Genomic DNA, 576,716 nt, shown 5'->3' on the forward strand with positions numbered 1-576,716 from the left:
CACACACAGCTTTCCTTTCACTCTAGTATTATCGAAGTATTGCTGTTCCTCCCTGTACTAAGAGGTGCATGTAGTTTGTCATTTTGTGGTCCTCAGTGAGAACAATAGCACTCTCTAGTTTGATAACGGGATACTGAGTTTATATCTGCAGCTGCAGCCATTGACTTTTGTCTTTTGGCCAGGTGTTCCAAAGAAGATAAACTCACTCTTTGGACTACTTCAGATTTTTTTCGGAAACACAATCAGTTATGTGCTTGTGACCATTAAAATATGTTGAACCAGGACTGTCAGACTTTACAATCTAAGTGAAGCTTTTGCTGAACCTACTTAAACATTATTACAAATATTAAAAGACAATTCCTAGATTCCCCACAAGGAAATGAATTCATTTTATTCTATATTCTGCCTACAGAGATCTTTTGTCTCCTTTATCTCCCTCGTTGCCTTTTATTACCAAAGAAAATATCACTAAGAGACTTCCCCCACACATACATATAGATGAACACAGAATATACCTGACCTTACAGAAATAAATACCAATGATGCCAAGCTAATGAGAATAGTCTGTGGAATCTATCAGAAGGAGAGCATGGCAAAGGTGAGTTCCAGTTTATTTTTAAATGACATCTGTGTATCTTGGAAATGTAAAGAATTTAATTTATTACTTTTAATGTTGGTGCTTCGTATCCCTGAAAGTGTTAGCAATTCGCAGTAACTTTTTTTTTTTTATCATTATGGCTTATGATTTTCTCTGCATGCATTTACTAAAACACTGTAAAACGCTGATGAAAAGAAATGTACGTTCTGTGAAGGGATTATTAAACATCATCGATTTTTTTTTCTTTAAGATGGAGGCATAACTGCAGTGTCAAAAATAAGTATCATGAATGGCTAGTTCTGCAGTCTAGCAGGGAATTCAATCAGACGATTTGACTGTTGGAGCACTTTAAAAAGAACACCTAGTGTTAAAAGCAAGGATATCTAGCGACTCCTTCAGTTCACACTTAGAATATCTCCTAGGAAAAAAAAAAAAAAAAAAAAAACACAGATCGAGATGCTCTTTCTTGTATTTGCATTTTTTTTTTTCTGTTCTACTTGTTCATATTTTATCTTAGTCCAAGGAGAAATAAAACTGACATGCATGAACACTGTGAACGTTCTTTCCTTCCTCATCTTTCCCGTGGTGTTACTGAAATAAAGGACATTAGGCATCTTTTTAATTCTGACTGCACATATGTAGCTTCCTGTCAAAACTGTATTTTTAATTTAACTTAGCACTGGTAAGCATTTCTGAAAGCATATGATTCATCGAGAGCTTTAGCACAATTGACAAGACAAACTTTGGGCAAAGCGACCCCTTTAATCAGTCTGATTTTCTGAGGTATCTTTAAATAAATAAATAAATAAATGCAGCTACCTGTAATCAACCCCAGCAGAGCTCCTACGATTTCCTAACTCACCCAGGCATTGCTCCCACACCTTGAATGACAAACCAACGTATGATCAATCCCTTACACTGCTAACCGCTCAGCTGTCCCCCGGACCCTCCGGCCGCACGGGTAAGGCTGAGGCCGAGTTTTTCCTTTTTCTCCACCGACGACAGCTGAGCGGCACCACGGACAGAGCCCGGCCCGGCCCGGCTCGGCTCGGCGCAGCTCTGCACGGCTCTGCTCCTTCAGCACCACGGAGAGCTCTGCCGACCCCGCCGGCCAGCCCCCGCCTCGCCAGGTCGCACCAGGCGTCCCAACGCCCCCGCCAGTCATTTCGCGACACGGAAAGAAAATCGCGATATGCCATCGGCATCCCTACAGGCACGTCTGGTAGCCTGGGCGATGCCAGCTGGCCCGCTGCCTTGTGGCGGTTTGTGGGATCGGGAGGAGTACCACTCTCCTCCTCTGAGATCACCATCGCCTAATGCCCTGTGCCAACGCCACCTCTCCCTTCGTTCACATCCTAGTGATCTCGTAGTTAATCGAGATTTACTTCCCCAAGAATATCGGTTCCTTATCAAAAAGTAAAACTTGCAAGACATAGGAAGTATTGAATATGCGGTGACTGAAGACTATTTATACACTATACAATTAACTACAGCCTCCGACTTCACCACCCTAGATTCCTTTTCTCTTGATTGGACTTCAGCTTCTTTTATTCTTTGTGAGAGGGAAGGGTAATCTTTAAAAACATACTTTGGTCCACCCTCCAGAATAATTTTAGCATGAGATCAGGAAAATGTCCTTAACTCCTTTCATATTTCCTTCCCTGTGAGACATACAGTTCAAAGGTTGGAGATCCCTAATCAAATATTCTGCTGGAGAAGCTGGTTTTGTCTCTCGGGGGCTTGTCACCGCTGTTATGCAGGTCTTTTCAGATTAAAGTCTTTATGAAACAGCCCTCCTCACTTCAGTGATCAGCAACTGGAAAATCTACAATTCCTTGGCTATACGTTTTAATTTCTTTTACATTTTGTCCATCTATATTAGGCATAGTGATAATACATTTTTAATACACAAGGACGATGTTCAAGTGAAGCTGGTATGAAAAATAGCATTCCAGCTATAAGGGGAAAGGAGAATAGATTCTCTAAGGCCTTTAAACCTTTTCCGGCTAATAAAAGCCTACTAAATTCTTTGGGTATGTGTCAGGTATAAATGGTGATCTTATGTACCTAATGTTTCATTTGGAAAGGAGAGCTATGTGATTCTGATTACCTTATTACATCAGGCACTTTTTTTTTTCCTTCAGAACATATTTTCATGTGCTGTTATCATAATAAAAGTTAATCCAGTTCCAGCTAGCTGCCACCTACTGGGATGTATAGTTTTACCATATCACTTTAAAAAAGAAATGGCTTTCATTTTCAGGTCATAGCTATGTCTCTAAGAACAGACGATAGGGTTTTTTATATCACTTATTCTACAGTTTTGTCCTCTCCCAACATCAACTGATATAAATTCGCATGTATTTAACATGTGACCCCAAAGCTTTGTCTTTCGGGCATTTTTTGGCGAATTCTTGCAAAGACTTACATGCCACCACGGTCCTCTGAGTGTTGCAATCTGGTGTGAGGAGAGCCACAGCTTACCACAACACCTGACTAGCCTCTCCAGATCAGACAAGTATTGCAGCTTTGCTGACAAAGCAGTAACACAGTCCTCCCTTTTTAAAGGTTTCCCTAGGTATTCGGACAAATGTTGATATTATCATTGAAAAACACATTGTGGCCCACTTGCACTTCACTCCCATCAGCTCTAAAAATCATAGGTTCCCCTCTGTCTGTTATTAGCTCAGTCCAAATTTACAACCAAGTTTCTGCTACGCTGATGATTAATGACATTTTAAGATGGTAATTAATTTTTAGCTAGCGGAAAGACGTGCATTCTAATTAACGAACTGAGTATGCCATAGATTAACTTGTTCAGGCACTTTGGGGTATCACAGCAATGCACTTTCCTAGCAGGTTTTAAGCAACGAGAAGAAATATTTATGACATTATCTGCAGATCAGCCTTTCGTCCCTTCAGTTTTCTTTGGGCTGGGGAAGCTGTGAACGATTTCAGAGAGGGAGGAAGGATGTTTAACATTCTCCACGCTCTACTCCACCAAAAGTTTCTAAGGAAAACGTGAAGAGAGGTTTCATTATAATGTATTCTTTCCTTCTCAGTGCGCAAGGGCTCTTGCAGTCATGCCGCCACGCTGTAGGCAGGAATGTCTCTTGCTTCACACAGAGTGTCGGCTCCCTGGCTGGGTTAGCGACGGATGCTTTCCCAAGGAATGCCGAATTTGTTCAGAAATGAACCACCGGAGTGCCGAGCAGCCGAGAGGTGGGTGCCGGGGTAGGGCCAGGAGGAGACCCTACGGAAGTAGCGACTCCTGTCCACCCACAACTCTAGGGAAGTTGCAGCCCGTTTCTCACCTCGCCTCCCCCTAGCGAGGGGGGGCACCGCCTCCAGGCTCTCGTCTCGGCCACCCCGAGACCGCGGGGCACAGCCCGGGGCTTCCGCGGGAGCCGGGCGGGGGGCACCAGGGGGGCTACACTGCCCTAGCCCCTCGCCCCCACTTCCCACCCTTCCGCCCCCAGCCTGGGGCTGGTGCGAAGCAGCGCAGGGTGGGGGGAGTGAAAGGCGACAGAGCCCAGCGTCAGGATCCGGCCAGCCCAGGGTCCTCCAGCTCAGCGCCCCCCTTTGCCCGGAGACACCTGGCCGAGAGACAGCGCAGCGACGGTGCTTCCCCACCCACCGCCACCGCCCCCCCCCCGCAGCCCCTCACTCGCATGCAGCCCCTCCGGCCGTGGCGGCCAGCCGGAGACCGCGGGACATCATCCTACCTTGAGCTGAGAGAGGGGAAGCGGGGAGGGAGAGGAAGGCGGAGGCGGGGGGAAGAAGGGCGGTGGCAGGACGCCGGGGGATGCCCGGGCTGCGGTGCAGCCGGCGTCCGGGCACCACTGACGGCGGCTGCAAGCGGCGGCCAAGGGAGGGAGGGAGGGAGGGAGGGAAGGAGGGAGGGAGGGAAGGAGGGAGAGAGCGAGGGGAGGAAGGAGGGAGGAAGGAAAGGAGGGATGGAGGGAGGAGAGGAGGGAGGGAGACCCGCCTCCCGTCGGGAGCGCTGCACAGCGCCCTTTAAAGGAGCAGAAACCCGCTTTCTCCGCGGCCGCCGCTCCGCGCTCGCCGCAACGCCGAGCCCCGCGCCGGCGGCAGGGCTCCGCGGGCGGCCGGCGAAGCAGAAACGCTCCCGGCTCTCCCTCCCCCGCCACCGCCCGAGGGGCCGAGCTCGCCAGGAGGCGCCCTTCCAAGGCACGAAAAATCTGATCGGGGTCCCGCAGCCTGTTTTGCAAACACAGAGGTGTGTGTGTGTGTGTGGCGGGAGGGCTTTGGCCCTCCAGGACGGCGCCCAGCGACCCCCCCCCCCCAACCCCGCTCCATCTCGTGCCCACTGGGGTGCCAGAAAAAGTCCGGGTGCCTTTGGCTGCTTGCTCATGGTGAACCCCGACTGCCTCCCCTTCCCCCCCCCCTCCCCCAGGCCTCCTTTTTCCTTGGGCTAGCGGGGACGGAGCTCGGACACTTTGTCACCACCCTGTCCATTCGGACAGAGGGCCGGGGTGGAAGCTCGTAGGAGGGCGAGCAAAGCGGGGAGGAGAAGGACGCAGGGAGCCTGGGCCCGCGGCGAGGGGGGGGGCAGAACTAGAGCCCCCCATGGGAGCCGCCACCGCCTGCGCGCCCCTCCCGGCCCGACACCCTCCTCAGCGGGGGGATGAGCTTGGGTGAGAAATGTAGTCCCGTCTCCCCTCCTCGCCCTCTGGCAGGATTTCCAGTGCTCTCCTCTCTCCCCCTGCTCCGCTCGCCCCCGCAGCGCCACAGGCATCTGCCTAATTCCCCTCTCCTCCCCATTGCGTTCCCCGGCTCGGACGTGCCTTGAAGCGCTGCAGGGTTCCCCCACCCTCAGCCTTCCCGAGGTTCGGTCTCCCGGCAGACGTGCGGTGCAGTTTGACTGGAGAATTGCCGTCCCCTTGCCTTTCCTTCACGCCAAACGCCCGTCCCCGCATCCGCGGGGGAGCGCTGCCCGCACCCCCAAAAGGATGCTCAGGGTTTTCCCTGCTCCATCCGCCCAAGCGATCCACCAGGGAGCCGCGGTTATCGGGGCCGGGCGGGCTCGGAGAGCGTCAAAGAGATGGGGCTGGGGCGGGTGGGGGCTGGTGACTGAGAAGCTCCTATAATTAAGTAAACAGCAGAGTTGTTGTGCGGAGTAAATAAATAGTCAATGATCCCATTGTCGGGCCGGGCGCAGGCGGCACAGACCGCGACGGGCTCGCCGCGATTGGGCTCTGGCCGCTGTGACTTGCAGCCTAATCGCCCCGCAGCACAGCTCTTAATTACTTGCAGTGCGCTTCCATGGCCGACAGAAAATTCATTAGTCACTCCATCCGCCCCAAGCTGTAATGGAGATAACTCTTGTGAAAAACCAAAGGCAGCGGCAAAGCGAAGCGCTTGGTGCCACCCTGGGAGCGAAGGGCACCAGGCAGGAGGCTCCTCGCCGGGGGGAACCGTGTGGTTGCTTGTGGGGCCGCAGGAACCCAAAGGGGGCAACCCCGGCTAAAACTGAGCCTGGTGGGGTGCCGCCGGAGGGAGAGGCGTCGCGGGGATGGCCCAAGCGACCGAGGGATGTCCACGACCTCCGAAGGCGAGGCCGGTTAACACTGCGGGCAGGCGGAGGGTGGGAAACGTGCGAGGTCTGATGAGCGAGTAACACCTGTGCGAGCAGCGGCTCGGTGATTCCGGCCCTCTTTTCTCGCTGACTGCCTTTGTGCTGTTACTCTCCAGAGTTTCCAGATATAAACACAGAACGAGGCAGTCATATAAATATACGGGACTCAACGGTGTCTTTCTAAGATGAGAGAAAGGAAGGCAGGGGGAGAAAAGGGGTATGGCATTTTATGTCTATTATCACACATAGATTGTGTAATACCTTCATGAAATCGTTTCACCTAAGCTACATCCATGCACAGTCTTTTCCCTTGTTACTTGGATTACAGTTCTGTCCAGACATGGGATCCTCAGTTTTACTCAGCCTACAACATTTTACACATGAATCCTTGAAAGAATCCTTAGGCAGGCGATTCCCAATGTCACCAGAGCTGCCACCAACTTCTATCACTCCAGATATCTGAGGACTTCACATAAATACCATTATTATTCAAGTGAAGAAATTTGGAGCAGGAAAACATGAGTAAGCCAAAGATTGCTCTAAAAACCTGTGACATAATAGGAAGACAATATAGGATTCTCTTTTCTCATGCTTTGATTACTGTAAAAGCCCAAAATTTCAAAACTGACAAAGTTTCTAGTTATCTTTCCAGTTTCTTCCCAGTTACGCTGCAGGAGCTTTGAACTTTATCGGCATCGAACACCAAAAAAAAAAAAAAAAAAAGAGCATATAGGAAAGCACAGGCCCAGCTTGCCCCTATTCAAAATAAGATGTACTGGCGAATGTGTCATGCAAGATGCTGGGCTCTTACAAGGATAAACAAAAATAACAACAGAAAAACAATACAAAAACAAAACCTACAAGCTTACTCACTTGCTTTTTTTGATTGTTGATTATTTTAATGTTATATCTTCACCAGTAATTTAAAACATTTTTTCAAATGTGAATAAGAACTTCACCCCAATTAAAAAAAAAAGGTAATTGAATTTGTAAACATCGTCACAAGAATGGTTTCTAGGTTTGTTTGTTTTCCTCTTAATTATTTCTTAAGATATAGAATGGAATAATATGGGTTTATCACAGTCCCATCCCATTAGGTGCATTTGCACCTTGATGTTTGAAATGATGTAAACTTGTAGCGCAATTCCCTTAAGCATTTCAAAATAAAATATCCAAGGATGTCAGACTTTATTTATTATTATTATTATTATTATATTTTTCCTCCACATAAATTTATCACTAGTACTCAGCACATTCAATAATTTTTTTCTTTCCTTGCTTCAGTTTGGGTGAGCTATGCCAATGTAAACTCTGGCAAAATTTTAAGATCTTTCAAAAGAATTTCAGTGGAAATCTGTGACACTTCCAGATCTACAAAGACACAAAACTAACCAATATCTTCTCTGAGGTGTTCTCATATAAGCTTTTGCTCTTCAAATTAATGAGCTAAATATGAGTATTGACACTCATTCAAGATAAGAAGTTCACAACTTGTGTTCTGCCACAGTAAACACTGAAACAAACTTCCAGGGCTTCCGATCTTAGGCAACTGAATATTTTGTTCTTTCTGCCAGATATTCTTTTATTTTTGTTATCTTTTTGTGATTTCAAAAATGCCAGTTTTTCTTTCAGAAATTCTGTGTCCTACTGCTTTGTGATAGGGAATTCTGCTACAGTTCGTGGTAAAGAAAGAATTATCATCATACTAATTTGGCCAAGGAAAATCCTCCCAGATTTCATCTATTTTCACAGATTTTTGTGGCTTTTAATTATGATCTTTTTATAGTCATGCTAGTCAGGCCGGATGCATGTATCAAATCTTGTATCTTCAAACCTGAGACTGAGCCAAAACAGGATGTAACAAAAGAAAAAATCATCTATTTGTCTAAAAGCAATAAATCCCTGTTCTTGTATTAGCCACTTGAGGGAGACAACGAGCCACAGGTTACATTTGTCTGTCAGTTTGATGGATCACATACAAAACTGAATTTGTAATTGATGATGGGTTTGCATCCATTGTGTGTTAATTTTAAAAAATACTGATCTGGTGTAACACAGAAGGCATAATGTTGTTCATAGCAGTTCATAGATCTGTCTGATAGTTTTCTTCTCTCCCTTTACACTGTTGAACAAGACAGGGTCATCTCAAGACTTTCACTAACAGCTCTTAGACAAGAATATCTAGCCTTTTCAGATGGTATCTCAGGCTCTATAATTAATATCCCGAACGTGGTCAAGGTCTAACTAAGACTTACTTACAGGTTAACTCACCTTATTGTTTCAGTGAAGTGCATTACATTAAGAGGCCTAAGATACAACACTACAAAGAGCCACAAAAGAATAAAAACTTTCCCTGAGTCTGAATACCTTTCAACAGAGAAGCATTACTGGGACATTTTATTTTACTTTCTTTGGTGCCAGTCACAATGCATCGTATAATATCTTCTATAGACTGCAATATTATGTAGACTTTCCATGAAGTCTTTCATGGGTTAAAAACCTTTATATTTAAAAAGGGTTCTGTTGTTTAACATAGATAGCTTTATGTCAACTGTCACTCATCACTATGTCCTCTTACCTGAAGAGGACATAGAGATGACTTTATTTCTTCATTTATTCCTTCTTCTGAATATTCAAAGAAATAGTAAATGGCAATCCCATCTTCAGAAATGGTGAGAAGGAAGATGTGTTGCAGAAGGAAAGGATCTGGGGGTGTTGGTCTACGCTTGCCTGAACATGAGCCAGCAGTGTCCTCAGATGGCCAAGAAGGCCAATACCATCCTGGCTTGTATCAGGAATAGTGTAGCCAGCAGGACCAGGGCAGCAATATCTGTACTCTGCTCTGCTGATGCCGCACCTTGAGTACTGTGTTCAGTTTCGGTCCTCTCACTACAAGAAAGACATTGAGGTCCTGGTCCAGAGAAGGGCTACAAAGCTGGTGAAGGGCCTGGAACTTAAGTTCTGTGAGGAGCAGCTGAGGGAACTGGGGTTGTTTAGTCTGAAGAAGATGCTCAGGGGAGACGTTATTGCTCTCCACAACTACCTGAAAAGAAGTTGTGGGAAGCTGGGGGACAGCCTCTTCTCTCAGACGACTAGTGATAGGACTAGAGGGAATAGGTTCAATTTGTGCCAGTGGAGGTTCAGGTTGGAAATTAGGAGACATTCCTTTTCAGAAAGAGTAGTCATACATTGGAACAGGTTGCCCAAGGAGTCACCATCTCTGGGGGTGTTTAAGAAAAGGTTGGATATGGTACTTAGAGTCATGGTTTAGTGGGTAATACTGGTGGTTAGGGAATGATTGGACCAGATGATCCTGGAGGTCTTTTCCAACCTTAATTATTCTGTGATTCTAAGACCTACAGGCTTGTCAGGCTCAACTCTATCACTGGGGAAGTGATGGAGCAGCTAATCATGGATACCATTCCTAGGTACATGAAGGACAAGAAAATCATTGGGAGTAGTCAACATAGCGGAAGTCATTCTTGACCAAATTGGACATGGTTTAGTGGGTGACAGTGGTAGTAAGGTGATGGTTGGATCAGATGATCTCAAAGGTCTTTTAAAATCTTAAGGATACTATGATTCTATGAAATTGAAAAACTTCTTTAATGAAATGACTGGCCTGGTAGGTGAAGGGAGAGCAGTGGCTATTGCCTTACTAGGCTTTCAACAGTGGCTGTCCTGTAAGATTCTCACACAGACATTGATGAAATACGGGCTTGTAGAGCAGACAGTGAGGTGGGCTGAAAACTGGCTGCATGGTCAAATGCAGAGGGTGGTGATCAGTGGCACAAAGTCTAGTTGGAGGCCAATAATGAGCAGTATACCCTGGGGTTCAGTATTGAATCCAATCCTGTTCAACATTTTTATTGATGATGTGGATGATGGGGCAGAGTGTACCCTCTGCACGTTTACACATGACACAAAACAGGGATGAGAGGCTGATACACCAGAGGGTTGTGCAGTCATCCATAGGGAGCTGGACAGTCTGGAGAAATGACAAGGCAGGAATCTCATGAATTTTCACAAGGAGAAATACAAAGTCCTTCAAGGGGTAAGGAAGAACCCCAGACACCAGTATGCATTAGGCAGAACATCGCCAGCAAGTTGATCCTTCCAACCTCATCTAGTGAATCATCTAGATTCTCATGTGTTTCCCCGTCTTCTCGTCTCTAGACGATTTCTCAGCATCTCAGAATTATCAAGTATTGAGTGGAAGGAAAGTCTATTATTATTATGTTTCTAGGTTACAGCCTTATTCAGAAATCCAAATATGATGTTTGACTTCTTTGGAATCATGTGATATTGTAGATTCATATATGCCTTGTGACAGCAATGTCTAGATCCTTTCCTGCTTCACTACTCCCCTGGCTATCAGTTTCTTCACTTGCATTTGCTAAGCTACTCATTCTCTCCCAAGTGTAGAATCTCATGCTTGTCTCTGTAGAATATAGCTTGTATTTTTCCAGAACATTTCAATTTGCTGAGACAGATTTTAATTTCTGCATTTAATCACCACCATTTCTGCAGCTTCTGCTATGTTGTCTTCATCAAACATTTAAATGAAGCCGCCAAGTCACTAACAGAAACACAACAGAGGTACAAAATAGCAGGACGCAAAGAATCCTAAAGATTTTATTTTAGTGTAGTTTAGTTTGGTTTTGTTTTTTTTTGCGTTACAGTTCAACAATATAACAATAAAAACTGCTGTGCGCCAACATTCACATCCTGTTTTGCTTATGCAGATGTCATGTCTTGTTCAGGCTTATTCTTAGAAACTCTTGTTTATGAATACCAGTATTTTTGTTGTTGTTTATGAATACCAATAATGTCTTATGCTTGTGCTTTGTTCTTTAAGCCCAACATAATCTCCTCCTCTCCATCCATTCCATCATCCCCACCCGTTTTGAAGGAAAAAAAAATGTATGTGGGTGTAAGTACTGTATAGATGTAATGAATTTGTATGTCTAGCTTTTTTCAAACATAACATTAATTTAGATGCATGGAAGAAAAACGTCAATAGCTGAACCAAGAAACCCCTGCAACAATTAAAAAAAAAATGGCAAAAATGTGAAGGTGGAACTTCTGTGAAGCCAATTATATGTTTGGGAACTAATTTTGAAATCTAGACTCAAAGGTATGTCCCAATATGTTCCAAACAAGAACTGGATACCCCAGTACTGGATGCCTTGTAATATGGTCTTAACAAAACTCCAGTCAATAAAAATAAGGTTTTAGTTTAATTAGCGAGGAGTGGAAATATCTCTGGTATGAGGCAATGTTAAACAGACAGGTAACTTTGAATTGTGAATATAAAAAAAGGACATTCTAATAATGGGAAGAAACTTCAATTTTACTTTGCTACTGAGTTATTACTCCAATAAGACTTAAACTTCAGTAATGATGCAAGAATGAAATGTGTCTTTGATCATTGTGCTTTTTCATGTCCCTCTTAGAATATACCATACTAAAAGATTAATATGAATCCTACAACAGTGAGCTGAAACAGTTAGTGTTATCTTGTATAGTTAAGCTACTAGTATACTTGACCCAAACTCTCCAGGCACTGAGGACTTTGTGTTTGTTGTCACACTTACAATAATATAAGAGGTTTTTTTGTGTTTGTGTATGTGTTTGTTTTTTTTTTTTTTTTTTTCTTCAAATATTTGAATGATTTATGCATTGTAAACTTTTAGAAACAATTTTCAGGGGGAAGAGTATAGTAGGAGAATTTGTTATATATTGTTTTAAATGCCTAATCTTGAAGTAATAGCATAATTAGGACTGACATTTTATATATTTGTATTTTATATATATCTGAGAGTAGCCCTCCATCCTCAAATATGCATCCATTTAAATCAAGTCACCTATAATATAGGCTGATGACTTATAATTACTAATTACTTTTCCTGGGACTTAGAAATCAACAAGAATCTATTGTCAAGATGGATTCAGATATGTGACATCACTTATCACATGTTAGTTAAGACAACAGCGACAAAGTAGCTTAGCTTTTAGTACTAGTTGCTCACTAGAACAACTGTTGAAAGATGCTCCATTGACTTCCAATTCCCAGAATAAGGGAATTAAAATTTACTACTTTGTTGAGAATTACCAAAAGATCTGTGCAGTGTTTAAATCTCTTTGAGGTTTTGGAAACTGAATTTCACCTAAAGCAAGCATATGTTTTTAATCTACCTTGAAATTATTTTACATAGACTATATGAGGTGCATTTGGTTCATTTCAGTGGGGCAAGGAAATTGCTCCACTAATCAGACTTAAGCAGTTTATCAGATACGGAGAGTCAGTTCTAGTATGTGAAAATATTCCTTAGAGCATACTCCTCTACAGTATACATTTTATGTATATAGAAAGTTACATACCCTAGCATTATATTATAAAACAGAATAATGACCTACTTCAGCAATGATAACCACAAATGAAGTAATGGAGCCACAAATAGCATGTAAAAATCAACACCTTAATGAAGTAATTCAAACTCCTATTCATCCAATACTTTCCACATTTTAGTAAGCATTTATAAGAACCTTTACTTCCCTACTTTCTTTGATATCTCATTCATTTGCCGAGAAGAAGGAACTAAAGTTTCACTTCAGTCTGAGTTTTTAGTAGAACAAAATTCTTAGCTTCTGGGAGAACAACTTAAGGACTGCAGTCAGCAGGATTCAAATATTTATTTAAATGCCTTGTCAAATTAAGATCTGATTTAGAGGAACCATCTAAGGTGCTGCAAGGACCTTCTTTCTCTGGAGAATACATTAGTACTCATACACAGGCTACCCAAATGAGAGTCACATTTCAGTGATGAAAACTGTCTGCTTAACATCTCAGTTTCATATAGCCTTGACAATTAATTTGATAGCTTAATTTCAGTATGTTGTAAAAATTTGTTGTTGTGTTGAAAAGCAGAACTGTTGAAAACCTTCTAAAAGTGAAAAGGACAAAGACTGGGCTTATTTTTCATTGAGATTGCTGAACCTGGAATTTTTTGTTGCATGAAAGAAATGGCTCTTGGACATACTATTCTGCGAGAAAGATCAGGACAAGGAAGAGATGATGAATCCAGTGCTGTAAAGAGCACAACCTGAACCTAAAACTGAAACAGAAACTGAAAATCAGGAAGGATAAGAGAAATCAAAAACTGTTCCAAAGTTGACAGGCCCCTTGCTGGGAGGAAGGGAGAATGGAAGGTAAGTATCTGAAAGGAAATAAAATATTTTAAATGTACTGAAATTGCTTGAAAGCTGAGAGAAAATACTATGTTGAAACAACTGCCAGAAGGAGTGAAGTCTTGCTGAAGATGAAAAGAGCCACACAAGCTATTCTTGGATAGCTTAGGAGAGTTTGATTCTCTTTCTCACTATGTACCATGCAAAGCAACTTTATGGAAGAGTTTTAACCCAGTCTGCAATCATTATATCTAGTTAGCATCTTACTCCCAATTTGGCCTGGTTTTGTCTATAAATGGTGAACAAGAAGGCCGTGAGAGCACAGAGGGTCAGAGTCATGGTCATTTTTATGAAAACTAATGTCCAATCTAAAGAGAAACAGAAAAATTCTAATATTCTAGATTTACTTTAAACAAACAAGAGAAGTGTGATCCCTCTTATTTCAGCATGTATTTCCTTCTCCTAGCAGATAAGAGGAACAAATCTGCTGTCTTTTGATACAAAAGAAAAGAAATACATATCCATCTCCAAATGCGGCATTCACTTTTGGAAGTCCTTCAGGAAGAATATCTAAATGAAATGAAAATCCTCATCTCAACAGGACTAATTTAATAAGAAGAATGAGAAGGAGGAGACAAGCACATTGAATCAAGACTTAATTTGAAGTCAAGTGCTTTGCTGTTTTTGTTTCTTCTTTCAGTCTTGACACGTTTCCAAGAAGGGAGAACTAGAAGTAATGATACTCACATCTTTTATGTTTTATTAACAAGTCTCTTAAAACTGGAAAACAAGCAAACAAAAAAAGACAGAGACATTCTATTAATTACTGAAGATGGAATTGAGACAAAGCACAAACAAAATCAAGTGAAAACTACCTCTTACCAACAGTAATTTCTTATACATATGATTGTAACATAAATACCTGGAACACATATGAACAAATGTAGTAATTCCTACTCTTCCACTTACAAAGATAGGTGGGAACATTTACACAGTTGATAAGAACATTTTCATGTAACTCTCTGTATTCTACAGTAGATAGCACTGTGAGTCAGATGATTAAATAAAGTTCAGAACTTTGAGCAACAGGTTTTTTCCCAGGTCTCCCAGACAAAATAATGGAATTATTAATTTTGTTTAGATTTCTCTGTGGCAGGTAAAAATGTCTTGAAACACTCTAAACAGTTGGTTTATTACACACAGAGGAACAGATTAAAAGTGGATTAAATCATCTAGATGGTACTGAAATCTAAGGCATCCACAAGTCTGTAACTAATATGGGAACCTGCCCAGTCAATTAACTGTAGCATCAATTGATGGTGTTACACACTTTATCCTTTGCAGATAGGCAATATTATGTATTATTTGACGACAACTGCAAGTTTTGAAAAGGCATGTATTTTTTTTTCCTAAACAAAAGTTTAGGAAAACCATACATATAGGATATTCCTCTACAATGAAATAAGAATTTGAAGTACCTCCAGTTGTAGATATTCAGAATGCAAATATACTTTTAAGAAGATTTTTTTCACATTATAAATCATGTCTGTTGATATCATAGCATTGAAAATGTTTTACAACTACATTATGAAAAAGCACTACTGACTCCTATTTGCTAAAAATTAGTTTTACTAATACTGCAATCTGTACATTGGCAAGCTAGCTAAATCACTGCAGTAGGTTTTTCCAAAACTGAACATTTATAATCTGGCACTTTGAGCTACAGTTCTTCGGCTATAGGCCTTTAAGATGGAAATCTCTTGTTACAGTCTGCCTATAATTCATGTCAATATAATTCAAAACTAGAGATTTTGCCTTCCATCTCCCCTTTACTTTTCACCCAGTCCTTTTATGCTTATCATGAAATAAAGTAGCACCTGTTTGTAAACTACGTGTACAACCTGAGCTGGTCAACTAGTCTCTTTGTATAGTCAGTGGAATAAAAATAATACTTTTTAGTTATCCAGTAGAAACACATTTGGTGGGAACACAAAACTATAAACACAAATTTAAAGGTTTAAGTTTTAAGCATCCAAAGTGGGATAGGTCCAACACTAATAGCCTGATCTCCTCTCTTAAAAAGCCTTAAACCTTCTTAGCGCGCCAAGCTTCAGATATCTTAGCTGTCAGTGTCTCAATCTCTTATTAAAACACAAGAATATTTCAAAGATTTATAACTTGGTTATAGTTCAGTGATTTTCGCAAGGACAATAACAGAGGAAAAACAGTCTCATTCTTTCACAGTGGTTAGGTTTTTGTAAATCACTTTGAACTGAAGCTCTGAAATAGGATTTCTCTGTCCAAATTTAGACAACATCATCCAAAATATTTGTCTAGACTGCTGTACAGTCAGTCACAAAGAGCAGGCTTTCTTACAGTAAGATAGATCTGACCCATTTAATTAAATAGTGTAGGATGAGGTAATTCAAGTTACCAAAAATAGTCTTCAAGTAAAGACTGACTGCAATAAAATTTTCTGCTTTTATTGAATTATTAATTAACAGTATGTTTTTAATTTTAAATGGAAATTTAAATGGAGGAATGAGAGAGAGTTTGTTGTGGTTTCCTGACTCTACATTTTACATTCAAATCCACGTATATATATAACATATATATGTGTATATATATATATCACAGAATCACAAAATGTTTGAGGTTGGTAGAGACCTCTGGTCCAACCCTCCTGCTCAAGCAGGGACTCTCAGAAGAGATTGCCCAGGACCACATTCAGGTGGCTTTTGACGATCTCCAAGGAGCGAGACTCTTTGGGCAATCTGTGCGAGTGCTCCGCCACCTGCACAATGAGTGCTTCTAGACATTTAGATGGAAGCTCCTACGTTCCACTTTGTGCCCATTGCGTCTTGTCCTGACAGTGGACCACTGAAAAGAGCCTGGCTCCATCTTCTTTACAATTTCCCTTTAGGTATTTATATATCACACAGAATCACAGAATCACAGAATTTCTAGGTTGGAAGAGACCTCAAGATCATCGAGTCCAACCTCTGACCTAACACAAACAGTCCCCACTAAACCATATCCCTAAGCTCTACATCTAAACATCTTTTAAAGACTTCCAGGGATGGTGAAAGATCTCCCCTGAGCCTTCTCTTTTCTCAGTGAAACAGTCCTAGTTGTCTTAGTCCTTCCTCATTGGACAGATGCTTTAATACCTTCATCATCTTCATGGCTCTGTTTTTGACTCTCTCCAGTAGGTCCATGTCTTATACTGGGGAGCCTAGAACTGGGCACTCCAGGTTTGGCCTCACCAATGCTGAGTAGAAGGGAAAGGTTACCTCCCTCGACTTCCTGGCGATGTTCTGCCTAATGCAGCCAAAGATTTTTTTTTTCTAGAATTTTTAAGTTATACTCAGTGTAATGACATGAAACTTTTTTCCAGTATCTGTTATTTGAGAGAAGATCTGTAAAATATTTAAAATGATGCAATACATAAAAAAAACTGTTTAAAAAACAACTACAAAATTAAGTTAGCCATACATTTAAAATGTGCTTGTGGTTTTGCTTGTACTATCTCAGCACAGATATACCAAAGCAAGCTATAGTATTTTTAAAGAGTAATTTTTAATACGAACAATACAAAAAGTACTTTTTTTTTTTTTTTGTACAATGGTGTTATAGTAGAAAATTGTAGAAAATGTAATTTAGAAAAAAAATATTATTTCTGAAAGCTGAGAAAATGGAACATTGTACTAACATAAATGCCGTAGTTATTATGACCAATTATTAAAAAGGAAACATTGCGCTATTGGTAATGGACATTATTCCTAGATTATCACATCTAATAAAATCTGAGTGACTGAGTTATAAATGAAACAGATAAAGAAAAGTCTTTAACATCTTGCAATGCACAATGAGAACAAGATGAATATAATTTAGTCCGACTACGAAATAGTGTAGGACTTATACTGTTCAGCTGACTGTTACCAGCTGAGCTGTTTGCAGGCTCACAGATCTACATCTGCTCTTGTATCTTCATATGGAAGAAGTCTATGTCTTTGAAGAAAAGCATATTCACTGAATAAAAACATAATTATGTTAGTATTTTTGTTAATAACAAAGACAGCTGCAAGTTCTATGTATAGGTGTTTGCATTTAGTAGGTTTTACATCATCAGACCCTCAGTTATGTTTTTAGTTCATGGATTATTTAGTTTGAATGGCTGCTTCTAAAATCTTACATGTATTCCTGTGCTTTTTTCTTGAATATTACTGTGCTGTGAGGGGGTTGTGTGTAATAAGATAGTTAGCGTGTCCCTCTCTGTTTGGGGAGGCTTCATAAGCATTACTGTACAGAGTAAAAAAGTCACCAGAGAGAAGCAAGTTTCTCCCTGCCCCCTTCTCCTGTGCTGTCCTTCCAGGAAAGACCTAAAAGGACTGAGGAAATGGGTTAAGGAATTTTTCATTTCCTCTCATGAAGTATATTGCACTGGTGAGAAATGCACACTTTACTATCTCTGCTCTCTTTTTTATGTTAGCATAAATCAAGAGGTAATCAGTAAAGTTTTGCAGTTATGTAAGATTAGTATGACTGATTGAGGAGTCAGGCCTTACATCTCTATGAAGTACTTCAGATCCATTTTATAAACAGTTATTCCAAGTTATAAATGTTTATACAAAACAGTAAAATATACAACCTTAAAATTATTGATCCAGTTTATAAATTTACTTGATTATCCAAATTTATCCCAATCTCTATTTGATGACACATAGAGTGTAATTATGACAGAAGAATTTTCTAGAACTTAACATTGCATCCTGTCCCAAAATGTCTCAGGAAAACAAACAAACAAAAAAACACAAACAAACAAACATCCACACTCACTTCCACCCCCCTGCCATGGGTAGGAACACTGTCCAACAGACCAGGTTGCTCAAAGCCCCATCTAACCTGGCCTTCAACACTTCCAGGGATGGGACATCCACAACTTCTCTGGAAAGCCTGTTCCACTGCCCCACCACCCTCAGAGTAAAGAATTTAATCCTTATATCTAATCTAAATCTACACAGTTTTAGTTTAAAACCATTACTTGTCCTATCACTATATTCCCTGACAAAGAGACCCTTTCCTGCTTTCCTGTAGGCCCCCTTAAGGAACTGGCAGGCCACTATAAGGTCACCCCAGAGCCTTCTCTTCTCCAGGCTGAACAACCCCAACTCCTTCAGCCTGCTCTCATAGAAGAGGTGCTCCAGCCTTTTGATCATTCTTGTGGCTTTCTGCTGGACTCCCCCTAATAGGTCCATGTCCTTATATTGCTGTTCTCAGAGCTGAATGCAGTATTCCAGGTGGGGTCTCACAAGAACAGAGTAGGGGGCAATGAACATGGCAGACTGAATATTGTGTTTTCTTAAATTCATTATAAAAACTCCTCTTTGTTATTGACTTAGAATGTAGAATGCGAAAAAGGTGATAGTCTGGTGTACAGAGGATAAAGAAAACGGACTTCACATAATATATACCATATCCTGGTTTTGTACTGCAAATGTCACTGTCACTTAGGCTGAAATTTTGGAACATAACAAACTGAGAAATAAGAACACTACGAATAAAACAGCCTTACTGCCTGAAGTAAAATTTTGCAGAAATTAAAGTCATGGTCAAGAAGACCTAGAAAAAATCTTACCACAGAATCACAGTATGGTTGAGGTTGGAAGGATTCTCTGGAGCATATCTGCCCCAAAGCCCCTGCTCAAGCAGGGCAGCTCGCCAAGGACCATGTCAAGATGTTTTTTGAAGATCTCCAAGGAATGAGACTCCATCCCTCCGGGCAATCTGTGCCTGTGTTCTGTCACTCTCACACGAAAGTGTTTCCTATTGCACTGGGTTTACATGAAAAGGTTGTGGTAGCAAGGAGCTGCAGGGGTGGCTTGTGTGAGAAGAATTCAGAACCTGCTCCATGTTCAATAAGGACCTGTTTCAGCCAGCTCCAAAGGGACATGCTGCTGCCCAGAGCTGAGCTGATAAGCTGTATTGTTTACACCTCTGGAAGTGCAGATTTAAGAAACAGGAAAAAACTGCTGTGCCACAGCAGCTGGGAGAGCAAGGAGTGAGAACCAGCCCTGAGGATACCAAAGTCAGTGCAGCAGGAGGACAGGAGGTGCTCCAGGCAGGCAGCAGAAATTCCCCTGTAGCCTGTGGAGAGGCCCCTAGTGGAGCAGGCTGTCCCCCTGCAGGCCATGGGTCCCACACGGAGCAGATCTCCACGCTGTAGCCTGTAGAGGAGCCCCCGGTGGAGCAGGTGGCTGTGGCCTGGAGGAGGCTGCAGCCCATGGAGAACCCCCACAGGAGCAGGCCCCAGGCCAGAGTTGCAGCCCATGGAGAGGAGCCCACGCAGGAGCAGAGAATCTGGGGGGAGCTGGAGCAGTTTGCTCCTGATGGATGGACCCGGTGGTATGGACCCATATCTAGAGCAGTTCTTGAAGAGCTGCTGCCTGTGGGAAGCCCACACAGGATCAGTTTAGGAAGGACAGCATCCTGTGGGAGGGATGCCATGTTAGAGCAGGGGTAGAGAGTTACCATAAAGGATCAGCAGAGACAAAGCTTCATGGACTGACTGCAGGCCCCATTCCCTGTTCCTCTGTGCCAATTGGGGTGAGGAGGTAGATGAGGGTGTATGAGGGGGAAGATGGTTTTAGTTTGTTTTCTTTGCTTCTCACTTCTGTAGCTTGTTAGCAATAGGTAATAGATTTCTCTAATTTCCCTACGCTGAGTCTGTTTTGTCCATGATGCTAATTGTTGAGTGATCTCCCTGTCCTTATCTCAACTCTTGAGCCCTTTTCATCGTATTTTCTCCCCCTTTCCCTTTGAGGAGGGGGAGTGAGAGAGCGGTTGTGGTGGAGCTCAGCTGTCCAGGTAAGTAAAACCACTGCACCTATGTTCAATTGGAACATCTTACATTCCAGTTTGTGCCCATTGCCTCTTGTCCTGGCTCTGGGTACTACCAAGCACCTGGTTCCATTGTCCTTGCACCCTGCCTTCATGTATTTATATACATAAGAAGCTTGTAGTTTATACAAGTTTATGTCTGTTCTGAAATCAGAAAACTACTCCACACTCTTCCACAAACTTTGAAAAACAAAAAAATCCTGCTGAATTTAGAGAGACAACCTTAACTTTCTCTACGCTTTGAAATAGTTGACTTCCATTTTTCTTTGAGTTTTGAACCTATAGTTCTTCCCTTATTTAAAAGACCGAAAGATTCTCTTACTTGCAATGCAAATGCATTAATTTGTTCAGATAAGGGCATTTTGTTTAACTTTCATTTTATTTTATTAAAGTCCTGTGATTAAATATTTATCTTGTGTGGTTGCATAGATCTTGCTGACAGACCTAAGTGAACTAACATCTATTACAGAACTAACCTTGATCCTTTTAAGGGAACAATGGAATTACATTTTCTTGTACTCTCAACCTATTTTCAGATTGCTGCACTGTGTTTGTGAGAAACAAGAACTACCAAAACACAGATTGCAAACCAAATCCGTTCCTTTTTAAGTGTATGCTTTTATAAATGGTCCGTTAAATAAATACTCATAATAGAGTGAGCAAAATGGGTAACCTGCTCACAACCAAAATGTTAAAGGTATGGTTTAAACCAGAGTCATTCTGCTTTTGGATCTATTCCATTACTAAGCTTATCACACTGTGAAACATAGCTGTATAACATTTTATACTACATAAAAAGCATTAACCATTTTGAGGAATATCAGCAATGCAACTACTTTTTATTAGGACTACAGTCACAATTTTAGCCAAAAAGTATATTCACAAGTAACAGGAATGAAAGGAAATTATTGTCAACTCATCCAGTTTTCCACTAGTACAGGATTACTTCTTATTTCATGTTTGCTAACACTCTATTACATGAGAATAGCACCACATCATTCTGGCTTATTGACAAACTCTTTACTGATGTTTAATATTTGATTGATTACAGAGATTATAGCTACAATAGTTAATAATCTTTGTAGATAATAAAATTTGACTGGAATTTCACTTTTTATACTTTCCTTCACAAGATAAATAGTCTAAAAAAGTCTTAAAAATATTCATGTCTAAGGCCTATAGTACAAAGAACTGTGCTGAAACCAGTTATTTTATTTTATTTTTTATCATTTATGGTCACTTTTCCTTCCAACAAACAATAACACCTTGATGAACCTTACAGATTTATTTTCTTTCCCAGAAGAAAACAGTTTCAGGGAATCTAAGTTCCTGTTTCACTGCATTCACTGAACCTTGAAAAGAAATGATCACAGGTAACTCAGTCTGATTGTATCTACAGAAACTGTCTATATGTGACACAAAGGGAATCTGCTTGGCTGAAGTAATCATCCTGCTGATGCTCATTCTTTTTAAGTGTTTTAAAGCCATAACATTGAAGGGCCTCATCAGTTATTTTTGTTTTCATTACTTCTCAGGATTGCTTTAATGGTGCTATAGAGCTGAGAAGAGTTTTTGAAGATGGATTATCATGTTCAAAGGATAAGTGACAAGATCATGCTCAGGATAAGTGACAAGATCATGCTCAGGAAAAAACAACTGCTTTTCTATTTCAGTATACTTTTTATTATTATTTATTAATGAATCTTACAACTTTGGAGATAACAGGCTAACTGTTCTTCAGTAATGCTACTCATAATCCAAAATCACTATTGGTTTGAATTGCTACCATCTCCATCCTGCTATAATATCTGATGATTTTTTTTTTCCTGTAATTACCAAAAATCGATTGTTGTGAGGATTTCCCAAGCAACACAGAATCTGTACGGGATAATTGTGAGTGATCCATGAAACTGTAAGGACTTGGAGAAAATTAACTGATAACTGATGAGTTCTGCTCTAACAACATTTTAATGTACGGTAAACAGCTGAATCTCAGAACTTGTATACTTTGAGCTACTTTTCCTATTATTGTTTTTTTAAGCTAAAAACAAGTTCTTGAATAACATCTGCAAACGTGTGTCAGTCTTTACATGTGTTTAAAAATGTTTCATTTTTGTAGTGTATAGGGCTGGCTAAAGAACTGTTGCAATTCTATAAAATAGAAATAATAAATAAAAAAATGAAATAGTAAATAAGATTTGGAAAAACTGGGGAATCTCTAAGAAACATGTATATGAAAGACTTTCTCAGTGAGTTTCAGGTAGACTTCAAAACTGTATCTGGAAGCCAAATAATTAACAAACTAAAATCTCAGCTATTGAGAGATTAAATTATATTGTCAAACCACAGGAGACACCAGTATAAAAAGAGGCACTGATCTGCATCTATTTTCGACTCATTTTAGTGAACATTGTTGAAGTAAGAATATAGAAAAGATCAACAAAGTCTTCAATAATGCTAAGGGGGCATTAAAAAATCTAAATGTCATATGAATATGAGACAAGTAGACAACAAGGCAGGATTTAAAAAACAACAAGCAGAAAATATTGTTCAATAACAAGATGTGAAGCTAGTTTACCAAATTACAATTAAGCTAAAATAAAATTAAAAACAAAATTAAAAAAAAAAGAATGAACAAAATAGTATATGGCCCACATTCTTGACAAGTCTGAAAGCTCCTGAATTTATCCTTGAAATACTTATCAAAATTTGAACATTGTTCCATGTTAGAACTTCTGCAGGCACAGTCCACTATAGGTGAAAATCAGTTCATGAAAATAAAGATGCATAAAGTCTTCAGTATGGTTAGAGTAAAACAGCTGATTGAACATCTCAAGTAAATATATATATAAAAATATATTTGAAACAGAAGCAGTATGTACATTTGGTGCAATTATGAAGCATTCTCTTTTCAAAATGGGCTCCAGCTGTGATTCTATATAAGCCTGAAAGACAGGCAGCTGGTTTAAGAGCACAGTATACATAGGTCAGTATGGGGTTGTTATTCAGTGTTTGTTGCTAATAACTGTACAGAAGCCAAAGTGGAAAACCTGACTAACTGGATGTTATTCGAGATATTACATTATGAATAGATAAGCATATTAATTTTGTAAGTTCAATTGATAAAGAATTAAAATTAATACAAAAGAACAAGTAGTAGGTCCCTTTGGACTTCCTGTGTAAAAGAAAAGCTTTTGAGAAGTACACTGGGTTCATTAGACCAAAGAAAGCAACAGGGTGAGAGTCATATACACAGTGACAAGATATTAATTCTGAAATGATAATTACATTCAAAGTCAGTAGATCACAGAGGAACTGTGTAAACAAATCTGGTATGGTTCCCCTCTTTATAATAGCACTGTCGAGATTAGTTATTGGCAAAATTCAAAGGTTTAAAAGTTCAGCAGTGATTTGCATTCTAAATTTTAGAGGCTTACTTGAATATGTTTTAGCTTAAAGCTTTAGTGCAAAAATAAGGTGAATATTCTAGTAAGTGATTACCTTTCATTTCCTGGTCTCAGACATAATAGAAGAGCCAAAGTTACAATAATATTTAACATCCATCATATGCCAAGTGGTCACTTTTTAAAGAAGCCTGTTCTCATTCTCTTCAGCTAATCTTCATATGGCTCTCACCCAGCTTCCTCTGGCCATCAACAAAAAATATCCATTCTATTAATTTTCTCCATCTTCTTGTCTTTCAGAAGGTTAAGAAAAATATTTGATGTTCTTTATAGAATTCCACTGAATATAAGCTTAAGTCTCAGCTCTCTGATCCATAGAATACTTTGGTAGTCAAGGAAATTAGTTTTTACTTTGACAGAAGAGACTCCTTTGCAACTAGTCAGAAAAACAGTGAAATCATGTAATATTTTTTTCTTTCTACAAGACAAATCATATGCAGAGCAAGTCCCAAAATAAACTTTTATCAATCCATCAACATTAGTGAAACTGCAACTTAGTTCCACAGCTTAACACCAACTAGTGTGTCACTATGTGATTCATACCTAATTACTATTTTAAGTTATTATCATTATTGATGAGAAAAATATGGCCAGAAATTCTGGCTCACGTGGTAAATATCATTTATGACCAAGACATGCAGAATGCTTTCCAGAGTTATGAGGAGAGAAGGAACTCCATACTAGAGAATAATAAAGCAAGGCATCTGGATTACCTTGCAATGTCCTCAGTAGGACTTGGTCTTTTCAAAATGCTACACTAGGATTTTTACATAATATTACACTTCCTGACATTAGATCATTGCCACAGCAGGACAGACACTGTTGTGCACTGCCCTGCTACACTTGAGCAAGCGTGTCGTAGTAGCCACAAACTGACCATTCTTGGACCAACTGAGGTGAGGAAATATTGTGGAGACAATGATATGTACCAATTTCTAGCAAAACTTGAGGTTTTACTGGGAATTAAAGTAACAATATGATTCCAAAACTCTGACAATTTTACCATAGTCCAGAAAATATCCTTTTGTTTAAAACAGTAAAGGAGACTCAAGAAGAAAAAAAAATGACAGTGAATATTTTACGGTAGGGTTGATGTATATGAGCAGCAAAATGTTTGGTGCTTTGGGCCAATTAAAAATATTCAAGTTTGTTCAACTGGTAAAAAATAAACTGAAGTAGAAAACGAATGATAAGAATGGGATATTTCACTTCTAAAAATTAACACTCTTGCAGGCATAGACATATTTTACTTTCACACTGATGCACTGCACCAGTAGCTTCCAGCAGCAAATGACAGAGTATATCTCATACAAAAATAAAACCTCTACACTTCAACCATTTCTTTAAAAGAGCCTGTATAAATATTACACCATTGTAAATTCAACAGTTATCAAGACAGCACCAGATGTAGATTTATCCTAGAGGATTTTATGTGTTTTGCAGCAGTATGTCTCATAAAAACTGCAATAAATATGCTAATTTTTAATGTCTTCATACTTTAGTTTCATGTGTTATCAACTTATAAAACAAAGATTAAATGTATATGGATATTATACTCTTGGATATTGCTTTCAGAAGTGTTGTAATAAGATGAATATCAAGATTAATATTTCAGTAACAGGTGAACAATTATTTTTCATTTGATATTTGGAATGGTCAAGTCCTTGGTCACTAGATGCTATTACCAAAGGACATTACTGGAATTAGATTGATATCATGGTTTCACCTTCACTTTAATCTTTTGGCAATAGTTGTTCTGGTTCTTCTGTATTTTTTCAGTTTTCATTTTCAGTTTGCATGAAGGCATTTGACATTCATGCTTAATGCTAAGAAATCCTGATTCAGAGATGGAGGTCTAAAAAGTGACAGAATATTTAACAGAGGCGGCGGGGTGATGAGCAGAGGTATTCTATTTATCTCTGTAATTATCAGCTATGTGAAGAGATGAAGAGAACCTTGATCTTTCAGATGAACTGAAATACAACGTGTTAGAGGGATGTAATTAGTAGTCTCCAATTTCACAAACAGGTGGCACGGAAAATCTGGCATCTTTACAGACCTTACCTGTGAAGGCCAAATTTTGTTTTGGGGATGTCCACATTTTGCAAAAAAGAAACCAGACTAATTTTCATATCTACTATGTATCGCATTAAAAATAAGTCTGTGCAATGCTGTGTGCTTGTATTTCTTACACCTTGAGAAATTAATATAAATTGCTTGTTGAATGAGCTCACTAGCAATAAAATGAATGATCATGGCCTTCATATTTCTGTGAAGGAACACACATGGAACCAAATTCAGAAATCACAATTTATGGTAGTATAAATTATGGCTTCTGGGCTTGTTTCACTGGTATTGTAGAGTGACATGTATGTTGCTTCTGTGAAGACTCGTGCCAACTAATGTGCCCTCAGGTGAGTCATAGCCAGCCTCAGTGTATGTGCCTGCCTTGCTTTTCTCTCTGTTAGTTCAATCAGCAAAGAATAATTTTCAACTGCAATCATAACTTCTTTACTTAGGATAATAACCAACTGACAAGTAAAGGCCAAGCAAACAGCCTCCAGACACTACCCTCAAAGATGCATTTAATCATACATACCACAGTCATTGCTCAGCCATTCATAAAACTATTATAGACTTCGGGATGCTGCTGGACAGTATAGGCCAATATAGGTACTACATATTGTAGAAATTATTTAATATTAACTTTCTACTGTTTTCTCCTGGACCACTCTCATGCCTTAGGAGCACCCACTTTACCAACTGTTATTCAGAAGATATTGCCTTACAATGTAAGTCCACAAAGGTACAGATAATCTCATTGCAGAAAGGGAGAGAGACATGGTTATTGCATACCTTAGGTCTTCGCTAGCTAGGCCAGTGTATGAGATGTATTTTTAGTGTTAGCTTATGTACCAATGTGTTGCAATATCTGTAACCTCGCAAGAAAGAAAAAAACTACCAAAAAAAAAAAAAAAAGAAAGAAACTCCAATTTATACCTAATGCCAAAATTGGACTAGAGCTTTTACTTCAGAACAGGCAAGTGCCAATTTGTTGCACTGTCCTATCCCACACTCAACAAAAAAACTCCCTTACTTAAGGGTCTCTCTGTCCACCTTTCATAAGCACATTTAGGAAATTAAGGATGTGGAAACAAACTACCTCAGTTCCCCCTTCAATAAAACAAGTGCAGGGGATTCCTTAGTTTAGCAATTTCTACTTGACTAAAGCATGCTTGTGTTGTAGCTAGATCAATCTTTTCTAAAAAGCAGTCTTCAGCTGAATTCACCAAGACACAAAACACTTTGTAGTTCGTTCCAGTGATTATCACCTCTCTGTAAAAAGCAGTGTATAACTAGTTTTCTACTCTAATTGTTTTCCTTCACATTCCAGCTTTGATTCTTGTTTAGAGCTCACTAATTTATTTTTATTAGTCTATGTATATGTACAGTAATTACCTCATATGCTTATCATCTGTGATAAAGTTTGACTTCCCTTTTCTGAGGCTTTGTTTCCAGCCTTATCCTTGCTATTTACTTAAAATATACTCCTTCAGATGTAGCTATAATTAGATAAAATTTCAGTATCAATCTTGTATGCTTATTTTAAACTGTACCCTGATATCTTTGCAATTACAGAATCACAGAATCATAGAATTGTTGAATCTGGAAGAGACCTCTGGAGATCATCTAGTCCTCTGCTCAAGCAGGGTCACCTAGAGCATGTTACACAGAATCACATTCAGGTAGGTTTTGAGTATCTCCAAAGAAGGAGACTCCATAACCACTCTGGGCTGCCTGTTCCAGTGTTCTGTCACCCAAACCATAAAGAAGTTCTCCTTCATATGGCGATGAAACCTCCCCTGGTTCAATTTATTTTTTATTTTTTTATTTTTCATTTTTTATTCCTTAGTCTTCCTTTTGCTGCTGCTGTATTTGAAGAAGCCCTTCTTGTTATGCCTGATGTCTCTCACTAAATTTAATTCTAACCGGGCCTTGGCATTCCTCATTGCATCTCTGCATTCTCTGACAATGTTCCTATACTCCACCCTTCTTCTGGGAAGAAGGTCTGCCCCTTCTTCCACATCATGTACACTTTCTTCTTCTGTTCAAGTTTTCTCAAAAACTCCTTGCCCACCTCCTTGCTCAACTTCTTTCTCATCAGGATGCACCAATCCTGAGCTTGGAAGAAGTGGTGCTTGAATATTAGCCAACTCTCCTGGACCCTCCTTAACTCTAGGGCCCTGGCCCAGGGGATTCCTCTATTTAGGTCCCTGAAGAGGTCAAAGTTATCTCTCTTGAAACCCAGGGTTGCAGTCCTATTCTTGCCCTGCTTCCTCCTCTCAGGATCTTGAACTCCATCTCATGATCACTGCAGCGAAGGCTGCCCTAAACCTTAATGTTTCCAACTAGACCATCTCTGTTTGTTAGTACCAGGTCTAGCAGCGCCCCTCTCCTTGTTGGCTACCACCTGCATCAAGAAGTAATCCTCAGTGTTCTGCGGTAACCTCTTAGACTGTTTCTTCTGAGCTGTGTTGTCTTCCCAGCAAACACTGGGGTAGTTAAAGTTCCCCATAAGAATCAAGACCTGCAAACACGAGGCAACTTGCCTGTAGAAGGCCTAACCCACTTCCTCTTCCTGATCCAATGGCCTGTAGTAAACACCCACCACAATGGCACCCCTGCTGGACTGCCCCTTAATCCTCACCCATAGGCTCTCGACCCATACTTTGTCCTCCCCTAGGCAGCGCTCCATACATTCCAGTTGGTCACTCACATAAAGAGCAATTCCACAACCTCACCTTCCTGACTTGTTGAAGGGACAGAATTGTGAAGACACAGACTCCTGATGGGTCTTGAACAGGAGACATTTATTGCCCTTTTTCACTACTACATATACTTTCCCTTCAAGCCAGCCAGGAATTAGCCACTGCCCAAAGCTCATCTTTAACACTAGCCAATTTACTTTATCTCAACCTTGCTCAAGTTTTTGTTTCTACTGCTTGTTTCCTCGTTATCTCTAATTCAGGAACATGTGCAACAGCACAAAGCCACCTGTGAATTCCTTTCCCACAGCCTGTCCTTTCTAAAAAGCACAAAGCCATGGCCACATTCCAGTCATGAGAGCTATCCCACCATGTCTCAGTAACTGCAAGGAGATCATAGCCCTTCAACCTTCCACACACCTCCAGTTCCCCTTGTTTATTTCCTATGTTGCATGCATTTACATACAGGCATCTAAGTTGGGCTCCCAAGGTATCTGCCTTTCTAGATTGGGCAGCTGTAGCTCATCCATGTTACTGTAATATGAACAGCTCCACCTACAGTGCTTAAAAAAAAAAAAAAAAAGTGTCTTTCAAATCTGCAAAGCTAGCATGGCTTTTGAAAGGTTTATGTAGAAAAACTTTCTTATGTAATGACTAAATGCAGAAAATACATGAGTATAATTTAATAGCCATCTCTTTAGAACTCTTTCCACAAATACACAGAACTGAAGGAATAAATATTTCGGAAGATACGAATCATGGCTACAGTCAGAAAAAGCATACAATATAAGACAGAAGCAAGAGGTGACCAGCTCATACAATGAGTATTTTAGCAAACGTTTACCATGCATAGGACTGCACGTGCCTATATAGCCACTGAATTTGACTCACAACTAGATGGGCGGATGTTTAAGCAACTCACAGTGAGGATAGTCATCAAAAAAACTTCCAGTGATTGCACTAAATCTCCATGAATCACACTGGGGAAAATGTGTTGACATAATTATATGTATACATACAGTTCACTTGCCAGATAATGCAGACTTTCTGAGAGAGCCATATGAGGCATGTGTTAACATTTACTAGAGATGAGGCAATTTAAATTCCTGGTCCTTTACTAATCATTCAACTCCACTTGAAAAATAAAAAGTAACAGCTACACTTGAACAGTAATGTTACATGCTGGGAAGTGCTTTATTGCAGCTTGTAAAATTACCTTTGAGAGAGCAGAGTCTAAATGCAGACAATAACAGAGCCATGGATTTAAAGCTTACTTTTATTTTGGAAAGTAGCTCTAAAAATGGCATCTCACAGAGGTTCTATGTTCATTATGTCCCAACTACTCCAACTCAGTTTTGCTTAAGTGTCAAGCAAAAAGATGTTTTCTTTACAGTTCCAAGCTCTGTAAACTCACCCTTATAACTGCCTTGACAGCAAGACAACCTGTGCTGCTTGCTGTTAACATATCAGTGCCACTTCCACTGACCCAGTGGGAAAGCTGAATTATATGTAAGTGTAAATAGGCACAGAAATTTATGAAGCATCTTTTGTTTTTAACTCTGTCACTATCCTTTGTCCAAAATCAATCTGGAGCCTAGAGAAGAGAAGAAAGGAGGTGACAGAGAAGAGGCTGTCATCATCAGTCAGCACAAAGAAAAGTCATGAGAAGTGCTCAGTGAAAGATGACAAACTAGATGGGGGGGGATAGTTAGAGAAACCAGGGATGAGGCAGGCCCACATCTGAGTATATCAATGTCAGGCTGAAGCTGCAGACAAAAGATTGTTGCTGGATGGGGAAAGAAATGCTGAAGACGACACAGCAAAATCACACAGGAAACAACAGAAGATGAGAAGCAAGAGTATCTGGGCTACTGATAAACAACCACCCTCAATGGCTGAATTAAACAGGACGTTGCTTACCTCTGGAAGTCTGTTACATAAATAGGGAAGAGACGTCAGTATGTAGGGTAATAGACCTGGATGATAATCCACAGCGTAAGAGAGGTGTTTGTGTGATCCCAAATACCTAGAATACTGATAGATTATAACAAATCATTCAGGTACCTCCACAACATTTCATTTGTTCTCACTGTGATAGGACTACAGTGGATGTTTTAAAAAAAAAAAAAAAAAAGGAAAATCAAACACTCCCATGGCTAATTCCAGGAGCATCCCAGAGGTAGCCTGGGACTAACAACAGACTGATAGTTAATCATTTAAGTTATCTGAAACTGGATAGCTCATCTAAGCTATTTAAACACGCCTCCATTTGACTACAAGCAAATCTAGCATTATTACTCAAAATGTGTATACCTACACTGCATAAGCATGCATAATATCTCACAGTGTGTTATGCCAAAGTTGGAAATTCCAGTTCAAATCCCTGAATCAGCTTTTATTTAGATTCTTAGGCTGTTCCTACATGAATAATACACAAGGTGTCTGAACCTATTAGCTGACCTAAGGACAACTGGCATAGAACAGCCCATATCCATATAATTAAACTCTCAAATTCAAAACAGTTTGGTCCATCCAAGATAGATTTTGGCATATGCTATCTTCCAGATCAGGCCTAGGAATTGTTTGGAAGAACACTAATTAGCCCACTTCAAGTTCAAGTCAAGGACCATGCTAAAAATGCAACATTACAGACAATAGCATTCCAGCGTTCATTCCCATTCTCTGACACCATTAATTTTGTTAGCACAGATGTACTCTTAAAGTTTGAAAATCAGGCCATTGATGTTTCAAAACCCTGGCTTCTGAGACCCTGTGTCCTTTTCTCCTCTCACCTCCCTTCCATTTTCCCCTAGTCCTCTCCAGAGAAAAGCATGGCATTGCTCTTGGAGCAAGCTTGAACTTGGCTCCTCATATCAACAGAATAAGCCACCCTAAGGCTCATTTACTTTAAGTACAGCATGTCATGAGCAGCTGTTTTAGTTGCAAATTTGCTTGATTTCCCTGCCAATTGCATTCACCCTTGGACAACACCTAGTCTTCAGTATTGCCAGTATTCACCTGCCACTTCATGAGTTGTCAAATGACTACTCAAGCACGAAAAAAAAAAAAAAAAAAAAAGTCTCTGCAGAGTTTTAATTTAAGTGTTAGAAAGCAGCTTAAAATTACCAGTAAATAATCCCTACCTGTAGCTAGGCAAAAGACAGGAAAAAGTAACACTTTTCTGACTGGCAATAAAGGCTTACAAATGTTTCCTAGTTTCCCTTCACAGACTCTCTAAACTTACTGAGATGTCTGTTAGCATTCCTAACAGAATGAAATTAGAGATAACAGACCAAGGTTGGAAGGACACCAGAAGCATTTTGCAAGGTCTTTTGGACACTACTAAATATGAAGATGTGGTTTTCCTTGTTACAAGCTGTTTAAGAAGTCTTCCATATTAAGTTCCAACATTCATCCACTGTCAGCTGTAACAAATAAATAAATAAATAAAAGCCACAATAAAGCAACAACAAAAATGGCACTATTAAATAATCAGAAAAAAAAAGCAAAACAACAACATCAAAAATAAAAAATGATATCTACTTATTCTCAACTCTTCAGACAATGGATATGTATGAGATGCAGGACCCTATGTACAATTTTACAAGTCATGTTGTTTGAAAATGCATTGTTTATATTTTCATTTCTCTTTTTTTAAAACATAAAAAAGCACTACTAAAGTTATAAGAAAATATTTCTGTATTTCTGATTTTCATGGGGTTTACTTAATAATCAAATTAATAGTCAGAATAATTTTCAAGACAAGTGGCATAAAAAAGCAAGTGAAAATATGTTGTTCTGTTGTTTTCCCTTTTTTTCTATTTAAATCAAGTGAAAACTGAGTCCTGATAAACTGAACAACATCACTTAGCAGCATGCACAATGAGAAACTAAAAGCTTTTAATTATACTCTTACTCAGTAGGGGTGAAATTATAATTTAAAAGACTCAGGGCAGAAGCTGAATTGTTAGTTTTAACACAACAAAGCTACAATTAGACTAAATTAGTTAACAGCTTTTTCATTAGCCTTCAATAGAAATGTGCATGCAAACTGACTCCAGGTTATTCTTTGTAGCAAAGTATATATCTAGTTCAAAACTGTCATGTGTAATAATTTAAACAATAGAAGTATATAGAGCTGGCTGTATTCAGAAGTCAAGAATTTGTGTGTTCAAGCTATGACCCACTCATCAGGTCACAACAGAAATTAATTTCTGTATTCTTAAAAACATCACACTCACAATGCCACTTTTCTTAGATTAGTAATAGAGAACCACTCACTTCTCTCAAAGGTATACCATACATACTAAGCCAAAACATGTAATATTTCCATTTTTTTTAGTGTTCATTTCATTTTGTATTTACCACCCAAAATGGGACCTTCTTAAATAAGAAAAATATCATCAGGAACAAACAAAATGCCCATGGGAATGAACACCACGTGTGATCCCCCACTGTAGCAATACATAGCAAAATTCCCATTCTTGGCCAATGTAGATGTTCTTTCTAATCTAAAGATAGTACATCTGCCAGACAAAGGTAACACAATCTCATGACTACTCTAGCATTCTTGATACACCCTAGAGAAGAAAGACTTGGCCTCACTGAAGTCAGAAGCAAAGCTTTTATTTGACTGTGGTCAGGGCTATAACCTCAGTAAAAGAGGAATAAATGCTAGGTCCTGTGATATACCCCTCACATGTTCCACTTGCTTTACAGACTTCCCCAAGCATATTGGTATGTGTAAAGAATATAGCTTTGGACTACCAGTGTTTTCTGCAATGAAAAACAAATAATAGGGGACAAAATATAGTGCCAAGATATTTGGGGAAAATAAAGCCAAGATATTTGGGAAAAATAAAGAGATGCAAGACCCAAGAGATTATGCTCAGTTATTTATAGTGGTAATGGCTCAGAGCAAAGTTAAGAAGCTTTTTTCTTAAATCTTACTTGGAGAAAACAACCATGATGAGTATGGGAAGGATTGCAAGATATAGTCTTTTGATAGTGCTGTTTTAACCTTTCTTTTTATGTGGTCTCTCATTTTAATTTGAATTATATAAGCATCTTTTTTAAGCACAAAGCTAAAAAAGCTATAAGCATTTCAGAAATTACACTACATTATAAAAGTACACAAATGGATTTAAGTAATGAATCCTGAGGCTAGTGAGTCATGCCATCCTATCCTCTTATTTACACTGAAGTGCTAACTTGCAGAAAAGAACATATAATTTGGTTAAAAATATGACAAGTTGAATTCTCTTTCACTCATTCTAGAAGTGTCTCAAATTGCTGCAGAGGGGCAATCTTTATCAGAAAAGCACACAATGTAACATGGAATATATCAAATAAGGAATTAACAGCTCTTATTAGTTCCCTTGCCAGCAGAGCAAATTAAGATAATTGAGCTCAAAGTATCCATGCTGTCCAAAAGCTGTAGCTCTCCTGTGGCCAGGCAACAATCTCCAATGCAATTGCATGCCAGTGTAGATGTAAGTTTTGAGTCTGATCCAATAAGCACAATGAGATTCAATGGAGAAAGTGGACAATGCACTAGCCTTCAACACAATCAATAATACATAGCAAATGACATAGCAAATGACAATACCAAATGATAATGAATTTGAACAAATATTCAAGTGATGCTAGTAAACTAGATCCTAGTAAACTCAAAGGCTATCTTTTAAATTTTCTCCAAACAGATTTACACAGTAACCTCTACCTCCCGTATCTTCTCCAGGATGCAGCGAGTGTGGCATGTTTATTTCCACAAACATTGACTCAGATTAAAAAATGAACGCCTTTCTGCTACACTTGCATCATGTTTATGATCATTTTCTGCACACATTCAAGCAATTGAATTTCACTTGCATAAGTGCCAGCAGGAACTAATCAATTCCCATTAAAGTCAGTGATAGTCTTCCAGCTGCCAGTCCTGCATCAATATAAATTGAAATATACACACTCAAGTATTTGCACTAAAAGTGATGTAGTTATGTGGGAAAGGAGTACTGTTGAATTAACCAAGGAGACAAGATTCTTCTAAGACTTTTAAGAGCTATATTGAGGAAATTAAAATTCCACACAGGCATATCATTTTTATTTTTTTTTTTAGCTATATCTAAATTTGTGCCATTCGGAGTGTTGAAGACATAAAGTTACTCATATCAAAGATAACAGCAGTTTCTACATCAGATGTCTCAGACTGTTTATTGTGGTTCTGGGAAAATGTTTCCAGAAGCCATATGGGAGACAAGACTCAAGCTGGGCATTTCAAAACAAGGACAGAACAGCAGTTGATTTAAAATAAACAGAAGCTTTGTGAAACAACAACATTTCTGTACATAGCCTAACACTGTAGACACTGCCCAACAGAGTCAAGAGGCATATCTTAAAACATTTGCCAAAAGCCTAAGGGTGGTAAACTAGTACCTGGTATGGTACAATGAGGTATGACTGGTTGAGGATCTTAGTGAGAACATTTACACTGAGAGAGTATTTTCATAGTATTTTATTGGTCACTGTAATTTTCACTATAATTGAATCTGTTGTCGTGTTTCTACATTCAGAAAAGAAAATCTGAAATGTCTCAAATTGTATTATCTACATACAGACATCTGAGTGTTGTTGGCATGTGGCTCCATTTACCACTATATAGTGACATAAATAAAGTGCTGGAGGATCTTGCACTACAAAATAGAGAAAAATTTAAATACTAGTTTACCTAGTTTACACTGTTGTTGTTGTTGTTGTTTTATTTTTTTTTCCCATTGGGAGACTAATATTGTCTCCACTTTTTATCAGTCAACAGACATACAGGTTGAACTTTCCTTTTTTTTTTTTTTTTCCCTAAAATCAATCTCTTAATGGACAAAATCAAAGGAAAAGAAAGGAACCAGACATGCAAGGAGGCTGACAGGCAGAATGGAAAGACACGTAGAAGCCTATTGAAGGTAATCAGTGTTTTCAGGGGGAGGGAGGCAGTCCTCCCCATCACAGTCAGAATATTATTCACGTCTAAAATGATATACTTGAATTTAATACAATAAAAACCTGAATTGTGCCTGTGGCTAATTTCATCCTTATTTTATTTGGTAAGGTCCTAAACCTTTCCAGTTACCATTGTTCATGGTCTGGACTGTGTTCAGGTTTCTGTAAGACTCTCAAGATATGTATATATATATATATATATGTATATATATATATATATAAGTATATATAATATCTTTTTAAAAATAAGAATAAATAAAGAATAATAATTCTTTTTTTCCAAATAAATGTGACTGACATGCAATTTGATAGAATATGTTGTTCCTGTGTTCTGCAATTCTTAGCCAAAGAAAGTTCTGAAGAATGATGTGAACTAAACTTAAATTAAAAGGTATATAGACTTTATCCCTTGGCCTTCTTTGAAAGGATAGCTAAAATAATAACCCAACAGCTGTGTTCTTTTCTCACTTACACTGTTTTTATTGCACTATACATAAACTGACTTAAATGAGGTTATCCATTTTATGAAGTGAAAGAACAAGAATCAAATCAATATTCCAGGAATATTAGGAGGCTTTCTGAAAGACAAAGAATTGTATTAAATGCCAGCTTCTGCTTTGCACAAAGCAAACCACTTTGACTCAACATTGCCATTGCTACAGAACAGTAAGACACTAAATGAGGACTAGGGGACCTCATGAATGAAAGTCAATGTATGCTCACCTCAGCCATGAATATGAGGACACTCCAGGACCATGCGGGAGAAAGGAGAACTTAGGTCTAAATGGTGATCTTGAGATCTCAGATGTATCAAAATTGTATGTACGGACAATCCCAAAACACTGATGACATCAGCAAAATCCTGGTGTTCTCAGTTATATTTGATCCAAACAGTTCCAGTCAGAACTAAGAGATCACAAAGAAGGTATATGATGAGTGAAACGTGACAATGAGAGAAACCACAGGCTGAACTCAAAATAACTGTAAAATTTGTATAATTTGACAACTTTTTTTTATTATTTTTTTTTTATTAGCTATTTTGTCTCTGTAATGAAAAGATGGCCAGGTTGTAAGGACTGTCATAAGAAAACAGGTATGCAATTCAACTAACATAAATGATGAAATCTTGCAATATCATTGTTTCCACTGTCTTGTAAATAAATAAATTAATTAAAAAAAAAAAAAAGCACACTTACTACTGCTGAATTTTTGTCACTATTTTGTCTCCTTAAAGCATTATGAGATCAAAACTTCTCTGTTTATATGTGACATATTTATGTTATAAGGTTAAATGTAGTTTTGTTCTAGCCTGTGAAATTAAAATGTGTAATTATAACACTAATGCTAGTCCCCTAAAATGAATGCTAGTCCCCTAAAATGAAACACCATGCAGATGCAGAACAGTGATTGGTAGAATTATTAGAATAATTAGTGGTTAATATCTGGACATTAACTTCTTAAAGCCCAATTGTTTAGTGGCCCTCTTGCTGGGGGGAGGTGGGAAATACAGTCTGTAAAAAGATTGTTGTCCACAGAATTTATTTTCAGTAATGACAAAGAGATGAGAGAATAAAGAAGAGCAGTGAAAGATGGTAGCACACCTGTCTTTCCATAAATTTATTGTGTAATCATCCCACCATTTGATATAAAGTAGCATATGGCGTGAAAGTGTGTGCTACAGATGGAGTCCGCAGCTACACAAACATCTGGCACCCAGGTATTTGATTTTGTGTTTTCCAACACACAAGGATATTTTTGAGTTTATTCACCCACATTCTTCACAGCAATATCTGTATTTTGCTAACACTTTTTTTTCTGCATACTACTAGAACATTTTTGTCCATGAGTCTGATGGGTGTGTTTTATAATATGTTAATATATTCAAATATGGGATTTTGTGTTACCCCTTCACTGGTACTCTGTAACGCACACTCTCTGAAGATAAGTTAGGTGAGCTCAAACAACCAATCAAAAGTAGCCAGAGCGAGAGTTTCACAAGTTACCTGTGTATAAATAATGGTGATTCAAGTCAGAGGCGTGCTTGCTTTGCGAAAGATCACCAAGCACCATATTCTGCAGAATTATTGAATTATTTCATTAAAAGATCTTCATGTTGATGCCAACTATCTGTGCTTATTTGTGAAGCACGCCAGGCACAAACCTACAAATAACAAGTCTATGTTGACTTTTTCTGGTGGGTTGGTACAGGGTGTCAGCAAAACTTCTATCATGTCACTTGTTCCACCTTCTGCCTCACCAGGACAGGGGACAATATAGGAAGAAGAATGAGGAGGATCATGGGTTGAGACAGAGACAGGGAGATTGCTTACCAATTACCATCTTGGGCAAAACAAGACTGGATATGGGAAAAATAAAATTAATTTATTGTCATTTAATATAATTACTGAACTGGGTATAAGGAAACAAATAAAAAACAAAAAAAAAAAAAAAAAAAAAGAAGAAGAAACACTTACACATGCATGGAATACATGATTCCTCCCCTTTTCATAGACTCAACTTCACTCCAAATTCCCCTTTTTCATCTTGTTGTCACTGCAGGTAATGCTCAGTCCATTCAGAGAGGCCACAGGCAGCGCAGGACTTGTGGTCAGCTCTCAGTGGTTCCTCTCTGTGTTCCTTCCTTATTTCCTTTGCTCTAGCACTGGTCCTCTGTGGGCTGCAGGGAATATCTGTTTTTCCATGGAGCTTTTCCTCTTTCTCCTTCTTCTTCTCCTCTTCTGAAGTGGTCACAGCACTGATCCTGTTGGAGTTCAAGAAGCATTTGGACAATGCTCGGAGACAGAATCACAGAATCACAGAATTTCTAGGTTGGAAGAGACCTCAAGATCATCGAGTCCAACCTCTGACCTAACACTAACAGTCCCCACTAAACCATATCCCTAAGCTCTACATCTAAACGTCTTTTAAAGCCCTCCAGGGATGGTGACTCCACCACTTCCCTGGGCAGCCTGTTCCAGTGTCTAACAACCCTTTCAGTAAAGAAGTTCTTCCTAACATCTAACCTAAAACACCCCTGGCACAACTTAAGCCCATTCCCCCTCGTTCTGTCACCAGTCACGTGGGAGAACAGGCCAACCCCCACCTCACTACAGCCTCCTTTAAGGTATCTGTAGAGAGCAATAAGGTCACCCCTGAGCCTCCTCTTCTCCAGGCTGAACAAGCCCAGCTCCCTCAGCCGCTCCTCGTAGGACTTGTTCTCCAGGCCCCTCACCAGCTTAGTCGCCCTTCTCTGGACTCGCTCAAGCACCTCGATGTCCTTCTTGTAGCGAGAGGCCCAAAACTGAACACAGTACTCGAGGTGAGGCCTCACCAGAGCCGAGTACAGGGGGACGATCACCTCCCTAGCCCTGCTGGTCACACTGTTTCTGATACAAGCCAGGATGCCATTGGCCTTCTTGGCCACCTGAGCACACTGCTGGCTCATATTCAGCCGACTATCCACCATCACTCCCAGGTCCTTCTCTGCCTGGCAGCTCTCCAACCACTCATCTCCCAGCCTGTAGCTCTGCTTGGGGTTATTGCGCCCCAGGTGCAGGACCCGGCACTTGGCCTTGTTGAACTTCATACAGTTGACCTCAGCCCATCGGTGCAGCCTATCCAGATCCTCCTGCAGAGCTTTCCTACCCTCGAGCAGATCGACACATGCGCATAGCTTGGTGTCATCTGCAAACTTACTGAGGGTGCACTCAATGCCCTCGTCCAGATCATTGATGAAGATATTAAAGAGGACCAGCCCCAGCATCGAGCCTTGGGGGACGCCACTAGTGACTGGCCTCCAACTGGACTTGACTCCATTTACCATGACTCTTTGGGCCCGGCCATCCAGCCAGTTTCTAACCCAACGAAGCATGCGCCAGTCCAAGTCAAGAGCAGCCAGTTTCTTGAGGAGAATGCTGTGGGAGACGGTGTCAAATGCCTTGCTGAAATCAAGGTAGACCACATCCACAGCCTTTCCCTCATCCACCCAGCGCGTCACTTTGTCATAGAAGGAGATCAGGTTCGTCAAGCAGGATCTGCCTTCCATAAACCCATGCTGACTGGGCCTGATCACCTGGTTGCCCTGCAAGTGCCGCATGATGACTCTCAAGAGGATCTGCTTCATGAGCTTCCCTGGTACTGAGGTCAAACTGACAGGTCTGTAGTTTCCCGGGTTTGCCCTCCGGCCCTTCTTGTAGATGGGCATCACATTTGCTAGCCGCCAGTCGACTGGGACCTCCCCAGATAGGCAGGACTGCTGATAAATGATGGATAGGGGCTTGGCCAGCTCCTCTACCAGTTCTCTCAGTACCCTTGGGTGGATCCCATCCGGCGCCATCGATTTGTGCTCATCCAAGTGCCGTAGCAGGTCACCAACCAGTTCTTCATGGATGGTGAGGGCCACATCCTGCTCCCCATCCCCTTCCACCAGCATATTAATGGTGGAAGACACATAAATTGATTTTTAGGTGGTCTTGTCTGGAGCCTGGAGTTGTACATAATGATCCCTGTGGGTCTCTTCCAACTTATTCCAGACATTCTGTGATTCTTCCTCAAGCTGTTTTTCTGTGTATGCTGGGCCCAGCCATGCCCTGTGGTGGGGCTGTTGGAGTCAGTTGGAACTGGCTGTGTCTGGCATGGGGCAGCCCCGGACTCTCCTCACAGAGGAGCCCTGTTACTCCCTGCCAGCATCTTGGGTACCTGCACCCAATTCACTTCTATATTTTGCAAAACGGAATAAGTGCTGTGGAGCTTATTCCATCCGAATAGCTCATTGGTTGCTTCTCAAGGACAATTATGTTGAAGAATTAGGTCAGTAAGAACACATTTGCCTGTGGTTTATATTAAAGAAAAATCAAGTTTAAACATAGTTTTAATTGAAGGTTGAAATGCTTTTCAAGTCCAGATTTCACAGACTTTGATCATGCCATCAGGAAAATTCAACCCTGTCAACAATTATCTTTATAGTTGTTGTATTATACTGTATTATATTGCACCATTATACCCAAGGAGTAAAATTACCTTCCACGGTCTTCATTAAAAAAGCTCTCAAAAATAATCCTAAATTATTTTGAATGTTGTTGACATCTAAGGCATCATTTGCCATGTACCTATGGCACCTCATAGAGCTGTTATGAAAAACTAATCTGCACAAGTGTACAGAGCTATACAAAGCTGTATATATTCTGCCAGGTGGCCTAAGATGACAGAAAACACTATGTAGTGAAAAATTATGGAGAACTTCCAAAATTATGGACTAAACTGAAAAGCAGAAAATTTCTCTTTCAGTCAAATATCTACAGAGAAGCTATAATATCTGAAAATACATTTGCCTTTGCCTACAGCACACTCTCTGCCTTACCCAGGTTCTCCATTTGCTAGACAGTTCACCATCCGTGAACTTAATGCATTTTCCTATTGGCTTGGCTGTAAGACTGTGGCTTCTGAGGATGTCTTCTGATTTTAGTGACACTGGAGTCAGCAGTCTGATGCCCTCATGCAGACAGTGCATTGAAAAGACAGAGCAGAGTGGTCAGGCCAGCCCTAGGGTGTGAAGTTGGGACAGTCAGACATCTGTAAGGCAATGCCAAAGTAGGCAGGTGTCTGCCCTGTCTCCAGGACAGCAGTTTGCCTGTTGTCTCATATAGACAGAGTTGGGGCTCCTCCTCTGGAGTGCTGTCTGATTCAGTAACATTTCCACAGCATTTCTTTTTAAAACTGTCTTTGATGAGCCCAAAAAGGCACTCCTTTTTGTGGTTGACGTCCTTGATGTACAAGATATCAGCTCTAATGTGAAGACAGTTTTATCAGTAAGATCAAAGACAACCTGTCAGGCATGTGAAAAAATAGCTTACGACATATTTAGCTTTAGAAAATATATATTTTTTTTACTACTTCTTTAACTACAATCAATACTGTGTTAACATTTTCCAGGACAGTAAGCCAAAAATAGTTAAACTTTTATTTATTTATTTATTTATTTATTTATTTATTTTGTCTTTGGGGTTGTAAGTTATTGTCTACTCTGCTGAATATTCTCAAGTGAATTTATTTGAATTAATTTGTCTTATCTGATGCAGTTCCTTTGAATGTTATATTTTATAAGAAGAAAAATGTGAATTTTACCCCTGCTCGCAGGAAGAAAGTTCTATTTGTCACAGTAAGATGATTACTGTGAATTCAGATGTTAACCCTTACAATTTATGTAGCTCTTGCTCCCTAAGATATGCAGTACAAGCACGTACAAAGAAAAGAATAACTGAAGATTGCATAAGTTAAGTTCATTTTTGCCACAAATTTCTAAGTATTCAAAAGGCTGCCTAACCTTTATCTAATTCTAAAGGTTGCCCAGTGCTTTTTTTCACAAGATCTTGCATCCACTTGGTTACAGCTTTACTAGGTGTGAGGGTGACATTTTCCGTATCATTGTATTGGGGGTTATAAATGAAATTTCATGAAAAACAGCTCATCCATTTCAACTAGGATGAAGGCATTGTTGTTTTGACCATATACAAATGTTTATACTATGAACAGAATTAAGGTTTTTTGAAAGAAAACATAACATGGCAATGTAACTGAAGATAATATCTTAGGAATGTGACATTTCCTAAGTTTCGTGCATTTGACAGCACAACATTAAGATTCTTTTAATGTTTGCTTCTATACAAGCATTTAATTAAAATTACAGATTGTTTTTTATCTTAGACCTTGCACATTTAAAGGTTCTCTAGATTTGGGTATTTTTAATGCATACATGTCTTGTTACCATATTTAGTTTATCATTTGATTTTGCAGGTGCTAGTCTTTTGACTGCTCAAGTGGCAGCAAGTTAAGTGAGCAACACAATGTGCAGATAGGAATACAGGGAGTGTCTTCTGAAGTCAGACTGCCTTAAGCTGTTTAGAGAACTTCCCCTGTGGCTGGTTCAGATGAATGAGCATAATTAACGTGAATCTCCAGTGGCAATGCAGATGACAAATGGATGATTATGTAGTGAAAAACTCTGCCTTTATGTTACTAAGATCTGCTATTGTGATTGTTATTTTTTTTTCTCTCTCTTGCTTGCTTTGGGGTATTTTAAAAATAAAGATTCTCACTCACAAAATAATAACAAGCCAGTGAGTACTATATTAGGCTTATCATTACATTGAGAGCCTCTGTGAATAATGAGTTCTAGCTAATGAAATAGAAAGTGAAAGATCAATACCACTCAAGTAAATACAATATGGGATTCAATCTACCACTACTGAGGCTTTGATGGCAAAAATTCAATTCTTCATGATGCCTGCAGAATTGGGATGATAGCAAGCAATCTATATATACATTCTGTAAAATGAGGGCACAGTAACCTATTGTGAGTCCATAAGCAAAACTCAGATTTTTCTTGTCAAATATATAATTAAAGCTGTAACTAAGTCCAAGTCAACTAATCAAAATATGGGTAAGCTACACTTTTATCATGATAATTAAATTCTATAACAAGGACATGGCTCTGGATCATGTCATGTAAATTAACGCTTCCATGGAAGGCACTTTGAAGGCAGGAGAGTTACCTAATTAGCACTTACTATTGTGCTCAAGAAAGATAGAAAACAGAGCTCAAGAAAGGCACCTGATGCAACATATTTTCAGGAATCCAGGAAGAGCTGACAAAGACCCACCCCAGCAAAACAGTCCAGATTTGTCTTACAAAAAGTATAGTGCATTCTTCTGGGCATTGTCCTGATCAACATCAACTCTTGTGCCAAATTGAATATGTGAATAAAAAAAATGCCCATTAGAAAGAAAACAATTGAAAATACTGATCTCTCTTAAGAAGCTGTGCTTTGGAGCTATAAACAGAGAGATGAAAAATAGCACATAATAGCACAAAGTAGACCAGAATTTTGGCTCAGCTTCTTAAGAAGTATTTAAGACCTCACTTCTGCTGTCTAATCTGGGCTGGGCTCTTTTGAGGTTTTTAAAGAAAGTTTGTTTTTTCATGTGCTCACATCTATGAAGACCATCTTCCAAAACCCCACATAACATATGCATGCAGTATTAGGTTTTGTTTTGTTTTGCTTAGTTTTTCTAAGGCAACCCTGTAACTTTTCCATAGACAACTGTTTCTCTTTTGGAGACACGTAGATTTTGATTCACAGATGTCATGGTCTGTCCTTAAATAAATCTTTTTCCAGAGGTTAATTCTTCTCACCGTGCTTTGAATTTCATTTGTTTTCTGAATGAGCTAACTTTCTTTTGTAGTAACTGGATCTTATTTTTTCTGTCTTTGTTAGAATGATCACAGAATCCTAGAAGGGGCAGGGTTGGAAAGGACCTCTGAAGATCATCTAGTCAAATTCCCCCTTGCCGAGTAAGATCATCCAGCAAATTGTGCAGGATGGCATCCAGGCAGGTTTTGAATATCAACCCCTGCTTCCCACTGCTGAAAGCCTGGTTTAGGCTTTCCAGTTTCCTTTGCATGCCTTCTCTACTCAAAAACCTACTAATTAGACTACATTCATTGGAGAAGTGAGTTTGAATCTACTCCAGAAGAAAAGGAAGTCCAAACCTGGGCCTCCTATCTTCCTTTGAAAGTGTTCTGTCACAAGATATTTTAGAAAATACAACCACAGCCTCCTCTTCTCTCTGTGCTTTTACAGAAAGAAGCAACTCTAATTCCACTGGAGCTCCACTGCCTTAACATTTAGTTCTGTCAGTTTGTCTAATAATACCATCCATATACTGTCTATCAGTTTGTCTGAGAATATTCTCTCCTGAGGTTTCTCAGAAGACTGAACTGAAATACTGAAATTCAGCATCCTGACTGGACCTAGTTGGGGGTAGCAACCAAACTGCTTGAAATTTGGGAGATTCACAAAGTTGCAATTCTGGTCACGAGTAACATGGATACAATAAAAACATTTCTAAAAGATGGTCTGTCTTTATGCAGTAGCTGAGATTTTTCAGAATTACAGTTTTACCTTGGTGGATGTTATCACTTCAGAACATTTAATTCTTTTACATTTATCATTTACAATATAACAGAGAACATTATGGCTTTCTAAAGAGTAAATTAATAACAAAACATTCAAACATACAACATACAAACACAGTAAGATGCTGAAGAAACCATTTTGCCCACTAAATGAGCAATAATATCTGTATTTATCCAGAAAACCAAGACATTTTAAATATTGCAACTTCGCTACCATTGTCACAACAAATTAAAGCAAATAATGCCTCCTTTGAATGAGAAAGGCTGAGCCACATGGCTGCAGCCACATCACATAACACAGGAGAACACAGTGCAGCAGTCAGAGGTATTAGAGTGTGCTTCCTCTCTGTAGCTTTATGTTCCCCCAATCCTTCTTTAGTAAAGCCATACTCAAAAAAGTTGAGAGACATTGGCAAAAAGGAATCTGTGAGAAAACTTGTATCAAGTTAATTCCCTATGACCACTGCAGTTTCAATTAGGATGTTCCACTGTAAAATGTTGACGCTGCAAGTCCTAGTCACAGCCTAAGGCCTAACCATGTACAGATTTAACAAAGATTCTAATCTGTACACATGAATCCATTTATGCATTAAGGTAACCTAGAGCTAAGTCTTTACAGTCATAGCATTAACATAGACACAATCTTCTCTTGGCTACAGTTACACTGGCTGAAAAATTACTGGCTCCAGCCCCAGAAGCAACTGTTATGTCTTTGACCTGACATGTCGGAGGCCTTTTTAGTCACAACAAACCAGGATTGCTTAAAAAATAATTAAATAATATATCCATGCTAATCTGGTTTATATGGACCGCAAGCACCTGAACTAGGAAACCAAAGGAGCCAGTAGCCTTTGGCTCTGGAGATGTACAACTTCTCAGATATCAGGGTAGGAGAAGGAAGACAAAAGGTGATGACACTTTGTCCCTCTTTCTCTCTGTAGGTCTAAGGATGAGGTTGCTCAGCCTGAGATGCCCATTTAATTTTATTTACTGAGGGGTAAGTCCAGTAAGCCTTTAGATTTCATTTATCTGAAATTTCATTTTGCTTAGCTGAGATAAATGACCTGTGACACCCCCACAAATTAATAGAGATTAGTTTTGAGAGACAACAATCTGAATAATCTAATGTATAGAAATGTCACAAGGTGATTATAAAAACACAGATATTTCTGGTTGTTACAGCATTGAGAACTATTAATTATTTCTAAAATTATGTCCTTAACTCATCTACATGATACACTAAGGAGTCATTTAAGAAAGCCCAAAAATGTAGCCCCAAGTCATGCTAAACTATATGGTTAGTACAATTGTAGTAGATTTTAAGGCTCAATATACATTTCCATGTATACATGCAATACTCTATCCATTATCTCATCAAAGATTCAGGATAATTAAGAGGAAGACATTTTGGCAGCAAGCCCAAATACTTTTAGATCAAAAATAAAATGATAATATCTCTTCTCCAAGCAAAGAAATCCCCAGATAAAAGCATCTAAAGAAGTTATGTTGTACTACTTCCTTTAAATCAGAAAACAAGATATTAGGAAGAGAATAAGTTTGAATAGAAGATTAACAATTAGGTACCATTTTAAGCAAGAAGTAAAAATAGCCAGTTTTGTTTAGTTGGCATGTATATACACATAAACACAGAAGGAAGCTATTAGATCAGTTGACAGCAAAGAGCTATTGTTCAGCCAAGCAAAGAGTCAAGAATTTGAGGCAGGAAAGAAGAATATTAAGTACATAAAGGAATTAATGAAATAAAAGAATGAAGAAATCTCAGCTTTTAAAATCTTTCTTACATTTTTAAATATTGTTTTCTTAATTTGATTTAACCATTGGATCAGGATATAATCCTGAATATTCTGAATGTAAGTAATATTTTCTAAAGATATTAATAAAATAAATATTTTAAATGAAGCCATTTTCAAAATGGTTAATAAAAGAACTTTTTAATATAACTACACTACACTTATTCTGTTTTTTTCATCTTCAAAGTGCTCCATTAACACTAACTAATTGAAGAAGCTTCTGTTAAAGCCTTTTGATAAAGTTTAACACATTTAGCTAATACATAAAGCTATTAAGGAAGCTTTGTGAGTGTTTGATGAAAAGCAAAATATATTTCTGGCATATATACTTAATACAAGGCAGAATTATTATTTTTTTCATGACAATGAACTGTCAGTTTACATACTGTAAGCAGTTACAATAGCATGAAAGGAGAAGTAAATATACCATCCCTGTTTTAGGAAAGCTTAAGCATATCAATAATTTGATTGGAGGCAACCTCAATGTTGTCTCCTGCTTTGAAAAAAAAATCCAAGTAACCTAATACAGTATACATATATATTGAGAAATATCAATATTATTGGGATGCTGCAACAGATGACTATAAACTCTTCAGAAGGGATTGAATAGGAAAGAAAGGTGGTGGGGGTAGCCCTGTGTGTTGATTGTCTTGAGCTTAATGATGGCAATGATAAGGTTGAGTGTACATAGGTAAGAATCAGGGAGAAGGCCAACAAGGCAGATATCATGGTGGGAGTTTGTTATAGACTGCCCAAACAGGATGAAGAGGCATATTAAATACTCTATAAACAGCTGGGAGGGGTCTCAAAATTACTAGCTCTTGTTCTCATCAACGACTTCAACTCACCAGATATCTGCTCAATACAATACAGCAGAGAGGAAACAGTCTAAGAGGTTCCTGGAGTGTGTTGAAGGTGACACAGGTGGTGAGGAAACACAACAAGGGAAGGCACCCCTCTGGTGCTTGCAAACAGAGAAGGATTTGTACCCACAAAATAAAAGTGAAGTCTGGAGACTGTCTTGAGCATACCAATCACAAAATAGTACGGTTTGATTCTCGGAAAAGTAAGGTACACGGTAGCAGAACTGCAACTTTGGACTTCCAGAGGGCAGACTTTGGCCTTTTCAGGATGCTGGTTGACAGGGTGAAGGAGTCTAGGAAGTCTGAATGCTCTTCAAGAAGGAAATCTTAAAGGCGGGGCAGAAGACCATCCCCATGTGCTGAAAGATGAGACAAAAACAAATAAAACCAGCCTGGCTGAACAGAGATCTTCGGTTGGAACTTAGGAAAATAAGAGTTTATGAACTTTGGAAGAAGGAGCAAGCCACTCAGGAGGACTACAAAAATGTCATGAAGCTATGCAGGGAGAAAATTAGAAGGTGTAAAGACCAACTGGAACTGGAATTCAGTTTGGCTTGTGCAGTAAAAGACAATAAAAATGCTTTTAAAAGTGTAGTGAAACATTGGAACAAGTTGCCCAGGAAAGTACTACAGGTATTTAAAGGATGTATAGATGCAGTGCTTTGGAATGTTGTTTAGTGGTAGATTTAGCGGTTCTAGTTCTAGGTTAACAATTGGACTTGGTGATCTTAGAGGTCTTTTCCAACCTAAATGATCCTACGATTCTGTGGTCACCTGCAGGCTATCAAATAAATAAATCATAAAGAAGAAAGCCAATGAGCATGTTGTTTGGAGAGATCCATATGTCTTGGAGATCTCTTTGTATACAAACAATGGAAATTTGTGGTACAACTTCATGTGATTTACTTATTTGATATTCTGAAGTGAAGGGTCTTTATTTTGTTGGAGATGCGTTAATTTCCCTAATGTATTGCAGCAATGTACAACATTTTTATTCCAAAACTAATATATTTTTCTTTTTTGCTAAGTGTGCATCATCCATCACTCTATATGCAGGGGGTTGAACTGCATCCAGCATAACCTAAAAAAGGCCAGGTTAAGCATAGATAAATTCAGCCCCTACATTAGCCAGAATTTACATGCTCCAACACTGATTGCTCTAAGACATAGCACATCATATGTCAACCTGCATCTCAAGTATGTCTCCAAACCTTTTAGCCTCAAATCCCCCAAAAGAAAGAACCTCCATTCTCTTACTTAATCTTTGTTATCTGGTGCTCTTCTCTCTGGAAAATTATCCCCACTTTTCTGCTACTTGCTTTCAATTCTATGACCAAAACATCTGTAATAACTATTAAGTCTCTTGTTCATTCATCCTGAATTACATGGAGTGGGTACCATGAGTCTTTGGGAAGCTGGGAATAATTTAGCACCTACTTATCATGGAAATAAAAGTTCTTTATAATCAGACCTTCAAAGATTAGAAGGATAATGATCTCAAAATAGGGCTTCAAAACATATCATTACTGTGCATCTGGCTTTGGACATATCCATCATTAAAATATGTATTACACTATCTGTGCTAAAAATCTCTTAGCATCTATCGAAGAGACTTATTAATCATCTTGATCACAAAGGGCTACTCAAGGATAGCTGGAGAAGAGCTAGTATTGCCACCAAGGTGATGAATTCATCAGTGAATAAGAATTTGCAGTGATACAGTGAAGTTTCAGGTGTATCTGAATAGAAGCAGGCTTAGGGATAGAGAATTAAGTTACTTTTCTGAGACTGAAGAATAATACAGATACATTTGCCTGCTCTTGAACACTTGATTGATAATATGATAGTATGATAGTAGATTGAAAATATGCAGAAGTGACATGGCTTGCCTTACTTCAGACTTGTAATGGTTGTTATGTTAGCTGTTCTTAAACATAGATATCATAAATGGGCACTGGGTTTGGGGTAGGGTTTTTTGGCCAGTGAAGTTGCAAATAGTTTGCTATAGTTGTAAATAGTTTGCAAAACATCTGGGATGTATGATACAAGTCATTATTTATAAGGGTTTTCTTTTACTGATTTCAAGAGAGGCCAATGAAATTCAAACCAGTAGAAATCAGTGGAAATATACATGAAAATTGCAAGGTTGCACTGAGATAAATATTTCCATATTTGGAGGTCTGCAGAATAGCAAAGCATCAAGTAGGCCTGTACTAAAATTAAGTTTCAGTAGTAACAATACAATCAGGAAGTTGCCAATATCTTGTCAATTTTGTGCACATGGATTCATCTTTTTCTGTTTATTTGGAGAAAAATTAAGTTTATTTTTACACAATGACAACCGTAATGTCAGAGGTCTAGCCATAGTCTCCAGAATTCTCTCTCTACTGTTTTTTTCATCACATTGTGCCATAGACTGTGTGGACATACTATTTGATAGCATAAAGTCATATAATCATAGGAAATATAAAATTGGAAAATATTTCAGAAATTCATCCAATTATATTTATACATAAACGATCTTTAAGATCTTCAGTAATGTCCTTCCAGACAGCAAATTTCAGCATTCAGTTTCATTGGCAAACTGTTAGAAGCTTCTGCCAAATATTTTTTCTTGCTGCAGTTTGAGCCTATTATTTCTAGTTAAGGGCATAGCTGACAGATTATTACCTTCCTTTTTAAACCAGTCTTCAATTAATTTGCAAATTATTATTTCTTTTCTTAATATTCTCTTCTCTTACTTAAAATGAAACAAATATCTTTAATATCTTTCCCCATGGTCTATAAACATCTAATCATACAACTAGTTAAAAACAATGCTAGAACTGCAATAGAAATATACTAAATGAAAGGACAAGCAGAAATTTAATCTCTGCATAAAAATAATTTAAGACCATCTATGAGTCACAGATAAATGACTAAAACTGTATGTTCTCTAGAAATACTTTAAACTAGCTAGATTAAGGATACAAGTTGCCAGCTAAATTACCAACTGCCTATCTAGTGATAGCCTACTGAGAAAGCTCATCAAATCTTTTTCACTTTTAGAGATGCCTCTGTCCCTTGTGTTATAGCAACAGACAAGGACTGACAGGTAACAGGGTCATCCAGATCACCTTGAGTCTTGGAAAGGAGGGTCCTTATCAGCCAGCAACTACACTGGTTAGAAGTGCAGTGTCTGGAATCCCACAGTGCTGCACTTAGTTTGCAGTACTGGACCAAATAAAAAGTCAACAGGCCTTCTGAGAATCTGTAATCACAGTAGGTAAGTTAAAAATCATACTGTCTCAGGAAACCCTTGGATTAAGACACTACTTCTTTCACCTGTTGTGAAGAAAAAAGTTTCACACAGATATATATGAGGTGGTGAAGTCACTAATATCTTCCAAGACATTGGAAACAGATTATCAGTTGAGATAAACCAATTTCCAGTTCCTCTAGACCAATTCTTCCTCTTCTAGGTTGCAATTGGTTAGGTCACCGTTTGAAAATAAGTCACTGGGCTTTCTGCAGCTTTGCTATTGATTCTATTCTGGCCTGCTAAGCAGCAGCCTACAGGATGTTTACTGCGCCTGACTTCAGCCCTTGTTCGTTATGTTTAATGCATACCTACATTACTATACATTTATATAATAAATAAGGTATCAGAGGTAGCTGATTTTAAATGTGGGTTTATCTTTCTAGCCTCTTCTGTTTAAATTGACATTTCTGACATTAAGCAATAAGGAGTTTAAATTGACATTTCTGACATTTAAAAAATATTTAAGAAATAAGGAGGTTATTTTACTTTCTTCTGTAATATGCATACACTAGTGCAAATTTATCTCAACTGGCCACTATAGTCATCAGCTTCCAGCCAGTGTCACCTACGCTCCTGCAATACATGGCATTATTACAGTGTAGATGCTACACAGTCATTTAGAAAGTTTGCGTTCCTTATTGGTACTTTTGGCTTGAAAATGTTTTTTGTTGTTTGTGTTTTTTGTTTTGTTTTGTTTTCTGTTTGTTTCTTTTGTTTTGTCATGTACTCTCATGTTAAGGTTTTTATTGGGGTGAGGCTGCCCACTTATTTTTAAGGGAAGTCTACAGCAAAATCTTCTAAGAACATTTGCTATGATGGGGAGAGTTAAAAATCTACACCAGCTTTCAGCCAGGTTAAAAACACTGTAGAAACCAGTCTCCAGAGTTTTCTTTGGAGACTAAAGATACAAGCATGGAAGAGAAACAGGAATAACAGTTCAACAGAGAAGAAGAAATTGATAGTTGAGGAAGACCGAGGGCCCTTGAGAGCATTCAGGGAGGAAGTGGGGACAACCACTGAGTAGATCAAGAGTCTACACCAAAGTAGTACATAAACAGCATTGCTGCTTGCATGTCATAAAAAGATATTGACTATGTCCCACAATCCCCATGCAGATCTTTTCTTCTTCCCACAATAATATCATTATGGTATCCATCTGTTATATGGAAGTATGCAAATGTTTACAGATCTGTTGATGGTTTCATCAGCTTTGTCTAAATTCTTTGCACTCCTTGGAAATAAAGCAACTACAAACCTGAAGCTAACTGACAAAGAACAGATCCATATGTTCCCTTTCTATCACTAGAGAAGCATAATGCACTGAAGACAGCAGAGTGATCCTGTTCCTTTGGTTTTCAGCTGTTGTGCCATCTAGAACACTTCAGGCTTATCTTTTTGTTTCTTCAGCTGTTAGAAACTGAAGAACACTTGAAAGAAAAGAATCTTGGCTAATGTGAAAATACAGCAACTTACTCTCATACAATTAAAAGTGGCCATTGTCCCTTTGTTCTTGTCTTTATTGGACATTAGCTTAACAGGCAATGAGTTAATTAATCAAGGTTAGCATTTACAAAGCTGTTAAAACATTTTTTATAACAATTTATTAAGGTTGTTTGTTTGCTCATTTGGTAACCAAGAAACTCCCTCTTGCCCATTACTACTTTCTCAGTCTTGGTGAGAGAGGAACTGAATTTAGTTTTTGAGAGTATCTGACTAGATACTCTAACAACCATTCTAAACAGACCTAGCCATCATGGGTGTGTACTCATACTGTATGCATGTACATGGCATATAAACTACGTTCCCTTCCTTGGCAATGAGTATATGAAAAGTATGTTTTGACCAGCTGAGAAGGGAGTCTTACTTTTCATCAAGCAGATTCAGTATACAGATGCTCACTGTAGGGATCTAGTATGTGACACCACGGAAGATACAGTTAGCTGTCATTGGACTGTGGGGAACTAAATGGGTCATTTATCTGATTTTGGTAAGATACTCCAAAAATAGTTGTTCATTAAACACTCAGCTTGGGTTTAATGTAGAAGGTCAGGGGCACCACCCATACATAACCTTGCACAACAGGTTCTTAGCAGTCATTTTATCATGCATTTTCATAGCATAAGTCTTGCTGAAAAATATACATCATTTGATTTCTCTGCAAGATATTTGTGTAAAATATACAAATTTCTCACCAAGACTGAAATGGGTTCAGCTTAAAGGCCAATTTTGGACACCATGGAAACAGTAAGTTAAGTGAAATGTCAGTGATGTATACGCAAACTGGAGTAATTTCCAAGCTGAGGGAAAAGCATACTATGTCTTTAGCTAAAAAACAACAAACAAACAAGCAAACAAAAAAACTAGTGAAAGAGACACTTGGAGAAGTTAGAAGTTTAAGTATTATACTATACATGTATAAGTATGTCCTGTCCTTATTTTATCTTAGTCTTTCTTCACCTTTATTAGCAGCCACTTCCGAGATTGCTAGACCTTTCTACATTTAAGGAAGTTACATCATTCACAATTTCTTTTACTGGGGCCAAATTTTCTTATGTTGTACATTGGTGCAGAGGCTAAATAATTTCACTAAAAATTGCAAAAATACTGACCACTGTAAATGCTGTTGGAATAAACTACAAATAGCATCTAACATCGTTGCATTTCATTAACCATCAGCAAGGGCCAGGTTATTCACAGTATACACATGTGATAGAAAACCAGAGCAATATGAGGAAAGATGTGGAGGTAAATGTAGTATCTTTTACTGTTAGATTGTTACTTCTTCTAACAGTAAGAATGACTTGGAAATTTAAACATGTTAGCCTACTACTTGATCTAAAACATCCCACAAATGTAAAGGAGAGTAGAATGCCTACATTACACATGCAAGCTTAACTATAAAAATAAATTTATATAGATTAAATTCCCCTATATAAATCTATTCCCCAATAAATTGCCTCTATGTGCAATAGCAAAACTAATCTGGCACCAAGGGTGAAGACTATGAATTGAATGTAACATGAATTCTCCCCTAAAGGAAATGTATGGGGCTTTTACAGAACACAGCAGTCAAAATCCAGTTAGACATTCCTGAGAATCCTGCCTATAATATCATTATCTAAATCTTGCAATTATTGCCACTCAGATTATCATCAGGACTGTACTAGTGAACTGTCAGAGGCCTGTAATCAATGGGAGAACTCATATTTATTTTGTAAGTACAGGAGATGCTGTCAGAATCAGAAGTATATATAGAAAAGGTTCCTATGAAATGGTACTTCAAAGCAGAGTAGCAAGCAGAAATGAAATGTGCTCCATGTAAGAAGTGTCGCTAAATCAGAAGTGATATATCCATTAGCTGAAGTTTCTGGATATTCATAAATGAGAGACTCATATACTACATTTGCAGTAAACATCTGTCCAAACAGCTATCAGAGCAACTGAAAAATTTTAAAAGCTTCTTTATGTGACAGGGGAATGCAGTTGAACAGCCAGTGAACAGGTGTGGGGTAAGAATGCTGTCATCTTAAATTCCGTAAATAAAACCTACTTTCTTCTAAAAGTAGAAAAAGTGAGAACTCCTTTCTATTCCTCTGCAAAGACAGGACTTTTCCAGGAATCATAACCTCATGGGGAAGATGCCATCTCATGCAACTGATGAGCCTGAACACTATACACATATGCAGGCCTAGTCCTCAAATTGGGAGTGTCTGGTATTTGCTGAAAGAATTCAGAGATCGGAATTTAATACAAAGGTCCTGGTGACAAAGAATAAGTCACAGCACAGCGCTGAGGTCTGAGCCAGTTTATGTTTGGCTTTGGTTCATTACATGGGCAATAAGGACTCCTCCCACCCACAGTCAGATTCTGCCTCTTGGCTATTAAAGGGTTTGTAAAAAAGTATGGTAAATGCCACCTTTACACTAGCACCTAAAATAACTCTCTATAAACATTATAAACATTAGAATGATTCAAAAGCCATTTTAAAATGCTAGTACAACTGAATCAATTCAGTAGAGAAAAGCAAAGCCTTTAAGCACATGGATAACATTAAGCAAATACTTAAGCACTTTTATACATCAGGGCCCCTTAGAAGATTCGTGATGTTTCTATGAGATCTGATCACTAGATTTCTATTTTTATTATTTTAAATCATGTCCGCTTTATATTGTGTGAGAACATGTTACCAGTTATGGCACTTGTCCATTTAATGAAACAAATGATCATTATTATTGCCAAAACAAAGTCGTGGAAGATTTTCACTTTCAGTAGTATTTTTTATCATCAAAAGCTCACTTGACTGAAATTAGCCTTGTTTCTTACATTTACTGTGCTTTGCTGACTAGTTGTAGTTTTAGAAAGTAATTTATTTTACAATATAGTGTTGTTATGATACAGTGTAATAAAATACTAGTGTGATTAAACCGATAACTTCTTGGTAATTTTATACAGAATTGAATAATTGTCATTATTTTTCTTAGTAATTACAAATGATAATTATATTTGGAGTTACCATAAAAATGTATGTCTTGTAAATCAACAACAAACAATTTTGCATCTCTCCAGCTAGAGAATAATAGAACAATAAACTAGTTTCCTCATAGTACAACCAACTGCAAAACCTTTAAGAAGTTCAATACAGGCAATACAGTATATTTACAAATGGCACAAGTGAGATTACAGAGTGGTCTTTTTCAAATGCTCAGAACTTTTTTTTTTTTGGATGTGTCTTTTTTTGTTTGTTTTGTTTCCAAGTTTTCTATGCATTACATGAGCAAGAAAAGTAAACCTTATTAAATTAGTTCTAACACTGTTAAACACGGGAAAAGCTATTTATTAATCATGAAGAATTAATCTTAGGTAACAAAAGATAAAGGAGTTTATGTTTTGAATTATATAATGGCTAACATAATGTTCTGTTTTCTATCTCATATCTGATGGGACATTTGCCTGGGAATGATGTCTGATGTACTAAAAGGTATCCATCTGCAGTATGCATACTGCAAGAGTTTTCATGGTGAGAATAATGCACTTATATTTGTGGGTAAAATAATAGCTGAAACAAAAAACTTAAATATTCTTCAAAAAAAATATACACATGCACAGCACTAGAGAAGATTTAGGACTTAACAGATGGCTAGTTGTTCAGAGATGCTTTAGCAGATGGTTAGCATGAAGGACTGGAAAAAAAACAAAGTTTACCAGAACTGGGAAGCTATAATCTTACTGAGCAAGACCTTTCCTCTATTCCATTGAAGCTAATGTATTTGCGCTGTTGTAAGAAAATAATATGAGTTTTTTATTTATTATTGGTAACCAAAATAACTAGCACTTTCTAAAACCCATAGATAAAACTAAAAAATAAAAATCATAAAAATCATAGTTTACATACCACTGCCATTGTTAGTTGGTTGGTTTGCTTGTTTTCCCTCAGCAAAAGCAAGTGTCCCCATTCATAAGCTTGACAATACCCTTTTTCCTCTGAACATCTGAGTCCTCATGACTGTGAAGCATGTCTGGTACTCAGAATATTAGTATCAACTCAAAAGGAACATCACATCCTTCTGAGGTGCTTTCTTAGGTGAATCCATGTTCAAAGTTGTTCCAAAGTAGAAAAGCACAGAATAATCCTTGAGATCTCTTCAGATTTTACAGCTTTAAAGTTAGATATATTGTCATCATGTAAACAAAAATAATTTCAAAAAGAGGGAGAAAATACAAAATTTGAATGAAAAATTTAGAAAGAAACAAAATGAAATGCAACATTTATACAACAATTATGGGTGCAAATAATTTCCTATAATCCTTGAAGAAAGAAAAAAGTGGAAAAGATCCATCCTAAAGGCAAAATCCATTCTGAAGTTTGCCTTACATCTGCCTTACTGGCCTTCCCCTTGACACTCAACTTGATCAGAGATACTCATGATCATCGCCCAGCATCATGGAGTCAAAGCATTCCATAACATACAGAGCTATCCTTTGTCCTCTCCTTCTCTGCCTATCTCATCTGAAGAGCCCATAACCACCTATTACAACAGTTTTTAAACACTAACTCAAACACAGTTATTTGCTGATTATGTTTCCCAGTTTTGCATGAATGAAGCAATGCTACCTTTCACTACAAGTATACCATGTGGATTTTTTTTCCCCATCCATCAAACTTTGCATGTTCTAACGTTTTTCCTCCATTTGCATATGCCATAAACTCTAAGCAGTTTTCAGGCACTACTGGCAATGGAATCATTATGAGTGCAAGAGGTTTGAGAAATTTTAACTGACCAAGGTAAAGAGAGGTAAAGAAAAAATATGTGACAGAAGGGTGTACTGAGGAAAATGAATAGGTGAAATTCTTGCAGATTTAATGTAATGGGCAAGGCAAAAAGGACCAATTTCATCATATGATTGAAGTACAAAGATCTAGGTGAACCAAGAATTCTTTACATTCACGTGATAAAAGTTAATTATAATTATTAATTACAGTAAAATATATATTTGATACTTGATACAGCTATATTCTCACATTGCAATGTGAAATCAGTCATTCTGCAAAGTAACTGACGGTGTTAGTGTTTTCACAAAATAACAGAACATTGTATAATTGTTTTAAATGAGATACCCAAAACATGTTTATTTTGATGGAAATCTATTTTACTGTTACACATGAAATCATAAAGTGGCTGTTCATAATACTACATGGTAATAAATACCATTAAATTGTGAAAACATTTCACAAAGAGCTGGGATATATCCACCCTGATTTTGCGTGTCTAAACCGGTTGTTGGTACAGTCCCATTTTAAACTTAGTGTTTTATGCAGATAATATGAAATGAGCTCTGAGGGTGCTCATAATTTTCATTTCATTACAGAGGAATCCTAGATCTTAGTTTAGATTAAATATGAGGGGAGTGAAGCAGACAGGAGAGAAATAAAAAAATGTGATCAGGATGAAGACCAATGGTAGGAAATAGTTTTCATGGGAGTTTTCATGGGGAAGTTTGGAAGCACTTAAAATAGAAACCTGCCTGACCAAACTGTAATTTTTAAGTATCTCAGTGTCATTTACCACCAAATCCAAAAATGCAAGCATCTAGAGGAATATTAGATTTTTACATTACAGTTCCCAGGTCTAATGTTCTCTTCAGTAGCTTCATCTCAAATACAACAATAAATAAGATTTGGAAGGAAGTTTAAGATTGTACACAGAAGTAAGGTAAAGTGAAATATATCCAATGTCACTTACAAACAGGATGATTTAAGAGTTTAAATCAAATTGTGAACATCTCAAGACTGCAATAAACCAAATAAATTCAGAGGTACACTTTGCCATTATTTTCGGTAAGAGCTGCTCTATTCCACCATTAGTTCCAAAGAAATTTGCACATGATTATGCTTACATTTAAGAGTATCAAAGCTTCTACTGAGTTAATAACTAAGCTTATGCTAAAGTGTCTTAGTATAAGATTGTATATTCCAATGAAAAGATACATCCTTTGATCCTTTAACTTACCGAGTTGTAAAGTCAAAGGACTTTACAAAAGGACAATATAACTTAATATGCAAATATGCTTGAGACAATATATCAACATTTTTCTACTCTGTTGATCAGTCTTGTGTATTGAATGATAAGTGTTTCATTCAACTTTCATCCCATTCTCCTTCAGTGTAGGACTCTTACACTGGTATTTTATGATCTGTGGCAGTACAAATGGTAACTAATTATAAAGCAACTATTGCTAAGGTACTGAACATCCTAAATAATTATAATGAGTAATAATAATGTAACAAAAACAGTAAAAATTTACTGTTAATTCATTTCACAGAAAAAGATTGTATAGTAGTAAACCATAATGTATTTTTATGAGCAAAACCAACCACTAATGCTTCTCAAAGTTTTTTAAAATAATGATGTCAAAGCACTTCATGAACAATGAATTAAGTTTTGCAGCATGTCTCAAATGTGCATTAGGCTAGGCACTGTAAAAGAATCGGTTTTTTTGTTCTTTTTTGTCAAGTCTATCAGAACTTGATTTTTGGATTAATTGTTCCCGATATTGTCTGCTATTGTAAGCAAATGCATAGCTGTTCAGCTTTCCACCTGCCAGATCTGTGGAAGAGATTTTCCCTAATGAGCCATCCTATGTACTATATGTTGCCAGCTGTTCCCTAGAGAAACACTTACAAAGTAGACTTCAGTCTTCTGTTTCATAGTTTATTTAGTTTTTCTTATTTATTTCTTGACTGACTAGAATATATTGATGTAGTTGCAGAACACAATTATAGCAGCATTGATCAAATATACGGAAGCTAAGATTTTTTATTTTTTTCTGATTGAATTGACATATTTCAAATTGGAAACGTTATTCCCAAATTTCAGCAGTCCTCATTTTATTTTCCTTTCAGCATCCTAACTTTGAACACCTTACCTTGTTACGCATTAAGTTCTCTTCTACTAAGAGTACAGTACTAAGAGTATTAAAGGAGTCTAGGGCTGTGCAAATCACAGAAAATACAATTCCAGCTGCAACATACAAACCATTGTAGTAACTTCCACTACAAAGTGGAAAGATAATTTCTCCATCAAAAAATTGTGGCATTCTAACATTTGTTCCAAGGTAAAGAGACAAATTTCCTAAGAATTTCTACAAAATTAACAACTTTTACTGAAATTGCTAATCCATTAGTATTTTTGTTAAAAAATAAAAAACGGTTGAATAACATGTTCGATATATTTCTACCTAAAAGTGTACCAGATGTTATATATGCAGAAGTACGATAAAAGTTGTGCAGCACAGATGTTGGTGTTGTAGAACCATTTGCACATGTAGGCAACTACTGAAAATAGCTCTTTACAGTTCTGCGGCTCAGGTTTCTGGGTTGTTGGAAACACACAACTTGCAAATGGATGGGAAAAGAGGACTTGCTCCTGACACAATCCATTCTCCCTATTCCCCTGTGAGATGAAAGTGAAATCAAGAAAAGTAATGTGTCTTTTTTGATAATAACTTTTGCTTTTTTACTTCTTTCTACTGAGGTTGAAAGGACATTTGTCTAATATCCCACAACAAACAATTTTAATATTTTGAAATACCACTCTTCTACCAAATATCAATTTATAATTTATTAAAAGAAGGATACCAATTTATTAAAAGGTGGATACAAATGTAAAAATCTTATAAATGCTATCTGCACAAATTTATTAAAAGAAGGATACCAATGTAGAAATCATAAATGCTATCTTTGTGGCAGCTGTCATAGATCATAAGCATATCACAAAATAAATAAATAAATAAATAAATCACTATTCTGCAAGCTATACTTTGCATTTGAAAGGTAAATAAGGTAAATGGTGAATCATTTAAAATAGTATTTGATATCTGGCTTTCCTCATGTCTTTTCCTAACTACTTTGACTGTGATGTTTCTGAAGGTGAAAAAAGACAAAGCAGATTTTTTTTAAATATGTTTTTCTTTTTTTTTTTTTTTAATTTGATCTTTTTTTTTAATTAACACTAATGTTTTGTTAAAAGGTAGAAATTGAATTATTGTATTCATGATGCTCAGAGGACTCACAAACACTCTGAAAGAACATGCTTTCTCCCTTCAGTTAAAACAAGTGGTTGCCACCATTGACAGTACCTCAACAGCTTGCATCTTGGTCTTGTGTCAGGCTCAAGCATCATGTCATCCTTCAATTCTCTCCTGCCTGCCAAAGCAGTATTTCAGTTTTACAACCTCACCTTCCTGTCACTCGTACTCCCAGTATAAAATGCCAGTTCTGATCCCTTGCTACCTTAGCATGCGTCTTCTCTCATGCCAATCCTGGCAGTTACCACCAAACCACCTGCAACAAGGAGCCCATCCAGGCTGCATTCAGTTACTTGGATTGGCAACTGACTGTGTGAAGAACCTCACCCCACATTTCGTCAGAGTTCACATACTAGTAGTAGTACTACTTCACATAGTTAATGGCATTTACACAACAATCTGGGAACTTCTTTCCTAAGAATTTAAAAACATAAAACATTTTCTCTTTGTCTTAAACAGTCTTAATTAGTCACAGAATGGTCAAATACTAATGTTTATATAGTATTGCCACTCATTTAGCGGTCTTCTTATCCATCCATATTGGAAAGTGCCATGCCAGCAATATCCTCAAAAAAGTTGTACAAGTCAGGCCAACAGTGTTTGATGCAGGAAATACATGTTTTTCACAATCATATTGGTCAAATAGCCACTGAGAAAGTCATTAGTCTAAGCTAAAGTGTTAAAAAACAAACATAAAAGAGTGATAGAATCACTTGTTATTATCACCCGCACCAAGCAATGATAGAGATGATCAGCGCAGAAGGGTAAAAACAGTGGTGTTTTTTGTTTTGTTTTGTTTTGTTTTCACACTGTGAATTCCCCACTGGACACAAAGACTGTGACTATCCATTCAGACCTACTCTTGATTTATCACAATGCCAATATATTCCTGCTGGCTAGGAAATTTTTGGATGAAAAACCATTCAGTTTTTAAATACTCAAAACAAACCTTTGCTGGAAATTCCAGATTCAGCAAATTCCTCAAGACTAACTGTTCCAGTTAATACTTTCCAACAGAAGAAACTGAAAAAGCAGGTCGTGCCACCACTATCCATGCTATTCTATCATGAGGAGAAAGGTTCAATGTATCCCACATCTTTTTCAATTCACACAATCACAATCTCAGCTTTTTTAGCTATTTAGAGGGCTGAACCTATCCTACATCTATTGAAAAAACAGGATCATACAAATGTAAGCACCTTAACCAAATATGGGTAATTTCACTATTTTTTATTTGGGAATACAACTGTACCATTTAATTTATCTTGCTTGTAAATTTGGTTCATTTTCAGCTAGAGGTTTCTGGCTTCTCTTTTTCCAGTGCTTTCACACTAATTTTCATGCAATTTAAATGAGAGACTCAAGGACCGGTCTCTTGATTAGCTTATACAAAAGCTGTATTCATCTTTCTGCATTGCTCATCTCCAGTCTAGGGAGGGAACAAAACTAAATAAATATGTACCTCTCACTGAAAATAAGTTGTATCTATTTGCAGATGAGCTGAGTATTCTCATTTACACAGTGGTAGGAGTTCACTCCACCAGCCTGATGCTATTTGGATATTTGTTTGCCAGGAATTACCAGCCGTTTCCACACACTGGAATGATAAATTTCTACGGGTCAGTTTTATGCCACCTAACCAGAGAGCTTAGGTTAAAAAGCATTTAGAGAGGTTACACTCCTACAGTACCTTCAGACATGATAATTAGGACTGTGTGTGGACTTAAGCTCCCTCACTAAGGACTATTTATTGCCCAGTGATGTCTCAAGAATTAGTGGTAATTTCACTTCTAATTTAACTCCACTAGTCCTCAGTATGTCTTTACCACTATACTATTATGTCAAGACCACCACCACTACAAACTAACTAAACCAAATCAGTAAAAGTGGTGGGTTTTTTGTTTGTTTGTTTTGTTTTCAATGTAAATATGTTTCCATTTGCTGGCTTATGATAGCTCTTCTATATCAGTTCAGAAATGTACATTTTCACATCATTACTTGATCATAATTAAGATGACATGTAGTAAGCCTGCCCTGATTTGAAGGAAAAATACTTCACTAGACAGAAGTAGTTCTCTCTTATGATGAATGATGAAATTTTCTATCAGATTTCTAAATCTCTTTTCCCAATGCTACCTATAAATTTTTGTTATGAAGCATTTCCTTGCTTTGAAGGAAATAAGATAGAAATTCCTGTCCATTCTTGTTGTCTTTTGTATTTCTAGTGCAGACTTAAGCGAAAACACAGATATACTGCCTAAAGTAATCACTTTGAAACACATGCACTCATAAATCATACTAAGAATGATTTTTCTTTCACTAAAGGATTACACAAATATCAAACCTATACTTTTGTGACAGCAGCTCCTGAAAAATGCTAAGTCACGTCAAGCAAGTACAGTCCAAAATGCACAACACCTACTATCCTTTTATTTCAGAAGTGTCAATGGCTACAGAAATGGACAATAATTTATGCTATTTTAAAACAGAGTCCTTGTGTAGAACAGTCAGCCTAGAAATACATTTATTTGGCCAAAAGGAGTAACAAAACAAAGTAAATGAGTGATCTTCTTTTAAAAGCACCCTCTGGGAATTTGTAGATCTAGCAATCTGAAAAGCCCTGACTTCCAGATATTGCATGTATCTACCTTTAAACTTGGAGCTTATAGCACAATGAAAATTATTAGAAGAGACAAAGAGTGCAACAGCCCTGCACAGTGGTAGTTCCGAAGCAAGGAGCAAGCCATGAATATCATAAAAATGCCTCAACCAAGTTAGAGTTGTCTGTATTAGTAAGAAAGTATGCTATATGACAAGCTCTCCTTCTATCCTATTCTTCTTCCCCTTTCTTTCTCACCAAACCACTCCATCCTTACCACTCTTACCCCCAGTTACCTTCTGCTTCATGTTACTGTTGTGCTTTTGGCTGGGATGGAGTCAATTTTCTTTATAGAATCTTGCATGATGTTGTGCTTTGGATTTTTTTGTGAAAATAATGGTGATGACACACTGATGTTTTAATTGTTGCAGAGCAGTGCCCACACATAGCTAAGGCCTTTCCTGCTCCTGGTGCTTCCCTGCCAGTGAGGAGGCTGGGGGTGCCCTAGGAGTTGGGAGGGGGGGACACAGCCAGGACAGCTGTCCCAGCCTGACCAAAGGGATGTCTAAAACCATGTGGTGTCATTCTCAGCAATAAAACACGAGTAAAGAAAGAGGAGGGGGAAGTGTTGAGAGTGATGGTTTTTGTCTTCCCAACAAATTGTTACCCATGGTGAGCCCTGCTCTCCTGGAGGTGGCTGAACACCTGCCTGATCATGGGAAGTAGTGAATGAATACCTTGTTTTGCTTTGTGTGCACACAGATTTTCCTTTACCTAATCAAAACCCATGTGTTCACACAGTTTTACTTTTCCAGTTAGTACATGTAAGTGGCTGTGTGGTGCTGAGCTGCCAGACAGGGTTAATCCGCAACAGCCATTGACTGTCCAACTCTAAAATAACCACCACTGAGCTGTAGAATGTTTGGCTACAAGAAGAGATAGTAAATATAGATAGGCACAGCTAGAATTGTAGAGCAGCTGCAGCTGGTAAGCTTTTGCTGTAGAAAAAGCCTCTTCAAACATATTCTTGCCCTATACTCTTCCCTTGCAAAATAGGCCAACTTTAATTTCAAAATGGATCTTAAATAAACTTGAGAATCAAGATGTAATTGTCCAAAAGCCACTTGTGTTTTTGGAGGCAGAAAAATAAGACATCCTAAAGAAATCAATGTGATGATTTGTAGCTCTGAACGATTACCTTTTGTTTGATGACAAAGTGGACAAAGTGAGTTCATTTTCTGAGTCAGATTTCCTTAAACTCCACTGATCAAAACCTCACTTCCTGAAAACTGTGAATAAATAAATCTGTAAAAAAAAAAAAAAAAGGCTTAACAACAACAAACACTAGTGTATATCAGATAAGGGTCTGATCCCACATTCTCTTTGTCATTTGGCTAACCAAAAAATCTTGTTTCTACAGAAACCCTACAAATACTTAAGCTTGTAGAAACTTAAGATTTTTACACCTTAAGGCTAGTAGCAAACTTCAATGGAGAAATGGCTCTATTTACAATGTAACCCAAACCACATAAAGAAGTGATGTCAGTTTGCAAAGATAGGAGAGGAGAGGCAAGGAGAGGCAAGGCAAGGGGAGGTGAGGCGACGCAAGGAGAGAAGAGAAATTCCATGAGGTAACAAACGTTCTCTAAAAACAAACTTGGGGCATCCATCAAAGATCCAAACTGAAGTATCAGAAATGACTGAGATAAATGCTTATGCAAACTGAAAATCCTTAAAGTATATAATGAAGTTTAACACGTCATGTGATCGAAAGGGAAGTAAGTCCTTTAAGGCAAGTAAGAGTACTCTGTATTGTGTACTCATCTACAGAATTGGAACAGTGTTAGTTTTTATATGAGATCTGATCTCAAGCAAAGTTTGGAGTCAAATGGTGCAGATACTCCACACTGCTACAAAATTATCTAGCTCCATCACAATACTCATCTAGAAGAGTGAGTCTCTGCAAAGGTTGCTACAAATGCTGACATATGGGAGCCATAATGGACTCCCTGCAGTATCTGCTAGCACGTCTCATACCTGTCACACAAGAAAAACAGGAAAACACATGCTTATTTATCACTGCCAGAGCTTTAGTCCACATCAACAAAAGATTGTGGCATATCACTGCCATGAGCACTTGACAGAATTGAAAAATGGGACTGTAGAGAACCTGGGGACAAATTCAGCCTTTATCTACGTCCCTTTTATGAACTGAGCTCATCTTATAGGTGGAACTGTTTTGACTTTGTATTTCTTAGGTGAAGAAATCAATTCAGTTAAATCTGCCCTGTGCCTCTGTTCTATCTGCCTATCTTCTTACCCCTCAGCCCTAAATTGCCATCACTTTTACAGTGTGTAGACTTAAGATCAACTGAATGTTTTTGGTGGGGTTTCTGACTTTCATGGAAATACAGGCATATTATATCTTTGCATTTAAATACCTCCAAGAGAATTCTACACAAACACTTCACATAGAGATAACGGAAGATAAACTACTAAAACTGTGTTTGAGATGGGGCTCATATTGGGTCTAACTGGAAAGGGTTTGGTTGCAGGGGGGCAACAGGGGCGGCCTCTGTGAGCAGAGCCCAGAAACTGCCCATGGCAAATTAGAGTCAGCTCTAGCCGGCTACAAAAGAGATCTGCTGCTGGCCAGAGCTGAGCCAGTGATTGATGCTGGATGGGCCTCTGGGAGAGCAGATTTAAGGAAGGGGAAAAAAAATGCTGTGCAACAGCAGCTGAGAGAGAGGAGTGAGAAAATGTGAGAGAAACAACACTGCAGACCCCAAGGTTAGTGCAGCAGGAGAGCAGGAGGTGCTCCAGGTACACAGCAGCAGTTTCTCTTCAGCCTGTGGAGAGGTCCCTGGTGGAGCAGACTGTCCCCCTGCAGCCCATGGGTCCCACATGGAGCAGATCTCCACGCTGCAGCCCATGGAGGAGCCCCCTGTGGAGCAGGTGGATGTGGCCTGGAGGAGGCTGTGGCCCATGGAGAGCCCCTGCAGGAGCAGGCCCCGGGCCAGAGCTGCAGCCCGTGAAGAGGAGCCCATGCAGGAGCAGGGGGCCTGGGGGGAACTGCCACCCATGGGGGACCCGCGCTGGAGCAGTTTGCTCCTGACAGATGGACCCTGTGGTATGGACCCATGTTGGAGCAGTTCTTGAAGAGCTGCTGCCTGTGGGCAGCCCACATAGCACGGACACCATTTTGGAGCAGGGGCAGAGAGTGACCTTGAAAGAGCCAAAATGTTACGGACTGACTGCAGCTCCCAACACCCATTTCTCTGTGCCACTTGGGGAGAAGCTAGAAGAGGATGGATGAGAAGGAACGTGTTTTTAGTTGCTTTAAGTTTCTCACTGTTGTAGTCTACCAATGATAGACAATAAATTATATTAATCTCTCTTTTAGAAGTCTCTTTTGCCCGTGATGATAATTGTTTAGTGATCTCCCTGTCCTTAAATCAACCCTTGAGCCCTTTTCATCGTATTTTCTCCCCCTCTTCCTTTGAGGAATGGTAGTGAGAGAGTGGTTGTGGTAGAGTTCAGGTACCCAGCAGGGTAAAACCACCACAGAGCCATTCTTCTAGAATCACATCAATGCCAGTTCTCCCTAGCTCTTAATCCCCAGGATCAGATCTAGCACAAATAAGACTATTATAACACTAACACGTGAGATACTCATACAAGGCATATGCCACAGTGCTGGACTTTCTGATTTAAGACTTTGTCATATAGAATTTTGATGTTGTGGTACCTGACATGTACCAGCATCCAAATGATTAACACCAATTTACTGAATCGAGAGGAAAAGAGATGCAGAAGTGTGCATATTAATCTAAAAGAGTGAAGCATTCTAACATAATACTTTGGCGATTCATATGTAGCCTTGTATGAAAAGCACTACTAACAAGTGAGTGAGTACATCACACCCCCAGTATATTTAATTAATTCCCAAATCTCTTAAGTATTTCCTTTACCTTCTGGTCCAGCCTTGCTACTGAATCCCAGCAGTTACATTTCTATAGTTTCATAATTGTCTTTGGTGCTTTGGTAATCTTAGTGGTTCTGTTGTCACAGACAGGAATGTTCCTATCTACACTGGAAAATGGCAGTCAGCCTCAGTGGTGGCAGTTTAAACCAACATGTATTGTAACAAGGGCTCTAACCTGCTGCCTTTCACAGTCAGGTGTATTAAACTGACAAATTCAACGATGACTGACTGTAATACTCCAAGCTATGAATTCCTCCAGTTAAAGGGTTGACAACCTGATCCTTCACACTTTTACTATTACAGGGTAGTAACCTCAGGCAGAAGAGAAGGGATGAAAAGCTACAGATGATAACCTTTAACTATCAGATATAGCTATCAATCTACTCTGATGCAAGACCAGAGCTCATAAATCAAAGCCTACTTTCATGCCTAAAGTAGGAATGTTCTTGGGTTACGAGGGTACAAACTCTGTTTCTGTAATTAGGTACAGCATGTATTTCTCAAGTTTTCATTTCTAAGAGTCACATCTTATATGCTACATTGACTTGGGAAGATCCATATGAGAAATTATATTAAAATTAAAATTTTGAATTAAAAATATAATTGCAGATTTCCAATACAGGATGTGTGCTCTTAAACAGAAAGGATCACATTAAAGTTATTGGCATGTGAAAAACAAATAGAAATTCTGACTTGGCATATTTGTACATTCTTTGGAGAAAATAAATGGAAGGTTTGGGATTCTTTTCGCAGTAAATGAAATAAATGAAATAAATAGCTGATACCTGACACTACCGAGAAAAGGAAGTGTAATTTTTCCAGTCTTTTCTAGGTAAAACACATCAGTTTTCTTGACCTTTTAGAAGAAATAAAAACAAGTATGTCTCATACCTTTTTGTTGCTTTGTTTTAAACCAAAAAACCACTGGTAAAGTCCTACGTATGTCACATTGGCATGCTTACCCTATGTGCATCCTGGTCTCTCAGTGAGTTTTCATCTGACTAGTTGTCAGGGATGAAATGTGGATGTTGCTGAGTTAGCACAATTAAATCAATGCAGTTATAATAAAATAAGAAATAAACATGATATGACACAAGGATTTGCAGTATCATAAAATAGTAGTGGCTAAAGCCCTGAATTAGTCTTTGATTCACTTATTGTTAAGGTACTAATAACATAATAACCTTCAGAAAAATGCAACTAAAAATACACAGATGTTGACATGGAAGACTAACAGAAGCATTAAGTGTTAATCAACCTGTATTTTATCTAAGCACAGCATGCTTAAGATTTTAATGCAAATTATGTGTTAACAAGGCTTTAATAACCCAATTGTATGTGCCAATATAAAGCTTATGAATAGTTGTTCTAAGACACACTTGAACTATCAGTGATGGCTTTCTGTCACCAATGCTTTGTTGAAATATTGCCTGCCTATGTCAAGTGTTTTTGCAGGAGTCAGAGCTTAGTGTAGCTGAATGCAGTGGTCAATACGACACAAAAGTAAAGCCAATATCAAGTTGCAAGGTTAGAAGAGTTGTGGTATTAACAGGCAGGTGATTTTAGGTTTTTGGGCTTTAAGTTGGGTCATCTGGAGATAAGAGAGAGATGTATATGAGAAGGATTTGGCATTTATGGATACACGGCATGAGAAATTCAAGGAATGAGGATTCTAGAATGAACTGAGAGTTCATTCATGGAGGAGTAGGCATAAAAGTATGTAAAGGAAATGAGGAAAAATATTAGAGTCCAGTGACTAAAGCCTGGTTTGGAGGGAGAGGCACAACACTGTGCTCTGTCATATTCCAGTGCGAGTAGTATGACAGCTTTCATAAATGTTTGTTCTTCTGGTGATACAAGGCAATCATGGCACAGCTACAGGCTCACAGAAAAGGACAGGAAAAATTCATTCATGCTCCTCGAAGTACCTGAATATTGCCAATGTCTGTCACTATGGTAGTCATTAAAATGGGTTAAATTACCACCTAGCCCAAAATTCTGCATTAAACTGGAGTCAAATTATTTAGCAGAAGAGAACAGGATGTTTGTAACATTTTATATTCAGAGAGAAATATTAATAATTCTTATTGGTTAAAGAATTTCTATCAAATAAAAATGTGTCTTTCTGATTTCCTTTTTTTTTTTTTCCTTTTGTGCTCTAAAACTGAACACACTTCCATGCACACTAGTTTTTATATTTGAAGAAAATCAAACTGAAATTTCTGGATCAAATATTTATTTTAGCTTTATGACTAGAGAGTTTCAATCTCCTTTTTTTTTTTTTTTTCCAAAGTCCTGTATTTTAGATAAAGATTTATTAAAGACCTGTAAACTGTGGGAAGATTTTTCTATGGGAGAGAATTAGTATACATTAATTATATTAATTAGTATATACTATACATGTATACCATATATTTATACACATACTGAGGATTTAAAATCAGGCTTCTAATAATAAAACATTATTTTTGTCTAGTAGAGTCATATTAAGAAGTAATGTAGGACATTAAACCTGCTTAACAGATAAAAAACTGCAAGAGATATGAGTGATTCTGACTATCTGGTCAGGGGTCATGTAATTTAATGGTCAGGTAAGCATCTAACTCAATATCAGTTATGCAAGGTCAAGAACAATCCAATGGCATAATCAGAAACAGAACAGACAGCTGGTACATCTTAAACATTATTTTGGCAATTAACTGCATATTAGTTGTTAAACAAACCGCTTATTGCAGCCAATAAGCTAAATGATTTTAAGCAATACACAAAAGTGTAAAATACCCTTCAAGATATTTTTTCTCAATATTTTATTCTCCTTCTAGTATTACAGCTTTGAATAAATTTATATTTTCTTTTTTTCCTCTGATATATGGCCTATGTGGCCATTCAGTGGGACCTGGACAGGCTGGAGAGATGGCAGAGAGGAACCTCATGAGGTTCAATAGGGGCAAGTGCAGGGTCCTGCACCTGGAGAGGAACAACCCCTGACACCAGTACAGGCTGGGGGGGCTCACCTGCTAGAGAGGGACCTGGGGGTCCTGGTGGACAACAAGTTAACCATGAGCCAGCAGTGTGCCCTTGTGGCCAAGAAGGCCAATGGGATCCTAGCATGCATCAGGAGTGTGGACAGCAAGTAGTGAGAGATGATCCTCCCCCTCTACTCAGAGGCTTGGTGAGGCCACACCTGGAATATTGTGTGCAGTTCTGGGCTCCCCAGTACAAGAGGAATGTATAACTTCTAAAGAGGGTCCAGCACAGAGCCATGAAGATGAGTAAGGGATTGGAGTATCTGTCTTATGAGCAAAGACTAAGTGAGCTGGTCCTGTTTAGCTTAGAGAAGAGGAGATTGAGAGGGGATCTGATCAACCTCTAGAAATACCTGAGGGGACAATGTAAAGAGGATGGGGCCAGACTCTTCTCAATGGTGGCTAGCAATAGGACAAGGGGTAGTGGGTATAAATTGAACCATAGGAGGTTTCATCTCCATATGAAAGAATACAATACTTCATGAGAGAATACAAAACTTCAAGTATATACAAAAATTAATACAAAAATCAAATACAAATACATATAAAAAAATACAAAACTCTCAATATATATGAGAGAACACAAAACTTTGGGTGACAGAGCACTGGAACAAGCTGCCCAGAGAGGTTGTGGAGTCTCCTTCTCTGGAGACATTCAAAACCTGCCTGGATGTGATCCTGTGTAACATGCTCTAGGTGACCCTGCATTAATAGGGGGGTTGGACTAGTTGATCTCTCGAGGTCCCTTCCAGCTTCAACTATTCTGTGATTCTGTTATATAATTATATATCCTTCAAAATCACAGAATCACAGAATGCTTGAAGATGGAAGGAATGTCTGGAAGTTATCTCATACAACATCCTGCTCAAGAAGGGACACCTAGAGCCACGTGCCCAGGACCAAGCCCAGGTTTCTTTTGAATATCTCCAAGGAAGGAGACTGCAAAACCTCTCTGGGCAACACATGCCAGTGCTCAGTTACCCACACAGTGACGAAGTGCCTCCTGATACTCAGATGGAACCTCCTGTGTTACAGTTTGTGCCCATTGCCTCTTATCCTGGCACTGGACACTACTGAAAAGAGCCTGGCTCCATCTTCAGTGCACCCTCCCTTCAGATATTTCCTACACATTAATAAGATCTCCCTCTGAACCTTCTGTTTTCTAGGATGAGCAGACCCAGCTCTCTCAGCCTTTCCTCACAGGAGAGATGTTCCAGTCCCTTCATCATCTTTGTGGCCCTATATTGGACTCTTTCCAGTAGCCATAAATCTCCAGAACTGGACAAAGCACTCCAGGTGCAGCCTCACCAATGCTGAGTAGAGGGGAAGGATCACCTCCTTCAACCTGCTGGCAATACTTTGCCTAATGCAGCCAAGAACACTGTCAACCTTAGTGCAAGGGCACATTGCTGACTCATATACAACTTGGTGTCCACCAGGACCCCCAGACCTTCTTCTGCAAAGATGCTTTCCAGCTTTTGGCCTTCCTTGCATGTCTTAGTGGTTGTTCCTCCCAAGGTGCAGGGGATTGATTTCCTCATTAAATTAACAGAGAAGTACACACCCTTACTCTGTAATGAAATTAATGTTTTGCCAAATGTAACATTGGCTAACTCACATAGCTCTCATTTTTAGGATGTTAAAAAGCATGTCATGGTCACCAGCAACCCCTTGAAGGAACAAAAGAAAAAAAAAAGTATGATATTGTACTAAAGTTGTCTACAAACTACAGAAATTATTTCTTTTTTTGTCAGCATTATATATTGTATTGTATTCTACAGAAGATTGAGTTTTGGGCACAGATGCAGTTAGCTATTAACCACAACTGCAGAATAGGATAAAAATCAATGAGGGCTTCCTGAAAATAAAGAAATCACTGAACATGGTCCTTGTCCACAATTGCACTACAGTCATTGCTGCACCAGGTTGGCTGCAGCTGCTTTTAACAGCCACTGTCAGCAACAGATAATTTCATAGCATCAGACAAGATGTGAAAGGGCCACCATGGAAAGAGAAACTTAATAAAGGAGAAACTTAAAACATTAAAAGCAAAACAAAACAAAACCAAAACCAAAAAACTAGCACAATGATTTGTAATGAACATTGTTATTTTAAGAGAAGCAGAACTCTATTGTGTTGTAAATATAATAAAATGCTTCCAGCTCATGTGAATCACTTGTTAATGGGACTATTGTGCCATTGTAAATTACTGTAAAGTAACATTATCACATGCATCATCCAAGCCATTTTCTAACTATTCACCAGCATTAACTGTCATTGTGGAAAGAGAATTTCCTCTGTGGAGAAGCTGCAGTCATAGATATGTACAAAAAGCAGGAATTGCAGTCACTGATCAATTCAGTTCCGATGTTTATTGTGTACCCCCTTGTCTCTACACTATTGTTGGAATTGTAATTATGTCCTAAAAGATGAACCAGGAATAAAACAGTACAGCAGACTAAACCAGTGATATCTAATAGCTTGACCTATTTCACTCCCCTTACCATCGCCTCCCCCCTCAAAAAAATTATGATGTAGTTAGTTATCAAATTGAAATATTTCTGATATTTCAAAGCCACATTCAAATCAAATATTACAAAGGTGTAAGAGCTGTGAGTGAATGGAGGACAAGGGAAATAGCATAGAAGGCAATCTTGTGTTTGTTTTTATTCTGATTTATAAAAAAAAAAAAAAAAAGTGAACAAATATTCAATGACAGACATAAGAGCATTAGAAATGCCCTAACAGCATCACACAAGTGGTCTGGTCAATAGCTGCGTGACCATAGGAGATGCTGTTCATGAAAGGCAAATGAGCCTGACTACCCTCAGACCATGAGGTCAAAGTGGATATTCCCCTGGTAACCACTGCTGCTCAATTAAGGGTCTTGGGAGGTACATCACTTTCTAGCCCTTCTGTCTCTATTTATGGTGCCCAAATTGCAGTCTACAACTTCCTCGTAAGGGGGTGTCGAGAGGCAGGAGACCTTTTCTCCATTAACACCAGTGACAGGACCCGCGGGAACGGGGTTAAGCTGAGGCAGGGGAAATTTAGGCTGGACATCAGGAGGAAGTTCTTCACAGAGAGGGTGGTTGCACACTGGAACAGGCTCCCCAGGGAAGTGGTCACTGCACCGAGCCTGTCTGAATTTAAGAAGAGATTGGACTGTGCACTTAGTCACATGGTCTGAACTTTTGGGTAGACCTGTGCAGTGTCAAGAGTTGGACTTGATGATCCTTAAGGGTCCCTTCCAACTCAGGATATTCTATGATTCTATGAAATTTATTTAATCAATTGTTTTATCTGTTGGTATTGTCTACTTACAATGTTCTGGGGCAAAAAATTCCAGCATTTCACTGCTTGCTACTTAAAAAAACACATACTTTAAACAAATTTCTTTCAAACTGATCTACTAGTTTTGGCTTGTTCTTGTATAATAGTGTTTTGCTAGTAATGATTCTGCATTTACCACATCCAGCACCTTCATGATTTGGCAAAACCTCCTTTACAAACATCTTTCCAAAAGATATAAGCTCTTGCTTATGTTAAAATTAGGCATGTATAGGGAATATATTTAACCATTCTGGACAAAACCTGGTAGAAGTAAGTTTAAGTTTGTTTCAGAACAAGAATTCAAATTCTCAGGGTTCAAAAAATTTCTCTACTTCATGAGCCTCAATAAAATAGCATAACATATGATATGTGCTCATTCTTCTGGAAGCAGATTGCAGTTCCTTCTGGAAATAAACTGCAACTCCCTATCCAAATATTTTCCCATAGGAAGCACATACTTGTGATCATTACATTTCACAGAGCTGTGTTAAATGTTTAAGAGAAGACGTTAAGAGAGACAGATGTTTTTGATGTGTTTTCACAGAAATATCAGCAAGTTAGGAAAACTGGCATTTCAATGTCAGTTAAAAGATACACTTTTTTTTTTCTATATTTTTTTCCTACGTTTTATCCTATGGACGTGACATGAAGGAAAAGCTTTCTTATATCTGTCCCATGATTTGTCCACAGCACCTCCCATCACATATCCTTTTTCCTCAAGAGTAAGATGGGACAAAAGAAAATGATTAAAAAAAAAAAAAAAAAAAAAGAGGAGGAGGAGGCAGAAGAAGAAACTAAGCATTAAAGCATCTTATAAAATAAACTTTGTATTTTTAAATTCTTGACAGAATGTAATTTTTAAGTAAAGACCATCTTGTCTTTTACCTGTGAATCACTAAATAATTACATCGGTCTTCCTATTATCCCCCATTAAAATTCCGGTGTCATGCTTTTAAAACTAGCTCTGAGGGCATGTATTTTATGGCAAGATGTTCATCTTTCTTGAACTTAAAGAAAAAAAATCTACCAATCTATAAATACACGCTTTAAACATAAAATAGATTTTATTACCAGAGTAGCTATATTATTGTCATGGAAATTGAGTGTATTTTCAGCTGTGACCCACCTTAAGTTTTCAATTTGTTAACATTTTTGATTAGTGGAGTTAACATACTACTGAGAAGAAATTTCTGAGGCCCTTTATCAAATGAACGTCAAGAAAGTATGAGGTCAATGCTACATTATGTACCATATTTTTTTCAGCAAGATCAAATTCTACACTTGTACACTCAGTCTGGGCTATAAAATTATCATTGTAAGTTTTAGTTGTTAAAGAATCTTATATATATGCTATAAAAGAGAAGGATAAACAAACAGTGAAACTCGTATTTTTGATCAATTAATGTTGCTTGGTGACATTTCATTTAAAGGAAGTTACTTAGTAGGCAAACATCAAATAATTTTTCCAGAAAATTGGAATGACCAGGAAGACTCAGATGGAGTAGCAAGACAGCAAGTAAAATTTACGTTCGATAATGAATGGTCTTTAAATTAAGAAAAGAACACCATAATTTATTTATATGGCTAACACCAGAAAAGAGCAAGAAAAAGACCTGTGCTGTTGCAGAAAACTTGTGAAGTTTACTTGTATGTAATTTGAGTAGTTTAGTCAAAATTTTTTAGTATAAAGTTGAAGAGTGATTTCATCTAACCAGCTCTTGTCTCTTTAACTATGATTTTAGGCTTTTAAAACTTTGTCAGTATAGGTTGTTTTTTCATATTTAACAGAATGTAATACATTTCAGTCAGACTTTTCTTTGAAATTGCCAGGCAAATTGTAGGTACTTTTGAAAATGCCATCTCCTCAAAGATAGCTTTATGAAACCACTGTCTGTATTGGCTAGATTTGTAATCTAAAATAATTCAGGCTGTACTTAACACCAGTAAATTAAACAGTGCCATGGAAAATTCCCAGGCACTAGGATAAAATCATTTAATCCGTAAAACATTTAAAACGGTCCCCAACACCATTTTGGCCTGGACCAAGTATCAGTCTCTCAGACAATTTCTGGACATGTTTTTGGTTTTAGCAAAGAACAGGTAGTTACTAATAGGTACTTCAGACATGGCCACTGTGTTTAGAAAAGTAAATAAACATTTATCATGTATGCAAGTTATCTTGTGCCAGTTAGGCTCAATACCATTGAATGATCCCGTGTATTTGCCACTATAATTTTCCAGCATAAATACTGCATCATAGAACAGAATTTTAAATTATTTGACAATATTCATGAATTTCAATGAGAATTATGTATCCAAGCATTTTTTCTGAAAGCACAAGACCTTTCAGTCACTTCAGAAACATTTCACCAATTTTATTCATAACAGTCTGTGTGAATCACTTGATTTAAAACATCAATATATTGTACAAAAGCAAACAAACAAAAAAAATGTTTTTGTTGTAAACAAAGTGGCACATTGCCATGGATTGTTTTGCTCACTTACAGCCACCCTATCCTGCTGTATGAATTTGTCCACTGGAAGCTTTCCTACATCTGTCTTTGCAGCATCTTATATGGTACATTCAGGGAGGCAGACTGCTAGAAAATATGGATTGAAATTTCTAGCCCAATCAGTATTTATGTTCCCTCTGTACCATACGTTTAGTATAACATTCATATTAGTCCCAAACCTGTATCTCAGTCTTCTCTTCTTAATATTCATATTTCATTTGTTTATACTGCAGACTTTTGAAATCTGGAAATATATTATTATAAATAAACAAATAAAAAGTAAATCTACTATACCTCTTAAAGTTATATACTTAACAGATTTTAACAGCTCCATAAAAGTAGTACAGATCATCAAGGCAATTTATGAACTAGAAGTTTCTAAAAGCAACAAAGTAGGCTGTTATACAAGAAATTAAAAATAGCTGTCATGATTTATCAGGTCCTGATTGCTTTGAGGCTGTTAGAATTCAGAGCAGAAATCAGAACTCTCTTATAAAATTTCTCATTTTGTGTTTATCTGGTGAACATGACACAATCTTTATTATTTCCTCAATAACCTACGAAGATTGTTATATACTCATTTGATAATTTAGAGCATAAGTCTGTAAACCACACAGACTACTGAAGAGTTTTTTAACGAGAAGGAATATGTATTTTTTAATGTTATTTTAGGCAAAGAAACACATTTGTAATGAATACTGGTACAGAATAAACAATTTAGAGCTATGGCAGAATATCAAGAATGACACTCTCCTTAATGTGTATCATTACATCCAGATGCTGAAGAACACAATGCTTAATACCACGCACTCATCTCAGGCAAAGGAAGATTGAAAGCCTGTGCCCATAATTCCTGAGGCAAAATTTTTATTCTCTGCAAGATTACAGAGTCATGCCATATGTTTCACTGGTGGTTTTTTTTTTTCTTTTTTTTTCTTTTCCTTTGGTTCTATTGTATTTTGCTTTGTATATTATGTTAAATCAGATCTTTATGTTCTGGATATAGTTTTCCTGACTGCTATCCAGCTATAGTTGTCTTTCTATGCCTAGAAGGTACCACACACAGCTGGGATGAAAGAGGGGCATTCTTTCAGACAAATACTCTTAATGGTTGTTTTGTTCCTTAAAGCAAATGAAGAAAAAAATCTAACAGATTCATTCACTCCAATATGTTGGAGTGTATGACAGATAAAGCAAATCTTTTGGCTATCAAAAATAAAATAAAATAAAAAAATAAAAAAAAAAATAGAAAGGCCTGGTGCTTAAGAGAACTGAGTTGAAATTTGCTGCCTGCAGGGTGTAGGCAAATACCATGGTGTAGATGACAGCTTCCATTTTCACTTACAGCTTGCAGAAGACTGATGACAAGTGCTTTATGAAAGAAAAATTGCACTGATTCTAGATATGTGTACAGTATATCCACATATCCCCCCAAAATGTTTAACTGAGGCTGTGTGTCTACAGACATTTCTCTCTGCAGCAGTACAAGTTCAAGAACTTGTTCTCTCTCTGCATTATGCTTGTTTCCACATCTGTGCTGCTCTTTTGCTTTTCCAAATATAACTATCTGTTGGCCCACACAGTGAAAAGCAAATAAATCCAAGTTAAAATAACTGTACTGAAAATTAAATGCAGATGAGGGCTGGAGGAAGAATTTTTATCCCTGATCAGGTTCAAATACAGGGTGGAGAGCATAGGCCTAAAAGCAGGATAATAAGAAGGATAATATTGTAAAAAACATCTCAAAGTATACATGACTGATAAGAAGAAGCCAATATAATTATGTTCATATTGATCAAACTAGAAACTTAATTTTTTGAGACAATTCTTTTTATGCCATGTATGTATGTTAATTACATACATGTTTTGTTAATTTCATGGAATAAGCTTTCTTGGCATGACACAGAAATTGCCTCTAAGTGATTGAGCTTAAGAAAAGGAGACATTTTATTTATAAAAGTGAATGTACCAAAGAATCCTCCTCTTTGAAAGTCTTCCTATTCTCACCCTGCCTTTCAGAGAAAATGCTTTCAAAATGATGAATAAAATGTTTACCAGCTTAGGGTTCTTGAAGAAGGAGGAGTCTAATAGCATGTCCATGTGCTGTGAGGCATGTGAAGCCATGCCTTTAAGCAGAGATACTTCTCTGCTGTGGACTCCCGTTTTATCCATTCTAGTTAATGAAGGTTGACACTAAGGAGAGAATTCTTCCAAAATAACCCTCAACCTTGCAATATGATTTTCCTATAAGCACAACTTTACAGTATAAATAAAGACAAGTATCTTTATTTTCAGAAAATTATTTTCTGTTTGTCAAAACTTTTTAAATTGACTCAACTTTCACTTTCCAAGAATTAAAAATAACCATCAACTGGGTACTTATTATAAAGGATTTCTCTGTAGAAAATCTGAACAGATTTCAGATACAGCTACTCTTTAACAGAGGGTGTTTGACTCTGAATCCTGCCAGCCTACATTCAGAATGAAATGCTATATAGCACCTTTAACATCTGATTGTCCAGACGCTTTCCCTAAGGCTGCATTGCCACATTTCAGTTATAACCACCAAAGACTATGGCAGAGAATGCACTACACAACCTGGCAAGTATGTTTCCTGACTATGGAAATCACTCACACAGCACCAATACTGCACTGCAAGTTGATTCACTGAGTGCTCAGACCCATTTCTCAGCCACAACATGCATCTACAAAGTGCTAAAAAATGTATGAACTCCCATTGGTTGCATATTGAGAAACCTTGTGGGCTTACTATGGACAGCCCTAGTCAGCTGTGTCTTGCTGGTGCCCCAAGCCAGTCCAAACTTTTTAAGTCAAACACAACAAAGTACACAGCAGTAAAACAAGATACTAAGCTGATGCATCCAGCCTGAGGCATGAGAAGACCAAACAAATAACATGTCCAACCTCTGCTACAAAAAATGGACACTTTCCTCTCAATAAGAGTTACAGTCATAAACAGGAATTACAGATAAAATTTCAATAAAACTCAATAGGTAATTTTATAGGAGTATTCCTCAAACCCTCAATATTTTTTCCTAATTATTACATTTAAAATATTTTGTAGTAATTCAATTCAAATGAATGATAGCTGTACTCTTACAACCCCATCTAAATATGGAATGCATTTTTTTCCTTAGAAAGTTACCTACTGTAACTTTGTTGTAGGTAGTACAACTTCAATTATCAGGGCAATTTTCTATTAAATCATTTCAAACAGGTCCATCAAAGTGTTGCAAATATAAATCATTCCTTATAACCCGTTTCCAAAGTCAGAGCAATTATTATATGCCTGCAAATTTTTGAGCTAAAGTGTGGTGAGAGAGAATCATAAAAAAAATATATATATATATTCCCACTATCAAATCATCAGTTAAGCACTGCTGAAAGCAAATAGCAATTTAGACGTCACTGTTAAGCAAGAGAAATTGCACCCCACTTGTTGATTTTCAGGCTTCTTCTTATAGCAGTTACATAGTGTTATCTCAATCTAGAGCAACAATAAAGCATGTCAGATACAAAAAGAGACATTGAACAGCTGTAACAGGTTCAGTCTAAAATCACAGCAACTCAGAAGATGGAGGCAGCATGAGGGCAAGGATATCTTCCATTCTGAAGAGACAGTTTACGTGTCTCTTTTATGCACAGGGGAGTCACACCCTCTGGAGTGACTGAAAAATAAATTCTTCAGAGCTGTAGGCTTGATAAAAGTTATATTGGTTGTTTGAGAAACAAGCCCATAACACGCCTCCTTCAGCTGTAATGGCTAAGGTGATTAGTCTACTGAATTCTGTAACAGTATAAAACTTTAACAGAACAGTGTAGAACAAAGGAAGGATGGAAGAAGAGATGGGAGGATGGAAGGACAGAATGAAGGAGTATTTGCATTTCCATTGGCACTAAGCATTAAATAATGCCAATCTATTAAGTAATAAATTGTAACCAGCAACCCTGAGGCAAGTGTGTTATGAATAAAGAAGATCAATCTGACATGGTGTCATGGTCCTGTGAGAAAAAAAAATAAAACCCAGCAGTCAGCTGGTAATGACAACCTCACCCCAACACAGTCAGCAATGGAGTGCATCAACAGAGCAAGCAAATCATATTATGACACGCACACCCCCTCGTATCCCAGGCTGCTCTGGTGAGGTAGTGAATCTCCCAAGCCATTCATTTCTGGTATGTTGACAGGTACTACTGAAGAAGAGCCTGTAAGTTATTTCTGCTCTGTTACATAGAAACACAGGTTTGATACGTGGTTTACTGACTCCTCAAGAAGGTACAGAAATGTCAGACTAAATAAGGAAAACAGTCAGAGTCAAAATAAATGTTTACAGATTGATGCCATAGAATGACTCACGAGAATTCAAATGTAGGAGTAGCCTAACTCCTCTAAATCTGGGGAAAGGGAAAGGGAAGGGGAAGGGGAAAGAGAAAGGAAAGGGGAAGAGCAAGGGGAAGAACCTCCCCAAAAGTTATATGTATTGTTATATTTCTTGTCACATACGTATATGTCTACCAGTGGAGACATATACGAGTACATAAGAGACTTTATTTGAAAATAAGAAAACATATGGATGATTTTTGCACTTGATTGAGTTCTCAGGACAGCATTATGAAGGAATAAGAGGCAAAAGCTAGAGATTATGACAACTGGAGTCTTGATTTTGTATATAAACATATGAAGAAGAAGAAGAAGAAGAAGAAGAAGAAGAAGAAGAAGAAGAAGAAGAAGAAGAAGAAGAAGAAGAAGAAGAAGAAGAAGAAGAAGAAGAAGAAGAAGAAGAAGAAGAAAGAAAGGAGGAAGAAAGGAGGAAGAAAGGAGGAAGAAAGGAGAAAGAGAAAGAAAGAAGGAGAAGGAGGAGGAGGAGGAGGAGGAGAAGGAGGAGGAGGAGGAGGAGGAGGAGGAAAGGAAGGAGGAGGAGAAGGAGGAGGAGGAAGAGAAGGATCTGTCACCGAAAATATATATTTTTTTTCCAGAATTGAGCAATTAAGACTTCACTTGGTATGAATTTAGGAGTGGCCAAAAATTGAGGTCCAAAGCTGAGAAAAATGAATGTAAATTGTCAATAAAATTTCTAGGACAATATAATAAATTTACTTTGCAATTTGTTAACACAACAATTTGTCTGCTTAGTGGACAGCAGAAGTACTTTTCAATTTTGTCTTTAAGTTGCAATCACAGCTCACAGTAACAGATACAATTAGATTGAATATAAATCAGACAGTAGTCGTCTGTCCACAATAATGTTAAAGCATGAAGGAAAACAAACAAAAAAAAGGAATAGCCTATATGCCAGTAAAAAGAAAACAGCCGAGCAAAATTCCAAAACTGTAGACTTAAATTTGAAGTAATCAAAAATGGCTTATGAGCAAACTGTAGATAGCTCATGAAGAAAATTATTTAAACTATTCCACACAGGCCTTTGCAGTAGGTAGAACACCTGGAGAAGCATAGTTTGATTAAGGATAACTAGCAAGAATTCTGACAGGGAACTGTCAAGCTTATCTAGCCCGTTGGAGTTCTTTGAAGATACTGCAGCTGTAAGAGATAAGGGAAATTCAGTGCATGTAATATACACAGAATTTCAAAAGTATTTGTCAAGGTTCCAAACTAGAGATTAGTGGTTGAAGTAAAGAGTGAGGGTTAAAATAGGCTACTGGATAAAAATACTGGATGATGAGCAAAGCATAAAGTATTGATGTAGAAGAAAACCTTTTTCAGATTGAAAAAGGGGTTGAGGTTTGCCAGTTTAATAGGCATGTTCAGAAGTCTAGAAACACATTAATTTTGTGACAGTGCCTTGTGAAATGAATTGCCAAATACCCACATCATATATTGCATACAAAGTGAATAATGATATATATATACATAAAAGCATCAAAACAAGTGAATCAAAGTGAATTTGAAAAATTTCACAAGCAAGTGAAAAAAAAGTTAAATAATTTAAATGAGACTGTTGACAACTAGGCTGAATGCTAACCAGTAAAATGATACACAGGAAAAAATCATTGTCAAGAATATGCAGCAAATAAAGGACAAAGTCACTATTACAACAGCTTGTCATATGAGCAAATTACACAGCAAACAACTCTGTGGACTTTATTCCATTACTATATAATGTACTGTTCGTGGATCTTGCAGTTATTATACAGAATGCTATGCAGATCTATGTTCAGGAATGGATTGATTGCAAAGAGCTGCCTCTGAAGCAGGTTTAGATTTGTGGGTAAAAATTAAAGATCAGACCAATAAAGGTCGTCTTGTGGTTGGGGTCTACTACAGGCTGCCTGATCAAGGGGAGCCTGTTGATGAACCTCTTTGTTTCAACTACAAGAAGCATCACACTCACAGGCTCTCATCCTGATGGAGGTCTTCAGCCACCCACATGTCTGCTGGAAAAGCTACACAGCAGGCTGTAAGCAATCCAGGAGACTCCTGGAGTGCATTGAGGATAACTTCCTGGTCCAGGTATTAGACAAACCAACCAGAGAAGAAGCAATAAGTATTATTATTATTACCAATGCAGATGAAGTCATTAAAGAAGTTAAGATCAGAGGAAGTCTGGGCCGCAGTGACCACACCCTTGTTGAGTTTGTGATCTCAAGTAATACGGGCCTGGCAAAGAGAAAAGTTCAGGACCCTGAACTTTCAAAGAGTGATCTTCCAGCTGTTTGAAGACCTAGTGGACAAGATCCCCTGGAACACTGTCGTTAGAGACAAAGGAGCTTATCAGAACTGTCAACTCTTTAAGGACACTTTTCTTAGAGCACAAGAACTCTCCATCCCCCTGTGTAAGAAAGCAAGCAGGAAGGGCCGGAAACCCACGCAGATGAGCAAGGACTTGCTTGTCAAATGAGGTGCATGAAGAAACACACAGGCAGTGGAAGCAGGGACATGGGGCCTGGGAAGAGTACAGGGATGCTGTCTGGATGTGCAGGGATGGAATCAGGAAAATCAAGGCACAGATGGAACCGAGCTTGGCAAGGGATGCAAAGAATAACAGGAAGGGATTCAAATTCTGAGCAATTCATTGCTCAGAAAAGAAAGGCCAAGAAGAGTGTTCCCCCTCTGATGGATGAGAAAGGTAAACTAGTAACGACAGACATAGAGAAGGCTGAGGTACTCAGCAAATTCTGTGCCTCAGCCTTCACTGCCAGTCAGGCTTCCCATGTCTCTTGTTTCCCAGAAGCTGAAGATAAGGGATGGGGGAGCAAAGTCCACTGTAAGTGAAGAGCAGTTCAAGACCACCTGGTGAAACTGAACAGGTACAGATCTATGGGGCCTGATGACATGTATCCCAGGATCCTGAAGGACCTAGATTATGTAGTTGCCAGGTCTCTCTACATCATATTTGAAAAGTAGTCAGGCAAAGTCCCGGGTGACTAGAAAACGGGAAAAATCACTCTTATTTTTAAAAATAGTAGAAAAGAAGAACTCAGGAACTACAGACGGGTGAGCCTCACCTCTTTCCCTAAATGATCATGGAACAGATCCTCCTGGAAGCAATGTTAAGGCACATGCAAGACAAGGAGGTTATCTGAGACTGCCAGCACTGCTTCACCAAGGGCATATCATGCCTGACCAGTCTGGTGGCCTTTTGTGATTGACTGCATCAACTAACAAGGGAAGACTGACCAATGTCATCTGCCTGGACTTCTGCAAGGCCTTTGACATGACATCCTGATCTCCAAATTGGAGAAATATGGATTTGAAAGGCGGACCATTCAGTGGACAAGGAACTGGTTTGAAGGCTGCACCCAGAGAGTGGTGGTCAATGGTTCTATGTTCGAGTGGAGGCTGGTTATGAGTGGTGTCCGTCAGGGGTCTGTCCTTGGACTGGTACTATTTAATATTTCTATCAATGACATAGACAATGGGATCAAGTGCACCCTCAGCAAGTTTTGCAGATGACACCAAGCTGAGTGGTGCAGTTGATATGATAGAAGGAAGGGATGCCATTCAACGCGATGTGGATAAACTTCAGAAGTGGGCCCATGTGAACCCAATGAGGTTCAACAGGGCCAAGTGCAAGGTGCTGCACCTGGGTTGGAGCAATCCCAGATATTTACAGAATCCAGGATTCTGGGAAAAAAAAAATATATATATATATATATATATATATATAAAGTTTCTATGTAGTCAATTGAGTTATTTGGAAAATTTGCTGTAAATGTTTAAGGAACATTTAGTACTTGGTATTAACTGGAAGAGAGACAGAAGATGATACTATAAAATTATTTACAAATGTGGATTAGCAATTAGCATAGCTATATAAATGCAAACATATACTCAGGAGACATTGTACCCATGAAAATCATCAACCAGGTTCAATTGTCTTCAGATGACTGCAAAAGTCCATAGCAGAGCTGTTAGATTGCTAACAATCCTTCTCCCTTCCGCATCAGTATATAAAAAAGCAAGGTACTTCAGCTGATCTGAAACCATTCCCAAGAATATTTCTGTTCTCTAGATTGTTTACCCTCTAACTTTCTTCCAATGTTTGCCAGGAATTTACCTGCTAAACTTTTAAGTAAGCTTTGCCTGTCTGTCTACTTTTCCCTACAGCCTGCAGTCCTAGGTGTGATTTGTTTGCACAAATAAGTTTCCTTTCTCTAAATAGAATGTGTCTAACTCCAGAGCATTCAGTGTTACAGAGAAACTCAAAGGATTTGCATTATTAGATTTCAGGTGAGAGAAACACTACAAAAATTTTTCAGATCCTCCTTTGTAGCCTCATAGTTCATCGTGGAACTCTAAAATCGTAACTCATTTCAGGTGCCATCAGATGTATTCCACAAATATAATTTAATCCAATGGCCCAGGAAGATTGCATATATGATCTTATTAGTGCTCCATAAAGCAAGGGATTTTAAATATGTAAATATAGTAAAATAAAATAAACAGAACTTCACTAGCTATTTTTTCTTATTATCATCAGTAGATACATATTGCATCTGTTTGACTTAATGGGCTTTAAATTTATTCAGCTCAATCTTTGCTTCTGTAATGAATGTAGATGTTGTCTCACAAACCGAAATGCAGAAATACGTTTTGTAATATACTACCCAATGCACCCAGCTTTAGCTGTACAGAGGCTGTTTTATAACCCAATAAATACATTTTAAATAAAAACAGACCATTTTAAAAAGCACTCAGTAAAGCAGCAACATAAATAACATAGTAGGGGTCCTTGTTTCTTTCATATGAATAATTTCTCTATCCAGTTTATTCAGGTAATCAATGATTTATTTTTTTCATTTTTAAACTGACAGTAAAAAAGTTCATATTGGTTATGAGGGTAGAAAAAAAATCACAATCTTCCAGGCATTTATAATAAACTTACCATAATACAGGTGCTGAAATTAAAATTTAGTTCATCATATAACTGTGGGAAGCAGGCTAGAAAGCAAATCTACCACAGCTGACTAACACACACAGACATACTTTAAATTCATCAATGATATGTTGGGTAAAGAGTATTTTTCTGATCACAAGCATTTGTCACTTTTACTATATACCAGGTGTAATTGTAACATATCTATCATTTGTCCTGATGCACAGGAACATAGTTTGATGTGCTGGATTAGGTAATTGTCTCATCAGAACTCTGAAAAGTCAAAAAAAAAAACTTAAGCAATACATAGGATTTCAGAAAGTTACATATTTTTTAAATGTTCCCATATATTTGCTAATATTTGTTTTGTAGCTAAGGTGATACAGATTTTAGCTTTGGCTTTATGCACCAGTTCCTACTCCATTATGATTTTTTTTTACCATACTTCACCATGATTCAAGTACAAAAATAAAAATCCATTCCTGAATATTCAGAATGAAGGTTATCATCAGAGCTAAGGCTGAAGAAAACATTAGATTTCATTCAGAACAAAATGGTGACAAAAATCTACTGAGAGAAGGGCATTTTTGTTAAGTTTTTCATCTTTAACAGAAGCAAAAAAAAAAAAGTGATTAATTTTAGTGCTAGTATTTATTAAATAGCAAACACAATTTATTTAAGAAAAAAAAGATAAAAGATGAGGAAATGTTTTATAGTTTTTTCTGCTATTGAATTCACTTTGAAGAATTGTTTCTAACTAAATAAGAGAGGTATGTCAGAGGCAAGCATGGAGAGATATTTTAATCAGAAAATGGATTTAGAACATAAAAAAAAGAAAGATTATAATATTAAAATTATAGCAAAAATAGTAGATATAGTGTGGAAAATACTTCTATAGCTCTAATTTGTATTTTAGATAGCATCAAAATCCCCAGATGGACTATATGTCCGTCATTGATAACAAGCAAAATACAAAGTCAGGATAATGATGAAGGAAGAGAAGCTTTTGCAGTTCATGTACTGATAAAAGAAGACATTCAAGTCTTTACCTGACAGTAGGATCAGTGACTTGATCTTATAAACACAGACCATCTAGTCACAGGCATAAGATCATTTATGATGACAAGCCAAAGGTACAAAAAATGATGCCAGATATACTATACATATCTTCGAGTGTCTTATCCTTTAAATTGTCTTGTCCTTTTTATTCCTTTTTCTAAAATTCCAAATCAGAAAGCTATGTTCTTTTACTTAAAAATTTTATTACTTCCAATTCAACATTTTAAGCCAAAGCAAGACACTAATATATTGTTTATCTAATGTATAATTGCTAATTCCACTGAAGATTATACATTCTATTTACATTAAAATACATTTTTTTCCCACTTAAACAAAATGGGAACCTCAGCAGTTAGGACTCCATGAGCAGTTAATATGCACTCTAAAGTTCCCTTGTCCTCAAGATGTCAAAAGACTTGAAAGTGCTTTTTTTTTGCTAACAATTTCATTACTAAAATTATTAGTTGATACAGAATTGGTGGTCTCAAGCTAATAAGAAAACTTTTTTCATTTTCCCCTCAAGATATGTCAAGAGCATGTGAGAAAACAACTACATGTAGTCATTGCTTAAAAGTGTAATCTTAGGCAAATATTAAATATACATATATACATATACATATGCATACATGTAGCCATGAAGGTGTCCTCCTTTTCTCTAAATGAAGTGATTCGGATATCAGAGTAGCTCCCTCAGACTCCAGCAACAGTAAACGCCTCAGAGATATGAAAGAAATTAAGAAATGACCCTCTATACCTCTTTCCTTACCCCCATTTCCTAGCTTATTTTTTATTATTGCCAGTGCTACCTGATGTTGTGGTTGATGAGTGGCACCACAGAAGCAGCAGGTGTCAAGAGAGGCTGGAAGAGGTTTCCCAGATCTGAAACAACTCTGGACAACCCTTTTCAATGGTATATATGCCATAATAGTACCACATGAAACTAGAAGAAATGGCTGCAGTACTGTTCATTTGAGGTTTCATCATAGCTGCTATGACTAGGTATGACAGAATGATCAAGTTTTTAGATATACTGGAATAAGCAAGCTCAGTTCTGCCTCAAGTCAGTGCAGCCCTGAATGTCTCCACATGGGATAACTGCAGTTTCTCTCACTGTCTGTTTGAGTGCTTTTGCCATTTTGTTATATACTGCATTCAAGAAAAACCTGTAATATTGTCTGATAGCTTGCTGAACACCTGTTGGAGTTAGTTTTGCCATCAAGACTATCACATAAAACTTCAATATACTAATATTTCTCTTTTTATTGTATCAATAATTCTTTAATATATAATAAAAGTTGAGCAGAAATACAATTCAAGGATGATTCACATTATTTATAAACTTATTTATAACCTCTAACAAGTTTGTGGGCTTTTTTTTTTTTTAATAGCTACTATTTAGGAGCTAGTAATGTTCTAGTACAAGCACTACTGTGGTATGTTAAAAAAAAAAAAAAAAAAGTGATGTACAAATATTTCCCAGAATTCCCCAGATGCTTCCTTTGATGTATGGCTAAGAAACACCACTGTCCCCTACATCTCTGGTTCTATAGAAAATGGTAAGTACAATGCTTAGTAGCCACACTTCTTCTCAAATAAAGCGGGTCTAATTTCTGGTCTAGTGTCTAGGTAGAGTAGAGTAGAGTAGAGTAGAGTAGAGTAGAGTAGAGTAGAGTAGAGTAGAGTAGAGTAGAGTAGAGTAGAATAGAATAGAATAGAATAGAATAGAATAGAATAGAATAGAATAGAATAGAATAGAATAGAATAGAATAGAATAGAATAGAATAGAATAGAATAGAATAGAATAGTGCAGCTGGAAGGGACCTTCAAAGGTCATCTAGTCCAACTCTCTCCACAGCTAGTCCAACTCTGACCACTTCAGAGCTAAGCAAAAGTTAAAGCATGTTATTGAGGGCATTATCCAAATGTCTCTTGAATGCTGACAGGCATGGAGTATCAACCACTTCTCCAGGAAGCCTGTCGCAGTGTGTGACCATCCTCATTGCAAAAAAAAGTTTCCCTAATGTCCAGTCTGAATATCCTGTGGTGCAGCTTTGTGCCATTCCCATGCATCCTACCACTGGTTACCAGGGAGAAGCGACTGGCACCTCCCTCTCTACTTCTCCTCCTCAGGAAGCCGTAGAGAGCAATGAGTTTGCCTCTCAGCCTCCTTTTCTTCAGACTAGACAACCCAAATGTTCTTGGCCTTTCTTCGTAGGACATTACTTACAGCTCAGTCCAGGTGTTAAACTATTAACAAAGATAAAGACTGAAGGAAATGAGCACTTGCATAGAATTAAATCTGGTTATGTTTTAGAAAAAATATCCAAAACAAAAAGCCAATAAAAATATTGATTAAGGGGCATGGGTAACAAATGAGAAGAATCAGAATTGTTTGTTTACATACACAAATTCAATAGAATTGGTATTGCAGCATAATCATAAAAAGTTTTTTTTTTAACTTGAAGAATACAGTATTAGTTATTTAAAAAGGACAGAGAAAGCAAAATAGGAATTGAAGCTGCAATCCTTAACAAAACAGTGTTAGCTGCTTCTAAGCTACCCATAACTGACAAGCAAATGATCCTTAAAAAGACTGTGGATCAATATTCAAATGCATAATTAGACTTCAGAGAATATTGAAATCAACTCTTCCAGTCACCTCATAAGTAAAAGAAAAAAAAAAAAAGTGATATCACAGAAACCTTTAGTCTCAGTGAAACATGCTTTAAGTTTGGTCATCCTGATAAAAGTGATTCCATCAGAATTTATGACGCATGTCAATTTCCCATCTTAGGAACATTCTCACCCACTTAAGAGAAATTCAGAATTACTTTAGTTATAATCACAGAACTAAAATTACTCAGTTGTGAGTGTACTTGTCTTGAATATATTTGCCATGTGCAAAGAGAATAAGATAGAAAAAGGATTTATGTATGTTTGTTTAAAAAATAGTGTTTTCAAAAGTCTAAAAGTAAGTTATGAGTTGAACCATCAAATTATATGAATAGAAAAATGTGAATTCCAACTAAAATTATCACATTACATATTTCAAAAATCTATAATTAAGAAATATTAATGATTATACTGGCTTATAAAAGTTTCCAGAGGATTATAAAGAACAGAAATTAAAAATAATAAAAATTAGCATATAGCAAATGAAGGTCTGGAATTTTATATCAGTGAGAACAAATTAAAAACTAGGGAAACAGAAGGACAAAAGATAAAATATCTGACTGTTAATTTTGGAAGATGTAAGAAAATATATTCTAATAATGGCAAATGGTAAAACTGTCAACAGCAACATGAAATGCATAGAAGTATGTAATAAATATTGCTCGCTGGTATTTGGGAAATAATGTGGTGGCAAATGCATTACATAGAATAATAATTACTTTACACTTCATCAATAACTTCAGATGACACTGCACTTGCTTAATTCAATAGTTTAAAAAATTGTAGTTCAAATAATTTTAACATGAGAATTTTAAGAGTTTATCAAGTAGTTTTCTAGGCCATTAATACAGATTTTCAACAAGACTTAGACCTTTATAGGATGTTTATTTAGCATGAAACTAAGCATTTGAATTAAAAATAAATGTAAAATAATATATACCATGAACATTGGTTGAACCCAGCTATGTTCAGAGCATTATGAATTTTCAAGGCTTAGTGTCAGTCAGATTAAACTGACTCAAATTTGGCAAAAAGGCATTGGAAAATTTTAGAAGCAGTCTCTATCTCCAGTGCTCAGTGCTCCATCACCACAGGTCTTTGCCTTATGATAGATTTAAAGCACATAAATAGATTAAAATCTTATTTTACCATTCAAAGATCTGAAAGTATAAAATCCAAAGCCTTGCATTTAGAATAAAAATGAATATTCCAAAATTATATGCTTTGTTAAATTTCATGGCCCACTAGCAAAAGTTTTCCATGAAATGGAAACTCTAACTTGATGTGGTTTCTGTTTCCCTAAAAAGAATTTTCAATAGAAGAGAAAGTTTCTAAAATTAGCTATCAGTTGGCACATATCTAGTCTTCTTAAGAAACATCTGCCAATAATTAACACATACAAGCTTTAAATGAAACCTTAACTTTGGCTCTTAGTTACAGTAGAAGACTGGGTCAACCCCACAGCAGTATTTGTGATTCACAGCTGACTTTAATGGTGGCATGTTACAGTTATTGCTAGTGACTGAGGCAGCTATTTTGTCATCCTTGCCAGCAGCCTAAACTGCAAAAACTTGCCTTAACATGAAGCTGTCTTTTTGATACAAAGTTAGTTTCTCCCCACTTTTCTGTCAGACATTTTAAACTGATTGGTTTTTATTCCAGTGCACAGTTATCCTCCGTGCTTACTGTCGTTCTATGTCCATATCCATGGAGGATTTGCTTAAGCTCCAGTATCTTCTACTCACTGCTCAGTCTCCTAGCTTTGTTCAGGTAGCAGGAAGTACACATATGTTTGTGCATACGATCATGCTTATGCTACAAGCAATACGCTCCGCGAATGCAAGTTATTTACATCTTTTGTAACTACTTGCCGAGGCGATCGGCTCCGGGACAAACGCGTTCTGCAGAGGGGTGGGGGATCGGACAGCCAGGTCACCGAGCCCACTCGAGGGCGCCGCCAGGACCCGGCAGCCCTCGTGAGGGAGGTGAACGAGGCGAGAACGAGGCGTAGGCGGAGCCAGCAGCGCCCCCTCCCCGGCCATTCAAAAGCTGCCCCTAGGGAGCGCGGCGATCAGGACGGGCAAGCAGAGCGTGGCGCTGCAGAGGAGAGTGGCGCGGCAGTTAGTGCGGCAGGGCGAGCAGGCAGGGCGAGCAGGCAGGGCGAGCAGGCAGGGCGAGCAGGCAGGGCGAGCAGGCAGGGCAGAGCGCTCCCCCCCGCCCATAGGAACACCTCCTCTAACGGCGGGCTACCACTAGCTCCGCTGCAATAGCCTCCACCAGGCACAGCGCGCTCTCCAGGAAGTCTGTACGCACCCAGACCGACTGCCCGCTCAAAACTGCGGCAGTTCAGGTCTCCGGGTGCAGGGAGTGCCTGAGCCTGTTGCTGCCATCGGCGGGAGGCAGAGAGACTGAGTGTGTGAGGTGCGAGCAGGTGGATGACCTGGTCCGCCTCGTGGCAGAAGTCAAGGAGGAGGTCGAGAGGTTGGAGGATATCAGGGAGCGTGAGCAGGAGCAACTTGTTGTGGAGCAACTCCCTGCATGGCCTGATGGAGAGGTACTGGGGTGAGACGCCCCAAATGGGGGTGGATCCCCTGCCCTGTTGCTGTTGGGCAATGGCAGGGGACCTAGGAGTTGAGGAATGGAGACAGGTCCCTGCTCAACATCACAGGCGATGCCCCCCCCCCCCCCCCCCTACTGGCCCCACCTTCCCAGGTGCCCTCACACAACAGGTTTGAAGCCCTGGATCTTGAGAGACCGGTAGCTGAGGAAGAGGTAGAAAGTCTACCCAAGAGGATGCCTAGGGTGAGGAATTCAACTCCACACCTCAGGACTGCCTCCACCAGGACAGAAAGAAGGGTGATTGTTGTGGGCAACTCCCTTCTCAGGGGAGCAGAGGGACCTATTTGTCAGCCTGACCCTACCCGTAGGGAAGTCTGCTGCCTCCCTGGGGCCAGGGTCAGGGACATTGCCAGAAAGCTTCCCAGCCTGGTTCGCCCCCCTGACTATTATCCTCTTTTAATAGTCCAGGCTGGCAGTGATGACGTTGAAGAGAGAAGCCTGAAGACCATCAAACCAGACTTTAGGGGACTGGGACGGTTAGTGGATGGAGCAGGAGTACAGGTGGTGTTTTCGTCCATCCCTACGGTGGCAGGGAGGGGTACAGAGAGGACACGGAAAGCCCACCTGATAAACACGTGGCTCAGAGGCTGGTGCCAACACCAAAATTTTGTTTTTTTTTTGACCGTGGAGCACTTTACTTGGCACCCAGCCTGATGGTCATGGATGGCTCCCTATCTCTCAGGGGAAAACGGATCCTAGGCCAGGAGCTGGTGGGGCTCATTGAGAGGGCTTTAAACTAGGTGAGAAGGGGGCAGGGCTGAAACAAGGCTTGTTAGAGCTGTGCCAGGGGGAACAATGGCAAGGCTGGGTGAGAAGGCAATGGCCCAAATGAAGTGCATCTACACTAATGCATGCGGCATGGGTAACAAACAGGAGGAGCTGAAAGCCATCGTGTGGCAGGCAGGCTACAACTTGGTTGCCATCATGGAAATGTGTTGGGACCACTGTCATGACTGGAGTGCTGCAATGTCTGGCTATAGGCTCTTCAGAAGGGACAGGCAGCATGGAAGGGGTGGTGGTGTGGCTCTCTATATCAGAAAGGATTTTGATGTTGTAGAACTTGAGGCTGGGAATGATAAGGTTGAGTCCCTGTGGGTTAGGATAGGTGAGAAGGCCAATAAGGGAAGCATCCTCGTGGGGGTCTGTTATAGACAGCCGAACCAGGATGAGGAGACGGATGAGGAGTTCTACAGGCAGCTGACAAAAGTTGCAAAATTGTCAGTGCTTGTTCTTGTGGGGGACTTCAACTTCCCAGATATATCCTGGAAGCACAACACAGCCCAGAAAAAGCAGTCTAGGAGGTTTCTGGAGAGTGTGGAAGATAGCTTCCTGACGCAGCTGGTTAGTGAGCCTACCAGGGGAGGTGCCCCGCTAGACCTTCTCTTCACAAACAGGGAAGGACTGGTGGGAGATGTGGTGGTTGGAAGCTGTCTTGGGCAGAGTGACCATGAAATAGTAGAGTTCTCCATTCTTGGAGAAGCCAGGAAGGGGATCAGTAAAACCGCTGTATTGGACTTCTGGAGGGCTGACTTTGAACTGTTCAGGACACTGGCTGGTAGAGTCCTTTGGGAGGTGGTTCTGAAGAGCAGAGGAGTCCAGGAAGGCTGGGCACTCTTCAAGAAGGCTAGCAAACATGACGCCCATCTACAAGAAGGGCCGGAGGGCAGACCCGGGAAACTATAGGCCTGTCAGTTTGACCTCAGTACCAGGGAAACTCATGGAGCAGATTATCTTGAATGTCATCATGAGGCATTTACAGGGCAACCAGGTGATCAGGCCCAGTCAGCATGGGTTTATGAAAGGCAGATCCTGCTTGATGAACCTGATCTCCTTCTATGACAAAGTGACGCGCAGGGTGGATGAGGGAAAGGCTGTGGATGTGGTCTACCTTGATTTCAGCAAGGCATTTGACACCGTCTCCCACAGCATTCTCCTCAAGAAACTGGCTGCTCTTGACTTGGACTGGCGCACGCTTCGTTGGGTTAGAAACTGGCTGGATGGCCGGGCCCAAAGAGTCATGGTAAATGGAGTCAAGTCCAGTTGGAGGCCAGTCACTAGTGGCGTCCCCCAGGGCTCGGTGCTGGGGCCGGTCCTCTTTAATATCTTCATCAATGATCTGGACGAGGGCATTGAGTGCACCCTCAGTAAGTTTGCAGATGACACCAAGCTATGCGCATGTGTCGATCTGCTCGAGGGTAGGAAAGCTCTGCAGGAGGATCTGGATAGGCTGCACCGATGGGCTGAGGTCAACTGTATGAAGTTCAACAAAGCCAAGTGCCGGGTCCTGCACCTGGGGCACAATAACCCCAAGCAGAGCTACAGGCTGGGAGATGAGTGGTTGGAGAGCTACCAGGCAGAGAAGGACCTGGGAGTGATGGTGGATAGTCGGCTGAATATGAGCCAGCAGTGTGCTCAGGTGGCCAAGAAGGCCAATGGCATCCTGGCTTGTATCAGAAACAGTGTGACCAGCAGGGCTAGGGAGGTGATCGTCCCCCTGTACTTGGCTCTGGTGAGGCTGCACCTCGAGTACTGTGTTCAGTTTTGGGCCCCTCAATACTAGAAGTACATGGAGGTGCTTGAAAGAGTCCAGAGAAGGGCAATGAAGCTGGTGAGGATTCTGGAGAACAAGTATTAAGAGGAGCAGCTGAGGGAGCTGGGCTTGTTCAGCCTGGAGAAGAGGAGGCTCAGGGGCGACCTTATGACTCTTTATAAGTACATTAAAGGATGCTGTAGCGAGGTGGGGGTTGGTCTGTTCTCCCACATGCCTAGTGACAGGACGAGCGGGAATGGGCTAAAGTTGCACCAGGGATGTGTTAGGTTGGATATTAGGAAGAACTTCTTTCCTGAGTGGGTTGTGAGGCATTGGAATGGGCTGCCCAGGGAAGTGGTGGAGTCACCATCCCTGGAGGTCTTTAGAAGATGTTTAGATGTTGAACTTAGCAATATGGTTTAGTGGAGGACTTGTTAGTTTCAGGTCAGAGGTTGGACTTGATGATCTTGAGATCTCTTCCAACCTAGACAATTCTGTGATAAATCAAAATGACTATTGTATTCTGATCTTAAACATGCAGATGTACTGGTAGTTGGAGTAGAGAAGGAGCAGCTTCCCCATAGATTGTAAGATTGAAACTTATTGTTTTGTACAATATAAAAAGGCCTTTTGAAAATAGAACATCACTTATTCCAGAATCATTAATAACTAAATCATTAGAGTAGTTCTGAGGCATGTAAGAAATGATGCACTGTCCAGTTTTGTAAGATACAGGGAAAAAAATCAACCCTAGTCTAAAAAATTACCATATTAACTACAGAATCAGTGAGCGTTTCATGTCGGAGCTCTCAGTATTCCTGGACCTCCTCTAGCTTGTATTCATTGGTCTGAAGAAGCTTGATAAAAAGAATGAAATTGAAATATACCTAAACAGCAACAGATCATAGTTGGTTTGGGCAAAGATAGAAACAGGACTTTGAAAAGCAGAGATATGACATTGGTCTTCTTAATTTTAAGAGACTCCATGCCACATACATTTGTGGCCACTAGCTCTAGCAATATGCAAATCCCACTGTACTGGTATCATGGTATTTCTGAAAATACTCATTCAATAACTACACTACCATACTGAGCCATTTTTTCTTGCAAAATTATGTCCTATACTTAAACCTTATGGATAATAGCCATCTGAAACGTCAGAGATGCACATTGAAGTGCTGAAGTACTCCATCAGTGGTTTCTGTCAATTCTTTATTAGCATCTCCTATGATGCCTCAACTCATTCCCCTCCTTGACTTCCCTGAAGTAAAAATGCATGTGGCTGCAGCTGTAGAATTTCTCATGTTGACATTTTTGTTGTGGTTGTCCTTCTTTTTAAATTGGTTATGAGCCATTTCTGAGATGCCAATCAGAAAAGCAATATGCCAAGAAAATTAACATATATAAGAGAAGTGAAAACAAGAATGAATGTTTACCTTTTTTATTATATCATTAGTTGGCTCCCTAATCTTACATTACCTCTACATTAGCCTACTTCCTTACTGAGTGCTCATATCCTCAGTATTTAGATATGGTCTGTTATGATACTTGTGCACAATATTCCATCTGAATCCTTTCTTTTCTGTTCCACAAGACAGTCTACATGCACATTTTGAGATGGAGCAGGGTTTAAGTCCATTAACAAAAATGCATCATAAACCCATATAGTTAGCTACTGTGGTAGATGTAGCTACAAAAACTCAGAATTTCACCTTCTTTCTTTAATTTCAACTGATCTTAGGGTATTATATCTAACAGTTCAGTCTCTGTACTACTCTAACTATTGTACCTAGATACTACTGTAACTTTTTCATATAGAAATTTAAACAGCAGCAACTAATTTGCATTGTGCATTGCTGTCTTCCAAAATCATGTTCAGTATGAAATATGAAGAGGAAAGAGAATAGATAAACTAAACTGCAGAGAAGATCACCATTAAATATAATATGTATATTGTACTATGTTTGTAGGTATCACACTTCAAGAAAACCAGCATTATAAAGCAAACAAACAAAAAATAGAACAATAAGAAGCAGATAAACAATAGTAATGGCCCATGAGACACTGACACTGAAAGATCTTGGGCAAGGTGCTTCATATCTTCATCTCTACTTCCTTTCTACAGGATATCTATCTATCTCAATCATTTTTGATCTTCTTGACAGGAATAGCCAAATAACACAACTTATTCTAATAAACAGAGCAGTGATGCTGCAATTTAATCCCACTGCTCTCATTACTCCTTTTGCTAAGAAAAAAAAATATCACACACACACTTGATTTTTTTCCAAACTGTCTGCTACCATGGAAACAGAAAATCATATTGGTAAGAAAATGCTACAATGTTTCAGCCATTGTACAGTCTGTAGCAGTAGAGATTTTGGAAAAGCTTCATCCCATGACCTGAGAGCTATTCAGTACATCCTGTGAGATAATTAATGCTCTCAATTCCTGTTCACTGCAAATCCCAAAAACGTGAAGTTTGTAATTTTACAGGAAGTACTTGGTATCTTTGGGTTGTTAGGCCTTAAAACAATATTTAAGAAACAGCTCTTATTCACTGGTAACAGCACCTTGCATGTTAATGACATGCAGTTGGTAACACTGATGAGAACAAAACAAAAGTTCAGTCCAATTTAACAATAGCTTATTCTTGTTTGTGGTTGAGAATGTATTACCTTTGGAAAGTCTGGAACAAATTGTTAACGTGAGCTGTAAATTAGTGCAAGTTAAATATTTAAAGTATTTTTTAATTGTCTTTTCTGATCATTCAGGGGAAATGGGCTTGTGGTGTTGGTAGTTTTGTTTTGTTTCATTTGTATTTCAGACTACACAAACTCAGTTTGTCTACAGCATCAAGAATGACTTTTTTTCTCCTTTTAAGAAAATACATTGGTTTGTACAACAGCAAAAACAGAACAGACATCTGCTACATATTATTCAAACAATACAGGACACAGAATTATTATGTCTGCATACAAAACATAAGAATCAGATATAACTAATAAAGGCTCAGAATACTAGAAATTATGGAGTAATAGTAAAATATCAATTGTAAAATGATTGCAAAGTGGAAAATAAATTTTCACACATTTAAACTATTGTTTAAAAGAAAGAACACTTCTACCAAGCAACAAATAGATCATTTAATCTCTTTTTGCCCTTAGTTTCACTGTGTAAATAGAGATAAAATCTATACATTAAGCATTTTATAGGTTTTCTGAGGAGGTGTCTGTTCTGTCTTTTTGCACAGTTTTGGATCAAAAAGAAATTTCAATTCTGGCCTCCCCTTTACTATTCTTCCTATTTTAATGAGGCTAAACTGAAAACATTTGCAATTGCAACTTTTGAAAGCTGCAGGGTTTGTCAGGCTTCCAGTATTTTACAACATCTCTCTTGGCTGCCAAGACAGGCAGATGTAAAAATTTCCTCAAGTGTGCCTTGTGTCTTAGTTCATTTATACCTTGAAACAGGCAGCTGTCAGGGGAAAGCATGATGGTAGAACTCATAATATTGCTGACAGCAATGTTAACATTGTTCCAAAAATTCAATAGAAGCCTAATTCTGCTCCCAGTAAAGTCAGTCAGAATTTGGCTCTTGACTTGACCGGATGGAGAAATAGAACTCCTGGGAGGCCATACAAACAGCTCATGGAGAACAGTTACTTTTTAGATTTTCAATATTTGGATTACTAGTCATTGTAAAATTTAAAATTTCATTTTCTCTAGGTTCTACTAGATACGGATAGCAGTTTCTCACATACTGCCTTTCACAGATGAGTATGTCCGCTTTTTTGCTGAAACAAAGCTTCTCATTTCCTATTTAGTGTACATATCATATGCCAACATTTCACAGTAGAGCTGGAACCAGGTCTGCCTTCCTCCTAACCCTCTTTACCATGACAGCAATTCTCCATCTTCACACTACCCTCCTCCAGCCACCTTTGTACAATGCAAACAAGATTCCTCAATAGTGTCCGGTTATAATTACTTTCAAATTTTCTGATACTGTTTTAATCCAGGACATCTAACAAAGGTAAGCAAAACATTTCAGAGGTAACCATAAAGAAGCAGGCATTTGGAAGACAGATTGATCTTCATTACCACTTAAATGTATTATTTAGTTCCTCACAGCACATATTTGTAGATGGACAAATATTCTGACCTGGAAAAAAGCTTTAGGTTTTAGTGGGTAAAGCCATGTTACTCATGTTACTTACAAGGGATTCTCCCAGGAAGCTTCCTTCCCTAGGGTGAAGAAAGATCTATAAATAAGATCACGATACTTAATACTTACTCTGTTAACTGTTCCTAAACATGCCTGAAAGTCTCTTCAACAGAAGAAAGCACTGTCATGACACCTTCAGAAAAAAAAAAAAAAACAACTTTGTATTTAAACATCCTCCCACTGACTTTCTCCCTCTGTCTTCAGTCTCACACCAGTGACTAGTTTAAATCACAGTGGCCCTCAGCCTCCCACCAGATGAATTTTCTGTAAAGAATTTATAACCTCTCTGCTTAACAGCCAATTATATATACAGGGAGAAAAGACAGTTTTTGTTAGCAGATGTGTCCTCTTTTGCCTGTTTTTAGTGAGGGGATGTTGATTTGTTTTTAAGCTCATTGCCTGAAAGAGTTGCCTGAAATTGTTTTCAGACTTGTGTCTTTTCTATCTACATCCCACATTAGTATCTCCCCCAGACAAAGCAAATTTTTGCATGTGGTGCTTAAAATCTTCATGCCAGAAACTCAGCATGGTCTCTCCCAAACATTTCCAGTAAGTGCTCATGAGACTGAGACCAGATACATAATAGTTAAGCCAGAGGTCATTGGAAGAAATCATCTTTGACACAAAAACTAGGAGTCATCCCTAAACTTTTGAGTTTCCAGAAGAAGGAAACTCTAAGATTCCCATTTCATGGAAACTCTATTTCCACATTCTGTCACCAAAGATGAAGGAGCAGTACAAGTGTCATCTCTGTATTTTTTTTTTCTGTAACAGCTATCCTTTCATTCTGTTTCCTTTGATTATATTGTCACCCCCATCTACCCACACATTAGAAAAGACTACTCTCAGGCACTTGCAAGACAACTTCCTAAGTCATACTTTTTAAATGTATTTATCCACAAATATGTTGTGAGTTAGGAAAACATAGGTTAGCAATGTATTAAATAGCAAACTAAGCAACAAAGGATCTATGTGAATTACTCACCCTTGACATAAGATAGTTATTTAGCAAAGAAACAAATTCATTTAGCTTGGCGATTCAGCTACTTTATGTTTCCTGTTCGTATCCAAAGTTTTAGTGTTGATGTTCCAGTTTGAAAAAAATGTCCATTATTTGCACAGCACTTGCTTACATACTGGTTAATTATAGAATAGTAACAAGCAGAGGACATTAATTTTCTGAAAGTCAGACATGAAAACATATTGCAGAGACATAAATACATTATTTATTTTCTGACCTTGACAAATATTGTATGGTACATTTTCTTTTTTTAAAATATGTTTTTAACACTTACATTTTTGCCGTCTATATATTTACAGTCTTTCACAAATAAATAGTTCTGGAAGATTCTGGCTACAACTTAGCTTGCCTACAGAGAAACATTTGGAAGAAAAGTTTCAAAATGGTGGATAATACAGACTGGGGAACTCTCTAGTTGCTGCTTTGCAAAATTTGCTCTGTCAGCAACGTGTATTGGAATAATTAAGCCAAGGTGTCGCCCTGAAGCACGAAAAAATCATAATATGGAAATACACATCCATCACAGTTAGTTTGAGTCACTGATAAGGCTGAAACTGATAGCACTGACAAATTTGTTGCAATGAAACATAACATTAAATACTGATGTGACACTTGAGTTTTATTCTGCTAACTTCAGTCAGTTTGCTACTTGCTGATATTCCTTTTACAAATGTCCTTTATATTGAGCTTTCCAAGATTCCACTGAAAAATCTATGGTGATGAACTGCAGACGAAACCCAAAATAGAATTATTTATACCATTTCATAGATTGCATGGTGAATAACACGAAAAGGTCCAATGGAATATTAGAGAGGTCCAATGGAATATTAGAGAGGAAATGGGAAATAAAGTGGGGTGGAAGAAACTAAAGGTGTCAGTGGCTACAGGACCATAAGAAATATATATTATTGCATATTATGTTCTTTGTATTTTCAGACATCTATGTCTGCAATATAATTTTGTAAGGTTGACCTTGGCTGGCAACCAGGTGCCCCCCAAGCTGCTCTCTCACTCCCCCTCCTCAGCAGGACGGGTAGAAAATATGATGAAAAGAAAAAGCAAACCATGAATTGAGATAAAGACAGGGGGATTACTCACCAATTACCATCAAAGGCAAAATAGACTTCACTTGGGAAGATTAATTCAATTTATTGCCAATTAATAACAGACTAGAGTAGTGAGAACTTCAAACAAACTAAAAACTCTTTCCCCCTAACCCTCATCTTCCCAGGCTCTCACTTCTACCTTATCCCTGCCATGAGTGATGCAGGGGAACAGGGAATGGGGGTTCAGTCCAAAGTGCTTTTGACTCTGCCGCTCCTTCCTCCTCACACTCTTCCCCTGCTTTACATGGGGTCCCTCCCCCGGGATGCCGTCCTTTCTGAGCTGATCCTGCATCGGCTTCCCACAGGCAGCAGCTCTTCAAGAATAGCTCTAATATGGATCCGTACCACTGGGTCCACCATCCTTCAGGAATGGACTGCTCCAACATGGGTCCCCCACAGGCAGCAGCTCCCACCTCCTGCTCCAGGCTGCAGCTCCAGATCAAAGCCTGCCTCTGCAGGGGATTCCATGGGCCGCAGCCTGCTCCAGGCTACATCCACCTGGGCTGCAGTGTAGAGATCTGCTCCATGTGGGACCTATGGGCTACGGGGGGACAGCCTGCTCCACCAGGGGCCTCTCCACAGCCCACAGGCAAACTTCTGTTCCAGTGTCTGGAGCACCTCCTGCCCTCCTTCTGCACTGACCTTGCTGTCTGCAGGGTTCATTCTCACATTTTTTCACTCCTGTCTCCGAGCTGCACAACAGGTTTTGTTTTGCTTCCTTAAAACTGCTCTCCCAGAGGCCCACCTAGCATCTCTCAAAGGCTCAGCTCTGGCCTATGGCAGGTCCCTTTTGGAGCCAACTGGAGATGGCTCTGCTCTGACATGGGGCTGCTGCTGGGCTCTGCTCACAGAGGCCATCCCTGCAGCCCCCCTGCTACCAGAATGGTGCCACGTAAATCCAATACGCTGGTACAAAGCTACAAGAAAAAATTCATCTAACGTAAGATCCATAAAACTGACCTAGCAGTAATATAATATTAGCTTATTGCAAGATGAAGCTTTATACAGCAACATAAATGTATAATGCCCCCCTGAGTCAAATGTAAGACATTTGTTTTAGACAAGTAGAAGATATTTCAGATTTCTGTGCCCAAATCCAAGAATGTGGGGAATGGAGTAAACTCTATGTGCAAAGAAAGATCTGTAGCCTAACCTGCAGGCTCGGAGAAGAAAGAGGAAAGCATACACAAAGCAATCACAAAAGATGTTCACAGTGAATGCATTCCTAAGAGAAAATGTTCTCAGTAAGTCAAACAGAAAAAGGCATTTGAGAAAAAAACAAAGGGAGTCTTGGTGAATCAAAGTGAACAAGGGCTATAGGGCAGATGACAAACCTGAAAGCTTGGTGGTAAGCTTAATGGAAGAATGATACATATCCATGTTCACACCATGCAATAAAATGCTATATATGTGATGCAGTAGAAACGCGTATCTTGAAAGTATATTATGGCACCAATACAAGTAAATCTGTGTAAATCATCTGTGTTACAGACATTGCTCTTACAATGGACAAGACATAGAATTTCATCGTGATGGCACTCCACTCCTATGAAGTAGCTACAGGTGCAAAAGAGGAATCCAAAAATGGGACTATTTCTAGGACTGGAGTTAAGGAGGGTAAAAAAATAACCTTGTGAAAATATTCATAACAGTCTGAGTCCCTTGTTAATATGAGGAGCACCCATAATTCCACTAAGCATTACTTGCCATCATGATTTGTACATGAGTAAAGTTTTTCTTAATGATGTATCACCAAAGCAGGCAACAAACATAGATGTGTTTACTTAGCTCCAGCATTACTGAATTTGAAATTTAGTTAATTAATTAATTAAAATATTTTTTTTTTTTTAAAAAAAAAACAACATCATCCACTTTTTGACTTGGCTCTATTTGTTACTATGTGGAGGACTTGCTTGAAAACATATAGTAGGCATTTCATCATCATTGTGTTAGTTTTCCCTTGCAATATTCATTCATGCATCTATGCATAGCTTCAGCAATTATTAAAAAGGCTAGAAAAGAAAATCAGAGTTTCTGTAATTCTGATTTACAAAGTACATTCTCCAACTGTCAAATCATTGACTGGTCACCTTACTCTTTTTTTTACGCTTTGATCATTAAAGCTCTCCCAGTGGCCTCAGGTACATGTTCAATCAGCAAGAAGACAGAATTAACCTTAAAGTTAGAAACATTCAGTGTGGAAAGAAGAGATTCTTATGCTCCAGCAAGTTTTATTGGCTAACAGTGAGTGATTTTACTCTACCTAACTCTAGACACCTGTGCTAACTAACACCAACATTTCAGTAGATTCTTTTGCATGGAAGTTTCAGAGATCCCCAGCAGACTCAAAAAATATTAGCACTGACATTTCATCCTTGTCTACATCCCTGAGGATGCCATCCATCAAAATAAATGCCATCATATGTATGCCACTTACATTAAGATTAGAAGAGATATAAGATTCTGTAACATGTGAGGAGCAGTTGCATTTGACCTAAATGATCTGGAGGATAAGAGTTGAGAAGATTCTAGGACTGAAACAGGGATGAAAAACTTCTATTGATATGAGCTTTATTATCCCACTCGATTAAAAACAATTGCAAACAATTAAATGAAAAGAAATGGCAAATAAAGTTTTCAAATTCATAACTACAGATAATCTACTTACATTTGATATCACCATGGTAACCAACTATTGTTTTTTATAAGTCTTCTGAGAAACTAAAACAGAGAAGATCCAAACCATCATGAATACAAACCAAGCTGCTATTACAAAGCCACTATATTTAAGAAAGGGATAGCAAACAACAATAATTTTGTTCAAAATTTGTTCTGATCGTTTCTGCTATCCATATATATCCATTTGATTTTCCATTACACTTCCTCTTTTGTCAAGTGTTTTGAAATATCTTATCTGCTCCAATTACGTTGTAACCACTTCATTTCACAATGATGTGAACAACATAGCATGATGTAATGGAGCTTAAACAATTCTACAGTGTGTGACCAAACAAAGGAGTTCTATAGTATTTTTCAAAAGTGGAGCTGTAAGACTCCCAAAGTATCCATCTATTCCTTTTGTTTGCTTTTCAAATGCCATCCATCAGAGAGAGATCCTCCCCATCACCATGAAGGAGAGGACAAGACACTCTTCTCCTGCACCAAGCAGCTGTAATTTCAAAGTGAAATAGTCCTGGTTCCACCGGACTGAATTATTTAGTCATCTGAATTTAAAACAAAGAGGTTCTATAGAGATGGAAAAACACGTGGGTTGAATGACAAACAACATATTATTTAGTGAATGTATTAAAAATTGTTTTTCCAGACACATTTCATCAAAGCAAAGCCCCATTCCTGGGAAAACATCTATATTCACAATCAAGACAGATGTACAAGTCATGTGAAGTAAGACTGCCACTGGACTGAATTATTTAGTTGTTTGCTACAGAAGATCAAATTCAGCCTTTGTATAAACAGAGGAATTTAAATGGGACACATTTTGAGGCATTCTACATCCTGATTGAATTTGATCCTATGTGTGTATTGGATCTCTGGAAATGCCAGTTTAAGAATGTTGTTATTGCAGTGAATGTAAATTTGTGAGTATGTTTTGGATTAAATAGTCCATAAGACTCAATAGCACCATTTGGATAAATAAATAAATAAATAAATAAAAATAACAGTAATCAATCATGTCTGCATGACAGATCTTGAATTTCCAGTCTGGAGAACCCTTGGAAACTCTGGCAAAGGTAGAAAACTGTATGCAGCTTTATTTTCAATAACGCTTTTTTTTTTTTTTTATTTCCCCTTGGGAATGTAAGAAATCCTATATAACATTAACCATATTTTAAACAGACTTTTAATTCATTGACTACATTTAAATCTGTTTTTCTAACAGATCACTCTGAACTTTAGGAGACTTTGCCTTTTCTATTATACATGTTCATGCAGGTAATGGTAAAATATTGGAAATAATCTCTCACAGAAGGAAGGAATGCTTGAGAAGTGCAAATGTATTTTAAGATTCCCAATATCTGTGTTAATATGATACCTAAACAATATGTGAAGGATCTTTTCATATTGAATCACCACATTAGCTCTTCCAAATGAATGAATGGTTTACTGGTTTAAGGAGCCAATATTTAATATCTGTTGCAGATTTTCATTATTTTGTGTTGACAGCTGTGGTTTCTGTACTATATACTATGTAATTTTATTTGTTTATGATCAGAGCAATACCTTTTAAGTCTTTTTCTTTTTTAATACAGTTTCAGTTTTCAGCTCTTTATTACCCAGAATAGCATTAAATGCACGGAAATAAGGAGTGAAACTTAACAAAAAAATATTTTCATTTTCTCCACTTCTCCATATTAGTTCTCTTAAGATTGTTTGTACAAAGCCAAAACTATAAAGGGTTTAAATTAAAATATGACTACACAAATTTTGTATCACACTTTCAAATCAAATTCTATTATAATGGTGGAGGATGTATTTCACATTGGATTTTTTCTTGATTATAGAATATAGATATTTTATATATTCTACCACCAGTGAGACGCTACCATATAGAATGAATATCTAAAGCTATTCTGATTTTGCAGAATCTTAATAAAAATGTGGAAACTGATTACACAAAGCACAAGAACAGATGCAGGAAATTATAGCAGTTTTATGATAGCTCAAGTGAAGAAAGAATGACCAGGGTTCTCAGAAAATTAATCTGATACAATGAAAGTCAGTGATAAAAAGCTATTGGTTAAGCACAGGTGCATATGGACTACTTTATAAGTAAAGATACGTGCATTACTATGATCGTTTTCATCTTAATATCTAGTAAATCCAAGATCAGATTGTGACTGTAATTGTTGCCAAACACTAAGAATATTTTTTTTCTTTTATTTTTTTTTTTCCTCGGATAAATGTATTTGTTCTTGGACTAAAGTGAGAACCATGAATAGGTTTTTCAATTCAAGGGAGACATATTGAGGATTAAAATTCCTGTTATTATAAAACAGCCCTCAGTTAGCAATTGTCATAGCAGATGTTAATAAATTGAACATTCAAATGACATATCTCTAAAACAACAAAAGATGACTAAGTATCCAATCAAAAGCACTAAGTAGTGCTTGCAGTAGTACCTGTTCTAGAGATTATCTTTAGCTGTGGTGCTGGGACAAGGTCCCAACAAGTGTCCTAGTAGATCACTTGATATAGATCAGCACAACAAAACGGGGAAGTCAGCCCAGTGCCTCATCACATCAACTACAGAACAAGGAGTTCTCAAAAGAAACCAGAATATTTTGTGTACGGACTAATGCTAACAGTCTGCCAGAAGAGAAAGAACAAGGAATTGTTTGTACCCTTTTGCAAGAAACTGGATTGATATTGGATTTAGCAAACCAATGTCTGTGAAATCGGTGAAGGTTAGCATGAGAACAAGTAGAAATTATCCCAGCAGCACTCTGCAGACTTCAAGGGGCCTGAAGTCCTCAAGTCACCTAAGGGCAATACATGGATAGAAACTCTTCCCTACTTATGCTTTCCCAAAATATAAGAATGCGAACGTATCTGGGCCAGTGCTGAGAATGGGTTGTGTCTCTCCACCACTGAAACTGAGTAAATGCCCTTAGGCTGCACTAGAAAGCCTAGAGCCCACCGTCATCTCATTAGTCAAACAAGGAGCAAATATACAAAAACCAAGACAGTTTGGCCTGTCCTGAGAGATACAGTATTACATAGCCACACTCAGATTGTGTGTATAACATGAGAAAAGGCAATGGAAACTAGGTAGTATGTGTATAGCAATTTTAACCAAAATTATTCTGATTTTTTCATTATGGGAGTGTTCTTTTTGTTTGTTTGTTTGTTTTCTTTTTCTGTAATTATTAGGAATCTTAGATTAGATTCTTAAAGATTTCAAGTGTACTAACAATACCTTCTCACTTTTATATAAAAAGTATATTTCCTTCTTGTCTGTAACAAGATTTTGAGTGTAACATGGTCATTTAGCCAGGTAATTCTACACTACATTCAGCCAATTCATAAAGAGTTAGCAGAAGGAGAAAATACCACTAAAGATCAACACATATCAAACAGGTGTTCCATTGCAACAGGCATTCATCACACTCTAACTATGGATACACAACATTAACTGAGATCTTGGACAATAACAGCAGAAGTTCGTAGGTATCTAGCTTCCACTGGAAGAAGGAATTTTCAGTAGAAGGCATGTATATAAACATCAGAAAGAACTAGAGTTTAAATTCCTAATAGACACTTGTAGTGAGATCACCCCATTAGAATTGCCATTAAAAATTAAATAAGAGTGGCTGATCTACTGAAATTACCATTTAAAATTTTACAGGTCTTTTAACGTTATTGAAGATGTTTTTAAATAAAATAAATGAATACAAAATGAAGCAAGTAGGTTTAGAGAATCCACTAAATGACACAGAATGCAGTATTATCATATTGCTAAATTAACTTGACACAAATTGTGTCAGAAATGCTGTAGGTGACTAGCCACTAGTGTAGCAGAAAGACATGTGGTGTTTCAATTATAACCTTTATTCCTAACAGTGACTATGTGAACCTGTCTATAGTGAAAAAAATAGTCATTCTTTATTGGTTGGAACTCTGAAAATCTCTATTACTAACAGTATGTACAAATCTGCCAGCTAAAGAAGGGCATGCAATGCTTCAAAACTGAGGCTTTTCCAAAGTGCCCATTTTCTTGCTATGTAGAAGACAAATTAATACTTATTTTAAGGAAGGTATTTTGGCACTGTAAATTGTCTTTAATTGAAAGGATAAAATCTGTTATGAATCTATTTATAGAAAATACCAAACACCCCCTCAAGGTCAAAATACCACTGAATATGCTAATTATTGATATACACTTAGTGACACCAGCACTATGCTTTCACTATGCTATTTAAAGACGACATTGTTATCTTTATTATTGTTATTATTATTTTGTCACAAAAAAATATCCTGCTACCCTATGATCAGCACAACTGCTGGGAAAGAGAGGAATGAATGTGAAGAATACAGCATCACCTAGTTAATATTTGTCATTCTGCATTACTCCTAGCTGTGAACAAGGAAGAATGTCCTATTGAAACAATTATTTTAAAATTGCACTTAAAAAAGAGCAAGATTCTATTGTACGTATGCATTTTGGTGTCATTAGTAGATAGTATAAAATTACAGATGTAGCCTTTGTTCTTCTCTCATCTAGTTTTAAACATCCAATACATGTGGCTTCCTTTAGAATCTACTCTAAAGCCAAAAAGCAGTAAATATTTAAACTTTAATACTCCAGTCTACAGCAATAAATATCTTTTAAAAAACTTTCCTAAATTACAATTATTTTTATGAAAAAGAAAAAAAAAAGTAAGAAATGTAGGTTGTTTAAAACAGACTAATTACCAACAATAATTTCATTTCTCTTTCTTTAAACTTATTACTATCTCAATTTCACAGTCAAGTAGGGGTTAGTTATTGTATTATGTAGCTCAAATCACAGCACCTGCAATTTTAAATAATCTTTAAAGCATATAACCAGTAGCATTACATTTAATATGCCATATCATTTCTCTTTACACCTACTTGTACATTTTCTTTGCTAAACAATGAATGTTGTCTTTTCCACTGTTTATACTCTGGAACACACATAAATGGTGAGGTTTACAAAACATCACCTGACACTGAACATCTCTTCATAAAGCTCAAAGAGAGGTCCATTACAGGGAAGATTGGTTTTTACTTTCCTATCTACTCTCTTTAGTTTCATGCCTTCACACGCAAACAAAACATGTAAACAGAGCCAGCTTTCACTGATGAATCACAAGTTCTATATTGCTGGGGGGAGCTTAAGAGGATGTACTTATGATAAGGCAAGGAATCCAATGGCATTTGCACTTAAATTACTTAATACTACCTAAGGGTGTTTTATGCTATCTTAGAGAATCAGATCAATGCACACAGACTTAAAACTCTGTTGCAAAGTGGCATAACACTGCTTTACACCTCTTCTTAATCTGCATCACCGAAAATACAGAGAAACAAAATCAAACAGTTACTTTATCTTAATAGTAGTTTCTTTCATGTAAGAATTTTAATTAGATTTACCAGGTGGTAAGAGCAATGAACTTTGTTTTCCATTTGTGAAAACTGAGAAAACTAAATTAGATGTCATTCTGCTCTTATCTCAAACTTTCCATAAATGAGAAGAAGGAAGACAAGAAAGCATTAGCATAAAATGAGATTAAGTGACAGGCCTTAATTTCCCCATTTCAACCTTAATAGTGGAAGAGCAAAACTCTCACTAAAAAGAAAAAAAAAAAAAAGAAAAAAAAAAAAAGGCCCCACTAAATTTAACTCTAAATTTAACTAACCAGTAGAGCATTTCAAACCTTCTTATTGTACAATAGTAGTGTGGCATAACAACTAGGATTTAGCCTACTTTGCTCTCATTTTGCCCAGTCAGGATGTGAGAAATTTTAAGTATTATGGTCTGCGAAGATATTCAGGTTTCAATTGCTCCCTGGCAGGGTAAACTATTTGCCAGTTATTTCCTAAGACTGTTTCTTTCCTTTTTGCAGATCATCTATTTAAATGAAATTAAAAAGAAAATTGGAAGGATCACTAAATCTCTCACTAAAAACCCCTATTGTCTTTTGGTGCCTGTCCTTAAAAACAAGACAAAGCCATGAGGTAAAAATTAAAACTGTGTTCATGTAGAAAAATGTAGAGAGATATCTAAAATTAGTCTAAATAACTTTAAAAGGTGAAAAGCTAATGAATTATTTTTAATTACTAAATGCTTGAGTCTATGGTTCTGTCTATATTAGAAAGTAGTGTAGAGTAATGGTAGTGGATCTGCAAACAGCTGTTGATTAGAGTTACTCCAGCAGGTGATTACAAATTAGATGCTGAAATACTCACTGCTGCAGTACTTAAATCATTTTATTAATCCTTAGATGCTAACCTTAGATGTTAACTTCAGGTGCTATTTATTCTTAAAGGCTGCAAATTAAGTAAATACTATACACATTTAATATTAGTGTCCACCTCCATCTCATAATCCCAGCACACTGAAAGGAAAATTTTTCAACAGATCATAAATAACAATCATGAGATACATTACACACAATTCTATAGTTGTGGTATCTATAAAAAGCTATTTTTACATATATTAAATAAAATTCATATATGTGAGTTTAATTTCTATAAACACATTTACTTCAGATAATATAGAAGTTTTAAAGTAACACTGACACAAACCTATGAAATACCATAACAAAAAGAGTCATAGTAAATCAGGAGACTGAATACATTTGGAACTCGATTCTGTCATGTCAAGGCTCCCACTCATTTTTACTATCTCTCTAAAAGTATGTCCATTAACTCAAACAGTAAACAGGACCAATGCAACGAAAAGATGGCAAGTAGATATACCCTGATGCCTAAAATAAATCGTTAACTCTGCACTATTAGTGATAAAAAAAGTGTTTAGGAGATTGTTGAAACTGCCAGACTTTGTCCTTATGCCTATACTTGGAAGCTGTTTCTGATTGCACTGCTCCAGTAGCATAAAGGGACATTAAAACAGATGCAGAATCTGTAACTCTAAAATCTAGCTAGATCTAAGCATGATAGGAGTCCACATCTGGATTTCCAGTTAAGGAAGTAGATGCAAACTTCATAGTTGTGTTGTTCTGTATCAAATCAGCAATTTTACTTGCTATGTAAATTACACGAAAAGGTAAAACCTTTAGTTTTATATTTCTCATTTATAAAGAATTTGAGGAAATCATAATAAAAAATCCTACTCTTGTAAATGAATATTTAATAAGTTGAGAAATCATTTACTAAAACCGTACTATTTCAAATAATTCGCTTAGAAATTAGAATTAAAAGGTGAAAAGAGTAAGTGAATTATCTGAGCTATTGTTTATGTGGTATTTTGAGGATGTGCCATTTTACAGAAATTTAAATTATTGAGACTGCAATTAGTTATACTGTAATTCCACAGTCAAACACTTTGTACCAGTTAGTGGATATTGTATTACTTTCTGGACAGCAAGAATGGATGTAACCTTCCAGGAAGCTATTTTTATGACAAAGATTATAAACACTGTGTTGTGTCAATTCTTGGATAGTACTTCTGTAGTTATCTTTATAATGCTGTGTTTTACCTATGAATTAAAATTTTATGGGTGGAAAAATGTGAATTTTCAAACATGTACTAAATCAGTCACACACATATATACACACACACACACAAAACAGGACTATGACCTTGAACAAGTCATAGGCTTCTCTCATGTTTACGAGAGAAGCATACTGAGGCTATCAATTTTGTGTTACCTATGCATAAACTGAGCAGGTGGACTGCTGTCATATCTTATTTACTTGTAATTTGCTGTAATTCATTATGCATGGGCCCTTACCTAGACAAAATATAAAATTTTGAAGGAGGAAAAAGAATGCAATAAACATCAGTCTATGCTCATTATCAGTACGTAAAAATCAAAAGCACTAAAACCACACAAAGTTCACTTTCCTTTTTAGAGGAACAAAGTGAACATAAAAATGATATATTCCGTGTTAAAATTGATATTCTTAATACTTCCATTTTCTAGTTTTAACTAAGCACATTTACACATATGCGGTAAAATACTTCAATATTTTGTCATGTACCACTACAGTAAACTCTTAATGAAAACTCAGTCTTTTGTAGTATGTTTGAGGTTGATTATAACTTCAGAATATCCACATTATTTGACCTTCTTCTAAACTGCTAAACTGTTTAATACTGCCTTTAAAGTGTAATATTTGTGAAGTTTTAACCAAGGTATACATAAGTGTTGCAGATTATATCATAAGAGTAGAACTACTTATGTTTAATACTTGTAGTATTCATTCAAGATTCAACAATCATTTGAATGTTCTTTATTATTATTATTATTATTTGTAGAGGTGATATATTAATGATTACCAATTAAATCTAGTTGTGAATTAAAACTACTGACAGTGCCTGATAGTGTTTTTGAGGCAATAATCCTTATCAGTATTATAGAGTAATAACTATGTTTATTTGTGAGATCCATAAAACTTCCTGAATTTCTCTTTAAGAAAAAAACAAAAAAAAACAAACACTATTTTTAAAAGGTAACAAGGTAACAACACTAACATTAGAAACATAATATCTACAACACATTCTACAACATTAAATATAGTATATAGTATATTTTACATAGCCATGTAAAAAATCATTAAAAACACACAAAATATTAAATAATAAAAGATATTTTTTCATATTTAGGAAGATATTAATTTCATTTTTTCATTATTCATTTTGATTTTTAGGTATTATTATTTTTTAAAATAATATCACACAATATTAAGTATGTGGGATGTCCTTGCAGCAGCATTATGATGCTTTTTTTCCCTCCACAAAGATCTTCATCAGAACAGTGATGGAGTGCCTCAGAGCCATTTAGTTCATAAGCGTTATTTACCATTGCTGCAAGACAAAATACTTCATGTCAAAAAGTTTCACGAAGGAACGCAGTATTTATTTTTAACAAATACAGAAAATCATTGTGTTTTTTTTTTTTTTTTGGTTGGTTGTTTATTTCCCCTGCTTTGATTTCAAAGCAACAAATAGATGAAAGATGGCTATATATACCGTAAATATGCAACAGCATGTAATGGAATCTTTTACAGTGCTATTGCCACATGGAAATAGGTCACTTAGCATGTCACTGTTTCAACAAGACTTGACTACATCTTATTCAAAACCTATCTTGGTGCATGATGTATCATTCAGTTGTGGTGGTTTTACTCAGCTGGACAGCTGAGCTCTACCACAACTGCTCTCACACTCCCCATCCTCAAAGGGAAATGGGGGGAAAATATGATGGAAAGGGTTCAAGGGTTGAGATAAGGAAGATCACTCAACAACTACCATTTTGGGAAAAACAGCCTCAGCATAAGGAAGACTAGTGTAATTTATTACTTATTGCTAACAAGCTAGAGCAGTGAGAAACAAACAAACAAAATAATAAAAGTAAAAACACCTTCCCCTTACCCACTCGCTTCCACCTCCTTCCCCCAAGCAGTGCAGAGGAATGGGGAATGGGGTCTTCAGTCAGTCCCAAACGCTCTGTCTCCACCACTCCTTCACGGTCCCTTTCTGCCCCTGTTCCACGTGGGGTCTTTCCCACGGGATGCCGTCCTTCCTGAACTGAGCCGGCAGGGGCTGCCCACAGGCAGAAGCTCTTCAAGAACTGCTCCAACATGGGTCCATACCACAGGGTCCATCCGTCAGGAGCAAACTGCTCCATTGCGGGTCCCCCACGGGCGGCAGCTCCCCCCAGACCCTCTGCTCCTGCTTGGACTCCACTCCACGGGCTGCAGCTTTGGCCCGGGGCCTGCAGCGTGGAGAGCCCCCTGCAGGGGCTCTCCATGGGCTGCAGCCTCCTCCAGGCCACATCCACCTGCTCCACTGGGGGCTCCTCCACGGGCTGCAGCGTGGAGATCTGCTCCATGTGGGACCCGTGGGCTGCAGGGGGACAGCCTGTTCCACCAGGGGCCTCTCCCTGCACAGGCCACGTGGGAACTTCTGCTGTGTGCTTGGAGCACCTCCTGCTCTCCTGCTGCACTGACCTTGGGGTCTGCAGAGTTAGTTCTCACTCCCAGCTCTCCTAGCTGCTGTTGCACAGCAGTTTTTTGTTCTTTTGTTTGTTTGTTTGTTTTGTTTTTATTTTGTTTTTATCCCCGTTCTTAAATCTGCTCTCCCAGAAGCCTAACCAGTATTGTTCACTGGCTTGGCTCTGGCCAGCAGTGGGTCGCTTTTGTAGCTGGCTGAAACTGGCCCTTATGTAACATGGGGCAGCTTCTGAATTCTTCTCAGAGAGCCCACCTCTGCAGCCCCCTACTCCCAAAACCTTGCCATGTAAACCCAGTACATCAGTATGCTATGCACTGATGCTATGTACGACAGCTAACACACTGGGACTCCAACTTCAAGTGAGACCTCTGCAGCCCAGTGCTACTTGTATAATAGCCTAGACTCAAATCAGGCACTATCAACTAAACAGAAAGATGCCTGTACCTCTTACAACATTTTGAAAAAAAGTTATTCCTTTCCAAAATTAATTCTTTTCCATTTGTATCCATCCTCAAATTTTTCCAAGGCAAAATTGGTCTGTTCTCCAACGTGCCTGGTGACAGAACGAGGGGGAATGGGCTTAAGTTGCACCAGGGGAGTTTTAGGTTGGATCTTAGGAAGAACTTCTTACCAAAAGGGTTGTTAGACATTGGAACAGACTGCCTAGGAAATGGTGGAGTTACCATCACTGGAAGTCTTCAAAAGACGTTTAGATGTAGAGCTTAGGGATATGGTTTAGTGGGGACTGTTAGTGTTAGGTCAGAGGTTGGACTCGATGGTCTTGAGGTCTCTTCCAACCTAGAAATTCTGTGTGATTCTGTGAAAATGCTGGCTGAAGAAAGTGGAGCTTATGAGTTGTCCTAACTGAATAAAAAGAAGTCTAGTTGACATCCATTAGTCCTGCAGCCAGCCTAACCCTACAAAAACACTGTACCTCATATTTCGCTTTTCAGGATTTCCTTAGTTTTCTCTGATGTGGAATTTTGGTCCAAATCCCAAACTGTACAGCTTTCTCTATAGGAAGAAAAACGAAATCTCCTTCCAGAATATGAATTTGAGTGGAAAAATTATAACCATACCATTAATATTTCTTGCAGTATTTTTAAGATCAAAATCTTATTTATAGGAAAAGAGGGAATGGTCTCTATATTTAATATTTATATATAATATCTACATATAATCTATATATAATATTTAAACTAAGAAATTATCATTGGTACAGTTGAAATCTTAGCAGTTCAAGAATAATTATTAGTCCAGATCTAACCTAGAAAAAGAATACTTATATACAGGAAAACAAACAAACAAACAAACAAAAAACCACTTAATAGTAATATTACTTTCAAAATAAACCCACTTCCTAGTTTCTGTCCCTTCTTGTGGTGTTATGCACACCCTCCCCTGCTCCTCTGGGTGCTGAGGTCAGTGGTTTCAATCCAGTATTTGGGGAGAGCAAAGATGGGGAATTTCCAGCATGTGGAGTTCTTCACTGGAAAGAATATGATGTTTATGTTGATGGATGATCCACTTGGGATCATTTGTACAAATTTACTAACATTCTTTTACGCCTTGTTCATTCCTCTTTTAAGAAGGTCAAGAGCATCCCAGGCTACGTTAGGATAGCCATTGCCAGGAGATAAAGGAGCTGATCCTTCCCTTCTACTTGGTCCTTGTGAGACACATCTGGAGTTCTGGGTCCAGGCCTGGGCTCCCCAGGACAAAAGAGGCAGGGACATACTGAAGAAAATCTAGTAAAGTGCCACAAAGATGATGAAGGGATTGGAGTATGTTGTAAGAAGAGGCTGGGAGAGCTAGGATTGTTCAGCATGGAGAAGAGAAGGCATACACATATCAATGTGTATAAATGTGCACCTGAAGGGGGAAAGCTCTTTTCACAGGTATCCCATGACAGGAAAAAAGTCAATGGCTACAAATTGAAATACAAGAAATAACATTTAAAGTTAAGAAAAAGATTTTTTACTGTAAGGTGGTCAAACACTTTGCTACGAGGTCAAACAGGTTGCTACGAGAGGCTGCGAAGTTCCTGGAGACACACCAAACCCTTACAGGCAAGCCACTCTAAATGACTGTGTTTGAGCATGGGCATTGGACTGGATGATCTCCAGAGCTGCCTTACAACCTCAACTGTTCCACAATTCTGCGATACACAAGTTTACAACTCCACATTACATCTGATCATACTATGTATACTGCTTTCCACATGTTACATATTATTTCTTTGTTCTTTTTGTTTCTCCTGAAAGCATTTTTGTTCAGCTCGAAGTCTAACAGCTTGTTTCTGAGTTAACAGTGAGGTGTCCAGTGCCTAGTCTGTGCCCCATCTCTTGGCATGCCATGCCTGTACACCTCTGTTTTGCCTCCTGTATTTCCACTTCTCAATGCTATCATAACAGGCCAGCATTACTTTATTATAATACATCATTATTTTAGAGTACTGAATATCTCACTCTACAAAATGTAACTGCTTGATACTCTTACCTACACAAATCTATGGCTGTATTATACAGAAATAAGTGAAGCAAAGTAGGCATCACCAAAAGAAAATCTGCTGTTACAACCAGATCATGCAAAACAGAGCTCCAGAAATGTCAAGAAATATTTAGATAAAACAAGCCTGACAGGCCTCAGTCCTGAGGCCTTCCAAACTTCATAAAAAGCCTGTGGCCTGTTACTAGCAGTGACAAAACTGTACTACAAGCCTACAGGCTTAGACTTTGGAAAAATAGGTGAAATATGTAAGTATTGAAGAATAGCGATGACTGATTAAAGGCAGACATAAGGAAGAGTGAATAACTCTGATGTAAAATTTTATACTAATAATAATTAAAAAAAAACAAACAAAAAACTGTATCATAGGTCTAAGGATTTGCATTGAAATACGTTATTTGAAAAGTTTCAATTTCAAAGACCACTTACCACATGATGAAGAGGAAAAATAGGATAAATTGAACACTTCTAATCAAACACAGACCATAATCAGCATGAATGTCAGCAGTCTACTGGCAAGCTAGGCACTGAGATGACTTGCCAGACTTCCCTGGTTAAACAAGCAGGCAAACAATGACTATACTTTTATGATTGCCTACAATAACTTCATCTGTCAAAACATATATTTTCTATATATTTATGTCCCTTATATGTGTTCCACTTTCTGATGTATTCTTGATTTTGCTGAATCTAAGTTATTCAGCTTCCACAAGTACTTGTGACATGAGGAAAAGCAGACTTGATCCTCAACAGTGTTAGAGAGTGAGAGGCATTTTGTAGAGTAAAATATGTTCCCTGCCTGAAGCATTGATATGAGCAGAAAGAAATACCACCAAGTAAAGCGTAACAGAGCCAAACTGTATACCAAAGTTAACAAGCTCTAGATCTGATCTTTCTCTGTCATGTGGACACTTCTCATATGGCAGGGAAATCTTGCGCATTACTGTATCAGCTGCATTGAGTTTGCTCAGGGGAATACACAAAGGCTTTGCCATTTCTTGCAAGTAGTCATCTCTAACTCCAAGACAAGTATCTTGAGTCTGCCCACCTCAAAGCAACATATGGCATAAGCAATGTAACTATTAATAAACACATACATACCGAGTTCATAAACAGATGTTACATAACGAGTACTACAGAACAGATATATACCAGATGCTAAGCCTTCAAAGGCTTAGCCACTGAGTAAGGACGATATGCATAGCATATAGCACATCTACCCAAATAATTTACAAGTTCACTTGCCAGGTTTGAGGATAGGGCAGCTATTGAACTGGTTACACCTATCCAGCAATAAAATTACATGTATACCTCGATCTACACAGAGAACAAATAAAATGCTACCATGTTAATCACAGAAACACCTACACTGCTAACTACTTGTACTTCAAGAACATTCACAGAAGATTGACCAGAGTGCTAATCATTAAGGAATAAATTAATGTCCAGTCTAACACCATCACAGGCAGAGAAGTTGTCACAAAGTTATCAAAACAGATAAATCTGGCCATGCATTAAAATGCTCATTACTGTAATTATGTTTTTTCTTTCTACAAATTCATTGAGAATGATCTGATCAAAATTACTCTAGAGTTGATTACAACTCATGAATTTACATTATCATCAGCAGGAATATTCAGAGCCAGTTAACAACATGTAAGTGATTACATTGAAAAGATTTAAAAAAAAAAAAGTAATTGGGTGTACAATATGGAGTGTATCAGATTTAAGAAAGTTTGCGTTGTTTTTCTTATTTATAAAGTGTGTGAGAAATACATGCATTTTTCATAAGACAAACACATTTTTTCATTACTGCTGAGGTCCTTAACTATATGTCAAAAATATTCTTGCATGACTCTAGCTGCTTTTATATAAACAGACTCAAAGAAGTCAATCAATATTCAGAAAATGAGTATTAAAAGTTCTAAGTGGGTAAGTTGATTCTTCACAATCTGTCCAAATCTGGTGGCCAATGGCTCTACGCCCATGTGGAGGCTGGTGACAAGTAGTGTCCCTCAGGGGTCTGTCCTTGGACTGGTACGGTTTAATATTTTCCTCAACGACATAAATGGTGGGATTGAGTGCACCCTCAGCCAATTTGCAGATGACTCCAAGATGAGTGGTGTGGTTGATATGACAGAAGGATGGGATGCCATCCAAAGGGACCTGGATAGGCTTGAGAAGTGGGCCCATGTGAACCTAATGAGGTTCAACAAGTCCAAGTGCAAGGTGCTGCACCTAGGTCAGGGCAATCCCAGACATGAATAGACTAGGAGAACTCATTGAGACCATTGAGACCAGCCCTGCAAAGAAGGACTTGAGGGCTCTGGTGGAGGAAAACCTCAACATGAGTCAACAGTGCATGCTTGCAGCCCAGAAGGCCAACTGCATCCTGGGCTGCATTAAAAGAGTCCAGCAGTCCAAGGGAGGTGATTGTCCCCCTCTACTCAGCTCTTCTGAGGCCCCATCTGGAGTACTGCATCCAGGCCTGGAGGCCCCAGCACAAGAAGCATGTGGAGCTGTTAGAGCAGGTCCAGAGGAGGGCCACAAAGATGATCAAGGGTCTGGAGCACCCCTCCTATGTATATAGGCTTATCATATTATTCTATGCTAAGTCTGTTACTAGAAATAAGCTACTTCCCCAACTCTAGAAGTTACCTATTAAAGTAACTAGTAAGTAATTTCCTCAACTATAAAGATTTATTAGAACACTCCACAAAAAATTCATATCATGTCAGCATGATCCTCAGCATCTCTCAGTGAAGTACATTATTTAGTCATTATTTCTTTTAATTGTTCCTTATTTCACTCAACGGAAGAAGTTCAGTCCTATCTCATGCAGGTTCTCACTATTATAATAGCTACGTTTCTTTCTAAAGTTTAATGAGCTGTATGACTATACTTGTTACCTGTCTTCTCTTTTCTTCCCTCATATGGAACATTTTTTGTTTGTTTTACTTACTTATGATGTGCTATGATATAGTTACTGAGAAAAGTGAAGTTGAGGAGTTACTTTTTACAGCTACAGAAGAAGGAAAAAAAAAAAAAAAAGATTTTTCGTATTTCACTTTTAGGGAAAGTGCCTTGTACTGCACAATTCAAAGAAAGTTCTGCATTTGCTTTTGCCTTAATTTTGGTTTCAAATTCAGATCTCAAGTATTCCTGTAATTTAGGGATGAAGATACTGGAGACAGCTTGAAGTTCAGCACTCAATCTCATGAAACCCTAATATGAGCTGTAGAAATGAACAGATTCACATCCAACCTCTCCAAAACACACAAGCGGTTCCTGTTCATCCCTCCTAACTTCAGATAGGTCAGTCTGAAAATTAGATATATCAGTCCAGTTTTTGCATGTAGTGGTGATAGGATTGTTCACCAAAAGAAAGGTTGTCTTTTCTCTTTTGCTTTAAATTCTGTATGTCTTCTCACTTTTTGTTAGAATGAGTAAGATTCACCAAGTCTGACTGCTACAGTTAATAAATAATATCTGCATCTTCATGACAGATCTTAGAAAATTAGATATCTGTACAGTTTCCAATAACTTTGAAAGTATAAACCTCTAATCCTCTTAATCTCTACTACAAGGAGCTATAGAACAAGGAATCAAACAGACTTCCAGCCTTCGCTTTCTTATTTTCTTGAAATCACTTGTATCAATTCCTTATTTTTTCAAGAGTTGTATGTTTCTATAAACAATACCAGAAAAAAAGAAATCAAATTAAACCATTAAATGAATAACCAAAACAAAAAAAAAAAAAACAGTTCTTAGATCTTTAGAGGCAGCCACCAAAACCCTTTCTTCTTATCAGAATGTCCATTGGGTTTCAGCCCTCTAAATCCACACATCAGAAACTTTCAGTGGCTATGTAATATTTACAAAGTTAAAGCAGTGGCATCAAAAGGTTTATAGCATGCTACAGATTTAATCAGATATATGAAATTAATGAGAATACTAGGTATTCTTATGCATTATGCAGCTGAGCTGCAACAACCTACACAGATTAAGATTGTCTTGCAGGAAACCTTATTCAGTGCACTGAATACACATCAAAACACCATGGACACTTTGACATTTACCATTATAGCTTGTGCTAGTTGTGTGTCTGCATCATCAGCTGTAATGCCGATGACATAATGCTAATACATTGTAGTAACCAAAACTTATCTATCCAATGAATTCCATGAGTAACTTAAATCAATTTATTAAAGCCTACTAATCAGTCACAAACCTACCAATATCAGTTGTCAGTGAACTCCTACTATTGTCAGCAACGTATGATTATCTCCACATGTGTATTAAAAGCAGAACAAAACTAGAGTGTTTTTTTTTTATTTGATTACCTCTACATCTGTAATAAGGAAAGACAGAACAAAAGTTTTTTAATAGTCTTAAAAGATAAATGGGGTGACTGAGCTTCTTTTGTTGTTGTTGCCATATTTTTGATGTATGCATGAAGTTTGATACATGATTTTGACCTCATTAACAAGGTATCTTAGTTGCTAATATAAAAACAAAACTATGAAGTACACACCTAATAAATCATCTGATTATATACATGTGCATTTCAATTTAATAAAAAGAAGTAAATATCCACCTGTAACCCTGCTTCTCTATAAATACCACATTCACTGGATTCCTAATCTTGAATGAGGATCATGACAGAACACAGCATAAAAATTTTGGTCCTTTAATATTTTGTATTTCCATTCCATTCCGGAAAAAGACAAGTATCAATGCTGTTCTCTCCTCTCTCCAATGACTTTCAACTGGAATGCCTCAACAAGCAGGAAACGGGGGTCTTCAGACTTTAACTGTTGTCCAATTAATGTTTGTAAAATAAAGCTTTTCCAGAAAAGTCAGTCTTGAAAAATGTTATTGACACAAAGAGAATACTGTACTAAGTGCACCCAAAACAAAATGAATAGTATAAATACGTATGGTCACAGCCATTACCATGACAAAATGCTGTCCAGTGGAATGTAGTAATTCTTTGTGGCAGCCAAAAATTAACCGTTCAGTGATTTTCATGAGTTAATAAATCCTTGCTCTATTTTTTTACCTTGTGCTCTGAAACAAGTTGCATTCTTGTTGTAAAATTAAGAGAAAGAAACACAGAAAACCTCACAACACAAAACCTTCCTCCATTCTTCATCTTGAAAAAGTGCTCCAATGTTAAGATTATTCAAGTGCTCCAAAGAGCTCCAATGTCAAGATTGTTCAAGACCATATTCTATCTACATCCTATCCTTCAAAAATACCTCTAGTGTAGGATATAAAGGTTATTGTATATAAGCCTGTAACAAATACAGTTGCAAGATACTGACTTCAAACTGCCTGCAGAGACTACATGGTGTCTCCCACACCTGCAGAGGTACAGAACAACACTGTATATTAGCTCCAGTCCCAATGACACTTAACCTCGCCCTACACACATGCACATACACAGACATACACGTGCATACTCGTGTGCATACACAGAGAGACAAAATTTTGATAGGCAGGAAATAAGATTAAAGGATATAGCAAAACTGGCCTTGAGAACAAAATGGCCAATATGAATAAAAATACCCAGTTAACCTATTCTAAGAGGGTAGCTATCTATGTGCATGTTTTAAAGGATCAGAAGATTAGGTAAGAGGAATCTGACTTATTTTCCTGATTCGTTTCTTTGAAGAGAGGCAGAACTGCAAGCAGTTAATTACCTTTTTTTTTTTTTTTCTTTCTATTTTTTAATTTTTTAAAAACACCTATATGATTAGCAGAAGAATCCAGGACTTCATGCAAAGATCAGGAGGGCAAGCTGAGGTTTTAGACTAACTGACTGAAATAAAAAGGTTGAATTGATGTGGTTTATTGTAACTAGTGTGATTTAATACAAGTTGTACAAGTTTTAATACAACACTGGGAAATAAAGAAAATATTACATCAAAGTTAAGTTACTATTAATACTAATGACGTGGGTACAGTGTTCCTGTCTTGGTACAGGGTGATGAACTAGATGACCTTTTGAAGTCCCTTGCAGCCCTACTCTCTATAAATATTAAATTAAACTAGAAATACATCAGAGCAGTGACTCTCAGTATTGAATTGGTGCTAAATCAAATTAACTACCAATAATAATCAATCCTTATTTAGTTTAAGGAATTGTCTGTCTCTCCAATTATAAATCTCAGCTAAAGAATTCTACCAACGCCAATAAAAGCTGGAGTTTGAATAGGTAAGTAAATTAATAATGGAACCAAATCACTTAATGTCTAGAGCTAATTACAAAGTTCCCTTTTTATGCCCTGATCACAGGTGCATCTTTCCTTCTCTCTTTAAGGCAGAAGCTTAATATCTTTTCTTCACAAGAAAGTCATATTTCATAATGATCAGAGATTTAGGGCTTCAGCAAGTATTATTACAAAGTGACATGTAGGAAAAAATGCATCTAGATAATTTTTTGTTTTCCCTATTAATTCTACAAAGCAGATAGATAAAGTAATCAAGGGCGAAAATCTGACGTTATTGTGGATATCTACCTTTGATTCTTTCCATGATTTCAAAGCACTTTTTCTATTTCTGAACATCAACAGAAAATCATACTCTGTGGAGGAATGGTTAAGTGAGGCAGGACATGTGGATGTTGAACTGTTGGGAGACAATGGGCTAGTGAAGCACCTTACTCAACTCACATGAGCCTGGGCACGTACACAGCTGGCTGAGAGCCAATCAGGCTCAAGGACACGATGCCCTTGGGCGATCGGGAAAGTCCCTAAGGCGGGACAGGGAGCCAAAAGAAGGAGGACCAGACTGAAAAGCCCGGGAAGTGTTAACCAATCCTGAGCTTAGTTTCTGCAATATGTATGAGTTGATTATGTTCAAACTAGATAAAAGGCGACTGAGCTATCCATTAAAGTTGAAGTTTACTGTTCACTCATATTGAGCGTCTGGGTCTTCCTTCTGTCAGCAACAATACTCCACAAAATGGAGACTGAATAAATTTTCTCTCTAGAAAAAATTACCCAGTGCTTCTACATACTATAGTTTACGGTACGAATTTATATGTATATAATATCATTTGTAGATTATATCTTAATTTGTAATTCATATTCTAAAACATGTTTCCCACAAAGGTGCAATTTTGCTACTGAAATTTAGCACCACTTAGCCTTAGCAAGCTCATCCCTGTTTTTCCTCCTTTCATTGTTATTAAAATTATCTTCACCTGTACAGCTGTTGCACTAATTCTGTCTATCAGCTACAACAGATTAGTTCTGCTGCCACACTGTTTCCATTTTAGAAGCAGCCAAAAGATTCACAGACATTTTTTTTCAACTATTTCCATAACATTAATTAAATTGCCACTATGATTTTGCAGCCCTTCTCTGAAATCAATTTTAAGAGCAGTTCTAATGGGCTGCTTTTATGTCAGCAGATGGACAACTAGTCTGAGGAACAGATGTATCATCATTCATGTCTTGAAATTTTCCTTTTTTCAAAGTCACTCTTCCAGGTAGAGATGTAAGGCTGCAGTTCTATATTGGGATCAGGATCTGCCTTGAAAAGGCACCTTGCAGGCACCCCAGAGAGAGAACCGCCCAACCTCAGGAAAATCTTTTTCAGAGCACTCTGGAAGTATGGAGTGAATCTATTTCCTCAAGTAACCTAAAGTGAAGCCTGCTGGACAGAATAACATAGTAAAATAATCTTCTTTTCCTAGAATCAGGTTTTGTTCAAACTCCAGACATTGAAGCTGTAGAGTAACACACCCTACATGTATGTTATGTTTGAAAGGAATCAGGAACTTACACCTACACAGAAGACGTTTTCAAGTCTTGTGTCAAGACCACTGACAAGTGTGGAGGACAGCAGAAAAACTGAATGACTGTGTCCATATGAAATGTCAGCACTGAGAACATTGGCTGAGGTCAGTGATCTACAGTGCTGTGGTTTTGGGGACAAATATAAGAAGTAGTTCAATTTTTCCATTGAAAGTTTCAGATGAGACTGACAGCCCCAGAAAATAAAGGGCAGAAAAAGTAAACCAGTTGAAAAGAGATGTACAAAACCAAAGCAAAATTCAAGGAGGCAGTGAGATATGGAACCCAGCTCTGGAAGTCAGAACTCCAAATATATTGCTACTATCCTAAAGGGGTACAGGGAGAAGCTGTGAAGCACTGGCAATTGATTTTACAATGGTGCTTCAAATGACCACAATTTTGAAGAGCTGAGGGACTTTTGTTCTGACTCACACAAAAGTATCTGATATAAAAGAACTTGTATCCAGGCAATATCATGTCTTTAGAAAGAGACATTGAGCAATAACAACATTTTTCTTTGAACTGTACCAAGAGCTTTCTTCCCAGTACAGTTTTTATGGGAATAACTGACTGCAATTTCAGATAAACTTCTTACAAGCACTAAGTTATGGTATGGAGAAATCCAGGGCGGGGGAATGTTTTTATTTTGGGGGGAAGGGAGAAAGGTAATGAATAACTAAAAGCAAACAAACTAACTAAAAAAGATACCTAAAAAAAATCATATAAGCATCTGCCTTTGGTTTTATTTCAGTCACCATGTGTTCAATTTATTTCCACAGGATAAAGAGAATACTATGTATAAAAAATATGAAATATTTGTCTTCCATTCACTGTCTGTGATTTAAGGATAAATCAATATGCAATAGGACTAAATAGGAAAATGGTTACTAGTACCTTCTCCAAAATTCTTCTAAAGTTTTGAACATCAACACTAAGCTGTTCATAACACTTGCAGAACTTCCAGTACCCTCTACCACATCATATTTATTCATAGGATGTTGAGCCATTTTGAATAATTTCACACATATCAACGTCCATAATTGTTTCAGGAAATCCAATAGCACATGCTTCATTACTGTGTGTTAATCCAGAGAGGTCGTTTGTTGTCAACACTCCCTCCACAGAAAATAGTTATGAGCTGCATTGCGTATTTTTGTTATTTCTCTCTTCACTGACTCTACCTTTTAAAAGCATATTGATATTTTAAGCTAAGCAGGCTAATAGTAACTCTATAGCATTGTTTAAAGGCAGTATGCTGTTTGTTAGCATACAATGTTATCGCAGTGGATAACAACCACACTGCTCTGTATATTTTTCCCTTTCTGACAGAAGATATTTGAGGAAACAAATGAACTTGGCTACTAACATCGCTAATGGCCTTGCAGAACTGCTTCTGTATAGTAAGAGTCAGAAAGGCCAATTTGATGCAGATTTGATGTTCCCTTGATGCCACTCTTGCTTGATAGAAAAGAGAGCATTGAAACAGAAGAGTTCAAAACTGGAACCTATTTAAACATTTTAGTTTATTCTGTCTTCCACAATGTAGTAATACAGAATACAACACTTATCCAGATGAGAGACAGTATTTCTCATTTCAGTTATTCCATCCTGTCATATGAAGAGTATTTGGTTAACTCCTAGATTCCTTCTCTTTATCATTCCTTCTGGATGCCCTTGTTTTTTGATCTGGTGACAAAGAATCCTACACATATGACCACATCACTAACATCTGTTTGGCAGAAGGCAAAAGCACGTAATACACTGTGCACTTAAAGTCTCAGTGCACCAGAGCCTTAACAAAACCCTATAATATACATATTACTACATACTATGCATGCTGGGTAATCTCACATTTAGGACCGGAAGGAATGGCCTCAAGTAGCGCCAGGGAAGGTTTAGGTTGGAAAGAAGGAGACATTTCTTCTCAGAAAGAGTAGTCAGGCATTGTAACAGGTTGCTCAGGGAGGTGGTGGAATCACTGTCTCTGGGGGTGTTTAAGGAAAGGTTGGATCTGGTGCTTAGGGACATGGCTTAGTGGGTGCTATCAGTGCTAGGGGGATGGTTGGACCAGATGATCTTGGAGGTGTCTTTTCCAATATTAATGATTCTGTGATTCTATGAATCCAGCACAAGCATTACTGTGTTTCTGAGTATCCTATTTACACACACTGTAAATAGGATGAGCTTTGACCTTGCCCAGTTTTATGTTCAATAGTCATCAACCAGCTATGAAATTCATGAATCTGATTTAAAAAAAAAAAAAAAAGACATGATTGGCCTAGAAATATAAGCTTCTTTTTATACTTTCAGCTGTGACTTTCTGTGGCATTTCTACTTGAGCATTTTCCCACAGAAACAAAGTCTTTAAAAAAAGTTAAAATACGAAGTTTAGTGAACTGCAGTAGACACAACTTACTGAAAGAAGTCTAAACCTGGCAGCACATACCTCCGTAAAAGATAATTTGATCTGGAGAGCTTCGTACAGATACAATTCTTCATGTATCCTAACAAGTTTATCTTGCACGTCCTTTCACTACACAGCTGTCAATAGCATAAGTATCCTTTTGTCATAAGGATCAGGGATTTTAAATAAACTAATAAATGCCAGATGTCAATCACAAAAGTTTGCAAAACTGTTACTGCCTGCATAGTAACATCTGTGTGAAAAAGAGACATTTTCCCTTCTTTCTCATCCTATTCTTAACCTGTTCTGTGTTTTGACTGTTTGCTGGTGGTGCTTTTTTTTTCCTTTTTTTTTTTTTTTCCTGGGGTTGTTCATATTGTAATGACAAACCTGGTATCACTAAAGTATCCAGGCATGCTAAACACAGATTGAATTGATGCAACAACATACAAAATGAATCAGAAATCTGTTCTCACGCCTACAAAGCATCAGTGGATCTTCTATCTTAATGAAGCCTTGGTTTTCAGTCAAGAGGAATAAGAAAAGGCATATAGGGAACCTTTGTGTATCATTAGGAATAAAAAAATGTCATTAGAGCACAGCTCATCGGTGTTTAAAAGCAGTCATTTCAGTATACTGTCAGCTCTGCCTGTTCTTTTTCTTTTCATGCTGACAACTGTCAACTTTTGCTCCATACACAAAAAGGCTGACAGGTGGAGCAGCAGCTGAGCAGCTGCAGGCATTTGGCTGCCTGTAGCTTGCTGCTGGTGGCCGAGAACTTCCCCTTCACTCTGGTGTTCATCTTTCTTCAGGATCTGGAAGTTAACCACACGAAGCCAAGTCTTTTGTACTGCAACTGTACCAATACAACAAAAGAAGCTAAAAAGGTTTGAAGGACTTCGTCTGTTCCCTTTTATTTCCAAAATACTTATATGCATGTACTCTTCCTGAATTAGACAGAGGACAGAGAAGACCCTCATGCCTCTGAGTAGTTTGACAAGAGAGGAAATGTGTTGAAAATCCATGCCAATCACTGGTTTCACAAAAACAACAAAAACAAACAAACAAACAAAGGCATTCCTGGTGGAGAGTAGGTACATATGACAGCTTCTAAATGTACTGTCAACAGTTGTTACAAGGTACATGGATGTGGAGACCAAAAAGCAGTCTGTGCCTTGCATCTGAGCCACCTTCAATACCTTTTCTCTCAACTCGTATTACAATCCTCCTGGACAGTTATCCTTTCAAGCGTCTATGACATACATCTGCTTATTCAGCTTGCAAATGTGTGATACTGACAGAAATAACTGTCAAAATATTTACTTTCAAAATGAAATTCAAAAAATGTGTATCCAAGCTTTGTGTTAAAAGTGTGTGATACATGATTTAATGTTCCTGAACATAAATCTTCTACTCAAATCAGGGAAATAAGCATAGGGCTGGAGGACCAGCACACAGACTAGGGCACTCCAAGATGAGTGACCACATCCTTTAAACCAATCCCCTGAGGAAGCCCTGCCCTTCCCAGCAATCACACCTCTTTCTTGCCCTTCATTCAGCCACATTGTCTATTTACTCCACCCCTTTTTGCCTTTGGGAGCCACCATTCAATGCAATGTCATACCTCTGCATGTCTATAGGCCCTGTCACTGGCCAGCAGCACCAGCTGCTCCTTGCAGTTTACGCAGAAGTACCTCACAACAGGTAGTCCTTTCCCACTATGCATGCAGGGCTGCCATTTTCTTTCAGATGCAGGTTTATGGTTGGGAGATGCTATTTCACAAGAAGTCATAGCCATTGTGGTTTTATGCCTTTTATGTGGTTTTATGCTTGGCTGTCAGTCCCCACATCAGTCTCATGGCCAGGAGAGGGGCAGGTCAGGAAGCAGGGGCAGCCAGCAGCCCTTTACTTTGGCAGTAATGGGGCACAGCTCTCCAGTGGGCAGCAGCTCCTCCTACCCTGTTCTCCGCACACCGTGGCACTAAAATACATGTTTTGGTGTTCTAATTACTTCCCTACATTTAGATATCTAAAGTTAATTTTATACAACCTGACACTGGAAGACACCTGGGGAGATTCAGTTCTGTGCTCTGGTGGTTACAATTCATCTGAACTTTTTCAGAGGACTGTGTCAGGATGGGATGAACCCAGTCCTAGAAATGCTGGTTTTCTTTTGTACTTCAGTACAAAAGAAATGTGCTTTTCACATTCAGAGATGACCCATTATTTTGACAAACGGGGCATTTCATCTCATGTGTAACAATAATATAAATGAAAGTGAAATTGCTTATTGTAGTATACATAGCTTTTCTGAACTCCTTAAAAACATAATGGCTGCCAAATTAATCTGTAGGAAATTATTTTGTAATAGTGGAGCAACAATGTAGTTCAATAACATCTCTCTGAGGAAGTAGAGATTAATTTATGTTAAATCACAACTGATTGATTCATAATCTTATGCCCACAAGCACCAAGATGCATGTAAGTAGTCTGCCAAGCATTCAGGTCCAAAGACACTTGTATCCAGGTAGTCTGTCCAGGATTGCTTGCACAGAGGGCAACGGACATCAGTTTTCAAGCCTCTTCCCACATTTCCTGATTTCTTCTTAGGAATGTGCTGGGTTTGGGAGCTTCAGGAGTTGGACATGATCAGTCTCTGTATTCAGTCCCAACTCCGCAATTCATCAGGATTTACTCACTGCCTCTCTCTTAGATCTGGTTGTCCTGAGAAATTGCAAGTAGATGTATCCTAGGGTCTTGATGACTTGCTGCTGTGGTTGTCAGCAACATATGTGATTTTTATAGCCTATCTCCTGCTGGTGTTTTCACATATGTGTTTTATATTCACTCTCCTTTCATATAAATATAGATGTCTTTAACAATTTTCCATAGCCCTAGAAGATTTCTGGGTTTCTATTTTCTAATACATTGTAGGCATTTTGGCACCTGCTGGCAATAAAATGACAGCTGCCTTTTATGATTCATGTAGTTTCCTCTGAAAAGTCTCCCAACACTCTGGTACTGCTACTCAACATTTCAGCTTTATATTATGGTAAACTTTCCACTTTCCTAGTCCAGAATTATAAAAGAAAATTAAACTTCACTTCTTTCTATGCCTTGTTTTGACTATAAATTCTAGTCTTATCCAATCTTTGTATTATCTCTCTATTTTATTGGATTCCGGTGCCTTCCCCCATTCTCAGCTTCCATTATTCACATTACATTATCCCTTCTTTTCCATGATAAATTGGAAAAAATATTGAGAGGAAGGAGAAGACACACTTGCCACCGATAGGACAGACAGAAAGAAATCTGTTGAGTAATCAAAAAAAAAAATAAGTATTTTTTTCACTATTAAATAACATTATAAGTACACCTTCTGTGAATTTCTTTAATATCCCTTCACTGACTCTCCTGCTACATATTTATTAACAGCTACATTATTGGCTAATCAGAACTTTTTTTGGTTGTAATAGACACATCATTTGACATTAAATGAAGATCTTGATCCAGATTCTATAGCATTCATAGTCAGGAGTAGCAGCTTGCTCTCTCCTCAGATTAGCAGCACAGTCATCAATGACAGACAGTAAATATGAAGTGCAGTTCACAGATTCCTGTTATGAGAAAATTGAGATGTTGAAAGGAAAACAGCTTTGCAAGAATCAGACATTTTTAATGAGTTCATATTAATAAGAAAAAGCTTATTTTCTGCATGATTCCATCACAGAGGATGTTTCATACAATATTAAACATTGAAATATAACTTCAAAAAGAACCCATGGTTTGTATTTTCAGTGTTACATTGTTAGTACTGTTCAGCTGGAAAATAAATATTTCATAAGAGGAAAAAAAAAATCAAATACTTTATCATCAGGCCATTATGATAATTATGATAATTTAGAAAGTTGTTTCAGAACCATTAGTATGATCATCAAAATCTACTGATAGAAGTGTAAGAATCTAAGCCTTCAAAGACAGATAGATTAAATCACTAAGGAGTGATTGAGCAGCCTCTCTGACACTGTGCATTGCTTAGGATTGTTCTCTCAATGTGTCATCTAGTTCTAGATACGATAGTTCACACAAAGGTAATATAAATATATAGTTAAAATGTTTTCTGTGAACTTCTGCATGTCTCTAATACATCTCTTGTACCCTTACAGCCTAGAAGAAAGCTTAAGAACAGAGATGTTTGCTAGATAAATAAGGAAATTCATTTTTGGAGAATCATTGCTTCTTAATATAATCTCACAAATCAAGTACGCAGATAAAGGGAAGTGTCAGTCTAAGGCAGACACACCAATGTAGCAGAACTAACGTAAAAGCTCTCATTTCCATCGTGTCTTTGGTCACACCCCCATCTTCTACCAGGCACAATATCCTTGTTCACTGAGGATAGAGATTAGTATTTCATTACTAGCTGTAGAACACAAATTTCTAAAGAGATAAAAACAATAATAAAGTGCTTAGCAACTGAAATATCATATAGGAAGTTTAAACCATTTAATAGTTCGGAAGTTTATTCAAATATGGTGTCCTTCTCCTGAAGTGAATACTATGAAAGTAAAGAATAATCTGTACTTGGTTTAGAACTACAGGTTCTAATAACTGTTTTCATCAGAATAGTAAAGTTATAATTAGGTACAGGTTTCAACATAAACCTTCTAAGCCCAAATCCCTTTAAATAAATCTTATAACACAATAAAAATATTCACTGATAATGTTTATACATGTAAACAGTGACATGTTTATGGGATCACAAAATATAAACAAGCAAAATGGAAAATAATCATATTACTTAAATAATTTGTTTCCATAGTTTTAAATATATGAATATATGTATATATAATATACGTACATGGAGAATAATTCAATGTTTTATTCAGCTCTAGTCTTGTTCCTTCTTAAATGTTTTGTTGCTCTGTCATGTATGTTGTAAGCATCCTGGTGTGTAAGCCAGGTTGCCAATTGACTTCTGTTTAGACCAGCAATTTGCGATTTATACTCAAATTAAATGGCTTCCCATCTTCCCAAAAGCATAGTGAACTTTTAACAGAAGTACTGGCATAGAGAGTTTTACCAACACGCCGCTACTACACACACGTAAGAAATGAAACACTGGACTATCAATTTAAGTCATGCTCAGAGAAAACTTTACAGGATATGAGGGGAGCTGGTTGCTCACCAAGCTTCTTCAGCCTTTTGACACTTTTTCCTCAGACACCTCTGTTCCTTCTAAGTCTGTTCTCCTTTCTTTGACTGCCGCAGGCCCAGACAGGAAGGCAAACAGACCACAACACTCGTCTGTCTTCTGACTCGTCACTCACTGAGCTTGAGTTCATGAAACTTTCTATAAGGTCACTGACTTAAGGACAAGGAAACACAGATAGTGTTGTGCTGGATCCTGCACTTTGGCCACAACAACCACATTCAGCGCTACAGGCTTGAGGCAAAGTGGCTCAAAAGCTGTGCAGAGGAAAAGGATCTGGGTGTGCTGATGGATGCTCACCTGAACATGAGCCAGCAGTGTGCCCAGGTGGCTAAGAAGGCCAACAGCAACCTGGCTTGTATCAGGAACAGTGTAGCCAGCCGGACCAGGGAGGTGATCATCCCCATGTATGCAGCTCTGGTGAGGCCTCACCTCAAGTACTGTGTTCAGTTTTGGGCCCCTCACTACAAGGAGGACATCGAGGCCCTGGAACGTGTCCAGAGAAGGGCTACAAAGCTGGTGAAGGGTCTGGATCCTATGAGGAGTGACTGAGGGAACTGGGGTTGTTTAGTCTGGGGAAGAGGAGGCTCAGGGGAGACCATAATGCTCTCTATAGCTACCTGAAAGGAAGTTGTGGGGAGATGGGGGTCAACCATCTATCACAGGTAAACAGTGTTAGGACTAAAGAGAATGGCCTTAAGTTGTGCCAGGAGAGATTTAGGTTGGAAATGAGGAGACATTTCTTCTCAGAAAGAGTAGTCAGGCACTGGAATGGGTTGCCCAGTGAGGTGGTGGAGTCACTGTCCCTAGGGGTGTTTAAGGAAAGAGGTTGGATATGGTACTCAGGGACATGGTCTAACGGGTGATAGTGGTGCTAGGGTTATGGTTGGACCAGATGATCTTGGAGGTCTTTTACAACCTTAATGATTCTATGATTCTATGATATTCAAAACAAACCTAAAAATCTACAAAAAGATTTTAAATATAATTATTTGCTGTAATAACAGAACTTATGCCAGTCCCATCTGTAGTTGGGTCAGCTAATATTCACATTGGACTAGCCATTATCAGCTGTTGCCTCCACAAGGAAAAGGCAATACTGATTTCTGTTTTGAAGAACTATGTTTGTGATCATTTATTTCCTGATTATATCTGTGAAGCTATAAAGTTATGCATTTATTTTAATACACAAATACTCTTTCAGTGTAAAGCACTGTGCTTACATGCTCACAAACAGTGAGCAAAAGTGTCTTTATAATATGTGATTTTATAACCGCTGTGTTTTCTACCCCTATTACCTACTTAGAGGCCTCATTGTGTTTTCCTCACTTCAAAGCAAACCTGCAAAAAGCATTCTTTGAAAACAATGGAAATTCCTTAGATTCACATGGCACTTCAGAAAGTTTAACTTGATGATATGACATTGTTGGGAGCCTTTGATCAAAGAATTTCACAACCCTAAGCCTGTAAAATATTCAAACCAATCTTTCTACTGTGCTTTCATGAAATAGTCTGCTAGCAGTGTTTGAATCTGACTTTTTCTGAATGTCCTATTTAAAAATAATAATAAAAATATTTTTTAGGACATCATAGTTACAGCAAGCACAGAAAGACTGAAATTGAAAACAAAAACAAAAGCAAAAACAAAAACAATTAGCATCATCCATATCACAAGGTTTGCCAATAACTAATAATTAATTTAAAAGGCATAAAACCTTGCTTTTATATTTCTCAGTTTTCTGGAAATCCTTCTGGAGTGGAATTTTCCATGTTCTTCGTTAAATTGGTTTTGTTTGGAAATTTTCCCATAAAATGTATTTTTCATTGGGCATATATATCAAAGAAAGATGTATATACGAATTTTCCTTAGTGTGTGCCTATTAAAGTGGTTAAACCAGAAACATCTCATCTAAGCAAATTGGTGAAATACTCGCCCAACAGGAAAAGCAATGTGAAATGGAGAAAACATAGAAGGTATTTTTAATATTACAAATTGCCTGTAGGTAAATGTTCACTATAGGTCTAGCCCAACAAATTGGAAAAAAATATCTCCCAGATTAAATTGTTTAATCAGTAATAATAATTAGCAGAAAGTATACCTAAGAAAGGAAATTGCAAAAAAGCTTCTGGCCATGGAGAAATTAATTTCTAGGGTAGTTTTCAAACTAAGTAGCACGAAAAAAAAAAAAAAAAAAAAAAAAAAGCTAAAATGCTTTAGAAGTATGTTTGGGTAGCATGTAGAAAGATCTGCATGACAAAATTGAAATTCCAAGAAACATAAAATTGACTTAATTAGTTATTATATTTATGTATCAGTGCAGCCTGTCTGCACTGTCAGTATCACCAAACTTTATCAAGATGTATAGTAATAGGATGCAAGATTTTTTTATTATTATTTTCTGTCTTTCTGTCAGTGGCACAACATGGTTATGGATTTTTGTTTTTATCATCAGCCCTAATTTAGTAAAATATTTCTGGGAACCATTATATGACCCTGGCAGGGTGGCACCACATGAAACAGATAATATAAAGTGATTCAGTACCTAAAGGGAGCCTACAGAAAAGGTGGAGAGGGACTCTTTGTTGGGGAGTACAGTGACAGGACAAGAAGTAATGACTTTAAACTAAAAGGGGGTAGGTTTAGATTAGATATAAGGAAGAAACTCTTTACTGTGAGGGTGGTGAGGCACTGGAACAGATTGCCCAGAGAAGCTGTGTTTGTCCCATCCCTGGAAATGTTCAAGGCCAGGCTGGATGGGAGTGCTCTCACTAAGTGGAGAAAAAGTACCTGCCAACAAGGTGGATGACCTGGTAAAGAAGAGCTGGAGGGCTTTAAACTCTCCAAAAGAGAGAGAGAACAAAGGAGGAGTCAGAGTTACCAGTAGCCCTGCCAGGGAGTGATAGCAACAGACAACAGGCAGGGATTATACAAATAAATGTGAACACAAAATTAATGTAAGAGAGCCTAACTTCCTCTCTGATGCTCCTTCCTCATTTTTTCTCCTACTCCAGTGTGGGTCCTCTCCATGAGCTGCAGTCCTTCAGAACAAACATACTCCAGCATGGATCCTCTGTGGGCTGCATTTCCTGCAAGGAACCTGCTGCAGTTTGAGCTCTCCACAGGCTGTAGCTTCCTTCAGGGCATATTGTGGGTATTGTCTACCTTGATTTCAGTAAGGTTTTCAATGTTGTTACCAATAAGGTCAATGGTTCTTCACACAATATAGTTATATTAGATGTAGTATGTAGAATTTATATCACAGTATCCTATAAATGCAAAATTTCCATGGCAGGCGTACCTGGGCTGGACAAGATCAGGAGTAAGCCACCAGAGGTTACTAAATATATACAAACAATTTCTTCTGATAAAAATTGCTGGGGAATGTGAGAAAACTCCAGAGAAAGATCCTATACACTTTTCCTATTCTCTGCTGTGGACAGCCAATGTTGACCACTGCTGGAGACAGGATAGGTGAGCTAGACCGACCTTTAGTCTGACACAATTATTGTTTTTAGCAGATGTGCACACATTTACAAGCAAATTGCAGTCTTATACATTGACATAATACAGTAATAATCTCTGCTTGGTTCTTTATCCTTAATAAATCATAGCACAAATGACATCTCAATTACCACATTTCATTACAACCCTCAAATAATTTTTCTCTTTTTTCCAAATGAGTTCAAAATACGGCTTAAAGCACTCCTAATAAAGAAATAAAGTCTTTTTTTTTTTTTTTCTTTTTTTTTTTTTTTTCCACAGTAGGATGGCTCAAGGGATTGTTTGAGATCCAGTTAAGAAACTAGTTGTTCATAACAAATGTTTTAATTAAGTAAGGTCTGCTTCTTTTGTTTCCCTCTTACTATTGTTATGTTCTTCCATATTATAAGCTTTTATTAGGACAAGCACACCTCTCAAATCCTTGCAGATAAAACAAGGTCAGAACATGGACAGTTGTAACATCTGCATGAGTTAGCACTCAGGGCTCTGGGATGTGTGAATTGCTTAATGGGTTGTTAACTCAGATGTGCATTGATAATAACTGAAAGATCAACTTGTCAACATTACTTATTTGGCTACTGATCAAAGCACTATAAGAGGATGAGGGAGATAATACGAAGGTCAGAATAATTTTCTGTTGGGATTTCACTTTGGCACATGAATGTCATTACTCCACAATAGTTTACTGAAAGGAGGAAAAAAAAAAAAAAAAAAAAAGTTAAGAAACCCAGCATGAGCCAATATCACTGAATCAGTCATGAAACACCAATCCAAGCAGCGAATCAGTCTGAGACCGTGCTGCATTTAAAACTTACTGATGAGCCCAAGGTGTCAAAACACAGGAGAAAATCTTGTTCAGAACTCTGAAAAGGTCCTCATTTTGTGTGAATATGTGTGAAACTTAATTCACAATTCCTAGAGTTTCCTTGGGTTCTAAACCTACTATTCTAGTAACATTCAACAGAGAAGTCCCTATGGCCTAGTTATGCAAGGAATTCTGCAATAGGATAAAACAATGGCTGCCCTGGAGTATTTCACCTAATATAATACCTAATATGTTGAAGATAGGCATGAAACCAAGAAGAAAGTTTTCATTCGGATCCAGTATCCCAATGAAATGACTTAAGTGTTACCAGCTCAATGTTTCCAGCTCAAAGTCCTTGTTTCATTAGGTAAGTTCCTGTTTTCATAGTTGTTTTTTTCTATTTTTATCTTTTATTTTAAGTAGAATTTTGTTTTGAGAAGAACTTAATGAAAAGAAAATAGAAGAAGGCAGACTGTGATGCACCAACCTTGGGGCAAAATCATCCACAAGAATCTATGAATTGGATGTGACAAGGACTGAAACAGGCACAACATTTGCATAAAACAGTTGTCTCCTGCAAGCTTTTCACTGTTATTTTATTAACAGAAAGTTTCAATTCTTAAAGTGAAAAAGATCATAAGTGCACAGTTTTGCCTAGGGGCTATTAGCACCCAAGTGTGCCCTTTTAATTCTCTTCCAGTAAAGGAGAAAAGAAAATAAAAGCCACTATATTACCAACAAAAAAATGGGGGGGGGGGGGGAAGAGGGAGGGGGCGCAGGCACGGGGGGGGCAGTGCAGTGCAGTGTGTGGGGGTGTGTAAGTTTTTCATCAGTGTATCAGTGGATTCTGTCAGTTACCTTTAAGGAAAGGAGAAAACAAGTTGCATGCCATTGACACCAGCTTATCTGTCAAGGAAGTGTTGTATTGTATGTATTCCATTTTTCCACTTGGAGAAATATGTTATTTTTCCTATATTAGTGGGTTTCCTTCTCTGAGATGCTAGAGATACTGCTACTCTGCTGGAGTATACGATATCAAGTCTATTTTTGGAAAGAGAAAACTGATATATACAATATTGTAACAATTATTTATACGCTATAACTAAGCAGGTGTAAGTTTTAGAAGTTTCAAGGAAAACCCAGGGTAAGTGGTATTGAGTTGTATCTGTCACCATGAATCCCTGTAGCATCAGGAATGTTAAAACAAAGCTCCTGTACTACCATGTTATAGGCTCAGACATACCTGAACAAATAAATCTCTGTAATGCAGCAAAGGCTGTACAAAACACAGTTGTCACTTACTGACATTTACTAAGCAAAAAACTGGCAGCAAAAATATGTGAAGCTGATGCTGGTCATTAGTAATATGCAACTATTTATATTTTAAAAAGCACTATTGTCACAACAGAAAATGCAGTGTGATTGGGTATCTTACTGCCTGTTACAGTTAAAGGAATATGATGTTTCCCACCTGTAAGGGGAAACTGTTTTTAAGCAGTGGAATCACAAGGTGTGGTTTGATCATCAGAAGTTTTCTTTTGAGTTAAGAGTAGACTACTGAGAAAGGGAAAACAAATCCTCCACGTTTCAGAAGGACACCAAATTATTCATATTGAAAATGCTTTTTCAGGAAAGAAAGAGAGAAAGAGAGAAAGAAAGAGAGAGAGAGAGAGAGAGAGAGAGAGGGAGGGAGAGAGGGAGAGAGGGAGAGAGAGAAAGAAAGGAGAGAGAGCAGTCTAAAACACTGGCCAACCCACCCTTCTGTTATCACCTAGAAGCACAACCTGGTGAATGCTACCACTGGAGTGGTAATGAAAATATTCAGAGTAATCTTACAGTGTCATTTTATTTCAGAAAATTAGTGCCTTTTGTTGTGAATTTCTGATCATCCCGGCTTACATTCACACTGTGGAGCAGTCTTGGAGCAGACAAGTTGTATTGTTTCAAATGAAACTCAAACAGAAGTTGTTCCCAGAGTGACATACACCTACTGCATTCAAACCAACAACCAGCAATGAGTGCATGAGACCAAAGCAGAGCTAGTCTGAAGTAACACAACCCCCTGAAAATGAATTCGGTGTGGATATTGAGTCCTTGTCATCACCTTTTTTGGTTAGAGATCAACTCCAATTGCACTATGTGCTCTTGTGTATGTTCTTTCAGTTAGACGAAATAGAGGTAGACAGACTTACCTGCTTCATTTCTTATGCTCTTGCAGGGCTCTAAAACAATGTTGCAATAAATTATGTAACAATAAATCACAAGTGTAACCCCTTACTTGTACATTTAACAAGTTTAATAAAAATGCCAGTACACTGCAAGTTTATAAAGCAAAAGCATTAATAGCACAATAGGATAGAAAGCCTATCTCCTAATGCACTCACTTTTTTGAACAGCAATAATGATACTGGAATGACCTATTTAATATCATCAGGTCTTTAGAAAGATGGAATTGTAATATTTTCCATAGCTTAAACATCCTAAAGTATTTTACAGACAAACCTAGAAGAAATTGATTTCTTTCAATATGAAGAAAACCTGAGAAGATTCTTGTATAGGAATGACATTTGAATAGACGTGCTCCTGGAGGATACAGCAGTGCTGTCATCCTGCCTCAGTTTCCCCACAGGACTCACTAGAGGTAGGAATTATCCCGTCACTTTTAGATGTTTAAGGCTCCTCCCAGAGGGACAGTGCTGGCCAAAACCAAAATCCTTGATCAAAATGTTGGCCCATAAACCTCTCAGTAATGGAGAAGCCAATTGCTGTAGTCCACAGACTTGCTATTCCTGAAGAATACTAAAATCAATTATTGAAGCCACACCTAAATCCTCTTAGCAATGAGGCCAAAGTTCCAAAATGTGTGAATTCAAAGACAGTATCTTCACCCTTTGGTAGTCAGTTTTCCATTCTTTTAAGCCTTCTACCCAGCCCAAATGCAGCAAATATAATCTAGCCCAGTTCTACGCTTTTAATTCATGGTTGATCATAAAAGGCTTGAAAAATGCTACAGCTTATGGGGGAAAAAAAAAAAAGGAGGAAAAAAAAAAAAACGGACTTCCACATTACCAATTTATTCTGAATATTGCTTGGAAAACACAAGCAGTAAGGATGCTGAGGATCACGAATATCCCCCCCAAGTACTTAATACAGAACTCTTGAAATGGATGCTTGGGATTTAATTTAGCAAGGATTCAAAAGTAAGAGTGCCACCTAGTGCGTCACTATTTAGCATTCCCTGTGGGTTATTGAATTAATGGGAATTCTCCCACCTATATCTAAACTGGCAGAGAGTGTTTAGGAGGTCTTTTTTTTTATTATTTTTATTTTTGCTGCGGTGTATAGCACAGACATAAGTTAGGATCTTAATGCAGAAATCGCTGGGAGGAGATTCTGTAGGCTATGTTACTCATAGAGCAGGCCAAGTAACCACAAATGATCATTGTCCTTAAAATCTATTAAGGTAATTCATTTCATCTGGCAAGTTCTAACAGTCTGGAGAAAAGGGATATTCAGCAGTGAGGTTAACATATATTCTGTTTCTCTTATACGTGTGCTTGTGTTACTTCATCTTGTGAAATTCAAATAGTCCTTGAGGACAGGCTTCATCTTTCTCCATAAATGTGCAGGTCCTGGCTGGTAAGTCATTTATTCGGAGCACATATGGGAACAGCTCCGAGGTTCTCTGGTCTAACACAATAATAAAATTCCTGTTGAACCTCAGTAATGTTCAACATGTAAACCTCTGTGAAGTGCAGTTCATTATTCATCAGATAACAATTGGTAAGGTGTAATACTCCAAGGTCTGACTAATATTTTTAAAGAGAAAGTATGAGATGACAGTATTTAAAAAAAAAAAAAAAAAGAGATGACTGTTCCTGAGGGACAATATAGTCCTTGATCTGTTACACACTTCTCTTTATTTTTATTATTAATATTTTTCATTTAGTTCTACATATTAATATCTAATTCTCACATCATGTCTTGAGATGTCTCAAGGCTTTTCATCCAGAAGGCAAAATCTTACAATAACAGGTCAGGTCACAGTGGTTAAATAGAGGAGTGGAAAGAAATCTGGGAAGGGGCAGCCTAGATCAGCCCACAGGGTTCCCTGTCCTTCCCTGCTCTGTGGACATCACCTCCCTTGCCATTCTCTTCCTCATGCAGCAACTTCTCCTAAACAATTTGCAAGAAGCAACCCATTCCTACCCCTTTAAGGTATCCTGCTGTGCCTTCTGGGTGCCCTGCAGAGACAGGTCAAGGCTGTGCTGTGCTGTAATGTGGATGCACTGGAAGGCACGACTTTGCCTTTGTGAAGGAGGTAAAGGCAATTAATTGCTGAGGGAAGAGTAGTCTCTAATGATACTTTTCATCCTGTCCCTCAGCAGGGATTCCAGCCTGTAAAGGCAGTAGGTGGCCCCTCCAATCTCCATCTGAAGAAGGGCAGTCTGCTAATCTCTGCCTGTTGCCACCCTAGACATCTGATTTTTCTTACACCTCCTGTAAGCTCTGAGTTTTCCTTTCCCACAGCTACATACTTTGTTCAGACCAGTTCTAATAAGCCAATACCACACTCATTCTTCTACTAGAAATAGTTACTTGCATTTTCTGTGTGGTTATGTGCATTTATGCCTCTACCATCCATTTGGATTTATTCCCAGAGCTGCTTCTCATTTGATGGCCATTGTTTTCTGTAATTTTTATGCCTTGTACCTGTGTTTATGGGAATGGTATTTTGTTCTGTCATATGCCCAGAAGGATCATTTACAAGAGAAGAAAAATATCGTTATCTTTGCTAAACAGCTAGTGAGACTCAGACACAGAGGCTAAGTGACTTACCAAACAGAAGTCATTGGCAAAGCTGTAAATAACTGAGTTATCTTCCCTCTTTGAATATACTGCCTTCTGGATGGAAAATAATAATAGTATATATTAAAAAAAAAATCTCTGCTGATTGCTGAGGAAGAGATAGAATGATAAATATCTCTGATTCCAGTTCTATTACACTATTAAGTAAATCTTCACTTGTCAGGTAAAGCCATTGGTAACTCACTGTCATTAGTTTCAGCTCACTGCTTGTAGCCTGTAGAAACAAAGGCACTACATTGAACATCCATTTAGAAAGCAATTCCATAACTTTAAAATGCCACTGGTTTGCCATCACTGCTTTTGTAATTATTTCAAATCATTTCATAATATTTAGGGAAAGCTGTCTAAAGGTAATTGTATTACATCCAAGTTCATTTGTGAAAAACAACTACCTAACCCTGAAGCTGTTTTTTCTATACTGAGATGGCTCTTTTACATCTAATTTTTATTAAACTCTAGCGATGAGACCGATATTCAACATAAATTCAGAAGCTAAACATTTTAAAAAAATGCTTGGTGCAGTAAAGGCTACAAATCTCAAAGCAATCCAAGCAGAGAATGAAAAATGACAGGTCTGGTGGTTACATTAGCTGCTCACACAGTATATAAGTAATATTAATAGTGTTGTAGATTTTAAAATATGTTCTTAGAATAAAAAGCCCCTTCAACAAACTGACCAGATAAAAATCCTAACTCTAAGTCTGAAAGCCACTCCTGGAATATCATGAAAAAGGCAATTTTAGAACCTAATAACATTTTTTGACCTTTAGTACCAGATGCCCCCAAAAGGACATTTAGGTATTTGGAAGAGGATCCCATAACCACATGCCCTTTCCAGCTTTTGTGTTTGTTTTTTGCCCAACACCTTACCTGTAAAAACTGGAGATGTCCATCTTCTATTATATAAATTCAAGTGGTCTCCTGTTGGAAAGGATGCCTGGCGGTAATCACTGGACAAGAATATATATTACTGAAATATTATATATATATTGCCCAATTTATATTACTGAAACATTACACTGCAAAGAAATGAACAAAGAGTTATTCCCACATATTTTCTTAAATTACTGGTTAGAAGCCTGTTCACTTCCCCTAATCTGTGCTAGACCTGAAGTTTTCTGTAAAATACAAAATATACCAAAAAAAAGCATACCAAAGCTATGTTAATTCCACTGAAAATATCCAAGAAAAATCACCTCTAAGGTGAAGTGGAGGGAAACTTGCCCTGGAAATAGAATACATTTCCACAAATTAATGATACATCTGATACTTGCTCAGAAACACAGGAAGGGGAAGATTAAATCAATGGAAATTGGAGGTTTCCTACCCTAAGATTATAGAGGAAATCTTGGTGAGGAATATATAATGGAAACCAAATCAAGACAAAAATTCCTATTGTATTTTTTGGAAGGGAAACTTTTATTATTAATGATGATTATGTTGAAGAAATTTATATTTTCAGAAAGAAAACAAATGTAAACTGGTATTGTCAGATAGAAAACCTGATTTTAAAAAATTAAGATGTTATTGCACTAGTTGTTATTTATAGATTTATTTGTTATTGCACTTTGTTATTGCATTATTACTATATAATCTAACAAATGATTTCATAATGCTAGAAATATATATGAAACAAAACAATCACACTTCATAAATTCTTTAAGGTACTGAATTGGAATTATCATTTTCTAATGTAGAAACTTTTTAGAATTTAAAATTTTTTCACATTACTAATACTGTATTTATTATAAACAGTTAAATGAAGATTTCATAAATTATTCAAGTCCTTTTCAGCAAGCTAGGACTGATAAAAATCAAGACTATCCTTCCAGGGTGGTAACCATAACTTGATGCACTTACTAATGGACAGCACAAGAAAGAAAATTTTTTCCCATGATAAACATAGTCTTTCCTCTGAGGGAGGAAGGATTTTTTTCCCCTAGGTTATTAGTGTTACCTAGTAAGTGACTCATCCATAAATTTTGACACGGGAGAAAACTGACTTTTGAAGAAGAGTACTGAGTCACTGACTGAAAATAAATAAATAAATAAAAAATAATAAAGAAGGGGGAGCAGGGTAAGTTATAAATTTCATATGATACTTATAAGCTTGGCAAATCCAAGGTCAAGCTGAATGCAGGGCAAAAAGGAACAAAATTCCTTGCAATATAAAAAGTGCGTGATTCAGCTAGGCTTTGTTTAAAGCTAGCTATCTACAAATTTACTATGAAATTATACATTTCCTATTACAAATTCTGTAATAGGATTCTTGCAGTAATATTCAGTTCCAGCTTCAGACATCTATCAAACTTATGTGCCGACATGTGAGATGTGGTGTGAGACATCTATGCCTTATGCAATCTTATGTCTATCCAGAGCAAACGTGGATCTAGTCTATGTAGTCACTGACATCTCAGGAGAACTCAAGGACAGCAGAATCCAGTTTCCTAAAAGAGTGACTATAGTCATCTGAAATGTTCTAGCAGATCCAAAATACATCAGTGGAGGATTCTCCTGGGACTTAGAGAAGACTTGCATGCTTTGGACTTGCATCCGTCAGCAGCTGGATGACTAACAGAATATTTAAAGGCATGCTTAGTAATGCTAGAAGGTTTAGACGAGTGTTTCTTAAGTCATAGAATCATAGAATATTCTGAGTTTGAAGGGACCCATGAGGATCACCAAATCCATCTCTTGACTCCGTAATGGATAAACTAAGGCTTAAACCATATATCTAAGAATATTGTCCAAACCCTTCTTGAACACTGATAGCCTTGGAACCATGACCACTTCCCTGTGAAGCCTGTTCCCATGCTTGACCACCCTCTCAGTGAAGACTTTTTTGTAATATGCAGTCTGAAGTCCCCAGATGCATCTTTAATCCATTCCCTTACATCCAATCTCTGATTACCAGAAAGGAAAGATTAGCACCTCTGTCTCCACTCCCTCTCATGAGGATGTAGGCAGCAATGAGGTCACCCTCGTTGCTCACCGTCATTATTGTCTAAGTTAAAAAAAACAAGTGACCTCAGCCACACCTAAGTCATGCCCTCTAGTCCTTTCACCTTCTTTGTTGCCCTCCTTTGGACACATTCTAGTATTTTTATATCCTGCTTATATTGTAGAGCCCAAGTAAATCCTCACCAGATTGTCAACTGAGAGACATTCTTCCAGTTCCGTGTGCCTGGATCTGCTTGTGGTAGACATACAAGGTGTTGCTCAGTCCAAAATCCTAGGGAACGTTTCTTCACTTTTCTAAGCAAATTGTCATGCTCCTTCCTGACCCAAAGCATACCACAGATAAAGAACCTGTTACCCTGTTTATTTGTTTGTTTGTTTCTGTAGGTACACCAGCTACATCCTAGTGTACTGACAGTTCTTCCTGCCTGAACTCATGCATACCTTGCTGGCTGTGGATTGGAGAAGTGCAGAACCATGGTTGGAAATATGAAGTATTCCAGCATGGGTGGGCCTTGAATGTGTCCTACACCTTAAGCATTGTGCAAAGTCAAAGGAAAGCCACAGAGAGGATGTGTTGTTGGGGCAGAGGGGAAAGAAAAGAAAAGGGGAGTCTGCAGCTGGTATTTCACCGGCTTCATGCCATGCAAGCATGACAAACTGCAGTCCTGCCAGAGCAATTTCAGATAATACCCAGGCAGTGGACTGCATTCATCGTATGCGGTGTAACATTTGCTTGTCAAAACTGTAGCTGCTTTCAACAGGGGGAAGGGGAGGAGGCCATGTGCATGCTCTGATAAAGATATCTAGGAAGCACAAGCTTCTTCATGTGGCACATGTTCACTTCTTGCACAAAATTATGATCATTTATGTATCGAATACACAGCAGCCTCATAATTTTTTTTGCTAGCAGCTGGAACTTTTGGAAACAATAGCAGCAACAGAGAACAGTCTGCTAACTAAAACCATAAACATATTTGCCTGTCATATCTTACAAAAACTTCTACTTTTATATATTCTAGATTAGTAAAATATTTACTGATTTGGCCTTGATCCTTTAAAAATAACTTACCTTCCTGGAGGATTCTCCTTAGTCTTTCATTTCTAGAAATCTCTGTGAAATAAAGGTATTTATTAACATTTTTAGAGCTAATAAGTGAAATAAGATCTATTTTAATTTGTCAAAATCACTTGTAAAAATATCCTGATATATAAATATTGTATATTTTTAAATATTATGCATGCTTTTTAACATGAGCAACTACAGTTTAAACATGGAATCCTGTACAAGATAAATATGCAGACAATGAGGGTTTGTACTAATTGCTATGAAAAGTGCAGACAGAAGGGGAAAGCTTTAGTCCCACAGAATAGATATTAGTCTAGGATTCTGGACTGGTATATCTGATAGAAGAATGCAAGGATGGTTTCAGATTCCCATCTGCTGGCAAACTCTGTACTCAAGCATATCAATACAAAGACCAACTTTGTATGCATGGTGACTAATGGGCAGAAAAAAACATGGCAGAACTACCAAGATAGGAGCAGCAAATAAATATTTTCTTGACTGCTGTTATGTAGAATTACAAATATATATATATATATACAAGAGTTCATAGCAACCTTTTGCATCATGGAATAAATAAACTGTGAATAAAATGTCAAAATTTGGTAGATATGGAGCTAAAAATATTTAGATAGATATTTGAGAGAGATGAAGCTACTATACAAAGTTCAGCAAAGGGCCATGAAAACAGTGAAGGTACTGAAACATCTTCCAAATGAAGAAGGGTTGAAAGAACTGGGACTTCTCAGACTGGAAAACAGAAGGCTCAGGAAGAATCTTATCAATGTGGATAATTACCTGAAGGGAGGGTGCAAAGAAGTTTGAGCCAGGCTCTTTTCAGTGGTGCCCAGTGGCACCAGAGGCAATGGGCACAAATGGAAACACAGGAGACTCCATCTGAACTACAGGTAACATTTCTTCACTGTGAAGGTGATGAACCTGGAACAGGTTGCTTGGATGATCTCCTTCCTTGGAGCTATTCAAAGCTCTGTGGACATGATCTTGGGCAACCTACTCTACATGGCCCTGCCTGATCAGGGACGATTGGACCAGATGACCTGCAGAAGTCTCTTTCAACCTCAACCATTCGTTTTGCAAAAATTTCTTGCAAGAAGATTTTTTCATCCCTCTCCAACTAGATTTTTAACTCTTAAACAGAAACAGCCTATACTAAAAATGAGCTATGTTGCAAACATCTTGAAGTTACAAAACAAATAGCTTGAGCTGGAAAGGGTGAAATTAATTTTGCTTTATTTCCTGCGTTACATTTGCATTCTGATTTAACCTTTTAGGTGTAAAAACATATTTTGTTTTGTTTTGTTTTCTCTGCAGGTTTAATACCTCAAGAATACGTTGCTTGGATAGTGTGCAGTGAATGGAGTGGTGTTAAAGGCAGTAAAGATGAATTTCAAGCGGAACACATCATCTGTCTTGGCTCGCTATGCAATGCGCTGTCCTATAGAATTTCCTTTAAATACACAATGGGTTTGTAGAGAAAACATATTTTTCTCCTGTATTGTTCACTCCTTTTTACTTGGAAAAGTTAATTAAGCAGACTAGGACAACAAAATTTCTTCTAAGGAGATAAAACAAAAACAAAAACAAACAAACAAACAAACAAAAACAAAAACAAACAAACAAACAACAAAAAGAAAAAAAAAACACAAAAAAAAAGAGCAGAGGGCTAAGTCCTTCAACTTGCATACATCTAAAATTAATTAGAAAAACTTGTATCTAAATCTACAAGTGCATTTGTTTCTATCCTAGTGCTTTTGAGGTCTGAAATGTGGGGATACATTTTATATGCAAGTACAAAATATGTGGTTCAAAATTTTCTTTTTTTAACTGTAATGGGAGTTTTTTATAATCTTGCACATTATTTCAAATGCATGAATTCCATTCAATAAAAAAAAAAAAATCCTCTCTATTGGAACTGTTCTAATCTAAAGCATAAAACAACCCTTATACATATGAAATACTTGTTATTAAACTGCTAAAATGTAGCTGTTTCGTGTAGAGCATACACAGAAACAGAATTCATTGGTGGTAGCAAAACTAGAGGGCATTTCTATTTTAGCTGATCAGCATCTATCTCCTTGTGACATAGACAAAACTAAATTAAAATTAACAACATCTGAGAAGAAATGGATAAACTTTGAACCTACTTCTGGATATTCTCAACATGCAGACCATCAGCTGAGCCAAATGAATATTCTGTACAGAGCAGATTTATAGGGCTTGGTACTTTCAGTTTTAGAGAGCTCACAAAAAAAAAGATAAAATAACCTCTTTCCAAGAATTTCCAAACCAAATACAATTCTGTTTGTATTCCATATTATTTTATTCTGTTCCAAGCAATGAGATTGTACCTTGAGCATGTACCTTGAAAGACAAGGGTGCATTCAGAAAGAACATTGTTTTATTCAAACAGAATTTTCCTAAGGAAAGAAAGAAAGGTCCTGTAAAATTCTACCTTTGCTTGCAAGGTGTTGAGCTAATAATACTCAGCATTTTTTTTGCAGCAGTACCTAGAAACCAACATCTGCTGAGAATATCTCAGATATCTTGAAGTCTTCATGCAGTGCTCAAATACATTATAAATATGCAACCTCTTAGTCATGACTCATGTCAGTTGCTGTTGTCTTCTCTGTTTTATTGGTCTTTGCACAAACATCTTCACTCGGTTAACAAGTAGTTTTCCAGAACCACAATGCCCAGAAAACTATCTGTAATGTTCCAGGGTTTCATGTAAGCCCCACTTCATTTAGCTGAGTAATGTGATGATTAAAATTTGACAGATTTCCACTCTAGTTTGTGCTATTAAAAATAATAATAATAATAATTAAAAAAAAAAAAAGAAAAAAATTGGGGTTTGCAGGCAGGGATCCACTGTGGAATGAAGAACATCAGGTATTTGCATGACTGTCCAATTAGTCAGTGAGTCTCTAATACAGTGTCTTGACAGCGCAGGGGCACTGACTTGTCAGGAATAGCAAGCACACTGTTCAACCTGCAAGAAGGAAATATTGACAGCAGTAGCTGTGACATCTACTCCTTGCATAGACAGATATACTGAAGTCAAGACCAGATAAAGTGAATTAGAATTACATATCACCTGGAAGAAGGAAGAGGGGGAAAAACAGTTTCTACATTATAGTCATAAACTAAATGGGAATAGAAGTCTACAGAGAGAAGTATTAAAGAGGTTCCATTGAGAGGCATGATGGAGAACGTCTTTATAGTGAAATACTGCTAAGATTTTATTATAGATAGATGAATGCCATCACAAGATTGAAATGAGGAAGATTTAAATAGCATATAAATAAATAAAAAAGGTGGATAGAGCATTTGTCTCACATGCTGAACAGATGATTTTTATCATTTTGAGAGGAACAGTGTCAGTTTCTCTACATTCATAATTTTTGTTAACACATGTCCTTGGGAAAAATTAAAGCAGTCATAAATCATATGGACATAAGACCCTCTGATCTAAAATAAAATTATTGATAAAAATGATAAATGCAATATAAATTTTGAATGACTAAATGTTATCTGATTGATTCCAAAAGCAACTTGGGGACTGGCTTTTAGTCTTTTTATACCATCTACTTGCTCTTGAACATTAGAAGAAGAAACTCACTCTAGTGGTCATCTGTTCAGAGACTTAATTTTGCATTTGTGGTGTCTCTGTGGATTGAAATACAGTGTTATGGGCATCTCTGGCCTCCACAATTAGCTTGCATTTGCATTGCCTCCGGGCTGTAGGCATGTGGCACACAGTGAAGCACAAGTCTACAGTGAAATCAGATCTTGCCATTAAGTGAGCCCCACAAATCTTAACGCTTTACTTTGTGTCAGCTCACTGCAGCGCTACAGTGCAGAGAGACAAGGACAAAGTGACATAGCTGTTTCCATCACTGAACAAAATAAATAGAGACACCTGTATTACAGATTCAGTTGAGCAAAAGTGGCTCAAGCACTTGGAAAAAACAGAAAGCATTTCCAAATGCCCCCCAAGTGACCTTGTACCAATTCCCATTTATTCTTCCAGAAAAAAACTATAAATGAAAAGTAGGTAGATATAGTTGGTTCTGGTCAAAGTGGAAAGGGGAAAAATAACATTTGTCATCCATAGCTGATGACCCACATGCTAAGATGATATTGACAAATTATGTGGAAGAAAATAATATTTTCTTAAATCATATATGATGAAGTTATGCACTGTATCTTGACCCCAACATATGATCACCCAGTCCTACTATAAGTGATCAATAGGAAAAAGTCTATGTATGAATGCTCAGAGTTTCCAGAGAGGCTGGAATGTGGAAGTAGAGGCTCTGATATTCCCTATCAGAGGATGTGCTGTAATGCAATATCACATCTAACACCTGAAAACAGGGGCTATCCCCTTCCAGGAAGTTAAATATACTTAGAAGGACATGTAAATTGAAGGGGATTACCTGCTCAAAAGTGTATGAGAGCTGACCACAGCATCAATATAAAAGTAATTGCATGAGTTAATTATGTTTTTCTCTTTGGAAAGTAAATAAAATAGTAAAGAAAATAGGTTCTAGTAAAGAAAATAGGTTCTCAACATACAGGGTAAGATGTAGTTCTTGATTTAAACAAATCCAGTGAGTTTTCTGAAGGCATGTGAGCTGGCTAGGCCCCCATTACAATTGAAAATATATAGGAGTGTGATTCAGCTGGTATGATGTTAGGCAACTGCCTTTTACATCACCAAAGTGCCCTTTGGGTTTCATTAATGACATCTTCATTAATTCACTGGAATCTGAGCAGGAGTAAACACCTACATTTTAAATACAAACTGAATCTCATGCCAATAATAGCCTTTTCACCAGATATTTATGCCATGTAGCATAGGTTCCATTTCCCTACACAACTATAGATAGCTCTTTTTATGAGGGAAAAAGAGGAAAACAGGAATGGCTTATCTAGTAAGTTTACACAGAAGAAAAAAAAAAAAAAAAAATCAGGACACTAAGGAATTTGGGCAATTCTACAAATTTAGATAATAATTCTTTAGGTCTTTGTGAGCCCATCAGACATTCTCCATGGCCTCAATGACAGACAGAAGATATCCAGAAGATGTTATCCTCTACCTAGGGAGAAAAGTTTGGCCAGACCTTGATCCAGTGTGGTCCAGCCTAATGCATCAATATGTTGCCAGATCTGCAGCTGTCATCACCCACTAGATCTAAAACAGCAGCTCAAAAGTTCTGTAATTATAGAGACCATGAAAGTTATATGCTGAGAAAAAGAGAGGTGTTCCTTTCCATTATCATGATGATAAGAGAGTACAAAAATTGTGGGGAATTCATCGGCAGTGAAAGAAAAATTCAGAGAGTTCCAGCTAAATCACGGAGCTGGTGCTCTGACTGTTCTTTTCTAATAAAGAAAACATGAAAATCCTTATGATGAGAGGATAAAATGATGAAATGAGTCATTACCACTGATTTGGCTAGCTCTCTAGTCAAGAACATATCTACACCATTTCTTAACTCTGAACTGACTGCTTGTAATGTCAAATTCATTATGTTGACTCGTTGTCCATCCTCAGCTGCTTCTGTCAAAACTTGCAATCATATTTAGGACACGCTGTAATGCAGGAAGAATCAGTACCCTAGCTAATATCTGAAAATAGGGACTGAGAGAATATAAACATGTGTGTATCCTACTTTGAACCTTATCAGTGTCACGCTGAGCCAACACGTTTTTTTCTGTACACTTATCAGGTTGGTGTCTTTAAACCTGAAGTTTATACAAGCTCCCCCTGTGCGCAAAATACTAGATACAATGCCAGTGGTATGTAAAATTTCAAGTTAATACTAAATCACATTTCAATATTTTTCCACATAGCATCGATAAAGAGGGTGATAACAATTAAAGGACAAGGATCATAGGGAGTTTATATCACTGGAAAATTGTTTGTACCTTCAGTACGTATATTCACATTAAGCTATTATTCCTGTTAGCACCGATAAACTCAGAATATGTCATCATCTGGTAATAATGCTCAATTCTGCATCAAAAGGAGGCAGGAAGACTGAAAAGATTAGCATTTCAGTGAAATACTATCACTGTTCCTTAATTATATTAATACCACTGTTAAATCTCATCCAGAGATTAAGAGGTTGAAATTAATAGTACCAGCTTTATGAGTGTCCAGTAAAAATAAACTGTGTGAGATGAGAAACTGTACCTTTTTTCTTCTTCTTCTTCTTTTTCTTCTTCTTCTTCTTCTTCCCTCCCCCCCACCCCCCCAAAAAAAAAAATCCAGCTCATTCAAACTGAGAATCACAGGAATTGCCACCAGTGCCCCTTAGGACCTTCCAGGGCAGTATGAAAATAAAGAGCAGAGACTCCCACTAGGCAGATGATCAACATCTCCTTTGACAGAAAATTGATCACTCATCCTAAAACATGCTGGAGTCTGTCTAGGCCTGAATAAATCTTTACCAGACACTAGCAACTTCATCAAGTACTGCCAGCATCTAATCTTCTGTAAGCAAGCTAATCAAGGAACAAGCAATCAGTGCTGCCTGTCACCTGTCAGTATTGTGGATAGACATCAGGAACGCTACAGGCCAGAGGAACAGCACTCTTTGCTTTGATAGCTCATCTCCTCCAAGTCAGAAAAAGAGATAATCATTCTGCACCGTTCGATAACACTGATTTTTGAGAAAGTTCACTGCTCCTCTGAGGAGATGCAAGAATCATAGATATTCCTCAAAATACCTGGATGAATCTTTCATCCAGATTCATAGTCAATTTTATTGTTTATTCTTCTTCAGAAAAACTAAATGTGGAAAATATTGTCAGAAACTCTTTTTTTTGTGTGTGTGTGTGTTTATGTCCAATAAATAGGTATGGATAAAACTGCATCAATTTTTCCCTTTGTACTCACTCACTACTTCATCTATGACCAAGCTGTTTCTAACACTACAAGTCTGCATCCACCTTCCTTTTTTCCCCAAGTATGAAATTCTGCTTCCTCGTTAAGTAGTCCCATCTCCCAGTTTAGTTTTACATTTGCATAAATCTTGAAGTACTCTCTTTTTAAAGTCTTGTATCCTCCTTTTCTTTCAATTGGAAAAGCAGAATCTAGTCCAGTGACATACAGAGACACTTACCTCCAGCCTTGAAAGATTCCAGGGTATTGTGCTTGCAATTGTGATATTAGCAGCAAGACAAAATTAGTTCAAACCATCCATAACGGTAATTTTCAGTTGGTTAAATTGTATTGACTATAACTCTTCAGTCCCAGGAGACCTGGAAGAGCTGGGGTCATGAAAACAAAAACAGAATGACAGGAAGATAATAAGAATCATCTGAGGAAAAGAATCAAAGTTTAAACGGAGATTGTTATATTTTGTAAGTGAAAATAGTAATCAATCTGGAAAACAAAAGGTAAAAACAGTTGTTTAAGTCTGTTCTTTTCCCCTTTCCCCAAGACAGACTCAGTTGGAATGGGGGTGCTCAGACACCTGATTTTGCTTTCCTTGTGTTTGATGAGGAGACTTTTCATAGGAGGTAAGAGGTGTGTAGGGAGAGACAAGAAACAAGAGACAGTAAAGGAGGAATTGGAACATTCCCAGTAGGAAACTAGGAATGGGAACAGTAAAGGTGCAATAGCACATAATAATGGCATTATTGTTATTCTTATTTTTATTGTTATTATTATTATTGTTGTTGCTATTATCATTACTATTATTGTTATTATTAAAAGGTAAACAAGTTATTAGTTTTACCTTTCAGTAAACCTAATTTAAATCTACATGGTGGTGATCACACTGCTCCAGACTTCTTCTAGAGAAGCTGTAAAAGATTTTTAACCGCCTAACAGTACAGCAAACCTATTATTTACATATTAACTGAATTAATATGTACATTTAAATTTATTGTCTTGAAATTGTTTCAGAATCAGCAAAGTCAGTCTAAAGAGCTAAAGAATGCCAGATCTTTTTTGCAGAATGTCTGCTTAGCTTGCCATAGTTTCTAGGGTTTTTGTCTACATCCATACCTACAATGACTTTTGGTTCAAAGAAGATATATAAGACATTTGTATTTGTAGTTTAGAAAAAGATAGGGCAATGGAAATCATAACCTTTTTGAAGACTGAAAGAGCTGTAGTTCCTCCTGATTTCCTCCTGGAAATTTATATTACTAGTGAATTCGAAGAATCTTTATTTACATGCAATTAAACAGAGCTTGATTTACTGATATAACCGCACTCAATTCAGTAGAACATATCATCACTTAATTGAAAGATGTTTATCCTTTTCTATTGTCCTATGAAAACGGACATATTCTTCTTCTATTTATTCCAGTGAAATTTGTATGAATTTTTACAGTAAAAATGTGTTTGTAAGAAAACATACCTGTATATATGTGTGTATAATATTTTGTATTTTACATAACAGGAAGAAAATATTGATGAGATAGTAAATGGGTTCCATTAATTGTTTGAAATTTTTATTACAGAATATTGAGAATCTTTCTAAATGAGGTAAGCGTTAAAATTCCTGCTGATTTCTGCAGGCATGGTCACGAAGACAAAACTTCCTAAATACTATAAATGAGATGCTATTTCAGAAGGGTTGCAGGTATAGACTCTATGCACCTCATTTATTTCTCACAATTCTCAAAATATTCAATTTGTTATGCTGTTCTTATATTGAAAGAAATTCCATGTCCAGGAGCCACTGTACAGAATTTTGCTTATTAACATTAAAAAAAAAAAAAAAAAAAAAAAAAAAAAAGGAAGGAGGCATTAGATCACTCAAAGTGAATTTCTTTCTAAATTGCAGATAGCAATGACATATTTATATGAACCATTTCTATCACTTCCAAAAATAAAGGTATTTGATTTCCTAACAAATACATGAAAGTCTGGAAAAAAAAAAAAGAAAAGGCTATTTACTGACTATTTTTGATATAACAGAAGTTGTTGTCAACAGTTATGTAATGGTTAATACAACTGTCTCCTAAAAGGAGTAATTTGGGATATCATTTTGTATAGTGACTGCCGAAAGAGTTAATCTTTCTCATGTTGTGCTCCTTTTAGTTGCTGTTTTCTAACTTGTATTGGGCTTAAAGATTGGAATTGGATGATCCTTTCCAACACAACCCATTCTATGATTAAAGATCAAATTTTTGCTCCCACTATCCAGCCATCTATAAACAGATGTTAGGGGATCTTTGAGGAAGGAATGCTATCTTTACAATGACTAGGAGTATCTTTCCCGAGCCCTATTCCTCCAGATAAGCTCTGTTTTCAACTATTTGCTGCCTAGTTCTCTTTGCACACACATTTCATGGTAGAAAAGAGAAAAAATCAAAATATATTGAAGAGTATCATGCCTACAGATAAATCGTCTGTGAATTTAAAATAAGAGACAGTGAAAAAAAAAAGCTGTAGAAATATGCCCTGGAAATGATTTTCTCACTTATTCTTATCACACAACAGAATAAAAATTTAGGCACCCTCCCTGAATTACAACAGAAATAAGCTTCCTTTGTTTAAAAAATCCAGCAATATTTATAAAAGAATGACACACTGGTGACATCAGAGACCTACACTGCTATTGCTTTTCAGGCTCAGACATGAGTGACATGAGATGGTGGCAGAAAGTTTTCCATAACCTATTTTTTTTTAAGCTTCTGCATTTTAAATTCCCTAAGAACAAAGACTTAGATGTTGTAGCTAGGAAACATGAAAGAAGGTATACAAATTAAACCTTGGGTGAAGAATATACAAAAAAAAAATCTTCTGGGAATTTACTTGTGACACTGATGCTTGACAAAAATGATCCTAGAAAGAAAACTAAAATGTTTGATTTTAAGACTGTGATTTGCTCAGATGGTCTTTAAAGTCCTGTCCCATTTAGGTTGCAGTACTAATCCAGGGAAACTGTTGTGTCTCTGTGTACAAAGAGATCCCAACACAGCAAGGCAAAAAAAAGGTAGCTTCAGAAAATCTATTATAGTGCTTTCTCCGCTGACCAGTCTCAGATTGCCTGTGTTGTTAGAACCTCATACTTTAATTCATTGTGTTTTTAATATTCCTAGCACAAAGGTAAGTTCAGTGCCCCCACATTTTTCAAGCATTAGGAAAGATTCTTTCTTGCTACAACACACATATAGGAATCTGAAGCTGGATGGTTGCAAATGGGCTGCTTGATTTCCAGAGAAAAGTGTGGGAGGGAAAGGATTTTGCCCTTGGATGAAGATGACAGCGATACACAGGGCATTGACATCTTGAACTGCCGTCAGTTGTCTTCACATTGCCAGTATTTCCAGTATTACTGCCAGGTCTTCACATATTCCTGAGGCTGAAGAACAAGAAATGAGTGGGCAGTTCAGCAAATGAGTGCCAGAAGGACAAACTGTAATACACTGACTGATAACGCCATCTTATACTAGAAATGTTAAAAAAAAAAGTACAATAAATAAATAAATAAAAGACAGAGCTTGATGCCATTTCTTTTCCAGACATAAAAAGAAAAGAGATGCTACAGAAGTTGGATTTAATTTTGTAAAACTTAGAAGTAAATTACTTTTCTATTTCCCTGTTCCTAAACACAAAGCAACATATTTATTTTAATTTTATGTGACCTCTAAAAACTCCTACCTTTTCAGTGTTAGGCTAAATAAGGCACCAAAAAGAAATAGTCAATTCTACCAACAGCAGTAGGAAGCCAAATGTATCCATTAATTATTTTTATGACCTGATGAGTATAGATATCAGCACTGATTAGCTGATCACCTCATGAGCACTTGCTACATTCATAATGAAGCAAATCAAATAATGCAGTTTGTATTTGGGAAGATGGAAAAGCTGAGCCAAATAGCCACTGACACAAGCTGGCAAAAATAGACATTGCTAAATTTGCACTTCTATCCATAAGTGGCAGTAGGTTTCATTTGGTTAAAGCCAATTAGAGGAGTTAAACAGTTATACTGCAGCAATGAAAGCAAAAATCAGAACTTGCTGATTTATAAAGTTATGCTGGATTTCACAAATCGCTGTGTAGAGTCAGCATCAAGAATGCACGCAACAGGGAAGATAATCATGTTTCCAGTGCTTCTGACTGACAAGCACCAGACTACAGTAAGGAGTTTTGTTACTTAGATGTCAACAACCATTTTAAAGGATATTGCTATGCTGAGTTCTGTCATGTTTAAAAGTTTATGTTGACAGCTTAGTTGCTGTGCAGGAAAATGAGATGGCGTAGTATGGTAGAAGCAAAGCAAGAATAACGAACATCTGTATCTGTTAAATCAATAAGTATAATGATGGTGATCTGTGATTCTAATGATGATCATGATGCTATTGAACATGAAAATGTACGTAGCCATTTAATCCCCATAATTAATGAAACAGGTGAAGAGAACTATGTCTCTGAGGAACTCTGATGAAAATTAACAATGAAAAGGAATGTGAGCTGTAGAAAAAAAAAGGTACACTTGTAAGGAAAAAAAAAAACAGAAAGTAATGACTGATGAACATACATAAGATTACATGAGCATATGATTATATATACACCAAAGAAAAGATTTCTGAATGACAATACAAAATGAAATGATCTAATTTATCATATAACAAGGTAAATAAAAGTTAAAACCTCCCAATATTCAGAAACATTTAAAGATTGATAGAGATAGTATCTCACCTTAAAGACTTTATTCTTTAAGAAAATTTGCATGAAAATGAAATTCTTATGTGTTCTTCCCTCTGCTGACCCCGTATGTGGTAAATAAAGAAAGTCCTAAAAATTGCATAGAATCTGAACACATAGTAAAACCCAAAGGATTTTTTGTCTTCAAACCAAAACAAAGTTAATTCTGATTTTTTTTTTGCTTTATTTTATACTCTAACAGAATTGTGTTTCGCATTTTTTAACTTGCCCAGTTTTATAATTTGTTTTCATTGTTGGATGATGTTCAAGTACAGTCCTTAATGGTCATTTCATTTCTAGAGTTGCTGCTGAAAGCTTGGTTTGTTACTACTCAGCAATATGCATTTTTCCCCAGACCTCCAGAAGATGCTTGTACTAGATCATCTCTTAGAAGTCAAATGTACCAGATATACAGTCTAAAACTAATAATTGACACTCTGCCTCTTCACACAGCATTCCTAGATATAAGTTTGGTTGCCTAGATCAGGCAAGCAAACTGGAGAATGACTTCCAGACCTAAGGAAAATTTTCAAACACTGCTTTTCTACCACTCAAACCTGAGAGTTTTTAACTATTGCTTATCTAACAAGGTATTACAGCATAAAAGATGTGACAGATGAGGCTACTGCACCTTGAAGAACCAGGTATGTTCTGGTCAGACCTAACACCTTGACTGCACACAGACACAAACAGATCCTTATGATATGTTGCCTCTGTGTCAAATAATAACAATAACAATAATAATAGTTTGGATCTTCTCTGTTTCAGAAATATCCATGCAATCACAGACAACTGATTTTGAGACACATCTCTTTTGACAACTTTAAATCATGACATACTAACCTAAACCAACTCACTAGCTTTGTGTTTTGTTTTGTTTTGTTTTCATGGAACTAAACTTAATGAGTGTTTTTTAATGTTGCTATGGCAATATTAGAAAATGAATTCAAGGAATCTTATACCATTTTTGTTTGTTTGCTTGATTGCTTTTTGCAGAAGAAAAAATTCCATCACAAAAGAAAAGAGTATCTCAATCTATTGAGAAACAAAGTCTCTCCATTAAATTTGCTCATCCTATTGAAGAAACAAAGTACGTAATTGAAAAATACGCTTTATTTTGACTCAGTCAAACAGAACCTAGTCTGAAATATGGAAATGCTACTGAATATAGACTCTAATATTGAATTCTCATTAAATTTCCCCCATAACTTCTAGCACAACATTGTAGCCTTGTAGCCCAGCAAATACAGATCTGCCATTGCTTGTAGCAAACATATAGAAATGGCCCTGAGTGTATCCTAGATGAGGCAGAAGACCTCACCACCATAATATTCATCATACTCCTCCCAGTGAGGGACTTACAAAGCTGATGACTTTCTGTACACCCTTGCCCTAGACTGTAAGATCCAGAGGGACAGCAGAATGGTAAGCATAACATCAACATCAAAGAAAGGGGTAGATATTAGAAACTTTGTGTATGTATTGTGTTAACTGCATATAACCTGAACCATGTCTTATGCATTTATAGCTTTCATGTTTGGTTGCATTTAAACTACTGTGTTCCACTGAATGTATCTTACCAAAAAAAAATGTATGTCATATGGTATAATTCTCAACTCTCATTACTTAACATTCTGGCAAATTTACATTTTCAGAGGAGTGATGAAAATGTCCCATAGTGCTGGGCCCAATCCCAACCCTTGAAAAACATCACCCCTCACGGGGGATGATTTTCTGTCGATAATTGTTTATTCGTAGATGGTTCATTAGACAGTTCATTAGTCCACTAAATGGACTTCATTGATGTTATGTAGTGCTGATTTTGTCATCAAGATGTGATGTGAGACACAGTCAATGCCTTATAAAAATAAGCATACATTAAATCCAAGCTGTTACTCTTAGCAATCAAATCTGTAATCGTAACAGGAATGAAATCAAGTTTGTTTGACATGACCTACTTTCCATAAGTCCATGTTAATAAAGATTACTTTGTTTTTAAATAGTTCACTATTAAAGCAGCTCTTTATGACTTTTTATTTCAAGGATAAAACCTCTTACTTATTCATGTAACAAGATATCCACTTGCCCAGTCTGCTGGAATTTATCCAATATTCCAAGATTTGTTCAGAATTAAGATCTGATGGTCACACATTCATTCAATCATTTCTTCTCACACTCTGTCCAGAGCTGGTGAGTTAAGAATCATTTGTCAAAACAGATGTTTTAACCTCCTTACTTACTAATGGAAAGTCACTCCACTGTGTGGCAAGCCCTATACCATACTTCTTTCAAAACACAGAAGAGAAATATTCAATGACAATCACCAATTAGCATATTTCTGCTGCTTGAGTATTTGTTCATATCCTAAAACAAACAAACAAAACAAAAAAAACCACCACCACCCAAAAAAAAAAACAAAACACTGTTTTAGCTAGTATGGCCATCAGGGATTTTTTCGCAAAGCTATTTCCTTCAGCTTCTTTTTTTTCCCCCAAAAAATCTAACAGAAAGTATTTGGTATCTACTCACTATTTCGTGTATTGTAGACTGCATTGTATTTCTAACTTTCACTTTACAACTGAGCCAAAGTGGGGTTGCCTTGACTGTAGGATCAAGTGGTTTTGGTCCTCTGTTAAATTTTCATCAGTTATTTCTTATTAAGAGATTATTTCCTTTAATTTCACCAGTATTCCTTACCTTTAAACAGTCTTTTTGTAAGCTTCAGAAAAACAGTCCTTTGTTGCCAGTCCGAATATAATCATAATGATCAGCCCAGGTAATTAATTCACCTCTGTCTACTTTAATGTGGATCAAAACAGAGATACAGCATGTTGCGGGCACTATCTTTCACATTAGGAAATAGTCACTTATAATATTCAAAAGAACTAAAAGATGCTTTTCTAAGGGCTATATGAGACCTCCAATACATCTTGTAAAATAGTACTATTACTGACAATAACCTACTTTTCTTCAATCTTCTGGACTATGCTGGTTAGCACAGTGATATTTCTTCATTATACCCTATTACCTCTTGTAACTATATTGTTTTCACTAAGTCAGTAATGATCACTGATTTTAATGTTCTAATCATGCAGATCAACTCAACAGCCTTTAGGAATACTAGTTAGACCAAATTTCTTCTAATCAATGAGAATCTCCACCTTGTTCTGCTTATTGTCTTCAAAGAATAGCATATAGCTATTGAAAAAATACATTCCTTCCATATCTGTTGAACTTGAACACAACATCCTGAGTTTGTTTTATACAACATTTGCATTCCTATTGTTTCCTTTTTTTTTGTTTTTGTGTTAATAACCTCACAGTTGCTGCAGGTAATTTCCAGTTGAGGAGATTTTCATGTTTATTTATTTATTTATTTATCTGTGAGAAGCATGCTGCCATGTTTATAAATACAACCATCTCTCAGGACAAACGTTCTGCAAACCAGAACCTTCAAAACAGCCATGCAAGCAGTGGTCCCCTCTAGAATCTCCTGCCTTTTCAATTAGTATTACTCAAATACTTGAATATCTAGGAAGTTTATGTGGGCTTTAGTCTTCAGCCTCCCTTCAAGGTATCTGTAGCTTCCTGAAGTACTTAGCTAGCTCCATACAAGAGTCTTGTAACTAAGTTCAATGTGTTAGTCCTTACTAAATTCTCATAAACTTCTGTTGCCTTCTCTGTCCTCTCTTTTCAACACAAAGTTGTCAGTGATGATTGCTTGCACTCCTGGGGTAATTGAACGCTTTCAGTAGCTGCTTACCTCATGCCAAAAGAATACTAAAACACTCAAGTGGATTTTGTTCTGTTATTGTAGAAACAAGGGGTGAGTTGCTGATTATCTAACGGTTTGACACTTTTAGAGGAAAGTGAATGTCTTTCTACTTAAGGAAGCACCATATGTGCAACATTAACACCTCTTACACTACAATGCAAACTATAATCATGACTTCAGAAGAATTATTTATCACTGACATATGCATTCGTATAAAAAAAAAAGTGAAGTATTTCATTTGTAGAAAAAAAAAATATTATAGTTAAGGAATTACATTGAGTGTTGGGGCGATTAAGGCATAAAATGTTTATCTCCTGGAGGCATAAGAACATGTGCATCCTCTAGTATTTATTTATTTATTTATTTTATTCACCTAGCTGATCTTGGGCCGATAAACATTTATGGCACAGTACTAGTTAGAACCTAACATAACCATGTTAGGTTTTCATTGTACATTTCGAATAGACAGGCCACACAGTCTAAAGGAAATGGTACTCCAATGTAACAAATTAATGGACCTCCATCACTCTTGGTCTACCCTGCCTTACCCTTAGTTAGTTTGTAAGTCTGATGTGATAACAGAAAGGTAGCTTGTTAGGCATAGAAAACAGCGAAGAGAATTATTTGTAATTTATACATCATGTTTTCAATTCCTTTTACCTCAAATACTCAGATAGGTAAGTATAACACTGTGCCAGTGTAACAGAATGAAAAAGATAAATTTGGCATCACAGCTTTTGAAGAAGCTTTGTCACCACTGTGATCCATAATTACTCATTGTTCTGTGATTAAAATATAAAAACTGTTTGATCAGATGACAGAATAAGTGATGTCATCAGTAAACCTTGTGAGAAGTAGTGAGACTACACCCATGACTGTTGTTTCAAAGGAAATTGAATAAGAAACCAAGGGGGCAGCGGGGAGACCAAATCCAGTAGCCTGACAGAGGTGAAGCTGCTGTGGATCCATGCCCCCAGGTCCAACATATTCCCAGTAGGCACATGCATGCAGAGCTGGCAGGCAAACACATGAGCCCCCAGAGCAGCAGCCCCACTCCAGTTGCTGGTGGAGACCCCTCACTCGCACACACACGATATACACACATGTACAGCCACACACTGGTGTCACCCTGGCCTGTGTGGCTGACACTCTTTTGGGATGCCCTGGGATTGGACTGGACAGGGTCTCCTCTGAGTCCTCAGTCCAGGTAACCCTTATATGCCACTGTCCCTCTGTCCTCCCTTTTGTGTGTGCAGGCAAGTTTCTTACCATGTAATCTAACAGAAAGATATCAGCTATGTGACAAAGAAGCATATTTATTTTCATACCACTCCAATCAAACTAAATATTAACATTTTAAATAAGACCTCTCTGTCAAATGGTCTTTTCTGTTCAGTTCACGTGACAACTGTCTCTAATACAAGTACTTGGTTCCCTGAATAGTCTTCAAAAGTGAAAAGGGACATGATGATCACATCAAAAAAATAATCATACTTATTATGTGCATTAGAGGACACCTGGACAATTCTTATAAATCCTTTACAAGGTACAAAGAAATAATCTCAGCAGGAACATCTCAGCATCTTTTTCAATAGTACTTTTTAAAGTCTTTTGGCTAATACAATTCCCTTGAATAAATAGGTGAAAAACTATGGTGTTTCAGTAATACAAAAAGACTTATTATTCAAAACTCTATTTATTGATTACCTTCTGCCAACAGTCCTAAGTCACAAGTGAGCACACCAGCTCCAGCAATTTACAAAACACGAGTTACTTTTCTCTGACGGGATGGCCTAGTGTCTTTAATGTCCTCAGGCAGCACTCTTCTATGTATCTCCCAGCTTCCCTCTGTTTTTCCTTTTCATTGACAATTCCCTTCCCTAAATGGGGCAAATGTTGATGTCTGTGTCAGATTGGATATATTTGAATCTCTCTCTCACACACTTTTTTTTTTTTTTTTCCTCCGCTTTTGAAATTATTTGCCTGAAGTAATTCTCCTTGTAAGTGAACAAGCTGGGCTTAGAAAGCCCTAGCTAGAAAGCTGCTCCTTCCTGCCCCTGGTGCTTCTGCTTTGCTCCTAGTAGATATGGCCTTCTCCTCCCCTTCAATATATGTGAGAAGAACCCCGATAGCATTAACCTGTCTTGTGCTATCACAGCCTTCAATAGCAGCATTTTAGTTTTATTCACATGCTTCAAAGGCCTCTGAGAACCCCCCTGCTGTAAACAAACAGGCAACAATAATCTGGATACAATGCAAAGCTAGCTTAAAATATATATATAAAATTCTAAGAGTTTCTTTGTCTCTCTTTGTCCAGATATACATATACATGCATGCACGTCAGCAGCTTGTATAAGCAGTGAACTGTCAAGCTACAGCAGGCACTTGCCAGATCTCACAGCTACCAATCCCTTTCACATATTCATTTCTAAAACAAACCCAATGATCAAAATCTAACCTCCCTTTTTTACTGAGCTATGCTCAGTGACATGAGCCAGAACAGCAAACATCTATCAGCATGACTGACAACAGTATATCGCCTGGCATTTAAAAAGATGTTCCACTTTCACTAGGAATCACAGCAGTATCCTTGCAGTCTTGCAGTGAGGACATGGGGCTTGGAAGAAGCAAGCAGAAAACTGAGTTCAGATGACATAACTTCAGCTGAAGGAGTGAATTCTTACTATGTCCCAGTTTCAGGATCTCATGAGAATTGTGTTGTTCTTTTTGCCATTTGATCACTCAAATCTCACTTTGAAAGATTGATTATCAGTTAAAATGAGAAATGGATTTTTCCATCTGTGTAAGGCCAGCAGAGTGACTTTTCCTTTTTTTCCTGTTGCCTGCATTTTGAGGTGAGTATAGATGAGTATTATCATCTGGTCTAAACAAGTACCACCTTCAGAGCACAAGAACTAGAATGCAACCTGCTTATCTTCGAGCAAGGCTTCATATTGGAAACATATAATGCTTGAATTCTGAGATAAGCAATGACAAAGACTGCATCTCAGTTGCTGTAATGAGCCTATCTGCAGATTCTTGGCTTGAAACTAAGAAGTTTTACTGATATTAGGCGCGGGGCAGGAGGGCTGGGGAAGGCTGTAATGATGTTGCTTTTTCAATATTTTTTTTTCTCTCTCAAAAAAAGTGCCAATCACTTACAATTCTCTTTCTTCGTCATTATCCAGTCTTTAGAGATGAGATATTGATACTATTTTTTTTTTTTCCCAGCAAACTATCTTCTTTGGTCACATTCCTTTGAGAAACTTATTAAAGGAAACTTTAAAAGTATGAATCATTGTAATCATTGTAATAATATACTTCAGATCAAGTACTAGTTCTACTTTTTTTTTTTTTTTTTTTGTATATGCCACCAGGGCATACACAAATATAGATAAAGATCAAAGAAATCATAAAACTGGTAAAGTCCACCCAGCAGGTTCCAAATCTGTCTCTATGGTATTAGTAATCCATACCAGTCTAAACAGGTGTGAAGTGAAGCCAGCTTATTGACAACAGCAACGCAACATTTCAGCGCAGTCCGCTCCAACACCATTCTCAATTTATATATACAGTATAATTGTTTTATCGTGCAGTCTTGATGAATGGTTCAAAATCACTTGCAAAAGAATGAGGAAGAAAAACAAGAAATAGAATACCATGTACCTCAGTTCAACACCCTTTTTTTTGTTGCTTGTATTTCTGAGCAGGTTCCATCCCTGACCATGCTTAGTTCTTATGTTATGCATAATTAAATAATCTAACAAAGTATGAAACATAAGATTCAGTTCTAGACTTCTCCTTGTGCTTAACTGTTCTTACAGCTATACTTTTGTGACTGTTTACCCAACACATTCTCCAGAAAATCATCTGCCTCCACCAAGATACTGTTGTATCAAAGCTTAGGTAACTTGGAAGTTCTTGAACCTGTGAATATATCTCACCAAGGCAACAAGGTGGCTGTGTCAAACATACATTCCCATTTTCTTACAAATCTTTACTCTATACCTGAGTAATTTTAAGGAGCTGTATATAGCAATTTTCATAAAAGAAAGTGTTTATTTTTTTCTTAATCTTCAAAAATGATGTTTCCATTTGTTTTACTTTTTTTTTTTTCTTTCTTTCTTCATTGCCTTTTGATACAGAGCTGGAAAATATGTCAGTGCAAATTCAGGAAACATGACACACAGCGCAGTCATCTTGAAATGCTAGAATGGATTAGACTAGAAACATGACTGGGGTACAGAAACACTATGGATAAAGAAGACACTTAAAACTCATTCTCTAAATCAATACTAGTAAATCTTTAAAAATATTTTTGATGTTATTTAAGTTCAGGCTCATTTTCCGTTAAACTGATTTAAAAAGCAAATGGAAGGTCATAGCTTTCTGAAGGGGAGGGAGAGAGTAAGAGAGATTGAGAAAGAGAGAAAGGGAGGGAGAGAGGGAGAGAGAGAGATGATAATGTGGTCTTGATTCAACTGTTGTGTAAGGGAAGTCACTTATGATGAGATGATTACCTCTGTTAGCACTAACATAATTGTAGCAGTGGGAATTATTTGGAAATTTGGAACTGATTAAACTTAGGCTGAACAACTGAAAGAAAACCTGTCCATTATCACTCTAGAATACTGTTAAATTATGAAAATGTGTGTGATGTTTCTATACTTTTTATTCTTACCTGTGAAGCAGTTAATACTCCTGCACTTGAAAATAAATTTAAGAATTTTTACAGATAATTGTTAATAGAGACTAACAAGAAACATACTTTCTATTATAGTTACATTTATATTCACTAGCACAGAAAGAAGAATATCATGCTGCTTAATTAACCTTAAACACTCAGGACAAAATAGAAGATTGCTCTGAAAATTCACTATGATAAAGAAGAGCAAATGAGTGTTAAGCCAAGATACATTCATACCCGGTGGAAGATAATATCATTAGATTGAAGCCAGAGAGCAATGCAGAAAAAACAGTAATAACTGAGATAATATATACCCTTTATGTTGCCTGCATTACATTAAAAAAAGCTCTGGTCTCCAAGAACAAATTTGAATTATGAATTTTTATGTAGCAGTGGCTACTACAGCAGTATTTTCTTATGTTGCATTGTGTATTAAGATTTAAGAACCTACAGATGATTCACAATGTCTGTGTGACTTTTAAATGAAGTATTAAAAGCCACGGGGAAAAGATGACGGTAAAGAATGGTAGCTCATTTGAATGACAGTGTCTCTGACACACCAACTTTTGCTAGCATTGCAGTTGTGGCTGCGCACAATGATTACTTTGTAATCACAGGCAATAGAGATTCTGGATGTGCTCTGAGGAAGCTGCATTATCTCCGCATAATAACATTGATTTAAAATTCTCCCAATTTTGGTAACAGTGGCATCTGCAGAGAGCAGTTGAGTTTTGAATGCGTGATACTCTCATCACAGCAGAGATCAACAACAAGTCAAGTACGTCCATCAGGTTTGTCCTACAACTTCAGCAAAGGATGAATTTGTTGAAATTTTTGGACTTAACGAAGTTTTCTCATCTCAAAGTAAAGACAAAGTCATTCTAAAGACTAGCCTATGTCTTTCCTGAATCTGAAGTACACTTCAAACAGCTGCAAAATTCATGGTTCACATCTTAACATTAGTTTTATTTTAGTCATTAAAAACAAAAGAGTCAATTGAATAGCCCTTATATTACAATGCTTTTTGTAGATAGCAATTCAAGTGTCACCAGCTGGCAGCGTTCACAGTGACCTTAAACCAGGTCTTGTGAGTATCCATTGTTTTGTCAATAACCCTTGTTTAGCTCCAAATGCAGTATTGCTTGGTTAATAAACACATAAAATTAGAAATACAGAATACAGCAGTGAATTAACTCCTGCAAATTTGGCAAACAAAATTGGATGTTTCCTGCTTCCCATACTGTAATTTCAGACCTAGTTCAGCAAAACCTTATTCTAAAATTTAAGTTTGAACTTGTCACATGGCCATGCTGAAAGGATTTGATGCAAAAGACAGAGAGAGTTTTTTAGGTCTTTTTATTGGTCCCGCAAAAGGCATAACAAACAAAGGAGAGGATGTTGTGAACTGTATTTTTATATACTACAGAATATTGAAATGCTGCCAAAGATTAGGCACAATACAAAAGGGAATAAACAAGGAATTAGTTAAGGTGTGGACATCAAAAGAATGATTTAAGAAGAAATGACAAGGAAAATGTTTATTTTCCTGAAGAGCAAATTCTTCCTACTTTCACCTCATAATTTACATTTCTGTCCAAATTAGTTTGTAAAGAGGATGAAATTGTATAACTCTTCTTGTATAACTCCCTTTAGCTAACTTCAGACACTATATTAATATATAAATATCTACTTGTGAGCTGGTCATTTGATGTTCCCTTTGCATTGGGAACAATTGAGGAGCACAGGCACTCTTATACAGTGTGATTCATCTGATTTTCGGATGAGATGGACAGAACCTTATATGCTTCCACTGATTTGCAAGCAAATGTAAAATATGAGCTGAGACACAGAATTCTGTATAGCAAGCATATATTTTTTTTAAAGATAAAGTCCTCTCTATGATTTTTTTTTCCATCATTTTTTATATACTATATGCTTTCAAAAAAAAAAAAAAAAGTAGTAGTTTGTACTGAAGAAAATCAGATTATTTTTCTTGGAGTACTTGAGCAGTAAGTCTATTTTAAGTCAGCTGCATTTAATAAAATGAATTCCATGCAGTATCTGGACCTTCCAGGTCACAAAAAAATCTAGCAGATAAGAGCTTTATTGTAAAACATCACCTTATTGATACATTCAGTATTAATACAACTGAGGGCATAGGCTACTTAATTAAAATACTTGTTTAAAAAGTGATTTTAAATTTGGAACAGTTGTAGAACTTAGTATGTACAACCTTTTCTACATTTAAGGTCTGTGAAAGCTAGGTCATAGTAAGGCCCGTAGCAAGGTTTATGCATGCATTTTCTGCATGCAATGTCTGCTGGAGAGTGAATGTCAAAAAAAAAAACAACAAACCAAATCAAATCAAAACCAAAGAGCAACAAAAATGTAAATTTTCAGTATTTTCCAAGATGTGGAACAAATGTAAGCTAGTAAATGTGATTTTTTATTATTATTATTATTATTATTATTATTATTATTATTATTATATATTCCCATTAGTATAAGACCTCAATCTTTGTATTGACCTGAAATTGCAGGGTCTCAGAATTTGTCCATGCTTGCCTTAGTCTGAGCTTTATCTTGCTTTAACAGTTTAGTCAAATGACTAACATATGACCTGTTTAATCCTACACTCAGTAAATACTACATACTGTAGATGTCTGACAAATTATGGCAGTTGTTGACTACAAAATAATAGTCATTTCTGTCAGTCTGGGCTGGGAATGCTGCTGTGCTACTCAGATGAGCTGGGAGCCAGTGAGAAGGAAGTAGTTTGTGTTATGAAAATGTATAAACACAACCAGAGTTCAAGACAGGGTTGGAAGAAACCATCAACATCACTCTCCTGGCAGAGAAGCCCCCACTGGGAATATGATCCTGAAGGACTTTACTGTGAGGGTGACAGAGCACTGGCACAGGTTCTCCAGAGAGGCTGTGGATTCTCCATCCCTGGAGGTATTCAAAACCTGCCTGAATGTGATCTTCTGCCATGTGCTCAAGGTGACCCTGCTTGGCAGGAGGGTTGGACTAGGTGATCTCCAGAGGTCCCTTCTAACTTCAGCCATTCTGTAATTCTGTAACTTCATGATGCTGACAACACCTTGTAAGCCTTTCCTGCATTCTTCTTGAGAGGAACAGCCTTAGGATCCATGGGAACATTTGAAAGGTGACCGTAACACAAAAGAAAAGGGCAGGTACTAGGAAGGTTTTAGCTGCATTATAAAAGAGGGAGACTTTTCTCTAGTAGGTAACTTGGACCGTTATACTCTTTAAACAATAATTGGATTGAAAGTCAGTTCTTGGTGATGTATATATAAGGAGTTCCCTTTTGCCTACAGATAAGATATTGTGCAACACAGATAAAGCCTGTGAATTTATGAGATCCATGGGTAACATGAGCTTGCAAAGCTAAGGTACACCTTTGCAAATTTGAGCTTTGTGGAATACATCCTAAAGGAAACTTAATGGTACCCTGCACTACTAAGTATCTCTATATCACTATTTCTATTACAAAACCATACTTTTTTTTTGCAATCTACAAGTGGAAGTATTATCATGTGGAAAAGTATTATCATGTTGCCTCAGTTCCCCCTCTGATAAGAATAAACAACTTGGTTTCTTTAGGTTGGAAGGTTGCTGTTATGTGATGTGTTTCAAGAAGTCAGGAAAGAAGAGTGGATCTGGAGTATTTGGCAAGTGACAGCTTTGACTCACAAGTTTTTGATGGAATTTCCCCTGCTACCTTTGGGAAAACAATATGCAGATGACAAGGCCTTAGTCTACACAGAAGAGCTGGGCTCAGAAAGAGTATAAGAGCATTCCTTAAAAATATAAACAGCTCATTTGAAGAATTCATGAGTATTTTGAAGATGCTCATTTTTAATTACGTATAACTTTAGCTTATAAATCCACACACTAGAAATGTAAAATACTGTATTTATACAACATACATGTTCACTTTGAGAACATGGTTGTAAAAAATATCCTACAAAAAATGAAACCCTTTAAGTATTCAGCATCTACTCACAAAGGACTAATTATAATACTTTTTCTTTGCTAGTCCTGCATAGTTTCACTATGAAGTTGTTTTATAACATGACGACTAAATAGAACTGGTAAAAATTGGGAAACTCCAGTGCTTTTATTAGCGAATCACTAAAAGCATTCTAAAAACTCTACAGCCTGTTCTGTGCAGCCACCTACCAAACACAAGATATTTAAGATTCCTCTAAGCTTTGTGTAATTTTCAGCAAGGGCCAGAGTATGACACTGTCTTTTTGGTGAGTGTGTTTTTGAATACCTTCAACTGTACAAATAAACACAGACATATACTTTGTTTGTTTTTTAATGAAAAGAGTACTTCATCATACACAGATGAGAGCAGTTGTGATCTTAGAATAAACTGGTGTCACATGCTTCATACGAACAGAAGAGGTACTTAAGGATTCTTAATAAATTATCTGAATGCTAAAAATGATCCAGTTGGAAGCCTCTTGGAGCCCATTAGTACTTGCAGAGGCATCCAAGCACTTCAGAGTGAGCATCTTTTTCCCCCTCAGTGTAGTTTGGCCCTAAAATGACACGTTCCTCGCTCTTCTTTCTCCCTCTGTCTGCACAGCCTGCTCCTTAGCTTCCTTTCACCACAGCGCCTTGGGATCACCCCGCTCCCCAGGAGCACGGGAGGAGGGAACGAGGCAAGCGCGCAGCGACGTAAAAAAAAGCAATGAAGAGGGAAACCTCCACCCACGGCAACCTGCACCGCGGTGAGGTACGGAGCAGACCACGCTGTGAGCGAGGCCAAGCGCCATAAGGGGAGCTCCTCGCCCCGCCCGCTCGCTTTACGGCAGCGCCGCGCCACGCCGGCTCTTTGCGGCAGCGGGACGGGCCGGCCGTCAGGCAGGTGCGCGGCCGGGGGTCGGGCGGCGGCGGCGGCGGCGGGCGGGGGCTGGCGGGCGGCGGCGGGCGGCGGACCCGGGCCTCGACGCCGGGCCTCGGGTGGGGACAGGCGGCTTCGGGGCGGTGGGGCCGGGGCCGGGGCCGGTGCTGGGCCTTGTCCCGACGCCGCGGAGCTGAGGGGCGCGGCGCGGTGCCCTGGCCCGGCAGCGGCGTGGCGGTGGAAGGCAAACGCCGGCCCCTCCTGCTCCGCTCCGCGCCCCGTCGGTGCTAACCCGGGTGCGGCCGTTGGAGGGGGAGTAACGGGCGTGCTGTCAAGTGGGAAGCGGCGCTGGCCGTGTTGGGTGGCTTCGGTACTGAGTACTGGGGTTAATAAACGCAGAGCGCTGCGAACAAATAAAACCGAGCCGTGTGGGGTGTTTTTTTTTTTTTTTTTTTTTTTTTTTTTTTTTTTTTTTTTTTTTAATTTATTTATTCACTGTGGTTTATTTATTCATCGTGGTCGGTAGTGGTAGGCTGATGGCTTGGCTTGTAAAACGTGCGGCTGTCAGTGGTGTCCTACACCAAGGCTTTTGACAGCAGCAAGGCTTTTGACACCATCTCCCACAGCATTCTCCTCAAGAAACTGGCTGCTCTTGGCTTGGACTGGCGCACGCTTCGTTGGGTTAGAAACTGGCTGGATAGCCGGGCCCAAAGAGTTGTGGTAAATGGAGCCAAGTCCAGCTGGAGGCCAGTCACTAGTGGCGTCCCCCAGGGCTCGGTGCTGGGGCCGGTCCTCTTTAACATCTTCATCAATGATCTGGATGACGGCATTGAGTGCACCCTCAGGAAGTTTGCAGATGACACCAAGCTAGGTGCGTGTGTCGATCTGCTCGAGGGTAGGAAGGCTCTGCAGGAGGATCTGGATAGGCTGCACCGATGGGCTGAGGTCAACTGTATGAAGTTCAACAAGGCCAAGTGCTGGGTCCTGCACCTGGGGCGCAATAACCCCAAGCAGAGCTACAGGCTGGGAGAGGAATGGTTGGAGAGCTGCCAGGCAGAGAAGGACCTGGGAGTGATGGTGGACAGTCGGCTGAATATGAGCCAGCAGTGTGCTCAGGTGGCCAAGAAGGCCAACGGCATCCTGGCTTGTATCAGAAACAGTGTGACCAGCAGGGCTAGGGAGGTGATCGTCCCCCTGTACTCGGCTCTGGTGAGGCCGCACCTCGAGTACTGTGTTCAGTTTTGGGCCCCTCACTACAAGAAGGACATCGAGGTGCTTGAGCGAGTCCAAAGAAGGGCGACGAAGCTGGTGAGGGGCCTGGAGAGCAAGTCCTACGAGGAGCGGCTGAAGGAGCTGGGCTTGTTCAGCCTAGAGAAGAGGAGGCTCAGGGGTGACCTTATTGCTCTGTATAAGTACATTAAAGGAGGCTGTAGCGAGGTGGGGGTTGGCCTGTTCTCCCATGTGCCTGGTGACAGGACGAGGGGGAATGGGCTAAAGTTACGCCAGGGGAGTTTTAGGTTGGATGTTAGGAAGAATTTCTTTACTGAAAGGGTTGTTAGGCACTGGAACGGGCTGCCCAGGGAGGTGGTGGAGTCACCATCCCTGGAAGTCTTCAAAAGACGTTTAGATGTAGAGCTTAGGGATATGGTTTAGTGGGGACTGTTAGTGTTAGGTTAGAGGTTGGACTCGATGATCTTGAGGTCTCTTCCAACCTAGAAATTCTGTGATTCTGTGATTCTACAGCTGACCGCTCAGGTGCTTCAGGAGAGCCTGTTGTGGTGGAATCCACAGAACCTTCTTGTTTGAGAGCTTTTATCGCTTTTGAATCTTGTTTTCCACATACTTACACTTGCACAGACCCCTTTCAATCTTTTTTCAAGGACTGACTGAAATAGTACTGTTGGAATGGAACCAGTAATCTGCAGAGTTCTGAAGATGCTTCTTGCAGGTGGTTTTACTTTTTTGTTACCTTTACTTTTTGAGCCCATTTGGACTCAAGCTTAGACTTTACTTGATGTTTTACTGTAGTAGAAAAAAGTTAAAAATTCCATTTCTGGAGGAGATGCGCTAAGACATCCATGGGGTAGGTTACAGATACGTGTTGTTAGGAAAAATGAACTAACTCCCTGTCAGTTTGGATACAAATTGGCTTTGATCAGAAGACCACATTGTATACATGAGCTTCTGAGTTAAAGTAAACATATTCTGCTCTTCAGCAGACACCATAATAAAACAATTTACTTTGTATCTGACTTGTTTCTGGACATAGTAGAGTGACCTTGTAGTGTCCTGGATCTAGGTGTGCAAGTATATGGAGGAACTCTTTTCCCCTTTGTGTAGAATGCTGACACGATCCCATCTAGGTCATCAGTGCTTTGTTGTGGGACCTTTATGAATTGTGTAAATTACACAGTAGACCTGATCGGTCTTCTTGAGAAGTTAGCTTGCCTTTTGGAAGAGATCGGAGCACTATTACATGCTTTTCCACTAAATTAGGGAGAAGGTGAGAATTAAATTGTCAAACAACAGTATTTTGTTCAGCATTTCTATGTTTATGGAGTTGTTTTCTTTTGAAGCTAAAGCTGAAGTGGTACTTACGTAAGTTACCTGTTTTTAAATTGAGAAGAGGAATGCACACTTTTATGTTCTTGTTCCTTCCTTTTTCCAGCCATTGCATATGCATTTGAAAGCTATCAGCGTTTCTTTTCCCAGTAACTTAATTAACTCACATTCGTTAAATCTTTCCTAGTAGGTAATGTTGTCTCATGTTGTCTTGTGGCTGGTCGTTATTGTTATCCTCCACTGCATCTTTCTAAATTGATGTTTCTTTCTAGAATCTGCGAGCATAACAAAGATAAACGCTACAATGGAGTCTTGATACAGACTCATGGAAGGAAATTTTCCTAGTAGAGTGTTTTAGTAACAGTTGGTGAAGTTGGTTTTGGGCACTTTTTAGTCTCTACAGTATTTATTAAACAAAATTATGCTTTGATGTGTAGAGGAAGAATTAAAACCAAACTCTACTCTGTAGTTTGGATATACTCACCTGATTAAAATCCATTTAACAAAAGAGCTGTAATGGGTTGTTAGAAATGTGATAGACGAAGTCTGAGCTAAGAAGAGAAGGAACCAATGGTTGGACCCACAGTTTGAGAGTCGTGGGGTTACTAAATCTGAAATTAAAATCCTTAGAATCTCTGTTGTCATCTGACCCCAGACCTCCCAACTTTCAAACAAAGTATTTGTCTACCATGGAGTTCTGCCTTCTCTAGTGGTCAGTAGCAGGTGCTTAGATGTGGTGGGGGAAAAAAAAGAAAACATACAGTGCATTCATACTGTCCTTCAGCAGTCAGTGCTTTAAATATCTGATGAGCTGCCTCTAAGTCATCTGGTTCAATATCTACGAAGTTATCTGAGTTCCACTAATTCATCTAATCCTTTCTTGAGCATGCTTGAACTTCAAGTCTTTTTAGCATGTTGTGACGATGAATTCCCAGATTTAATTATGCTCTGCATAGGAAAGGCTTTCCATTTGATACTGTTTTCAACCTAACATTCAATTTTATTGTGTACCTCCTTATTCTTACATGTGTATAAGAATATATACGTATGTAAATGTTCTTACAATAGTTAGGCATTCTGTATTTACTCATTCTTGCTTTTAAAACACCTTATCACACTATAGACATGAGCAATTTCATGTTTGTTGCAAGCACAGTCCGTACAGGGATCTACTGTCAGAGCATTCTTTACGCTCACCTCTCCCTGAGGAGTTTGATCTTTGTTTGCACAAAGGATCTGGCTCGGCTGGAGTTAACTTTTGTCATAGCCATAACACGTTGGATTTATGGCTAAAGCGGTGTTGATAATGCACAAATGTTTTGGCTGCTGCTGAGCAGTGCTTGCACAGCGTCAAGGCTTTCTTTTTCCCACTCTGCCTGCCCAGTGAGTAGGCTGGGCAAGAGGCTGGGTGACGTGTAGTGTCAAGTTCAGCATGAAAGCTGAGGTTGAGGAGGAAAGAAGAGGAGGGAGTTTGGGTCCTAAGGTGTCTCCAGTTTGCAGATTGGCAGGGAACAGTCTGCCTGTGGGACACTGTGGTTTCTTTTTTTTGCTTTTTTTTTTTTTTTTTTTGTGTATGTCTATCTTTTGCCTGTTAAACTGTCCATAACCCAGCCCTCGTGAGCTTCTCATTTTTGTTCTATGTACTTTCTCCCCTATCCCACTGAGGGGGTGAGCAAGCGGCTGTGTGGGTACTTGGCTGCTGGCTGTGGCAACCCAGTACAATGCTTTGTGCAGATTTTCAATGTGATGGAGGTTGTGATCTTTGGTTCTGTGGTAACAGTGCTTACTGAAGTAATCAGTGGTGGGGAAGATTCCTGTGCCCTCTGTTCCTTGAGGTAATTGTATTGAAATGGCATAGAATATTCCACTGGGAACTTGTGTACAACTTTGCTTAATTTATTGAAAATCCATTAGGCTAGAGAGAAAGGGAAGGCTTAGGCAACAGTGTTCTGGGCTGCTTGGGCATTTTGTTTGTCTTTGAAAGGGCAGTTGATGTCTTCTGTGTAGTATGGTAAAGCATGGACTAGAGTTTGGTGGCCAGCTTCTAGCTGAGCACATCTTTCTGAGATGTGAAGAGAATCTTGTGCTCTTTTTTCGGTTTTTTGAATCTTCCTAATGCTAGAGAACATGTCTAAGAGGCAAATGGAGAACTATTATATTTGATGTATTCTAGGGAGGGATAAGTTGCTGGCTTTCTCCTTTCCTTGTATACAGAACTTAGGATCATGGCTTAGGGATATGGGCTACACACCTCCCTCATCTTTTTTCTCATCTTTTATTCTCTGGCATGCATTTTCTCTGAGCCATCTGTTACTCTTGCTTGCCCAAAGTCATATTGAAAGTTTGACCTGAAAAAGAAACTGAATCTCATATTACAGGCCTGAATATTAGTCGTAGGCTGGTCATAAAGTAAGAACAGATAATCACGGACTGATGAGTCAATGACTGAAGAGTTTAGCAGGTGATCTGTGGAGTAAATTTCAGTTTTCCATTTGTAAATCAGATTTTGAGGAAATTATGAAAATAAGTAGGTGAATTTGCACAATAGTGACTGTGATGAACTCATATTTCTTAAGACTTAAGGACAAACTATGTCAACTCAACCACTTTTTTGAAACTGATAAGGAATGCTGAACAGAATTGTTTTATGAGTCTGTATTTGGAAACTTGATTCTGATTAATGTATTAAAGAAATATGAATATTCTTAGTCCCTGCTGTAGGGGGGGAGCAATTTGTCTTTGAAAGTACAAAAAAAGTAGAGAGAATCTCTGAAGAATTTACTTTTCCATTTCTTTCAAGAAATCAGTTATTAATGATGAGTTGACCATGGCTAGCAACCAAGCACCCACCCAGCTTCTTGTGCACTCCCTTCTCCTGTGGGATGGGGAGTAAATAGAAGGAAAGCAAGAAGACTGGTGGATAAAGGTAATGTCACTTTAATAAGGAAGGCAAATGCTGGGTGCCCAAGAAAAGCAAAGAGATAAATTAATTCACTGCTTCCTATTGTCAAGCACCGGCCTGACACTTTAGGGCAAATAGTACCTCAGCACATGTAATGGTTGCTTGGGAAGACATGCCATAACCATGACTGTTCCCCCCACGAGTCCTGTACCTCCTTTGCCTGAGTTTTTATTGCTGAGCATGAGATCATAGGGTACAGAATATCCCTTTGGATAGCTTGCTTCAGCTGTCCTGTCTGTGTCTGCTCCTAAAGTTGCTGGGGAGGGTGGGGAGAGAAGGTTTGATGCTGTGCAAGCACTGTGCAGCAGTAGCCAGAGCATGGGCGTGTTGCCATTGCTGTTTTATGAAAAGCACAGCACCCAAATGAAAAGCACAGCACCATTTGGGCTGCTATGAAGGCTTATCTCCACCCCAGCCAGACCACACACGCTACTGTGAAATTCTGACGGGGGGCTGATTGTGTAAGGAAGGGAAAATAACTAGGCAGGAGGGAGACAGAATGTTGTCGGTAACTCTGAAAAAGATAACACACAGTGGGGAGTACAAACTTGGTGATGTACAGCTCTAATGTTTTGAATTTTTACGACTCTGGAAAAGTTAGAGTGAAGAACTTACCTCCTCAGGTACCACTGCCCCTGCTAAAAATTGCAGGCAGAAAACTGCTTGGCCCATTGACAGGTCTCAGAGCTGCTGCCTCTGAATATATATATAGTATAAAGTATATTTATATAGTATATTATAGTATAAATCTAACGCTTGGTTATGTCATTTTCTTGTTGTTATGACATTTTTTTGTTTATTTGTTTTTAAGGAGTCTTTAGAAGTTAATTCTTTAAATCTGAATGCAGTTTGTATATCTGGCATGCTAAATGTTCATGAAAGTTCGAAAGCTTTTAATCATGAAATAGGTGGATCTTGGCTCATGTGGATATTTCTTACAGTACAATTTGTCTAAAACTTTTTAAGGAATTTTTCATAATTTGACTACATGTAACTATTTCAAAAACTTCCCAACTGGAAACAAATCTTTAGCCTCACCATATTGCTAGAGATAAACCGGAGTTATTTTCCTCCTCAGTTTATCAGCCAAGAACAGTAACACTGTGCATCAATTTTATTTCTTCTGCCTGTGTTCTCATGGAACAAACATACATTTCTTATGTTCACAAGACATGTGAAGAGAGAGTTCAGTCTTACCACTACAGGAAACCATACAGGTGGCTTTCTCAGAGTAGCCTCTTGCAACACTTGTAAGCCCTTCAGGCAGATAAACCAAGAAGAGTGGGCAGCGCAGCTGTTTGTTTCAATTTTAGCTTGCAAGCACTGTAATATTACCGGACCGTAGCACTTATTATTTTTCTTAGTTCTTATTTTAAAGTGTAATAATAAATTTTCAAATAGGAAGCTACCATTTTCTGGTCATAAAATAGCTGAGGTGCTGTTTGAAGTTCCCGCTTAGTATTTGCGTGCTCAGAGGAAGGCAATGGATTCTCTCTGACACTATTTCATTACAATATGTACCTACTCAATAGGTGAACGTTTATGTTTATTTATGTATTGTAAAAGCCTACCTTATAAAGAAGTACTCATGCTTTCAGGCTATATAGATATGCTTAAAAGGGTGCTTCTTGCATTTTTTCATATATTTTTAGCCTAAATTTTTGACCGTTTTTTTTTCTGCATCTTAAAGACATTAAATTATTTAAATATGGGGTTCTTTATGTGATAAATAAATATAATCATTTTTTATTCAAGCCAAATAAAAAAATGAACAAGTATCCCTCCTTGGGTCAGCTTCTGGTATGTTTGATACAACCTTGGGTTTCCCTAAAACTTTGTTCCCAGGGCAGCAGTGTGTTCCTGCTGTACAGGAGGAGGAAGATCTGAAGAGGGAGGCAGCCCTGAAGGTGACTTAATTGCTGAGGTTGTTTGGGCCAGGCTTTCAGCTCTTCCTCAACTGGAAAAGCTTGTCTTGATATGGTGATTTTCAGAATCTGTATGCATCTTGCCCTTCGCTTCAGTATTTGACCTTATTATGTCAAACAGCAAGCTCCATTTTGAATGTGAGTGTCTTCCTGATAGGAAAGGCAAACTTCCATGTTTCTGACCTCCAAATAGGACTGGGGAAAGTTATCGTGATTTTTGTTTCATTCCCAGGTAGGTTTGTTAACAAGCATGGGATTCTGTGTATGCTTAAATCATGACGTTTTTCAGGAACATTAGAAATTGCTGGGAACTGCAAATCTTTGGCAGTTGGATACATCGGTAACAAAAGCTGATGGAGACTTCAGGAGGAATATTAGATGGAGGGTAATATAGTGCTAAAATCTACTCAATCCTGAGAAAACTTACATATGTATGTTTGAGGTATTGAAACAGGATTTAAGACACAGTAGCTCCGTGAGTAATGTTCAAGGGATGCTTACCTGGTTTGTGACGTTTACGTAGTCTTCTGAGCACATTCAAAATTAGAACAGTTGTTAAGGAAGTGAACTGGGAAAAATGCACAGCTTTCAGCTCTCAGTTGCTGTGTATCATTAGGAAAGCATTTACTGTATCTTTGTAATGAAACGTGTATGCAGTTATTGTGTCCTGATGACAATTACATGTTAATAAGAAAAGTTGCCCTACTCAAATATACTCGACTGTCTGGGGAAGATTATTGATGTTGCTATCTAGGAGAGTTTTACTCAAACTCTGTCATAATTTTCTGCCTCTTCTTCTTCTCAAAAACTGTAACAAGTTTCAATCAGGGTGCTGAATGGTTGAGAAAGTAAATAATTTTTTTTCTGTGTGTGTATTTTTTGTTTTGTTTTTAATAAAAATGTTACAGACATAAATGAATGTAATAAATCCAAATGTTGCTAACTATAGCAAACAAGTTACACAATATTACTTGCATCATTGTAATGAAATTAATACGTTTGTGTGCGCAATTGGTTATTTTTATTTACATGTAATGGATCATTTTCTAAATATTTCTGTATTCTTCATTACTATCATTGATGAAAATTCTGACTCTCACAAAAGGTGCTGGAAATAGGATGAACATATTTATCACTGATAATTCTGGGAATTATTCATTTAGTGATAGCCAAAGTTGGCCAGAACTTGTTTCCGTTGAGAGTCAGTTCTGTATTTTTAGTACACGACAATGAAATTAGTTTTCTTGTACATTACTTAGCAGTACTGTAGAATCTATAACTTCTTTCTGAAGTGGTCTAAAAATCTGCATATTTCCGTTTTGAAAAATAATTGCAGTTTGTTCTGAAGTACTTGCTTCCCCCCCCCCCCCCCCCCCCCCCCAGATTGTGCCTGCATTACCTGTATTATTACCAGTTTTATTGAAGAAATCACTGGACACAAAAATGTTTTAATATTCTCTGTAAATGAGAAGTCCTGCTTTGGTGCTTTCATAGAACAATTGTTCTTAAAGATCAAATGTGAATCTTGGTTTCAGTTGTACTGTGCTTGTACTAGTACAATGAGTTGCTTGCAAGGTGCAATGATTTTTATTAACCATAACTAATTACTACAGAAGCCCTTGACAAGGCCTCTTGATATATGTTAAGACAGTTAATTCAAAATTGACATCCTGTCTTTCCAAGCGATACAAACTTCCAATGACTTTCTGTGAAAATGAAGAGTTCATTTTACACCATGCATGAATTTTGTGATCCATTTCTCATGTAACTAATGATACCTGCCACTTTACCTATAAGTCAGTGCAATTCTTGGACATTTTTTTTTTTTTTTTTGGATGATGAATTCAGCAGTGTATAAAGTAGCAATGTCATAAAGCACCAGAGAGAATGTTATTCAACCAACTTGTTCATTGTGATTTTGGTGGTGCAAACAGTGACACAACTCCTTCAGTCAAAGTTAGAAACAAAAACCATTGTCCAATGATTAATCATTTTCCGATGGTTAATGTGGCTTTTGTCAATTGAGTCTCAGAAATATGTCTTCCAAGACTGATGTACGTGGACTTGTCCACATATGCAGATTTTTTTTTGTCTTTTAAGATCAGTTTATCAAAATCACATGTGATACCAAACAAACATGTGCAATAACATGGCTGGCTATATGTGCTGTAGTGTGTTTGCAGCTTCTGGGTGCTAAGGCTACTAATACTGGTTCTCTTATTTTTGTGCAGTGGCGCGTTAGCTGTGAGGCCACTCAGTTTCTAGGACTGGGAAGAAGGTCAGTGCTTCAAGGACACCTGCATTAGATGTTTGGTTTATTGTTTCATAGGAGCATAGCTTTCTTAAAGTTGATGGCAACTAGTGGGTGGTTATATGCCACTTAAAAACTATTTTCTAGGTCATCCCATAATACTGTTTTGATTTTAGTTTCTGAAAGAAGTCAGAGCTTTCTCAAGGTTATTTTTGGAATCTTACAGCTTAGGATAATGTGCAGTAAGAGAGCGATCGTACTCATACCACCTCTCCATTGTGTCCTGAATAATAGTGTACAGTCAGGGTCTTGAGTAATAGTGTACTTGGCTTGGTCTTTTGTTTTACTGTACTGAGATGCTTCTAAAATAATAAAATACCTGTACTTTTCTTAAAAGGAAAGCTTTGTATTTTCTTCAGAAACATCTGGGGAGATGCTCCAGATTCAGAATCATTCAATTCCAACCTTGAGGCCTATTGAAAATGTATTTTGAAGTACATTAGAGTTAATTATGAAGGATAATAATGGCATTGAGTGGATAATAAACTTCTAGTTCCTTAGAACTGGAAGTTTATACAGTATTCTGGGCATTTGTTTAATTGTCTGTAAATCTGATAAGTGATTCAGGTGCTTAAATAAACACCTATTGCTGATTTTAAAACCTCATAGTATTTCATATCCTGCACCTGTTTGTGAGGGCATAGACACTTCCCAAGACATGCATCGTATTAACTGGCCATGCAGGTATCTTAGGTATTGCAAAGGGTCTCAAATGACAGTAGGTACTATGCTCAGGGACTAAATCTCATCCAGGTTCCTGTCATAAGTGAAGCTTGAATCTTCCAGTATGATTCAGGCACAGATTTTCAAAAACCTTTTCACACCTAGGTGGTTTCACATAGAAGAATGTTGTTAGATATGTTAGAAAGAAGCAGCTTTGCGTGGTACTTCTCTGTAAGTGTTGTAGTGTCATCTTATATGTGTGTTGTAAACATAACTGCAGTAGACATGTGAGGTACTCTAATAATAATAAAGTACATATGTACAAGTCCAGAGTATCACATAAAGCTCGTTGGGGCAGTATTCCAAATGAGAATTACCCTGTACAGATAATGGTTTCATAACTGGGATGCTTGTTGGGGATTCAAGATGAGAACAGTAGATCTTCTAACAAAGAATTTGTCAAACTTTGTCTGTAATGGAGCTGAAGACTGTTTCTGCTTTCCAGTCTTGTTTTTAATTGCTTAGGAGCTTGGCCTCAGACCTGCCTAGAAGCAGAGTTCAGTTTGATTATTATTTGAGATTAATCTAGACAGGTAGGCAGACTTTGGGAGTATGCGTAGGGTTTGTACCTTGTTTGGGGTATGTGGCAAGGTTTTGGTAGGAGGGGGACTGCAGGGGTGGCCCCTGTGAGCAGAACCCAGCAGCTGGTCCATGTCAGATCAGAACCAGCTCCAGACTGCTCCAAAGGGACCTGCTGCTGGCCAGAGCCGAGTGAATTGGGGTGGGGGGAGGAGAGGGGACACAGGGACAGGAAACTGTTGTGTGACAGTAGCTGGGAGAGAGAAGTGAGGAAAATGTGAGAGAAGGAGCCTTGCAGACCTGAAGGGCAGTGCAGGAGAGCAGGAGGAGCTCCAGGCATGGAGCAGAAGTTCCCCTGTGGCCTGTGGAGAGGTCCCTGGTGGAGCAGGCTGTCCCCCTGCAGCCCATGGGTCCCGCATGGAGCAGATCTCTACGCTGCAGCCCATGGAGGAGCCCCCAGTGGAGCAGGTGGATGTGGCCTGGAGGACGCTGCGGCCCATGGAGAGCACCCGCAGGAGCAGGGCATGAGAGAGTGGCTATGGTGGAGTTCAGCTGCCCACCAGGATAAAAACACCACATACCTCCAGTTATGTTTAGGGGCCAGTATTAGAAACCAGTGGTTCCTGGCAGTTGTCTATGTTCATGCAAAATTTTCTGTTATGCACACAAAATGTACATGATTGCACAGTGAAGTTGATTCTATTGATAATTCTTTGTGTTAATTTGTCTGGTTGCGTAAAGGTGCTCACTTGTTTTTTTATAGAAAGTGTTTAACAAATCTTTCTAGAAGAGATGGAATATTAAAACTCTTACCTGTTGCAATTACGATGTTCCATTTAGAGGCTTCTTGTGCAATGCCACTAGCTTTATTTGCACAAGAACATTGTCTGGTATGATTACTTTCTGGTTCTTGTTTTTCTCTTTGGGGTATTGAAGGATTTTTTGGTGTGTAGATATATCTACTCTTTCCCTTTATATAATATAAGGTCACTTCACCCTTCCAGATCTGTTTCACTAATGTTTTGAAGTAAAGTGTTATAAGAGAACACCTTTTGATATCCTGAAAGGAGTAATGTGCATACCTGAAAGCCCTTCTAATGGGAGAAGGGGAGGGGTGGATGGCATACGGAGGCACAATTCTGCTTCTTCGTTGTGCTGAAGCATTTGTTTCAATTCCAGCATTGACTGAGATGAATGCCATGTATCAAGCAGCCACGCTTTCTTCCTGAGTACATATCCCTTAGTCTTGACATTTCCCTTTCAAAGACTGACCAGGTCTTGAGTGGAGATCAGCAATGTTCAATCCAAACAACTTAAAAGAATTCCATTATGATATTTGTTCCTTCTACAGAAAACTAGATGTCTGAAAGTATACAATTTTTAATACATGATATAGCACAGCTTCTGTAGGTGCAAAATAAAAAATTGGAAAATATTACTGCTGTAGTATTTTGCATTGTCCTGCCATTTACGATTAATTTCCTAGATCCCATTAAACGATCATTTTCCATAGCTATCAGTTTTATTGCTAGGTGCTGTATTTGCACTGTTTACATCAAACATGCTTGGATAAGAAGTTTAAGTGAAGTGAATATAATACAAATGTCCTCATTGTTTTAAAATCTTTTTTTTTTTCAACTATCATTTGTCTTTTCAGCTTCCTTTTCATCTGAAATTATTCCACTCTGACAAGTGGAAGTGAAAATGTCATTTCATTCACCTACTATTTGGTCCACAGAAACCTGTTAATATTTGCTGGTGCCTTTTTTCTTCAAAAAAGAAGCCTCCATTTTTCTTTATAGTGTTCTTTGATTAGTTTAGAAACCAATAGTAACAACTTCTGGTTTTATAAATGGAAAAGTTTACAGAGACAGCAAAGAACTTGCTAATAATTTAAACTTATAGGCAGTGTAGGCAAAAACTTGGTAAAATGGCTTAACATTCCTTAAATAGTTTAAATAAAATGACTGCTGTGAGGTTTTAAGAGACATAACGAGCTACTTGAGGATACAGCAGCTGGTGCTTCAGGATAGCCTAACTGCTCATTTTACCTGTAATTCTTTTAATGTTATGTTATTCCCTCATTTGTAAGCAAAGATTTTGTTAAACTTGGTAAATAAAGTATGGCATCTGAGTCTTAGCCCTACCTGGAGGCTGGCTTGCTTTGTTAAAGAGTGTTGGAATTAAAACAAATGTTTAAATCTCTTTGACCATAATCACTGTAACATTTCAGTGGAGAAGACTGAAATGCTTCCATTATTTGCTTACAGAAAAAAATAGGAAGGCCAGGAGTGGTAGTAAAACTTAAATGGTGAAAATATAAATTGGAAAACTTCTCCAGTAATATTAGTTAGATCTGTAATAGTGATAACAATGTTTTTAGATTTTTAATTTAACGTGGAAAAACAAAACAAAAAAACACCTGCTGAGATCCATGTTTACTGTTAGTTTTATCTTCAAACAATAAAATTTGAATGGTTTCTTGAATTACATTTTTAGTTGAGTGTAATCTGTTTTTATCTTTTATTTTTCCACATAAAAAGTTTAAAAGTTAAAATCATATTTATTTTAAAAAGAAGTAAAATAAAGTTTAAAAGATATTACCTCTCATCTTTACAGTGGTTTACAAAGGTGGATATTGCTTTTTCTGCTTTACAAACAGAACTTTAGTGGAAAGATAAGTTTGTTTTAAAAAAGAGAGGAAATCTGAGATAGCACTAGGTGTCTTTGAACTTCTGTTCCTTTTTTCTTAAAAAAAAAAAAAAAATACAATAATGGCAGAATGTGTCTGAATAGCAAAACCCAATATTTTTTATCACGTAAGTTTATACTGGTCTCAATGTTGAATTCCCATATTACTTGTCACTCTACAAACATATAAAAAGGTGACTTTTTTGTAGGGAATAGGCAGGGGCATGGTAGTTCATCTTGCATCTCTATATATGGGCCCTGGCAAATAGGATTTAATTGCTGCTACCTTTTAGGTCCTTGTTCCAAACCCAGCAGGATCATTTGGTAGTACAGATGTTTCAGATCAAGCTGTAGGCAAATATATTCACTTCTGTCAAATCAGGAGGATTTTGTTAGTCTTAAGGTGGCTGTGGAAGATGAAGGAGTAGCTGATATAGTCTAAAGGTAGGTATATCTATCAGGAAGCTTTATGTGAAAACAGCAAACCTATTATTTTTATTTTTTATTTTTTTTAAGAAAATGTAAATTGTAGGTGAGCATAAAGCAGAATTTATTAATGTGGACTCAACTATGGGGCTTCTGGGCTGTATTTGACTGTTTGACTGAGTCTGTGCTCAGGGAGGTATGCCCTTACTCATCCTCTAAGGTACCAGGTATTTTATTTCAGAAAGTATTAATTAATTAATAAATCAGGAAGAAACACTCCTTTAAAAATTGGTTTCCTAGCAAATGGGCCTGCTGGAGAAATTTTAAATCTCTTGAGAATCAGTCTGAAATGTGAACTTTTTTTTAAACTGGATTCTTACTTTCATAAATTACTGTGCATGTTATTTCAAAAAGGGTAATTTCAGTAATGTACAATCATATAATTGTAGTTTTCTTATTGTAAAGGACCATAATTCTATAGAAAAAGGTATTTGTGTTTAGGTATAAAATAAATAGGCGATATGTCATTTTTAGCAGCTAATGGCAATGATGTTGTTGGAGCAGTATGAGTGATTTCCCTTTTTTGTTGGGTAGGACTAGTTTCCCTTGAATTTTGGACACTAGTTCTCTGCTGTGTTTATAATGATGACTGTGTTTTCACTAGGAGCTATGCTGGCATGATGTGACATGTCATATATCCACTGAATGTCTTTTTTTAAAAAAATAAAAAAATAAAAAAAAATGCTTGGCTCTGTCTGCTTCTAGGCTTGAATTTAAACATATCCTCTTTGTCCCCTTCAAAAGGCTGTTGTTTTATTTTAATGCTACATTTTCACATTCTGTAGCTGCATATTATAGCACCTGTCTCCAGAATATCAGCTGTTGTGATAGCTTTTTACAAAAAGCAACTTAATGTTAGGTCAGAAAGCAAAGATGCATGGCAAGTCAGTGACATTTCTCTGTCTGTGACTGGAACGCTGCGTCTGGATTTGCTTTTGTGCTGTATTGCAAAGTTGATAGCTAAAATACAAATGGGGTCATTAGATGAAGAAAAATGTTAAAGATAATTGGATTAAAGCAGGGGGTTGAGTGCAGTATGTGAACGTTCAAAAATCTTTTTAGCAATTCTTTTTTTTTTTTTTTCAAAGTTATTTAATTTCTGGATGGCTGATGGTCTTCAGGCATGCTAAGAATGCTGCAGATCATTAGGTTTGTAATGGTATCATTAATTGTTTCAAGAATAATATAAATCTGTATCTTTCTGCTACCACCAGAAATTGTAGCTATGCATTAGAGTTCATTAAACTATTCAGCTATGGGCACCTTTCAAAATGAAGGAACTTTGAGAGTAGTTTCTGTAAAAGGCTTGGAACAAATGCAAGTTGAGATGGACAACAGCTGTGTTTTGCTGTAAGCCTGTTTCTTGTAAGAAATAAGAATGTGCAGAGGTGGGCTGTAGTCCTGTAGAGTACAGTGCTGTGTGCGTGCTTACCTGCGAGATGAAAACATCCTGAGGCATTCTCTTCCCGGTTTTCTGGTGGCACTTCTTTTCTTTTTCTCTTGTTCAGTGATACATGTATTATGATCCTTTTTTTTTTTTCCTTGATTTTCTTTGTTTTTCTATTTAAAAAATTGTTAAGCAGTCCTCAAAAATGATGTCCCTTCATCAGCGCTGGAGGCTGTTAATGACCTGAAAACCACCAGTGCATTCTGGTTCAGAGGAGACCTTAACATAGGTGGTAATCACTTACTGCTTCTTGGAGCCGAAGTTCAATTACCTAGATTTCATTACCGTACTCTAGTGCTGGTAGTGTTAAAGGAATAATTGCCACTGTGCCTCATTGCTGATAACTTTAGGGAATAGGGAGTAGAACATGCTGAGTAACCACCTTGCGTCTGTGCCTGTCATGTCCCTTCTCTTGAATCTTGCTTGTAAACGTTTTTGAGAGACGTTTTTTACTTCTTTAGTCATGATTCCAGCCAAGTTTTGTTTGCTTAAAAAGGTTTTTCAAGTTTCTGATGTGAAATTGTATTTGTAGCATTAACAAAGCCATGCTATTTCTTTTTGTTCCCATCTAGGTGCTTGAACAGGGATTTAATTTCTTGTTCTATGGATCACTGAGTGAGTAACAGATGGCCTTGCCTCGGCTTACAGGCGCTCTACGCTCCTTTTCAAATGTCACTAAACATGATGATTACAATGAAGAATTAGCTGACTTAACGGTAAATATTTATTTCTTTTTCAAAGTATAATTATAAATTATTAGTGTATATAGTAAGAATTGCATGGTGTTTAGAATAAAGTTAGTGATGCTGAATTTAGGTACTTTTTATTTTTGAAAAAATATTGCATTGAAGTAATATATGCATTGTGGGAATATGTGAAATGAACTTGAAATCCAGGGAATTGAAAATGGAGGTTTTCTGGAGGAAAGTAAATGTCACTCTTATATTGAAGAAGAGCAAGAAAAAGGATCCAGGGAGCTAGAAGCTGGTCAGCCTCACCTCAGTCTCTGGGAAGGTGATGGAACTGCTTGGCCTGGAAATCATATCCAGGTACATGAAGGAGAAGAAAATCTTCACGAGTAGTCAGCATGGAGGAGAGGTCATGCCTGGCCAACCTGATAAGCTTCTCTAATGAAATCACCAGCCTGATGGATGAGATCAGGGGATGTTGTCTTCCTGGACTTCAGTAAGGCCTTTGACACTGTCACGTGTAAGATCCCAATAGTGAAGCTGTTGAAGTATGGGCTGGGAGAGCAGACAGGATTGAAAACTGGCAGAATGGCTGGGCCCAGAGGGCAGTAGTTGGTGGTACAAAGTCTAGTTGGAGGCCAGTAATGAGAGGAGTACACACAGGAGTCAATACATCTGTTTAACGTCTTCGTTGATGATCTGGGTGATGGAGAGAGTGCACACTCAGTAAATCTGTGGATGACACAAAACTGTGGGGGGAGTGGCTGTCTCACCAGAGACACATGCAGACACTCCTCTGGGTGGAGAGGTGGGCTGACAAGTATCTCCTGAAGTTCAATACAGAGAAATGCAAAGTCCTGCATGTGGGGAGGAACAGTTTCAGGCACCAAGACATGCTGGGGGCAAGAAGACCTGCTGGAAAGGTCTTCTTTCCAGAAAAGGACCTGGGAGTCCCGGTGAACATCAGGTTGACTTTGAGCCAACAATGCAACCTAGCTGCTATGAAGGCAAAGCAGCTTGGCAGCATTAGGCAAAGTATCATCAGCAGGTCACGAGAGGTGGATTGCTGTGTGCAGTTCTGGACCCCCCCAGTGCATGGACATAGTGAAGAGAATACAATGTAGGGCCACCAAGATGGTCAAGGGACTGGAGCATGAGGACAGGCTGAGAGTGCTGGGACTGTTCAGCCTGGAGAAGAGAAGGATCAAGGGGGGCTTAGCCATGTCTAGCTGAAGGGAGGATGTAAAGAGGACATAGCGAGGTTCTTTTCAGTGGTGCCCAGTGCCAGCATAAGAGATGGGGCACAAACGCAAGAAGTTCTTTCAAAACATCAGAAAGCACTTATTCACTGTGCAAGTAATGGAAAACTGTAACAGATTGCCCAGAGAGGTTGTGGAGTCCCCCTTCTTGGAGATCTTCAAAAGCTGCCTTGATGTGGTCAAGGGCAACATGCACTGTGTCCCTGCTTCGGCTTGTGGCAGATGAGCTCCAGAGGTCCCTTCCAACCTCAACTGTTCTGTGAGATCTCTATAGAGTTTTCAGGAGTTTGGCTTTCTGGAGAGTTTTCATTGGAGCCAGTAAAGTAATTTGTGTGTATCTTCCTCCTTGCATATTCTCAGGAAAGAGATAAAAGAACAGGTAATAGAGAAGCTCTTTGCAATTGTTACAAAACACTGAATGCAATTGGAAAGCTTTGTTTATCTATTTTTTTTAAGGTAACCTCCATATACCAATTTGTAATAATAAAAAAAAAAATCAAATCTTTTGTATTTTCAGGCAAAAAGATTAAAACTACACGAACAATTGTTGAAGTCTGATCTTACTTGGAAGAAGATAATAAAGTTTGTTGACGACAATTTAGACAAAAAAGAATACCAAACTGTAAATGGTGATTTGAAAACTATACTACAAGCTGCAAAACAAATAGGTAGGTTTTGTTTCTCTAATTGTCTAACAATAGTGGTTTTTGTTTTTTTTTAAGCTGCTGTCTGCTTGCATACTTGTGTACTGTTGCAGTTTCAGTTCTACCTTGACTGTAGTCTTGCTCTGATACATCTTTGAAGCTCCAGTTAATCTGACAACTATATGCATAATGTGGTTTTCTATTTTATTTTAAAATATGATTGTTTATATGCATGTTTTTGATAGCATTGTTGTGTGGCGTGGTTTGTGATCCACCTTAAATAAGCAAAAGCAACAGCTTCTTTTGGCATGGCCGTACATGCAGGAAAAGACAATCTTGGTGTTACATGCTTTAATTTCATAGGATAGGTATCCTGAAAAATTGGGTGCGATGAAAGAGTTTTTTGCTTTAGCAAGTCATCAGAAGAAAAATTTTTAAGTATCTCTTAAATCACTGACAAACAAATTTTAAATTAATCTGAAGATGCATGTATTCTAAACTTCATCTGCTTTGTGGTTCTTTTTTTTTTTTTCCATGTCATAAGCATGGTGATCTGTTAGTTTTACAAATTTACACTTAATTTTTTTTAAAATGCTTTTGCTAATACAACAGTAATGCTTGTGCTCGTAACAAAATTTAACCTCTTCAGGCCAGTAGTTAAGCATGTGGCTGCCTGTCTTTCTTTAGAGACTATCTATCCAGGACTGCCCATCTTTAGAGACACCTCTAGGATGGGCCACCTCTGCTTCAACACGGGTACCTCTCTTTTGGTGCATGTCTTTCAGCTGACACTGGTGATACATAAGGTTTTGGGGAAAGCCATGCAAGGTATGGTATGAGCCATCTTTGGGGCTTAGAAAAAACAATCTAATGAGGTTTAGGCAGAGAAGAAGTAACTTATTAATGATGAAATACCTACCTTTAGGTGTCCAACTAGACTCCTACTCCCTCAAGGGTAGCAGTAAGCTCCCAGTTCAGTGTTTTGTCTCCTGTTTGTGCAGAATATTTGTGCTTCACCGTGCCCTAACTCCTGAATACGTTTGCCCATTTTTTTTTGGCTATGGTGACGATGGCTTCCCTGGGATGAAATGTGTTCAGGGAGGTAGCTACAGTATTCTCAAAAATAAATAAATAAATCAGACATCAGATCACGTTGGATGCATGGGACACTTTGGTGTGCATCTGCTCCATAGTCTAAATGTAGTTTTTCCTGGTTTTCATCAACTGTTTATGTTTAATGTTAGTATGGAAAAGATGCCATCTGTATTGATAATTAATGTTATCTTTTTAACTTTTTTTTTTCCTTTAGAGAATGTTGACACAGTTCATGCTCTTTTACTAGCTCTTAAGAAATTTTATTGCTGTGCTGAGATAATAAATGCAGGTTTCAGACACAGCTGTGTTGGTAAGGAGAATCCTGTGATTATAGCACTAATATAGCTATTAAGATAATTCTTTTCAAAAAATTGTTTTGTGCATATGGACTAGAAATGTCTGATCAACACATGTAGGAATATAGAAAGGCTAATGAGATTTTTCTCAGCACTCCATTTTAATAGCATGCTACTGATGTCATTTTTAAGCGATGCTCTCTTTTGCTGACTTCTCTTCCATGAATTGATCAATTCAGATGTGTTTTTTTTGTGTTTTTTTTTTTTTTTTTTTTTTTAGAATGACATTAGCATGTTAGAAAGATATCAGCATCACCAGACGGGAAACAGACACTGACATGGTCTTATGGGGTGCTTGACCAATCTGTCCCACATGTCCCCTTGCTAGCACGTAAAGGTAGCCAACTCCTCAGCCCCTACTCCTCCTTACCACGGTAGCAGGTTTGAAATGTAATATGGTCAGACAAACACATTGTGTCATTGTTCTGCTTCAGGTTGTGGTGGTCAGTTGCAGGACTGCCTAACGATTACCCCTGCAGTGTTCAAATTACAAGATTAGAATGCTTTGTTCCCCTTTTCTCATCTCTTTCCACTCCATTTTTCTGCCCTTTTTACCTCGCAAATAAAGAATTTATCTGTAATTAGTTTTTCCCAGTTGGTTTCCAGTTTTCATAGAATCACAGAATCATAGAATGGTTAGAGTTGGAAAGTGTCTTAAATACAATCCAGTTCCAACCTTCTGCTGTGGGCAGGGACACCTCCCACTAGATCAGGTTGCTCAGGGCCTCATCTAATCTGGTCCTGGGGCACTCACAGCTTCTCTGGGCAACCTGTGCCAGTGCCTCACCACTCCCTGAGTGAAGAATTTCTTCCTTATATCTAATCTAAATCTTTCCTGTTACAGTTTAAAACTGCTGCCCCTTGTCCTATTATTTTGCTACAAATGTATTCAACCTAACATCATCCTTGTAGCTTAAGGGTTGACGTTTTTTTTGATGACAGACAGAAATAGGACAGTTTCCAACAACAAAAATAACTTCATTATAAATTGTCACAAATATGAATAAAAGCCTTGAAGTCTATTATAGAAACATAATTTGTTACTATATGCAAAATATTTTATCTTGGTGAATCTGAACTTCAAATGCATTTCCCTTCAGGTGACTCATACAACTCTTCTATAGTGGCTTTTTTTACTTAGCCAGCAAAATTGATTGACATGTGGCTTATGAGAAGCTCGCCATGAGCTGGCAATATGCACTTGCAGCCCAGAAAGCCAACCATATCCTGGGCCACATCAAAAGCAATATGTCCAGCGGGGTGAGAGAGGTGATTCTCCCCTTCTGCTCTGCTCTCATGAGACCCCACGTGGAGCACTGCATTCAGCTCTGGTACCCCCAGCACAAGAAGGACATGGACCTATTAGAACAAATCTATAAGAGGGCGACAAGGATGATCAAGGTGCCAGAGTACCTCTCCTGTGAAGAGAGGCTGAGGGAGTTGGGTTTGTTCAGCCTGGAGAACAGAAGGCTCTGAGGAGAGCTTATAGTAACCTTTCAGTACCTAAAGCAGGCCTACAGGAAAGCTGCGGAGGAACTCTTCATCAAAGAGTGTCGTGGTAGGACTAGGGGTAATGGTTTTAAACTGAAAGAGGGTAAATTTAGATTAGACATCAGAAAGAAACTCTTTACTTAGAGGGTGGTGAGGCCCTGGCACAGGTTGCCCAGAGGAGCTGTGGATGCCCAGTCCCTGGAGGTGCTCAGGACCAGGCTGGATGGAGCTTTGAGCAACGTGGTCTGGTGGAAGGTGTCCCTGCCCATGGTTGGGGGGTTGAAAGTGGGTGGTCTTTAAGATCACTTTCAACCCAAACTGTTCTATGAATCTATGATCACATGATTAGTTTACTTATTTGTCTTCGTTTTAGATATTATGGTATTTTTTTGGTAAGTAATGTAATCTGCTACTCAGTGTGTATGTTTGAAGAAATATTGCTCATCTGGAAAACATTTCAAGATGCACTTTGTACATAAACGTGAGACTCAGGTGATGAAAACTGAAGTTTAAATAAGGATCTGGTTCAAGTACCAATCAGGCACAGCAAACTGTGTAAATCAGAGCTGCAGAGAGATTTGGCAGTGTCATTTTCCTTTAATCTGAATATTTATATCTATAACAAGCAATTTAGAACAGGGGGAGGAGATCTTCACAGTTGTTTTAAATATCCACTGGTTATAATTTAATCAAAGAGGTACTACAGAAAAATATTGGCTAAGTTAGGGCTGACATACCTAATGATGACCATAAAGTTAGCAACAGAAAAGGTAAAACCATAGGTAGTATAGCGAGTAGGACAAAATGTCTGATGGTAGAAAAAAGTTTCTAAGCAAAATGAGTATCTGACCTTCACAGCTGTCAGTGTTATTCATGAAAATAATTTGGCAGACTTAATGTTTTCTGTGTTTTTCTGTCTTTCTTGACAGAAACAAGTATTTGTTGTATGATTTTTTTTATTTCCAGTTTGATGGAAGAACATTATTTTTTGGCAAGAGCATTATTTTTTCCAAACTTCAATGGTAGGTACAGTGTGGTAGAGCAAATTTAAAGACTTTAAAGAAATAGCAGTAAGTTTTTGTGTGATGGAGTGGAAAGGAAAAAACAGATGAAAACAAATGCATGATTATTTAGTTTGACTTAATTAGAAAGAAACCATCAACTCAGATGCTTCTCAATAAAAATACATAATGTTATGGTGACACAAGCCAGAAGAACAGAATACGGTGACTGAGACACAGACTGAGCGGACAGTAATGTTCCCATCATCGTCATCAGAAATGTACGATTGGAAAAGTAATGTATGCTATTTGAACATAATTTGAAGGAAATAAATTCTCAGCCTAGACTATGGATGCTGTAATATTGATTTACTTGATGGGGAAAACGTCAGTTACTGAAATGATGTGATTGGCAGAAAAGGAGAGAGTAGCATTCCTTGCCATCTTTGCTGGCTCATTATATTTAGAGGGGAGGGAGAATACTTTCCTGGGAGATGTTTCCACAAATAGAAGGCACTGGTAATTAAGAGTTAGCACCTAATAAACCAAAGAGACTTCTCTAGAATCTTTCAGTATTAGCACTCTTTTAGTTTAATACTGTCTACTTCTGTTGCAACACTAACAACATTGTGAATAACAATGTTTTTGCACATTAGGAATATAAGTGTGGTTTGTGCAGTCAAATTTAAGTCTGCAAATTTTCAGACTTTTTCCTTTGATTCCTATGTAGTTAATGCTGAGATGCTGAACCACCTTTTTTTTCTGTTAAGATGTATTTACGCATATCTTGTGTGTGTGTGTGTACTTATCTTTATGTAGCTTATCTTCCATATGTAATTATCTAGGCATATATTTATCATGTAAATGCAGCAAGAAACATCTCAGCTTTTCAAAGTTCACCACAGAGAAGTTCAAAAATAGTGAATGTATATGTTGGGTTTCTAGTTACTCAGCTTTGTTCCATCTGCTTTATGCTGAATTTCTTCTCTTTTTTTTTTTTTCCTGTTACCATGTGGGGGTAAAAAAACATTGCTTTTGTTTAGGGTTGAGCCTAACTTACATTGAATCGAGTCACGTCAAAGTAGTTAATAATCATCCAATTGAGTTCATGAGATTTACAGACAGAAAGGAGGGCCATAGCAAAGGAAATGTATAGGACCGTAACAGGATTGCAGAGGTATACAGAGGCAGGCACGTTACAGTTTTGAATACTGAAAAGAAAATAGCCACATTTATTGTGTCAAAAGTGCCATTTTTTTTTTTAAATAGATAATACTGTTTCTTTTAAAATTCGTAGTTTGCTTTAACAGTTATTTTGAATTAGCCATACTGGAGGTGTTATCACCACTGTTACCACTTGAATCATACCATTTTCTGTTGGAGTTCCACCAGTCAATCCTGATGTAACCGAAGAATTGAAGAGATATAGACATTCTGAATATATAAGTTTGTAATCCTTCACATTGAGCTTTTCAAGCTTTTAAGCTTTTAAAAAATCATGAAATCTTCTAAGAAATTATATTACAGTAACCTGCCTGACTTTTTAGAACGAATTTGTGAGGCTTACTAAAAGTTGCATGGTTTTTGTATATTGGAGCGGGGAAGGAAGAATAAAGAAAGAAAAGTATGCTGGCTGTCCTTGTTTATTTTATGCATGATGACTTTTTTCATTTTGTTTAGTAGTGACATTTTGGTTCGTCATACGGTGTGTTTGCTTGTGTTCTCATTAAGTACTTCTGAGAATGTGTAAGAAGTAAATTCATTTTTCTTTCTCTAATCGTATAGTTGTTGATTTGCACAACGTGATTTTCTGTAGGCAGCCTACAAATATAAATTCCTGCATTTATTTATTATAACTTCTTTGGGCAATTTTTCTAATGCATACATTCAGTAGTACCAAAAGCAGGAATATAGTAATTCCCAGCTGAATTCTGTATGTTTAGTCTGTTATGAATATTCAGATTAGGCAGCATATAAACACTGATATAAAGTGGAGTTTTGTTACCTTTAAAACACTCATAAATATACTAGTGTGAATTTAAGACCTCAGGCATGTTTTTCTTTTTACTTGTAAAAATAAGAAAGCATGGGTAATCCTTAATATGAATTTCTAGTGAGTAGAACGATAATGAAGACAGATGCTTTATTATTGTATACCTTTTATAATTCAGTACCTTGCAACAATTGCTACTTGTTATGGTCTTCATTTCATATTTTTGTTGATGAGACGCAGTGAGAAATTGAATACAGTTATGTTGTAGGCAATGAAAAAGAATTAGTTTGAAGTGTATAAAGTACATTTGTTTTTGTTTTTGTTAACAGTTGGAGCTGAAAATGGACAAGAAGCAATTGAAAGTGGAGCTGTTTTTCTCTTTAAGACATTTCACAAGAAAGAATGTGTTGGTCATGATGAGACGAAGGCTATCAAGCAGATGTTTGGGCCATTTCCATCATCATCTGCTACTGCAGCTTGTAATGCCACATGTCGGATTGCTTCTCACTTCACTGAAGAACAGCTTACAGCCCTCATACAGATGGCTGAAGAGCAAAATGGTGATAACAGAGTGCTCTTCGGTAAAAATATAGTGTTTTCATTTGACATGCATGATTTAGATCATTCTGAGGAGATGCCTGTAAATGGTGAGGCTGATGCACAAAGAATTATAAGCTTAGATTACAAGAAATTTCTGAATAACCAGCTGGATCACTTGAAGAATTACTGTGATGAGAAATCTGATCTCAAGTCTTTGGAAAAAATAGATGATTCTTTTCTATGGTCTGAAGTTGGAAAGTACCTGAATGAATCTCAGGGGGCAACCCCTGGAGGACCAACAACAGAGGATCTCTGCTGTACTTTGTATGAGATGCTTGCTTCTGCCAAAAGTGGTGATGAACTTCAAAATGAGGTACGGTAGAGTATTAACCATGCTGTATGTATTTGGATGTTGCACAAAATCAAAACTATTTCATATTGGATTATGCCAAAATACTTTACTGAAGTATTATCTATGCTTTCTTTGTCTTAAGGAAAATTGCACGGCAGCATCATCTCAATATGCTGGCCAAAAGATAGATACAGCATGGATTTCATGTGAATAGTCCATCTTTCCCCCATAAGAGACAAGTTATTTTTTAGCCATTTGTTCACCTTTTCTGTACTTCCTTTTAAACAGTAGCTATTCAGAAGTGTGGAAACTTGCAAAGCCACACCAAAGGTAACTATACTGGGCAGGTTTCAGAGCCTTCCTGTGGCTGGAAGGGAAAGGAAGTGGAAGGAAAGTTGGAGGACTGTGCAGGTGGTGCTACTTTAAAACTTTGTCATGTCACTTTTTTTTTTTTTTAATAAGGAAATGGGGAGGGTTTATCACAAGAAGGGCAGAGAAAACTTGAGTAGCGCTGAAGCTGGTGGATAAATATAATGGTACAAAGGGGAAGACAATTAAAGACTAGCAAAGAGGCTTTGAAGCCATGTGAAGGGGAGATGAATGGAGGGGAATAGAGCACGGTGTTTGAATGGGGGTGGCAAAAAAATCCTGCAATTTGCTAATCACTTATGACAAATTTTCTGTCTTAGAGGCTTTATGAGAGTTTGATTATGATAATATGAAAAAAATGTGCACTCTCTGTCAATGTATACGTATCTTTTTGAAGATTATTTAGCAGGGATTTAACTCCTTTTCTTTGCCTTTTCTAGAGAGAGAAAAATAGGCTGAAATCTGTATCTTGTGTTGGATTTTTTAAGAATACTTAGTAATAAAATTCTCCCTGTTCTGGTAATCTCTGCTCCCCCACCCAACCTATACCTCTCTGGAACCCTGAAGATATTTTTCTTTGTTGTGAGTGCAAACACTGCATGGTTAGTGTGTTGCCTTTCTTTGCAACAACCTCATTAATTCATTGTTCACTGCATGATGTGGAGGTGGTGTGTGAGAGGACATAAGCCTAATTCACCTTTTGTTAAAAGCTAGATGGCATTTGTGTTTTGCTGTCTGTTAGAGCAGTCATGGCTTGAAAGTTTTTTCTGGGCTTTAGATTTTGCTTTCACTTAGAGTTTTTTGTTTTGTTTTTATTATATCAATTTTGCTGGTGGCAGCATTATGAGCAGATGGTGCTCTTAAACCTGAAGATAACCCATTTCTAGAAATAGGTCATACATTTGCCATATGAGATGGTATAACAAGTATGTGTTTGTGCATACTGAAAATCTTACATTAATTGGGGTGCCACATACATGCTAAAGTCTCTAAGTTCTACAAAATTCTTTTCTTTATAAGCCAGGAATAAAGAGCTATTCATATGAAAGGCTAACTATTTGTAAATTAAAATCCAGATCTGTAAAACGTACTTGCATATTTTAAAACATTTTTGTTTTCTGTTCTTCTGTTTAGGAAGATACCACATAGCCTGTTTATCACGAAAAAAGAAAAGAATGTGTTGGTGGTGAGAATATCAAGGAGGCATAAAATCATAGAACAGCTTGGGTTGGAAGGGACCTTAAAGATCATCTGGTTCCAACTCCCTGACATGGGCAGGGATGCCACAAGTTGACTTGAGTCAGTCAACTTGAGGAGTCAATGAAAATTTTATTTGATCCTTAAGCAAAGTTTATTAAGATTCCAGATCACATTAAGAGTATCATCATGTTTAGATCATTTCAGGGGTAACACGCTGCTTTTTGTAGTGTGTGGAAAGACACAAATGTATGTTGTTTAGCTTTATATCTACTTAATGAACTCTACAAGTAGTTGGAATGATCTTCCTTTTCCATCAGTGTGTAGCTTGTATTTAAAGTGATTGGTGAATTGGTGAAGTACAAGAAGTACCTTGTTCTTTGTTTTCATGTTTAAGAACATTCCACGCTTCCTTTGGGACAGCTTGTTTATCTAAAACATCACTGGTGACTATTAATTAGAGGAAAATTGATTCTTCTGCTTGGAGTGATATGGAAGTTGTAACACTCTCCAAGCATTTAGGACACTTGGTTTTCATTGGGGATGCAGTCTTGTAAAACTAAATGATGGATCCTGGAGTGTGCTTTTCTCCTTGTATGTCATATTCTGTTGATGAGTATGAAATGGTAATGATGCGGTAGTAGACCATTATTTAAAAACAGGAAGAAAGAGCTCATGAAAAACCGTAGAGCTCAGCCTAATAACCATCACTTTTTTCTTTTTTTTTAATTAAAAGTTAGTATTGAGTATATTCCTCAGTTCTTGTTGCCAGTTTCTACTATTGGATGCTTTCAGAATGAAGACTTGAGTCATCTGAGAGTGATTCAGCAACTTTGTCCCTGACCCCTTCCAGGCTAACTTGGAAGAAGCTTGAGTAGTTTGGTGCCTCTGTTGTTACACTGCTTATTTTCAGTGGCTGTTTCTCTTTTTCCTGTGAACTCTTGTCATAATTTATCTACAAAATATCTCTGAATGTTATTTTGGAAATACCTATCTATTTTTTTACTCTGCACAGGTGCATTATCCCTTTATGGGAAGAAAACAGGGAGAAATACTGTATGGAGATGAAATAACTAGAGAAAGAAGGCCTCAGTGGAATCAAAATAAAGATCTAGTTTATACTGCATAGAATATGAAAAAATGTCCAATTTATTCATCTCAGGATAAGGAAAGAACTTTGCCCAAATCAAATTAAGGAACATTGATGTCATTCAGTGTATTAGATTACAAGGTTTCCCAGACAAAATAATGTTAAATGCACTACAAATGACTAGAAGAACACTGGGCTATGACAGGAAACAGCAGAACTATAATACACAAGAAAATTGCAAATAGTCTTTCGTTTATTATGTGAATAGGACATGTGTTTACTTCTCTGTATATAGGGTACAATTGTTTGCCTATAAAGTAAGACTCAAATTTTATTGCTTAAGCTTCTTTTGTCTGCTTTATATTTGTGTGTATGCCTGGCTCTTTGCATTAAAAGGCAGCATAGAGCTTAGGGATATGGTTTAGTGGGGACTGTTAGTTTTAGGTCAGAGGTTGGACTCGATGATCTTGAGGTCTCTTCCAACCTAGAAAATTCTGTGATTCTGTGATATGCAAGTACTTCAGCTACTGTACCAAACTCTTACAGGGGAAATAAATGTTCCTCTTCATTTAATTTCTAAGAATAATTTTTATCATTCCTGCAGAAAGAGTGAGAGTTGGTTTCTGCCTTGTCACAAACACCTGAGAGCATTCAGGTGGTGAAACTGCAATAAGAGACTAAAATGTGGTGATGGGGAGTTTGGAGGTGCTGATGCTTTCTTTTAAGAGTCAAAAGCATTCACCTCAAAGCAAAGTAAACCTGAAGTCAAGAAAGTACAGGGCATAAAATATAGGTTTTATATCATCAAAAGAAAGTAGTCAAAGTTGGGCAGGACCTCTTCCTATGAGTGGATGAACCGCTCCCCCCATGCAGAACCTATCCATTAATATAGTTGTCATCAGAGCCAGGAAGTTATAGCTTTATTATTAAAACCCAGTATTTTTATGCACATTTCAGAATGGAAGTTAATAGATTATTTTTCTGCTTCATTAAATCTGGGGTGTTGTGTTGTTGTGTTTTTTTATCTTCTGGTGTAGTATTTTTGCTTCTCTGAATGCTTGATGTAGCAATGGGCTTTTAGACTGCTTTCCCCATGCTCCTCTATGCAGAGCTCTGTTGTCTCTGAGACTTTTGCCTGTAATGTTTCTTTAGCTGCCTTTGCACTAGTGGTAATATAATGACTTTTTTTTTTATTATTCCTTTTCTGCTTGAGTTCCTCTGTGTTGTTTCTGTTGCCCTATCCCATCATGAGTGTCTGCCAATAAGCTTTGTTGGTCTAACCTCTAAATGTTCTTGGGATCAAGAGCAAGGGGAACTTAACTAATTTGTTAATTCAACCAACTGGCAGGAAGCTCCTCTGTGTCTGCCAGCAGCCTTTCTGAAAGAGAAGCAGAGTGAAGGAAAGCAAACTTTCACTGAATCTGGAGGGGACTTTGCCTGTCAGTGATACAGTACCTTAAGTGAAGGAAGACTCATTAATCCAAGAGTGTGGAAAGCTTTGTCCCAACCTCTCCCCTCCAGACTGTTTCAGAATCTTGTTGCACAGATGTTTAAAATGAACCCTTATTATGTTCTGTCTAGCTTTATTAAAGGCTGTTTTTATGATAACATTTTCTGTGCTACAGTTCTTTTTTTTTAAAAACACTTTAAGAATTACTCCTGAAGAACTTGTTTTTTCCAGACGATGCTACTATGCCTTTTCAATGTTGCCTTTCCTTTCATTTACCCTTCTGGCAGTTCTTTGCCAACTTTTCATTTTTGTATTAGTGCTTGTTTCCATGAATTTAATAAGTCCCCATGTAAAGTGCTGCAGTGTTTTAAATGAAGTTCAGATGTGACACAACTGGTATTTCTTAATTTTATAGGTTAATTAATTGTTAGACCAGCTGATGTATCTCTAGTAAGCCCATGCTACATTTAAACTGTTTTTGATATACCTGCTCTCTGATTTTTTCCATTAAACTCTTTTTAACTTTTTCCTAGTCATATATATATATATATATTATTATATATATATATATATATTATTCACAGTGTTATTACACTTGTAGATGTGTGCTTCCTGACCTACAATTTCATGTGTCAGTTTTTGAAGATTTATGAAAGATTGTCTTGCACTCAGGCTGCAAGAACAGGGAACTCTTTGGTTTCTAGCTTTGATATCTGTACACTTTTATATCTGTACTCCTTCCTCTTCTATCCAAAGTCAAATATTTTTCTTTAACCAGAATTGAATTGTAATTGTAAATTTCAATTAAAATCAGTGAAACAAGGTTGGTAATTAAGACCTGGAAGGTGGTAATTAGGAGTCAAAATTTGTCTTTCAAAACGGAAATCTGTGCTATGGTAAGGGACCCAGTTAGTGAAGTCAGCCAGTCTGTGGAGCTCAGAATGATAAGCAGGTCCGGATACTTTTAAAAGAAAAGACACTAAAGTTGTTCTCTGTGGGGATATGAGCCTATAAATAAAAGAAACATAGCAGGGGATGATATCGCTTTTTTTTTTTTCTTTTTCTCCTCTGTAATAAACTTTTAAGGTGTCTACAGTCTACCCGGTTAAATCTTGTATAGCATCACTGTCTTCTGGAAACATACACCATTCCTCCTAAGTAGGAGATCTGTATGTAAAACTATTATTAAATGATGACTGCTGTTAAATAAGAAAATAAAAAAGTATTCACAACTATAGGTTATAGAGTCTTTTCTGGAGATAGAGAAACTTGGGTTTAAATGTGTTTGTCCCCTCCTGAATTTCAAAGGCAGTGCTTAGAGAAAATCTAATTGTGTTACTTCTCCAATGCTATCCTTGAGACTAGGAAATAACTTGTATTTCTAAAACGGTGCATACTTCAGCCTGTAGTGGTCAGTCTTTTTAGAATTTCTTCATGTCTAAATGAAAATACAATAGATTTGGCATAAGAAGCAGTAACCTTACAATTTGCAGCTTGCAAATCACAGGGCACACTGTCCATGGTAAACCATGACTGGTCAGTGTAGCTAATTCTGGTCAGAATGGAAGCTATAGAGTTCAATAGGCAACAGATTTTTATTTATTTATTTATTTATTATTTTTCTCTAGGAGCCCTTTAGTTTCAGCTGTTCGTTGTTTTTTGGCCCTGTCCTGAGCTCCTCAAACTATGAAAAGATAACTTTTTTTTAAATAGAGACGGCCTGTGTTAGATTTGTCATTTGTTTTAACATTGAATGCTAAATTAATTTCAGATACGCATATTCTATAAACTAGTTGGTTGCGAAAGGAGGTGAGACTTTAAATTTCCCCGGATAATCTTCATTATTGTGTTTACTGGATTTTTGAGGGGAAAAACTGCCTCACAGCGCTGCAAGAAAGGAACGTTTTGAGAGGCTGGCTAAATTTCACCTTCAGCTATCATGATGAACTTAAAGCCCCATAGTTCTTGGGTTACTATCACTTCCTTTACCTGATGCAGCCCCCTCTTATTTTGAACGAAGCTTCCTTCCTTCCCCTTGCCAAGGTGAGAGGCTTTTTTTCGTGATGGATTTATTGCATTAAAGTCATAGAACTGAAGTACAAATTGTTTCTTTTGCTAGTATGTTCTTTAAGTTCAGAAACTTGTTGTTTTGTTGCAGGTTCCTTCTCAGTAGAATCTCGTAAAAATAAGTGGAATGAGCCATTGAAGTACTTAAAATTTAACCTTATGAGCAATTTAATGAATTATCGTGTGTAGGAAATAAATACTCCTTGTGTTTCAAGTATTCTTGATTATGTTGTAAAGTGACCTTGATTTCAGATGTGTTAAATTGGTCTCCTAAAATTAAGTATCTATAAATTATGGGTGTTTGTTATTCAGGGAAATCATTCATTTTGTTTCCTTCAATAAGCAGGAATCTGTAATGGTCATTTTTCTCTTAAGAGAAAATGAATACAGTCTTAATTTATATGACCAAATTTCTAATATCCTTTAAAAGCCTAACATTATTTATATGAACATGTCAATTTTTTTCAATTTGCAAGCTAGGAGAAATGTAACAATTTGAAAGGACATTGAAATACAGTTCAACAAGAGTGTATTTAAGAGTTTATAATGCAAACCAGCTACAAAAGGAATTTTGAATTCCTGCAGACTACAGACACTTATTCACTCCTTCGCTTAAGTGAATGGAAGTGCATATACAGCTTTGTACATAATCACGGTACTTCAGAATAAGACTAAGCCGGTGTATAAATTTTTATTTCCTACCAGTGATTTAGTGTGCATTTTGTCAGTAGCACACACTGCAGATACTGTTCTCTGTATTTGCTGATTTCTTGCTCATTCTGAAACACTTGCTTTCAAGGGTAGTCAGAATTTTAGTGTTAAATTTTATATATAAAAACCATATGTTCTGGTTGTTAGTATCGAGGGGGAAAAAAAGTGACCTGAGAGAGACTCAACTCTTATTTCTAAACCTGAATTCAGATTAATAATTCTCAGGTCTGTTCTGTGAGTGCTCCCTGAGCAGCATGAATATGTAATTCATGTTAAGAGCTCTGAACTCTTCACAGCTCATGGGATAATACTGACTGTGAAAAATGCCTTGGCATTTCATTTGTTGCAGACTGGTGTGACACTTAGGTGCTGGCTCTGAGATCCCACTTCTGACATACCGTGCAGGCTCCAAGAGAGATGCTTTAGAGAAAAAGGCTGTGTTAGCCACATTCAGCACTATCTGCTCACACTCAGTCCTTGGCTGATGCTTTTGCTTGGCTTGGGGTGCAAGTGGAGCTGGTTTGCAAGTGCTCCCCTGGTTACAAACTGACATCGGTGTACTCGTGAGTGCGTCTGTGCACCCAGAAGCTTCTCTGTTCCCTGTCAAAGCCACAGCTTGGCTTTTCTGTGTAAGCTGCCTCTCTTTTCTTCTGGCTTGGGACTCCCCCCCACCCCCGCAGCTCTCCTCACTTGTCCCAGGCAGAGCTGAAGGTGCTCTGAGAGTTCAGATCGTGGCTGCTGTTCTCCCAGGTACGCTCCATGTCAAAAGGAGGCTGGGCAGAACTTGGGGCTGATGGAAATAGTTTTAGTAAGCAGCCTGTAGAAAATCTAGGGGAAAACACTTTTTGAAACACAATGCATAGCATAATGCACTAAGGTGTAAGTAAGTAGCGCAGCTTGTTAGTGGATGGGGACGTTATATGAACTAGGAGCTGTAGTTGGTGGTGAAGTGGCTGACTTGGCTGTCCAAAGGGGAGGAAACAGGAGAGGTGAGTGTGTTTTGAAAACTGATTTAGGCTTTAAAGTGATGAATGCTAATCATTCAATATGCATAATGCAAAGACAAAACCTCTAGAATAAAAAATTCTGGAATAAAATCCTAGCATAATTAAAATAAGCTGGATGTTTGTTCTCAGTTTTGAAACAGTTTTGATTTTACTAATTGTGTTAGTCTGTACCTATGATTTTAACGTAAGCTACAGAGTAGATTTCTGAACTGTGTGTATAGCTGATATTTTACATGCACAGCCAGCAAAGTAACACCAGTAGAAAATTAGAATTGCATTTGTGTTTGCCTTTGCATTTTTATGAGACTTGCCCACAGAGGAATTGGATATCTGGATGTAGACTCACTGATTGGTCTTTACTGATTTTTAACTATCAACACGATAAAACTCACTGGATTAAACTAAAGTAGTCTTGTGCAACTGATGCAGCAGGTGTAACAATAAATACATAAAACATTTAACAAAAATGAAGAGGGTAATGCTACTACATCATTTTTGTTCAAGATGGAAAGGAGATTACATTATGATTTCTTTGTTGTAAAAACTTGGAATAAAAAGCTTGTTCTAGATGGAGCAGTTGTAGACATTAATTTTTATAAGCTTTCATATTTATTACAAGTTATTTATCATAGGACATAAAAGATGTTGTGAAACAGCTTTCAAGTGTATGTATGTATATATTATAAACACACACATGTATAGTGTGTATATATGTATAAAGCACACCTTTAGTACTATCTTGTATTACTCCTCGCAGTTTATTAAAGTCCTGAGCTTATTAGGTTTGTGAAGGCTACCTGTAGAAATGGCAAATAAAAGTCATGGTACATTGTTTTGTTATGTAGAAGTCATTATTAAATCTTTTGTTATTAATGTTAAATTTAAGTTCATTTAAGAACAAAATTGTAGAAGTTAGCTGCTTGAAGGTATTTGCAGGAGGAGTCTTGTCCTTCTGACTCTTCTCATTTAAAGTACCTGAAATAAATATTTAATATCCTGCCCCTATTGGAAAATGTTTTATTGGCTGATTATATTTCAAACATGTCAACACCTGTAAGTTTATGTCCCATTGTAAAGACATTCGTTGTAAGCACTGCCAGATATTTTCAGTGTTACAACTGCATTTCATTTTTGATCTTAGGTGGAGAATGTGTTAATAAGAGCCCCTGTTGGTAGGGAAAGCAGTTTGAGCAGATGACTTCAACATAGCTATGTATAGAAGGTGCTAAAAAATAATTGGAAAAGTGTTCACAGGAGGTGAATCACATAGAAGGTAGCATGTGAAATAAAGCATGAAAAACTGAGGAAACGAAATATGAAAAAATAATTGTCAGACTGACTTGTTGCAACGTAACAATAGTACAGACATATTTAGTGTGGGAGTAATGCATCAATGGACTGTGGCTTGCAGGAAAAGGCACTCAGATAGAGGGGAGGGGACAGCAAAAGACTGGCAGCAAAATGCAAATGTTTTGTAAATACCGATTGTTCTTATTAGTGAGGAAAAATCTCACCAAGAGTTTTGGTTAGCTTTGAGATTCTAAAAATTTTTCCATCACTGTCATAGCTTTTGCAATAGCTCAGTAATTTTATTTATTAACAAATGAACATTAGCTCTCAGAACTATTGCACAGAGCAATTGTATACTCCTTGTGAGGCACTCTTCAAATCCCAAACTGTAAAGCTTGATTATATTCTCAGTTAGTATTATGACCTGTTTGATGTTTAAAAATTGTTGTGTTAATACACTGGCTTTCTAAATACTGCACAGTTTTCAGATACTGTAAATTTTCTGCTCACTTTGGACATGGGAGTTCAGTTACCTATGAGGACTTTAAGCAATGACTGAGAATCAGGAGTAGATTATTATTTCAATAAATACTCAATACTAATTTTTATGGATTAATAATTTTATAGCTAGACTCCCAGTACTGTTTAGTAATGGGAATTGACTTGTCGCACATTGGTACAAGTTTTTCATTGTTATTGAATCATTCACCTCTTAATTTAGTAGTGTTTGTAGTATTTTTTGTTTTTGTTTTCCAATATCAAAAAAATCTGAAGTGATGGTTAAAATGTTGTCTAAAAGCTGCATAAGGCATTTCAGAGGTTATAGATAGTTTACTTACGGTGACAGAAGGAAATGGCAGTACTTACCTGACTTCTAGAGATGTTCATCTTTTGCTCCTGGAGACTTTGTCAACCAGCCTTAATAGTGATCATAAAGTTTAGGATCCTATCTAGGGTTCTTGCGTGGGTGTTTACAACTGGTTATGAATCCCAAGCTTTTGTATCACAGTTAAGAAGTTTGTTAGAAAACATGGAGTAATATCTAGTAATTTTTCCTAGTCCCTTTGTACTTGGGACATTGTAAAGAACAGGAATTAATCATAGACAGAATAGTTTTTTTTAACAGCTCAGATTCCTACTGCTTTCTCTTATTTCATTATGTCCCCACAGAATTTACTCAAATCTCATCTCCTTTGTCATCTTTGGAGAAGGTAAAAGACTTTTGTCAGGGAACTTTACTGAGGACAATCTAAATTTCTTTTGTCACTATATTACTTTCATGTAAATGTTTACTAAAAGTTAATTTGTTAGGTTTGTCTCTTAAAAATTATCACACAGAGCTTTACAATAGGAATTTGTTCACATCGTAGAAAATAATCAAAATTCTTGCTTTCTTTCTTAGAAATTTTCTTAGTTAATATCAATAAATAAAAGCGGTAATTCAATCGTGAGGTCATTTCAGGACAACAGTTGTTGATCTTTAACCTCCATTTTGACTTAACAGCTAATTTAAATGTTCATTGATATTTATGAACAACACCACGTGAAAACTTTGGATACGATACTATGTTGTAGTAACTTGATCTGCATTTTCCTTAAAGAATCACTAAGCTATAACGTTATCTTTTAATTTAGTCTGTGCATGTACTCTTGCATCCAAGATATTTTTGAGTCAGAGCAATGTGTCTCATAAAACATATTTGCTTTTAAGCATCAGAGTGACTCTTCATTTTGTTCAGTAAAAGAACATTCTAGCCCTAACAAATTAACATATCACAAAGCTTATTCCCTGTTACCTAGTTCATAGAGAGCAGTACCCATTATGGGAAAGTACAGATATATATGGATCACCCCTGTGGTGTTTCATCTTTATCTTATCGTCAAAGCTTCTAACTTGGTATGACTCTGGCTTTTCAAGCTCAAAATCTTCTCTTTGTAATTTTATTAAAATTACTAAGAATTTTATACTCAAACAATACAAAGCTTGGGTCTCATTATTCTTAACCATAAAGCTTATCTGTTCACCTTTCAAATAGAGAAAATAATCTAGTTATTTTTGATACAGTTTTCTCCTTTTCCAGTTTTGGCCTTCGTTTTGAAATCAGAGTCTGTAGTACACAGATCCGTTGATGTCCAAGGAGTGTTGAAACAGCAAGGATGACAGAAATCTTTGAATTTTTATGAAAACAGAGCCATGCTGTTTCCCTTCATAAGAAAGCAAATTGAATGGAGTTTGAGTGCTGGTTTTTGAGGATAGGACTTAAGATATGATGAAAGAGCCACAGTGAGAGCCAAGAGATGGCTAGGGTTCATCCTGGTGCTAAGAGCTGGTTGATCTCCTTCCTGTCAGTAACTTTTCCTCTTTCCTGTCGACTTCTTCAGTTTTGTACTGAGAGAGAGCTTGTATCTTTGAGGTGGCATAAGGCTTGATCTATTCATGGGAACTTTTGAATCAGCTCAAATATATCATTAAACTTAATGAGATTTTTTTCTAGAGCGAGACAGTCTGTAGTTGATAGAGTTCTTGCCTTTTTATTTTCATCCTAAGAAGTAATTTCCAAATCCAAATGAAGACATAAGGAATCACGAGATCTGCAAGATGCGATCAGATGGCACCTGAAAGATGAAGGGTGACTAAGTTAACTAAACACAAAATCATATCCTTCCAAATCATTTTAGGTTGGGGGGAGGGGGGGAACAAACCCAAACCCACAGCTGCTTAAGTCATAAGATTCATAATTGTGGGTTTCCTGTGGTTCTTGATATTCCAGGCTTTCAGCTTTCCCATATCTACTGCAGTGGGAGTGGGGCTTTGCTGGCAGAAGCAGATGGTGCTGGTGCTTGCTGCTGGATTTGCTGGGGTGTGTGGATGCCACTGTGCTCACCCTGCAGCCATTTCAGGGTCATAGAATCATAGAATCATAGAATATCCTGAGTTGGAAGGGACCCTTAAGGATCATCAAGTCCAACTCTTGACACTGCACAGGTCTACCCAAAAGTTCAGACCATGTGACTAAGTGCACAGTCCAATCTCTTCTTAAATTCAGTCAGGCTCGGTGCAGTGACCACTTCCCTGGGGAGACTGTTCCAGTGTGCAACCACTCTCTCTGTGAAGAACCCCCTCCTGATGTCAAGCCTAAACTTCCCCTGCCTCAGCTTAACCCCGTTCCCGCGGGTCCTGTCGCTGGTGTTAATGGAGAAAAGGTCTCCTGCCTCTCGACACCCCCTTACGAGGAAGTTGTAGACTGTCAGAGCAGAAGGTGAAAAAAGACTGATTTGGATCAGTCTCTTTACCAGCCACTTAGATATATCTATCCCTTTGTCAAACTTGGAAGTTACCAGAGAGGCTCAAAATTTGTTTAGTAGTTCACTTATGTGTAGGTGCACAATGATTTTGTAGGACTTGTTTCCATGGAAAGCTATGCTAAAAACTCATCTTTGCTTAGTTGAAACAGTTTTCTTCTTTTTGCACACACCCCCAAAAATCCAAAAGGCTGTGCTTCAGGCAAGACTTTCTTTGGCTTCTTGCCCACTTGGGTGCATAGCAAGCCCTGGTGCTGGGCAGCAGAGGCTGGGGCTAGCCAACACCAGCGGCCTTCCACAGCGCTGCCCTGAGGAAGCTTGCTGTGCCTGGCAAATTTACATGGACAATCCTAAAATGTGGACTTTGCTGTCCTAATTGAGAGAGAAGTAGATTTCAGGATTAGAGTTGCTTGTTGCTCTTCATTGTTCACCTCTGTTAAGGAACAGAGTAAGGTGCTTGGCTTATTGGTGTTTTCCTGTACATAGTTGCTGCATATGGGAGTAGCAGAAGTGTTGGACTGCCAATGGACAGTTCTGCACTCCGTGAAGCTGTTCTGAAATCATAGAATCATAGAATATCCTGAATTGGAAGGGACCGATTGGGAAGGGATCATGGAGTCCAACTCCTGGCACCACACAGTTCTACCCAAAAATTCAGACCATGTGACTAAGTGCACAGTCCAAACACTTCTTAAACTCTGTCAGGCATGGTGCTGTGTCTGCTTCCCTGGGGACCCTGGAAATTGTCGGGTTTTGGAATTGTTTTCCTCTAACAGTATCCGCAGGTTCTTCTTTTGCAGACAAGATTTCCATTCCAACTGTGGCCATTTTGTAAGTAACTTAAATCCCAAGCACTAGAAAAAAAAAATGTTTTGGATGGTTGAGTCTAATACAAACCCTGCATATTAATGCATCTTTCTGTGAGTTAAAGTCAGGTTTTCTTATTTCTTATCCAATTCAATTGTTCTCAATACAGAATGAAAAAGGCATCTGCTGTCTCCTTTTAAAAATGTCTAAAAACAGCATAACTTTTCCTCCCTCTGGGAGAATTTGGATTTGTATTACTGCAGTAGTGATGCAGGGATCTGTGTAGTATCTTTACAAATAATCATTCAGTAATTCCAAGTGGGCCTATAGCTTTTGCAAGGATGGCACCTGCTCCGTGTGCTTAGAAAAGTGGCAAGTGAAGCAATTAGCTAATTTTAGGATATTTTTTTTTTTCAAAATTCATAAACAGATGATCCCAGAATACTTCTGAAGATAAATACTAGTTTAAGGAATCTTATAACAGTAAGTTTTTCCTACACTTAAATTAGTCTTCAGGGCTTGTTTTTTTTTAAAAGCCACATTAGTGTAGTCTGCTGTTTGTAGCTGGGTTTGACGTATTTCTAATTGCCTGAGTCTTTAGGCTAAATGAGCTGGTGGAAATACCCATGTAGTTCCGTGTTTCAAATTTTCAAAATTAGTGCATCTGTGTGAGTTCCTAATTAGTCAGTGTTAAACACCGATAGCAGTAGTAATCTCTGCACTCTATTTACTTTGGCTTAGAAATGTTATGAAAACTTGCTTAGGTGCTTTGTGTTTTTGCTTTTGTTGCTTTTGTCAAGTGTGGTTGGCAGTTTTAGACACACAAGGAGCTGGAGAAGGCTTTCTATCAAATATGTTAGAATTATGCTGTGACAAATTATAATATTTTTTGATGTAAGAACACTAAGGTGATATATATGATACAAACTGTCAGGAAACTAAGTAGGTAAGAAGATTGTTTTAGGCCTATTTAGCTATATTGACATACAGTATCAATCTGATAATGTGGTTTTTTTAAATTCTTTTTTTTTATGATAAAAATTATTACCTTTCTTTTTTCCCTGTAACTGATCATTTTCAGTGTTTTAGCTTGAGTTTAGACTTGAGTTTGATTTAAAAGAAATCTCATACTCTTAATGTCTGGTACCTGTAGGCTGTGAAATTAATTTTCATGTTTTAATATTCATTTTGGAATTCTTCTTTCATGCAGTTCTACAAGTGTATAGTTGAAGTGAAATTGCATCATGTTCTGTGGAAAAAGAAATACAGAAATAGAGAGTAATGCCAGCTTGCTGAGGAGAGGCAGTACTACAAAAAGTAATTGGCTCTGTCTTTATTTATGCTTTGAACTTGTACTGCTGGACTAAAAATGTTTCCCATGATCAAGACCAAATTTCCATCAGTTCTTGTTGCTCTGCAAATGTACTAACTGAAAAAGTAACTGAAGGTTAAGTGTTGTGTGAGAATTTGTTATGAAGCCATTATGTTTTTGTATGTCTCTCACAAAGACAGTGTTATATGAAAAGCTTCCCATCAGCTTCTTGCTCAGCCTTGTTCTGTCTTTCAAGTAACAAAAACTTTCACCTTTCTTTTAAGGGAATTCCTAGAACTTTGCTGCTGCTTTTTATGTAGTTTCTAACTTTGTATTTATTTTGATTGCCCTCTGAAGGTGAAATGCAAAAATTCCAAGCTAACTCCTTTCATGCAGAGACATTTAAGACCTCTCTGATGACAAGTTGTAACTTCTTGTTCATCTTCATGAAGCTGGTACTTTATTGCTCGAGGCTGTCTGAGGACCAGGTGCTCATTGTCCTGTGAGCATGCCTGCCCATAGGCTTGTCGTTCTGTCATACTCGATCCCAGTGATGCCTGATATTGCAATGTAAGAACCCTGTAGCTGAAGAAATGTGTTCTGTATGCAAGTAGTCTGTCAGCAACCCATCTTCAGATTCACCTTTGAGTTAAGCACAGTTAGTCTGAGCTTGCTCAGACTGTGCAAGTCTCCCAGGTAGAAAGGCTTGCCAGCAGTGGAAGATAATTTCTATGGAGGTGCAAATAGCATGCTGGGCTGTGCATTCCGAAATTAACTCTTTGGTTAATTTCGTTTCATCCAGTAGGACTATAGTCCAAGAAATATGTTATGTTTTCTCTATTATTTTTGAGGTAAGAATTTCAGTTACTCAATAGCTCACTTGAGTACTACTCAACAGAAGAAACTTGAGACCATGCTATAGAGAGGATTTTTGCAAGGCTGTCTGAAAAATGTGCTTTCTGAAGTAAAATCATTTGGATACAAGCCATAAAGAGCAGGCATAGCAATTAGTTGCGTAGGTGGTGCTGTGTAACCTTGGCCAGCTGTTAGGCTCTAAAGGTAGGGAGATGGAGGAGCAGCACTGCTTGGCCAAATTATGTTCTCTTTCATTTAGTGCCACAGAACCATGTAGTGCTGAGGCTCAAGGAGGGCACAAGGACCATTCTTAGTCTGTTGTTGTTTTCATTTGAAGAACAAAATATTTTCTGAAACTTTTAGGATTTGTCCCCACTTCACAGAAGATGCAGCAATCAAGAAAATGCTCTTGTGTGGGAGATAGTTTGATGTAAGAGTAATGTTCACAGTTCTCTACCTCATATTTAAGTTCAAGGTAAGGAGATGATTATTCTAAGGCCCCTTCTAAATTGTGCCTTGTGAAATTGCAAAGTGAATGTTAACTATTGTAATATTCCAAGTAAAATCTTATTGGAGTCTTGAACTGTGAGTTCAACAGCAAGGCTGTACTTTTTATGCCTGAGCCTGACTGGAAGGTATTTCCTATGCTGTGCATCTCATTGGAGTTCAGCTTCGTGCTTGTTCCGTGCTCTGGCAGATAGACTGCTGTCTGTCTGCAGGACTGCTGTCTCTGTCTCCTTGCCTTTTCTGTATAGCTAGCATATATTGAGTAGAAATTATAAGCATGGGGACCTTGTCTCACCATTCTAATGCAGTGTGACACATCTTGTCCTTTGGTTCCTAGATTTATTACTTATTACACTTTCTTCCAGATATTAAGGCTATGCACATAAAATGAAATTTAAAAATCATTCAGACAAATGTGAGTGACCATATATCACACTCATTTGTGTCTTTATGGTCACTGAGTAGTAGCTGAAGTCATGTGGGACCTTTGTTATTGAAGACATTCAGGGGTGTCTTTTGGGCACAATCTGTTACTGCTTCAAGGAACGTAGTAGTTTGGCTGCTTTTCAAGAAACTGCCGATTGACACGCAGCCTCTCCAACTGTTCCTGCTGTCTACTTTATCTCATAATAACTTAATAAAAAGGTAGCTAAGAACATTCTCTAAATTCCTTTGCCTGCCCTCAGGCTCTTGGATATTGACATTTAAGGACAGAATAATATATAATAATGTATATGATCTGGCCTGTCAGCACCTACGTTGACAATAGAATCATACCATTTTGTGTCACTTCCATCAGAACCATCCTAGTTTTTTGCTAACAAGCTTACACAGGTGTTTTACAGGTGTTTTTTTTTTCTTTTATCAGGCTGGCCTGAAAGGGCCATGGGTCTGAGTTACTATGGTTGGAGATGATACATACACACTTTCTTTTTTTTGAACTAGCAGTGTTGCACGTTGTTTCATCTTTTGCCGTCAGCCATGTCAAGCTATTAACAGCATTCAGGTTACAGGCTTACGTGCCAGAAACATGTGTCCACTATTCAAAACTGCAGCATCTTTTATTTTTACACTTTGGATATGTAGTAGAAGTGTATATATTAGAAATAAGAATGATGCTAGGAAAGAACTGGAAATGTTTCAGAGAAAACTTGCTTTTACTTCGATAATTTCCATATAAATCTATTTAAAAATCTATTAAAAGCTACCACTGTGCTGTCACCAACATGGTCCCCAGGTTTACTGCCCTTTAAGATGAATTTCTTCTAGTTGGTCTTTGAATGCTAGAAATTTCATCCTGTGGACTACTACGGTGGATATGACCCTGCTGACTTCTGGGTTTGATTAACTGAAAGCATTTCCTTTGGAATAAAACATAATAATTAGCTTCTTAAGCTACATAAATTGCTAGGTGTGGATCACAATTTCTCAATTTGTCTTTTATTCTTCACTATTATTCTAGAATCAAAACATTGTGTCCAAAATTCTTTTCTCAATAGTAACTTCTCTTTAGAGGCAAGCAACAGATTTCATGAGGAATATTCAGCTTTTTCAGTTGGTCTGTAACTTATTTTTTTCCTTTCTTCAGAATAAAATTTAAGTTCAGTACTATGAATGATTTTATCAGCAAGAATAAAATAAGCCTGTTGTATGGGAGAGACTTCACAGCATTTACTTTCTGAAATATTAAAATTCACTGTAAACACTTATCTTGCTCCTGTATGCCTGAGCACGAAGATGTTCTGGGCAGAGCATAAGGAAGCAACAGTTATGTGTGAAAGAACAATGAAAGGATCCTGATTTGGTGAATTTGTGTTTCTTGGCCTTCAAAACAAGCTAATAAAACCCCTAAAAGCTTAGTCTCTGTAGTTTGTTGAGAGTATCCCCCAGCATTAAAGAGCTGGAAATCTGGGAGGTAGCAAGCCTGCTTGAGAAAGGAAGAGAGAAGAGGAAATGTCAGGGCTCAAGCTTGTGTTGAGTATCTCCTAGCTCTGCTGCAGGCTGCAGTCAGTCGTGACAATAATCTATCTGTTTGCTGTCCTGCTCCTTGTGACAGTGACAGAGCGAGTGCTTCTAGTTTCTCCTTTGTGCTGCAAAAGGATTAATTTTACAACTGCAATGGGGTAAGTGTTATTGTATCAGACGGACATCAATTCTGGAAGAGGGAAGGGGGCTAAGGAAAAGCTTCTGGTTGGAATCACTTGTTTTCTTTTTCTTTCCATTAAGTTCTAGCAGTTAATTTTTATTTTTTTATGTTTTAATTAGAATGTCGAGAAAAGAGTGAGTTATAAAAACTTATCTTATTTGATTATTTTTAACATTTTCAGCTCTTTGTCTTTTTAGACCTCTAAGTAAGTTACCTGTCTTCTCTTATCTGTGGTGTCTGATCACATAGCAGCTGGTAGTTTACAGCTGAGCAGAAAATAATCATTTTTAATTTCAGAGCACAGATTATGAGTTTTTTCTGTGCTGGAGACCACAGAGGAAAAAACAGTATCCAGCTTATATGTAGTAATGTTCATTATGTTTATAAAAAAAAAAAAAAAAAAAAAAAAAGAGATATAAATACAAATATTGCTGCTATATTGTGTGTTGAGAGGACCATATGCTGAGAGCATGGATGAGTGAACGTGGGAAGGCCTGGAGAACAAGAGTAATGATCCTTTATTTAAGTACTACAAATGGAATGAATAAGAAGTGCTTTTGCTGTAAAAATAGATTGTATCAGGAATTAAATATTGCTAAGTAACATTATTGAGAAAAGATATCAAAATGCTGTGAATAAATGTGTTAATGAAATGCAGAAAGGAAAATGTGTTAGTAGCAATGCTTTTCTTGGAAATTACATAGATTTTATGATTTAAAAGAAACTGTGGGGAAGTTTTTATTTTCTGTAGTGAATATTAGGAATTTCTGTGCAGCTTACGCTAGATATTTGTCCAGAGGATCAATGCAGTTGGTCAGAGGTAGGTTCTTTATCACTTTGAGAGGCTTAACAGTAGATAGGATTCACAGCTTTCTTAAGCTTTCCATTTTACAGAAATTGTTGCTTCATTTTTCTTTGGCTGCTATTTGTGCTGGTTGATTCTTTACGGACTTATTCAGCACAGTTGCAGGGCAGTCACCCTGAATAGCATCATGAGGAAAGCAGACCTGTGTGTTAGAAAATGCTGCAGCCTCCTGTGAAAAGTATTACGCTTGTATTTTGTAAATCAACATTGCAAAGCAACTATTTTAAGTGCTCACTTCACCACTGTGCCCCCAACTGAACGGCCAGACTTAAGACTGAACTGTGGTGCTCAGGACTGTGTTTGCATTCACTAAGTACTGGAGGTGTTGTGGATTTTGCTCCTTAACAGCTGCTTCAGCTGTTCCAATCTACGTCAATTATTTCAATTTATAGAATCAAAAGATAAAATTACTGTCAAAAGGAAGTGTTCTGGCAGAAGAAAGCCACTTTGTTTCTTGATCTGTTGCTTTCTGTGCTGGGGGGCTTCTTTCCTCTTACTAGACAGAAGCCAGTTTTCAATCAACACAGTCCTAATTTTCTCTTTCCTGCTCTCTGATTTATACAGTCAACCTGTTGCTGTGAAGTATAAGATTGATAGCAGCAGTGAGGTGGTTACTTTGTACAAACTTTGACACCTCTTTCTCTTTTGAACAAGATAAATTGTATGTTTTTCTAAAAACTCTTGTTTACTCTTCAGACTTCGATCAGGATTATTTGAGTAGTGTGACTATTAAAAAGGAAGGCAAATTTTGTGCTTTGTTTGAAGATGCCAGGCTGATAATCAAGGCCAGGCATTATCTTGATTGAAGTTGGACCCCAAGAAGGAGCGGTGTTTTCTATCCAGCTCATAAATCAGTTTTCGTAAGGCACCTTTGGGTCTGGTTGCTGTTTAGATCATTAACGGTGTCTATCATCACGGAAGTTCAGGTTGTTTTTTAATTAGTGTATTGCTTTAGGAATTAGGTTTAAAGATTCCAGAAAACATAAAAAGCGTTTCTGAAATGGTAAAAAGCTTTGTGAATGGACCCTGATGTGTTCTTGAAAGCCTAAGAAAATGAGAAGATGGAGAACTGCACTTTGAAATGACAGGATTCTGGATAAATCTGTTGATGAATGAAATATAGGTCTTACAGAGAAGCCTTCAAGGTGTTTTCTTCTGCTCTTTGCCATCTTTTTTTCTGCCAATGTCACCATTTCTGCCATCAGTGGTAGATGGCGACAGGTCTTGCAGTTTAACTTATTCTCCATTTCCTAGCACTTACATTTATGTCTTGGTTTGGCTCTCAATGGTTATTTTCCACCTGTGATCTCTGGCAGTTTTCCAATGGGTTTGGGAGACAACTTGTTGGTGAGAACAGGTCATTGTTGCTGGTCCTGTACTGTTTCACTTCTGTGTCTTGAACAATGAGCTCACTCTGTGTTAGCTGTTTAAAATGTTCTCATAGCCTCCTTCTCTTTCAGACAGCAGCATGGTTACTTGGATTCTGCAGACAGTTCTCAAACTGCTGGTAGCAAATTAATACTACGCTCTGTCCATGAATCAAGAAGGCAAAATGGAGTGACTCACACTGCATGAGCTTGTTGTGTGTAATACCATACGTTTGGTGCTCTTTGACTGGCAGGTTGTCTGGAGAGTAGGATGTTATCTTTTCACCTTGGTGCTCCTCCACTGAGCCCCTACCTGACTAGGGATTAAGTGAGAAATGCTGTCTTATGGTAGTATCTGCCTCTGGCATGGACATAGAACGTCATGTAACTTTACTATTTTTTTTGTACAACTCTACTGTTCTGATAAGTTGAAATATAAATTTGATATGGATGTTTTTTTTGATTGAGAGTATTCTGGGAAAACAGGAATGGAAAAACATTTTCATGTTCTAAAACTGTTACCTGTACCATCAAAACCCATCTTTTCTGATTGAACCTTGTCAAGCTTGCTTCCAGTGAGAGTGATGCTTTGGAGTCCTTTGCAGAGCTGAAAGTATACAGTGGATGTGTTAGGAATAACATGTTGATTGCCTTTTCCTTTTTTTCTTTGTTTTGGCAGCATTGTAAGTCTGAATATGCATATACTGTGTATGCTGCAGTGAATAAAGCCCTGTTATATCTTTAGATAATATTGGTTAAAATGTAGCAGTAAAGTGACAGTGAATAGCTATGCAAAAGACAAGAATTAATGATGATTGTTAGAGAAGGCTGGATAAAAAGAAATCCATTATAGCTTCAGATCCTTGTCAACAAAATTAATGTCTAGCCAGCAGTTTACTGTCCTGTATTTCTGCAGTTTGATGGTTTTATTTGAGTGTAGGATTTTGTTTGTCCACATTTATTGCATTCTTTTTTTTACTCAGATTGCTTCTCCAATTTGCTGTCAGTGGTTACTTTAATAAAAGAAATACAAAAGTTTATATGTTTTGTGGTCTCTGCAAATGCTGACATCACCGAACTAATGGATACACCTTACGTTTTTCTCAGAAACCCTGGGGGTTAAGGAGTAACACTTTCTACTTCTTTTGTATTATTTATTAAATGCAAGTTTACCTTATGAAGTACAGCCTGGCCTGAAAAAAGGGATCATTATTCTGATGCCCTTCACACTGTTTGAAATTTACACAAGCAGACAGCGATAGGACAAGGAGGAACAATTTTAAACTAAAAGATTTACATTAGAATGTAGGAGGAAGTTTGTCATGCAGAGGATGGTAAAGCACTGTCACAGGTTGTTCAGAGAAGCTGTGGGTACCCCATCCTTGGAGGTGTTCAAGGCTGGGTTGGATGGGGCTTTGAGCAACCTGGTCTAGTGGGAAGGGTCCCTGCCCATGGCAGGGGGTTGGAACTCAATGATCTTTATGGCCCCTTCCAACCCAAACCATTCTATGGTTCCATGGCTTTTGCAAATATAAGCATCATAACACTATTGCCCAGTGGGCAGAGACAACCGCAGCAAAACTCCCTACTAAGAAGCTGGCAAATTAAATACAGGATAGTAAGAGAACTCTCCTTTTCATAGTTGGAACAGAAATATTTGAATCCTGCAGTGGCCAAATTTTACTCATTCACAGGACTTTACATGAAAACACACCATAACAATTATTCTTACCTGATACCTGAAGTTGAGTGAATACTTTTAGAAGCAAACTTAGAAAGCACTAAGGAGAAATCGTCCTATTTGCCTTTTTATAAAATGAAAAAATGAGGGGGAAAAATGTTAGAAATTCAGAACAGTTTCTGAGTAGCTTACTGCTCTGCTGTACTGCATTGAATTTTTCCAAAATAATTATGGGTAAGATGGATAGGAAGTGCTTCTCTTGATTATTTCCTCAAATCTTGCTCTCTTCCACATTTATGACCTTTTTGTAGGATATTAATGTGAAAATGCTGTAGGAAATTTCTCTTATTCACTGGAATGTAAATAACTTCCTATTTATCTGACATCTATAAGAAAGCACCAGTTCTCTTTATTTGTCTGGTTATATTATGGAGGAAAAAGTTTGTCGCAGAGTTTATATAAGTAACTATTTAAAAAAAAAATGTAAAGTTTGGTCTTGAGAAGAATTAAATTTTATACAAGAATCTCAAAAATGAATGTTTTATTTAACAGACAAGATTTACAGTTTAAATCTTTCCTACTGAAAACTTTCAATACTTTTCCCTTTTAATAACATAGAATCTGGATAAATGCTAGCAATGATACCTCTTGGGCTGAATCACTTAGATTTGAAATTCTTTAAACTTGTTAACAGACATGCTATTACCAAGGATGGAAATATTGCAGTCCTATTTGTAATTTTATGCTAATTTGAACAATGACTTAGGACTTTCTTTTCTTTCTAGTTATTTGAACTACTAGGCCCTGAAGGTTTTGAACTTATAGAGAAGCTCCTACAGAACAGATCTCTGATTGTGGAAAGATCTTTGACTTGTGCAAATGATAACAAGTTTCAGGCATTGCAAGGTATGTGACTACAAAATTGTTATTCCAAATCAGATAAAATTAAGTTTTCTAACTGTTCAATTACATTTCAAGCAGTTCTGGCTATGCACATTTAAAAAGAAAGCCAAAAAAAAAAAAAAGTGGTGGCGATGGAGGGTGCTTATATTAGTGTAAATAAAGAAATTGTGGTTTGATTACAAAAATGAAATAAATTCCTGTTGTATATTTACTTTTCAACTGTATATGTGCGCGTGTAATTTTAAAAGAAATGTGTTAACATTTGTATCTATTTCAATCAATTACCATTGAAATAACTTCATCTTGAGGTATTCCTCATCTGCTATCCCATTTCCTGTTTCAGTGTTAACATCAAATGGATGTCTTGTTGAGAAAAAGCACAGTAACAAGCACTTCTGGGGAAAAAAAAAAAATAAATTTAAACTGAAGGATTGATAAGTGAGAAGAATAAAGGGGGCCAGGTTTTATACTCTCATTTTCTTTTTTATAAGATACATTGCATACACAGAGTAATAGTTTTAAAATCTGTTTTGCAAATCGCTGCTTAAAAACAAGTGTTCCTACCTTATTTCCTTACAAAAAATAAATCTGATTGTGAATAGGTTGCAGTGTGGGATAAAACTTGCATTCGCATAACACCATACAGCCCATTGCGTGTTTACAACTCTTGGAGTTAGAAAAAAGTTGGTTAGAGCTGATATTGCTGGACTTAGGTATCCTCACAATATTTTTTAAATGCAAACAAACCGTACTTAATATGCATGTTGTAAAATGTTATTTATGCAAGTGTTTTGAAATTCAGCTTCTGCTATGCTGATGGTTAATCTAAAGTCATCAGAGCAATCATTAGTTTTATCTATTACCGATTTCAAAGCACAAACTATCAGTATAACAAGTTTTTTTGTTGTTGTTGTGTTTTTTTTACTTTCTCATATAACCAAAAGAAAAAAAATAAAATATATGCACAAACAATTATGTTTTTGCTTCAACGTGCAACATTTTCTTTTCATTTAGAAGTAGTAGTATTTTGAAAGCTATTATAAACTTATTCTTCAGCATGCCATCAGTAAATAATTATGCTAGAATGTGGAGAGAGAATATTTTCAACATTGTGCTTTTCGATAAGGGTGTTACTGGTTTTATGTTTTTGTTTTTTTTCCTTGTTGTTTCACTTTTTTTTTTACTGATGACAGTTCTTCTTTCACTGTAGTATAGAAGTCAGTGATATTTGAGTATCTTCTCCAAGACTGCAGATGCTCTGCCCCAAGTTCAATTTAATCATTTTAGTAAAACTTTTTCCTTTTAAGTTGATCAAAGTAATATTCCTCATGGGGGCTGAGGTTTTAGCTTTCCAGAATTGTATTTGCATATGGAATCATTTGTGTCTGGATGAATTTAGTTGTTTGGTAACTTTGAGTTGTTTGTGTTCTGAGAAATAAGCACAAGACAAGGAACTATACATTTACTGAATGTTTTTAGAATGCTGTATTATTTGACTGTTATTATAGAATTTAATTCCACAGCCATAAAGGTGATTGTTGTGTTTATCAGACAAATGAAGTAGCAGTTCTTTGTCCTAGTATGTTTGGTCTGAATTAAATGTAGGCAGGAAATTGCAACCTTTGTTTTTCCCTTTAACTATGATAGAGAGCTAAAACTACAAATGTGATAGTATTACTGTGGGCATTTTGTCAGTTTATTAGAATTTTTTCAATAATTGACAAGTTATAGTCACTTTATTTAGTGTGCATGCTGCAAGAGTTTCAGTGTTATGGTAGGTTAAAAATTAAATGGCACAAATTGTTCAGAAGATTTGAGAAGAAGTTTCCAATTTTCAGGTTCAGGGCTAGACTGAAAAAATACATTCGAAACATACATGTAATTAATTATATGATGGTTAAACCCATATAAGCTAATAATCTGTTTGCTGAATTTTGAAAGTAGAGGTTTAAAAATACTGATGAAGTTAAAAACAAACAAAATCTGTCTACCCTGTTGTATATAAAAGATTTAATTGTGTCTTTGTTTTCAATCTGCAGTAAAGAACAGTAGTGGCCTAGGAAAGGCAAATGTAACTGGACTTTATCAGGTTCCCAGCTGCCCTGCATTTGTTGTGTATTGTAACTCTTCTGTGGTTCTGATTTTTTTGTTGTTTTTGTTGTTCAATCCTGATGCTTATCCACATAAAGGGAAGGAGTCTGGTTGTACAGAATAAGATTACTTTTCTCACTTGTTAAAGGAAATTAAACTGTTGGTATGCTTTCTATACAGTCATGTTATCAAGTAAATATACAGTAACTGTTACAGGAAGAAGCTGTTTAAAAAAATATATTATTTAATCTATTTTCACAGCTTTTTTTTTTTTTTACTTACTAGTATATTCATATAAGAGAACAGAAAAGAGGCTTTTCCAGTGTTGATGAAGTTATTGTAAATCCCCCAAAGAAAGCCCCTCCTTTTACTGCTAGTTTGCAGTACTCCCCCTCTTTGGGATAAAGAGCTTTTGATGTGTGGATACTTTAAATGTACTACCTTTAAGAGCTGTTACTTCCTTTAGTTTCTTGAGGCCAACTTTTGCATAATCTGCCTAATACATGTATTAAAGAAAACAGGAATAAAAAGGATAGAATCCAGTACTTATGGAGGGGCATACCTGTTTTCGCGTTGCAGAACAGTGCAGGAAGTTGATAGGAGAAAATACTAAACCCAATTATGGATGTCAAGTTACAATTCAGTCTGAACAAGAAAAGCTGTTGATGAAACAATATCGTCGTGAAGAAAAACGAAATGCCAGAAAAGAAAAACAAGCTGGGGAAGATGGAGAAAGTTCAGGCGAAGGACTAATGTGCTTTGATCCCAAAGAGCTGCGAATGCAAAGGTAATAAATGCCAAAAGTTGAAAAATGCTTGTGTTGTAATTGCTACTTCAACATATCATAAACGTTTATTTTCTTTTAGTTTGCTTTGGAAATTAGATGATTCTGACTTCAGGTCACGTTTTATTACAAGTGTGGATTTTTTTTTTTAATATGAAAACCTAATTTTCAGGGAAAGAAAGCAGTGATCTGCTTAATGAGAATCTTCTTGGTCTCATCTATGTGGGCTGGAGATGCAGATTAGAGAAGTAGGCTATCTTTCTTAGTTCCTGTGTGCAGACTACTTGCTTAAGATTTATGAAGTCTGTACTAAATCTAGCAGAACTATCTTTCTTTTTTTTTTTTCCTCTACAGATTAACGGGTGCTATTTTCCATGTTGTCAACTAAAGGTAGTGGGAGGAATAAGGGAGGGAGAGAATAAGGAGCAAATAAGGTGTTGCATTTCATATTGAGAAGAATATACTGGGACTGGTATTTAACTGTGAATGCTTGTTGCTGTATTGTGTAAAAAGAGGCAAAATTCTATTAGGAAAGCCTTGCACTGGTTGGATTGATTTTTATCTATGTTGTTTGCAATAAGGACTTAGTCTAACTGATGCCAGTGAATAACACAGTAAAATTCTTTTGTTAATCATTTCATAAACTTCTATTTTCCTTACATTTCTCCAACTTTTTCTCTGACTTTAATACTATGTCCACTTTTTGTGATGGCTGCTTACAATTGGCAGAATTATTGCAGCTATTTTTCTGCTTATAGGGAACTAGCGCTTTTGAATGCTCGAAGTATGCCTGTCCTAGGTAGACAGAGAGAGATGGACTTTGAAAGAATTCATTATCCACATGTTTACGATTCCCGAGCTGAAGCTATGAAAACATCAGCATTCATCGGGGGTGCAAAGGTACGTCTTCAGCAATACAACTATCCCAGTGAGTAATGTGCAGCAGATTTCCCTTTGTTCCCTTGGAGATTCTCCTACTAATCGGAGTCCTGTGCATGAAGCGGTGTTTCTTTACAGAGGGTTTTAAATGCTCACATATTTTGTTTTAATTTTGTCCCTAGAAGAAACAATCTCACTCTCAACTAATGTATTTGTTTTTATTTCTAGGGTCAGTTAAGTCATTAAAATACTATTTTTCTCCTTCTATCTTTTGGAAAACATTGAATTAGACTTTAACAAAATGAATGCTTTATGAAATTCTAGACTTAATGGCTTTTGAAATTTAATAAAGGGGAGTTACCTGTTTTTTTGTCTTTTTGAAACCGTTTTCTGAGTAGTAAAACTGATTATTTTCCATTTAGGGGGTTCTGTGCTATCTATAAAATGAATCAGGGAGAATTGTTTTTATTTGGGATTCATTTTTATGAAGGAAAGTGATGAAAAATTGCTTCAAGTGGGCTATAAAGTAATGAAACTTTCTGTTTTCATATTTTCAATTAATTTTCCTGTAATACCATTTTAGGTGTTCTTACCAGAGGCAGTTCAGAGAGAAAACAACAAAATGTATGAAGAGGTGAAGATCCCCCATAGTGAACCAATGCCTATTGGTATTGAAGAAAAAATTGTGTACATTAAAGACTTAGATGAGGTGAGTAAACCATTTGAGAGATATTAAATTAGTTTTTACTTTGCTGTTACAAAAATTTCAGTGAATAATATGTACAAATGTGATTTGTGATGTGCAAATAGAGCCAGTTAATTTCTTCACTTCTAATTTGTTGGGGGATGTTATTTTAGTGATATAATTCTGCTCATGATGACTCTGATCAAAGAAATTCTTCCTCTAAATTACTACTTTGTGAACTGCAGTTTTCAGTTCCTGTGGCATTACGTATTCAGCTACATATGGTTGAGCTGTGAGCTGGAACACTAAAATGTTCCTTTAAAAAAAAAAAAAAAAAAAAAAAAAGAAATGAGAAAATAATCATAGAATCACCAAGGTTGGAAAAGACTTCCAACCATTCCCCTACCACCAATATTACCCCCCTAAACCATATCCCTAAGTACCACATCCAACCTTTTGGTAAACACCCCCCAGGGACGGTGACTCCACCACCTCCCTAGTCAATCCGTTCCAATGCCTGACCACATTTTCTGAGAAGAAATGTCTCCTAATTTCCAACCTGAATCTCTCCTCATGCAGCTTGAGGCCATTCCCTCTTGTCCTATCGCTAGTGAGCGAAAGCTGACTCCCAGCTCCCCACAACTTCCTTTCAGTGAATTGTAGACAGAGCAATAAGGCCTCCTCTTCTCCAGACTTACACTTCCCTCCAGAATTCTCCAGAATTCTCCAGAATTCCACTTCCCTCAGTTGCTTCTCACAGTACTTGTGTTCCAGGCCTTTCACCAGCTTTGCAGTCATTCTCCCACAATGTTCCAGGGCCTTGATGTCTTTCTCATAATGAAGGGCCCAAAACTGAACACAGTACTTGAGGTACAGCCTCACCAGAGCTGAGTACAGACGGATGATCACCTCCCTAGTCCTGCTGGTTGCACTATTGCTGATACAAGCCAGGATGCCGTTGGCCTTCTTGGCTACCTGGGCACACTGCTGGCTCATGTTCAGGTGAGCATCCATTAGCACCCCTAGATCCTTTTCCTCTGCACAGCTTTCCAGCCACTCTGCCCCAAGCCTGTTGTGCTGCATGCACAACAGTTGTTGTGACCAAAGTGCAGGACCTGGCGCTTAGCCATGTTGAACCTCATCCTGTTGGCCTCTGCTCATTGATCCATCCTGTCCAGATCCTTCTGCAGGACCTTCTTACCCCGCGGCAGATTGATGGTACCCCCTAACTTGGTGTCATCTGCATACTTACTGAGTGTGTAGTCAGTTCCCTCATCCAAACCATCAATAAAGTTGTTAAAGATATTATAGCCATTCTGTGCTTTTTATGGAGGAGTGAACCTTGGGTTCTGTATCTTAACTTCTGAAGATTGGCTGGTGATGGCACAGCACTGTTATGCCGTCCTTGGGACTGCATGATAGTGGTACAAGGTATTGAGTTATGGTGCCATATACTGCATATGGTGCAAAAGCTGGAATGGTGCTCTGGAATAGCAGAGGGTGGTAAATTATTATTAGTAAAACTTTGATGATAGAAAATGAAGAGCAGTGAGGAAAAAATGCAAGTGAAACAAAGGTTAACATTTTAAAGTTTATTGATTTTAAAATGATTAAAAAGCTGAAGCAAGGGAAGAAGAAACTAGTATCAAATCTGCAGTAAGTATTCACAGTCGAGAACTTGAAGTACCTTATCACATCTACCTGCTTGCTCCTTGTTGTATTTGTCAAACCTGTTGATGAATGGTAGATTTGCTATTGATTTCAAGGGGAACATAAAGAGCAAGTCATATGTGCGTGTGAAGAAGGCTTTATGTTTCTTAGCTCTTAAACCACATACAACATGGAAAAATGTTCCACTTTTTTTTCCCTGTGGAAAAACAGGATATGAGAATATAAATTTAATATGGTCACCCAGAGAACTTTTTTGGGGTTTTTAGTAAAGTTTGTCTTACATAAAGATTTAACTCTTAAAACAGAAGACAGTATAATTTTAGAATCTGAATCTATTCTTTTGTGCTTGGGTGACAGTACCTACTGTCATGTTTATGAAGTGACTGACAGCTTAACTAGATAGAAAAGTTGAGCCACTGCAGCTGTAAAATGTGACATTTTATATGACAACTTGAGGCATGACAGCTTTTTGCAATGAAATGTCTTTTCCCCTAAGCACAGAGCTAAATATTACCTATTAATCTGTAGTTTTGCCAGAAATACCAATGTTTCAGCAGACAGCTACTCCTCAGAAAAATGTAGTTCAGATAGAAAAATTTCAGACAGAGATGGTTTACAGATATTTACATTTACAGTGTTTAAAATAAAGGTAGAATGCATCAATTATACAAATTTCATAAATATTTCATCTCTTTTGTAGCCTATGTATCATCACGAGGTATACTTTTCAGTTTTAAAGTGACATTTTGAAATAGAAGCAATCTTTAAATCTTTACTCTTCCATATGCTTCCTATTTACAGGAAACAAGGTGTCAACAGCAATGACAGTCTTTAATGTATGAATACTTGTGTATTTAATCCGCCCCCCCCCAACCCCTACTTTTCAGATTCCTGTTTCTTTGAGTGGGACTCTTAGATTTGAATCTTACTGAACAGCACCTTTTTCTTAACTAGGTAAAGCAATTGAAATTTCCAATGTGTGCATTGTTTAAGATACCTTGGTTAAGGCAAAAGTTATTTTCTGTATGTCTGTTTTAGATCTTTCATCTCTTAAAATCTTGGTGCTTAAAATTTTTGCCGATAAACTCGAGCCAATTTAGAGGGCAAAAAGTTTTCCTGTCAATATATTCTTTTTGGTGAAATAGTGTTAATGAAAAGCAACAAAATAAACTTGCTTAGCGTTCTCTATGTAGTATATATAAGAGCATGTAAGATAACTATCATTTCTCTGTATTGATATGTTTGCAAGATTATATAAAGTAAAAAAAGATGGGCAGGAAAGATTGGTGACAGTACATGTAACTGTAAATAGTTTGTAGTGGTATCTAAAGGCATCATGAGGAAGCTGGGAGTTTTGCTGTTACTATTACGAGATGCCATTGTTACTACATTTTTTATGAAAGCCATTGAGATGGTCTGAACATACAGATTAAGGTATTCATTCTGTGATCAAAGTGTTTAATGAGTCAATGTACGTGCCGCCCATAATAATAAAGTTCTCCAGGGGAGGGAGAAAAAAAAAAGCATAGAACAGCTAAACCAGCTATTGCGTCCATTACAAGCATATTTATCACAAAGCTGTCCAGGTACTTGTTGATGTATAGAGAAATCTTGATGTATTCAAAAATGATAAATATTTTCCTTCCTTTGAGGCTTTTCTTTCTGTTTTTGTCTGTTCTCTGTTTCAACGGTCCCATTTCTGTTACATTTTTTTGTGAGTTTCTTGCCTTGCCATTTGACTGTTTTGGCTATATCCAAGCTGATGCTCCAGATGATTCTTTCCTTTTGCCTTCGGTACCAAGATGTTTTTGTCCAGGTATTAAAAAAAAATAAAAATAAAATAAGAAAATAATAATAAATTGGCTTCTAAGATGTTTCTTCTTTTAAAATTATCTTTTTAAGTCCAGAAAATAGATCACTTTAAAAATGTTACTTGAAAAGTAGAACTGATTAACTTTCAGGCTTAAGCTCCGAGGTTATTTTCCACAGAGGCAGAGCTCAGGAGGGAGCAGATTGGGATTCAGTGTAGCGTGTTTGGGAGTCCTTGCAGAGCTCCTAAAGCTGTGTGATTTCAACCTGGTGGGAAGAGGCCAGCTGTTATATACTGCTGGCAACCTCCCTGGAGACACTTTCTCTACAAGATAATGGTAGACAATTACCAATAGTAATCTTCATTTGCTGTATGCTTTCTTCTGTAAGGTCTAGCTTTCTTTTCCTCATTTTGACAAGCTATGATATGGTGACAACAGTAAAAAATGGTTTTGCACTACAGAAGACCATAGAACCGTGGAATATTCCAAGTTGGAAGGGACCACACAGATTGAGTCCAACTCCTGGCTCCAAATAGGGTCCAAAAAAATCAAACTGTATTTCTGAGAGCCTTGTGCATATGCTTCCTGAACTCCAGCAAACAAAAAGGATTGTATACTGCTGTTCTAGTGAAAAAAGTTCAAAAAGAAAGGCAATTTCTTTGCTGAGCTTCCCCCTTTCCATTTAAATGTGTGCCACCTTTAAAACCTTAGAGACGCTTGTATGACATACTAGGAATTGTTTCAAGCACAGAATAGTACAAATTTTGTACTGTAAGACAGTTTCTTGTGCCACTTTCTGGACTCTTCTTGACTTGTTAACTCCTTTGCCCAAGTGTGTAGAGGGCCAATAGCATACTGACTGGTATCAGAAATAGTGTAGCCAACAGGACTAGGGAAGTGATTGTCCCTCTGTACTCAGCTCTAGTGAGGTTGCACCTCACGTACTGTGTTCAGTTTTGGGCCCTCCACTACAAGAAAGACATCGAGGTGCTGGAGCATGTCTAGAGAAGGGCAACAAAGCTGATGAAGGGCTTGGAATAAAAGTCCTATGAGGATCAGCTTGAGGAAATGGGATTACTTAGACTAGAGAAAAGGAGGCTCAGGGGGAGACCTTATCGCTCTGTAGAATTGTCTCAAAGGAGGTTGTAGCGGAGTGGGGATCACTGTCTTCTCCCAAGTAACAAGTGATAGGACAAGTGGAAATGGCTTCAAGTTATTCAGGGGAGGTTTAAGTTGGATATTAGGAAAAAATTCTTCACTTGAAAGGATTGCAAAACATTGGCTGCCCAGGGAAGTGGCTGAGTCATCGTCCCTGGAGTTATTCAGAAGATGTGTAGATGTAGTGCTTAAGGAACATTGTTCAGTGGTAGACTTGGAAGTGCTGGTTTTAACAGTTGGACTTGGTGAACTTAGAGGTGTTTTCAAACCTGAATGATTCTCTGATTTAGTTTGGAAAAGACCCATAAGATCACCAAGTCCAATACAGGTTCAACAACGTCAGATAGTTATACCTAACACAGTCCAGGTTATATGCTCTTGACATTATAAAGAATCCTACTTTTTGATTTGAAAATTTCCAGTGGTATCTCCATTCATTCAAGGTTAAAAACCTGCACTGCATCTATTTTCCCAAAGGACTGGAAAGAACTAAACCTGACTCTGAAGTGTGACCAGTAAAAAAGTACATGAGAAGGAAAGTGGCAATATAAAATAAAATTTAGTACTTAATGATGTCTATTAGGTATGTTGGCAAGCGTTGATCTGGAAACATACCTACAGAAGCTTCACTGTGTGGCAGAGTGCATGCATCTCAAGAAGTTAATATGTTTATACAGTGTAGTAGTGTAAAATTCAAGTGGGTAGCAGAGGTGCCAGTTGGTGGTGTAGAGGCTAAGGAGAGGGGGGAAAAATCAACATTCAACTTAATATTCAGATTACCTGGCACATGAAAATTCTGTTACTTGGTTACTCTGTCATCTCTGTCTTTAAGGGACAAAAAAAATCCTCAGGGAGTCCTTGAGGTGTAAACATAACATAATGCTGGTAATTAAGCTAAATTATCAGAAAGTTTAATTTACCTTTAAGTTTCCTTTCAATAAGGAGAACATAAGAATTAGTCTAAGAAAGAGCAAGATCTTTGAAAAATATTTCACTTTCAACTGAATATTTATGCAAGAATTTTTATCTTATAGGCTTTTGTCTCAAAGGAGCTTTGGTTCTTTTCAGTCTGTATGTTTGCATTTGCACAAGAGTACTTTTAAGTATGATATATATTTCTCTTCAGTTATGTGATTTTGGTTACATTGTCAGCAGTTTGGGTGCAGTCTTTGACGATGCACCATGCACGTTGCAAAATGCTCTGTTAAGTTTAATCTTCACAGTTCTTAAGGTTAGGAATGAGTTCATAATGAGGAGTTCATTTATGTTTTGAACTTCTCGCCAAAAGCTAAGCCTCTGGATCATGTAAGCTGAAATAACATTTTAAATGTTTTAAGTATTATTTGCATTTTTGTTACTTCCTTAGGTTGGCATAAACGTAGGCTAAGAAGATGAGAAATGTATTCCTCTAAATAACAATTCTAACAAATCCATTTTAATGAAATTGAAGACTTTTTTAAATTACCTTTTTTGGTACAAATATAAGGCAGAATGGCGAAACTGAACCAACACCAAAGGGAGAAACCATGACTTGAACTAGCACAGGCCTTAACAGGAAGCTCTTATTTTGGCAGTGTAATCAGGATGTATCTTCAGCTGCACCCTAGAATGAAGAAATAACATATTTGTATCAATACAGTATATTTAGGTTTGGCAAATTATTATCTGAAACTATATGGCTAGAACAGAGATGCTAAGATGAAACTTATGATTGAAACTGGCAAAAATCCAAATTCTTGCAGCTACTATTCCTACTTAATTCCTTTATGTACTGCAAATATGAGATCAAGTGGCCAACCTTTCACAATTTAGCAGCCATAAAGTATAAGGTATCATCTGTCATAAACTGCTGGCAATAGGAACAGTTTTGATACCCCTACTTTTCTACACTATTAGAAATATTATTATATTTCTAATTTCTATTAGAAATATATATTTCTATATTTCTATTAGAAATATTATTATATTTCTAATTATTATATGTGCTTATTATATTGTATTTTCTGTGCTGCTTCACCTCCTGCCTTCACCTCCATAGGTGTCATTTTCTTTTTTTCCTACCCGTGTTGAGTGGGGAGCAGCAACTAGTGCTTTGCACGGAGAATGCCGCACTGCTGCTCAGGAGCATCTCCAGTGTCGTCAATGGCAGTGGGGCACCCCACGTCCTGCTGGAAGAGTCATGCAAGGGAAGGAAGTGTTCTTGCTTACTGCAAGGCAGTAAATTCCAACCCCAACTCAATTTGTAGATAACTATTATTCTTGGCATTTACTGGTATTTGGAGAGTTGTGTTTTCATCATAGCATGAGTCCACATGGCTTGTAAGTAAGTTGGTTACACCAGTTAAATCTGAGGAATTACAGTACTATTACTTACAAAAAGGGCATGTTAGCTGGGTTGTTTCAATAACAAGAACTTAAAAAAATTGACTAAGTGTAAGTATAGATTTATTAGCTTTGGGTGCTTGACATGCAGCTTGACCATTACTGAAATATATTTTTGTACTTACTATAAAGGTGTTCTCATGCCAGCCTTTTTGCCAAATAAATGTACCTCTAAAGTCATAAACTCAGGTCAGACAGAGTTCCTCTTAAACCTGTTTTCACAATCTTGTATCTAACAAATTGCTGTTGGTGAAAAATGACTTCAGGGTATTACCTAAAGTGGGTATTCAGTGTAGGATTTATTTCTTTGTTTCATGCTATAGCCATTTCCTTTTACTAACACTACTTAATGGCCTAAATAAGTTTTTTTTTTTTTTTTTCCTCTGCATTATGTGAAGGAATTATTACAAAATCAATATTCCCTTTTTCTGTAATGTTTTCTTGCTTTTTGAGTTATTCAAGCAAGCGTATTGAATAAAAATACAGAAGTTCTTTGCATAAATTACATTTTTCAAAATTACATTTTTCACATCCAGAATGTTTGACCATTTATTCCAAAGTTGATATTGGAGTCTATTTCATTTCCATATTTTTCAAATAGCAATTGACGATTGGACTGTTTATTTAAAAAAAAAAAAATATCTAGTTTTATTGATATTTTGTTATTTATCCAATGAAAGTATACTTTAGAATTGCTCTGAAGAAAGCTTACAAGTTCCATAATTATTAGTCCCAACTTAAGAAAAAAAAAAATGTAGGTCTTGCTACAATGTTTTAAAACAGGCTCCCCAGGGAAGTGGAACAGGCTTCCCAGGGAAGTGGTCACTGCACCGAGCCTGTCTGAATTTAAGAAGAGATTGGACTGTGCACTTAGTCACATGGTCTGAACTTTTGGGTAGACCTGTGCGGTGTCAAGGGTTGGACTTGATGATCCTTAAGGGTCCCTTCCAACTCAGGATATTCTATGATTCTATGAAAGAGCTGGTAATGTATATTAGGAGTTGTTGTCTGTCTTCACCTTTCATGAATGAGGGTTCCAAGAAGGTTAAATGTGCAATAAAAGGTTAACAAGAAATAACAGGTTAACAAGAATATTGTAGTTAAGATTTACATTAATCTTAAAGCCTTCTGGCTTCATTTTATTCAGCATATGATTTAATTAGTATTTTAGAATGCTCATTAGAATTCATACTTTGGAATTCCAATGTCAGTATTTACAATTTCTGTGTCAAATCATATGAATATCTAACTTTAAGTTATCTGAGGCTTTTATGTGTTGTTCTGTTTATATTATCTGAGAAAGTATGATTTCTGTGCCTGAAAGCACACAAAAAGACATACTTCATGCCGAATCAGCAGTCTGTGGTCTGTATTCTGTAAAATTACATCTTTTGCATCAGGAAAGTCCTGTTTCATACTAGAAGTAGTTTATTACTTCATCACCAAAGTGATGAAGTAATACCATCGTCCATCACGATCTGTTGCCATGACATGCAACCTGTAAAGTGGAATTCTGGTCTCAAAAATTGTTTGTAATCCAAAGTTGGAGAAAGGCAGAACAGGGCTCTGTTGCATTGTGACTTCTGACTTCTCAACAGTGTCAAGTGGCTGGCCACTAATTCATGACTGGAAGACACTCACTATACTTGAATTCAGCTCATAGAATGTAATTGTTTTTAAAATGTGCTTCACTTTTAGCTTTCCTGATTTTAGATATCACTATAGGATTTCCTGAATGCTAATAGTTCTTTTCCTTTCAGCAATAGAAAACATCTGTCCATCATGACAAATATTTGAAAAAATATTTTCAAAAATATTCTCATGTTATAGATATAGACTTTAATATTAAAAATGATACCATAGTATATTTCTGGATTAGTAAATTTTTTTCTGTTAGTTTAAAACGTCTTTTTCTAATAGGATGCTCTTTTTTTGGTCAACAGAATCAATGATTTTATTGCCTTCCAGATCATTCATCTGATTTATTTTAATACATTTTAAAACAAAACTTATCTAAATATTTTTTTAAAAAAAGACTGAAGTAGACTTGAGATGATATTGAAATATGTATACAGTACAGTGATAGCAAGGCTTTGAATGCTGTAGTACAACTTTGAAATAATTATGGAATGAAATGTGATTTTCTTAATTTATTGATTTAACATGACGTGTACAGTTCCAGCAAGGCACAGTTCTTGGGAGCAAAGCCTGGAAGGATGAGTGATTACAAAGAGTTGCCAACAGCTATGAGTTAGAGAAGTTAAAAACTAACATTATAATGAAAGTTTAGGAAAGAAGTAGATATATAATCAAATACAAATATGTAATTGATAAATATTTTACAGATGGAAGATTTTGTCTGATAATCTGATACTGCCATAATAAATATGGTTCTACCTATATTTGTCTCCTGAAATGAGGGTATTCTTGCATCTCTGAAATCTGTATCACAATATATAAAGTAGGTTTCCTAAAACATCAGAATAATAGCTTTATGCTATTAATGCTTATGCTGAAAGGAGAGAGAAAAGAATGAATTATCTCAAAAGATGTTGGCTGATAATAAAGATTTTCTTTTTTAGGGTAATGATAGTAAAACAGAAGAAAGGAAAATGTTTAATAACTAGGATAATAACTGGGATGGTGATATCAAGGCTTTCTAAGAATAAGAAATCAAGAAAGAAATTGACTGTTTTTGCAAAAACTCATAACTTTTTTTTTTGCTTATTCTGAGATACACATCTCACGTGTGTGCTAGCTCGTAACAGTTGAATTAAATATTGGATGTGTTCATTTCTTAGCCATTTCATGAGGTTCCTCTAGTGCACTGTATTTTGTAACTTGCAGTTATTTTTAAAACATTTTGGAATTCTGTGTACCTGTCAGTAAGGATTGCGGTACACTGTTAACATTCAAAAACTGTGATTTTTGACTTGGCATAGAGATACCTTTTGACGCTATTGTAATCTTTTTTTTTTTTTGAATTGAAACTGTTCTGAAACATCACTGCATTAGGTAAGTATGGCATGACTGGCATCATTATCATAATCCATGATGTTTCCTCCATTCTCAGTACAAGATTATAGATGTATAAAAACAAAAGCAACCATACATAAAATGTATATATTTATTATATGTATATATGCAACACATACAACACACATGGTGTGCATGTGTATATTCGTATTTGCTATTAATCCATAGGTGATTTTCGAAGTTAAGGATGCTTTTTACCAGATCTGTCACCACTGGCACTATTTTATATATCCTCCTCCTCTATCTCCCAAAGCTCCCCAGAGTTTTAGTTTTTTTATTTTTCAGGAGAAAAAAAGACCTGCATATAAAAAAAAAAAAAAAAAAAAAAAAAGAGATGAGTAGGTAGGCAAAAAAAAAATATGTGTCCCTTATAGAGACGTATGTGGGATGCAGAAAAGAGAGGAAGATTGTGAATAATTGGGGAGGGACAAGAACTGACGTATCATCTTGTCAGATTTTATGAAGAACAAAAAGCAGCTTTCCATGGAGCAGCAGACCATACATTCTAAAATAATCTGTGTCAATCCACCATTGTGGAAATAATGCTTATCTCTTTTGGGATGAGGAAGAATGAACAATGAGCATAAAGAGGATGCTTCCCGCTGGGTTCTGCATTTGTGATATCGCGAAGAGGCTACCAAGCCTGGTAAAGCCAAAAATTCCTACTTTTTCCTGTAAGGTCAAATGAGGCTGTGACAAGGAGACTCAGAAATAACAAAAGGGACTTTATGTCCCTTGGAAAGATGTTGAAGGGGTTGGGAATGCAGGTAGTATTCTTCCCTATCTTCTGAGGCTGGGGCCCAAGAAGGGGATGAATGGATGCAGTGAATGACTGGCTGCATGGCTGCTGCCATGCTCAGTGTTTTTGGTTCTATGATCTTGGACACACCTTTGATAGACTGAGTATGTGGATGTTGCAGACATCCATTTACATCCACGTTTTCAGATTGTAGAGTGTCTCCCTGATTAAAAAATTAATGCACAGTACAACCTTTTTCTTACTCCAAAACAGTGTTCCCTCCCTGTGATGTCATAAACCTGTCTTGATATGCTCACAGGAGTTCGTTTGTTTGTTTGTTTGTTTTCTTTTTTCTTTTTTTTTTTTTTTTGTTTGACATGGTGAATGTTTGATTCTTCTGGAATGAGACTGACTGAAGGTTTCCTTTGTAAAAGAGCCTCTTAACCTCTTAGGAGAAGTTTGGCAATTGTGTTACCTGAGCAAGACAGGATGCTATGAAAAACTAATAAATATGCTGTGTGTGTGTTTAAGCATGTTTGTATTTTCAAAGGCTTGACATTAGAAACATACAGGAAAAAAAAAGTTTAGCATAAGTACAGCCCGAAAAAATTCTTGTGAATTTAAAATACCATTTTCAAATGTTCTTTCATTAGTGAAGTTGTAACTGAAGCTTAAACAGATATTCTCATTTACAGATATTCTGCTTGTTCTAAGTACTATAAATGCGCAACTTTCTTTAATGTAAGCAGCTGTGTAAAATCCAAGTTATCACTTCTTAGGCAGGTCAATCTCAAAGACAAGAATAATTCATTGACAATATGGGTCAAAGGCTAATACTGAGCATTATTTATATTAGTGAATATAAATAATTTTATTTTAGTTCTTTAAACTCATATGGCTGTATATGAATTACTAGGCAAAACTTGCTGAAATTGTTATTTATTATGCTACTCTCACAAGTGCATATTATTGCATATTCTTGCAGTTAATTGGCTTTTTGGTTGTTCTTGTCCCTTACATGCAAATAACAAATGTGAATAGACAAATGCACTTTTTAATATTAACGTGAGGTAAAATGGACTGTGTCTGACTTGAAGAAAACATTAAGCCTGTTTCACTTTCTGCACAGCTGCCAAGTGTGTGTATGTTACCTAGTGCTACCTCTGAAATTGTTGAAAATCTGATGGGAACACTTACAAAGGCAAACCAGTAAAGGGCACCAGCTGCTGAAAAACACCTGCTGTGAGCCACTGTGGGAATAGATGCATCTGCCTGTAGCTAGAAGTAATCAAAGTGCCTACTTTTGCTTGTCAATATTTTAATTTGTGTAAAGATTCAACCAATGAAAGTGATTTTGAGTACCTTAAAAAAAAAAAAAAAAGAGTGCAGAAGAGTTCAATAGGAGTCTGTGGAAGCTCCTCATTGAACTACTGTTGCACATCTTTATTTTAGTAAAAAAAAAAAAATGGCACCACAAGTCTCAGCTACACTGTGCTAAAGGATGGGGAAAGTATGGAAGAGGGTATGCTACTGGAGAGCAGGTTTCCAGTTATCATGTGGCTTATTTCGAGAGATCTCAAGAGGGGGAGTTATGAGAGTGTGTATTTCTCTTATCTTAGCAGCTTATCTGATTTGTTGAGGATGGCAATACACCTGCCTACACACTTTTGCTTTTCTTTTAAGAACCAGAACTCGCTAGACATATTTCCCATTTATATATGTTATATATAAATATATATAACATATATGTTATATATAAATATGTTACATATGTTATATATATATATATGTATGTATATATATATAATTATTTTTTAAAGCATTGTATTTCGTGTCTTTTGATGCTTGAACTTTGCTTGTTCCCACATGGTGATGACTTTACCACACAAGTTCAGCTTCCCTCATCTACCTGTTGTTTTCATACAGTAGATCAAGTAGAACAACTTCTGGGAGTGCTGCTGGTTTCTTTGGGATTTGTGAGAATATGATTGCTGTGTTCTTATAGGAAAAAAAAAAAAAAAAACAAACAAAAAACACCTTTATATGGTAAAAGAGTATTCCCTTCTTAGTTAGCAGTAGTGTGAAATTATCTAAAATTAGGAACAAGATTGAGTTGTAGATAATGTAGATTATGACACCAGTATTTATTCCTCTAGGAATAATCTTTCTTTTTCCATTATCCCATTTTTATTAAATGGGTTAAAGATATTACTAGTTTCACCTATAATTACCCTTCAGAGAAGTCCTTTAGTTTTTGTCTTTTTTCTTAAACACCATTAGGAAGAAATAGCTTATATTATACGTAAAGGGAAAGCTGAAGTAAATAGTTTGAAAATATTATCCAGAAACGGCTTCCACATGAACAGTTATGATATCTTGGTATGCATAAAATAGGATTGAATTAAGTAGGATTTTTAATAGGAAAACAACACTGAAAGATATCTGTATTTTATAAATACATAATATCATGCTGTCATGCTGTTCTCCTAAAGATAGTAGGTTTAAACTTGCTTTCAAAAGCAGGCAAGATTTAGGATGCCAATTGTGATGTTGGACTGATTGTAAATTCAGTGACTTATTTGTGTTTTAAATTTTATATAGTAAAAAAAAAAATATCACCGTGAAAAATTCAAGAAGCATTTTGGATACACATTTTCTACTGCAATTTAGCTGCATGTAGCTCAAAAGAAAGCCAACATTCCGGTTTACAGCATTTTTTTTCCACTTGTACTTAATCACTGTAATATTTGAAATCCAATTATATTTACCTGCTGATGTTGCAGCTGTTATGTTTGTTGACCTCATTAAATTAGAATAGTAAGTGAAATAATTAAATTGAGAAAGCGACTTATTAAATGTTCATTTTTCATTCTTTAGAGTGGTACATTTATGTCTCATTAACTAAATATAGTGACTTTTTTTTTTTTTTGTAAAAAAGCACATCCAGAGATCTGAAAAGTTTTTAATGAAAACATCTCAATGTGTTTTTAGTCATCTTAGTAATTAAGACTAGGCAGTAAATAATGTGCTTCTGATGTGTGCTGTTAGGGTATAGCCATTTCTCAATGAAAATTCCTTTTACTTTACTGTTTTACTTCGATGGCATACCTGAACAAAGACACTTTGGTTCTAGGGAGTAATCATTTTTCAATTTAAAGAGACATACAGAATAGCATTTTAAATTCTATTTAAAATTGCACTCAAGACCAAAATTATTTTTTAAGAAATGTAATTTCAAAGTGAGAACTTCCAAAGATGAGGGAAGAACCATGCTCATTGTGATTATGCTATAACATTTAAAAGTTTAGCTCTCACTGAAAATGTTTTAAATAATTTTAGTTTGATTTTAACATTTGTCTTGGCACAAGTTTCAGTGCTGACCTTGAAACGTGAAATCTCTTCTGTAGGATATGAATGTCCCCCGTCTTTCAACAATGGAAAGGGAACTGAGATTGTCAGCCAAGGGATTCTCCTAGAATTAACCAAATAGTTTTTAAATGTTTTTAAAAGGTTTTGGAATAGGGGAGCCACTTCTTATCTGAAGGACTATGCATATTAGATTTGCAATTTACATTGCAATTTCCAAACCTCAAGATCACATGGTAACTGCTACCAGTGGAAGTTGAAAATTTTTAAAAGAGTAGCTGTTGTCTGCAGAACAGCAGGGAGCAGTAAGTAATATCTAATCTCTTAGAGAAAAATGGATTTTCTAACAGATTTTTCTGTGGTTTTGTATCTTACTAAACAATATATTTATCTAACAAAACACTTTTTCAGAATTCTAATTGGAAAATTGTAATTATCCTACCAATTACTCTTTCAGTTAGAATATTGGAAGTGAACACATCAGATAAGAGTGGAGTTTTTTTCTTTTCATGTGAATAAATTGGTGCATTTTGTACAACAAATAATAATTTTACTAATGAAAAGAATTTCTATCCTCTGTAGCATGCTGGAAATCAGTCTGGAGAATGGAAATAGGAACTTTTCATTTACAGTAAACAAAGTATAAAGGGAGAAGTTCTTTAGCCATTCATAGGAATTACTTGTCATTGTGTATAATGTAATGAAGGAAACTTCTGTGCACGTATTCCTCCTTCTCAGCTTTTGTTCCCTGAATATGAAATAGGATGGAAATATTCCTGAGTCATCTGAGACTATTTAGGAGTTAATTTCCTGTGTTCTTGGTTTTTGCTTTTCCTCAAACCTCTAAAACTTTGTCCTTCTGGACCTCTTAAGCATGAGACTGCTTCCCTGCAATGCATACCCCTTAGGTGGAATCTTTTTTGGCTTACTTGTTATCAAATGTATCTTTAAGCTAAGCAAGAATGCCTCTATCAAGTTTTGCATCAGTAATTTGCCTACATCAGGAAAGAGTGTTTTGCATACCAATAGCTACTATAGCAGTAAAGTCAATTTAACAAGAAGTCAGAAACAGTTGTAACTTGCAGCATATATTCCTTTCAAAGTATATGAAATAGTTCTCTTAAAACTGTAGTGCTACTTGCAGTGCAAGGAATATTTTTTCATCAACTTTTCAGTTGGCAACTTCATAGTTTTCAGCAACTTAATTTTCCATGCTTCTAAACTCTGAGACTCACTGAATGGAAATGCTTGGAGACAACCTTTTAGAAGATTTTGTGTCTCTGTCCCTGACCTGTGCCTCGGTCGCTCATAGGGTCCATAGGATGGTCTAAATTTTGATCCCTTTCATCTGATGTCTTTGCCTTATGGTTACCATTTTCCAGATTTGGACAAAGACGAGCTGCTGTTTTCTTTCAGTACTGCCCTTCCCTACTAGATTCTCAGGTTACCTGGCCAGGCTAGTTGCAGTAGCCAACTTTCAAAAAGTAGTTTGTGTGTACTTTCGTATCACATCTTACAATCTGTTTGAGAAAAGGTAGCAAAAGACATTAAGCCATTTTATATTGGTTGCATAAAAATACTTAAATGTTTATTGTGTTAGTAACATTTTCCTCACCAATGAACCAAATTGATGTAATTCCTTTCATGATGTCCTCAGTCTCTTTGTTTATTTATTTGGGCAGTGTCTGTATTCTTGAACAACGAGTAAAAGGTTTTCTGTCTTAACTCTTTGATTTCTTCCCCTTTTGTTACAGTTGAGACAGTTTGCCTCAAACAATGATTTTCTCTTCCCTTGTAAAGAGATTCACTGAGGTTTCCCAGGGGCATAAATAAAAGGAGAGATAAGCTATCAGCAGACCCAAGAGTATCTTTTAGTTGTATACAAACTTAGGAAGTTATCAGACTGTTTTCTCAATACATCAGTTTCATCACAGCTCCATCTCCATCTAGAACAGTCAGGGAGATAGTGGTAGCTGATGCCTTAATACACAGAAACCCAGGTGGAACCTTGGTGTTAAGGATACCAGTATTTTAAAAGCTTTAAACCTCATGGTGATTTTTGTATTTCGTTCTTCCACGTGCTTAGCTTCGTGTATTGCATAAAGTTATTTTTAAATTGCAAAGAAATGAAACTATCTTTGTGATACCTTTAAATCTGATTAAATGTCAGCAAATTGAACTCAAGTTCTCCTATCCTCATAAAATTTTAGCTTTTGATGTTATTAGGAAATGCCACAACTGTTGCCAATTTTCCTTTTGCTTTTTCCCTGTTAGCTGCATATTTCAGGGTAACTTTTGTGCATAATTTATAAATGACATCAGAAAGCTCTAACAGGAAGCTGTATTTCTATCTATATTTTGTTACTATAATCTGGAATAATTATCTTTGACATCAGAAAGTGTAACTCAAAAGTGTAACCGAAATCAAATTTTGAATACTAATTTCAAGTACCTTTGCAGTGATGTAGAAATAGTTGGTTTTATGGATGAATCTTTCTGAAACACTTTGCTATCCATTTCCTCAAATCAAATCACCAAAATTATCAAATCATTCTGTCTATAATGTTTTGTCATATTATAACTAGCCTGAAGAATGCAACGATTCACCCAGTGAGGGAAGGGTTTTTCAGTGTTTTCTCTCAGAATTGTGAAAACCTTGCCTGAAGGGCTTTCACATCACTTCTATCAGTTTATATATGCAAAGTTTATATATGCAAAGGTTTTTGGTTTTATCTGTACATTGAACAAAAAACTATTAGTATTAATTAGTGGTCAACTAATTCAGGTAACTACAGAAAATGTGTGACTGTTATATGTATAGCATAGCTCATCAAGAGAATAGTTTAGATAATGTTACCGGTAATGCATCTGTTGACTTACACGATTTTTGTCCTGATTATTTACGGCGTGCTAACTTTTAGCTGTCATGTACAAAGTTAAATATTTTTCCAGAAACTCTTTGCTTTCATACAGATCTTTTTTCTTTCTTCAAGAGAACAGATGGTAGAACTGATTATTTTTCCTTAAATAAACATGTATTTTTTGTATTTTTGGTGGTGGTGGTGTTCCAAGGAGTGCCTAGGAGGAGTCCAATAAACGACTAGATTTCCATGCAATTCATTTTTTAATGGAACTGTTCTGGAAGGAGATTGATTCTTCTTTAATGAAAGTTTGATTGTTGAAGAGCAGTGGTACAAGCTGTCTAGAATTTTCATGTTTCTGGGAAGTGAATAAATTTGTTAGAGAAATAACAGTTTCAGAATCTTGGCAAACAAACTCTGAAAGTGTGGAGTAGAAATATTTGATCAAAATTTAAAAAGAGCATTACAAATTAAAAATGTAATAATTTTCATAGTTTGTGTGCTATGATTTCCTTCCTAATATCAGACAGGATTTCTCAAGTATTATCCCAGAGTCAACTCAGAAGAGGTTATCCTTTTGTATATAACGAACACATGTATATTTATATATATTTTTCTCTAGATATGTATTTTTGTGTACTCTGTTAGAATTCAGGAAGACTATTCCGTGTTTCATTTTAAATTAATGACACCAGTATTACTTAAAAGCATGAAAGCTTCCCCAGTTTTTCATTGCTATTTTGACTTAAAAATTTAATGTATTATACAGTGGTTGTGATGACAATTTTAAAAATCAACACTACATAGTTTTTTTTCTAAAAGATAATTAAATTCAAATTAAAAATAAATTTGTGAAAGTCTCATGGTTTTTGTTTTATAGGAGATCAGATTATTTTTTACCCTTGTGGCTCATTATCTGTCATTTCTAGGAATTTCTTCTGGCTCCTTAATCTAATTAAGGGACTGAAGCATCTTTCACACGAGGCATGGCTGAGAGTGCTGGAGAAGAGGTTCAGGGGGGAATCTTACTAATTTATATAAATACACAATGTGAGGGAATTATTAACAAAAAGGAATCCAGACTCTCCTCAGTGGCACAGTGGCGCTCAGTGACAGGAAAAGAGGCAGTGGGCATAAAGTAAAACATGATATTCTATCTGAACACTAGCTTTTTTACTGTGAGGTGGTGAAACACTGCAACAGGTTGCCCAGAGAGGCTGTGGAGTCTGCATCCTTGGAGATATTGAAAACCCTATTGGAAAGAGTCCTGAGCCAACTGCTCCTAGATACCCCTGGTTTGAGCAGGGTGTTGGACTAGATCATCTTCAGAGATTCCTTCCAACCTAAATGATTCTGTGTGATCACTATTAATAGTGACTTGAATAGCCATATCATGTAAGATTTGCTCTTATTTTCTAGTCCACATACTTCTAGCATGTAAAGCTTTGAAAACAGCTTCTGTTTGTGTTGTGCCCTTTGTCATTTACATCTGTCTGATGTTTTTTACCGCAAGCTTCCATTATAGCACATAAATCCACAACTACTGCACATTGGATGAGACATAACTTGTACTCACTTGAAGCAATTGTAAAGCTGATGATGGCCCAAAGTCAATCCTAAACTTTAGTTGGTACATTTATATAACTTTTGTATCTTTATTTATGCCACTTATTCCTAAATAAATAAATAAATAAATAATAAATAAATAAATAAATAATTGTCTCCCTTAAGTCCAAGTAAATCTCACGATTATGGATTGGTGCTAAATGGAGCTGATCAAACAGTTAAGAAACATCATGCAGTTTTTCTCTTAAATCTTGGGAGTTTTTGCTTAAAATCTTTATCTGTACTTTGAAGGAGTATTTCCCTCTTCAGAGCAGGTAGGAAATTGTGCTCTCAAATATCACAATAATTTATCCCATGTGCCTGGTGACAGGACGAGGGGGAATGGGCTAAAGTTGTGCCAGGGGAGGTTTAGGTTGGATATTAGGAAGAACTTCTTTACTGAGAGGGTTGTGAGGCATTGGACCAGGCTGCCCAGGGAAGTGGTGGAGTCACCATCCCTGGAGGACTTGAAAAGATGTTTAGATGTAGAGCTTAGTGATATGGTTTAGTGGAGAACTTGTTAGTGTTAGGTCAGAGATTGGACTCAGTGATCTTGGAGGTCTCTTCCAACCTAGATGATTCTGTGATTCTGTAACCTTTGTGGTATATATATTAGTGTTTCTGAATCTCATGAGCTACCACCTCCATCAAAGTAAAATATGGTAAGTATGATCAGGAGAGGGCAGTCATGGAAGTCCTCAAGTGTACTTTGAGTAATAAAGTAGTATTTACACTAGCACAAAAGTGCTATGAGTAATATAAATGCGTAATTAGAAGGTAAGGGGACCACTGAATGTTCATAATTTGGAATGATAGTATGAATATGTTTATAAAAATGGATGTGTGTGTGTATATATCTGTGTTTATGAGCATGCAGCATAGATACACGATTTTACTAACACTAAAGTACTGTAAAGGAGAAGTGTGACCTTGAGATTATGTACATGTCAGGTTGAGGGACATATTTTCTGAGGTTCATATATTTTCTGTAAAACATGAATTAGTCACATTATTTTTTAATTGGAAAAACAATAAAATGACTGACTGCAGTATGGGGCTTGTTGCATCTGAAATACATGATATTAAGGTATATTAAAAATGAACCAAATAGTAGAGAAAATACTAGAATTTCAAATCTGGTGTATAAGTGCAGTAGATAATCTTCATGATAAATGGGTAGTACAACAGAAATCATCATTATAGAAAATACATTTTTGATTGGTTTATGCTATGGAAATTAGGACTAAATGTCTAACACTTCTTTGTTTCATACTATGAAAAAGATTTGTATTATGTGAAAACTGGAAAAAAAAAATGAATGTGTACAAGACAAAATTTCCTTTAGAATGAAGAATACTAGAGTAATGTCCTGTAGATAAATCCTGAAAATATGTTAATTCTGAGGGATATAATATCAAAACACTTTTTCTGGATTAATTAAATATGTTATAGTTTTTTCTTTTTCTTTAGTAATGCTCTAGGTAGATTAGGTAGGACACCTTTTGTCTGTGCACATCAGGATTGAATGTAAAGCTGCTAGTAAAATGCTATCATTGTACCTTGAAGTTGGCTTAAAAGCACACTGGGCCACTAAGTGAAAAATCATGATACAAAGATTAAAGAGATCCTGAGGATTAACAGATGATCTAATTTTTTTTAACAGGATTGGTATGTCTTTTGTTCTGCTTGAGAGAGAGAGCGCTATGAGAGTGCATTAGAGAGATGCTCATCAAGAAAAGATGAGCATCTTCTTTTGTCATAGAGTCAGGATCACGGAATGGCTCAGGTTGGAAGAGACCTCAAAGATCATCTAGTTCCAACCCCCCTGCCAGGGATTGCAGGGATGCAATCAACTAGATCAGGTTGCCCAGGACCTCATCCAGTCTGGTCTTCAGGGAAGGAGGATTCACAGCCTCTCTGGGCAACCTGTTCCAGCTCCTCACCACCCTCTGAGTGAAGAATTTCCTCCTAACCTCTAATCTAAATCTCCCCCTCTTTTAGTTTAAAACATTCCCCCTCATCCTGTCAGTATCTGATTGAGCAAAACATTGCTCTGCATCTATTTTATAAGCCCTCTTTAAGTATTGAAAAGCTGCCATAAGGTCACCCCAGAGTCTTCTCTTTAGGCTGAACAGTCCCATCTCCCTCAGCCTTTCTCCATAGGAGAGGTGCTCCAGCCCTCTCATCAACTTCATGCCTTCCCTGCTCCCTCTCCAGACCCATTCTAACACATCAACATCCTTCTTGTGCTGGGGACCCATATTCATTAAATGTCATATTTGTATCATATCATATTCATTAAATTCTGTAGAAGGAACTACGAACATGGAGTTGGTCTGGCTAATGAATTGCATGTCTAAAGCTGTGCCTATGAAGTTCTGATGGCCTGTGTTATTTACAACAGCCGCTGGGTGTTACTACTGTGTTGTTCAAGCAGTTGTTTGTGAGCTGTAGGTTGCCTGCTGACTGAATCATATGGACTCATTCAGAAATTTTACTTCAATGACTCAAATAATTTTTCACTTCAGTTACTTATTTTTGGATTGCCTATGGAGCACCAGCATGCAAAGATCTTCTTAATAAAATGACAAATTTGGAATATATTCATTAAGTGTACTAAGTGTACTCTTATTTTCTAAACAATGCATTGGTTGTTAAAATAAGGAAAGATATTTGACATTCATATGCAGCCTTGAGTAGCTCTTGGAATGAGTTGCTTCTTACCAGTCTTTTACATAGTTTTAACATTAGCATGAATCAATCTTATGCAAAAAAAAAAAAAAAAAATGATTATGGATTTCTGTGCACACTATTGGATGTCTTTCCATACTGCCTATTTTCCTTAGTTATTTTTAGGAGTTGAACTGCTATTTCTGGATTATACACTTAGCTGTACTTACTGTTTGGAATAAACTGAGATTTTGGGGAAGGGTAATCTGTTATATTTTTTTCAACTAAATATAGAGGTAATCTAAAGAAGTCTTAAGATAACTATTTTCTCTGGAAGTCCTTTCTCTTACAGCTTTTCCAGTCCTTCATATGTTCATGCAGAGTCATGTTTGAAAACTGTGTTGATTGTATATTGCAGTTACGGCTATTGTGCATTGATTTCTAAGTGTGCCTTTTTTCATTTGAGTTTCTTGAAAATTAATTAGTATGTTGAATTAAAGTCTAGATTCTGGTTTAAATATTGCTATTAACAAAATACTTCTAGTTATTAACCAGGCTTTTATGAGTTTTGTTTTTTCTTAGTAATTATTCTGCTCTCAAAGTTCCTTTAAAAATAAATAAATAAAATTTGAATGCTTTTTCTAACTTTCTAATCTTCCACTGGACTTTCTGTAGAAAATTTACTGTTCCTTACCAAGTCTTTCGTAATCCACAGTGTTACTATTTTACAACAGGAAAATAGACGGGAAATTGTTTTTATTTAACTATATAGATAGATGTATTTTGTTAACAATTACATGTCCCAGGTCTGTGGTATATGTATTTTTTTTTTCCAAATGTAGTGATGAAATATGTCTTAAATTGCCTGTTTATAGAAGCTGGAACAATGTATGTAGGCAGCAGTTTTGGAAAACACTTAAAGAAATACTTTAAATAAAGGTATTAAGTCTCCTTACACAATTTTAAGGAGACTTGTATGTGTAAAGCTATGCATGTTCAATTATGTGATTATGAAAGAAAAATGCTGTAGTTCTTTTCTGAAGATACTTAACTGCCTAAATGAAGTCAGATTTATGGTTCTGCTTTAATTCAAAAGCCGCTTCTTTAATACATATATTGCACTATGTAGTATTTTGTTAATTCAATTATGCAATTGCCAAATGTGTTTGAGTTTCCCGTCATATATCATTTATTATAAACACTATAAAGTGTTAATAAATAGCTTCTAAAACCAAACGAGTGGAATGGAATAGAAAAGAAAATATACAATTCTTTTCAAAGACTTGACAAGAAATTCCAAAATTAAGCAGCCATGCAAATTACAAACTTAAAATCACCAAAGAGGCTGTAAAAACAGTCAGTTGAACCCTGATATCTCCAATGTTATCAGCAGGTCTCCAGGAAGCCCATTAACACTTTAAATAGTCTCATTCATAATGATGAAATAAAATTTGAAGAAAATACACCAAGTAAATATTATTTATATAAAACAATGCAAAGCAAATAAGATTTCCCCTGCAATCTTGCAAGCAAATTAGGCTGTAAAAGAATACTAGTTGTAAAGACTGTTTTAATCCTGAAATTCATCTACCAAAAGAATTAAAGAAACTTGATGAAAAGTCATAGAAGTATTGTATGTATTACGTACAATTTTTTCTTCAACAAAAACAACAGTTTAGAATAGGTATTTGAAAATATTTTAGATATGCATAGATATCTCAATCTTAGAAATACAACTGCAAACCTTGATTTGAGTGAAACTTGTTTTTTCCGTCTTTTGTGAGTTTTCCACCTGAAAGTTTTGCTAAGACAATAGTACTGCTAAATTTAAATTTAAAAGTACCCCATTTAAATAGAATATGTTGTTGCAGTGTTTTCATTGAGTTTTATATCAATTAAGGTTGCTTTTTTTTTTTTTAAGTTCTCTAGAATAAAACTGTAATGGGCCAATCAGCAAATTTGTCATTCCTCCACATCTATAAGTAGAGCTTTATCATGTACTCTGAAAATGGTTTGTTAGAGTAAATTTGGAATTTGCATCTCAGCTTCTCACAATGCTAATACTAAGAAGTTGAAGCAAAATGGTAGACCTACTTTTTTGTACAATTAAATAAAATGGTTAATATAAATAGCAAAAAAAGCCCTCATTGCTAAGCTTACATTACTTGAGGTAGTAAGAAACTGGGTCTTGCTCAGATGATTTATTTTCTTCTGTAAAATAGTATTTGAAAGAATATTACTTACCATAGCAGATGTCTGTACATTGGCTGAAGAGCCTGTAATAACAGAAAGAGATCTTCAGAAGGTGCTTTCAGGACCGTTCCTTACAGTAATTCTGTACTTTTGTGGTTTCCTGCAATTAAAATAAAAACAGTAATTTTCAAAAATATCAGTAGTTTAATGTTTATTAGTAACAGCTATGCAGGTAATGAAATCTGTGGAAGAATGGAAATAATTCTGTTCTGCACTCTCTTCCAAGTGTCTGTAAAAAGTAAACAAAAATGCAAATTTATTAGCAAATTAATATTTATCTCTTAAGGACCTTTGCTTCTGTTTCAAATGTTTTTAAGATCTTGAAATACAGGAATTGTACCTGTCCACAGCAGTTTTTTCTTAGCAAAAATCTTTTTTCAGAGAGACAAGAGGAACAAAGCAAATAATTTTTAAACTGAGTTTTCAATTTATAAGATTTAAACGTGTACTAGACTGTAATGACTATAATCACCTATATTAACTAAATTTTTAATTTTTCAAAACATTCCTAAAGCTTATTTTGTATGTACAAGTTTTAAGTTCTCTATGGAGGATGTGATTTTATTTTTATTTTTTGTACTATTGATTTAAACAGTTAAGATAGTAAGATGGATATTTCTTCAGAATCAGAGGGAGGTCATTACTGTTTTTTTGTGTGTCTGTATTTATATAATAAAATCTATTGCACAAAGTTAATCACAAGCCATTTTAAAGACCATCTGTTTCTTCAGCAGGTTCCTGTGTATCGCTGACTCCTTTTGTTGGAGTGGTCATAGTTTATCACCTTAGATTTAAAGATATATATTCTGTTACACTGACTATTGCTGCTTTCCTGATGTTTAATTATTAATAGTTAATTATTTTAATGTATATTAGTTTTGGTCCCAGACTTTTTATTAAGAATAAGTGAAATGATGAAATAGCATGTGAATGAAGATTTTAGTTCAATTTAAGAGAGATTTTCCTGCTACGTTTTGTTATTCTTAAAGATACAGAACTTGCAGAACTTGAGAACTGGAAGTGGTAGCCTCAGAATAAAAGGCTTGGAATAATAAATCTTGAGTTTGTTACCATGTGTTCTGTTTCTTATAATTACTACACATACATATGAAAAATGCAAAATAAATGTATTGATTGTTTTTAACAGATTGGACAGCTTGCTTTTAAAGGCATGAAAAGACTAAACCGAATCCAATCTATAGTTTTTGAGACTGCCTACAACACAAATGAGAACATGCTAATCTGTGCACCCACTGGAGCTGGGAAGACCAACATTGCTATGCTGACAGTCCTTCATGAAATTCGCCAGCATGTTCAGCATGGTGTTATCAAAAAGGATGAGTTTAAGGTAAGAATTTAACGAACCAAATAACTGCTTCTTAACTTGTGAAGTAAAACCCATTATATGCAACATGAAATTGGGAATTTTCAAGAATATTATATTTTTCGAAGTTGAAGATAAGGCTAATTTTGATTTACTTCATTACTCTTAAAGCTTTTCTTTTTTCTGTTCTAAAAATCTTATTATGCAAGGCAGAAAGCTATGAAAATGTATTTAGCTTTGATGCAGAACCAATTTTCAAAGTGATGAGGCTATGTAAACAAAATCCATTGTTCTTTCAGCTGCTGCATGCTCATCCAACAAAGATAACTGCTTTTCATATATCACTATTAACGTTTTTCACTGTAAGTGCCTGGCATCATACTTCACAATAAGTTGTGATTTGTAATAGTTGCCATGAAACAAACGACATTGTGGGGTTTGCTCGTTTATCAAGTGAGTGTCCCTTTGGTTACAGATTGTGTATGTTGCTCCTATGAAGGCTTTGGCAGCTGAAATGACAAATTACTTCAGCAAGCGTCTTGAACCACTAGGTATTACTGTGAAAGAGTTGACTGGTGATATGCAACTGTCAAAAGGTGAAATTCTGCGAACACAGGTATGCTTAATATTTGAAAATATTGTTCTTCATACTTTCGTATTTTTCATAGATACGCCAGTGTTTTTCTTTAACTGTCATTATGAAAGTATTAGTGAAGCAGCTGAAACATTATTACTGCATCTAATTATGTTGGTTATGTTCTAAAATGTAACATTTGAGAAGCAATTCAGAGCAATTAAAATGCTGATATATTTGAAATATCTTAAGCAATATGCTCATCAAACTTTGGGGGTTCTCCCATTTAGTTACACAGCTATGCCTTGAAATAGACCCTAGTGAGCCACTTCTGTATAAACTTTGAACATCATACCTGATTTCCAGCTTGTGAGCATTAGTGGATTATGCCTACCCTTTCAGAATTGTAAGACAAGAGTTGCATTTGCAAGAACATGACCTTCCTAAACTCAGATTTGGTGTTCTTTAATAACAGTATTTGAGAAGTTAAAAGTCTGGTTGGAAATGATAAGTTGAAACTACCTTAATAACACCTTAATAGTATCATTGCAAATATATATGTGATACATACTTTCTTTAAAAAATAAAATTAAAAAAATGATAGGTTGCTGTAAATGGCTAATCTTACTTTTCCTCATTTGTTCATAAAAGGAAAAGTAAAAGGTATTACTAGGCTAAACCTTTGATCATTCATAGAAATTAATGAATTTTGAATTTTTAGCTTTGTAAATAGTATTGTCTAGCTGGAGATTTTTATATTTTAGCTGACATTTCTTGTCATATTAATTTTAGGCAAATGCTATCTGTGTCTGTGAAATATCACTTCCCCAAAATGCTAACTTTTTATCCGTTCTTAAATAGATAAAATGTCTTTGGTAGTTACTATCCTTCATTAAGACTAGAAAAATCTCTTTACATAGCAAGTAGATATATTTGTTTGTAGTTATTAATCAAGAGGGTTACTGCAGTAATCTACTTTGAAGTCCTGAATAACAGTCTTCGTCATTAGAATATCAATATGCATGCATATTGATGCATGAGGACAAAACAATGTGATAACCAATAAATAACAAACCCATATCTCTAAGTAAGAGCAATGTCGGAATTGCTTTGAAACACCACCTGCCCAAAATTTATTTACATTTATTTATTTACAAGATGAAAAAGTTTTCAATAAAGACTTTTTAATAAATTAAAATATTTACCAAATTATAATTTCAAATTACTTCTGGTTCTTTTTTCCACAGTAGTTTTTGACTAGGGCACACAATCCAAAGATTTTAACAGTAGAAAGAGAGTATGTATAATCACTAGTAAAACTGAAGTGACCATAGAAAACCCTGCTCTGAACTACAATGATCTAAGAAGGGAATGAACATAGAACAGAAAAGTGCTGTTTTCCTAGTTCGCATCATAATTCATGAAACCTCACTGCATTACTCAAAATTGTGCTTACAACCAATAAAGAAGTAAGGAAAAGAAAAAGAATAGTAATTTCAGGTGTCATTAAGAAATATGGATGGAAAATGGTTCACAAAGTGAAAATGTTATTTATTACTTTAGCAATGGGAAAATATATTAATATATAAACAAAGTATTAATTTAGAGCATAGTTACATAGTAATTTAAGTTTAGCAAGAGACTGTTTCATCATGCTTTCCTATTTTAATCCAAAATACCACCCGCTAATAGTATAAATATTAATTTTCTTTGGAGGAAGAGGTTAAATTAGATATTTGTACAAAAGTCTTGAAGAAATTGCAAGTTTTTTTTTTTACCAAGTAAAAATCTTTTATTTTTTCATGCTACAGACAGATCCCATTGCTTTGAAATTCATCTTTTTCTGTGAAATTTATTCATCTTCTAATAGTTCCACGCTCTTTTTGTAGAAATAGGGATAGATACTATTCTGAAGTGTAGTGTGTAGTTTCAAGACTTGTTTTAGGAATTGAAATGGAAGATAAATGGTCTCCATAAGAGGAAGAATTTGGAAACTAGTATATTATTTGTGACAGATTTCCAAAGGAACTCTAATTAAAGCGTTGGTTAATTTCAGTTTTAGCTTTTTTACAGATCATAGTTTTGCTTCTCTGTTCTTTCAAATGTTGCAAAGGTTAGAAAGAAGAATATATATAAAGACCCAAAATGTTGGGACTGTGAAATGCTCGTTATTGTTGTTTATTTGTTTTATCTAGTCAGTGTTTCATTATTGTAGAAGATGCAGAGGAGAGAACCCAAGTCCAAGAGTTACAAGCATAGGTGCTGCTGTTGTTCATCCAGACTCTGGAGCCCAGCAGTGGGCTTTGTTTCATACCGGCTTATCACAGTACAGTGAAAATATCATGCCTTTCATAGACATTTAACTGAGGAAGGGGCACTGCATTGTGCTGGATATTGTCTATTGCTCTTTGCCTATGTTTCCTATGAAAACTAATAAGCTTTCTTTCATCAACTATTGCACACCACCTCTTACAGTCAGGTTCTTTTTGCTGCTTTTTGCCCCATATTAAATTTATTTTTACTTCAAAAGGTTTTTCGTGGTGGCGATGTGTTTTTGTTTATTTGTTTGTTTGTTTTTGTTTTGTTTTTTCTATTTACTTGTCAGCCACTCTAATGTATAAATTTCTCAAACTGCTCCTGTTTCTTTATGATTTCTGTTATTTTGCCAGTTGTTACCCTGCTTTCTAACCTTTACTAGTCAAACTGATCAAGTGTCTCTGTTTAACAGTTAAGTAATTTTTCCTGAAGAATTAACCTTTAGCAGGAGGATACATGCTTACAATTTAAATACACAGGGATAGTACATACAGTTTTGGAGGATAAAAAACAGGAGTAGGATCATCAACTGAAGCAGATGTTGGCATTTCATGTTGGATCACTGTTTCAAAACATTGGAGGTTCACTTTCTAGGAGACAGAATGCCTGATCTAAATCTTCTGTGACTAGACTTTTACCTCTTTTTTGAGCAGTTAAATTTTCACCATCTTCGTTTTCATTCTCAAGTGAATCAAATCAGTCACAATGAACGATGGAAGAATGAGGTGATTGTCAGGTGTTAGTTAGAAGTAGAACTTCAGTGACAGTCCTGATAATTTTCTCCTTTCTTTCCATTCATCATGCTTCATCCTTCATTCTTTGTGTATTTAAATTTGTGTATTTTGTAAGTCATTACTTGCATCTGTTATGCTTATTCTGATGAGGAAAAATTGCTTTAGCTGACAAATTGCTAACTGTCTCACTTCCCAGGAATTCATCTTTAATTAATGGAGTCTGCTTACAGGAGTCTGTAGACTATGCCTCTAGTTTCTCTACAGATATTTTTAAATATTGTAAAAGTTAGCAAGAAAGCATTTATAGTAGTATGCATGAGCTGATTTTGCTTCTATATTGTTCCTAGTATGTTTTCAATATTCTGTCATTCCAAAGCGTACTTCAGAACCCAACTTTTCTAAAGAGGTTGTGGTTGATGTTTTTTTTTTTTTTTTTGCTTGTGGTGATTGACTTATTTTTTTTTTCTTCAGTAATAAAATGTCCTTAAAGAAATCCAGATAATTGTTTTATTGACACTTCATACAGCCTTCTAGCCTTCTCCCTAAATCATGGGCAATGTACTATTATTTATCTAGCTATAATATGAGGGAAGCTGGATAAAAAAATGGAAGGCCCAATTTCCCTTAATGTATCCATGAAAATTAAGAGTAAATATTTAATGTGTCATTTTAATGTTTCAGACAAAAGAGATCCAGAGTCCATTACTAAATTTTTTTTTTTTTTTACTTAAATGTTTCACTGAACCTGGGAACAGAAGAAAATGAACATACTACAAAAACTACTTACTACAGTACCTTACTAGCTATTGTACTAGTTCTGCTAAAGAGTTTATCTTACACTTCTTAAAATGTCTGTCTTTTTTTCATGTTTTAAATAAAGATGCATTAAGTTTTCACTTTTCATTTTAAAAAAAAAAAGTGTATTTCTCTGTAGTTTTTTTTCCTGTCAGTTTTTTCTCTAAGTATGTGTATATATTGACTTACTATTATCTAGCAATAACTGATGCTTAAATATCAGATAAACTACTAATGACATTAAGTGTACTTTAGCTGTGAATTATTGCTTGGGAAGTCGTTTTTGGTACGTTAGTCTTAGTGTTTAAATGGAAAATACTAGAGAGTAATAATTGTGTCTTTTGCTGGGTAGCATTTGAGATAACACCAATTTGCGTTTTTTTCTTTGTTTTGTTTTTAAGACAAGGGATTATTTGGGTGATTGGTCCATTTGGACTTTTAAGTGTGTATATATACACTTAAAGCTACTTAAAAGACAGCTACTCTCTTTGTTTTGGGTAGTCTGGAAAATTATATAACAACTTCAAGATCAAGTTGTGGGCTTTCATATCATCTCTCTCTGTCTTTGTGTTTGCTACAAATATAATAGTAACAGTTATCTTCCAAAACTTCAAAGAATGCAACTAGAATTGGAGAAGTATAAACATGTAATGCAATCACAGAGTCTGAAGGCATTGTCCTTCACCAGCACATAAGCATATGTTTACTCTCAACTTTTACAAATATGTGGTAGCAGCTAGGGAGTTGCCAAAATATCTTCTGTCCTAAATAATGATTAACTTTAAAAGATTGTGGGCATAAAGAAACATGTATAAGATAATTTATCTTTAATGTTTTATACATACATAAAGAGAAACAAAATTAAGATCTTTGGCATAACCCAGTGGAAATTTATCAAAAATTACTTCTACCTGTATAAACCTTAATAATAATAAAACAGCCTTTTTTTTTTTTTTTTTTTAAGGAAAGCTATTATACTGTTCTTCAATTTCTATGAATATTCCTCACTCTTATACTAGTACATCAGCAGTTTTGTACGAGATTTGTTACAGTATGATCCTTGTCTATGGTTAGGGTTTTAATTCAAATAAGTAACTGAGACTGACATTTTAGAGTTGAAATAAATTTTCTATCATACTTTTGCTTTACTTTGTGCTTCAGGCATGCAGATATAAGCCAAACATCTTTTACTGGGCCTGTGTCTCTTGCCTTGGAGGCTGTCAGCCTCCAAGCCTTGCTCACTAGAGATACGTCTTAATGTTAGGGCCAGATTATCCATGCTTCCTCTGTTGCTAAAATTACGTACTAGCTGATAAACAAATCTGGTCAACAGCTGAAAGCAGGCTAATTTACCCAGTCTATAAACCTCTCTATATCTCTGTTCCTTCCTTCTCATATTCTTGGAGTTAAGGGGATTCAGGGAGCAGGAGGATCAAGAGAAGGAAATTTATTATCTTTTAAATAAATATGTGAAAATGAATCAAACTATTGTGTTGTAATTCTCCCATTTCTGCCCTATTGAATACTTTTTCTTTTATAACTCTTGAAATATAGTTTTATAGTAGCAGGTGTTTCCATTTTTTTGTTCTTGTTGATCAAAAAATAATCTTGCAGAAAGCAAGAGCAAAATATATTATTATATTTCCTGTAGCATTTATACATTGTTAAAGTACTTGAGGTTCAAAAAAATAAAAATAAAAATGTATGCTTTTATGGAAGTACAAGGCAGTACCTGTCAACATGGGCCTGCCAACCTTCACAGAGTCCCTGCCTAGTGGAAGAAAAGGGGTGCTGGAAACAAAATGTGTATCTGATCTTACTTTGCTTCCAACTTAGTGTTTTTAAACATTTCTGTTTAATGCAGCTAGGAAGTAGAAACCAACTTCATAAACTTTTGTAACTTTACAACTCTGGAAAAATTTCAAGATATTTAAATAATTCAAATCTGGAGCTTAAATTTGTAGTGTCCTGCATAAATGAAATATGCCGAGGCATAAAGTGGAAGATTAGACCTTCAGTCAGTCCAGTTTAGCTAAAAAAATAGAATATTAAAAAATAGGTGATGGGGAAAGAAAGTTGTTAAACCTGACTTGCTTTATCAGGCAGCAACTGTCATGTGTTCCCTGCTACTTAGCCTGTTTAAGGTAAAGTTGCTTTCAGAGTTGATTTCTCTTTCTCACAGTTTATGTAAAAAATATCTTAAGGTTTGGCTAAGAAACAATCCTTCAAAGCTTTAGGTTTGAGAAGTAATAGCACTTTCATTTGCCAAGTGCTGAATATGTTGAAGAGCTTGAAAATATGAATGATTTCCAAGATGCCAATTAAAGAGAAAAAAAAAAATCACAAACTAAACAGTTCTGAGGCATCAATGCCCAGATGCTGGCAGGGGGCTGCAGGGCTCCTCTGTGAGGAGAGGCTGGGGCTGCCCCATGCCACTCACCATGGCCCATGGCCCAAGGACCATGCCACGGCCCTTGGTCCACAGGTATTCTGGAACAGTGTGTTTCTGGGGGACTGAAGCCCACAGAAAGGATCCACACTGGAGCAATTTGTGTAGGACTGTATTCTGTGGGATGGAAACCACACTGGAGCAAGGGAAAAGTGTGAGGAAGAGACAGCAATAACCAAGTGTTAAGTACTGACCAAAGCCCCCATTCCCCATCACCTTGCACCACTTGGTGCATCAGAAGGTAGAAGAGTTGAAACGAAGTGGTGAAGTTGAGCCTGGGAAGAAGGAGGCTTAAGAGGAAGGGTGTTTTAAGGTTTGTTTGGTCTGTGTTTCTATCCTACTCTCTTTTAAATTGGCAATGGATCAAATTAATCTTCCCCAAGTCAAGTCCGTTTTTGCCTGTGACAGTAATTGGTAAGTGGCCTCCCTGTCTTCATCTCAGCCCGCAGGCTTTTCTATCTTATTTTCTCTCCCTGTCCTGTTGAAGAGGGGGAGTGAGAGAGTGGCTGGATGGCCATCTGGCAGACAGGCAAGGCCAACCCAGAACAAATGTAGTTGTAGTCTTAGGTGGTGTTTTGTGTTTGTTTGTTTTTTAATTGAACTTAGTTTTAGCTGATTTTTAAATTAAATGTGCTTGTAGAAATTTTAGCTTTGATATTTTAAATCCAAGATAAATATTTTATTACCTGATTGCAAGTTTTATATAGCTGTGTTTTTCTATTTTAGCTATCTATTTATACTAAAAATAAGACTAGTTTAGAACAAAAGGGCAGTTGTTATTGAAGAGCATGAGTAACGCAACAGTACTGATAAGTGTTTTTGAAAACAGCAGTGTTGCAAATGAAAAGAGAATTTGTGTATGCTGCATTTGCATTGGCAAATACATTTGTCTGATTACTGCACAGAATGCTTTTCTTGAGGAGAGGAAATAGCCCGAAGGACTGAATGTATTTTGACATCTCAAAGATTAGCTGATTAATTGTACTTGTGATGGCAAAGCAGAAGTGAGAAGTGAAGCAGAGACCACAAAAGCATCAAAGCTGAATAGGGCAAGCAGTTCTGAGAACAGCAAATGGCATCAGGACCTTTCAGTAATATGGATGATCAGTGTGATAGATTCTGTCAGCTGATAGACTGTGATATTAAGTCATGAAGGCTTTATTCCCTGTTGGAATCTGATACTAATAAAATGGAATAATGCTTTTTTCTTAAGTTCTTATCTGTAATATAAAACTAATCAAGTCTGAAACTATTTGAAGCAAAAGAGGGCTATAAGCTTGGTGCTTTCTGTTTCATCTACAGCTTGCTTTTTCTTATACTCTTTTTCTCATTTCCTGCACATTAATAAGGTATAGAGATGGTTGTGGGTAAAAGCAAATAGTGAACTTGATTCCTGCTGCTTTTTTTTTCCCTGTGGAAATAAAAAATACATAAATTTTGTTAATTTTTACTGTATTATATTCTGATATCCATGTATATATGTGCTTTCCATTTCATGTATATAAAAAGTCCACTGTTAGATCTTAGGTGCGTAATAAAGAGGTTTTTTATGGCTACCCATTTCATGTGCTTTTATGCTTATATGTAACCAGAAATTAGGACATCTCTGCATTAGGAAAAAAGGATAAATTTTTGCACTTAGGCACTGGCAAAAAATTAGTGATGACAGAATTATCACTAAATCATGTTAGACATGAAGGATTTCTTTTTGACTGCTTGACCTATTTAGCATATAAGTAGGTTGAATTGTGATAAATGTGATAAATCCACATAAATAATAACGTAAATGTCCACTTCTTCCAATAAAAAGGATTTTTTGTATAAAAAAGAAATCTTGAAAAACAAGAGTTATGGTTTTAAATACTAGTTTTTGTAACATTCTTTCTGTCTATTTCATAGGTTTTGGTAGGAATTAATAAGTTTTCTGCAGGTGGCCTTTCAGGGAGCATTTAATAAAGACATAAAATTTGGGAGAATCTTTTTTTTTTTTTTTTTTTTTTCCTGAGATTGTCAATTGTTATCCCATTCATATTACCATATCATTTTGTGAAGACAATAATCCACCAAAAATACTTCATATAATTCAGCATATGCAATCTCAGATGCTTCCTTTTTACTTCATCACTAACTTTTTTCCTTCACATCTGGTATATTTTGTCTGTCTTTAGGCACTTGGACTTTAATCTCCAATTAAATGCTATTGTTTTTTTTGCTTGCAGTTATTGAATGCAGCTGTATTACTGCTGCCTTTAGATACCAGTCTGTTTCCTTCCTGGAACAAAGTGGTTCATTGCTCTGGAAACTTTGGATGCTTTAGATACAATAAAATCTACTTTTTTCTTTCATTGGGTTTAGTGTGGAAGAGGATAAACTGTCATTTAGTGACCAACAGAAGTGATCCAGAGATTATAAAGCTCACAGGTACAGAGAAGCCCTCCTCTTTTCAAGTTCTTCTTTTCAAAACAGTTGAGCCTAGTTAATATTCCAGTATGACTAGAATGAAAACTAGTGCTGAATTCAGTGCACACCAATGGCTGCAGGAGCAGAATATCCTCTTTTGATCAGCATTTGGATGGGGAGATATTACTTTTCAAATGACATCAAAATCTAATACAAAAAAAAAAAAAAAAAAGAGAAAAAAAGGAAAGGACTAGCCTCTGTTTCTGACAAAAGTATCAGAGTATTTCTCAGTAGTACTATCATGCTAAAAGAAAATTTCCTTTCTTCTGAATTTTCAAATTAACATCTTTTTAAAATAAGCCTATCTACATTTAAATGAGATGAAAAAAAAAAAAAAAAAAAAAAAAAAAAAAACACTTTTCAAATGAGTTAAATATACCAAAATGTTTTGAACAAAAATTTATATAGCTGACTCATGTTCAACAAGAACAGATGTTGGATTCTGTTCCTGGCATGGGGCAATCCTGGATGAACCTATAGACTGGGGGGCAAGAGGCTGGAGAGCAGCCATGCGGAAAGGGATCTGGGGATTTTGCATGATGGAAAGCTCAGTATGAGTCAACAGTGTGCCCTGCTGGCCAAACGGGTGCATTAGGCACAGCATAACTAACTGGTCGAAAGAAATGGCCTATTGTATGCAGCGTCAGTGTGGCCTCACTTCGAGCACTGTGTGCAGGTTTGGACTCCATACATAAGCAGGATATAAAAATGTTAGAATGTGCCCAAAGTAGGGTTAGAAAGATGGTGAAGGGACTAAGGTGCCTAATATAAGGGCTTTATATAGGGCTTTTACATAGGGCTATACTTGGTTTGTTCAGCTTACAGAAGGGGAGGATGAGGGGTGTCCTCATTGCTCTTTAAAGTTCCTCATGAGGAGGAGCGGAGTGGTAAGTGCTGATCTCCTCTCTCACCTAACTGGTGACAGGACACAAGGGAATGGCTTAAAGGTGCTTCAGGGAAGTTCAGATTGGACAGGAAAAAGCTCTTCACTGAGAGAGGGTGGTAAAGCACTGGAACAAGCTTTCCAGGTGACTGATCATGGCCCCAAGCCTACAGTTCTTTAAGGAGCATTCGGATCTAGGATTTGGATCCTAGATCTGTTGGTTAATTCTTAAGTTGCCCTGTGTGGAGTACAAGTTGGACTCGATAATCCTTATGAGTCCCTTCCAACACAGGATGGTCTATGATTCAGTGACTCAAGAAACATCACAATCTCTTCATGCAATATGATTTCTATATCCCAAAGTCATCTTCACCTCACTCTGTCATCTCCTTATGGGTCGTCTTCATTTCAGAATGCTGAAGTCTGAAAAATAAAATCTTACTTCTGGCTTCATTTTCCATGCTACCTTTAGGGTAAATTGTGCATTAAAAAACACTATCCAAGAGGCAGTAAGGTTTGATGGAATTACACAGGCTGTTGCATATCTTTTTTCTGCCTTTTAAAATGTTTTCTGTAAATATTAAATACATTTCTTGATTAGTGTCAAGTTCTGAATACAAGACTTAAAATCAGAAGGCATTTATATACAAATATCTGCTCTGTTGTGTTTGATTTGAAGATTTGAAATGCTGCTTTTCAAGGTCCTGATCTTATCAGTCACTTCACCAGTAAGCAATACACACTCCCATTTTATAGCAAAATCGTGGTCAGTAACATCCAGCTCCTTACCTGGGTTGAGTTTATTCTGCTTGGATTTTGGAAGGATGAAGTGGAATCCCAAAAGGTTTTTGATGCATAAACAGAGGTAGAGGAAAAAAAAAAGAAGTTTTTTTTTGTTGTTTTTGGTTTTGTTTTTTTTCTACAACTGTCCCCCTCAGAGTTCCAGAATAGGGAATAACAAAAGGGAAATTAAGAGAAAACCTGGATTAGGTGATATTGCCATTGGGTTTGGTAAATCACTAGGATCTGAAGCTGGAGAACATACTTAAAGTGAGCACTTGCTCACTACATAGTACCACTATGCCCATCCAACTCACCTCAGGAACACTTGAGTTTTAAATTTTTTAACCTTGTATTAGTTGACCCTTTAAAGACAAGGAAGGAGTTTTTCCCTGAGTGCCACTTTTATGAAGTATATGGCTTTTCCACAGTTTTCTCTTTTCCTTTCTTCAACTTGGGTAAATTACAATTAAGTAGGTTTTAAAAAAAAAAAAAAAGACTGATGGTAAACAGCAGAGAGGCATTTGGGGAGGCATGTAATGTTCAGAGCCAAACCTCTTTTCCTGAATTCTTTAGCTCTCAGAAATGAAGGCAGGAGCTCTGTGACTTCACACATAGGATTCTTGGTTGTCACCTATAATGAAAATGATTAAGAAATTAACTTTTGTTTATACAGAGGTTTTGGGGTAATTTTTCAGTAGGTTCAGCTGATAAGTTTTTTGCTTTGTTGAATTGTTGTCTGCATTCAATCTTTTGTTTCTGTTGCTGGGACAATTCCATTGTTTTGTCAGGCTGATGTTACCAGCCTGTCCCTTCAGCATTGTATTCTTTTCTTTTTCTTTTTTTTTTTTTTTCCTTTGGCATCGCTCTTCCAATACACTAGTGGTATTGTTGGAAGCCTTTCTGATTTACTGTTGTCCCATTAATATATGTGCCTATGACAGCTAAGATTTTGCCAAAGGGGAAAAAGTACTTATATGTGATCAAATGGTAGCAGTTTAGATAAAAAATGGTAGTAATTTGTAAGGAACTGGAGGTGCTGCCTGTGACCTAAATTAATTTCTAGATTTATGACAGAATCCATCTTGATTTTACTAAAATCAAGTTTCCATGCTTTGAAAATTAGAATCACTACTCCAAGACATTAATTTAAACTTTATTTGAAATAATTTATTCTTTCAAATAGACAGGTATAGTTGTTTATTATACTACATGCCTACTTGCCTGCAATTACTACATAATCTGTAGTATTTTAATACAGCCTTTGAGTAATCTACTTTATGTTTGATAATCAAATGCCATATATTCTGATAAAAAGGTATAATTGGCATTCTTTGGTATGACTCACTTGGCTAAAATCCTTGTTTAGATTTGGTTGGAAAATGGGAGTTAATTTTTGTTTTAGCAAAAAAATTTAGTTGAAGTGATGCCAAATAAAATTACAGTAATTTTGAACAACAGGGAAAAATGTTCAGTGTGTTCTGTAGTTAAAGTATATAGGATTTTATTTGTAATTGCATTCTTTGTTGTGTTCACTTTTATTGGAAGTAATTATATTCATGCCTGACTTAGCTCCGTTTCCTTCCAGTTTTTCTAAACTGCTTTGGAACCAGTTTGGGATGTTGGATTTTTTTATTTTTTTAATGAACTTATATAACTTTTTGGTATTGTACTTCAATGTATGTATGAAAATACAAAGTTTTCAATTTGGATGAAGAGCCCTTGCTATAAGTATATAATTTCTTTCCTCCAGTGCCCACATTTTTTCATTTACTTCAAGCTTTATCAGAATAAATTCATTTTAAATATATCTGTACTTGAAGCACTTGCATTAATCACTGTCTCTGCAGAGGTTTGATATTACAGTGGAACTTTAAAAGTACTAGTGTACAAATATAAGAAAAATAATTGTGCTTTGGATACATCTTTGATCCAGACTGCAACTGAATATATTGAGAGGAAGGCTGTTGCTCTTTGGTTGTATGGCTAAGACCAACAGTGTCACCTGCAGGTGAATCAAGTAAATTTCTTAATTTTTTCAAGTGGAAATCTCAGACACACATCACTTATTGAAAATGGGAAGATCTGACTGAATAACTTTCTAATGAACATGTTAAATCAATCTACTCCTTATCCCTGTAATGAAACTAATTGCAAATATTTCATGATTGCATAAAATTATTTTTTAATAAGTGCCTGCAGAAAAAAATCTTAAAATCATTCTTCTCAATAAAGTCTTTTTTATATGAAATATTCTGTCCATTTACCACTTAAAATCAGGCAATACGGAAAACGCCTGTGATTTATGACATTAAAAATTATTTACTATATATTTTTTGTATATGTGAAAATTAAATGTTTATTGATGGTTCATCTCCATTCTGCTAGAATATTGCGGAAATGAATAACAAAGTAAAATGTCAAAAGTATTGCATTTAGATTTTTAAAAATTTCAAATAAAGAAAAAAAAATCTGGTGTTAATATCTGTTGCATTTGAGTAACAGATATAATAATCTAAGAGTAGTGTTGTACCTATACAAATTAAAATTTTGTTTAAGTAGAATGTTATACAAATTGTATTTATGTTGAGAGGACTGCTGTCCTTCAGTCATTTTCTTGAGGCTTCAGCATCTTCTGTCTCTGTTACTAGGTTTGTAATTGATAGGACAACATTTTTAAAAATAGGTCAGATGCCTTGACTTTTGAATGACCAGGACCAACTGAATTAATTTGTCTTGACCTTAACATGAGTGATATTAGTTGTATTATTACAACACAGTGATCATCCAGAGGCTAGTGAACCGCATGTAAATTGCAAAATACTTGTAATGTTTTAAGCTACATTGCGAGTACTACTAGGGTGCCTGATGGTAGGGAGAAACAAGCCCAGCTGGAGGTGCTAAGTTTCTCTCCCAGTTCTTCAGTGGAGTGCTGAAGCTATTAGGAGAAGTTGCTTTTGAATTTCCTGTACCTTATAAGTCACTCAGGTATAGTGTGTGTGTGTATGTGTATAAATATATCAGTCTTGTGGAGTCAGACCATTGAACAATTTGAACATCTTTGTGTAGACCATCAAGTGTTGGCTAGTCAGCTCATAGTGTATAGAAACTTGGGTAGTAAGTGGTTACCTTACATGAGATTCAGCAGTATTTTAAGCCTGTTTCTTGAGTCTTTGTAGTTTGGGTTTATACTGGTTAGAGTTTATTTGCCGTATAGATAGTATTTTAGATAGTATCAGCCAAACCAAAGGTTACTTCATGTCAAAGGCGTAGTGCTCAGCACAAAATTTCTTCCACTTATTTAGTCCTGTTTTAGTACATTTCAGGCAGTCCATCTTAGTTGCCAAGTTGTTTTTGCTGCTACATCCCTCGAAACAAACATCTTCAATGTTATATTCATTTGGTAACCTGGTAACCTTGGTAATGGGGAGAAGAGTTCCTAATGTAGCAGAACATTTCAAAGAGTTTTCATTCAGTTGTGTACTGATAAGTAAATTGTATTGTAATTGTAGTAAGTGCAGATAGCTTAATGTGTTTGTCGTGCAGTATGATTCTTGAGATTTTACAGTTTTATGCAGAACATAGTCTTAGCTTAAAGTGCTTCAGAAGGTGCAGTGTGTGTAAGGGTATGATTCTTAAACTGTTATAGTGACCAGAAAAATGATCTCGTGTTGAAAACTGATCAAATAGCATATTAATGCAATATTTTACACTCTGCTGTAAATCACTTAACGAGGATATGACACTGATCAAATAAGATACTTAAATACTTTATCTCAAGATGGAGGCTTTTAGCCTTTCAGAGTCTAGTGATTCTGTGAAATTGTTATTGCTAGTTGATGCCTCCAAGCTCAGAAGTTGTTCATATCAATGAGCACTACAGGTCAAGCAAAAGTAGCAGGAGGTTTGCAGGACAAAACACAAACATAAAAAGGAAGCATATTAGAGGTGGATGCAGGGACAGGAGACCTGGAAGGAATGTCATTGTTCTTCGAGTATGAAGAGGTGGGGTTAGGGAAGTCAAAGACCATGTGGCAAGGTTAAAGGCAACGAGGAAGTCTTCTATAGGTATATTCTTAGCAGCAAATGGAAGATGGGAAAACGTGGGCTGGCTGCTAAAATGGGGTAAGGGAACTGATGATAAAGGACACGTAAAAGGTTGAAGTACTTCATGTCTTCTTTGCTTCAGGCTCTGTTGTTAGGACCAACTTTCAGCAATTCCTAGCTACTGAGAGAAATGGGCTGGAGGAAGAACACTTAACACATGGTGGAAGACAGTCAGGTTAGGGCTTCCTGGTACAAGGCAGACAGGCACATGAAGGAGTCTGTCACGGGGACACGAATGTGTTAAAGGACAAGAACATTTGACATAGGAGAGGTAGAACAAGCTGGGGTCATTCAGTCTAGAGATGAAAATGCTCAGAGATATGTGGTCAGTGTGTGGTACAGGTACGTGGTACCTGATGTGTGGGTTTAAAAAAGACTGAGCCAGACCTTCACGGCAGCGTTCAGTGAAAGGACAAGAGGCAAAAGGCACAAATTATGATACAGAAAATTCTGTTTAAGCATAAGAATACTTTCCTGTGAGTGTGGTCAGCCATGAAACAGTTGGTCTAGAGAGGAGGTGGAGTCTTCACCTCAGAGATACTCAAAATCCAACTGGATGCAGTCATGAGCAGTTTGTTCTTAGTGACCCTGTTTTAAGGAAAGGAGGTGGACTGGCAGATTTCTAGAGGTGCCTTCTCACTTCTTGTGAACATCAAAATTAGTCTATTTTGATGGAATTGCCTATGTGATATTTGCTCTATGTATCAATAAAATATGAGCAAGGAACTATTTTAGACACCATTTTGCCTGCTAAAGTGTTCCATGCAGTTTTTCCTCTTTAATGATGAAAGATATTATTTTGTCAAGCAAATTTCAAATTTTCTTTTCCAGTGATGGAAGGTTAATAAGCAGTGTGCTTTTCATGTTTTTGTGTGCAAAATTAAGACTGGAAAATCATTAAAATAAATTGTCTAAATGTTAAATTCTAAAGTGCAATGAATCTTAATAAGTAAAAATAAATAATGCCTCAACTGGAGTTCTTAAATTAACAGCAAAAAATCTGAATCTGAATTACTTCATGGTATGAACTAATTACTCATCTTCATATGAATAATTATATTAATTTATTAAAAACACCAAATAAAATATTATTGTAGGATGCTTTCTCTGGGGCTTTTTTTGGCATTGAGAATGCCAGTAGAACTTGTAGGGAGCTACTTACAGAAATATATTTTTCAGTAGTGTCTATTATCATTAATATTTTATCTATGAAGTACTTGGAAGAATGATTTACTTTCGTTGGTTTTAATGGCCTTTTATAACTAAAAGGGTTCTGTGCAAAAGAAATCCACATCTATAAAATTACTAACTGCTTTGCGCTTCCAAATACTTTTTTAAGCACTGTAAATTTTACAGGATAAAAAAGCAGTCTTTTATAGTTAATGCAAATGATGCATTAAGTTAGACCCTTCTCCCAGAGTACAATTTAAAGGTACTCAGAAGTCCAATTATCTTTGATTTAGCTGTAAAAATTGCAGAATAACAGCTGTGCCTGCTGAGTGAATATTCCTCTGCAAAAAGATAGCTTATTTGAGTAGCGTTGAGGACAGGTTTCTGAGGAAATGTTTGCCTCTTTTGGCTCTCTTTCAAATTTTACAGCTTCTGGTCAGTTGAAAATGCAACAGACTTGAAGTAAGTTACAAAACGACATCAAAGCAATTTAGAATTTATTTCCTCTAAGTTGTCATTTTGCATGTTAGAGCGTATTTTGGGTTGTTTAGCATTTATTTTGGCTGTGGAACAAAAGAAAAAACACTTCAGACTTCAAATTAATACTTACAAATACTGCAGATAAAATTACAATGTATGACTCCATCTAAAAGTACAGACTTTTCTATACTCTATTACAAACATATTTTAAAGAATATCCTAAAGAATCTAACTTGCCTTCGCATGCAATACCTAAGCACACTCTACTTTACTATAGAATTAAAGCATATTCAATATTAGTATGGAGTATGTTTTATAAGTAAAGCATATATTCATAGCATATTAAATTATTCATATAGAGTATAATTAGAATATGTGTTTAGAAGTGAAATTTGAAGGATGTTTTTTAATTGAAGTGTTGAGGACATTTGCCTTAGTGTGAATGCATCATTAAGTGCAGTTATGTACACTAAGCTGATATTAAAACCGTAAAAATTAGGACAAGCGTTAATCTAACCTGTCTTTTTTGCCAAAATAGACGTGATACATATATTCCACCATTGGTCTAATATGCTTTTACAACATCCTGATGACAGAGCTTTCCTAAACTTCCTGATGAATCTCCCTCAGGAGATTCACTTTTTTTTTTAATGTAGTTAACAAAAACCTATTGTAAACCTAAGTCATACTCAAATTTTATTATCGCTTCCCATTTCTGAATGTCCATCTTCCCCAGCCACTGCTGCTCGCTTTTTGAAGACTTTCAAAGTTGTAGTTATCTGTGTTCAGTCCTTATTATTTAGTCTAAGCATCAATTCATTTAAACTTTTCTTAAATGTTATGCTTCATTTACATTTAGTCATTCTCATTTTTCATTTCGGGACTCTCAGTTGTTTTGTACTTCTTGGATTAAGTTGCCCAAAACATAAAGTTTGCTCCAAGGTCATTCTGCTGCTAAGCAGAGTGACAGATTTGTTTTTATTTAGGACCCAAGGGAATGGCTTGAAGCTGCAATATCCAGTTCAGGCTGGATATCAGGAAAAGGTTCTTTACCGAGAGGGCGGTTGGGCACTGGGACAGGCCCCCCGGGGCAATGGTCACAGCACCAAGCCTGCCAGAGTTCAAGAGGCATTTAGACACACAGTTTGCACGCAGTTTGATTTTTTTTTTTGAGTGGGAACCCAGGAGTTGGACTCAGTGATCCTTGTGGGTCCCTTCCAACTCAGGATTATCTATAATTCCATAATTCTGTGATTCTATTTAGCATGTCCAAATAACAGCATTTCTGTTGCAAGGTTTCATTTTTTGCACCAGCATAGCATTCTTCGTTCACTTTCAGACTGATGTACTTTTTTTCTTTGCCTTGCCCAACTACTGTCTTGCCAGTTTTTACATCCTGTACTTGTTCAGACAATTATTCCAAAGGGTCAGACTAATCTGTTTTTGTTTTAGCCATCTGTAAGTTAGGCAACTAGTATAAACTGGCTTTTTGTAGGGAGAACACTGTAGAGAAAAGATTTCTAAGACTTTCATACTGAGATGGATGAAATGAGCCAGCAAGAGGGAACACAGATAAGTTTAGATGGTAAATTTATAAAATAAATTAAAATGGGCAAGATGACTCTAATACTCAGTGTAGAATCTTGAAATTTTATTAAGGAATCTCATTCATAAATGCATCTGTTCCTTTAACTTACTAAGGCATTTTTGAATTCTTTCTCTGTAATCCAACACATTTACAGTTCCATGAGGCATCATATCAATTGAAGGTTCAGTGGGTATAATCTCTAGGATTACGCATGAAAAAATATGCAATAGTATTGAGCTGGATAAACTTCTGTGGAACTCCATTTGATAAGATCCTTCCATCACAATTGTGAAATGTTGATGTTTACTCTGGGTATTTAAAAGATCCTGCTGAAATCCAAAGTGTGTGCAAGTTTTTAGTTAGTATAACTGGAGAATAAAAAATATCAATCATACTGTAGAATGTTGCAATCACCTTCAGCACTGATTGTCATTAATATTAGCATATGTAATTTTTTTTTTTTTGGAGTGTAGACTTGAAAACAAATTTCATGAAATAAAACTTGCATGAAAGCAAATGACTTGCTGTTTGGGTTGTGCTTGTGTGAATAGATGCCATAAAATTGGCTCTTGGTGCAATATTTAACATCTGCATCTCAGCTGAACCAAGAAACATTTCTTCAGTTTACCAGTTTACACTTACTATGCTTCTGAATCGGTGATTTTCATTGATTCTCAAAAAAAAAAAAAAAAAAAAAGTTGTGCATTAAAAAAAAAAGGGGGGGGGCTTCTTGAATTTCTTCTTTCTTCCTCTAGCATACAAATCTGTGGAAGAAAATAAAACTGTTGAGAAAATATTATGTTAAAAAGGATACTTGGAACCAAATGCCACTGTACCACTGTTGCAAACTGTTTATTTTTGACATTGTGTTAGGTTAATCCAGATCTCAGGGTAGTGCTGTACAGGAGCAGAACAGAGGAGTAAGGAACTGACCAAGAACAACTGCTTCTTGGAGAACAGTTTCTCATAAGAAGTTATATCTGTATTTTATATCTGTATTCTAGAGAATGAATGGGTATTTGCTCACTTTTTTTTTTTTTTTTTTTTTTTTAGTGCTACGTAAAGGAATACATCTCTCACTCCCTGTTCTGGCTAATTTTTGAGTAATAAATAAACAAAAGGTTCTAATTATCCTAACAAAAGTTGTTCTCAACTTCTTATATTTACAGTTAATAATGAGATCTCTAGGACTGTTGTGATGAGTTTTAAGCGTATGCCTGTACAAATACATTGGAAAAACTGAGAGCTGAGATAGTCTTTCATCTTTGCCTGCCTAAAAAAAAAAAAAAAAAAAAAGGCAAAAGCATTTTTAAATTCCTATACTTAGTTTTTCCCCATAAATTATCCAGTAAGCAAACTTATCAATTTTAGCTACAATGCAGTTTAAAAACATGGCTGTAGAGTGTTTTTGTGTATGTAGAGTGTTTTGTTGCTATTTTACTATCTCTGTTCTCTACAAAAAAGAGGCTGAGGGAGAAGAAATTGCAAAATAACACAGAGAAGACTTAATAACAAGCAGGCTGTAAGCAATGTCTCCAGAGACAGGCACTTGCTGTAAGTTGTCAGATCTGATTAAGGGAGCTATTGGCATCAATCAGACCTGACAGTAGTATATCTGAGGTTAGTATAACTATAATTAGTGAGTTGATTAACAGCAAAGAGGGAGGAAAAAAAGGGTAATGTTTAGGATCAAACTCCGTTAAAACATTTAGATCATTATTTAAACTTGAAGGCTGAGTGGCTAATTACACATTTTACGATATAAGAGCTAAATTTCACAAAGCATGCAAGCTGCTCTTCCTCATTTGTAACCACGGTTGTTAAAATAAGATGTGTACTGACTTAAAAAAGATAGTGGCGATGGTGTGTTTTTTTTTTTCCTAGAAAAAAATCTAGAGGGCAGATGCTCTTACATTCTTTCTATAGCTCTTACTTGAGCGATCCTAATACATATTGCTTTTCATAGCTTCTCCTAAGACTAATGTAATTATTCCTCATGTAAAGTTCTGTATTCTTCCATTAACAGTGTAAAAAAACTTTATTGCTTTCACAGCAACAAAAAGAAATTCTTCTGACTCAGCAGTCTTGTTGGCTAGACTGGGTTTAATTCCATTTTATTTTGACTTTGGCAAAGTCCAATCGTATGGAGGTTTAAATTTAGTACTGGAATTCGTGCATGAATTTTGTAATCAGTGGGACATCCAGGATTGAGCTGAAAGCATAAAATTTTAGATCTGTGAATTCCATCTATTATTTGTAACCCTCTGTGAAATTAACTGTACTACAAGTAAACTAATATTGGAAAAATCAGGTCAATGGTACATGTGAGGTGTCATCGTATCTTGCTCTGCTAAGTAGGTGTCCAGAGAGTAGGTGTCAATCAGTTGCCTTTTCATTACATGGGTTTGATGGGCTCTGTAAAGGAACAAAATCATTTGTAATTATGAGTTTCTAAGGTTAAGGTATAAAATGTTAAATGAAGTTGTTTCTTCAGTTAGAAATTAATTTGCTGTTCTAATGAATTCTAAGTGGCTGTATAAATTTTTTTGTTGTTCCCTTGTTGATTTCTAGACACGTTGATTATTGATGTTAGTGTTGATGGCTTACTAATTGCTGCTGTTATGCATCAATATAAGCAACCTCTGTAAGTCTTTCTAACATGAAATACTCACTGTCTTTTGTAAGTGTAGTCTTACTACTGAAAGTTTCAAAGATACATACATATAAAGATATATACATACATGTATATATGTGTGTGTGTGTAATTCTTTATTGCCATTACTCCAAACGCTTCCAAATGAGCACATTGCCAATATTTGTAGTGTAAGAAATCTGCCTTACTGGAGACATAATTCTGTTTTACCTATGTAAAACATAGCATCAGATGGTTGTCACTGATTTATGAAAAGCAATGTATTTATATTCATTATTTAGTACTTCCTACTTTCCTCCTGCAAATTCCTATTTTGAATTGCTGCCCTCTGTTTCACTTTCTATGTGTTTATTACACTCCCTGCCTGAGCTCTTGCTTGCATGAGGTTTTGTAAAATGCTTGAATAAATCATGCAGAGTATGACTGCAATAAAAAGTAGGATAAAAACAGCATTATGAAAGTGACTTGAAGGCTGATGCCTTTGTAACATGTTTTGACAGAGTTTTGCCTTGGCGAGTGCCAAAGTACCCTCATGGGGTGCGATATTGGGTATCTAATATTAAAATGTGAAAAGCTTGAAAGCATCATTGATGGGAAATATTTCCAATTTGTGCAAAGCATAGCCCCAGCGTAGCAGCTTTCTATAGAGAACTGCAGAATATGATGCATTCCAATGCAAGGCTCGTCTGGGTGGATGTGTGTAACTGCATGCAGTTTTCTGCATCTCTGTTTGTGTGTGAGTGAAGCTCTTGCAGTGAACACTGTGCGAGGGCCAAGAAAAAGCACCATGATAAATACTTACACCATGAATAGAGTAAACTGTGTAGTATGTCCATGCCCCGTGACCAAAAGCTGTCAGAAGATGAGGAGTCCTGGCTGTGACTGAAGAGAACATGCTGTAGGATCAGATGCATATTCTTTCAAGTGTGGTGAGGTGGAATTAAGGATGTGTGTGAAGGAGTGGGAGAAGAGAAACCAGTAGAGAGGTGAAAATGATAAAGATGAGGAAGCTATATTAGCTGAAATCTACAGAAGCAGATCTTTGAGAGAGTGTCTTTGAATACTGACAAAAAAGCAGCAGTGGCTAGACCAGAATTCTGTTGCTTCCCATCTATGTCTCCAGCACAATGACTCATCTAACTTATTACAGGCATAAACATAGAAAGAGGATGGTTCTGTGCTTTCCAAAGCTTTTAGATCCTTAGACCTTTCATTTGGTTCATGCACTAGTCTTTGTCTGTAACTGTATCTACAAATGGAATGGGCCATAAAAGTGTCCTTCAACATCATCCAGGCACTCCTGAAAATAACTATTTTTAGTAAGTTTTCTGCTTTTCTTCATGTGGAATGATTATTTGCTTCATCACATGTAATTTCATTGAAAGAAAACTTTTTAATCTACAAGTTATGAAATAACCTGTAGTCATACCTAATTATTGCCTTATGCTATTAAAAGGCAAACTCCTTAAATACATAACATGCATTTTCCAATGGAGCTTATGCCTTCAAGTTACTTCCAGTCTGTATTTCAGCTGTTTTCAATCTCTTTACCTCTGCTTAGCTTTGGTCTTCAATCAGACTTTCTCATTCTATCAACAAAACAAATAATTCCATCAGTCTTTGCACAGGAGGTAGCCTCTGGAGTACATAGCTGCAGGCATCAGGTTATTTTCTAAAATAAGGCTTGGTTTTCTTTTTCATTTCCTGAGGATGCTGAAATAGTAAGAGGATTAATTAATAGCAAGTGGTACAAAAGGTACAAAGAAATGCTAAATAGCAGTTAATCCCAATGGTAGGTGTTTGCTGTTTCTCTGAAAAATTCCCCAAAGGATGTCTTCCTCACCTCCTAGGAAAATTTCTACATGTGCACCACCTTGCCATCTCTAACAGATCTTGCTGATGGTTCACATGATCCTATTAAAATATAAAAGTAAAGAAAAAAAATCAAACACTTTAAGTTACCATGATTCCCATGAGACACCTTATTAAAAGAATTACTGCTCATAACTTATTTCTGAACACAGATACAAAAAAAAAAATTAAAACACAGAAGTGAACACCAATCTGAAGATGAGTCAAGCATTTGGGAGGTGGAGCAACCAATATATTTGCTCAGGTGCAGTTGTAAGCGATTCTGTAAAAAGATACTTTGGTTGTTCAGATTGTAAAGGATTTATACACCCTTTGTTGCTTTTCTAATCAGAGTTTTTAATTCATCAATTGCATTCGGTTTAGTTCTCTGGGATTATTTTACTGGGTAATTCTAGTACAAAAGCCTTTACTCGTAGTCATGTTGTAAAAAAACAATTGAACAGAAAGCAGCAAGATCTGCTTTCTGAATGGGGCTGATTATGACAAACTGTTGTTGTCAATCTTGTGTTCCTGCTGTTCGTCAGAATGTTTCATTTTTATTCTCAGGAATGCCCATTAAATCTCTGCTGTAAGAAATTAAAAATTTCTTTCTTTTATAGGTATTTCATCATTTCCTTCAAATGTCTTGTATTCAAATAGTAGTTGAAATGTTTATTGTGTATCACAAACAAAAACTATTTTTTTTTAAAAAAAGCACCTTTTAAAGAGAAATTACCAAAATTTTGTCTTATAGGGTGTTTACTCCTCATAGTACATGAATTTATATAAACCCATTTTCAGTCTCAAAATACAGGTTTTTATAAGGTCTGATAATGAAAAAATAAAATAATTTGTTTAGAATATGCCATGCAAGCCTACTTTACTTACCTTCCAGAAGGGTTTGAACACATGTAAGGTAGACTATTTTGAGAATCCACTTTAAAAATAACAGAGCACAGAATTGAATTTACTAATCTGATGATTCACAACCATCTTTTTAATAATCAGAATGGTATTTTGTCCAAATATGAACACCACTTTCCTATCATCCCAGTTGATGCTCAGCCTGATGTACTAGTCAACTAGTTCTTCACAGAATCACAGAATTGCAGGGGTTGGAAGGGACTTCAAGAGATCATTGGGTCCAACCCCCGATATGTTTTTATACATTTTGGTTTGAAAATATTTGGCAGATAGGAAGAATAACCTAGATCTTTTGTACGTGTTTTCTAAGCGTTTATCATAGTAATTAGGAAGCTATCTGTATTTTTTTTTCTGAGTTTCAATTGTTATATGCTTGAAAGGAACAAAAGGTCAGACAAGTGGCGGATATGCTTGGAGGCTGAAGTAGCTAAAATAGGGAAACCATTCTTGAAAATTGTCTTGAAGAACTTAAAAGCAGTGATTTTTTTTAGTATGGGAAATTGTAGTTAATATTTTATGTAGTTTGTTCTAAAATATTTTCATATGTGGATTGGACCTGTGGGAGTGTGAATCTGAGGGTATTAACGTTAGTTTTACTAGCCTCAAGGAGGGGCATGCAAATTGCTCACACAGAAATCAGATACTAGTCACATTCAAGATCTGTTCAGGAAAATTTAAGAAGCGAGTGAAGAATTTAAAGGATTGCAAGTGAGCTATTGAAAAAGTAAATGTGCAGGCTGTGCCAGCTGTTAGAAATTAATGGAAGATCTTTTCCTCTCTATGAGACCATAGGCCTTTTCAGACTAAAAAAAAACACATACAACAACATCAAACCCCATGCATTTTTCAAAATTTTCTGAAAATATGGTATGAAAACATAACTTCCTTTTATCATGAAGGCTGGCTTCTAAGGGGACTGAAAAGAAACTGCTAAAAATATTTTGCAAATTGATTTTGCTAAAAATATTTGCAAATAGAAAAGTGCATTTTCACAGTCACTTGAAAGTGCTTGTCAATTGAGGTTGAAGTTACCAGTTAGTATTGTTACCTTTGACTTTGTTTTTCAAAGTGAAGTAATTTGACTTTTTTTCTTTGAGTTCTTATGTGAACATTACATAAAGTAATACAGAGATACATCAAATCACCCTGAACCTAAATGAAATCATTTAGGTTGAAAGTTTAGTTTTAAACATGTTGTCTTTTCTTGTTACAGAAGTTAAATGAGTGACAGTTGTCACCTAAGAAGGCTCTTCCTTAATTCTTCTTTAATAAGCCAATTTTACTATTCCATGTTTTTTTTAAGTAGAAAAAGTCAGTATGGAATCTTTATTAATGACTTTATATTTAATTAATTTGATGTTAATATTAATTTGATTAATCCAAAAATCATTGGAAAAAGAGACTTAATGTGCAGAGAGAAATTTAAGTTGACAGCAAAAATATCGACAGTTAACCCATTTCTATTCACCCATACCCTAATAAAATAATAATAAAAAAAAGATTGAACTGTCTTGCATGAGTTCTAGTTCATTAAACAAATGCGACAGTTTATTTTCCATCTATTTTAATACTGAAAGAGGTGAAGTGGTGAAATAGCAATATAAATGAGCACACTTCTCAGTGTGCTGATAACTGAAGTCGAAGTATAAAAAAGAATATATTAAAAAGATATTTTAAGGTTTGGTTACTGGTTTCTTTCTCTGCCTCCAAACAGAAAGTTGAATCCTTTTGCTGAATCTAATTTTTGAGTTTATAACTTTGTAGATGAAATATATTATTTCTGAAAATTAATTACAAATATAAATGCCACCACAGCATTTAAAAGTAATTACAAGATAGATCATAATGCTGCTTTGTTTATTATTTTAATTGAAAAAATAATCTGTAGCTTTCTAACATTTGCTGGTAGTCAACATTTTCTTTTAGCTGATATTTTTAATTAGCGCCTTACATTTAAATTCAATTTAGAGTTTGAGACTACAAAGCTGATTTGTTTGTTTTTTTTTTGGAGGATTTTCTTTCTCAACTGTAATTTTTATCTGCAAAATAGATATAAGAAGCAATCTTATTTTCTGGCAAAATATTCTCTGGAGATATCTGGTCTTACTAAATGAGACAGTATATCAAGTATAGCTTTAATTCAGGTCATTACTTCGCGTAACATTGCTGTTTTAAAATAAGATCAAAGTAAAGGAGCTTTATAATGAATATTTAGTCATCACTTAGAAACAGAAAAATTAATGATATCAATTTAAATATATATTCTGATAACATGACTGGCATAAAAAACAACTGATCTCAACATTGGCAATTTAGTTTTAGCAAATTAACTAAGTAGCTTGCATTTGTAGTATTTCACACCTTAAAGTCTTAATATGCATTGCTAAATATATTTCCTCACTGTTTGCTAATTAATGTTCTGCGGAAGTACAGCTGCTAATTTTTTATTTTTTTTTTGTGGTTGACATGGCTCATTTTAAAGTGATAACAGTTGCATCTGTAGTAGTGTTACAATTCGGTTCATAAATTATGGTCATACATTTTTACACCTACTATTTTGTAGGATTGCAAACATTTGAAAAATCTGTATTTGCTAGCAAAACACATGCAATAATGTTTTAAGGAAACATCCCCCACGTTCTCAGTGATATTACTTGGTCTTTCTTGCACTGAGTTTTAAATATTGCAGGACAGGAACATCTTTTTGGATAACATCACAAATACAATGTCTTCAGAAGTGTTTCTTGGTAATTAGCAAAGACTAGGATTCTGAAAGTAAAATAATTGGACTGGGACAATATTGTGAGGCACTGCAGGGAAAAATACTTCTCTGAGGTGAATTAATAAATATCAGGATATATCTTGTGATGAAAAGAGTATTCATAAATGCATGCTTTATAAAATATATATTTTTATAATAATATTCTAAAAGAAACATTACTGGACAAAATGATTTCTAGTCTTCTGAAAACAAAATGAGTATCTTTCACATGAAAGAGTGCAGAGGGTAGCACAGAGAAGACATAGGGGGTCTCCGCAAAGGGTATATAAATACCCTAAGGGAGAATGCTATGAGGCTGCATCCAGGGTCATCCAGGGCAAGAGGCAGTGAATACAAACAGAAATGCAGGAGGCTCCATCTGAACATCAGGAAACCCTTTGTACTTTGAAGGTGACCAAGCACTGGTACAGGTCACCAGGAGAGATTATGAAATCTCCTTTCTTGGAGATCTTCAAAAGCCACCTGTACATGGTCCTGGGCAACTTGCTCAGGGTGGCCCTGCTTGATCTGGGTGAGATGGACAAGACGGCCTCCAGAGGTCCCTTCCCACTTCAGCCATTCTGTAGTTATGAAGTCTGTCAATCTGGGTTCCAAAAAATTTAAGGCAACTGATTTTTTTTTTCTATTGCTTTCTAAAAGCTATTAATATTATTCTGATGGTACTTTCAATTTATTCTGATCTTAACATTCAGTTATTATCTTTTCTTTTTTTTTTTTCAGACTTGTATAAGCAATTTACATAGAAGTTTTATAAGTCATTGTTAGCTTTCTGTCTCCTAGCCAGGGCCTTGAAGCATTATTCAGAATTAAAGAATTAAAATTGTTTTTCTGGGAGGTCTTAGGTGTTTGCTGTAATCAGTTAGAAATATTTTACCACAAATAGTTTTTAGAGGGACTTGAACGTTAAATGTCTTGCATGATTATGTAAGGAATTGATTCTGGACAAATAATACCTATTTGTTCTAATGTAGAACATATATACAAATGGCACACGTTAGCTTGAAGTTATTTGGTGATAGTTCCATATATTTTTCCACACTGAAGCCTACTATTTTGATGTCCAGCACATGTAGAATGCAGGAGACTGTGTCTGCCTCAAATATACAAAGCAGGTAAAACTTAAGGTAGCTGTGTAAGTACTACATTGCCTTTACTCAACTGCAAATTAAAATGCATTTTTTAATAAAGGTGAATTTGGATTTTTATTTATATATGCTTAATATGTCTTTTTCCTGCTCTCATAGATGCTTGTGACTACTCCAGAGAAATGGGATGTAGTGACAAGGAAAAGTGTTGGTGATGTAGCCCTCTCTCAGCTGGTAAAACTCTTGATTCTTGATGAAGTTCATCTGCTGCATGAAGACAGAGGACCAGTACTTGAAAGCATAGTAGCACGTACTTTACGCCAGGTAAGAGCAAAAAATACCCCAAAACCTGTACTTGGAAATCAAAATGTTGAGATGGCTTATATTTTATAGCTATTCTGTACTAAATATGAAGAAAAATATCTTTCTTCTACCTTCTCTGTTACATCAAATGTCAGATTCCTAGGATGCATGATTTATTACAGAGCTGTTTCTTAATGTTCAATTACTTACTGTACAAATAACACTAAACTGGAACATTTTTAAACAAATAATAATCAGGATAGTGCTTAACATAACCAAAATCGAGAGTATTTTCTTACCAACAATGCTGATTTTTATTGGTAGATTTCATATAAGAAAAATGTTTTGAACGAAGAACAGGGTCTAGAATCTAGGTGTCTAGAACTGTTTCAGCACTGCTAGAAAAATACTAAGTAATTTGTCCTTCAGCTTAATCAGTTTTTCTTTCTTACTCGATGCTTAAGCACTACTTTCTAAATACCAAGATTTGAAATGGTGAAAATAGAAAAGGAATAATTAAAAAAAAAAAATCTTAAACTTAAAAAACTTAAAAAACAAACAAACAAACAAACAAAAAAAAGGATTTACAGTTGAGCAACAAGATTAGACTCTGGTTAGACATGCATTTACAAGAAAATTGAGAAGTGTAATCTAGAGAAGAATAAAAGGGATAGAAAAAGGGATAGAATTGGAATAAGTAAATCATTAGTTTCATAGAATGGTTTGAGTTGGAAGGGACTTTAAAGATTAGTTCCAATCCCCCTGCCACAGTCCGGGACACCACCCACTACAGCAGGTTGCCCAAAGCCCCATCCAACCTGGCCTTCAACACTTCCAGGGATGGGGCACCTACAGCTTCTCTGGGCAGCCTATGCCAGTGCCTCACCATTTTTTCCTTATATGTAATATAAATCAACTCTCTTTTAGTTTAAAACTGTTACCCCTTTTCCTATCATTAAGCTCCATGATAAAGATGCCCTCCTCCATCTTTCTTTTAGGCCCACTTTCAGTATTAGAAACCTGCTCTAAGGTCTTCTCTTCTCCAGGATGAACAACCCCAACTCTCTCAAACCTGTCTCCATAGGAGAGGTGCTCCAGGCCTTTGATCATCCTCATGGCTCTCCTCTGGACTTGTTCTGACAGGTCCATGTCCTCCTTGTGCTGGGGGCCCCAGAGCTGAATGCGGAATAACTCTCCTAAGAGCAGAGTAGAGAGAGTGGAACTGACTCCCTCGACCTGCTGGTCTTCTTTGGATGCAGCCCAGTTCATGATTGGCTTTCTGGGCTGCAAGCACACATTTCCAGCTCTTGTCAAGCTTTTCCACTAGTGCTCCCAATGTATTGGTGAGGAGAGAATAGAGTGGCATTCTTTTTGTTTTTGTCAAAAAAAAAAACAAAAAAACAAAAAAAAAACATTATGCAGGAGTATTTCAATACAAAGAATCTGTAACAAGTTAAAAATAAACACAATTAGTATTATTATGGCTGTGCTTGCAAGCATGTTAAATGTTTAAAACCTCTTAGCTTTCAAGATGCTTTTTTATCGTGGTAAGGCTACACAAGCCTTGTTAAGTCCCTTCAGTAGGGTTCCTTGTGTGCTTTCTGAATCATTCCACCTCCTATAAGAACTGCATAAAATTAATGTCTGCTATGATCTAGCACAGTAAGTGTAAAGTTATTGTATAAAGAACAACCTACGTGATAATTCTTTAGAAGAAGCTAAACTGGGAAAGAATTTCTTTATGTAGGGTATGTATGTAGGCTCAGTGAAGTTTTCACTTCAAGGGCATGAAAGCTTAACCCATTTGGTATTGTATTTTCTTACTTAAATTGATTTGATTACCTTGTTTTCCTTAGGTGTCTTTAAAGTAAAGCATCTCAGTTTTTAGCAGTGACCGTGACGGTCATTGTCTTCAAGTCAGATTGCAAGTAATATTGTTTTATGTTTCAGTGTGAAGTTTTATGAGACTTGTAAGGTAGGTTTCAGCTGTTTGAAATAGATGTCTAGAGCCATTTTATCTGTGCTAGCTTATTCATCTTGGCCTCCTGCTTCTGCTTTATTTGGACGCAAATCTCCTACAGATCCTTTCCTTTTGTGTCTGTCAAGTCTGTGCAGATGTCTTTAGGAATAAAATGATCTGAGGCAATTATGTCTTGGGTACTGAATCCTACCCTTAGCGCATTTATTGTAATATAGCAGTATCTTGGTTCAACACTCATTTAAAAAAATAGCTCTCTGGGGTGCTTTAATCTTTTAGGATTTCAAGGTTTGTTTTACCTACCAAGTTGGAGTTTAATTTGTCTGGAATTGAAGCTACTCATTTGTAACTCTTCCTTAAGTGAAACAGTTGGGAAGAAAAACAAAATGAATTTTGAAATTAACAATCTCACCACTTTTCTGAATAGCTTATTTTTTCTAGATTGATGAGAAAGTCAATGGTGAAGATCACTATGAATCTTTATAAGAAGATTTGCAAAAGTAGGTAGTTGAGAAGGAAAATTTACAGTATAAAAGTAGACTAAACAGTTAAACAAAACCCCAAAAATAATTATAGAAATATTCAAAGCTATGCAGCAGGAAACAATTCCAAACAAATATTCTGAATTACAAGCTTCTAAGAGAGCTTGGGGACAAGAAGCAGAAGGTGTTTCATAGAAGTTTTTTTTTTACCATTTTAATATGGATACAAGGAAATAATCAGAGACTTGGTCTAAAAAATGTTTTACTGCAACATCTGAGCCTGCAAGCATAGCACTGTGAATATTTCGATATACAACCAAAACTAGTTAGGAAATTATTGGAACTCCTATTACGTGTCTAAAAAGATAACGACAATTTTCTGATTACAGAAGTATTTCACTGGAGTTCAGTGCAAATACTAGTACAGATCTTTTAAATGCAAAAACATTCCACCTGATAAAGTTTTAATGATATTTTGTGAAGTAAAAATGTTGATTACATTTCTTTGGTACTGTTCCCTGCTCATAGTTCTGTTTTGTGCATTTCAATACAAATTCATAATCGACACTGGAACAGGAACTAAACTTGGGATTTTCAGCCCATCTCTGGAGATGTCCTTCTGACTTCTGGTGATTTTATATAAAATATTAAGCTCCTCTCCAGAATGTAGTTCTAGAATGTATTTTTTGTTGGTAACTGTAGAATCATCATGCTTATTCAGTACTCTTGCAAACAGAAGGTAAGAATATGGAGGTAAGTTCTGAAATAAATACATTGACCACATAAATATCCTTATGTCAATTACACCGCTGCAGTAATTGCCAAAATCAATTACCTGATTTGTGTATTGGTTTAAAGCATCAGAGCTATTGACTATTTTCTTCGTAATTTGTAGCGGAGGAATTCAGAAAGTGATTAAACTAGTTATTCAAAGAAAAACCCATTACAGATTATTAGTCACTAGATCAGACTGGTGGCTATAATAGCTGTGGGGCTATACTACCAGGAGTCATTGTCATTTTCCCTGGTTTTGTACTGTTAGTAGAACATCCCTTTTTTGGCTACTGGGGGAGACAGTGTACTGGGGTAGTTGGATTTTTGGTCTGACCTGGAATGGTCATTCTCTTATATAACTTCTAGGGCAGAACTGTGATAACAGATTCAACTCCTTTGAATACTACTTCATTCTTTTTAATAAATCACTAATAGCTGTTCTAAAAATGGTGTGTACCTACATTTTCACCTGGATCATACTTCCCCTGGTTTGTATAGGAGACAATGCTATGATTTCTATGTGTGTTAGGATCCATATTGCATGTACTGTTATATTTTGCACTGCTTGTTATCCTGTCTTACAAGACAATAGAATACATCTTTTGTTTTCGTATGGTTATTCCGTATTCAAAGGTTATTTTTCTTAGATTGGGGATAATAGAAAAATACACTGTATTTTGTTGTGGATTTTTTTTCAGCCTTTTTAAGAATCAGGCCTAATGTGAAGCTCTGGCATCACTGTGCCAGAAAATAATGCTTTGAGATATGTATTCATATACAAACATAGCCTTACAAATACATTCTTAAAACAGGAACATCCTGATGCATTAGTAGGTCTGTCCTAATTTGCACCTCAAAATTTTCAAATTAGGACTGTACTTTCTTCCAGATGAACACTGAGTCACACCACTTACTGTAAGAGTTTAGTATGTGTTTTTTTTTACTTACGGCATTATTTTTAGAATCAGCTTTTAAAATATCTAGAAGGACTACATATATTGGAAGTTCTGGCAGTCTTACAGCAGAGTGAACAGCATATTCGTGCATGTTTGCACTTTTCAGATTTTCAGAAATGTTTTTGTAAGTGATTTAAATTGACTTTGCAAAACATTTTGGTGGGAAAATTGCTTTGAGCTCTGTTACATATTGCAGGTATAACATCAAACAATTTCTTTGAATCCAATTTATAGCTTTGATGTTTAAAGTTTTAGTGTGGAGCATAATACAGATGTAAAAATGAAATGCTTAAACTTTTTAATCAAAATTTCCACAGTTCTATAATATCTACTAAGCTTATTAGTTTGAAAGAAAAAATGAACTGCATGACACTCAGTTCTTTTGTCATAATTATTCAGAGATGTTGATAACTTCTTTGCTGCTTATGAGACAAAAAAGCGTACCTGAATGCATGAGTTGTGATACTTTCTCTCAACTCTGAAGCATAAATTAAATAAAAGAAAATATGTAGTGAAAGATTTCACAGGTTTTGGGGAACCAAAGCTCATGTCTTAGGCACACAAATATTTCTCTGTCTTATATTTCAGTTGTAATATATTTATATCTTTGTATTAGATCAACCAAGTGTCTAGATTAATAGTGGGTGTGTAGCTGTGTTCCTGATGAAGTTTCCTAAACGAGTAGTATGGATTAAGTGTGCTGCAATGACATGGCATCTTACCTCATATCTTTTAAACGGGAATATGCACTTCCTTTAAACAAAGTATTCAATTTGAATTTTACTGATGCTATTTAATGATCGATCTTATTTATTTATGAATCAGTAATATTAGAAATACAAAATTTCAAGCTGGTCAGAGGAATATTTTAGCATATTTCTCACCATCATACTAAATGCAGAAAATAAATTCCTTAAATATTTTCTCATTCAAATATAAAATTGATGAATATCCAAAACAATATGCAGGATAACATCTCACACAAACAGAAAATCCTGCTTTCTCTTTGTTTTTAACTTTCTTTTTAACACATGTTATGACACAGTAAGAGTATAGAAAAAATAACAATAAGCAAACATCACCCTCCTGCTGTAACTTCATGAATTTGCTTCCATGTTTATCAATAAAAAAAGTCAGCTTAGCTATACTTAGATGTTTGCAAATGTTATTTTCAGCAACATCACAATTTTGAATGCAATAGCCATTTGAGACAGATAGAATAGATTACTTTTATGATTTTAATCTTGACCCAAATATTGCAAAATTAATGTATTTTCCTTTGGGATTTAGTGTATGTGTGTGTGAGGGGGTTATTATTATTGTCTTGATTTGGTTTATTTTTTTTATTGCAAATTGACCAGTATTTTAAGGTGAACCTGTCTAGTCTTTCTTGTAGTCATCTCCTCAAGATGACAGAAGTCTTTCTGCTTTTAAAATATGTATGTATGTATATATGTGTGTATATATATATATATATATATAAAACTGTATTTCACTAGAATGAGAAATAAATGCTATCACCTATTCACATTTTTCTGCAGATAAGTTTTAAGTGAGTAGTTAAAAACAGATAAAAATCTAAAGGTTTCATAAATGCTTCCCCTAATTCTGCCCAACCTCTGTGTCCTTAAAGGGTACAGTTTTGCTTCTAGACTTAGTATTCAGTTATTTCATCATCTGAATAGCCACAAACTACACACAGTCTCCTTGGATATAGTGATGCTTTTCTGTCCTCTGGAAGATCAAGCACAAGTTCCCACTGAGCCAAAGAAATTTTTGCTGACAGGAGGAGCCTTACATTTCATTCCACATTTATAATGTGAATAGTTGGATCTAGCACTTTTCTACCTGTTCTTCACAACTTTGTCACACTGCCTACTTCCCTTCTTTCTCCATCCCTAATTATCATTCTTTTTCTTCTCCTTTCCCCTGGCAGTTCTCATATTACCTTTCTGAGCCTTCCCTCCTAATAATGGTCTTTCCTCACGATGCCTTATTTAAGAAATTTTCCCTATGAGCTGTCATAAATTTTCCTGCTCTGGATGCATTTTCAATGTCTCTAGTTCTTTTTAGTTTCCAGTTCTCTCTTCTACCTCTTTTTTTGCCTCCTCTTGTTTCCCTCTTGTGCCTCCTGACAATCAGAAGCAAACAAATTCAGAGGTCTCCCACACAAAGCCAAATGCTGGATTTTTATCTGCTTGGGACTTCTCATGTTCTTGGAATTCCATTCTTGATTAAGTAAATTTTGGTTGTTTTGTTTGTTTATTTTAAAGGAAGGCTGATAGCTAATGATCTAAGAACAGCTGATGAGGTCAGAGGAGGAAAGGTTCTTTTGTCTCCATATCTTGTCTCTAGCAGTAGCTAGCTGTAGTTCATTCAAGTGTTTTTGGAGACTAGAATGCATTGATAAATAATGGCATTGGCATTTGTTTGGTTATTCACATTTCATCTTCAGTGACTGCTTTATTCCTTTGTCCCCTTGATACTCCTTCTATCTGCCAATCAAGTTTTTCAGGATCTCCTTACCAAAACCTTGTTCTATAATGTTTTGTTCCCCACTTAATGTTATTGTGGGGCTTTGTTCACTGAACTTTCTCATGTTTGCAGCTGTTTTTAGAACATGTCAACTAACTTGGGTATAGAACTTCTGTTAGTTTTGGTTGTGGCACATACAGAAGCTGAGCTCCTCCTTCCTGCTATTCAGTTCTGTCCTTTAAGAATTACATGCGCTTTATTTGCTGATACATCATCTTCAGAGCCTGCATTTAGATGCTGGTTCATTAAGTCTTCAGACAGATACTTCAATAGTTGCTGCAGGATTCACTTGTTGTTATAAGAGTGTTTTTGGAAAATAGTCTCTTATTTAACAACTGAGGTGTATTTAAGAATGAGCTAAATTAAGATAAATTTAATTTGAAGGGGACTGATAACCTATATTTACCTTTATGGCTGCCACACGTACCCGTTATATTAATCCTACCAATCACCTCTTCTTATTCTTGTCACCACTTATTTGTGTATTTACTGCATATCATGGATAAAATTATTAAGTAAAGTTGGGCATAGAAAGCAATTAGATGCATCCCTTTTTAATTGCTGTTTTTCAATTATAAGTTCTTTAAAAACCATCAGTTCATCAGATTGTCATAAAATTAATGCCTTACATAATTCTAGATGTATATTGTTATGTTTTCTGGCAGCTTTGTAGCTGTGTAAGAATGACTTCTAAAAAACTATGTATTTTTAAAAAACCAAAACTTAATCTCCATTTGCTTGGAAATTGTTAGTGATCAGATATTTGAAGGAATCTTCAGAAGCTTTTCTATTACTTTGCATAGAAGTGGTCAGGCAGTCATTCTGCACAACACTTTTTATGATTGATAGTTGAACATTTTTCCATTTTCTTGGTATATCCATGGAGTTTAAAAGGTAATCATGACTGTCACACTCCTTGATAATACAATAAAGCAGTTAAACTGATTTGTAGAAGACTTCATATTTCTTTTTTGTTTGTCTTTGGGGGGAAAAAAACAGTAAGCAGTATATGAAAAGGCATTTTGTCATTCAAGAAAAACTGAAATGGCACTGTGCAGGGCATAGAAATCTCTTAATAGGTATATTCAAAGTGTAATTCCTTCAGGCAAAGTATTGCATACTTAATATTTAGCCAAGGTAAAATAATATGGCTTATAATAGTGCTTTCTGCATGGTTATGTTTTTACAGTACCTCTAGATTTTTAAATATGTTCTGAGTGGAGAACTGAGATCACAGTATTCTCAGGGTTCACGGGAAGCAGAGTAAAACTCATTTATAAAATTACTTAACTAGATGGTTGCCTAGTAACATGTATTCTATGCGGAGTTGTAGATAACATCCCATGTAGAATCTTCAAAGCAGTATTAGTAGTTGCTTTTTTTACTATGCACTTTTTGATTTTGTAATTTTATCATTTTTATGTTACTGCTTTTTCCATTTTTTTTTTTAGTTTTCCTAAAATGAGGAAATTACCACCTGTGTGGACTGATTGACTACTACTTAATGCTTTCATTAAGCAATGAACAAAAAAATCAGAAAAAGAAAAAATAAAAAAGAAAACATTAGTGAAACATTCTAACAAACTTTCTTGTTAGGCATTTTCAAGTGTCTTCAATTCTGTACAAAATTTCCTGTGAGAATTCCTCTCCCTCCCCCCCCCCTTTTTTTTTTTTTTTGTAATGTGAAAATCGTAGATCTTGCAAGGGGCTGAGACTTGCAGGTGTCTTCATGGGTATCTTACTGACTAATGTGTATCCTGTACCTAGTACTTCATTCTTACCAGAGTCATGCGGGATACCCAGGAACCTAAGTCATGAATCAATCTTCTTGCAACATCTAGAGTTAACACTAAGAAATGTTTGTATCTAGTTTTCTGTACATCTTATCTTTCGTGGAGAGACATCCACTAAAGGGCATACAGACTGACTGTTGGAGTGTGTTGAAGTGATTCTGGGTCATGAAAATATCAGATTAATTTCTAGCCAGAGTACAATTTCACAAAGATGAGAATATGTAAACTTGTATGCTTCACTTCTGTTCTCAAGCTGAACAATCAGGGATATGCTTTTCAGCTTGATTGTAATTAATTCTGTGATTGTGATATTTTAATACATGGAAATGGGAAGATTGCTGAGATCACAAGTTCAGGAAAAATTTTAGAAGTCAGATAAGAGTATCTCTATGCATACCCTGCATGCTCTCAAGTGGTGGCTGTAATGTAATGAGATGATGTGCAAATCCACTAGGAAAATGAACCTGCTGTGATCAATCTACAGTCCAGACAGGCACTTCCCATACTTAATCCTTTATCGTTTACAGTGTAAACTCAAATGAGTGTGGAAATGCGTACCAGATAGCTATCTTCTGTTTATTTTTTCTGTATACATGGAATTTCATGGTGTGATAATAGCATTTTGCAAATGCGTATGGTGAACATGCTGTCAATTCTCCACATGCCACCATGAATGCTTCTGAATTAGATATACTAATTAGATATGTCAATTAAAGGTAGTTATGGCAATTTTATTTCTTCCTTTAAGTGTAATATCAAATCAATGAAATACAGTAAAGCTTTCAAAGAAAGTGACGTGTAAACACTGTGATGGTTCAGCTTTCCAAAGAAAGCCTTGTAAATTCTAATTGTTGCTCACACTTTTTTTTTCTAAGATAATTAAGCATGTGTAATGACTAAAACATCTGAAATTTTGTGCCAGTTGTGAAGAAAATTCACTTAGTTGAACCCCACCAGACAGTGATAGGGAATGCAAACAGAAAACTTCATCATCCAAAATATCTTTTCAATAACTTTTACTGCAGTTTCAGGAAACCACTATCTTATATAATAACTGTCTAACTGGGTCTTCTAGGACTAAATAAGTGATCTGGCACATGAAAAATACTGATGTTGGAATGGACTATATTTACGAAGTGTCCTCTTGCACTTTGTATATGCACGCGCAAGATAAACAAAAAATTTTGATACTTGCTTTTACAGGAGAAGTCTGAGAAGTAGTTGGAAAATGTATGCACAGAGCTCTAAAAGCCATTATCAAAAATAAAATATTTGTAGTGCTTGGATAGATGAATAAGATAAGTAATTGAGACTCAATCATAATCACATAGTAAAATGTAAAAAAAAAAAAAAAAAAAAAAAAACAATATGTGGTAGTTGCAGATTCAGGTAATTTTGTTTTTCTGACTTCTGAGTTTAGCACAGTTTTGGTCACTGCTGTTTGTATGTTGCCATGTATAATTAAAATAATAAAGAAAACTCAGTCTGTGTATGTATATGAGGATATACAGATACAGAGTTCTAGTTTATAGTTTGAGCATAAAATAGTTGGGAGAAATGTTATGATACATTTTTGCTTTTAGGATAAGCATACCTTGTTTTGCTTCTGAGGAAGATGGTGAAAAAATGATTATCTGGATGGCCTTGAAAGAAGTTAAATTGATGGAATGATTTAGAGGACTTTTATTGCACTTTGGAGCACTGAGTTACAGTCTTGCTTTTAATGAATCCTCTGTGATTATTTTCTGAATCTCTTTGGAGTCTTAACAGTGCTGCTTCAACATTAGAGTTATATAAGAAATACTTGAGGATGGGAATTTCATACAGAAGTTTGGCATTAATGAGGCAAGATTTTTTTCAAGCAAAATGTCCTTTTAGAGTTTCGTAGAGTTAGTATGTTTAAATGCTGACAACACAGGCTGGCAATTCTGATACAGTTTTAAAACTCTTTGTTTTATTACACTTTAACCACTGCTTCTTTCACCTGTTTTAGATAAGAAGTCTCACTTTTACTCAGGCATATGTGGCAGTGGTTATCTTTAATATAGTAGTTAACAGTGACCTCTTTTAATAGTTATAGACGTAAAGTTACCTAACCTGAAAAACAAACAAAAAACTTACAAACCTTACCAAACCCTGTGAAACAAATAATGATTGTGTATCAGGCTCCTACTTTATTTACATTATACACTATTGGAAATAAAAAGCTCAAAGTTCCATAATTAGGATGCTGAGAAATTGCTGCAAATTTATATTTTACTGTGTAATTTAGATGGGAAAAGCACCAAACTTTATTTTGAATTTTTTTTTTCAGTTTGAATTAGCTTATTAATAGTCTTTACAGTAACATCTTGTTAGTTTTCAGATTTAAATAGAGCAAAATACGTTATTACCTGAATTCTTTATTGTTCTGACATGATTTTTGTGGCTTAACATAAATAGAAAAATGATAGTCCAAATAATTTGCAAATTTTACTTACTGAAAAAAAAGTATGTAGGCATTATATCCATAAGCACAAATATATGTACAGGTTTAATATAAAATGTGCTTTGTTTATAAGTGTGTTGTACATATTAGTAATTTTTATTGTTCTTGCCTGTGTTGATTGCTGCAGTTTTCAGGTGCAGTTATAATTCTGGGTTCTCCAGGTTTCAGCCTAGAGAAGAAAAGGCTCTGGGGAGGCCTCATTGTGACCTTTCAATACTTAAAGGGGTCTTACAAAAAGATGGAGAAGGACTCTTTACTTGGGTTAATAATGATAGGACAAGGGGGAATGGTCTTAAACTAAAAGAGGTTAGATTTAGACTAGACATAAGGAAGGAATTCTTCACTGAGTAGTGAGGCACCATAGGTTGCCCAGAGAAGCTGTGGATGCCTCATCCCTGGAAATGTGCAAGGCCAGGCTGGATGGAGCCTTGGACAACCTGATCTACTGGATGGCATCCCTGCCCATGACAGGGGGCTGGAGTTAGGTGATCTTTAAGGTCCCTTCCAATCTGAACAATCAGTTTCCTGACCACAAGGCCAGCTGCCAGATTGGTAAAGTTAAGCAGTTTCTATTTACAAGGATTTTGAAAATGAAAAGTCTCAGTAAACTGTAACTGTTCTTCAGATGTCGTTATATTTTGAAAGAAAACTCTGAACAGTTAATTGGTGTAAAAATTCATAAGTCCATGGTTATTATGTAGAGTTCTTGTTAATTGTTTAAATACTGGAAATAATTTCCTACCATCCGATGGATCTGAGCACATTTTTCAGGCTCTTAGAAGATTTGAAATATATTAAATTTAGCAAAATCAAATATGTTTTGCAGATTAGAGTTTAGTTACACTTTCAGATTGAGGTACTTGATTATCAGGTGATAGTGAACAAAGTATAGTATAATTAAATATATCTGTGGTTACTGTATTTACAGATTCAGGTTCAAAAACCTGCATAGGCATTAGACAAATTAGACATTTGTATGAGGTGTCCATGTCCAGACACTGCCAGGGGTTGGGGCTGCGGGACTCTTCTGTGGCGAGAGGCAAGGGCTGCCCTATGCCAGTTCCAGCCATTTCCAATGTTCCAATGGCACCACCACAAGGCATGGCTGGGCCCTGCAGCCAAAATGGCGGCGCTTTGGGGTTTAAAAAAAAAAAAAAAAAAAAAAAAACAAAACAAAAAAAAAAAAACAGCTCCAAGGAGTGAGGAAAAATGTATGAGAAACAAACCTGTGAGACCCAAGATCACAGGGATCCCTGTAGTCCATGGGGAGGCCAGGCTGGAGCATACAGAAAACCAAAAAAAAAAAAAAAAAAAAAAAAAAAAAAAAAAAAAGCCCCACCCTCCAAAACTGTATGATTGAGGATGACCCTTAGGTCATCAGGAAATCCAGCTATAAAAATATATCTAACAAATTATATTCTAGTAATGCTCCTTTGTTAATGAACTTGCTTATCAGCTTTCTTGAATGCTGGCTACAGATGTTAAGACTTGTGAAAATGAAATATCTTGTGTCTGTCCTCTCAGAATTTGAGTTTACATTTAAGAGTTTGTTGTACATGAACTTTCCTCTGCAAAGCTGCACTTTTGTGTAAGTGAAGAAGTGTTGGTCAGTCAGCAGTTTTTCTGTGGTGTTTAGTTGCTTGCATCAACTGTCAGAACCTCCAGATTTTTACTATGTGGTATGTCCATTATCAGCAACGCAGTGGTTTGCTTGGTTGTTATCTGTAGAGTTGGAAGGATAGGGTGGGGATGTTTTCATTTGGGTTTTGGTTTATGATTTTTGTGCACTTACTATTCCCCAGGTCTGTATTATGGTATCATTTGTTTTATCTTCCTTACGAATGTTGTCCATATACTTTTTAATCATCTTTTTTTTTTTTTTTTTTTAAACTTCTTGTTCTTCTGTTTTAATTGCAACATGGGACTTCCTTTCATTTTAACTTGCATATCTTAGTCATTCAAAACCTGTACCTAAGTTTCACAGTGTTTTGAACAGGACTTAGCTGGGTAGAAGATAGCAACCTTACTCATAAGATGAGACATTCGTGCATTTGCAACAAGTTGAGAACCTTGTTTGTGGCTTCAGTTATACTATGTACAAAAAGTCTTTAGATGAAAATTTCTGTATGTCTAAATAATTGCACTAGTAAGTAAGCTGTGAGCCAGCCTACAAAGCTCTTAATATTCCAGCAAGAAATGGGAAAATTCTTGCATTCTTTCCTCATTCAAATATTTTAATTGCTTTCATTCTTTTTGGAAATTATCTGGAAATATATGCAATATGCAAGGTTTTATATGAAACAGAGTATTTATATGTATAAAATAACCATTTCTGTTATAAAATGTAATACAAACAGGAAAAAAAAAAAAAACAATGATAGAAAAAATGTCTGTTAGTGTTCTTGGTATCTTCAGTTCTGCAGAAGTACTGATACATACTGCAGAAACGCAGATAGTGATGAACCAGAATAGATTGCCTAAGATTGAGGAATGGCACAAATTACATTGTTTTTTATTTCAGAAGTGTGTGAATTCAACTAAAAAGAAATGATTCCTGTCCTAGTTTTGTCTGTAAATTCTACAATCCCTTCTTAACAAGCCAGTGTTACTGTTCTTGTTCCTCCATGTCAGTTAATGAACACTAACTTTTTGCAGGGTAAAAGAGATGAATAAGCAAGATTCAATGGAACTGTAGAGTGTTCTGGTTTCTTCAGTACAGGATAATCACTAGCTCAAATCTATTGTTCACCTTTTTATATAATATTAAATGCTGCGTTCATGTTATTATTGAGTAAGGGAGGTTTTAAAACCCCTACTGTGCTTGATTTCTTCTACTGTAACACTTGGATTATTTACAGTGTTTTTTTTTGTTTGTTTGTTTATTTTTTGTAGGTTGAGTCTACACAAAGTATGATCAGGATTTTGGGTCTTTCAGCTACATTACCCAATTATCTTGATGTTGCTACATTTCTACATGTTAATCCCTACATTGGACTGTTCTACTTTGATGGCCGTTTCCGACCTGTACCACTGGGACAAACCTTTATAGGAATTAAGACGACTAATAAGGTAAAGAATCAAGAAAAGCAAAGAAAGGATTGCTATTTGTTTTAATCATGCTTCACCTATGTATGTGTAGGGGGTACTGTTTTGTTTGTTTTATGCTACTGCTGTTTTAAGAAGCATATTCTCTATAAAGATACAGTGAGAGATGCTTAAAGAATCCTGTTTCCTCAGTTTGCAGTCCCTGTAAATAGGCCTTACTGTGGGTGGGTACAATGGTATGTAGTTTTGCAATGCCTCCACTTTACTAATAAGTTTTGCTTTATTGGGGAAAAATCTTCACCCTCAACTGCAGTCACTGTAGGACCTGATTATTCTGCCTTTCTCATTTGTTTTCCATTTGGCTAGAAACTTTTCCAGTAAGGATGCCTGTGGAATAATCAATGGAATGTTATAAGAAAAATACTCGTTTATGAAATCTGGATATGAGACATGCATTAACTTAACGCTAGTGGATTATAAGTTATTGATGAAAACCTTAGTGTCCTAAGCCATTGTTTATCACATGTGCATGTTTGATAGAAAACACATTACAACAGTCCCTAAATTAGCTTCTTTATTCTTTGTGCTCTTGTTCATTTGGGGAAGCATTGAGGCCATGTAGGTATATTATTCTTATTAAAATCATAGGTCAATGAAGTGCAGTGCCACTTGAAACTTCAGATTATAAACCTTCTTTAAATACAGGCATTGATACAAACACATTTCCATAAACTGCTTTTGCAAAGATTTCTATGCATCTCAGTAGCAAATAATTAAAGCACAAGTTACTTAGAGATGTATAATATTATATAGCTCAGCTTTTTAGGAAATCTTATTCTGCTCTGATTTCAATTTAATAGAGATCAAGACATTTTTGATCAAAAGTCAATTGCATAACTTAATCAATGATAATATTCCTTTCTAGGTTCTTTTTCTTTTTTTTTTTTTCTATTTTTTTCTAGGTTATTTAGCTAGTACATTCTATCTGAAATGCAGGAAAGAAACTTTAGCTTACAACCATAGGGAGCCATTTCAAGTGTATACACGCAAGACTAGTTTACCGTATGTTGCTTACCACAATTTGCATATTTTAACCTTCATTAATGATACTAAGTGCCTTCACTGTTATTTGCCGTTGCTTTTCTTTAATGTTTTCCTAGCACTAGATTTGTCTATTTTGTTTATTTCTACTGTAGTCTGGTAAGAAAAAAAGGAAAGACTCCATTTAATCATATTTATTTTAGAATGCATCCCTGATTTAAAAATCAGAGTACTACACAGATTCTCTTATGACATTTAACATGATTAAAAAAAAATGTTTTCTTAAAGCAGAACAAGACAAACACAAAAAATAAATACTATTAATAGGAAATAATCATAAATATTAGGAGGTAGTTGTTATTCTGAAATGTGAATACATAGCAGACAAAGAAGACTCTTTTAGTAATGCCGCAAGCTAGGAGTTGATCTTTTTACTTCTCAGAAGAATGCCATTCTAGATTTCATAGAGTAAAATACATTTTGCAATGAAGTTAATATATGTTGTATCAAACGAAAACTAGAAGCATTAAACCTCTTTTACAAAGGATTCTTTTCAGTATAATATTAATACTGAACCTGCCAAATGATTACTGATATCAATATCCTTCTGGTCTATCTGAAAGGAAAGCAGTGCAAGAACCCACAGAATCAAAAATTCTTGTAGAACATCAACAGATGCTATGCAGTCAATACTATGTCTGTATCCACACTGGTGAGGAGCAAGGAGACAAAGTTGTTAGTTCCTTGAAGTAGATGCTTTGCCATAGCTTTATAATATTTTTTGTCCAAAAAAAAAAAAACCAAAAACTCTCCAAAAATTTGGAGCAGATGAATAATTTGCCAATTCATATGCAAACCACAGGCAAGCCTTCTTCAACAATCAGCAGCAATGTCCTCTAAACCATAGCCGTTTAGCTGTTTCAGATGGACACAGCGGTTTTTCTCAGGCTTTTAGCATATGGGAATTTGATACATTTCCAAAATGCTTCTGATCCCACAATGAACAACAATTGGTGCTGAAGTTAGGCATACTTATCCTTTTTAGATTGGATTCTACTAAAAAGACTGGTAGCAGCCTGGTAGTATAATAGGGCACCTGCTTCACTGAAGTTGAGGCAAAAGCTTCCAAATCTCTGAGCTGCTGCTGGCATCTAGACTGCTTCTCTATGGTAGTGCAGGGATCTGGAAGAGGCCCAATCAGCCTTGCAAAACTCAGTGGAGGGGAGTGCTTGCTTTAGATGCTAGCATTTCTCACTGTGGTTCTGCCTAAAGATACTTAACGCTAGTACCTAAGTATCTTTTCTTCAGGAAATGAATTAGGATGTCTGTGAAAGCTCAGCTAAAATTAATTTTAGTGACATGGCATTTCAGTGCTAGATAGCAGTTGTCCAAAAATGTGTGGAATAAATGGGATTGCTCTATATTCTTCTCTAGAATATGTATAACATTATGGCTATTTATGATGTGCGTTCATGCATATTTTAGTTGTGTTCTTAATTGAGGTTTATAATGATGCTGTCTCCCTCTTGCTGGGTTAGATATGCACAGCACATGTTGTATAACTTTTGGTGTACTTATTAGGCATAGACGTTAGCCAGGAAATAGTTGAAACTGACAGCATATGGAACCAAGACTAAAATATGGCTTCTTCATTTGCAGATCTATTAATGTCACATATATGGATCATCTACTCAGTTTAATTTGATTTTAAAAGTTGTTTTTTTTTTTTGATGGAAGACAAATAATCTGGCTATATAGAGTTGTTATTTTTCTTTATTCATGTTAGTTTTCTCTCTGTGTATGGGTGCAAAGCATATGTAAAATTGTTTGTACATGTGTATATATATATATGTCCATATGTGTGTTTATGCATTGCCTATTTACACTTCTTAATAATTTTCAAATAAATGTCTGAAAAATAATTAAATGAAGTGCTAACCTCTCATTTTCAGAGCAACCAGACAGGGTATTTGTCTCTAGCACACAAGGCCATCTTTCTCACATTTTTACTATTATTCTTCTGGCAAATATGAATGTTCTCTCCTTCCCATTAAAGCAATTAAAGCTATGTTTTACAACTTTAAGATATTCTAGATAACACCAAGAAGTGCTGAATTTCCATTTTCTAGTTCCTACATATTTTTTTCTTACAAAATATTTGTGTCAAAAAAAAAAAAGCTGTATTTTCCTTCTTTCCACCCCTTAATGCAAAAATGAAGGATGGAGTCCTTATCTGCTCTAATTTTGAACTTCATTTATTTAGTCTGATTTGGAACAATCTTAAGTATATGCTATGATACATTAAAAAAAAAAAAATGAAAGAAGTATATTTGGAGCAGATTGAAGAATACATTTCTATTGAGTTTTAAACTGAACTCTATTTTGGAACCTTTCTGAAGCTTTATGATTTATCCGTAATTGGAAATCCTGTGTGTCGTAATCCCACTGTTTCCTAGTGACCCAACTATGAAGAAAATTCTTTTTTCTGACAAAAAAATGAGAATCAGTAACTGCTTGGATATGTATATCTGCAATGTATAAGCTGCATTCATAGATAAAAATAAGATAACAAGATAAAAATAATTTAATAAAAATAATATAAAAATAAAACAAGATAAAAATAATTATTTGATGTTTGGTGAGGTGATGTATTAAATGGATTACTTCATCACTATCCAGTAGAAGTATGATTCCTTATATATGGATCCTGTTGGAGATGAGGGGTGAGAATTATGCAGTGTTCAAGACATGGTGCACAAGGACTCAGCATCTCTCATTTGAAATGTCCTTGGTTTTGTGTCTTGCTTTTGTTATTAAAGACCTCTCTTTGGTCTTAAAAAAAAAAATAAGTCACTTAATAAACTTTATATCCACTACCCTTTTTTGTGCTTTGTCTACTTATTTTCATGATCTATTTGTGAATTAATAAAGTATTGTTAGTAATGGGGATCAGTATATTATAAATTCAATTGCATAAACATATTTTTAATGGATCACTATTACTTGTTTGACATGTAATAGAAAATATGTAGAAAAATAAAAATGATTTTAATATAAGGTATGATGTTTACTTTTCAGGTGCAGCAGCTAAATCATATGGATGAAGTATGTTATGAAAATGTGCTGAAGCAAATAATGGCTGGACACCAGGTATTTTTTTGGTTTGGTTTGCATTCAGAACAAACATAAAGAAATTGGTTTTGATCATTATAAAGTTTGTTTTAAAGATTTTTTTTTTTTGAGGTATGTCACTTCAAGGGTCTTCTTTAACCTCAAAAACACTTTATAGAATCAGCATGCAAGAAAACCTAAAGAGGCTAAGAAATGTTCATTTGTACCAAAGGTGAAAATTTCTAGTATAACTCAAGCTAACTAATGAATATTTATGTCTTGAGTTTAAAATGACAAAGGTTGGTACTTAGAGGCCTTAGACTTAGGTACATTTAATGATTTAAAATAAAATAAAATAAAATCTAGTTATTATTCTCACCCTTTCCCATATCTTGCCAATTCTAGCTAGAGATCCTGTTGGAGATGAGGGGTGAGAATTATGCAGTGTTCAAGACATGGTGCACAAGGACTCAGCATCTCTCATTTGAAATGTCCTTGGTTTTGTGTCTTGCTTTTGTTATTAAAGGAAGTAATCCTTCATTTTGCTCTACAGTAGAAGTTTCTGCAGTGAATTTTCAAATCTGACATTCCCCTTGGCTGGACACCTTTGCATGAATAGTTTATCTTTCTGTTATTGTTGTGCTCTTAGATCACCATCACATGATGTCTTCTTTTTGTTATTTTTTTGCAAATATAGCAATGTGAGAGGCAGTAGTTGTGACAGGTATGGCACCTGTTCAGAGCATGAACAAAACTAAGTAATCTACATATAACGGAAGGAAATTCACAAACAATGCTAAGAACTGTGTATTTTCCCTGTTTCAAAGAAAATTCAGATTATGATGTTATTTTAAAAGTTGAACAGTTGGTTTATGACTTGGAGAAAATAAAATTCTTCAGCAACAAATAACTTTTCCTTCTCCCTCTGGTTCAATATCACTTACCTTCCCTTGCTATTATCAGCTACTGGTGATATATTCAAAAAGCTTTTAATGTAGTCATGAAGATTGCATATGGAAAGTTGATATTTGCCAGAGTGAAAATTTTTAACAACATTTGTTGGCAGTACCAAGGGAACTTGAGTTTGTTATTTCCTCATTGTCAACTATGCTCACATCTTAACATATTTCTTAAACTGAGGTAGCTTTAGTTGCTTGTATTTCACTTTTTGTTATGATTGTGTATATTTTCACTTGCTACAGATGAAGCTACAAGTAGCAGATTCTTTAAGTCAGTGTGTCTAAACAACTAACATTTCTTGGAATACAGGCAGAAAGTTGCATGCTGTTCCAGAATATTTATTGCACCTTTCTTCCCCTCTCTTTTCTTCAGACTGAGGGGGAAAAATATCTAAAAATATATCTAATAAAGACTCAAGTGCAATAATTTGTATAATTCTTGCAGATGGTGTTTTGTTGTTTGCATGGCTTTCCTTGAGAATGGTTTTAGTTCCTGTACAAACAGTTGAATGCACGAGTGTTTTAAGGCATGTGCTGCAGCTGAAAAGATGTCACATGAAGAACACTAGTCTCCATAATGTTAGTTTCACTAGCTGAGACAATTGCTGATCTCAGTTTCTGAAAATTATGTTCCAAGCCAACAATCAAATAAGCAGTGTATTTTCAGACAAGGCAGAAGTGTCATTTCCCTTGCTATAGAAAAGTTTGTTTGATTTCAGAATGCTTTGGTTGATTTGATTCAATTGATTGTAAATGTTAAGCACTTTCATTGCTTTAAAATGTTTGTTCTGGGTATGATATATGTTGACTATCACTAGCCTGTGGTAAATATGCTGATTAAAGTGACAAAGATAACATAGATTGCTAGCAGTGCAAATTCAGTATGAATATTGTTCTTTGATGATCATTCAGTGTAAGAATTTATCTAAATGCTGAATATATATGCAAGCTGAATTCAGTAAAAAATACATAAATCAGTATGGCATTTCAAAAAGTTATGGTAATGAGTTTAATGATATTTCAAAGCAATTGTATCAAGCACAGGTGTATATATCAAGGAGTAGCATTTGAGATATGTTACAGAACTCTTAAATATACATTTATGTAACTTTTTTTGTATTTCCTTTTTTCAAATTATTGAAAACATTTGTCTTTATACTTATGAAACAGACCTTCATATCCTGAAATGATGATATACAAAACACTACTATGCAGTCTTTGACAATGCAGAGCTAAGCATATCAGCTCATTGTATAATACAGTTAATTATAGTTTGTAGTATTTAATCAGGTAGTAAAAGTGAGGGATTTTACTTTTAATGAGTATTCTCTGATAAATGAACTGTCTAATCATTATACAAACTGCAGATGTTAAAAAAAAAAAAAAAAAAAGGCAGATATATCTGCACTGAAATACCTTCCCCGTAGTGTAGGATGAATTCTATGCTAGGAAGGTTTTCCTTAGTGTGTTTTCATAATTTTGAGAATAGCATTTGATATTCTAGAGTTATCACCTTCTTCTGATTTTTTTGTTTTAGAAATTCATTGCCTTGTGTACGGTCTTAATGTAGTCTGATACTGTCTTGCTCTGTAACCTTTCATAGCTTTTTAGCTTTTTTTTTTTTTTTTAAGTTTTCCTTTAAAGTTGTGTTTATTTTCATTCCGTGTGTGTGTATAAAGTTTGTTTGCTTTCTTACAAAGTTGTGGCTGTTTCTAAATGGAAAGATCATAGGATCATAGAATGGTTTGGATTGGAAGGGATCTTAAAGCCCATCCAGTTCCAACTCCCCTGACATGGGCAGGGATATCTTCCACTTGCCCAAGTTGCTCCATCCAGCCTGGCTTCAACACTTTAAGGGAGGGGGCATCCACAGCTTCTCTGGGCAACCTGTTCCAGTGCCTGAGTGAATAATTTCTTCCTTATGTCTAAATTTATATCTTATCTTAATCTAAATTTACCCTGTTTTAGTCTAAAACTATTGTCCTATCATTCCACTCCCTGAAAGAGTCCTCCCCCCCAGCTTGACTATAGGCCCCCTTTAAGTACTGTAAAGGCCACTATAATGTCTCCCTAAGTCGAGAGTGCAAGCAAAATTCTGTGGTGAGGAGGTCCTTGCACGAGATTTGGGGAGGAAGAAAGATGAAAACTCACAGAGGGGCAAGCCAGTCCACCACTGGGTGCAGGGTCAGAGCAAGAATCACAGAAAATTACAGTCTGGAAAAGAGAAGACTGAGAAGAGACCTCATCAATGTATATAAATATCTGAGGGGATGGTGCCAAGAGGATGGAGCCAGTCTATTTTCAGTCACGTCCAGTGAGAGAATGAGAGACAACGAGCACAAACTGAACCATAGGAGGTTCTGGCTGAATTTGAGGGGGCACTTCTTTACTGCGAAGGTGACAGAGCACTGGAACGGGTTGTCCAGAGAGGCTGTAGAGTCTCGTCTGGAGATATTCAAACCCTGCCTGCATGCCATCTTCTGTAGTGTGCAGTTGTAGTGTGTAGATCCTGCTTGGCAGGGGGGTTGGACTAGATGATGTTCAGAGGTCCCTTCCAACCACAGCCGTTCTGTGAAAATGGTAGTGTTTCCAGAAAGGGCAACAGAAGCGTCATTCATTCCTGACACAGTTATGCAGCTGTTACTTTATGGTCTATATGGCCTCCCCAAAGCTTTCTCCAAGATGAGCAGCCCCAGTTCTCTCAGCCCCTCTCCACAGGACAGGTGCTCCAGCCCTTGATCATCCTCTTGACCATCCTCTGGACAAGTCCATGTCCTTGTGATGTGGGCCCCAGAGTTGAGCACAGTGTTCCAGGTGGGGTCTCATAAGAGCAGAGTAGAAGGGGAGAGTCACCTCCCTCACTCCACTGGCCACGCTTATGTTGATGCAGCCCAGAATACAGTTGGTTTTCTGGGCTGCAAGCACACAGTGCTGCTTCATGTTGAACTTTTCATCAGCCGGCATCCCAGGTCCTTCTCCTCAGGGCTGCTCTCAATCCACTCTCTGTCCAGCACATATTTGTGCTTGGAATTGCCCCAGCCCAGATGTTGGACCTTGCACTTGGCCTTGTAGAATTTCATGAGGTTCACATCCTCTTCCCAAGTACTTCAGAAAAAAAATTCTACAGCAGTTGTATATCTGAATGAAATTCAGGAAATATTTGAAATTTTCTATCTTTTGAGGCAGTAATATATGACAGGCACTCTGATCTCATCAGCAGTGGTTCAGAGAACCAAAAGCTATATTCCATCTTTATGCAAGAAAGAAATACCAGAATCAGAGAAAAATATATTCCCTTTTCTAAAGTTCCATGAGTTTGAGTTAATGTACGCTCTCCTGTGGCCATCAAACTTTCACAATGTTGTCTTTAAGATTCTTTATTAGAGTCTTTTGAATGAGTTAATAAATTAAACCCAACAGTTGTTTGTTTACCTACTGTTCTGTTAACTCATTTTGAAAGAATTCTACAGTGCTAAAAAGGAGTAATTTAGTCTTATGGAAGTCATGCTGATGTGCCACTGTCGTATTATAGGTTATAGTGTGATGCTTGACTGAAGTTATATGTTCATGTGTTTTAATAGATGTACGTGTGTTTTCATTTTTTAAGACTAAGGCTGGTAGGAGGTAGTTGCATTCTACAGACATGTGTTTTGACAGATGGAGAGAAGCTTTTTATGTTGATTTTTCAACAGTCATACTCTGCAAGACTTCAAGATCTTTCTGGCTACTGGGAAATTAAGAGTTGGTGATTCAGCCTTTAATTTTGATCCATCTGCTCAAACTAATGAGATATCTCATTTGTAGGCTTCACTTTGAATTACCAAATGCAACTGAAGCTGTAACATTTGTCTTATAGCACAACTCTCCTCTTGCTGAACTTGAGGAAAGATGTAATGATAAATGGCTTGCCCTACTGAGTTTTCTGGGGTTCTTGTTACAGAAACTTTTTATGGTGACTGGAGAATGAAGATCAGAAAATGTCCCAAAGGTTTCCTGGTGCTTTTTAAGTCAGCGTGCTCTTTTTGTAGGATTACTAGTGATGTAGGTCTTCATGATGAGGTTCCTTTGTCATATCCTACCTCTTAAGACTATGTTAAGTGAGAAGGGATTTTTCTCAGTGTCCTTCTGTGCTTGGTATTAGCTGGTGAATATTTGTTTTCATGTAATACTTAAAATTTGCTGTGTTCTTATATTGCCTGCAAGTATGTTAGAGCCTCTTGGATTGCTTTGCACTTTTGGAGTTTTACTTCTACCCTTTAATAAACCAAAGACTCTTTAAACAAAGAGAGGGGAAAAAAATGTTAAAATTACACACTTTATCAGAGAATGTGACCCTATACTCAGTTACAGGTAGAGTATTTTTGCCAGCATTTGTCTTCCAGAATACTCTTTTCTCAAAGACTGTGTCATCAAAAATTATCATTCCTCAAAATGATTATACCTGTTTCTTGTCAGACAGTCTCCAGGAGTGAATCACAGGCATTAGCAGCAGTAGTTCAGCTACGGAGCTGAAAAGGCTTCTTAACATTTTACAGCCCTGTAAGAAAGGCGTCTAGTGCCAAAGCGTTCTGGGGAATGGGTAGCACCTTGCTGAGGCAGCCTGCAGAGAACCTCGCAAGATCAGCAAAGACAACAACTGAATACCACACACATCAACATCATTTTTATAATAAATTGAAACATTGTATTGTTAGCCAGTTTCAGACAATGCATACCCTGCTGTCCTTGTCTTCATGTTGTATGAGGTAGGAAAAGCCCTTGACTTGTTATTTGAGGAATAATACAGTGTTTTTAGGAGTTGTGAGGAATAACAGTATTTTAAGGTTGTTGTTTGTGTGTTTTTTTTAATGCTCAGAAACGTGTGAATTTTACCTACACTAAACTCCTTTCTCCAAAATATATGAAACTGTTGCACTTCAAGGTTCGTTTTCCTGAAGTTAGTATCCAAGGGAAAATGCTCTTCTTGACTCCAACCATCTCTGTTGCTGCATAGGCTCACTTCCAGTATATCTTCTATTGTTACTGACCTTTTGCTTTCCTATCCCACTGCCTTGGTTACTGAGAGAAAAAGATGATCGTATGTTTCTCTCATTGTCCCCGTCACCTCTTAACTAATTCTGCTGTTATGAATCGATCAGAACCTTACTGTTCTTTTTTCTGTTCTTTTTACTTTTGTGAAATGAAGAGCATCTAAAAACCTGAAAATACAGAGGGTATCTTTGGATTTTGTTTTTAATTTTTACATTATGTTTTAGAATGGCTGTTGCAGAAATTCTTTGAGAGATTTCAGAGAATGTGCTTCCTCAAACTGCACATGTAAACCTCTCATGCTTTTGCCATGTTCCCCAGACTACTCATCTTGTCCATTTCTGCAACTTTTTCTTTCTTTTCTTCTTATAGCTCTTCGATACTACTTAAACCTTCAAAAGAAGTCCTGTGTTCTTTGCCCTTGGTGTTGTTTCAGCAGGTCTCTTGTATTTACCCTCTGCACCTTACTTTCCTCTCTGTGTCCCTCTTTCCCACCCACATTCCCCAACCTTCAGTACTCTGTTACTCCCTCTTCAGCCATAGATACCTAAGTTTTAGTCTGGGTTCCTTACCTAATGCACTTAGCTAGTTTGGCCTTTTGGTTGCCGATTACAGTTTTCAATTTGGAGTGCCCTTGGCATTCTCTCATCTACCGTAACTTTTTATCCTCTTTAAGAAAACAAGTGTCTCATTTTCCACTGTTTTTGATAATTTTCTATGCAATGGAGATAGGAAGAGAGGATAGAATTAACATTCTGGAAGTCTGGGACTGAAAATGTACAGGAAGACAGAAGGACAAGAAAAGGAAAACAAGAAACAGACATAGACATAACCATCACTTGATGCTGCAAGTGGTGATCTTCACACTGCCCATTTTCTGCTTATTTCAGTTCACTTTTCTTAACAGTCTTTTGAAGAATGTTTTGTTTTTGTTTTTGTTTTTTTTCCTTAAGTATCTACTTGTCGGTGCCTGAGTCTGCTCTTCTGCTTTGAAATAGTTTCTTAGTTTTAGCTGGTTTCTTCTGCCTCATTTAGCATTTTACAGTTAGCATTTTTTACAATATTGTCACAACTGCATCTGATATACCTAAGACATCTTTATCTTTTGTCTTTTAAAATTAAATGTGGATTGATTTTTTTTTTTTTATGTGCAAAATGCTGCCATAATATTTGTTCAATTCTTACTATATGGTTAGTGTGCAGTTTTGGTAGGGATCAGACTTGGTCTATTAATTAGAACATATGTGCTTAATTAAAATGTTCTATACCACTGTTGTGCATTTAGTTCATTAGAAACAATATTGAGATAATATGCATTTTTTATATTAGAATAACTAATTTTTGTATTAGAATAACTTCTAATTATCATCTTACACAGATTATTAATACTTAATATACTTTCAAATCAGTATTGTTGATGTCACAGGTCAGAAAAAGATTATACTTGAATTTATATAGTCAAAAATGTTCCCATGCTATATAGTGCATAAAAGATTCACTGTCTGTAATTGTTCTCTATTTACAATAATTAACTTGAACTTTGCAGTACTGAAAAGTGTCATCTTGTTTTCCTTAAAAAGCTATCTTAAGCCAAAAAAGAAAGTCTGAGTAGTTATTTTAAAACTGTTGTATTAAATTGTCAGAAGTAAATTTGACAGGTATTAATTTCATCTGTAAAAATGATGGATTAAATTTCTTTATTATCAGTTTTCCAGCTGTTATTTGGTTGCAGAAGCCATGTGAAGATAAAAGTTTAATAAGCTTAGTTACTGCATCTGTTGACATTGCTTTTATAGCTGTGTCCTAAGATAAGATTTAATAAAACACTATTTTTTTCAGAGGTCTCTCTGGAACTTGCTATCTTGAGAATTAAGCTTGTCCTAGTCTTCTCCCTGAGTAAAAAAAAAAATGTATAAAAATTTTTTTGTAAAAAAATTGTATAGCACACTTTGGACAAATAATTCTGAAAAATTACTGGATTTATTAAATTTATTATCCAAGGGTTTGGGGGGTTTTGAGTTCAATTTAATAGCCTAAAAAGTTTATTCGAGTCCATTTTGTAGCTCTGCATTTGTACAGATTGCTTCTGTTTTCCAGGTACATCTTGCCTGCATATATATATATATATATATATATATATATATATATATATATATATATACAGGTATTGTTTATATGTGCACACACATAAGTTTTAGGTGGTCAGACAAGATGGGTTAATTATGTTTAATCTCTTCAGATGTTATTTCCATGTCAGCTGATTACATGAAGCCTTGAATACTTTAGATATCTTTCTGTAGAACTTCTCATGTAGGTACAGGTCGGGTCTATCAGTATGCATAATTTCTTTAACGAAATCACAGACTAAATTATCTAGTGGTGGTGTGCTATTTTTATGTTCTTTGTCTTCATCATTTATTTATGCACTTCCATGATAACTGCCTTTTGCAGTTTTAGATATAATTGTTACCATAATTGGATGTCTGAATAAATAAAACTTCATATCTTACTTTAATTAAGAATACTATATTGGTGTGCTAACTATGCAGATGATATCCTTCAAAAAACTGTATGTACCAGATGTTTCATGTTAAATGAGACATTCATATTATTTTCCATTGTATTTTCTGGTCACATCTCTTTGGCTTTAAACATTTAATACCTTGTCAGTTGCCTATCTGAATAGATGAAAAATTGCTGGAAATGGATGCTGTAACAAGTTATGCACATGAAAACCGCTTATTCAATTAGTCTTCTAAACGTTTGTGTGCTACATTTCTATGCCTTACAATAATTTTTGCATATGTCTCTGTTTACATAGTAACTTGTCTGTGCATGTCTACTCAGGTGTTCATAATTAATTTCTGTAGACCAGAAGCGCAAAATTATTTTCCTACCAGTAATTATTAGTTCACGGGATGTTTGGTATATGCCTATAGTCTTGCACAGCTACACAATAATGTCTATATTTGTAATACATCTATTTAAGGTTGCAGTTGCTCCTATTTAGAATTTCTGTTCTTCTGATATTAATGAGTGTACACTGAATCATTAAATAAAATATCAAATTTAATTCCAAACAATTAACTTCTCATAGTCTGAGGGAAATAATAAATAATAATAAATTTTATTACTCTGTAATAGGCCATTTGAGTGAGCTTGTTTTTTGTGGGAGATTTGAAAATTAAGTTACAGGTGTATAGTTAGCATACTATTTATATTTATTTTAGTATGTATTTATATTTTTATATTATTTTATACTATAATTATATATTATAAATATATTTAGTTATATTTATACAATACGTCTAATAGATGTGTTCATCCACTTACAGATGTGGTAAAGGCAGCTACATCACTCTCACAGCCTAATGTTGTGAATTTTACTAGCTCTAAGTTAAAAGCTGGTTTTTAAACACAGAGCTGCAGACTATTAATGGTCTATAAGTTTGTGGGAAGTTAAGTCTGTGGATGCCCGTTAGCTTTGTGTTTGTCTTCAGTAAGAATTTAATGACAAGGATAAATGATTTCTTCCAGAAGAAATGTCAGTGGTCTGAAGCTTTTGAAAAATTCTTGCTTTTGTAGCCATTAAAAAAAAAAAATCCTGTGTTTAATCTAATAGATACTATCAACTAACAACCTTCCTGATTATCACCAAAATTTTTGTAAATTATTCAAAATGTAACAACACAACTACTGTCCGCTGATGACTTTTAGTAGATGTTACCAGGCTTTTTAGTAGATGTTACCAAAGAATCCCGTAGTGATTTCATTAGTGTTTTCATTTGAATTATATGGTGATATAGATATAGAAATTAAGTTATTTGGAGGAATCTACGAGGATGAGAAATAAAAATTCTTTATTAAGATGGTAAGATGCATCAGGAAATTCCTTTCACCTTGTATTCACTTTCCAGGATAGAAGAGTTCTCACATATGTAGTTCTTTGGTACTGATAACATCCTTTATGGTTACTGAAAAGATATAGAACAAGAGAATAGATTTTAGTATCTTCTATGTTCCTTTCATGAGCATAATTTGCATATTACCACTGGCTTCTGGGTTATTCTTGTACCTAAGGAGAGTATATATTTACGTAAATACAGTTTTGGAAACATAAGAGAATAAACTTTACAACTCTATTATAGAGTAGTATTCATGATTTATCTATGATTTGTCAAAAATTGAATTTATGATAACCAAAAAAAATGTGTGTTATATGAAGTCAGAATAGTTAATGTCAGGCCAGGACAAAAGGAAATGCTTGAAACAAATTCTTGCATGATCTTGTTTCGCTAAAAAAAGATGCAGTGAAAAGCTGCTTATGATTTTGAATAACAATTGTCATTCAAGTCCATTGGCATCTGTAAGAATGCAATTGTTAGCTGCCTAATGACATATATTTGCATAGTAATAGACTAGCTATTCTTGCTTAATTTTCTCTACAAGAATAGATATTGCTATTTCTATTTCCATCCTGTCAATTAAAATTCAGAATAATTTCTACTACCTGTAGGAGTCAGTAAAGTATTGTTTGTTTGTCTTAATGAATAATTTGCCTTCTACATCAATTTTCATTCTTTTCATTTTTGCACTGCATTTTGTAAGGATAAGTCTTCATGCTGTTTTGCAGAAATAACACACAATAAATTTTTGAAAGATCTTTTTCTGTTTTAGACATTTTTAGTCTTAGTATATTAAGGCAATGAATGTTATCTTCTTTCACCCTCTTCTCCCTTTAATTGCCTCAGAGTGTTTTTAATTGTGCTTTTGTTTTGTTTTGGGGAATAATCAACTACTATATAAATCTAATAAAGTTAAAATAATTTACCCTGCAATACATGGAAATAATCTTAATGCAAACTAGATATTAACTTACCTACCATTTAAATGTATTTGGCTAAAACTACAAATTGAAGATAAGATCCCATTGTCTTGTTCTGAAAAGGATGCCAGAATCTGTAGTTAAGCATTGATTCCATAACTATGCATTTATTTTATAGGCTGTTCAATGTAGTTCAAAATATAATAAAACACTATCATAAACACAAGTGTTTACAATTTTTAAGGTAATTTATTCTAATAGTATTTTAAAACTTTCTAATATAAATTAAATCAGACAAACCAATCAGCATACATTAGTGAAAAATGTCTTACTGTTGAATAGCTCTAAAGGAGGAATCGTGAAGTTTCATGTGGGCAAATGCTTTTTATGCAGAAGCATCCTTCCATCCATACACACTGGTTGTTCTTCAGTGTAAAGGTTTTTTATTATCATACTCACTCATTTTAATGCTAGAGGCTTAATGTAAAACTTACAGGTCCAGAACTGTTTTATCCATAGCTTTGAATGGAAGTGACACCAATCCCCGAAGCCTTTCATTTTCATAATGTGGCAGAAAACACAATGTCATGCTTTACATCAGCGCAGCTCAATGCCTCTCTGAATTGCCTGTTCAATTGTACATGCAGCATATTGAACAAAATTAGGAGAAATTAGGGGTCTGCATCCAGTTGCTGAGCTCAGATCTCATTGAGATCACAGAGCTCACACAACTGAGTGCTGCAGTGGGTGGAAACAGGCTCTTTGAAAAGGTCAGGCTAGGATGGCAAGGAGTTTGCTTGTACATGAAAGCACAGCAGGGATACCTGGAGCTCTGCCTAAGAATGATGAGCCAGCTCAGAGCTTATGTGTAGACAAACGTTGTTGGGAGAGTGTGCTCAGGACTTACTGATCAGTAAAAAAAAGGAAGTAGTTAAGGCCTTCTTCAGACTATTAGAAAAAGCCTCATGTTCACAGTCTGGTCTTTCTGTGGAACTTTACCCTGATATCTGCCAGAGGGATAATACAGCAGGGCAAAAGCAATTCAAGAAGTTTCTGGAGTGTATTGATGACAACTTCTAGCACAGGTTATTGAGTAGTTGAGTGTTAACACTCTGTTAAACCTTGTACTGGAGAACCAAAAAAAAAAAAAAAGATGCTTTGGTTGCAGTGACCATGAGCCATGAGATGTTGGCATTCAGGATTTTCTGATGGAGGCAACAAAACAAAAAGATGAATAATAACCCGGGGCTTTAGGGAAGCAGACTTTGGCCTCTTCAGGGATCTGCCTGGAAGAATACTATGATGGTTCTGGAGACAAAGGTCCAGAAGAGCTGGTTGACTTTCAGGGATCGTATCTGCCAAGGTCAAGATTGATCCATCCCAACACGTGGGAAATCTAGTAAAGGCGGTGTAAGGCCAGCATGGATGATTAAGGAACTTCAGCATGGATGATTGCATGGATGATTAAGGAACTTTTTTTTTAAAAAAAAAAAAAAAGTCAAATAATAAGAGGAAGCACACGGGAGGGGACAGGAGACCCATGAGGAATGTAAAGACACTGACCATGCAGGAATAGGATTAAGAAAGCCAAATCCCACTTGAAGGTGAATCTGGCAAGGGATATAAAGAGCAACAGGAAGGACTTCCATAAGTACTGCAGCAGCAGAAGGAAGGGTAGGGAAGATGATGTGATGGCTGTCTGCTGAACATGAAACAGGAGACCTGGTGATAGAGGATATAGAAAAGGCTGCTGAATGCCCTCTTGACCTTGGTCTTTCCTGATAAGACTCACCTTCAGGAATGCCAGGTCCGTGAAACAAATAGAAAAGATTGGAGCAAAGACTTCGCTTTCACTCACCATTACATACGTCTATGGAACCTGATGGCATACATGCACAGATTTAAAATGCATGAGGCTATACAAAAGGAGGGCAGATAGGAAGCAAATGAAGAAAGTAGTTCCAATATAATGTCTTTACCTTAGCTTTTAGCATAAAATTGCAAGAGCAATAACAAAAATGAGACTGAAGTGTATGATGTAATATTCATTCAATATCCAATGTAATTTCATTCTAAGTGAAAAATAAATTTCCATATTAAGATAAATACAAAAAATGAAGTAACAGGCATACATCTTTGTTGTAGCGAATTTAAAAAGTAGAATTGTTATGGTTAGATGAGCAGTTGAACATTATGGCAGTAAAAATCTCTGTAAGCTATATAGGAGTTAACACTCTTAAATACTGGTATATCTAAATAGGTAGATAATTAAATGAGTAGCTATACTAGATAGAAAGTATTTTTATTAGGTTCCATAGAGTTTGTTTCAAAAATTCTAGTTTTTGTTCAAGCAGGAATGATCAGAAGTAATTTGAGTGGATAATTAAATCAAAACTTAGCAGAGACAGCAATTACTGGTAATCTATCAGGAGTTCAAAGTAGATTATATCACATTACAGTACTGATTAGTTGATGAGGCATTATAGATTTTTTTTTTTATCATTGTTATTAGTTAATCTTTTCCATTAAAATTCTGTATGGTATTGTGTGTCTTTGTTCTTTAGCAGAATTTGCTGAATGTTTTCCTTGAATAGAGGGTGTTTTTTTTAGTGGTGGTTCCTGATGAATTTTTGTGTGTATTTTGAACCCTCAAGTGGGAATGAAAATTCCTGTGTTCTAACACACGCTATTTAATTTGGCATGATGAGTAAATGCAGTCTGCTTTTAGCTTGTGTAAAAAAATATTTTCTCTCTAAAAGGAAGGGGGTATATGGAATGTCTCATTTAGGAATGGATTTTAGGCAGTTTAGTAATCCTTCCATTTTCTGTAGTCTAAAAGAGAATCTTAATGCATGTGAAGATTAAATCAATATTTCTCTTAAATCCGTGATGTACTAAAATGAATTAAAATAAATTCAATTTTTCTTGTTGCCTTGGTAAGTTGTTGAGCTTTTTCCATTTCCTTGTTGTTTGTTAATGTGTGAAAAGACTATGTAAAATACAAAAATATGTTAAAATTCAAATAAAATGTGTACATTAAACTTTTTTAAGCTTTAGTATGGCTTATCTTATATCATATACTTTACTCCTGTTCTTTTAGTTGGTAGTTCTGGATAGTGATCTTTCATAAGCTGCTGTTATGTTAGTGAGGGAAAAGGGAAATAGCATTTATACACCTTCGTGCTATTATTTAGTATTGGCAATCAAGCCGTTCTGGGTTTACGGTGTGTGTTTTTGATCAAAAGCTATTAGTGAGCCATGTGTGTTGTTCTCATTTATATTTTGCATGAAGTATACTTTTCATGCTCTAACTGTTAGGTGTTAGAATTTTGAGCTGTATCTTGGCAGTCGGGAAGAAATCACAGCACAAATGATAAACAATTTTATTATTCCTTAGAATTAAGCTAAACATTAGTGAACTGTAGTTACTTAGTCCAGGAGATGGTTCTGTTTAGTGAAGTACAAAAGATGACATTTTTGGTGTAAGTAGGGACAGTCAGCATTCCTTGGGAAGAAGTGTTGAAACTTCATTAGGAATTGAGTTCTGTAAAATCCTTGGAGGAGACTTCATTCTGACCTTAAGGGAGAAATGTATGGATACATTGATCTATCGGTCAATATCCCTAGGTATTCATTTTCATTAGAAGTAATACCCAGTTAAGAATTTAATACAAATAAAAGAATGTGGTATAAGGACTTAGACAGGTAAAGCAAAATAATTTCTTGAAGCTAAAATAATATATACATTGTTATACTTGTCTCTAAACTACATAATTACTATCTGTATTACAGTAAATTGCATTCCTTTGTCTCAATTTCTTTGGAAGTTGTGATACAGAGTGGTGGCAAATCCTAGGCCTTCTGTCTCAAGAAGACATGTTAATAAAACAGAGATACTGAACACAAGCATTAGTGTGACCAGTAGCAAGATGGAAATAGCAAGATGGAAAAATACCTGAAGGAGTCGGTGTGCTCCTCCAAAAAGGTGAATGCATCATTTTGGAGTTAGCATAGATAATGTTACTATGAAAGAGAGAATTTCCAGTAGGAAAAGTTATCCCACTCATCTTTACTGTCCAAGGCAGAAGAAAGGGTATCTGAATTTCAAGTACCTGATGATAAATGTCATCTGATTTTAGAAACTTTGGTTATGCATGCATGTGGTGTGTTTTTTATTTCTTGTCTAATAAAATTCTCATCTAATAAAAATATGGCAAGTTCTGCAAGTGTCTAATTACGCGTCCAGGTTAGCACAAAAGTACTAGTTCTCCCAGGTATTCCGAATAACACACATTTCAGTGCTTCAGTAATGTGCTAACATGTTTCAGGGAGATTAGAGCCTGGAAATAGGCAACACTGGGGGAATACAAGCACTTCCTGTTGTGAATTTTAAACAAAGTCTTTAGCAAGAATGCTTGATTTGTTTCATGCTTTAAGAAAATTCTGGGGAGGTAACCTAGCTAGAGGCATTTGCCTTTTCCTTTCTGTAATATTTTTGTCATTTAAAAGCTTTGGTTTCGGGAGAGCAGCAGCAGACGCTTTCAGCAGTAGGGCTGTATACACCAGAGCTAGCTTTGAACTGCAGAGTACAGATCTAATTACACAGCTTGTAGCTGTGGAACCGCTTCTTTCTATTCTAAATTACTTTTCCTAACATATTTGCATAATTTAATGCACAGAGATTTTGCCACTGAAATATAATATTCTCTGACACAGTTAGGACAGGCTAAATTAACCTGTTAAAGGCTATGTTGCTGTCTCACAGTATATTTCGTAAATGCTCACCAACTTTTTTGGGGAAGAAGCATTCAGTGAGGTGTTATATGTCAATTTTTAGCTAGGATTGGTTCTTTACAAACATTTGGTGAAGTTACAGAGATCACAAATAAATGTTATCTGATTATGCACCTCTAATCGCCTACTAAAGCAGTCTTTTTAATCAGACCTTGGAGTTTGTCTACCTCTCATTGAAAAGTAATTTTTATTTTCAGCAATTTGTGCAATCATTTTAAATTAAAAATTAAGTCAGATGTTGATACATGATCATGACACACATAAAAGCCAACAAATTCCAGTGTACATTATTAGTTTAAAAGAGGTAAATTTCATAAAGAGAACAAATGCTACACATCTGAGAAATGGGTGTCTTTCTAAAAGAGCTGCAGAAAGGCTTCTAAGTACAGAATTTATATCAACAGTTGCTTTATAATTACTGTTTGCATAACAAGTTCTTACATCTTTCTGAATGAATGATTGCGATGATGTTAGACATTGTTATACAGTGATTCTGTGAGAAGAAACCATACAGAAGATGTTAAGGGAATAGTAGATGTGTTCTTTGGCCGGTGAATATTCCAAGGGTTTTTATGTAAAAGTTCTTTCTTTTTGTTCCTCATTTAGTAAAACATGTTAAATCTTAGCAAGTTAAAGAAATGGTTCTGTATAATGACATCTTCTTTCTAGAACATTAAAATAGTGTAATGGATACCATAAAAAGTAATAGGAAAAAAGGAGTTGGTCTATTATATAGGACAAAGAAACACTTCACTCAAAATTTAGATTCTGTTCCTGCTTCTAACAGTATATGTTTGATGTTACACAAGCTGAAGCTGCTGAAATAAAAATCTTCAGAAGCATATATTAATCAGGGCTTCTAAATTTTGAGAATTATGACATAGGAAGTATTGATCTGATGATTAAGAGAATTGGGTACTCATGCCTTCAACAGAATTAATAGGAGCTCTACTTTATCATATTAAGCAGTATGATCTCACATCTTAAGACTCACGATCAATTAGTGAATACAATGAGCCTTGGTTTCACTTGCAAAATGTGTGTATGAGGAAAGAATATTTTGTGCCTTTTTCTTGATGTTCTGTAATCCTGACTTCTTGTAATGATTAACCTTACAGCAAATCCCATTACAGAATTGTTAATTCTGTCTTCAGAGCAGGGTTTGATCAGTATGCTAGATAAAACAACGTTCATAAATAAATAAATAAAAATTAATTGAGCATTGTCTGTTCCACATAGAAAATGTGGCAGATGATGTTTCAACAAAAGGAGGTTAACTGCAGATTGTGTTGTTTAAGACTGGCTTCCCAATTTAGCACCATCTTGTTGTGTAAGTATCACAGTTAGGTGCGATATAGAGCCTGAATTGTAGCCCAGCCACCTCATTCGAGTCAGAGTTGACTACTCCAGGGTTTCTTTCCTGTATGACTCCTGTCTACTTATATTCGTAATCATGCACTTGAAAGATCTTCCAGTCCCCTGACAGAGAAACATGCCGCTTGCTTTTCAGTTCCTGTGGAAATCCCAGCATGAAATTGCACTTGGAGGGGTTTCCATTTAAATACATCTAGGCAGGAGCTTAAGAAAGTATAACACAGGTTTTTTGAAGTCTGTACCAAGCCTCTGCTAACTGAAGGCAGAAACATATGTTGTTTAAATACTAACCTCTCAGTTCTCCGGGTAAATGGAATAAAAAACTTTGTTGATGTTCTTTATGGCTATGTTTTGTTTTTATTTGTAGTATTGGATATCAGCAAGAAATTTTTAATATTATTCTTGTATTGAATGGGTAGAATATAACAGATGAAATAAAAGATGAAGTTCTTATAGGACCTTGGAGAAGAAACGTGAAACGTTATCCCAGTCCTTGAAGGAGCTAAACTGAATGCCTTCTAGTATCAAAGTTCCTAAAGTTCCAGGGTTTGTTTCTTAGCGTAACGTGCTGGGCAGTGATAAGAAAGAATTTCTTAGTTGTTTTTTTTTTTTTCTTTAGGGAAAAGGCTCCAACTCCTTTTCCAGCACCATTAACATTCACAGTAGCACAAAAGAAATGCTACTTATAAGCATTTTCACAAGTGTTTTCTTGGATTTTGAATATTGTAACAGTGATCCGATTACAACAGTAATAGCCTTGTGAGCTGTAATTATCAGCATTGCAGTTTTTTGTTTGATTATTTGTTTTCTGTTTAGTTTTACCCTGGACTGTATAACTTTATTTCTGCCAATAACTCAATTGTTTTGAGGATATTTCAATTTAACTTGTATGTTCTTTCTTACTAATGGATTTTGGTCTTTGGTAGTAGCCCTCATAGCTGTGCTTTTAACATCTGCGTTTCCTGAGTGCAGATGTATCTTGTCTGGCATCTCAACTAGATCACTACTTGTACCAAATTCTGTATGACTTTTACATTGATAAATCTTCCATTGTGCTACGTTATATCTTTTGTCACTTTTTTAGATTAATCCTCTGCTATTTCAAAGAAAATCAAGGCACTAGACACACACAAAAAGGATTCAGATTCTTCTGAAACAAACCAATTATTATTTGAATTATGTGCTTTAAAGTTTGTTAACTGAAAGGTTTTGCTAAAGTAATGCTATGTAGTAATTTTAGAAATGTTCAGTGGCCAAGATTCAGATATGAAGTATATCTACGTTTGTCTGTTTGCATAATACTCTATAGCGAAGTATCAACTATTAAATTTTATTTTCCTATGGAAGTTCAGAGTAAGTTGACTTTCTAATGTTTCTGGCTAATAGAAAATTAGACATGAATATTACTACTTTGTCCACCAGAGTACTGTTAGCACCATTTCATCTTGAGAAAGGAACTGGATCACATCAGATCTTAAGATGAGATAGAAGTAAGGGCAGGGGAGAAGCCTAAAAAGTAACAAAAAAAAAAAAAAAATACTTCTTCTCAGTCTTTGGAATAATATTTCCATATTGTTTTTTGCTGTTCTTTATTATTGCCTAAACAGGATGAGGACATTGTAATGACGGTTCCTAAAGGCTCTGCTTGATTATGATCAGAACTAAGGGCCTCTTTTCTAATTCTCTGGAATTAGTATTCTGTGCTCTACTTTGTGTAACTGTAGTGACTTACAGTTTTACCTCATTTCACTGTCCAGTACTCTTTTTTTGCTCATTTTAAAAAATAGTTCTAGACACCAAAGTATTACATCTAAAATGTTTTCTGTATGGTAGCTTGTTTAATTTGTTTTTACATCCCACTATTTCTCTGTATCTTGTTTAAACAAACCATAAAGGAATTATACCTTGGTCAGTTAAGATGTTTGTTGGATGTAAATGCAAACTTGTGTTCAGATCTGCTTGCTATTTTTGACTGGTTTTATTAGCTCCTTTCAAACTTCAAAATCATGCGTACTTGCAGCTTTTCTTTGAGCTTTGTCCTTCTAGACACGTAACTCCCACCCACCCTAGAAAATCAGTCAGACCACAATTCATTTGGTCTTTGATTATGAATTTTAAAATGGACAGGAGAACCAATAAGATATTTATAAGTATTATGTCAACACATGCAGAAATGCTTTAATAAGTTTGAATGTAACTAATATTAATGCTATATAAACACCATTCACAAAATTGCTGTTTTAGATTTAAGATAGAGGTGGTGTTTTCAAAATTAATGCAAGACTGAAATAAAATAGAATCTAAAAGATTGAAATGCTTTGTAAAACCAATTGACAAATCTATTTTGTGGTTAAATCGTAAAACCTCTTAGTTCATATGTGAGTTGTTGTCACGTTTTTCTTTGATTTTTTGCTTTTAAAGAATCAATATGTCAAATGTACACTTCCTAATTCAGAAGTTTCAGAATTACCTGCATAAAAAAGACCAGTTCTCTTTCACCTCAATACCTGATACTATATTTACTGTTTCTTGACTGTCAGAATTTAGCTGTTTTACAAAATTAATTTTCTTTTGTCTTTTCAGCAAAGAGTCAAATGCTAATATGACTTCATTTTTAAAGAAACATATTAGTAAGATACCAAATCAATTTGATTTTTGGCATGAAAATTTTTTTTTTTTCCCAGTGAAACCTGTTGACAGTTTTTTAAGTGAGAATTCACTGAAGACGATGGCATGATGTATCCAGTAATAAAAGGAATTTGCTATTCTGAATATTTGTGTATTTTTAGGCTTTCTACAAAAAGAATTTACAAAAAGATAAATAGAAAACTAATCCTTAATTAATGTTGACATTAGGGGACATGCACTATACTCTGTTATGTTGTAGCCTCTTTTTGAAGAAATTCAAAAAAATTTTTGCCAATGCATTCCTTTTAAGTTAGAGAAAATTGTGTTACTAACCATGACGTGTATCTGAGAATATTTTTACTTAGATGAAAGCCAATAATTATATAAGTCACAATGTTGCTAAAATGGTAATGGAAAGTTATATCAAATAAGCTCAAAAAAAGGTATTGAGTAATTGCTCCCAGGAAGCCAAATAGTTATGCAGTATTATTTCTCTTTTTTTTGCTGTTCTCTATATTGTCACCTGCATTCATTCTGCTTATTTTTCTAATCATAGATTTATAGTTTATATAAATTTACATCTATTTATGGGCACTTCGATATAAAAATGTATGCAAGTTCTACATTTCTAATTAAATTATTACTTTCTAAGTTAAGAGCAAGGTTAATAACTTGCTTAATTATGCCTTAAATATAGCTCACTGATTTGCTAATAGTGTTTCATTTAAAAATAATTTAATAACATACCACAGGCTGACACAAGGATGGTGCTGCCAAAATACCAAAATTAAAAGCACAGTTCTCTGGAATTTGATATACCTTTCTTGAAATGCAACTGAAACTACCTTAAAATAGAACTGTATCTTCATTGTTACATTGATTAAACATAGATGAAGTTGCAAAACATTTGTTACTTACTTATGAGCCCATCCTTCAAACTTTTCCATACATGAGTTTTAACGATGTGAGTTTTAATATTGTCATACTTTAGCAAACCTAAGAGCTGTCTGACCAAGCATGTGTTGTCAATTTATGCAAACAGTAGGCAACACAAAATTCTCAGGGGGAAAATATTGAGCGTTTTCCTTAGTGTACCTTTCCCAGTAGTATTTGGCTAACAGACATTCCGAGCTGTTATTGCACTGTAATTAAGTGGCCTTTAGTCATTAATGATGGATATTCTCTATCATTGATTAGCACAGATTAATTACATTCCTATAAGGCATAAGTGAACAAGTAGAAGAAAAAACACTCTTTGTTTACTTCGGTTAAAACATTCAGTCATATCTTTTTGATGATTATTCGTGATTGTTCACAGGAATTCAGTCATTATGCAACAGATTAGACACACATACTTCTTGGGCAGTGTGTGTTGGTCTTACAGCCAGTCTCCCTTTTGAAGTCTTCTGGTTTGTTTGGAATGACTTAACCCTTCTTCCTACAGTTTCTTTCATATTTTCTTGCCTTAATGTATCCTGTCCCTGCTTAATGAATTTTCTGGCCATTCTTATTATTTATTCAGACATTGTTTCACTTGTATGTCTAAATGTTGATTTGTTGGCTCAGATGTTTTCTATGCTTGACTGGACAATGAATGTTTGATTCCTTGTTTCGCGAAGAGAAAAAACCTTCTTCCTATGAGGGGAAGCTATGGTTTATCTTAAATGTGCCTTTGAGTGAATCTTAATTTTATATTTTATTTTAAATAATTTATATTTAAATGGCTTCATATATATTTCTAAAGGTATAGCTATTAACATCTCACTGCAAACTCTAGGTTTAGACTATATGTGATGGTAATAATAACGGTAATAAATGTTTGGGGGGTTATGATACTGAATGATATCCAGTTGTTTTCAAAGCCTACATACTGCTTTGACAGGGGGGTTGGACCTAATGATCTCTAGAGGTCCCTTCCAAACCCTACAATTCTGTGATTCTTTGACATAGGTACAAATAATTTCAAAGATGCTTTCTGTTTTGTTGTTAATTCTCCTTCTATCAATTTCAAAGATTTTGATAATCTTTACTTTTTCTTTAGCTGATACTTTGAGGGAAATGTCCACAGTGTTTCTAAGGCATCTTTATGAGTGGTAGTACATGGTTTAAAGCCCATAATAACGTATGCTAGTTCAACGTTTTTATTCCCATATGTGTATTGCATTTGTTGGTACTTAATTTCATTCATCTCTTTATAGTCAGTTTTTCATTATTTTTTTTGTTTCATGTGTATTGCACAATCAAATCATACCATCAACCAACTTATCACTTCACTATCATCACTATATCATTTAAGATGTGTCAAATAACACAATTTTTTTTGTCTCAGTGGTAATGTCTCTAGTTTTTGAAAAAGTATTTCCAACAATTATTATAAGCTTCTAAAGACTAAAGAATTAAAAACGCAAACCTTCTCAAAAGCTCTCTGAAAGCATTAAATATAATATATGTAATATTTTCAGGATGACCCTCCAGGATCACCCGTTAACTTCTCTAAAAAGACATTTGCTTTCATCAGTATGCCATGCATTTGCTCATTTAATTTGTTCTTATAGGGAATATTTTGTTATTAAATTGTTTTCATTATATCAGACTTCAATTATTTCTCATCAGCCTTGTTTCTTTCTATATTAAGGTGATGGTGTTTGTTCATGCCAGAAATGCCACAGTACGAACTGCTATGGGTCTTCGAGAAAAAGCAAAAAACAATGGTCATATTTGTCACTTTTTGTCACCCCAGGGATCAGATTACGGACAAGCTGAAAAACAGGTAAGTGGATAATTTATGTTGGTAATGTTTACAAATCTAGACTTTGCCTTTATGATACTGTCTAATATGAGAATAGGTAAAGCATTTTTGAGCTTCCGGGAAAACATATTTTGCTGTGAAAAGAAGTGTGGATTGCTAAATTAATAGAGGTAGAAAGGAAAGAGTAATGGCAGAGATAAAGGAAAAGAAACCAGTGCTGTTGCTTACAGTTTTTTAAACATACCGATAATAGGTTGTGTTTCATGCAACTTGCACTTAGAGATAAATATGTATAAAGTTTAACAGAGCATGGTTTTTCTTCTGGACTTTGCGTCTGAAAAGAAGATACAAAATCTTTTCAATCCAAGAGTCCCCTGATGCAATTTCTCTATATCTTTGCCTTTTCTTTGGGAGAGTTATACATGTAGAACTAAATGGTGTAGATGGACCCCAAACAGCTTTCCAAAACTCAAAGCTACTTGGGATGTGCTTGAAACCCTGCAGCACTGCACTGAATCTAACTAAATGCCTGACATGTGAGGTAGATGGGGTTTTGTAATTGATATTAATTGTTAAATCAGTAACATTCCTAGTTGAGAGTTCACTGACATTGTTTGATTTAAATCCATCACAGCATTGGAGAGTGGTATTATTTATCAGAAAGAATTGGACAAATTAGAGGAGAATGATTTGGTGATCATTGATCACAATAGTTTTTATGCAATCTGCAGCTCAGAAAGTCCCTAAGTCAATAATTTCCACTTTCTGGGAGAGCACACGTCCTTCATTTTGCACTCTTTCCCTAAGCATTTCCTGCTGTCCACTCTTTACAACAGAAACCTGTCTTAAAGTATTAATCTGACGTCACCAGTAAATTTACAACCTTTCTAAAACCATCAGACTTTCCTCATAAATCACCTTCTGGCAAGCAATCAAAAAGTAATTGTTCTGAGAGTCAAAAGTGAGAAAGCCATTTGAATCTCACAAAGGATTAGCCCCCTTAATCAGGTTTTGTGTAAGAAATATGTATATGGATCATAAATTATTTGTATTTTGAGCAGTAGCCAAGTACTTGCCAGATGACTGTGTACATTTTTATGCATTCTAACTGTTCTGTCCTTGTGTGAATTGTGTTAGTTGACCTTTCAAATTTTTTTGTAATATAGTAACTTTTCATCTACTCAAGCAATATGCCTGTATTTCTGCTGAGAAGTTTCCAAAAAGAATTCTTAATTAATTGTTATATGTGACTTTTACATTTGAGGATATATAATTTGAGGTAATGATTGGCGTTACCAGTGTCTTGTTAATGTTCCTTGAAAAATAATGTTCTTCCTCTCTCCTCAGCTAAATCGCAGAACACAGAGTAAATACCTTTTCATTATAGAAAGTTTAATGTATGGATAAGATGTTTTCTCTCACTGGTAAATATGTTGATAAACTCCAAGTATTTTTGGCCCTAGTGAATTAGGAATTGAGTGGGGGGAGAAGGGAGTTACATTCTGTGTCTTTCTTGGATGCAACAATTACACTACCTTACTTTATACCTCTGGAAATTATGGAAAGGGATTCACTCAGATGTATTAATTCTGAATGGAGCAGGGACATTACAGTTGGTAAACTCAAATTTTATGAATGTAGAGAAAATTATAAATTAGAGAAGAAGTCATAATCATAATCAAGTATGTTATTTGTCAAGATGGTTCTGAAAGGTGTAATAAATATTTATGGAACTATACTAAATTATAAATTGATGTCCTTATATTTCATAAAATAGCATATTAAAAAGCCCCTCTTTTTCTAGTGGGTGTTAGTAACTGCTGCATTTTTAAAATAACATTAAACCTGAACCTGGAAAATCCCATATTTCTACTGCAACACTGAAAATTACTGCTGAACTTTTTCTCATTATATTTCTTAGAACAAAATCTGAAAATCCTAATTTTAATTTTTCAGTGCTAATATGTGGAAAAAAAGTTTAAGCCACTGAAAATACCAGTATTGAGTTAGGAACTCAAAACTACTACTGATGAAGTTAGGATTGCATACTCCTAAGTCAGCAGTGCATGCTATGTGATGTATAGAAGTATTTGCCCAATGCGCTCTGTATTTTAGTGAAACCTACTATGTATTCAGTTACTCTTTTCAACCATGGGATTAAATGAATTAGAAAACATGTTCTTATCTTGTTGGGAATCAGAGAAACAGCACACAGTAAAGTGATAGACCTGTGCGGTGTCAAGAGTTGGACTTGATGATCCTTAAGGGTCCCTTCCAACTCAGGATATTCTATGATTCTATGATTCTATGATATTCTAAGCCTATTTAGAATACTAGTTTTTGCTACCTATGCCCGGACAATAATTTAAGGTAGCATTTATAGTATAAATTAAGACTGTTAGTTAAGGTGGCCTTATAGGCTGATTGTCTGCATATCTGATCTAACTTTTTTTTAAGGGCATTTATCCATCTCACTGAAATCTAGGGGAATTGAGATAGTAAATTTCTCTGTTCTCTCTTCTCCTCCCCCTAGATCTCCATTCCAGTACACATACATTTGTTATGAATTCAAGCATTAGTTCTAAATCAAATTTGGAATTGTTTGAGGACTGTAGTTCAAAATGTTGATCCTTGCTAAAGCAAAGCTGACTTAACTTCAGAAGATACTTACAGAAGTTTTCTGGTTTGGGAGTTGAACGAAAATGGCCTTAATTGTAATTAAAAACAAGTGAATTTTTTTGTAATTCATGGGAATCTTTGATCCTTCTGACTACTTTCTGCATGATTACAGTAGCGTTTCACATACTATAATATAGCCAGAAGCTATGGATTCTTAGTTTTTATGATCAAGAAATATCAGCTATTGGGAGATTGCAGTGAGGAGGGCATCAGTCTCATTTTTCAGGTGACAAATGATTGGACACAAGGAAAAGGTCTCAGGTAGGTCCGCAGGAGGTTTAGATTGGACATTAGGAGGAATTTGTTCACAGAGAGAATGATCAAGCATTGGAATGGGCTGCCCAGGGAAGTGGTAGAGTCCCTGTCCCTAGGGATATTTAAGAGACATGTGGATGTGACACTAAGGGGCATTATTTAGTGATAGGACTTAGTTGATGGCTGGACTCGGTGATCTTGAAGGGCTTTTACAACCTAGATGATTCTGCAATCCTATGCATACTTAGTGACCAGTGATAGGACCCGAGGGAATATTTTCTAGCTGCGATGGGGGGGTTCATGTTGGATATCAGGAAAATGTTTTTCACTGAAAGGGTGGTCGCGCACTGGAACAGGCTCCCCAGGGGAGCCTGTCATGACACCAAGCCTGTCAGAGTTTAAGAAGAGTTTGGACCATGCTTTTAGTCATATGGTCTGAATTTTTGGGTAGACCTGTGTGGTATCAGGAGTTGGACTCGATGATCCTTGTGGGTCCCTTCCAACTTGGGATATTCTATGATTCTATGTAGAGTATTGAACAATTTGTGTTCACATAGAACTGAAATTTGTGTTTGAGCTTCAGCAAGTGTTTCTAATGTTCATATAGTCTTGACGTGCGTCACTCTTCATGTCTGAATTGTTCTACCTACTGCTCTGAACCTAGGATCTCATTCTGGTTCTCATTGTTATTTCAAAATTTTCATTTAAAGGTTCTTACTTATTTAAATGATAGCAAATTGTTGTTAGGAGTAGGTCAGGCTATGCAGTAAGTCTCTTAGTGGCAAATTTCTGGTGTCCAGGAGAATGTACTGTGAAGACCATGGATACATGCTCTTCCTTAAGTATTTGCTGTTGGCTGTTGTTGGGAGAAAACTGCACTACACAAACTTCTGATCTGACCTGGCATAGCTTTTCTTAAGCATTATATGATAAATCAAATACATCTTACACAATAAATTGAGGTGTAGAGTGATAGAACACGTCGTTTAAGAGCCTAGCTTTTCGGGGATCTTTTTAAAATTCATTCTCAAAACATAACATAGGTTTTTTGTTCCCAGGTATCTTAAAGCTCAACCTTTAGGTGAGCCAAATAACACTAGAACTGACCTGTCCTTGTAAGCATTTACCATTCCTTCACAGTGCTTCTTATTTCCAAACAGTACTTTTAATCAGCATGATCACATTTAAAATTTTTGATCAAGAGTACAAATATGAAATATTCATGGGTCATATCAGATCTCTGAAGAAACTCATTAGACATTCATCAAGTCAGAGTTTATAGATGCAATTAATTCTTTGATCATCATTGCCTAATCATAATCTCCTTAATAAGTGAAATTCATTTCATATTGTACTAAATTCCTAGTGCCATACCATATAAATGAAATTTCTGACAGAAGTCTAAATGCGTTATATCACTTCTGTGTGATGCAGTGAATAATTTAAGCCTCATGATGACAATATCATGTTTGTCTGACAAGAGCTATCTTGTATAAAGTGATGTTTATTGGCACAGATCCCAAAATTATTAGACTGAAGGCCATTCAGTCTTGCTGTTTCATTCAACATGAAGTTTAGCAATATGTGGCAGAGAATAATCTTGATAATGTAATACAAACCTTATTTTGTACTCTGTATACAGTGTGCACTCTAGTAGAATATGTTTAGAAACATACTGAAATCCAGTGTATGACTTAAAAGAATAAATAATGCCCAAATCATGCATGTTCTAGTCTAGACGCTAAGTGTAAGTGGAGACTACTTGAACACACAGGAAGAACTGAAAAATAGAACAGTTAAAAGCATTGTATTCTTTGCTGGCCTTTAAAATATGAAAGCAATTCTACTAATCCTCTTAATTATCAGTCAAATGTTTTTAAGTGATTAGAAATGAATTTTTTAAGAGAACATTCATCAAATATTTGATGTGTAATCATTTGTTTGACATTTAATTATTTCAGAGCAAATCCTCATTTTATTTTTGTTTTATTAATAACATATCTAATATTTGATATGTCATAAAAAACTGTAAAAATAAAATGAGGAGCTGTGTTCAAATACATTAGGCTATATTAAATGTCAAACATATACTGAAGTTCTCTATTTATTTTATAATTACTATTTTTTTTACTTTTGGAAAATATTTGCTAATTATCTCAGAGAGTGATATGAAGCTCTTTATATTTCTTTCACAGAATATTTTATTCAGTAGTTCTGCTTAAAGGTCAGAGTTAAAGTTCATGAAATGATATGGTCCTAACAATTGACAGATTGAAGAAAAATGTGTTCTATAGAGAGTGTTCCTACTCTTCTAATGAATCCTGAGCTGTGTTAAGTGGGATTTAGATGGATATTTAGGTTTTGGAGAGACCAGCTTAAAGAGAAAAAGATATTCTTTACCCCTGCATTTTTGTTTTGAATATCATGTCTCACTGAATGTGGGGCATAATTCTATTATTTTATAGTAGTTAGAAAAAGTTTTCTTTGAATGAAAGTGGGCAAGCCTTTCTTAAAGCATGCTATTTTCAATTAATTTGGAGTAATGTTACTTAAAAAAAAAAAAAAGTAAAAAAAAAATAATAAAATTTGTAGGTGTGTTGAACGATCAGGACAATCTGCAGCTAGATACTAATGATCTTTTCCTTTGCTCTGTAGAGTAATACTGTTGGTGTTAGAGGGCAGTGCCCACAGTATTAATATATTCTGTGCTTCAGAACCACACTTCTGTTCTGAACTGATATGTGAACCTTTACCTGTAAATTTCTGAGAAAACCATTATCTAAATTGAAATCTAATATATATGAATGGAAAATGCTGCATGAACAAAATATTATTTATTTACTTACAAAGTACAGGTGTTTTCTTCCTTTTCAGGGGAAAGATATACTCTTTATTCTGGTATGTTTCATTATTCTGTTCCAGAGTATATTTTTTCATCAGTTTAAAACAACAGTTTGTATTTTTTGATGAATCGAGTTCAAAATTAAGTGGCGCTTTCAGAATTAGACATTCTAAAAATACATGAAGTATACATGAAGTATACAGTAAAAAGGACCTTTATTTTTTAAACATTAAGAAATTGTAAGATTCAGAAGTGGGAAGTAAGAATGAGGAGAACTGTCTCAGCTATTAGAGCAGTATCATAGCCAAAAAGTCAAATAGTGATGGTATAGCATCATGATTGATGCTAGCATCATGATTGATGCTAGTCATTCTGTTCATCAGACTTTGTAAGTTATTTGTGCATGGTCTATGGTCTTTGGGAAAAAAAAAAAAAAAAGATAGATCCCTAGTGATTGTCAAGTTGTCAAGTCTACCATCTTGCATAAGACTTCACCAGATTCCTTCTCTGAGTCTGTATTGTGCTTTCTGAGGAGACATCTTTATTCAGTTTAACATTTAAGCATTGGAAAATTCCCTCTTCTCAGTTATATATAACTTTATCAATTATATATACTACTTAGTTTAGGTAGAAATGTCTGGCTGGTCTATCAAAGCAAGAAAACAAACATTTGAAATTCAATTGATTTTTTCCAAGAATTTATAGCAAGATGGGCATAGCACTAAGGTTATTAAGAGTTACTTTAGTTTAATACTTTTATTTTTTTCTAATACAGAACCCTTGCCTCATTGAATGGGAAACTTCTACATAGTGTATACAATCTACTGAAATTTTCAAGTGTTTTTGTTATGAATCAGAAAGCATAAAATATGTGATATAGACTGCATTCTGTTATCAAATATGGATGCTCAGTCTCTCTGAAAGTCAGTCTAATTTTTAGTTCTCTAATCCAAGGGTTTCAGGTTTGTTGGTTTGTCTCTCAAGCTCTGATGGTTACAACACTGAGGTAACACAAGTCTGTTGTTACTCTGTGAGAAATAAAATGGACATTTTTTCCCCAATATCTATTGACTTGATGATATATTCTGTTTTATTCATCATGAGCATCAATTTGATATGCAACAATGATTAGTTTTATCTTGTTTATAGCTGGAAAGCTGTCTCATGAATATTTGTTCTATTTCCAAAAGCTATGCTATGTTTGTAATAGAGTCCTGGAAGCCAAATGGGATAGCAGATCTTTTTCTAGAATGATCTTTGAGGTTGTAAACATGTCTGACAGAGGTGCTGATGTTTTTGTTCAGGGAACTATGAAAAGATGTTTCATGCTTTTGTATGCAACTTTTTAGCAATTGTGGAGCTTTTCAGGTTAAGATCGGTAATGGATTTCATCACTGTAAGTGTAAGAATTAATTCCTTTTCTTATTAATCTTCCATGGCAATGCTCTGATAAACTGTAGGATAATGTGTTGCCTGTAGCATCCCCTTTCATTGTTGACAAAATTTTCTATTAAATACTAAATGTGCTTAGTAAGATCATTTGAAACTGTTGTCATATTTATGTTCTGATTAAGCTGCTTTCCTTAAATTAAATCTTCCACAGCCCTCCCCAATGTAGTGCAGTATTTGCATTCAGTCAATACAAATTTTAAGGTATTTTAAGACATTTTGAAAATGTATTATTTATTTGTGCTTGTAAATACAGAAACTGAAATTCAAAGTCACATTGTTTAAAATAATGTTTTTAATTGTTCACTTGGTTTATATACTGAGATTTGTTTCAATGTATTTGATTAAATCACACAAAATGTAAATTTGATTAAATACACTGAAACTTCTTCTTTTGGGATATGGGAACAGTGTTAAGCCAGCAGATGTTCCTGGATGTCAGGCTCAATATAATGAGTAGCTATAGCAAATTATTTTGTGATTCTGCAGATACAGAAGTTTCTATATTTCTTAATGTGTTTTTTGGCATAAATGGTGATCTTAGTATAAAATTACTTACTTTGATATAAGTGAAGGTATTAAAGTATATTATATTTAACCTTTCTTCTGTTCATTCTTAGGTATCTCTCATATGTTAATTTCTGATCTTTTTGTCTCTCTTGAAGTTATAACCTTATTCTGGTGCATTGACAAAGAGAAAAGCCTCATATTCTTTTATCCTTTAACTGTGAAAATCTCCTTCAGTTAGCTGCTAGAATGGTTTAACATGTAATCCAGGTCAAAATGAAAAAGGTTATTGAGAATTTTCACAGTAGTTGTTAATTGATAACTTCACAAAGTAATATGATTTCAACTGGAAATCATTGTTATATGAATTATATATAGGTATTGAGTAGATAAGCTAATAGTATAGTAAAGACACATTCTAAAGAAAACTTCAAGTCTGTTTAGCAAGAAGAAAATTAATAATAATCCAATATGATTGTTTTCTTATTCACAAGTTTGAGAAGCAGGACTCTTTCCGCAGCAACACAGCCAGCTACCTACTTTTGATTTTTACCAATATTTGCTTTCATAGTCTGTAATGAAGCTCAGGTATACATGTATATTAGAAATATGTAACATTTATTGGGACCAAAAAGTTCCCTTTTCTTCATGTTTTCTTCAGTGATTTAACAGGTACAAAGACTGGCAATATCTGATCATTTGGAAAGACCTCAGTGAGAAGTAATTACGAGGTAAAATTGAAGTCAGCGTAGGTGTTCTCTGCCCCAGTCCCTACTTGGTACTCCCTTGAAGAGCTTGGTTGGCTCTGCTTTGACTGTTCTCATCTGCTTTCAATCCCCAGAGATTGTTTCAGGCTTTTTTTTTTTTTTTTTTTTTTTTTTTTTTTTTTTTTTTAAGGGCAGCTTAATTTACTAATGACCCTTAGCTCTTTTATTCTGTTTCCAAGATTTGCCAATTTTGTTCTTGGCTGCAATGTGTTATCTCGTGCAATATGTTCACAGTGAGATTTTAGACAATAATCATATTTTTCAGGCACCTTTTCTTTCTTTTGCACCAAACTATACTGGCAAACAGTTCTGGTCACATGCAATTTAAGTAATATTACATGGAAATCTTATGCTGACTAGAAAATAGCATATAAAGAAACTGTATCGTTAGGAATCCATTTGTCAGGAAATACAAGGAGTTTTAGTTTTAGGAGGAATAATGTTTGAAAAGTTGGTAAGTATTTATGTTTGTTTGTTGTGTTTTTTGTTGTTGTTGTTTGGTTGTTTTTTGTTTGTGTGTGTGTGTGTGTGTTATTCTCTCACAACGAAGACTGTTGATGATCAGTTATACTTTGTATCTCATGATAATTATATTCATCTCAGATTTGATACAGTGTAGGGACTGAAATTCTGTTAGAAAGTATATTTTGATTTCTTTATAGGAAATAGAGTAAATTTTCTGGGGTCAGTGTATATATGTTATATATATATGCATTATATATATATATATAATATGTATATTTATTATTTTTAAGTGGCTGGCCATTATTTTAAAGATGCAGGTGATCACAGAACACATTTGGTGGTTGCCTTTCCTGAAACAAAATTCAGAACAAAACTTAGTTAACTTAAGAATAGACTTACGTGCTTTCTTCTGGGATTACTTGATATTTTTCCTTCAGAATATTCCTCTTATGTGATCACGTTTCTTTTGCTCCCTGAGGATTCACATGAATTTATTTATATTGTAAAACAATACTTGTGTAGGCTGTCTTTAAACTGTGATTTTGTTATGAAATTGAAGTTTTCAACCTGAGGTAATTAGAAAAAAATATGTTCCTTAATGCTTTATTTGACCATTTTGCATATTTCAGTATGTTTTCCATCTGACTCTGTCTCTGTAAAGGCATAATTAGTGTAAGTGCAGTTTAATAAATTCACCTGTTGCATGAAATATTCTGTTCACTTACCTATTGATAGATTTCCTTCTGTTGAACACAGTGTTAAACATACTTTTATTCCAAGGTACACTTAGATGCTTGCTTCAGTTTTTCATTTAGAAAAACTGCAGTTCTTATATATTATTATTATTTATTTATTTTTTTTATTGAGAAAGCTTTCCAAATGCTGTTTAATTTGATTACGGTTTGATGGAGTTGTTTAGCTATGCATGCTCACTGTTTCAGTTATCATCTACTTTGCTCTTCCAGGTCCCTCAAATAACATAATTTAGGTAAACTTGTTTTGGCTTTTTAACTGTTCCTTTAGTTTATTTATAGAGTATATAGACTAGATCAGATCTAGGCAGAAGCATTTTTGCATTGGAGCTTGCAATGACATCTAGTTAAAATTGTGAAGTAATATGATGAAAACGAGTGCGCATCTTAAAAAATAAAAAATAAAAGAGCAATTAGAAGCAACCATTAAGAGTGAGTGAATTGGATTTGATCCACAGTCTATTAATCACACGTACTGAGAGCCAGATGTGCTTTGGAGAAAACAAAATGGGTCAAAAAGCAATTAAGCATACTTTCAGGAAGCTGTGCAGATTTTTTTACCAGATTTTTTTGTTGTTTGTTTGTTTGTTTTGTTTTCTGGTTTAAGTTGCATTATGTGTATATATAGTCTTCGATTTTAGCATATCTTATACCTGATTTATATTACCAAAATTTCTCGATGTAGGAGGCCAGAAGGTATGTAAGCTTAGATTTCTGCAACACTTATTTTTCTCTTCTATTTATTTTGAATTAATCTTCAAAAGAAGAATCCCTGCTTGTTGAAAATCATTGTCCTGGAGGAAAGCACTGTTGTATTATATAGAACAGCTGTGCAGATACTGTATGTACAGATACTGTTGCATAGCACCTTTAGCATAGTAAAATAATAATTTGGCTAAATTTGCAATATGTCTCTTGAAGAACCTAATTATTTCAGACCTCTTTCTTGCTACCAGATTGTTATACCAAAACCTCTAATCAATGATTACAAAAGATCTCAAAACAATAATAACAAAACTAGTATTCTTACCATCCCATTTTTGAGATACATCATATATGTGCTTGGATACATCTTTTTACATGCACCATATTTGTAATTTTTTGTAATTGTAACTAGAACGAAATTACATTAGTAGGACCTAGAGTGATGGCAACATGTTTTTGAGAAGACTAGAGTATACGCAAACTGTATATGAAGTATAATGAAAACTGGTAAGTAACAAAAAAGGAACTCATTCTGTATTATGGAATGAAAATAACGTTACTAAAAAAAATGGTAGGCAGACTTCAAAGTGCATGGCTTTTAAGAAGCTGTGAGCATTTCTGTGAAATGAAAAATTTTAGGACTTTTTATTCCCATGAAATTACAAGAAAATTAGTAGGCTTTTGGTAGAACAGGATTTTAAACACATTCGGTTTTAGAACTTGGAGAAGACATGAAAAATACCGACATGAGTAAGATTTTTCCTAGAATGTTTCCTTCCTGTCAAATACAAACTTACTAGGTCATCCAACCTGGCTAGGAAACAAGATTTGGCTTAAGATCTCCTGAATGGCTATTGTGTGAACCTCTTTCTTTGTCAAGCAGCAATCATATATAATATATGTAATAAGTATTTAAAGAAACTCTAAAAACCCACAAGTGCAATGTCCTAGCATCTCCCATAGTCCAAACAGAAAAAAAAATAAAAATAAAAAAATGAAATGAATACCATCAACACTTCCTATGTATTCTCTAGAATGAGATATTAAGAAAATACTATAAACTAGGGTGATTGATATTTCTAGAGCATTTGGACACCGAGTGTGTAGGAATGCATTTCAGGCAATGGTTTTATTCAGCTTCAGACTTTTGTTGGGTAAAATCATTGCTAACCTGTGAGGAAAACTAGAAAAACAACAATAGACAAGCAAGACAGATCCTGTTTTGACATATTTGCAGATGATGTGCGTATGGCCTGAAAACTTTTCCAAAAAATTTACACAAGACTTTCAGATTTGAAAGTTTTTTGGCTTTGAATTTATATTTCATGCTATAGTTCACATTTAAAACTGTTCTAATTAGATGAGTAACATTTTTCAATATCCTGTCTTTATGAGAAAATATATTGTTACTTCCAAAATCAATAATAGAAGATATTAGTAAATTTATTTTGAATATTTAATGTTTTTAACTCAAAAGTAGTGGAACTTAAATTATGATTACTTTTATAAATTATGTATTATTTTTTATATATAAAAAATACATGATTTATAAGCATTATCGTGTCTTTCTTTACAGTTAATCAGACATTGGACTGTTTCAAACCAAATATATTTGCTACCCCTTTGATAAAGAATAGTGTTATATATATAATGGAGTTGTCATGTGTCTGAGATGGTGCTTGTACAACTAGGGGACCCCATACTATCATTCTACAAAGTACCTCAAATAATTTTCTCACATTTGTTTTTTGGCACTTTCGATAGAAATCAAAATGTTAATGAATGTTTTGTGTATCCTGCCTTCAGATATCTAATCTGCCCAATGGTTTAGAAACATATAATGGAACATATTTGAAATTTTACTGAAAATGGTTATATGTACAACAGTTTTGCGGTATTGTGATGGTTTATCAACTCTGTAAAAGTACATATGTGATTTCAAAATGTCATGCACAACTTTTCTAGTGAATCTTTTTAGTGACAACAGGAAGAAGTGAAAATGTGGATGCTGAGACAAATGCAAACATAGGCCAGCAACTTCCCCATTTACTGGAAGATTTTGATGAAGCTTTGCAAAAAGCCAATACATATATAATATTTATATATTTATATAATAATAATTAAAAAAAAAAAAAAGTTTTGGTAGGTAAAGAAGAATAAAAACTTGTGTATTGATAGTTAATCTTTCCTAAGTCACAAAAAGTCACAAAATTATGTACAGATGAGAAAAAACAAATGTGTTATGCAACTGTAAAGTAATTGTGACGTGGGGGAAAATGTTGTGCAGATCTACTGATCACTCAAACTCAGAAAGACCTGAGATGGTCTACTCTGCACAGCAACAAAGTGCCTGTGACTAGAAGAGTTTGTAGCATTGTGATTCTTTCATAGGCAGTACTTACTGGCTCCTGCACAGTTTTTGCAGGCAAATTGAACTTCCACTTAATAAATCTTATACATCAACCTTGAAAGCATCAAGATGTCTGACACATTCTGCTTTTAAACTAAAGATTCTTTTTTCCCAGATAAGGACCTATAAGAGCATTTGTAAAATATGTTATTTAATTGAATAATGACCTTGAAAACTGTTTTTGATTAAGCCACGTTGATTTCTTCTAACTACTACAGGGATCTGTTATTCTCTATAGGTAATGCTGAGTATTAACACAACTATGAGATGAAAATTAAATTTGCCATGTGCAGAACTCATAATTTATATGTTTAAGATTACGCCTTCTGTTTTAGTAATTGGTGTACTAGGGATTCTACTCTTTATATTTAGATAGACAAAAAATATAGGTATGAAGTAACAAGTTCGCTTATAAATGGCTAAGTTGGCTTATAAGTTTGGAAGTTCTAAAATACTGAGAACTGCTGAGAAAATGCCAAAAAAAAAAAAAAACTAATAGTGGATGGCAAACCTTTAGGGTCAAGAATTTAGAGAATCAAGATCTTTGCAAAAGCCTTTATCTAGTATCTTTGAAATAATACTTGAAAAGCACTTAGTTCTCAATTCAAAGGCAGGTGCATGAAGGATGAAAGATACTGCACATTTTATGTCTGTGAAAGTACTTCTGGCTTCCGTATACATGCATTTTGTAATCAAACAGAATTCTGGTTCTGTCTTTGATTCTAGAGATCACTTTTTTTCAAGTATTGTGCTACATGTTTATCAAGGACAGTAATCAGAAATCTGAAAAGAGTTTGGGACCTTTAGCATCATATTGCCATGTTTTCATTTAAACTGTAGTATTGCTGAATAATTGAATGAAGTCCTAGCTGGTTTGCAGTTGAAGAGTCCAATTGAAAAACCTATTGAAGCTAATGGGAAAGAGACTGTTGGCTTTGGAGCAAGCAGTAAGGACACAAGGTAACACAGCACAAAACAGTGTTTCATAGAAGAAACACAGCACAATGTTTTGAGTATTTGCAGATGTGGATTTTCAGTTAGATTCTGGAACTGAAAGCAATAAGAAAACGTGTGTCTGTCCCAGTGATTCATAGGTAATAATCATTCATATAGGCTTAACAATTTTACTTATAATATGTTAATGACCTTTACATTCAAAAATGATTTTCTGGGTTCTCGATTCAGTAGCTACACCACAGTAGATAAATGTTTGTGTTGCAACATCACATTAAAAACATGTCTCTTTTCTTGCTTCATGGCATATAATTTCAAAACATCTATAACAATTATTTTCAAGTATTCTCTCAGATCTTGTTCCTGTGAGGGAGCATATTCCTTGAAGTAACCACTGAGGTCTCTTGTCTAAGGAATATATCCAAGACAATGGTTGTAAGTGACTTCTGCTCTTTCACAGTACCATACTGTACCAAATCTGAAGAATTCATTCATTCACAGTGAAAAGTGAGAGCTATAATTGTAGTTGATTATTTTCAACCATTGTGTTAGTTACCATGATTTAAAACCAGTGTGAACCCTTATGAAAGACTTCATCTTATGAATTGTTTCCTTTGCTCTCTCTCTCTTAGCTATGACTCACCTGTTAGAGTTTTATGTTTATCATTTTCTAGGATTCTATGAACTGTTTTCCAGTTGGATTGATCCTAAATATTTAACTATTGGGTGAGATTTGAATGCCTGCATTCTCATAATCCTGCACAGCACCCTGCCACAGTCATTTAAAATACTAATTAAACACAAATTCTATCTTATACATTAGTATTTATGCAGAAAACTAATTATGTTCATTATTTTTCTTTCTTTTAAAGCAGAATCAAGTAATTATTTACTCATTTGAAAATTACAGCCTTATAGCCTTATTTATTAAGAACACTTTTTTTTTTTTTTTTTTCCTCCTACACAGTCCAGTTTCTTTAAATTTCAGATTTCCACTTGTGGAAAAGATAAACATTACATGTAAACAGAGATATTTATGATACTAAATGACTAAGGAAATAGGTGGAAGGTTGATGACAAAACCCATAACTATTAATAAACCTGTAAAAGGAAAAACAAAATTATAATTAAGAACATAAAGAATATAGCTAGAGCATATTGGAAAAAGGCAAGATGTATAAGATTCTACCCACATGTAAATTCCCAACAAATTCCTTGCCCCCAGCACAAGAAGGATATGGATCTGTTAGAATGAGTCCAGAGTGGGGCCATGAAGTTGATCAGAGGGCTGGAGCACCTCTCCTATGGAGAAAGTCTGAGAGCTGGGGTTGTTCAGCCTAAAGAGAAGGCTCTGAGGTGACTTCATTGCAGCTTTTCAATACTTAAAAGGAGCTTATAAAAAAGATGGAGAACAACTTTTTGCTCAGTCAGATGACAGAACATGGGGGAATGGTTTTAAACTAAAAGGGGAGATTTAAATTAGCAGTTATAAGGAAATTTTTCGCTTAGAGGGTGGTGAGGTGCACTGGCACAGGTTGCCCAGAGAAGCAGTGGCTGCCCCGTCCCTGGAGGTGCTCAAGGCCAGGCTGGATGGGGCCTTGGACAACCTGGTCTGGTGAGTGGTTTCCCTGCCCTGGCACGGGGGTTGGAGGGGATCTTTAAGGTCTCTTCCAACCTGAGCCATTCTATGAAATTCATGTTTAGATATAAAGTTTCGTGCAGTTTTTATGAGACAGAACTAGTAAATATTTGAAAACTAACTAAAAAAAAATAAAAACAAAAAAAGCAAATAATTTACTTCACTTATTTATATATTAACTTCAACTATCAAGAGGACTTAAATTTTGGGGAGATTATGGGACTACAGGAAAATGTTGCTGTTATGCATAGTCCAGAAATACCTCATTTGATTTCCTTATAAAATGATTTGTGTCATTAAGGCAGAAAGTAAATTTGAAATATCTTCAAAATCTTTGTCTATTGTGGAAATAGGAAAACGTTTCTAGGAACAAGTGTGATGAAATATGTCACTAATAATAAGGGGGGAAAGCTAATTGGGATTGTTGTAGTTCATCGTGATTGTAGTTTTAAATTGAGTATTGAGAGCCATCTGGTGGCTATACTGGTTAATGCATATCTATGCTGCTGATTTTGTAGACTAAATCTATTGTTCATTGTTTCACGTCAGGGCATTTTGAAGAATGAAAATTAAAAATAAACCTAATAACTTTTTTTAATGTTTGTTTGTTTCATGAGTAAGAGCTAAGTGAGCAGTCACTGCAGGGCAGGGGGACATAAATGCATTCTACTTCCAGGCATGTAGCTTGAAATGCAGCTCACAGCACCTTAAGCTGGGAGCCTGTCAGTATAGCAAATGGATAGAAATAGCTCCTCTAAATCATAATTTACATCATCCCTGTTAGATGGCATGAGTCCCTCATGATTTTCTTATGCAGGCAATTAGCCTACATATTAGTGGTAAGAACATGGGGAAATGAAAAGTTCCAGGAGCCTTTGGGACTCTGCCTTCATGCTTAATTCTGGAAAAAAAAAAAAAATGTGAAAATCTGCTTGACCAAAAAGATGGCTTCTTTACATTCATATGAAATTTTGGAGATAATTTATTCTTATTCCCTCTTTCTCTTCCTTCCTTTCTTCCTTGCTTATCTTCTTACACTCATTAATGTATCATAGTATAAAATACAGCATGGAAAAGTTTCACATGTAGTTAAGTATAATGTATAATATATTTGTATTGTGTGTGTATATATATGTTTATAAAGTATGTGTATAATAATATATGGGCTACATTCACTGTTGGTAAAACAATGCATGTTTTAGAAAGCTAAAAATTTGTATCCAACAATTTTAAGCATTTATTTTTCCAGATCCATTAATTAATAATTGTTTTGATTGCTGGAATAAGAGTTAATAGTAAATAGAACAACTCAATATTTGTGTTAGTGGAAACCTTTTTTCACCTACAGAGAACTTGTCCGTGGCAAGGGAAGGGCTGTGGTAAGGTAACATATTATGGGAAGATGCATGATTTATATTTGGGGGTTCTAAGGAGGATGAACTGACTTTATGATAAATGATGCCTTCTGAATAAGTTACCACTGTCACCAGTAGAAACAGTGTAAACTCTCCATTCCTATTTTTACTATAATGTTCTGTGGTTCTGTTATGTTCAGGCATTTAAAGCCACAGGATGATGTGATCAATTTTCATGTGTAGGGCCATTAACTTTTCAATTGTTCCTTCAGTTTGTCTGTGAGAGGAAGTATTCGGTATCAGAATAAGCAGGGATTAGTGCGAGGACAGATAATGCAAGTTCAAGTAGGTTCCAATTTACTCAGAATAGTAAGTGATATTTAAGAGCTATTGTTGATATGTGCCATCTGGAAGTGTTGATATAATGCCACCTGAGTCAGTTACAATAGAAATTTGTTGCAATGTAAAGTCATTTGAGGGTCTATTTTGTCTGTTTCTTTCCTGGATAGTTTTTGGTCACTAGTCTAAATCAGAAACATGACAGCTGAGTGGTCTCCCGGGTGAGACGTAGCACAGAGGTTTTAGTAGTCTGCACACGGAACCTACAAATGTGTGATGTGTCTGAGCTCCTGTTCCAGTAGGTAGAGTTCACCATGGTTCAGGCGGTGGAGCCTGGATGGGGGAGGATGACTGAGCTCAACCGGGGGCACACACTGGACAGGCAGGGGGGCAGAAATGCTGTGGAAGCCCTCACTGCCTGATGCCTGTCTGCTGTGAAGGGTGATTAGACTACAGCTTTACAGAACTGCGTGTAGACAGCTACAGCGTAGGTGTCATAATCTCTAACAGAGCCCTGCTATATCAAGCTGCTGGCAGGGTGGCCTGTCTCAAACGGTATGGCAGTTACTTTACTTTCTAGGGGCATTTCTCCACATCAGACAGCATTAGCTGGCCCTTTTATCTTCAGCTTTAGCAGGGTACAGATTAAACAAATATGATGGAACTATCCAGTTATCTGAAGTGATGTCTTCTGAAAGAAGAAATGGAGTAGGAAATCTTTTCTAGGTTGCTCTCAAGATTGAAAGACTGTGCCAAAATTGTAAGTTGTCAGTCTGCTTCTATAAATCTGATTAGAAAGGTTGTCTGATGCTATCACAGAAGAGAGGCACAATAGGTTTTCCTCCAGCAAATGGTCACTGGGGATAGTGAAGATAATACCAGTGCTGCAAGTAAGTGTAGCCTCTGTGTTTCTATTCTGTGCTAAACTTCTGGAGCAAGATAATCGGCCATTCCATATTTGGAGCTCAAAAAACAATTTAAAAATTGTCTGAAATCCTCAAATACAGAATTAGCAGAAGGAAATACTTCTGTTGAATAGCTTCAGAGATTTAGACTGGAATTTGCAAAGTAAAATATTCTTAGGTATGTTAACCAATTTCTAAAGGTAATATGATCACCAAGTTTGCTTTTCTGACATATCTTATTTATCTATATTATATATTATATTATTTTTATCAATTACTTTATTTTATATATCATATAATGTTTTATATTGACTTCCAAAGAGCATGAGAAAATCAAGCAAAACAGTAAGAGCTTTAAAAATGTTTGTTACTCTAATCTAATTAAAAGTTCATAGGGATTACATGAGTCAAAGATTCTGCTCTCCTTTTATTCTGATTTTAATTCATAATACAGTAATACCATCTTGAAACCACTGAAATCTGATATACTGGTGATAACCCTGTAGTATGTGTGTGTTACAAAACTTCACAAATTTGATGTTTGCTTTAGCACTGAACCATGCCATTTGGTTCACTTCTGTGCCTTCTGGGAAAGTTTCTCTTCTTCCATACTGGAAAGCTATTAATATGCTTTGAAAGTGATTGCAGTGTGTTAGTTATAGAGTTGTTTTACATGGATTGTACTAGTTTTCATTCTTCATGTAAGGAAAAAAAAAATACACTTTTATTTGTGTATATATATATTTTTTTACATCAACTTCATTTTTTTTTGCCATTAAAACAGCATGGAGATATTCGTTCTAAAATGTTATTAATTACTTGAAGCAGTAAATTACACAGATACATTAGCTTTAAGGGAAGTGGATATTGTTTAGTATTTTCTTTCCTTCCAGAGTCATGGAATCACAGGATATGTTTGGAAGGAACCCAAAAGGGTCATTGAGTCAAACTCAATGTCCCAACAGCCCAGCAAATGCCGCATTACAGATACAAATTCAAATTCTAGGTAAAGCATTTTGCAAAGCCTTTTGAGATTAGGCTGCTCTTAACAGAAGGCAAAGTTGTGAGATGAGAAATATTTTTTCAGAGATGAAATGCATGAAGGATGTAATGATTTGAACAGATATGAATATTAATTGTAAAGAAGACTTCATATAATTAATTTTTAAAAAAAAAAAAATGGAGCTCACAGTATGGTTTTTAACACTTTGAACAGTCATTAGTACTAATGTATGCACAACAAGTAAACAGAATATGGAAACTGGAAATTAATCCAGGTTGGAGGGGGTCTGCCGAAGCAGCACAGCAACTCCCTTGTCATGTTTTGTGCTTCTATGCACTGCATTAAGTGAGAAAGTAGCAGTCTCCTTACTTTTCCCTCTGCCGTGTAGTTAATTCTCTATGGTATACTTAATATAGATGAGATATTTTCTTAAATTTCCTCTAAAATCTATGTGCTGTGTGCACAAGACCTTTAAATTTGCTCGCTGAAGAAACTGTTTAGCCAGCTTTAAAATAACGGTTTACAGATTACAGTACCTTAATAATAGTGAACTCCTTAGTTTTCACAGAAGATTTCTAATCTTGTTTACAAAGCAGATGGTTGAACTAACATTGACACAATATTTTGGTCTCAAAATGTGTGTAAATAGGTTGTAAAAATTAAAAAAAAAAAAAAAAAAAAAGATATGTGTTCCTTTGCTCAAAGGTGTCAGCTGTATGTGCTAGGTACATGCTTAAATTATGGTAGAGGTAGAATACAATCTCTCAAAGCCAAATTTAATTGTAAATAATTGTCTCATCTGTGTGATTTTTAAACTTTACAAGGCAATTTTCATGCAGGCTTCATGAAGTACAAAATATAAAATTGGTAATTTTATAATTACCAATTATAAATAATGTGACATTATTAATAATGTGACTATAAAGGCTGGATATGGAGAGATTTTGTTGTTGGGGTTTTACTTTTTTTTTTTTTCTTTTTAATAAAGTAAAGGAGAAAGGCATAATAAATATTAAAACCTTTTTCTCCCAAGGGATCTCATAATTTAGCAGAGGTCTGTTGGAATATCCCTCATTTGAACAGGATCTCGTTGTAAAATCAAGCTCTGTGGAGTGCTTCTTTCTTTGAGCATCTGGTTTCCTCTGGTAAAAAGCCTAATAGTTGCTTCAGTTTAACTGACAATCTGTCTTTAAATTCCCAAGTCTGCTGGACAAAATTAGTATAGTAATATAAACTTTCTTGGTACAGCACATATTAGATGCTACTTCTGTGCCCTTCCAGGTGTGTAAAGACACCGTGTTACCTCTGAATCTGACTTTGCACAATTTATAATAGTTCACAGGCTTCACAGTTGTACTCTGAGGCAGCAGAGATTGTGAGAGCAGCCTGCTTGCAGTTTGAGATAAAAATAATGAAAAAGACAACACAGTTGTCAAAGGTGTTGATAATATGCTGACTGCAGCATTGATCATAAGTCCTACAGTTGATACGTATCCCTATGATACGTTTTTTGTCCTAATCATACAGTGGAAAACAGTTAAGGCAAGGAGATAATTCTGAGAGAGGTAAAGTTATGGAAATTTGATAAGGTGTGCATTTGAGTCAGGACATGGGCACAAGGAATAAAATATTCACAGGAAAGCAGGTCCCACAATTTATGGGTCTATTAATTTCCGTATAGGTTTGTTGTTTTTTTTTTAGTACTTAGATATTTAATTATCACTCATAATTAATCAGATGAGACTATATGAACATATGGAAAATCATAAACATCCATAAATTTTCATTTTCTTTTAAGATTTTTCAGAAGTTTTTCTTATAAAATTTGACATTTGGTGACACTGAACTACATCTCAAATCCTTGGAACTCTTGTAGAATAGCAAAGAGACAAGAGGAGTAAAACATCTTTGAATCTGAGAGTTGTATAATACATTGTTAATGCACAAAAATAGTATGCTAACCTTTTATGGGACGCTAATTACACCATGATTTTTCTTTTTTTTTAATGGATCTGGGTACTGTACATGTATCAAGGAAAAAAATATTTTTATCGTGATGCAGATGTTCTGATGTGCTAGTTTTTTCTTGTTAAAGTTGAGATTACGTAGTTCAAGTCAACTAATGAATTGAGAGCATAATTTGACTTTTTTTGTTTAGGAACTACTTTTATTCTACATTTTCTTTTATCATTTCTGCTTTATATGATGTTTACTTTTTTTCCATCTTGTAGGGCAGGAGCTAGAAAAGTGAAAAGAACAAGCCACAATACCGAAACAAAAGACAACTAATACTTACAGTTTCTCTCTAAAAGGAAACAATTATTTTCCTGTTTTAAGATAAATGTTAGTTTTTTATGGTCCCACGTACTGATGCTGGTCGAAAGTTGTTTGAAAACCCTATAGATTATTAATTCACCTTTACAATTACCTACAAAACTTTAAAGAGAAATTCCTTTCTTCTGAAGAATCCTCAATATGTCACTTTGCATAGCTGAGAAGCTGCTGTGGACTGTTATAGTTTAATTATGAAATGAGAAATACGCTTACTGTTTTACTGTTCGCAGATAGATTTTATTTTCATGGCTCAGCAGAGTGGCAGTTTTGAGTATTACGGAGAAGCAAAGGAGGTGTTCTCAGATATAACAAATACTTCTGCAGAAACCATGCAATATCAGATTTCTGTTGAAGCAGAAATATTGAAATTTCTACACAGTTAAGCACAGCAACAAAAGGTTTAACTAGGTCTCTGGAGGATGTCAGTATTTGAACTGAAACCGGTACAAATTCATCCTTGCTGTTGCCATGCTGCCCTTGCATGTCATCAAACTCTCCCTGTATCAATTTCTTTTCATTGTTATATGTGTTCCCTACTGGCTAGTTTCTATAACAGCAGGCTGAAAACACCTTCTGCTGCCCTCAAAATGGACCAAGACTGATGACTCCTTCATTGCTGCAGTCCAAGTGGTTAACAAATATGGCAGCAGAGCTACTTGTCTCAAGGGCCAGAGAAGTATAGATACTTTTCTGCATTTTATATATTTCATACATCTATTCCCAGGGAGAGAACAGTATGATTCTAAATTGATGAGAAAGAAAACCAAAGCTTTATATGATTTTGCATGCATTTGAAAATCCTGTTATGAAATTAATTCAATTTTAATTGATGTTCATTTTCATGTTATTGCTAAGCTGAAATATTTTAACACTTCTGTTCACTGTAGAGTGCAGATTTACATCATACTGAAGTAGTGCAAAAATGTCTTTGCGTAATTTATATTACATTTTCTATAAACAATAGAAATATTTTTATCATTCTACAAAATATGAAAATTAATTAGGAAATTAAATGTGTATTTTATTCTTCTTGTATTTTCACTAGTTGATGGTGCTAAGCTGAGTCATTATGAACATTTCCTTTCTGAATCTAGTGCTGGTTCCCATTTGTGTTTACATAGAATTGTTTTTCGTTTTAAGTTCTTAAACCTTGTTACCTGAGTACCATTAATTCCTTCAGTTGTAAGATAGACACCCCAGTCTGGCTTTACCTGAAATATTAAGTTACACTGGTCCATGTTATTAAATTCTGGTTCAAATTGAGTTAGTGTGTTATCTATACAAATAGGTGGGTTTTGTTTGTTTGTTTTTCTTTTTTCTTTCTCTCTTTTTTTTTTTTCTTTATAACAGCTAGGCATTAAGTGAGATAATTTGAATCTATGTCTAAATCCCTAGTGACTTGTTACAAAGCCATCTTTTGTGCATGGTCAAATTTGCATTTATTATTCTTTCATTCTTGGCTTGTCTGGCTTGCTCAGAAATGTCATATTTTAGCAATACTAAGTTTTCTTAGCTTCTCTCAACACTGGGGTCCATAAACACTTGTATCTTCTGTATTGCAGATTACAGAACCAAGGAATCAAAGATTAAACATAATGTTTAACTCTTGTTCAGTGTTTTAAATCTGATTGATTGCTGTTCTTCGTCCTCCCATAGAGTCTTATTTCATTCTCTATGCACCAACCTTTTTCAGTGAAAAACACAGGGGTACTGTAAAAAGATCACAATGAATAATGCAAGATGTTTCTGGACAACATACCAATCCGTTCTTTAATACTACTCATCACTCCTTAATCTGTCAATTGGATGAGACACAATCTTATGCAATGTATAGGTTATGATCTGTGATAATAAGGCCAGGGCAAAAGAAAAACATAGCAGAAATTCTGTCTTACATCTTTTATTGTGAATCAAAAACACAAGGATACTCTATAGGTATTTTGTGAACATATTCACTGATTGGAGCATAAAGACAAGAATCCTACTTGTACAACTGCAAAGTACATTTTAAACCTTCATTATTTTGTCAAAACCACACTATTGTCTATCATATAAAGAGTACCACTAGTATCATATAAACAGTTACCACTAGTGCATGAGAAGTATTCCAGCAATAATTCATGTTTTTTCTTTATTAAAGCACTTCATTCCTCACTTTTGAAAGCAGAAAAGTCTATTTGGTCTGTATTTACAGAATTCATTTTCGTTTAAAAAGAAAAATAGCTTCCCAAGTTTTTTCTTCAAAGAATTTCTGCAAACACCTACTCTGTAATAAATAAATAAATAAATAAAATTATGGCTTTGAAAAAATGAGGCTATTATTTCAGTCATAGCTTGCATAGGTTTCTTGGCAGTTGTTCCTAATTGTCTGGACTTTTCCTCGTTTCTATTTTTAGTACAGTTCTGCTAATTGTGGTTTAAAAACACTGAAACAGAATTCTTTGAACTCTGCAGGGACTTTCTCTGTGTTTTACAAATAACAGCAAATCAGTATGTTATATAGACCTGAAGTATTTTGAAAACTTTCACTGAAGAGGGTTAGGGTTAGCTCTGTTCTGGCGAAAATTATGTGCACGTGTGTGTACGTGTAGAGAGAATTACTTTTAGTGCAACAACTGAAAAGCAGTCTGTGCTCCACTGAGGAATAAGGACAGATTCCTATTCTAAACAAGTATTTATAAATTATAAATTGACAGGAGACAACCCTCAATAGACGAAACCTGCATGCACGCAAAGAGAAGGTTCAGAAGAAAAATGGTTGTAATACTATAATAAAGAAAATTAGTCCTGAGTTCTGTTCCTGATGTTGTTCATTCAAATTGTTATCCTTACATTTATATTGATAGGATATGCTACTGAGGAATATGTTTAAGCAAAGCAGTCACACTACTCTCCTTTCTTTCTCCTTCAGACGTATTTTTAGAGCACTTTACAAAAGTTACTGAGGTGATTTCAGTAAATTGATCAGAGCAGTAACTCATAGGTTTAAACAATTCTAACTTTAATACAGTGAACTTAAATCTCCAGAGGGAGACAATTAGATTATTGACTCTTCCAGGAGAAATTCAAACTGATTCACATTTGTTTGCCAGAATTACCTTCTTCAAATACTATCTTGCCAGGTACCTGCTAATTATAACTCAGTAAAAGAGTAAGTGTTGGACAGAGATATTACTTCAGGATATCTATACAAAGTTAATAGATAGATACATTTAAAAAGTGAAGGTTTAGAGAATGAGCGTGCATACTTATTAAGTAGAATAGCATATTGGCCAGCCTGCGTCCGTCTACATTCAGTGATCTGCTAGGTCATGCAAGTCCTTTCCACTGAGTAGAGCTCTTGGTAGTCTGAGTTCTCCACAGAAACCAGCTGCAGTGTGAGCAGTGATGCCAGTGCTGCTGTTCCCAGGAAAGAGCAAGAGAAGTAGTGAGAGGGCATATCAACAAAGAAGCACTACCTCAATCCAGTGTATTAAACTGTTGGGTATCATTTTCAAAGTGACATATATAACTTTATAGAAGAGCTTCGTGACAAGTTATTTATATGTGATTTAGAAGGTTTTTACAGCCAGACTGTAAATAACGGCACCTTTATTTCTGTCAACATAAATCAGCCGATGAACAGATCTCCTGTCATTTTTTAATAAGTAAATAAAGAAATAAACTTCTTTGATTTCATATTCTTTAAGCTATATGTAATAAATCTGTGCCCTCATTATCTGCTTCCTCCAGTTTCAATTTATTATACAATTTGCCTGCATCGTGACATCATCAATGTAGGCATCTCTAAGTTGAAATCTATAAACTAAGTCTTCTTAAAGTAGCATTCCTTCTGTCCCTAATCTTGATGTATGGCAGAGAACATTAATAGGTCAGGCAATTATAAATTTAGGTAAACAGGTTCTTAGGAAGGGAGCTGTGTCTGATAGAAGTCCTCTCTTTTTGTCTAGATTTCATATTTTCTGGAAGAATTAATTTTATTTTTTTCTTAATATCAGTTACAGAGCTTCCTATTCTAAAGCATAGACGTATTTGAAAATTTTATATATTATGTTTAATATAATGTAAATATAATTTACATTAAAGTAAATAATTTATGTTGTTTCTTAAGAGATAGGAAGTAAGACAAGATAGGGACCAATAGTTTAGTATATATTCATCACAGCAACGTAGTCAACTTTTAAATCCTTAAGGGAAAAATTATTTGAAAAGCTAATTCTTTGCTTCTGTAATAAAATACTAATTTAATTTTGCTCCTGCTGCATAACATGACACTTCATCCTTGCCCTAGAAACAAATGCTGATAGCTTAGTTATTATGCAGACAGTACAAGTTGAATAATACAAATAAAAGTTCTAACTCATAAAAGAGAGTCCTCAGGTAAAATCATTATAGCTCAGATGCATTCCTTTTTTCTCCCTTTAGACTCCAATATATTTTTCTTCAAGTTCAGTTTTTTGCATAAACTCTGTGGTAGTGTTACTGCTTGTCATCATGGTTTAGTATTTTCTCTGTATTTCATATTTTTGTTCTAACTGTGCACCTTAAAGTCATGTTTGCTTTCTTTCTCCTGTAATAAGAAACTATTATATTTTGACTTCATACTTAAAGAGCCCTTGTCATAGATATTTTTTCACTATTTTGATCTCTCCCCTTTGAAACAGCAGTTTTAAATAATAGAATATCGTTTGGCTTGTATAGATTAATTAATATGTAATATTAAAATAGTGAATTCTGAAAAGCAAAAATAGTGAATGCAATCCTAAAGCAAAACCATGCAATCCTGTGAGCATTTCTTTCCCTTTCTCTTGGTCCTTATATATACTGCTGTTCTGATAGATTTCCCTCTTCACTTCCTAAATGGATGAAAACTTATTTTACCTTAATCTCACAAATTTTGAAATGGAGTCAGTATTTTTTAAGTGAGGTAGGAAGAGAAGATTCAGCAGTGAAATTAATTGGAATTAAAGGAAGCTCATTTTGTTGCAACTTAAAAAAAATCAGGTTAGCCAGGGAATTACATTTTCTGATGTCTTTAGGAATGTTACAAATTAGTTGTTTTGGAAATAACTGAGCTGCATTCATCACACAGTAGTAACACTAATTAAAGTTACCATTCATCGAAAGCTGCAGCAAAAGATACCTTGTTTGTTTTAGATGTCTGTGATACCTGTGCTGAGTGCAAGCACTCAGCAAATGAAGCCAACAAGGCCTCAAAATTAAGAGATGGTACTTTGTAGCGTGTAAGGAATGAAGGATGGGAATAAATTGCTCAGAATTGTTCAAACCAGTGAACAAATAAGAAGGTGCATTCTGAGCAAACTACAAGTGCCACCCTATTGTGAACTCCACAGAAGGGAAATTACAATGATTGAGTCTTACAGTCATAAGCATGAAGTTTTGCTGCAGTTAAGGTGATTGTGAGAAAAATACTAGAACAGTCTGTGCCATTTCTTTTGCTGGAAGAAAATTCATGATAGTAAAAAACCATGTTATTAGTGGAAAAAAACGACCAACATTCAAAGTTGCAAACAAGTTTTTTCAGAACGAGGAAGCATGAAGAAGAAATAAGTAATATATAGAAAAAAAATAAAATGTGATTTTACCAAGTAGTGGCAATATTATTCTGTCCTAATTAGCGTAATAATCAGAGATTAACAAAAAGACATTAACTGAAGTTTCAGTTATTCGTAGCTGCTTCTTGTAATCAAGCTTTATTGCTCTTTTTTTACTTCTTTTTTAGATAAAATAAGAAAAAAAATAGCTATAAGCCTGTTGAAAATTTAATTCTTTATGGCTCATGATGTATTCAGACAAAAAGCATGCATCACATAGTCTTTATGAATGATGATACCTTTGTGATACGAGGTGCAAGTAGAAGGTAAAGAAGTGTGAAGAGTTATCTTTAAAGGTTGTTTAAATATTTTTTTCTTTTGTGTGCTTCATTTCTAATTAAAATTCAAAAACATATTCTTAAGTGTCTAATTGCAGCATTTTTAATATCTTAATCAAGAAGTACATGAAATTCAAAACTCTGAGAGGAGAGATGTAGGTGACAGAAAGCTAAACTAGGAATTTATTTAATGCATAGTATTTTAAATGCACATGCACATGTAAGCAAAGGTCATAAATCTGCAGCCCTCTTGAGCAATAAGAGAGAGGAAAGAAAATCAATTCTAATCAGGCGACCAGTGCCAGACCTCATAACAATGACTTCTCCATGCACCTGAGACACTTCGTACTATTTCATATACATTTTAAGCAAAATGCTTTAGTCTGTAATAGAAAAAGATGGGGGTACTGAAACTTTTATTAGTTTCACTTCTGTTATATAGTAATTACTTGTTTTGTTGTCTCTGAAATAATTTAATTCTAGATTTAACAGAACAGCCATGCAATTCATTGAAGCGAAATCTTAGGAGGTCTGTTTGCAAATATGCTGCCATTAATGGATATATGTTGTGTCAGCAGTCTTCCAAGCCATCCTGAGATATCTTTTGATATTTTTTGAGAAAAATTTTGTCAAGTGTTTGTAGAATTTGGTTACTTAGTTGTTCTTGAACTAACTTGCCTGCTATCTCTGTAATTTAAAATGTCCACAAATTTATGAAAGAAAATCAAGTCAATTTCTGTACAGTTAATGGAAACGTCATTATTTTCAGGATTTTATATAGTTATTTTATTGGATTGTCATTTGTTTTTTGCTATGTCAAAAATAAGCTTTGAGTTTTTCATTTTAAAATTAGATGTTTAAAAAAATACAAATGAACATTTTGATGATGAAATAAAACATACAGGTTGTTTGGCTTAATGTCTGTAAAATTTCATGTAATGCATCTCTATATTGGTTGCTCCTCAGCCTGTAAGTCTAGCACGTCACAGATTCAATAAATGTTTAGACAAAACCTATGAATATTAAATATTCCAAACATATTATTTTAGAAAAATTGGTAGATTTTAGGAGCATTTAAATATACTTTCTAAACATGCAACAGCATGTATATAGTTGTAACTACATGTTTTTACATGATTAATTAATCTTAAGCTTATAAGTACTTGAGTTATAGTCAAGATTGTCATTGCCACGTGTTAATGGCAAATATTTCTGGCATACAGTGTTCCCTTTCCTCCTCCTTTTTTCCTGTGTTCACATTCTCAAGTACCTTTCTTTGAGTTAGTGATATTGTACATCCTTTAGCTATAAACAAAAAGTAGTTTCCTTCTCTATATAGCATAAGATTTTATTCTTCTACTTTCCCATTAGTAAATTGGTCTGTCTTTCAACCACATTATACAACATAAGCAATCAGGTTACAAACAGAATTATGTACTTTTTAAATTGTGGAGGCTTAAGTGCAGGATTTGGCTTTTTTCAGCTACAGATAATTTTTACAGTGTAATATTTGATATTGAATAATTGTGCTTTCTGAAAAAATAGTTACATTAATACCTTTAAAATAGATGTGTGAGACCAATAAAAGCTCTACTAAAAAATTGGAATGTCTGATGGTTGTCATACCACATAGGAAGATTTACTTTATTTAAGATACAAGTTAATTTCATTGTTAAATGATTACAGAAAGTTCTGAACATAGTCGAGATCAATTCAAATTCTTAGCTTTCCAACTGAAGTGAATTTTCCACATGCCTTTCGTCTGTGGGATTTGTTGCTGATACACTATCAATGCAGTCCTTGGTGCATTTGTGTTCTTTATGAAGTATTTCTTTTCATTCTCTGGCTCATAAAACAATGGTGCATGAACTGCACAACCACTTTTTCAACTTCTTTTTTATTCATTTTTACACACTGCAGTGCAAATTAAATTTGTCAAAAAATCTTCTGTAGTTAAAAGCTGAATTTGATTTCCTTTAAATGAATAGTAAATAATTACAGCTAAAGCAGAAAAGATCAGATATTGAGAAATTGGATAATTATGAAGCTAAGAAAATGTTTTTCCTACAGTATTTTTCTTTTCATGTCCTCTTTTATAATTGCATTCCCATCTCCCTATTTATTCCTGTGTTTGCAGAGATTTATTGTTCATGTTTGGCAGTATGCCAGTAATATGAACTATATTTTTCTTTACTTTACCCACTCTGTATCCCTTAAGTCAACTTTCAGTGGCTGTATGTCAGATACTAGTAAATATACAGTCTGGAGAGGAGAAAAAAAAAAAAAGAGAGAGGAAAAAAAAAAAAAAAAACACCATAATTTGATCTAGAAATAATTCACTATAATATACAGGGCTGAAAGTACAGTGCCAGAGTTAAAATACCCTTAACTCTTCTGTGGTCTATAGAAAAGTACCGATTTTCTGTTGGCAATGATAATAAAGAAATCTATTTTAGGGAAAGATCAGAGTGGTCATTACCACAACCCCCCCGGTGTCATAGCCAGCAGTGATCTGTTTTGGAAAGTAGTGGTATTCAAAAGAGATGGGAGGAAAATCAGTAGTTTTTGTGGCAAATCAGTACGTTGAAACATGAAAATCTGAGGAACCAATAGCCAGGGCCTAGGGTAAAAAGAGTTTTCATAAAGCATGCTTTGTGGCCTCACAAAGGTGTAAACTCATACAACCTTGTTTGAAGGTCATTTATTCCAGTTTACACCAGGACTGTCCTGCCCTTCCTCCTGTCATCTTAGTTAAAATGAAAGAGCTGTACCTTTTGTGATGCTTGAGCTTTAGCCTAAACCCATGTTTCTGAAAAGAAAGAGAATGGTTCCCATTCGGCTAAAATGGCATAAGCTCTAGAGGTTTGGGTTTCCTGTTTAAATGGCTGGGTTTCTCTTTTCCTTCCCTGTTGTTTCTGGAAGACACGCTCCAAAGCAATTCAAGTCTCAGATTTTAGTATTTGGAAGGGATATTAGCTTTTCTTAACTTTGAGTCCCTATTCAGTTTAGAGGAAGCATGGCAAAGCTAGCACCCAGAAATAAGGGAGACATTCTTATGGGGATCTTACTTGGAGAGAGTTTGGAAGACCTGTGATTTTTGCTAACTGAGATCCCAGCCTCCTGTGCATGGGAGGATGTAAATGTGAAAATGAGGGGTAGGTGAACTGTTTGGTTACATAGTGTGAACTTCTTAATCCACACTGTGCCAAGATGATGCAATGGCTGGAGGTGGGAAGGGTATCCCTTTCGTAATGTTAAGTATGGTTTGTGGCCTGCTACTTAAGCCTGTTCTAGCTGCTTGCATAGTCTGAAAGAGTTTATTTTAAATAAAAGAAGTACATGAATTGTCTATTTTCAGTGTTCATGCTGGTTATCCCTGGGTCTCGGTTCTACATGAAGCTCTATTTTTTAAATAGTATTCTTTTGAACAATTAAGTATATATTCTTTGGAAAGTAAGAATAAAATTCAAATCAATTTATAGCAAATTGTGAGCTATTGGTGCTGAGAAAAAGCTTGACATTAATAGAAATAGTTCCTTTCATATGATTCATAATAATTTTTTTCTTCTTTTTTTTTTTTTTTTTTTTTTTTTTTAATACAGGGCTTCTTGTACTGTAATTGGAAGTGAATTTAATTTTTATGCTTGTCTATTCTAGGTACAGAGATCCAGAAATAAGCAGTTACGTGAGCTGTTTCCAGATGGATTTAGCATTCATCATGCAGGAATGCTGCGGCAAGACAGAAGTTTGGTTGAAAACTTGTTTTCTAATGGACATATCAAAGTCCTAGTTTGTACAGCTACACTTGCCTGGGGTGTCAATCTTCCTGCTCATGCTGTTGTTATTAAGGTAAGAGATGATATACTCTGCACATGGTTATCTGTCTTAAAAGAAAACTGTAAAGAAGCACAGATAGCAAGATCTTTATTGTGGGTTTGGGGGCTGGAGGGGAAATGTCTGATTGACTTGAAATGTTATTTATATCTCATTAAACTGATTCTCACCAGTGGGAGTCTAGTTTGTATAGTAAAGATTTAAATATATCAAAGATTATGAGAGGATTAGTTAAAGTACACTTCTGAAATCATGCTGTATTTGCCTAATTTCAGTATTCAGCTCATCAGGATTATATTCATGTGTGTTTATGTTAATTTTTATAAACTTTTCCTCAACCAGGGAACACAAATATATGCTGCAAAAAGAGGCTCCTTTGTTGACCTTGGAATTCTAGATGTCATGCAGATATTTGGTCGAGCCGGACGGCCTCAGTTTGACAAATTCGGAGAAGGCATCATTATTACAACTCATGATAAACTCAGTCATTACCTGACTCTTCTTACTCAGCAGAATCCAATTGAAAGCCAGTTTCTTGAAAGTCTTGCAGACAACCTAAATGCAGAGGTAACTTTTGAATTATTTAGCACAACTAGCAACTCTAACAGCAATAATATTATTTAAAAAAAAATACATTATTTTCACACATGAAATATCTAAAATGGAATTTTCATATATTACTGTGAGTCTTTAAGTGTATATTTTAAAGAGGAACGAACTGTTAGACATGAAAATATTGCAGGCCTTATACAAAAGGTAATAGATAACTTGTGTGGAGGGTCAAATATCATTAAGATAAAGCTGTAGAAACACCTAGCATTTACATTTAATCAGAAGTGCCTTATTAGAATTTAAGCAGTAAGTATTCTGCATAACTTCAAATTGAAATCTTCAAGAAATTAAAGCATATCTTTATATAAATAAACTCACTTCATTTGGTTGACCACAATATACAAGGAGAATAATGTACTTGGCTTACACTCTTCTCTTTGGTCTCACTTTCACAGTTTCTCAGTTTCACAACTGCTTTATTATAAATTGCAAGTTCTCAGTTTACTTCAGGTTCAAAGAAAACACATCCGAAGATGTAAAGATTTGTGCTTAGACTGAGAGTACTGACCTCCATTATATTAAAACTATTCAAAAGCTAAGCACACACACTTCTTTAAAAGGAGCCTTCAGAAATTTAAGCATGCTTAACTGAAGAAAAGAATGTAGTTTTACAAACTCACTTATGGTTTCTTCAATGAAAGTAAAGGAGTTCAGCTAGACTGAAATGTCCAGTGACATTTCAGTGATTATGATTCTTAAAGATGTAAAATTTGTTTGGTCTATTAGTGATGGTCTTGCTGTTTTAAGATGCTTGTTCTGTTTTGTCTATATAATTCTAGTATATTTTGGTATTTTTTCTGCCTTATCATCACTTTAAAGTTATTTCAGCATTTCAGTTATTCAATCATGAATAATAATTTTAAAAGGAAATTCTGGAAGGGAACAGAAACGGATGCGGTGACCTTTTAGAATGTCAAGATTCATCCCTTGATTCTTCTTTAAAAATGACTAAGTTTGATAATTCACCTTTAAAAAACTTTTAAGGTTTCTTGTAAGTTATTGATTCAGTTCCTGTTAATAGGAAAATTCTCTGTTCAAGTATTCTCCCTTTGTCCAAGTTCTGTCACACATCAGAACTCAAATAAGGTTTAGCTCTGATGCAAATATTTCCTTACAGCTATTCCTCTTTAACTCAAGTTTCTGAAGTGGTCTGAGTACAGTCAGGGAGAGAGAAATTAAACTCTCCCAGCACATGGGATCCAAATGTGAGGAGAAAGAGCCATTTGCAATTTTCCCAACCCTCTTCATCACATTAATAAAAATAGCTTAAGTCCTACAGTTGGTTGTGAAAGCCAGGATTGCTTGCACTTTTCAGCACCCTAAAAATCAGCAGGGATAGGTTTGGTCCTAAGTCATAAAATACCTTCAGATCTAGGCTTCCTCTTTAGTGAGTGAAACACAAGGTGCATTCCTAGAGGACATTTTGTTGTTGTTGTTTGTTGTTGTTGTGTTTTTGTTTGTTTGGTGGTGGTTGTTGTTGTTGTTATTATTATTATATTCTTTATTCTCTCTCTCCGAAGTATTTAAAGTACCTAACTTTAAACATGCTTCTTACTCTTTAGTTCCTCCAGTTAAGTAAAACGAATGTGGTTCGACACATACAGCTTGTGTTGTACCTTAATGAAAACAGAAATTTGGAAAAACAGAATAGAATCTAATCTATTACCTATGATGAGCTATAAACAAATGTATTTCTTCTTATTTAGAATACTTTTTCCTTTACCTCTATCTGAAAGTTAGTCAAAACTTCTTGTTCAGAGAGCATACTACCTTAATAGAGTAACTTCTGCTGATAGTCTGTACAATTCAGTAAGGCGTGCAGTATTCGAACTTCAAAAGTCAAAAGTATTTGAAAAATATTTCAGCTCTGGATATAACAGTTGAAAAAGATGTGATCACTTTGACAAGTCCTTTTTTTTTCTGGGAAATCTCTTAACTGCAGCGTGTATGGTGCAAGATTCTTGTTACAAAATGAAAAATTCCCATTTGTGTTAGAATCATATCTTGCATGCCCATATTGAAGGTATTCAGAATGAAACAGAGTTCTAAACAGAGGACAAATACGTAACATAAGTCAAGGAAAGAGCTTTTCAGTGGACTTCACATACTTTCTGATGAAGGAATAAAGAGTTGAATATTTTCTTCACAACAAAGAACTTATGTTCTGTGGTTTTTTTCTTTTTCTTTTTTTTTTAGTATTATTATTTTTATTTTATTTTGATGGTGGAACTCTAGTTCCTCCCACCTGTCAGGTCAGTGTAGAATTACAAAAACAATTTGCAATAAGAACCTTTTGAGAAGTGGGTCAGTGTAGATCTCTATGATTGACTTATAGTAAAAAAACAAATGGCATAGCTGTACACTGCTGTTTTTTCAGGCATGTTGTGTGTTGCTCCAAATTGACTAGAAGTTATGTGGATGTGCTAATGTGCCTAACTGAAATACGTAAGGAATCTCTTGTATTCTTTCCACAGAGCTCCAGCAGAAAAGCTAAGGGTTTGTTTGTTTGTTTGCTGCGTGTCTGCGTGCAGAAAAGACCGTATTGATATACTTTAAAACATTTTGTTTATTTAGTTTAGCAAAAGAAAGCTTCCAAGGAAGTACAAAAGCTCTCTCACTAGCTGGGAACTAGAGCTACAAGAAAGAAAAAACATAATTTTGGCCAATATTGGAAGAAGAATGAATTGCACTGTGATCTGGAACAGCCCTCCTTTTAGGAGTAGTGGAGATAAAAGAAGTCTACTTTCTAATGTGGTGAAGATAGTGTTTATATGATGTGATTGCATTTGAGAAAAAGAAGATTTGACTTGAAACTCGAGTTTCAGCACTCACAGAATCACAGAAGTTCTAGGTTGCAAGAGACCTCAAGATCATCGAATCCAACCTCTGACCTAACACTAACAGTCCCCACTAAACCATATCCCTAAGCTCTACATCTAAAAAAAAGACCTTTTTTTTAGATGTAGAGCTTTTTTTTCTCTTTTAAAGACCTCCAGGGATGGTGACTCCACCACTTCCCTGGGCAGCCTGTTCCAGTGTCTAACAACCCTTTCAGTAAAGAAGTTCTTCCTAACATCTAACCTAAAACTCCCCTGGCGCAACTTAAGCCCATTCCCCCTCATCCTGTCACCAGGCACGTGGGAGAACAGACCAACCTGTAAAGAGCAATAAGGTCATCCCTGAGCCTCCTCTTCTCCAGGCTGAACAAGCCCAGCTCCCTCAGCCGCTCCTTGTAGGACTTGTTCTCCAGGCCCCTCACCAGCTTAGTCGCCCTTTTCTGGACCCGCTCAAGCACCTCGATGTCCTTCTTGTAGCGAGGGGCCCAGAACTGAACACAGTACTCGAGGTGCAGCCTCACCAGAGCCGAGTACACTGTTTCCTCTCAGCTGGTAATGCTTCATTAAGACAGTATAAGATATTAGCTATTCATTTCCAGCATATGATATTCTGGAGAGGGAAGAAGGGAGGGTGGTTTTAACAGGTTGCTCCTCTAATTTGAGCTGTAGTTCCAAAATGCAGAAATCTTCTGGCAATTCCAGAAATCACAGGGGACTGTTGTATGGCAACTTAAGGAAAGTTGTTGTTTTTTTTTTGTTTGTTTGTGTATTCTTTGTTGTTGTTGTTTATTTGTTTATTTGTTTGTTTTTCTTAGAGTGCAAGTGAATTTACATTCATTGAATTTTCTATGCAGAAGAAAAAAATAAATTAAATCATAGAATGGTTTGGGCTGGAAGGGACCTTAAAGCCCATCCAGTTCCAACCCCCTTGCCACAGGCAGGGACACCTGCCACCAGACCAGGTTACTCAATGCTCCACCCAACCTGATCTTGAACACATCCTGGGAGGAACCTTTTCCAGTGCCTCACCACCCTCATAATGAAGAATGTCTTTCTTTTATCTAATCTGCCCTCTTTTAGTTTAAAACCATTACTCCTTGTAATATATGTAACTACACTCCCTGACAAAGAGTCCCCATCTTTCTTGTGGGTACTCTTTAAGTATTGGAAGGCCACTATAAAGTGTCCCCAAAGCGGCCTTTTCCAGGATGAACCCCAACTCTCAGCCTCTCTTCATGTGTCCTTTGATCATCCTCATGGCCATCTGGACCCACTGTAACAGGTCCATGTCCTTATGTTGGGGACCCCAGAGTTGAACACAGTACTCCAGGTGGGGTCTCACAAGAGCAGAGTAATGGGAAAGAATCACCTCCTTTGACCTGCTGACCAAAATTCTTTTGATGCAGCTCAGGATGTTTGTGGTTGGCGTTCTGGGCTGCAAGAGCACATTGCTAGCTCATGTTGAGTTTTTCATTAACCAGCACCTCCCAGGTCCTTCTCGTCAAGGCTGCTCTCAATCCATTCTCCACCCAGCCTGTATTTGTGCTTGGTATTGCCCTGACCCAGGTGCAGGACCTTGCACTTAGCCTTGTTGAACCTCATGAAGTTTGTAAATGCCCACCCCTCAAGTCTGTCCAGGTCCCTCTTGATGGCACCCCTTCCTTCCAGAATGCCAACCGTGCCACACAGCTTGGTGTCATCTGCAGACTTGCTAGGGCTGCACTCAATCCTACTGTCCATGTTACTGACGCAGATGTCAAATAATAACAGTCCCAATTCCTGCCCCTGGGACCACTCATCACTGGTCTCCACCTGGACATTGAGCCATTGACCACAACTCTTTCAGTGCTACCATCCAGCCAATTCCTCATCCACTAAATGGTCCATCCATCAAATGCAGTAGTACTCTGAAAAATAGTGCTAGTACACACTGCAGAAATAATTTGGTTACATTAAAGATGTAGCCTAAAGAAGTTAATCCTCCTGTCCTGTCAAAATAGTAGAAGTGAAAAAGGAAAAAATAGTTTCATAGTGAGTATCCATCTAAATTTATCTAAAGATACATAGAAAATATATGGTGTGCAATATAATAAGAATTACTTACAACTACAGCAGTTTTACCACAGGATTTGGGGATTTTGGAGAAAAGTATATAAAACTGACCAACTGGTATAGACAGAAAATTAAATTTTGGGTTTCAGAAATAACAAATACTCCTGTATGAAATGTAAATACATAAATATATAAAACTGATAAAAAATAAACTGTTATGGTTAGATGCCAGAATAAAATAGTATAGATGATTATTTTATTATTGTCTAAGCCACGGTTGTAAAGGAGAAACAATCCTATATTCTGTACTTCTTTGAAGATCAACTGTTTGTTTTCAGACTTCATGCAATAGTAGTGTTATCTGAAAACAGTAGTGGCTTTAAATTAGTGCAGATCCTGTGGCTGCAGTGCAGTTTAAAGCAGGTAAAGATGCAAGCAGAATTTTGTTGATTGCTGTGGTAAATTCTTGTCAGTAAAAAGCAATGAAAAATGCCAAAAAGCATTAGAGTAAAAAGTGCATGAAACTTTGTTTTGTCGTTTGATATGAGTGATGCAATGACTTTTTATGTTAGGGTTGGTTTTTTGTTTGTTTGTTTGTTTTGGTTTTGGTTGTTTGTTGGTTTTGAAAGTAACTTCATTTCTTTTTATTCAGTATCAGCTTAAAATTATATATATGATGATTTGATCCAAATTATCGCAATCCCCTGAAAAGGACAGGTGTTTTGGAAATCATTCTGATTTAGTTGGAGATAACTATTCCCTAGTGTGCAACATTATGAAACAGTAAATACGTTTAAAAAATACGCAATCATATTGATCAGTAGATAGTCACAGGAAGCACATTAGTTTGGGTAATATTTTATAGACACTGTCCATTTGACAGTAACAATAGCACTATAGGAAGACTAATTTTATGTTGTTGACAGATTCGTTACAGAAGTGTAGACAGTAAGAAGATGCTCACTGGCATCTTTGCCATAATAGAGCCTCTTATTACCACCAGCAAATCTGCACTGGTATATAAAAATATGACACATTTAGGAAGAAGTCTGGTTTTTGTTACAAACCATTTAGGAAATCCAAATGCACCAAATGCTCATGCTGTAATTGTAAAGAGAAACCAAATAAAGGCCAGAAGCACTGCTTGAATTCTTTAAATTCTTAATTTATTATAGGCAGATCAATAGCTGAGAGAAAAACTAGTAAAATGAAGGCAGCAGTTGGAAATATGGAAAGGCTCCATGCTTTCAAAAGCATATGAAGTTGCTTTTATGTAGATCAGGTCTCTTGCCAAAAATGGGTAGCAGCTAAGAATGAGGCAATGGTTCAGCTGGTACAACGCAATATGTAATCCTAGCCACACAATCACAAAGTGAAATCCAGAGCCTTGAATTGTATACCTCCTTATATGGTGCAGGAAAGAAAATTTGGGTAATGTTGGGAAAAAAATATATATTTTTTTAAATTCACCTTTCAAAATTAATTCTGTAAAAGCGGGACATCTTCACAGAATTGTTGGACAAAGGACTAGATAGCGTATGTGGAAAAATAACACAGGCATACCTCCACAGTTCAGACAAGAACAAAAACAAATGGGATATGATATGATGGAGTTTTGTACTTTTTGATTGGACTTTTCCTGGGACAAGAACCAGGAAATATTTGCTGAGATGACGGGTTCAGAAAATGCAAAAGGGCGCAGTTAGGCCGTGTAACTCCTTCCTGCAGGAAGTTGTGTAAAAGGTAGTGTAGTTCAAAACCTATACAAACATTGACTAAAAATCCATTGAAAGCTATTAGATGCACTTTAAGTGAAGACCTTGAAATGCAGTAGTTTAAGAATTTGAGAGAAATTTATATGGTGCTTGCTTCTTATTAACTAACAGCAGATGGTGAAGGGCAATCTCAGAGACAGAATGCTGACCTCAAAGGACCGTTATATTTATTCCTAGGAAACTACTCTGAGGTAGTGGGAAAAGATGAAGTACACCCAACTTCACTGAGTTGACACCAAAGTAGTACTTTGAACATGTACTTCAGCGTCTCTATCTGAGAATTCTTTCCTGTGGATTTGTTTTGGGTTTGGGTTTGTGTTTTTCTTTTTTTGTGTGTCTGCGTTGCTTGTTTTTTCTTCTAAAAATGAGCAGAAGAGGAGAGTAAATTGTCAGTGATTCTCAGTGTAGGCATGGAGATACCTTCTTCCTTTTCTACCAGTGCATGCACTAGGCATAATGGAAGGAAAAAAAAAAAGTGGTTAGGGTGCTTAGTTGAGAGGAGAGAGTCCTGGGTCAGTTGACCAGCTGGCAAACAGAAAATACCTACAGCTGTATTTTTTTGGAAATACAGGAAGAAAGATAAGATGCAGGGGATGTGGTTTAATTAGACCATAAACTTTAACTTATCTGGGAACTATCATCAATAGCTCATACAGTGCAGGTCACCATTCCTTCCCTAATTGTTTCCACCTGATAAAGCCCTCCCTGACATCCACAGCTGGACCCCAGCTTGTTTCTGGGACTAGCCTTTCCCTAAAGAGCTAGAAACAGGAGACGGATTGCAATGCTGGACAGTACCTTCCTCAGGGGATGCATTTATTTATGCATTTATTTATTTATTATTTATTTATTTATTTATTTCCTTGCATTTATTTATGATTTTGTTATGAAGTCAGGAGGATAAGGTGGTGCCTTGTTTAGGGTGGACCAAACCTCCTAATCTATTTTTTGTGTTCCTCGAGTGAAAGCCTACCTGTCCTGGTGCAATCTGAAGGTAATACAGTGGGCAGCTATTTGGTTATCAGAAGAGAGACACAGGATTCTTTCAAAGCCTTTCCAAAAACACTGCTAAGGAGTTGAGTGACTAAATGGCTAATCTGAATGTGATGCAAGGTGTAGGCTTAGGGGAGCAGAAGTTTTGTTCCTCAGGTGTCCGGGGTCCTGGGAACTGTCCTGACCTTCATGAGACCAGCGACCTCATTCGTGACAACCGTTTGCAATCAAAGTTTTGTGATAACTAGTGCAATCAAGCCATACAAATTCAAAGTAGAAAGTATTTCTGTTCATTGATTGTTTTGTGTATAACTTCATACCTACTGTATGGTTTAGGTAATGATGGAAAATTAAGAACTTTTTTATTTTCTTTAACAAAGAATCAACTTATCCATTTATTGATTTTACAAATACTAAATATCTTAGAACTTAAGAGGTCTCCCAGTTTTGTAAATCATTTATATTGAAGTTACTTGTGTGCGTTTACGTTAAGATTACTTCCCTGTCACACAGTTTTAACAAAGGTACACATTTTCAAATAGTCCACAAAAGCTTTACTTGAACGCTAGATGGCAGCAAATATTTATAAGTAGACTATTATTTTCCTCTCAGCATAGTATTCAGTAACTGTTTTTTAAAGTTGGGGGAGGAAGAAAAGTGCAGTATTATATTTCAGTGCTGTATCTGAAACCCAGCAGCATTTTGTAATCATTTTTTTCTCATTTTTACTTTTAACTGTGTAAATAGTTAATTTGTAAATAATAAAAGAAGATATTTGAAGAAATGAGGGAAAAATATATTTTTTTGAATTGTCAGGTTTCCCCATCTCCTATAATGAGAATTTTATCTTTTCCTGTTTGTGAAAGCGGTTGTTTGACAGAAACTGTTGCTATTGTACAATGTTGTTATGCTATTTCAAGTTGTGCACTGAAAGATATTTGAATCATGGAAAGAAATCAAATGCTGAAATTAACCTAGGTAGCAATCTAACTAATAATGTGTAGGCTATATTAGATGTCCTCCCTGTGGTAGTTATGAAAAGCTGGATGTTTAATAATGTCTTTTTCAGTTACTTCAGTGCATTATGTAGCTATCTAATTAGAAAAACAACAGAATGGGTCTTTCCCTGACCTTCTTATGGTGTTGAACAAAACAACACTTCAGAAATGTGTGAGACAAGCTTTCAGTGACTCCCAAGTCATTGAAATCAACAAGGTTTTAAGTTATTTTAACTGAGTTTTCATTACTATTTTTGATATTTGTATGTAAGTATTATATGTAATGTAATGTAGTTACATTATTTTAAAAAGTATCTATATTATTATTGAGGTCTAGGTGTTTTGATCTGAACATACATATGAAATCACTTATAGTTGCATAAAGTTTTTAGTTTTCCAAGTCAAGAGGAATGATTACATGAAATCCAAAAACCAACGAAAGAAAAATATCATTAAAATATATATATAATAATAATGGATCACAAAATTTCAGCAAGAGGGATTTTTCATGCTTTACAGAACAAGCCACGACCAAAATATATTTTTAATGGAGCATACAATAAATATTAAATTCTCCTGCTAAAATCAGGAGAAATGGAATAAGCACTAAATAGCTTATTCTTAATGTAACTAACAGAAAATAGAGCTAAGATTCTCACGTAAAAATGTCTGTCATAAGTAATATGATGATAAAACAACTACAGAATTATCAAAAGAAGTTATTGAATAAAAAACTGTTCTCATGTTCCTGATTTGGCCTTGAAAAATACATAAATATATTTGTGTATTACCTATTCAATTTTGTTATGTTTTGATATAACAAAAGAAGTAGCAGGTACCTGTATGTTTGACCTGCCAGATACAAAAGGAACAGACTTTTTTAGGAACTGTATATAAACAGATGGCCAAATAGGGGTATGATGATGAAAATACTGAAGACTGTCAGTATGATTTGGGTTAGGACCAGAAAGTGTTTACATTCGTATGAAAGTTAATGTTTTAACTGTAGGATTTTTTTAAAGTTGTTCTTTAAATTACCCTGATCGTATTCACTCAAGAATTACAATTTTTTTCTTCTCTGTAATAATCTAGCTCAGTATTCTCTTTTAATTATAAATATCATAAGCAGTAGAAAAGATCATGTGGGCTAATATCTACTGTTATTAGATGTTCATAAGATACAGATGTATAAATGGTTCAAGATACTGTTCTATGTTTTTTTTTTTAATATAATTCATGTTGGAAACATACTGACACTATCTTTAATGCTAATGCACTGAATTCAGTATGTTTTCAGCCAAATATTTACATTCAGCTGTAATATATACATTTAATTTTGTCTCTTTTCCTATTTTCAGATTGCTCTTGGAACAGTAACTAATGTGGAAGAAGCAGTAAAGTGGATAAGTTACACTTATCTTTATGTACGGATGAGAGCAAATCCATTAGTATATGGCATCAGTCACAAAGCTTATCAGGTATAAAATGCATTTTAAAAAAAAATCTGTAACCTGTTCTGGGTCTGTAATCCTTCCCTGATGTGAGGATAAATATTTGCTATTTCTGCTTACCTGACATCAGCAATTCTTTTAAAGTGTTTAGAAATAGAAAGATATTTTTTGCAGCCGAGTACTTTTACCACTAAATTAAGAGGTCCCTTCTGTTCACATAAAATATATTTTAACTGATCAAGCTATGCTTTAGAGGATGACATTCATTTTTATCAGATAGTTTCTGTTAAGTTGGCCTCTCAGTGTTTCAGTATTGTAGGCTAAATATAAATGATATAATAAAGTGTTCTTGAGTTGCTGGTGTTTTTTTTCACTGTCATATTCTGTTCCAGAATATTTCATCCCATGACATCTTATCTTTTTTTTTTCTTGTGATTTATTAATTGTAAGTTTGCTTACTGATTTATTTTCATTTTTTGTTTATTTAGAAGTGTTTTATGCATTGATATAAATCAGAACACAGTTACGTGTTTTTTTTCAAGTTCAGTTGATTCTCTATAATTTTTAGGAACTTTCGTAGTTTATAGATTATCTAAATATTTTTTTCCTCCTGTATAGCTAGTTAAAAGCATTTAATGTTATAATAGTTTGGACACAGGTAATTTGAGTGTAGTGCAGATGAAACTCACAAGTACATAATAACTGCAGTTTATTTCACATGTCCTGAATCTGTTTTGTGACTTAATAATTTATCATGATATTGTAAGAAAATGCTGTTTCAGTCATTGTAACATGTGTTTAGAGATTTTTCAGATAGTTTTTGTGGCTGATAGCAGAAGTTAGATTGGAGGTAGGTAGTCTGTGGTTTAAGCAAGCTTCTGTATACACCTTTAGATCTTCTCAGGTCATCTCAAAGCTGTTTTCTACAAAACAGCCATATAGTACATTTCTATATGTTAATTTAACACTATCCAAAATCACAAAGTAATATATCAATGAAAATAAAAAAATTGCTTTTTAAGTGAAAAGAATGTTGTTATGCCATTCCTATAAATTCTTCCTTTTTTTCCACTAGGTATTTTCCTCCAGTTTTATTGACTAATTTAAGTTAAGGGCAACCATGGTGGTAGTGCCTGGTGAAATAAGTAATAAAGCATTAGCAGAAATATTTTTTATAAACTTAAAAAATAATTAATAGGTGTTGTTTCCCCCTTCCCTTGCTTGTGCATTTTTATTCAGCTGCTGTGAAAGTGGAGATTGACAGCACTTGGCTTTTCCTGCCACTGACCTCCTCTCTATCCTTCTGATTTGCTGTGCTAATAATAGATATTCCTATTTTTGTGTTAAGGCGACAACAAATTACATCAATTTGAAGTGTTATTCAGTCACATAGGAGCAAACCCAATGCCAATCCCGTCATTTTCTACAAAAACAGTTATGAACTTCAAAGCTATTAATGTGTTGTAGGCAGAAAGTACATGGGGTGGTATAGTGCCAGCTGTGGGCATAACCATAGATTTGCTCACGTAGGTCATTGTGTTCCTCCTGTTCTAGTTACAGGTATTCACTTTTCATAATTGGCATATTATTGTTTCTTAGTAACCTTGCAGTGTGCCAATTTCTGTCTTTGTTTTGGCTGACAGCCAGAGGTACCCATTCAGCACACATACATCTGCATAGCCGCCGTGCGTCATGCTCTTCTCGGGTCTTCAGTGGCACTAAGAAAATGCAAACCCGTCCTCCTTTCCCCTTCTGCAGGGTGAGGAAGCCAGGCAGCACTCACCACATCCAAGGATTCCTTCAGGGCAGGAAAGGTCCAGCCTATCCACACAACCGGGGGTGTTGTCCTGCACAGGGAGAGAGGGGCAAGTGTGCACCCACTGTGCACCAACACGTTATGTGCCCTGCGTGTTCTCTCCAGGGTGGTACCATTCATTCTCCATGAAACAGATTCTGTCCCTTGCCCAGGCACAGGTGCTACTCCAGCCCCATTGCTTTGATTAGCAACTTTTTACATTGTTTGCCAGAAGTGCTGATAATGCCTTTTACTGAGAGGAAAATGGGCAAAACTGATGGTGAGAGGCAAGAAGAAACGAAGAGTGGGAGGAAAGAGAGGAGCAAATGTGTGTCAGATCAGGGAAGCCTTTGGCATGAATTATCAAGGGTTGTTTCTAAGAGTATGGCTTAGAGCTGTTCTAGGCTGGATCTTTTACTCTGGGATTTCTAATTATGTTAGTTCAACAAGAAGAGTACTACCCATGGATTCTCTGAACTGGAATATTGTTTCTCAACCTTTTCAAGTTGGTGACCTTTCCTTTAAAGTTAAAACCTTTGTATTTGTGAAAAAAAATATTAGTCTACTGTTACAGCTTTACGTTTTTTTGTATGTAAGGCAAAAGATTGGCAGGTAATTTGGGCTGCCAAAGGAGGGCAGGAGTAGGGAAGTGTTTTGAATTTTTTTTTTTCCTCTTTAGTTTTATGAAATGTTAAACATCTGGCATCCTGATCACTTTTTTTTTTTTTTTTTGACCACCTCTGCTCTGAAATCTGACCTCAATGCATAACTTACTATTGAGAAAAGCACTCTAGACCTTTGTCATCTTATCTTTTCACTTGAAACTAAGGCAAGCCATAACTAAGGAGAAACAGCTTTGGAGCAAATCGCAAAGACAGGGAATATTAGGAACTAGTCTTGCAGCTGCTTTTTGGAAATGACTGTATTTGTTTGCAGCTTCACCATCCACCAGATGAACCACTTCAGCAAAAAGGTGAAATTGAATATTGTTCCAGAGAAAACCAAAACAAACTAAAGCATACCAATTCTTCAAGCTTGGTCCTTTTTCAGTCTTGGTCATGTATCTCTGATGCACGTTTACCAAGAGGGCTGGTATGACATACTCTGTAGGAATCTGAGCTGTACAAGCCCAGAAACAAGAATGCTGCCTCTGTGCTAGAACAGTTTTCACTCTTTTCAAATTTGGTGACTTACCATTGCCAGTGTAATTAGAGCCATATCTCAGGTGCACCAGAGGGTTAACATGACTATTTTCACCCATCCCAGTCAGTCAGGCTAACCCAGGTGCATGATGTAGAAACACCCAATTATACAACAGACCCATTCAGGTGGGGGTTTGGCCCATCTTGTACGTACTACTGCGATAATGTATGTTGTTACTTGGACAAAATGTCTAAGTTCCTGAACTTTGATACGAATATAAAGGGTGCTGAGGACAGCATGCTCAAAGCTTTTGGAGACATTAGAACTTTTTTGTTAGTAATCATTTCGGCAATCCAACGTGAAGCATATTCTGTTTGTGATACAATCAAAGCCATTCTCATGTCAGATACCCAGGCAGGGTATATCATCAGCCAAAATATTTTAATGAAGTGGAGATACCATAAGATTGCATACTTTTGTGAAATGATACTGTAATGATAATTTAATGAAGAATATGAAAATTTCTTTCATATTTCATTTCTTTCACTGAAATTTCTTTCAAAGGCTTAGTTGTATGTTTATTTCATAATCACGCTTCAGTTTCATCAGCAATATTATCAGTCTACAACATATTGATAGTCTCAAAGCATTGTAAAATAAGTAATATTCTGACTTCTTTGTCCTCTACATTCGAGTCAGTAAAATGAACATAGCTGTAATTTGTGAGAACTCGAGAAAATCTTGACTTAATTGTACCTAACTTTTATTTGCTTTCTGTCTTTAGTACTGAGTTGTTTCAATAAAATCATTCATTTAACACTTCCATATTTCTTTTCATTTTTACAAACAACTGTGTGTGTGTGTTTGGTGTCTAGATGGATCCAAGTCTAGAAAAGCACAGAGAACAACTGGTAATTGAAGTCGGCAGAAAACTGGACAAAGCCCGCATGATTCGCTTTGAAGAAAGAACTGGCTTTTTTTCTTCAACAGATTTAGGCAGAACTGCCAGCCACTACTATATTAAATACAATACTATAGAGGTAAAATATGTCATTCTATTTCTGTGGGTTTTTTACTTTATTTTTAAACCTATACCAGTTGTATTCTATCACAGAATATGTAATTGATTTCTTAAAATAGAGAAAATAGAGACAAAAAGACAGAAACTAAGTAAAAAGCAACAATGAAAAATTGGAGTTGATATGAAATTTCTATTGTCTTTGCCTACTTTTAGGTGAATTGTAAGAAACATTTTGATACCAACAGTATGTACACAATAGCACATTCAAGTGTAGAGGTTGGTAATGAAAAGGCTTTTCCTGAGTGAAAATTTTATCAGGTTGCCATGTGCAACCTTAAACAAATTTTGCTACAATAATCATATTGTGTTGTAAATTTGTAAGGAAGATGCATTTGTACAAAACTATAATACTGTAAACTTGGTTTAAAGTACACATTTCATCTTAGAACCATTCCTTTGGAACAAATGGATATTTTTTTCTTGCATAAATGCTGAAAAATCAGAGTACTAACCATTTTTTTTTACTATCTTACTATCTTTACTATCACTATGTATAATTAGTCACACAGATATGTTTCAAATATATCCTATACTTTTTTTTTTTTTTTTTAATGGCCGTAGATTGCATGTCTCTCAATTTTATGTTCCTGAGTTTAGATGTGACTAATTTTCTGATAGTAGCAAGAAGTCATTCTGGAAATTGTTCCCGTTTAAATTGTATCCCTCTAGTCATCTAGTAACTTACCTTTTAAACTCAAATGCCTTTAAAAATCTTGGTTAATGTTTCTTTCTTTTGCATTATATATGCTTTTTTTTTTTTTTTTTTTTTTTTGTCGGTACTAAATCAATTCATTTTATTTTAATAGACTTTCAATGAATTGTTTGATGCTCATAAAACAGACGGTGACATTCTTGCTATAGTGTCAAAAGCCGAAGAATTCGAACAGATAAAGGTAAAGTTTTATCATCTCATACAAAGTATATGTCTTAGAACTAGACACTTCTGTAGTACTCACTCCATAAATAGTAAGTCCCTATTCTATAGACTGAAGTTTCGTTAAATACTAAACTCTTTTATTTAAAAATAAAACATATTTTCTAGGTAGGAATGATTGCCAAGAACTATATATGCTCTCATTCAAACTTATATGTAGTTCAGCATGAACTGTAGTGCACATTTAATAACTAGTTATGGATCTTAAAGAATTCCTTTTAAATGCTTTTAAGAACTTTTCAGCTTCTCAATTATTAACAGGTGAAGATAAGTGTCCATTGGAATGGTGCACCCAGGGATGAGATAGTTTTTCTGTTTGAAGTCTAAATCAATATTAGAACAATTTGCTGTATCAGAAATGAGGTAGGGCTCACTGAATTTAACTCTGATATACTTCATGCAGAGGATAATATTAGATTATCAGAATGATGAATTCTGATAAATTATTTTCAACATTGAAATCTGGAAAGTTGTTTTAACAGATTCTGTTGTACAGGCTATAACATTACTATCATATTCGGTTCAATTCCACCCTCCCTTTTTGCCTCCTCTGTGGAAAGGATACAATACAATATATTGCAAGCTGGCATGAACTTTTTTGCCCATGCTTGCATCTCATAGAGGTGCAAGCCAGACTCCACAGGGTTTATTATCTTGGGCTCAGTGCCATTTTAACACAATTATACAACTTTCAGATCAGAGTTGGCTCTCGTTCACCTGGCTCTGTGAAGCGGCAGTGTAAATCCCTCACCATCTACATATTTACACACATTGTCTGAGCATTGCCATCTCTTTATCTAATGGAGAAATTTTATTTTGTAATCTCTTGTATTACAGAATATAATAAGCAGTGAGGTTTCACAGTGATACGTGCAACATTTTCAAAGATAGGTTTTTTTTTTCATGATGGTGATATTACTTTTCTGGATCTAAATTTAGCATAATTGAATGTTTAAAAGGAAAACATATGGAAAATATGATGTGATATGTTTCTATATTTGTAGTAAAGTCAGTAGTGATGCTTCTTGACTAAAACATAGTTTTTCCAGCTTGCTTTCTCAGATTTGTATGGTATGGCATGAGTGCAACATCATTTCCAGTTTATGGTGATTCTCTAGCTGTGGAGCTCTGAGTGTTAAACTGATTTGCACAAGAGTAACTCAGAATTTATCCCTCTTTGTGATATGAATTGTGATTTTTGCTAATAAGAAAAGTGTCTCCATAATACCTTTTAAAATTCTGTATCTTGAGATAGGTAGGTCAGTAGTAGCTGAATTGTTGATCTGGACTTTACCTGTACTGTGCTATGCAAGACCAGAAAAAATTACCAAAATTGCTGGTGTAAGTAGAGCATAATATTCCCCTGACACTGGAGCCATCTGTGACTGAAGGACATATGTCCATCTTTTTCTTTTCTATAGGTGGCTGGATAGTTTGGGCTTTTAACCCAACTGTCTTAAAGTCTTTTGTATGTCAGGTAGTCAGGTCCAAATGAAAATTGCTTTCAGCTGGTTCCCTGCAGGGACCAAACATTTACCCTCTTTAAATAAGTTTTACACTAACAGACTATCAGTAAATCAAAGAATATGTAGATTTATGCTGGTTTTGCCATGTAAGGGTCATGAGTGAGAATGTAAAATGTTATGCATTATTCAAACCATAGATATGAATATTTCTTTACTCATATTAAGACTTAATCTTATTAACAGTGAAAACTTTAATATCATGAATCATAGTACTTCACAGTTTTGAGTTAAAAATGTATTATGCCACATGCAAACTATGTAACTATAATGAATGCATTTAATGTTACTTCAAAATTGCCCTAATCCAGATGGACAGAGGTTTTACTCTGGTCAAATAAAAATGAAATCTCATCAGATGAAGGATGGTAGGGTCAGAAGATTCAATTTTTGTGGCATATCAAATTTTTGTATGTCAATGACAACTTTAATAGATGGTGATGAATAATAAAATGTAATTGTGTCACTATTAAGATAGTTTCAATTATGACCTATTAGCTACATTCTGGAAGATGTGGTTTTGCTTCTTCGCTCCCCCCCCCCCCCTTAAATCTAGACACTTAATTTAAAAATAATGTAACAATATTATAAGGAAAATTTGATTTTAGTATAAAAGTTTTTTTTTTTATCAAGTTCTTCCAGCCTCTTCATAATGTATAATTGTGTTTTAGGTAAGAGAAGAAGAAATAGAAGAGCTGGATACCTTATTGAATGATTTCTGTGAACTTCCTGCTCCTGGAGGTGTGGAAAACAACTACGGAAAAATAAATATCCTCCTTCAAACATATATTAGCAGAGGGGAGATGGACAGCTTCTCTCTTATATCAGATTCTGCATATGTTGCACAGGTAAAAATAGTATTTTTTATGAATCTGTTGCTGCCTTCTGCTGTTTTCATTCTCTCAAACGTTTACAAGATTTCATTCTCTCAAACGTTTACAAGTAGACCTTAAGCTGGACATTTTTTTAATGCAAATTGATTTGAAAATAAAAGCCTTCCATGAGTGTGGTATACTTCTAAGTGGAAAAATAATGCAAAATTCTACACTAGGAGAGTACTGCTTTTTTGTTGTTGTTAAATTTGAATGTTCCTTTCGTTGATATTACCCCCGTAGTCTTATTATATTTAGTAGTTCTAATTTTAGTTGCTGAGAAATGTTATTCTTACCCTACTGGGTTTTCTTCTGAATCTGGAAAACTGTTGCAATATATGTTTGTTTTATGTACATTTATATTTCATTCCATAAAACATAAATTTGTATTTTATTCACATCTTTGGTTTACACAAGAAAGGTAGGCTATTACAAATTTATTGCTAGAACTTATTGTGTAAGTTTGTATATCAACATATATTTGTTTGTTGGTTTAATTTGACAGATGAATGGTCAATAGCTATACAGCATGTTTAGTTATAACACTGAAAAGAAAGAGAACTGCAAGTCTGTGACACAGAACTGCTTGCTTACAGAGTTAGAGAGACCATCTTAGAACACAAAAGGTGTTGTTTGAAGTTTTAGAACTATGAATTTTGAAGAACTCAAAAGTGACCAAATGTCATAGACAATACCAGATATGCAACATTAGTAAGTGTATGGAATAGATTACAAAGTTTTTACCTTTCAGGTCATCCTGTCTGTTGTTTTTTTTTATTTATTTATGTGTGTGTGTGTGTGTGTATGCAATGAATACTTTATCTCTTATCCTTAAAAAAAAAAAAAAAATTTTGGACAGAATTATTTGAAAAATTGCATTTAGTCAGTGCTAAAGGTCAGAGTTAAATACTCAAAAGTGTATACATTCGCCAGCAAGATTTTCATAGCAATATTACCTTCTTCAGAAGTGTTTAAATTTCCTAGCACGTTTGGGCTTAAATGAGTCTGAAATCATTACACACATCATAAAAATTGTGATACTTGCACAGCAAGATCATCTTGAGTATGATTCTTTTAATCTTCACTTTCAAAACAATTGCTTTTATTTGTCTGTCTCAATTATAACATTTTTAGTGAGGCAAACATGATCTTCTCAAACCTTCATAAATTGTGCATGTGGAACCAGTGCTATAACTTGCATTTTTTTTAATTGAATAGTGGCTATTCGCAAAATCATTCATCCTTTCTAAGTACAAGAAATAAGCTTCTTTAGTAACATATGCTTCCTATCATGGCCAAATAATTTTCTATTTTTTATTCCTGTTGGCATTGAAGAGCCAGTAGAGAAAGATTTTATTCTACTCAATGAATCAAGAACAGGATTGCTAATCCCGGCACAGTAATGGTAGGCCAAAAAAAAAAAAAATCAAAAGAAAACCCACAACTTCATAATACAGCTTGATAAGCTTATGAAAGGAATATCGTAACTTAGGTTTTCAAGATAAAACTGACCTCATTCAAACTTATGTTAATAATTAATTTTCCAACTCCAAAGCAGATTTATATAGTTTAGTTATACATATGCAATAGGCTTGGGAGACTGTAATATATTCAAAAAAAAAATTATTAAACATCTGCGGAGATAGTGTGAAATGGGTGGGTATTATGGAAGTAAAACAGAGGTAAAATCTTAAATCTTGAATTTCCATTTAAACCAAGCATGCAGATGTGTATTTTATGGGGGGAGAAGGAGGAGGATACTAAGAAGAACTCCCTGATCTTCTGTTCAAAATCCTATGACAGACCTGCCACTACAACTGTAATTAATTGCACATGTTTCTTTTCATAATTTCTGTAGGCAATCATGAGGTAGTTCTGCCATTAGACAGTAATGGAAAAAAATAAAGTTTTCAAGAGTGTTTGAAATAAATTTGAAAAGAAAAATCTATTGTTATGGTTGGTCAAAGATGAGTCTATGGGTTCCTTTTCATTTTACAAAGAATGCTTGAGTGAATTACAACATTTTTGCCTTTTTTTTACTCTCCAGAATGCAGCTCGTATTGTTCGAGCTCTTTTTGAGATTGCCCTTAGGAAACGTTGGCCTGCAATGACATATCGACTACTGAATCTCAGCAAAGTCATTGACAAGCGGCTGTGGGGCTGGGTTAGCCCTCTGAGACAGTTCTCCGTGTTACCACCATCAGTCCTCTCAAAGTTGGAAGAGAAGAATCTCACTGTAGACAAGATGAAGGACATGAGAAAAGATGAAATAGGTGAGAACTCAGCAATGCTGATCTGCTTAAACTATTAGAAGTTAATAGGCAAGTTAGAACTAAGTCTGAGACGTTCATTAAGAAACAAACCCACTCTGGTCTGGAAACCATGAAACACATTAACATGGTATTCTGGTCTGTCCAATACAGAAGGCTTATTCAGTCTCCATAGCTTGTGTTTGTAATATGGATGAGACTGGCCTATGTCCTACCAATCCCAGCACACACTTAGAATGGACATGGATATTGATATGTCTATATATACATGTACATGTATATATATATATATACAGATACATATATTTATATACGTATTTATATCAATATATACACTTTGTTACCCTTATTGCTCTAATTAAGTAAAACAGTACTATGAAAGTCAAATGTTTTTTTTTCAACTTGGATTTTTTTTAATGAAATAGCATTAACAATAAAAAAAGCAGATTATTATGTTCAGGTGTGCTCTCATTAAATGGCTTGCTTCTGAAACACAGCATTAATTTTCACTGAACATGGAGAATTCATTGTCATTGGTGTCATTGCAGAAAAACCTTAATTTTTTAAGGGATTTGACATAATGAAAATGAGAAAATCCATGAGCCTACTGATAAATATAATGACGATTTCTGGTATGTCCATGTAAACTGCTTTGGGTAAAATACCCACCAGCTGGTTGAAATTGAGGAAAAAAAATGTTTGTAATGTATTTCTTTTTCCTATCTTAGTATATTTGTTCTGATTTGCGAGCAAATCCTTTAGATCTTGAACTTTCATTGCACTTGTAATGCCAGGGCTTTTTTTGGAAACAAACTACCATTTTAAAAAAATAATAATAATATTTTTTACAATGAAAACACATTTCATAGTCTCTACTTCCTAGGTATGTTATTTTTGATTTGACAAGAGGAATACACTCCTAATTTAAGTTGCTTTATTGTGTGCCTAAAATTAATTTGAAAAAAGTTGCATAAAACTGTAAAAGTTTTCAGAATTAGAGAGTGTATTTTTATTTACTAGGTTAAAACAAAGGACTATGAGGGGGGGGAAATTAAAACTCAAACTGTATATTATAATACATAATAATTTTAAATGTATTAAAAAATAAAATATTTAAGTACTAGCATTACAGTGTTTTTTCATTCAGAAGTATGTCACAAATTGTTAATTTGTGTGTTTTTGTAGTTTTTTTAAATACTTAACTTATTTTTCCAAGAGTTATGTTAGTTCTCTTCTTTTAATGCTAGTTACTCCTTGTACCTAGCCTTGGAGAAGCAATAAATTTGTATTAAAATACAACACTACTTTGCTTTTTTCATCTTGTGGATCTAATATTCACAAGATAGAAACATTTTAATATACATATAGAACATGTAGGTTTGTTTTATATTTACTTAGCTTCAAAGTAGGTGAGAATTGGGTTTGGACAGTGAAAATAAGTCATTGGTGACTACATATAAGGATATTTCATGTTCTTCAGCATTATAAATGCCAAAGCAAGTTGTCCTGTGCATCTTTGTCAAGTACTCCTTGACATACTTCTTGTCTTTCCTCTTTTTCTTTCACTAAGGCTTTGCCTGCCTTTTACATTTTATTGGAATTCGAAGCCATGTTGAAATGAAAAAGGTACAGTTTCCAGGTGCTGAATTGTTCTCTGACACAGTAGTCCAAGCTTCAATGTTACTGCTTCTTCCTTTTCAAATGTTATTGTCATCCTGGAGATAGAATAAAAAAGATAGGAGGTGGCTGGCTAGCTCAGACCATGTCCTAGGAAGAGACAAATGCATCCACTGGGTGTCAGCTCTTCCAGTCAAGAGCATGTTGTGTGCCTAGGTCCTGGATTCAAATGTGCCATATATTAGACAACAGTCAACTCACTACTGCAGTGTAACCATAAAGTTTCTGAAATGCCAAGAAATCACTGTGGCATTTGAAATACACAGTCCCCGTTTTCAGAATGTAGTTGACAGTCTTTGTGGAACAAACAAAATTTATTCTTTTGTTAAGTATACCTATTTTCTCAAATAGTTATCTTTTAGCTTATAAGGTTTTCGTATTTCTTAAACACCATTGATAGCTTCTCATAACTATTTAAAAGAATGAAAAAAGAGAAGAGAGAAAGATTTATAATGATTTTAGCAAGAAGAATTTGGGAGAGAAGCCTTATTTTACCCTAGCAGATACCTATACAAAACCTCAGTGCTGTGCTGTACAAACACAGAAGTCCACCTCACGCATCACATTATAGAAAGAGATTTTTGGCATGAAGAAATCTACCTGTGTACGTAACCAATTAATTCATATCTTTGAAGATTGGCACCTAACTTTAAATAGCAAAATTTCTGATGTTTTATCACTAATTGCAAAAGCTAGTCATTGTGCAAATATGCTGTAATACTGCCTACATTACCAACATGTACCAATATAATTGTTTTGTTCTTCAGTAGTCCGTCCACTTGCAATAGGTGCACTTGTACCAACTACAAATTAGACTAATTAAAACTGTTAAAATTCCTGCATTAGTGTTTTGCTTCTTAATCACGATCACCATTCAGTACGAAATAATATAGATAAATAAATACTTTGAGAGACAAAATCTGCCAGTTTGTTAAGTAAGAAAACTGAAGAGGGAAAGGCAAGGTTCAAATAAAAAAAAAATACTATTTGCAAGTTGTTATGCTCCTAAAATTTGTGCAATAAGAAGAAAAAGTTTGCACATAATGCAAATTATAGGATTTCTTCGTTTTGGGGTGGTTGTTTATTTTCAATCAGAGCCACAGAGCCACATAATGACATCAGTAGCCAGTTATAGCTGCTAACAGTGAGTACATATGACCATTATAGTTAAAATTTAAAATGTGCTCCAGGTAATTACATAAATTATTTCAGTGAAAATATGATTAATCAGTCTTATTTTCCTAAATAAATTAGAAGTTGCAACTTCTTCTTGGGGGAGAGGAATAACTGCTGCCTACATACATTGGCTTGTGTTTAAAATGAAGTGAAGAGCAAGGGAACAAAGATTTCATCTGTAAAATACAACTAGGAATTTTATATATGTGTATATGTGTATATACATATCTGATTTCTTTCTTGCCTTAGTTACCATGACTGTGATAGAAAATAAAATACAGTGCAGTGTTTAGTTTTTCCTTTGGCTTGGTTACACACCAGTGTAGTCTGAAAGATCAGAGCTGCTGTGAGATGATTATTAGTTGCATGAATTTTACGCTATTAACTACCTTTATTCAATTTTATGAAACTAGTGTCCTGTGTACTTTGAATCACTACACAGGAATTGTAGAAGTTCAAATGTGTGTCCTTCATTAAGTAAAAGGTCAGTATTCAAGCTTTAAAAAAGAGCTATATGGCTTAGTTAGAGCCTGGTCAAAAAGTCAGTAAAGGAAAGGGAACTAGCTTGACATAATATGTTTCCAATGTGAATTCTTAATAGTTATTTTAACCCCTTAGTTATAGCCAACAGGCGGGTTAACACTGATTTTTCTAGGCTCTAAATTGCTAATTCAAGTTAAGTATTACAAAATACTCAGACATGCCAGGTCAAGAGAGTCAGACATTTACACACCTAAGAGCAAAACAAGCAAGCAATAATACTCCTCTCTAAAAGCCTATTTGAAAGTCAGAATTGTATTATTTTTCCTGTAAATGCAAATTTGTTACACTAATGTTTTCTTGGCAGGTCATATGCTGCATCATGTGAAGATTGGGTTAAAGGTAAAACAGTGTGTCCATCAAATCCCCTCCATTGCAATGGAAGCAACAATTCAGCCAATTACCCGCACAGTGCTCCGCGTCCGGTTGAACATCACTCCTGACTTCACATGGAATGATCAGGTGGGGAAAAAAAAAAATGTAAAAAGCTGGAGGCCTAGAAGCATTCATTTAGCTTCAATCACAGGGAGACCATAGCTGTTTGGATAAGATTTTTTTTTTTTTTTCTCTAAAAAGCAAATTTGATAACAGGAATGGCATAACCTTTAAGACTTTTCTGGAAGAAGGCAGCCAAAAATCGTCTTTTTGTTTCCATTAATTGTAACGAGGTTGCCATGTTTATAACATGTTGAAGGAAGTGCTAATACTGGAATATTAATAGCATCACACATAGATTTGATTTTGTACTGGATCTGAGTTATTGTCCACAGAGTTATATGCCCAAAAAGGAGAGCAAAGAAAAGGGAGACACAGATGGTTTTCTGAACTGTGAATGAATGTCAAACTCAGAAAATAAAGCCTTGAAATACAGTTCATGTATGCCAGGTTCTGTTGCTCTCCATGGCTTCACAAATGTATATTCACATCAGTGTCTTTTCTGAATTGTACTTGTCTGAACAGAAAAGCAGAGATATGTTTGGAATTATATTCATTTACATTTTACGGTGAACATTTAAACACAAGGTGTTGTATTAATTGGACACATGTACCCATACATGTACCCATACCCTTTCATTCAGAATCTGTTAATTAGAAATAGATTTAAGAGAAATCTAAATGAAATACAAATGTCCACATGGGGGCATTGTATTGTTGCTGCTACTTCTGAAACATTCTACAGAAAGAAGGCAAACATACATCAATGGACAAGCATATTTGTCTTTTTCTACTGTTAGAAGATGAAAGAAATTATCATTCTGAAAAGTGTCTACTAAGTATCTTTTATTAAAAAATAAGTTAAAAATCCCCTCACAAATTTAATGTAATCACAGGTAAATTAGAGTTTTATTCCATAAACATTTAGATGATATTGGAATTTATTTTCCCAGCCTGAAGGCTTTTACTTTTATTTTGGAAGCTTCACAAAACTAGCATGTTAATAGGAAGTTAAAGTCTAAGTATTATTTTTTTGCTACCTGCATTTATCACAAAAATATTTTAATGGGTCCCTGGTGTAAATTATAAGTATTTTTTGGTAGGATTGAAACAGGTTTTTTTCATTCAATCTTTTATCCATGTTACCCGAATGCTATTAAAGACATATTAAACTATCTTCATATTAATACAAAGTAATTTCTCAGTCTGTTTTCATTCTACAAAATTTAGATTCCTCCAGATTTTTACAAATCAAAAAGGGATCTGCACAGAATTCTACTCCTGTATGTCATCTCTGAACTGAAGTTCAGAAAACAGGTTTTTGCCCAAGCTTTGGACAAACTAATGACCTTTTGACATAGTATTCCTAGTATTTCCTAGCTTTGAAAATATTGTATCTTGTCTTTTCAACATATGGAGCTCTTGTAGTATTTGTAAATTGATACTCATCAAAACTTGGAAAGTTCCCCAATACTTTTTTGCTGATTTTTTTTTTTGTCAGGTAGCTATTTCTTTTTTTTTTTTTTTCTTCTTGTGATTTTTGTTTGTTTGTTTCTTTCTTTAGTAAATGAAACTTCTATCTATTTAGAAAAACAAAGTTGTTAAAAATGTAACGGTCACTAAAAATGAATAACTACCTCTTCCATTCAACCACTGAAAGTCCAAAATTGCTTCTGCATCATCACACAGTTTCCTGGCAAGCTGTTCAGAAGACAGTTGTGAGAAACTATAGGTATAGCTGTAAATGATACAAAAACTAGCTGTCCAAAAATAATAAATTAATTATAATAATTAAAAAAAACAATGGGAATACTCAAGTAAAATCAGAATATTAAAAATGTAAATACTATGCTTAACTGAAATGACTCACTTAGCTAACATTTTATGTTTTTTAGACTTTTTTAGACTGTTTCTTTACCTGGATACATAATTCTAGAACAGTCTCATGAATTTTGGACTTAGCTTTATAAGGAAAAGGCAAGAAGATGTATTTCGGTAAATGTTGAGACAGATCCCAGTGGAAAATTCTTACTGTACTGCCAGAGCCAAGGGATTCTAAACATATCTAGACAGAGCAAACAAACATTACTGCAGCCAGGAGGAGTCCAGCAGAAATACAGAATAATGTAACTAGTATTAATTAGCCAAGTCATATATCAAACATGCAGTTTTAGGCAATGGTTGCCCAAAATACAGGTACACGTCAGTTCTTGAGAACTCTCCAGAGCTCTTGAGAATCATTACTTTTGAACCTATTTCCCCATGCAGTTTTTCCACAGGACTCTCCAAAGATGCTCTTACCATTGATAACAAAAATTCTGAGCTTTGAATTTCATAGCCTTCCTTATATCTGCCAACATTTTTTCACCTTCAGTTTGTTTCTATACCTTCCTCATCAGAAACATCAGTAATATAAGCTCGTTTAATAGTTTAAATTCCATACTACTTTACTGTGCATTTTTCTCTTTTTCCTAGATAGATATTTAAGTAAAATTGGCACACTGGAACATGAGTAATTGATTCTGGCAAAGAAACAAAAATTCTCGACTGAGTAGTCCAAATAGCTACCATTTGTGGCTGGCACTACAAAATAACTCATTAAGACTACAGGTACACAACAAAGCAAGCTAAAATCTAGGATGAAATAAAGTATTAACATATGGCATGGAATTCATCAAGAGCCAGTTTTGTCTATGTTCTTCTCACTTAACCTATAGCAGTGAGCGGATCAAACTGTGGTGTTCTGAATCTGTTTCTAGAAGAGAGGGCAAAGGGAGAGGAATGTTAGAATGCAGTCCAATTTTTACTATGAGAATGTTTCTGACTGACAGCAAAAGTCAATTTTTCTGTACACAGAATCAACAGACAGAAGTACAAGGAGGAAAGAGAAGGCATCCTTTTTTACAGCCCTGAAGGAAAGTCTAGCAGTTTGGTCTATTTATAGACAGCTGATGCACTAACTAGCTTCAGTTGCTTTTATATTGTGTCCATTTATATTGTATACAGATTAAGCAAATTCTTCTTGCAATATGGTCTTTAAGCAGACAAATTAATTAGAAGTGTTATATTGCTCTTGTCTCTCATTTCTATGTTCCTTTGTAAGCCTAGATCATTTGGAACTATACCTGATATACCTGTCAAATCTTGAGAACCTCATTACACCTATAATAAAGCTATCTTTTCTACTCTTAAAGGTACATGGCACTGTGGGAGAGCCCTGGTGGATTTGGGTAGAAGACCCTACTAATGATCACATTTATCATTCAGAATACTTCATTGTTCAAAAAAAGCAGGTAATGGATTCAGAATCTCATAGCAAGACAAAAGTAAAGTTAGTGAGATGGAAAGTTTTAAGGCCAAACTGGATTTTGAGCTAATAAGATTTGAAAAGCAGCAGCACAGCTTTTAGTTTCAGATTTTTGTTTTAAGCCTGGACTTTTACAAAGATGTTTTCTAATCTCAGATGTCCCTTTTTCTCTTCCTTGTTTGGTGGGACATTTTTTTTCCAGATTAAAATGGAAAGACTGTAACGGTTTTCTCTGTTAAGGATGGAGAATTAGTCTTTTTTGTACCTTGAAGTTAATGGAAGCAAAATCCACTGCCAGTGGTGAAATATTTAATGGATGTGAATACCTTGCATTTGGAGTTACTCATGCTTTATTGCTTTGTGTTAGTAATGATTATGAAAGTGAGGCAAACTGTATGATTTTTCAAGTTACTGGTTTGCCTGTCCAGTAATTATTCTCTACACAATGTTTGCATTAGGTTATTACTAAAGAACCTCAACTACTGGTGTTCACAATCCCAATTTTCGAACCTCTGCCTTCTCAATATTACATTCGAGCTGTGTCCGATAGATGGTTAGGAGCAGAAGCTGTGTGCATCATAAATTTTCAACACTTGATTCTTCCAGAGAGGCATCCACCCCACACAGGTAATTTCAAATGTGATCATTTTGTTTCAATTCATCTTGTTTGTATTGATTTTCCTTATGATAATGCAACAAATATCTAACTCATTTTTTATAAGAGAAAAGTATACGGTATTTCATTTTCTCATTTATTTATATTATTGATACTATTTTTTCACTAACTTTAAAGCTCTCTAAAATTTTAAAATTCTGAATAAAAAGCAGCTTGTTTTAGCTCGTCATACCAGCTTTTTTTGCTACTCCAAGCTCACTATAAACCATAGAAAAAATGAAAATGTCATATAATACTAGGTTGTGTTACAATATATCTTATCTTAGCATTGCATTTCTTCTGGACTGCATCAAAATAGTCTTAGAGTCGATGGTTGTGTTATAAGTGGTATTCAGCAAAGAAAAGAACAGTTAAAATTTTGAAAATATGCAACGTTTTACTACTTTTCTAAAATGAATGTTTCGTTGCAAGCACTGTTACAGTGCTGAACATCTAATTTCAACTCATTCAAGCCATGGTCTTCCCCTCCCCCTCCTTTTTAACACTTGGCACAGAAGCATATGTTTGTGTTTTGCTTCTTTTTTTCTGGATACATAAATTGCTTTATACATTCATTGTGCCTGATGTCATTGTAAAACCTTTCCACTGTAATTACATTTGGCTCATCTAGCAGTCTGTGAAGTGAGTGCCTTCAGAAATACTCAGTTCTCATACGATGTTGTCCTTTGGCATGCATAAATTCACATGTGTTTGTGAAGTGTTTAGCTATTGTTATACTGTACCTACGCTGTCTGGAAAAGCATGTGTAACCTTTTTATCTAATTGACTGATCACTGACTACTATTCAGAAGAAACAGAAAGATATTTACACATCACCAGTTATGGAGCCTCTAGGATTTATGGTAATTGATTTCAATTCCCATCTGGTTCCCACTCAACAGTGAAGTACATAGAGGCCCTGCTAGGCAGAAAACCTTCTTTCTCCTCAGCAGAACCCAAGAAATCAGTTTTAGTGGGAATGATAAAACAGCCATAAGGTATCAGGGAAAAGCATGTGAAGAATATTAGGCATTGTTGCCTCAGTAGATTTTATGACTCCCATATCATACCTTAATGTGAAGCACCCTGAAAAGGCAACGCCACTAAAAAAAAAAAAAAACAACGACCAACTTCAAAGCAAGCATCTGCATAGCAGAATCACTGCAGTCTCGTTAATTTGGTAGAATTCCAAATCCAATCTGGTTATATATATCATCTCCCAGATTCCACAATCTCTAATTGTTTGGATAGCAGATGCCTTCAAGTTATACTGAGAGTCATATACTAAAAGGCTGTTTGTTTATTTATTGAGATTATGTCTTTAATTACATATTTTAAGGATTAGATGTAAATTTTACTTGTATTCCTCTGATTTGTATTACTCCATCAATTCAGAAACTTCTTAACTAGATGGAGTTTTTTTCTTGAAATATACAGACTGTTGTAGTCCAACTCTACATTCTGTTGTTATAAGAAGCTGGACATATACATGTAGTCTAATACAGTGAGTTTAGAACTCACTGTGCTCACTTTCTCTAGTCACTTTCACTACTGGAAGAAAGCAAGCAGTTTTAAGAAAAAGATTAATTTATGCAAGTGGCTGGTTTCACAGCTGTCAGAATATTAACTACAGTACTTCAAGAAATACTTAGAGCTATAAAATCAATTTTTCATTATTCCTCATTGAAATTAACAATGTCCCAATGGGGGTTCTATGTCATATGAGATGTTAGGTAAAGCCATTTCCAGTCTAAGTTTTCCACTGAAGTATCGGTTAATATCTTTACCTTCATAATAGAGTGACTATGTTATGGGATGGCATCTGTTGTCATGCACTCATGATTATTTTGTGTTTGTAGAGCTTCTAGATCTTCAGCCTTTGCCTGTCACAGCCTTAGGACATCGAGAATATGAAGTCCTCTACAAGTTCACACACTTCAATCCTATCCAAACCCAGATATTTCATACACTTTATCACACAGACTGTAATGTTCTTCTTGGAGCACCTACAGGTTCTGGAAAGACTGTTGCTGCTGAATTAGCCATCTTTAGAGTTTTTAACAAGTATCCCACATCAAAGGTTTGTAAAATAGATTTACAAGAATCATTTAGTGTAGGTATGTTTTCAGCAGTCCAAAAGCCTAGGAAGACTGTGGCAAACTGAATTTTGCTTTCTCCAATTAATACCTGTTGGTATTAATACCTGTCGGTATTAATTGGAGATTATAAAATGCTTAGGCTTTTATTTCAACTTTATGTACTAATCAGTGTGCAACTAGAGTTAAATCTGAAAACTTGCCGTAAAGACATTGGTTCTCCTTTTCCATACTTACTTCATTTCCTAATTTTTTTTTGCTTAGCCTTTAATCTTCTACTAGCAGTAGTACTGTTTTACAGCTATTAGTTCCCCTCCATGTCAATACAACTAGCCCAGTCTCTCCCTTATTTAAACAAATAAATTGTAATTAATTGCTATGAGCCAATTTTCTCTTCCACCTTCTCCCTGTGTTTTATTTCTTAAAACAAAGTGCCTAAAAGCTGAGCATTTCAACTTTGGGGATTTTGTTTTCAAAGTGAACATATGGCTGTACCTTAAGTCAGACATCCTGTCTTAGGTACCCACATTTAAGCCTTCAAGTCTTTGGAAAATATATTTATATCTGACTGTAAGATTTAACCAAAGAATAACCTTTGAAATTAACTAAAATCATGTATGTAAATCACTTACTCATCTTTGAAATTTTAGTATCTTCTTGTAATTTGTTATGTCAGGCTGTGGTAAGCAAGACTCAAATACATCTTAAGTTTATGTATTAGACTTACAACATTGCCAATTATTAAATGAGTGTGTGTGTATATATATATATGTTTGTTTGTTTTAAGAAAGCCAAAAGTCTGGCTTTATTAATGTATGTGAATTCTTCATATTTGAACATGAAGAAACTAATATAACAGACCTTAAAGGTTCAAAATATTTAACCATAAATCTGTAAATAATTTTATGTCAGAGTATTCTCCCCTGCAGAGTGAGCTTCTTTGAGAGAAATAGTATGATAATTTACTTAGAATAATCAGCTTTATAATTTAACTTTTAATATTTATTAATTAAACAATGTATCTAAAAATCAGGTAAGATATTACTTGCTGGAAATTGATTTTTTTTTCTGTTCTAGAATGTAGTTTCCCGATTTTATAGTCCCAACAAATATGGCCTTTTGTATATAAGTGGGTTTTGATATTAAATGGTGTAATAAATACTTCAATTTTTAGAAATAAGTATTAAGAAAGTTTAAAATATTTTTTTTCATATCAATACAATTGAAAAAAAAATATCTTGTTTAATACCTGATTTTGTAATTGTTTTTTTCAGGCAGTGTATATTGCACCATTAAAAGCACTCGTTCGTGAGAGAATTGAGGACTGGAAAGTTAGGATTGAAGAAAAACTTGGTAAAAAGTATGTTTCTCCTTACCTAATCAGAGAAATGAGAAGCAAAAGAACAGCTCATCAAGTATGAATAAAATCTACAGAATACTTTTGAGTATTTCAAAATAGATTTTGCTTGTGTGTTATGCTTCAAATTTCTAAAAGTTAAAAAAAAAAAAAAAAAAGCTATCAGAAGTCATTGTAGTAAAAGCAAAATCAAAAGTAAAAAAGGGATACACTTTGATATCCACCTATTTTCATTCACATTACTTGCCAGTATAGCAAATATGAAGGTCAGAATTCTGTCTGCAGTGTCTTTGGAAATTTAAACTGCAATTCAAAATAAACATTTATTAGATGTCTCAGCTATGAAAGATCTCATAGAAGTTGCATGAACTATACACCAGTATTCGTATATTGTCTTTCCTATATAAAATACAGAATATAATTGTATTCTTTGGCCTCATGAATTTCTTACTGATCTTCTCAGGTGCTGGAGTTTAGCCATTTCTTTATGACATATGAGGTGTATCAGTCATGTTAATGCTTTCTAAAGTTATAGTTTTGTGAGTTAAAAATTATATCCATAGGATGCACTCACCTTTCACTTGCCTATATATAGCTTTTTTGTAAGTTAAAGCTTAGAGCACACCAGAGATTTTAATAAAAGGGTGTACTACCCTTTGTACACAAAATTACCAGTGAGATTTCTGCTATTAACATAGCAGTGACTTGTTAACTGGCAATATCTCTTTTTTATTTTATTGTTGTTGTTGTTATTTTAATGGTGTGTGAGGATAAATTATTTTCCTCATCATTTTAAAATATTTTCAGGTAATATTTTCTTTTTGAGACTGACTCCAGTATTTGTGACTTAAATGTTGAAAAGAAGATACACATTACTTTGAGGAATTTTTATTAGGTGTATCGTAAAAATGTCAAAAATCCATTATATTCAGTCTAAAATGATGGATCATCTCAGTGTTTGTGAAAATTGAAAGGCTTATAAGGTAAATAGAAAAACTCGGCTAATCTTTCCCAGAAACGGCTCCAAGATAATTTCAGTTCTACTCTTAATGGAACTTTACCAACAAATGCAGATATTCTACAATCCAGACTTGTTCAAACCAAAGATCTATATGGAACAGCAAGCCGCAACTTAGTTGTCTTAGAAAACTTTTATTCTGGCTTTAACAGGATGTTATCATTCATATTATATCATACTAATATTCCTGTATGATCTTCATTTTAAAAAAGGAATCATAGATGGTTTTGGACTCATATTCACCCTCTTCCTTTCATATAGTATTGCAAAGGAATGGTGTTCTGTATTAACATGGTATTTGCTAGAAAAACAAAGACAGGTCTGTTAACTGAAAACATCTTTGAAAATCCTGTTAGAATCCTGACCAGAAACAGTAAACTTACTTTGTTTAATTTTGTTTCTTCTCTCTTTTAAGAGTTTAAAAGTTAATGTTTGAACATTAAGGTGTTCTAAAGCTTCAAAAAGACAGTTTTATGTAGTCTGATAAAACACCTATCTTGATTACAGGGTTGTGGAGTTGACAGGAGATGTGACTCCTGATATGAGAGCTATTGCCCAAGCTGACCTGATTGTTACTACCCCAGAGAAGTGGGATGGTGTCAGCAGAAGCTGGCAGAACAGAAGCTATGTTCAGAAAGTTTCCATTCTTATCATAGATGAAATCCATCTGCTAGGTAAGCATGGTTTTTGTTTGTTTGTTTGTTTTTTGTTGTTGTTGTTTTGTTTTGTTTTTGTAATCAGAATTGTAGCTAAATTTGAAGAACTTTGCTTGTATTTATGATCTGAAAATACTTTTGACCTGAAACTGTGCTTATGACCTGAACTTATGACCTGAAAATACTATTTTTACACCTGAACTTTTTATTTTTCTCTGTTTTTCAATGGATTTCACATCTACCAGGGGATGAGAGAGGCCCAGTACTGGAAGTCATTGTGTCTCGAACAAACTTCATCTCATCTCACACAGAGAAGCCTGTAAGAGTAGTTGGCTTATCCACTGCATTGGCAAATGCCAGGGATCTTGCCGACTGGCTAAATATCAATCAGGTATGAAAAACGTTTCAGAAGATAGATATGTATTTGTGCTGCAGAAAAGCAAAATAGCAATTTATAAGGTAATTCAAGATTAAACTTGTAAAAATGTTTTCTTTTAGATGGGTCTGTTCAACTTCCGACCTTCAGTACGTCCAGTTCCTCTAGAGGTACACATTCAGGGCTTCCCTGGCCAGCATTACTGTCCTCGCATGGCTAGCATGAACAAACCTGCATTCCAGGGTAAGCAAGCTCCCAGACCTTTTACTTCTTTATGTAACAGAAATAAAGTCTCTGAGCACTTTACACAGAACATTTGCAGCACATTTACAACATGTGTTACTGTATGTACTCTTGGCATGTATAGGGAGAATCTGCTTCTGCTAATGACCCAAAGCTATTTGTCTGAAACATAAAGTGTGCTGCAAACGCAACATATACCAGTGGAATTTGATGTATTTAGAACAGAAGAATAAAATTAGTGCTAATGAAGGGGAAATAAAATGTGTTTTCTTTTAGTGTTTGACACCATAAAGAAACATTTGTGTAAAAATATTTGAAATTTAGAAAGTAATAAAACCATTCATATTATTAATCTGCTGAGGTATTTTCATATGTACAGCTGAATGTAAGCATTAAAAAATTGTGAACAGAAGTTGTAAGTCAGACTAACCTCACGTAATTCTAATTTCAAAGCAATACCCATAAAATTCAAAATTTGTAGTGCATCCAGATATGCTTCTGTTTTCAATTTTTTATTCTCAACAAAACTGGCATGCAGGATAGATTTAAGAAAAACTCCAATATTTTATTGGAACATGTTTTGTTTGAGTTACATAAGGAATATTTATTATATCAATTAAAAATAACCTCCAGTATAAATTTTGTGATGTGAACTGCTGTTGATTGTGAGGTGGCATTTGTGAGGTGACTTTTTAGCTGCTTTAATTATCCTTATGACAGAAGCAAAGTATTGATTGTGGACTAGAGACCAATCTTGACAGCTCTGATTATTTACACCTCCACAAGAGCATTGTACAAAAACACTAATGAACAATAAATCTGTCCTGGGCTGTTATGCCACACCTGTTCCAGAAGCAACAGAAATTCATTAGATGCTGGAGTTTTAAAATATATAGATGTATTGGCATATATAGTTGTAAGGTATAAATACACATAAATGATCCTATTTCAATAACTTCACAACTGTATGGTGTGTGTATATGCAGGAGCTCATGCAGGGTAGTATCCATGATTTGGGAATAATATGTGATAGTGGATATGAAATGGTTCTCAGAAATTAACAATGAATAAAATTATTTGGTAGAATGAGAATTATATGAGAAAACAGAAACTGATTTTGTATAACAGACTGAGAGAGTGTATCCAAAGTACATACAACTGTTCATACTTCTAGTACTGTTTATAGGTTTATAGTTCTAGTGCTTGTTGATGTTAAAAAAAAAAATAAAAATGTAGACGTGATTTATTGAGGGCTTTTTCCTCACTTGTTTGACCTGATGTAGTCAAGATTATTTTAACATTCCCATTGCAATTCTTATGCCTAAGATCATTTAAAAAAGTGAAATAAAATGCTGCAAACTGAAATTTTTCAAACATGGACAGAGCAAGAAAATGTTTTTGTAATAAGTTCAAAAACATAATTGGTTCAAATATATCAAACTGATAAGTAAACAGCAGAAACAAGGTTCCTTTGTACCATTATGCCCACCTTTCACAGCAGCTATTCAAAGGTCTGCCATTTATACCTTTTTTTGGTAAACTGAAGTGGTATTTTGCTTGCAGACATGAATTTATACAGTCTGTGCACAGGATCAGGCAGAAAGAGCAAGTTTTGGGCCTCAGTGGCATTTAGCCTGAGAAGACGTATCCTAATAGGTTAGAAAACATAACATACTTCCTAGGCTGAGATAGAGAAATACACAAGCTTTAAAGTCTAGGAAGCTTGTCCAGCTTCTGGTTTTGTTTGTTTGGTTTGGTTTGGTTTTGCTATTTGTTTGGTTTTTTCTGTTTTATTCTTTTAAATCTTTAGATTACAGTGATCACTGAAATAGCAGGGCAAATTATCTCAGAGTCAGCTAAGCAGTTACATGATTTTTGATTCAGTAATGGTGTGTGCTCATCTTAGTTGTTGTATCTGTCTGTCAGAACAGAGTGGATACCTTCAGCTGTATATCAGCTGCAGAGAAGTGTATCAGCTGTGTAGGTATTACAAAGAGAAATTAGATTTTGTTTTTTGTTTGTTTGTTTGTTTGCTTTGTCAGTAAAGGTCACAGTCCTAAAGTTCTGTTTTTCTCAACAGCTATTCGGAGCCACTCTCCAGCCAAGCCTGTTCTTATTTTTGTGTCATCCAGACGTCAGACAAGGCTTACTGCCCTAGATCTGATTGCTTTCCTAGCTACTGAGGATGATCCCAAGCAATGGCTGAAGATGGATGAAAGAGAGGTAGAATAATTTTACCTGAATTATTTTTAATTTGCTTCTATTTTGTTGATGCCTATTTGAAAATACAATACATTAAAAAACAAAGAGTAATTTGGGGGTAGATCTTGAAACAGCTACTCATATGCTACATTTCAAGTATATATTAAAATTAGTGTTAACTATGAAGTACTAAGCTCATATAGCATTAAGACTATATAAGCATCTTTTCAAGATATGATCTTTAGAGAGCAATTTATTTTATTTTTCAAGCATATCTGTTATTAATGGTATTTCCATCATCCCAGATAGCGTATGTCACATTGTAGAAGTCTTTGATAAAAAGATAAGATAAAGAATAAAAGAAAGAAGGCTACTGTTGTCTATAGTTTACAGCCAGAAGTCGGTGGTGTGTAGCAGTTGAGCTGAAATTTAAACCAAATCTATTTCAGTGTTTTAGGAGCAAAATCATCCTTCTCATAAGATAACTCTGTGCTACTGTATATGAATACAGTATATGTATACATCTATTTGTATATATGTACATGCATATATACATATATCTATCTATCTACATTCACATGTATGCATATACGTATGTGTACATACACATATATAAATGCTGTAGAAAGAACCACTTAGGAATGGTATCAGTGAAATAAATTAATGTTATAAGACTGTAAGGGTTTCTGCCAATATCTTCATTATAAGAATACTAACATTACAAATTCAAACACTCAGATGCAGGAGCTAGGATTTTAATTATTTTTCTTTTTCATGCAATATAATCTTTAATTACATTTTCTTGTGTTGTTTCTCCTAACAATCCTTCTGACATTTATTGGGAAAAGCAAATGAAATAATAAGCAACCATTCAATAATCTGTTTTATCTGCATTCTGCAAAATGTATACTAGATTTTATTTATTGTATTTGTTTCTGCACCTGCTCTGAATACAGAACTATTTATTTACTTCTGGACTAATGGTACTGATTATAGTACATCATTGCTTCAAAACAATTCTAATTATTGTTCCGATTTCCTAGAATTTGGAAATTAGCTTTCTCTAATGGCTGTAGACCTTCTGCGTAGGAATTTGTGATAATATAGGGCCAAGATACAGCAAAATGCATGGCTAATAAACATAAGGTTAAAACCTTGTATTTAACAGTTTTATGAAATGTATATACATATACCAAAAATTACATGCCAAAAACTATAGATTTCTAGATGAGAAGAATGCTTGACTTTGCTCTTTGAGGGAAAAAAAAAAAAAAGTGTGATTTTTCTATGAGATAAAGCATAACATTTGTATCCTCCCTCTTGGGTGGATTTTACAAGAGCAAATGGGTATCTTAGCTGACAAAGTGCTAGTACTGAAACATGTCTTAATCTGATGCTGCTTCTCTTAGTGTGCAACCTCCATTTAAATTGCTTTCTTGAGCATAACAGAAACAATTCATATAAAAATTACTACTGCCTAGTAGAGTTCTATAGTAACTTACACTAGTTTATTGTAGTAATCTCACCTACAATTAGAATATGCAACATGCAGCTTACTCTAAATGAATTTCATTAATCTGAATAGCTTGCACATGTTACATGAGCCCTTACTGTCCTGAAAAGAACAGTAGCTGAAGCTTCTTCATTTTAAGAATTAGACTTGCTAGAGAAGTGTTTTCTGTTAAGAATCTTTGAATTTGGGCCTTCTGATCATTGACCCTGTCAGAGCCTAGATAGTTTTGTCTGTTTCAAAATATACCTCTGAAGATTTTGAAAGAGGAGATGACAAGGACAAACAGACTTTGCATTTATTAGTCTGAGAACATTTGCTTATGATTTGTATTTGAATTAGTAATCTGAATGTTTGGCACATAACAAAGATACTTACCAAGTTACTTATTTCTGATTGTGTAAATATAAAAGAATGAGGATTACTGACCACTATTATGTATAGCACACTTGTGTCTGAAGTACTTACAGGTTCAGGTGGGCACTTCTTTAGGTATTCAGGGGACCTGTTTGTAGATTTGTGTTTTAAATGAGCAAGATTAACGTGAGTTTCATTTGACATTAAAACAAGGGACAAAGTTACAGTAGTGCTACATACCTAGTGCATGTACTGCTTACTTCCTCATCCATAGTACTTTTTATTTAAACATTCTAACTTCAATTTATATTAAAGTCAAGCTTGGATTAAGTGAAATAGGCAAAACTCACAGAATGGTTGAGGTTGGACGGGGCCTCTGGAGGTCATTTGATCCAAGCCCCCTGCCAAGCAGGATCACCTGGAGGTGATCCTGCAGAGGATGGCATCCAGGCAGGTTTTGAATCTCTCTAGAAAAAGAGCCTTTCTGGGCAACCTGTTCCAGTGCTCTGTCACCTTCAAAATAAAGAAGTGTTTTACCATACTCGAACTAATGATTTTCTGCTTTACAGTAGGCAGTTCCCAACCTAAGCACTTGCTCACATACTCGCAGTGTTTTGCAAGTTCACATAAGATAAAAATGGACCAGTTAGGTTAAAAGAAATTTTTGTTGCCTTTAAACCATTTTTGAAGTCTAACAGTTTTTCACATTCATTTCTTTATGACCAATGTTCCTTGAGGGGGACTTAAAGACAAATGACTTAATTTTGAAAATATTAGTAATTGTTAAATGTGAAATAGGTTGAGAAATAAAATATTTTTTTTCATAAATGGGTGTTCACAAAGTTTACAAGCTTTACAGGTGGCCTTGGCACTTTTTTTCATCCATCTTTATTTGTTGTATGATATTAATTTTAACTGATGTAAGATTCTTTCAAAAACTCATAGGTTAGTTTCATTTAATCGTGCAAATGACCAAATGTTATTCTATGTTTATGTTAGCTTCACAGTGGGTAGACTTCAGAAGACTACTTAAACTGCTGTAAGCAGTGCCATCCATAATAACATCTGGAAGACTGGTAGTGTGATAGACTGAGATCTCTACAGCCACTGAAAGCAATTCTGTTATCCAGCATGGCAACTTGTCTGTCATGGTAACAGAGGGATTCAGGGTTTGTGGGGGGTTGGAATGAGGGAGAGAAGCCAATACTAGATCTTCGGTACGTGTTTATCATCTTAGCTTCCCTCATCGTCTTTGTAGATCCTGTAGTTTGTCAACTTTCCCCCTGCAGTGGTAGCTCCAAACCACGCTTTATATGCAGTATGTGAAGGCTTCTGTTCACAAAACTTCAAATTAGTTCTCTTCCCAGTCCTCAGGTCACAGGCAAATCCACCACTATCTCTGCCACCCAGCTCCAAGTATCAAATTCAGACAACATTACAACCACTTGTATCTCAAAGGACATGAACTTTCTGTGAAGTTCCTGGAATATATATCTGTATGTATAAATAACATACAGGAACAACCTTTCATCCTTTGCCACCAAAGTAGACAGCAGCATACCTGCATTGTGGGGGAATCACAGAATTTCTTTCCCTCATCACTGGTCTAAGAGTTGCAACTAAATTATAGTTGAAAAGGAGTTTTGATCTACTTTCATCTACTGAAAATACGTATTACCAGCAATTCCATTCAGTTTTGGAGACGATCCTTCCTGGATACATGTACTTTCCCTGAATTTCATGTCTGATGTACAGTTTCCAGCTCATACCCATGTTCCCATAGTATTCAGGAAGTTGAAAGCTGTTCAGAAGGTTGAGACAAGTCAGTCTTCAGAAGACTGGACAGTACTTGAGGAACCTTGTTGTTTCTAGTACTGATTATTTACCCTGTTCTACTGGACCTGTTGTTGCACAGAGATAGTTTGATCTGTTTAATAGATTCTATTCAAATAAGTTTCAGGCTGTGTGCATGATTTTCGTGAAGAAATGTTCACCTGAATACTTCATATCTCATTTAGTCTGAGCAAGATAACCTACAAAAATGTTTTGAAATACCCTACTTGCTGAGATTTGTAGTTGATTCTTCAAAACTCATCTCGACATTTGCCAATTGCTATGCATAGCACATGTGCTAGTCCTGCTGTAGCAATCAGTTCTGTGGGATTTAACCAGGACTACTTCAGAGTTTGCCCAAAGTAGAATGGAGTGAGCATTCTCTTGAAGAAGAAAAAATGGTTACCTTAGAGCCTTAGAGGTAGGTTGCTTTCCACCCCCCTCCTTTTTTTTTTTTTTTTTGTAAGGTAGATTGTCCATACACATTCCAAACACAGCTTTGTATCCCTCTTAGTGTTTTCAGTCCCAACACAGTTTGTTTTTCTCCAAGGAGTGAAGAAGCAGTTGAAGCTGCCTTCCTTGCCATTTGTTGACTGTCTGCGGTAGTTGCAAGGGCTCTTCAGTAAGATATCACTCTGTAAAGATTGTCCTAGTTATTACTTGTGAGGCACAGGTGCATCATGACAGAAATGTGAACAGGCAGTACATCTCAAAGAGAAGACTGCCCCTGTAAATTGAGTAATTTTTCATTTCTTTTATTGTTCAACCATGACAATATGTGTGTGCCAGCAGATGCCAATATAAAAAAGAAAACTTTATGTTCACCCTGCTTTTCTGTATAGTCATGAGATGGTTTCTAAGTACTCAATTACTAGCTTAAATTCTAATTTTGAGCTGCCAGCCAAGATTATCATGTTCAAGCTTGTGACCCATTACTTAACTTGTTAAAAGGAAAAAACAGCTCAGATTATCCCTTTAGAAAAAGTGCCACCAGTGTGTGATGGTAAGTTTGTGTAAGACCCACACTGCTCTGCATTAGGAGCTGACTAAAGAGGAACAAGCTCTTCTCTTTAAGAAATGACATATATATTTGTGGTGGTGGTAGATGTTGCAATCTTTGTACAGCAGAATGTATTAGAATCAAGTTTTCAGTGTATTTATTTTTCTCTAATGATGTTTTTACTTTTCTTTTTTTTTTGTATTTTACCTAAAACAAATGTAAAAAGTAGTATTTATTGTTTATTGTTTGAGGATAGAATGCAGTTTTCACCAGCAAACAAGCAAAGTGTTTTCTTTCTTTCTTTTTTTTTTTTTTTAAGAAATATATTTCCTGGCGAGATACTTGGATTTTTTTCATCTTCTCTTGTACTGCAAATATCAGAAATGTACCCATGTATACAGTTTTAACTTTAACCACAGTGATTTCTGCGTTCTGCTGTGTGCATCATTTTACCATCTGCATCTTGTTAAGACTGTTCTTTATGAGACCTCTAGAAATAACTAAAATCCTTTAGCACAAACATACCTACTGTAATATTCAATAGCATCCATACCGGGCAATATCCAGCTCCCATTGAATGCAAGGACATTTGAATGAAGGGCGTTCATTGACTACGAAAGAATGAATCAGGCTCATACTGATCTCAAGATTGTGGAGATGTGAGTGTTTGCATAATCATATGTGCATTAATTGCATGTGTGTTTGTGTGTATGTTTCTACAGTAAGTGGAAATATGCATAGACTTATGCCTGAAAGTGGCTTAAATTTTACCATAAAGTTGTGTTTTGTATTGCTGGAGGGGAAAAAAAAAAAAAAAATTGTTGGAAAGACAAAAGATGAGTTTTCCTTCTCTAACCTTTAAATCAAATAACCTATTATCTCAATGTTATTGTTCTGAAGTAATGCAGTGCTATAAAACTGGAATAGAAGAATCTGGTCTGTGTTATGATTAGGTATCTTGCTGGCTTTTAACTGAGATTGTTAGTGTTAAGTATATAGGCTTTAATAATATATCTCAATTGTTTGAAGAATTTTGTAAAATATTTTTTAAATAAGCTTATCTGAGGTGTTCTGAGCATTTTATTTTGTGTGGGAGAGTTCTGGATTATGAAGGCAAGTCAAACTTTAATTTTTTTTAGATATTTCTTTTTCTTGTCTTTAAAGATCAAGAAGATACTGAAGTATGATTTCTAAGTGTTACACTCATTATAGAAGTTCAACTTCCTTCTACAAGATGTTGTTTTTATGACACAAAAGTGTGTCATAAAAAATTAACATTTAGTTATAACAAGGAGATGTTTTTATTTCACTTAACATCTGTAGCAGATGTGAAATATGTAATTATTTTTGTAAAAGACTTCATAACTTTCACGATTCTTTTGTTTTGCACATCTTTCTTCTATTGGGCATTTTAGACAATTGATAAGCATTATTCAGTGGCATATGGTCTGAGTCTGACGTGCTTTGAAAAGAGTACAGAGTACTAATAATGAGGATTCTGTGAAAATGGGAAAACCAGCACAACAGATATGCTTTGAGAAAGTATGGGTTTTTAGCATCTTGAAACAATATATCACACTCAAAGGGACAGAATTGGGCTGCACAATCTGTTAGCTCATTCTTGTCCAATCTGGTCTCCTCCTTTCTTTTGGAGCCAGCATTGTCATCAACTTGCTGAATTATACTCTGACTGGAATGTATTTCAGGCACAGGGTAATGTATCTACTTAAATGGAATCCTATCTTTCTACAAAAGCTTTTTAAGTATAATAAATTTAAAATATAAAAAAGTTCTATTAGCTTAAAGTAAATGGTTCAACAGTTTACATATGTGCAGGAACAAAGAAAATGACTACTTACTAGTTTGAGAAAAATCTAGCTTGTTCAGAGATTAGAATATACAAGATCAAAATAGACTTTATTTTTTTATAATAAATGTTATGTGATAATTTACAGTAAACATTTGTTTTTATAGGTTTTTAATTAAAAGGTGTAATCCTAATCAACCTGATGTTAGAGGAAAGCATGGGAGGGATTTTTGTTTGTTCATCAGGAGATACGTGAAAAATAGCAAAAGTTTCTCTGTGTGCACCCAGTCCTGGCTGTCTTAGAGTCCAGGGAAAATCCCACCTTGCACAAAGTTCCCTGAATCAAGTGTTAATATTTTTTTTTCACTGTTTTTTTTTTGTTTTGTTTTGTTTATTTTAATTTATTTTGTTTTAATGTCAGCCCCATGTATATTTCCTTATATTATTTTTTAAATACTTTCTGTACTTAAAATATATCTTTGACCTTTTGCAAGTTTACAGTACATTTTTTTTCAGAAAAGATAAATAGTAATAAAGTTAAAACTGTAGAAATTTTAGTCTAGATTTTTAGTCACAATGGTGTGTCTATTGCTGGTTAATCAAACTATTAATTATTTATTAATTAATTATTAATTATTATTATTAATTATGCCAGCATTTCTTAATAGAAAGTGATAATATTCTTAAAACTAAATTGACATAAGGGGGTTATATTTTTAAATAAATTGTCGCTAGAATTTTAAGCCTTGGATTGTGCCTATGGGTAAAATAGTTGTGTTTATTACATTGATTTATGTGAAAGTAAGGGGTCAGCTAAAAATGCCTAGGATTCCCTGCTGATAAAGTGACAGGATAGTAGTACATGCGCCAGCTCTCCTGCTAAGGGTTCTTTAGTTTTCCTGTGGTAAATTACACTGCTTTGCAGGTATGACTAACAGCACCACAGGCCACCGCTGTAATACAAGTCAGAGGGAAAAAAAAATAACCACTGCTGATTGTAAAAGCAAGAAGAACATCTTTGAATAAATTCCCAGCAGTGAGAATTTAGGATGTTATATGCTAGAAACTACATGACAAAAAGGTTTAGCTCAGGTTCTGTACTGAAAAGAACTAACACTGTAAAACTGCATGTGCTGAAGGAGCAGTCTAATTGCTATAGACCAATCCAAATCAGCTAATTTGATTGCTGTATTTTCTAGAGGAAAAGGGAGTTTAGATTCATTATTTTCCCAATATCAAATTCTGCTCATGTGAATAATTAAATAAATGTTGTTGGAACTGTCTTGTTCTCTCACATTAAAGACATGACTATCATAAGCTAATACTTGGTGGGGAGAAGAAAAATTAATTCAACAATTTAATATCCTTTGTCAATTTTTGAAGGCAGAAATTAAATAAATAGTAAATGCATTTATACTTTAGCATTTTCTCCTAATGGTTCCTGGTGCTTTTTTCCACTTTTTCATCTGACTTCCCTGTATGTTCTATGTATACATAAAACTAATATTTCTCAATTTCTATCTAAGCATTGTGCTACTACCACTTAGTAAAACCATAGTAAACTATGGTTGCTATTACAACTATACTTACCGTGTGTGTGTGTATATATACATGTATATGCTACTTGGTATACTATGACTATAGTTACTACTATAGTTGATGGTCATAATTGTAGAGAAAGCAGTGTGCTGATTCTCATTTTATCCAGTTATTTATTTTTTTTTAGAAGAAATCTTTAAGATGGGTCATAATTCATGTTGTCTACACTACAGTCACATGTCTACATGTTGACTAGAGAAATCAAAGGTTTGCTGATTGTATCTAGATAGATAAACTTTATCCTTTAACATATCCTCCTTTCATTCAGTTCTTTTCTCTCTCTTCTGCTTATCTACCCCTTTTCTTGTTTCCCTTTCCTAAACAGATATCCCCTTCTCACTTCTCAGTTCATTGCTTTTTTCTTCCTGCTTCCTTTCCTTTCAGTGTTTTATAGTCCCTTTTGCTCTTCTCTGCTGTATGCATCCCTTTCATACAAGTCAGTTTAGTTTATGCAACAAACTTACCATGTCTCATAATATAAGATAATATAAGGAACATCCAGGCAGCTGCATTATGAGAGAAAATGAGTTTAGGGGCTTCCATTAGGTAGTTCAAATTGATTGGACCAAGCCAAAACTTGAATAATATTTTTGAAAATTGGGTTCTCTGTTACTTCTATCATTCCTGGTTCAATTAATCAATATCACTACAACAAATAGAGTTTTTAAACTGCTTTATAATTTGTTCTTCCTGACAAAAATTGATTGATTTACAAAATCTATACAGGATTTTTTAAAATCCCAAATACAGGCTATTATACTCCCTGGCTTTTTTGTACTGAGGATTTTTTGATAATAGTGATGACATATATTAGTTGGATTTAGATACATAATTAATTGTAGAAACATTAAATTCTGAGAATTATAAAAGCCTGGAAATGTTTGGAGAAAGTTACAATTTTGAGCATCAGAAGTGCAACACCTCAGTGTTTAAAGTGGGAATGATGTTATCACTGCAGTCATTCAAAAACCATATCTCAGTACTTTGAAGTATTCAGTCTGGGATGAGACTAAATGTTCAGTCTGAGTTCTCCAGTTACCATGAGTAATTCATTTTGCGCTACCCTTTTGTTCTTTAAACTTGGCTATACCTCCTAGGTTAACTGTGAGCGATGCTGCCCGTAAGTATGCAATATCATCATGCCACTGCTGGTGGCACCAGGAAACCACTAATAAGAGATGAGATTTGAAAGTTTCTGGCTATATTATAATAAAATCACATATAATAACAAATGGCCATAGGAATTCAACGATAGAAAGAACATTGAGGAATAAATCGCTACACAAGATAAAGAAGTTGCAAAGCTTTTGTTCATTATTAGTGAGGGGCTTTTTCACAGAGGTAGTCTGCAGAAATAAATGAGCTTATTATGGAACTTACTATGTGAAAACTTAGGCAAGAAATGTAGAGGGTAGTTAAAAGGATTCCAAATACTCATAGATTTGAATAGTAGTAGTAACAAAAATTAACTTTTTGTCCTTCTAAAAAGTTCAAATGAAGACATTTGCTGTATGTTGGATTTCACTACAGGGTTTGAGTCTATAAATTACAATCTAAGTCTCAAAAAAAAAATTAAAATAATTTGGATTACAGCATGTAAATCAAGAACTTTATTGATGGATAATAATTACAGAATTATCAAATTGTAGAACTGTGTTTATCTTTTCATAGGCATTGGTGAGTCAAATTTATTTTTCATGACTGTTTTGTTACTGGTTGCAGGGATTTGCTATATTTTTATACCAGGTCTAACCCTTTTGATACGAGGAATTGCATTAAACTAACACAGAGCAGAATACACAGCATTTGCCAGCACCGTCAAGATATTTTCAGCGTTTTCATTTCCTTCTTTATGCTATTTAGTGTGTCTATATAGTAATGTAGTTTTGTATTCTCCCCACCCTTAATATAGTATTTGATTTTTTTAGACTGAAAGCAGACTTTTCAAAGAATGAAGACCCTGTTTTCCTGTCTGTGTGAACAGTTGAGCAAATTATCCTTGATATAAAAAATATCAAATATCAATAAAATATCAGAAATAACAACCCTAAAAGTTAAAAAAATTCTGAGTAATCTGTTTTAAAATATGTAACTATTCACTCTTGTTACAGATGAATGACATTATAGTGACAGTTAGAGATTCAAACTTGAAGCTGACACTTGCTTTTGGAATAGGCATGCACCACGCAGGTCTGCATGAGAGAGACAGGAAAACTGTGGAAGAATTGTTTGTGAACTGCAAAATCCAGGTACATTTGTTCTTTGAATCCTGCCATAACGTGTTTTACATGGAATTTTAAAAGTTGGCTTTTTGTTACACGTACCTCATTAATCTTTCTTTCTGTTTTAGGTTCTTATTGCCACAAGCACATTAGCTTGGGGTGTAAATTTTCCAGCTCATTTAGTAATTGTTAAAGGAACAGAATACTATGATGGAAAAACAAGGCGTTATGTGGATTATCCCATTACAGGTACTCACATAAATTATGGAAATACTCATATGCTGAAATATATTTCAAACATATATACAAATGATCTGAATTATTTTGCAGCTAACCAATGAGAATACCTAAATTAGGCAGAAGCTAGGATTGCTGAGAAGGGTTTCTTTGTTTAATGCAAGTTGTAAGAGAACTCTTAAGATTTTACGTGATTAAAAAATATTTCAGTTTTGTAAATTTTTTTTCTAAGTTCCTTTAATGCACTTTGCCCAAAATAGACACTAGGCAATTAAAGGTACAATATGAAGTCATTTATCTTCCTAGGAATTTGGACAAAAGGAATCTTTCACACTGTTTTTTGAAACCTATTTTTAAATAGAAACAGATTTTAATGGTTTGAAGTGTAAAAGTTGTATCACACATATATGAGAGCATAAAATGTATATGTCGTCACTTGACAGTAAAAAAAAAACTCTAACTAGTATAGTATATTTAGTGATATAATAGATACTTCAAATAAGTGATATTTCAAAAATAATCAGCTTAATAAAATATTTGAATTTCTGGTTTGATACAGACTTTTATTGCTTCCTACCTCCAGTAATTTCTACTTTGCTTAAACTGCTCTGTAGTTCTTCCAATGAGCTTAAGAACGTGAACCATGGAAGAACTTCTTTCAAAGCTTAGGCAGGGAGAATATCTGTCTGGATGGGTACTAAGCTTGAAGAATGAAGACAAGCTAAATTTATTCCAGGTTTCCTGTTCTGTTTTCTCTTTCTATTTTCACAAGAGGAAGTTTATTATTAAATGATCCTGCAGTATGCCAGAGATGTATACATCTAAGGACAAATAAATGTTATTTGTAATGTAAATAGAGATCTTGCGTCCTTTAAGCCATTCACTGTCTTTTTATAGCAAGAGAAACTTACTAATGAGAAAAGCTCAAACTGAAAATAATACAGGAGTTATTTCTCCAAGTAACCCTCATGGAGGTTAATTTAGTGGTTAGTGCTCTGCTGGAAACTTGGGATCAATTTCCAGACCAGCTCTCTTGTTCAAAGATTCTGGTATGACCCGGGAGCTTTGCCATACACACTTGCATTTTGTGACAGACTGGCTGGTATAAACCTAGTATAAACAGTCTCTGCAGAGAAGTAGCGTTTTGCTCGTCCCAACTGGAAGAACAGTAACAACTGACTTTATTAGTGAATGGGGAAGAGTGATGAGGAAAAAAAAAACAACAGATATTTTAGATTTTATGTTGAATCTGTGGGACTGTCAGAGAGAAGTAATAGGGTAAATAATATATTCAAAAGAAACCAGAAATTCAATAAACATTGAGGCCTTACTATGCTATTTTAGAAATCCATCGTGCAAGTACTCACAAAGGCATTAGGAGAGGCTTATACTCTTTATTGCCTTTTTGAATTCAGGTGTCTTGGATATTAGGGGTTGTTTGGTTCTTGGATTTTAAATAAGGCTTCCTAGGGGCGTGAACAGAGGTGAATACTACCATCTATAATTTAGGTTTCGTTCTCTGCACTGCAACAGAAAATGCAGATTCCCTATTTTATCAAGAAATGTAGTATGGTTCATTTAGAATATTTTTAACTTTCTAGAGAATATTCATGCTTCTGGAAGTTCTGTGGATAAGTAATACAATTCTTCAGCAGCAATTAAGTGAAAATTTAATGTGTTTCTTTTGGAAATATTTCCAAAATTTCACAATATTGTTTTTAATGCTGCCTTCACTATTCCGCCATGGTATAACTTGCTTTTTCTCTGCAGAAGTTACTTTTGTGTGCCAGGGATGCATTTGGCTCCAAGTAAGCAGCTGAGGGCAGAATGAATCATTGTGGAGCATTCAGTGATTCTGAAATAAGTAAAAATGCTTCTTTCAGTGAAATCGGGGGTTCTGGGGAAGTCCTTCTCTCAGTGACCAGACATTTACTCATCCAGTTGGATCACATTTAACATATCAGGAGTTTAGTTAAGTGATTAAAAGCAGCCAAGAAGCATATAGTCAGTAGAGAAAATACTGGTTTTGTATAATTATTTAGCAGAATATTTAGCAAAAAAATCATATCCATAGTAAATCCGTTTCCTATATGGTATTATGTACTATTTAAATCACCATATTAGAATAGCAAGGTAATGTTTCATCACCCCCCTGTATACACACCTATCATTTGCAAACTAATCTCATTTTACATTTCATGTCACTTAGCAAATTAGCAAAGTGAATAAACTGAAAAAAAAACCAGTGGTATTTATGTAGCTCATCTGCACACGTGTGTTACTGAAAACTTCTTTTTATTGTCACTGGACTGTTTCTCTTATCATTGTCCATTGCTGTATCTCATTCTAAGCCTTCTGTCTTGTCCTTCCTTAACGATAATACCCTGCTGACCATTGGGCCAAAAAGCTTACTTTGCTTCTGAGGCCAAAGAAACCATTTTTCAAAGTGCTAGGTACTGCAAGCCTAGTTACTCTGTAGGTATGATAGAACTCAGAATACACAAAACATAAAAAAATTTAAAAATAAATATTTAAAACTTACTTTTGAATTAATATCATTTGTTTCTTCAAACTTAAATAGATGCTGGAGGGGCAAAGAACAACCAATACTGATGCACTTCTCAGATTATGAGAAGACAGATGATAAATGTACATATCTTGGTTGTCAGGTAGCAAGTTGAGCATGTTCTGTACAGAGTTGTATTTTCAGTGTTTCTAGAAATCACTGACTAACTTGTATTTGCAAGTAATAATGTATAGGTATAGTAGATGTGAGCTTTATCTGCTTTTAAATTTGTATATCATGATCTCATATAGGGAAAACATATGATATGAAACCTTCTCTACTCCAGTGCTAGTAGCAAATACCACTTGGCTTGAAGTTTGAGTGGCAAAAATCATAGCTCTTAGTAATCATAATTACTTTTACCTTTTTTTCCCCTATAAATTACTAAAAACCTAGGAAATTATTTATAGGAGAGTCTTATGCAAGGAAGACCTATTATTGTGAAGTCAAGTACTTGAAGATTAGGAAGTGATATACAGTTACCACTGTAGGCTTCGTGAGTTCTTTTGCTCACTATCATCTTTAATTTAATGATAACAAACAAGAGATGCATGTGGAATGGAGGGAGAGAAGGGAAAATTTATATATTTATATTAGGTGTAGGCTTGGTTACTATTGCAGTGGGTGGTCTTCAAGTATGCAGATGATATTCTCCGGCACAAAGAAGTTCATCATAAATTCTCCTGAGATAGGAAAAAAAAAAAAAAAAAAAGTCAAAAATCAATAGGGCATATGAGGCCAAAGAAATATTAAAACAAAAAAAAAAAAAAAAGTTTTATGAGTTATATAGAAATGCATTTAAAATATATATAAATATATTTATTTATTTTATGCGTTATTGTCTCTTTGGCAGATGTACTTCAGATGATGGGACGTGCAGGCAGACCACAGTTTGATGACCAAGGCAAAGCTGTAATTCTAGTTCATGATATCAAGAAAGACTTCTACAAAAAATTCCTTTATGAACCCTTCCCAGTGGAATCCAGGTAAAGTAAAAGCAATCAGAAAAGCTAATCAAACTATCAACAGTACTACAAATGAGGGATACAGAAAAGTGAAACAAAATTCCTGTGCGGAGTATATCCTAAATATTGAGGACCTAGAGGATACTAATTTTTTTTAAAAGTTGTCTATCTTTTTCTGTCAGAAAAATTCTTTCTTCCGTGAGTCTTGAAGCACTGTTGAGCTCTTTAGTCCATTGCCAAATAATTTTACAAATGCTTTTCTGTTTTTGATTGTATCAGACACTGGAATGAGAGCACAAACTGTTCTTCTAGGCAAGTGTGTAGGACGACTGCATGTGATACTCACAACCCTCTCTGAAATTCTGTGACAAATTACTAATAGGGAAAAAGGGAGAGCTTCTAGTACTTTTTAGCTAGAAAACTTGAACTATTATGAATATTTCACATTCTTTAAAATCTCCCTAGTTCAAAAAGAAATCTGCCTGGTATAAGTGATTACTAATACACATTCTTTCACTTCAAAACTGCAAGATTGTTGTCAGAAAAAATAGAAACACCATCTTTTTGCACTCTCTCTGAACTAAGTTGATACAGAGCTTTCTGTCCAGCATAATATAACTTGTGCCTTGTTTTTGATATTTATAATAGTTGTTCAACAAGAAGCAAAACAAATTACATCAGTCTACTATATATGCATGGAGGAATTCTCAGATACCTAATAAAGCATAAGCATTAATGAAAGCTTTTCTCAGTAACGAAGAATTCACAGTATTGTTCTCCTATGGAAACTTCATCCCTCTACATGAGCACTAATTGGACCTCTGAGCGGTCAGGAAATTTGCAGGAACTTGAGAGTGCTAACCACCTGTGAAAAGTAGTTGAAATGGACTGGTGTATTTCAGAAGGTTAATTTCAGTGCTGCATAGGCAGACTAATACATTTTATTTTATTTTTTTTATAAACAAAGACTGTGGCAACATGTATTTCATTTCCTTAGTAAGCCATGCTTCTTTTTTTTTTTTTTTTTTTTTTAAAAAAAAAAAGGCATATAATTGCACTTAGTACAAAAGGCTAAGGAGTTGAACATCTTCAAAATGGTAGCTAGTAAGTCAAAAGGGTGGCATGATTAAAATGCTGACTGATATATCTAGACTGATAGTGTTGTCCGTAGATTCGTGCCTGGTGCACCGCGCCAATAAGGAGACATGAATTAGGAAATCCATTGTTTCTAGATAAAGAGATTATGTCTTCAATATCACAGTACTAATCACAACTTCTTCCCATTTTTAATACTATAAATATTGCATGTTTCTAGTAACTCATTTTGCGTATATATTTATTTATATCAACAGTTTGATATATTTCATCTTTCACTATAAACAAAAAATATTTGATGAACTTTCAGATGAAGATTCACATGTTAATGGTGATCTCGATAAGTTCTTTGTAGGTTGTGATCTGATTAATTTAGAGTTGTTGTGGTCTTTTATGATCAAAGATATTTGAAGTAAGAGCCTTCATAGCTTCAAAGAGAAATTTGGGTTCTTTTGTAGGAATTTTATTTTTAGAATGCTTTCTCATCTTGTTCTACCAAAGAGCAGATTTATCAGCTTTGTGTAGTACTTCCAATTTTTAAAATTAAACTTCAGATTTTTTTAATTACAGATTTTTCTAAAAAAGGATCATCTATGCATTAGACATGAGTACACAACTCAAATGACAGACAGACCTTGTGCTCTCACTAATCATGGGTCTGAAAGATGGCACATTAGAAGCAAAAGAGAAAGTGATTTTTGTTATGGAATAATAAATAATAATAATTCAGTAATAGCTATTGAATAATCCATCCAATAATCCAGTTGGACAGTCTGGGTAGAACAGATGCTGCTTTGCCTTCAGAACTCTGCAACCAGTAGTACAGAGCAGTAGAACAATTACTCATACCAAATTGTTTGCTTTTATCAGTAAGGAAAAAATAGGAAAAGTAAAAGGATTATAATACAGGAAAAAAATAGGCTAATCTTTAAGAATATTTGCCATTCCCTGACTGAACTGCAGCTAGGCATAATGCCATTAGGTAGCCAAGTGGAGGTCTTTGTTCCATTAGTGAAACTAAACAGTATTTTAGTCTGTAAAAATCATTTTACACTGCTTTTGTTCTTCTGTGTTTCAGAGTTTAAACCTTTCTCGGTAAAAGTAGCTTTTTTTTTTTTTTCCTCCCTATATTGGATGAAGATGAGGAAAAATCTGGGGGAAGCAGGTTTGATGTAATTTTAATAGCCCCTCAAGTATTTGTCAAGTATTAGCTAAGCTATTGCCACTGTTTCATTTCCTGTTTGTCTTTCCATATGATTCTCTATTGGATTAAACCAGCATGATCATATGGTCAACATACAGTATTCAGAAGTTACCACTTAGTAGCTCCATCTGAATACATTCCATAAATGACTTAAATGTGTGCATTCTTGGTCCAATCAAAAAATAATTTGAGCTTCATACCAATACCATGTAAAGAAGATGACTGACCTTGCAATTACATCCCCTCTTCTTCCCCTCTTCTCTTTTACCGGAAAATAAATATATAATGTTTTCAGATTAAAAGTAATAAACCTTTTAATGCACAATTCTACAAAATATATTACCTGTCTTTGTGATTGTAAAGTCAGCAAAGTCCTCTTGTTTCCTGTTCTTCAGCTTGTTAGATGTGCTAGCCGACCACTTGAATGCTGAAATTGCTGCTGGAACCATTACTTCTAAGCAGGATGCAATGGATTATATCACCTGGACTTACTTCTTCCGTCGACTTATAATGAACCCAACGTGAGTATAAAATAAAAAAGCAATTTAACCTAAAGGTAGCTTGAGGGTAGAGTTGATCCAAAGGTGATCCTGCTGCTGTTGGAGCCTACAATACTTAGCAGTCTCCACTGTAGGAGTATTACTGGCCCACACATGGAATAAAACTTATGTGCACATTTTTTTAATAATTTTTCTCTAAATATAAATGGATTTCTTGGCAGATAACTTACGTTACAATTTAGTAACAACTATAAAATAGCATTATTGAGAAGGGTACATCAGCATCCCTAAAATAAAACTCCAGATTATCACATTCCTTTAGTTATTGTATTTATAATGTGTTACTTTTTTTTAGCTACCACATTGATATGTTATGCCCAGTCTTCTATAGAAAATCTATGAAGATTTGAATTTTCCTAATAAATAAGAGAATAGCTATCAGCTGTTTCTCTATGATAAAGTTTACTTTCATTAGGGGATCCTGGTGAAACCATGTGTGCAATATTTTCAATGATTGTTATCATCCTGCCTAGCTCCAGCTGGTATGCAGACCATACTGAGCCGTTCCAGCAAGTTAGCCTGCCTTTGCCACAACGCTGTTTTGCACAAATGGTATTTTGTGTGTCATGTGATCATTCACCCACCAAAATAATGTGGCAAATAAAGAATTAGGCATTTGTAGCACTAAATATTTCTTGATGTACTGCAGCGTGTCATATTGCTTCAATCATTTTAATGTCCATAACATTTTGGTGAATTTTCAGCTGAGTTCCTTATAGGCAACTGCTGCTGGAGCCTGCAGGTGATAAAAGGCAAAACAATGATTTCCTTTAATTCTTTTTGAATCTTCATTAGTTTTCAATTCTGCATCTAGCCCTGTGCTGAGAATCTCCCACAGAACAAAATTTCCATCTAATCTTCTTGGGAAATCAAAAATGCACAGTGTTAGAACTGTAAATTAAAAAAAAAAAAATGTATTCAATTCTCTCACTTTATAACTAACAAAATGAATAAATGTATGTGGAAGATGGTTCTGCCCTGAGAGTGACAAACAGCTAAATTCTGTTTTCATCTAGGTGAGATGAAGGTGAAGCTGTGTTTGAGATTTACACATGATCCAAACTACAACCAATGTTAAAAACTGTGCCATTGCAGTCACTATTAGTTTTCAGTATAAAGAATGAGTGATATTATTTTAAAATGTCTTGCTATTCAATTGCTATGGTAAAGTGGCTGTTGATTTGTCTTCAGCAAGCCTTGATTGCATGGTATCTGGTAGACAGACAAAAACATGTAGCCTGTAGCTATATGTGGAATACAGAAATATAGTCACCCAATTTAAGGGGCAAGGTCTCCCCAGGGTACAAGAAGCTTCATACTGGAGTGTGTTTGGTGTGTTTACTGGCAGTCCTTTTTTCTCATCAGTTTCTTTAATGTGCAGTTTCATAGAAAGCTAAATGTGAAGTTATCACAGTATCAGTTTCTAAGCAAAAGTTCTTATATTCTGAGAGGATTCTGAGAAGAAAGCTAAGAAAAAAACATGGCATTTTATAGTGTGAAGCAGGGCCATTGTAGTGGCAGACGATGTGAATAGCTTTTGACTAGTCGTGTCCATAATGTCAGGACAGGAACGCAAATCAAAGTTTCTAATGAAATCATAGTCGTTTATTGGAACATACAGGTTGGAACAGTTCACAAGTTCTGCTGCTTTCCCCAGTGTCTCATCCACACAAAGGTACTCAGCATTCCTTGTGTACTCAGTCATGCAGAGAGAAAAATGAAGGACATTATTGACTCTGTCAGAAAGGTCATTTCTAGATACTAAGTGCAAATGCAGTGGATGTGCACACTTTTCCTCTTTGACATGATAATTTCTACTAAGTTTCATCCAAAATTACTAAACTTAATAGTTTAGTAACATTCCTGGATATGCATACTATCAGTGGTATTTGAAATGAATCAGTGTTTGAATGAGATACATCAAAGGAACACTGAATACTTTTATTAAGAGAAGTCAGTGGTGGTTGAGATCACTTTGAGTAAATTGCAATATAGTAGTACTGTTTATTGTGCCATAAATGAGCATATGAAATGCTTGATATTACTAGACAATAATTATTTATGGCCCTTAATAATTCAAAGGTTTAGGGGGTTATTTTTTCACAAGAGCAGGAGTGCAATGGCTGAGTTTTGTTTTGGGTACTTGCACAGTACTCACCCAGTGTCACTTGATACAGTGCTCTTTATCATGTCCTGCCACAAAGCAATTTTCTTGACATTCTGTCCACTATGAAACAACAGCTATTTTCTACCCAGCAGGTGACTGTACCTAAGTGGTGAATAAGTACTTCCCATATGCATGTTTGGTAAATTGCCTTGGGATTCTTTGGCATGAAAGGCATTGCATGTGATGCTGTAAATCCCCAAAATAATGGACTTAGATAATATGCAGAAGATTTATATTCTCATTTATTGCCAGTTTTAGCTACTTGTATATTAAAGCTGCATAAACAAATCTAGGATCATTCTATTCCAGACTAGTACCATAAAATACCTTACTGAATCCTGCAATTTATTCTATTTGAGTATTAATCTACCTTAATAGTGAGATGAAGTATCCTTTGGCTTTAAGTAGTCAGGTTTCTTCTAAACATGCTGTCATTAAGACTTTTTCTGGGACATAAGTTAATTCATTAGACTGATAATACTGGCTTTTAAAATGGTGTTGTTGAAAATATTTGCTTGCTATAATGTTTTCATTTTTTGTTTTTTGTTTTTTCCATCAAGCTATTTTAATTTTCCTATCTGATGAAGTTTTGTACCCTGCAATCTGTTAAATGGGTTTTAACTTTATAGTTAAGAGTAGTAGTTGAGGTTGGATTGCTGAGTGCCACTTTCATTTAGTGGCATACTGAATAGCCATGTGCATGCAGTTCAAGAGATAATGTGCAAAGGAAATAAATAAAAAGTATTATTTTATAATAAATAATATTAATCTAAATAAAACTGTTTACCAAGTCATATCAGTCTCAATATCCGTATTTTTTCCCCTTCCCCAAAGCAATTATTCCTAAATGTAGAGATTTTTGAATTTGCACTTGAAGTCAAAGTTTCTGTACTACTTTAGTCAAGTGCTACAATGTGTTCTTTTCTCCACATACAACTTTAGCCTTTATTTTCCCTACTTAGTCAAGATCATGTTTAAAGACAGATCAGCTAAGTGCCCTTTTCTTTGAAAGGGGCTATTTTGAGAGGCTCGTCTGTCATAGCTAGCTGACTGAAGACTTAGGCAGATCTCCTTTCCTTGGCCGGAATGCTTTGACTGTTTAATTCTTTTACCCTTATAAAAGATTACAATCTGCAACTTTCTACAAGAGAGAAATTGCTATGGGAAACGTTTTCTGTAAATCAGGTTATGATATTTTCCAGATACATATGCAGTAAAAGAGAAATAGAGATTGACAACATATGTAAGGCTAAGCAGAATCAGCTTTCATTTGAAATGTTAATTTTTAGATGTTCTGAGAATACACATCACATCACAGTTAAAATGTGTGTTTTTTTTATGTATTTGTAAATATTCGCATATACATCTGCACTTGTAAAATCAGTTTTCCATGTGAATTGCTTGTGAAGACATGAAAAAAGCTTTATTAATTCTGAGAATTATTATTAATTTTTTTCACTTTATCTTGGTCTTTTATTAATGAAGTGAAAGAATGATATAGCATAAATTATAATTAAATGACAATTTCTCCGACTGATACTCTTATCATTAATCATATACTTATATTTTACCTTAAATTTCCTTTTCTTGGTATAATTAGCTGAGCTTGTCTAATAGTATGAATAAGACAGCAGAATAAAAATTATGATAATCACTGCACCATAATATTTTCTGAATACAGCAGAATAAAAGTGATGATAACCACTGTACCATAATAGTTTCTGAAATCGAAGTGACTGCTAGAATCAGCCAGTCAAGGTAGAATAATATGTATAATAACAAAATCACAAGACTTTTCGGGCTAGTTTGAAATTATGTCAGAAAGGGGATTAGTGAAGAAAGTTAAATTAACTAAGAAGAGATAAGGAGCAAAAGTAAGTTTATCAATAGCTACTAAGAACAGAAGATAAGAAGGAATTACACTGTATTACAGTGCAGTAGTCACCAGTATCCGTATCTGGAGTTGATAAACTGATATTTTTCAGGGTGGATTCTGTCCTTCACAGTAACACTTACTCTGTCATGTATACATGTATATACTTCCCTTCATAACAAAAACTTGTTCTTTATATAATTAGGGTCACAGTGATGTGAAAACTACACGAATGTAGTTCATGCTATACTTTTACCAAACTAATCATAGGAACAAAGTTCTACTGATTCTTCCAGACTAGGAAGCTGCACACTGCTGGGTATTTGAGCCACCTGCTATTGCCCAGTCTGCTGTGGTCTTCTGGTGCAACGCAAGGCTCAAGACCCTTCATCTCCCCATTCAGAAAGCTAATTCATGTAATTGTCTTCCTACTCTTGGATACTATTTTACTGGGCAAATTATCTGTTGGGATGTAACCTAAAAAAAAATGCTCAATCAATATGTAAACAATTTTACATGTCCCTGTAACCTCTGGTTTCATCTTATAAATGCATCTTAAAAGGTAAACTTTCCTGGAAATATTTTAATTAGAAGCACTGACATGGTAGCAAATAGCTTCCTGATACCAGAGTTAATCGCGAGGAAATACTAAAAACTGATTAAAGATATCAGGGTATCTGTCAAAATATTCCTCGTACCTGGCATGACCAAATATATGAATGCAAGAAAATAATGTGTACAGGTGAAATACAGGTAGAGATTACTGGCTGTAGTATTTGTGCACACTGTAGTGCATTTTAGCCAGCCAGTCCCAGACTGCGGAGTCAGTGATGCCTTATCAACAGAAGTTAGTCGGTACATTGTCACATGGCTCTGCCTTTGAAAGTCCATCAGCTGTGCCATACGCTCAGTATCATTTGCATGGTACCATTTTGAAGGTCGCAGCCACCAAAGGCCACAAGCTTATGAAAGCAAAAACAATTGATAACTGCAGTAAAAGATATTTATGAAGGTGGGTATCTGTGCTTGTGCCATACTTGTTCATAACAAAATTCAGTGTTCAGGACAGCAAAATCTCAGAAAGCGCACATTATTGCAATCAAGTGAATGCTGTAGATTTTTTTTTTCATGCATTTTCAAATGGCCTTCCAGCTAGCAAGTTTCTTCTTTTAATATTTTTGGCTGACTCTGCTACTGATTTTCATTATGTGTGTCACTATTACTACCGTATAATCTGAACATAAAAAACATGGTGCTGTAACAAATGACTTCACAGCACTGACAGTTATAGCAGGACCGTTTCAAGGCTGATGAAAAATTTCCCAGAGAGATCTCAGGTCAGGTTTACATAAGCTAAACAGGAAATGATTGCTAACATTCACATTAAATCCTAAATGTTTTGTGTAACTTCATCTACATTTTATGTTCCTGCACGTCTCTCTGTCTTTCTCAGCTGATGAAATTCCACACTTCCTTAGATTAGAGAAATAAGTTTATGTTTCAGGGTTTGTTGTTCTTACTAAGCTTTACAAGGTTTGGGATTTAAAATATATTATTTTAAAGCCAATAAAAAGTTCCTTCAGTTTTTGATTGTTTAAATTTTACATACTTTGTAAATTTTTATGATACCTAGGGGTTTGTTATTGCTTTTTCCCAATGGACTATTAATGGAAGTTAGCCTGCCTAGCCCATGTGCTAGATGCTGTTAGGATAAAACTGCCTTTGACTTTCACACCTCTCAGGGGACGAGTAATTGTTGTGTTCAAACAGCCTGTAATTGTGATCCCGCTGGCTTTCTCAGTACGCTTCTGGCTATTAGAATCATTAAACAACTCAGCACCTGTTAACAGCATTGTAAATATTCAACCCTGCTTGTGTGCAGGTTGAGTCCAATATAGGAGAAGGCTTACAGAGACCAGCCTCATAAATTAGAGCTTCTGACAAGTCAATTATTGTGAAACTGGGCTTCACTGTGAAATAAATGAAATGGTGTGCTGATAAAAAGGTAGGCTGTCTGTTTATAGCAAAGGGAAAATAATGACTAGATGATTCAATGCAGTGAGCATGAAACTGCATTGTTTTTATTCTTTATCTGTAATTAAATAGTTAGGTAATAAAGCTTCATTGTAAAACTCACATACAATGTAGTTTTCTATATTTGGAGCATACCAACATGCAAAATTCAACTTGCTTTTATGCCTGCACAATGAAAACACTGCCTAATGTCATAATACCTCTGTTTTTGCTAATGATTTTAACATCATCTTTCTAGATGAATGGCTCCGCTTTTTATTAGGTCAAAATGTGCTGAGTGACTAGGAAGCTCCTGCAAGTGTGCTCAAAATTATATTTACCCTATTATAGATAGTAGTTAAAACACACTGGTACCGCTTCACTCAAGAACACAAATAATTTATTTCTTTGCATTGTTTTATTTGTACTAAGCAGCAAGATATTTACACCTTTGACAATAAATTACCAAAACCCAGCAAATTTTAAATTCATACAATTTTAAAAGGCATTTTAATTCATCATTTTTAATGCCTTTTATGATTAAGTCTTCAGAGTCTTCAGTGTGAAATACTCCAAATTAGAGTACAAAATAAAATATTTTTGAATTCTTAAACTACAACCTCAACAAAATAATGTCACTGTATTGCCCATATCTCTCTTCCTTTGTTTTATCAGCTTTCGTCATCAGTATTGTGGTACTGCAAATAGAAGTGCTGAAATTATATGGTGGAAGTCTGAGTATTGTGACAACAAAGTGCCTTAATTAGAGTCATTTCAGTAGTCTTACATTCAATTTAGAATACTAAATACTAAAAACACTAATGAATCATTAGTGGTTTAGATGTATAAAATAGAAAATCCTTTTACATCCATAAACAATTTATGTAGTTAATTTGCTTGGATTATTTTCAGAAGATAAACAAAATGATACAAAGTGATTTCTAAAAATAAACAATCTAATGTGTTTGGTGCTAAAATGTCAAGCAGATAAAAGCTGCAGATAACCATTTTCTGTCATTACTACGTTACTTCAGTAAATTACATGACTTATGAAAATTAAGTTGCTGAAAATAGGGAGTACTTTTGCTGCAAGTAAGTTTTCTTTGCATAAGGCTGGCAACATGTGGCTGTCTCCTATATAAAACTTGTTAGTCAAGATAATTACTTCTTCACTTTGTTTTGTTTTGGACAACATTTATAAGTATTTGAGATCATCTCAATGTGAGCCAATATAAAATACTATGAAGCTGAATACTCCACTTCCCAATAAATACTTCGTTGTTGTCTAAAGTAGCTGTCTGTTTCCTCCTATCCAAACAGATTTTTAATCTTTTTTTTTTTTTCCTCATGCTACCACTGTTCTACTCCAACTTTACTCAATTGCAAGTGAACATTCAGAGAACTGACCCCATAATTTACAATTAATTACAAGAGAACAAATTGAAATGGCTATTTAGCTACTTAGCATGCAGCTTTTTCAGTTATGTTACTGCCATTCAAAAGTTAGATAAAGAAAATAGCATTGCTTATCTCAGATAATGTTAATAGAACAGTCATGGAAGGGTTCTTGCAGTACTTAACACAATTCCATCTTCTGAAATTTGCTAACAGCATCATTACAGTGAAGGAAATAGAGTTTAAATCAGAGTGTGATTCATCTGCCCCAAATATATCACCAACAACTGAACTAATTGTCTAAAATCCCTTTTTTAGACAGTAATCATATTTCACCTCATCTTAAAACAGAAATCTAGAATACCTGAGATGAATAGTATTATCTAAATACATCTTTCACTCCATTGGCAGTCAACGGAGTTGAAAAGACTAACTCAGGTGTTGCTGTAGCTATGTAAAATCAAATGAAATGAATCTCAGCACACCGTTATGCAGCCCATTGTACACCTGCACAAAGTACCACTGACAGAACATAATCTTTTTTCCTTGCAGCATGTGGTATTGTTTCCAGTGGGGATGCGGAGTACACAGTTGAAACAGTAGGACATTTTGTAAAGCAGCCAGTATGAACAAAGGAGCATCTTTCATCATTGCAGCAGTCTCAGTAGTCTATTTGTGTATTTACAGAGTTAAGTGAGCAGGGACAACCTTCTTTACTGTGCTTTTTTATAATTCAATAAATCAGGGTGGTTGTTTTTGTTTGTTTGTTTGTTTCAATTCTCCATTGAAATTTCATGATTTAGCTGTACTGCATAAATTCAGAATTTTGAAACTTTCTACCATGCTCAGTTTTTCTTTACTTTTCATTGAACTTAAATGTTACTTTCTGAATTTGTGCCTTTGTTGAATATAGTACTGAAGATCTTAAAACATTTTTATCTGTAGTTTCTCAGATTAATGGTATCCCTGAAATTATGTTAGTTTGTGTAAGAATCTTATAGGTTAAGTTCTACAGTCAAGGAGTGCAATCTTCAGTCATTGTGTATTTTTTGTATGCTAGCATAACACAGTTTTTTGGTATAGTTTGTAAACATTTTTCCTTAATACTAAGAACCAATGTTACTACATATAGCTTTCCCAAACACTTTCACCTAAAAAAGACAATGTGAAATAAACACATTGGTAAATGCCCCATTCCATACTTTCTAGTAATTTTAATTTTGAGAATAAAATGAGACAGAATTGTAAGAACAGATACTAAGATTTGGATTTGTGTAAGGTTACTTTTTCAAGAGATGTCATATATGCCTACTTTTTTTAATTATCACAGTTGCAGGATATAAGAACATTTGCTGTCCTTTGTGGTTTTTCTTCCTTTCCCTTGAAGTTTAAGTACTGTTATTTATGTTAGTATTTTTTATTCATTTTCATACTTATGAAATCAGGACAGCATACCTAAGCAATCAGGAACATTCCAGCTAACAAAATGCAGCCAGTCCAGTTCTGTCTCTATCACCCTTTGTATTAATAGCCAGGTAAATTACAGTATTTCCATATACACATGCTAGTTAGTATTGTTTTGATTATTCACACAAACTATTTAAACTATATGAACTATGTTAGATTATATAAGGGAATAGTTCTGTGTTTAATTGTTTAATGTGGATATTTGTTGTTCCAAGTCTGTGTGTGTATATTATAGCAGCCTTGTAAGTTTTCCTACAAGATGTTATTGTTTAAAATTTTCAGTGTACCAAAAGCGTTCATGTAATACATCTGTTTTCAATTCTTCTAGTTACTATAACTTGGAAGATGTGAGCCATGACACTATGAATAAGTACCTCTCGAGCCTTGTTGAGAAATCCCTCTTTGATTTGGAATGTTCCTACTGTATTGAAATTGGGGAGGTAAGACCAATTTGTGCGTTACAAGGTTCAGTAAGATACATGCTCCTAAAAGTTGAGAGCAATAGGATACATGCTTGATTTGAGGTGCTTGAGTTTGTCTTTGGAGCTGTTTGTAAGACGTTGAAAACTGAGTTTAATCAGGTTGGCAGCTAAGTTATGTTGTTAAACTATTTTTGCTCCTTTCTTTTATAATGTAGTCTTAAAATATTTTAGTTTTGTAGGAGCCATGCATATTCAACCATGTAACAAACATGTATATTTGATTCCCCTTCTAACAGGATAATCGCAGCATCGAACCTCAGACATACGGCCGCATTGCTTCCTATTACTATTTGAAGCATCCAACTATTGGGATGTTCAAAGACCAGTTGAAACCTGAAAGTAATATTGAAGAATTGCTCTTAATTCTGACAGTAAGTGATGATATTTTCTTAATTTAAACATATGTAACTCATGACTCTTAAAGACATATGTATATGAAAAAAAATCCCAAAATATTTTTAAAAAGCCGTTCTTCTGTAATTTCTTTTTTCTTTGTCATTGTTTTGAGAAATACAACTGAATCATTTTTGATGTTTCAAGTGCTTCATTGAATCAGTATGTCAAAATTATTCTGTGTGCCTGTTTTTCTTAAATCCCTTTGTAATCTTATGGGTTTATACAAATCTTATTATTTATTTTCATTTTTTTTAAAGTAATGTAGAATACTGAAATCCTGGAATAACTGCGTGTCAACTTCACAGATCTGTACCAGGGCCATCCCTTTGCACTGGGACAATCTGGAAGATACAGCAGCTTTAACAAGTTGGGGGACATAATAAGCAAGATCCGTTTCCTAAAATGCCTTCCTTTCCTTCTCCCAGGCACCTCACAATCCCTGAGGTCTTAACCTGCAACAAAGCCAGTTTATACAGTTCATCTAGTAACTGTCTAGTAGGGAAGTGCAATGGGTGCAAGGTAAAACTTTTTAGGGTACAAATCCAGAGATATGGTAAAAAATGCAGCATGATAGTATTATGTCATCATTAACAAATCAGGTTTAACATATTTTTAAGTATTTACACTTTTATATCTACAAAATTTTCTCCTTCAAAATAGTACAATTTCACTTCTATGTTTGTATACATGTATTTCAAAGGAAGAAGTGTCAAAATACTATCCAGGAATACTTATTTCTGCCCACTTACGATTAAAGTCTCTGCTGTATTATATACATTATACAAGTGGCCCAAATTCTTTAATATCCAAATTTCCAAGTGTTGACCACAGGAGTTCCATTTATGTATGTTACTTGTATATTTATTGTTTTGACATCCTTGCCAAAACTTCTCTGACAAGAAATTCAAGCAGAAAAATAAAAATAGTTATTCAGTAGTTTGCATTTCTACAAAACCTGATCAGCATTTTATGACACAAGGAAATCCACTTCTCTAGTACAAAGACTTTCTTCCTGACAAATTTAAATCATCTGCTGCAAACATTTAGAGTGTTACAGCTCAGAAATAAAGGCCACAGTAATCTTTTATAATGGAAAGTGGTAGACAACCTAAATAGAGGACTTACTGTCACTGACCCTGCAGTATTTGTTGTTCTGTTGTCAGCAAATATTGTAAATTCTAACAAATAAAATGCAGTGTATTCAGCTGAATTCAGAAAGGTAATCAATCAGGAGGCCTATATATTTGGTATGTAATATAACTGACCTTAAAAAAAGAAATGCCTACAATGAACACAAGTTAAATAATGTAATTCAGTACTCAAGGTGAGAGAGCTATACTCCAGCTACTGTCTCTTTTAAAATTTTTCTCCACTTAGAAACTTCAGAAAAAAAAATAAAGCAAATTTGTAGAGGGAAGCTTGGGAATAGGATTAGCAGATATGGAGTGATGTTTCATGACATTACCTAAGAAAATGAATACCATGGGGAAAATTAATGATATAAGCAAATCCTAGTACTGTCCATCTTACGCCAGTGCTCCTCATCCATCTAAACAGCTTATATCCGTGAATCACAAAGGAAAATGTCAAATACTTTTATTGTAGACAAAACCTCAGGTACTGTGCAGTGACTGCAAAATTTAACATTCATTAATTTTTTCTACGTTCTTTTGCTGGACATATCTTATGAGTTGTCCATTTACAGTCTTAAGAGGAATGAGACTAAAAGTAAAATCAGTTGTGGGTCAAAATGTGCCAAACGCGTCAATCTGAAAGATGAAAAGCATGTATGAATGCTGGATGCCATTATAGCTGACATTTTTCCTTTCATGCAGATGTTAATTTTCATAATTACTACTGGAATTACAATTCTTTCTTGTTAAAGGTGTAAATTGAAAGTTTTTTCAATCTAATGTAGTGTTGAAAAGAATTGCCATTTCAGCAGAGTTATTGCCAAGTATTTTTTTTTCCTCTAAACACTGTGAATTAATGAGTTTTATAATTACGGCAGTTGCTTCACACCTCTATTGTTAACCAATGACATTACATCTGCCTTGCTCCACTGGTGCCCTCCTCCTTCTCATTGAAGCATTTAGCAGTTTTGGCAATAGGGAATTACATGGCATGGGGTAAGTAGTCTAATTAGGTATAAGTGAAAATCCTAAGGGAACAGGATATTTAAAAAGTAATTTGAAGAATCTCTTAATGATGCTGGAACTGAAAGCTGTAGTTTTAGTGGAAAAGGCCTCTTATCATTGCAAAACATGATGATAACTGTGGTTATTTTGATGATCACTCAGTTTTAAATTTTGAATCTTGGACTGTGTATGTTATTTAAAAACAGCTCTCCAGAAACTTTTTTCAAACGCAGCAGGTTTTTATAGATATGACATATGGGTCTATTTTTTTTTTGTTGTTGGCATTGTTCATATCTTGTAAACTTTTAGGCATTTGCCAGTTGGTCTGATGTATATAAGGAAGGCAGAAGTATACAACCGTAACAAAGAAAATCCTAATGTTATAGGTTTGGAATGTGATATTTACAAGTTTTTGCTGAATTGTCAATGTGCATATTGAAAAGGAGCAAAAGGTCATTTAAAACAAAATCAAGGAAAAAGTAAGATAGCATTCAAGAATTCAGAAATTTGTGATCATATTATCAGCTTTAAATCTGACTGTGATTAAGGTATTTTGAGTTTCAGGTTGATACTCTGCAATGCTAATGAGAGTGTTCAGAATTCTGGATCATTTAACTGAAATATGACTGAATCTTTGCAACTCATATGGAAAAGTAGTTTCAAGTTGTCCTCTTTGCAGTGCTGATGAGCGTCTCAAAAAAGTCACTTGATAGCAGGATTTATTCCATTTAGTAGTCAACACAATTGATAGTCTTCTCCAGTATCCATTCTTTTCTCTGTCTTTGTTTTATCTTTTCATTTGGTCATCTGCCAGTGCTTGGCAAGATCGAATGATTATTTTTTTTCAGTATGGTTTGGGGGTTGATCTGTCCACAGCATGAGTAGGAACATGGCACATGGTAACAGCCCCACAGACATTTTAGAACAATGTAGTAATAATTGATACAAACAGGTGGGTTACAGTTGCCACATGCTTTCCCTTCTCTCAATAAATCTGGGTGTGAGGTGTTCAACCTGTTTTGGGCTTAGAGCTAGCAGTCAAAGTTCAGATACGGTTACTTTTGTAACTGACTTGTGTTGGTAGGCCTGTAATTTTTCAGAGAAAATCCTTGATGCTTTTCCATAGAGTTTTCTTTAAAACTTTCATAGCTGTGCTTCAGGCAGTAGTGATCTAAATAAGCTTAATCATTGCTGAGTTATCGTGCTTCCTGAATTAAGTATTGTTGAAGAGAAAGTATTCATGAATTATGAATTTAGTCTGGATTTCCCTAGGGTACCTAAAGACTATCTCCTCTTATTCTGAAAATTTAGAGATTAAAACAAAGGTCTAGATGAAAAACAATGAGAGATACTTTGGAGTAATTTTTGTCATTTTCTGTACTAAAGCAGCAGTCATTACAAGTCTTTTTAAAATCAAATGTGGTTTTGCTCTATCTTGAGAAAATGAGGTCTGTCTTGGTAATAGATCAGACTATGATCAGATCTATGTTGGCTAGATCCACTAGATTCATAAATTTGGTGATTTTCTACTACACTTATCTGATTATCTGACTAGTACTCCTATGTACTGAGCAAATACCATATTGTTCATACCATGCAGAGAAGAGGATAGCATCCTTCAGAGCTTATTTTGTCTGCATGTTGCTCCTTTTTTCTATTTTTGCATTCTACCTGCAAAAAAGAACTGGCTTGTGCCTACTGTTACATCTTTCATGTAACTGGCTGATGATCTTCTGGTTGCTTAGGGATGGAAAAGCATGGTATTTGTGTTTTAGTGTAGCATAAGTCTTTTCCATGTTATAAACATAAGCTTCATAGTCAGGTATCCACATACCTCTTTCCTATATTTTTATTTGATGGTTTTGTTACAGTGGCTTGTGTTACTATTGTGAAACTCAGCATAAAATTTGGGATTGCTGAAATAGCAGATTTGGAAGGTGGAAGAAAGAAGTTCATGAAATAGGCACTTTCTGTCCCAGATACATAAATAACAAAAGAGTAAAGTTATTAACACCTTATCTGTCTTTTGTTATCTGTTAAGTATTTGTACTGTGAGATTCTAACTCACCTAACCTATAACTTTATCTTCTGTTCATCAACATTGGAACATTGTTTTCTAATCAGGAAAATGTGCATATTTGTGAATGTTTACACTTGCAGTCTAAAACAATTTTACTTCTTCAACAGGATTCTGTCTTTAAGCTCTTGGTTCAGTGTCCCATGAAGGGGCCACAAAGGTTTTTGACTCAGTGATAAACCATGTTTTACAACAGGTTCCTAGTTAGATGCCATGACAGTTACAGAAATACCGTCCAAGAGCAAATTAACACAAACTGCTTTGTGTAATATTTACTCTGCAAGCGACAGCAGAGACAGTGCTTTTGAGTTTTTTTTGTTTTTGTTTTTGTTTTTTTTTTAAGATACTATATAAAACTGTTTTTCTGTTCCATAAGGTTTTTTTGGAAAAACAATCAGATCAGTCTTCGTAATTCGGTCATTGTCTAGTTTACATATGTGTTTAATTTAGAAGAAAATAAAGGTGCCATTATGATTTTCTTCAAGGCATAAAAGAACAGTAAAGCTATATTCATTGTGTTATTCTTTTTAAATACAGCATTTCATTGTCAAGAATAGAAAGATTTAATTACAAACTTTATATTGAATGAAAGGCAATTTTGTTACATTCTGACTTTTAAAGAATTTACGTATGTGATTTCACATATATTGTACATTCTCAACAATAAGAACATAACCACTGTGGCTACAGTGGTTATGTTCTTATAACCACTGGTACAACTAGGACTGAGCTTCACCCATTGCACGTGCTTTTAGTGAACCCTGATAATCAGAGAAAACAGTTATTTCTAGCCATTAAATCTCTTCTTCACAATAAAACCCTATTTAGGACTGTTCAGTTTCATAAATTTCATCCCAAACATAGCCATTTACTGGATCATACATGTAATTTTTATACAACTTACTTATATGCTCTGTATTTTAATATTTAAAAACACTTGTGCTCCTGTTCCCACAAGGAACATCTAGAAGGTATCACGGTGTGTTAAATAAAATAGTTTAAATTTGAAAATTGTGTTTGCTTTCGTAACAGTAAAACAAAATGCTGTAGTGATTTTTAATGCCATCTAAATTTCATTATCTATATCCACTGTATTCAAAACATTTCATACTTAGCAGAAAGAGTAAAAGTAATACTTAGGCATATTAAATTTGTCTTGATTTTTTTTTATTGTCCCAGTAGATGGAGCAGTTTTGAATATAGTCATTGTAGTACTTGAATATGGTCATTTTTTTACTAGAATGATACCACAACTTTTTATAATTGTCTTTTCAAATGATTGTTTGATTTTCAGTTTGAAAGCATCATATGCTGCCTGCCTTCACAGAAAAGCACAATCAGTTGGTAAATCAGGATGAAAATGCCCACCGCCGACAGCTAACTGTACATGGCATAAGTCTTTCATTTTTATGGCATCAATAAGAAAGAATTATGTTCAACACCAGAAAATATAAAAAAACAGAAAATATAAAACCTCCTTCCCTATCCCCAGTACACATGACTTTCTGATTAACAAATCTCCTTTCTTTCTCCTCTGATCTTCTTACTCAATTTCTGACATTACTTGCCAGTTCAAAAAACTGAATCAATACTCAGTCAGATTAAAACCTATTTTAAAGTTGAACTTAAAGGTTTCTGACATACATTTCCCACCAAGTAGGCCACAAGACAAAAACTGTTACTTTAGAAGTAATATAGTATTTTTAATTTCTTATCATAGAATGGCTCAGCTTGGAAGGGACCTTAAAAATCATCTAGTTCCAACCCCCCTGCCATATGCAGGGATGCCACCCACTAGATCAGGTTGGCAAAGGCCCCATCCAAACTGGTCTTGAACACCTCCAGGGATGGGACATCCACAGCCTCTCTGGGCAACCTTACCATCCTCTCAGTGAAGAATTTCCTCCTAACCTATAATCTAAATCTCCTCTCTTTTCATGTAAAACCATTCCCCCTTGTCCTGTCATAATCTGCCTGAGCAAAACGTACAGAATCCAAGGGAAAAACTTGTGAAAGAGTATATATAGCTACAGTAGTGGAAACCAGTAGGCTCAGTCTAGATCCCTGTTTCAAACATTTGCTTTAGTAACTATTTTTGTCAGAAAAATAGAGAAATAAATTTCTTTATCAGGAGCTGTAGTTGCAAATATAGCAGTGAAACACTCCTATTTACTATGTTGATGTTCCTGGAAATTGTTGCGCTTATCTGCTAGGTAATGGTAGTAGTCCTCTGCAGGTCTTGTGCTCATAAGTGTTGCCATTGGTTGCCATCTGTTGCAAATCAATACTTGTCATTGGTGTATATATGCTACTGTGCAAGTTCAGGTGATAGCAAGCTTGGTTTAGCTAACTGCTTAAAACTGCAGGCAATTCAACTGTGCATCTTTATTTTATTTATCTTTTTTAATCACGGGAGTCTTCTACTGAGTATAGGAGTCCATTACTTATGGTTAGAATTGTAGCCATCATCATTGTGTGAGATTTCAACCTATTCATAGTTGTGTACATGCAGCCAATATGTTGCAAAATATTCATATAAGTTAGCTGAAAACTGACATTTTTTGAGCAGTCATGTCATATGGCTCCATTTTCAAATATGCAGTATGTTTGTAGAAGAAATGTCTTTGTGTTTTTTGCAACAAAACTAAAGTTCTAAAGCTCTTCATTGAGGTAAAGCTGAACATCTTTAAAATAGGCAATGCTGCTTTGGTAAATGACAGAGTTCTCATGTCCCAGCTACTCCAAAAGGCAGTCTGACAAGCTCAGTGTGCCTGTAGCCAGTCAGTACGAGTTCAGCCTGCTCTGTCCTTCCTAATTTATAACTTAAGCAAGATAGACAAATTTAGGTTGCAGCATGTAGTTCATTTTTCTTCACTGGTCTCTACTTACTGCCTTTGCTTTTGACAGAATTACACTGTTGTACTATAAATTAAAGAAGTTACAATTATATTGCTAATGCATTTGTTTTCACAGAATTCAACACACTTAATGACACTAGCTCAGCCTCAGTGACTACTGTTTAAAGGCTCACAAGTGTTTGTCGCTGTCAGCAAAGAAGTTACTGCACTGACTTGTAAAACTGTTAAGGAAGAGAACGTCAATTTGTAGCTGGTTCTCTCATTGGAACTGAAATCTTTGGGATAAGGATTGGTTTGTCTGAAACAATTACATCATACAAGATTGGTATCCAGTATATATTGTGCCTTGAACATAGTAGTTTGTTTTATTTAAAAAAAAAAAAAAAAACAAAAACATAAGAGGATTACTGAGCAGTCCTTAATGAAGTATCTGACACTTGTATTTTCCTTATTTACATTTAGATTCTTTCTTTGTCTCTTTCTTTTTCTTTTTTTTTTTTTTTTTTTGTCCTGATACAGCCTGGCTATCTTCAGAAGGTTTAATTTTGGTTTAAATCTTGCTGTTACACATTATTACATATGACCTTTTAAGAAATCGGTCTTGTATGATTTCAGTCACTTTATTTCACCGTTACTTGGGTAGCTTTTGCTACCTACAATGCTAGAAGAAATTGCAGAGGTATTTTTGCTATTAAGATGTCAAAACTTGTTAGCATTTCAAAAAGTTAATATATATATTTGAAAATTTGGTATTGCATAGTCAACTTGCTTTAGAGAACAAACAGCTGCAGATTTTCTTCACCTCTGCAGCTTTCCTTTCAAAAAATATGAATACTTTTGTGTGTGAGTAAAAATTATATTATAAACACATTGTTGTTTCCCAGTGTGGTGTACAGTTATTATCCTAACAGCAGTGAAGACTTTGAAAGTAAAGACTTTTTATGCACATTTCCAAGTAATTCTGCCTGGGATGATGCTTAAATACAACTTTTCTTAAATTATTGTAGATTGTTATACTTCCCATATAAGAGCCAAATCACATGCCACCAATTTGATTGGATTGCCCACATACCAACTTCCTACTCCCTTTCCTTTCTGTATTCCAGTGGAAAAGCCTCACAAGCCAGCAGAGATTATTCAGATTACTAGTTTTCAGAAAAAGAAAGTATCTAAAAGCTATTCCTCTCACCTTAGAGGGTGATAAAATGGCTAAAATCTATCTCACAACAGGTTTCTTAAATCTTTTTCTGTAAAGGTGAAGGCATTCTACCATGTTTATTTATACTCTTTAGTGTGTGTATGCATGGATACTTACAAAATATTTGATAAATACAACTGATGCATACAATATTAAGAAATTTTATCTTAAACATATTAAATTATTGATTGCACAGTATTCTGTATGCTAATTAGATAAATTCAAACTTTTATCATTTCCTAAAGGCAGCAAGGAAATATAAACATCAGGTGTAGATAATAGATTATTTTTTTCTTCTGTATACGATTGTCTTAGTATTTACTATATGCAGTCATATAAGATGCTAATTTAAATACTTCTTCAGCTATAAGAATGCATGTTTGCTTTCTCTTGATTCACACAGAACAGATGGATGCTTGACTGCCTGCTAATCCACAGCTGGAATGGTTTCAGCGGTTTCCACGTTGCTGGGTTAGAGTGGCTTTTCTAGTGGACTGAGAGGGCAGCAAGAGAGGGATATCATTATTCATCAGTATCCCAGTGGGATCGCTGCCAGCAGAGATTAATTTTTTCTGTTATGCTTGTAAAACAAGCTCAGGTGGAGTCTCTAATCCTCAGGGCACGGGTGGCAGATCAAGGAAGATGCTACAAAGCTAGTTAATTTTCAGATTCTAGGGGAAACAGAAGCTCTGTTAGATGTATAAATACATGATTGCAAATTTAAGTAGCTCAAATCCAAATGGGATCTTCCCAGACATCTGGTACTGAAAATCTCTGTTTTCTTTGTCTTTTGAAAGAAGTTCTTGAAACTTTACACAAGAGGCAAAATAGGTGCAACTCTCCTAATCATCAGTTGTCTTTCCATATATTTTTTTGTAAATACAGCTTTGACAATGTAGTTTAGATGAATGTTTGCATTTACAGGTAGAAAAGATATGGTATAAGTCTATGTAAGAAAACTGAGTTTACGGTGTTCTCGTAAATCTGTGTGCAGTGAACATCATCAAGAAAATTTGTAACTGGCCATCCAAAATAAGTTACATCTGCCATGGTAATGCATGGTATGTCCCATTCGGGTAAAGGGATGTTCCATTAATGTCATATGTGGTTAAAGGCCATTTTTAACATGTTACTCAGTTTGTCTAAACTCCTGTCATTCATTATTAGTAGAATGTTTTCAAGTTAAGTACAACAAAATAATGGCAGACTGTCTTAAATGTTTAATAGATTTCAAATATTTTTCCTTTTACTCATTTTCTTTGTTTACTCAGTGATTGCCCTTCTTCCAGACCATTGTAATTATCTTCTTCTACCTCTGCATTACCTTGTAGCTCATGAGTTCTTCAAAACATTGGGTTAGATTTTCAAGCAATGTTAATCTACATAGTTCTACTGAAACGAGTGGAGATGTGCCAGTTTTTACCAGCAGGGAACTACCCTTATTAAAATTTACTTGTAGCAGCTGTCTCTTCCTCTCACAGTTGTTGGTTGTTGGGTGGTATTTTTTTGTTTGTTTGTTTGTTTGTTTCTTACTATATTAAACTATTTTCATTTAAAAGTTTTGCTGCTCAGAGTGAGACCAGTAGCACTGGCTTGCAAAAAAAGACATTGTGCATGTAGGCACCTTCCAAGTTTCCCATATATTTCTGCCAGTTCACATTGTTTTTCTATTATTCTGGGCTTGAGCCTCTCTTGAACAGAGACCACTAGTCATTTCACCACATGATGACAGGTATTCATGCTTGTGAACTCTTTATTCCCTTTTGTCTCTGGTCACATAGTAGTCTAGATCCGGAATTTAATCCAGTAGAAAAATGCAGCAGTGTGTGTTTGTGGCTCCCCACTAGGGGAGCTGCCACAGGTCAGCGGATCTGAAATCCGGTTTTCAACACGCAGAGCTTTTACAGCTTGCCATCAACATATACTGTATGCGCGGGCCCCATTTCACATTGAGAATTAATAGTGCTTATTCCTGTCTCCATGTGGAGTTGCGTTAACTTAATGCAGAGGTCTGTTAACTTCTTCCCTGGATCTGGGCTCTGCACTGGAAGATCCCAATGGAGGATCAAAACTGAAGATGGAAAACGACTGAATGCTTTCCCAGGGAAAGTTGCATGCCAAGATTTGCTATTACAATTTTTATTGCTATCATCATCTCAATCAGCATTTGAGCCAACCGATTGAGCCAAACTCAGCTTCAAAATGTGGACAAACATCCAAATGGAACTGAAATAGATTTCTCATGACAATCACACTTTTGAATGTATAGTCAGAGAGATTTTCCTATTTTTCTGTTAGCACATTACTGAGTTCATGTACTGAAAAGCTTTTCTGTATTACTGCAGAAATTTCAATATCACCAAAACCAGTTGTTTTTAAATATTTACCATAATATGACTTGAGATTACAAGGGAAGAAAATTGTGAGTCACTGTCCAATCTAGGTATTGAGATATATATAAAAAAAAAAAAAAAAAAAAGTGGTGATTATAATGCATTGAGAATGTCCAGGTTCATAGCATCCTCATGAAAAGTAATAGGAAAAGTCAGGTATCTTGGAGAGCTGAAAATCTCAAATACACCATTTCCAGTGATAAAATGTAATAATTCTCTCACGTCACTATAATTCACTTTATAAATGGAATTTGTACCATTCAATTTATATTTATTTGCTATGGTCAAAGTAGCTTATTCTAGGTGAATAATGTGTATGCCATATCAGTTTCAGATGTTTGCTCTTATTTTTGTCTTCCTTTACTCTTCTTTTTGCATTTATTTTTTTCTTGAATTGTGCAAGCATAGCAGGTTTAGTGACTTAAAAACCTAAGTGAACTAAAGCCATTTTTATGAACGGTGCACAGGCTTAATACTATGAAAGTACATCCACATTTGGGGAATAATGAACGTATTGTAAGAATGTTTTTTATTAGGATTTGCCAAAAAAGTAGCACTGAATTATGATTGTGATCATAAACTTATGAAATATGGCTTGTGAGAGTTAAGGCTTCCTGAAAATCATGAATTCATTCCTTGTTTTAATATGTTATAGTAAAGAACCCAAATAAATAGTAAATAATTCTGAAGCAAAATGATTCTGTAAGTATATATTTTAGTACTTGGTAAACCGACTACAATGATTTTATTATCTATTACTTTTTACTATATTAATATTACTATTACTCTACTATCTATTTCATACAGTCCTCTCTCACACATGTATTAGCACTCTTGCATTTTCTTTTAGCAGCTCAACGCTGAAGCAGAGCTCTGTAATTTAACTTCATACTTTAGAAGTTCCCCAGGCTGCCAGGTCGCTCCATGCTACTGGTAGCTAATATTGCTGACCTCTTATTGCTCTGTGCACAGTGGCAAAGGTCTTTCAAACTCCTGACCTCTGGTCATCAGGAATGTCATCAGTAGTTTGTAGTTTGGATGTTTTAAGTACGAGGTAAACTTGTGAAATCTAAACCCTTCAGGGTATTTTTAAGTGATCACTCAACTGTTTCATTGCCCTAGCTTGTGCTTTTTATGATCTCTGTAATTGTAAAATTTGTGGTGTTTGTCAGATGAAGCTATTTCAGAAAGCATTAAACAATTGTCTGTTTAAAGTGAGAAATCTGAGGATACAATTATATATGATTTCTCCAATCAGTAACGTGAGAACTATAAGAATTGTAAGTACTTTTAACCTGTATGTTCTTATAAACTGAGTTTGTAGATCCCAATACTGAAATGTGCCCATTTTAAATCCTGAAACATAATTATAAATTATTATTATCTTAATATTAGATTTGGTTTTTTACATAACTGCATTTTGATGGGTTTTACAACTTTATCTCTTCAACTCCTCATGCTTAGCTGGAAATTTCCTGTGCCTTCCCTGGCAAGTCTTAAAACTAGAGACAGAGTCCAGAATATCCCAGTCTCAGTATTTTGCTGCTACATAGTTAATTGGGTTACCTTTACAATTTGAATACTATTTTCTTTTTTTTTGACAAACATCTCTTATCTGTAAGAATTTATTAACCACTAATGGAATAATAAGTAAAATAATTAAAGGTTAGTATTTGTTTCAAAAAGATACTGAGAAGCAATTATCCCATGGATATAGCTCTCTATCTTATGTGTATCTTTTTTCCTCCTGTCTTTTTTCCAAAAGTAGAGAGCAGAAGGTACTCCAACGAAGTGCTGGAGAAGTGGCAAGAGCATTTTGCTATTACCCAGGCTGGAGTTCAGGCAGGCAGAGTCCCCAGTGGGAGGCACCAGTGCCAAAGAAAGAGCCCCTTCTCCACATCCAGGGCCAGCTGCTGCCCAGGGGCGGCCACCCTGACTCCTGCCTGCCCTGCAGCACAGGGGCTGGCACAGGGCTTTGCTGTCTGCCTTTCCTCCCCGCCAGCCGCTGACACTGGTGGGAAGGGGCTACACTGCAGAGTTGGCTCTGATGTGCCAGACGCTGTTCAATTGCACTGCCACATACACATGAAGCTGACAGGGAGAGATGTTACATGGTATATGAAAGCAAGTAACATGTTTAGAAGTGGCCTCTGTGATGAATTACGCCTTCAGGTAGTAAATATATTTTCTCTAATCTTGCCTGCCAATTTTTGTTTTCTTCTTTTGCATCATGTTTGCCATTGTTGAAGATCTCAACAAAAGTCAGCCTGCCCCATTTCTTAAAAGAGTAGGCCAGACTGCCCTTCAAATCCGGCATATCACTTCTGCAAAGTTTGTCGTCAGAGTACTTCTTTGTGCAAGTGTCTGCTGTCTAGAAGAGGCCTTCCAGTCTAAATATCACTGTGTAATGTAGCAACTCTAAACTGGTAGATTTTTTTTCCTGTTTGTCTATCATATGAACCTTGCAAATGTGCATAATGTTTGTTCGTAAAACCTATAACTAGTGATATAGTTTGTAACTGTCTCTAACTGGGATATTGTCCTAGGCCTTTTAAATACAAGAGTAAATTAACAAACAAACAAACAAAAAATTGAACTTCAGAAGTTTGAATTATGTTCCATAAAATTGACACAAAGACACGTATGTTTGTGGGCAACCCTATGAACTCCTTAAAACTGTAGTTTATAGTGGGATCACTAACACAGATAACAGTTTTCAGAGCTGTAATTCTAGCAAGTACTTCTCCAATTCTGTTTGTCAATCAACTTCAGATTTGGGGTGAGCTGAAAAATAGTTTTTAAGGATGTGGTCAGTTTGCATTTTTTTTACTTGAAAAAATGATTACACGTTGGCCTACCTTTGAACTTCTGATAGCAGAGAACTAAAATTTAATGTATAAAGTGTTTTTAGTGTTAAGTGCAGAACAGATATTAGAAAAAGATGATACACTTACTATATTAACTAAAAGTGGTCCTCACCTTTTCTCATTTTTTTTTTTTATTGTTCTGGTTATTACTTCTAATAGTAATCAGGCACTGATTTTGAACACTTTCACTTAGTGACTGTTAATTTTGCTATCAAATTTTCTGAGAATATTTTTCACTGGTCTTCTTGTCTCTTTGCACCAGAAACTTGAAAGAGAGCAAAAGACATAGCAGGTTTTTAAAGTTCATAATATGGTGTGCTTGACTTCACTGTATCAATATAAAGAAAAGGAACATACAGATGGTCAATTCTAAGGTAGTTTCCAATACAGCATATATCGCTGAAGGAAAGACTACTAGTTCAGCCCTGGAATGTGAGAAACTATTTTTGGTTTGGTTTAGACCCTCATTGTTACAAATTAATCAGCTGCTCTTTAAAGTCTAGAACTCATTAACTTTATAAGTTTTACTGTTCCCATGACTGAACTGAACTTAAAATATTCAAGCTTAGTTGCTCACCTTGATCCCATTTCTGTCTATTCTCAACAAGTACCTTCTTCTATCTTACAGACAGGTGAGAAGAGGTAGTTACTTGCTGTATAAAATATTTCAGAAGGTTTACACGTAGTATGTAAGTCTAGAGTTCAGCTTTTACTATAAATCAGTAATTTCAGCCAACCTTATACATTTTTTGAGTAGAGAGAAAATCTGACGGTTTTAGCCCTGTGGGCACTGTGGAGCATAGTACTTAGCATACTGGATACCTTATTTGCATTTAAGTTCAGTCTGACTCCTCAAATACCTCATAGTTACTTGAATATATTCTGAGGATCAGGGTGTGATTTGATTGCATATCCTTGCAGACTCAGATCTGAAGCCAAGAGAGAGAAACATTTTTATAAATGAACATTGAAACAAGCCTCACCAGCTCACTAGCACATTAAGGTCTGGATCACTTGGGAAGTTGATTGGAAATAAACATTCTGCTTCAATTTTTTGGTAATTGTGTTGATAATCAGCTGAATATGGGACACGGAGCAATTCAGAACTGAATGTAGTTGTCATGGAAAGCTAAGGTATGATGACAGCTCAAACATTAGGAAGAGAAATTTGAGAATATACTCTTCAGTCTTCAAGAAAAAGGAATGAAAATATCAAATATTTCTGAAAACTGTAGCACCCAAAAAAAATTCAGAACATTTATTTTAAAATTAGTTGTTTACTTTTAGAACAATTCAAATAAAGGGTGATGAAAAGGTGCATATTTGGAGCACAGTGTTGCATGATCTAACCAGGAATCTAAGGATTCTGCGGCTGAGGTTATGCAGGAAGCAGAATTCAATTATCAGAATGGCCCCTTGGCCTTGTAAAATGAAACTATCAAGTTTATGCAGGTGCATGATGTTTCTCACTGGCAAAGCAAGTCGCTGTTCCCCATATGGCCCTGCATCATATACAGGATGAAGGTTTGAGACAGCTCTGACACCTTAAAAACGATGCAGTGGTCTCTAATGCCCAAAAGAAGACATTATTGGGAAGGTCCATTACAGACCCATAGAAAAGAGAGAGATGTGATGCAAGGGCCAAATGCTTGATTGTAGAACCCATAGCTAAAATTCCTGGTTATCTCCTGGTACTCCCCTACAAGTTATGCTTGCAAGCAGGGGCTTGCAAACATGTTATGAGCACATGGGCTTCAGTAGTCCCGATTAATGGAAGAAAAAGGGAAAGTGAAAAATGCACAGCAGCTCTTTGTGGTTTAACTATAAAGTCTGTAGTAAGTTTCTTGACTTCAGAATGACGATTAATGATTGATACGTAATTTGATCTCTTTCCTCATCTGTGGAAGTAAGAACAGTATTCAGAGGCAGTGTACTAAAGTAATATTTATACTATATTGTGCAGAACAGTTGAGCCTACAGCCTTTGCAGAACAGATTGAGATTCATAATGAAAAGGAAAACTAAAATGAAAAAATATTGAGTGAACAGCAGGTCCCATTTGAGGTGATTACAAAGGATGTTTCTTTATTCTGTCTTTTCTTGTGCAACCTGAAAACAGTAGCAGGGGGTTACGAGCAGAGTTCATCACAGAGTTGTCAATCACTGTCATTTAACATTTTGCAATGGAAGATGTCTTTATTCAAGGACAGCTGGGCAAATCAGAGAAACAGATTTGCAGTTAGTAGTCTGTCCAGCCTACACTAAGCAAACAAGGACAGGGTAGACATACTGGCCTCTCACATAAAAATATAATGGACTCTGCTGACCTCAGTGCCCTCCATTCAGCTTCATTCTCAGTTGTATAAAAGCTTCACTACCCATTCTCAATTTCCTTTAATTACCTACATGATGCAGATAAGAAAATGAACCTCACTTACTTACAGTCAGTGATCACAAACAGGAAATTAAGTAGGCAAGTTGTTTAAAATAAGGGGAGTGTTTTGGAGGTAAATAAAACATGTGCTGGGAAAGAATTAGTGAAAACACATTTTGAGGAGTACCAATTGGTCTGCAGTGACTTGGCTGATCCTTCTTCTTTCTGCTACTTTAAACTGCAAAGCAAAACTAAGTAAAAAATCTCCTTGGTAAATATTCTTTAAAATATCTTTGAAGAAGAAGCAAGTTAAATAAAAAGAGTGAAGCAAACATGCAACCTTCTATAGGGCTTAAAAAGATTGTGACCTTAGGTTCAGAGAATAAATGACCACAGTTTTCACAAGAGATCTAGCAGAGACATCTCGGATTAAGCAGCAGTTGTCTTTCGACAGTCTTCACTTCTTCTATCTGCAGTTGAAATATGAAATAAATTAATGACATTCTGGTTTCCTTTCCAAATAGTAAATTGTCTAATATCTATCTTTCCTTTTCTATTTATATCACCTTTTAGGTGTAGTTTCTTTGTGCAGTTAAAGAAAATAGAAAATGTTTGTGCTGTCAGTTTTGTGGGGGGAGGAGGGTGAAAAACAGCAATGTAGCTTTTCTTTTTTTAGAAACTGACAAAAAAAAGCTCTCTCTGTTAGGGCATTAATGAATGGATACAGTACTTTGCAATTCATTTAGGTAGTTCTGTTAGGTGGTCTAAATTTGCAGTTTTTCTTTACCTCACTCTGCACTGGGTACTCAGTGAATATTTAGTTATTATGGAATTGCAGGAAGTTTGATTGGAGATTGAATCTTTAAGTTAAGAGGAATATAAAACCTTGAATACTTTAATTTAATGGTCTCTTTGCTAAACCCATAGTTCAGAAGCCCGTCAGGTTACCCAAAATTTTGTGATGAAAGAAATATATTCTCTTGAATAACAAATGGAAAAGGTATCACATATTATAAAACTCTTACTTTACTTGCAAATCTTATATTTTAAAAAGATCATTCTCATTCCAATCAAGAATATATATGCATACATGTACAAGAGGATTTTTCAGCCCCAAGGATGCTACTGGTAATAACTACATAAATTACCTGTTTGTGTGCACTTCCTTTACAGAACAATAAGAAAGTTCTTAGGCAGTTTTCATTTTTACATGAATGGTATTAGTCCATTCTGGAGCACAGAGGATAGTTTTCAGCACCTAGTACATTTTGCTGTTTGCTGTGATCACTGGCCATCTGTTGCTTGGACATTGACTCTCAAACTAATGAAAATGCATTTTAAAATTCTTTTAAAATAAAAGTCAGAGCTTTTACAAACTCACTGTGGTTTTATTACAAAAAGAAAAGTAGAAACCCTGAAAAATGAAAATGTGAGTTCTTGACTTCTTTATAGCTAACTTTACTATGTTTTTGTGAGCCAGCTGGGGTAGGATATCTGTAGAAGGTCATCTCAAACACTGAGTCCATCCAATGAGTGTATTTATTTCACTGCTTTTATTTTCTTCTTCTGTAGTGTTAAAGTCAATGTAGAAAAATTTTTAAAACCCAGTAATTGAATTAATATTTTTTAATATTTCACTAGCTACTGTTTTCCCATAAACACGTGATTTTGATGAGAAGCTATCTAAATATTAAAATGCTGTTTTAGCAATTAAATCTAGATGTAGTATATTAAACGCATATACTTTTAATGTCTCAGAAAATAAAAACATTTATTTTGAAGCTAATTACAATGTTTAAGTATATTTTATACTTTTTTATTTTCTTTTCTTTTTTTTTTTTAAGAATGCTGAGGAGTACACAGATCTACCTGTGAGGCACAATGAAGATCAGATGAACAGCGAACTGGCAAAACATCTTCCAATTGAAGTCAATCCTCATTCATTTGACAGTTCACACACAAAAACACACCTCCTGCTGCAAGCCCACTTCAGTCATGCCATGTTGCCTTGTCCAGATTATGCAACTGATACAAAGACAGTGCTGGACCAAGCAATTAGAATATGTCAGGTATAGTAATTAATTTTAATATTTAAGTGCTGTTGTTTTAATATTCACTGTTAGCCTGTTGCAGTATTTTGAATGCATAAAAATCTAAAGATTTCTTGCATTGTCTTGTGGAGAACTGGCGCCACACAGTGTGCTATCACTATGTTTAGAGAGGAACTAGATGCTCATGAAGATGCGCACTTCACAAAACTGAAGGTAAACCAACTTAAGGTGCTGATTGGAGGCATATGTTGCCACTGGTCTCTCCTCTTCTTTCATATGCAACGGCTTTCTCCCTCCAGATTGTGGAATGCTGTAAGTCATTCCTGCACAGATTTGTTCCTTGCAGATTTTTATGCTGACCCCCAAAGAACCTGTCTCCCATGGGTACCTTTATTTTTATAGCACCCAAAAGCATTCTAGTCACAGCCAAGCATAAATAAAACATGTTTTGAAATGTAATTCGGGACAAGATACTGGGTTTTTCTCTGGCTTGTGAAAAGACATGTCTTCTATTTCCCAATTATCACAGAGTCAAAGATCATGTTTTTAAACACAGATTTTAAAGACAATCTGGAGGTTTGTGACTTTTACAGCTGTACAGAAATCTCAACCCACAGGAACTAAACTGACCATGGAGAGTGCTGGTAACACGCAATCACATGCATAGCTGCATGCCTCAAAAGAATTTTAAAACAGCAATTCAAGTTTGCAATAGAGTGCTGCAATATCTGAAAAGTAGGAAGAAGGCCGAGCTCCAGCTGATGCAGAGAACAGATTGACCCTCTGTTTCTGCAAGAGAGAAGTAATAGTATTCTCTATAGCAGAGCTGGACAAGGACTCATTCACAGGTTCTTGAAGATCAGACAGCCTTCAACAAACTGTCCTTTTTGGTCTTCCTCAGTTCCGTATCTATGAAAGAGGGACAGTAATTCTTTCCTCCTATGTTTTATGTTTGCTCAGATTTTAATATTCTCAGTGATCTATATGTCATCTACAAGAATGAGTCTCTGATCTTATTTGAAGGATGTTGGCAGTGTGGTAACTGCCATCATTGTGTCAAGCCTACCAGTTTTACAGAGTAGTCTCTGAGAGATAATTAATCAATGCTCTAGACAGAAAAAATACCACTGACAATTTGGTGTCCAGTGATTAGGGTGGGTCTCAACCTTATGCTAGCAAAAATTATGAGTTTATAATACTAATATTGAACCAAGCAAAATTAAAATTAAGAAAAAGAAAAGTAAGAAGCAAATCGACAGAATAAAACTTTATTGCTACAGTCTGAAATTTGTCAAGCAGCAGTGCTTGAATGCAGTTCTACTCCCAAGATTACAAATCTGTAAAATCATGTTGCTGAAAGCTTGAATATATGAACAGCTATTATTCATAATATACAATTATTAACAGAGAATGTCACTTAGGTAAAAAAAAAAAAAAAATCACATTTGTTTCATAGATACTATTTAATTGAAGTTAATTTAAATGTTTGTGAAATTAGCATTTACGGAGCTAATTTGGGGGGGGGGGGGAAGGTAAATTAAAGTTACTTTTTTATAATTATTTTGCTCAATATTTATCCTGCAGTACTAAGCAATGTATTTTTAATTGTCTTATGACATAATATGTATTTCAGAAACATAATCCCTCAGAAGAAAACCTAAAACATTTAACAATTCCTTTCAATAGAAGTAAAATGCAGACTATACAGTGCCTTGAGTGTCATCTTAAAAAAAAAAAAAAAAAAAGGTTCCTGTTTTCAAAGAAAAAGAAAAACATGCAAGCACATTTGTATTTTGAAGTTGGCGCATGGTTTACATCTCTTGGGAGAATATTTGTTCCATCTTATTAGTCACGCTTTCCAAACGGAGGTTAAAGTTCCCAGAATCTAAGCAATAGACAGGGTTACACTTTCAATACTGGTTGTTACCTTTTTCCTTAGCACTGACCTGCTGATGAACTCTGGGTCAACAGAGGTGGAAAAAAAGATGTTAGTTGTGAGAAAAGGAACTGAACCATAGAGTGATCCATTGATAAACATATTCAGTGGGTGATGTTCTGTGTTTGTGTGTGAACACGCGCTTGCATGCCCCCAAAAGTAAAATTCAGCAGTGAGACGGAGTTGTTTTTCAAGTTACATTGAAGTTTTGTTTATTTACATACAAAGTACTTTAGGTGCTAAGGTTGTATAGCTAACCTTCTAGTTGTGACCTGAACATAAACTGTCATTTGTGCTGGCGGGTATGTGAGCAACATAGACTTTCCATATAAGCTCTGTGTTTCTCTTCCAAGAAACTAACATCTTTCAAAGAGCTTTTACAAGTGGTTATATCTCAGCATGTACAGAGGGGCTCTATCTCAGGTCGTCTGCAGAGCAGATTTGCCATCTGTAGCCACTGCAGGTAAGCAAGTCTCTTTCCACCACAGGCAAACAAACTTCTCCACTCTCCTGTGCTGTCTTCACCTACATCTTCCTTCTCTCCCATGGTGTTTTTCACATCCCACGCATTGTGTAGCTTCACTGGCATCCTCTGGCCCTCCTTCTTCACCAGTGACTTTAGGCTGAATGGTGTTAGTGGTCAGTCAGAAAACTATGTGAGCAGCATCAGCTAACTAAAAGTAGCTGATGGATTTCCTCAAATCTTCAGGAAAATGCATCAGCTAAAATTTTCAAAATACAATGAAGTCATTTGGCCTGCAGTAGTTGTTCAGAACTTTCACTCTTTCTATGAGGAGATTTCATCCAGATTTAGAAATTATATTTACTATATTTGTACTGTTTCATGTTCAACATAAGGATTGAGCTTCCATTCAAATTTAATTGCTAAACTGAACATGAACATTCATTGGTGAGTTGCTGGCAAAGCCTCCATATCATGTACATGCCCTACATGTATGTGTCCTACACATACATATTCTGCATAACTGTGAGACAAATGTCAGGACTATTACAACTCTTACAATTCTAAATATGCATAAAGTACTGTCTTTTGTAATTTACCCCTCTCCTCAGTATACACATGAAGCACTGAAACAAGATCACTGTAATGACACAAACAGAATTATTCATAGCCTAAAGAAATAAACTTCTTAAGTTACAAACTTTTAAGATTTTATAGTGGCCTGTGTAGGAATCCCTTCCATCTTCCTTCTCCCTCTAGGGTAGGACTCTTGAGCAGGGTTGGTTAAATATAAATATATATTGCAGTTCTTGACTCTTTTTTTGTTACTGTAAAATCCATAAGAAACCAACAGAGTGATCGGCTGCTTTTGTGTAGTCAGTTCTGCTGCCCTTCTAAGAACATAATGTTCATGTTACTAAAATCTTTCTATGAATGCAACAAAACAGACGCTCTCACAGTTTTCTTTAATGTGCTGTGGTAAGATTCCACATCTTCTAATAGGAAATGCATGCAACCACTTTTAAATTACTTTTGCTGAGATTTCTGTTCTGTTTTTGTGTTTGAATTCTGTTGATCTATACTCATGATGAAAGATAGAAGCCATAAGCTGTGATGTCACAACTAGGATCAAAAAGAGCATCTTGCCACATTTTGCCACAGCATTAACAGGATTTGAGGAGTCAGGAGGGTAACTCTAAAGAAGAATGTAATCGTTGCCATACAAAATGGAAGAAATGTATTCTGTTACTGTTTTTCCGTAGTTAGAATTTGTTGTTTAAATGGAGTTTGTTACAGCAAGGTAAAGTTTAGTATCTACTTACCAAGGATGAAATTCACTTTCCCTTTTACTGGAGAAATATCAGGAATAGTGATATGTCACCTTCTGGAAAGTGAATGCTGAACTGTTCCCACACTCAATTTTGTAGTGAATGTCCAGCTACTGCGGCATCGACCAGATGGGAGGAATGTCCCTGCTCCACACTGAAAAGCTTGAATGAGAAAGTAACAAGTTTTTTTGTTTTTTTGTTTTTTTTTTTGTTTTTTTTTTTTGTTTTTTTTTTTTTGTTTATTTGTTTGTTTATCACTGACAGGCTGCCATAGATAAAGTATAGAAGGTTTCCATGTCTCAAGAACTCTGCAGTAATTCATATATGATCTTGGGGCAAGTCACAGAATTTTTATTTGCCTGTTACCATTAATATAATTACAGCATCCTGCATATTCTCTTCAAGCCTCACACACTGTCTGCATTGCTTTTCACTCAGAAAAAACAAAAGTGTCAGTAGGATGGTGCTGAGCACTCCAGCAGTTGCACAAATTCAAACACTTCTCCACTTATTGCAGAAGAACATTAAAAAAAAAAAATGAAATGGTTTGTCCAATATTTTTATAGAGATATAATTATTAAGATATAATTATTACTGCAAAGACAATACCCCATCTTTTTTCCTCTCCCTGATTTAGGAGTATGTGAAATGGACTAAATCTAATCTCTTTTTTACTTCTTTTGTCAAGCCTTTTATTTTGAGACTGTGTATTCAGCGATCAGTTCTTATTCTGGTGTTCTAAGGCTGTCGCCTATATTTGCATTAATTGAAATGGATAATTGAGGTAGTAATACCATCAGTCTCAGTTTCATCAGGGCAGTCTCTTCTATGAAATAAATGTGACAGTTGCTGGCTTTGCATTGGGATTGGCCACAAGCCTCCACTTGTAGCATAATCGTTGATAAAATATTTTAATATTGCCAGGAGTAGAACTGCCATGGAGCCCAGACTTAACCTTAAGAAGTGTTTACCCATGGATGTGTTAAATGCATCTCAGTAGGGTACCTGTGCACTGAGAGAAGATGGGAAGGAAGTCAGGTTCTGAACAGCACAATAAAGCGTAGCGTGCATGGGAAATGTGCATGGCCCTGAAATGAGGCCCTCGTGGCTCTGCTGCTGTTGGCCTGCCTTTCCCAACCGTGCTATCCCTCTGGAGAATCTAATTTTGAAATGAAATCAAAAGCTTTTTCAGGTTAAGCACTGCATTGGCTGGATAACAATATGCACAGCACCCCTTTTCCCATTCCAAAATAGTTAAAGTTGTTTCTGATCATTTCAATTGCAGCTTTTGCTACAATTTTGAGAATCATCTTTGTTGTACATATTTAGAGGCTTCTAATATCGCACAAACATGCTGAGCACTTCAGCTGTCATAAGAGCTAGTTTATGGATGAAATGCTTGAGCTAGTAACCTGCAGGCTGTTCGTGGCTGCTGGTGAGAGCTCTATCTACTGTTCCTCAGGCAGAAGTTGCTTTCTGCCCATAATTGCATGCATACAGCTTGCATACAGCTGCAAACAGAAAAGGTGCCTGAGCTGCAGTTCCCAGACTATGCAAATGAGAATGCCCCTCTGCTCTGGACTTTCCATACTCCTGAACCTCCTCAGATCATTACAGCCACGAGAACTACTGGCTAGCTGTACCCCTTGGGTCATTTGTTTTCTTGCCTATGAGGAAATGGAGAAGTTCTTAAGTATCTTAAGGTATGTTTTGAGCTCTTGTGCTGTGTTATTGCAGACATGCCAGTTACTCGCTGAAAGGTGGGAGTTACAGGCATGGCCTATTTTGCTGTTGCACATGCAAGATTTGTCCAGAAGTGCCCAGGAAAAGATATAATTGCTTTGTTTAATAGATGCATTTGTAATTATAAATGAATGGGCAGCTTAACTGAAGGAAGAGAAGACAATCAAATCAACTTCACAGTGCAGAATACCATTCAGAACCAAGTGAAGGACACTACAAGCAGAGGCCAGTGTCCCTTTAGCCACTACATAGTTTCTTTGTGTGTCTGTAGTATGTGAGAGTACCATATCTGCAATTTTATTAGCAGCCTGTATTGCTATTATTCTCCACAAAAAGAGGGTGAAAATAATAGAAATCAGAAAATTTACGGAGTATATACTGGAAGTAATGCTCATTTATAGGTAATAAATGGCAATGAAAAGCTTTGTAGTGATAGTACCTGGACATAGGAAATGCTGAGGTGGAAACACTTGCTGCCTGCTTTTATTCTACAGGTATGTCTGGGGAAGGGGTGGGGGGGTTGCCTTTGTAGCCGTGGTGTTAGGGACTTTGCTCACTGGATAATTTGCAAACTGCTGTATGGAAGCATCTTGGTGACAGTTTAATGATGATATGGTGCTGCTTATATATAACCCCCCAGTCATGACAAACCTTTTCCCAGTTGGGGCTGGAGGAAATGAGTAATGCTTAACCCATTTGTGTGATCAATTCACTTAAGCAGCTACTGTGAAATGTTAATCACAACTTTAATTTGTACTGCATTAGCATTTTGATTAACTTGTAGGCTTGCTAGCACACTTGAAGCACTTTTACTCATAGTTACAGCTCGGAAATGACTTTTTGATTAATTAAGTTTGTTAGACAGCAGCTGAGCTTCCTGAATGCTAACCTTATGGGGCTAAAAGTTCAGGAGAAAGTTACTGGGAATAACTGTTGCTGTTGAAAAGGATTCTTGTGAATATGCTCAAAAAATTTTAATTATTGACAAAATATTACATTGCTATTTTGAAACTGATTTTAAATGTTAAAGAGGGCAAATTTATACAGAAACAAACTGTATATTTTTCACAGGTTTGGTTGATTTGTCTTAGCTGTGGAACAAATGCCATTTTTAAGACATTGTTTAGGTTGAGAAAACTGGAATTTCTTGCCAAGAGATTTTTCTCAAAAACATTATATTGTATTTACAGTTCACTAGCCTAGTATAGAATATCAATTTATTAATTAGTAATTTGAAAATAAATTGTACACTGGGATTCAACAAGTTCTGAACATGTTGGGTTATATCCTACTCAGTTTATAATGCTAGTATCACATTCCATAGCTGCTTTTATTTCTGTAATACTACCAAAAAAAAAAAATCAGTAAGAGAGGAAGGGTTGCACTACCCTAAATGTAGACAGTAAGTGACTTGTCCTTTCCCTGTTTCTGATCATACTAATAATGTTACTATGGAGGCTAAAGGATGAATACAAGGATAGTAATCTTACAAAGCAGCTAGGAAGGTCGTAATTTACATTCATAAGTGAGACCTTTATGTTGATGGGAGAATGAAGAATCAGTCTCTCATAGTGGGTAGCAGAGGAAGATGTAGCTGAATATGCTTTAAAAAAAATGGAGTGAGAATGCAGAGGGTAGTATAAAAAGAGTGCCCAAATAGGATTAATTACATCTTATTCACTATCTCTCTCATAGAGTGTACTTCTTTTTTTTGGTTTTTTTTTTTTTCTGTAGGCTAAAATTGTACAGCTGAATGATTCTGATATTTATTTGAAAGAACCCTTCCTATTTAATACATTTTTAAAAGGTAATTTTTGACTAGAACTCTGACCTGTTCTGTATATATGTAACATGCAGAAGGTAGTGACCTTAAGATGCTCTGTAAGACTTCTTCGAATAAACTTTTAAAGTCTTCAGTTGTTGTTTCTAGGGTATATAACTAAAGCATCATAATCATGATTTATATAAAAACAAGGAAACTTATAATACATGGCATGCTTTAACATCTGAAAACTGTTACTTGTATTAGTATGATCTCAAGTCACGTGTGGATTATAATATAATACCACATATTGGAAGGCTTCCTAGGTTTGAAGCATGTACAAATAAAAAGATTTATATTATTCCATATTAACAGTTTTCAGGAAAATAGGTAAAATGGGAACATTTTTTATTTATTAAATTGTAGAAATATTTGTCATATAAACTGTAATCTTGAACAGTTTTAATTAGGCACAATTCTAATGCTTGATTTAAATGTAATGATTTAAATCTGTGCATTTAAACATGTGAAGTCTAGTCCTAGACAACAGAACATATATTGGCAAATATGGTAGGCAAGAGTAGGGATATTTTCATTATTTGATATTAGAATACTATACACAAAAAACTGGGGTACAAAAATAAGGATAGAATCCAACTAGCCTTAACTCTCTTTTTTAACTTAATTGTGCAATAAATTTGAAGTATTTTAGTCTCACAGAGTTTATTTCTTTTATATATCTGTTTCCTTTCTCAAGGCATCACTTCAGAATAAGATTTGTAGTGCCAAATAAGATTTGTATTTGTTTGTCTGAGAATGTGTTGGATTTATTTTACTAATGTAATGTGTGTAATGTAATGTTTTGTTCTAAGGTGAACGTGGTTCTGCCTGCAACACTGTACAGAGTAGTGTAGAAACCTTCAATTTCCCAAATGAAGGTACTCAAGAAAGTACTGTAGTCTACGACGCACTGATACAAAAAGTAAAATGAATCTTTAAAGAGTGGGAAAATTTGAGCCATGTAACTCACCTTAGGTACTCCTGAAGTTTCAGCTCCCACCCACCAAAGCATTACCACCAATAGCATCACTGTAGGCAGTTAACTTTCAGCTGAGTAATCACAGATGTGATTCTCAGCCATAAAGTTACCTTAGTCCACTTAGCTAGCTTCTTTATCCAGAGCTGTTCTCACTGTTCATTTGGCTTCATTGCCACCTTTCTTGATATAATTTAGCCAAAAATATCAATATTTATATATGCAATATTTACATTTATATTTACAGTATTTAAGCAGAATGCTTAGTTTTTTCAGAGCTGTATAAAACAGGTGAGTTCAAACAGAATAACAAAGAATAGTTCACACAGTATATGATCTCTGTTAAGATGCAAGCTGTTTTATTTTAACATTTCAATATCTTACCTTGAAGAAAAAAGCTATTTAAGTCGTTTCGGTAGGTCAGAAGCTCTACTGGTTGTACAGACTCTGGTCGCCTGCCACCCATCCAGTCATACAAGACTGATCCAGAGTGTCTGTATTTCAAATGAAGGACGCAAACGTTATTGCAAAAACAGTGTTAAAGTTTTGCAAAAAGCTTCTAAAGTAAAATATTTGGAATCAGGACATTTCTGTTGCTAGACAAATCTGAATGAGGGGGGAAGGGTTGTTCATTAGGGAACCATTTATTGTCTGCTGTTTTGAACACAGAGTGCTTAAAAACAACAGAGAAAAGGAATTTTTGATATCACTTCTATGTCATATACTCACTTCTCCTACATCCTGCCTCCATCTTTGCTTTCCCTCAAGATAACATCATTCAAATTCCAAGCATCAGTAAAAACATTCGGATTCACTCTAGACCAGAAAGGTACGATTTGATCATTTTAAATAGCTCAGTAGTTTAACCAAACATTGCTCCCAAAAATGAGCTGATGGAAAATTGGTAATAGAATGCGTAGGGCTTGGTACTAACACTCCTCCACTGTAAAGAAAGAAATAGCAAGAGATTTTGTTCCAAACATTTTGACGTTCAATTCTGAGTATAATCAAAATGGAAATCTTTGCCATACCCCATAAGCTACATCATTCATTTATTGAGCATTGTTTCTGTCCTAACCCTGCCATGGTTTACAGCAAATTGCTTCCCTTGTTGACTTGTTGTACAAGTCAAATTATTTTTGGTAATGATGGCTAAAATGCTAAAGGACACATTTAATAATTGCTGTTATTACTTCATGGTTGTCAGAGCATGACACTGGAAAGGCTTAAGAGCTAAAATCTGATTCTTTCATCAAAACCCATCTCACTGTATGCCTCTGGTTTTATTCTCTGAAGTGTAGAAAGAAGCCCAAATAAGACAATGGTAAGCATTTTTCATTATAACAAACAATATTTCCCTTCACTCCATCTATTTACCCCCCTCATTTCCACTGTAGGTTAAAAAGCAGTGGACATCAGGCTTTTTTTTTAATTGTTGATTTACTAAAATATATAGTTTGTTTTCTGTAAGTAAAAGCATCTTTATAGTTTTATCTTGTTTCACTTTTGCACTCACTGTCCTCTTCTCTTTTAAATTTTTCTCTCTGATGAAATTATCTTGTGTTGGCAAGAAATTCTGAGGCTAAATAGGTAGATGAACAACTTGTGCCATTTTCAGTTTAGAATGATGTTCTTAATCTATTCCAATCCTATCAGCTGCTAAATATTTAGAAATTTCTTACACCTTTGCAAAATAAGAATTAAAGTTAAGAAGTAACAAATTTCTAGAAAAACAACAACAGTAAAAACAAGAAGCAACTGGAGAACATAAATATTGTTCATCAGATGACAAATATTAAGTAATTATTAATTTTTCTTTTACATTTTTTTCTTTTTATAGTTGTGCTAATTTGGAGGAAAATGGCTCAATTTGTTACTTTGAGTATTTATAAGAATTTCAATAACAATTTGAGTATCAAGCATGTGTGTTTTACACTTAGGAGAAAATGAAGCATGTGTAGGTTTCCAAGGCAGCAGATGAAACAAGCCAACTTTACCATTGTTCTGACTTTTTCACAATGTCACTGTCTTGGATTTCACATCCAGATAGAGATGCTGTGAATAAATTCTATGGGTGAAGAAGCAGAAAATAAGGAGGAAAAGAGGATTTGCCATGTGGATTCATTATAACAATGTGGAACACAGAGTCTCACATGCACAGGCTTTCCTTACTCCCTGCGGGATATCTATCTGCAGGCCTCTATCAATTTCTAGGAGATTTTCTATGTGAAAGGATCCTCCAGTTAATTTCAGTGTATAGCTTGTTTTAGATTTATCTTTCTCTTACGTCTTCTCTCTTCCTTTTCCCCTTTTCAAGCCTCTGCTAAAAGGGTGAGAGTAGGGGAATAGATTTAAAAAAAAAAAAAAAAAAAAAAAAGGAAGAAAGAAAGCAAACAATGAAAACAATGTTGTACATCTATCCTCAGAAGCATTTTATGAAAATACCACTGCTTTATGCTGACTGAAAATACAGCTTACCGTATTCTTCTTGCTGTTCATGGAGAAGGCAGGATAAGTATGTATCCATTATTATTAATGTACATAGAGCAGTTTCATGATTGAGGAACGTGATGTTTTAGGCTATGCCAGAATGGCAGAAAGGAAAGAGAAAGAATCAAGTACTGTAAAATAGGAGGGAGGTAAAACACTGTCTGAGCACCAGGCTGAGAGGCACTGACAGTACCATGTATCTTTCAAGATGTGGAAGCAGGTAAAGAACAACCCATCCTCTAAGTTTAAAAGCCAAGATTCACTCTGATAAATGCTGAGAACAATTCTGTCTTTATCTGACTAAACATGATGTGAACCAATGCATACATCTCTAGGCCGTAAAGCTGTTCAAGTGTGATTTCAAACATAATCTTGTTTCCAAATGGTTGAGATAATCATACCTGAAAATCACCTTGGCAAGCCAAGTGAAAAGACAGAAAACAGTTGCTGTTGGGCCATGAGGTACGTCTAGAGTAAAGAGGATTGTTGTTTCAGGGTACTATGACTGTTCCTAAAAAAAAAAAAAAGAAAAAAAAAATGTTAAATCTAGTTCATTATTAGCTGAAAGGCACTTTATCCACAACTCACGGGAAATGAGACAACATTTGTGTAATTCAGGATAACACCTTAAATATTTTTCTAAGTGTCAGTGATCTTTTCAGTGTGATCTGAAATAAAACCTGTTGAAATTGCATTGTAAACTGCTAAAATAAACTGTGTGACTGACCATGACTGAAACTAACTTGTGTCTTTAAACTCAGCATTTCTCCAGAATCAGTGTAATTTAATTGAAATAGCTCTGCATGTGTAAACAGCTCCTTTGTTTAAAGAAGATTTCACTGTTTAGTTTGCCTTAAGTAAATGCTGCCTTTTGTTTGTCTGTAAAACATTTGATTAAATGTAAAGACTTACATAGACAGCATCCCGTCATTACACTAGTGGCTGGAAAATACATTAAAATTATGCAGGCTATGGGCTGTCTATGAAAGTATCAACCAGTATAATTTGTCTTGTAAAGAAAAACCCATGAAAACATCCTAAGCCTAGTCCTAAAATCAAACTACAGTTCTCCTAATATCAAGAAGGTAATATTTAAAGGAGCATGGGAACTGTTCAATATGCCAGACTGTTTTCTTGCTTTCTTGAAAAAACATTTTCCAGTATTTTAATCAAATTTTCTACATGGCAAACCACTTTTAAATATGTGACTTTGTACTGAGTTGGAGTGCTGTAATATGAAAACACAGACTTTATTGTGATTACAGTGGCATTAAACAATAAAATTAGAAAGAGAACAAACATATAGCTTAATTTTCTTCACCCGCTGAAATACTCCCATAGATCATATTAATTGCTTTAATGTACCGTAGACAGGGTGAAAAGTGTATATACAAATAACTGCATCCACTATTTAAAAAATTACATTGAAGCTGAAAGCTTGTGCTTGGTTCTTTCTCCTTTGGCTGAATTCTTAAATTCTCCTTCAGACTAACCAAATACAATTCAGCTTCAGTTTCAGGAAAAAAAAAAAAAAAAAAAAAAAGATTTTTTTTTTCACGTCAATAGGACCACTCACAATGTATGCTCTGTAACGAATTTTGCAGAGTTAGATCTTTATGCTAGTGATATTAGAGTATAGCTTTCACTTATATTGTCTAAAATGTGGACATATAAATGGAAAGGGAACTCACAAGAAAGGCAGGATGACCATTAACACTTTTAAGCGTGACGTGTATCTGGATGGTTTTTTTTGTTTGGTTGGTTGTTGTTTTTTTTAATGTTCTTGGGGAAAGCCTTTCAGATTCAGCATAGAGATGCCAAAGTGACAGCCAGACATCCCTCATTATCTAAACAATCAGCTGTATACAGTGCAAAGAGTGGAATCTGTGTTGTTGCTGACTGGTCTTACTCAACCCACATAAACGATTAGCTGTTTTGTAATCTTTCTTCAAGATTTAAAGTTAGGTGTCAGTGTCGAACGAAACCTCAAAATGCCCAGTACACTAAATTTCAGGTTTCTGTCTAGTCCCATTCTGGACACACTTTTTAAATTCCTTAGGTTTGAAATGGGAGTAATAGTAACTGCTACTGGTAAGTGATGTTGGTATTAATTTTGGAACAAATGTAAATATGTTGTCATTCTTAAATAGACCAAATATTTTTTGAATAATTACACAAGTGTGGGAAAGCTCTTATGTCAAAACATGAACTAGTACTGCAGTGAATTGTAACATCTTCCTTTCCAGTGAACTTTGAGATTTATTCTTTTCATTCTCAGTAGTATCATGTAAAAGAGAGGTTATTTTTAAGGAAAAGATCCACCTTCTGCTCCCACCCCCCATCCCCACCCCCCCCACCCAAAACATGGTGTAAATTAGTCACCTTTTAAAGGGTAGCAGTTGATGATGCAGGATGTAATCCATCTTTTTTCAAGGTTAATTCAAAAGGTGCCTACTGCCATCGGTAGAAATTGCATTAGATTCCTCCATGGAAAGCCTAGAAATTCATGTATGTTAAACATTAAATAAATGTTCTTATTTGTATGAACCAGATATACAATTATACTTTTTCTCTTTTTATATATGTCTCCTTTGATTAGGCAATGCTGGATGTTGCAGCACATCATGGCTGGCTGGTGACTGCTCTGAATATAACCAATTTGGTGCAGATGGTGGTTCAGGGTAGATGGATACACGACTCTTCCCTGCTTACTTTGCCCAATATAGAAGTACACCACCTCTACCTTTTCCGGTATGTACCTATTCCAAGTGTTTGCAGGTTTGCAATTTCATTCCACCTGGCTGCTGGTAGTGTTTGAATGTCATTGTTGTGCCCAAGAATGTTCATTAAAGTAACAGAAGCAAACTCATTCTTTCACAGTGTTGCTTTCCCAAATGGAGGTTTTGTTTCTGTTTTCAATATTCATTGATTAATTAACCCACACAGATTATTTTGAGAGCCATGATTCCAGACAAATGAACAAGAGATCACTGGAAGGGTTCCAAGTTCTAACAAATCTAACTCTGTATATTAATTACCTCTTTATTTTAATCCATTATAAAAATACATTGTGTCCATCTTAATATCGTAGTGCTGAGCTCTATAGATGCAATAAATAATTAGTGCTGCCAAAAAACAAATGACCAGCATTTAATAACTGAAACTAGCATCAAGTTTTACCACCAAAACAACTGAAAATAAATGTTTGCTTTCCCTCCCTGGAAATGTTTTTCTGTCTGTATCAGGAAGTGGAGCCAAGAAAAAAGGAAGAGTGTGCACGGAGGTTACCAAGGACCTATTGAGTGTCTTCCTGAACTCATGGCTGCCTGTGAAGGAAGAGAGAATGTTTTTGCTTCCATTGTGGATAGTGAATTGCAAACAGCACACATTTCACAGGTAATACTTTCAATCTTGGTCATTATCAGTATGATAGGAAAGAAAAAGTAGTTGGGAAAAGAAATACTCTCTCCCCTTCAGTTAATAGCACATGATGTTCCATATAAAGTGCAATATATTCATTGCTCTAATTTCAAAGGCACTGCTGGCTTTACAGAGGTTCTTCTCAGCCTATTTTCTCAATATTATTTTCTCTTATTCTCTGTTAACTGAAAACATTGGTTTATGTTGGTTTATGGCTGATTGGTTTATCTGGTTTATGGCTGATATTAACACATCTCCTTGCTCTAAAGATGCTTGTCTGGGTTGTACAATCTTCTAGGTGTTATCCACCTTTTCATAGCCAGCTACGCACTAGGAATGCATCATTGCAAATGTCGTCATAGGTGGTTTCTGAAGTGGTCTGTCAGATACCTTTTATTCTGAAAATACCTTTAGTAAAAGATCCAGTGCTCATTTTCTATTTGAAACAGAAAAAGCAGATAAAATTTCACAGGGAGGAAAAAAAAATCTCAAAATGTTGAAGCTGCTCTCAGATCTTATTTTCAGTTGTTTTTTTCAAGCAGTTTCCAGCAAAGGACAGCTATGTTCCATAGTATTCATCACATGATAAGCCTATTGATTTCAAATAAATGTATGAAAGAGGAAAACTTCAAAAGCTATACTTCACATGATTTTTATTTGAATATTTAAAAGGACAGCAATATGTCCTGTGTTTGACTGTTCAGCTTCAGTTAAACCTTTTACTGGTATGCAAAGAAGAAAAGTATTTAAATGTCTCTAACAGACATCTGCATTTCTAACTAAATTACCATCAAAATTCTGAATTAAGAAAATGTATTGACATCAAAACAAGGCTTCCTTTAACAACAGATTTCTAACATAATACACATTGATTTCAGTCCAACTTTTAGATGTGATAAAAAATTAGAACATTGTTATAATTAGTTCAGGGAGAACTCAGAAGTAAACTTACTTAATTTATTTGCATAAATTGCCATTCTGTTATCTTTAAAAGCAAATGCAAATTGGCTCTGTCTGATATGATGATGGTTATTTGGCTCAAAAGTGCTTCAATTTGCGTAGCAATCTGGTGTCGTCTCTGCAGTGAGGCGATCCCAGGTAACATACAAATCCTGAATTATTCCAGAAATTAGTATGTTTAAAGCATCAATTTAAGTGCTAATTGCAGTAGTAATGAGAAAAAGCAGTACTACTGTGAGATTTGCATCTACTGCCCCATCAGTATGCCTGGAGCGGCTGCTGACTGGCAGAGGATTTGGCTGCTAATTAAATAATTGTATGCATGGCAGTGTTCTTGTCTGATTCAATAGATGAAGATTAATCCTCAGATAAATATGTTTGGCTGGTATTGAAATGTCTTAGCAGTTTCCTCAAAAATAGCTTGTGTGTATGTGGTGTGTACATTCACACTGTGAATGACTCTATGCCTCTATATGTCTATGTTTGTAAATATAGATGCATATAAGAGGAAAAAAAAACATACTGCCGCAGCATTGTATAAGGAGAAAATTTCATTTCTGTGAGTTGGGAATGGCCATACTGGGTATTGCAAAGCCATGACTGTGTTACTCGGGTCATTGCAAAAGTGAACCTTTATACCAACATTTTATATTTTATGGCTTTTTTTTTTCCAGTAAAAAACTGTCATAATAGCTTGCATAGAATTAAAATTTATTTTGAGACTGCCTGTTGAGTACCTTCATATTTAAAGTCTTTTAATGTGCACTTAAACTAGGGCCAGCCAAGAGAAAATATCTCCAATAAAGGAAAGTACCTTTATAATATAGTTTCTATAATGAAAAAAATACAAAATTACAGACTTTAAACCTAGCATTCTGGAATCAGACCTGGACAAAGTCAAATAAAGTGGTAACTACACTACAAAAATGCCTAAAACATTCTTTTACTTATAAACCTTTTACTTCTCACTCATAATATATTGAACCTGTATTTTAAACATGTTACTAGCACAAAAATGGTTAAAAAAAAAAAAAAAAAACAGTTTAAGCTTTATAAATTTGGGGAAGACAGGAAAAGGAAAGAAATTTCACATTTCAAAAGAAGAAAATATCTTTTAAGCAGATTGGTAATTAATTTTTAAATAGCAGTTCTTGAAGCTGCTCATGGATTTGGAATATTAAGCTAAGTCTTGAGGAAAGTTTATTGGCAAAATTGTTAATGATGTTATTAAAGGTTCATGAAGAATTTCTAATGTGATTATATTTTGAATCTCTGGGTTTGATATAAAGATATGTATATAAAAGATAAAGTTATATAAAGATAAAGCTAAAGATATATATATAGTATATGTAAATTCATCCATTAGGTGCATTGATACATTTTAAAGGAGTGAATATGTGCTTATGTAATCCTAAACAGGGGAAAAAAAAAATAGAATAGTCAATATCTAAATGATGTGGGAGTCTGAGCTTAATTTTCCAAATATTAGTTACAAGCCTAAACATAACTGAATATCACCTGGACTTTAAATTCAACAGCTATTCAAAAACTATATAGACTGTAACTCTGATCTTTGGCTTTAAGCTTCAAGTTTGTTCCAGTGATTCATTCTGAGTTGTATTTTTTAGCGATGCTTTTCAGTTTCTAAGGCAATTAGGCACCTTTTACAATACTAAGCTGGTTATTTATATTATTGAAAGACAAAAAAGAAACCCCAACATTTAAAGAACATTAGCTCTGCTCTGATATTACCTGCTTTTACTCTGGAAGTATCTGTGTTTCTGTAATCTTCTTTTTCATTTTTATCTGCTACTACTCAACTTCTCCCTCAATGAGAAAAGCATCACTATATTTTATCGAAATTGCATGGATGATAAAAAGACAGACTGTTGTCAATGGTGCATCAGTGATCAAGCAGCACTAACTTTCTCTTCAATTTTCAAAAACATAAGACTTGTAGAATGACGTATTACAACTGCCTTCTTATCTGATTAAGATGTTATTCAGAGTTACTTTGCTTTGTTTGCACTGTAAAAGCTACGTGAGAACATGACAGCCTTTGACACATAAAATTTGTAGCCTTGTACAGTATTAACAGGACCAAATGAGAGTCTTCAACAGAGCAACAGGTAACGCCACAAAAGGAGTTAATACAGAATAACCACTTCTAAAATTAAACTTTCTTCTAACATAATTATAACAGGCCTTGTCCTGCAAGATAGCATGCATAAAAGTTTACTAAATAAACAATATCCAAAGTATAATAAAAGGGGTGGGTTGTTATAGATCAGAGTGCCTCTTCTGAAAACAGCAACAAGTACACTGCTTTGGTGCATGAAGAATCTCACACAGTAGGTTTGCAAAGTTCCTACAATAAGATTAATCCTAAAAACATCTACATTAAACAGAAAATCTATTTGCCAGTTAAGGTGTAACTACACAAGTTGTCTCACCTGGTGTGATCTGCTGGGGATGATTTTATTATGGTCTTATGTGTTAAATGTAGCAAAATCTTGGCAACTAATAATTCATTAAGAATGCCTTTTGGTGTTTTTTCACCTTCGAGGCGCTGCCTTTTTTCCCCTTCTTTTCAGAACCGAGACAGAAAGGAATCTATCTTTTCCCTTAACGCTCTGGCTGTTGTATTCTGTTTTCTGTTACAGTGTTCCTCTTTTATAAGCTAAAACATTGGAACATGAATGCAATTTGTCAGTGTCCTGTTGTACACTACAGCTCTGCGAGCGCTCACAGCTGGCCCTCCCCACCTTCTCCATTGAGCGGACACAGCTGTTTATGCAGCACACACAAGAGGGAAGAGAGAAAGAGATTAGTTTTAGCCTAAATCAGTTTTCTCATTTATTTCAGATGGGCTATGGTAATGCAGCCATTTTAATCCAACCTAAGTCTGCGCCGCAGCCGAAATGGGCAGTTCTGCCCTCCCCATGCCATTTTCACCTCTCCTGACCTGGCTTGCTGCACAGCTGCACAAATGGTTCAAGTGAGGAGGTGGGAAGGAGCATCTGGGGATGAGGGGAGGAGGGATCACATCAGCCCTCTCGCTGACAGTCAAAATGGCCTGTGGCCAAGTGGCTAGTGAATGCGTGTGCCAGCAGGGGAGCAGGCAGGAGCACTTCTTTCAGGTTCATGCTTATTTAGAGGGCTCACAGGATTACAGGATAGGCTTCCACAATCAGCTTTAAGCTGATCTAAGTTCATGCTGTCACCAAAATGATTAGCAAGCTGATCCATCTAGCTGCACAACCACAGTATGGCAGTGCCAACCCACTGGGGATGGAAGGGGGGGGGCAGCTTGCTGTGGGAGAGAGGCACACAAAACCTTTTCCTATGGCAGTGTAATCTTAGTTGTACTCACCCTGGCTGCTGTATCCCTAATTGTGTATTAACATACACCATTGTTCTAAGGATGAATCTTGGTATTGGTGTCTGCAAAAATCAAACCTAACTTTTGCTACAGCTCTAGACCTTCCAGCTCAGAAAAAGTAATCAGAGATGCATCAAGCATAATCCAAATGAAAACAGATTCTGTTAAAACACAAGACAGTCTAAACGATACATAAAATATGTAGGTATGTATACTTCAGCCTTTTTCCAAATAAAAAATTTCTGTTCTGTGCCAGTATTGCCCATGTGACTGAGCCTACTCTTTTCGTTCCCACAAGATCCCACCTGCTGGCACCTTACCAAGATCAATATTCTTCCCTTGTTCTCCTTCCTGCCCTCTATGTTGCTTTGTTTTGGGGATGGAAGGGAAGGAGGGCAGAGTAGAGGGTGGTGGTGGTTGTTTTCATTTGCTTTTCTTCCAGTGTCAACCTCATCTATCTTTTTCACCCCTAGCGAGGCCACAAATCACTGCCACCATTCCACAGCAAAGTTTGTTATTCCTTCTTCCTAAAAGATTTCATCAAGTGAATATGCTGATTTTTACTAAATGAAGGCCTGTGTTACTTCCCTCCAGTTTTGTCACAGCTTCTCAGCAGTGCTTTTGCTTGTCTGATGGAGACCCAAATGAGAAATATGTAGGGTTGCATTTTCAGGATGCTTCATGAATTGCCACATGTAAGGTTGAAGAAACTGCCACGTTCAGCTACATAAATCGTATGCCTCTAGCCACGGTTCTCTGTGCAAAGATAAAAGTTGAAGGCCTGTTGCAGTTCACAAGAAATGACAGACTTAAGATTACTCTGGAGGATTGTAAGAAGAAGGGTTCATGAAGATCGATGGAAGAAAACCTTAAAAAAAAAAAAGTCAGGATAACTTTGGATATGCAGTTGAACTTTTGGTTAATTATCTGAACTGATCCTCTGAACTCTCTGAGGTTTGCCCATTGCTAATTAGCACTGCAGTGACTTGTTCTTTATGGATTATGCTAAGGAAGTTTAATTTAAAACTTAATTATACTAGTTTTTAAGTGGCTTATAGGAAAAAAATACTTTAATCGGGAGTGGTAAGGAATTTTTCCTGTGTTCAGACATCAGTAATCTTAGTGAGGCATGTATAATGTGCTTGAGAGTTTCACATTTGTTTTATTTGCTTAGAAGAAATTAGAGTAAGAAGTTAAGAAAAAGTATTTTATGCTTGTGATTGGAAGAGTTGTACTATTAAATATGATATTCCAATACATAATAAATTATTATTAATATAGAATAAGAATGTCAATCACACATTGAATTATTATTATGACAGTCGTCTGAATTGTATAGATTGTCTTGTAATCCACAGGGATCTGTTTTTTCTACAGGCTTGGAATTTCTTGTCCCGTTTGCCAATTCTGAACATTAGCCTGAGCATTAAGGGCTGTTGGGATGATGCAGTGCAGCCTCAGAACGAAGTGCCTGTTCCTCTGTTGACAACAGACACACGAGATGACAAAAGATGGATCAAGTTGCATGCTGATCAAGAATATGTGCTCCAGATAAATCTGCAGAGAACCCAGATGGGGTATCAGGTAGATAAATTTATTATTTCCTTCCCAAGTGCAGAATTTTCCATTTATGCTTTACACAGCATAACAATATTTTTATGGTTGAAGAATTATGTAAATTATAAACACTTTAAAAATCTTTTTCTGTGTTAGTAGTGAAGCAGATGGTTTTTCAGGGTGCAGTAGGACAGTAAATAGAGGTAAAGGTAAAATCCTAAACCAGTTACCGTCAATGAAAAAAGCCTGTCCTTATTTTTTTTTTTTACAAAACAGGAATTCATAAAGTTTATTTACTTGGGTACTATAAAGCAATAGCAGTAGAAATGTTCACTTCACTACCCAAACTCTTATCACTCATATTCTTACATATCCTGCTTCCCCAAATCAGTTTATAAGTGTTCCTATGAAATTCTCATGCACCTCCAAACTGCATACCAGAACCCATACCTATAAATATGTTTCTACTTGTAACACATCTTCAGCCTCAAGGGAATCTGTAGGAAGAAAAAAAGGTCCATAAGGCTACTCCATTAGCCATTCGATTTGAACTGGAAAGAAGGAGGGAGCAGAAGCATTTCATGCAGTGATCACTGTTTTATAAACATTTCCCTGAATTTGATCCCTCTTTTGTATGAAACAGCTGGATCAAACTGTTTCAGAAGCTTCGTTGCTTTGGAGGTGTTTTTTCTTCTGTATAAATCTTCAGTAAAACCTTTCCATCTACAGAGCACAAAATGAATGCTGATTGAGTATACATCATTTTATCTTCAGCTTTCAGCAGTAAAGTCACTGTCTTAAAGAATAATTGGAATAATCTTTCTTTTTGCTATATCGACCTGAAATAAAGATTTCAGGTGCTTTTCTTTGTTGTTTGTTTGTATGTTTTTGTCCTTCTATTAATCTTAAACAATATTGTTTAGCATTATTTAAAGACACGAGGTTTACAATTAACCCTTCTGCTGAGAATAGCATTTGGGATACATTAGATGAAATTACAAAAAGGGAACGGTATTTCCATTCAAGTTGAAATAGCTTAAAAATAAGTGGAATGATATCTTGTATTCTGTTGTGTTTTTTGTTTTTTTTTTTTTTTTTCCTTTGAACTGTATTTCTCTGTTTGTTTATTTTGAAAATAAGTCTTCATCTGGAAAGAAATAAAAATATTTTAATTTACATCTGGCTAAATTATAGTATTATGTAAAAAATCATGTGTGTGTTTTTGTGGTTTTTCATTCAAGGAAGAATGGTATTTTGGAACAATGGTTTCCAGTTTTACTAAACTGTTTCTTTTCCCTAACAGGGAAAGCAAGACAGTAAAGCAGTGGCTCCCCGATTCCCCAAAGTTAAAGATGAAGGATGGTTTTTGATATTGGGAGAAGTTGATAAAAAAGAACTAATCGCCCTGAAGAGAACTGGATACGTCAGAAATCGAAATACTGTCTCTGTTGCTTTTTATACTCCAGAGACTCCTGGAAAGTATGACAAATTTAGAAACAAAGTTCTCTTAGTAATTCTCTCTTCCAAGTGGCTGAGACCTAATTTCCAAACTAATGATTCTGTTTTTTACATTTTAGGTGTATCTACACATTGTATCTCATGAGTGACAGCTACCTTGGCATGGACCAACAGTACGATATTTACCTGAATATTATCCCAGCTGGTACCTCAGCACAAGGCACAGCAGAGGTATCTGATGCTATGAGTCACCTGACTTTAAGCTAAGGTGATCTGAAAAGGCAGTTTAGAAGAACTGGTCTTTCTGCTAACATATCTGGTCATTCTGGACATCCAAAAATTCGTTTGCCTTAGTGGAACCAACTTCTAACCTCAAGACAACTAGGAAAGTGAAAGTGACTACTGTATTGACTCTGGTAACACAGAGTTAGCCACAGTGGCCTTACTCCTTTGTAGTTTTGTCTTTTCTTGGTGCATCTTTCTTTTGGAAGTCATATTGATCTTTTTATTCCTGATAGAGTTGCTGTAATTCAATTTTGACACATCAAAATAAAAGATGCTGTAATTTGCGCAAATCTAGGGCTATAGTCTTCATTTTGAAAAGCGCTCTGTAGCCTATGTATTAATGTAGTTTAAATAAGCAACTTTTTTTTAATTTATAGGGAAAAATACAAAATTTGATCTAAGAGCTGCTGAAAATATTGATGGATGTGTTATATTTCATGTTTAATAAAATGTCCATAAAAATATTTTGCATTCAGTTTTTTTCAGTGTAAAACATATGAGATATATAGTAACAAAATCCTCCTCTTATGCAATGCTACATATTAAAGGTGATAATCTAAAGGAAATTTTTCAAAAATTTATACTAATTATGTATGCAGTAAGTCTGGTTATAAAGGCATACTAAACAGTCAAAAATGTTTCCAGTATAGAAATGATGCTATTTATATAGATCATAAAGTTTACTCTCTACATATAATCCATATACATCATACATATAGATTACATAGGTAACCGCTTCTTCAGTGTTTTTTCTTGGGTTTTGAAGAAGTAAGGCAAATAAAAACATGTGTCATGGTCTAGGTTTAAGTGCTAGAGTGGGTAACTACGTTTTGTGAATAAGGGAGAGTTAGGCTCCAAAGAATGGGAGCAAGAAAGCGTTCTGCCAGACAGCAGGTAGTATCTAAGAGAGGCCCAACTCAGTGTTGATACCACAGATGCTTCCATCTGCAAGACGTAAGTCTGAAGAGAGAAGATACCAGCGTTTACTTTTTGCACAGTACAGTGATTAGACTGCTTACCTACACATCATGAGGTTAGTCTTTTTGTCAACCTTCAGAGGATTCCGGATGCTGAGCAAGTACTTGAAAGCAACATACTGCAAAAGCATCACACAACTTAATTGAGATAGATCTTAAACTCAGTATTAATATTTGAACTTGTTCAGCTTTGCATTTAGATGATACTTCAGTGAAGTAATGCGTATCATTTTGCTATCATTCTCATTGTATTTCACCAGATCAAAGAATACAGCAGAGGTGTTACCTGGAAACTTCCCCCAAGAAAATAATAGCAGGGCCAGCTAGAGCTGTTTGCCCAAGACTGTGACTAGTCAGCTATTGAATACCTCCAGGGATGGAAACTCCACAACCTCTCTGGGCAACCTGTTCCTTCCATTGTTCACAACACCCTCACAAGAAGTGTTCCCTGATGTTCCCTGACAGTCTCCTGTGTTTCCTTTTGTGCCCACTGTCTCTTGTCTGCCTTTTGTACTGGGCACTACTGAAAGAGGTGTCTTTGCACCCTCCCTTCAGATATTGTTATACATTGATAAGCTCCCCTTGAACCTTCTTCTCTCTAAAGAAAACAGCCCCAGCTCTCTCAGCCTTTCCTCATAGGAGAGGTGCTCCAGTCTCTTCGTCATCTTCATGTCCCTACATTGGACTCTCTCCTTTATATCCATGTCTCTCGTACTGAGGAACCCAGAACTGCACACAGCACACTGGGGTAGCCTTGCCAGTTGACCTTGACCTGCTGGCAACACTACATTACAGGAAAGAGAAGGCTGGCTGATTTCAAAGAGTCACTAGTTAAGAACTGATTTGCTTCATATACACCTGGTATTTCTACATTGTGAGAAATGTTTTATAAATAATCAATTTGGTAATTGGGTGTTTTTGCAGACCTTCATCACACCACCTGGTAATGTTAAAAATGTTTTTTTCATTATCGCGGGCCAACTATTGCATAAGAAGATGGGACAATACCATTAATAGAAAAAGTTGTCACTATATCATCAGCCTGATAGGTGATACTCTGGCTGTCTCTGCTTTTTGGACTATTTCCAATATAGCATGGACACATAATATATATGTATGTGTCACTCAGCACATAGATTTTTTTCAAATTTATAGGCACAAATTTGGTTATTCACACATTTACTTGGTCCTACGCCCATTTTTAAGAGAATGGTATTCTCTAATCTGCAAGTAAATTGTCACAGAAATTAAGTCCTTTCTTTGGGAAAATACTTGGGTGAAGCAATATATTGTCCCTCAGCAATTTTAATTAATTAGGACAAGGAGCTATGCCACTCACACAGCATACCAACATGATGATACTAGCTCTTGCTGCTTTCTAAATGTACGTCACAAAATAGTAACTGCAGAGTAGCAGACAATAGCTTCAGTATTCTGTATTAATCAATTTAAGAAACTCTGCAATGTCATTTGTACCATTTGTACTTTGGTTTGGAAATATAGCATTTAATTTCCTGGTATGATAATTAGGTGAAATCTCTAACATTATAAACTTTTTTTTTTCTCCACAAATGCCTTGGACACCTGAAGACAAAGTCTGAAGAAATATAGAATAAATTTAAGGAAATATTTGATTAATTATGGAATCATCTAGGTTGGAAAAGCCCTTCAAGATCACCAAGTTCAACCATCAGCCTGACCTACTGAGTCCCATCACTAAACCACATTCCTTAGGGCCACGTCCACACATCATTCAAATACCGCCAGGCATGGGGACCCCACTGTTTCCCTGGGCATCCTTTCCCAATGCTTGACTACCCTCTCCATGAAAAAATTCTCCCTGAAATCCAACCTAAACCTCCCTTGGCACAACTTGAGACCATTTCCTTGCATCCTGTTGCTTGTCACTTGAGTAAAGAGACCAATACTCTCCTTGCTGCAACCTCCTTTCAGGTACCTGTAGAGAGCAATGAGGTCTCCCCTCAGCCTCCTCTTCTCCATACTAACCAACCCCAGTTCCCTCAGCTGCTCCTCTGCGCATGCTCGAGCAGAGGGGCGCAAAAACAAACAAAATATTTGAGGTGCCGTCTCACCAGCACTGTGTATGAGGGGATGCTCGCTTCCCTAGCCCTGCTGGCCACACCACTTCTAATGCAGGCCAAAATACCATTGGCCTCCTTAACCACCTGGACGCCCTGCTGGATCATGGCTTTCCAGTACCCCCTAGGTCCTTTTCTGCTGGGCAACTTTCCAGTCACTCTTCACCAAGCCTATACTGCATACTGGGGTGCTATGACCAAGAACCACTATTCATGTGAATAAGATTAAAAAAATAATTTTTTTAAAAAATCTGATGTATTTGAAACAGCTGCTTCGAAGGAGCAATCAGAATGTTTGATCCAGTGATATCTAATCAGGAAAAGTGAGAACAGCTGTCTAACAAAAGTATGAAAACCAAACACAATAATAAAAATTGAGATAAATACCTCTGAAGTATCCATTATGGGTAGATAAGCAAATTGACAGCACATACAGAAAGTTTTAATGTTAAATTTCTCAGTCCAGCTTGCAAGCTTTTTTTTTTTTTTTCCCATTGAGGGGGCAGCTGCAGTTAGTGCCTGACGCTTAGGTATCATGCTTCTTCCAAAAACTGGAAAAAGCAACAAAAAAAAAATGTATCTGATGTATCTGTGTTTCTACTCCTTTAAGTCCTCCTATATGACTGCACCCTTTCCACCTGATGTACTGATGGCATCGCAGCAGCCCTTAGCCCTTAGGTCTTGAGACGTGGAACCACTCCACATCTCTTCTTAAGGAACTTTTATAATGCAACCTGTTATTTAAAACCTTAATTAAGATTGCAGTTCTAGTCCAGGCCCAGAATGTGTGGCACCATGAAACCATCTTTACAACTGCAGTCTTTGTCTTCTGTTGTAAATTGAATCTCTGGATGCCCTAATTTCACTCAGATGAATTCAAGGTTTTGGCTGCTGACCCAAAATTCCTCTTCCTCATTATTAGCTTGCTCCTAGAGAACTCCATCCTGAAGGGAGGAACTTCAGGAAGTCTCAGTCATCAGCTTCCATCCTGGAGCCTAGTCTAACCCTTAAACATTCACTGAACAGGCTGTATTTAAAGAAAGGTAAGTTGTGTAATTCCGATTCCTCTCAGGATAAGATACCTACATTCAAGTGTCTCTACAGGCAGTTGAGGTGTTAAAGCTCCTGTTAGAGGAGATATGTGATTGATTCAGCTGCCTGCACTGTCTAAACCCGTCTGAAATCACCAACCCACATGGCTTCCAGCTCCTTTAAGTCTTACTTGTGTGGGGTAAGTATACAGAGCAACTAGTGAAGACCAGTGCAAGCAGAGCTGTGGACTAAAACAGTGCTGAGGACTGTGTTCCCAGTCTGCCTGTTCAGGAAAATGCACTATGCAGCTCCAGTGTAGTCCACACTCCTGGATTGCATCTTCCAGCTTAGTGGCAGCTGAAATAAATCCTGTTCCCATGCTTGAGAACACTTTATGGTGTGCATCGACACAGCGGGAACAGAGCTGGTAAGGGATTCAGCGCAGAAATATGCTTCTAGCCTGCCCCAAAATACTAATGTAGACACATCCTACTAGCCCAAGGAGGATGTCTCGGGCACCCTCTGTTGTCCTAAATGACACGAGATGCTTATGCTCAGGTGACCGATTCAAGCCCTCACCTACTCTGAGTGAGTTGAATCACTCACCAAAATCCAACAATTCCATTAGGACTCTGTTAAGCATAATCATTGCGCTGGGGGCTTAGAGGCCTTGGGTCCATTTAACTATGCAAATACCAAACAGCATCACCCAATTTTAAGCGTCCCCTTTTCCAGCTAAGTTGCACACCATTTAGCTGCTCACACACACAGAGCTAGTGCCATTTAATATACAGTATCTCAGCTGGCTTCTACATTCAGCTCCAGAAGCATGCGAGCCATCTGGGGAGGGCTAACAGAGGTGAAATGTGATGCTGCTGCTCCTGTCACTCTGCGGACGTCTCGGGTAACCTGAAGCATCTGAAATAGCACTAGGTAACCTTATTGGCACTTATAGCACTTAGGTAACCATATTGGGCCTTTACTACTTGCTTAACTATAGGTGAGCAATTCAGTTGCTTAACTGCATCTAACGCATTTCAGAATCACTGCGGATGTTCCAGTTGCTGCTCCAGAAGACAGCAAGTCTTACATGGGTGCGATGTCCCTTCTGCTATCCCCATGCAGATGCACCAGTATCAGGGGGTGGGTATCTACATACTCAAGATTAGCTAATGAAGCCCACATTATTAGTAAGTCAGAACAACCATAAGTGTCCAAGATTTTGTCCAAAATTCTCTCTTCCATAGCAGAGTGTAAGCTATTTTATGAGAAGGGGGAAATCTGTTTCATGATAAGGAATATATTCTGAAAAAGTGTTGGATGCCATACAATGCCCAGAGAGACACGTGAGCTACAAAAAAGGTGAGTAGGGCTGTTGCTAGTCTATCTGTCATCTATATTTAATTCCCACCTGTCTTTTTAAAAAAGTACCTTGTAAAATGGCATGTATTTTCAGCACACACTGTATTTCAGCAGACTGTGCCAAGATTTACATCAGCAGAAATCTCGACACACATTTTGCTGAAGTGCTTTGCAAAAGCTAGGGAACAAGCTAACCAAATTTGCTATTAATGTCACAGACCAGTAGCACTGAAAGGTTAAGCTGCTTGTATAAAGTGTATGAAGGGAACTTCTTTGGAAACAAATTCTACTGTTTGCACAAAATAAATCCCTGGGTAAAAATAATAATAATAATCCTACAGAGGAATCAAACTAGACAGAAGAAACAAGTTCTGTAGAAAAGGATCCTCTGCGGTGATTACGCCATACTGCAATTAAATATGTTTACAATATGTCTTGTACTCAGATCTTCTAATGAGCTCCATACTGAATCAATGTGATCTGAATATAGCTATCTCTAGGTCAGTAAGTCTTTCTTCTGCAACCCTATTCCTACAAAGTCAGTTATCCTCTCTGATCTGCCCATTTAAAAGTATGATCCTCTCCTGCAGCCTTACATGCAGAATCATATTTTCTTTATTTCAAAACTAAAAAGATTACCCATTTACCCATCTAACTATATAATGCTAATTAATTCATTACAAATCTCTCCTCATAAAGTAAAAACCTTCCTAAGCCTATGCCTTAGGTTTTGTTGCTTCTTTTTTCATTCAGCTTAGACTTGTCCTACCAAGACTCTCAGTAATAATGTCCACCCGAAAGAAAAGACTTGTAGCTCTCCTTGCAGGAGATCCAACAGAGCAGAATTTGTGAGATCCCCATTAGGGAAAAGACAGAGGCCACATAGGTGAGAGAAAAAGATAGAGAGAAAAAAACATGGGAGTGACTTGGGTTGGAGGGAGCCTTAATATAATTTTTAGAATAGAAATGATAATTTGGGAGATAAAGAAAGTCAATAAAGACATTGGCAAGATGTGTTAGAAAAATGATGGAATGAAGGATGAAAAAGTGATCTGTGCTGAACATCATCAGTCCCAATAACAAGATTCAACTGTTATGACAGCAATGGTGAAATTGGGCATTTCTGAAAAATCACGCTCCTGATAACATGACACATGTATGTGTAGCTGTAGGGCTATGATATTAATGATATTAATTACTGGGAAGAAGAACAGTAGAAAAGAGAGTCAAAATATCACCATCAAACCATGCTCTAAATCTACAGGATTGTGATAATAGCATTCTTCACACCGGAGCAAGTTTGAACCTTGGAATGGAAATAACTTGGTTTCTACATGTAGTGCTAATGTAGGAAAATTAAGCTTATGTAGTTGACAGTGATACTTTCTTCTGGCTAACAGCATTAAATTGTTTCAGGTGCCAATAACACATGGTGAGTTCCCATAATGTATTTGTCAGCAAATGCAACTAATTAGGGACTAATTACTCATTGTAGTACCATAGTGATATCAGGTTCTAATAAACTGTCATATTTGTAGTTGTAAAGATCCTACAATTAAGCTTTATTTTGTTTTCTCAAATGATTGCAATGACTAAAGAGACAGCTGGGAAAAAAGACCGAGAGGATTCTGCCATCTCCATTAACAGGCCCTTTCACTCACCCATGCCAAACCAAGATTTGTCCCAAAAGTTTTTTGGCTATTTTGCTCTAATGTTGTAAATGTTTTATGTTGTAAAATACAACATAAAACAGAATTCAACTCCACCAAGAGAGATTGCTTGACTGAGAGTTTACCCCAGCTCCAGTGTCCTGCTACTTCTTTGCATAGTTCTACCCTGTCCCATCCCATGGGAGATGCAGTCTCTCATGTTGCACTTGGACCAAGTGCCAAATCTGTAGAACAGAGGAAGTACTGGTCCATGATTAGGCTCCTGCATGCTGAGATCTCCAAATAACTGCAAAAGGCCCCACTGTGCTGAGCTCAAAATATGAGGCCATGTTACTCAAGAATGTATCAAGCAAGAGAGGTACAAAATCCAAAGCACAGTTAGCTGTGTGATTAAAGCAAATGCCAGTTTAATTTTTTATTTCAATTCTGAGTGCCTTGATTCAAAGAGGGAATGAGCTAATCTGGGAAAAGAAGGATGTGGACATTTTTAAGTTCTTTGTGGTAATGAAATTCTCAGAACTGACCAAGGTGAACTAGTCTCAGGCCATATCCACGCACGGGATGCACATTTGGTTGAGTACAAGTTCTGCCTTTGTGCATCTCAAACAGTTTTACCTGACTCCTGAGTGGAAATGCTGACAAAATCTTCCAGCCTTATCCTTGCATATAAGGATAACAAATGTGTACCTTTTGGGAGAAGGCAGCTCAGAGTAAAATCATCCTCCTTCCTGGATGAAATTCTTTGCTTTTACCTGTTCTAAGCACATGTCAAGTTAATTAATCTAAACTCTAAGCTATTCAGATCCTGTTATTCTAAATGAATACATGAATTTGTTGTCATTAAAAATATATATACTTGGGCAAGAGGCTGTGCTGAATCATTAAAAAAAAATAGAAAAGAAAACATAATCAAATGATGACTGAAAGCAGTTATAATGGAAAAAGAGAGTGAATTAATCAATGAATTCACTTTGCCCAGCCCCACAGAGCCAAGAAATGCTATCGGTCTCCTAGAATTAAATATGTCCATTTATAAAGCAATGAGACATACAGCAACGATATTCAAACGCCTTAGGTGCTTAAGAGCAGGAGAAATGACACTGGGCTGTAACGCTGAATGAAGCAAGATCGTACAGTTGGAATATAACTCAGGAGGTATTTTTTTTTTATTTTGTTGATGTGTGATGTGATTTTCTGTTTATCTTTTGGGGGGATAGGAAGGCGGGTCTCTGTGAAGCATCTTTGGCACCTGGATACAATCTGGACATCCCTGGAAAACTGTCACAGAATGGCAGTGCAATGACAGCTTTTCCCTTTTGTTGTTGAAACCAAAATCTCTGCATCAAGGTTACTCTGTCCTCTGGGACCAGAAGTACTCTCTGAGCATATGGGAGTTTTGTTCAGGCCTGGTATGCTGAGTCTTTACAGACTTCGATTCAGGCTGTTGGAATTTAAACTCCAGTTATTTTACCTGAATTGCTCAAGACAGCAGCAGCAAACATACACATTATGTGTCAAATGTGTACTCGTTCCTTCATTGCTTTGAAGTTGGAAGAAAGGGACAAAATTCTAGTAACTTTTCATTTAGGCAGTGCATTTTTTTATTATTAATTTTTTCTAAACCTAAAATATTAAAGGCTTTCTGTAGGCCCAGGCCTTCTGATACCGGAATCTTTGTCCCACCAAAAAAGAAAAAAAAAAAATTGGAAATCATGCATCAGCAATGGCAAGAGAAGTTTCCCAGAGAGTTGCTCTGATGCACTGCTTTGGCAACAGGAGCCTAAATGTCTATTGCAAACTTAAATGCACCTCAACAGCTACACTGAATCTTGTCCAATTTTTTCTCAAGACCAGGGTCCTCAAGGAATGTGGTCTTAATGGACCTCTAAGAAATATTATTTTTTTTAAGAAATAATGGTCCAGATGAATTGCTAGAACATTCTGTTGTTTGTAAACATAAAGCAAACCAAAAAAAAAAAAAAAGAACAATTTCACCAAAAGAACAATGTCTAGAATGGACAACACTTTTTTTCATTTAAAAAATATGTAGTGCCTACCTATTTGTCTAAAAGTCTTGGGAAACAGATAGATCAATTTATTTAAATCAGTGGAAATTTGGGAAATATTTGTGCTGCTAAGGAGACAAACAGAAACTGGAACAAAATTCCAACATTAAATGACTGAAAATTAAGCTGAAGTTTCTTTTCTGATGATGCATTACCCTTTGCTTCAAAGATCGGAGGATAAAATGCATTCTCAATGTATATTATTAGCAGATCAAATTTAGTTTCTGCTATTACTTTCAAAGGATTTGGTGAACAGATAGTAGCATTAGTATTATCTATGCCTTCACTCAGACCTAGGGCTCAAAGATTAACAGCTGCAGATTTTATAATAGTTCTAATTCAGAGATAAATCTTATTTTCTTGAATTGGATGGGTAGGTAATGTCCTAAAGTTATTTAATTCTTAGGAACCATTGACTTTACAGGAATAGACTAAGAACTCATGACCATGAAAAATTGCTAATTGGATGAAATTAGATGAAAAAAATACCTCTAATGAGAAAAACAGAATAAGAATCCCATCTCCAAGGAGAGAGAGAGCTTTGAGTCATGCAGATATGGCTGCTGTGAGGCAAAAGTCCTGCTTGTTTTTATTAAACACTCTCATCTGCTTTCATTACATCAAATTATTTTTGTATGATGGCACAGCTTCAACAGAAGCATGCCTCCATTTACATAGTGATTAGGGCACATTAGGGGAAAACATGGTCAGAACGGGGAAGAAAGACGTAAAGGGGGGAATTTTGTGTGGGAGCAGACAGGACAGTGGATCACAACTAATTTTTAAAAGAGAAAGAGTGAGTCCTAGCTCTTGTTCTGAAAGACAGCAAGCCTCTCTTTTCAGAGGAAAGTTCCAAGCAGTGTGTCCTAAATAGACAAGCACCTCTCCTGGTGTCTCAGGCAAGGTGCCAAATGTAAGCTATGTTTCTGTGTTCCATCTTTCTGCTAGGTTTCTCCCTTCATGTTCAGGTATCCAGGCTCAATTTGAGATACCTAATTTTCCATATCGACCACATAGGGGAATTCCTACAACTCACATCTTGAAGTCCACTCTGGGTGCACTTAGGGGAGTGCTATTTAAAAATCTTTTCTGTCTCCCTAAATTAGCATGTAGTCTTCATTTTATAAACTATGCATACCCCTTTCTTGATTTTACTCATCTATATTTACCTCACCTTAACTCTCACTAAGAGAGCTCAAAGGTAGCTCTCACATCATGCCAACTGGACAAGAATAAGTACTCCACATTAAAAACTGTTCCACACCCTTACACTTGGAAGTCTACCATGTCTCATTAATAAACTATAGTCAGTTATGTCAACAGTTCTCTGGGAAGGAAGAATAAATAGATTCACTGTGGCGTCATATGTATACATAGATATATATAAATATAGATAGATATTAAAGCAAAATGAGCAGGTTACTTGAACATAACAAACCACTTAAGTCAGTAGTTACTGTTGCCATCACTACCGAACAAAGGCAGGAACCCACCAAAACTAACATTTAGAAGAGAAATGTCACTTTGATCCTTTGGAAGAGACAAGAGATTACCCGTTGTAATCTGATCCCCACTTAATGTGACGTTTATGTGTAACTGGAGAAGACAGTCTCTTTGAAAATTAAGTCCCACTACTCCTTTTCTTGCGATTATTATTATTATTAATAATAATAATAATATTAATATAATAATAATAATAATAACAACAACAACAACAACTTTGTCCACAATCATTATTTCATTTTTTTTTTTATCTGCTGCTTCTCTCTTCATTTAAGAAACCTTGTGCGGTGCCTTTCTGTCAATACATTGTTATGCCATCTCCTCTCCAAACCATGAAACTTCAGGCTATGAAAAGCAGTAATGTAATAAAATATAGGAATAAGAATAAATCAATTCCATGTTTAAAAAATCTAGTTTTCCTTATTCTTTTTCCTTTCTCATAATTATGTTCGCTCTTCCATCTCAGCCTTCAACTCATCTCCATTTCAAATTCCCAATATGTCTATCTTTGCTTTTATTTCATCTATGCCCTTCTCTCTTTCCTGTGGTGCATCCTCTTTTCTCTTTTAGATAAAAATAAACACATACACCTAAACAAGTTAAAAACATATTTTCTTACTACTACTGTTACCCCAGATCTTTCTGTATGTTCCATTGGCTATTCCATTTCTATGCCTTTACTTTCATACTATGTTCCAAAGTCTGATTATAACCTAACCTTCTTTTCCATCACCTTTGTTACATGATCTGTTATAACTCTTCTTACAGTAGGCTTTTGATCCTAAGCACTAGCCACAAGTATGTTTGTGGCAGTTCAGCCTGTCTATTGAAGGAACTTTATGCCAGCATCTAATTGTGAACTACAGGAAGAGATTAGCTAAACCAAGTCTCATTTTCACATTTTTCACTCCATCAGTAAATTCTATTTGTTCAAGATTACTTCATATTTTAAGTGACAGATAATAACCAAAAGACAGCTTTGTATGGGCAGGAAGAAAAAGCACTCCTCTTGGGTGAAAAGTTAAATGATGGTTGCAATCTTCAAGAGGTATCAACACGTAACTTGCTACCAGTAACACCTGACAGTAAGACCAGGCAAGCCTAGAGACTTTTGTATTTCTCATTTTGGCCACCCTTCACTTGCAGATTAGATCACTGTCTTTATTTGCTCTTGCGTTCCACCTAGACAACCACAAAACCAGGAGTTTTCTTCAGCCATGCTATCTCCATTTGTTCACTCATACTGAAGAGGGATGAATCAGCTTTCATTTGACCACAGGAGACTTTATTTTATTTTTTTTTTCCCAAGCCTAGACTATGCTCTTCTGCAATCAGAGGCCCTCAAGCAACCAGTTAGGCAAGAGCTTACCGAGAAACCAGCCAGGCCATGAAATGTCTAGAGAAAACAAGACAAAAAAAGTCTCCAGTTCAGCTCTGTTGTTCAAGTGGTATTACTGAAACTAACATAGGCAAAGATTTTTTACCACGTGACAGTTTAAGAGCATTCATTTAATTTAGGTATAAAATATTGAGTTCAAATATTCCACACTTAGCCAGCAACAGTTGTCAAGCCCCACACACGCACTAGATTGGATCACGGCACAGGGGGATACAAATCCACATTCTTCAGATGATAAATCAACCAAATGGCTGACTGCAGACATAGGACTGGGTTATTCTCCATCTGCCCATTACAAAATTCCCCTGGTGCTCTCAGCACCAAAAGAACCAAGATAGTGGTCTGATTTGGTAAGATCTTCTTGTGTTATCAGTGTTTCCAACTGTTGAATATGGATATCTCATGATGTTAAAAAACACACAGTTCCGGTGTTCTGATCCTATACAACTCTGCCCTTTAACAGATCAACATATTTCTCAGCAAATATTTTATCTCTGAAATAATTCAAAAAAATGAATTACATTCAGTTGAAAACAGCTTGCCTAAGCATACATTTGAGGCAGACAATCATCTCACTTCATGCTAATTCTTGGATCTAAAGAGAAAAAAAAAGAAAAAAAAAAAGAGATTTTTTTCTTTAAAATGAGGGGAAAACCCTATAAGATGACTAGATCTGGGGTGCAAGATAACACAGACAATTTCCAACATAAATGCTAGTTATTAGGTGTCATGTAGAGTCAGGAGTTGCCATGGAATCCATTTGCTTCTAAACCAGCTCCTCCTGCTGGAATACTTTCTCATTATTATTTCTTTCAGTAGCACAAAAGGAGCTGGCTAGAGAAGAAATGTTATTTTAAGGTAAAGTTTCTACTACGTCTGCAATCAGACATGAAATTAAAATCTAAATTTAAAGCTATATTTCTGTTCAAATGTAAAGCTACGTTACTGTGGTCAGAAGAACAAAATTGTAGGCTGTTTATAGATTCAGTAAAGCAGAAAAAAACAAATTATAGCTTAAGTCTTTCTTACAGCTGTCTTCCCACGAGTGAAAATAAATGTCATATCTGAAGGCTGCTGTTTACATTTTCCCATTATGCTTAACTTTTAACATTTTCGTACTAGTTATTCCATGCAACAGCAGCCTCATTACTAGCCTAATTACCAATGTCCTTGTATGCAGAACAGTGTGTGTATGCTGGACACCGGCTTTATTAGACCAATGAACTCACTTGTTGTGATGTCAGTTTCAATAGATGGATTTTACAAGAAAAAAAAATGTGATCATGCCTTCAAACTCTTGACATGCTGATTGTTGGGTTTCAATTCTTTTGCATACAATGTACTGTGGTGAGGCTGGAGGACAATACTGGAAAGTAACCAGCAATATTAGAAAACTATGTCAGTGATTTGCAGCTTGGCATGTTAATACTTATTATTAATATTATTGTTTATTATAGACATTGACTAGCATTGCATCTGGAAGCTCTAAACAGAAATAGGATTCTATTGTGATCAGCACTGTATGGAGATAAACACAGCCCTCGCCTCCAAGAGCTTGTATTGTATGACCCAGTCTTGTAAACTGATCTGGGCAGATAGATTCTTGCGCCCCTGCAGAGTGCCCCAGCCCTCCTACATGGTCTGAGCTTCCTACATAGCCCTCATGTGGAGAAAGAGCAAGCAAACTTCAGGTGTGGGGAGCCCAAGCATTTCTGATCTGCTTCTCTCCCACCCTCCCACAGCAGAACTACAACCCAGTGAAGTTTTGGCAAATCCACCATCTTACTGAACTGGTTTTTAATCTTAGTCACTCCTTAGTGTGTGGTGGCATAAACATCACAAAGTCACTGAATGGTTGAGGGACCTCTGCAGATCATCTAGTCCAACCTCTCAAGTCTTCTCTTCTCCAGGCTAAACATGCCCGACTCTCTCAGCCTTTCCCCATAAGAGAGATGATCCAGTCCCCTAATCATCTTCGTAGCCCTCCACTGCACTCTCTTCAGGAGCTCTATGTCTCTCTTGTACTGGGGAGCCCAGAACTGGACACAATACTCCAGCTGTGGCCTCACCAGGGCTGAGCAGAGGGGCGGGATCACTTCTCTTGACCTGCTGGCAACACTCTTCTGAATGTGCCCAGAATACCCTTGGACACCTTGGCCACAAGGGCACCTTGCTGGCTCATGGTTAGTTTGTTGTCTGCCAAGTCTCCCAGATCCCTCTTCACAGAGCTGCTCTCCAGCAGGTCAGTCCCCAGCCTGCACTGGTGCTTGGGGTTATTCCCCCGCTAGTTGCAGGACCCTGCACTTGCCTTTGTTGAACTTCACGAGGCTCCTCTCCTCCCAACTGTCCGGGTCCCTCTGACTGGCAGCACAGCCCTCTGGGGCATCAGCCACTCCTCCCAGCTTTGTAACATCTGCAAACTTTCTGAGGGTGGGCTCTGTTCCATCATCCAGGTCCCTAATGATGAAGTTGAACAGGACTGGACTCAGTACAGACCCCTGGAGGACACCGCTAGCTACAGGCCTCTAACTAGACTGCACCGCTGAGCACAGCCCTCTGAGCTCTGCCATCAAGCCAGCTCTCAGTCCACCTCGCTGACCACTCATCCAACCCACACCTCCTGAGCTTACCTATGAGGATGTTATGGGAGACGGTAACACACTTGCTGAAGTCCAGGTAGACCACATCCACCACTCTCCCCTCATCTACCCAGACAGTCATTCCACCACACGAGGCTATCATTGGTTAACCATGATGAACCCATCACCCTTGATGAACCCATGCTGACTCCTCCCAATCACCTTCTTTTCTGCCACATGCTTAGAGATGACCTCCAGGATGAGCTGTTCCATCACCTTTCCAGGGACGGAGGTGAGGCTGTCTGGCCTGTAGGTTCCTGGGTCTTGCCCTTTTTGAAGACTGGCATGACACTGGCTTTCTTCCAGTCCTCAGGCACCTCTCCTGTTCTTTATGACCATTTAGAGATGGTGGGGAGTGGCCTAGCAACAACATCTGCCAGCTCCCTCTGCACCCATTAGTGCATCCCATGGGGGTCCATGGACTTGTGGGTGTCAGGTTTGTATAGATGATCTCTAACCTGATCCTTCTCAACTGAAGGGAAGTCTTCCTTTCTCCAGACTTTCTCTTTTGTCTCCAGGGTCTGGGCTTCCTGAGGGCTGGCCTTATCAAAGATGGCATTCGGTAACTCTGCCTTCTCTGTATACTTTGGCATCAGGACACCCACCCCATTTCACAGCAGGCCCCCATAATCTATCTTTTCTCTATTCTACCTTAAGTTACTTGTATGTGTAGAAGATACCTGTAGGTACTACTCAACTACAGAACAAGAGTCAAGCTTCTGGCTGTTAATTACATTTCTTCAACATCAGCTTCTGGCTGTTATTTATGTCTCTTTAGCTGAGAAGTTTTGTTCCTGCCAGGAAATCAGAGCAAGCTCTGTGCCATGTGCCACCCTTCCCTCTCAGCCACGGTATTTTCTAAGATCCTATAACTGCAAGTAGACTCCTGCATGCATGCAGAAGTCTGTGGTACCTCCCAGGAAGCTCCCCAGCATGCTGCAGTTTCTGGGACAGGCACTACTTTTGAAATGCAAAAGAGCACATAGGAGAAGGCTAGGACAGAGAACCCTTTGCACTGGAGGGAAAGTAGAAGGTCATTGCTGCCCTGCAAGGAGCAGAAGCAGCCCAGTGTCCGGAAACCACAAGGACTGGGGCTGTGGAGATGGGCCAGCAAGCTGCTACAGCAGGGCTCACCCCACACTACCTTAGCAAGGAGAGCTGGGGCTGATGCAGGGGTGGCAGCTGGGGTCAGGCCAGAGCCCAGGTCATCAGGAAAGTCCATGGGGGCAAGGCAGGACCAAGGTCAAGCCATGTCCTGATCAGCAAAGTCTATGGCCAGATGGCTGCTCTGACAAGTGGCTGGCTTTAGTCATGTACCAACAGCATGTTGTGCCAAAGCCAAAATTAAAAACAGACTCCAGCAGATCCTAAGGTTTTGGCATGTTTCAAAAATGTAGCATCACTGAACTATCACCAGACCTAAGAAGTTGTGATTCTCTGCTCATCTAACAGCTATATCTGAGAGGAATTACATGAAGCAAACAAGTCTTGGAGCTTCCTCCCTCCTACTGCAAGTAGTGGTCTTGTAGCAGCTTCTCAGGAGAGGCACTGTGGGGAAACTGTCTCTTAATTGGCTCTAGTTTCAGCTGGTTACACCCAGTTGTCACATTATGTAAATAAGAGTCCTGCCATCAGTGAAGAATAGTCAGAATTCAGGGGTTAGACAAAACATTTCAACAGTGAGGCAAAACCTAAATGGAAAAAAAAAAAAAAAAAAAAAAAAGCCACGGGCCAAGCCTTGGGAAACACCCACAGCAACAGATTTAGCTTTGTCTGAAATAGGTTAAAACGGGATTCAAGCTTACAAGTCTGGCGCTGTTTCCCTGTGCCCCTTTCCCATATATGCAATTGATCCCACAGTGTTTTCCTGAGAGGCATCACCTCCTCTGTATTACTACTAAAGAGAACAGTAGCAGACTCAGTGCATACTGCAGTGGCCATTGGGCATCTATTCACCACGTGGGTGACGCAGATGAGTAGAGACAGGCTTGTAGAGCACCCAAATAATTCAGAAAACGTTTAGCAACAGGGCTTGGTGTATAATGCTTGCAGACATGAAATTAATCACTGTCATAACCACAAACAGGTACGAGACCAAAACAAACACAACTCCTATTAAACTCCACGTGGGGAATACTTCCATCGCAGCACACAGCTGCCAACATCCCGGTGCTCGTAAAGCACACCGGGTGCACGTGGTACCAGGTACACTGCCCCGCAGCCCTCTGCCTTGGCCTCGTCAAGTGAGGTGAGGGGAGGCTGGAGACAAAGCTTTAGCACAGCAGAGGCTCCCCGGGCTACAGATCTCATCTGGAACTGCATGTGCTATGCCGGAGCACGGTGTGTCCTCGAGGTGGGCTGAGCTGCTCCTCAAAACCCAAGCGGCGATACGCGCCCACCCGTGACCTCTTAATTACGGGGCTGACGGTAAGCAGGGGCGGTGCAGCGGGCCCCCACTATTCCTCAGCATTACTCTTTGGGGTGCTGAAATTCGGACAGGCTTCTGCTGACAGGCTCTCCCCGACTCATGAAATAACTGCTCAGCTAATGAAAGCCAGGCCTCGGCGAGGGAGCTCTGCGCGATAGCGAGGGGCTGGAGGAGCCTCGGCGGCGTGGCCACCTGAGGCAGTGGGCGTCCAGAATAGCAACCAGAATAATTGAGGGGGGGGGGAGAAGAAGGGGGAGCAGCCCCACGCCGCAGGGGGCGCTCCGAGCGCCACACGGCGCCGCCTGCGCGCGCCCCCGCGCGTGCCCGCGCCCGCGCCCCCGCGCGGGAGGCGGCGGCGCTGTGGGGAAGGGTGGGGGCGGGGCGGGCGCTGAGGCGCCGTTTCCCGCGCTCGTGCCGGCGGCGGGCGCGGCGCGTGGGGCGAGGCGGCCGTTGGCGGGCGGCCGTTGGCGTCGCGCGCGTGGGGGAGCGGGAGGGGAGGGGAGAGGAGGGGAGGGGAGGGGAGGGGGGCGTCACGGCGAGAGCTCCGTGAGGGGCAGCCGTGAGGGAGAGGCGGCGGGGCCCGGGAGGAGCTTAGCGTAGGAGCTTGGTTTGTTTCGGGCTCCTACCTGTTTGTGGTTACGGGTCTGGTTAGGTTTGTGTCTGTGAGCACTGTACGCCAAAACTAATAAATAAATAATTTTTTTTTGGCTTCTTCAAGTTTGTCGTTTCTTCCAAGTTCGTTCCCGTGCCCGTCCCGAACCCCTCAGCCCTTATACGGGCGTTTCAGCTCGATGCTGGCGTTCCCGGGCTTCTTTGGGAAAATAGAAAAAAAAGAAAAAAGTGCCCGAGAGTAATTGTTATTTACCATAAGGCTGATTTCTTCCACCGTTTCTTCGTGTTTTCTTTCGCTGCCTTACGTCCCGGTAAGATATCTCGGTTTCCGATCATCATCAAGAGTGTATTCAATAAGATAAGGGCTAAAAGGCACTGACCTTTGACACCGCTGGAAAAAAAAAAATGAATATAAATCATCTTGTTACATTTACGCCAAAGCCAAGAAAATTGAGAGGAGTGCGTGGCCAAGGAGAGTGCCCTCCCGAAAGCATCGCTTAAAAAGTCGGACGACACAAAGCCTAAAACTGTCTGAAAGTTACCGAGAGCCACCAGCAGCCGTGCTGTGCTGGTGGTCGTTTGCTCCGATTCTGCAGTATTTCGGTGATTATTTGTGGGAGATGCGTTCGGGATCGCTTATATCCGAGGGTCTGTTAACTATTTCCTGCGTTTGGTTGGAGAATCCGCTTTCTCGTCGCCCTGCTTCCCCTAATAACACCCTAATAGCATTAGCAAGAGGGGAGGAATAAAGCACCTAGAGCACGGCGTGGGTCTGGGGGGTTAAGATCTAGATCAGTTAAAACACATTAATTGCTTCTGGACCGTCTCACAGTGCGTGTGCCGTGTGTGTTCATGTCAATATCGCCCCGATTAGGGCACGGAGGAGAATTCACCTCACACAGCAGCTCACCAGGGCACCTCGGGGCTCGCAGCTGAAGTTACCGGTCCCTTATCAAGGGTCTGAGCCGTGAGGCGGGCACGGAAGCGCAAGCACCCCCGGGGGTGTGCAGCTCGGGAAAAGGAAACTCGTCTCGTTTAAGGACAGCCGAGTTTTGGTGTGCTCTCTTTGACCGTGAAGGTCTGTGCGAGGTCGGGTCCTGCCTTCTTGCCCGGACCAAGTGCAGGGAGGTCTGGCGTCTCGAAATCCGCCCGCACCTAATACCAGGCCGGCTTTTTTTTTTTTAAGCAATCGTGAGGTTGACCTGCACGGTTAGACCGCTGGTAGTTGCCTTTATAAAAGGCTAGCAAGAGAGCAGCGTATAGGCAGTGTCCTAGCACTTTACAGACCTCTCTGCCTACGGAGTGGTGGCCACCCTATTCCTTAGGGGGGTAATCGCGTCCAAATTCACAAACCATTAAATAGATCAAACCACGCCAGAAATGTGCCGGAGAGGAGACTGGATCGGATTTGTCCTATAGGGAAATGACCCAGTAGGGCTTTTATTTCTTTCTTTTTTTTTTTTTTTGTTCCTCCCGCTTTGATTTGCGGAGCGCTCCCCCTCTCTCCCCACACGCACGCATGCTGCACGCTGCGCCTGGCTGCACAGCTCCCCACGGCGTGCAGCTGGAAGCCCGGCTCCTTCCCTTGCCTCGCTTTGCCCTCAGCCTCCCCATCTCACAGCTCCGGCTTTCTGAGCACGAACCGCGTTCCGGCTTGGTCGCTCCCCCGCTATCACCAGCGACTGGCTGAGGACAACGAAGCCGGTGGCTGCGGATCGGCCCGGCTCCCCGGCCGCTCCGAAACTGCCCCCCGAGAGCTGCCGGGGGCTGCCCCGGTGCTAAGGGGGGTGCGAGGCAGTGAGCCGGGCCGTGCTCAGCCCGACTGGCTTGGGGAGCCGAGCCTCTGTGGCACCCCGTCCCCGCAAAGCTGCGGGACCCGACGTTGCCCTCGCCGAGCTCCTGCGGAGGGGCAGAAGTGCGTGCAGCTCATTTACCCCCCCCATTTTATTTTATTTTTTGCCTTTCCCCCAAACCAAGAGTTAGAAAAGACGTTTTGTGCTGACAAACACGCCGTGAGCTACCTGGCGGCGTCAGCCCAGTTGTTGCCCATATGTCCGAATACCCTCCAGGAGACGTCAGAGCCGCTCAGCCAGACAGCTACCTCAAATGGAAACCAGAACCAGGATGAGTTTTCTCCCCCCCCCAAGCCCTCTTTGCACCTGACAGCAGTGGCACTCAGTAAAGCTTTAGAAAACTCCGAGTCACCTTCCCCTGGAGCAGCGAGCGCTTTAAAACATACCTTGGGGGCGCAGGAAGGGTGCTATTTCCCCCCTTTTTCTTGTCTATTTTTATTTCTTTCATTTCATTTTTTTTTAACCTTGACTAAATGACGGAGGAGCTGCAGAACGCTTCCCCCCGTGGTGCCCCTGTTCCCCCCGGTGACCGCGGGGAAGGTTTTCCACCGAAGGGCGAAGCGAGGTGACAGGCAGGCTGCCCCTGCCAGTGGGGCGAAAGGCACGGGGAGGGGGGTGTTTCAAAGGCGATTTTGTTGACATTTTTTGTTCTTTCCTAAACCAAGGACGTCTCGTCTTCCTCAAAACATTTCGACGGCCGCCTGCCAGCGCGATTTAATTCTGAGCAACTATCTTAGCCGGACTCTTGCACCGACCGTCTTGGCAGGCACGCCAGGCGAAATTTCAGGCGTCCTTTCTGGTTTTAGGGAGGGCTCCCCGGCCCCTCTGAGCCCCCCCAGGGCTGTTCTCCTGCTCTATCTCCTTCAGCTGGAGCCGCGCCTGCCTTTTTTCAGGGGACCGGCGAGATTAGGAGTAGCCTCGCTCCCCGGGAGAGAAACCCCCGAGCTCCGCATCCACTTTTGAAGAGCTTCCGTCTCCTGGTGCTTGAGATGGTTTGAGGGCTGGTTTTTTAATTTATTTTTAATTATTTTTTTTTTCCCAGTTTCTGGGATTTTTCCCCCGTCTATCGGGAAGATTTCTAACACACACACCCCTGTCCTCACATTAACCCCCAGCACCGGACTGGGCTCAGCGCATCCCCCGGGCTGATCTCAATCCCGAATGTGCTCCAGGGGGCAGGGGCCGGGGCCGCTGCTGATTTCCTCGAGCACGTTCACGGGGCGCGGTGGGCGAGAACCCCCCAAAAAACACCAAACCTCAACAAACTCAACCCAAGAGCCCCAAATCCATCTATTTTACCCCCCAAATCCATCTCTTTAACCCCGAATTCATCTTTTTTTACCCCAAAATCCGCATTTTCTCCCCCCCCCACCCCACCCCACGGCCGCCAGGCGCTGCGTGGGCCGGCACACGCCGGGGGGTGAGCGAGGGGCTGCGTGCGGGAGCGCGCCCCGCGCGCGTTCCCCCCCCCCCCCCTTCCCTCCGCGCCCCCGCGGGGTCAGAGGGCGGGCGCGGCCGGCTCGGCCCCGCGCACGGGTGATCGGGGAGGGGGGTGCGGCCGCGGCGCGGTGACGTCACCGCTCCCCCCACCAATGGGCGCCCGGGCGCGGGGCGGCGGCGGCCAATGGGCGGCGAGGCGGGCCCGTGAGTGGCATTAAGGGGCGGGCTCGGCCCGCGGCCGGGGGAGAGCCGAAGTTGCGCGGCGAGGCTTTGGGGCGTAAAGAAGTTGTCAGGCGCTCCGCGGCCGCAAATTAGGGCTCCTTCATTAACACCACCCCCACCCAGCCCGCCAGAGGCACAGCCCGAGCGCTGATAAAGGGGACGGGGCGGCGGCCATGCCCGTCCGCCCGCCGGTGTGAGCAGCCCCGAGAGGCGCAAACTTCCCCCCTCTTCCCCCCCCCACCCCACCCCAGCCTCCCCCCCCCCCCCCGCTCTTAATGAGCCAATTAAAGAGTTGGGCTCCTCGCCCCGGGAGAGCTCTCCGCGGGCCGCCGAGCTCGGGGACTCAAGGTAGGTGACAGAGGAGCACGACCCAGCCACGCTGCAGCCCCCCCCCGGCCAGGAGCCGCAGGGATGTCGCGGGACCAGGCTTTGGGGCGCTCCCCGCCACGCACGGACGGAGGGAAAGGACAGAGAAAAATGATTATAACAGCCACCCCAAAATAATAATAATAATAATAATAATGATAATAACAGTAATAACGGGAAGGATTGCTCGGGGCCGGGCAGAGCCAGTCTGCTTTTGGGCAGCGGGCAGAGCCCGGCCGGAGCGTGAGGGTTTCAAATAATATTAATAATTGTAATAATAAAAAGGAATCAAGGGGGAAGAAATACCGTCAGATTGGCAGCGGGAGCCCGTGGTGCCCGGCCAGCCCCGCCCGCAGCCGCTGCCCCCGGGTGTCCCCGCTGCGGCCGCCAGGTGCCCACCTGGGCTGGGTGTGGGAGGAGAGTGCGGGGAAGGGTCCTCGGCAGGCGCGCTAGACGTGAAAACAGACTTTTTTTTTTTTCTTTTCTCCTTTTCTTTCTTTCTTTCTCTCCCCTCTGGTGGGAGAAGGTGCTACACCCGCCGGCGGCTGGCTGTCGGTTGTGCTTTCCGGAGGCTGCGGCGCCGGGTAAGGGCGCGCTCACCCCAGCACCGCCGTGGGCTCCGCAGAGGCTCCCAGGACGGTGCCCAGCGCCCGCGGAGGCAGCCCCCGGCCGCGCATCTCGGCCTCGGACCGGCGGCGGATCACGGGGAGAAACGGGATTATTATGACCCTCTTCCGAGGAGCTATGCTGTCCGCGACGAGTAGGAGAAAAGGCCAGAAATACCTCATTTGGTTGCTGCGTGGTGCCGCAAGCTTTTAGCTTTTTTTTTTTTTTTTTTTTTTTTTTTTTTTCCCCTCCTGCAGTTGCTTGGAGTCTCTGAGCTGCATTGGATAAATGCCTTTCCCTTCCGATTGACTCTGCTTTTCAGAGAATATTTGTTCTTTTTTTTTAAGAACACCTCTCTGGTCTTCGATACTTGTTTTCATTTTTACGCGAACGATTTCTCAGAGCGATGGCCGCGCTCGCGATCCCTGCCTGATGCTTCGGAGAGATGAATTGCAGCTGAAAGTTTTCCCTCCACCTTTGGATGAATCTCTGGAGCTTAAATTGTAGGAAGGAAGGGGGAAAAAAACACGATGAAAGAGAAGTCCAAAAATGCTGCCCGGACTAGGCGGGAGAAAGAAAACAGTGAATTTTATGAACTGGCTAAATTACTGCCCTTGCCCTCAGCTATCACCTCTCAGCTGGACAAAGCATCCATAATCAGGCTCACCACCAGCTATTTAAAAATGAGGGTGGTTTTTCCAGAAGGTAGGTGGGAATGCCTAATTCGCCTCTATTTCCACTCCGATCCAGGTGTCGCTTGCTTTTAAGTAAACTGCATCGGGTCGTGTGCTCGGAGGCAGGGTGCTCTCCGCTGCCACTTTTCTCTGTCGTGAGTACTTTCGCTTCAGTTCATGTGACAGGTTTGGTCGGGGACTTAACGGGGCTTTTGTCAACACCTCGAGGCACCGAGCTCTGCTGCGTGTGCTACTAAAGCAAACAGGAGTTTCTTTTCCCCGCCTGTGGATGGGCATCCCCCGCGCAGCAGTGCATGGGAAAAGAGGGGACGATTCACCCCTATTTATAGCTATACCGTGGGGGGAGTTAATATATGGGTAAATATTTACATAAGTCTATGCAAAGTCCTAAAGCCTTAGCTCAAGTCCCGAGCAAGGTACGCCTTACAGGTACGGCACATGCACACGGCCGTGCTCGCACACAACCCAAATAAATAAGCCAAGCGCACCGGGTCGCATCGTGGCCAGTCCGAGGACCTCGGAAACTCGTAGCAGAAGTTTTCTTCTCGGCCGTAACCCCTCACAGTGCAAACAGTGGGGCCGAGCCCGGGCCTGGGCGCTGGGACAGCAGCAGCGAACCGAGCCCCAAGAGCCCCAGCCTGTGGGGCAGGGTGGGGGGGACAAAGCCGCCCCCTCGGGGCGTCCGGGAGGCTGCTGGGGACAGCAAACGGCGCAGGAAAGCTAGCAGGGTTCTGCCTCTGTTCTCTGCAGTTTGTGTGAGGTGTAGGAAAAAAGAGTGGGGAAATGTTTGGAAAACCTTTTATTTGGGTTGGGGTATCGTCTGCCGGAGAGGCAAAGCAGTGAGAAGTTTGGTTCGGTTTGTTTTGTTTTCTTTCCCTTCTGGTAACAAAATTCTCCACATCTGTCGTTGAAAAGCGTGGGTACATGAGAAACGCGGAAATATGGGCTCTGCCTTTTCCGTCGGGTCTGTGTGTCAGTCGGTCTGTCTGTCGGTTTGTGTTGTGCTAATCCAGAGTGGGTACACGACCCGCCTTGGGTTTGATTTGTTTGTTTGGCTGGGGTTTTATCCCGACGAAGTCGGTGAACTAGTGGTCTTCGTTGTACTTTTTAAAGGTTAATATTCAATCGGGGCTTTGGGGGGAGGTACCCCCACCGCTACGTGTGAACCCTCAGAGCCGGAGTCCGTAGCAGTCATTTCCAACAGAGTGCATCTCGCAGTAATTTCTTTAAGCAGTGTTCCGCATCTCCGAGTAACTTTAGACCCAGAGAAGGGGGTAAATGAAAGCCGTAACACCCGAAAGCTTAAAATAAAAAAATTAAAACCTTCGTCAAAACACGTTGCTATTCTATGTGATCTGCCTCCCTGAAGATCATTACGCGAGGCAGCCCTCTGCCTAAAAGCAGCTCGAGTTGTCCTTTATACTGTCAACGCATACTTTATAAAAATAAAGCCATTGCAAACTCGGCTGCCCACGCTGTTCCTAAAAGGATTATTAGCACTGATTTGTCAGCTCCTGCAGTCTCAGTGGGCTACCTTTCTGCGTGATTTCGAGCAGGTCTCGTCAATTACTGGCGCCTATGTAGCGGGCTGTTTGATCAGAAGAAGCATATGGTGTTGCTTGTAGGCTGGGAGTAATCACGGGAAGAAGAGAATAACCGAGCCCCGTCCCTCGGTGGCAGCGCAGGATGCTTCAATGCCCTGGGGAACCGTGTGGCGAAGTGCGCCGGGGCCGGGGCCGCTGCCGGCCGCAGCAGATGCTAATGTGAGCCAAGAGACGGAGGAGGAGGAGGCTCGGCAGGGTTTTGGAGGCAGCGAAGCCTCCGGAGCCCGATTAAAGGGAAGCTGCGCGTTAAAAACGACGGCGGCAGGCGGGCACCCAGGGGCTCGTCCCGCAGGGGCTCCGCGGAGGTGCGGAGCGGGGTGCGCGGCCGGCCCCTGTCTGTCCGTGTGTCCGTCCGTGGTGGGACAGGGGCCGGGAGGGGTGGGGTGGTTTCCCAGCACCTTTCTCAGGAAAGGAGGAGAGGTGGAGGCAGCCAGGAAAACCACTCATCCGCAGCAGAAACCTTGCAGGAAGAGGGAGGCCGGGGCTGGAAGCGGGGAGGACGAAGCAGGAGGGGGGTCTCTGGCTCGGTTTTCCCTGGGGAGAAAAGCTCTGCAGGCGCTGGGACAGACCCCGGGGGCCGGCCGAAGGCCTGGAGGCCGGCAGCAGGAGGCTGGGGAGCGCGGTGTGCCTCCCCTTCTAGCCGCCCTCCCAGGGAGGCCGGGTGTACCCCAAGTCCAGCGGGACAGGCGCCTCTCACCGGGGCGCACAGGCGGGGCTGGGCACCGGGGAAAGGAGCGCTGCGAAGGCTCCCCCGGCAGATGCCGGGAGCACCTTGGAAAGCGGAGATTTGCGATGCCACGGCCACCGCCAGCTTTCCGCCCCGCTGCCGGGAAGCAGGGCACGACCCCGGGGCCCTGAGCAGCTTTGGTGCGGGGATGCGGAGTTAGGAGGTGCGCGGGGCTGGGGCTGCGCTCCCCCTCGCCGAGCCGCCAGGTGAAGGAGAAAAGCGCGCAGGGGCTCAGGTAGCTGCCGTCGTTTTGGTGCTAAAACTCGTTAAAAGAGGAGGAAGCCGGCGAGACACGGAGTGGTTCAGGATTATCAGTTAGCTTTGGGAAGGCTGGAGGTCTGCTGGATTGCTGAGAACCATAGGGAAGGGAAGAGTTGTTTTGTTTTAAAGAGTACTTTCTAATAAATTCAGTCGTGAGTTTAACGGTCATAAAAAACAAACAAACAAACAAAAACTAAATTTAACATTAAACAGCTAAGGTATCTAACGAAATAACGTAGCCTCAAAAACCGATGGAAAATGATCCGGGGGATAAAATAATTTTTTCTCAGATAAGATGCGGTCGCTCTGACTGGTGGGCTAATCCTTTACTAGATCCAAAAGTAAAAACGAAAAAAAAAAAAAAAGTGGCGCAATACACATGCATAGATTTTTAAATTCAGGAATATTTCCATGGTCCCATTCCCCTCACACGAACAGGCAGGGAAAAGGACCTTTTGCCATTTCTGTCCTATCGGACACAGATCGTTTCCGCGCAGAGCGGCGTTTTGATTTTCCAGACAAAAGCAGGGGCTGCGTTTACATAAACTTTCGCCGACTCGTGATGGTTAACATTTCAATATCGAAACCCTCAATCTTGTTTTATTTTAAAGGGGGAAGAGACGAGCAAGAAAAAAAATAATCCGTTTCCCACGTGGATAGGTGATTTAATGCTGTTTTTCCTACTGCTAAGGGAAATGATTGAGCATTAGGTTTCAGTGTTTATTTTCTTACAGAAGTTTTTCTCATTTAAGCTGCAGTTTACGCTCCCTGCTGCCTTCCCGCGTTTAATTCCAGTTTTGATGTGAACTTAAAAAGTGAAGTGCAGAACTAAACTCCTACCATGATAGTTGGGAAAAAAAAAAAAAAAGCAGATTTATGAGTGGATAAAACCATATTTTCTTTAGAAACATCCTATCCCTTCTTAGAAACATGCGGCCGTTGTAGAATCGGAGGATTTTCTCAGCTTGTGTATAAATAGTGGGAGTTTGCAAGTGGAAACCCCTTTTCCCCCATTTTTTGTATTTATTTTTTTCGGAATAGAGAATACACGAACTTTTATCTTCCGTAGAGCCGAGCAAATATTTGGCGCTAGAAAATTTCCTTTTTTTTTTTTTTTTTTTTTTTTTCCCCAGTTTGGGCACGGCCCCGTTTGTTTGCATTTCAGAGCGCGGTTCCATTACCTTGCGTGTGCCAAAGCGCTGCTCTTTCTTGCTGGAGCAGCGAATCCGCCCCGGCATTATTTTCCAGTGCCGTTTTCTTAATCGTGTTGTTTGTTTAGTCAACAGGGCTTTTCCTCCCTCTTATTATTATTTTTATAAAGAAAGCGGGATGCTAACTTATCTCCGCTTCAAATGAACACACATGATTTACCGAGATAATAAATCTTCGCAGAACCTTGCTAATGGCATCCGCAGGCAGTTGGAAACGAGCAGCGTTTTTTTTTTTTTTTTTTTTTTAAACGTCGCTTATTCCGCGGCATCTGAACCCTCCGACGGCGACCCACTCCTTCACGGAAGCCTCATTTGGCCGAGATTTCGAATTATCATTAACCACCGCCTGCTAAATTAGCTGAGAAATCAGCCCCGCCGGGTGCCGGGCTAGGCGATAGGCGATGGCACGGCGCCGCGCTGGTAGCGGGCTGGTTAATTAAACGCTTAATCCAATCAGCCTAATTCCCCCGCACCGCACCCCGCTGCCTTTTTGCGCTGGGGGCCGGGGGCTCCTGGCCTCCATCCCCGCTGCCTCCCTTTGGGGTCGGGGGGAGCCCAGCGCCCTGCGGCCGGGCCGCGCCGTCGGCCCCGCTCCGGGACCGCTCTGCGGAGCCCCCCGGTGTCCCCCGAGCCTCGGCCCCGGCGGGGAGCCGCGGAAAGGGGCTCCGGGGCGAAGGATCCCCCGGATCCATCCCGCCGCCGGGGGCTGCTGCTCTCTTCTGGCTGCCCCCCGCCCCGGCATGACCCTCCTCTTTCTCTCCCCCACCCCCCCCTTCGCTATCGGCAGACAAAGGAAGGGGTCGAGGCTGGTCCTGCGCTGCAGATGCTGGGAGAGGGACCGGTAACCCCGGGCCACGGAGCCTCCCGGGCCTCCCGCAGCCTCAACTTTTCCTCCGCTTGTGCCTTGGCCAAATCAGCAGCGGCGGAGGAGCCTCTCCCCGCTCGCTCGGGACAGAGGGGCGTCTTGCGACAGTCCCGCCGCTGGGTAGGGACGATACCACCCAGAGCCTTCATTGGCTGCCGCCTCTGAGGCTCGGAGCAGCCCAGCGGCGAGGGGAGGACGCTGCCTCCGCAGCGCGGAGCCGCGACCGCGGCCGTGGGAGCCGCCGTGGGTGGCGCTGGGCAGGGGGTGCGCGGCCGGGAGGAGAGTGGTATCAGCGAGCTGAGCTCCAGCCTGGCTGAAACACCTCGGGGGTTTTGTGTTGCTTTGCTTTTATCCCCTCTCCCCTCCTTTTTTTTTTTTTTTTCTCCATTTTCTTTCTTTTTCTTTTTCCTTCTGACGGTGAACACCTCGTGTCCCAAATTGTTTATCTTCTTAGGGGAAAAAAATAAAATAAATAAAAAAATCCTCGAGTGGAGGAGGCTGTTAGGTAGGAGCCTCTAATCTATATTTTGTCAAGAGTATAAAGCTCGTTCCGAAAGGAAAGCTCGATCCATTTATTTTTGCTGCTTGCAATAACACAGCTGGATGATGCCTTGAGCTTTACGCTAGACGGTCGCTCATCAGTCATTCGCCAAGAACTGGCCTAAATGGTGCCTGTGGGATTAGGTCAATTTTAGTGGATCTACTTCGCCTCATTTGGTTACTAATTGGTTTCTTGTTTTATAAATCGAAATCTCATTTTCAGGAAATTACAAAGCCCATGCAGCCAGTCCATTGAGGTAATCCGTGGGTCGGGGGTATTTAAATGGAAATGGTTCCACAATGCATCAGGCATTAAGCAACAGTAAAACTTCGCCTCTGTTTCCAAATGAAATGTGAGCTCGCTAGCTCCTTAGATCCATAATAGATACATCCCTTCTAAGGCTACTTATGTAAATATGATAAACCAGACCCTGGTGGGGGAGGGGACGGAGGGGAAAGCAATTTTTATCTGCTAAGGTTAATGTGGCATATCTTGGAAATCTTCCAAAATAGATTATGTTTTGCTTTGTCTTCGGCCACTTTAGCTGGGAAAATCCTTTGCCTAAAAACGATTTAGTTATCCTTTCCCTTACAAAGCTGCTTGTTCCTATTCCAAACCTATTATTCTGTTGGCTCTCCAAATTACAAGAGAATCTTTAGATCTTGTTTCCAGCGTAATCCTGAAGCAAAAGGGAGAGCTGATTTCCTTGTTTTGTTTTAAATAGACATTCAAAGGATTTGCGGAATTTTCTGCGGTAGGTCAAGTGCGAGATATCACAGTTTGCCCCCTCGGTAAAAGGAAATTGGATGTTAAAGCGAATACGGGGAAAAAATAATAAAAGAGGAATATCAATGGAGAGGTTTTCTCGCGTAATCATTAAAAACAGTATTTAAAGGGCATCGGGAGAGCCCGTAGGTTTGGGAGAGCTGGGCTTGGCAGTGAAGAGCAACAGTCTCCGGCTTGAAAGTGCTGAAACATCTGGGAAATACAAAGAAGCGTCTCATGCGTTAGGATTTCCAAAAGCCGGTTCAGGTAGACGAGCGAAAACGTTTAATTATAAAACATTAACAGCCGCGGCCGAACAGCGTGAGCTTTCCACCCGAAGCATAAAGAAGAGCTCAGTGCTCCGTGAAGAACCGCGTTCCCGAAAGAAGTTAACCTGTAATGTCGATGAGCTGTTCATTAACCCGCAGAGGTCGGGTTATTTTCCCTTTTAGAAGAAGAAGAATTAGAGCCGTAAACCTAGATTAATAAGCAACTGAAATCAGAGGCGAGGATTTAGCCCCGGATAGGGAAACCTCGCGTCCAGATTTCCCTCTGGGTGGGGGGAATCTCGCAAGGGGCGATCCGGCTGCCCATCAGGGAAACCCCACAGCACTTGGGGGAAAAAAATCACTCGCGTTATTTTATTCATTTATTTTTTTTGTTTCCCTGGAGCGTTTGCCAGCTCCTCGCTGATTTCGAGGCGGGTGGGAAGAGGTGGCCCCGGGGTTCCCGCTGCATCCTCGGCCGGCAGAGCCGCTGGAGAGGAAGGCACGGCCAGGGGACTTGGGAGGGAACCTGGGAGGCTCGGGACGAAGCCGCCGCGTCCCCGTTAATTGCCGCGGAGGAGTTAATGGAAAGGATCCCGTTCCCCGCTGGCACTTGGCTCTGGGTACGCGCGGACGGGGGCCAGGCCAGAGGGATGCTCCCGGCTTTCTGGGGGCTGGGAAGGCAAGGAGAGGAGGGCTGTCCCTCCGGCAGGAGGTGGCCAAGGAAGGGGAGAGAAGAGGGGAAAGGCGAGCAGGAGAGGGGCGCGCGGCTCGGGCAGGGCGGCCGAGGGCTGATGCCCCGGCTCGGAGGCAAATCGGTAGCGCTGCAAAGAGCCAGCGCCGAGGTGAGGCCGCTCGATACAGAGGGCTGCCTGCTGGCGCCGCCTCGCCCGTTTGCGGGGACACAGCCGGGGAAAGGGGGGGCTGGCCCTGCGGGAGGGGACCCCCGGGTCCTCCGGCAGTGTCAGCGCTTCTTCGCCCTTGCTTCAGGGCGCAAGCGTGGAAAGCTTTAGCCACCCCGTTTATCAATATTTCAGTGACAACGCCGTTAAAAGGCATTGCCTCTGCGTAGTTTTACTCCGCAGGAGTAATTTCCATTGGGGTTTTACCCCCCCCCTCACTTCGGGAAAACTCCCGGCGTCTGGAGTAGCGGGCAGGGCCGGGGAGAGGCAGCGCCGGGCTGCTGCGGGACAGAGCGCTCGTTCCGACAACGGAAAGGGGACGGGACGGGGGGCTTGGGGCTTACTGGGGGAGAGGTCCCCTTCGCCGGACGCCCCCCTCACCTGGGCCGCCTCGCAGGTGCCTCTGGACACAGCCGTGGAGCCCCGCTGCATTTAGTGGAAGGCGCTTTAATTAGGGTGGGGTGAGTGGGGCTAGCTCTAAGGGAAAGCGCTTGACCAAGGGGCTCGGGCAGAGCTGGGGGAAGGCGCAGTTCCCAAAATGAGCGCCCGCAGCCCTCACGGACGGCACCCAGGGTCCCAGCCCGGCCCGGCCGGCTCTACCAAGCCGCTCATCCCCAACTCTGTCGCGCCCCGTTAACCGCATCCTTCTCTCGGCATCAAAGGCTTTCCCCAGCACGCACCCTGCTTGCGTTTTAAATGATTCTCGGGGCTGCCCAGGACCCCTTCGGCGATGGGAGAAGAGAAGCGTTCACCTTGCGCCTCAGGGAGCCGGCTGCCAGCAGCCAAAGGCTGCCCCGAATGAGCCGTTTTGTCTGGCACGCTGCTTCCCTTGGGTCTTATGAACGAACCTCACCGCTAACCCAAAATAGGTATTTTTCTCTAGTGGGAACTACGTCTTGAGCAACATCCACAAAAGTGGCTTTTTTGGTGCAAGGCAATCATGCCTACCTTTTTGTTTTTTTTTTTTTAAAGATTGTATGCACGTATGTTTTAAAGCGAAATCAAGTAAAAAATAAAGAAAAATTCCTCTCCAGCAGGCCAACAGGACCCAGTTTTGAATCTCCTCACGTTACTTTTTTGTGTCTCAAATAAACAGGACTCGGGGAAGCCTGGGGCCATTCCAGCCGAACCAGCCCGCTGGATAATGTTGGACGGGAGCTGGGATCCCATCTTTTGCAGGTACTGGTCTGGAAACGGCAGCCATGTGGTATTAATGATTAAAGAAATCATTCCCTCTTCTGAGCTTTTAATTGCCACCTTGACTAATTTTTAACTGTTCACGTGTTTCATTTAAAAAAAAAAATGCCTCTAAAAATACGAACAGCCGGGACTGAATGGGTGAACGTGGGTGTTTTGGGGACGTGGTTTGGTCCCCCTGGATCATTTGGCCCGGGTCTGCCCTGCACAGGGTCCGCAGCGAGTGGTTAGCAGCGCACGTTTTTTTCCCCAAATTAGCAGCAAGGTGACAAATCCCGGCAATGTGCAGAGCTTGAGGGTGATGCGGGGGCAGGGGCAGGTTGGAGGAGGCTGGGCTGGGCAGGAGGCTCTGCACAGAAATGAGCACAAGCGCTGCTCAGGTAGGACGCTTTTGGAAACTCGCTGCTGTCTGAGGGATGCAAGAGTGTTAGCAGTTAGCGTAACCGCGCATATTTGGTGGGATTGCGTGGTCTTTGACGCGTCCTTAATAGGACGGGTCTGTTCTGCTCCCGGCTCACCCAGAAGCCTCGTTTACGTCTGTCGAAATGTGCCTGACAAATCCTCTTGTCCCGTACGGACCTTAATAGCGCCGGGGAGGGTTTTAGACGCTCCTTGCTCGTTTAAAGTCTCTTTAAGAAATGGTCAAGGGATAAAATCCCCCATGGCGTTTGAAATGGGGTGTCAGCGTTCAGGATATGTCGGGTGGACATATTCGCCACCGGGTAGGTGGGAACCCCGCTTAGATGCCAGGTGGGCTGTACCGCAGGACTTTGGAGGGATTCCTGTCTGGGGCTTGCCCGTCTCTTTCCAACTCTTTCGAATAATCACAGCCTGAACAGGAATGCGAGTTTTCTAGAATAAACCCGGAGGACGGATACTTCATGTGTCTGTCTCTCTGTCTTCATCCCTCCATCCATCCCTCCATCCATCGGCGGATCTCTCTACCTGTTGATCCGCACCCAACCCTGTTCCTCTCCCTCCTGACCCTCTCCTGCAGACGCTGGACGGTTTCATATTCGTCGTGGCTCCGGATGGCAAGATCATGTACATCTCGGAGACCGCCTCGGTGCACCTGGGCTTATCGCAGGTAGGCTGGGGGAGCTGACACGGGAGGAGCGTGCGGGAGGTGAGCGGTACCGGCCACGAACCCTTCCTCCTCCTTCCTCGTCCTCTCTCACAGGTAGAGTTGACCGGCAACAGCATTTACGAGTACATCCACCCGGCAGACCACGACGAGATGACCGCCGTGCTGACGGCCCACCAGCCCTACCACTCTCACTTCGTGCAGGGTAAAGAGCCCCCACCCCACGCATCCGCAAGCCCCCCTCGCCCCTTGTGGCTGCGGACGGGGCCGCGCATCCCTCACTCCCCACGCAGCTCACCGCACCTTTGCCTTCCCCCTCCCAGAGTACGAGATCGAGAGGTCCTTTTTCCTGCGGATGAAGTGCGTCCTGGCCAAGAGGAACGCGGGCCTGACCTGCGGGGGCTACAAGGTGGGTGCCCGGGGAGCCACGGCCCAGCCCTGCCCCGGCTGAACCCCCTGCCCGCGGGGGCTGCCCCAGCCCGGCGCTCTGCCCTGGGGTCCGCACCCAGAATGTCCCTCCGAGGGCCAGGTTAAGGAGCTCCAAGCACAAAACCAAGTGATCGAGTTCCCCGTGTTGATTTTTATTTATTTATTTATTTAATTATTAAATGATCCTCGCACAGCCACCGAGGTTCCCGAGCTGTCCGTGAAGGCTGTGAGGTGACACGGCGCAAAAGCCGTGCCTGTATTTATTTCTTTATTGGGTGTCGCTCGTCAGCGCCAGGGGCAGCTCTCCAAGCCGCGGGCTTTTTGCTCAGGTGTTTCCCACGGCTCTGCTCAGGGCTCCTGCCTGGGGACAGCCCCTGCTCTCCTGTCTTCTCACTGCTTCTGCCCCATCTGCGCAGAGACAGAGAGCCGTGGGTACCCGAAACGCCAGGAGATGTTGGGCCACGGTATCCCATAGAACATCTGCGAAGATTACTCCAGGGAGAAACACTCTAGTAACAGAAGAGTAAGGTTGGAAGTACGCAGCAGTAATTTGCAAGGATGCATTTAGGAGGCACACCTAAATCTACGTCCAAAGATGCATTCTGGATCGTGCCTGCTCTATCTGTGTAATAGACATATCTTAGGCATGTGACATATGCACACATGTAAGCCCTTTCTCTCACACGCATACACTCTTCATTACAAAGTTGTAACTGGCTTGGCACTTCCGCGTCTTTCCTCTTTAGAAGAATAATAAAAGCCTAGTTAGGAGGTGGTCCAAAAACCACTTAAGTCAGTGGAGGAAAAAAAAAAAAAATCTCGTTGACTCGAACGGGCCTTAGATCAGCGCTGAACTTTCGGATGAAAAATCCCCGGGCAGCCAGAGGGGAAGGGCAGGAGCCCCCAGGCAGGGGTGGTTTGCTCCGAGCCCCCCCCTCCTCAGCGGCCGCGTGTCCCCGCAGGTCATTCACTGCAGCGGGTACCTGAAGATCCGCCAGTACAGCCTGGACATGTCCCCCTTCGACGGCTGCTACCAAAACGTTGGCTTGGTTGCCGTGGGCCACTCGCTGCCGCCCAGCGCCGTGACGGAAATCAAGCTTCACAGCAATATGTTCATGTTCCGGGCCAGCCTAGACATGAAGCTCATCTTCTTAGACTCCAGGTAGAGCTGAGGCTACTTCGCAGCTATTCCCCCACCCCTTCTTCTTCTCCCCCGGGCCTTTCCTGTCCTCTCTCCCACTGATGTTTTCTGCTTGTGTCTCCTCCAGGGTAGCCGAGCTAACAGGCTACGAGCCTCAGGATTTGATAGAGAAGACCCTTTACCACCACGTCCACGGCTGTGACACCTTCCACCTGCGATGTGCACATCACTTGCGTAAGGAGATGCTCTCGTTAAGACCCTGCCCCTCACCCCCCGCCTTCTCCCTCTGCAAAAGGGCTTTGGTTGTGTTAGGATTTACCTCCAGGTTGAAACGTGAAACGTGATTCGCTGCAGGGGAGAATAAGCAAAATCTGCAGCAAGTTTTAATGAAACAAGTGGCTAGAGACTGAGCGCAGGGCTGGAGGCAGAAGAGAGACAGAGGGAACCAGCGATGAACTGGGAAAGAGATTTTCCCCTCCTCAGCTCCCAGTTGTAGAACAAGAACTCCCCTGCACAAACCTCAGGCGTTCAATTCACTTCAAATTCCGGTTAGGAAAAAAAAAAAAAAAAAAACCTTTTTTCTTGCTCCAAAGAAGCCATGCCAGCGAAATTCAAATACTTTTGTTCCACTTCCATCAAGTCTCACAAATCTTATCTGTGTATCTAATTTTGACTGCAGTAGTGAGCCCGATTCGGAGAGCTGTTCTTTATTCTATTTTGATATCATGATGACATTAATACATGGATAGATGAATAAAAAGGATATTAATTTCCGGTAAGTTGCCTTACCGGGAATGTAAAGAGAAGAGATAAAACCCAAAGCCAGATTTACAGAATTAAATCTCCACGGCCGTACTTTGGGGAGGGGGCTCACCCCTCCGCTGCCTTCGCCCTACTCCACCGATCTCCCAGCACAGCCCTGGAGAAAGGGAACCCCTAACCCGGAGGGACCGGCTTCGGGGTGGGGGGTGCCCGGGGGTCTCCACCACCCTTGCCCACGGGGGTTGCCCACCCACACCGCCTCCCCTAACGATGCTAAGCCTTTCCCAGCCCCTCTCCTCGCCTGCGGGCCCCCCTCTGAGGCTCTCCCCGCTTTGTCTCCGCAGTGCTGGTGAAGGGGCAGGTGACCACCAAATACTACCGCTTCCTAGCCAAGCACGGCGGCTGGGTGTGGGTGCAGAGCTACGCCACCATCGTGCACAACAGCCGCTCGTCGCGGCCCCACTGCATCGTCAGCGTCAACTATGTCCTCACGTAAGTGCGCTCCGCGGGGCGCGCACAGATGCGCGGGGGCCGGCGGCGGGCACCTGCCTCTCTCCTCCGCTCTTCGAGCTCCCCCTTACCTCCTAAAGCCCCCGAAAGCTGAGTCCTCCCCCCCTCCCCCCCCACCCCGGGCCGAAGCAGGCTGGCCAGGTCTGCTAGGAAACACATTGAACGCTTTCATCTAGATGAAGGGTTTCCCGTCTGCCCCTTCCTTTCTCTTTCGGGAGGGGAAAAGATTTAGAGGTTTGTCACCCTCATATTTTGCTGCCCCCCCTCCCTTTTTTTTTTAAAGTTTAAATGCACCCAGCATTAAATAAAATTTAATGCAGCGTAAAAAAAAAAAAAAAAGATTTCCACGTACGGAGTTATTTATACTCAACAAACAGGACATCTGTTTTTCTTTTCAAAAATCTGGGGTTTGAAGTTCTTAATTTCATCCAGAGTCTCTATCAAAGCTCCGAGATTTCTTTTTTGTTCTTGGAGAGCGATCCTTACAGTGAACCACAAAGAAAGTTGGTGACCAGAAGGGTCAGTTAAACTTTAAAAAAAAAAAATCAAAAAAAAATAAAAATGGGAGAGAATGCTGAGATGCCGTATATCTCAAAGCATCTCCTTGTATTTTGGGGTTGTGGGGTTGGGCTCTGGCTGTGCTGCTTAAACCGAAACTCTCAGACCCGGTGAGGGAGGGCACTGATTTGGAGCCTTTATGCTCGCGATTGACACCTCTCCTCTGGGTGCTGGCGGCAGCACCGATGCTGCATCGCCGCTGCAGCCCCCCTGCAGGGGCAGGACCGGTCAGGCCTCCCCCTCTTCCAAAACCGGGGCCGTGGCAGCGGGACGGTTGCACCCGGGGCGTGCTGAGTGCCTGCACAGGTGCCGATGGGGTCGGTGGCTGAGCTGCGGGCGAGCATCCCCCAGGGAAGCGGCCCCGCACGGTGGCGGTGGCCCCGGTCTCCCGTTCAGGGGCTTCTGGTTTGCCAGCTCTCCGGTAAGCTCTGTTTCCCCTTTCAGTAAATCGCTTTTATTGGCTTTAAAAAAGGATGCGGGGCGTGGAGGAGTAACACCCTGGCATCCTCCCAGCAAGGATGCGGGTCAGCAGAGGCACGGGCACCTTTCCTCCAGCTGTTCCAAACACTTGCATGCCCGTGCCCCCTGTGCCAGCCCCTCTGGTTTTCTCGGTTAGGGACCAGCACTTGTTTCAGGTGAGGGGGGAACTGCGGGGAGAGAAGCCGGCGTGTCGTAACGCTGGGGAGCCAGGAACCCAAAGATTCCTAATGTGCCAGGGCCGTTTTGCGCCGCCTGTTTTTCTACGAGCACCTGAGATTAGCGGTCATTTCCATCCCCTTTTATGCGGAGAGGGGGAACATAAATCCCGGTCCTCTGCCTCAGATGACCCGAATGGCAATGAAACATCCCAGCGGATCTGCTTGATGGGATCCAGCCCCACCTGCCCCCCCGCTTGCGGGGGTGACCGGCAGGGCACCAGCTCCGCAGTTTGTGGGGCTGTGGTTTGTGGGGCGCGTTGCGAGTGGCCGAGCCCTGCGCCCCCGTGGAAACAGCGCGGATCCTCCTCCCCAAACCGAATTCCCGTGTTTTCGCTGGTGGCAGCGTCTTTGTGTTTTCCTGCGTGTACACGGGCCTTAAAGCCAAGGCTGTATTTAGCCCCGCGTCCAGCCAGCCTGCGTAGGTGGGCTGCCTTTGCCCTCCCAAGGCTTCCCTCGGAGGACGAGGCGACGCCGCGGCGCGACTTCGGTGCGCGGCCGCGGGAGGCTCCGCCTGTGCCCCTCGGGTGCGGGGGCCAAAGGGCAGCCGGTAAGCGTGGAGAGGTCCTCACCGGGTCACCAGCTGCTGCAACCGGGCTGTAGGGACACCCCGGCGGCGTCGAAACCGCGTTTTGGTCGTGCAGCTCCTCGGGGTCGAATCCAGCCCGGCCGCGCCTCCAGCAGGGCGCTGCAGAAGGGGGCGCGTCCCACTTGCTTCTGCGGCCAGGGGATGCACCTGGCTTCCCCACCGCTTTTGTGCTGTTATTTTCAGCCGAGGCCAGTGGAAAATAAGGGAGAAGAATAGGCCCTGCCGTGCCCAGGGGATGCTGGCAGCGTGGAAGTGAGAGCTCTGAAATGGGCGACCCGGGGTGGGGGGAGCTAGCGGGCAGGGGATGCTGAAAGCAAACCTAGCCTCGGGTTAATTGGCTTAATGAGCTTTTCGGAGTCAATCAGATGAGACAGGTAGGTGGTGAAAATACAGGGGAAAAGGAGAGGTTACGGCGAGCTGGCGTTTCCATCAGATGTGAAGTAGGCTCCCCTGCAGGAAGGCCGAGCAACGGTCCTGTAGCAAAGTTTTAATGCGTTTAATGCACGTTATTCCGATATAAATCCCCTGGCTACTGGCATTTCTGGGGGTCGCCATTGGCTTGTTCCAGTGGGCCAGGACCAGCCGTGCACAGGGCACCCTGGGTGAGGAGTAGCCCCCCGCCTGCTGCGGCTTGCGGCGGGGCACGGGCTTGCCCTTTGCAGGAAAGAATAAAAATAAAAACGTCCGTGCGAAAAGGGGAGACGACCCTATGAATACCGTCCCTCGGGTTTGGAAGCCGAGAAAGCGAGGGAGGTGTGAGATAGTGTTTGGAAACAGCGAAGTTTGGGACTGCAGGGTGGAGCCTGAAAGGTAGGATGCTTCTCGCCGGAGGTTCCTTTGAAAACAGGCAATGTCGGTATTTTTCAGCGAACTTGGCTGAAAATAACGACAGGGGTCATAAGCTTTGACCGATACCGTGCAAGTTGTTGAGAGCGCTGAGAAGGTGACTCCCTGGTCCCCTCCTTCCTGCAGGCAATGCCACACGAGCGGTTCGGCTGCTCCCGGCAGAAGGAGCCTTTCCCACTGTTGGGAGGAGCCGGGAAATGCTTTGCAAAGGAGCAGATTCTGGGTGGCACAAGGGCCTTCCAGGTCTGCAGGAGCCGTCTGAGCGCAGGCTGAGCGACAGTGCCTTGCTTTGGATCTGCCTGGCTCCCCTGGGCAATATATGTGAGGAAACCAGAAGGGATGAGAAATGTTTGTGCAGAAGGAATTGCCGATCCCTACTAAAAGAAGGGCCATATCCATCTTCCATGAATCCCAAGCTTTGAGAAAGTGAATTCTAATATTGAGAACAAATGTTTTTGATAAGTATATATACCGAACTGAATAGGTACAGTGGCAAGGGCATTTGAGCAACAAGAGGAAAGGTTACTTTTTGTGTAATCAGAGTGTGTCAAAATTAATATAAATGACCTTTAAGGATTTCAGATTTAAAGCACACACATTTGCTCTTCTTTGTATTCTACTTGGCCTGTGTGAGTACAGACACAGAATATTTGTTTCTTTTCCTATTTGTTCTGTACACACACTAGCCATATTATTGATTATTAGCTGTGCATGTTTATCACATAAAGGGACTCAAGGATGAGTCAATTAATGGAGAATGCAACTGCTGAAGTTAAGTTTATATTTAGATGGCAAACAACCTTCCTTTAAACAAATGGGTAAAGCAAAGTGCAAATCCTTTGACTTTTCGAGCAAGAACAAATATTATAATAATTTGTCCCCAGAGAAAGCTAAGGAAGCTTTTCTATACACATTTCCTTGTTCTTTAGCATTTAAAAGAATAACAATAGCAGTAACATATAGAGGCAACGTGGATTAGGTATTTAATTGTGACTAATCTCTGCTCTGATGATACAAGCATATACAAGTTCCAGTTGTCCTCTTCACATAGCTTTGTCTGGCTGGCTGATTAGAAGCATAAATTGAAGCATGCAATGTGTTTGAAAGATTATTTCACAAATAAATGCCATATTGGCAAATGTTTTACTTAATGATGTGGTAAATGCAATTTAGAATAAATTAACCATTAATTGTATCTGCACACTTCATCTTTAAATTATTGCTATTTATAGCTTTGCATACTACCAGATTTAAAATACTTGTGTCAGCAATGTGATAACATTCTGTGTGATGGGTCAGACTGAAAATGCTCTTTGCTGGCATATTAAGCTTGCATTTGGGGAGGGTTTGTTTCAGGTGGAAATAAAGCTCTTCCCTTATTTTTGGACAATTATAAAGAAAGATTTCTGTAGCTTTTCATACACATCCTCTTTTTGTCTTGTCTCTGGGATATCACCAGAGACAGACCAACCTCTTTCTTTTCCTAGTCAATAGGAGCATCCATACATCGCATTTACATACCTACATTCCCACCTTTCTTACGCATTTCTCTCAGATCAACCTATTTGGACATGCTACAGAGCCTTCTCCTCTGTCAAAGGTAGATACATGGCTTGTATCTCTCAAGTGGGTGATGGAGTGTGTAGGATAGCAAATAGATGGGAAAGTTATTACTTGCAGAAGTAATTCTGCACGTCCTTACTCATATCATTAGATGAACTACTTGTACAAGTAAGCTTAGCCATCTAACTCTAATACTTGAGATAAAGCATACTGACTTTAACTGCATATTGCATTTTTTTTTTCCTTAAGTAATTGTAAACAGCAGAAACAAATCTGACCTGTGGCTTTTCCCTTATATTTCTCTTTATTAATGGGAATTTTGCCACTTCCTTAACAGTGCATAAAACTGGGTCCCACCTCATTTGTTCAATCTACAATGTACTTTTCTGAGACTGGAAAGCCCTCCATCATTCATGTGATTTGATTAGCAAAGTGAGTATATAATAGAACTGTTTTAATCAGTCAGAATGCTGGAGAAGCACAGGCCTCAAAGAAAAAAAAAAAAAACAAACATAAAAGGATTCCTCTTGAACTACTCTATGCAATATTCTGTTTGTTCACCATTAGTTTTTATTACAGGCTTGTCTCCCTGGAACACTGTTTATATATTTCTTGCAAATAGGAGACAGGCTTTTCCAGGTGTCCACAATACGCTTCTGCAGTTCTTCTTTGTTCATGTAGGGGCTTTCTTAGCTACCATTTGTTTAATTCACTCCAAATTTCCATGCTTGTATTTAAACCAGGTGACTGTAATGGCCAAGGCACTAAAACTGTGGGCCTGCATCTACAGTCACTGCTTGTAGGAAGAGAGTTTTATTGGCTAGTGTAAGGATTAAAGGACTGTGGCTTGGATCCACAGAAAAATAAAACAAAGCAAAAAGAAAAGAAAAGAAAACAAAACAAAAACCAAAACACAGTTATTAGTTTAAATGCATGCATACTGATAGTCCCAGGCGACATGAAATTCAGGATTGCAAATAAGTGTCTGTATTCCAAGAAAGACACATGACTTCAAATGCTTTCCACTTCATTCTTCTCCCATTCAGTGTGCTGGCTGCTACAGGTCCTTGGAAACTCACTCCTTCCAAACACTGAGTTACGGATCTTGTAAAATGATTGTCTGGGGGCGAGACACGTTCAACAGCAGATTTAGCGGCAATGGCTGAAGCAATTACTATCTCCAGCTGTCTGCCTTAAGTCCACTGATGAAAGTTACAGGGCCCACTGCAGGGACTCTTACTCCTAAAATGCCACAGTTTATGGCTCAAGGTAAACTGCCACAGATTTCACTTTGCATGGAAGCACCAGGCTATATGCTGGAGCACAGCTGTTCCTGTTAGAGAGGTTGTTTGCACTTTATCCTTACTCTACCCTCAGCACTTTGAATGGCACAAATGAGGCTTGAGAATGCTACTATGGCAGCTGGGTGCTCACATGCCTTTGGGGATCAGCCCCAGTGGTTCTTCTACATGGTAGAGAGGGGGAGACCACAGACCATGGCATTGAGAGCTACGTCCATTATTCTGTGACAGTTCAGAGTGGAAGGCTATTGCAAGGGTGTCTGCTGGTTTTGCCACATGACATTTACATTTTATCTATGAATTGTATCAGGGGCTAGGCAGAAGAGGCAGGCCAAAGAGCTGAGCTGCTACCAAAGGGTTCTTATTATCACGGGACATGGACTTGTTTTAGTGATGGGACGTGGTAGGTCAGGTTGATGGACTCGATGATCTTGAAGGTCTTTTTCAGCATAGATGATTCTATGATTCTATCATCCTCTTGGTGCTCGGTGCACAACTGCATGCCTAACTGGCTCCTGCTCTCTTAAAAGTAGCAGTGTGTTCCTTCAGCAGAGTTATAGTTTTACCAGTTCTGCTGTTAGCATGTTTGCTCTGCGCTGCACCCACCACAGTATTACTGTTTCCAATGTTGTTTTTCTGTAATAATCATGAGATGCAACAGGTGTGATAAGTGACTAAGCTGCTTCTGAAGTAAGCTCTTCACTCTACTTTAGGGTGTTCTTGCTAGTTCTTATGCATACACGCACAAATATGGCATTTAGACATGGCCTAAATTAAGTGTTAACAAATAAATCTCCTTTGTCCATTCAACAGTGGCAAGTATCTGTTTAAAATCTAATTCTCCTTCCCTCACCTCTCTTTTGTACTTTACAGTGTGGGCCAGGCTCCAGCACACATGTTCGTACTCAGTAGGTTACTTCAGAGGCAGCCCCCCTCACTTTGATGACACTATTTATGGAGGCAGGCATCGCTCTGTGCGAACAAGGGTACAGAGTCTGACCCTTCTGAAGGCTTGTGACGGCTGCAGTCTGGAGTCAATCCCATGATCTTAAACACACTTACACGATTTATTCCTCTTGTTGTCTTTTGCTATCATCCACTTAGTGCAATTAAATCACAGAGGTCCTGATCTACTAAAGAACTCAAGCACATGCCTGGCTCTAAAAGTGCTTAGGCATAACTTTCAGTGCATGATTATATCCTAGTGAATTCGGTTTTGAAATTAAAAAAACCCTTAGGCGCAAACTTAGAAATAAGAATATTCCAAGGGTTTGCCAAATGGAGATGGCTGGAAGGCCGTGTTTGTTACTGTGTTGAATTGGGGCCTAATAAAGAACAGCCGGAGTTTTTCAGCTACAAACCACTGTGTATAAATCTCAGGGGCAGCAATGCTGGAAATAACAGCTATTATCTGCTGAAGTTTCAGTGCAACTATGGAAACTCAAATGCCTGTTTAACTCAAGTTTGGCTATGTCCTCTAGCATTGTGCTGCTACTTCGACATCACCTAGAGAGAAGATCTTTAAAACCAGCCCATACTCAACTTTCTTACAACTATGCCTTTGGTGAGGAGGTGGATATGCAGAGCCTGTCCTGAAGGCAGCCTGGTCACAAGTTGCCTGTGGCTCTCAGTTGTCCCTGTACTATGTTGGCAGCTGGTAGCCCAGGCTATTGCTACAGAAAACTCCAGTTTAGGACATGGTTAACTGAAATCCACCCAAAAGCATTGCATGTTGTTTTTCTCTTGCTGTTTCCAAAGACTGTTTTGTACACAGAACAAAATAATAATCTGTAATAGCTGTTTCATGAGGCATATATCTGTTCATATGAAGGCTGGATGTGGGGATAAATAGCCTGATAGCCTCCTCCTATTTGCAGCCAAACTGCTGAACAGTGTTGCCCAAAATAATTCTGTTGATCCTAAGCTGTGAGAAGGAAAGTTAGTGTCATCTTCTGAAGGATAACCAGCTTCCCCGTTGCTTTCTAGTCTGTGAAAAACAGCAATGGGAGTGGGTGTGTAGCATCAGCCCAAAGTAAGCTGCACACCTCTGTGACTACAGCTGTGTCATTTAACATGCTTATATGTAATTAGGGCTTCCATTATGGTATTTAGTGAGTTCAAGACAGCTGTCAGAGAGAAGGTGCACAGCATCATTTGCATGTTTGTGATATGCTGGAGTTGCTGTGTATGTGCTACAGAAGTAGACACCACAAGCACAGTAAATCTCATGTATTCTGATAAACTGGGTCTGTCACACAAACCCAAACCAAAAGTATAGTTAGCCCAGTGGCTGATTATAGTTGGTCCAAGAACAGTTGTAGGTTGGCAGTGGAGATGATATGTATGTATGCTGTGGATACCTGTATAGCAGCATAGAGTGGCCTGGTCAGAGACTCTTTCAGGCATCCAGAAACCCTTGATAGATGTGCGTGTGAAACAGTGACAGCAGGTGGGCTAAAGCCAGCTAAGGTCCCTGCCTGTCCTTGTCAAAGCAAGAGGACAAAGGTGGTAGCCAGATGACAGGTTTACATTTCATAAGAAGGTTGCTGATAGATGTTACTGTGTTTTATTAAACAATTTTTATTTACCTGTGGTGAAATTTTAGATATACTTAGTAAGTATGTCAGTACCTGTAACCATTCAATCCACCAGAGATTTATTCTTCAGTTTCATAAACCGAACTTTAACATAGGCCTATATTTCTGGAACTGGGTACATTAATGATGAGTTGTTAGCATTAACACCCATTCAAAAATTCTCTTTTCTGAATTTGATAGAAGGTGTGGGTCAGCAGTAGTTGTGTTATATATGGTAGTTCAACTTACTCTGTTGCCCAGAGGGTCTAGGTGGTCAGACAAGTTATCTTGTATCAATTTCAACATTAATGGACCCCCTCCATAGAATCACAGAATATCCAGAGTTGGAAGGGACCCATAAGAATCACTGAGTTCAACCCCTGGCTCCACACAGGACCCCCTAAAAACCAGACCATGTGTCTGAGAGCGCTGTCCAAACACTTCTTGAACTCCGGCAGGCTCAGTGCCATGACCACTGCCCTGGGGAGTCCCTCTGGGTATAGAACCTTTCCCTAACACCCAGCCTGACCCTCCCCTGTCCCAGCTTCATGCCGACCCCTCGGGTCCTGTCGCTGTCCCCAGAGAGCAGAGCTCAGCGCCTGCCCCTCCGCTCCCCTCGTGAGGGAGCTGCAGGCCGCCATGAGGCCTCCCCTCAGCCTGCTCTGCTCTGGGCTGAACAAACCAAGGGACCTCAGTTGCTCCTCATACATCTTCCCCTCCAGACTTTTCAGCAACTTTGTAGCCCTTCTTTGGACTCTAACATTGGTTTAACAAATGTAATAGCACATAGCAAATTTAAAAGCATATAATTCGTACATTGAGGAGACTGAATCAGTAATTAGGAGGAAAATAAATAAAATGAAGTATTGTGAGTTACTTTACAGACTCATGATATAGGCTTTTCTGGCCATTTGTCTCCCGTTTTACTAACATAAACACCTGTTACACATGATATGCCTATCAAAGATGGTTCACCAAGACTGAGTGTGATATGAACGGAGCCCTAAACCTAAGTGAGCAAATAATGTGAAGGGGCTTGCTTTGGCTGCAGGAGAGGTATGGCTGTGCATGGGAAGGAGATGACAGGAAGTGTAATGATGAGATGAGAAAACAGGTAGATTAACATGTAAAAAAAAAAAAAAAAAAAAAAAGTATATATATATATTATATAAATTAAAAAGCAACAAAAAGCCATTCTCCCCAAATGCTAAAAAAACATTTACCAGTCCTCAACCTTCTTCCTTTCCTTCCTTTCTCTTCCCTAAACGTCAACCAAAACAAGATTCAGTTAAAAAAAACATTTATTAAGTAGCATACCATGGTTGCTTGCTTTGTGGGCAGAGAATGGCAGATAATGGCCTGGAGGAACAAAGTGCTGTCCCTTGGCCAAAGCTCAGGAATTCTAGACAAGTGAGTTTTAAACATGTTTGTTGAAAAATATCTTGCTTCTGAAGAAAAAGGTGAAAGGCTTATGATGAGAAAGGACTAATCTGATGACAAAGAAAGTGATCTACTATAGATGGGTCCTCCTCAGCAGATGGGGGTCATGAACCCTCTTGGACTCATGGTGCCTCTGTACCACGGGGCCCAGCTGATCAGAAAAAGCAGGCTAGAATGATGGACAAGTATGTCACGAGGCACACAGATAGAAAATTTGCCAACAAGGAAATAACAGAATGAATAGTAAACCATTTTTTTTCTCAAGCACATTGTTTTTTGTAGATAAACTATTCTCAGATCACAGAAGTCTATCAGAAAGTCTGTCAAATGAGTTATAACCCATCTTCCCAAAGAAAATAAAATTAGAGCAGAAAAACTAACTATTTTTTTTTGTGTTTGCATTGGGATCTTAGGAATTTTCTCACAACAAAAACTTTAATATGGGGAACATAGAGGAGCTGATCAAATCTGAAATATCAATTATTTTTTAAAGCAAACTGTTAAAAGCAATAACAAATTGTCAGGAAAACTCTTCAGCATGTTGTTTTAAAGGAACTGAAGTAGGAAATTTCTGAACTACTGTGGTGTAACATAAGAACAGCTATACAGGATCAGACACATACTGATAGTGACCATAGCAAATACTTTGGAAAGAGTTTAAAAATAGGACAAGCATGCAATAATGTTTCTTCAGCACTTTCTTTCAGTCCTTAAGAAGTTCAAAGAACTTCATAGAAGTGGTATCTTTGAAGGTATTAGGGGTCAAAGTAATGCATTTTTTTTTCCACCACATATTTATCTTATTGCTTTGTGAAACCATGTGATTTTTTAGCAAGGAGTAGTTTAAGTAAATGTGATAAGGAAGACCTCCTTTCACTATGAAATTGCTACCTTTCCTATTCTTTAGTAACCCACACAACTTGTATTAGAGGAAAAAATGAACAACTATTTCCTACGTACTTTTTCTGTCACTCATAATTTACAGATTTTTTTTTTTTTGTTCCCCTTGTCATCTCTTTTTCAGCCTGAGGAGTCTCTGTTGCTCATAGAAAAGCCATTCCAAGCCCACCATCCTTGCTGTCTCACCCTGACATTGTCAAATGGGGTCATCAGAGTTTACACTATTTTTATGTAATTTTGTACCATCTTTTTAGTCATTGTTACTTGCAAAACATTGAATAGTAAAATTTTCTTTAAAGTTTCTTTTTTTGTTTGTTTTTGTTTTTGTTTTAACCATTTTCCTAGCCTACAGCTAGTATGAAGCTCTTATTTCTAAAACAGTACCCAGATTTTAGAGTGAAAACAGTTAACACCCTTAAGTCATGAGAAGCTCCTTTTGGCATTCCTTATAGCATGCCTTAATGTGCTATTGGAAACTTCAGGATTTGGAAAGCTGTTTTTTAAAATATTTTCTGCAAAAAAATAATCAGCAATCTGTCTCAAATCCTTTTGTCCAAGCCTATCATACAGCTATCTAGGGTACTATTTCTAATAATTTCTGCTCAGTTAGGTACACAATAACAATGGTATTACATGTATTCAATCAAGTATTTTTATTCATGGAATGCATCTCAAATTTATTTTAGCAGTTTAAATAAGTGAGTTTAATATATATTTAGTCAAGCATTACAGTAGTGAGGGTTTAAGCAGATTAGAAATAAATGAATCCAATTAAAGAATACGTCTGTGAAATTTGATATGTCATAGGCATGAATGAACTGTTTGCACAGCAACTGTAAAGAAATCATTAATGATTAACTATTTAGAAGAGATTTAATCAAGGATAAATGGTATAGAACGTAGTTAAAACATTTGTGTTGAATATATGGAGATTCTGAAATAATAAAAACATGCTTTTCATAAATAGTGGCGCAAGTATTGGTCTTGTATATTTTTTTCTTTCTTGTGTGTGGTAGATGTGCAGCCAGGGGCTACAGCTGAGATTTAGCTTCCTAACATTAGCTACCATATGCATTGACAGTGCGAGATTGTTCCTTCCAACAAAAAGCTGAAGTTTACTGGGTGAAACAGACAAAGATGCTCCACAAAATTAGTGTTTTCCCATAGGAAAATATTATTATCCTCAGGAAGATTAAAGTAGGGGTTCTCAGAAGTGATCAGTGCTGGGCTAAATTTGACCCTACTGGAATTAAGAGTCCCTTCGGCTGCCTTGAGACTAAACTCAAAGAGCTGCCAAGTGCTTTCAAAAACCCTGTGATATATGATTTGTCCTATGTGACACCAGTGGTCTGTGGTAGAGTTGAGAGTTTAATCCAGATCAACTGGCTAGTAGATCAATGTCTTAAAGGTGTCAGTTATCCAAGTTTTTTTTTTTTTTTTTTTTTTTTTTTTTTAACACATACAAATATTAAGAAGATTGAGATGGGAAAGTCCACCTGGTACAACAGCAGTCTGTTGCACTGTTGTCAGACTGGCTTTCAGTGAAATGGAAACAGTCTTACATGTGTATGTGAGAATTTATGTTTGTGTGGCACTAATTCCTAAAGGGATCCTGTGTACATGTACATGTGGATGCACTGAGATGACATTGTTTTTCATGGAATAGCTGAGAAGGAGTTGGAAGAAAAAATATGATTTGAATGTTCAGGTGAATTTAAAGTAGCGGAAAACCACAAATATTTACCAAGAAGTTACCATAATAATTTATTCAAGGCTGACACTTTTGGATGTGAATCATGGAGTTCTGCAAGGTGCTTTCAGATAAAATGCCTTCAGATAAAATGTTGCACTAAACTCTGTTCTTAACTGTTTTGTGTCTATCCAGAAAAGAAAACATTGCCTTTAATCTCAATTTCTCAATATCAGGCAGATTCTAACATATAAAAACCTCTATAAACTCCTATCATATACATTTTTCCATTTAGCTTGACAGGCACTGAATATACTCCAAACACGACTTTTAGCTGGTTGTGCTCCTAGACACCTTTGAAAGAAAACACTCCCAGTATAAATGAACGTTACAGAATTAAACCGAGGTCATCATATTTTATTTATTTTATTTAAAGCTCATTGTCAGTGCTATATGTAATTAAAGATGATTGTTATCTCTTTATATAATTAGCCTCAGATATCTTAGGCATTTTATTCAGACAATAATAAGCCTTGGTGCATATTTTTATCTAGCAAATCTAGTAAGTAAAGGCGTACAAAGTGTACAAAGGGCTCCTTTTGGAGCCAGAGATGGCTAGACATGTGGTTGGGAATGACAAACTGTAAAACTGTACCTTTAGACTGCTGAAATATCTGCTACACCATGATTATCTAGAGGCCAGGACGTTTTATTTAACTCCAACTGACAGTTAAATGACTGCACTCTGAGACAAGAAACCAATCAGGGAAAATACAAAATTTCTTTGGCAGTAGTTCTTCTAGAAGATATCCTCAGGCATTTATGTTAAATGGTCTGAATAGGAAACGTCATGGTTCAGTTTTCCTGAACGTATCAAATCATTTAATTGAACTTCCTGGTTTGGATTGCTCTATCTTTAAGAGCAAATACAGAAACATGATATCATGTACATGAATCTCATGGTTGGAGAAGCTGTAAACTTCGACTCAACAAGATGTAAACAGCTACTGTTGCTTATACTATTTATGGGGATAAATAGGTGCCTGGCACTCAGTGAAGGGATCCAATGTACAGATCTCATACTTCTCCAACTAGATGCAGTGCTTAGCCATTAAATGCTCTAGTGATAAACAACCACATGAGAGATTTCTAGAGGGTCTTTCCAATTCCTTTGGTGAGCAGTAGGTTAGAATTTTATGGGGCTTTTCACTCAAGAATTTAGGGAGGATAACTGTCATCATCCCAATTACTGATGGAAAAACGGAGACATGGTGTATCTCTGAGGTCAGACAACTGGCCATCACTATAGCTTCATAATAAGCAGTGAAGTTCAAGAGTGTTTTTTTTTTTTTTTCCACTTCAGGCTAGTGTCCTGAAAGTTGGCTTCCTGTGTGAGTGAACTGAAGCGCCCTTATTGTGACTGGTTCGGGAAGATGCTAAGGGGATTGTGTTTGGTCCTCCTGACAAGTCTCGCAAGCAGACTGAGGCCTTTGTAAACATTTCTGAGACACATTGTACATGAACAGAGGACACAGCAGATGAGGAAATTGTCTGTTTTGTTGTACCATCTGCTGATTTAGAAAGCCATGAACATGACAAACAGCGAGAATCTGTTCTCTTTTCACTCATCTGTTGAATGGCGCTGTTAGCATTGCATGAGCTGGAGTGTGGAAATGTTAAAAGTTGCAGACATTGTTTAAAAGTAGAAGAATGATATATTACAGTATTGTGGTCAGACATGCATGAGGAAGTGCCAGACTTTTACCACCTTCATGGCTGATTTTCACTGAATTGCAACAACTCAGCAAAATAGACTGAACATTAATGATGTTAACACCTTTAGTTTAATTACATGTTTTCTATTCCATATTCTGTTAGACTGGCAGAAAGTCTGACCAAAGTAATGTTCTTGATTTATAACAACAACAACAAAATATTGCAGAGAGCATTAATATGTCCCTTTTTATATATAACTTTATGCAGTAGAAGAAATTTTGAATATATATTGTTTGTTCATAAGGAATAATAATACAACCAATTAAAATTACACATTGGTTTCTTTTGCATAAGCAATGCTTTCCACTTTGCTTCAGACATGTACTTATGACGTACTCATGTACTCATGTACTCAATTGTACTCATGATGTAGGAACTGTTGCATTAAGGTCATCTAATGTTTTACATTCAACAGATACTTCATTAATTACATTAATATGTTTAAAGAATGACATAGATGCAGGTTATTCAGTGTTTGCAGGACTTTATGGTCCCTTAGTGCCTTTTCATTCTTTATTTGCTATGATTTCCAGTGACAGCATGATCACTGTATATTGTTTAGACTATCAATTGGAAGATACCAGAGAATAAGAGTAAGATCTGATTCCAGTTGTATATTGGTGTTTTGTTTGCTGCTGGAGAGAATGAACTGAAAGACATTTCTAATCTAATGCCATAACTTCGTGTATGAAGACCGAATTTCTGTAAATCTTCTTTAGGGACTCTAAACTTAATGTCTTTTGATACAAGAAAATGCACTGTATATATCTGTCTCTTTACTGGTTATTTGTGTATTCTCAATTACTGCATGTATAACATATTCTTCCTTTCTGGCATGTTGTGCCATTAAGGTGAAAAGGTACTTTTCCTTATGGCTTTTGCAGATTTTACTACAAACTTTGTATTTTTTCTTCATGTTTTGAGGGTTTCTTTCCTTTTTTTGAAGGTTATGCTGCTTATGAATAGACATGCTGCTTATGAATGGATCTCTATTCTTGAGTCTTTGTCCTACTTCTTAGGTTCTCTTGGTTCAATCTGGATATTTATTCTTCACTAATGGATGTCATTATTTTACTCCTTCCTCTGGATACATCCTGTCCAGCTGCTTTTGCTATGTGAAAGCATTTTTCAGGGCTTAAGTTCTCTTCTGTTCCATAGCCAATACTGTCTTTAAGCAGGAATCTTAATATCTTCAAAATTATTTGTACCCATAACTCTCTAATCTTAACTTATTTTAGTTTTTAGATTTTGATTATGGTAGTCCCAAATAGGCAACAAACTATTACTCCGACAAACACAACCACAGAAAAGCCCAACTTTTCTCTACAGTATTAATCTCTCTTGGGCCTTTGTCACTAATTCTAGTCTTCCCAACACTATTTCTAGCAAAGCTGACTCACTCTTTCCTCATTTTTTCCCCTCCAACATAAAAAAAAAAAAAACAATCACACAGAAAAACCTCTCTCACTTTTTCAGTTTCATTGTGAGCTCTATTTACAGGCCCAGTTGCCATATTTATGCAAGCTTTTTTTTGTTTGTCAGGAATTTGGGATCTGTGGTACTGTGATACTCTTTCACTGTTCTTTTTTTGGTTTACATGTTAATCAGCTATTATCTCTTCCTCAAAATTTTGTTAGAGAGGCTTGCCACCATGTTTCACATTGTACTTTTTGGCAGTTATAGTAGGCAGAAAGCATCTTATAAAGCTGATTTGTGAGAATCTTCACATAAGTGTTGCAGATCCAGCTGGCATACAAGTCATGGGCAAAGAGATTGGTTTCCTTTGCCAAATGCTTCTCTCCTTCAGCCTTTGTCCATTTCTGTCTATGTAGCTTGATATAGCTAGGTCCCTTTAGTAAAGAATGCTTTGTACTCAACTTTCAGATACTTTAATGCAGAGAAGTGCAGTTGGTACAGAGATTGACCCATATTTTTTCGTGATGTTAACTCTAGTACATCAACAAGTGTTTTCAAAATCAGGATCAAGCTATATGTAGGGTAGTGGAAGAGCCAGCAACAAGGTACAGAGTAGAAATGCTTCTGGGAGTTACATCTGAGAAGACAATGGGGAGCAGTATATTGTAGCAAGTGGATTTTACGCTTTTTGATTTCTTTTCACTTGCAGTGAAGCATGGTAATCTGGTTTGTAGGTGTTTGATATATTGACCATACTGGCCCAATTCTCATCTGGGGGGAAGGGACAAGATAGAGAAGAAATAATACATTTTTGGAAGCATATGCTAAGGAGTCAAAGAGGACCTCGAATTTCCATCCAACTGTGGAAAGAATGGCTGTTTCCTATCATGAAAAGGTGGAGGTCTTCAATGTGTTTCCCTTTGCAAAGAAGCATCACTTTGGTCTTGTCTGGATTCAGTTTGATCCATCTGTTCTTCATTTAAGAGCTAATTTCCTGTAGTTATTCTGATGTTTTATAGTGATGATAGTTGCATCAGAAAATGAGATAAATAGTAGATTGTCAGCAACATACTGTTAGCAATTGAACACATGCCATATCACTCTCTCTCTCAGCAGTCTCATGTAGATAGATGTAGATTATATGGATCCCTGTGGGATCCTGAAGGTGAGGACCTTGGAGGAAGGGCCTCATACCCACCACCTTTTTTTGAATTACATGTAGAACATGAAATGCCATACTACTGTGTTGCTAGGACTGTGTAATAGAGGATTCAGGTGTCCGAGAACAGGAATCTGGAGATTACAGTTCCATGGTTGGTGGAAGTTTTATAGATGCCTCCAGGAAGTTGTCAGAATTTCCATCTGTAGTTTGTATACCACTAGGAGTCCTGGTTCCTCTAGTCCTTTGCTTTACTGTACATATGGATATACTCAAACGTTCATTTCTTGATGGAACATCTCCTGCATCTGACATTGAGAACACAGGACCCTTCCTCCAAATTTTCTTAGCTTTTTTTTTTTTTTTAAAAAAAAAACAACTTCTGGTATTTATCTTGGCCTGTTGTTAGTGGTGTTCTGGTATCTATCTTGGGTCTTCTGAGGGGTAGCTGTGCTAGGTTAGGGATGGTATTGAATCATGTCTTGGTGATACAAAAAGTCCAGGTGTTTCATCTGAAAGGAGAGTGCAGATGTGTTTTTTAACCAGAAACTTCACATTCAGCAGCAAGAACTTCTTGTCCTCAGCAATTGGCTGCAAATACTAGCTTTTGGTGCTTACTCTAATGTGTGGTGTTCTGGGAAGGTGACTCCTCACCCTCAACATACCAAGAATTTAGAAATGTAACACATAACAGTATGTAAGGTTTTGGACATACCTGTTTTTTAGATTCTCATGGCTTAGAACCATTGTACAATGTAGTCTCTAAGATTTCAGCCCTTGTGCAGGACTTAAGAGCAGGCAAGTTGTGCTGGAGTAACAATCTGAGGTCAGAATACTGAGGTGGTGTTTATTCAATTTTTTCAAGACTACTTTAATGATAGGAGAAAGTGGCAGGCAATTACCAGGTGGCATGTACCAGAGATGAGTGGGTAATGGCAGGGGTGCAGAGCTATGGCTTTTCCAGGAGAATGGAAGGCAAAAGAGTTGGTAGGTTATAAAAGTAAAACAGAATGTCCTCATCTGCTTAAAGTTGTGAACAATTTATCTCCTCAGTTTTGATCCATTTTCATTTCTGGATGTAACACCTTCTGCACCTGACATTGAGATGGCAGGTCCCTTCCTCCATATTTTCTTATAGTCAATGTGTCACTGGAAATGTGTATATCATAGTGCGAAAGATAATTTTTAGGACTATTGGTAATGCCTCAAGCTAATGTTGTGGTTAAATATGAAGATTAATTGACATCCTTTGTTTCTGATGTTTTGTGTAATATGAAGATAATTTGAAAGGAATCCATTATGGAGACAGATGCTCTTGCAAGTCAAGCCAAGCTGTCTGAGTTAAAACTCTAGGAGTAAGCATGGGAAAGATTAACGGTTTCAAAATATGTGGACAAGCCTTACCTGTTGAACAGGCCAATGGAAATCCATATATTCATATGTTTTCACTGCAGGGAGGATATTTGAAATGCAAATATTGTAGCAGAGACCTACCTCAATTAAAGGCAAAATTTGAAGAAATGACCTCATTAAGAAGTAAATTTGCATTACAAAACAGTAATTATGCTTAGCAAATCTCTACCCACTATGGACTGTCAGCACAGTTCTAATGCCAGTGATTCGCTTTTATGTGTGATATGCACATGAATACATACAAATCGTCTGCATTGCCAAAAACCCTAAACCTTTCTACCAACAAGTTTGTCATTTATCAGATGCAAAACAATGTCAGTGTAGAATGTCAGTAATTAATTTGTCTATTCTGCAGGTTTATCTATGGTTGTCCAATGATTAATCCTATGTCATTTATTTCAGTAATTTACCAAGTTTATCCTTCTGCCACTGATTTTATCTGAAATTTCAGTGTACTAAACTGTGATATGTTCAGTTTGTTATGCAGTTCCTTTCTGAAAAAAAATGTTAAATTGTCATGGCTTACATCAATATACATGTGATTATAAAACAGGACATTGTTGAAGTTGAGCGAATAATTTACTGTTAATATAATTCATTAAGGATGAGAATGAGTCTTTAGGTTCAAACAGAGCATGAGGTAATGTGTGAATGAATATGTTGCCTCTTTGACTCCATAAGTCAAGCATTATTCTTTCCTTCTCTTCTGATTAACACAAAGGAAGAGAAAACCCATGAATCCTTCCTCTTTTCTTCCAGGTAGGTAGGTGAGGGAGAAACTCTTGCTCTGCTCTGTATAAATGAATCATTGTCAGAATAGGTTCCGTATGACTACATGAAAGCTGGAGAGCTCGTTTCTTATTCCCCTGGGTACCAGCAGACGCGCAGATGTGTGCAGAGGGGTACAGTCCAAGACATATGCCCTCGTTATGGGTTAGGAAGACATCATGAATACTGCCAGTTTTCCGTACTTTTAAGTATTCATTAGAAGGTTTGAAGAAACTAATATGAACTTCATGAACTGCCATTATATCTATCTCCTTATAGAAAACCTCTGATATTTTGTGAGTGTGTGGCAGGCCATTTAAATTTAAATTTAAAGATTTTTATTTAGCTGTTTTCTCATTTGGAAAGCTCTTTCAGTGTAAGAGACTCTTCAAGCAGAGGAATAATAACTCAAAGGATGCACAGAAGAATAAAGATTCACAGATTTGCACCAATTACCTGAAACCATGTAACTAGTGAAAAATATAAAATTATATTTTTTTTCCCCATTAAAAACCATGTTCAATTTATTTAACCACCTTTATTTGCAGGCTGTTATGTGCACCCTCACATGTACACTAACACACACACATATAAACATGTAGTAAGTTTCTAGTAGAGTTAAGAGTTTCAAGGAAAATGTGTCTTATTTACTGCTTAACTGTGTGACCAATGCACAAGTGTAGTAAAAATCTCAGAAATTCCTTCCTAGAAATTCCCATCCTAGTTTATTACTGAAAAAAAAAGTAGATCAGGGTGATAACAGTTGGCTGCAAAAATAATTTTTTTTTTTTCAGTTTAAAAATAGTGCTATTGTTTAGTAAGCTATACTACTTAAATGTGTTAGTGTGGTATACTGGCTTGTCCTGGATAATTTTATTTTTTTTCCTTAAAAATATCTTTCATTTCCACCTCCCACTAAGAAGGAAGGTATGTTTCCCATTAAGATATGAAGTGAGTTTCTTTTTCACTTTTGCCTTTTATATAGGGATACTGAATATAAAGGACTACAGCTCTCCTTGGATCAGGTCACAGCTACCAAGCCGGCATTCTCATACGCAAATTCAACTCCGACCATAACGGATAATAGAAAGGCAAGCAAATCTCGCCTCTCGAGCACAAAGTCAAAATCAAGGACATCACCATACCCACAGGTAGTTGTCTTTGGAAAACAAAATTAAATCCTTTTGCGTATCTTGATTTTGACTGCTATTTTACCCAAGTAATTAGAATGGTCCAAAGAACATGTTACTCAAAGGGAATAAAGGATGACAAGTTATAAGATGTTGAGACAGGAATATGTTTCTTTAAACAGTTTCTAAAAAGCTGGAAACAGTTATGTTTCAGCATGCATAATAAATCATCATCAACAACAGTAACAGCACAGGGCTCAGAGTTAATGAGGAGTGGACAGAAGGACAAGTGAAAATGTTGCTTTTGAAATACTTGGTTTGTGAGGACTGTGAGTTTTGCCATTTGAGAAAACTTGGTTTATCTTATTTACTCTTTGATAATTCCAACATATCTAGAAAGTTGCCAGATGTTTGACAGCAGTTCAACACTGAATGCTGTTCCAAAGGAGTGAATTTTGAGAAGGGAAAAACAGCAAGCTGGCTAGCTGAAATGGAACAAGGAAGCTTTTCTGTGTATGAAGCTTTGAAAGCTCTGGTAGGCCATTGACATCAGCAGACTTTAATTTCCCAGATTTCATTTTAAGGCCTCGTGTTTTAGAAACATGCCCCTGCTTGTAGAATGGACCAGATTCAACTGGGTCTCTAACTTGCAGCTTGCCGAACGCATCTATGCAAGTGATTTCTGCAGACAGTGCCACAGCATTTGCATACTTACATCGTCATCTGTTTAGCTCAAATAAAACCAATCTGTTGAACTAACCATTATGCCTGCTAAAAAATAACACAGGTCTTACAGAGCCCTTTTCCCACTACACAATGGGTATACATGTATGCATTCATGATGTAACATTGGGGAGCTATATATTTTAAAAGCATCCAGGTCAATATTGATCCAATAATGACCTCGAGGATAGCAGTTTCTCTATTCTAAACTGACTTCTTTAAGTTTACAGTCTCAGCCCATGTGTCTACATCATTTCCTTGCTTTCCTCAAAAGTACCAAGAATAAGACTTTCAGATGAATGTCATCTGCTTTTGATACAGGAAATATTTAACTGAGCACCTAGACAGGAACTCAGATGCTTAATTTTTAGAATCTAAATTTACCAGAGATTGTTACAGCTATTGTCATTTTAGGATTTGTTTACACATGTTTCTATGGGTTATTAAAGAATAGCCCTTCTTCTTGAATATACTACAGCAACCAATTATAATAAAACTGCTTTAAAGAATCAGGAAAGGTACCTACAATTAATTCTAAATTATATTTTTAAGATGACTGTCTTTGATTTATTGAAATTGCTCTTTTCTTCCTTTTGTATGGTCCTTTCAGAAGTCCTCCTTTGCTAGCAGGACAATCCCAACTGAAGACCTGTCAACTTCACAATCCGATTAGCTTTCTGAAAGTGTAACTTTCATCAGTACTGTTTCATTCTCTCTGCCACCAGAAAAAAAATATTCAACTAGCTGTGCAGTGTTGAGACTGTTGGTTTATCAGGGACTGCTGTCTGAAAGCTGAGGATGTTTAGTCTCCAGTTTCATTTTGCGTCCTCATTACCAGCTGCCTGGTAGTAAAGTCATGGATTTCGTCATTCATAAAGAAGCAACAGTGCTAGTTGCCAGTATCTTGAAAAATGGTCATACCGTTCATTGTAGCACATCACCACAAGCAACGCTGGCAGCTTGGCTTTGCATCCCTCTCATCCTTCTCAACCACTGAATAAACTGTTGAAAGACTAAGAAAAGCTGTTATAAAGAACATACAGCAGGTGGTATGGCCTGTGTCCCTTAGTCTCCAGCCCACATAATTTGCCAGTCAGTTGTGGAGAATTAAAGTGCGACTCAAAGGCATGGCTGGAAAGAGAGAGCATGGGTTTTGTCATAAAAAGCACCCTGCTTTTTGGTGAAGGAAGGAAGCGGGAAATTCATTAGTAAAATAACAGTGAGCAAAGGTATTTCTCAAATTTAAGGTCACCTAAGATAATTTAGATTTATGTTTTTTATTTTTTTATTATTTTTTTTTCCTCTTAGTATTTACTTTGCTTCACCAGTCTTGATGAGAAAAGGGAATTATATGCTTTATTGGGTGATGACTGAGAATCCACTCCCTTGCCAGCTGTGTGCCCCTAGGATAGCTACATGAGATGTGAACTGTAAGAAAACCACATTAATAAATTTCAGTTGAACATTCACCACTAGGGCAGAAGGGGTGGGGGGTTTGGTCACCTAACACAATGTTAAATTTTTTTTTGTCCTCAAACCTAATGAAAAAACAGACATAATGCAATATGGTGCTTGTAGACTTTTTTATTGAGTTCATTAAATTGGAGGCATTTATCAGCATCTGATTAACACCAGCTAACCTTAGCACAGTGGGCTCATGGGTTTTGTGAAACCAGTCCCAAGCAGGGAAAGGGTGAGCAGAGAGAAAAGCAACTCATAATTCATGACAGAGCTCTAGAATTTACCACAACACATTGAACAGTGCTCTTCTAGTTCTGTCCTAGCAGAGAGGAAGAGAGCTGAAAGGAAAGATGAAAAAGTAGGAGAGAGAACTTGATAGAGATACGCGGAAAAAGGAAATTGTGAATTGGTCAAAAGATGTCTGCAGTCTTCCCCTAATCATTGTGAGGGGCTCCCAAAATCTAGCCCTGGACCTCATTTATTTTGTGTTCCAAAAATCTAGCCCTGGACCTCATTTATTCTGTACACAGGAAATAGCAACAAGATTGGAAAAACATTTTAATTGTGATCATCTGAAAAACTGCTTTGGAGTTTAATCTCCCATTAATGATGATTGTTTGAAGAAAATATTTAAAATTGTCTGTTGTCTGCCTCTAATGAAAATTTTTATGGTCAATCTGGATAAACTTTTATTGTTTCATTTCTCATCCTATTCTTGTATAAAGAATATATATTTACATATACTTAATATATGTGTATACTTAATATAGATCTATATAATGAATGCATACATACAACTAAGGATGTACCCAGTTGCTGTTGGATCCAGGCTTTGGTGTATGTGTTACAGCATGCACAATTTTTGGAGAGTAATAGCCCTCTCTGGTAGTGTATAATTACTTATCTACCACAATACTGATACTGGAGATAAATTGAACATATAGGTACTTTAAACAAATAACCTGGATTAATTCTGCAATCCACCTCTGTTTGGACATATCCTCTACTATTTTAAAGAATGGAGTAAAGATATCAGACTGAATTCTAGTCAGCCTTTCTTTTGTTTATCATTTCTTCCTGTAGCCTAAAGCTTTGGCAACTTCCAGTGTATTCAAAAGCAAAGCAAAACCCTCTTTTTATAGTAAACATAACTCCTGATCTGGTGAAGAGTCACCAGCAGTGGGGGTTATTTTAATGGACATGCTGTATTACTTTAATCTAAGCCTTTCACCATCTGTTCTGCCTATAACAGTGAATGCAAAAAGAACATATTTTACATTTCAGGATTACATTAGTAAAAAGTAAGATAAAAGTGATTTAAAAGCATGCATATGTTCTTAGTACAATGCTGCCTGCATCTGTGATGTTTTTTCTCATGGTTAAGACACAAATCAAGAGGAAAGCTGCTAATGCTGTTGTAGTGAAAGTTTTTCATGGAAAAGAGAGCTCTGAGAGGGTTTCGCTATATATTTAATGTTTCTAATGATAAAAACCTGAGTAGGCTGCCAGAAAATTAGATAACTATAACATCTATTGTTTGAACATCTGGCAGTGTGTGTAGAGCAGGCTGCTGTTGCTGTGTATGACAGGATGAGTGGTCCAGCCAGTGAGACACCTGTAGGAATGAGAGGTCAGGCAGAAGAAAATCACCCAAGAAATACTACAATTGTCTTTTGGCTTAATACACTTCTATTGGCTCCCTTACAGAAAGCTTTTATTAGACATGGAATTGATACTTTCCTATTTTCTTTCTAAAGTTTTTCTTGGAGTAAAAGGAGCATTATTGATGGCACAAAAGCTCCTTTCTGTGTCAGTGCTAATCCTGCTGGTGTGTTCTCACTGCAATGGTACACTGAATTAACACTTTGGAAGATATTTCTAGTATCTTGAGGTGCTAGTTCAGACTCCAGGATCAGCTGGAGGACCACTTAATTCATTTATTGTTGTTCTTTATGCTAGAAGATGATTCAGAAACCACCTGAAGTGATTTCAGATGTTGCCTGTCTGAAGAACTTCATCATATTTAAGTTCAGTCGGCTGGTTAAACTTTGTCAAAAACAAAGACAATACATTCTATGTGAAGGCAAAAATTAGCAGGAAGGAAAACATTTCTGTTGAGGTAGAATGGGATTTTTTTTTATATATATAAACCTCTTTTGCTAATTTTAATTGGCCAGAATTTTCATTAAATCAAATTCTGTTTTCTATGGTCTTTCATCACTTGACATATGGGAGCCTAATTTTGACTTGAGAGATAGTATTTCCACTCCCATTTCAGCAAAGTAGTATCTTTGATCATCCTTTCATTTCTCCCCCCATCATCTTGTCATGCATGTCCGTATTTGGAGTCTCCACCTGTCAACATCAGATTCCCAGAAGAGACAGTCGTAGGATTGCAGCAGTAGAGGCAGCTTGATGGTGCCAAATTGAGATGTGATTAGCTTTAAAGGGAATTAGACATATTTTTGGCCTACGTCTGCTTATGTTCTACCTTAAGAATAAGCAGTCATATCAAACATTGGTAGACAATGTGGGCCACAAACAATTCACTGTGTTAATTTAATTCTGTCCATGGCCTAGCAGCTGCTGCGGGTCAGATCTCAAATAATCATCATTTACATCAAGTACAAAGAATATGCATGAAGTATTGTTGGTCTTGACTACATGGTTATATGACATTACATGGTGCATTTCTGACACACTGGGCACGTACACTTTGAAATGTTTTCCCATTCTTGGAAAGGCCTGTGCAATTGAATCCTTTGTGGTTAAATTCAAGATTAAAAAAAATAAAGTGTAATTTTTCAGTTAAATGAGGAAATTTCCCTCAAAGAAAGATAAGTTGGACCCTGATGTATCCTTAGAAACAGAGAAGTGGTAGAATAATACTTATAAGAGCCAAATGAACTTCAGAATTTTCAGTTTGAAAGAATCATTGGAATTTATTAACATCATAAATTGTAAACAAAATTAAATATTTATAATAAAGTATTCAAAAATGTTTTTCTTTGTCCTCATGAAAAAAGTACATATTCTTAGTTTTGCTGTGAATAAGAAAACAAATCATTTTTGAACATTTCTATACTTAAATTTATGCATATATTACATTATGTTTCTGTTTAAGTTTTTAAATTAAAAAAAATATATAGTTTATAAAAATCAAATCCAAATCCAAAACTTTAGCTAAAAATAATTCTAAAAATAAAAACAGGTACATAATTTTTTTTTTTTTTTTGTGTTGTGAATTTACATTTTAACTAAAATTTAAGAGTTAAAAAGTTTGTTAATTGTTTCTACTTTTTTTTTTTTAAATTATTTTAAACTTCATTTAACCTATATATTTTGTCAAAAAATTCGGTTCAGTATTTTTAAACATTTCTTTGTGACTAAGTAGTCTGAAGACGTTGGTTCAGAAAGGGTAATAAAAGAGTTCAATTTCTAATAGGTCAGGAAATATTATGATGTCTGAATAAAATTCCTAGTTAACTTATGATGAGTTACTGGCATTTAAAAGAACTCTTTCATGGCTATGTAACTATCTTACCTCCATCCACAATCGGATTTATTCTTTCATTATTAAAACTTTGCAATCAATATGGTGGTACTAGCTTGCTGGCCTTCTCCATATCTACCAGTAGGTTTTTTGCCTACGGGTATTCTTCTGTCAACTAATAACAAAATACAATTGAGCTCTTCAAAGCCACAGCTCTTTCTTTCTTGCCTTTAAATAGCCTATCTTGTTAACAAACAGTATTCACAAATATGAACTGGAATCTGAAGAAATACCCAATTAAATGCCAAAACCGAAGTAGTTCCAAGTACTGATGTTGCACAGATGGTTTAAGTTTCTGTAAGTCAAACATCTGGTCAGTACTTTTGAGTGGTAAGTGCATAAAACCTTGATCCTGGCTGATAATGAGGAGTTTCATAGCAACTCAATCTAATGAAAAGGAAGGTAAACTTATGTTTTTAGGAGAGAGGCCTAATGCCTATTAAAAAGAAAGCAGAGTGGGCATCTGGAAGGTGAGTGATGGAATGGGAGAATTCCAAAGTCTCATGCTGTAATACATTGATTTGTGACATGAGTATGCGATACTGAAGAGGTGAGCATGTACAGCTTTGGTCTCATCCCACTCCATAATCATGGGTGAAATTGATTTAAAGATGTTCCATGAAATTTGACAGTTCCAATAAATAAAAAGATTAAAAACTCAGATAACTAAATCCTAGGAGGTTTAATAAGCTGCTTTTTTTTTTTTTTTTTTCTGTCTTTTTTTTTTCTTTTCTTTTTTTTTTTTCTTTCCAGAAGGTGTCCAAAAATTTAAAACATTCATCAAGGTTATTTATAATTTTGTGATATTGTACTTAACCCTTCTGTCAAAACAAATGTTCATGCTCCTATTCTGTTTACTTTCCCAACTGCCTGCTAACTTCTTCTGTGTTGGGCGGTCTTTGCTTAAGCAAGGGTGCCAAAATGCCCTCTGCCTGATTTGGCTAACAGTTTCCTTTTCTGGAAAATAGTTGCTTGATTTTTCTTGTTCCCACATTGCAAGAGATATGTGATTTTTAGTTTTCTACTGATCTACTATCACTTTGGGACTTTACTCTGTAGTAGTGTTGGGAGTCCCAGCATCTATAGGAAGCTTTCTTTTCCTTAACAATAGGTGGAAAAAATTTCCAAGATACCCCAGGTAAGGAAGAAAAACGTGGGAAAGAGATGGGACCATTGAAAATATAACTGGCAAACACATTCAGTTTCAATTTGACATGAGAGAATGCTCTGGGAGTGGTGTTATTTTAAAAGCATTTTGCAGAGGAGCCTTGCAGCACCATTGCTGAACATAAGCGCTGGCTTTCAAAGCAATAAGAAAAACCTGGACATATTAAAAAAATATTGAATTGCAACATTGATGTTGGTGATCCTAATATCACACATCATAAAGGAGACGGCTATTAAGGGTTGACATGGGATGTTTTAGACTTTCACGAGGTCTGTCCTGTCATCTGTGAGCTCATTACAGGGTGTTATACAGGAAAAGATGAGGAGTCTAATCAGAAGGTGCAGATGTGTGGGCATGCTCATGGAAAACGCCCTGTCACGTGCATAATCTGTCTTTTCAGTGCAGTTATTTGCAGATTTCATCCAGGCCTAGTAATTTCTCTACTGCTTCTCTTGTTTTGCAGTATTCTGGATTTCACACTGAGAGATCTGAATCTGACCACGAAAGCCAGTGGGGTGGGAGCCCCCTAACTGATACGGCTTCTCCCCAGCTGCTGGAGCCCACGGACAGACCGAGCTCCCAGCACCATGACGTCTCCTGTGCCTACAGACAGTATTCGGACCGCAGTGCTCTCTGCTATGGTTTTGCACTCGACCACTCCAGGCTGAGCGATGACAGACATTTCCATACTCAGGCCTGTGAAGGAGGCAGATGTGAAGCTGGCAGATACTTCCTTGGCACGCCACAGCCTGGGAGGGAAGGCTGGTGGGGCTCTCGGTCAGCCTTGCCCCTGACTAAGTCATCCCCTGAAAGCAGAGAAGCGTATGAAAACAGTATGCCCCACATAACTTCAGTGCACAGGATTCATGGTAAGAGATAATGGGATATGCAGAAGTGGCACCGTCTCAGATAAAGTGACAGTTTCAAAGTCATGGCATAAACACGCATCTCTCTATGTGAGACAAAGGAAAAGATGCATGTTCCTCATGTTCCTGTCTCAGAGATCATGTGTATGGAAATGAGGAATACTTCCAATTCAAGTTAGCAGGCTGGTTTACATACAGCAAAATATAATTTGCTGCATATTTTTTAATCTGTGAAATTTAGGTGGGAACGCCTGATGGTGAGATCTAAAGGATAGTCTTAAAAATATGGATTAAATGATACACTTGATAGAAGAGCATTATTTTTTCACCTTAAAATCAATCTACATTGGATAGAACATATTTAGCACAAAATTAGCGATAACTACACCCAACCTATGTTTTTATGTCTCTATATGTATATGCTGCTTATTACTAGATTCAGTAATATTTGCTGCTTCTTATTAAAAATTGGCAATTCAAATTAACATTTGCTCTAGTTTTTAGACATATATCCCCACCTGTAATTCCTAGTTGATTTGAGTCTCCCCATCTTTTCAGCACCAAGCCTGAAGCTTTGCTTGGTGTCTAGCCTGCTGCACCCTCAGTACATTAGCATGGATTCAGAGGCTTAAACTGATGAAAAATGCATTGGTAAAAACTGATAATGTGTTTCGAAAAATACAACGATGCTCAGGTTTAAAGGATAGGCTGAGAGTTGAAAGACTGCAGCTGACCCCAAAATCAGAGCTAAAGTTTATAAGGATCGATGTAAAATAATGTTTTTCTAGTAAAATAATCTGTCAATAATCTGCCAAACATAGGTTATATCTAAAGAACTCATAAGAGATAATTAAATTAGCACAGTTCTATTGGCTTGCAGAACAGGGCTTTTGGAGATCAAGAATAGCAAGTTCTAGGAAATGGAGGACAAACGATGAAAGAGAGGGAGCCCTTAGTTTTGTTGATCAACACTGTTCTGCACTTTTCCTTTTAAAACATACCTCCTTCCTTTTCCTTGTGACTGTTCTGTTCTTTCATATTTGTGTTTATCTAGTGATTTTGTTATTTTTTTTTTAAAGGAATATCATACAGAGATAAAAATGTAATGGTGATAGATATTTATTCTATTAAGGTTAATCAATGCAAGTGAATAATAGAATTTTGATTTTTGTTTGTTCCTTGGCTTTGCTGTAATTCCAGGTGCTGCAATTTTATTTTATTTTTTATTATTGTATCAAGCCTTATATGTTGTTTCAGTGGGCCTTCAGACTGCATGTAGCTTTGGGGTGAAACCTGACACATTAGTCTCAATTCAGAAGAGGAACACCTGAGTCTCCCTTGAAAATGTGCCATTTCCATTTTGCTTTATGCAGTTCAAACCTTTAACAAATTAAACCGTTTTTGACGATTGCATGTGAACTTTGCTGTCAGAGCAGTTTCTTTAGGTAAAGAGTGCTTTTCTTCCTTTTCTGTTCTTTTAGTGTATCTTCTGGTAGTTCTGGCTTCTGATCACCTTACAATGATACTTGTTTGACCATTTTGGGAGGCCCTGGATGTTGTCTATGAGTCCATGCATTTCTGGTCACCCTTGGGAAGTCTGGTGCACTGTGAATGTTGTTTATGCAGTGAGACATACAGAGCACATGGTGTGAAGCTGCTAACGACCCCACATAGCAGGAGAGCTACTTGTGTGAATCTGAAAATGGTTTTCCTTTGAGCATTCTTATCAACCAATCCCATGGGAACCATCCCCAGAGTGGACTTTGTATGTGCTAAGGCCAAGGCATTGCTGAGTAATTTAAGCAAGTCCAACACATGCCCTCCTGTGGGCACATATCTTAGCAAATCCTTTATCAAACCTTTTATTATGGTGTCTCCTTAGTTGGCTGTTCATGTGTGGGGTCAATCAGTTTCTTCCTAGTGAGGATTGACAGGTCTGATTCTGTCCTTTCAGCTACATGCAAGCTGAACACCTTCTCTGATATGTCTATGGGCCTTATTATTTAAAGAGAGGTAAGAATAGTCATATTTTCCTGCTCTTATAGTTTTTACAGCAAATACCTCTGCATTGGGAAAGGACATCACATTTTTCCAGCAAACCTGCCAGCAGTGGTGTCCTTATGCTTCTTAGGAAGGTTACCTGTTTTACTGCTTCTGCTTGTTTGTTGTCATGCAGCTTGTGTAAAGTCACTACAGGGCCAGAAACTATGCCACAGTGCTTTCTCTATGATTTATCTTCTGGAAAGGACTAGGAAGAGACACATGTAAATGATCTACACAAAGTTCCTTGAGATTTGAGTTTTCACCACGGTCCTTGGACTTGATGCAAGGATGTTGATGCAAAGATTTAGTGAGGGGTCGGGGGCCTGAACATTGCTGTAAAGTACACTTCAACATGCCCTAGGGCATCCTGCCTGGCCACTAGCTGCTCTGGAAGATACAGAGCTCCTGTAGAGTCTATGCTATACTTGCTGGGCCTATGCAGATGTGTGGTTACCCTAGAGCATCTCACATGGCATTAAATGTCTGTGTTTACGTGCTTAGATCGCTTTTTTTTTTTTGTGTATTTTCAGCTGTGTTACTTGTTCTGCGTGCAGAAAGTTACTGGAAACTAGAGGCTGTCACTGAAAAGCAAGGGCTCTACCATAGTCATTTCTGGTGACTTTGTTGAGTCACTTACCTATTTCTTGGTTTTCTGTCTGCAAAATGAGGTTCAGAGTACTTGTTCTTTAAGATTGCTTGCCTTCTTTGACCTCAGTGCTTGTCCCCTTTTCTCTCTTTCCTAGGGAGAGGACACTGGGATGAGGACAGTGTTGTTAGCTCACCTGATCCTGGTTCTGCCAGTGAATCAGGTGACCGTTATCGTGCTGAGCAGTATCAGAACAGCCCACATGAGCCCAGCAAAATTGAAACTCTAATAAGAGCCACCCAGCAAATGATAAAAGAGGAAGAAAACAGACTACAGCTACGGAAAACGACCCCCGATCCACTGGTCTCCATTAATGGCACAGGGAAGAAGCATGCTATCTGTTTTGCAAACTACCCTCAGCAGCAGCTGGCAGGTGATGTCTGCCGCATCCCAGCAGTTGCCAACACTCCACCTTGTGAACACATCCAGCAACGAGATGGAAAGATTATGAGCCCACATGAAAATGACTATGACAACAGCCCCACAACACTGTCTAGGATAAGCAGTCCCAGTTCTGACCGAATATCAAAATCTAGTTTGGTACTAGCTAAAGACTACCTGCATTCAGACATGTCCCCTCATCAAACCCCAGGGGACCACCCAGCAGCATCTCCAAATTATTACAGCTCCCACAGGCAGTACTTTGATAAACATGCTTACACATTAACTGGATATGCCCTGGAGCATCTATATGACACTGAAACCATTAGAAACTATTCATTAGGCTGTAATGGATCACACTTTGATGTGACTTCTCACTTAAGGATGCAGCAAGATCCAGCACAAGGACACAAGGGGACATCTGTTATAATAACCAATGGAAGCTGACACTTTTTTCTAAAAACTTTTGTGCTTTAAAAAATAACCTTTGAGACCTAATTGGAAGATATTATATGTTTTCATGCCCTTGTCATTACCAGCATTTGATATACCACAGTGCACTAGAGAATAACCTGAGGTTTGGGGGGGATATGTTAAGTTAACAAACATTACTTTAAAAAAATAAAAATGCACTGGCTTGCAGGGTTAGAGGGAATGGAGCTAAACTCAAAGTTGGTGAGGTGAAAAGGATGGAAAACAGCTAGGTAGGGAGCACTTGGGCAGGGTAGCAGAGCTATTTATGTACACTGTGTAAGAGGTGGTTGTTTGGAAACACTGCCAAGGGCAGGCCTTGTGAAATGCATGGAAACCACAGGTCCCAGACAACAAAACTGCTATGCACTCTTAACACAGAAAGTTGGAAGGTGTTCCTTTGAAATACACATCAAAATGTGTACTTCTGGTGATCTTTTTATTCTCTAAAGGCCAAGTGTGTTATGCTACTCCATGGTATAAAGCATCCATGGCTAACAAATACAAAATCAGAAAGGGAAGAAATAAGGAAGAACTCCTCAGATGTGTTATTTCCATGTGTACCCACATGCCCAGCTATTGCATACACTTGATCTGAAAGGAGTCAAATAAGCAGTATCCTTATAATTAGTGTGATCAAATATTTACTTCTACTGTATTTAAAGGAAAGAAAGAGAGCCTTTCTTGGTGTTGTTTTGAGAAATGCATAGGTCTTGGTTGTCTTGATAGAGACATGAGAGATTGTCCTCATATATTTGAAAGGTTGCACAAGGAGGGAAGTGGAATGAAATGGAAGAAAATCACTGGGAGAAACAGGGTGAATTAGGAGTGGTCCAATATAAAAGCGTTTAACCCTATGGCTATGTATGCCATGTACTAATAATTCCAATATAAAGAACAGTGATTATAAGTGGCCACATAATTAAGAATTACTTTGAAACACAGAAAAAAATCAATAGAATCAGATTTTTTTTTCTATTAAAAAAAAAAAGTAACTATGTAAGTGTAAGAATTTGGCAAGAATAGACAAAAAATGTATGGTGGTTCATCCTAATTTTGATAAAATTTTGGAGTAAATTAAGAAAACGTGGAAGATTGTTAGCACTCTGACATACAGTGAAGTAATCAGTATGACTTTTTAAAAGGAATATGCATTCTTTTCTTTCTTGCAGCGGAAAATTTAGTGGATATCAGAACATGTTAGAAGTATCAAAATCAGTAATATGTACATAAAATATACTGAGGAAAATCAGGGTTCCAATAAATTCAGTTGCATTAAAAAAGTTGATATTATTGTGGCCTGTATTAGACTCATAGAAGACATCAAAAGAGGCAGAGAAACTTTTTGCAATTTTTAATAATCTCATGAACAAAGAACCACTAATTGTTTGGAAAATATTCAATTAAAAACATATGCTAAAAAAGTAAAATAGGGTGTTTGTAGGCACAGTTACTGTACCTGTCCTTCTTTGTATGGCATTTATGTGATGTTTCAAGGTTGACTGCAACAGGAGCAGGACCACCACTCCTTATTATATCAAATTGGAGGCAGGGGGACTTGAGGAGGTTACTAAAATGAAATTAGCAATAAGTCTAGCTTCATTTGTAGCATTAAGAATTTCAACATATGGGATTGAGTCATCAGTGGGACTAAATATATACCAGCATGCTACGGGTGGGTTAAAAATATCTATTTTCAAATAAAACTAATCAGAAGCAAAAGCTAAATAATAACATTATAAGCCACGTAAGTAGGGATGTACTTGAAAGTAGAGGAAATTACCTCTCTGAACTTGGAATATTGTGCATAGTTCTGATCACTCCAAGGCAGATTGTGAATCTTGAATTGAGTAGTACCTTACTCCATAAGCAATCTCTGTTGACTGCAGTGTGATCACTCCTGGTGAAATGTACGTTGAACACAAGGAAGAGCAAAACAGTCTGTTCTTTATTATCTAAAGCTCATAATAGAAAAGGTGGAGCAGAGCTCAGCAAAAAGATAAAGAGACTGAAAGATCTAATAAAAACTTTAAATAAACTGGGTCTGTCATCTTTGTAAGGGAGAAAAGTAAGGGGGAATGTCACTGGTGTGCACCAAGCTCTGCACGGAGGAGAGATAAATAATGGTCTAAAACTATTTGAACTAGCGACAGAAATGAGAGACAGGGCATTGAATGTTAGCCAAAACAAAATGAGAACAAAATGATTTGGCAAGAAGTGTATTTGACTAACTGCCAAATGAATAACAAAGGTCATAAAGAGAAGCAGCTAGGGATTTTTGTTTGTTTGTTTGTTTTAAGATAAAAACAAGGAAAGTAATTGAGAGGAAGAAAAACATTGACAACTGTTAACTTAGAGGAGGGAATGGACCAAAATGGACTCCTTTCAGCCCAACAATTGTATATATTCCTAAAGCATAGGAATGACAAAGTATTTTTGATAAATCTAGTTCTGGATACACTTATTCCTATGAATAATATGGATAAACTTGTATTTGGAATTTCATTGTACAGTATTCAAATACAATTTGCAAAGTGAATTAGAGTAGAGGTACATGGTATCATATTATCCCTACCTAGTACATATAAAAATAAGTCTAAGTGTCAATATTATTTCGTATAACAGAGGAGTTTCCTAAACTGTTTCGAAGAATGGGATTTTTGTCAGCACTTACGTTTATCACCAAGCACTCAGGATCACCAAGTGCTTTTTTTTTTACCAGACTTTTAATGTGAAAGGTTCTGCAGTGCAGCTGGAGCACCGTGGCTCTGATGTAATGTCCACAAGTAGTGAGGAGAGGACAGTTTGGGCACAGCTATATTCGCATCCTGACAGGCACTTAGTAAAAACACTCTTACAAAGCAGACAGGCACAGTATAGGACACTTGTATTCTATACAATTTCATCTAGGAGAAAAGCTAGTGTGCTATGCAATAAAAAATCCCTATTGTTATTTACCTTAAGCCCAAAATAAAACTTTCCAAATTGTTGTTTTTTATCCTATTTTAACAGTCCCAGTCCACACCAGTAAGAAATGTAACCAAATGCACTGTAATAAACAGGATACCTGATATATCAGTAGGTGGAAGGGTCCATTCCTGCAGCCGTGTTGTGCTACAAGCAAGGGCTGATACTCATTTTCCTCCTGGGGTTTCAGTAATTTTTGCTAACTACTACTTCAGTAGGGTCTCTTGGAGGTAGATACGTTTTGTTAGCTAATTTGCCATCCTGCTTCTTTAGGTAGCCAGGAATTTCTTCCTAACTGACAGAAAGCATTGAATGTTTAAAACACAGGCTCTGCATGCTACATGCTACATGAACGCAAGTTTGCAATCTTAATTATAACATATAATATCACTGCAGCTCATATAACATGTACTTTTCAATATGATATAAAGCTTATTTTTTCAATTGCATATTTATTTAATTCAAATTTTCATTTAGTATCCTTCAAGGATGTAGTCTTCTCTCTCTCTCTCTCTCTCTCTCTCTCTCTCTCTTTTTATTCTTTTTTTTTTCCCTTGCTTTTCTAGATCAAATATTTTGGAAAATTGAAAAATGCAAGGCATTTGTACCAAATACATTTCAAATGTATCATATTAGGTAAAGGTTAGCTTTAAGCAGGTATGTAAGTTGTGAACTGGTACAAGAACAATATAAATTGATGTGTTGCATTGTTTTTCTAACATAATAATGTTTTGCTATTAACACCAAATTAATATTTTCTAGCTACTCCAACTACAGAGTGACCACAAATCTTTCAAATAATTTCTTGTTGGCATCAGTAGATGGTGCATTATGATATAAGTGTCTCTTTTTTACTTAAAGAGGCAAAAGAAACTTTTTTTTTTAATAAAAAATTTCACCCCAGAGGCACGGAGTTTGCAGTTGTGGACAAATCTGCACAGCAATTCTTTAGTTAGAAGAAGAACCTTACTCAGCAATTTCTCCCATTGACTCAAATGGGAATATTTGTGGAGTAAGGTACTACTTAATAGATGTAAGGGTAAAAAAAATCTGACTTGTGAGCTAGCAGGTTTGGGGGTGGTTTCTATTTTGTTTTATTTTGTTTTGTTTTTGTCTGTGTTTTGTTTTTGAACCTCAAGATGTGAATATGGAAACTATGAAAGATAATAGCTGTAATGGCCATGTTTCTGTAATAGAGACTATTTATACGTGCTTTGGAAAAATGAGCGCATCTCTGCGCAGAAGAGACTCGGAAGTGCTTCTTAAGCTTTGTACGGCTTTGTTGATGTGCCCGCAATATTGCCACAGGTTACACAGTGAAACTCTGCTCTTTCAAACTCTTTTAATAACTCTTATCTGAATCTCATTTTTATCTCTGGACTTGCAGCATTTGTTCATTAATGTCCCTAAGTATGTTAACCACCATATGTTCAATTATGTGAACATCCTGTTGGGGAGAAACAAAACACGGTCACACAGTATTTTTGGAAAAGGCACAGTCACTCCAGAAAATCAGTCCCAATCAGCTGTTGGGAAGGCCAGTTAGCCTTTCAGTCAAGGAACAAAACTATGGTGTACACTTTGGTTTCAGACCTTCTGCATAGAAAACTCTGTTAGGAGGATTATAGAATGTGGTCCCAGGATTAGGCCTAGCTATGTCTTATTTTAAGGTTGCTGTAGTTGTCAGCAAATGGATTCAGGCTCTGGCATTTCCATGAGTTGCAAATTTACTTAAAACACATAAAGGGCTAAAGGCAATACAAGCTTTGTTATCAGGAACAATAGTGGATGAACATACTTTTCTGTAGGTATATTGGATGATCTCCAGATAGCTACACTGTATGGAGGAGAACCTATATTATTTTATTTGCAGGTAATACTGATGGTTAAATATGGTTCAGTGCTGTGTGCACTGAAAAAAAAACAACAACCAACCAACCAAAAAAAAAAAAAACAAAAAAAAAAAAAACAAAAAACAAAAAAACACCTGCAAACCACAATAACAGCAGCAGCACCATCACCAGCCCCAGTCTGCAAATTTAAAACAAGTAAAAAAACATTTTTTTTTTTTTTCTGTAACCCGCTGGTTTGGCGCTAGTAAAGCCTACTAGAGATGTAGATGAGAGTTTAGCAAAGTGTTTTTACAAAGTTGTTTTTCTAAAGAAAAAAATAATTAAATAGTCTTCTGCTTGGAACAGTGAGAGCACTAGTATGACTCCATTTCACATTTCCTTTGTGCATTTATTAATGAAAAAGATTATGTGAGGTTAAACTTCACTGTGGCATTTATCTTATGTGTACAAGAGTCCTGTGGATAAATCTGGCTCTAAATTGCTAGGAATATGTCTCTTTCTGAAAAGAAAATCTATGACTCTATCTACAAGGCTGTATATGAAAACAAAGATCAAATACACAAAGATTTTTGTCTGGTTGTATTCACTATTTAACTCTCCTCACATGGAATTCTCACGATTCCCTGTTGTTTTTAGGATTAAAAATACAATTTTTAAATATTTCTATTTACTGCAGTTTGGACTGCATGTGTTTTTTTTTTTTTTTCCATATACCAATACAGTGGGAAGTTTGAAAATGCAAGAAATAGTCTTGCTCACACATTGGCACCTTTGCATTTCTAAGGAAATAGAGTCTATTAGGAAAAGATATTTTAGCACACTGCAACTTTTTCCCAAGGTAAATATTTCAATGAATAAAATATGCTAATCTATCAAAAAAAAAAAAAAAAGAAAAAGAAAAGAAAAATTAAAGCACTTGAGACATACTGAAGCATTTCATGTTTGCTTTAAACCAATGGGTTATATTTATGGAAAAAAAAGACAAAGATTGCCAGCATTTTAAATACCATGCCTTGCAATGTGTAGGGTTCAGTGACATTGTAGCATAACATCTGTAATTTGAAGTTTTCCTTTGGAATGTAATGTAGGAAACACAATTTAGCTATGTCAACAATATCTTGCAAAGTGTTCCCATTTATAATTATTTATATTGTAAATAGCTTTCTGAAGTAAATTTGAAGTTAATGTGCATAAGATGTATTTATTATGTGAAGATTTTTTTGGTTTAAAATATAGCTACCAATATGCAATTATTGTCTGTTTTTCTACATTTTTAAATTAAGGACTGTCCTGCAGAAGACTTTTTTTCAGGAATTAATTTTAATTAATGAGTCTATTTCTCAGACTTGGGAGGGTACATGGAAAAAATCACTTTGATCACTTAAATCACTTAGTTTGATACCTGTGAGTTCTAAGTTTATCAAAATTGGGACACGGAAAATATACTGCTACCCCATTTAAGAAGGATGTCTGAATCCCTTCAAATATTACTCTGTCAGGAAGAGCTGACTCACAGGAGCTAAATCAAGGTTATTTGTCTTCTCTGTGAATACTCTTGTTTCTCGAAGCCAAACACCACTTCCTTGCCTCAGCTAAAACAGCTTGCTGACTTGGAGCATAGTGCCACTTAGGTGCTTAAAATAATATACTCAGACAAAGAGCAGTGTTGTGACAAAGGAATGGGTGAGAAGTTGTGTTAGATTGCATTCAGACCTGAGATGGCTATTACCTGGCCTTGCATACCTGTACAGCTCCGTCAAGCCATAATAATGTGAGATGTTGTGCAACAGCAATATAGCCACTGCACCCTTGCCTGGTCTGGGGTGTAGGATCTTTTTGGCTGGGGGGGTTCAGGGTCACAGCTCTCACTTTCTAGACCAGTCTTTAAGCACACCACCATCTCAGTCATTCTTATTGAAGCTCTTTCCTGCAGATGAACAAATGTGAGATTGATGGGGCTGGTGGGTAGTGGGAGCCTGGTTCTGCAGCTGGGTGAGAAAACAGCTTTCTCAGGTAAAGAAGTGATTGCTCACATATTTTTCATTCACAATAGTCAGAATAAAAACAAACAAACAAACAAACAAAAAAAGAAAACAAAAACATAAACAGTGAGGACAAGAGAGAGGTGCACAGAAAAGTCAATTCAGAGTCTCAGATAAATTGTGTAAAAAAGAGATGCGGTTGTGTCACTGTGAAGACGTAGTCAGTTCTCAGAGACACTGCTGGGATTTGGGAAATTTCTGCTGTGTTGAGTTAGACGTTTAAACTGGATTTGTGCTTTCAGCATTTTATGTTGGATAGTTTAGGCAGTTCCCTTCTCCTTGGCCTGAATTTGGCCCTGGTTCTCCATGCAGGCAGGAAATGGTGTAATCTTTTCCCCAAGTGATGCTGCTTAGCTGTGCAAAACATGTGTTGCATTACTTTCTTTTCTTTTTTTTTTTAATGTATGGGTAAAGGTTTTCAGAAATTCCCATTGTTTATGTACCTTTACCTCCGAAGCCCATGCTGAAAGAGACACTGAGGTCATAGGCCAACATTGTCCTTCATAGGTAGGCTGTAGTCCTAGTTTCTTCATGCTGAGCTGTACACACAAAACTGGGTGTCATCTTAGGTGCTGTGTGCTGAAAGTCCTGCAACATCCATGGTTGTTCTTCAGACTCCCTACTAGTGCATAAAAAGCACCCATTGCCCACTGGTTTTTATTCAATCTCCACTCTAAAGGTCATTGGCAAATTGCTCTGCATGGAGGAAATCTGCTGTCATGACCATTGTAATAAAAGTGTGTGATACCATCAGTAACTTCCTCTATCCCCATATGGTGGCCATCAGAGACTTCAGCATCAGCATTTTCATTTGATACAGCCTCTCTGACTGTCAGAAGGTCGCAGATAGCCTGGTGCTCTGCAGCCCAGTGTGCCTGTGGCTGTGAATAAAAAGGGCTATTCACCACAGCACAAAACCCAACAGACTACATGGGCTCTTCATGGATTTTAACAGGAGTTTCACTAGGCATGCACACAGTATACATGTATGCATCTCCTAATATTTTGCCTTGTTGCACAGGGAAAGACTAGTATTCTTGACTTTAGACTTTTGTCTGAGCATAGAGGACAATGTCCTGGGCACCATTGCAACTTGCTGCACTTTACCGTCTCAAAAATGCTGGTGGGAAACCGTTTCATAAGAAGTGGGCAAAGCACAATGAGACATTAAGGGCTGCCTGCATATTAGTTTCTTGCCACTGCAGCAAATGGGCTTGGATCCCCTGAGTGACGTGTAGTCTTTAGGATGTGTGTGCCAATGTGGTCCAGAGGCCAGGTGCAATGATTTGCATACATGAAAACAGCCAGACCTGACCAGCATCAAGCACTACACTTTTGCAGACATCTCTATCACTCTGCCCACAGTCTGTCACTATTTTTCTACCACAGTCCTCTCATTTTTGGATACCCCATTATCCTTCCATTTTCCTTTCCTCCCTTGTGTCCCAACCCTTGGTTTAATTTGTGATTTCACAAATCCCATGATCTATCTTGCCCAGCAAGTGTCCTCCATTGATCTTGAAAACTGAGTTTCCTTTTAATGAGGAAAATTTCTATATGGCAACACTTTCCATCACTCACACTCCCCTTTCCCTTCCCCTTTTATATGCAGCTGGTGTGAACACCATACTGAGGACCCTGAGATCTTTTTCTCACAGGCATTAGTTCTGCTACAAGAAAGCTATTGGTTGGGGGAATGGAGGTGATGAACTTTTCAGAAAAGCTACAGACAAAAGATAATAGACGCCTTCAGCATACCAAATACACATGCTACTTTAGCTGCATTGCAGAATGTAGTCACTCTTGGCCTGTGAGCAGAAAACAAAGATGAAAACTGAAACTAGAAGATGTACGTTTTTACTGGGAAATAACAACAAAAGCTAATATAAAATGCACTTAAGATTTAAACTTAAAATTCTCATCCTTGCATGCTTGAAATTGTATGCAAATATTTGAATGTTCATTAATATTGTTCATCTCATCATTATGATTCATTTTTCTTAATTATTATTGCTACCTATATTTGTCACCTGTTTGTTATCTATACTTTTTTCATCCATAAATTAAAAAAAAATCAATAGTAAAAATAATATTAATATAAAATGGAGATCAGAAACTTAGGTCTAGGAGATAAAACCCAAAGAGGATTGGCATATTCCAAGCTTTCAATGGACAACAGCTCCATTAATTGGTACTCAATGTATCAGGTAGTATGGTATCATGTCATACGGAGGCCGTCTTTCATTTCCAGCAATATTACTAGAGTTATTAATATGGCATATTTAGAAAGCTGTGTTGGAAACAGATAAATTTGTACATTATCAAATGTGTTACTTTTGCTTTTGTTGGTGGTGTTTTTTTTTGTTTGTTTGTTTTGTTTTGTTTTGTTTGTTTTTTTTTTTTTTTTTCTGTTGGTGATTTTGTTTTTGTTTTGTTTTTGAAAAGGAGAAACATGACAAAATGTTAAAGCAAGAAGCAAGTTGAAGGTTTTTTTTTTCAAGCTGGGCACTTTCTATTTCCCCTCAGGATGTAGTGCAAAGATAAAATCCCATGTGTGAATCTCAATGTTTTCCACATCCATACTGGTGATGTGTCCTATGGAAGGGCACCAGGATGTCTGTGTGCTGAGCCTTTACCTTCTTTCCTTTTACTTTCACATCCATTTGGTGTCCAGGACGGGGAGAGCTAAGACTACAAACATCTTATGTAGTCAGAACACGAGACAAATCCATTTTTCATTTGAAGCTTCCTATTTTTGATTTTGACACAAGACATTTCATCAGGCTATGAATTATTTTTACAAAAGCAGGACCATGTCTAGTCTGTCTGGGTTCTCTGTGGGACAGTTGTAGCATTTTTATTTTTATTTTTTTTTTAAGAATACCAGTGTGAAGCATCCTTTGTGTCTTTAGTTTGTAGTGCATCAGTGAGGTGAAAAATTCAGCATTAGTGTTATGTCTATTTTAGTCAAGGGCACAACTGTACATTTTGATGTTATGTTTCTGCTTTTTCTTTAATCATAAAGGCAGAGCCTTTCTTCTGTGCCGCTTTCTATTTAACCTCCAGAACAACTGCAAAGTATTAGAATGACTCCAGTATCCTCTCCAGCATGAATGTTTCTTGAGCTCAAGAGAAATGCCCACAGTTTCATTAGGCTGGTTATCTGACAGACTGCTCATAGAAAACAGCTGATTCTTATTTTTTTAACTGAGCAGCTTTGGCTTCCTGTGATCAATCTTCCTGGCTGCAGCAGTAAATATGCTAAACTGCAGGTGCCAGCAAGCTTTGAGACAGTCTGAGGCATGAATGCTGACCCACAGTTGTGCTTTGTGTGTCATCAAACAGCCTACCTAGCATACAACTATTTGGCCTACTCGTTAAAATGGGTTTTTAACTTAATATGTGCTTATTTACTTATGGAATTAGATCCAGTGTGGGAGAGATGCAAAACAGCCAGCAGTTTAGGAGTTTAGTAAATAATCTAGGCTTTGTTCAGTTTTGCTCTGGGTCAGGCTGCTGCATGGAGTAATTCCATATGGCAACCTGATTTGAGCTCACTCAAAGTAAACCTTAAAGTGGATTTTGGCAAAATCCACACAGCCATCAGGAACCCATTCTGTTTCTGCTGAGGATTTCCTGATAGCTTTCTTCATTTAAAAAAAAAAAAAAAAAAAAAAAAAAGAAAAGAAAAAAAAAGAAACAACAACAACAACACAAAGGCAACAGAAAAAAAGTTTGAAACTTTTTTACTGTCTGAAACCACCCGACACCCCCCTCATCTCCTCTACACCCTCACCCTTTCCCAAACCTAAACCATTAAAAAGCACTTTAGTCTGCTCTCATTTATGCCAAGAGCTATAGAGGTTAGGTGGTACAAACATGCCTTAGGTGACTTGGCCTTCTGCCTCTCTCCAGCTGGCTTTGTGCTGTGCAGCTGGAGATGCGATGGGTGAGGTGTGTCCCAGGGCTCGTCTGCTTTTTATCTTTCTGCCCCAGCTGCTGTGTCCTGGTGTGGGGCAGTGGCTTCCTGGTCCCCATTGCCACAACAAGCTTTTTAAGTTGCTGATGCTGGGATAGATACAAAGGGAGCAGAGGGCTTAGAATTATGAGCAAGCCTCCTGCAGCCTACCTCCAGTATGCAAAAGCAAGGGGTAAAATCCTGGCACTAATGAAGTTGTTGACAGAAAATATATTTGTCCCACTGGAGCATGGACGAAAATGTAAAAACACTTTGAAAACAATACTCAAGGCAGCTCGATATGCCTCCTTCAATGGGGTGAGTGAAAGTGTAAGTAAACAGAGAGATTTACTTGTGCTTGAAACAAACACAATTAAAAAATGTGGGTAGAGAAACAAGTACACACACAAAATCTCCTCTTGTTATTTAGCTGAGTGATGTCAAATATGAATGAAAACCTTGAGATAAAACTTGGGATAGACAACAGAAATTCTGACAGGGCTATTTTGAGGTCAGGCTCTTAGGAAAAGCTGTTGATTGAAATCAATACCGCCAGACCTGGAATCTGAAAAGACCATTTCTGAGACCTGCGAGGGTCACTGAGCACAAGTATCAGTTGATAGTATTGAGGCTGCAATTGCCTTCACCAAGGTGCTCTGATGTTTGCTTTAGTGACTTCTTGGAGCTGGTGACTGAGCACACATTTAACACTCCCACCGCATTGCCCTGCAGGGGGAAGGGAGGTTTGTAGAGACTTCTGTAGCTTAAACAACTCCCTTGACTCCCATGTTTATGTGTCTCAGACTTGTATATTAATCAATAATGAATCAAATACTGAATCAAATGAATTGGTTATTATTATTATTATTATTATTATTATTATTATTATTATTATTATTATTATTATTATTATTAATGGAGAGAATTTAGCAGGGATTGAAACTGTTTTCTGCTTCTATTCTTTAGATACATTTATTTATCTGACTTTTTGACAATTTATCAGAAGAAGCTTTTGAAAAACACCTTGGGTAATATTTTCATTTTTCATACAGTAGCACTGGATACTGTTCTAGTAGTTGTTTATTTGTTTTATTATACAATACATGATTAGGTAATGCCTTCACAGAGTGTGGCAAAATACTGATACCTATATAGCATTAGAAATTACTTTGAACTTTTCCTGCTAGTTTAGCAGAAAGAAATGGAAAAGTGAGTAGAAAATAAATAAATAGCTACATTGAATTTCCATTTTTAAATTATATATTTTTTCCTGTGCCAAAATTGTAGTATTATAAAAATAAAGCCCCCCTCCCCCCCAATAGTCAAGAATAAGAATAAGAAATATTAAATATATATATTCTTAAATATAAGAATAACTTTTCACTGGTGTCAAAATGAATGTACTGTGATTACAGAATACTTTTGAAATGGGTCTTTTAAAGGGTTGTTTATGATGCACACTTAAAAACATGCTACTTTATGAGTATATGAATAATTCATTCAAATTCAGTTGCATTGTATTTGCATTACAAGGAGGTGCAGAGGAGACAGAACATACAGGGAGACTGTCCAGCAGAGTGGGTTCTACTCATTTTAACATTTTTATTAATATCCATTTTAAATTTTAGAATTCTCAGCAAGTCATTCCAGCTCACTGAGGTAAGTGACAATAAACCTACTTGCTCCAGCTAAAGATCTCCAAATCTTTCTTTCTAGTTGTCCTGATTTCCTGCGAGAATAAATTGGACACAACCACATTGTTTCTGTGTTCATGTCAGTCAGTCCATCCTTAATATCTTTGCTACTCTTCTGCCTAATCCAACTGAGTTTTCATGAGATATGTCAGTCTAAATTCTCACAGACTGTGAGAGGCAAGAGACCTTCTATGATGCTCTGCAAATGAAAGTGAAGCATGATCTTTCCTCTTATATACTGTTAGAGCATGGAAACTCAACCATAAGACACCAAATCCTAGGGAGTGAATTCAATGTGTTAACTTCTTACAGAACTGTGTATTTTATTTTTAAAGTTTATTTTGTACTATCCATTTGAATCCAGTTGAAAAAAACACTTTATGTGTCTAAGTCTTGTGTCAAGGAAAGCTTGTGGACAGGGTGAAACATCCTGGAGACCTTTTGAGGTCTGGGAACAAGGCTAAGAATTTGGCTCTGTGCAAATGCTAAACTGTCTTCTATGATACTAAAGCTCATGTGAAAATATTTTTTAAAAAGGTCCATATAAATTGTCCATATAAAAGTGTCTTGTGATCAAAAAGTGATCAAAAGTGTCTTGACACAAGCAGATTTAAATTTGTAAACTGATTCAAAAAAAATTAAAGAAATATTCAGATTTAGGACTGCTTATTCAAATATGTATTGAATAAGAGAAAACATTACGTGTGCATTTTCTAGCAGTGTCCTTACTTTACTGTGTTATAGTTCAGTAGATTTTACCATAGCTTGGAAATTATTTAGGCTGATAATGTATATGGAAACATAATGTACGTGTATATAGAAGCAGCTAGTTTTAAAATCTATATCTCTGTAGAGAATATTCATTGTGACTTCAGACAATTCTACAAGAACCACATAAATTCCATGAGTTGAAGAAGAAGAAGAAAGCATGAAAATTCACAATGGTATGATGCATTTGCAATATGGATTGCACTTATCTTTTTATTTGCTACAGACAATTTAAATTATGTGCAACAGAATGGAGATTCAAATGATCCAACATCTGCAAGATACTATAAATTACACTGTACTGTGTAGGCTAGAGAAAAGAGATCTCTACCAGTATCTAGTTTAAATGAAAGAGTGTAAAAAACTGTGTTCAAAAATCAGTCCCAGACTAATGATGAGCAGACCCTTACAAGTATAGAGGTTCAACTACATTTCACTGTATGTACATTATACATATGGGTTTTCAAACATAATCTTCCAACTCACTTCTACTGTCAGTCAGAGGCAATACTATTAAAGTAATAATAAGTACCTGAAGTGACCTGAGGTTTTGCAATGATTATATGAGTGTCTCTAGGTTAAGATCTTCATTGTGATCTCCCACTGTGCTGTATTCCACACGCAGTCTTTTGTCTTTTTTCTTAAGGGTTTCCTGCTTTGTCAGTTGTACATCTCCACCTTCTGGAAAATGGGTATCTGTTTTTTTTAGCTGCTCTAGTCATCACAGCGTTGGCCAGCCTGAATCACAAGGCAGTCTGAGGGGAGCTTAGTGTTTCTACCATAGATTGCAAAGATTCGAATTTATGATTTACTTTGCTTCTGACATTGTAGATAAATTCAGATTATAAAGATTTCAGAAGGCAGAGAAAACAAACAAACAACAACAACAACAAATGACTAAGGTAAGAATTATTCAGGTACTCACAAAGAAAAAAAGTGACATGGATAATTACAGAATAATTATAATTCTGTGTGGAAATTGATGGATGCGCATAGAAGGATAGAAACAATAACATGAAATTAAGTTAGAAGCAAGGCAGACACCTAATCTTCCTTTAACTTTAAAGAGAAAGATTAGTGGACATTCTGGTACCTAGTATGCTTTTCTTTTTTTCCTTGTGTGTGTGTATGTGTGTGTGTGAGCTGATTGCTTATCTTTTGGACAAGAAAAATAATTTTAACACTATAGCAAGTATACCCACCTCTCCACAACTCACTCCAGGAATATTTCACTGACTCCAGCAATCATGTTCTCTGAGTAACCATTGAAACGCTAGGTCTTCAGTGAAGAGGAAAAAATGCATTAACATTTTAAAAATAATCTTTGTCTTATGTATGGGAAGTAACAAAAGGAGACCTGACTTCAAGCCTGATCAATTAGGAAACAGAAGAGAAGAGAAATAATAATTTCTCTTTCAGTAAGAGTCTATGCTGCAGTTTCTGTTAAAGCATATTTTTTATATCTTCATTAAGACAAGGTTATTCTCAAATAACCAAGAGAGACAGATGCCTTTGGGTTATTTATATTTTTATATCCTTTTCTATGTGATGATAAGAGAAGATGTGTTGTCATTTATTATTATATATATATATATATTTTTAACAATGGCCTTATGGCTAGCAGATAAGAAAACGAGACATATGAACAGACTTCCAAATGCTGTTAAGCTTAACAGAGCACAAATCATGCGTTTAAAGAACAGTTTTTCAGCCTTTCTGCCTGATTCTCATCTTTGCTGCAGCAGTGTAAGGTGGGGAGATGCCTCCATTGCAATCAGAAGCCATCCACCTTTGCATGGTTTTACAGCAGACTAATTCCAGCAAATCAACCAGAGATATTCCTGATTTAAGATGGCATAGAAGCAAAAGAGACAGTAAAATGAGCTTTTTTAACAATATCCATTGTGGTCACTGATTCTTAAGATGTTGTACGGTCATCATAAATCAAACAGCAGGTGGTTTTCATCGATGAAATTATCCTTACTAATTTTTAAGCTGTCAAAGACAGATCTGAAGCAAGTTATGTGGTCAAGTTGGAGTGGATTGTTTTTTCTTAGAAATATACGAAGCTTTGTCTTCAATTCTGAAAGTGGAAACACGATTTCTTCTTGGCTTTGCCTGAGTGTGCAGGACTTGCTGGCTCAAAGAATGACATTTGCTTTAATAAAAAAGACAACATTTTAAAAAATGTTACAGAAAGTTCAGGTCACATCTTCCCCATAAGATGCTTAATATCTTTTGTAAAAGTACCAATGATAATTTGCTCAGCTTTTAGATGAAGTGTGCCAGTAACAGTACAAAAAGCTAAAATCAATGGCCATCTCAGATGCAGAGGTATTGCTCATGAACAGATTGATGTGTTCACACACAATTGCTCTGAGAGGCCCTAGACATGTTGGGGTCAAATTGGCAAAATAGGTAGCAACTGTACTCTCACAGCAGCCTCTAAAAGAGAGAGGCAGATGTCTATCCTATCTTGCAAACACATTCTTTTACAATGTGTTACTTCATCTCTTTTATTGCACAAGAGGAAAGTGAGAGACAGAGAATCAAGGATAACACTAATGATAGACCATATGGAATCCATAAACAATGTTGTTCTGGAATAAGATGGCCTTTAAAGGTGGTGGGGGCCCTACTGTACTTGGGCCAGACATTACCTAACTCCCCAGGTGAAAGACGGAGAATAGGTGAGAATAGGGAGCAGACGCTGGGAGAATGTGATTCAGAGCAGGGCTTTCTGGAAGATATAAAGAGCAGCTTGAATCCCTTTAAAGGTCTGAGTTACTTTGGATTAAAATAGCCTGCTTGTGCTTTCTGGGAGCAAAATCTTTCTTATGAAGGCTACTGTAGAAAATACTATTTTGAAACTGGATTAAGAATTGGTCCTGTGAACTACGTCGGAAATCCTGCACTTTTACGTGAAAGCTTGAGGTTCCTAAGGGGAAAATGACCAGTTCAAAACAGTTCAAAATGCCCTTTCCTTGATTAAAGGAAATTAGTAATAACAATATACACTCAGGGCAAGAAAAATCGATAGGGGAACTGCTATGCTGCCACTTTTACAGTCTTTTAAAGCTAATTTTGGAAAGCACCATACTTGGCACCTTCTGAAAGTAGTCATTGCCCTTGGTGGTAGCATCTAAGCCATCTATCCACCCTAGCCCATGGACCTAGTGGGACAGATGTCCACAGCCAGAAAGCTAGTGGAGTTAGTTATTTCTCTTCATGTTGCTTCTAACTGGCCAATGTTTTAATGGTATGCATGTAGGGAAGAATGATGGTGTCTGTCTTTCCCAGCATATGTGAAGGTTTCAGGTTTTGGCCCTGTTGTATTTGACCTCATTTAGGACAAGAATGCTTTTATCTAAATCAAAGCCAATTTCTCTTATTAGTCTGAACTTGTGAAGACCCCCAGTGAACAAAAATATCACAGGAATTAGGCAATACATTCAGAATGTATTTTGAAGTTTTAAGCATGTGCTTAAGTGCTTTTCTGGCTCTACTTTAATGAAAGATGGAAACGTAATGTGGAAATATGACCAAGAAATTCTGTTTCATTAAATTGGAATGAATCCCAGTGATGAACAAAACTCATAATGAAGTACTATTTTAAGATTTAAAAGTAGCTTTCCTCCATGATAATTCTCTTCATTTTGCTGCTGTCTGATGCAAGACCATAGCAAGAATACCACAGTGAGCCTTTTGCTACATTTTTAATGTTAGTTAAAACAATCTGGTTATTGGGCAGTATGACCTAGGTGATTTCTTTTCTGGACATTCAAAACAATATCTTCAATCATTTATTGAGACCTAAATGCCACACCCTGGCCTCAAAGTTGCTTTCTTAAAATTCAGAGAAATCATGGCAGACTATTTTCGGTAAACAGTGCTAATTTACTTTGTGACTTTTTTCAAGGTGGTTTGTCATACTAGGGCATGCTAGAAGGACAGTACAAACAGTAGTTGAAGTATGAAAGCATAGTAGGAGATTTCTAGTTGTTTATCCAAATTTTGTATGGCTGCCTCAAAAAGGCTGTAGGACACAAATGGGTAAAAATAAATGGTTGATATGCAATGGAAAAAACAACAACAACAACAACAACAAAAAAAAAACAACTCAATTTCCATTTTGGTATAATTCCATAATCTATCTAGTAATAGCAATAAAATCGAAGGCCAAGGAAGAGACCTTCATTTGATGCAAAACATTGTAGCAATACTGATTTCAGCTTGTTTCTTTGGAGGAGAAAGTCACAACTCAGATAACACCAAAAGGGTTTTCCAGTTAGATTCTGTAGGTGATGGGGACCTGTGTCTTTCTGCAGCTGCAACCAAGTTACCAAGCAGAAACAACTGCTTAGCCAAGGCCAAAACGGGGTGTCAGAACAGGGTGCCCTTCTTGGTGGCTCAGGGAGAGGCAAGAAAAGTCTGAAGGGGAAGGCAGTCAAATGTCTAGAGAAATAATGAAGGATTTTAGAAGGAACAATACTCTGTTGTTTTCCACAGGAACTTTTGGCTGGGTTACAGAGGAGCCTGGGTTTTGTCTCTCTGCAGAGGGGGAAGTGAAAACTCGGGAGGAGGTAATTTTGCTGAGATGTAGTGAGAACCTGCACTGGGAGTAGCTCAGTGCTTGTCATAGGTTTCTTTGCTTTGGGAGCTGATGCTTTTTCACATCACTTGTTAGAACAGTGCTACCACTAGCATGGCAGAAATAACAATGTCTTATAGAGGCTGCTGTGCTAGGTCTGAGCTCTGTGGGTTGCTGTGGGTGTTGACAGATGACTCTGACAGTCCTCTTCTTCTGTATTTACTAGAACTATAGATTCTGACTGTGAGCCAAAAGCTAAATGGGTCCAAACTGATGAAGGATAGGTCAGTCAATTGCTAATACATGTGATGGTCTGGATGCAATCTGGATGGCAGAGACAAGGGGAAGGTTATCTATGTGTTCTGTTTCTCATGTGCAGCCATTGTTGATTACTGTAGTAAAATGTGACAACATAGTCTAGTCTTTTCCATTAGTCATTTGAACAAAAATCTCATGATAACAACTTGTCACATTCTTCCTTTCTGAATTTAATAAAAGATAGGCGGTTTATTTATTTTAATGACAATATTGAACAATTAAGAATCCCACAGTACCATACATCTCTGTCAGGCAAATATATTTCTGAATACAATCTGCTCTTTTTAGCATGCATATCCTGGACACCCATGAAAATCCAGTGAACACTACGTTAGCATGGAGAAGCACATGAAAGAAAAATGGACCATGAAGATGATATATACTAATTTTTTTCCTACTGTGAATTCTAATACCACCTTTTTTCATACCTCAGCAGGAGACCTGAGCTATGCTGAGCAATTGTCACATGGCAAACACGTAAACCAACATGTAGATTTTCTGTATGTTACCCCTAGTTTAGTGGAACTTTGTAGGGCAACAACCCACTAGTAGATCACAACTCATTTTGGCAGGCCATTTTGTGTGCATTATTGACCTTTTCTTGCTGTCCATAAATCCTTGACAATGCTGACACAGAAACGCACCAAGTGACCTTTCAAAAAATGTTGGAAATAATCCGTTCCAGCTGCAGGCTGAGGACACTGACCATATTCAAATATAAATCTCTCCATCAGCACCATGGACTGCTGGCAACAGCAGCATTCACACTCCCCAAACTGATTCTCCACACCATGTGGTGTGATGGCCTGATGTCACTTCTAAAAAAAAAATCATTCTGGTTAGAAGCAGGAGGAAGAAACCCCATGTTTAAAGTTGAATGTGTAAGGAAAATGTAGGACAGTACTGGCTTGACTTTCTCCAAGAGTTGGCGAGCAACTAGAGCATCCTCCCTTGACAGCTCTTAGTGTAAAATGTTCTTAGCACCTGTAACACTTGTGATCCTCACACTCAAGCCCAGAACAAAGTGTACATTTACTGTTTTCAAGCTGGAACAATTTCCTCTTGTTTTAAAGCACAAAAATTCCTCTCAAAACTCTTTGTGCAATGTATTCTCTTCAGTTGCAGAGTGCAATATTTGTTTTTCCCTTTCTTCCAAAAGAAGAGTGCAACACTTTGAGAAGTGATTCACCATCTGTGATAAATTATTGCAGTTGTGCTGGGATCTTTATGAGAATGGATCCTTGAACCAAGCACCTGTGTTGGTTAGGATATGTTAAGGGGCTGTTATATGGGCCTCTTGTCTGTGGATACGGTCTTAATTTGAGGTCCGCAATGGATGAGCTGCTTTGAATCAGCTCTTGATGAGCATTTCCTGTAAGCTGAGAGCACTGTGAGTAACCAGACTGACTTAGCTTGGGGCACTTTGTTCATGTTCCTAAATTAATTAGCGTTGTTTTATATCCATTGAAGAACTTCCCCCCTAGTTTTCCTACCAAAACATGATATCATATCGGTATATGTGAGATACGTATCAAGTACTTCCAAATAGCTATGCAAACTTTTGTATTTCTTTAGTTGAACTAGAAAGATCTCTAAATGCCAAGATCAGGATAAGATGATGATGGGAGATTCTGCATGTTCTGCATGTTGCAAGGCATCTTCTGAAATGCATGTGTCATCCTCTGACATGTATCAGGGGAATTTCCATTTAGGTAAACAGAAAAGACAGAATGTTCCTATCTAGATGCTTCCATATAGTAGCTGACAGAAAGTTTGTATCATAATAATCTGATTTTACAAATCCCACTGGATCTTTGTTGTGATACTAGTCATATTAATAATTTTTCACATTTCCTGTCCAAAGTAATACAGTGTGTTTAAATTTGTTTCCAGGAATTTCATTGATGTGGATAGCCAGGAAAAGAGGGTTAAATAAATAAAACGAAATTTGCAATGATTTTATTTATTTATTTTTTTGCTTCTTTCTCATTAAACACCCTGGGTAGTAATCCTCAAAATCATTTTTTTCTGATCCCTTGTCAGGATCTGTTTTTGCTTCAGATACTTTGTCAGTTACGGGCTTGGTAATGCAGGTTTGGCTTTCCTAATATGCTTCTTTCTGCTTTCTTTGTTTTTAATTCTGGGAAAGAAGTAGTAGTAGCATGTTCTGCATATAGGAGTGCTTCATATTTCCTTTCCAGCTGGCTAGTATATATGTTTTGTAATTATTGTTTCTACATTTGTTTCAAATTTCCCTGCCTCTGTGAAGTAAGGGATAATAATTTTGAGAACTAGTTCATGGGTATTAAACTCATCTGTGTAAAAGGGAATTTCAACAGCTTGGATGAGATTCTAACACATTTTTTTCCCCCTCATAGGGCCAGGGACCATGTAATGATCTAGTCCAGCCTTCCGTATAAGGCCATAAACTTCAGCGTGGCTCCACAGCTTCTTTTTTTGTGTACTCTCTTAAGTACAGTGTAAATACTAAGCAATGGAGAATCTAATAAAGATCTTAAAAATCATTGGTGATAAATGCTCTAACAAGCTTAAAACTGTACATTTTAGTGGATTTAAAGAGGAGTATGCAGTTAGCAGATGCCTTTCATAATTGCATGTAAACTTTTTGTAAAAAGACAAAACAACTTAGCGTGTCTTGAATGTTCTTGATCCCTTAGATACTAAAGAAAAACAAAGATTTAAATGTGTGTTTGAGTGGACAGTATAATTTTGTGCAGAATGCTTCAATACTGTTTCGTTGACTGAACATCTCTTTTTCACAGTATCTTTATATAGACCATTTATTATTTTACATCTCAAGATAATACTTTATATATTCTGCCATACTTGCAGTTAAAAAGGTTGAAAACTTGTTCTTATCATGATTTGTTTATGTCTTCAAAACTTATAACTCCTTGTACTATTGGAGACCTTTAGCTTCAGTTTGAAAAGCTCCTCACAGAGAAGGAACTAGAATCTCTAAATCGGAATTAACATTTTCGTTAAATTTTGCTTTTTTCCTGCCACTATTTGCTGAAGTCACTGAAGAGATTGGTAGTGTTTAGGAGAATGCTTCCATAAAAAGCATGGTTTTTTTTTCGGTGGTCTGCTGGGGACCCAGGAGTTGGACTCAATAATCCTGGTGGCTTCCTTCCAACTCAAATATTCTATAATTCTATGGTTCCTTTCACCCTTCGTGATCTCCCCGAACACAACCCCTTATTTCAACTTCATGTTTTTATGTTTCTAGAGTCCTTCTTTTATAGTCCAAATTTCCCTTGGAAAGTTGTTTAAACAAAGTTCCCTTTTTTTACCTTTCTTCTTTCTCCTACCTCTAATTTCAGTAACTAATTTAATCAGGAAGGGGTTTTACCGTTTGTTTCCTGACCATTTGCATCCTCAACCAGTCATAAGGCTGATGTCCCTAAGAATAATAACAAGCAGCTGTTACCTCTTGACAGGATAAACAGCTCAGTACACTATTTGGTCAAGCTTCTAGTGCAGCATTAACCTACACCAAAAGAAAATGCTTTAGCTTTAGCTTCCTTAATGAGAAATTGGTAAACTCAGTCTAGCACTTGGCTGTACTTAAAACAACTTAAGCAGTACCCTTTCTTTGATAGATACCCTTTTCCTGGGTAACCACGAAGAGAATGGAATCAGAGCTGTGATATAGCTGGAAAAAAATACCTAAACCGAGAAAGTTGTATTTCTTCTGGATCTGTTCCTTGGACTATTTTGCTGTGTGGCTGCCCTGAGCTGCAGTGACAGAGGGGAGAGGATGGTGGTGCAAGGCGCAAGCACCTTGGACAGAGATTGTCAACTTCAGCAGCGCTATTAATGGAAAAAAGTTGATAAAGAATTGCATGGTTCTGCATGAGTGTGAATGAATCATGCCTTCAGGTTGAAGTCTTTTCATGCATCCACAAACTGACATCCTGCCTTGTACCGACATTGTGATGCCTGCACACAGTGTGTGAGATAAAAGAATTATTATCTGGGGGGGGAAATGAGTTAGGGATGAACTAACACAACTGGCAAAGTCTTGAATTTCAATGAATTTGTTGTCCAGATAATTCTTTTGAAGGAATTATAAAGATAGTTTGAGGAAAATAAATAGTTTCTAGCCATCAAGAACTAATGAAAAATTAAGTTCTCTGTGGCAAGCCTCCTAAAAGTTTATTAGTACAAAGAACTAGCTTCTCATTAAACCGTAACAGCACAAATGTTTTTTTCTGGAAAGGGCAATGAGATAATCTAGTTCAAATTGACCATAACTAGAGTTACAATTCAGTCTTTAAGTTGTCCAAAATAATATTTAGAGTTTTTTAAATAATGTCAAGGTGATTTGGGTTTCCCAAATATTTAACTGAGTACTTATCTGAAACTCTTAGAGATCAAGTCAAGATTTGTTTGTTTTATATCGTTTATATTCAACTTTCATGATTTTAAATTTATAACTTAAATGACCCTTTTAGTATATTCAAGGAAGTCCAGATTGTTCTTTCTTTTAGCTCTTAGCTCTGCTGAGCTAATCACTAAGTTTTGTAATGAAGAATGGATTTCAGACTGCATATATACAGGGAAAATTTTGTTGATTTTTAAATAGTTTTTGCATAGGTATTTACTGGATGTAAGTACCTATGAACTGGAACACTGGAACTCCAGTTCATTTTTGGATAAATCCTGGGAACTCATAACAGACAATTTTATCAAAATATTGTTGTAAAATGACATTATATAGGCAAATGATTTTTTTTTTTTTTTTTTTTTCCAGTGGAACGGGATGAACCTGCAAGAATTTTTGAGGTCTTAGTGACTTAAACTAGTGGCAGATAATAAAGGTGTTACTATACTTAATCCAGTCTGTTTGGGCTTAGCATCATCAGAAATGTGGGAAGATACTCTGCTTTGACTGGAATAATAGGAAAGAACTAGGAAAAAGGAAAGTCAGGAAAGTTATCTACAATGAATTCTGATCTTGGGCAGTTCAAGTGAATCTAAGTCTTGAAAGAAGTTGATTTTTTTAAATCCAATGTAAAAAATGTTGCTTCCCTTTTGAGAACAGTATGGGAATATCTATGGGAATACATCATCAGTGTTTTCAAAATCTTCTGAGTGCACCAGTTTGTTTATTTGTTAGTTCATATCCTTTGATGGAGACATCAGTCCCCAAATTCTGTCATATTTGCCAATATTCCCTGTTTTAAAGCACCTAGTATACAGGGTTTCTGCATGTGTATAAGTTATGAATTCTCAGGGTTGGATGTTAATGTTTGTTCTGCTTTTAGCAGATAGAACAAAATAGTGGGGGAAGACATTCTTTGCTCAACAAAGTGATCATGAGTCATCATTTTTTGCATAAAACAGATAAAATATTATTTTAGGTACTTACAGTAGAAAACAGGGAACTAAATTCAGTAAACCTTCTGGGAATTTCTTTTTCAGCTATAAACCTTTTGGCAGTTCTAGGACTAAGGCTGGGGATATTGCTGACAGTAAAAAGACTGCTTTCAGTAATGAACAGGAAGGGTACATCTAGAATACTAAAAGTTTAAGATTTATAATTGAAGGCCTCTATTCAAACTTGGGTCAGAAATGAATTTCAGGGAACAAGGATTAAAAATCATGTGGTTACTAAATTAATTCTTCATATTCACAAAGCCAAAAGTGACCATAGAATATTATCAGACTCATTTAGGTAACAATGCAGTATTACGATTAGGATAAAGCTCAGATCTAGTCCTCTCAGAGACTTTAAGTGTATTTGTTTGTTGTATTGGTACTAGTGCAGTTTAATGTTGGTGATTAGGTAATAAAGGAGGACTCTGCCATGAGGCAGCTTTCATCTGGCATTGAACTCTTATTCATGCCAAGGTTTCCATCTGCAAATGCAATGAGACCTCTATTTCTTTGCAGCTTAACATCTAAAGCTTAGGCAAGATTTATCCCTAACAGACTGGCCACCTGTTTGTGTTTTCTAACATCTAAAACATAATAACTTCTGAATTATTGCTTCTTTCTTTCTTTTTCTTTCTTTCTTTTTCTTTCTTTCTTTCTTTCTTTCTTTCTTTCTTTCTTTCTTTCTTTCTTTCTTTCTTTCTTTCTTTCTTTCTTTCTTTCTTTCTTTCTTTCTTTCTTTCTTTCTCTTTCTTTCTTTTTCTTTCTTTCTTTTTCTTTTTTGTTAGTAACTTTGCATATTTTCATGAAATAGTTGTGTTCTTGATTATTTGCTGAATTTTGTAATTATTTTCAGTGTTTTAAATAAATACTCTAAAAAACTTCTTTCTTTAATGATATCTGATTCCTTGAGATCTATTGGTTTTCAGCTCATATATGTGGATTAAGAGTACTCAAAAGGAGAGCAGGAGACCCAGGTTCAGTCTTCACATTCTTGTTCCCCCATACTGGAGCTCCTCTACAACATTTAAACTAGTTTTTGTTGTTGTTGTTGTTTTAAAATGTCCTCCAAAACACTCCTATATTTTATACAATAATTGTGCTTGTAATCCATGGGCAGTATTTCTAAGATCTTATGTTTTTGTATTGACTTCTTTCCCCAGACCTGCTTCGCATTTGTGGGACTAAGCCAGAATTTCCAATGAAATAAACTATGGCACACTGCCCTAATGTTACATTGAATTGGCTGGTTATACTAGGCTCAGTTCTTATCAGATCTTCATACTTTTCTAGTGAGACAATAACTTTTGGAAATAGAAATAAAGTGGGATCAACAAGAGTACAAACATAAATGAAAAGTAGCTAATGACTTCATTATATTGGTCAGTAGTGACTGATCTCAAGCATACTGAAAAGTTGCCCCATGTAGACCCTCTTTTCCAGTGGTAACTAGATCAAATTACCTAATACTATTAACATTCTACCTAAGGGAAAGGAAAACACTGATAAAATTAAAGAAAATTCAAGAAAATTCAAGAAACAGTATATCTTTTTAGTCCTGTTAAGAGAATAATATCAATCAATTAACATAGAAGCTCATTGACATACGGTTTTGTTCTCACTTTTACAATGTTTCATTGAGATGTCTGCTTATGTTTTATGTCTTGTCAAGGAACTGCTCTCGCTTTTGATACAAGATATGAAGATATGACCTGGTCAGCAAAGGGAACCTATGCTATATTACAGTCTATTCCACTTTTAAGTTAGTTAAGAGATAGCTGAATGACAGCAGAGACCAGATGGGATGCAGCATCTTTACTTAGTGCAGTTTCTCTAACTGCTTTTTAGAACAAAGTTTTTAAAAATGACAGCCTTAACTTTTGCAGCTTCCTGGGCCCTCCATGTTTCAGTTGCTCTGCAGTTTCAGTCTCCATAGTTGCCAATGGTTGTCATCCTGGCTCTAGAGCTATATAGTATTTGTGTAGGTGTCAGTCCTCAGCTGCCTGAGGACTTGTAGGGCTGTGTTATGCCTCTATATATCCTCTGTCATTATTATGCTTCCTTAGGGAATACTTGATCACATTGTTTTGTCCTTCCACACTTTTGGTGGGTAGTTAACTTAGTCCTCACAATAGCATGATTTGTTGGAAACATTGCAATTGGAAACTTGCAGATTTTACCACTTAAATATCAGTCTTGCTGTAAATTCCTGCATAACTCACAACTCTGTGCAAATCAGAGTGAATTCTGGGCAAGTAAATACACATTTCTGCTTCTTTCATATTGGAACAAACAGAGGTTGTTCATTTAAGAAATAGAGCCAAATAGGGGTTTCCAGTTTGGTACAGCTACATCCAACTCTTAGTTACTCCATCTGCCAGAGGAAACCTGAAATAAGGTACCTGAGAAGAGGGCCTAAGGAATCAAGAGGGATTATCATTCATTTCGTCATGGAATGGCCAAATAACTAATTTAAAATAATCTATTTCTATCAATTACTCTTTTTTCTTCTGTTGGGGTTTGAGACCCTATGAACCCAGCTCAGTTGTGGAGCTGGCCACAGAAGCTAAATTTCTAGAGCACTGAACAAGGAAAAAAGACATAGAGGGACATATAGAATTCACTGCTCTGTTAATTAAAGCACCTAATTCTCCCCTCCCCTCCCCTCCCCTCCCCTCCCCTCCCCTCCCCTCCCCTCCCCTCCTCTCCCCTCCTTTCTTCAGTAATGATAAAATCATTACTGTGAATGATTACGTACACAATAAATATTGTCCATCTTGTATGCTGCATGAGGATGAATGAAATAATAATGTGGTTCATAAAGACTCTCTCATACTGTGTATGCATAAAGATTTTGAATTAAAATTTCCTAAGCAACCTTATATCTGATATCATCTGAATTCTGATTGCTTAGCTTAGAAACTTTAATGAGTTTACTAGACTAAATGAATTTAATCACTGGTGTTATTTAGACTAAGAAAATAGGAGGACAGAATACAGACAAGACCTGGATTTACTTAAAGTCAAAGGACCAAAAAAAAATATTTTGCTATCCATAGCTGAGAGTCATGCTCTCATCCTGACTGAAAAAATAGCCATCTTCAAAATATGAGCAAAATGTGAGAAAAGGTATTGGATTTAAGCTTTAAATAAGAGAATACATGTGGAAAGAAGGATTGATAAGAAAATTCAAAACAAAGAATCAAAAGTTCTTTAGGTTTATAAATAAAACGAGGGGGGCTACTCTGTATTTGGAAGCAGTAGAAATGGATGGAAAGTTTTTTCACCAATAAATTAAACATTTGCTTCAATTTTGAATATGTACATAGTTTTTTGTTTTGTTTTGTTTTGTTTTGTTGTTTTTTTTTTTTTTTTTTTTTTTTTTTTTAACAAGTTGAACATAGTAGATGTAAGTAGATGTAAGATAGCTCATCTTGAGTAAATCAATACTGTGCTCTGAGAAATTGCTGGTTCGTGTAGGCAGATCTGCTTTGAGCAGAAAAGATGTTGAGTTACTGAATTACTGAAAGAGAGGTATTATGGTGTAAGGGATATACTAGTAGTGTTCCTGAGTTATGGACTGAACAGATTAAGATATGAATATATTGAATAATTAGCCTGAATAATAGCAATGAAATGACACTGAACAAAGGAAATTACAAATTCATACCTTTGGAGTTTAGCAACAGAATTCAAAGGACATCAGTAGAAGAAGAGAAAGATTTTGCATTAGATATTCATAAAATGCCTGTAATCCACAAGTGGGATACAGCCATAGAAAAGACAAATTCAGTCGCTATATTTATTATGCAAAGCATTTTCAATAGAGGTTGAGCATTAATTTTACTCTTATTCAGGGTAGTCCTCCAGAACATTGTGTGTGGATTTGGTTATAGATATTCTAGAAGCCTAGAATTCAACTAAAATGCATAGTGTGGTGAATGGATTTGTCAAAAAATATAGAGATAATATGTTAAAGCAAACCAGAGGAGCCAGCATTGTGTAGCATATGTTCTAGCATAGAACAAGTGCTAGACAAAATTTATGTCTTATCCCAAAATATTCAATGGAAATAAGACCTAAGGAGACAAAAGAATTATTTAAGCTAAATGACAATCTTAAAATAAGAATAAATAAATAAGTAGAAGATGCTCTTGAAAAGATACAGCTAAAAAGTAAGACAGCTTTGAGTATAGACTACAGCAGTGTTCTAGAAGAAAGAAAATGAAGACAGAATAAATTAAAAGATATGGTAACTTGTGAGTAGTTTTGATTTTCAGCAATAGAAGCTGAGCAGGCTAAGTGATTTTTTGAGTCCTATATCCCTTGTAGTGTAGTTTGTATACACAACACATAGTCATGATATACTTACGGGTTGATTCAAATTTTCCTGGATAACAAACAAAAGGGCTGAAATTCAGTGGAAATGCTGAAAGAGAAATAGTGATAGATATATGTTATGTTTGAGCATATGACTTCTTATGACTAGAACTTGGGCTTTATTTGAAATAATAAAGCAATACCAGAACAGATTCTCCCAAATCCTTCAATTGACCCCACATCAGAAACCTGTCAGAAAGTATTAAAAAAAGAATGTGATGTAGAATTATTCAATTTTATTTTTATGCCTTGATTTGGGAATCATAAGTCATCTCCTGGTAGATTCTCAGTATCTATCAGGACTGGCAACAAGCCAGCCTCATACAGATGAAACATTTTATTTTTCATAGTGATGATTTGTTTTCCTTTCAGACTTCAAAACTTTTCCCATCTTACTGAAGACTTTCAATTCACTTCTTAGTGGATCATTCCCTATAGTTTTAGTAAACTTCACTGAATATTTTTCACCCCTATTAATACAAAATATAATGACTAAACATCCTTCTAACCTGAATATATATATTATGATTATTTTTAAGTCCACCAGTACAAAATGGGAAGCCCTCAGGAGACCTGACATATAGTTCTCAAAATGAGATACTCTTTTTGGATTCCATGTTATGCAGATTTAATTGCTGTGGAATGAGAATTTTATAATAATGTTTAACACTTTTCAGTATAAATTCTGACCTCTTTTGTCTAGCAGTTCTCATTATTAAATAAACCATTGTACACATAATACTTCTAAAATACCCATGAGTGGTACATGAGTACTACAAAGCAAACTTCATCTGTAAGTGAACAGTTATCTGGTTGTATGAACAAAAAGGAAGCTCACTTGTGTTTGTGTGATTGTGGGTCACTGATGGAAGAAGGTGTAATGATTTTCAAGGACTTAGCCTTGCAAATAGGATGTTACAGTCCTCCAAAAAATAATATGACATAAAATACAGTGTTGTATTTTTGTCTCTCCTCATTGGAAGCAGTGGCATAGACTTTGTCTCAGGCTTCAGAAAGTCATCTTTTTTTTTTTTCCTCTTTTTTTTTTTCCCCCCCAAGACTTACCTACATGTCACTGCATTGTGTGGTTTATAACAGCTAAGCAAGCTGTTGTCTTCTTTTTCTGCTCATCTGTTGTTTGTGAATTGTATCCTTATCTTTTGTCAATTAGCTGTATTTTGGTAATCACCTCTGCTTCTGTGAACCTTTGGGAAAAGTCCATCAATGCCTGCAGTTTTTTCCATGAGATCTTACTGTGTCACAGTCTGAGTTTTGTCCTCTTTCTGGCTAGTAATCTTTGGTTCTGCTTGAGAGAGTGTGTGATGTGGTGGAAGGAATACAGACCATGGTCCAAAGCTCATTCCCCTAAAAAGGGAAAATGAAGGTTGATATATTCATCAGACTGGCCAGCTTCTGACATTGATGAAATCTTCTAACTCACTGAAGGTAGAATTGCGGTGGCTTGATGAAGTCAGCACACCACCAATGATATTGTAACCTGCATTCCTGGCTCAAGGGTGGCACTGCATGATTAGCAAACAACATTTTAAAAAGACCTCTCTCCCCTTGCCATTTCTATACTTTGCTGCTAGGCTTCCAGTCATTCTTCTCTACTGAATACTCACTCTTTCTTTAGTTTCCTGATACAGGTGGCTACCATTTGTAGGGCTATCAATTTCTCTGCCCGTTTTAAAGCAACTGTTATTTATGCCAGTTCCTGCTTATCATCCTCTTTATTCGTTTAGACAAGAACAGCTACAAAACATTTTAAACAGCTTGAGATAAAGGTTAAGCTTAAAGATCACATGTTATCATGCACAGCTTCAAAATAATGGGTTAAACCTGCTTCAACACAATGTTCCAAAATCATGTCTTTAATGTGCATTTAATTTGTGCCACTCTTTCAGATGTAAGAAATGTGAAAACATGAACCAAGCTAAAAAGCTATGGCCCATAAAGAAAATCATCTGCAGTAGCGTAAAAGGTACATGCTGAAGTTTTTTTCACTGGTCTTCATATGCAAGATCACACAGAATTGAAAAACACACCCTTTTTCAAATGACTTTTATGACTTTATCTTTTAACAATAATATGTATCAGTGACATATGTCTTACTGCAGAAATGTGATTGTTGGAAGTCCTGCATTTATCCTTCAAATAATTTTTAGAAGTTTCTGTATAAGAATTAATGTTAGGCTCACAGCCCTTGTTACAAACAATAAATTATTGCTACATGTCTTGCCATTGAAATAGATTACTTAGCCATTCACCATTTGCCATGGGATGCTCTCCAGATGTGTTGCATCTGAATTTGCCTGAATTTTCACTTGAGTACTACAAAGTTAATCTGTTGTTTAGCACACCAAAAGAATCATTAAATATCTGCTAAACATTATACCGGGTTGCAGTGCCCTGGTGTAAGGATTTTTTTCTTCTCTTTTTTCCCTCTATCCATTCCAGTGATCTTTAACAATACCCCACTGTTGCAATGCTGTTCTTTTTCTTCCTTCAGAGTATAATTTTATGCTAATCCTTGATCTGTTGAAGAGGGCATTAGCTTTCAGCTCATTTTTCTGATTTGTTGTGCTAGGGAAACTTTGTTGCTTACAACCTGGAACATCCTGAACTTTGCACAAATATTATCTCTTGCTTCCATAGTTTAATTTTTTTTTTTTAATTTGGTAGAGACTGCACAGAAAGAATGCATAGTCCTTCTGTCTACTGTATATCTCACGATCCAATTGCTTAGAGGACTGAACTTTCATCTCTATGTTGGAATATGGCCCAGATTCTAGATTTCAAAGCAACTAAAAGGAAGACAATCATTAAGACAATGTTCCCTCAAATCCGAGTTCAAATAATCTCAAAGTCTATGCAAAACACAAATGTTGACCTCACAGAACTTCCCAACCTCCAGAACAGTTCACAAAGCTCTGAAAACACTTGCAAACATATTTCTGAAACTTCTTTTTTTATTGTTGGCAAAATATCCCTTGGTTGCCATTAGTGTTGCTTAAATCCTGTGGAAATATTCAGAGCTTCCTGGTGTATTCAACAATTCAGAAAAATGGCTCATCATCTCAGTTTAGCTCAGTCTGCACGATTGCTTGTTTACTTAGTCCCCACTTATTTTTTTCAGGTTCACTATCAGGCTAGACAGCTCTGTCAACTCAAAAAGACATGCTTTTTTCAAACTATTGATCTCTGTTGCTCTTCCAAATCCTTTAGTATTGGCTCTTAGGATTACTATAATGCTATAATCATTCTGTTAAGGATTCAGATTTGTGGTGGACTAAAAGATGGTAACATCAAAAGGATTGAAATGCCCTTGAAGCAATCAATTTTTGTTCATCAAATACAAATGCTGAGAGGCTGCTTTCAGCTAATAATTTATAACCAAATTAATGACACATGGCTTCCGTCAGTAATGGTCTCTTCTCTGGGATCTTTTTTTTTTTCCCTTTCTGTGATCTGATTTCATATTCTGGGAAAGGAAATCAGAGCGCTAAAGAATTTAATCAGAAATGGGGACTGTCTGCAGTTAAAGGCTTAGCTTTCTTTCTTCAAATTGAGTGCTGCTGAAACCTTTATCTTTCAATTTTGGCAAACTTGTATTTTTAAGCCAATTCTACTCATGTAGAATTGTATTTCCACTTTTTTATACTACACAAAAAGAATCACTGGATTGTGGGAAGCACCTTGCAAAAGTTTTAAGTCCCTTGTATGAGTTTGTAACTCTTGAAACATTTTGTTTCGTAACAAATTTTCCATATTAACTGAATGATATCACCAACTGTGCATAAGCAATTCGTCCATTTTCAGTCCAGTTTTCTCCCCTTTTTGCTTCTATACCAGATTTTAGAAACAAGTTAAGAGTAAAACCGACACTTTTACAGTTTAAAACAGACTTAGATAGTTGACTCTCATTTCTGGTCAGTCTTATTTCTCCCCTTTTTCTACTATTCTGGTGATTTGAGCTGAGTCTATCTGTTAAAAATTCTATCCCAAAAACTGACAACTCCCCCCTCCTCCCCAAATTCTGTGTGGGAGAAGGAATATGCTCTGAGCTTGTGACCTGTCAAAACAGTGGGAACAGGAATGACATCAAGAGGCCAAGAGAACAAGGGAAAAAAAAAAAGAGAGAGAGAGAAAAAGAGAGGAAGAGAGGAAGAGAGGAAGGAAGAGAGGAAGGGAGGAAGAGAGAAAGAGAGGGAGAGAGGAAGAGAGGAAGAGTGGAAGGAAGGAAGAGTGGAAGGAAGGAAGGAAGGAAGGAAGAGTGGAAGGAAGGAAGGAAGGAAGGAAGGAAGGAAGGAAGGAAGGAAGGAAGGAAGGAAGGAAGGAAGGAAGGAAGGAAGGAAGGAAGGAAGGAAGAAGGAAAAGGCTCTCATAGAGGAAAATACATATACCTGAATAACTACTAAATCATTGGACACCTGCATAAACTGATCTCAGCCTCATGATATCTCCTCTCTGCTAGACTGATTAAGGACAACCTAAAAACATCAGCTGCATGCTGAGGTTCTTCTGTGATATAGTTCTCCTATGGTCCATGTTTATAGTTGTAGGACATGTCTGTTAGTGTTTGGAATTAGTTATTGCAAGGCAAAGTAATTTTGTAGCAGAATGGAAAAAAAGTAACATGGTGTCATATTTAGGAATGAAATATTCCATTCATCTACTTATTACCTCTTCCCATCTCTTTGTGAAGCACAGATATGCAGAATCACTTTAGTTATTTCTTCAGTGTTGCTTATGCTTTTCTTAAATGTATAGTATGGCGAGATTTACAAGTAATCTTGGGTGCATAAATTGTTCATAAAAATAACAGACAGGCTGCCATGTGTTCTTTAGTTCTTTTAAGGAACTTTATATGTGTCTCCCTTTGTATGAATTATATGTTCTTATCTAAATTACTCATTTTCTCCATTTCCTTTCTCCTTCTCCAGTTTTTCTTCATTATGTCCTCCTTCTCCCTCCCATTCTCTGCAGCTTAAAATTGGTTTAGAAATAGATCAAGTTAATTATACTTTATAGCTTGAAGTACTTAGGATAATTCAGTTATATCAATTTATATCCAATTAATACTAAATCTTCAGCATAGGTCTTGTGTTGCACCTTATTTGTTGTGCTTGTGTATTAAAAGTTTATGTGGCATGGATCTCATCCAAACAGTCTTGAGCTTCTTGACACACCAGCTGGTTTTCAGAATTTTAAAACTGTTAATGTGAAGATTAAAAAAAAAAAAAAAAAAAAAAAAAAAAAAAAAAACAGAAACTAGACTTAAAGCAGAACAATGAACAAAAATGTTTAACCATGTTTAACCAGAATGGAAATAGTAAAATGTAAATGAAAAGAATGTATTACATAAACTAGGAACAAAAGAATATAACAATGTAAACTAAGCTACCAACAACAACAAAAAAACAGATCTCCATATCAGATTAGACTTGCACACAAATCTTCAGTAACTGAATTTGTTAAACCTCAGAAAACAATAGCTAATCTTCTACAAGATGCCTAGCACATTCATACGAACTGAAGCTAAAGCTCAAAGCCTTGCAAAATCAAGTCAATGAATGAACCACACAAGTTGAACTTTCTGAAACATTAAATCAAAAATTCTCACCATATTTACATGTAGAAGTAGGTAGACTTTCCTGGCCCAGCACGATACTCATGCTTGATAAAACTTGAAAAAGCAAGTAGTTTTTCAAAATGTTTAAAATAAACTGAGATTTATTCCAAATAAGAGTTACAAAATAAGAGAACAACTATAATAAAAATGATCAATAAAAAAAACATTTAAACTAATTGAAAACATTGTAACATTAAGCTTTATGACAATCAGGCTCTCTCTCTCTCTCTTTTTTTTTTTTTTTTTTTAAAGTAGCCTTACATGCAAACTTTGGCATGGGAAATTTAGTTTTAAATCCCCTCCCACTCTGAAGTTTTATGCAGTCCAAATGTCCTCACTGCAGAGAATGGAGCAAAGACAACATTTATCTTCACAGAGGTAGCTGGTGTTCCCAAGAGTTCATTTATGGTAAATACCTGGAACTTCTCTAACTTTGTCTTCTGAGTAGGCAGGAGTTTTCATCATCTTTTTCTCCACTGGTGTTCTCTTCTGATAGCTTTTCAGTTTTGCACTAAGATGAAAATATTCCAGAAGTTATGCCTCATATAGAGATTCATGGAGAAGGCCCTGAAGACCGGATGTTCAAAAGGCCTTTAAGATATTAAACAGCCTTTGGCTCCAGAATAAATGAGAAAAATAACTGTTTCTTGAGTGGAAGTCTTGGCATTCCTGGGAGCTTTGGTCTCCTTACTTGCACCTCTGTGCTTATGATGTCCCTATGACAATGCCAAAAATGACCGTGACTGTTGCCAGCTGCAGGGACAGGAAAAAGTAGTGACTAAGACAGCAAAATAAGCTGTGGACAGCAAGATCCCACTGCTATCATTTTGCATGAAGTAGAGTCCTGGAGAGGCCAGGGGGATTCAAAGTGCATCTATCAATGTGATAGCCCCTTCCAAAAAAAGCAAATCTGGCTCCCCCAGGGCTGTCTTTTTTTGTCAGTTTTTGCCCTATCCTGAGTTCTCAGAGCTGCAGAAGGAAATGTTGCCCATACTACTGGAAGCTGTCTCCAATTACTAGCCTTTAATCAAGAGGCATGAAGATGCTGAGGTACTGTCATCCTACAGACACATGGGTATGAACTTGAAATCTGCAGTTAACTTCAATGGGATGGTTCACATGCCTGAAGTTCTGTTTGTGTGTAGCTTCCTGCCGGAAGACCACTCATAAAACTTCTGAGTACTTCTGTGACTTAGGGGGCAATGGGCCACCAAGCATTAGGAGGTATACTCTGTGTGAACACTTAAGAAAATTGCTCAAAACAGCTTAATCAATAAGACAATAAAACTACTTCAATATGCTGTTTACCCCATCAGATCTTGATACTGTTAACTGGATTACAGTCTCAATGATACCAAAGCCTGTGTTAATGGTAAACTTCAGAAACTGATACCTTATAAAGCAAACATCACACTAGCAGAATAGTACACAATGTCTTCCCTGCCTCAACTGGGGTGGCGGGCAGGTGTTTAGCACTTGTCAGTTAACTCACACAACTGAAAGTGCTGTTAAGAGAAAACTTTAAAGCTCTTTAACTAACCCTGTCTGGCAGTAAATGGTCCCAGGAATTATGGTTGATACGCAGTAGCCTCTAAGTAGATTGAAAAGTGTTAGTAAAACACTTTTTTTTTTTTAAACTTTATGGACCTTTGAGATGAAAGAGAAAGGGAAATGCCATGTACAAGATACGTGCCTGTATTCAATAGTTCTCTGAAGTCTCATCTGCTAGAAGAGGTCCATAGCAGACTTTTCTTGGCCTGTCATAGGCATCCTGTGTCTGAAGAGGGACAATGAGAAATACTGACGATTTGTATTTGATTTTATGGGGAAGCTGAGGCCAAGTCAGTAGCACTACAGGGAAAAAAAAACAACCAACCAAACAAACAAACAAACAAAAAAAACCACACACACACAAAATATGGGGCAAATCAATGAAAAATACATGATACTTCTCCCCTGTCAATTCTCTTTCTGAATATAAGTTGCATCCAATTTGGGTAGGAGTGATGGTGTCAATATTAATGCAGAGACATAAGATTCCTGAACAGACAAGGCAACACAGTTCAGCAAAAGAAGTGTCATTTATTTCAGCATTTGGTTATGAAATGAGGGGCAGGGGGGTGATGATATTTTTTGTTGTATGAGATAGGTCTATCAGGTTGCCCTTAGTAGTTCCATGTATGCCTTGCATTTTGTCACCAGCTAATAGAAGCTGACATATTCCAATGCAACATATGCAGTCTCTGTAAAGCAAACTGCATGCATGTGAAAGCCAACTCAGAGCAGGGTTTAAATCCTCCTGGTAGCACTTTAGCAACCATCAGTGTGGGTCTCATTTTCCAGCTTGCTTGCATTTGCTCTGACTTATACTCTTAAGGATCTCAACACACTGAGTTCATTCTTTGTATTTTTCTATTGATTTTTCCACAACCAATGTGATGAAGAAGTATCATTTGGGCTCTTTGTTTAACTGCATTTCCTTCTGTTTCCCCCCCTAATCTCTGTAAACTGAGATCTTCCTGAGGTTATGGCAGTATGTTTGTTATCTCTTCTTGTCATGTGATATTTATCTAGCTGTGACTGTGATACTGCTGGTGTTTCTGAAACAGTGCTGGGTTCCTCTGTTATCTTTCTGCAGGTGTTGGATTTGCTGGTCTCATGAAGGTTGGTATCCTCGGTAATTGCTGATAATCTCTAAAACCAGTGTTCTGGGATTTTCCCAGAAAGCTGACCTCCTGATAAACTGTTTGGATTCTTGTTACAGAAGAAAAATATACTCAAAAAATAAGAGGGTGAAAATAGTTCACTATTTTTTTTTTCCTGCTTCATTGGCTATATCAACTGCAAACTTCAAGTCCTAAAAAAAATAAAATTGTCTGTATGGTAACACAGGATTTAAACATTCTGTCTGTTGTCAGGTTTCTGCCGGTAAATGCAATTCATGTGCCCAAGGGTCTGTCTTCAAATTACTAGAGAAAATATAGATCATAAGATTTCATCCCCTTAAGCATAGTTTGACTCCTCAAACCTGAAGAGTTTATACAAGAAATGCCTCTTAAAGCCTTCATTTTTCATTAGAAATAGGACGGCTTACAGAATAAAACCTAATGTGTTTGTCTTTATGAAGTGTATGCAAAAACTTACTAGTTGGTGATCCAATGAAAAAGTACAAATTAGTAATTTACAAGAGCTGAACTTTATCTAGGGTCTGAACAAAATACACTCTCTTGGAGAGTCTTAAACTTGGTTGTTCAACCATGGGTGTGTTCCAATGGAGTAGGATTTACTGTTGCTTTTGTAGCACACAGACATCTTTTAACTACACGCAGCCATGGACTTCTCTGCTTTTATTGATGCCTGAAAATAAAGTAGCACCAGGAAAGTTTACCCACATTACAATCTTCATGGAAATGAGAGGGAGGGAAGAAAGAAAACTTTCAAACAGTGATGTTTTTAAATAGACTTTCTTCAATAGTTTTCAAACATCAAAGGATTGTGTATTCTGTCTGCAACTTAGTTTTCTGAATAAATTATTATTTGGTTCATCCCCCATGATCTATTTTTAGGCTTTGGGAGACTTTTGAAAATTTTGAAAGCAAAAGTGCTTTCTTTTTTTTTTTTTCTTTTTTCTTTTTCTCTCCTCTCTCTCTCCTCCTCCCCCTCTCCCCCTCTCCATCCGCTTTCTGTTTGTATCATATGATTTGGAAGCTTAGAGCTCTTTCTTGCTGCCTGACAGAATCTCACACAATTATCATTCCAACAAATTCACCCTTGCTGGAACTTACTTCTTAGGAATTCCTCCAGTGCTCCTTTGCACTTGAGGACGTCTGTATATTCTTCTGATCAAAGAGCATCTTTCTTCATCCACTTATCAAATGGTTCATTTTTACATAATGTCTCTGTTGATACCACAGCTGCTTTTTCAAACTGGGGAAGAGGAAAATTGCTGTTGAATAGAGGATAACATTAAAATTTAACTACATATTTTTTTGCAAGTATCTGCAGGGCCATAGCTGTGCCTTTGGGTGTTGTTGCTGCCTGACAGACCAGCCAACTACCCATGTAGCAGCCTTACAGAGGGAGGGGGTACCTGATGGATGCTGGTTTAGTGGAGCTACCCAACTGCTTTGCTGAACCTGAGGGCCCTACTTCACAGTGTACTATTTCCTGACATGAGGTTAAATTTAGTGCAAATTCAGTGGGAAAAAAACAAACAAACAAACAAAACACAAACAAACGAAAAACAAAAACAACAACAACAAAAAAACTCCTTTATTGGATAATTTGCTTTAAAAAGATATTTACCAGCTTGTCAGTTGAGACAACCACAGACTGGAAAACAAGCTGACAAGCTGCAAGTATCTGTAACAATCCTACGTGAATGAAGAGTGTAGATTATTGAATAAAAGCACATGAAACTTTCTTTTTAAATTTGGCTGTGGGCAGATCTGGCTTGCTCTATTGGCAGTAACATAAGTACAGTTTTGTGGTATCTATTCTATTTAAGGCATTTCTAATCTATAACCTTTTAATCTTGAAATACTTATTCCATACCATTGTTATGTTGTGAGGGACAGTAGTATTAAAAGCAAAGGCAATTTTCTGTCAGCTTCTGGTTTTCTGAAGTAGGCAAGGCAGACCTCTCTTCTCCTCAAGAATGTGATGTAAACTATGCCAAGTGGTTTACAACTAACCCACCAGACTTCTGTCAGGGTTCAATCCCACCAAAGTTTCCATTTCTTTTAAAATCATAGGATCTGGCTTGTGATACAAAATAGAACCTGTGGACTACTTGTATAGCTCTGTTTGACTTCGAACAGTTATGAGGCACATTATCATAAAATAAAGTCTAGGAGCTTGTTCTCTTTCTCCTGTCAGGAACTTACTGTGACTGACCTATGAGCCAAGGATGTACCTTCTCCTCCCCAAGTCACATGAATACTTTTGCTGTATTTAGAGAAGTTTTGATTTATTCATCTCCCTTTAAAAAAAAAAAAAAAAAAAAAAGGATTAACAACACTTTCTGGTACAACCAGGATTTTCTGTGCTAATTAAGGTATAAATTTCTAAAGTGTTTTTGCATTTTCATAATGCTGAATCCTATTGCTCTGCAGGCAATGCTAGTTAGAGAAATGTTTTTCAACTTTATGCATATACAACCTGAGCATGAGGTTTGTTGCTTATTATTTTGATGTCCTCTTAATAGTTTTAAGCTGCTTATTTCTATGTATCATGTGAATTCCTCTTACAGTTACATACTTTGAACTGAGAGAAATACCAACCACAGTCCCAATTCTGTCCATGTCTCTGCAGGTGAACTATGCTGCCTGAAAGGTTATCCCACTAAACAAACTCCTGCTTGTGATCTTGCTAACCTGCTATAACCAATGTATAATATGTATAGAAACCAATAACATTTTTGGGAAAATGGACTGCAAAATGAAGAAATTTGTTTGGAAAATGGTCTATTTTGCCACCCAAAACAATCTGTGAATACAAAAAAAAAAAAAAAAAACCAGCCATTAAGTTTTTATTTCTTTTAAAAAGCCCACCAGAAATAGTTCCACTCTTGAAGGCAGTATATATTAATATGCTATTCAGTCTTTAAAGTGAAAATCAAGATGTGCTTGTACATCACCTCAGCCAAAAGCCTCAAGAAACTGTTTGTAACTAATTAAGATTCTATGAAGAGTTGTAGACACTGATAATACAACAAAATGATTTCAACTATAGTCATGGCAACTACTAAAGGAGGTATTTTTTTTCTAAAAGTCTTGATTTTACAATCAGCTAAGACAAATGCCAGTACTTTGCGGAGGTAAAGGTAGGCTGACTTAGGAAAAAGCATCAGGAGAAAGTGATTTGGGCAGAAAGTAAGAAGTCCTATCTCTTACATCATTTTATCTTTCACTGTCTTGTTCATTGACATACATTGTGCACCTCCATCAACCTTTCCTCTTTGATCCCATGGTACTGCTGTGTTACCACCTGTGTTTCACCCCACTTATTTCTTCCACAAGAGGTTACCGCTGTGCAGCAGGGGGCAGAGACAGTCTTTCAGGACCTCCTGTACTTGCAGAAGGTTCCTGCTAACTCCAATGGATGCTTCATATGAATCCCCATTGGCTCAAATTATCTAACTTCATTGTACCATTCCTTTTTGCAAGAGAGGAAGGACAACTGATGTCTCCTGCTCCAGGCTAAATAAGGGGAGAAGGGGCTTCCCTGGAGTTTGTCATCCATGTGGTTGACCTGTTACCCAGGTCTTTAGAGCAGGACAGGTGATATTTAGGACATCTCTCCTGTGAAATAAGAGACATTTTTCTCTCTCTCTCTTCACTACTACCCTCCTCATGCTGTCATGCTGTTGCCTCCTGTTCCATGTCTGAGTTTGAAAGAGCTATAAAAATGACATCCTCCAGGTCTCCATACCTGGCTGTGAGCTTGGAGTCTCTCTACAAACTGATTAGTTGCCTGGGGGTATCTTCTGGTAAGGTGAGTGAGCTCCCTGCTGGAGATTCACACAAAGGGAAAAACCACCAAGAGATGAAGGGTATAACCATATCCAGCACAGATTGGCAGATTCTCCTATAGCAGAACTCAGCAGCTGTCTATTCCTCTGTATCAGTTTAGGGCAGAAAAGAACAGCCGTATTGCTGTCATAGCAAAGACCATTTTAATCAGACAGAATTTAAATAGGAAACTCTTTGATCTGGATAAATGGCTTAATTCCTCACCTGACTCATTTTTTTAAAATCTGTAAAATGCTGATACAAACAAAAAATATATGTTATTTTCAAATCTGAGCAGCTTCATTATTTGCTACTGTAGGCTTTTTATCTGGTTATGACTCCCGATAAAGTTCAGGTTAATAAACTTCCTTTTGTGAAAAATAGCATACATCCTGAAGCCTGCAAGTAGTCAGCAATTTGGTTTTCTGTCTGACCAGTATGGTGCCTAAACTTTCCTATGTTCATGTCCTATTTTGTTACTCAGTCAATCACTTTTTCTCCCAGCAGTATGCAAGCTACTCAAATAACTGTGATTATACATCCTTAATTGCAAAGGCAAAATAAAAGCCAAAAGCATATGGAAATGATCAGAATACAGTGTAATGGCAGCAATGCCATTTACTGTATATAATCAATTTAGCACACTAATAAATACACACGTATATAAACCTCTGACAAGCACACTATTCTTTTCTATAAAACTTTTCATTTAAATTCTGGTGCTATTGTTTTGGAATAAATTTTCTTGTCACAAAGATATGGCTTTTTATTTGATTCAGTCTTATTGCATCATTAAAATATTGGTATCTTTTATGTTTTGCAAACATTTGTGGACACACCATTAACCAACATAAAACACAATGCAGTAACAAATGCCTATTTTATGACTGCTGTCAGACTATATATTCTCTAATGGTCTAACATTATCAGCAATCTAAGCCTAAATTATCACAACTAAAAGTCTATGAAATACAAGACACATATATAATCTGCAGGAGCCAATGGATCGAAACATTAGAATTAAAGGTTCATGCAATCAATTCAGCTGAAAATGCAGTTTTGCAGAAGAATTTTTCATTCAAGCAACAAAAAGGGAAAAGGAAGGAAGCAACCAGATATTATCAAAAAGATCACCCATGCCCAAAGAAGATATAGTTTATCTGGACATTTATGCACTCTCAGCAGGGAAAAAAAGGAAAAAAAAAAAAAAAAAAAAAGGTGAGATAGTGAAAGCAAAAGGCAATTGGATAAAGCTGCAGTGTTTATATCTTTATCACTTTTATTGTAAATGTTTTTCAATCAATGGAATTTTTCTATTACCTGTTTGTAAGATTGATTTGTGTTGTTCTCTGACACTTTTTATTTGGCCTGATAATTTTACTGTGTGTCTATAGAAGCAAAAGAATTTAAGACAAGGATGATAAATGGCTAACAACATATGGTTCATTCCAAGTTGTGTGAAAATACTCTCTGTGCTGCTGGAAACTGCAATTAACAAAAGTGTACCAGGGGCGCTAGATTCAGATAGGGATATAGTCTGATGTATCTTGTTGTGTGAGGCATGGTTGGCAGAAATCTAGGGTGAAGGCACACAAGGAACAAATTTTCCTTTTGCACCATTTAAAAGTTTGTTTTATCTCCCATGTAAAACCCAGAAATGAACTTTTTCTTTTGGTTGCCTTCTCTTCTAAAGGTGATGACAGGATCAATTTCATTGGCTTAGAATGACAATATTAATCACAAGGGTCTGTCAAGATACATAATGGCAATATATATTGGAGAAGCATCTTGGCAGAATACTCTTCATGTTATGAATCTCCCTTTTATTGTTGTCTTTGACAGCAACATTTTAAAGGGTAAAGAGAATTTTGAAATCTAGGCACCACAGACAGACAATGTCGAGTAAAGAGAAGCGGGGAGGAAGAAAAGCAAACAAGTTTGAAAGAAAGTGTCCAGACTCTCAAATGCATTCCTAATCAAACAGCAAAGGAATCGTGATTTAGTGAGGGTCTAAAGTATGCCATTTACTCTCCATGAAAAGGTTTGTGTTTTTTTTTTTTTTTTTTTTTTAACTTTCCTTTCTAAACTAAAAAGGTAGAAGGCATACAAAAGTCTGCTACCTAAGATGGTTTTGAAATACAAAGGTTCTGTGTTTAGTTTGCTTTTTGAATTAGATGTGTCAGTACAAAAACCTCAACTAACCTATGCTCTCTCCTGGCCTCTGTGCATCTTGTCCTTCTTGCAGAGATTATACCTCATCTATTAGGCTCTTTTTTTATTTTTGTTCCCACTGCTTCCACAGATTTTCTCCAAATACTTTGCCACTTCTGAAGATCAACATTCTTTGTCATTTGTTTATTGTTCTCTAATGAAAGTATTGGAGTTGTTTATGGAATACTAATTAAAGATTCTGTATCCCTTTCCCTTTGGAAATGAAATGAAAACATTTTCCAATGACTGAAAGAAAAATAAGTGGCATGTAGCTAATTTATCCTATTCACATTGTAATTTGCTAAACATTCTTTTTTTCTTGCCCATTTCCATTTTTAAGCCTGTATGAAAGTATTAAGAGTTAAGAAAATCTGAAAAATTTCTGTTCCATATATTTTTATATTTTCCTGATTTATCTAATAAATCAAAATTACTAAGTATTACTGTAGTTTATTATTCTATACCTTCTTTTTGAACTCTTGGGTCATTGCAATGATTTATAAAACTGTTATGTTTCTTTCTGTTCCCATCTTTTCTGTGGAATACAATATTACTTGGAAATTATCATAAGATTTATTGTAAAATAGGAGTGGGGATTTGTTCGTGAATAGCAGTACAATTCTGCTGAAGTCTCTGGAGATGCACTGGTTTTATCTGGCCTTAAAATTTATAGTAACTTAGAAAACTAACTAAGTGTAGGAAGATCCATCATTGTCTAATGAACTAATTCTTTTCCATTTATTTTGAGCAATGGGAAACGAAAACATAGCTGATATCTATTTCTATTGGGAAACTACAGAAACAGCATTAAATATCCTTCCAGACCAGATGCTTACAAACTGCATTTATGTAAACTCTCCTCTTGAATTTGGCTAATACCTATTTGAGTAAGGGATGCTTACCCAAGAAAGCTTTTTCAGGCTAAAGCCTGCCTCAATATTCTCCACTTTAACCAGGCAATTATTTCACTCTCTTGAGCAGATTATAAATTATGCAAAACTATAAACAAGGTGGAAAGGGCAAGAGGAAAATAGAGGTAATGTATGAAGTATGCATCATGCTATTAGATATTTATTTTTTTCAGGGTTGTGGTTTATTCAGGGTAAAATTGGATGGATGTCAGTTTGGGAAATCAGTGAGAAGAACAAATTGAAGTTTTTAGGGTCTGGAGTTGCAGATGCTTTTTTTTTTTTTTTTGATATCTCTTGAATAATAGTGTGAATTTATTTTTTTTTATTATATTTGAAATATTGCTGAAGAAAACCAGGGTCTCTTGCTAATCAATTAACTTCTCCAATAAGATACAAAGACAGAAACAACTCTGAGAAGACTTTAACTAAACACAGTACTGACATCTGAACAGAGAGAGAAAAAGAAGTTTGGGAAAAGCTGGTGATAAAAAGCTTTCCAAAGAAACTGCTGCAACTATATGGAGGCCTAATTATCAGTCATATATATGTTCTTTTCATTTTTTTTTGAAATAAAATTCTGTCCTCTCATGAGTGACTGAAGCTCTATCTAAATTCAGTTAAAGGCAGATTTGAGAAGGTAGTATTGTTGTTTTGGTCAGTTTATTAATTGACATTTAACATTAAAATATTTTTGATAACTTGTCTTGTAGTAACAGAAATTTGTTGCAGTGATTACCATAAGGGAAAAAATGATGCTCTCACATGTGATGATCTCACATGCTCTAAACTAGCACATATGAAAATTAAATGTACTGTTCATAAATGTTCAGAATAAAATATTTATAATTTCTCCTGGACACTTTCTGAAACACTGTTGCATGCATAAATTTGAACGCATAAGATCTTCTAACACAAATCTCCATCTTTGACTCTATTTTTTTCAAATCAGAGTTTGTGAGCAAAAGTCTGAGTTCTTCATGCTTTTCTTCAGGTGTAGGGAACTCAGTTCAAAGACAATTCCCTGCTAATTAATACAGTATGGGGCAATTTATCTTTTCTGTGTGAACAGATTTCCTTGATTAACTTTGGCAATTTGAAGTGCTCTCCAATGCAAAAATACAAATAGTTTAATCTCAATTTGGTGGAATGCTATTTTATTAGCATACATTTCATTCTATTTTCTATGTATAAATTGAACATTACTTTAGTTATTTGATATAAAGATTTAAGCTAGTGACACTACTTTGTACGCCCAGTCCCTCAGTGGTATGGTATCATTTCCGTTCCTCTGTTATAGAAACACTCCAAAGACTGTTGAACAATTTTCTTCCTCAATTTCTTTTTGTGAAAAATCCTAAAAATAGTTTGGTTTTTTTTTTCTTGAGAGATGTGCTAATGGAGACATAAAAATTAAAACAGAAACAGCACAACGACCAATTTGAATAAATTAAAAAAAAAAAAAAAGAAATACTTGTGTGTTTCTCACCCACCTGTAAAGTTTTTAAATACTATGGTTTGAAAATAGTTTCTGATTTGACCCTCAGCCCTCTGCTCTAAACAAAATATTAAAATGGAGAAGTTATTCAGACTTACTGTTTCTAGAAGACTTTGTAAGCAATAAAACTACTATAGTTCTGCTGCATGGAGAAGAAGGATGTGGGTAAGAGTGTCTCTGTTCTGCAGATGTGTTTCATTTGGGCTTCTCTACCATTGGCTACAGAAGCTTTTGAGAGACATGGAATATTAGAACAATTAGATCATTAGCTACAATCAGCTTTTTATTATTATTATTTATTTATTTTAAAAAGTTTTATATCATCCAGTTATTTTCCATATCTTTTACAGCAGATTGCATTCCTGAAAAATAGAAACATTTTTTTTACATAGTTGAACAGAATGCCTGATTTATTCATACCTCTCTAGTAACAGACCTTTACTCCATGCAGGATCAACATCCAGTGTCATGAAGCATATCTTAACCCCTACCCTCCCAACCAAATAATAAAGGATTCTCAGTATGACAATCCCAAATGACATACCACCCATGGACCATACTTGTATAACCTCTGACAAAAAAAAAAAAAATCTGAATTTAAGCTAGCATTAACATTAACATTAGCATAATATTAAATGTTATTAGAATATGTGAGCATGAAATGATAAGGAAAAGTTCTTTTGGATCTGAAGATGATATAGTATGTGTTAGCATTTATTACAAGAAAATTAAGTTAAGTGATGGAATGTACTGCATTTCACACAGGTGTTGAGAAGAGTCCAAATGCTGTACTGGTAACTGGCCTGCTCATGATATATCTGTAGCCATTACCTATCTTTACCTATCTTTAGATGTTCTTTTGTGATTTACTTTTAAAAGCAGAAAAAGAATTAACAATTATTCTCTTAACGGACCCTGGTAATATGTTTTTGTTTTAGGCAGGTTTTTGCAAAGTATTCATGCCCAATTAGTCTGAGTTTTAATATTCTGTTATTCTTACATTATTATTCTTACATTATGATCTGATGGCTTTTCTTATTACCTACATTGTTTTAAAATATGTTGGACTTCATGTATTGCTCAGCTGGATTTTCATATCGTATTTAATACACAGTTTATTCTGCTTCTGCACATACAAAATACTCTGGTTGTTTGTAAGGATTACTTTTTACAGTGGAGATAGTAATAATTGGATAGACTAATGATTTTTTTTTCTCTTCAAATTCACACTGGAAAATCTCATTTTATTTCATTTATGGTTGTAGTTGCTCCAGGAAGCACGATGCTCTTCAAAGCCTTTGAATTTTCTGTGAGACGGTATTTTGTGCATAGGGCTTCAATGTGTTTGTAGCGTGATATTTCTCCTATAGTTATCAGATGGTTTCTTTATCCCAAATATTCATTGTTATTGTGTCTAGAAGACAGCAATGAATTTCAGTTAAGTGCCCCTAGATTTTCTGTTTATTAACCTTGTACTGGGAAGAAATAGTTTGTAGAAGTGGGACTTTATTTTTAAAATGCAGGTGAGATTATATTTCCTCATATCTTAGAGAACATTTATTTGTTACCAGATTTGACTATAACATTCATTGAACAACTTGCAGCCTTTTGGGCACCAAGATGGGAAAAAAAAAAAATCAAGGCTTGTGAAGTGAAAAAGATTCTAAACTCATGAACTCTGATAACAAATATTTTTTGAAAAATAATTCTCTATTTATATAGTCATAAACTATCTTTCTAATTTTCTACCAGAAGTGAAACATTAATAATTAGAAAATGAACCCTGTCTTTCTGTTATAAAGCATTAAATTTGAGTTAATTTATATTGTATGAGAGGAGTAGCACAGCATGTTCGGGACTATAATCTCTGTCACTGTATTATATTATGATTCCATATTAATTAAGGTTTCTGCATTTAGTTAAACAAGTTAAAGTTACTTCTATGAACACTACCAGATCAATGGATTTTTTTTCTATTTCTATTATTTATATAATGGCTTGTGTTTTTATCCTTATATATCTTAAAATGTTATTTTATTTGAGTGGAGCATATGAATCTCTGAATAAACTACCTCCTAAAAAAATAGATCACCAGGTTGATCAAAAAATCTTCCAAATAAAATGTGAATTTGGAATCTAACTGCAACAACTGAATTAACATGATAAATTGAAAAAATTCCTTGAGTTATTTTTCAGTAGCTATATATGAAGGTTCACTCTTACTGCATAAGAAGAATCAACCCACTGACCTACTTATATACCTGTCTTGCTTGAGTGACAATGAATAGGGACTGAAAGAATCAGTTCTGTGAATCCAGGTGCATACAACATTTGAGAGAACTTTAAGACTGAAGCCATAAATCGAGAATTTCAGTCTCTAACATTTTTTCAATCTCTATAATTTTTTCAGTCTCTAACATTTTAAGAGACACTGACCACTTTGATCTTTAACACAACTGATTCAGATTCTTCTGTCTCTCCTATATTAACAGTTTATGGGCTTTTGCTTATTTATTTTTTTATTTTTATTTTTTTGTTCATTTGCACATTTACAGGTATTGACAACATGGTCAACAATGTTATCAAGCAAAACAGAAGCCAGAACTTCCCCAGATGCCTTATACTGTTCTCTTAAATGCATAGTTTGAGAGACAATCATCTATGGGTCACCCAAGGGCCATTTTAATTGCTGTAAAATTCACAGATTTGATTAAAGACATCGAAGGAAAATCAATAAGAGAAAGCTGAACAAGTTCGGTCATTTAGCTGCATTTCTCCCAGTCAATGATTTAATGAAAGACGCAAGCATCTGCCATGGTGGGAGTGGACACAGTTACAAATTCATCTTACTGAGCCCTTAACACAGTCCCACCCTCCTCATTTTGTAAACCTGGGGACTTGATACAACTTCAGTTATGTGGGAGTCTTTAAATGGGATAAAAATGCATATAATGCATTGCCATCAGGGGAAATGTTCTTGGAACAATTGTTTTTTATTCAGATGGAAGGAACAAATCTCTGTGGAGATAGCTGTTTTTTTTTTCTGTAGTTTCACCTGCAACTTGAACTAGGTGTAGTGCTCCTCAGTAAGATTAATCATAGATTAATCATGTGGGTAGGGAGTTTATGGTGGGATCAGGGATTGCAGAGAATTAGTAGATATAGGATATATGTGCAAGCAAAGAACAAAGGTGGTAGTGTGACCTTGTGAGAAGCTGAGATGTAATTTTTGGGTCAAGTGTTGCCTGAAAAAGAAGCTTGTATCTGTGGGAAATCAATTGTCTCCTATTCAAATTATTCTGGGATTTCAGATATTTTCTGCAAGTAGCAGAAACACCTGACAGGAGCAGTGTTTACTTCCATTGCTACAAGCTGCAAATCTGCTGAAATTTGGCTAGCTGCTCACATTAAAGAAAGACAACAGGCTATACTATAAGTGGAAAAGTATCTTAATTGAGAATTTTCTGGTCTGTATGTAAGATTACTCAGACTGAACTGCATGGTCCAAACTTACTTTATTATTAATGCTCTTAATTACTTAAATGTGGCAGTTCCTACTTTATTCAAATGACTGATTTATGTGTGTCATTTTTATTGATTAGGAATATTGTGTGAATGTACAGGGAATTTTATTACAGTACCTTTAGACTGTATACAAAGATTACGCAGTTATCCCTGAGCAATTGAACATTCCTGTAATACCTTCAGCTGCTTCAGCCGCTTCAGCCAGCTTGCTGAGGTGGGATTTTTGTCAGACAGTTTGATGGCCTAATTTTACCCTTAATGTGAATCAACAGACAAATGGCAGTGAACTAAAAGTCTTGAAAAAGGTACATGTTCATCAAAGTCATTCTGGTAAACAAATTCTGGCAGCTCTATCAATCATGTCAGTTTTACACACTCTTGCTCCCTTTGCCCAGTTCAGTGTAGTTGTCACATGCCATGTTTGCCTTATGTCAGCACAAGGATACAGGACTGAAGATGGACAAACGAATACAGAACTGGTATATTATTTAAGCATTTGAGCCTATATGGCTCATGGTTAGTAAGCCAAACTGTTACATACCAGTGATTGAGGACTGGGCTGTTTTGTTTTTTTTTTTTTTTTTTTTTTTTTTGTTAGTTTGTTTATTTCCACTAATCTGCTTTAAAAAATATTATTGTATTATTATTATTTTTATTCCTAAACTTCCTGTAGCTTCATTCCACATGGAGTTTTCTGTGACTGCTGTCTATGTTCAGAAGTTGCAATTCTTATTTTACGCCTACAAATTTGCATCACTAGGTAACCATGTAATCTTGTGCATGTAAATAAGAGTTCCCATAAGATCTTACCATTGTTGCACACGGAAGCATTTGTAGGAAATTGCACACTCATTTTACAGCCTATACTCCTTTTTTGAAATTAGCTATGTGACAGTAAGATTGTTTCCAGATCTGTAAGTTCTTCATTTTTGTAAGAATACTGTGACCAAAATCAGAAAATAAATCTGTGGCTTTTTCTGTATGCATTCACATTTTTCCATTTTGCTGTGAAAATAAAACAAAAAAGCCTTAAGTAGAACTTCTGGGAGAAACCCCACATGTATAACCATCTGTTTTCTTGCTAGCTATTTTTTCCTAGCAGTTAGGGTGGCTTCTTTAGTTTTTACCAATTGCCAGGCTCAGGTCTTCCGCCCTGAGGAATTACACACCTTGCAGACAGATGTTGATACGGAGGAATCAGAATGACTCCCTCCTTCCCTGCCTCACCTCCCTACTTATACTCCCACCCCCACACACAAGTGTTTACAAGGGGAAGCCTTGTATGACTTTTTAACTTTGCCCCATTAGGGCCAGTGTATGAGCTACTGGTATAGCACACCAAAGAGTAATTTCACCAGGCAGTGATCTCATGAACTGTGGAAATGAACCTTTCTGAGCAGCAGCCGCACAAGCATTAATAATTTAATGGCTGCCGAACTGCAAGCAGCAAAGCTTATTTCACCTCATTCTGTAACTTGCAAGCTCCTTTAGGATGTGGGTAAGTATGCAAGAGCGTACCATAAATTGAACACTGTGCAGCCGCTGTTTGACCTCCATATGTTCTGGCACGTCAAGAAGTCTTCTAATGTGTGTTAGTGGGGGTCAGGCACAAACCTTACCTCCATTAGATGAACCAACACCCTTAGGTTAAATTGCAAAGTTTGCAAAGTGTTTAAGCGGAAAAAAAGGCTCTAACCTGTATGTAATGCACATTTCAGAGTGACACTACTTAAGTTTTTAAACATTTAGAGCACAGATCTAGTTTGCAGTAGAGGATTTCTGCTTCCTCTCCTGATATCTTACGTGAACATTGGCTCTGATGTAAGTAATGATGGATATGGGAGCTTTAGAAAAGAAACACAAGAGAAATACCAGCCATTTCTTCTGTACTTGAAACAAATGGATTTAGTATATCTATGCAATGCTTCTTGGATATTTTTTGTTATAAGAGTACTGCAAGAAACAATGTGAATGACAGATTGGCAGTATAGGGAAAATATGAAAACCAATATGAGTCTTGGTTTAATATTACACAAAGGATTATTTTTTTTCATCAAAGATACTTTTAATGTAAACTTATATATATATTATTCTAGCAGTGCTATGTTCACAGATTTTTTTTTTTTTCTGAGAAAATGGGAAAAAGATTTATTTCCTTAAAATGTATATCTAGCACTCTAGCTGGACTCATGCTTTGAGGTAATGATTTTTGCAGCATGCATATAAACACTTTGGTACAGAAAAAAAATCAAACTGGAAATTTGATTTTGCATTTCAACTTATTTTAAAGAAGATATAGCTATAACAGAGCAAATACAGAAATAGTTAGAGACTTGATTCTCATTCCTGAAAATTCCTGCTATTTACACTGCTCCAGCAGTAAATGAGAATTTGCTTGATGTGTGTCTAGGTGTGAAGAAAAAATAAATAATCTGTATACAGGTTAAAATGACAGTTATTCTAAGGCAGTTCATATTTAAGAGAACTCAGTTGTGGCATTCAGAGCCAAACTTCTTTAACATGCTGCAGTTGAGGCTTGTCTCTATTAAAAGCTTTAGTGATATTGTCAGCCATGATAGTGTCAATTAGAAGTTAACAGCTGAATAAAAGTTTGAAGGCTACCCCAGCTGACTTTAATCAGTTTATTTATTCAAACTTTTGCAATATTAATTGGTTACTTTTGTATAAGACCTGACTGGAATGATGGTTTATTGGAGTATGCCAACTGCTGTTTGCAATAGTGCAAATCTAGCATGCAAAATCAGTTACATACTTTATACCTTATTCATTGATTACAGAGCGTTTACAGGGTTACTTTATATATAAATATATTATTTTTTTTCCTTGTAAAAGCAATGGAGGATGATTAGCAAAATTTCAGTTATGAGGATTAGTTTTATAATATTTAATCTGGAATTATCAAGATATGATGTGTGATGTATTACAACATGTAAATCCTCATTGGACTGAAAACATCACTTATCCTGAGTCTTCCATAAGGTATAAAAGTACAAGGCTTGGTTTATGAACTATTATGGTGGTAGACTAAACTAAAGGGTATGGGAATTTCAACTAAATCCCAAACACACCGAAAGTATCAAGAAAAATTTGTTCAAAACTTAATGCAAATGTTACAAATTGTATTTTAAATAAAGTAGTAAATAATTAAGATTAGGAATGAAAATACCCAGTTAATGGGACAGGTCAGTAATACAAGATATTACTAGCAAAAAGAACATCAAAAATCTGGAAATTCAGATGAAAATACATGTTTTTAAGAACCCCCATTTACCTTTCTGAAGATACCATCTCTGGCAAAACAAATATGGCAATTGTTGATGAGGCTTTATAGAATCACTGCTTCGATCTAGCAGAACAGTATATAATCCAAATAAATATTTGGGGTAAGAAGTTTGGCTTCTTTGAGTATGCTTGTAGAGTCTGTAAACCGCTTGCTCTAGTTTTAAGGATGTGTGAGTAGCATGAGAAACTGTTTAGTGCTGAGAATTAAAATTGGCTCCAGAGACTTACTGCCTTCTTATGTCATTGTTCAGAAACTTGTTTCAAGGCCTCTTTCTTTCCCACAGGTTCCTCTGATTACCAGTCACTCCCATTGAAGACACAAATAGATACAAGCTATAGCCATGAAAAGGACATTCACAGGTCCTTTTTTCTTTTTATAGAGAAGCAACACAGAGAACATCAGGTGACTCTTTTAATAAAAACAACAAAAGAAAGGTAGAGACATTTCATAGGCTGAAATAAATAAGGCACTAGAATATTTCAATGCTAAAAGTACCAACAAATAACCAGAACAAGACATTATTTAAATTACATTAAAAAATTCTACAGAGAGATATAAGCTTTAGCTGCTTACTTGTGACTTTGGAAAGCTGCAAAAGTCAGAGACTGTACTTTTAGAGTTTTATAGACCCCCTCCTTTTTTTTTTTTTTCTTTTTTTTCTTTTTTTTTTCCCCTCTGTGGACCTGGGAGCATCTTACTCTTAACAGCATTGAGCAGCTTGGAGCTTAATTCCTAGCCAAAACCCACTGTTATTCACAAGATTCATTCCTGAGGGGCTTCGTCAGCTAAATGTTCCCAAACCATCCATAAGGGATCAATATGTTGCGTGTGCTCCCCCCCAACGCTCAAAAGTATTGCAATGGTGATGCCTCTTTCTTTTTTCTTCTAGACAACATCTACATTGTCCTATTAATAAGCCCCACATGGTCCCCTTGGGGGTAGGTTCCCTGGCCTTCTGCTGTGCCCTTGACCCATGTGTCTCACAAGTGGGGTGCTGGGAACCCTGCAGAGCTGGGAACCCCAGATCTGGCCTTGCAGCATCCTCCTACACATAGCTTCATGCTGACTCAGGAAATCCCCCTTTCTCCCCCTCTCATCTGAGAAATGAGAAATCTGAGTTTACCACCGAGCACACTCCTTAGACAGGCTTCCTACCTGAAGAGTTGGTCTGTATGGTTTATACCTACCACATCTACAATCATATATCTGGATGACTTAAGATAATTACAGACTATTTAACGGAAACTGTATGCTTTGACCACTCACTGTCCACAGTCCTGGTCACTGATTAACTCCACGCTGCCACAGCTGGCAAAGCTGTTTTCAGCAACCATTTTCTATGACTACAGTCAGGCTTGAAAAGAGATGTTAGATTTATTTGAAGAACGAACAAACAAACAACAACAACAAAACACAACAACAACAAATACAAGAAAACCTGTTAGGTGTAAATAATGTATTTTAACCTCTGTATTTCCCTATCCCGTGCCCTGCAGTTGCAATCCAGGCATAAGGCCAAGGGAAAAAGTACTCTAAACTCAGAGATGTCCCAGGCCATTTAATTTAGCTTAGAAACACACACCTTGAAGCAGCTCAAGGCATCTGGAATTATTCTAACAAGTCACTGCTGTTTTCTAGATATGGAAACCCCACAGGCAACTCATCACTCTCCCTTTCCATGTTGACTTTGGTGGCCCCCAGCACACCAAAGTATGTGTTGCCTGTGTATATTACTTTCTCCCACTTGTGGTATTTGCACCCAGCCCAGCTCACGATGGTCCAGACTGAGGAAGGACAAGGCAGCTGGGGTAACACTCCCTCCTTAGAAAAAGGGCTTCTCAGGGAACTCTGGAAGTGCAGATTACCCTGGAGGAAATAGGAATCTGGGATGTAATTAAGGTGCTATGCGGGTTTCAGGTATAATCACTGGGATTATACGGGAAGGGAAGGGAAGGGAAGGGAAGGGAAGGGAAGGGAAGGGAAGGGAAGGGAAGGGAAGGGAAGGGAAGGGAAGGGAAGGGAAGGGAAGGGAAGGGAAGGGAAGGGAAGGGAAGGGAAGGGAAGGGAAGGGAAGGGAAGGGAAGGGAAGGGAAGGGAAGGGAAGGGAAGGGAAGGGAAGGGAAGGGAAATATAAAGTAATGCAACATTTCACAAGATTATCTTTCATCACTTCACATTTTTCGTGTTTCAATGTGCAGCAGGAAACTGTTGAAACTAACTCTACTGGGGATGGTCTCAGCAGAATCACAGCCTAATATTTGTGGGACCTTTCCATACAGTGTTCATCCATTAAGTCCTCAAAGGGCAAACAAACTCTAATACAATGGGAAAGGAAAAATATTGCAAACAAAAAAAAATGTACTTAGTGTGTGTAGGCTATCTCAAGAGAAATAAATACTCTTGCATTTGCACCAAGATTTGAGATCCTTCAGCATCTCAAAATTAATGTCTCGGGGACATGCATTTGGTGGACCCAAGGCAACAGAGACAAGGTGACAGTGACCGTCAGCTTTGTTGAACTCTGTAGATTGTCACATTCCCCTTATCCCCAGGCTTCTAATACTTTTATATTGTTTTTTAATCCTGAAATGTGTGTCTCTTGAGCCACCTCAGACTTAGGTAATGTGGCTGCCATAAGGTTGCCTGGGTTGCCACATTGGATAGAAATGGGTTTCCTGCTATTCTTCCCTCTTTCTCAGAGTGGCAAGTGTTGTTGTCTGGAAAGTGCCCTATATCCTTATAGGAATAGAGGATAGAGGAGAAGAATAGAGGGCTTATTTTGCTTCTGCCTGGAGTGCTCATAAATGATTTAGCTGGTTGTTCTATTGTATCTGGTGCAGAAATTTCTCTTAGAAAACATTTCTGAGGCAGCCCAACACCGTTTACAAAGCTAGATCTTAGACTCATCCTGAGACAAGCTACAAGATTGGTAGGCAAAAGTGGAAGCTCAGGATATAAAACAGTCCCTGAAAAGATTTGGGGGAATGTTTTTTTTCTTTACAGTTTTCCCACTAGAGGGTGAGTTGTTCCATGTCATGCTGACATGTCTGAGCAGACACCCCTTCATCCAGGCTGAAAGGGCAGAGTAGATTGTGTGCTTCTTGGGGATTCACTGCTGTTTCAAACCAAAACTGCCTGTAAGAGGTTATAGTTAACTGGGGAACCATCACCCAAGAAACCCAGCTCCGTGTAATTTGTTTTTCTTATTTCTGAGCCCTAACAGTGTGGAGCTGATTGCTTTTCTGGTGTATATTTTCAATCAGGACAGGAGAGAGTAACCACCTTTTCCAATACATTTTGCAGCTGCTGCAGGATGATAGCAGATTTACATCACAGGAATTTCTGTGTCATTTGTCAAAGGTGCTTTATTTAGGACAAGGATAATAGTTTTACCCTCATTTAGGTTAAGGGTTGTTACCATGTCTTGCTCGTGCTCAGTGCTAGGATAAATAAGCTCTCCTGTCTTTTGTTTAGTGGTTAGGACAGCTTTCTGGGGGAGTCCTTGTTCCCAGGGATACTTGACAACACTCTTATTTGATTTTCAAAGCTCCCAGTAGGATCAGCTTTCTCCTACAGCTATCAGTTTTCTTCTTACTTTTTATTTATTAATGATCGAGAAAAAAGACATCATTAAAGAAATGGCAAATATGACAAACTAGATTAGACTAGTAGTATTTAGACTGAACAAGATTAGATACGACTTGTAAAAAGCATGTGGATGGCAGAGTAAAAAGCAAAAGGATGGCACAGTGCCAATTTAACTGTTCCTACGTGCTGACATGGAACAATCTTTATGAATTCTGTCAATTTTAAATTCAGTGCTGGCATTCAGGAAAGTAAACCTTGGCATTGCTGAGGTTGTCTCAATGAAATTCTTATCTCAGTCTACTACTACAGTGAAAAGAGCAAACAAGGTATTGCAAAAAATGTGATAGTAAAAAAAGTCACAATGCCCCTGTAGTCTCAATAACATCAGTTTCTCAGTATGCCCTCCCTTGTGTTCCATTTGGGAGATGAGACTTTACTATACATATTCCTGGTATGTATCAAATATATATACATATAAAATTTTGCAACTGGAAAAAGAAGGATATTGAAGGAATGGTGAGATTATGAAGAGGATGATGAACAGTTTACTGTAAAACTGATACGTTCTGAGGACAGCCTCCATGTATATCTGATTTGATGATCTTCTAACATAGAGAATAGAAGATGGGACATCATGGAAAAAAAATGCACAGGCATAAATGGCACAGACCACAGCAGCTTAATTTTTGCAGGAAACAAGGTGCCGAATATTCTTCCTGATTCTGTTTCCAAATAGGTATGAAAGTCACAGCAGTATATAGAATGGATGGTTGGAATTCCTTTGTAAATCTTTGTCTATCCCAACTAAAAATATTGTAATGTCATTTTAGATGTATTCCTAAGCTTCCCAGATAGTGGGAGCATGTTGGTAAGGAAAAGTTTTACAGGATTCATGCACATCATAGGGTAAGCAAGAAATGTTGTTACTCATTCCACTAATGAGGGCTTGAGACCAAAACAAATGACTTGCTTTATGTGGGAACCCTGTGACTGAGCAGAAATTTGCATTCTCATGTGCTGCACTGCCCTGGCTCAGTTTAGCTTGGTCAGCAGGTAGCTCTGGCTTGATCTTTATATATATGCAACCTCCACAATTCTTTAGGAGCTTACTCCAAAGCTCAGAGAAATATGAAAGACTTTACTTGTAATCTAATTTTCCAAATATCAGAAACTGAACAGTCTTATATGAAGAAAATGTCTAATAGGATTTCCTCCTTTCTGTTTCAGGCCCATTGTTAACTAATTGGGATGATTTTGTTATTGTTTATGTTTTTATAACTCTCCCTCCTTATTCCCAGTGGCCTTTATTTTTATTTTCAGTAGTGCTGGGTAATCCAAGTAAGCAGTTTTCCTAATCCCCTCTGAGTGATCATGCTTTCCCTTTGGCATTTAGCATATTTTTGACACTACATTCTTCTTGTTCTAAATCTGAATTCACTTTTTAGGGATTTCTTTGCTAATACAGCCAAGAAATGAACCAGAACAAAAATGCCCTCAATAATAATCAAAGTTCCCATATGAGATACTTTCTCATTGCAATCAGCTTAGTGCCAAGAAAATATGAAAATCAAATATTACTGAAGTTTTTAATGAATACCACAATGAAATATTCAAAATTTGATTTGCACAGTAGCTCATAAGTAAACCTTGATTTTGTTTTATCTTGTGTAATAATGAAGATGCTGAGATTTTGGAAACTGGAAATTTTGATAAAAGAAAAGAAACTGCTTATTATGAAATTAAATAAATAGGTATGTAAAAAAAGATGCTTTTTCTTCACTGTTACACTTTTATTGTGTTGTTGGCAGGCATAATGCTATGCTGAATCCAATGACAATTGTAAAAATAAGAGGAGAATTTTTCCAAATAAGAAAATAAGAAATTAACAAAATTGGTGAAAAGTGATGATGACTGAAGTTTTCAAAGTCAGTGTGCTTTGTAAGCTCCAGAGTTCCTCTTTGTTTCTCTTGCTTTCTACCATATCTGTAATTTGGACCAGTCACTAGAACAGTGTGTACTCGAATTGCAGAAAAGTGCCAGCAAAGCTCAGAGAAAAAGCTCTGCAAATTGCTAGCTCACCTCTGAGCTCTGGTGTGGATTATGGGATCAAATGTCATTACAATACACGCTTTGTTTGCTATTATATGAATGAAAACTAAGTTTACTGTGCTGAATGTTTGGTGGTTGGATTTTCACACTTTAAGTCAAAAAGGCTTGTTCAAATTTCTGAGTGACATTTTCAGGAAGGTTGAATTTATTTAGAAGTATCCCCATATTTGTGGGTTTGTAAGTTTAGATCCTCTCCAATACTCTGGTGAATATGGGTAATTTACTCATAATTGCCCTCCCCTGAAAGGAAGCCAAGCAAAAATGCAAACATTTCCATTTCCATTGGCTGCACAAGACTTTAGAGTATGATACATTTTACTGGGAAAAATATCTGGGAAAGGTAATTCTCAAAATCAGTCAGTACTGTGCTGACTATGCTCATCCTTGAATTAGTGGTAGAAAATTCCACTACCAATACCACTACTGAAGAATACTTCAATAGCCTATTCTAAGAACTCACTACATGTTAAGCACAGAGGTGGAACTACCTCAACAATAGAAGTTAAGCCACATACATGAGTTAATGGTACCTTCAAAGCAGTAATTAGGGGTGGAGGGTGGGGATATTTATAGTCATTCAAATGATGGATGCATATGTTAAAATAATGGAAACAAGTTCTGTAAAAATAGGATGGCATCAGAAAAACAAACAAACAAACAAACAAACAAAAAAAACACAACAAATCAAAACCAATTAAAAATACAGAAAAGAATATAAAATAATCAGAAGCATTCAAAAGTAGTACTTCAGTCTGCTTTTTCAATCCTTACAACAGTGAAATCTTCCTGACTTCAATTCTTGGTGAAATACCAACCTGTAAATCCTGTGACCTGATGAGAAAATTGGAAATCTAATACAATCTGCTTAATCATTTTAATCCTTTAAAAGTACTTTGGTAGTTCAACATGATTTCCATGTGCAAAGTAAAGCTTTTATTTTGATGATATTTGTAAATAGTAACTTTCAGACAAATTCAGAACAAATTGCACCTTCCCTTCCCTTCCCTTCCCTTCCCTTCCCTTCCCTTCCCTTCCCTTCCCTTCCCTTCCCTTCCCTTCCCTTCCCTTCCCTTCCCTTCCCTTCCCTTCCCTTCCCTTCCCTTCCCTTCCCTTCCCTTCCCTTCCCTTCCCTTCCCTTCCCTTCCCTTCCCTTCCCTTCCCTTCCCTTCCCTTCCCTTCCCTTCCCTTCCCTTCCCTTCCCTTCCCTGTTCAAGCCAGATGGTTAAAACCACTGCCCCTCTGATAAGAGTAATTTGATTACTGCTTTTTAGTCTCCCCAGCTGTCATGTTGTTATAATATTGTTGACCAGGTGGCACAGAAACATTTGGATGGAGGATGACTTGGGACAGAATTCCTTAACTTTGCTATTCTGTGTAGCACCAGACCTATAAGCATCCAGCTGTACTGGCATGGCTCAGGGTCACAGGTCAGTAGCTGTGTATCACATAGGGAACACAGTGACTATTAAAACCACGGAGGTAGTTGATAAAATATTCTTTTCTGCTTTGAAGCACACAGATGGAGACAGAAATTTAGCTTATAGAGTCAAATTTGAGGGGAGGAAATAAAAACAACATCATCCTTTGTGGTTTTGTTTTGTTTTGTTTTGTTTTTTTCATTCACAGCAAGATTTTTTCCAAATTTTATTTATTGGTGTTTACTGACTTATCTAAAACCAGTATTATCAGACCAGTGGGATTTAGGGCACAAAGACTGCTAATTTTTAAATTAGCTGCATAGAAATTAATCATGTTCCATGGAATGATTCAGATATTTAGGACTTTGAATAATTATTTTGCCCTATTGTCATTGACCCCAGAAGAAGGTGGCTGGTTTGAATATATCAGTTTAAATGACTAAAAGCTGGGCAGGATAAACATGGGTCCAAGTACCCAGAATATGAAATAGAAAAGCTTTTGAAGGCAGAGTGCTCTGGAACTGCAGGTGCTTCTTAGCTGAGCTGTGAAACTGTTTTACTTTGTTTTCTGTAGTCTGCATGCTGTGCACGGGGTTTGTTATGTTTCCCTGTACTCCACTGCTGCCGCAAGGTAACAGTCTAAACAATAAAAGCAATCAAACAGCATTCTTTTGGACATCTGAAACTTAAAACTCCCTTGATTCATCAGAAACAGCCTCAAAATATGTTTCTGTTTGGGAACATCTCTGGATAAATTTGCCTTTTTGGGGGGGGGGGGGGGCGGGAGGAGGGGGAGGGTTGGGAGGCGGGGACGACTACCACTGCAGACTGTATTATTTGCACATAAAAGGTCTCTGGGCCTCTTCCTCCAGTTCTACCTCACAACTGGTTTAAATCAGTGGGGTTACTGGAACAAGGACTTACTGCTAGGCCCTGTGAGATGTAATTAGTAGGACCTAAATAGTAGCTAGGTAGTAGATCCTAGGCCACCTAGATCTCTTTAGAAAATATCTTTGTCTTTAGTTATGAGATGTAATCACCTTCTGTCCATTAGACAATTACTTTTTTCTTTTCCTAAAGTGATATGTTCACATAAAGCACACATCAGTCATTGCCTAAGGCAGGCAAAGAAGCTAATTCTGTCTTCTTTTTGCTCGGAGAGAGAGTTACTGAAGAGCTGGCATAACTAAAGTGCCCAGAGAAACACTGGAACAAATAAGCACATTGCATGTAAGCACCCTGAAGATAATAAGCTGTTAGTTAACAACTGACATGAATTTTCAAACTAACCCAGCATTTCCCTACACGTGCTCTAGCATAGAAGGCTCCCCTGGATTTGTGAAGTTTCATTAAGGTAGATTTCCACCTGGCAGGCAGTTCTGCAGAAAAGTGCCTAGGAACTAGAATGGACCCCAAACTGAGCATGTATTCTCAATGTTAAACTTCTGCCAAAAATATTTTTAAAAAAGCAAACACTGTATCAGGATGTATAAACATGAGTATTATATGTAAACCAGCTGCTCTGCTGAATACTGGCCTCAGCTGGAGCATTACTGCATCCAATTAGAGGCACCATATTTCCAGAAATTTGTGGACCAACAGAAGGGGAAGGCAAAGCAGAGCAAAAAGATTGATCAGAAACCAAGAATATGTGGTTTTAAAGAAGGATTGGAATGGTGGTGTACAAGGAATAGAAAGCTGAGGGGTAGATGTAAGTCTTCAAATATGTAAAAGGCTGCTGCAAAGATTTCCAAAATGTTTTCCAGGCATTATTTAGGGCATCAATCCATTAATCTTTATAGCAAGGAATACCATGCTAAAATGCAGTCAATAAGATTTAGGTTAGATATGAGATAATATTTCCTATCAGTAAGGACAGAAAATACAGTGGAAGAGATTTCTGAGGGGAGGTAACGGGTCTCATTTGCTGGACATTTTTAAGAAAACATTAGACAAACATCTGTCAGGAATGGTTTAGGTATAGCTGATTCCACCTTTAGATTAGTTGACCTTCCTACTAACTCTGTGATCACAACTGTTTACCCTGAGTGATTTGTAAGAAACTGGTTTAAAGGTTATGAGGTCAAATGTGGTGTATATATTGATTTCCCACTGTCACTGGCTAAGCTGGGTGCTGGTTGGGGAAACGATGAGCTAAATTTACCAGCAGCCAGAGAAGACAGTGGAAGAGGGCAGAGTCCGAGATGAGTGCTAGGGGTAATTTCCTTTTCCTCTCTTGACCTCTGGTTTGAACTTAGCTGATGGACTTGCCATCTGTACCTGTTTCTTAAAGGAGCATGGTTTCACCAGTATGCTGTAACAAATGGCATTTCCAAGTTCAGAACTGATCACTTCAAGTGGGAAAAGCAGTAGGGTAAGAGAGCACTTGATAAATAGGAATGTAGCATGGAAATAGATGATACAGATCCAAATTTCAGTAAGAAAGAACAGAGACAGAAAGTGGCAGTTCATTACCAAAGCAATTTAACTTACAACAAAAGGTCATTTGAACTTGATGGAAGTGGGAACAAGCTGAATTTGGGATCTGCAGCCAAAGAAACGAACCTAGCATCTTAGCATCCAAATTATAAGACATTGTACCATATGGTCAAACTGTATTTTTAAGCTGCCCTCATCACCTGAATATAAGAACCCTCCAGTAATGCATTAAGTGGGGTGATTTATACCTGCCAGAGGGGTTTGTTCTTTTGATCATTTCTTTTCCTGAGGGGCACTGTATTGTTCTGGTTTAGGAGTTTTTTAAATGGTATAACTGATTAAAAAAATGTTCCCCAACACATGACTTTGATATTCACATTTCATTCCCAGGAAATCTTTGGGATTTATCAGTCCAGCCGTGTGAAGCTAGTGAATTTTCACTTGGCTAGTTTTGGTATTTTTTTTTAGAATGATTCTGTGACTACGCAATGTCTAGCTGACCTCCAAAAATCACACGGTTAATAATTGTTGAGCCAGAAATGTCACAATTCCTATGTTTAAATACTTCATGAGAACCAGCACTTTCTAGTTGTGTAATATCTAAACAATGGACAAATCTAAGAAAGACAGGAAAATACTTTTTTCTTAGGAATTGTTATTATTATTATTATTATTATTATTATTAAAAATCTAGTACATTTTTTCTGCCTCATCTGCTACAGGAACAATGTTTGTGTCCTGTAGCTCATGGGTTGTTTCTTCATGTGGCAGATGATCAGTTTCCATGGAGCTATGCAAGTTGGCATCAGCTGAATTTTTT

At 36.9% G+C, this 576,716-nt stretch overlaps 3 protein-coding genes and 2 long non-coding RNA genes across 15 annotated transcripts in view; 3 read left to right on the forward strand and 2 right to left on the reverse strand.

The window, feature by feature from the left end:
- The window catches only part of GRIK2 (glutamate ionotropic receptor kainate type subunit 2), a 400,442-nt gene extending 393,418 nt beyond the window's left edge, over positions 1 to 7,024 (reverse strand). For 2 of the 5 annotated variants that reach the window (XM_068677833.1, XM_068677831.1), the window contains exon 1: positions 4,324 to 4,464. The gene's annotated coding sequence lies outside the window, so the exon portion shown is untranslated. Of the gene's footprint in view, positions 1 to 4,323; positions 4,466 to 5,406 lie in introns of those variants that run through there. The other 3 variants (XM_068677832.1, XM_068677834.1, XM_068677836.1) reach the window with 3 other exon arrangements.
- On the forward strand, positions 4,583 to 22,919 carry LOC137854452 (uncharacterized). The gene is made up of 2 exons (XR_011095179.1): positions 4,583 to 4,838; positions 21,824 to 22,919. It is a non-coding gene; the product is annotated as an uncharacterized lncRNA (long non-coding RNA).
- A 145,919-nt stretch (positions 22,920 to 168,838) lies between these two features.
- Positions 168,839 to 448,876, forward strand: ASCC3 (activating signal cointegrator 1 complex subunit 3). Of its 4 annotated transcripts, none has more exons than XM_068677837.1 (42): positions 168,839 to 168,970; positions 185,145 to 185,288; positions 187,038 to 187,188; positions 193,430 to 194,013; positions 216,802 to 216,922; positions 219,590 to 219,797; positions 220,553 to 220,694; positions 221,257 to 221,382; positions 246,058 to 246,258; positions 246,710 to 246,850; positions 274,025 to 274,189; positions 288,067 to 288,243; positions 292,339 to 292,410; positions 314,615 to 314,749; positions 345,639 to 345,830; positions 346,158 to 346,382; positions 356,441 to 356,560; positions 360,347 to 360,511; positions 361,359 to 361,445; positions 363,681 to 363,857; positions 365,929 to 366,154; positions 369,852 to 370,006; positions 373,174 to 373,272; positions 373,745 to 373,913; positions 375,801 to 376,021; positions 377,312 to 377,397; positions 378,920 to 379,086; positions 379,314 to 379,459; positions 379,567 to 379,687; positions 381,768 to 381,910; positions 392,107 to 392,244; positions 392,346 to 392,466; positions 395,874 to 396,006; positions 398,680 to 398,805; positions 408,088 to 408,199; positions 408,478 to 408,612; positions 426,386 to 426,610; positions 439,950 to 440,101; positions 440,596 to 440,746; positions 446,490 to 446,696; positions 447,973 to 448,148; positions 448,247 to 448,876. In XM_068677837.1, the coding sequence occupies exons 2-42, from the start codon at positions 185,199 to 185,201 to the stop codon at positions 448,392 to 448,394; spliced, it is 6,636 nt and encodes a 2,211-aa protein (XP_068533938.1). In that variant the 5' UTR covers positions 168,839 to 168,970; positions 185,145 to 185,198; the 3' UTR covers positions 448,395 to 448,876. The 4 variants fall into 4 exon arrangements, with proteins under 4 accessions (XP_068533938.1, XP_068533942.1, XP_068533941.1 ...); XM_068677840.1 differs by having other exon boundaries at positions 168,870 to 168,966; XM_068677839.1 differs by lacking the exon at positions 168,839 to 168,970 and adding an exon at positions 170,830 to 170,894.
- Positions 395,103 to 398,761, reverse strand: LOC137854455 (uncharacterized). Its single transcript, XR_011095181.1, has 2 exons — positions 398,628 to 398,761; positions 395,103 to 395,703 (listed from the first exon to the last, which is right to left on the reverse strand). It is a non-coding gene; the product is annotated as an uncharacterized lncRNA (long non-coding RNA).
- Positions 448,877 to 469,738: 20,862 nt separating the features above from the next.
- On the forward strand, positions 469,739 to 520,510 carry SIM1 (SIM bHLH transcription factor 1). Of its 4 annotated transcripts, XM_068677842.1 has the most exons (13): positions 469,739 to 470,062; positions 470,607 to 470,840; positions 470,944 to 471,391; positions 479,620 to 479,702; positions 480,718 to 480,807; positions 480,901 to 481,009; positions 481,128 to 481,213; positions 482,196 to 482,395; positions 482,502 to 482,608; positions 483,481 to 483,628; positions 503,322 to 503,487; positions 510,835 to 511,240; positions 514,024 to 520,510. In XM_068677842.1, exons 3-13 carry the CDS (start codon positions 471,217 to 471,219, stop codon positions 514,752 to 514,754), a joined length of 2,301 nt encoding a protein of 766 aa, XP_068533943.1. In that variant the 5' UTR covers positions 469,739 to 470,062; positions 470,607 to 470,840; positions 470,944 to 471,216; the 3' UTR covers positions 514,755 to 520,510. The 4 variants fall into 4 exon arrangements, with proteins under 4 accessions (XP_068533943.1, XP_068533944.1, XP_068533945.1 ...); XM_068677843.1 differs by having other exon boundaries at positions 470,607 to 471,391; XM_068677844.1 differs by lacking the exons at positions 469,739 to 470,062; positions 470,607 to 470,840; positions 470,944 to 471,391 and adding an exon at positions 478,539 to 479,392.
- The last annotated feature ends 56,206 nt before the right edge of the window (positions 520,511 to 576,716 follow it).

This window comes from Anas acuta, chromosome 3, assembly GCF_963932015.1.
Source record: "Anas acuta chromosome 3, bAnaAcu1.1, whole genome shotgun sequence".
In the NCBI taxonomy this organism is placed as follows: domain Eukaryota; kingdom Metazoa; phylum Chordata; class Aves; order Anseriformes; family Anatidae; genus Anas; species Anas acuta.

Excerpts from the sequence above, each read along its gene's own strand:
- ASCC3 (XM_068677837.1), top strand. The coding sequence starts at position 185,199 with ATGGCCTTGCCTCGGCTTACAGGCGCTCTACGCTCCTTTTCAAATGTC. Across the intron at positions 366,155-369,851 it reads CATGAGAAAAGATGAAATAG|GTCATATGCTGCATCATGTG; the intron begins GTGAGAACTCAG and ends TTTTCTTGGCAG. Across the intron at positions 396,007-398,679 it reads CCCTTCCCAGTGGAATCCAG|CTTGTTAGATGTGCTAGCCG; the intron begins GTAAAGTAAAAG and ends CCTGTTCTTCAG.
- SIM1 (XM_068677843.1), top strand. The coding sequence starts at position 471,217 with ATGAAAGAGAAGTCCAAAAATGCTGCCCGGACTAGGCGGGAGAAAGAA. Across the intron at positions 479,703-480,717 it reads TGGGATCCCATCTTTTGCAG|ACGCTGGACGGTTTCATATT; the intron begins GTACTGGTCTGG and ends CCTCTCCTGCAG. Across the intron at positions 481,010-481,127 it reads CCACTCTCACTTCGTGCAGG|AGTACGAGATCGAGAGGTCC; the intron begins GTAAAGAGCCCC and ends TCCCCCTCCCAG.